The following is a 548,932-nucleotide window of genomic DNA, read 5'->3' as shown; positions in this document are numbered from 1 at the left end:
AAGAAAGTGGCTGGAACATGGATGGGGGAAAATGGGTTTACCCAGAAACAAGTGGCTACATTTATTTCCTACAAGACAAAGGAAACGTTAGTGATCGTTAGTGTAAAATAGATTGTTCCCTTACCTGTAATATACTTTGCCATCCAGGTCACTTCTACAACAAATGTATATCGGTTAACTTGCACATCCGTTTTTCTTATTGTTCCAATGTCAGGGATAGTAGCAGTAGCAACAGCTCAGTTTCATGGAGGCTGCTTAAAATCCAGAGGATATGCTGAAAGATACTTTGACATCTTGAGTAAAAAAGGAAAATAAGGGGGAACAAGGAAGTTGGCTGAACACCCTGCTGAAGTAGGAAGCCAGAATGAGTTTTAAAAAATGGACAACACGATTGTGTTACAGACTTATTTGCTGGTGTTAGAATCCAGCAGTTCATCAGTGTTAGAAAGGTCAGGGAGGTATGAAGCCTCCAGACGTTTTGGAAACTTCATTTGCTGAGTGAGCAAGAAAGGATTGCTGAGGGGCAAACAAGTGAGTTGGAAGCTTTGCTGCCATAAAAGTCACCTGACTGCTCTACCAACAGTCAAATAAAGGGAAAGAGACATTCCTTTATGGAAGGTAAGGAAGAAGAGAGGTGTGATAGCAGCAGTGGGAAGATATGCACTGTGATGCTTCTTGAAGAGGTTGTTATTTCATAGGTTTGGCAGGAATAGAGAATTAGGAAATGAATGAGGGAACAGGTACATATTGTGACTTCTTGGTTCACTGTGCTGTGCTTCAAAGGTAAGCAGAGGGCACAGAAAAAGGACAGCAAAGAAGTGTGAACCTCTGACAATCCTTGACAGTGCTGGGATATGCTGGAGCCACTGTCACCATTTAACAACAACTCTTGGTGGTTCTAAGAGTCCCGGAGTAGATGGACCACTCTTCATGAGCCACAGGCCACACTCTTTCATTTCAGAGGCCAACCATAGGGGAAACTGCATCAGAAGCCAGGGCAGAATGCCTGTAAGTGGTAAACTGCCTATTTCTAAAGAATTATTCAAGAAAGGAATCATCATAAGCACCCCTGCATGTGATTTAAGTACCCAGAGCAAATCAACTACTATCTTGACAATTGTTAGGTTCAGCTTAGACTAGAAGAAATTCTGAAAACTTTACGTGTCTTTTTCCTCTTTTTTCCCCTGCTGTAAAAGCCCAGAAGATATGAGATAGTGAAGGTATCTATATCTATGTGGCATTTTAATTTATTAAATATCATGATGCAAAGTGGCACATAGTGTCTTAAACATTTGGTGCCTCAAATGACACATCCCACCTTCCAGAATTAAGGGCCTCAGTGTAGTCATGAGGAATAATTATGAAAGAAACCATAATGTGGAAATTAAGGAGTTGGACCAGGAGTGGGGAGATCCAAATTCAAATCCATTATGTTCATCCATGGAAGTTCTTTTTTTTTATTTAATTGAATTACTGACTGCCTTGGTTACTAAACAAAATCTAGGCAGTGTACAATGATACCAATATATTAAAAAGAAATCTAACAAAAAAGATAAATCACATCAGGAAACCAATAATGTACAAACGTACGTCACAAGTGCACTCCCAGAGTCTGCTGAAAGACCCAGGACCACTTCAAGGCTTTCCTATAATGCAATATGCAGATTTAAACAGCTATTCTAAAAGATAAGAACAACTCCAGGATGCCATGAGATGATACTGCTTTGCCAAAGGGACCCGGAGCACGCCAATCCTGCCAGATCTTATTGGACAGGCAAAAACAGGAAAAGTGGTACCTTCCAGGTCTCAAGCTATAAAGGGATTTATAGTGACAACTAGCAACTTGATTTATATGTGGAAGCTAACTAGTAAAGTGTATCTGGAGGGCAGTTTGGGCCATTTATTCATTCCAAGCTCAATGCTGTGTATGATGGAGAAAAATAGGTATTGTACTATGCTTAGATATCGGTGCATACCAAATAAAAACAGTATTATTGAATATGTGTGTATAGCCCCCCTCTTTTTGGGACAAAGTTTGAAAAAATAAGCATAAAAAGAAGGCCGTACTACATTCAGTATTTTGTCTTAGCGTACATTTGATGCCCAGCATTTATCCTGTACTAGTTAAGACTAAAGGTAATCTCACAAATATTCCACAAGAAATTAAATGATACTAGACAACATACATATTTATATAATTACTGTCATTCCTGAGAAGTTCAAGCTCCTGTTTTACTTTTAACTTCCTGCCTGCACGTGGATTGTGCTTAGCATAAATCCAGTGAAAATGCTTCTCATCTACTTAATCCAAAGCATTTCTCAAAGAGGACTCTGCCAGGACTGTGTTCCCAAGGAGTTGGCTTAGTTCAGCTGATGAACAAGTTTATTTCTGCCTTTGTAATACGTTATAAAAAAGGAAAGAAAGAAAAGCAGCATATTCGGAGGAGGTCAAAACAAACAAAATGCCAGTTGTGTGTCAATGCATGTGTGTATTATGAAAGGATAGGGCTTTAATTGCAGCAATTTGATTGCATCTTGCCTGTTTTGACCTCTTCTGTCTGATGCTGCTGTACAGAAAGCAGTCTTTATTTTTGGAAGGTGGATATACACTATATTGCCAAAAATATTCGCTCACAACTGATTCTGATTATGTGGATGGGTGAGCAAACAACTCCTGCCTTGTTCTTCCAGACTCCTAAGCCTCAAATCCTCCTCCAGGACCTTCAAGTTTGCCTTGCTATTGGGGTTAGCAGTAATGATATTAGGAGTGGATCTGTGCAATGATCTCAAGTTGAAAAGAAAAGCATATTTCAGAGCTCGTATCAGGAGCATCTTTAAGGAATTGCTATTGAGACATAATGTGAGTGCCCCAAGTGTTCCAAACTATTCCCAATTTATCCCTGAAGGTTTGGACTTGCATGTCCTGGGTGCAAACTCTAATCAAAGAATAGATAAACCAACCACTAGAGTTAGCTTTCTATGTCTAGTGATCATCTGGATTTTTGCAGAGGAGATCTGTTAGTCCTAATAAAATTGACCTTGCAATGAATTCTATGCGCTTTAAAAATTACGCATTTTGTTTGCAATTCCCCTCCTCGGTCATCTTTAGAACCTATAACCATTAGGAATTAAGCACTAGGAACATTACTTGTTTTCAAAATTGTTAGAACATACGATGATATCCTTAAAATGGTATTTTTAAACAGAAGGGGTAATGATTGACTGTAGTAGCCAAGCAGCTTTATGTTATTACATATACTCAGATTTACTTGTTTCCCCTTCGGAAGGAGGCAAACACAGCCTTTAATGAAAATTTCATTATCTCATGGAGCAGAGATAAAGACATTGGTGACACTGATTAAATGGTTCTTGCAAAAAGTGTTTGGTTTTATTTTTGAATTTGAATCGTTTTGAATTTGAAAACATTGATGTTTGAATTCCTTTGTTATCCAACTGTTCTCCATATTCCAAGGTTGAAAATACCCCAATAAACCAATTTCAGACTGCTTTGTAGGGTTTGGGGAGTGGGCATGGCATGTTGTTGAAATGTTCTTTGGAAAACAATTATTCCTATTCACCATTACAGAAAAAATCCTGAATCTAATATTTATGAATGATTTCTCTGCATGCAGTATACGAACAACAAAACCTGACCCTTTCTTTGCTCCCCTTCTTGAATTTTCAGAGTCACAAGTCTTTTACCAAATGCTCATTACAATCTGCCATAAATATTATATTTGAGAGCCCGTTTAAAAAAACATTATTTTCCCTTCTTAAGGCAATTATTTTTTTCATTCTACTACATTAAGTAAAGCTGTTCTTTTAACATAAGGTTTGAAATTGATTTTTTGTCTTGTATAACCATTGGATCTAGTTTTACTTGTGCTACTTCGTCCCTCTAAAAGCTTTTAAGGAATATTAAAATGTTAGAAAAGGTCTGGCATTCACTATAAATGCACACTGTAAATTCAAATTGGCTAAGGAAAATATTAGTGCTGGTAATACTGTATTGAATATACAGCACAGCTTGTACTTTGAAGGATGGAAGCATATGCACTTACCGCACCATATTCTTGTTCAAGCACTTGAAACCAACCAATAAATGGCACACATCTTCAAGACCATAATCATTGTGCTCCACAAATGTATCCAGTCCCCTTTTAGTGCCATCTAAGTTAATGTCTATCACTGTGTCTCATGGTGAAGAATTTCACAAGTTAATTATGCACTATGCGAAGAAATGAATCTTGGGGTTTCTTACACTTCACCAATGTCTTTAGATGATATGTCTCCTTATGCAGCTTTCATTTTTAGGCCACAACAGAGGAAGCTTACAACCTCTAGCTGTTGGCTTTAAAGCTGTGTTTTCCTCTTCTGCTAATGCAAGCCTTGCTATACAAACATTCAGGTACATCTTATCAGAGAAATTAGTGATGAAATGATCAGGGGCTGGAATCTATTCAGATTTGATTGTTCATCTTCAGCTGTTGTAGATGTGCCCTTTCCCTTGGATTGCATGGCATTGTCTTCCAAGTCCCATTTGGCATTGGTTTCATAGATCAGGCACCAAGTTTTCACAGAAGCATCTGTCTAGGTAATGTCTGACTATTACTTGGTAGAGCACCAATAAGAATTACATGAGCTCCTCACATATACAAATCAAGCATTCTTCAGGAATAATTTAGACCTGATTTAAACATGTGTTAATGGTCTTTCAAAAGAGTGGTAGACTTTTTCTTTAAAATAACAACAACAGAGTTACTATCCACTATCTCCAAAAATAGAATTAGCTCTTTTTTTCACAAAAGGTTGATCTAAAATGGGAAAGGAAGACAATTTCTGTTTTTATTAGCTTGGTAAAACTTGTCTTCTAAATAAATCTGTGTTCCAAAATAGTCCGGTTGACAGACTAGCTGGAAAGTGCTGGGGCAGAGGATGAATCAGGATGAGACCTCTCAATAAACCAGGGGTGTCCAAACTTGGGAACTTTAAGACTTGTGGACTTCAACTCTCAGAATTCCCCAGCCAGCTATGCTGGCTGGGGAATTCTGGGAGTTGAAGTCCACAAGTCTTAAAGTTCCCAAGTTTGGACACCCCTGCAATAAACCAAATGAACTTCCTCCTACCCTCCTTCAGATTTACTGATCTGTCAGGTGGGGTATTTTTGAACCAAGATGTACCGACTGGTGACTGGTGGTTTTTTTTCTTAAGGGTCTGGTTAATATGTCAATGAGGTGGAGGAGAGGAATGAAACAGGAAGGTATTTCTCAATGTCCTATATGAGTTCTTTCTCTCACTTCACCCATCTTTGCACTGAGCTATCTGTGGACTATTTTTGGACTATTTTTGGACATGGGCATTTTGAACAATTACTACTTGGCAGCTTTCTTGCACTGAACTTCATTTAATTGACAAATTGCATGCTTTGTCAGCAATTTCCCTTTTGTTATTTAATAACTTTCAGGTGAATGCCATCAAGATCCTCTACTTTATATCCTAATTTGTTTTCTTGTTTCCTCAGTATCTTCTAGTATTGAGAAAATCAATGCAGGGTTAGTTTTATATATTATAGTATCTTCTGTAATAAAGACAGCTACTAAAACAATAACTTTCTCGGCCTTCTCAATATTTTGATCATCCTTTTTATTCCTTTGTTGTCTAATGTCCAACCATTTCTCCCACTACCTTGTTCTCCTTTTAATTTTTTCACCATACTTTTCCTCCTCTTCCTCTTCTTCTTCCTTCTCTTTCTCTGTTCTTTCTTTTATTATTATTACTGATTTCTTCCTACATTGTTGAATTATTACTTAAATGACCTCCAGGCACTACAATTGGCCTCTTTATTTTTCTTTTCCATTTTGTTTTACAAGCCTCACTTTTTGGTAGAATTTTTCTTTTTGTGGTCAAATGTGGCTGTATAGAACTATGCTGGCAGTTCCCCTTTGCAAGATAGCAACATATAGTAGCATTAATAACAACTTTAGTAGAGTAATAATACAGCTAATTATGTAAAAAGATGCAGAGAGCAGCCTCCCAGATCCACATCTGCAATCATAGGAACATATTCTTTGACAGGCAGAGAAACCTAATTTAAGTTACGCTGAACCATTGCCACTTTATGAGTTGTTTGTTCTGAACTAGGCTTCACAAAAATCGTGAAGCAGACTCCTTATCCTGACAAAACCCCTTTTTATTAAGTTAATGTGAATTCCTGTCATTCACATCCAGCACAGTCCCGGAAAACAGTCTTTCAAAAGTGAATTTACAACCACAGACCTCATCAGGCTTGGAGAGCTGCCAGGCCGCTATCTTCCAAACTGCAATGGTGTACAAGAAAATAGTTGGCAAGGAATCTCTGAGAGTCACGAGCAAATCTTCACACTAATTAAACAAACTACTTGTCTCCTGCAAACTCCACTCCGCTTTCGCTCTTCTTTATTCCCTATGGGAGGGGCCTTTCACTGTCCACCTGTGCCTTTACTCCCAAGTCAGCCTTTGTTCCTTAACTTTCCCTTCTCCTGGTAGCTCTGCGCATGTGCACATTGGGAACAGGCTCCAGCTGTTCTTCTGCCTCACTGATCTCCAACGGCAGTTGATAACTGTCAGACAGCCAAGGCCCCATCTCTGCCTCTGACGCAGAACCTTCCCCAGACTCCAGGACTGGCTCATGTTCCTCCCCAACCACCTCACTGTCTGAGTCTGCCACCAGCTCTGCTGGCTGCTGGTGGGCTACGACATTGTTTAGGTACTGCTTTAATAATTTGTAATGCTTTGAGGTGGACTCTACAACTGCACACTTACTAATAAACTATCTGTTCAAAATATTTATAGTCCTTAGATAAATAGCCTACTTAGACAATGGCTAAAAATACTAAGTTAAAACTAAATTGAGTTAATGCTTCAGCCCTGAAGCTGTGCAATGACTAATTTCACAGGAATTGTGATTATTGTACAACTATTTGTTTATTTTTCACCTGACCTTCTATGAACTTGACTTCTTTTGCTAAACTTTTTATTTACTCATATGTGTATCAGGAATTACCAGAAAAGATTATCTGTTACCTTGATAATCGTGACAACATGAACTTGAGTTCTAATAAGTAATTAAAACCGCAGGCCTAGACACATCCATTAGAAAGTCAGCGTCATTAAACAGAACACAGTGAAGCACGGCTGAAATTCCTGATGTGAAAGGAATTTAAAGCTGAGTTAGTTTACTGAAAAAAAAGTTAATTATAATCTAAGCAACGCTAGGTAGCAGCACTCCATGGTAGCAAAAGCTAATAGGAAAAGAAAGGTGGGAGTTCCTAAAAAGCACAACTGCATATTCTAATAAGAAAGTGGGGAGGAAGCTCATAGAAGTCACCCAATTTGCTGTACAAAATGTCTAGTAAAAATCTGAAAACAAAAAAGGCTATCAGAGATGAAAAGGTACCTTGAAGAGTTTTTTAGAAATTGTGTCAGAAAAATTAAGGTTCTGAAAGAAGAAGACCTGGCAAATTATTTATCACACTTCGCCATCTCTTCTTTCAAAGCCTAACAACAAAGATGGCTTGTGTGAATGTATTCAAAATAAATAGAAAGGAATCATCATACAAAATGCTCTATAAAGATGAACAAGGAGAACAACTCAACACCTCATTCTATTCTTTCCCCACTTTTACTTAACCACAGCATGAATACGGGTAATCCTTGAATTACAACAGTTTATTTAATGACCATTCAAAGTTACAACAGCACTGAAAAAAGTGACTGATGACTATTTTTCACACGACCATTGTAGCATCCCCATGGTCACATGATCAAAACTCAGATGCTTATCAACTGGTTCATATTTCTGATGGTTGCAGTGTCCCGGGGTCACGTGATCACCTTTTGTGACCTTCCGACAAGCAAAGTCAAAAGGGAAACTTAACAACTGTGGCAAAAAAGGTCATAAAGTGGGACAAAACTCTTAAATGTCTCACTTAGCAACATAAAGTTTGGGCTTAATTGTGGTCATAAATTGAGGACTACCTGTATATCTGATCACCTCTTTTTTTTTCTACAATGTCCTCATGATGGTGTTTTCTTCTCGCTCCAGGTCACATTTGAGTCGGATTAAAGTCATCCCTGGCTATTTCAAATTGAAATTAGGACTTTCCCCATTAAGCAATTTAAAAAGTCACAATTGTTTACCTGTGGATACAGCCTGGCATATTTTACTGACCATTCAAATGATACCAAGGTCAAATGACTCATAGATGGGATCAATACACACCTATTGGCCATGTTTACTGGTGCCAACATATCACCACCTTTTCCAATTCCTCAGCATCCAAGGATATTCTGCTTTGGGATTTGTAACCAAATCACATTTGGCCAAATAAAAAATAAAAGCAACCTCTAGATGGCAATAAAGAATTTTGATTTTTCCCATCGTTTCCCTCATTATTTATTTTCCCAGACCTGAAAGTTACATTCTGAAATTGCAGTTTCTACTCTTTTCCTCTGTATGACTACTCAAGTGTCTTTGAAAGCTTTTGAGAACTACAATTTAAGCCAAGGATGTATAACACTGAATCTGCAGGCTCCTGTGTTACCTCCCCACCCACCCAAGTATATTTCTGGATTCTCTGAAATTAAAATCATTTTTTAAAAGTGCAGTGGCTAAGACCTTGCGGAATCACCAAATCCCTTGCCTGAAAATTTGCAAAATATTTGAGTGATAACTTCCAAACACACAAGATTTTGAAACCTATTTTTAAGGTTATTTCTGCTTTGATGCCTGTCATGGAAGCACCCTACAAATGCCCTCACAAAGCATTCACATCTTAAGCACCACCAGTTGGGTCAGGGTTTTTGTGAACATCATCTGATTTTGCTTAACCAGTTCCTTTCATTTGAGTTTACCTTCGCAAGCTTCTTTGAAAGAGGCTGTTTTAAGGAACAGTTAGAAATCATAATTCTAAAAAAAGTTATATGACAAATTGGAGGCAAGTTTTCAGGCTACTAAGTAAAAATGCATTCTCCAGATTATGAAACAGTTTTCCCCTCATTTATGCTCATCCAGGACTTTAGAGATAGAATATTGGTAACACAGCCATATCCATCCCCTGACACTGTCTTCTTCATTCACTGCTACAAATTAGATTTCTGCAAGGCATTAATGCAAAACAAGCTGGCTCAGGAAGAAACCTAAATTAGATCTATTTCAGTTAGGATTTATTTTTGTTTGTGAAACAGTATGTTACTTGATCCAAAAGCCATTCCCTGAATTTCTATCATAAGATTAAAACTTTAAGTAGACTTAGGATTCAGGCATAGAGAAAAAAATAACAGGTGTAAGCATAAACAGATCCTGGTGGCTGTATTATAATTACTAAAACAAGTATTATGAGATTTAAAAATAAAAGTATGTCCAAATAAACAGCTTAGGTATTAGTTGTGGCAATGTTGTTTGGCACATATTTTATAAAAGACAAAATCACAGACTCTGCTAACATTATTTGGAAGAAGCACAAAGGGGAAAAATAGTTCAAAAGACCTACATATCTGATAGGAAGCATATTCAATTAGAAGGTAAACAGCGTCCCACCTGTATACCTGACTTACCAATTGGGAGAAATCAAAAATCACTTCTCAGATCTCTACTCTTTAAAGAAAAGGATCCTTTAGGCAAGTTCCTTTATAGGATTTCTTTGTTAATCATAACTATATTCTAGGGAGAAATGTGACTTGCCTAAAATGATCCCAAAATGCAGGACCAGGTCATATCCCCAGCTACAGATGTTCCAGCAACAACTTTTTTATTGTGTCTTTATGATGTTGCCTTCAACTCATCCTCAACCCTTGAATGATAGCCTGAAGTCATTCATAGCTGTACCTGTGTTAAAGTAATATTTTTCTCTTCTGACTTCATCCAAGATCAGCCTTAAGGCAGATAACAGTTCTTCACTCATTACACTACTTTGGGAAGAGGTCAGGTGACTGAAGTTACTGGGAACAGAAGTCATAGGGTCAGGATTGGGATAAGATAGCAAAATCCAAACCAGCATAGTTTTCTGCTGACTCAAGGATAGGTGGAAAACTGTAAAATGTAGAGGCATGATCACATACTTATTCCCACTTCTAATAATCTAGAATCCCTACAGAAGATATCCAAAATCTAATAACACAAATTGCCAAAGAGAAGAGTGGTAAGTCAAGGCAACTTCCCATTTAGTTTTAAGTTTTTGCTCTAAGTGAGAATGTAATAACAATGAAGTATGACGGGGATTCATTACCTCACTCACCCCGTTTGGTATACTATCAGTTGTATCTTTTCTATTTTTGAAGATGGGTGGGTGGATGGGTTAATTGTAATTTGTGCATGAACTTCCTTTAGGTTAGGTGTGGGTTAGATGCACAGGTTAAATCAGGGGTGTCAAACTCATGGCCTGCTGGCCGGATGCATCACACACTGGCCACATCCAGCCCTGATTTAGAGAAGGGGGAAAAAGTCATGATACGTTGTGTGACCACAACGTGAGTTTGACACCGCTGGGTTAGATGTAACCTTGAGGTTATGTGTCAGTATTTATCTCTGGAGACAGGCGGGGCAGATAGGATAAGACAAACTTGGAGTAACACACAGAATAAACTGAAGGGCCCCTTTAGGACCAGGAAGTCCAGAGTCTGCAGTAACTATGTTAATGTGAACAAAGTTCTTGTGTAACAAATAGGAACATTCAGCCTGGAATACTTTTATAAACATACAGTATCCTTTTCCAGGCTATTTCAGAACTGGTCTCCTGTGTAATGGATCAAAACCACAACACTGCAGAAGATACCTCTACCAATGGGTTTTCTGTCTCTCCTTGCCAGCAAAATCACTCTGAAATTCCTGCATCTGAAGATGATAAAGCTGGTGCAGCATTATTTTTCTCTGGAATCATTTTGGGGGTTGTAGGAATCACCTTCACTGTGATTGGATGGGTGAAATATGAAGGTGTCATTCACTTTGAATGGACTCGATTGCTTGGACCCACTCTGTTTTTAATGGGTGTGACATTTCTGCTGATTGCTGTGTTCAAATTTAAAATATTCTCCTGCAACGCTTGCAACCAGAATGAAGAAAGCTCACTTGACACCGAAAGAACATATAATGGGTTTTACGCTGGAGTTAGGCAGCCCATCACTCTTAATGGAGCTGCAATGGTTCCTTACCTGCCTTCTCCAACCCAAGAAAGGGTTGCTACCAATTCAGCCAATTGGCAGCAAGTATTGAGCCATTCTGAATTGCTCCCTGGCTCCACATCAATAATTCCTATTCTTAATCATCCTCATGCTGCTAATGTCACTCCCATGGGCAGCTCAGCTTTTTCAGAAGAGAATTATTCTGCTTATCTTACAGTGGACACCATAAGTGAAAGGTAAGTTATTTGGGACTATTACACTCCAGGGCAGAACTACAAGATCCAGATAAACGTATTAAGGAAGTAGAGTCGGTATCATTCCTTGGATAAAATTCCAGTTACTGCTTTAAGTGAAAATATTGCCTGAAGCTCTACAGTTTCACACTTATTGCTATTCCATTTAAGTAATTCACTGACATGCAGCTTTAATTTTCCATGTGCTGGTGTTTTTCTCAAGTACATTTCTCTCTTATCTTGAAAGAACTTTCTTTTCAGCTAATGTGCATATAATTTTATCAGTATAAAGGGAGTGGATTACTGGGTATCTATTATCACAACCTGATCTTCATGGGTTTCGGACCCAGAGTTCATTTTTGGAGCTTTGGAATATATAAAGTAAAGAGAATGTTGCATTCTATGCACTAAACAATTATATCCTCCAATTTTCTTATAATGATATGTTGAACCTTTTTATTTTATGGTGCAACAGTGTATTTCAATATAATCTGAACCCTACATAACTGGTGTTTGGTCCTATATTGAATTTGCTGCAATAACTAAGGTACCAGCTGTTAAATAACACATTTTCAAACAAAAGCTTAAGGTTAACAATACTGAGACACACTAATCTCTATTGACCTTTCTGCATCATCAAGCTTTTGTACAGTAAGTGCACATTTGTCTCTCACTTGCATTTTGCAGGGAGAAATGCAGGCACATTTTGGACATGCATATAAAACTCGCCCTAAGTACAAATGTCCAAGACCCCCTGCCTGTTCCCATCATTCTATATGGCAAAATACATTTGTGATCTGTTTTAAAATACCTCTTTTTATTCATATCTCCTTTGTTTCTTTCGCTGGTTGTTGCATCTTATAAAATGCCTCTCTTCCTGCTCATCCACCCATCACATTTCTAGGTCAGCTAACAGTCTTGAGGAACCTGAAGAGATACTGGATGAAGATCTTTGCAACGATTCCTTACCTCCTCCTTATGAGAAGCTATTCCCACTTTTGTCATAATCAGACCTGCTTAATTTCTCTACAAGGACTGCGTCTACTTTGATAAGACCACCAACATACTTATATAACTTTAATAAGTATAAACCACATAACATGAATTTTACTGACAATTATTTTTTTTGTTGAAAAGAGTTGTTCATTCATCAGGCAGCTGAACTAAATGTAAGTGGACATATTCCTTCTAAGTGTGTAACATTTTGCATTTGATTCCATCTCTAAAATCACCCAGTCTTTCCAGTTCACCTACTCCCCCCTGCCCCCTGGGTTCATGAGTAATATGCAAATGGATATTCAGGTTTTTATTTAAACTGGGCTACGTGTGAAATCCAGATTTTATTTTATTTTTTTAATGACAGTAGTCTGAGGAACGACCAGTGCTTTTCACCCCAAGAAGATATCAAGAAGCAGGAATGAGCACCTAGGGATCCTGTTTTCTATTTTAGGCCTTGCCAAGTCAGCAAATGGAGAATCAGAGACAAGATAGTACTCACAAGTTCACTCACTATTGTAGCAATTCTTGAGCCAAATGGAAGGATGGAACAAGAGACAACAAGTTAAAGACATTCTTTTAAAAATTCTACTTAAAAATGTACAGCAATCAATGCTAGAGTGTTATTAGAAAAGGTCTGTCTAGAGGTCCAGAACATCAACCAGGCAGAAAGAAGTTGAAGATTAAGAGCTGAGCAAGCAGGACAGGATGACTAATGAAAATTTGCCCCAGCAGCTGCTCAAAAAGGCCACATTTTCATGCTTCTGTCTTCAAAACTTACCTTAGCCACTGCTGCTGGATCTCAAGGATTGGCTAATTAGAGGGGCCATTTAGAAACGGGAAGGGGGGTTATTTCCAAGTAACAATTCCTTCACTTCCTGCCTTCACAAGCCTTGGACGTGAGATCTCCACAAGAACTAGTTCAGGGTGGTCAAGGATTATTGTCAGGCCCAGGCCCTGCAAAGTGGGGCTCTAGATAAACTTCTCTTGCAAGTTTGGGGAGTCCTTGGCATTGTGCCTTATAGTTGGATCGGAATTCTTCTAAGGAATTGTAGGGAGTTAGCACCCATCCCTCTCCTAGAAAAATGAAATATTTTAGGAAATATTAAAAGGACAGAATATTTTCCCTAAAAGGGAGGCAGAAACTCACCCCCCCACCCCACCTTTGTCAATGGGCTATTAAGGCCTGAGCCAGTCTATTCTACAAAACAAAGATCTACCTCCTTTAGGCAGAGCCATAATAGGGATCCCAAAGCCCTTTCATTACATCATCAACCAGCAAAGGCTCAACCAAGCCTGGGATGCAGGACAGCCTACAGAGTTGCCCCTGCATGGCACAGTGGTGGGTTGCAGGCGGTACGTCCCAGTACGGGCATACTGGTGCCTGCTGGGAGCACCGGTATTGTTCCAGTGCAGTGCTCCAGAGGGCCCACCAACGCGCCCGAGCTCCTTACCTGTACTTGAGCTCTCCGGCGCATCAGCTGAGCAGCTGGAGCATTGCGGAGGCGTCGTGGAGGCAAGGACGCATGCACGTGCTGTGCACCTGCTTGTGGGGGAGCCGGGCCCCGTTGCACCGTACCAGTTGCAACAGGATCCGGAACCCACCACTGGTATGGCCCCATGGGAGTCTGACAACCAATCAGAATACAAGCTGAAATGAAAAAGCCCAGAGAGGGCATAAAACCAGGGACTTTCAGCATCTCTGCCCTTTTCCCAAAGGACCTCAAAGTATGTGGTCCTGTCCACCATTAAAAACCATATTTCCAAGCAACTTCCATGAATCCAGTGTCTTTTTCCCCAGTTGGAACTGAACCCAGATGGACGTTTCTTCCAACAGGATATAGGCATGCTAGGTTTTAGCCCCATTTAAATATAAGACCTCAGACCACCCATAAGCATGTAAAGGTAGGTGTGTGTGTGTGTGTGTGTGTGTGTGTAATGATGTGGGCTGCTGGCAAAATATCACTAATTTATATTTATAAAACTTTTAAAAATACATTTTACTTTGTCACTTTATTAGTCTAACAGTGTTATTGTAGGATTCAGCCAGACCTGAAATATTTAGGAAGATGGTGATGAAACATTTATTTTTAAAATAACATTTTAAATAGCAAGGAAAAGCTATATATCTGAAGATGGGCCCCACATAAGTCTAAAAGCTCAGAAGACAAAATCTCTGGTCCCGGTGACCAACCCAGATTGGATCCTGCAACATTATCTTGGGACACGTATTTTCTCCTTCATTCGTGAGCTATATATCTGGCTTATTTAGAGATGGGTGATAGTACAGAGGCTGAACATCTTCCATATTTTGAATCCAGTTCTCCCCTCGCCCCCCATACCTCTATTCAATTGTGTTTGATTCTTGGAGACTGCCTGGACAAGACCCTGCAGTTTTCTTAGCAAGCTTATTCACAATTGGTTTGCCATTGCCTCTTTCCAAGGGCTGAGAGAGAATCTCTGGACCAAGTTTACCCAGTTGACTTTGTGCTTAAGGCGGGGACAAGAACTCACAGTCCTCCAGTTTGTAGCCTGGTGTCTTAACCACTATCCCATTCTTCCCCAAGTTTTAAGTCTTGTGAAGTTTCTGAATGGATTGGTATGGAAGGGATGGATTGGGATTGGGGTTTAATTTTGGGCTGAGGCTGTTTTCTCCCATTCTTGTTACTTCACTGTTGGGCAGGTGGGGCCAGGGTGTTGTTAGATTTCCAGGGTGTGAAAGAAACCAAAGTATGCCATGTGTGTGTGTGTGTGGGGGGTAAAATAAAGAGAAAAGTGAGTTAAAACAAACAAATATGAAAAGCATTCAGAGGTCAAGAAGAAGAAGAAAAATACCAACACCTAAATATGACTAAGGACGTGGTGGCTCAGTGGCTAAGATGCTGAGTTTGTCGATCAGAAAAGTCAGCAGTTCAGCAGTTCGAATCCTTAGTGCTGCAGAACGGAGTGAGCTCCCATTACTTGTCCCAACTTCTGCTAACCTAGCAATTCGAAAGCATGTAAAAATATAAGTAGAAAAATAGGAACCACCTTTGGTGGGAAGGTAACAGCATTTAGTCATGCCAGCCACATGACCGCAAAGACGTCTTCGGACAGTGCTGGCTCTTCGGCTTGAAACAGAGATGAGCACTGCCCCCTAGAGTCGGGAACGATTAGCACATATGTGCGAGGGGAACCTTTACCTTTACCTTCAAGTGTGAGTATTTCATCTTCTCATTGTTGGAGTTCACCTCAGATCAGAAGGTGGCATTTACAGAGATACTTGAGGAAGAGTTCGCCATAGTCTGTAGCATTCCAGATGTTACTAAATTACATCTTCCATCATTCTTCACTTTTGCCCATGCCTCTGCTACCAATAGTTGCCGTTCACCAACATCTGGGAACCATACATTAGGAACCAATGGAGTCCAGTCTCTTTCATTGCTCCATATTATTTGCTTATCTAATCTTTAAGGCCATTGTCAGCACTCAGATGTCACCTGGGTTTTCTAATCTCCTGCCTCGTGTTATCTTTATAGTGAAGTGGAACAGATAATTAAGCCAAGCCAATTGACATGTAGTTCAATTTTAAAATAAAACCAGTTTGCTCCGTTGTTCTTTTTAACAGTAGTTTATGAAACTTTGGGCAGGAAACACTCAGCAAACTGATTGGAAACTCTTCTTCCTGTGCTTTCTTTCTCTTTTCATTGGCATTCTGGAATATTCCAATATTCAAAATTCTGTCACCCAAAGTTTCCATTTGTAGGCATTTATGAAAACAGCTGAATCCATATTTGCACACCATAATGACGCCGCAATATCCTGGCACAGCTCTTGTCAGTTCATTTCATCTTCCTAAATTTAAAACCCAATGATCTGTAAACCACCACTGATGTATTGTTGCTCTACAATTGCTATAATTTATGTCATTAAAGATCCCAAACCCTTTTTTCCTCTTCTGTTTTGCCTAGCACCCCCTTAATATGTGGCAGACCCAAATGCCTGTGAAAAGAAGCCTGTTTTGCATTAGTCAGTAATACATTGAATCATTCCCGCAAAATGATTTACTATGGATTACAAATTCTTAGATGGCACTTTAAGTTAATGATTAGACAAGTAATACATCACTGTGTGATTCGTTGCATATGGCTCTGATTTTAACTTTCTGTATAGTCGGGAGATTACCACAAAATCTTCTTGTTATTACAGTTCAAAATCTTTTGCTGTCTATAGTCATACTGGTCCCACAGAAAGAAACTGCTCCCCAAACACGCATACATCACATCCACAGAGTACTTTCATGTGTTCTTCCCCCCTCCCCCGCCCAAGAGGATGACAAAAGCTGTCATAGGCATTTGAATCCAGCATTTCTAAAAGGATCCCATCATGTAAAGTCAGAGAATTTAGAGGAACCTTCATCAACTTAGTGTTCTTCATATGGAGAACACTGAAGACCTTACTGGCTGAGAATCTTGGAATTTCAGAATTTTGCAATCTTGTTACAACTGGTTTGGGTGGTGGTGGTGGAAATGGCTTACAGCCTAGGCAGAAAGGAACCAACTGGTTTTATTTAGCAACCATTTGCCAGAATACATGGCAAACTGAAAACACAATGTTAATCTTCTACAGATTTTACCACTTAGTAAAAACTTTGGAAAGTACATCAGTGAAAATTTGCTTCGTTCTATAGGACTAAATCCCTTTCCATGTAGACAAACAGCATTCATATGTGTTGATAAGGATAAATATTCAGTTTTGTCTTTTTTTCTGCTTTGTTAATGACTGGGAACTAGGGAGTTGAATTACATCATCTTTAAGTTTTAAGTATCTTACATGTTGCCCTAATTCTCAGTTAAGCAATCTGCATATGGATTGTAGCTTGTCAAATATCACAAGTTCATCCATGCGTCGTTAAGATGACTTGAAACGATGTGATGTTTTTGAACGTTACTTGTTTGGCAATACTATAAGCCATACATTAACCAACCCAAAACAACATCCAGAGAACAAACTGACAACATAATCACTTGAATTTATTCCAAGAATACCGTAATTAATGATATATATAGATGTGAAGTGGAGGCAGGCCAGTTTTGGATCACTATTTCTAAAGTCATAAGACAGTGGCCAGGGATCATGGCAATTCCCTAAAATATCTTGAAGGCACAGAACATGGATTCAGTACATGGAAGATGAAAAGTCTAAAATAATAAATATTACTGTAACTATTACATGCTAAGTTACATATTATTGCTTAAAGCAATTGCAAACTTGGCAACTTTAAGATGGGTGGACTTCAACTCCCAGAATTCCACAGCCAACAGGTCAAGGTTGAGAATTACTGGTTTAAAGCAAAGTACAAGATGATTCCTCTCACTCCTCTGTGCAGAACCTGGCAACGTATCATTTAACACCCATGGCATCACTGTCCATTATAGCTGATGGTACCTTAAGGAATGCTGGATTGTCCTTGTATGGCACAGATCCATTCTCCAGTGTTTCTATACTACTTTTCCTTTCTCTTTTTCTCTATATTTCTCCCCATGCATTTTTGCTGGACTGTCATAATGGTCAGACTGGCTCTTTTTGTCTTGAAAACATACACTGTTTTCCAACAGATGAGGATTACAACCATCACTGTTTGATATGGCAGTTTTGTTATAGGAGTGGTATGAGTATCCTTTGTATACATTTATATCATGAATGGGACCCCAAGTGGAGCTTTTCCTCCTTACTAGTATGTAACCAAGTACAATGTTTCCCTCTATCTTTGCTAAACATAATTGGCTAAATTTGAAAGGACTTATTAGTAGTAGTTCTGAGCATGGACTTTCTGGTGCTTCATCTAATCTTTCATGAGATTGGACTTTGACCTTCTTTTTCATGAAAGATGGTCCACGGGAAGCTAGAATCAGTTGCACAATCCTTACTTGGATTCTACGCTTTTAATAGCAATATATGAGCCCGTGTAATATAGTGATCCCAGCTAGGAAAACCTGCAAGTATCAGAACTGCAGGCAAAGGAAGCTGCCTTGTAACTGATCAGGCCTACCAAAGCTAATAGTGTTCATTCTTATTGGCACTGGTTCTTGAGGGCTTCATGCAAAGAATTGTTTCTCATCATGACATGCAACCTTTCAACCAGAGGTCCCTGGAGTTGAATCTGGGCCCTTCTGATGCAAGCAATTATTCTGCTATGATACAAAATCCCATTCACAATCTTTTGGCATCTAATGCGCGCACGCACACACACACACACACACACACTAAAAAATCCACAGGCTTATGCAAAAGCACTGATTTTTTTGACTCTTAACATGATACATGAAAGCATGAATCCAAAAATTATTTTTTATTTAGTTATGTCATTGAAAAATGCAACCAACAATAATTGATTGAAAAAAGGGAACTTATAATGATAAGTTATTGTTGCCCGGCTATAGTGCTACAAAAATGCTGCCCTTTGTCATTGATTAGTAAGGATGTTCAGTTTGATCCACAGACTGATTAAACTGGACTGATATGGATTACATAGAAATGATCTCAAATTATATATGTTCAGGTGAAACATTGCTAAGCACTTGTAATGAACTGATTTCTCTAACACATGCACTTTCACCTTATTCTTCAGTCAAAACAAATGTTTATAGTTTATAGATTGCCCATATGTTACACTCTTTGCCTTCATTCCTACAAGTAAAAATACAAAAAAAAAAAAAAAAAAAGGAAGGAGAAGGATGGAAAAGCAATAAAGTGAGGAGCTTTCCCATTTAGCCCTGGCAACATCTTGTTTTCTGCTCTGACCTCACAGCACGGCCTTCATCTCACCTACAGCCTATAATTGAATAAACTGCATAAACTGTTTAACCTTGAAGACAGCAGTGTGTCAATTGCATCTTGTTTGCTTAAACTTTAAGCAAACAAGATGCAATTGACACACTGCTATCATTTACTTAGTATTGCAGTCAGATGAGCCCTGGTGGGTGGGATGAATCAAACACCTACTGCCATGTTAGGCTGATGCAGTATCCCCTTCCCCTCTTTCGGGACCATCCTGCTTTGGGTAACTTCCAAAGTGGTCTCTCTCCCTGACTCTACTAGGACTCCAAAGAGATTCACCTGCTTGGAAAGAGGGATCCACCCGAACAGCAGCTAATGGTAGTGGAGGGAGAGCTGCATAGTGAAGCTGGAGAGAGAACAAGGTGCTTCTTTAGGTCACACCCTCCCCATACATATCAGTTGTTGTTTGGGGGGCTTTGTAACAGTTCTAACCCACTTCTGGGGTAACGCTAAACCTGTATTCAAACGGTGCCTGCCAACCTGCTTTGGTCTGGCACAAGGGTCAGCAACAGCGGCTCTGGAGCTGCATGTGGGTCTTTCATCCCTCTGTTGCGGCTCCTGTTGCTCAAAATATCAACCACCAATGTGCGACACCCACCGGCATGCAATTTATTGAGCTTTTAAACCTCCAGTAGGTCAACCATGAATAAATCCAAGAAAACCAAGTTTTAGAAGAAAACATAATGTTTTTGTATATATATGCTAGTTTTGTGGCCGCTCAGGAAATAGTCAGACACGGGGAGGGGTTTTGTAGCTCCTGGTGTTTTCTTTTCTGTGGGAAACAGGTCCAAATGGCTCTTTGAGCGTTTAAGGTTGCCGACCCCTAGTCTGGCGGAACTGTTTTGCGTGGGAATCCAAATACAAGCTTCTTTTGGGACAGGGGTTTACTGCACCCGTTCTCACATAGCGTTGTTCAATGGTGCCATTCCTGAAGCATGCTAAACCCCCGTCAGTAAAGATGCCAAGATAAGTCATCCTTTTGAATCCCCACACAAAACATTCTTCCACGAAAAAAGCCTTCAGACCCTCACCCTTCAAGTTACAAATTCTTTAACAAGAATCGAGAGAAAGAATTCAGCAGCCTGTTGGATGCCACTAGGTGGCAGCTGTGGAGGGCAAAAGGCACAGCAGCCTCAGTAGCATCCTCAGCTTCTCTCTTCTCCCTCTCTGTTCTACTAACTAGGGCTTGTCTGAATGGCTGCCACTAAGCAATAACAATGCACATTATACTTTTGTCAGCAGCGAGAATTCACTACTGCAATGTATACAATGTGCATTTCCTGTGAGCGATATGGGCAAACGTACAATGCAGGATATCGTCAAGCATTGCCAGCCATACCCCCCTTCAGTATATGCAGAACAAAACAATTAGATTTTCTTTCCTCTGTTTACATTTGTGCAACATAAATATATGCACATGTTTACTCAGAACTAAATTCCATTTCAGGTAATAGAATTTACTCATCAGTTATAGGTGTAGCAGATTTTAGCTCTAGGGTAGAAAGGAAAAAGAACCCACTTATGCTCAATATGAACACAGGTTATCTACTGATCTTTTCAACACTATTCCTTGTAGGCGTCTCCCTGATAATTCAATAACTTTGATCTTAATAACATTGGTCTCTCCTGGTTGATACTGGGATGACAAATACCAGGAAATTCAAAATTGTAGGCTAAACTGAGATTCCTGAACTACAATGCTACACAAAGGGCAAGTTTACAAAATGTAATGTGTTGGCAAAAACACTTGACTCTGGGAAATCATCAGAATAATGTTTAGCAGGTGAGACTTTGCAGGTTTTAACAGAAGAACACCGATTTATTTGATAGAAGTGAAGGATAAGCTTCCACCTCCATTCTGGTTCCTGGAAAGACCCCATATCCAATGTCTAGGCCTATTCCTCCTCAATTCAATTAGCCTCTGACAAAATGCAATTTACAGACGGAATTCTTTCCGGTAAACAGATTCAGAGTGTCCTATTTGCAAAGAGGGTAAGGGGAGAAAGGGAAAGAAAAGGGGCGGCTCTGCTCCGTGTATTAATCTGCGATCCAGCCGGCTTTGCCTCCCGCTCCCCCAAAATCGGATGTGGCCCTCCTAATGAAGCTCGCATGCCGTTGTATACATTAAGGCTGCCGAGTGTAATTTCGTTTTGATGAATCCACGCTCGCCATCTGATCCGCATTTGCCGACAAAGAAACCGGAACCCCGCGTATAGGCATGTGCGCCTGCGTCGCTCCTTCCCGCCGCCCTCCTCCTCGTTCTCCGCATCGACGTTTCGCAGGCAATTCGGTGGCCGAAACTAGCAGCGATTACGGGGCTGTGCGCTGGCCGCCTCTCTCAGGCAGAGGTGGTGGTCGAGGAGGCCCTCCCTGCCCAGGGCCTTTCCACCTGGCGGGACCACCTAGCCCGATCACTTTGCCACAGCGTGCCCCAGCTGCAGCCTCGGGGGGCGGGGAGCGAAGGGTCGCTGGTGGGCGTGAGTGGCAAAGCCTCCTTTGCTTGCCCTGCCCCCGTCACCTTAGTGCAGGGGTGTCCAAACTTGACAACTTTAAGACTTGTGGACTTCAACTCCCAGAATTCCCCAGCCAGCTCTGCTGGCTGGGGAATTCTGGGAGTTGAAGTCCACAAGTCTTAAAGTTGCCAAGTTTGGACACCCCTGCCTTAGTGGATCAGGCCAGAGGCGAAGCTGCCGCTGCTTTAAGCATCCTTCGGTTATTTGCTGCGGTGCTCCTTAAAGCCGCTGAAGCCTGGGAGAAGTTGGGTAGTTTTGTGCAGTGCTGGAGAGACATAAGGCATAAGTCCGGAGAATTCCGGAAACCTGTTATATATAACACATAGTTCGACGAAAACATGGAACTCCTTAAGATGAATCACGTAGCCTCACCTTCGGATGCTTGCAGGGGATAATTACAACAGGAAAAGTGTAATTAGTATCCCGTTAAAGGCGTATTAAGATCGCAGGTACAGCAAGAATGACCCAGTTGAGGATAGGAATTTATCATACTTGAGATGCTTACAAATTATTAAAAATAAAAAGTGACTTGAGAAAGGAGGGACTTTAAGAAATGTGCGGAATTTGAAATATTCGTACAGAATGAAGATCACATATCTAAATAAATATATAAACTGTTATTAAATATTATATAGAGACAGAACAAGTCAAAGTTTGCATGTTTTTAAAGAAGCAAGAGTGATACAACAATTGGAATATTTTTTTTTTAAAAAAATAACATTCACCCCAAGTTATAACCTAGGGGAAATGGGGTTAAAATGTTTCACAAATGGTAGATAATTCCACCAATTTTTCTTAAGTAAATATAAAAACATTGAAGATGTTTGATAAAGAAGGTACACTTCATCATATGTGATAGTTATGCTATGACACACACACCCCTCAAAAGTATAGAAAAGATAGATATTTAAAAATATCTAAAAATATAATTTGAATTAAAACCTCAACTATTTTTATTAGGATTGTTCCAGAATACATAGACAAAAATATATATGATTTATTAAGTTACACGTCGGTGGTTGCAAGAACAAATTTGGCAAAACATTGGAAAATATTTATTTTACCAACCACATCAGGCTAGGAACTTTAGAGAATATGTGAAAGTAACAATATATATTCATAACAGAAGTTTAAAACAAGAATGGATCCCTTATGTATCATGTACCACATCAAAAGGCAAACATTTACAGCATGGTTTTAGGGAGAAAGAAAAATCAAAATAGACAAATGGATTCAAGTAGAAATCAAAAATATTTCCTAATATTTTGGTTGCAATCAGCAGCCAGGGTATAATGGGAAGGAAGTGCATAATTTGTAAGCAAGTAGTTTTTAATAATGGTGGTTTTAACTTTTTAAAATATAATATTATTTTCATTTTCCTTATATTAACCTAGCAACCTTTTTCTTTTTAAAAAATTAATTGTAATTCATAATTTTGTAATGTTATTGTATTATCCATACCTGTTATTCTTGTGTTTTGCACAGTTTAAAATGGTAAAGAGTTGGTCATAAAGAGGATTTTATATATGTAATTCAGTTTTAAAAATATGTAACATTATCAGATGGTTATTTGCAGCAAAATTAATTATGATGAGCCATTTCCAGTGAGGATGGAATCGAAGCTAAATATTCAGATGTGTTGGAGTGCAGTTTGTTTCACACAATAGTTCCTTGATTACTGAAGCATCGTTTATTCAATTCAAATTTCTGTTTGTAAGACATATTGAAGCACAAGAAGAAGTGGATTCATACTAAGCTAAAATATGGATGAGTAGCTTATGGTTCAGGTGTTCAGTAGCATGTATCCAATATACTAAATCACAGACTTATCATGTACACTTTAGTCTAATGTTTGTGCAAATGCAGGGAACATTCCCTGTTTTCAAACGCTTTAATTGTGCAATCCTAATTAAGTTTGCATTGCTATATTTCAAATCATGAAATGACAGAATTGGTCCAATATGACCAGATACTCAACTCAAAATTTGGAAGAATCTATAGTCCTTCTTTAAAAGGAAGTATCATCTGATCTTAATATTTTATGAATTTCACACATTTAAATCCAGTGCATATATAGCTTTTTCTTTTCTTTTCTTTTTAAAAAGGATCTTCCCATAAACAAAAAAACACTTAAAGAGCATCTGAAAATTGAATCTGTTCTTTCTGGAGAGCAATAATTGGAAAATGTTTTGGGATGTGTAATCTCAGATGTTAGCCATCATATTTCTTGGAGCTGTCCCGCACAAGTTTTGATAGAAAGCATTTTGATTAATTCAAGACTTCTCCATTGAAGTATCAATTTGCTTTTATTGATCCTAAACATCTTGGGTTTTTACATTTTCAAACTTTTCCTTCCTTCAATATAAATATTAATCCAATATAAGTCCAATAAAAAACAATATTAATAATGGATTATTTAATCTTTCTTTGGCCTAAATTTAGGGACATGTTTTGATATTTGATGCCACCTCTAACTAAATTTGAATATCTGTTTTTGTCTTCTGTCCACCTACCAAGATTTCCAAACACACCAATATTTGTGATGCATTTGGCATTTTGGAACAGCAGTCATATGCTTGGCATGCGCTTTGCATAGAAAATCTCTCCATCCTGTTGTTATTTTAAAGCAGTGCTTTTCAAATTTGGCAATTTTAAGATGTGTGGACTTCACATCATCCCATAATTCCCCAGCAAACATGGAGTGGACAAAAGCCCAAATAAGGGATTCACAAAAGCCAAGCGCTCCTTTCCAAACATCCACGTGGTTTGCCCACTTTCTTCAGGGAAGTGGCTGCTTCTAAAGGTGCTTCCTGGAAGCATCCTCGCTAGGACTTAGTGGGCTGAAACGGATGGAATTGGGAGTGTGAGTGAGGCTTGGTCAATATCAGGCCAGGAGTGGGTGGGACCTATTATGGCCTGGTTGCCTCCAGGGTGCCTCTCTCCTTCCTCCTCTTGATGCCTGAAGATGTCTCACTTCATCTGCTACTCATTCTGTTCGCCTGGCCAGCTGTCAAAACAGGGGGTGTCTCTTTCATTCCAACTCACAAAGTACTAAAAAGAAAGGGAGGGGTGCTTTAATGCCTGTGTTTGGACACAAGCAATTATCCCTAATTATTGTTTTTATTTTGAGCTTGCCCTTCCTGCTGGAGAGCCAACAGATGAACATGCTCTATCCTTCCCAGTTGCTTGATCTCAGTGGATTTTGCAGAGCAAGTCAGCAGGGGAGGAGGAGGGGAGAGGCTTGGTGGCTTTCATCTCAATGTGAGTTTAGGGCTGATTCAAACACTTTGTGATGGGAGAATTAACCCCAGGAGCCAGGGTTTTCAATGGCCTCTGATAAGAGATTATACGGGTTGGTGGCAAACTTTTCTTGGCCAATGGTTTTCAAAGCCTTTGGAGCTGTTAAATCAAAGCACTATTCAATTGGGACAGGCCCCTTACTCTGACCCTCTCTTTTCTCCTGTTCACTGGTGGCAAGATGCAGCTCCAGCAACTTTCCACTCAGACCTTCCCTACTTAGTGCCGCCAAGGAGAAACAATAGTCAGAAAGCCAGAAACAGGGAAGTCCCTTATTTTAATCAAAAAGTAATTGCTTTCATTATGCAGCCAACCTCAATAGTCAAACATTTTCCCCTTAATTAATTTGCTTTAGTTGTAGACTTGCATGTTAAAAGCAGGGCGGGAGATAATCTTTTCTGTCACCACACTGTTTTTGAGAAACTAATGAATTCCGTATTTTAAGAATTGGCCATTGAGTCACATTGGGATAGGTAAGGACTTCTGGCTGAATAGTTTTATCATTGTTATCAAAGGTCATCTGGGAGACAATCAAACATTCTCACCTAATACCGATCAGCCTGCAAGAATGTATGGCAAGGATAAACAAGTTGTACCACCCTTGCAATTGCTGAATGACAACTCTGAGTCCTGCATGTCATGGTAGGAAATTCTGAAATGAAGCGTCCAATAGAGCATAAGTGTCTCTATTAGGTAAGCCTAAGGAGTCTGATACCTACCAATGTGCGGTACTACAATTTCAATTATCCCCAGTGAACACAACCAAGCTGGCAATGCCTGGAATAAGCGAACAAAAAACCTTCAGGCTCCTTTGTACTACTGGTTTTTAATGCATCTAGACATTTTCCCACCAAATGAAGAACGCTTTTGTTTTCCAGAAGGATGTCATTGTACGTATGTGCTTGGCTATTGTGGACTTCAGTTTGATTCATCATTGATTTATTATTATCATAATTTTGTCTCATTTTGTAATATTTTATTTCATTTGCCTCTTTGAAAATAGCTATATTGATGGTTCTCGGATAAATAAACCAGAATTGTTTCTTAATAAACCTTGTGAACTGCTCCGTAAGTAAAAAAATATATTAAAAAATAAAAAGCAAGTCAATGGGATCCCTGAAGCTTTCAAATACATCAAAAAACACACAAAACCCTCTTTTTAGTTTCCCCAATGGTACACTGATGTTCTAATTATCCTCCTTAAATTACTTCTTCTCGCTTCTCACAGTTAATTGCTTGTGAGCCACAATAAACCATTACTGTTATTTATTACTTATGCTTACATTAGATTTTATATTTCCTCCAGAAGCTCAAAATGTTGATTATAGCAGTTCCTCCTCAGATTTAGGGGGAAACATTCCCTTGCCTGAGCTCCAGATGTGGATCATACCCGCTGCTTTTGATGTTAATTGTTGATTTGTCTTCAGTCAGGAATATATTCTCCAAAACTCTGCACCAGAATGCTCTGGTTAATTCATGAAAAGTAATGCAAAGGACTCATTATAGAGTACTACCATAAGTCCAAGAGACATTGCAGCATTACTATAGATCACGGGTGTCAAACTTGCGGCGTCACATTGCTGTCACATGACTATCATGAACTTTTTTTCCCTTCATGGAGCTGTGGTAGGCGTGGCCTCTGCGTAACGCATCTGGTCCAGAAGTCACCAGTTTGACAACCCTGCTATAGATTCTGTGTTTAAAACCCTCTAAGAAAAAATATATCCGTTGGCAATGAAGATAAGATTCTGGAACATTGCATTAGCATGGTGCACTCTAGCCTTGTTGCTCCCCAATCTCTGAATAGTTGAATATTCAGGGTAAAATAGTTGCCCTCAAAGTTGACTATCTTTAAGAAGAGACTATCCAGAAAGCTATAATGATGTCTTGCTTGGGAGTGCAATGATTTTCCCCCCTCCAAGCCGATTAGGAAAAAGTATTTCACTCCAAAGGAAATGAATGCAAGAGAATGGCTTTGGGCACAGAATACAACTATGCAATGAATGAATAAATGCATACGTTAATGCTTCAACTGAGATCAAGTGATGGAAAAGTTAGTTAGTTAGTTTATTAGACTTCTAGACCGCCCCCTCTCCCCGAAGGGACTCGGATGGAAAATCATAAAACAGGTGGAGTACTGTAAACATCTACAGCAGGAAGATCTAACATTGAATAAAGCATTTACCTTGGATTTATTTTATACCTTCTCTTCATCTTATCTCATCTCACCTCATCTCACCTGACCCTACCTCACCTTACATGGCATGACGTTATTATTTATCAAATTTATTCGCCATCTCACACTTCAGGCGACTAAGCAGTTACATGGATGTGATCAAGAAGAAAGTTCCTAATTATATAACACTACCTGTTTATACTGCTAATAAAGTGGACATTTAATACATTTGTTACCAGAAAGCCAAAAGATCCCCTCCATAACTATAATATAAAACAAAAATATGCAAGGGGTAAATTTGTAAGGCTGGTTGAAGAACAGAAAATCTAGATGATAATAAATGTTTGTTGAATTTGTGGACTCCAGAGAAAAATTGTAAGTATTGCTAAAGAAGCAACTAAATATGAGAGTACGTGGAACTTGATCTCAGCAAACTGCTATGTACAATTTGCAAGTATGTATGAAAAAATAACCATTCTATCTATGGTGAGCTCCATTGATGTTTGGGTTACTTCAAAGTGCACATTTTGGAACAATAATGAAACAAATATATTTTTGTATATAAGGACATCAGGGGGGCCACTTTGCCAACAACCCTTCCTCCCATTTGTCCTTTTCATTTTTTGTTCTGCAGTGGTTCCACGTTTCCTTAGTGGGCAATTCCTCTCTCTGATTGTGGTGGGAGAGAGATTGGCATGATCCCCTTAAGATTGTGGGATATCACGGGGTGAATCCTCTTTCTCCTAGTAGCGTGGTGGCCTAGAGATGAAGATGCTCATCTCCCACTCTGAAGGTTGAGAGTTCAATCCTAGACAGTGACAGATGTTTCTCTATCAGGGCGCAAAGAGAAAATATCTGCTGCAAACTCCACATAGGAGTCAGGAAAGGCATCCGACCAGTAAATGCTCAGCTCCATTCAGTAAATGCTCAGCTCCATTCAGTCGCCCCGACTCCACTCTGATAAAAGGAATTACAGGGTCATAAAAAGAAAGAAAACAATTCTCCTTCTCCTGTTCTTTGATATCTAAGTGAAGCTTCTGGGAGAGGGCAACTATGATATGAGGTGCCATATCAGCAGTATGTTGATATTACCCAATTATTCAGTGCATTGCTATCCTGAGCTGTGAAGGAGATGCTGTCAGTGTCATTTTCTAGTCACCGTCAGGTTTTTTGCCAACATTAAAGTTGTCTTGGATGAGCAAACACTTTGTGTCAAGGAGCAGAGTCATGAATTGGGGATCCTTTTGATTTCATGGTTCCTGCAAGTAAAAACCATGGCCTGGGAGATCTCCATCCAGTTTCAATTTGCACATCAGTTGCAATCAACCTGGGGCAGCAGGTCTTAGCTACAGTAATCCGTACGCTAATCACTTCCCAGTTAGGCTACTGTAATATACTCTACTTGGGCTGATCTTAAAAACTATTCCAAAAATACATTTGCCCCATAATGCAGCAGTCTGCAAAACTTTTGGTTCTCATTATTGCGAATGTACGTCAATTACTGGTTTGACAGATTCTGCTTTGGTTGCTGATTGGTTTCTGAGTACAACTTGAGTACAATTTGTTAAAAGACAATGAGCTCCATCCTGCAAGGGCTTCCTGGTATTGTCTCATATATGGACTATATTGCTTATGCAACAAGTATTGAAGAGTTTGAAAGATATTCCTTAAAAGAAGAAGTGACTCTAAACCAAACCAAATGCCATTTTCTTCTTCAAAAGTTTACTTGTCTCAGTTGAAGGAACTAAACCTCTTTTTTTAAAAAAAAGGAGACATTCTTCTTTTAAGACCCAACTCCTTGGAATCTAGGTACGTGGTTATATTATGAAATATATTTCCAATCATGTAAGTATTTATTAGCCTTACCAGGTAGACCTGACAGAAAACATGACCATTTCATCTAATTCTTTATTATAAAGCTACATTAACAGAATCTTGCAAGTCTGAAAGTAGAATTCTGCTGCCATCGCCTTTACAGCCCAAGATCTTAGGGAGGGCCCCTTCTGAGCATTTTGCTCTTCCCACTATGCTGAATCATATACAACCAGGCACATCCCTAGAAGCCAAAATCACAAGGCGTCTGATTAACTTTGGCATGTCATGCATGCAAATTCATTGGAGAAGCCAATGATGCTATGAATGGTTAGTAGAACAAAAAAGAGGCAAGCAAAGAACACTCTGGCTTGATAATATCAAAACTGATGCAAAGATGAACATCCAAGAATGGAAAGACACTGGGCTTGAGAGTAGCATGGAGAGCGCTTGTCTACAAAATCACCAAGAGTCAGACATGACTGAATGCTCAAAACAACAACAAAAATTTCCATAAGTGAACATAATACATGCTTGTCCTGTATATGAAGGTTTACAAAACACTGGAAGTCCCTTCAGAGGATCCTGGTTTTGGCTGGAATGTGATAATACTAAGAGTTTGTGCACACACTCAAAGCTATTGTGTGAACGGATGGTTGGCCCATCCATCGTTTACAGAATGCCTAATCATCTTCACAAAAAACATTCCAGGGTCTGTATTACAAATTTAATATATGATGTAGGAAGAAGCAAGAGAAACCAAGGGTCTTCTGGCATGGCTTCTGAGATATGGGCTTTCTTGGGCTTTTCCAAATGATGTTAACCAGCTGTTCTGTTGCTTTAGTTGTGAAACCACTGTGGCAGCAGCCGTTTCACCGGGTTAATAAAACTATTTTCCTCCTTAGATCCTCATGATAAAAGCTATAACTTTAGGAATTGATATTTTTTTACAGTGACTTTATTAGACGGGATTTAACTCATTTGCCACAGACAGGGAAGTTTGTCATGATCATAGTAGTTGCTTCTTTAAGGAACATAGGAGCCACTTCACCACTGTCGAATCCTGGGATCAGAAACCTGGATTACTCCCTTGTCCTGTGACTGTTCTGATTCCCTGCACAAATAACCCAGCCAGAAGAGATTGCCTGAAGTGATCAGAGGCCTGGCATGAATCTTGGAATCTAGTGACAACATTTGCTAAATGTGTTTCAGATTTGAGGCTGTCCTCAAGTCTGGTGAGTAGGAGGTTTTTTTCCTGCTATTTCTGCTGCCAGATTGCATTTGGGTGGCCTTAACAGAATGTGTTGTAAGCACGTGATCATTTGTAACACTCAGGAAAGTTGTGCTGTGCACATTTCTTCAATGTCCATTATCATTTCTGTCTGTTGTTCCACCCAGTAAGCACACATGCCAGAAAACAGCTGGAAACATCTATATTTGTTTGAAGTGAAAAGCAGAATTCGTAACTTACTTAGCTAGAGCCACCTGGTTAGTTTTCTCTAGGAGGAAAATGCAAACAAACCATTATCTACTTATTTCTCAAAGTTTTAATAAAGTACTCCCCCCACCCAAAAGGCCAGAATAGGACACCACCAAGAGCCAGGGGTTAAGGCATCAATCTAGAAACTGGGACATTGTGAGTTTTAGTCCTGCCTTAGATACAAAGCCATCTGGGTGACCCTGACCCAGCCTCCCTCCCTCCCTCTCTCTCTTACTCTCCCTCCCTCCCTCCCTCTCCCTCTCTCTCTCTTTGCAGGCAAGGGCTGCCAAAATCTTGCCAACAAAACTAAAGGGACTCCAGGAAGTCATCCAGAATCCAAAACTAACTTGAAGACACACACATACCGTACACCTTAAGGAGACCACTGGTCTATTTTTATGAAGAACTGCTTTGGGAGAGAACACCCTTCTGGGCTATTTTGCCAAGAACAGACACAGAAATCCTTTGGAATGAGAAGCCAACTAAGAAGTTCAGGTTATTCTACAGCCACTCCGGGGCACAGTTAGAAACATTTTGTGCATGCGACATGAGTCCTCTAAGCTAAGGGAATGAAGTTATTTCAGCTAGACTGAGTCAATAACTGATGGACTAGGGAAGCAAACATTTCAAGGTGGCAACCTACGGTACTGTTCTTCCAGCTCTGATAGAGATGTTTAACTGGGGAGGAGAAAACTCTAAAAATAATTGAGTTGGAAAGAGATAGAGAAAAAGATGGGGAAATTATTCAGAAAAGGGCTTATTCTACTAAGAATATCACAATTTATTTTTCTAGGATTTATTCGACACCTTTTTCTTTTCCTAAACCATTCTATGCCTTTTAGACACACAGCCTCAAGGCAGTGAATCACTCTGCTTTGTTGCTATGGGGGATTAAAAAGTAGGTAGTATCTTTCATGTTTTTAGCAGAATAGTTTCAGATCAGTATAATCAAACAGTGCAATTCTACAACTCCCATGCGATAAGCTTCAGTTGGTTACACTGAATAGATGAGCCAGGTTGGGATCATAACTCACTGGAAGCGCATATGCTTTGCATTCAGAAACTATTACCTGCTCAGGTAAAAATCAATAAAAACCTTTCTTAGGGCCAACAATGATCCAGCAGTGACATTTCTAGAGCCATGCTTCAAAGTATAAGTGAAGCAAAAAAAAAAAAAAGGTAGGTATAAAGACAAAATGTCCTTCACTTGATTTCAAAGCAATTTAAATGAATACAATTATTATAACTATTCTCGATCTTTTTAAAATCAGTTCTATTATATTAAAAATAACAATTGAGTAAAATTGTTGTGGAAATTCTGAAAGATTGCAGCGTACATGGGACTCTAAGGCTTTAGTCTAGGCACACTATTTAAAAGGAGAAAATAACATAATGTTGGAATACTCTTATCTGAAAATAGGGATCATCTTAAACAATATTGAGTCCAACACACCAGTGGACTGACCAGGTGTCATGTGGCTTTGTATGTTCAAAGAGTCAATTAATCATTCCATTTCTTACAATCACTCCACAAGATAGATGAGGTACCATCATATTAATAAAGCAGGTAACTTGCTGATTATATAAAGACAGACAGGGAACTGTGGATTGATTGGGATGGCCACCTAATTTGTTATGGTCAAAGGAGTGAAATCTGGTTAGCTAAGAAATTCAGCAATTTTGCATCTTAGTCTTAAATTTTTTTTTTTTCATAATTTATGTTTTATTGCTTTTAAAATAATGACAAAACATAAAAAACACAAAAATAATTATGATAAAAATGCATTGTCAAAAAAAGAAAAATATAGAAAGTATTTTTAATAAAGTGAAAAAATACAACAAATGAAAAAAATGTATAATTTTAATGTAGAATTTAGTTACAATTCTAACTAGACTTACTGATGCAGTTTTTCCCCGAACGCCATCACTCTGCTACACAAATAATTATCTCAACACTGTCAAACTATTTACTAAGGCTGCATTACTATTACTATTAGTCTCTTCATCATTCCTATCACCCATCTCCTCCCACACATTTGGCACATGTGTGAGTGAAGTGAGCGCACACGTGCAAAAGATTTTGCACGCCAAACTGGCAATACCCCTGGTCTACATCAATAGGCAATCTGCACATAGGTGCAATCTCCAATTCATTGAGTAAATGGGAGCATATATTTATCTTTCCAAAGCTGCAGTATCAGTCTTCTAGTCATCATAAAGGCATGGAGAACACATTTACATCCTTTGAAAATATTAGCTTTTGTTGCACACTTATATTTATACCATCCCTACTTTTCCCCAAAACTTAGTACATGTGGGACAATGTGTTTCAAAAAAGCTTTTTAAAGCTTATTAAACCTCCTACAAAATGCTGTTTTTGACAGTCCTTTTCTATGCAAACATAATGGAGTCCAGTAAATTCTAAATATTATTTTTGTAGTGTGTCATAATTTGAAGTCCATTGACAATCTTGCTATAGAAGATGGTCTGTCATTGGCTAGAAAATATAGGAATCTCTATTTTTTTTATTTCACACATTCTTTGCATATCCTATTGGTTTATTGATAAGAAATATATATAAAAACTAATAGGTTTTCAAGTTTTATTTATTTATTATATTTTTATCCACTTTTATTATTTTTGTAAATAATTCAAGGCACCCAACATACTTATCATTCTATCCAGCTCCTAGTTTCCCTATAACACGGGTGTCAAACTCGTCACATTACATTGCCATCACGTGACGTGCCATGACATTTTTTCCTTTGCGGAACTGGGGTGGGCGTGGCCTGTGCATAATGCATTCGGGCTGCGGGCTGCCAGTTTGACACCCCTGCCCTATAACAACAACTGTGTGAAGTTGGGTTGGGCTGAGAGAGAGTGATAGGTCATCCAGATAGCTTTCTTATCTAAGGTAGGAAAACAAGTCACAATTTCTAGGCAAGCATCTTGACCACTACACCAAAATGGCTCTTGTCAGTTTAGTTTTAAAGTAAGGTAGTTTCAGGGGGATTGAAATTTGCTCTCACTGTCAGATGGTCTTTGAGCTATAATATTGATTGGTTGTGTTTTAATGACATGTTTGCCTAGGTTTATTTCACCCATCGTTTATTCAGTTTTCTGGATATCATAGAATTATGCATGAATCTCGTTGATTTAATTTCATAAATATGTCCCAAAACTAAATTGTGATGAATAGTTTGTGATTTACCATATTTTTCGGTGTGTAAGATGCACCTTTCCCCCTGAAAATCCCCTGTCTCTGACAATAGCCTACATCTCTTCCAAGAACATTCCACTGATCATTTATTCATTAACCCCATCTTCCATTTCCCTCAGCTTAGCTAAGGGACCATTTTTTCTGGACCATCATCTAAAGTCATCCTTGACTTACAACTTCTCATTTAGTGATGGTGCAATGTTACAAAGTCACTGAGAAAAGTGACTTATGACCGTTTTCATACTAATCCCCAATGCAACATCCCCATAGTCACATGATCAAAATTTAGATGCTTGGCAACTGGTTCACATTTATGATGGTTGCAGTGTCCTGGGATCATGTGATCTCCTTTTGCGACCTTCTGACAAGCAAAGTCAATGGGGGAATCAGTTTCACTTAACAACCGTGTTACTAATTCACCAACTGCAGTTAAAAACTGTGGCAAGAAAAGTCGTAAAATGGGACAAAACTCACTTAACAAATGTTTCACTTAGCAACAGAAATTTTGGGTTCAATTGTGGTCATAAGCTGAGGACTGCCTGTACTTGTATTCCTTACCAAAATAGGAAAAAAATGTTTCCAACCTAAAGATCCCAAACTTATCTAAATGTTTCGGTCCTGTTTCAAAGTTATCTTGGTGACAATACAAAAGTGATTTTCCATTACTTTCTTCTGATTTTGAAATTTCTTCTTGGAGATGTGTTTGTTGCCTTCCTTCACACCTGCACACCTCCCATCTACTGTACTTTCACTCCTCTTTGTGAATTCAGTTTAGTTTCTTACCTTCTATTTGAGCTTTGGAGGCAAGAGTGATTCTACCAGGAGTTGTTAGTCCCTGTAGCATAGGTCAGTTAAGCTGTCAAGGAAGTAAACCCTTAAGAGGAGGAAATAAAGTCTATTTTACAAGTGGGATCTATAACAAAAATTTGCAATGTAGAGTATTTTGTTCAGGCTTCCCCATCGGTCCTTCACATCCTTTTCCATTATATTTTATTCAATTTATTCTTCCATCATTTTTCTTCAGCTTTCTTAAGCTTTCCATGCTCACTGACCATACTCAGTCTTCACTGGGTTACGTTGAGAAGTGACTTTGAGTTTTTTCTTTTGCAGACATTTAAAACTTTATGCAAAACTCAGATTTCCTAATTTGCTGCAAAAAATGTAGAGCTTCTTTCTGGTGTTCTTTTTGTGGTCTCCTTAGAAATCAGCATTTGTTTCTGAAATGAAAAGATTTGTGGGTGGTTTTTTACAACTTTTATGCTCTTGTAGGACTAAAGGCAGCATGATTGGCTCATTAGTAATTTACACTTCAGTCCTACATCCCAGAGGAGAATATAGTTTATACTTTTGTCTGACTGTATTACCAATTAAATTAGAAAGTGGCTTCAAAAGATAGCTTCTTTGCATGCAATAGGTCTTCTCCATCTGGAAGATATTGAGAAGTACCCACAGGGGACAACATCCATAATTAAAGCTCCAATATTTTTTTATGGAGATCATAACAGATGGCTATAAAATACCATGCCTCAAACTGTAGTCCTAAATGTACTATTTAATAGTAAATAGTGAATATCTTACAGGTTATATCGTCTGTAGAACTAGCAAGACATACTGTTAATTGGGATAATATATCGGTGAATTGCCAGAACAAAAAAAGCTTCTTATTTATTTATTATTGGGCAGAGAAGCTGGACAGAAAAAATAACAGCAATTAAAAAGGAGTCTCACCTAAATAAGGAATGGAGACATATGGAGGGGCCAATCCTATTGGTCACACAGAACTCTTTGAAGATATTTCACACATTGGTGGGCTGTGATGGGCCCCTGATTTTACATCTGTGATCTACAAAAAAGGTTGTAGAGTTTTGTTCATGGTCCCCATGAGTCTTTCACAAACTTTTCCATCTTATTCCATTCCACTCATTCATCCCCATGCCACAAGTCTCTTCCCACCCCATGCACACACATTTATAGCTGTTCATATACCTATGTTTCAACAGTGAGATGGGCAGCATATAAATTTAATAAATAAGTACAAAAAAAAAAAAAAACCCACCCCTGCATGAATTTAAGTTTATTCGACTGGAAATGAGTTTGCCCAGAAATCTTAGCCCTGGGCCTGAAAACAGACAAAAGTCAACTCTCACATTCTGGACATATGTTGTGAATCTTAAAAGTTCCCTAGAGTGGGACAATCAGCATTTACTGACCATGGTGGCGCATTGGTTAGAGTGCAGTACTGCAAGCTATTTCTGCTGCCTGCCGGTTGCCTGCAATTTGGCAGTTCAAATCTCACCAGGCTCAAGGTTGACTCAACCTTCCATCCTTCCTAGGTGGGTAAAACGAGGACCCAGATTGTTGGGGGCCATATGCTGACTCCAGAAACTGCTTAGAGAGGGCTGTAAAAGCACCGTAAAGTGGTATATAAGTCTAAGTGCTATTGCTATTGCTAAGAAGAAAACTGAAAGATTTCTTAAGTAGCAGAAGTGTAGGAGGGTCATGGGAGATACCCATCTAGAAAACTGCCTGGTTCACTCTGCTCTTGAGTCAAAGGAGAATCACAGCAGGACGGAGTGTCCATCTGTGTTGCTTGTTTTGGCTCTTAGCTGGAACTTTGCTTTCAGTCAGTATCTAATAAATGATTTGTGAGCAAATACTTTATTGCCCTTTGCTGATATCTCTTCAGGCATTCTGACTTCAGGCTGGATGCCAAGGTGTCTTCTGCCAGGCACTGCCAGGAATCATGCAGAAGCAGCGTACTAATGGTGAGGGAGAACCATTTGCTCATAAATCTCTTGGCATGATCTGCCTGGAAAAGGAGAGAAAGAAGCTTGAAGCAGCCCGAAGAAGGAGGTGGGAGGTCATTGAAGCTGCTGCCAAAGCAACACTGGTTCAAAAAACTAGGTTATAAGAATAGATCTGCTATTCCTTGTAGCATGTAGTTTAAATTTCCTCCTTTATACAGCCTTTAAAAACTATTTTCAAGCTTGTGCTTCAGTGAGGAAGGACTGGGGTTAAATGAATCTCTGTAATGGGACACTTATTGTAGGTTTACAATAGAGTTGAGAATTGCATTTTTGGCAAATTTTTCTCTCCCGCTCAGTGCTTCTTAAACTCTTAATCACCTCTATCTTTTTACCACAATGCTTTAGTTTAATCATTTATTGCATTTATACCCTCCCACAATCTGACAGGCTCTTGGTGGTTAAGGAAGGGCAGGGAATCTTTTTTGTTGTGGTTGTTTTGTGGGTTAATTCCCTCGCAGTTCATCTCTCCCCCCTCCCTCCCTCTCCCCCCCCCCTCACACGCACATGCACACACTAGAGGTGGTATTCTACCGGTTCAGACCAGTTTGCCCGAACCGGTAGCGGAAATTGCTGGTGCCCCACCCCCACCCCCAGCTTTACGGCATCCCATTTAGGTCCCTTTTTTTGCCAAAAACACATGTGTGCAAGACTGCACGCATGCGCGGAGGTGGTGCATGCACTCACATTTGCGAACCGGTAGGGAAGGTAAGTGAATGCCACCCCTGGCGCGCGCGCGCGCGCACACACACACACGCACTAACATGTATACTTTCTCACTCTTTCCTTGCCAAGAGAGTGCCAAGCATAGACCAGAATTTGAATTTCAGGGACATCTACGTGGGGCACTACTGGAAAAGTCAAAATGATAGCTGGAAGAGTATGTTCGAAGTCCCGCCCCACCCCCCTTTATAAGTCTTGCATACATATATAACACTCATTTAAAAAATAGTTGCTTATGCCACCATTTTGAATCCAATGAAGGCTGAGCAATGATGTTCGCCAACCCAGTTTGTAGACTTTGTGAAGTGTTTTGGATCTGATTTGTGCAGAGATGTGCCATTTTTTTCATGGTATGGAAGAGATGAAACCATTTACTTCTCCATGATTCCCTTTGGATTTCTTTGTATGTCCTCAAAACTATTACCTGCTTTCCCAATAGATGGAAGAAGGAGGCTTCTGCACAAAGGTACCAAAGTCTGCTTCAGCTAGTAGTGAAAAGCTGTGTAGCACCATAATACAACTTTAAAAGGATGCTTTGATTCCCAAATCTTCAAAATGAGGCACGTCTTTGGAGTGCAACCATTCTTTCATTCCATCTTAATTTCAGCACGAGTTCCTTCTTTTTTTGTTCAGGATTGAAAGTATTATGGCAAAGGTTAGAGCACATATGGAAAACTCATAAGTTTTAGTTTTGATAATGATCATGATGATTCTGATAATATCACTTCCTTACAAAATAATATGTAACAATCAGGAATTTTTTTTTGATGTTTTAAAAAAGTGCAATTTTTGGGATCTTTCCACTTAGGCAATAGGTGGAGTGGAAGGGAAAATCCAAATGATATTTCCTTGTGGGAAATTTTTACTTCTCCATCAGATCCCTGGGAGATATGCTCGTCTTCCCATAGGAAACAATTATTTTGATCAGGGAAGCTGATGAGAAGGGAGAGATTTGAACTTTCTCTTCCTTTCCTGCTATTCTGGCAAGATCGGGGTATTTCTGCAGCTGTTAGCAAAGGCAAAGTAGCTATTTTTGATAAGGGTGGTTGGGGGGAAGGGAGCAATCTGGTATCCATGAACTTTAATTGGAGCATGGTTATCGGTATCTTTGGGGCAATGCTATATACCGGGTGCTTCAGCCTGATAGTAAAATGCAGTAACACCTCCTGGAACAATTGCCATCATCATCATCTTCATCATCATCATCATCATCCTGATTTCCTGAATCTATTGATTACTATTATTAACTTTTATTGATTAAACATGAAACTCGGTCAACTGAACATTTAAAAATATATTACAAATATTATTGATTGGCACTAATGGTTGATATGGGTTGCTGCCAACATCCTAGGTATCGACCAAGTATCTTCTTAACCACCACTACTACTCCTACTCCTACTACGTGGTCAGTCTTTGGTGAGATTCACAGCCTTTGGGGCTGGTTGGTAGCTCAACAGCTCGAGTCCTAACCAAGGACCTAGGAAGTGTTAAGGTAGCATCGGAGGATATAAGTTATGGCCCCAGTGGTTTTTGTTGTACTCAAATCCAAACTTTTGGCACAATTTCCAGTGAATAACTTTAGCAACACGGTCATGGCATTGTAGGTAGTCAGTTTGTGAAATTTTGCTGCACCCACTGATCAAGTGGTCAACTGTCTCATCTTTCTCATTACAGAGGCAACATTTGCTGTTGGTGGTAACATGTTGAATTTTTGCCTTCATGCAGTTTGTGGCTAAGGCTTGTTCTTGAGCTGCCAAAATAAAGCCTTCTGTTCCTTTTTTCAGTACTCCTGATCTTAACCAGTTCCAAGTTAGTTTTTGGTCAGCTTTGCCTTCAATACTTTTCAAGTATTGGCCATGCATAGCTTTGCTTTTCCAATTTTCAGCTCGCTTCTCAATTACTTCTTTCTTATATTCAGCTTTTAACTTAGTTGTCTTCAAAAGGCCTCCTTTATTTACTTCCTTAATCATTGGTTCTTCACTTTTCTGGATGTAATCATTCAAGCTGTGTCTTTCTTCTTCCACAGTCTGCTTTACTTGTACGAATCCTCGACCACCCTCTGCTCTTGGTAGATACCATCGGTCAACATCACTTTTAGGGTGCAAAGCATGATTCATTGTCATAAGCTTCCTTGTTTTTCTGTCCAAATTGTCCAACTCCATCTGGGTCCAGTCAATTATTCCTGCAGAGTATCAAATTACAGGTATAGCCCAGGTATTTATGGCTTTTATGATATTTCCTCCACTCAGTTTGGACTTTAATATCTTGCGAATTTGTCGAATGTACTTGGCTGAGGTTAATTCCTTGACTTTATTATGCATTAAGTCAGAGGCCTCTAAAATCACCAAGTACTTGTAGCCTTCTTCTGGTTTTACTGCCTTTTATCATTTTTTCATTCTCGAGTTGTATTCCATCATCTTCTAGGACCTTGCCTGCCTTGGTTGCCATTGTTGCACATTTGTCAATTCCAAACTGCATACCAACGTCTTGGCTAAATGCTTTTATGTTCATGTGCCTTCAGCGTTCCATGTGCCTTCAGCATTTAGTCACGCGGGCACATGATCACGGAGAGGTTTTCGGACAGTGCTGGCTCGTCGACTTTGAAACGGAGATTAGCACCGCCCCCTACAGTCGGGAACAACTAGCACATTTGTGTGAGGGGAACCTTTACCTTTATCCTTATGTGTCCTTGCCCAAGAAAAATGGGACCATCAAAGAAATAAGAAAAAATTTTCTACCCATTTTTGCCTCTACCCACTGCCTGACATGTCCCCAACAGATTTTCCCAATCTTGTATATCTAAAACTCTCCCAGGTTGATCAACAATTGTATTATTTATGCCATCACTTGCGGTCTGTGCAGGCAATGGCACACGCTATAGGACCTTCTCAATGAAGGTGCCAATCTTCAAAATGTCCACCCCAGGGACAGTCATCAAATGTTCATTCTTCTCACATTTCAATACTGTAGATGGACTTTAAGAACTGTTCTGCTTTGAAAAGGATTTTAGGTATAATGACCAGTCTTTTAAAAAACTTAATTCTTAATGCTTGTTAGCCATTCTTGGACAAACAGAAAACTATCAGAATGTGAAACTGAATGTCTCCATTTCCAATTCCTCTCCTGCCTCAGTTGCCGATTTAAAATCATTACAACCATCTGGGTTTTCCATCAAGATGATGGGTGGCAGATTTTACACACCTTTCAACTGTTCTTCCATGGTGTTGTCAGAATTAGGGAGTAAAGCTTTACTTCATGCCTATGAATATCTTGAGGCTATCCCATAAATTGCCAGTTGTGTGTGTGTGTGTGTGTGTGTGCCTTTAGATTACTATTTTATGGAGTTTATACTTCTTTGTTGTATGTGTGTAGAGTTTAATTGCCTTAATATTCAGACAATTTGAAAGCTGTTTGGAAACAACCGGCATATAAAATATACTGGAGCTTACAGAATGAGGTAAATGTTTCAGAACAGACCTTCTCTAGTTTTCTGGAGAGTAAAAGGAACGAGGGGATTAGTACTTTCAACCTTGCAAGTTTGTTAACTTAAAGGGCTAACGTGTTAATTGCAGTTCTCTGTGTGTGTCTGCCTCATCACTTTTACCCAGCTGAAGTATTTGCCCTCCATTCATTTGGCCTCCATTTCTTGAACTGCAAGGCCAGAGGAGAGCTGATTCAATGCAGTTTCTGAGTTCCACCAACTATTTCTCCATAATTTCACAGGTTTCTAGAATCTGCAGCTCTCTGAAGTTTTTTTTTTAATACATCAACTGCCAGCAGCTGAAGTAATCAAGTGTGCTGGACCATAGGCAGCTCTGGAGCAACAAGGTTATGAAATCATTTGTTGGATGCACTCAAATATTGCGTGAAATGACCCAGGCGACATCGGAGGTTATTTGGAGAACACAAAAAGAGTCTCATGGAAGACTGAGCATTTCAGCCTTTATTTCAAGATGGTTCAGAAGAGACAAAGGCGTTGTTCAGGGTACAGAAAAGCTGCATCTTTAGCTTGTTAACAAGTGAAAGAAAGGTCACAGTATTGTAGAATTGTTTTCAAATTTCATGTATCTAATAGATGCAGTTTCATAAGTAAGGCCATGAGAGAGAGAGAGAGAGAGAGAGAGAGAGAGAGAGAGAGAGAGAGAGAGAGAGAGAGAGAGAGGGAGGGAGGGAGGGGGGAGAGAGAGATTTAAACTCAGGCTGAAATCCTGTACAAAAAAACTATTTATCCAAGCCTTAGGACTTGCCTGTTTGGAATGTTTTGGCTTTGTTTTGTTGTGATTGGATTGCCATCTTATGATTTGTGATGTAGTTATGTTTTTTTTTAACTTGGTTTGGTTGATTTTCTGTATTCTCTTTATTAAAAAGGTTTATTTTATTGTTGTGAACTATTTGGATTGGGCAACATCATCCAAATTGAAATATATAAATAAAGTCCAATTCAATTTACCAGTGTTGATTACTGTGTAGAAAAACATGGAATTAAATTGTGAATGAATTGTAATTCATAGTAGGGAAGTTTCTACAGATTGCCTGATACACATCCCTCTCTCTCTCACATACACACAACAATATGCTGGTTTGTTATAGAGGTGTGTGTGTGTGTGTGTGTGTGTGTACTCCTTGTTCTCTGCTCTTTCCAGTGACCTTATATTTAGAGAGTTGTTTTCTATTTCCAGGAGGAAGTAACATATGGAAAACCGGAGGGCTATATTGGAGACTTCAGACCAATGAGTGGGAACTCCACTTTCTCTCAGTCCAACTTGCTTCCCAAGATTATTATGAGGCTGATGATGGAGAGAATGCTGTGTTAGATGCATGGAGCTTTTTACAGGATATAAATTTAATAAATAAATATGTGACCAGTAGCCAGTTAACTATTTTTCCCTTTCCCAATTAAATAAAGGAGGTTTAAGAGCAGATTAACTTGTTTTCAGTGAGAATGCCAAGTTGGAGGGTGGTTAGACTATTTAGTGTTATGATTTCATCACAGATTTAAAAAGATGTGCACACTTTTTGCATCTAGGTTTAATCGGTGACCAATCCAATGTAAAGATCATGCTGATGGGAAACACACACCAAGTATAGAAAACATAATGGATTGGCTCATTGTTTTAATTACACTGTCCTAGCTTAAATATTCTTGCTTTACACAAAACTTACTTGGAATTTTTTAGACTGGTGATTCCCTGTGCTAATCTTAAATGTTTCCTCTAACCTTAAAGGTTTCCTTTAATCTTAACACCCCTCCTTCATTGCTATATGAGCTAAAGGCTGCCTAGTTGAAGCATGCATTTAAAAATCTCTAGTTCAAATCTTGCTGCTGTGTAAATTCATTAAAGGGGCCCTAGGCAAGTCACTCCATCTTAGTCTCAGCATTCACATTTACCATATGAAGGATAATAACACAGTTTAATTGTTCAGAGTTGAAGGAACATGTACACTTGAAAACGCTACACAAATGGTAGGTTTGTAGAATACAAGGCAGAGTACAAGACAGCTGAATCTGGGATATAGTCTCATCTTCCTCCCATTAGGAATTGATTTAGTTGTGTTGAGGGTGATCCCACTGATTTCAACATTGAAGTGAAACTTTGGAGCCAAAATGGTATCTTCCCACATCCTGCAGCAGCTTTTGGTTGTGAGATCAGTGTTTCCGGAGCCTTGTGCCTTCCTTGATTACCATTTCCCAGTGGAAAATCTCCCTGCTTTCAGGATGCAGCACCTTCCCTTCAAAAAAGACCACACTGGAAGCCCACCCCTCATCAGTTGTCTGATCTCACCCAGGAAATTCCTTCTGACTGTTGCAACAGCAACCAGAATGAAGCTGTTTCTCTTCAGTGGAACAAGTCCTATGCAACGTGCTGTGGAATGTATTGTACGCTTAATTAAAGACACATTTCTGCAACCTCAAGTTATAATCAACACATGGTAAAAGGTCATTATTTTTAAAACTTTCAAGCTGAAGCAGTTTGACAGTGGGAGGTGAATCTCTCAAAATCTGGCAGCAATATTTCATCTACTGGTGGACTTTAATAAGTGTAGAAAAGAAATAAATTTAGACAGTATGAAACATAGTTGCATCAATGTTGGAAGGAATCCCATGAGGGTTTCCAGGTGCCCTCTATCAAAAATTTTGTCCCAAGCTCAAAAGTTGATTTATATACTGAAGATAGAGTTTAGTTGGCACTTCCTCCTACAAAATCACCCCTGTCATGGATGAACTGCGGACTTCTAAAAAAGACCTTGGGAAATCAAATGAATACATCTTCCCTCCCACAACTTCTCTGTAAGTCATGCCATAATCAAGTTTTTTCCCCTACATTTTTAATCTGTACCTATATTTTTCTTGCTGATAATATGGTTATTTTTTATCTTTTTTACTGAATCTTAATATTATCATCTACTTTTCTGAACTATCAATGCAGCAAACAAAATCTAAAAAAAATGGGTGACATATTATCATCATTAAAACAAAGATAAATGGACAGACATAGTTGCATGCTTATAATTCAGCTAATCTAAACAACATTTTCAGGTCCACTACAATAAAGCATAAGAACAGCATGACCAAGAACACATCATTCTTAAAAGCCAGTGAAACCAATGGCTTTTCAAAACCTTTTAGGATATTGCAACTGGAGGCATAAACAGCAGAGCCCTTAGGAAGAATGTTCATAAGCTATGCTACTGAGAAGGACTTATCCACAGCATCTATCAACCTAAGTAACCTTGAAATGGGCCAATGAATTGGCTTCTGATAGTGATCTTAAAGCATGGGAGGTCTTTCACATGAAGTAGCCTCAGGTCATTTAGAGTTTTAATGGCTTAAATCAAGATGTTGAACATGGATACACAATACACCCACAAAGAGCAAAACTGAAGAGAACAGAATTAGATAATGGGGTCCGGTTCCCAAATATCAATGAGTGAATGAAGGGCACTTGGTTATTAGAAGATATGGTCACCAAAGATTAGCAGCCAGTTAGAGCTATCAAAAATCACATTGTTTTCCACCTCCCATCCCTTGTAATTTCATGCTTTTTCTGACAATCTCGTCGTTTCAAAGGACCTTAATGTGCATTTTTACTGGAATGTGAATAAACCATCTCTTTAACTTATTTTTTGTTAAGGAACAATAAACTTTCAAAAACAGTTCTGTATCTGTGTGGAACGATATTAAAAAGATCTATCAAAATGGGATAATTTGCAATTATCCTTATTGGGTAGAATCTCTGTAATTAAGTAAATGTTTTACCAAAGATGTTGTTTTTATTTCAGATTTTACTGATATTGACAACTGACATTCCATTTAAACAATAGCAAAAGGACATTTCTAAATGTAAGGAAATGCAAGGGGGGGAGGGGAATCCAAGAATAAGATATAAACTATTGCAAAATTCTAAAGGAAGGGGAGGTTTGGGTTTATCAGATTTGATGCCTGCTGTCTGATCTGGATGAAAGAGCAGGTGACTTTCCAAAACATGGGATTTGGAAAGTGGACCATGAACTAAGATTTGGAAAGCATACCAACTTATGATATGATAAGATTAAAATCAATATGTTGATTTTAAGAATCACTTTGAAGGGCCCTTGGTGCTCTCTGAGCTTGCCTGTATTCTAGCAAGCCTTTCATTATCCAAACTAGGTAACATCATCAGTGCTAATCAGGGGTGGGTTCCTGCCAGTTCTAACCTTTCTTTAGAAGAGGTTCCACAAATCTACAGTTCCGTTTAGAACCGGTTCCAGCTCCCTTCCCCCCGCCAGTCCTCACATAATCAAGATGAAGAGCAAGAGGAGGAATTCTGGGAGTTGAAGTCCACAAGTCTTAAAGCTGTCAAGTTTGAACACCCCTGGGTTTTTTTTTCTAAAGGGTTAGGGGTGCAAGGGTCTTGTAACCTGACAGCTTTAAGACTTGCACACTTCAATGCCAGAGTTCCTGAGCCAACATGACTGGAGGAGGAATTCTGGGAGTTGAAGTCCACAAGTCTTAAAGCTGTCAAGATTGAACACCCCTGGTTTTTTTTTAAAGGGTTAGGGGTGCAAGGGTCTTGTAACCTGACAGCTTTAAGACTTGCACACTTCAATGCCAGAGTTCCTGAGCCAACATGACTGGAGGAGGAATTCTGGGAGTTGAAGTCCACAAGTCTTAAAGCTGTCAAGATTGAACACCCCTGGTTTTTTTTAAAGGGTTAGGGGTGCAAGGGTCTTGTAACCTGACAGCTTTAAGACTTGCACACTTCAATGCCAGAGTTCCTGAGCCAACATGACTGGAGGAGGAATTCTGGGAGTTGAAGTCCACAAGTCTTAAAGCTGTCAAGATTGAACACCCCTGGGTTTTTTTTAAAGGGTTAGGGGTGCAAGGGTCTTGTAACCTGACAGCTTTAAGACTTGCACACTTCAATGCCAGAGTTCCTGAGCCAACATGACTGGAGGAGGAATTCTGGGAGTTGAAGTCCACAAGTCTTAAAGCTGTCAAGTTTGAACACCCCTGGGGTTTTTTTTCTAAAGGGTTAGGGGTGCAAGGGTCTTGTAACTTGACAGCTTTAAGACATGCGTGCTTCAAATGCCAGAATTTCTGAGCCAACATTTTGATTGCTAAGCAAGAGCATTGTTAAGTGAGTTCCACCACATTTTACAAGTTGGCCATGCCCAGCCAGTCACATGACCAGCAAGCCACTCCCACAAAACAGGCCACACCTACAGAAGAGGTTCTAAAAGAATTTGAAACCCACCATGGTGCTAATGTACTAGTACTAGCATTGGTGATATTACCTAATTTGGGTGATGAAACGTCTGCAAGAAATCAAGCAAACTCAAAGAGCACCAAGGACCCATCAGGTCTATCTTGAGCTACAAATATTTTCCTTTATAAGAATCACTTTGATAGACATACCTTCCTAAGGATTTGGAACAAATATAAAACACAGTTCTCTATGAAGCTACCTCTTTGTGTGTCACCTCTGGAAGACTTTTCTTGGGGAAAAAATAATGGTGAGGCCAGACTGGTGGACTTATGGTCAAATAATACTTTTAAATCAATTCAACCTACCCTCAAGTCTAAAGAAGAGTTGGTGTCAGAAGGACATGTCTGTCACTGGTTTACATATGTACAACTGAAATAAAGGTTTAAATTAGATTTTAAAAGTTATGGATTTGACTGTAAAAATTGAATTTGAAATTGTATTGTGTGCTGATAATGAACATGCTATGGCCAAAACTTATAAATTATTGTTGAAACTGAATTTGGGGGGGGTGAATATGTGAAGCATTGCATGATTCAATATGCAAAGAATTTTGAGTATAATAGACTGCTTGAACAATGGGAAAACATGTGGATGAAGGTTTAAAATTTTCATTAAATTTCAACGTTATACAATGATATACCATTGGTACTTAGCACTTGATAAATGGTAAAAGATGTACAAAGGTATTTCAAATGTATGTTGGAAATGTAAATGCAAAGAAGAAACTTTTTACCATCTTTCGTGGACTTGTGATAAAGCAAAGAAATATCATATTTTAATGCAGAAAATTCTTAGTGTGAATAGAAAATTAAACCGTAGACTTTTCTTTTAACTTTAATGGATAAAATCAATTGACATGAAGCTCCTGGTAGATTTCTTATTTCTCTAAGCCAATTAAACCAACGTTTGTGTGAAATATGGGATATATCTAATATCGAAGCTGCAGGGCAATTCATGACAGGCGTTCCTAGATCAATCTATTAATATGGTCAATTATTCTAGTTCCAAAATTTGGGTTGCTCAAATTAAACAAATAACCAAATCCTGTTGTCTTATAATGAAATCACATCTTTTTTTTTAAATTCCAGCTGTTAATTTAGAGTCCACCTGTATGATAGAATTTCACCTTGACAGAACTGTTCTAGTTTTCAAGTCAAAACATTATCACCAAATGATATCCAAGCAAAAGAAATTATTTTTGCTGGATTAATGCTGCAATATTTTCTTAGATTTTGTTCTGTTAGCCTTTTGAAGTCTATCATGAACACCTCCCTGACCAGTCTGATGTGTAATCATGGCTTCTCACACTGAGCCACTGCCCAAATAATGCAACATTTTGCCTCTATAATTTATAATACAATGTGGAATAGCTAGAAATGGTAAATCAAGTGCTGGATGAATTTCTGACCAGAGTTACAGTAAGGCTAATAATGCCTAACTTACTCCCTCATTTCCCCAGGATGTATATGTACAAGGAGAGAAAAACATAAACCATATTGGCTCTGTGTGGTGGTAAATAGGGAGGCTGCTGGAAAGTTACCAAATCCTTATAATTTAAAAGCGGGGAGGAAAGCTGTCTTGACGCTTTGTTAAATTATTCCAGATAAAAGAGCAACTTCTAAAGAATGGATTTATTGTTTCAGAGACAGAGCTGGGAACTAGGAAAACCTTAGTTCAATTCTCCCTTGAGCCATAATTCATCACTTGGCTCTTATTCTACTTTAGCCCTAATTTGTATAATGCAGAGAAGATAAATACTTATTATGATTCTTTATTCTTTATTTAATTAGCAACCAATGTATAGCCACCAATCTCACTAAATGTAACTCTGGGTGGCATACAATAAAAGAGTTAAAAACAAATATAAGCAACTATTGAAAACAATTAAATATAAATGCAATCTAAGATTGGGGGGTAGGGGATGGAAAACATCCAGTGGTGGGTTGCAGGCAGTACGCCCCGGTACAGGCGTACCAGATCCTGCCGGAGCACCAGATACCGTTCCGTTACGGTGCTCCAGAGGGCCCAACCACCCGCCCGTGCTTCTTACCTGTACTTTATGCTTTTGACGCTTCCACGCATGCGCATGGAGCATATGGCACCTGCGTGGCATTCCGCGGAACAGCTGGAGCATCGCGGAGGCTTGTGGAAGTGTCATTTGACGCATGTGGGTAACTCCAGGGCTGTTCCAACTGTACCGGTTGGAACGGAATTCGGAACCCACCACTGAAAACCTCATAAATACAATACAGTCATTTCACAGCTTCCCTGTTCAATACACTCATTTCACAGCTTCCCTGTTTTCATGGAATCCTCAAGCTTGTTGGAAAAATCAAATTGTAAGGGTTCTCTGGAAATCTGGTATGGATGGGATTAATCTCACCTCCGGTGAGGGTGACAGTTATGTTCCAAAGCAGGGGTGTCACATGACACATTGCAACTCCCCCCCTTTGCTAAAAAAGGGGTGGGTGTGGTCAGCATGTGATGCATCCAACTCGTGGGCACGAGTTTCACACCCCTGTTCTAGAGGGCAGGAGCCACAGCAGAAAAGACACATTACCTCGGTTCTTCCAGATGGAATTGTTTAGCAAGCAGGATGCCTATCATCTCCCTCCTGCGAGACCTGATGGGATAGATAAATAGATATAATTGGGAAGTTGTAGTCCCTCAAAATAACCTACTCCCATGCTATATGGGATTTTAAAATTGAATTGAACCTAGAAGCAAACTGACAATCTATGCAACTCAGTGGTGAAACTCAAATTTTTTACTACCAGTTCTGTGGGCATGGCTTGGTGGGTGTAGCAGGAAAAGGATACTGCAAAATCTCCATTCCCACCCCACTCTGGGGCCAGCCAGAGGTGGCATTTGCCGGTTCTCTGAACTACTCAAAATTTCTGCTACTGGCTCTCCGAACTAACCAAAATTTCCCCTACCGTTTCTCCAAACTACTCAAAATTTCTGCTATCGGTTCTCCAGAACTTGTCAGAAGCTGCTGGATTTCACCCCTGATGCAACTTGTGGAGAGATGTAATGTGTGCCATCCTAGGGCACACCTAAATGCCACATTCTGCATCACTTGAAACATATGGATGCTTTTCAAGGGCAGTCCATGTAGAATGCATTAGGATACAAGTAACTATGAGTTATAGCTGGTCATAGTCCAGGTAAGAGTGCAACTGTTACGCAACATGAAGCTACACAAAGGCTCTCCTTTATGTTAATAATGTAAAACTCACCCATAAAATATAATGTTAACATGCTAAAATGTACTCTTAATAAATACTACACACTATTTATGTGCATATGCATTAGATTTATTCAGTGCCTCACCTCTGGGAGTGTTAGGCGAGATACATATCAAGTGCATGACAGCAACATAGCACTGTCTCCTCTACATTTTCCTTTAACAAAAATCTTGAGAGGTACATTGGGTTATCAAGTAAGAAATGTGGCATGCAAACCTACATCTTTAGTGGAAAGTACAATAAACCTGAAGAAGAGATGTGTACATCATGTTTTCAGCACACTTTCAGATTAAGACTACCAACAAATTAAAGTGAGCTGCAAACGTATTTACCTTTCAAGAGATTATTTTGAGGAATAATTTGCATTAACCCAGGCATTTCAAATACCATGACTAGCCTTCTACTGGAGAAAATTTGGAGGCCCTTTAGCCCCCTCACCCCACAGCAGTTCTGGGTAGATCGAAGAAGGCCTCCTCCTCCTCTCCAGACATCCTGATTTGGGCAGGGAGTACTTTAAAAATGGTCTGTCTCTTTCATTGGAGAGAACTTTTGCAGGATCATAACCCTTTAAGAGCCCTTTTACTTTCATAATGTCATGTCTGAGTCTCACCCAATAAGTTCAGCTATTAATAACTTAATTCAATTAATTTAAATAGGTCTTAATAAAAAACAATTGCTACCAATCTGCCTTCCATTGAGGACCTGTATACTGCACGAGTCAAAAAGAGGGCTGTGAAAATAACTACAGACCCCTCACATCCTGGACAAAAATTGTTTCAACTTCTACCCTCAAAACGATGCTATAGGGCATTGCACGCCAGAACAACTAGACACAAGGACAGTTTTTTCCTGAATGCCATCACAACTAATTCCTACAACACTGTCAAATAATTTACTAAGACTATATTACTATTATTCTTCTCTTCCTTCTATCTCTTCCCACTGATGACTATATCCCTGTTGCTTGTATCTTTCAATTTATATTGTTTTATTTGTTTACTAGTACGATGTGATAGCTTAATAGTAAGCTTGACTCACTGATGACTATATCCCTGTTGCTTGTATCTTTCAATTTATATTGTTTTATTTGTTTACTAGTACGATGTGATAGCTTAATACGGTAGTAACCTTGACTATCACTAAGTGTTGTAACTTTTTATTCTTGATGAATGATTTTATTCTCCTTATGCACACTGAGAGCATATGCACCAAAGACAAATTCTTTGTGTGTCCAATCACATTGGCCAATAAAGAATTGTATTGTATTGTTTAGGCTATAAAACAATGATCTTACTCTTAGATAATCAGTCATAATTGTTACATCTTGGTCTCCTTTCCTGACACTAGTATCTGAACGCACACATACTTCCCCATGCCAGCAAATAGTTGATTAGAGAATAGATGGCATCAGAAAAGGAATATTTACAGCAGTTCCTTTTCCATTAATTGACACTTTCACCAAATAGTATAGTATGCATTTAAACAAGATTCCAAATCAAATGCAAAAAGAAAAGGTATTTGTTCTCAACATTTGGCCCTTGGGCTAAGAACAGTTATTGCAATTCGTAAAATGTCTGAATGTTGTGCATGTTTACTCGGAAGCAAATCCAACTGAATTTTCTGCTACAAGAAAAAATTGGAATCTGAAATCCTGACCTAAGGTCCTTGGTGGAACAAAATAAAACAGTTTCTGAAAGGAAAGTAGCAAGCAAGTTTTCCAAAAACTTTGAAGGAAGACCCAACAGGAATCAAGTATTCACATGTCAAAATATTATTTATTAGGAATACATATTAGTAAGTGCAATTAATGGAAACTGAGAAGGACAAGGAAGAAACAGCTTTGATCTTTAATACTAACTTAAATCATCCACATTTGGCTTGCTTGAATGTGCTCCTTTAAGACAGAAAACATCACTTAATGTTACACCGATTTCTGCTAATATATACACAGCAGTGACTGAGGAAAGAGAACAGCTACTAAGGGGAGAAAAATCCCAGAAGAGTTAGCAGGCAGCAAAACCATAACACAATAGCAACAACAGCCAAATAATGCAGTGGAAATTCACTTAACTTCTCAAGAAAACTATGAGACACTTGGCTTTAAGCAGTAAATTAAGAAAAATAATGGGAAAGTGTGTGTGTGTGTGTGTGTGTGTAGACATCCCTGCAAATAAAAGGGAAAGCACAAGACTTGCCAAAGAAATGTGTCAATGGCATTGTGACAAGTGCCTCAAACTCAGGCTCAAGTTTTTTTTCCAGTTTTCAGGAAGGAAGGATTTTGCAACTGATCTATAAATGACTCCTCAAACTGACAGGGAAAAAAACCTTTAAAAATAACAAACAAAAAATAGAAAATATTCAATCTTAGGATAATTGCTCATTTGATTTTTTTTTAATTGTTCAGTATGTCCTTTCTAATCTGGTAGAGTCCAAGGAATTTAATAACATACATATTACAATACGTTAATACTAGGGAAGAATAATGCAGTGCCTTACAAATAGTCTATTACAATACAATACAATAGTAGAGTTGGAAGGGACCTTGGAGGTCTTCTAGTCCAACCCCCTGCCTAGGCAGGAAACCCTATACTGTTTCAGACAGATGGCTATCCAACATCTTCTTAAAGACTTCCAGTGTTGGGGCATTCACAACTTCTGGAGGCAAGCTGTTCCACTGATTAATTGTTCTAACTGTCAGGAAATTTCTCCTCAGTTCTAAGTTGCTTCTTTCCTTGATTAGTTTCCACCCATTGCTTCTTGTTCTACCCTCAGGTGCCTTGGAAAATAGTTTGACTCCCTCTTCTTTGTGGCAAACCCTGAGATATTGGAACACTGCTATCATGTCTCCCCTAGTCCTTCTTTCTATTAAACTAGACATGTTAAACTAGACATGTTAAAGAGGCATCTTCTTAAAGAGGCAATTCCTTTCATAGCCAAGGTACCTTTCATTTGCCTGGTCCTTCCAGAGAGCATTTCTGATGGGGGAAGATATTTACAGGAGTTTGTCTCAAGTAAAAGAGTGCCTTAAATGTATGCCCAGTACCAAGGAAAAAACAGTGTGGCAAATCACTGAATACAAACCGAGAATCAAATTGCAGTATTGCAATGACAATAAAATGTCAGAAGCTCTGAATGTGATGGGAATGTGTCTCTAGGACTGGATAAGGGTCTTCAGTATAACCCTATACAATATAGGCTTTTGCTGGAACTTGGATGGACCTGATAATTCCTGAGCATGGATTGGCTCCCAGTCTGGCACAGTGAGGATGTGCCTCATTGTCCAGCACAAATGAGGCACATCCTGTCATCACTTGGAATTCCTGAGGGAGATTATTTTTTTAATTTTTTTAAAAGAAGCAGCTATTAATAAAATGACAGTTTGGGGATTTCTTGGGAATTGGAAGAATTTCTTGTCATGCGGTCAAGCAAAGCAAGGGAGACAAAGTTACCCCTATTAAGCCATATTCGCTCTGGATGTGCTACTAGAACAGCAGACAGCATTTGGTGAACTAGAGAGCTCGGATTCAAGCTGATCCTGTAAAAAAAGGAGAGAAAAGAAAAATAACAAACATTGAGTTTTGGTTTTCATCCACAAGGAAGGATGTTGACCTTTGCCAACGGGGAGGGGGAAATGTTTGCAAACTCAAAAGTTATCCCCCAAACTAATTTCACTTTTTTAACTTGAACAGATGCAGAGATTTGTACAAAAGCATTGTAACAATGTCCTACTGACTACTGCTGCACCTGTTGTCTTTCTGCTAACTAGATTCCTTTGATAACTGTGTTGGTGCATAACTCTAAGAAACAAGTCTGGAGAATGCAATGCATGACTACCTCTTCTCCCTGGCAACGTCTGCCAGCCAAGGTGCCAATTAGTGCCAATTGCATTAGAGCACTTGACAACATAGATACCTATCAAATTACAAACAGAATTGAAAGTCTCCAAGTGATTTCACAAGGGTCACTGAAAAGCAATTGGATGATAATAATTTTTTAGTCACTACCTACTCTGGCTGTAATCAAACTAGTGACCTAGAGGTGAAAGGCTATATATCCTATTACCAATCAGCTAAATGTTCAGCTACCCTATTACTGCAATTTTAATTAACCAAGCCAATGACTTGAAAGTGGAGGGCAGGCAGGATACATGTACAACCTGCCTGCTTTAGCTTTTCTTTGGTTTGGAGAGGAATCTCGTCACTTTCGGTACCTTGGACTTGGTTGGCCAATCTCTAAATTGCCTATGTTCCCATATTCATGAAGAGCAGAAGTAAAGCTTGATATTGGTTTTTGAACAGAGCAACAGGGATCTGCAGGAGATGGAAAGATAAAGCATTTTTTATGATGCAAACCAGGGGTGAAATTCAGCAGGTTCTGGAGAACCGGTAGCGGAAATTTTGAATAGTTCGGAGAACGGCAAATATCACCTCTGGCTGGCCCTAGAGTGGGGTGGGAATGGAGATTTTGCATTATCCTTCCCCTGCCATGCCCACCAAGCTACGGCCACAGAACCAGTAGTAAAAAAATTTGAATTTCGCTACCGATGCAAACTATACAATTTACACTTAGGCCGGATATTGTGATGCATGGACTAATCTGTGTCCTTTGCATCATTTCATGACATGTGCTCTCATTTGGACATTACCACAGGTTGTTACAAATAATGCTGCAACAAGGATTACTTCTTTATCTCCAGAAAGTGGGAAGGGACCCATGTTGAGCAATGTTGTCATGAAGGAGGTACCAACTGTAACCAGGTAGCCAATTTCAGAAGTCCTTGCAAGTGCCAGTTGTCCTTCCTGACAGATTGTTGTGGAGGAGGAAAAAAGGGACATAAAAAAAGAAAAAGGAGGGGGAAAAAAAGCAATGTCAGGAAAAAATAAGACGATTTAACAGTTGACAAGTCACTCCCATGACTTGTTAAGGCAGCAAAATAAAGTGGTCTGCCTTGCAGCTGCCATTTTGTGCCCCCCACAAGCAGGTGAGAGCAAATGGTGGATGCTTATAGATTGTCACCATTTGGCCCAGGGACAAACCACTCAGTGTCAGGGCCGGATTTAGATGAAAAGAGGCCCTAGGCTATTCCACTTATGGGGCCCTTTCACCTCCCATTTTTAAGTTTGTAAATTACATGAGAGATAATAAAATACATCATTACTGTGATATATATCAATATATTAAATGAAACATGTTGTAATTGGTACTAACCTTTATAAAAAAATGTGGCACGGATAAATAAAAGGCCCCTCTTGATCTTGAGACCCTAGGCTGAAGCCTAGTTAGCCTATAGGAAAATCCGGCCCTGCTCAGTGTTACTGCATTAATGAGGTTCCACAGCATGGCAGAAATCTTTGCTAGCAAAGCAGAATAGGTAGCTTTGTCCTTTGGTTGCATGATGCAATTCCAGAAGCAGACGCCATGTTTCCAGCAGACAAATTATGTTCTGGTAGCTGTAAATATCACCTCCACTTCCATGGATATGTGATAGAGCGATCTGTTCTAACACTCTGGAAGGCCTTGGGGCTCTTCAAAAGGTAAGTGAGAAGTGTGATTGGCCTGGTGGGGTGAACATCTGGTCTAAGTCTTGGGACCCAGTGGGAATGGGGAAAGGCCTGTGGAGACCCAAGGGGCAGGAAGCAGAGCACGGGATGTCTCAGGGGGAGAGACATTGGGAGGGTCAGGACAGGTGGACTTGTGCCTAAGCTAGGCCTCCAAGGACCTCCCCTGCCCCGAGGCATCCCATGCTCTGCATGTTCTGCATGTTTGTTTAACTGGGGAGAACAGGGATTGTTAAGTGAGATGCTTCACTTAACAGCCATCACAACATGCAACCATAATGGACAGACTTCATCGTGCTCTTGAGCACTACCAGAGGTGGGTTGCTCCCAATTTGACCCAGTTGGGCCGAACCGGTAGTGCTGATTTGGCCTGGGTCGCAGAAGTGGCAATGACCCAGGCTGGTCACACCCCCAAACCGGTTCCGCGGTCTCTTCTACCATTGCTGGGATGTTTCTGCGTATGGGCAGAACAATTTCCAGTCAAATTTCCAGGCAATTTCCAGGCAGGTGCACGCATGAGCGAAGCAAGCACGAAGCAAACCAGTACCAAGCGGTACAGGAAACTACCCCTGAGCACTACCTATAGACAATTATTTTTCTGGGCTTTCTGGAATCTGATAATGAAGTATCAAGACAGGATTTGCTTGTACAGTATGTTTAATTTGATTTCTCTTAGTTTACCCACTTACACATACCCATTTCTGTTTCCACCACACTGAAACTTAAAAGACCACACTCACCCAAAACTGAAGTAACAAGAATGAGAGAAAACAATCTACCATACCATCAGCTCCAAGCACTCGGATCTAACTTTTGGCAACTGGGAGAGCAAGTTTGAGGTAGTGGTTAAGGCACCATGCTAAAAACCAGGAGACTTTCAGTTCTACTCTTGCCTTAAATATGAGGCCAGCTGAACAGTCATTCCCTCTCAGCCCTAGGAGGGAAGCAATGGCAAACCACTTCTAAAAAAAATCCAAGAAAACTGAAGGGACTTGTCCAGGCAGGATTTTAAAAAAATAATGATGCAAAACTGGAGGAGAGGGAGAGGGAGAGGGAGAGGGAGGGTGAAGGCCTGGAAGAACCTTCAGAATAATCACATCTGAATGACTGGTGAGGTTCCTGGAAGTCCTGTCAAAAGACCAGGAAGAACTTTTCTACTAATAAAAATATGACACAATATGCTTCCCTTTGCCATAGATTTCATAGTATATATAACAAAATGGACAAACCTTTATGGGTAATTTGATATATTGTTATTAAATATGTATCTAATACATTTGTGTGAATTATATGAATTTAACATGTTAAGTTTGAATGAATTTTGCTTACCCTTTTATTTTTTCCTTTGTTTCTTATTGTGATATGACTTACAAATTAACTACTTTATATACTGGATAGTTGAATATTACCATTTTTAAAATTTTTGCTCATTGCTTTACATATTTGTTTAAAAATTTCAGTAACAACACTCCATTTTTAATTGACTGTTGAATTTTAATTAAACTTCTTCCTGTTTAAAAAATAGATTCTGAAGAGGAAGTGCCTTTTTTCTCTCTCCAAAGTAATGAACTGATCTGGATGCGTATAAACATGCAAAGCTTAGAAATGAATTATACAAATTGTACATATTCCATATTGCATAGGGTTGGAAATCTGAGTTGTGTTATTTTGGATACTTAATTTTCACACAACAAAGAAGCATCTTGGAGACAATGTTCATGAAACCAAGGATTTACTGCAAACAAAAAATGTAATAACACATTATTTTGTGTGTTTTTCCCCATGCAGCATGCCACTTCATGTAACTGCTTAGATTTAAATGTCGCCATTCTTATTCTATCATTAACACATGTCTGGCTGGGATAGAACATTGAAAAAGTAAATGTGCCTCAAAATGCAAATACTGTTTATATAGAGGCTGCATGCTTTGAAAAGCATATTATCTTGTTTTTCCAAGCTTTTATCAATGTAATGTTATGTGTTTACTCAGAAGTAAGATTACGTCTTATTGAGATGTTTAAGATTCTTAAACGTAGATTAGTTTGTATAAGACTGCAGTCTACATGAATTTAAAGCTCATGAAAGCCAACATGATAATCAGAGTAATAGAACACTTATTTCTATAAAATTAAACAACGTGGTAAAGGATTGCTTATATTTGTATTTTCTGATTTTAGATCAACCATAGTCAGAGTGAATGACCTAATTTAACACAGTCACAGCAAAAATGTGTAATTTGTTAAAAGCTAACATGTATGGCATTGGCTTTCATGGAAAAGCAATCAAAGAAAGTCCATCCCTTACATCTGATTTTGGTCTGGGAGCTAGCAATCTGAAGGCTTGTATTTACTACGGGGAGTCCTCGACTTATGACCATTCGTTTAATGACAATTCAAAGTTCCGATGCCTTGAAAACGTTATTTACAACTCATCTGTAAAGTTATGATTGTTGCACCCCACTGTCACGTGATCTCAATTTGGAGATCAAATTAAGATCACATTTGGAGATCAAATCACTGACTCACATTTACAACAGTCCCAATGTCTTGCAGCCATGTGATAGTAAATTGCAATCTTCCCAACTAGGTTCTGACAAGCAGAGTCAATTGGGAAGCCAGATTTGCTTAATGACTTAATAAGACACTTATTGTCTATGACAATTCATTTAATGGCTGTAGTAAATTGGTCATAAACTCAGGTCTGGTCATGTGATGACATGCCTAATGACCATATCACTTAGTGACTGAAATTCCAATCCCAACTGTGATGGTAAATCGAGGATTGCCTGTATTTCAATTTAAGATCACTTTCCTCCTTGCCTTTCAAATAACCTAATGGTACCAGCATATTTTTAAAGAAATCAACACACAGTTGTACAGTAGAAGCTCTTGGGAGTGTTTCAAAGCGAAACCTAATACCTGAAATTTTTAATTTTCTAGATCTCTCTAGACATTGTGTAAATAATAAATATGGGTAGCATTTTGCTTTTGAAAGACTTTCAGCTAGAAGGAGGGAGCGGGCAACTCTACCACTGCTTCAGGATGGGGAAGGGGAAGGGGAAGGGGAAGGGGAAGGGGAAGGGGAAGGGGAAGGGGAAGGGGAAGGAAGCATCAAAACAGCAGTGGAAAACCCATCGAAGGGTTGTGAGAACAGCTGAGGTTGATAGAATAGGAAGGTGGAAGCAGGAAGCTAAGGTAGAGCTAGCACAAAATAGAGGGGCAGGGAGCAAGGCTGGGGTGGGGGAAATTCCTGAAAGGATGAGATCCTAAATGTGAAATAATTGTGCATTCAGATGAATAGAACACAATGCAGGTTTTAATCCCATTCATTTCCCTATCTAGTTATAGGCTTCCATGGATTTGAGACAAAGAGTTTGTAAGCTTCCACTTTAGCTTTGCATTCTGCATTTGGTGCCTTTTCTGGGGCAGTACCTCCCCTTTGGAGCAATGTCTCCCTACTTTCCTCAAGGTCCATCTGCTTTTCCCTCCAAGCATTGGCCCATGGCAATAGATGAATCTTTAGGGGGTGGAATGTCTATTTGCTTGACTCCAGCCACAGGTGGCTTGAGCTGCCACTTATAGCATTTTGTTTGGTTTCTTTTTTTCTTTTTTTATTTTCTAGGATTCCTAACCAGTAATTATTTTTTAAAATTCATTACACAAGTTTGGCAGCCATCTAAATCTTTTAAATCAATAATAAACATTCAGGTTCTTGGCCAAGTTACCCATTGCCCAGTCTTATCAATGTGTTATTCTGGGCATTAGATGCTTTCCAATTAGCTATACTTGTGATGACAACAATTTTCTGAAAGGGTCCATGGCATTGGCACACTCTTCAAGCCTACATGCACCTTCTGCCCAAAATAAAATGTTTTTTTAAAATATTAAATATTTATTTTAAGCTCCAGATCCCTACAGTTCAGAGTCCTCATTTACAGCCATATAAATGTCTAAGGGTTCATTGCTGCTGGAATGGAATAGAAGCTGGAATGGACCCATCCTCTGTCATTTAGTAGGGGCCTCCAAATCAGGTGCCATCTCTAGGTCAGCTAAGAGTTGGCATAATTCTACTGTCTAGTGCAATATTAATGCAATACCAGGGGTTTTCAATTCAATTGTATAGAATGCGAAGGATGTGTTTGTGTTTTATTTTTATAGTTATAATGTACACTGAAGACAGCATTTAATTTTGTTGTACGAGGTGCAATGACAATAAACTAAAACTATAGGTAAATCCCCTTTCATCAGAACCCATTGAAGAGAACAAGGAAAGCAGTTATAAGACAAGGAAGGGATTTAAAGGAGAAGATCATCTCACTTAAGATCTAGCTGATTAGGTCAGAAACCCTAATGTTTTCTTTTTGCTACATTCATACATTCAGCTGAACAGGTAAGAGCTTTAATGCTCCCCTGTCCAAATCACAGGCACCCTCCAAAACTGTTGTGAAATTTAAACAGAACATTTGCTTAATTCTGGATATACTTTTCCACATTCTCTGGAGCTGTAATACAACTGGGTACCAGATTGAATGAAGAGCTATTGACTTGAAGCCTCCTGGTTGAATTCATTAAGATTGGTGACAATGTCAGAAAGGCTACTCTGGGAACCTGTTCCTGGGCTCGGGCCTTCAGGTATTCAGGAAAATGGCAGAAGAGAGTTTGCCTCCTCAGCTTCTTCCCATTCTTTCTCTTATTATTAAGCACCAACAGACCATGTAACCATTTACTTGTAGGCCTCGTGGACGGATAACATCCACATTGTACAAAACAATTAAGTGTGCAGAAACAGTTGGGTGGCTCTTTGGATATCAGTAGATTTTATTTTTATTACTCTATATACAGTATTTTTGGAATCATTATTTTCAAAAACATGTAGCCATAATGAAATTCTAGGATGAAACTTACTTCAAATTTGCAAAATACACTTTTCTGTTTGAGATGTAAATGTTGACACTATCACAGAGCAAATTCATTGCAGTTTCTTATTGTACGTTCCTGTTGGATGAAATTACATATGTTTTTGTTGCTAAGCTGTTGATGGACTGATTAATGACTTAAGGGGAGTATTGAGTTTTATCCTGAATGTTTAAAGAAGGATGGAAAGTATGTAGTGCAAAAACAATCTTTTATTCTAAGTCCCATTTCTATCATACTTATCTTTTCTTCTAGATATACAAAATGTCAAAATATGCTTTTTCTCTGCTCTTTACCCTAATTGGAAAATTCTGCTTGGCAATTTGAATCCATTTTTCACCATCTTTTATTAACATCTTAAAACTATTCTTTAATTGATTATGATTATCACTTGAAGCTTTCTTATTATCTTCAGCAAATATCCCAAGATTTCCACAGAATTAAAAAATAAATATTCTTAATGGGAAGCTAATTGACTGTCAATAAATTGTAATTTTAAAACTGTGGCCCTTTTCAAAGTTTAACCCTGAACATGTGCAAAATGCTTTTCTTCTGCCCTCAGAGTCCACAAGAACCTTTTCCACCATGAGATCCAGAAGGATAGTTGTCAGAAGGGTAGGGTAGAAGGGCCAATAGCAGGGTGAAATGCTACCGGTTCGGACCGGTTCATCCAAACCAGTAGTAAAAATGCTACCGATTTGCCTGAACCGGTAGTAAAAAAAATTCTACTGTTTCAGACGAACCGGTATTTCCAACGATCAGCTATGACACTAAGGTGACCAACTTTTTTACAATGAAAAGGAGGACAAAACACGTTCTATTGTCCAAAATGCTAAGGTGACCAACTTTTTTACAATGAAAAGGAGGACAAATAAATTGGAAAAAATATATCGTAAAGAAAAGAAATATTTTATTCATTGCAACAATAATACACTAAAATATGATATATGCATAATAAAACATTTGCAACATTTTATATTGTAATTATGCTTACATGCCTGTTAATTATTATTTAAATGAGTACTTTTCCATTGAATTAATATTTTTTGTCAATGTATCATCTTCTAACAATATATTGGAAATATCTGAACAAGAAATATCCTTCATATTGAATTTTACGGCAAGTGCTGCAGCTAGAGTATCAACATTCAATCTCGATTTCTCACTTGTCGAAAAATCATTGGCAATTGAAAAAAACTCTTTCAACTGCTGCATTAGTTCCAGGGCAGCACAACGTAAATTGAACAAGTATAAATAAATGTTCACATGGAATATGTTCATTTTTGAAATGGCTGAAAATATCCACCCATCTTTTATCAATTTCAACATGTTGATTTTCCCATTGTATTATTTTTTCAGAATTTAAATATACATTCAGTCTTCTAATTTCTTCAAAGACACTATTGCCATCTATTTTAATGTCTAGCATTTCTTTAGATAAAAATTCAACACAAGATTCAGTATCTGTTCAATATACTTGCGATGAAGTAAAAAAAACACCATTAAAACTGTTTAATAAAATACGTCACATAACGCGCAACAGATTAGCCTTCAAATATCAAAAAGGAGGACATGTAGGAGGACACTTTTCAAGGGAGGACAGAACTTACAAAAGAAGGACTGTCCTCCCTAAAGGAGGACGGTTGGTCACCTTAATGACACATTATTTATATTAGCTAGAATCATCAGATTTCCTGCATTCCAGCTAATTTAAATTGCACATCACTGCTGATCATCAGAAATCGAAAGTCCTGCGCATTTGCGGAGGTGACACATACACTCACATTGGCCGAACCGGTAGCAAAGGTAAGTTGATTTCACCCCTGGCCAATAGTAAAAGATTGTGGGAGCTAGTATACATCAGAAAAGATTCTATTGTAACCAACTTGTCTCTTATTTTAGCAAGTCAACACCGCGGGTAAAATTTAAAAACAAGGAATAGGCTAAAGATGAATGAAATCTGGCCAGGTTTCTGCTCATTTAGTTGTTTGCTTCTCTGTGCAGTAATCATTTACTTTGTTAGAGTAAAAGGTCTTTTTTAAGGAAAAAAGTTGAAACTCAGTCAAATCACAATATTATTTTTAAATCCTAGCACTAATTCAGGTTAAATACTAAAATAGCATTGGCCTTTTTATTTCAATGCAGATTATATCAAGGCAATCCTACCATGAAGCAAGGAGAGACAACAATTGAAATAGCAGATTTTGGTCTTTATTAAAGGAGTGGAATTAAGAACATTCCTTTCTTATGATTTAGGAAATTAGGGGCATTCCTAGTTTAATTCTTGCTTGTTGCTATAAGATAAAAGGCCTTACAGCCCTATAATATGGATTTAGATGTAGCTGAGAACAAATTAACAACTGATATTGTTTTTATTTGTCTGAATTATAATTAAATCTGTGTGTGAGAAGACGGATATGGCTATGTTTATTTTGAATATAAACCATTACCTCAAAAATCATCAATACAGATCATTGATATATCTTATGAAAATTCAATATATTAGGCCCAGAGGAATTGAGTGTCATACAGAACTAGAATTTTAATTTTCAGCCCAGTACTTTTCTTCATCCAATGTGTCAGGCTAATGTCTATTTTAGCTAGTATTAAGAACCTAGGATGCTGCCTCCTACTGAATTAAACCAGAATCCATGACCAATGCTGTTGATTGGCTGTGAGTTTCCAATGTTTGAGATAGGAAGTCTCCACGGCACTAATGGAAATTGCAGGAACTGATTGTAAAGTATTTTACATGTAAGTGATGAAAGAAATGCCCTTCTGGGTTCGGCTCCAAGTGGGGAAAAAGGCACTGGAGACATGGAGGCTGCTTGGAAAGATGGTTTTAATGGTGGATAGGACCACATGGCTTGAGCCCTGAACAGAAAAGGTGATCACATGCTTCAATGTTGGTGGAGAAGAAGAGAAGGGAAGATGGAGGGGCTTGCTAGGCTTTTTATAACCTGTTCAGTCCCACCTCTCTGTTTCCTGTTCCTGTGTAAGAAATGTATTCTGATTGGTTGTCAGACTCACATGGGCCCATGCAGGGGCAACCCTCTAGGCTGAGTTTTGAATCCAGGTTTGATTGAGTTCAGATGCCATGTGGTCAGTTGAGTAAAAGCTTATATTATCATGCCTTCATTCCCATCCCCCTGGAGCTGAAGGAGAACTCTTTATTATGTAAAGTGGACTAGCTTGGCCTTCTTAATGGCCCATTGATAAAGTGAGGATGGCAGGAAGCTGCAGTAATTTACTTAGTTTTTAAAATGTGTTTCTCCCTTTTTCACATCCAGGAAAATATAATATTCTGCCTTATCAATATTTCCTAGGATATTTCATTTTTCTGGGAGAGGGCTAGGTGATAACTTCCTACATAAGGTTTGTGCTCTGTGTTGGAGTTATAGCTATCTTGGAAACACCGAGTCAAGGAACTGGGAGAAATCTTTCTCAGACTTCCTTCTGTTTTGCTTTTCTTTCTCTTTCTGTTGTTGTCGTCACTTTAACAAGTGCAAACACACCCTTTACTTTTGGCCCATAACCTATGTTTGCTGTTCCCATCATGTTTCCAGTCCATAAAAAAAAAAACACCTTGAATCGTCATTAGTCATACATTCTCCAATTAGAATCATAAGGTTGGAAGGGACCTTCTAGTCTGATATCCTGCCCAGTGCAGGAATCTTCATACTATTTTAAACAAAAGGCTATTACTTGAAAACCTCCAGTGATGGAATACCATATCTTCAGGCAGGCTGTTCCATTGCTCAATAGCTCCCACAGAAATTCCTCCTTAGTTTCTCCCTGAATCTTCCACTGTAAATCTTGCACCCACTGGTTGTTGCCTTATTCTCAGATGTTCTGGAGAATAAATCTGTGCCTTCTTCCCTGCGACATCCCTTCATATATTAGAAGACTATCACATATCACGTGTCCCGAGCCTTGTCTTCTTTAAACTGAACATACCAACTTCTGGTCCCCAGTGACCGACCTAGATCGGATCCTAAACATACCAAGTTCCTTTAATCTTTCTTTGTAGGATTTAGCCTCTGCGCCCCTTACACCATCTTTGCTGTTCTTCTCTGTGCTCTTTCCAGTTCCTTAGCCATTTTTCTTTGTATAGGGAGCCCTCAGGTTACAACAGCAATTGGGATCAGAATATCTGCAGCTAAGTAATGCAGTCATAAAGTGCAATGTTACATGACTGCATCACCTAGCAACCCATGCGTCCCTGTTGTTATCGTAATTCCAGGATACACTGACCATTGGTGGGTTTCAAAAATTTTTAGAACCTCTTCTGTAGGTGTGGCCTGCTTTGTGGGAGTGGCTTGCCAGCCATGTGACTGAGTGGGAGTGGCTTGGCAGTCATGTGACTGGGTGGGCATGGCCAACTTGTAAAATGTGGTGAAACTCACGTAACAACGCTCTTGCTTAGGAACCAAACTGTTGACTCAGAAACTCTGGCATTTGAAGCACACAAGTCTTAAAGCTGTCAAGTTACAAGACCCTTGCACCCCTAACCCTTTAGAAAAAAAACCCAGCGGTGTTCAAACTTGACAGCTTTAAGACTTGTGGACTTCAACTCCCAGAATTCCTCCTCCAGTCATGTTGGCTCAGGAACTCTGGCATTGAAGTGTGCAAGTCTTAAAGCTGTCAAGTTACAAGACCCTTGCACCCCTAACCCTTTAAAAAAAACCAGGCATGTTCAAACTTGACAGCTTTAAGACTTTAAGATTTAGATAGGACTCTTAGTGGCAGCCGGGGCGATTGGTGAGCCAGCCAATCAGTGGGCGGTGGGCGGGGCAAGCGTGGTGCGGACGGGCAGGGGGAGGGCGCTGGAACCGATTCTAAACGGCATGGTAGATTTGTGGAACCTCTTCTATAGAAGAGGTTAGAACTGGCAGGAACCCACCCCTGACACTGACCACTAAGTGAGGACTTTACGTGATGATGTTGTGGGTTGAGGTGGGAGTCTCAGGCAAGCAGGCTGGTGGGTGACAGCATCAGGTGAGGGGTGTGAGGGGGCATGTTCTGCAGACAGGCGCTATGGAATGATAAAGCAGATGGTGGAGCAACTTGTGGCCTTCTGCTGGTTTCCCCACTAACTGCTTATGGGAAGCCAGCAGGGAAGGCCACAAATGGCGATCAGGTCACGAGAGATGCTCTGATTGCCAAGTGCCTGAATCATGATTATGAGATCACAAAAATACTGTGATAGCTACAACTTTACAGACTGGTCATTTTTATATTAGTGGATAATAACATCCCTGTTAAGAAAATACATGCTCTCAAACTGTTCAGGTCACTCCCTAGTTTACGTTGGTGAAAAGCCGATAAGTACGGTATGTGAGTAAATTATAATGTTCCCAAAATTGTTAGAGATATCTCCAAAAAATTGGGACAAGTTGACAGCTATAATTCTGTAACCAATTTTTTTTCTTGTGGACATTGCAGCAACGTAGAATTTTGCCACTGCATGCATGGTAGACAGGTTTGAGTCCTGGAGGAGAAAGCCTACATAAAAATTGTCTGCCCTCCCTAGCAATCTCTCTAGTAAGGGGAGAATATATGCTGACCTATGAACTCTCTATAACTCACAGTACAATAGAACATGTGAGATATCTTCAACTTCTCCTTTACCACATATACATACCCTTTCTGCTATTGGTGTTCTCTTATACCTGCCCCGGAGGAGTGCTGAGGGGAGAATGTTAAATCTGGCTCTGAAGAAAGTCATAAATTTCTTATTCCATTCCATTCCATCATAACTTTGAATAGCCACTGAATGAGTAGTCATAACACGAAGTCTACCTGTATTATTAAACCAATATTATCACAGCTTCTTGGTGCTTAGAATCGGTAATGCTTTACCATTCATTTATCTTAGAGATGAAATTAACTGATCTGTGCTGAGTATGATCATAGGGAGATTTTTTTTTAAAGGGCCACTTTAAGTTGCAACACATGAAACTCTTGGGTGCCCCCAAAAAGTGAGGGACCCTAAGCACAGTGGCAAGCTGAAAGGTTATGACTGAGCAAGGAAAAGGCCAGGGTTGCCTTCCCTTGTCACTCTAGCACCAAAAGGAGAACTTGCCATTTTGCTCCTGTCTCCTTTCAAATGGAAAATGGAATCTTAAACGCTCTTCATTATGTCAGTGAGAAAACAAGTGAACTGCAGCTCAGAGGATAAAGCCAGAACTTAACCAATTTAAAAGAATGTAAGTCTCCAGGGCCAGATAGATTACATCCCAGGGTACTGAACAAATTTGAAACAGTCATAGAACAACTCTGGTGAGGTCTCAGAAGACTGACGGAAACCAAATGTCATCCGTACCTTCCCAAAAGGGGAGAAAGGAGGGCCCAGGAAACCACAAACCTGTCAGCTTGACATTTAAACCAGGTCTTCAGACGAATTCTCAAGCAGCATATGCGCAAGGACTTGGATAGGCATGCTGCAATTAACATCATGGGTTTGTCACCAATAAATCATGCCGGGCTAATCTTGTTTCCTTTGATGGAATTACTAGCTTAGCAGATCAGGATAAGAGTGTATGAGGAACACATAGTATCTATGGCGGGAACTGTTGTGAATGAGGAGAGGACTACAATGAGCCCTGATTGTTAACTCCAGTGGAGCCCAATGTCCAAGAAAGATGCCCAAGAGGAATTGTAGCCTTTAGCAAAGTCGTTGCGTTGCACTTTTTAAAGCATACCGTAGTTTGGAGTTGGACTTAGCTTGGTACGATGGATCCAAGCCAGTGGTTTTCTTCCATTCGCCCAGCGGCAGATTAAGGCTCACTGGTGCCCTAAGCACTGACAAATCTTGGTGCCCCCCCCCCCCACTCCTTTGTACACACTGTACAAATCTTCATCGGGTTTTTCTTTCTTTCTCAACTTTGTGGTGCCCCTTTTGGGCCTGGTGCCCTAAACACGTGCTTAGTCCAGTGGTGAAATTCATTTTTTTTTACTACCGGTTCTGTGGGTGTGGCTTGGTGGGCGTGCTGTGGCTAAGTGGGTGTGGCTTGGTGGATGTGCCAGGGATAGGATGTGGCAAACACTCCAGTCCCACCCTACTCTGGGACCAGTCAGAGGTGGCATTTGACAGTTCTCCGAACTACTGAAAATTTCCACTACCGGATCTCCAGAACCTGTCAGAACCTGCTGGATTTCACCCCTGGCTTAGTCTGCTTAATGGTTAATACACCGTTGTATTCCCCCCATGAACTGCAGAAATTCTAAAACAAAAGGGGCACCGCCAATTTTTGGCTGCCCTTCCTAATTGTAAATTATTTGAGCCACAGCAAGCAGCGCCCCCCCAAATAGAGCCTGGTCGCAGCGCAGCGGAGGGGTTCCGGGGACATCCTCCTATCCAAGTCTGGCAATGCAACCTTCGGGGATCCAGGCTCTGGCCAGGCCCCGGAGCGCCCTTCTCTGGCCTTTCTTTCCTTTCCTTTCTCCCGGGCCGCCCGGATAGACGAATACAAATCGATAGAGGGACCCTCTGTTTGGTTTGGCAAAAGTGAGTAATTTCGTTAGAAAACGATGAAATCCAACCCCGAAGGATTCCGCCCAAATATTTAGTTAAAGTAACCCTGTGGGTTAATAAACTAAACAGAGAGGCAGCCCCAGCCAACCTGCCGCAATGAAAACCAGCCTGAGTAAACGAAGGGAAGTTTATAAGAAGCCGGGAGAAGGCGGCGGCGCGGCAGGCAAGGTTAATGGGAAGCAGGTGAGAGGCGGCGGGGGAGGCGCCACCTCCCAGGCGCGGCCAGGTTCACACCAGCCGCCCCAGATTCCGCAGCCGCTGGCCGGAACCCCCAATCCACCCGCTTCCCTGGCTCGGCCGGTTCCACCCGGGCCGGGATAGGCCGCGATGCCCCGGAAAACGGCGGGCCTGGAGGAAAAAAACCCCTCCTGATCAACAGCCGCTGCAGCCTCGTTTGACGGTCGCCAAAGGAGCGCTGGAGAAAACTTGCCCTATTCTAGAGGTCCCCAAACTTGGCAACTTTAAGACTTGTGGACTTCAACTCCCAGAATTCTCCAGCCGGCTGGCTGGAGAATTCTGGCAATTGAAGTCCGCAAGTCTTAAAAGTTGCCAAGTTTGAAGACTTCTGCGCCTATCCAGACGATTAAATCTCCCTTCCCGCCAAAGTTTAGTTTGCTTCTCGGTTACTGAAAAGTATTTCTCGCTCGCAGACAAATCCAAAGGGCTTTTCCGTTCCTTGCCCCATTCCCAGGACTCTAGGCAAAAGGGATGCGTTGACATTTGGATCCCTTTGAATGGCAAAGCGATTGAAATGAGGGTGCCCGGCCCGATTCTTACAGGGAGGGGAGCGAAGTCGAAATTGAACCCGATGCCCGATGCTTTTCCTTCCCTTTCTTCCCTTGGTGCAGGCATACTTGTCGACTGCGTTTCGCAGATTTGGGGAGGGGGGGTTGGCCCCAAATGGAAAGTTTAGGGCAACTCTGCGTCGAAGAAATCTACAAGCGCCCCATTTCCAACAGCATCCCCCACTCCCGGTAGTAATATATTTTAAAATTAAGGTATGTATTGTGGGGTGTTTCTTACATAATGCTTATTGCATACTTAATAGATTGCAGTACGTGGTATAAACGTAATTTTTGTATGCCTTGAGAAAAAAAACACCACGTGACTCGATGTATAGTGCAGCTAAATTGTTCTGAAACCGAAGGCTAGGAAACAGAACAACCAACTCTGTGAAAACTGGAGCCCACTAGCCTTTCCCACTAGCGCTCCTATCTCCTCTTTGCTCCGGGTCGTAGACCCAGAATAATGTGCTGCTCCCAAATGCGATGGTCCCGATGATAGCATTAATTAAAGCCAGTTGGGTCCAGTGAGGCATCAGGTTAGAAACCAGGAGTCTGTGAGTTATAGTCCCGTTTACGGCATGACAACCAGCTGGATGACTTTGGGCCAGTCACTCTTAGGTGACTCTGGGCCAGCCCATCCCACCTCACAGGGTTGTTGTCGTGGGGAAAATAAGAGGAGGGCTGTGTGCTCGCTGCCTTGAGTTATTTATAAAAAAAAGTCGGGGATATATATCCTCCACCGAAGTCGGCGGAGCTAGTACGAAACCATTAATCTTCGCTTTAGTCCAGTGTAAATTAAATTAACTAGAATGAATGGTTCCGCCTGAGGATTTCTTTATTTCTTTGTCCGCTAAAATCTCCCAATTGGATGGCACTTTTGGCAGGACTTTAGGGCTGCTTCTGAACTCGTTGGGAGGGGGGGGGCTTGGAACTTCTGTTGATCCTCGGCCCACACAATTCGCCTCGTTTTGTGTCGTTGGAAGGATTTCACGGATGGATCTGACTCCGCCTTACCGTGATTTCTGACATCTCGGGACATCTCCTCAGCTCCCCCTTCTCAATGTGGGGTTCTTCGTGAGTAGATGACAGATTTCCTCTCACGAAACCTGGTTCCTCTAGAGAACGGGGGGGGGGGGATTTCAATGGATTTGGTGCGTGTTTGCTTTCACGCTAAAAGAGGGTAGCCAGGTTAAAACCCTTGGCTGGAGCTTCATCAGGAAGCCACCCACCCACGGTTTAAATCAGACTTTGCGGACACGGCGAGACCCGGTATTCTCTCACGGAGCTGGCAAAGTTTGCAAATATTTCCAATTAATTGACTTTTGAGGTTCGGGGATTAAGGAGTTAGAGCGCAATGCGATCCTTTCCTTTCAATTTCAAATGGCGGCGGCGGCGGCGGGTGGTTGGATTTAAGGGGCGCGGATTAATTCGCCTCGAATCGGGACTGGGGAATCGAGTGGTGGTTGGAGATGGTGACTTTTCAGTCTTTTTTTCCCTTCACCCCTAAGAAACGGGACATAAGCGTCCTTTCTAGCCTAAAGGCAAGGATCCCAACGCGGAGCAAGTAGGGGAAAAATAGTCGTCATTCAGTGGTCTCCAGTACCAAGGAAGTAATCGAGGGCGACTTTCAAACCAACTGCCAAGGCAGGGGGGGACCGAACGGGGGACCTTGAGCAGGACCGGGCCTGGGATGGGGTGAATTATTTGCCGTCCTTACCCTTCTTCCCTTTAGAACGGTGAGTAGTACTAATAATGGTGGTGACCGTTGTAATAATAGTAAAATGCTTTAGAGAACACGCAATCCAAGGATCGTCAAAATTTCGGACAGCGTCCTCGACCCAGGGCCTTTGGGCTGCCACCCCCAGCGGGACCAACTGCCCATTTTTCCCCGCTTGGCAGGAGGTGGTCGTAAGGCCGGGACTCGGAATCCCCACTGAAGGTCGGAGCTCAGCCAGTCCCTTGTCTGGGCCGAACCTCCCTCGCAGGATTGTTGTTGTGGACATAACGTGTGTGGCCCTTGTGCTGGCAGAGGAAAAGCCAGATCTAAAGAACTGCTGGGGGCATTCCTAGCCTTCTGTTTGTAACTGGGTTGTGAACCCGCTCCCCTTCCTTGGGTGCGTGTGTGACTGAAAGGAAGGAGGGGGGGGAGGCTGTTTGGGGAGGACGCCACCCACCGAGCCAGAAGGCGGGGGAGGAGGGTAAAGAAAGCAACGTCGAGGAACGGGGCAAAACGCGGGACATTTATCTCTCAATTGCCCAACAAGACAAAGCGGACTTAAGAGGCGTTTGAAAAGAATGCGCCCTGAATGGTTACTATTCAATTTGTCCTTTATTCCCCGCTGGTCCTGGAATTGAGATCAGAAGAAAAAGTGAAACCACATGCCCGGGGTCAGCGGGATCAGGGAACCACCGCAGACAGCAAAGGCGCGGGGAGCTCGGAAGGGGACGGTGAGCAGAAAGCCGGCCCGCCATCGCCTGCTTAGAGGCGAGATGCGGCGCTCAAAACCCGCGGAAGGGGCCGCTGCCCTGAGCCCGAGGCGCCGCCTGCCGATCGGTCGGATTCGACTGGCCTAGGTAGCGATCCACCTCTGTTTCTCTCCACCCAAAAGTGCCTGCAGGATGTGGTCAAAAAAGTCAAGATGGCCGCTGGTTTTTATGTTCGTCAGGATAGGTTTTTGACCATACCTGCGGACATCTCCACGTAGGCAGGCGGCAGTAGGGACTTGCGGGATTCGGGTCAAGGGAGAGCGTCCTGATGCAGCCTCCCGAATCCAGAGTTTGTCGCGGGACAACTCGGCAGTAGTCGAACCAGGCGCTTCGGTCCCAAACCCGATCCACTAAGGGTAGAATCCCTTTCCGCTACCCACAATGACTTGCGCAGGTGCTCGCCACCTCCGTTTAACATTCAAGGAAAGCGCGGCTCGCCTCGAGACAGAATCCTGCGCAGGCAGACCGACTGCGCTCTCCCGCTGGAGTCACCTTCGGGCGTGAAGATCAGCCACCCTTAGGCGCACAGACCGCGCAGGAGCATGGAGCACAGCTGACGGGATCTTTCCCGACGGATCGAGTGCTTAGTGCCCGGCGACAGAAGCAACCTTCCTTTAGCCCCGCCAGGCCCCGAATCAAATGCTTTTGCCACCAAATGAAAATTCTTCTTTTTGAAACTTCAGTAAAGAAAATTTGCAAGAGGTTTGCTTTTTCGAAGCTTTGGTTGAAGGAGCCCGCCTCCCCCAGAGCCCTTCGCCTCTTGACTTTTTGCCAAAACAGAAGCAAGGGCCCAAGAGCCCCGGCAGAATGAAATCTGGCCGCCATATCTTGGGTAAGGGATTTCTTTTGAACACTAAGTAGATGTCCTTGGAAGCAATTTCGGTAGCAATTTCATCACATTTGCTTGCAAGGAACTAAACATAATAAACGTCTGGTAGCATCCTTTAAGACTAATCAACTTTTATTTTTAAGGCATTAGCTTTCTGAAGCTCAACTTAATCAGATGCATCAGATGATTGATGTAGAATTAAGATAGGTAGGTGAGGGAGGGGGGAGGAGAAGACAGGGTAATACTAATGCAGATGAAGGTTTCATGAGAGAGAGATTAAAAGCACTGTATCAATTAACTATAATGTGTTAAAACCAATTATGAATTCCTTTCTATAATGCCTGCAAGGAATTAAAATGATCCAGGTGATTTGTAATCAGATGTCAGCCAAGCACAAACCAATTGCTTAGTTGCAACAAGGAATACTGCAAACACAACTTTTAGAGAAGTCAGAGATGCTCTTTCCCACCTTTTCAGTAATATTGAAGGAAGAATTAAAATGGCATGCCTCTTCAACATAAAGCAAGCATAGGAATGCTGTCTAATATATCTGTAAAACTAGAGGACTGTTCCAGTCCTCTGGTATATGGAGTTTTTATATGCTATTTTTATATTTTAAATTTTTACTCCATACCACCCAGTCTCTCTCTTTTATTGAGATGAGTGGTCAAAATGTGAATAATAAGCCATTAAATATTAACATTCAAAATAATTAAGGAGAAACTTCCTAACGGTGAGAACAATTAACCAGTGGAACAGCTTGTCTTCAGAAGTTGTAGAGGATTAATCACTGGAGGTTTTTAAAAGACTGGACAGTCACGTGTCTGAAATGGTGTTGCTTGAGCAGGGAGTTGGGCTAGAAGACCTCCAAGGCCCCTTCCAGCTCTATTCTGATTGATTCTGATTGATTATCCTGCAATAAGTTTTGTGCCAGACAGAACAACCAAATCTCAAACAGGGAAAGGTGTCAAATGACTTTGAATGAAATCTAGCTACATGTTTGGGCTCAGAAACACAGTCAAGTATAGAGTCCTCATTCAAATAAGAACTGTAATAAGTGGAAAGGAATATGGGAGTGGGGCTTACTCTCACTTCTGTTCCACATAGCATTGGCTCAGACCTTCCTTTGGGAGCAAAACATTCCTACAAGCAAGAAGGGAGCCTACAATTTAATTAATTAAACGTGGACTCCTGCCCTTGACTCTGGGCAAATCACAAACCATAACATAAAAACCAGTACAAACCCCAAGCAAAACCCTAAAGCAGTTTTTCCCAACTTAAATAACTTCCAGAGGTTTGGATTTCAGCTTCCAGAATTCCTAAGCCCATGGCGAAGAATTCTGGGAATTGCTTTATACATCTGAAAATTGCCTAAACTAAGAATACATTTTCCCCTCCTTTTTTGTATTTTATTGTAATTAACTATGGTTTCTGTATTTTACATGTTGGTCTATGACTGAATAAAGATTTGGTTGATTGAAAGTAAGGATACATCTAAATAAAGATCAAGGATAGCCAAGGAGAAAAGGAAAATATGGGCCAAGAACTCCAGAATGCCCATTCCTCCATGAGACTACAATGACCTGGTGTTCCCTGTCCCGCTCTTTCTTCCATACAACACACTCAGTATGTGTGTGACTGCTTCCAAGGCAGATGTGTTTATAGTAGAAACCAATATGGCATTAGCACCTTTCTGTCTGTCCGCCCCCACCCCTTTACCAAGAGGAAGAAGGACCTCTTGTTGGATTCCACAGGGAGAGATGGCTTCTCGTTCAAGGGGCTGATTTCTTCAGAGCCTGCTCACCACCTCCTTCTCTTTAAAAAAACTGGCTTTTCTTCCACCATAGAGGTGTTGAAACCTCTTGTCTGGCATGTCAACAGCTGTTTTGCTCCTTGAAGAAAGACGTCAAGTTGAACTGAATTCATGCGCTGACAATGTAGAGAAAAAGACATTTCGCACCTTGAAAGGTTTGGAAAAAGACAGGTGCTTTTGAAGTAGGATCTCCAAGCAGGTGCCCTCTGAAAATATTAGCACCAAGCCCCCATAATCCTCAGAAGTACCTAAGCCTGAGTGACTCCTGGTAGATGAGATCCAGGGATTTCCTTGATTGTAAAGTCAACCAGCTAATGGCACTGATCCCAAAGGTGCTTTTTCAAGAGGCCACTGGACTTTTTGGTTTTTCTCTGAAAATGTTGCACTTTCCATCCAAGAAACTTATTCAAGCTCTTAGCTCTGAAGAAGCGTTTTTGGATGAAAAGCGAAATGTCTTCAAAGAAAAACCAGAAAGTACAGTGGCCTCTTGAAAAAGCACCTTTGGGGCAACCACGACCTGGATGACTGAGAATCTTCATAGACATTTAGCAATGGCGCCAAGCCAATCCTTTGGATTCTAGGCAGAAGGCCCAGACTGAATGTCATTTATTCCCTAGGACAGGAGTTGATTTCATATACAGTGATGTGTCAATTGCTAAATAAACTTGCACAGGGTCCAGCTGAAAATAGCTTGTTTCATGTTTTCCTTTGAGGAATCCTTAACAGAAGCCTTTAGCGTGCAACTTCAAGCTCCCTCGAGATGCCGGATGCTCAGTTCTCCCCCCCCAAAAAACAACCCTTGATTTCTTTTATTATTATTACATCTAGCAAAGCTGAGGGAGCAACCTGTCCAAGCGCTTGCGCTGCTAACTCCGGAATCCTTTCTCTAGACGCCTTTCTATCGATTCCAACAACAATTGCAATTCATTACGTCGCCGCGATATACTCGCAATGTGTGTGTTTGTGTGAAGAATATGACAACGGGGCACTTCGCTGTCCAGTAGTTTATGAGCGGCGGACCGACAGCAGCGCCTGTCGAAATCCCTGCCTCGAGCGAGGCCACGTGAGCACGCGGGCCTCAAACGCCGAGACGCAGCTGGGCCCGCCTTCTCCCGCCGAGCGCGCGCTGGGTTTCCAACGGACCATCAAGCGCGAGGAGGCGGGGGGGGGGAGCACTCCCTGCTGAGGCGCAGGCCGAAGCCCGAGTAAAGGCAAACCGGAGAAAGCCCAGGCTAGCCCTGTCGGAGGAGGGGCTCCAGAAAAGCCCCGCCCATCCGGCTCCCCCCCCCCATTCCCACCCGAATATACGCGGTTTGTGGAAATGGCGGCATCGCGGGGGAGCGGTTTTCTTCCTTAAATGCGAGGCGAAAGACGCCCCAAAGGAAGAGGGCGCCACCGAGCCTCCCCCCCCCCCCGGCTATCAGAAAGAAGAGGGGAGTCAAACTGTTCTCCAAAGCACCTGAAGGCAGGACAAGAAGACATGGATGAAACCAATCAAGGGGGGAAAGCAATCTAGAACTAAGGAGAAATTTCCTGACAGAACAATTAATCATTGGAACAACTAGCCTCCAGAAGTTGTGAATGCTCCAACACTGGAAGTTTTTAAGAAGAGATTGGATAACCATTTGTCTGAAGTGGTATAGGGTCAACAAACCTAAAAACTCAAAAGAGCCACAAAGGTCCTAATCAGAAGCCCCCCATTCAATTTTGGAGCCGACCGGAAGTCTGGTTCCCCCACCATAGAGTCTTCTCCTAGCACAGCGTCCGCTACCTGTCCTAATTGAAAGTCCTATCAATTGTGGAGCTGACTGGCAAGCCACAGCAGACTGATGAAAGAGCCACATGTGGCTCCAGAGCTGCAGATTGCTGACCCTTGCTTTAGAGTCACCTCCTAGCGCAGTGCCCTTTTTCCTCTGCTGACTGGAAGTCCAGTTCTCCCACCATAGAGTCTTCTAGTATGGCATCCTCTATCTGTCCTAATCAAAAGCCCTATCAATTATGTAGCCGACCTGCAAAAGGGAGCCACACCAGACGAATGAAAGAGCCACATGCTGCTCCAGAGCCACAGATTGCTGACCCCTGGTATAGGGTTTCCTGCCTAAGCAGGGGGTTAGACTAGAAGACCTCTAAGGTCTCTTCCAATTCTTGTTATTCTGTTATTCTTCAACTGACACACACTTGCAGGCAATCTTTTTTTCTAATTGCCCTTGGCTGCCAGATTCGACTTTAATCAGCGTTTTTAAAGAGTTTTTTTTAAAACAACAAAACATTTTTAAAGGGGTGAGCATGATGAATGTCTTAAAATGTAAGCATTTGGTTTGAAGGATTTTCAGAATGGGAAAGTACAATTTCAATAAAGAAAGTCAGACCTTATTTTGTCTTACACCCTTTGGGAGAACAATTAAAAATAGTTTTCAGTTCATTTTTGTATTTGCATTTATTCCCTTACAACACTTGTATTAAAAATGCATTACAAATAATTTTCCTGTTGTCTAAATAATTTGCTATTCTTTAGTTTTCATGTTAAATATTTTTTGAAAAAATGTTTATATTTAATATAGTTGTGTAGTCTGGTTTGGGAAAAGGCCTGGAAAGGCTGTGTTTTCTCCATGTGGTGAAGGGAAGAAAGAGGGAGCTGCTACCTACAGGCTCAACTCAATCGATAAAATATCCCTGCTTAGGAAATTGTAATAAGGTATATGTGCAAAGAAGGCAATTTTTTGGGTTTTCTTCCTTTAAAAAAAAAGTTTTTATTAAACATTTTTACCTTTAAAAACAAAAAAAGAGACGCAACAAAGAAAAAAGAAAGAAAAAACAAGACACACATAACCATATAAAATAGTTATACAGCCTTCTGTATCAGCATTCATGTTTAGCCTTTGTAGTTTACCATTCTACATTGGCTTCCTATCAGTTTTAACTTCTATAATCATGTAATAACAGTTGTACTAACACTTGTAATACTATTAATTGTTCCTATTGCCATTATATTTACATTGTGGTCAGTACTTTTAAGTTCTATAGTAATTAGTAACTTTAGTTAATTTTTATTCAATACTAGTTTGGAGAAAAAAACACAAAGACTTTTATTTCCTGTTTTGGCTTCTGTTTTCTGGAAAGGCTGTGTTTTTATTTATTTTTATTTATTTATTTATTCGACTTATAAGCCGCTCCTTCTCCTCGAAGGGACTCGGGGCGGCGTACAATAAAAAATACATAACACATATCGCATATCGCACGGAGGAGGTATAAAAACACAACATCAATTATTACAATTCATAAAAATAATACAATAATAATAAAGTTAAAAAACATTAAAATACCCTAAAATTTAAAATTGCCAGGGGGATTAGAAGATAGAGCTATAGTTAAGCCAGGCCGGCTAGTTGGAACAGGTGGGTCTTGAGTTTTTTGCGGAAGGAGCGGAGATCAGTAGTAGTCCTAATGTGGGGGGGGGGTCATTCCAGAGGGCTGGGCCCATCACAGAGAAGAAAATCACATTTTCTCCATGTGGTGAAGGGAAGAGGGAGCTGCTACCTACAGGCCCAACTCAATCTAAGATAAAATATCCCTGCTTAGGAAATTGTAATAAGGGAGATGTGCAAAGAAAGCAATTTTTTGGGTTTTCTTCCTAATTCAGCAAAGCTGGAAAAATGGAAGATAATTGTTGAGATCAGTAATATCAACTTGTGTCAACGGATGAAACTACTAACTAAATAGCATCTCCCATCAGCTGAAAAAAACCTACCCAAAACCCTGCCCACTTGGAGAAGGCTATAAAGCACTGTGAAATGGTATATAACTCTAAGTGCTATTGCTATTTAAAGCCAACGTGTCTCTGAGCCTTCATTAAGAATTAATTAATTTCACTTTTTATTTCATTTACTTATTACTTTTGCATTTAGTTTAAATACATTAATAATTATCCCCAAAGCAGGCAATATTGAAACAATGGTGTTTTTACAATGATTACTGCTATGTTAAACTTTGTCCATGATCAAAGTATTATTTTTCATTATTTAAATTGGTCACACCAATAATAATATTGTAGTGGAAAAGTTCATTTTCAGGCTACCTTTGTTCCTTAACCACAACTGCATTTTATTAGACAAATAACTTTTATTTTGCATTAATTTATTTAAGATATACCCACTTGCTTGGAAATAAGTTGGGTGGAAAAAGGACTCCTATTTACTTGTATTCCCAAATGTTTCCCAATGCTTAGATGCCTTTGGATTTTGGACCATGATTACCCAATAATAAAATAAAAGAGTTGGAAGGGAACTTGGAGGTCTTCTGTGAACCTCTTACTCAAATAGGAGACCCTAAATCATTGCATATGACTATCTGGATTTGGATAGTACTTTTGCTGATTCCTGATTTTGGGATAGTTTTTAGATTCTACTGTCATCCACTGCATTCATCACCCTACTATCAGAGTAAAAGACTGACTGGAGTCCACCTACTTTAGGGGAGTTTGGGATGACTTTAGGCTGGAACAGGACTATTCCTTCCTAAGAGACTATATATTTATATGTTCCTCCTCCAAATTATTTTAAAACTATTTTATGTATATTTTAGTATTTCTGCCTGGCTTAATTTTTTTTCTTATTTACATATTTGCTACCTGAATGCACCTTTTCCCATGGATTTGTATTCTCTTTTTAACTGGAGTACTAATAGCTAAAAATTCTTGATTAGAATGGAGAAGAACCAACCTGAGGTCAACCTTCTGTCATGGATATTTACTGGATGATTTTCTGATTTTGTCATGGTTTCTCCATCCAGCCGCTCACAGGTTGCTTTGTTGATGGTGGAAAAATTGGAATACGGAATGGGTAATCAAAGGCATATATAGTATAAGGAATTCATCTGAAGTGTATATAGCAGTATTTTATTGTCATCTGTGACATTACAAATAGGCAGTACGTAGAACCATAACCAACCAATCACAAACAAACTCCAACCCAATGATTACTTGAGGGTTCTTGTATGTCTTATGAATACATAATGTTAGTTTCACAAATCATGGCTCAGGTAACCATGAGTCAGTGTGTCATGCGAACTCAGCTAAAATGTGTTGGTTTTTTTCTTATCTACAGAATGGTTACTTTGTTCATATGAAAGTGTGTGTGCATTTAGCCAATTAATCAAAGTACAAACACCTAACCATTTAAAATATTTTCAGTTTTGCAATAGCCCTTCTGTTAAAGATACAGTCTTTATTTTGAAGCCCAGTAAAGTCACGGAGTGAATTTTAATTGATTTAAATGGAGCAGACTGTTATTGCATATAACGGGCATATTTTACCAACCCTAGGGGAACCAGATGCAATCCTGATATAAACAGCTCATGAGAGTAAAAAGGGCTGCGTTTGTTTATTTCTAGACTCACCACCGCTGTGTTGAGAGAGGATGAAGTCTGACTGAAGGAATGAACAAGACACTAGATTTCCATTAAAGAAAGAATGACCACATGTTTTTTGTTGAATGCTCTGAATCTTCTAAATGCTGATCTAAATTCTTACACTACTTTCTTGCTTGCTATCATATATTTAGACATTTATCAGAACAGAAAACATTTTTGAAAACCTAATGTTTTCAATTTTTCATCAAATCAGCTATTTGGTGGTGAGTGATGCAGTGAAGCCAAAAATTAGACTCTTCAACTCAGTTTTTACTTTTGGCAACTGCCTCCCCTATTCCCCACCACCACAAAGTTTTTTTTAGCAGGATTTTTCAAAAGTGGTTTGCCAGTTCCTCCTTCCTAGGGCTAAGAGAGAATGCCTGGCCCAAGCTGACTTTATGGATAAGGGAGAACTAGAATTCACATTCTCCTGCTTTTTAGCCTAAACCCTTAATCTCTACGCCAACATGGGAGTTTCCGATAGAGTAGGAGTTTTATTAACATAATATATCTTGCCTCAGGACAGCATTTGCTGAAGTACTCTATGGTTTACAAACTGATTAACTGTGGCAAAGATGGCATGAACATAATGGATCCACATTATATAGAATGTAATTGTTGGTATATATAACAGTTGGTATATTTGATAATGCTTATTGCTGGTTCACCTCCAGATTATATAAGTATATAAAGTAAGGTGCCACAAGGATCAGTTCTAGGTTCACTATTTTCCATTACTTTTCTTTCTTTTTATTAATGATTTGAATAAAGAAATAGAGGAAATGTTTATTGAACTGGTAGATGACAAAAAAATGGGCAAATTCAAAATTTTCTTGGTAACCTGGAGAAGCAAGCAAGAGAATGAAATTAAAGTAAGTGCAAAATTATTCACTTAAACAAAAATCGGATGGACAGAGGTAAAAAAGAAAATTGGCTTACAATTATGGTATTTATGAAAAAAATCTAACAATATGAGCCAGGAATGTGAGGAAACTTCAAAAAATCAGGACACTAGGATCTATCAACAAAAATATACTGTATTTTCCAAATTGAGGACAGCAGTAATTCCATTTTATGCTGCATTAGTCAGAGTAGAGTGTATTTCTGAGGAGATCTGTCTAGCACAGAATAAGATTAAATTGTTAAATCCACTAAATCTATATCCTATAAAATCTATTTGTATGCACATGCAGAAGAGTATTCATATAATACATTTTTCATCCTCACTCTCATACATTACTCTGAAATAAATACTTCTAGAACAATACATTTCTAAGCATGTTTATTTGGCTGCTGATTCTATTTACATAAATATTTGGGAATTGTATATTTTTGGGTCCTTCAGAATACATTTAAGATTTATTATTACAATCAGTAGCTATTTTCAGGAAGACGGCATAAAAAGTAAAGACACACTTGGATTGAATTCACTCCTAATGAATTCATAAATATATCTTCCTCACAAATACTGTATTCTGTTTTTTTAGAATGAGATTCCCATAAATCTTTGCAAGCAGGACAAACAACAAAATAGGCATTGCAGCCTCACAATGAGAACTCTGTCCCTTTTGAAATTGCGTTGTGATACTGTACACAAATCTGTAAGCAGCAAAGCTTAAGTTGTGATATACCAATGTTCATTCTGTCATTCTGACAAAATGTCAGTTGCTGTAGATACCCATAGATGCCCTGTCTGAGATGTAAAATAATCTTGTCAAATCTGGCTTCTTCCAGTTTGTCTGGACTTTATCTCACATAATTGTACAAATGTAAGTCTAACACATCTGGAGGAGGCCAGAATGGGAAAGGCTGACATAAAAGGTAACCAGATCTTAAGTTTAAAAATATACTTTTCTGTCACCCAAACACACTGCTTCCTTATGCTTTGCTTCTTTAAATCTTAACTATTAAAACTTCAACATTGCAAAAATAGTTTTTCTTCTAAACAGACATACACAGGGACTTACCCTACAAATCACATTATATTTCATGCCATGATTTCCAACATTAAAGCAAAGTAAAAGTATTTTATCCACTACTTCTTTAGAGTTGAATTTATCAAAACAAATATGGATGATCAATCAACCATGGTTACAGTACAGTCCTCAATATATATGCCAATTTAACTCAATCACTAGACTATGTGCAATCCAGGTTAGAAACTAGAAGACAGTGCATTTAGGCCTCCCTTAGATACGAAAATCAACTGGGTAACTTTGGGCCAGTCATTCTCTTTCAGCCCAACCCCTCATAGGAATGTTGTTGGAAAAATAGGAGACAAGATATTAGGTATGTTCACTGCCTTGAATATCATCTGTCTGTCTGTCTGTCTATCATCTACTGCTATCTTATTGCAGTGTAAAATTTTAATAATACTAATAACAATAATTTGAATTTTTCATTTCTTATTCCTAACTAATTATGAGTCTTATTCAGTGTGTCTTATTCTGAAATAAGAAAATAAAGGATTGTAACTTTAATGTTCATGTTGATTTCAATGTACAGTATGATAATATCTATTAAAACCCATAGGCCCTGATATTGTCCATATCCAATCCATTGTTTATATCTATCAAAGGTTTCTCATACTAAATGAACCTTTTCTATTGTCACAGCTTCCACCTATGTTGAGCTACAATTCTACCTTCCATCAGAGCACTGAATGGTTTTTCTGATCAGAGATGAGATGGACCAGGCCAAATCTAAATGTGGCTAAAAAAATGATTTAATGAGATCATGTCAACACAATTTTGTTGCAATTTTTGGAGGAGTTCTAGAAATTGTACTCAACATTTCAGAGGGCTTCATGCAGTCCTAGTGCCTGAATCTGAACACCTGGGTCTTGTAGTTTTTAATGGTGCAAGAAGAGCACAAAATCAATACCAGCAAGCATCTTACATTCACCATAGCATAATTCAAAGTTCTTCTATTATTAATAGAATTGCAGGAAAAGGAAGAAAAATCTCCTTTGAATTAAGTAAGTGCAAAATTAGTGCTAGTGACTTCATGGACAACCCCATGCAGTTTTCTTGGCAACCGTGCACAAGTGGTTGATTTCCTTTGCCTTCTGGGATTTTTAAAGATTTTCCAGTCTAGCCTACAACCTTGGTAAGCTCTGTGGTGCACATCTGCAAATATGTTTCCCAGAAGTCTTCAAGGCTCTATTTATGCTGTTCTTCTATATTTTAATATGTCCCCAAATCGCTGTGTGAATAATATTTTACTTTTACGATTTGCTATAATGAAAAATTCAGTGCTGCAAACCTCCTTTAATTCCTTTCCCTTGTCTTTAAGCTCATTCTAATATCCAGCTTTTCAGTAAAAACTTTTCTCCCAGACATCTGATGGGTCATACCAAATGATCCTTGCTGTATATTGCATAAGATTATTTACTCCTGCTGCGCATTGATTCCTTTTCCAATGCCACCTAATCAGCACTCCTCTTATAATCCCAATACAAAAGGATTTCAAAGTCTACGCAGTATTTCAGTAGTTTTCAGTAATATTTCACAGAAATATTGATATACAGATGTGAAAAAAATATAAGGCACATTAAGATAGGAAAAAGAGCTACGTTAACTTGTTTTTTTTCTTTCTTCTTTCTTTCTATTAAACTTACATATTGTTTTCATATCATACAATTCAAGACAGCTTACATAATGCTCCTTCCTTCTACTTTATCTTCTACTTTTCCTGCAACAACAACCTGTGAAATAAGTTGGGTGAGACAGAATGACTGATCCAGCTCACTTGTGAATTTAGGCTGTCTAAAGCATGTTATGTGTAATTTACTTAAGCAGAGCACTGAACTACACTGTAGATAGGCAGCTATGATGTGCCCCCAAAAAGAAACTTTCTGAAATGGCTGAAACAAGGTTGAGATCATCTTCCCAGAAAAAAAATATGCTGAATAAGTATACAATCTTGGTAGAAAATTGCTACATTCTGATCTTTTTCTAGAAAATTCTAAAAGAAAGGAGAGGATGAGAATGGGATTAGAAAAGAGAAGGCAAGAGTAGACCATTTAGGGACCATTTAAAAGAGTAGATAGGATGTTGTGTGTTGGTGCATGTATAAAACACAGAGAGAAAGGTATAGTATTTGCAATGTTTGCAAATCCCATAGGCATTTTTGAATGTAAAGGAAATTATTTGCTGTGTTTTCCTTTACATCCTTCATGTATACATGTGATCACTGAACTATCCATACCTCTTTGAAACTGAGCAAGCTGGAAGAAAAATCTACAGGAAGAAAAATTGTGCCTGCACATTTCATAACTCTGTTAAAAACCAAAAATGTTACAGGCAGTTTCCCCTTCTTAAAAAACAAAACAGAACAAAAACTATAAAAGTGCTTAGTCCTTAATCGCCTATGGCATTAAGGAGTTTCATTCACTCCTAAATAAAAGTTTCATTTTGTTTTGTTTTAAATAGCAGTTGCCCATGATTTTCCATTGCTAATTAAGGGAAGAAATAAAAGGAATAATCTCTAATTTGATCTGAATCTTAACGGGTTATTTTATGAAATGCCAGTTAGAGAGAGACATCAAAACTTTGTGATCAGTACATATCCTTTCATTTTATATCTTGTCATCCATCCATCCATCCATGCTCACCAGATGGCCATGCTGTCTGTAGACTAAGTCATCTGGGGCTACAAGATCACAACAGATTCCCCCCCTCTCTCTCAACATATATATGTGTGTATGCATATGTGTATATATAGACTTTAAGCATGATTAAACAATTGTAATTAAACAAGCATGTTTTAAAAAGCATTTACAATATTTGGAACATATGTTTGTAATACAAATCCAGAACACCTATTTCATAATAAAAATGAAAATGAAAAATGAATCAAGTTTATCTAATATACTTTTTAAAGCAGCAGTTCTTATAAATTATAAATCTATAATTTATAGATTAATAAATCTGTATTATAGATTTGTTATGCTATATTATAACATAAGTAATATATTGAATCTTCTAGATAAGAGGAGAGGGGAGAAATTAAAATGTGGCAATAGCAAATTATTACTAACCTATTACAAAACATTTTACACATAAAAAATGGCAGTTGAGAACACAGAAAAATAATTTCTTCTTACCAAGAATACATTAACTCAGGAAAGCAACATCTTTGTTCTTTCACAGATAGGTATAGATTATCCATGTCTTGTGAATCTAAGATCTTTTCAGCTGATTCACTTCTTTAGTTGAATCTTACCCTCTCTCGGTTATTTTCAGTTATGCATCAAATTCCAGACCAAAAAAGCAGATTTAACAGATTCAGGATATGTCTAAACTGAAGCAGAATTTTCTCTGAGTGTAAAATGGAAGATTTGCAGGCATGTCCTGGACAGAAGGCTGGCATACAAATCTGTCTGAGTGACAGGAAAGAAGATGGAATCACAGATTTCGTAAAGAGAACTATAAAATAATGTTCATATTTTAATAAACATCTGGGAAGCTGCTTCTTTGGCTTGAAAAACCAGCCACCCAGTGTTTCTCTCATAATGTTGGCAAGCTGTTAAAACAAGGAAGTGCAACGCTTTCTGCTCAAATGTATTTCCTTAACATTGAAACTTAATTTAGATTGTGTCCATTTTTAAATAGCACATTTATGAACATGGCAGCTGGTTTAAGAAAGAATTGGCTTGTTCGGTGACTGTTATGACTTCCGTCCATGCTCTTTTCACTAAAGAAAATGTAACCCTTTAACTGGATTGCCACATTATGTTCTTCAGTTAAATGCTTGTTTTTTTAAAAAGAAAATTCTGGAAACCATTTGCAGCCTTTAACAACTTTCATATTTCTCCAGTCTTTACTTCCCTGCATTTCTCTGTGACTAATTAAAAGAGTCAATTGTTGTAAATAGGGTTATTGGATTATGCTGCAAGTATTTATTGTTCTGTGGTTTCTTTGACACAGCTATGCAAGAGTCTACACACTTCAGAAGAGCTTGTAAAAGTAAAAAGAGTACCAACCATGTATTGCAAATTGACTAAAAGTATAGGTAACCAGTATTTAATGTTTAATGTCCTATCAACATAATAAAAGTATAAAAGTGGTCAGATGTTTTCTCAGGGTGAAAAATGTCCCTCATAAAATAAGGGAATTGTTATAAGAGATCATCGTTCCCACCAATGAATAACAAAAATCCTTCCCTTTGTTGTTTCTCAAGTTTACTGATGAAACATGATTTGGGAGTTGTGCTTATTCAAGATCACTTAAGCTAGCTATCTCATACAATTCTTTAAGCACATGTATATAGTAGCTGGGTTCACATAATTCATTAGACTAGATTTAAATGGGGTGCCATATTTTTGGAGTATAAGACACACCGGAGTATAAGACGCACCAAGGTTTTGAAGAGGCAAACTTTTAAAAAAAGTTTTTGCACTCTGCAAACCTCCCCCCAAACAGCCCATTTTTTGCAAAAATGGCCCTGTTTTTTTTAAAAAGGCATGAATAGCCTTTAGGAGACTTGTAGAGTGCACAAGGGACGGGGGGGGGGCAGAAATGAGCAAAAAATGGCCCATTTTTTGCAAAAATGGGCACGTTTTTTGTCAAAAAAATTACATGCATAGCCCGTAGGAGGCTTATAGAGTGCTGCTTGGGGGGCAAAATTGTACAAAAAACAGCCATTTTTCACTCATTTCTGCTCTTCTCAGCTCCCAAGAGCTGTCTGAAAGCCTCCTACAGGCTCTGCACTGCCATTTTGCAAAGGGGGCGGGGTTTCAGGAGGCAAAAATGTGTGTTCAGTATATAAGACGCACTCAGATTTTCAGCCTCTTTTTTGAGAGAAAAAGGTGCATCTTATACTCCGAAAAATATGGGTAGTTTGTTTTAGACCTACAGTGGGTTGGAAAATCCAGTCATTGATATGTTGAGTGAACTGATCATTATGTTACCTGATCATATCAAATTAATTGTTATGGCATAACACATGTCACAAATGCATCAATCGGTTTTGTTCCTGCAAATTTAGGATTAAATAATATTTGATTCAAATCTCAGAATAGGGAAAAGGTGGCTATTTTAAACTATGGGTAGAATGGAATCTTAATGCCCTTTACTGATTCTAATTGCAGAACGATAATAGTAGGGAGTCCCGTCCCCCCACCACCATAACTTGTATTTGCTAGTAATCCACTATTGAGTCTGTGTGGGTTTGGCCACACTTACTTTATTATTATGAATGTGATACAAGTCAAGAGGCAGATTTTGCCAGCTAAATGTAACCCTTTCCCAATCTTGGTCTATTTTTTACTAAATTGAAGACTACTTTATGCAATGTCTCCATTTGATTAAGAAAAATGAAGACCCAGATTCTACTATTCTACAATACCTTCCTTGAGTGTTCTTAAAATTTATCATCCAGTCCTGATTTCTGAGCTGGCCATCCTTGGTATCTCTCAGGAGCTTTAAATAATGCATGCCTTGATAACAACTGAGATTCAAATTTCAAGCCAGAAGCCAGACTAGAAATTCCCAAAGTAGAGGCTAACTCAAATTGGGCATAAAGGACAGAGTGTGTGTTGCTGGGTGTACAGATTGGTTTATCATACCAATTCCCCACTGCCATGCAAATTGAAAAGCTTTGGGGTGTTGTTCCTTTTAATTTATAGGCCCCTTTAATTTAAGAAACAGCTGACAAAGCAAACTTTGCAGGAGTCCACATAAAATGGGAAAGTGCAAAGGCTGTTGAGCATGGGTTATGAAACTCATCCAAAGTGTTTCCTTAAAGGTAATGTTTGGATTTCGGGTGAGGGGGGAGAACACTTGCCCCCCCAAAAATAAAAGAATCCTTTTTATTAGTAGCTTTAGTGTAATTCATCTCAACATCTTGGTTGGGAGGTGTGACAAAACCAATACACTTTTTTCTGTCCTCTAAAACTGAGTGAAGGTTAGTCCAGATTGTACTCCAAACTTAATATTATTCTCCAGATAATTCCAAATGAAGTCATTGTTGTGAGGTCACCCTGCCTCGTTCATAGACTTTTATAGGTGAGTTCTGATAAGCAATCTTACACTGGCGCCAGCTTGAACTGATCTCAAAAAACTAAAAATATCTGATTGCTTAGTAGTTGAATGGGAGATCACCACAAAATGCCAGCACTATAGAGAGAGGAGGTAAGGGAAAAAAACTAAAAGAAGGCAAAGTTGCTCTCTATTGTTCCCAAAAGAGCTTCACAGATATGTCTATGGAACCAGGAAAATTTAAACTTTATTTAGAAATGATTTTACCTATGCCTAAACGTTAAACCCTAAACTATAAAAGTAAATAGAAAGGGGGATGTTGGATCTGGGCAACGAGAGACAGACTGCGGACACGAAGTGACTTAACAGCTCTTTATTAGTAGTAGTAGTGATCCAGCTTGCTCTGCGGTCGGAGGGTTCCCCTTTTATAGGGATCGGGTACGCCCCTCGACCAATCAGAGGGATACCTGTTTCCCGCTGTAGTAGCGGACCAGAGGGGAGACTTATCTCGATATATGCTAATATCTAACACCCCTCCCCTCCTAGAGGGAACGTTGCGGTAGGTAACATAGTCTTTTAGGTATGTGGGTGTTTGTCTTGCTCGGGAGGAACGTCGTAGTTCGGGTTGGTTTGAAGTGGTTGCAGGACCGGGTGCGGGTTGGTTCGAAGTAGTTGCAGGATCGGGTGCTTTTCCTGTTTCCCGTTCTGGAGGTCTTGTGCCTTCGTTGCTCGGGCGCTCAGGAGTCTGTTCGGCTGCGTTGTCTGGGGGTTTCTCTGCTTCGTGCGTGTTGTCTTGTCCCACGCTTGGCTCGCCGGCGTCGTTGTTTCCTACGATGGGGCTTTCGCGTGGCTGACTTTCTGTAGACAGGAAACTCTCGTCTTCGTTTTGAAGGTCGGAGTGTGCTAGGCGACCCCGAAGTTGATCGATGTGCCTTTTCCAGTTTCGCCCATCTTCTAGTTCCAGCAGATACGATCGTGGACCCGTGATGCCAATGACCTTTGCCGGCATCCATAATGTTCCCCCTGCGTAGTTGTGGGCGTAAACTGAATCCCCTACTCTGAAAGACCGGATTTTGCTTGTAGAGTCTGGGGGAGCCGTGGCAGAGTAATTCGGGTGAAGCCGGTCCAGGTGAGACCGTAGGCGGCGACCCATGAGTAGTTCAGCGGGGCTCCTACCCGTTGTTGCGCTTGGGGTAATGTGCTGAATTAGGAGGTAATGGTCAATGCGTGTTTGCCAATCACCCGGACCCATCCTAGCGAGGGCCTCTTTTGCGAATCGCACCATTCTCTCCGCCTGTCCGTTTGATGCTGGATGGAATGGCGCGACGAGGGCATGCCGAATTCCCAAACCTGCTAAAAATGTTTCAAACTGCATGGCCGTGAATTGGGGCCCATTATCGGATACTAGGAGATCTGGCAGGCCATGGGTGGCGAAAAGTTGCCGTAGAACCTTTATGACTGCCTCTGCCGTGGTTGAAGTCATTAGGACTACATCTAGCCATTTTGAGTATGCATCCACAACTATAAGGAAAGTCTGACCTTGGAATGGCCCTGCGAAGTCGATGTGTATTCGCGACCAGGGTGCTTTGGGTTTCTCCCATTCTGTGGCGGGCGCTTCCGGGGGTGCTGGTCTCGATTCCTGGCATGGGTCGCAAGTGGCCACCCACTCCTCTATTTCTTTGTCCATGTTTGGCCACCACACGTAACTTCTTGCTAACGCCTTCATTCTAACAATCCCCGGATGACCCATATGTAAAGCATCTAATACATTTTTACGTAAAGCATACGGAATAACAACTCGATCCCCCCACAACAAACATCCCTGTAGCACTGAGAGCTCGTCCCGTTTTGACCAAAACATTTTGAATTCCAGGCCCACATTTCCCTTCGGCCACCCCCTCCAAACCCAAGTTTGAACTTGTTTTATTAAATTGTCTTTAGAGGAGAACCTTGCAACATCGTAGGAAGAAACCGGTCCCGAATCCAAACAGTCAATGAGCAATACCGGTACTTCTGGAGTGGGGTCTGGCAGAATGTCAGGTAATGGGCAACGGCTGAGTGCGTCTGCGTGTCCAAGAGTGGAGCCCGGTCGATGAATCAATTTGTATGAATACGCAGCCAGGAAAACAGTCCACCTGGTCATGCGAGGAGAAAGGGAGACCGGAGTGGGGCGGTTTCCCGCCAGAAGTCCCAACAGCGGTTTGTGATCAGTGATCAGTTCAAAATCGCGGCCGTAGAGGTATTCGTGGAAACGCTTTACTCCCGCTACGGCAGCCAGCGCTTCCCTGTCCATTTGGCTGTAATTCCTCTCGGCCGATGAAAGAGTCCTGGAGTAGAACGCGATGGGTGCTTCTTTTCCATCGGGCATCCTGTGGCTGAGGACTGCTCCAACTCCGAAAGGTGATGCGTCGCAGGTCAATACCAGCGGTAGGGTCTGGCTGTATTGAACAAGCAGTGAGTCAGTGGTGAGCAGGCGCTTTACCCCGGCGAACGCTGCGGCTTCGGGTCGTCCCCATTTCCATGGTGCGTTCCTCTGGAGTAGACGGTGTAGTGGCTCAGCAACGGTCGCCTTCTGCCTCAGAAAAACGCTGTAGAAGTTAAGTAATCCGAGGAAGGCCTGCAACTCGGTCTGATTTCGTGGTGTGGGGGCGTCCTGGATCGCCTTAATTTTCTTTGAAGTGGGGTGTATTCCCTGACTATCGATTCTATAACCCAGGAATTCTACGCTAGGCACGTTAATTTGGCATTTTTCTTTTTTAAGGCGGAGGCCCTTTTCTCTGATTCTGGCCAAAACAGATCTGACTCTTTTGTTTAATTGCTCCTCATTTGCAGCGGACACCAAGATGTCGTCAAAATAGGGGACGACTCCTGGTATCCCTTGCAAAAGTCGTTCCATGACGCTCTGGAACAATCCTGGGGCAATGCTTATGCCAAATTGTAGCCGGTTGCATTTGAATGCTCCTCTATGCGTCACTATAGTTTGGGCCTCCGCTGTGGCGCTATCCACTGGCAGTTGCTGGTAAGCTTGTGCCATGTCTAACTTTGCAAATACCTTTCCTGGCCCCAACGAGTGCAATAAGTGCTGTACTACAGGCACAGGATATGCGCTCTGTTGTAGCGCGACATTAATTGTGCATTTATAGTCCGCGCAGATGCGGACTGATCCGTCTGGTTTGACTGGGGTCACGATGGGCGTTTCCCAGCGCGCGTGATCTACCGGCTCAAGGATTCCTTGCTCCACTAACTTATCTATTTCTTTATCTATTTTTGGGCGGAGTGCAAAAGGCACTCGTCTCGGTTTAAGTCGGATTGGCGCCACTTTGGGGTCTAAATTGAATGATATTGGTTTACCCACATACTTACCAAGACCGGGGCTGAACACATCCTCGAACTCCTTAAAAATCTGTTCAGCGCTGCTGTTTCTCACGGCGTTGATTCCGGTGACTTCTAACCCCAGGGCTTCAAACCAATCAAGCCCCAGAAGGTTCTGCAATGGCGCGCTGGCGATGGTCACGGGCAGCTGGGCTTCGATGTCCTTGAAACGGATGTGGAATGTGCCTTGGCCCACGATGGGGACTTGGTTCCCCTGGTAGTCTCGTAGCAGGACGTCTGGAGCGTGTAGTTGGCTCTTTCTGAGGCTAGGGATAGCCTGTTTCATGGATGCCCATGAAATGATCGTCAGGGTCGATCCTGTGTCAACTTCTAGCTCGCAGGGTGAGCCCTCCAAGAGGACTGTGACTCTCAGCCTTTTTGGCCGCTTAGGGCGGACCTGATGTATTGTGGTGAGATACGTTCGCAACTCCTCTCTCTGGGTCAACTCTATCTCATCGTCAACATCCTGAAAATACTCTCGTTGAGCGTCTTGATAGAACGCTCTTTCAGCTCTTTGTGTGTATTCTCTCTGGGGATACGCTCGCTCACTTCCTTGTGAGTAATCTCTCTGGGAATACGCTCGTTCAGCTCTTTGGAAATTTTCTCTCTGGGTAAACACTTGTGGATTTCTCTCTGGGCGCCCTTTTTGATTTCGCCAAGCCCCTGGGTTGGGCTTCTGTTGGCGGTACATGGGTGGCTGCCGTGAGGCAGGGGCTCCGCTCCGGCACACTCGTGCGATGTGCCCAAGTTTGTTGCAGTGCGAACAAACAACGTTCCTGAACCTGCAAGTAGACCTGGGGTGATTCCCTCCGCAGCTTGCGCAGGGCGGCAAACGGGATCCGGGTCTCCCCCCAGGCCTCAAGTGACTGCTCTGCATTAGGTGACTGTCCTCGAACTCGGGATTCTCGTAGTCGGGGCTTGTGTCCTCGTAGTGAACTCTGGTTTGTCTCGGTGCTGGCTGGTTTACGCTGGCCCCTCGTTGTATGGTCACCGATGATTTCTCCGCTGATTCTGACGCTCTTGCTTCGTTTAACGCTGTCTGTAGGGTTAAATTCGGGTTTGCCAACAGCTTCTTTTGCAACGAAATGTCTCTTATCCCACAGATGAGCTGCTCTAAGATGTGCTCTTCCAAATCCCTGTATTCGCAGTGAGCTGCTGCTTTTCGTAGGGCTGCAACATATTGATTGATGGATTCTCCCGCCTTCTGGGTCCTCATGTTGAATTCCTTGCGGCAGACATGGCGGGAAGGTTTTGGCGCGTAATGAGTTTGCAGAGTTTGTTGCAACGTCGTCCACGATACTGCCTGTATTGGAGTAGGGCCAGTGAGGTCTCTGGCCGTATTGAAGACTTCCTTTCCGCAGTAGCCGAGGAAGATGTTTTTCTTCCTCGCATCGGTGATCCCCGTGTATTCGTTTGCTTCGAGGAAACACTCGAAACGAATCATGAAAGCTTCCCATTCGTCGTTTGCTGGGTTGAAAGGAGCGGGGGGAGCATGCATCGCCATCTTCTCAGTTTGAATTTGCCGCGCTGCGGTGATCTGAGATGGCTGTCGGAATTACTGCCGAATTCCTGGGCTGGATCAAATCCGGAGATTCTGGAGGTAGCGTTCTTCGTCCTATCTGTCTCTCAATCCCACCTTCGTCGCCAATGTTGGATCTGGGCAACGAGAGACAGACTGCGGACACGAAGTGACTTAACAGCTCTTTATTAGTAGTAGTAGTGATCCAGCTTGCTCTGCGGTCGGAGGGTTCCCCTTTTATAGGGATCGGGTACGCCCCTCGACCAATCAGAGGGATACCTGTTTCCCGCTGTAGTAGCGGACCAGAGGGGAGACTTATCTCGATATATGCTAATATCTAACAGGGGACACTAAATTTTTTTTCCATTTTATGATTCAGATTTCTTTTAAATACTACAATAAAGTGTACCAGTAGATGGCACTCCAGAATATTGGAGTTTATCCAGAAAGTAATAAAATCAGTAGCGCATTACCAGTACTCTTCTCTGTGTAGTTTTGAACAGAAGAAATGAGATTATGTTTCTCTGGATAATAGGTGCCCTCCTCCAAGCAAGGGTGAGATAACAAAGCAAAAAGTATCAAATGCATTTGTTATGCTAAAGAGTAAGAGTAGAGTTATACCAAGTGGGTTTTTCTGGTACATCTTAAATGGGCCAGTACCAAGAGATTCTGCAGGGTACGGTTAAAAAAAAGGTGGTGGCAGCAATGCTATAATCAAAGCTTTGCCCATTATTAATCCTTGATCACAGCCATCATCTTGATTTGATATTTTGTTATATACAATTTGATTTATTATATACAATTGCCCACCATCTTGATTTTCTTGAACACATTCTGCAGACACCAGTAGAAATGGCAGCATTATGTCATATCTCTTTCTCTCCCTCTCCCTCTCCCCCCTCCCTCCCTCCCTCCCTCCCTCCCTCTCTCCCTCTCTCTCTCTCTCTCTCTCTCTCTCTCACACACACACACACACACACACACACTTCAGCTGGTTTTCTGTGTAAGACCCCAACCTTAGACTTGGCAAATGTAGGAAAAGTGAAATATTTGGCGCATATAAGATATAGCATACATTAAATTATTTTTGTGATGTAAATCAACATCATGCACATTATCTTCTTATAATAAACACTGTTTTTATTACTTTACCTTAGAAGTGGGAAAAATACATTTTGATTTTGGGAAAATTAGGAATAGATCTGCTGGGTGCTTTTGATCAGAATTACAGCAGTCTCATCTATTAATTAGGGAGCTCATAAACTAAAAATCTGGAGGCTACCAATTGACTCCTCCTTGGCCTAAATGTATTAGTGCTAAAGTTCCACTGAACATTATCCAAATGTTTGTGAATTAATAGAATTAATCCCCTTATCTGCCAAGTTTCTGGATGGGATGAAATAAAAATGTGACATCTGTTTACAGCATCAAGATCCATAATAGCCCAGTGGTTGGAATGCAGTATTGCAGGCTAACCCTGCTCACATTGCCAGGAGTTCGATTCCTTTAGTCCTGACTGGCTCAAGGTTGACTCAGCCTTCCATCCTTCCCAGGTCAGTAAAATGAGAACCCAGATTGTTGGGGTCAATATGCTGACTCTGTAAACCACTTGGAGAGGGCTGTAAAGCATTGTGAAGCAGTATAAAAGTCTAAGCGCTATTGCTATTGTTATCACCCAGTCAAACAGATATATGTCAACATTTCCATGGTGTAAAGATAAATTTTTGCTCTGGAGAATCTATTCCAGCAATGTGCCTGACCACCATATACGTATCGTGGGAAGATAAGAAATGCCTTTATACTTAGTCAGCACACTGACCTATTCAGTTCAAAACAGCTGATACTGATTGGCAAGAAATCTTTGGGATTTTTTGAAAAGGCCGAGGAGTGGGATTTGAACTTCCTGCCTGCAGGCATGATTAAATGCTAACTTATTCGGCCCCCTTTCTAACACCAATTGAATATATTATGCATCATGTTCAGGTCTAGAGAATGAATTTGTTATTTTCTTTTATAGACACTTTCTCTGGTGGAAAGGGGAATTTGGGTTCCCCAAATTTGGGGTTGCTTCCATGATATTGTCACGATCTAATACAGAAAATCAGTTGAATGGGAGAGAAAACAACCAAGAAACCAGCATAGCTTTTCCAGTCAGATGTAGTAGACTAAAATTCCCATCATCCTCAGTGGAGATTATGAGAGCTTTAATCCAGACACATCTGGAAGATACTTAGGAGGGAAAGGCTGTTCTAATCACAACAGCCGTTTTGGTGCTCTCCTCCTGAGGACTGCATACTTTACATTTTCCTTCTACAAATAACCCTCCACGTCCTCCTTTTCAAAGAACCTTTATTAAACCCCCCCAACTATTTGCTGTCGAGACTTTTAGGATGAAATCATCATGTTAAACAAATAAACGCCTCTCGGTATAGATCTCTGCTTTGGGAGCAGAGTAAGAAAATAATTTCTGTCTGCTGTCCACAAAAACGGCTGGAAAGGCTGAAAGGAAAATATTATTTTTACTTCATTGTGTGAAATATCATTTTGGAGGATCTGACTCGTTGAGTGTTTGAAGAGTTTTTGCTGGCAGGTTGCGAGGGTCTCCCAGGCTCACCTCATGGGACTGTTTTCTTCATTAATAAACTTAGTATGATGTGTGTTAAAAGGAACATTCTATTTACTTAGTAAATAAGGGATGTCAAACGAAAAGCAGAAAACTTACAGGCTTCGGGCATTATGTGGGAGTGGGATATGGGGGTAGAGGAAGAGAGGGAGGGCGTCCTAGAAAATTTGGGAATGATCCGGCTAACTTGAGCCAAAGCTGGGCTTTATTGAGAAAACAAATTCAGCCAGAATATCTAAGTGAGGCTATTTCCTTACTGATACTGGTGGGAAAATTGTACACTGAGCCTCAAACCAGCAGGAGATGGCCTTGGGAAGGAAAGTTTTGGAATACTCATCATTGGCCTCTACGTTATGAATCTATCCTTTAAAAGCCTTCCAACGACCAGCATTTACAAGCTCTTACTGAGATGAATCAATGGCAAAGATACAAAGGTTGAACTGGTATTCTCCAGGGGGAAAAAAAACAGATAGGCCTTGAAATGCCACGAAAAGCAGTAGCGACAGTCACTAGGGAGTTGCCAAGTGCTTCCTTCCCTGCCTTGACTGCTCTTATTTGATGGTTGAGTTAGGTGACTTGACTCATAGGGGAGAAAAGAGCCCCATAAATGGCATAATCCCTGGGAAAAAGAGCTGTTACTCCATTTCCCTTGACCTTTTTAGCTCTTCAAAAGTTGATGCTGAGCTGACTCCCTCCTAAGCAATTAAAAAAGATGGGGAAAACAACCCCACTTTGGATCTGAAAGAAGAGCTATTTGTAAGGGGAAATTGATTCCTTCTAAGTATTGGAAGGGAACATGAAAAAACAAATCAAAGAAATCATTAAGCAATGTTAAGCCATTTATCTTTCCCCTTCTGGAAAATGGGGAAACCTGTCTAAGAATTAGATAAATAGTTTGTTTACTAAGTCTTGCATTTCATCCGTACAGAGATATGTTTATTGTACATGGAAAGACACACTTCAGAGCAGTTCGTGGCAGGGTCCCCTGTACCATAGCCATCTTGCCACCATGTCCCATTTGTGAAAAAGAGCTTTCCACCAGGGAATTTTTGGCATGATTCATTTTGAATCGTCAGTATTTGGGAAAGTTTGCTGATGTTTTCTTAAATTACATCCTCTTGTGGATCCATAAAAAGTCCTGTAGTTATTACAAATAAACAAATGGAGTTTCTCTTTGTGATGTAAACCAGCTTTGAATGAAGTCATTGAGTGGAAGTTTGATTTGGATTGCTTCTGAAAAGCTCCTTAGACCCAAGGCGGCAATCTGCTTTCCTTCCCAGAGCTAGAAAAATTAGCAAGCAGCTGTTCTAATTCAACCAAGTGGAGAAACCCCCCATGGCTTCATGTCTTGTTTTGATTTCCAGAAGGAAACTAAATATCAAAAAGTCCTTTCCCCAGTTTCCTTTTATCGTTGCAGCTACAAGTTTTATTCTGAGTCTTACTGGAAAGAGATTCATTCATTCATTCATTCATTCATCCATCCATCCATCCATCCATCCATCCATTCTCTCTCTCTCTCTCTCTCTCTCTCTCTCTCTCTCTCTCTCTCTCTCTCTGTGTATGTAGGGAGAAGGGGAGAAGGAAATATTGTGCAGTTAAAAGCCTTGTCTGTGATTTCTGAGTGTCTCTGTGTGATAATAAATATCAACCGAAATAGATATTGAGAGCTCTGTCTTGTAATGCTTCCCTTCCCAGCTTTGCTCTTTATCTGTAGAAGATTCCTAAATATATAGAGTATCCAAATATAGAACAATAACAAATGTAAACTAAACAATACAGCAAATTATAGGGAATTTGGACAATTACAGGGAAGGAAAACATCAAGATTCATCTTTTCAATAATTTCAATACAAGATGAGTGCAAATAAATTTAATAAATAAATAAAATCCTTGTATTAATAGCATTGATGCATTATTTTTTTCAATTTTTAAACTGCACACACTGGAAGCATATGTTCAAAACTGTTTATGAAATGTCTATAAACAACATAAATAAATATTTACTTATAAACAACCACGGAACCTCAGTGGTGCAGTGGTTAGAGTGCAGTACTGCAAGCTACTTCTGCTGACTGCGGCTGACTGCAATTTGGCAGTTCAGATCTCACCAGGCTCAAGGTTGACTCAGCCTTCAATCCTTTAGAGCAGCGGTTCTCAACCTGTGGGTTGGGACCCCTTTGGGGGTTGAACGACCCTTTCACAGGGGTCGCCTAAGACCATCGGAAAACACATATTTTCAATTGTCTTAGGAACCGAGACACCAATTTGATGGTTGGGGGTCACCACAACATGAGGAACTCTATTAAAGGGTCATGGCATTGGGAAGGTTGAGAACCACTGCTTTAGAGGTTGGTAAAATGAGGACCCAGATTGTTGGGGGCCATATGCTGACTCTGTAAACCACTTAGAGAGGGCTGTAAAAGCACTATAAAGCAGTATATAAGTCTAAGTGCTATTGCTATTTGAGTTGCAGACACTTCAGCATTTAACTTGGATCAGAAACACAATCTTCTGGAGATTAAATTCTCACTTAGAGTTAAACAGTATTTTTTTTTATATTTCTCCTGATCAGTACTTCATTAAGCAAACAAATGATCCGAAATTTTACATCATTCTATTGTTAAATGAAATGGGGAGGGGGATTATTATAAATTCTAAATCACTGATGACGTTGCTTCCCCCATCTCCCCCCTCTTTTCTTTTCATTTTAGCAGACCCGGGTTATGCAAGCAACATGCCAGTAAGCATAGATTTCAGCCATTATAGATGGGATCCACTGACCCCGAATGTTTATACCGCCAGGGTTTACAGTATTGATGTGTTAACATAGAGACCCTTGCCCTATAACAACAACCACGTTGTGCCTTCATACAGACTGAGTTCACACAGTTTTCAGGGTCACGACTGAAGCTGATCTTCATCTAGAGAAGATACATCCAGCTGCAAAGCCCTCATCAAAAACTGAGAATATGTAAACTTGTTTCAGAATCATTGTATTGCAATGAGTTGTCATATTGTCTTAACTAGCCAAGCCTCCCTCCTCTATGATTTATTGAACCTCCGTTCCCAGAGTCTTAATAGGTGCTTTGGATGCCAGGAGATGAAGTTCAACACATCTGAAGATATTTGGTCAGCTTTTCATCTTTGGGTATCTAGGCCACAGACATTAGCCAAAAGATGACCACTCCCATTCCACACAGTATTTTAAATTGGTGCACATATAAACTGGGAGGAGTAACGAGAAAGTATACTATTTAAAATTTAGGAAAATATTATTTTCCCACCAAGGAAGCATTGCCTTAGGAAATAACGTCTAGACAACAGCAACTAAATACTTATTGTAGAATAAAGTAACTCTATGGAAAGTTCCATTTGTGTTATTATGATTGGTTGCACAGTTAGCCAGATGCTTAGACTGGATTTAGCATTTTTATCCATCTATCTAGCCCTTCCCAAGGATGTAGTATAGGCAGATATCATTTTGGTAAAGGTATTTGCAGGATATCTTTAAGCTGTTAACAAATAAAATTGCCTTTTGCAATTGACTAGTGGTGATTTTTTTCAGTGATGTTCAAGTGATGCTCCAGATGTTTTGGGATTGCATCCAAGGCATCTATTATTATTGGTAATATCTTTTCCACAGTCTTCAAGTCTTTGTCATTTTGTGATTTTCTACTTCTTTCTCTTTTATTGCACGGTATCTAAGTATCACACACACACACACACACACACACACACACACACACGTATGAAATCCCAGCTGCCATTTTTTAAGATGGCATGACCTTCAATGCATTTAGTTCTTCCCCAGAACCCAGGATGGCATAATACATAGGTATAGTATATGTGTGAATTCAAGCTTCCTTTGTAATTGACAAATGGAATTTTTTTTCAAATTTGTACAAATTTTCCAAAGACCATCTAAGATATTTTCATTAAGGCACACATTGGGACCACCTCAGCCTGTTATGCCATAATCTTTTAACTTCAGTTTTCAGATATTCTTCTATTATTGTTGTTTAATATTCCTATCTTATATTCCTATGGTTGATCACACAGTCAGTTATGCTATGTTATTGTTAGCATCTTCAGTTTTCAGATATTCTTCTATTATTGTTGTTTAATATTCCTATCTTATATTCCTATGGTTGATCACACAGTCAGTTATGCTATGTTATTGTTAGCATCTTCCAGCTGTAGCTATAAAACATGCAAAAGCAATTCCTGATGATGATAGAAATCCAGGAAGTACTTTTGGTGCTGGCAATGACCAGCACTCTACAAAGGCAAATGCATTCAGAGACAGATTAACCACATTTGTGAAGACCTGCCTCTATGCAAAAAAAGTTCTTTTAATAGGGCAGAATAAAATAGCCACCCTCTTTTTAATGTTCCAGATGTTATGAAGGCACCAGTCTTCTTTGTAGGTTGTCATTACATCCTGTCCTTTTAAACTTTTATTTCTATTGTATATATTATTATGTTGGATTCCTGCTGTTTTCATGGTTTTGAGGGAAGTTTGTACTCTGAAAGTTTTAGTTGGTTTTTAAAGTATGTGCAGAGAGACCAAGAGTTTCTGATTAGGGCAGGAAAGAAATGTGAAAAGCAAACAAACAAAAACAAACACGTTGAAAAGTCTTCTCAACAATTCCCCAAGTGCTATAACTACCTTCCCCAATCTTTTTGTGTCTACGCACACCTTTAGTCGCCCTGGTGAACATTAATTGGATAGCTTGCTTTTAAAACCTCCCTTTCTCAATGCGTTTCTTATGACTTTCTTTATAAGTACGATGGCACCATCCAACTCCAAGTCAGATATGATAAAACACAGCAATGGAGTTTGCCCTTTATTCAGTTATGAATTTTCAGATCACTCTGCATTTTTAATTCCTCGCTTCCCGTACAAATTCCATTGACATGTTTTTCAAGTGGCTCAATAGGATTAATTTAAGCTTAGAAAACCAGAATTAATGGAATGCAGCTCCATTCCTTGTTCCTTGCGTTGGGCAGCCCATAAAAACCCCTGTTGAGATGAGGGGGAAGGGCGATAAAGTCAATACAGAATAGCTGGAGATTTTACATTGCCTTTTATTACTAAGCTGTAGGTGATGCCTGAACTGTGTAATATATTTCTCTCTACTTAGTATACTACTGATCAGCCCAAATAATCAAGGTTCTCTTTCCAAATACATTGTTTGTCAAAGGTTTTCTTTGTCCCCTGAACATTGCTGTTTAATATTTAAAAGAGAAAAGAAAGCCAATTAAAGTTATGAATGCAGTTGATAAAAACATTACAAAGGAGTCATGTGGGAAGTCACACTTGCAGTAGCCATCATGAAATAAAGTACTAAAACTTGTTGCAAGAATCTAAAGATAAACATAGAATGATTTTTGCATTGAGCACCCTGGATGGGAATTCTGGTAACTGTACTACAACCCATTTGGAGAAAGTATATTTATTTTTTCTGCTCTCTTATGTTCACACACAGTTTGTTTTTTAGTTCAAATTCATCAGTTTATATGATTATTTTCCAAGAGTCAAAAAGTCAACCTCATGCCCTGTGATGCCTGTAAAAGGAGCTAGGCCAGGCTTCAATCCTGTGCCCGCAGACGCCATCTTGAGTCTCTGATCTCTGCCCCTTTCTGTCCCAATAACAAATCCCAGTGATCTCTAAGGAGCTATGTCTAAGGTTTTGGGGAAAATCAGGCACCTCAAGTGTTGTGCCTCTACCTTTGATTTTGGTTGAGCTTGCTAAGGATGAAGGAGGATGCAAGATTGTGAAAGTCTGCCTAGATTATATTAAACTAAGGTCAATTCAGTAAACTGTAACTTATCATTTTCATCCCATAGGGTCACATCATTTGATTGCTCCTTGACTAATTTTGTACAAGACATATTTTGGATAAATTGTTTAGCAGTCTGGCTGGGGTAAGGACAGAGCAACGGTGAGCTAACACACACTCTGTCAAGGGAAAAGCTTTTTCTGATGAAATTATAAATAAGTCATCAGACATAAGTCTGCTCAAATGAGTTGTCAGTAGAGATGTGTCAGTGTTGTGGCTCAGCTCAAACTTCAAAGCTGCTACCCTAAGAGGACTCCTTCCCTCTTCATTCACAGATTTGCACTTGATATGCACCATGGGAATGTTAATTTCAAAAACAGGTCTGTTAATGCTTTAAATAAAGCAGGCCACTTGCAAGCCAGTTAAAACATGCAACAATATAAATGTTTATACCATGAAAGGTTCCACAAGCAAACTGAAGAATAGCTGGACAATGCCTTTATTGACTTCTTATACTGAGGCTGCAACTATGTGAGACAACATACCAAAGTAGCCATAAACTCTTTTTCTCCATTTTCGTCAACTTAAGAGAAAGTTGTATTTTAAACACTGCAAGTAGCAATAGCAATAGCACTTAGACCAGTGGTTCTCAACCTTCCCAATGCCGCAACCCTTTAATACAGTTCCTCATGTTGTGGTGATCCCCAACCATAAAATTGGTGTCTCAGTTCCTAAGACCATCGAAAAGATGTGTTTTCTAATGGTCTTAGGCGACCCCTGTGAAAGGGTCGTTCGACCCCCAAAGGGGTCCCAACCCACAGGTTGAGAACCACTGACTTAGACTTATATATACCATTTCATAATGCTTTTACAGCCCTCTCTAAGTGGTTTACAAAATCAGCATATTGCCTCCGACAATCTCGGTCCTTCAATATCCTTGGATTGCTTTCTTAGGCAGTATTATGGTGATGCAAAGACTTATATCAAATGTGAGCAACCTGTAGCCCATGAGTCACACATCCTATAATAATCTTGTTAGGCTTCTATAACTTTGTTGCAACCCAAATTCAATGGTAGCACTTGGCTAATATTCATCAGTTAAGTATTACCGGTATTTGGAAATGTTTCATATTTTGTACTGCTTTTATCTACTGTTTTGTTCCATATTTTAGAGTGCACTGCCTAGTACATCAGCAAATGAGAAGTGTACCCCTTAGCCCCAAAATGTTTGCCACTCCTTCCTTGTCTGAAAATCTTTTTATTTGTACTGATTTTTTCCTTGCTGTTCTGAATCATTTTTTCTTGCTTTTCTTTCTTCTGGTGTTATCATTTGTTACATTGAATTTTAAATCTTGCGGGATCGCATCCTCCCACATACATCCCTGCGGCCAATCCGCTCTCACAGGGAGGGCCTTCTCCAGGTGCCGTCCACTAGGCAATGCCAGCGGGCGGCGCCACGGAGTAGAGCCTTCTCTGTGATGGGCCCAACCCTCTGGAATGACCTCCCCCCCGACATTAGAACCACCTTGGATCTCCGCTCCTTCCGACAAAAATTGAAGACTCACCTGTTCCGATTAGCCGGCCTGGCATAATTATAATTATAAATGTTACAACTGTGAACTCCTGGTAGCATACTCTCACCTGGTTATTTTAAGGGTAATGTTTTAGTTTCTAATTGTTTTTAGGGCTTTTAGACCCATATTTATTCTTCAGTACAGTACTGTTAATTTTAACCTCCTCTACATATATATGTATTTTTATAGTTATATTTATATTTGTATTTTATCTTTATTTGTTGTGTGGACTGTACACCGCCCCGAGTCTCTTTTTGGGAGAGGGGGCGGTTTAGAAATATGAAGAATAAATAAATAAATAAAATAAATAAATGCCAATAATACTTTCCTCTTAAATTTATTTAACAGTCAGTTTGGAAATCGAGAGAAATATAAAACAAATGAGGAAAACTGCTTTAACATAGCTAGGGATATTATGTGGAACATTGTTTTTTTTTTAGTGTTTACTTTTAAGATCTGGGAATAGAGGTTGCTAAGATGCTTGGTCCCAGGAACCCAAATGTCTTTGTCTGAATTGTAAGAATATTTTGGGCTAAGAAACATTCAGGAGAAACCAACATACTGTTGGTCTTTAGGGATAACTCTTGCAAAAAGCATGTGGTTCTTTATTGTTGGATTTCTTCAAAGCAAGCCTGAAATACAGACTAAAAGCAAGTAATTTTTTTTTACAATCTGAGAATGCAGAAGAACATCCAGGAAGTCAGGGAATAACAGTTTGTCCCAGTTCCCATTTTCCATGGGTCTCCACCCCTACTTCACACACACTTTACTGTGGTCACTGGCATATTAAAAATACACGGACACATGCACACCCACGCACACAGACAAACGTTTTGCATCCAGTAGGAAAGTTTTTCCTTTTAAGGAGCTGAATTAGGGACAGAGAGAAGGAAAGCAGCTATGAGATGGTCCTCTTTGCAGGTCAAAAAGACTCCAGAATGCACGTTGCCCTGTTAGCCTCTGAAAAGCACTGGTGTAGAGCAGAAGAAGGAATCAGCCCAGTTCCAGACCTTTTTTTCGAAATAGGACCTATCATATAAAATTTTTCTGGAGCCATGTTTCTTATGATGGGCAGGGCTGGCAATGTACGATGGATAATCCCTTTAAGTAGTGTTGGAAGAAATGTCCTTCTGGGTTCGGCTCCAAGTGGGGAAAAAGACACTGGAGACATGGAGGCTGCTTGGAAAGATGGTTTTAATGGTGGACAGGACCACATGGCTTGAGTCCTGAACAGAAAAGGTGATCACATGCTTCAATGTTGGGAAGAAGAAGAGAAGGGAAGAGAAGAGAAAGAGGAAGCCCTGAAGAAGGGCTTGCAGGGATTTTTATAATCTGTTCTGCCCCACCTATCTGTTTCCTGTTCCTGTGTAAGAAATGTATTCTGATTGGTTGCCAGACTCCCATGGGCCCATGCAAGGGCAACCCTCTAGACTGTTTTGAATCCAGGTTTGATTGAGTTCAGATGCCATGTGGTCAGTTGAGTAAAGGCTTATATTATCATGCCTTCATTCCCATCCCCCTGGAGTTGAAGAGGAGAACTCTTTATTATGTAAAGTGGACTAGCTTGGCCTTCTTAATGGCCCATTGACAAAGTGGGGATGGGCTGGAAGCTGCAGGAATTTACTTTGTGTTTAAAATGTGTTTCTCCCTTTTTCACATCCAGGAAAATATAATATTCTGCCTTATCAATATTTCCTAGGATATATTTCTGGGAGAGGGCTGGGTGATAACTTCCTACAGTAGGAAAAATGCAGTGACTGATTCAAATGATTACTCCATGGATGTCTTGGCAAAATAGAATAATAAGCCAGGATTTCATAGGTTTTTAATGTATGTGTTCATTGATTGTGTTTGTATTTGTGCGTGTTGTTATTTGAAGAAAAGGCACTTCTACATACAAATATAGAAATGATCTCTGTTGGATTTTCCCCCTATTTGTGGTAGTCTTGGAGTCTTGACTGATGATTAGCTGAATCAATGTTCTTTACTGAACTTATTGGGAAGGTGGCAAAGTTTTATCTGGCGAGTTTCCATCAAGATCCAGGAATTTTTGACAAAAGAAGCTGAAGCTTTACTGGTGCATGCTTTGGTGGTGCCACACTTACTCCACTTGTTTCTTGGCAGGCATAGGTGACCTTCACTTAACAGCCACTCATTTAGTGAGCATTTGAAGTTCTGATGGTGTTGAATGAGTGCTGCTTACGACCAGTCCTGACCCTTGCATGTTGCAACGTATCAGTGGTCACATGGTCACCTTTTGCAACATTATTTTGCCAGTAAGCAAAGTCAATGGGGAAACCAACAGGTAGTTGTGAATGGCAACCACAGGACAGTCTCACTTAAATTGTTGGAATGGCTGTTACTAAGCTGCTCAGTCATGTGACATTGTGCCTTATGACTGCATCACTTAGCAACTGCAGTTCTGGTCCCAACCCTAATGTTGTTAATTGTTCATTGAGGATTACCCATATTCCCAATGCATCCTCCATTTCCTAACCCTAGAGCATCTGGTTTAAGCCATTCCACACCTTCCATGCTATTCCCATGTCCTGTTATATTGCAAGTTTTTCAAACCTTCAAAGCAGAACTGTTGGTGTATCTGTTTGGAGCCCTTCACATCCGCGTGAGCCACGGTGGCATAGTGGTTAGAGTGCAGTACTGCAGGCTATTTCTGCTGATCACCGACTATCAGCAGTTTGGCAGATCGAATCTCACCAGGCTCAAGGTTGATTCAACCTTCCATCCTTCTGAGGTGGGTAAAATGAGGACCCAGATTGTTGGGGGCAATATGCTGACTCTGTAAACTGCTTAGCGATGCCTGTAAAAAGCACAGTGAAACAGTATATAAGTCTAAGTGCTGTTGCTACTGCTATTGCTATCTCACGAGTATTTTATTCCTGTCCTTCTTTTCCCCTACAGCTTTCTTGTTCTTTTGGCCAGGGTAGCCCTTCTGTTTCCCACTTGAGGGTCCCTGGCTCTAGGCTCCAGGCTTACAGGAACCGAGTCTGACTTTGGAATCTGCTCCCCTTCACCTCAGTGAACATTTCATCGCTTTTAAAAGGGATTATGGATACTTTTTTAAAAAAATGGATTAACGTAGGGCTGGGTACTCTCTCTCGATAAAGTTAGTCAAATTGAGATTAGTGTTATTAATGAACATATGTTTGCTCTGTATTAATGGAATTCCTTCAAATATGCATCCGTCTTGGGTTTAGTTCTAAGTGATAGTTGTGGCAGTGTGAAGTAATTATCATGGATAAAATTTTGTGGTTATTGTACATTTCCTTTGATCTGTAAAATGCCTTGATATTTATTATTGTATTTATTATTGTTGTTCACAGAGTTACCCAGATTTTCTCTGGAGTCAGGCAGCACCAAATCAAATCAAACAAAGATAATGATAATAATTAATTGGGAAGAACTCAAGGCCGAACTAAAAACTGATTTCACATTTTTGAATAGCTAATATAAGTTAGCTATTGCAAGAAGACTGAGTACAAACAACAGCATGGAAAAGTAGCAGCAAGGGCGCATTGGGACATCTGCAAGAAATAACATATGGGACCACAAAATAGGCAAAGACATTGAAAATGAGGAAGTTAAAGTATTCTGGGATTTTAGAATTGAAACAGACAAGCATCTGCCACACAACACCCTAGACTTAACAACTGTTGGTAGGAAAGACAAAAAAGTCTGGATAGTGGACATGTCAATTCTTGAAAAGCAACAGAATAAAAGAGAAAGAACAAGGAAATCCCTAAATACAAAGACCTACAAATAGAAGTAAAACAATTATGGCAAAGCAAAACAAAAGCAGTACCAATATTAATAGGTGCCTTGAGTGTAATCTCAAAACATCTGGCGCACCTCTTGAACATCAATATTGACAAAATCACTACCAGTCAATTGCAAGTGACCGCATTACTTGAAACAACTTAATTCTGCAGCGATGATACCATCAAACAACATTTGCTTGTTCCAGTTTCTTGGGAAGGATTCAATATGTGGATAAAAATGCCAAATCCAGTGTAAATATCTTGTTGACTGTGTGACTAACCATAATAATAAAAGCTTGTTCAACTCCCTTAAGTCTTTGGAAATCAACCAGTACAGAAATAATTACTTGAATAAATAAATAGTTGACAGTTTATTAAAATTCAGTAGGAGTTACAGCTGGGAAAATAGCTTGAGGATGGTAGTCTTTATGGGAAAATCTAACATAAGGGGCAAAACAGCCTCCCACCCATACTTACCAGTTCTTATGTTTATATATTTTTTAAATCACAAAAATATATATTCACATACATAGCATTTGAAGCACATGTTATAAAGAATATATGACTATGTGCTTCTCTAGTTAGAGCCACTAGTATTTTAAGTATCTCGCTGTACTAAAATGTTTTATGAGAATGTTGTGCTGAGAAGATAAGGAACATTGGTGACTTTGGAGACCAAGATACCAAGATTTGGGCATGTAGAAGTAAAATAGAAAGGCCTGTATCCTTTCACGCAGGGACATCTGAACGTTGACTCTGATATCATTAGACTGACAAAAGTGATCTTGTGATGCCTTTTGGGCCATCCATGTAACATCACCACACACAGAGAAAGAGAGGGAGAGGTGTATCACAGTGCCACAATTCTGCTTTAGTGAGTCTGATTTCTCCTTTATTTGTGTTTGCTCATACACAAACACACACCAATGCTTTAACTTTCAACTTAAAACATTTTTACTGGGTAAGTATTCACTAGGAAGACCAACTCCCCAATGTATTCAAGTAACTTTCTCCAACCTGATGTATTCTGAGTTTATTGGACTACAACCTCCACCAATTCTCAGCTGGCAAGGCATTTTGGAAGCTGAGATCAATTCATCTTTTTGGTGTCAGGCTAAGAAAACATGTGTTACAGTGTTGAAGAGGGAAAAGTGCTGTTAGGATGATCCATCACCATCATCTTTGAAGACTTGTGTCCAAAAGATGACTGGGACATCAGTCATCACTTTCCATCAGAGATGGGCTCTTGGAAGATGCATTCATGACAATGTGGGGCCTGGGATAAGTGCAGCTCCAATTTATAGTTTCAAAGTTACTGTCAAAATAGCTGGTTTAACCATTTTTAACCAACTCTTAAATTAACAAATGAAAACCAGATTCTTTTCACACATATACATATATCAAGAAATTAACATAGTTCTTGAGAACTTTAATGTAAATGACTTAGATTAATTTTTCCAATGATTGATCTTTTAAGCTTTGTGGACCACTAAGCATAGACAGTCACAATTGATAGTTTTTAACTTTTCCAGTGAGGGCTTGGCATGTACTTTCTCTGCACAAAATGAATGGGGGGTGGAAGGGGAGAGAGAAGAAACATGACAAAGCCTATAACTTCATACTCTGCTTACTGGATTATTTTTCTGAAAAGGGTAAAGCAGACACTGCAATGCTAAGTGGTGGGTAATCATCATTCTCTTCTATTTCCCCTTCCCCCATTTAGGGGACTTGTCATTTTCATTCCTTGGTGATTCCACAATGAAAAACAAATCCGTCTACCTGCCATCCACATCTGACCACCAGATGGTTTCATGTGAGTAAAGAGGACCAATTGCTGAGTGCATTCAAATGACCTCACACATATATCTTCAAACATTGCTCTCTGACCACAAAAATGTATGGAAAACTCAACATCTGTACATGTCTGCCTCTTAAATCCCTGTTGTTTTACAAAATATATTACTTGTCACCTTAATGTCCTGAGCCTCTTAATGGAGAAAATGTGGTTCATTACTTGTGCTGTAAGAATTGTTTGTTGTAAGAAATCCTTAAGTTTCTTACAACGAGTTTTAATGGTTCCGTTCAGCTAATTTATTAATTACAGCTTTAACGTGATTTTAGTTGTTCTACAATTGGAGCAGTTCCTTTCTTTGAGGTTCTTAGTAAATATCGAACCTTTTCTTAATTAGAGCAATATATCTAAAATGCCTGATCTAGGAAAGGTAGTCAAGAGTTCCATCTCTTTTAACATTATAGCTACTGGATAATCATATGGATGGTGATTTTCTTGTTAAGGTCTTGATGAGGACTTTCTTGTTGTGCCTCACCAGCGGAGCTGGTGGCAGACTCAGACAGTGAGGAGATTGTGGAGGAACACAGTCCTGGAGTCTGGGGAAGGCTCTGATGAGGGCTCTGCGTCTGAGGCAGAGATGGGACCAGGCCATCTGACAGTTATCAGCTGCCTTCAGAGTCAGAGATCAGTTGAGCAGAAGAACAGCTGGAGCCTGTTCCCGATGTGCGCATGTGCAGAGCTGCCAGGAGAAAGGAACAATTAAGGAAAAAGGGCCGACTCAGAAGTAAAGGCACAGGTGGACAGTGAAAGGCCCCTCCCATAGGGAATAAAGAGGAGCGAATGGGAGTGGAGTTTGCAGGAGACAAGTAGTTCACTTAATTAGTGTGAAGATTTGTTCGTGACTCTCAAGAGACTCCTTGCCTTGTACAGCATTGCGTTTGGAAGTTATTGGCCTGGCAGCTCTCCAAGCTGATAAGGTCTGTGGTTGTAAGTTCTCCCTTGAAAGACTGTTTGCTGGGACTTTGCTGGATGTGAAGGAAAAGAATTCACATTAGCTTAATAAAAAGTGGTTTTGTCAGGACAAGGAGTCTGCTTCATGATTTTGTGAAGCCTAGGTCAGATCACTTCTATTATGTAAGAAGCAAGTACACATGTTTCAATTTCCCTTGTTTTAGGACTTTTATCTGCAAAATGGATGATAGTAAAGAGAAACAAACTCTCTCCTTATATGTAGACACTCTGTTTCCATGAGAACAATTTTCACAGATAGTAGTATTATATCTTTTAAATAGAAATATATGAAAAAGCTATCTACTTAGTTTTGTTTTATCAAACTCTGAAGGAAGCGGATTCTGCACCCTTTTCCTACCACTGAACTCTTATTATAGATAGAATAATTGGGAAAGCCTCCAAGCTTTCATCTAATTATATAACTTTTAGATATAATTGATAAAATATTTAATGTAAACATTACAATAGTTTAAGATAGTGTTTATTTATTAAACATAAAATAGAGCATGCATTTAGGTGCTTTTAAATGAAATGTATTTCTTTACCACTCAATTTTTAAAGATAATTTCAGTAATTATAAAAGTATAAGATGAGAACAGAATAACAGAATAAAAGTAATCCAGAAAAGGGTAAATGTTAAGGGAGATGAACAGCTGGGGAAGATAAATACAAAAAGATTCCTAAAACATATCAGCATTAAAGTTTGGCGTACCACAGAGTTGAGGTCAGTCCACGGGGCAAGTGAAAACTCATCATGAATGAAGAGACAGGAACTTATGCTGTTCTTCCTTCTCAGAGAGTGAGAAAGGTGAAAAAGCAGCTTTTCCTGCTTCAAATCCCAATATATTATTAAATGTAATGTGCTGTCATCATGTTATATGTGTTCACTGCTATCTGCTCAATTGTAACAGCAAAAATATTAATATAAAGATGAGTTCTTTTTTCTTTTTAGTATTTGCACTTGTCAATGCAAGTACTGATCCATGAAATATAAATCGTCTAATAGACTGAGATGTCATATTTTGGAGGATCCAAATTGTTGAGGGCAATAGGCTGACTCTGTAAACCGCTTAGAGAAGGCTGTAAAGCACTGTAAAGTGGTATATAAGTCTAAGTGCTATTACTATTTATGCTTTAGGATTTTCTAGGAACAATTTTTAAATACTTTCTTTTTTTCCTTTATTAAAATTCTATGAAACTACAAAAGCCAGAAAACTTTTTTTTAAGTAAAGCAATTAAACACACAGAAACAGGCAGTCTGGACCAAAACAATGGGCACAGTGGCCCAGTCATTGCAACAATATACACAACCCCAGACCTGAGAACAGTAGGGCTTTAAGAGCTTTCCAGGACCCCAGGAAAGTGGGCGCTATTTGTAACTCTGCGAGGGAAGCTGTTTTCCAGAGGGTGGGAACAATGACAGAGAAGGAATGCTTCTTTCCCACAAGATGGCAACATTTAATAGAGGGGAATCTGGAGTGCATTCTGCGTTCTGTCTGAACACACCAGGCAAGTGGAAACAATTGGAGACAGTTCCAGTTCTGCCTTAGACATCCAGAGCCTATGCCTGGATGGCATGCAAAGCTCTCTCTGCGGGCACACCAGCCATTGCCCCAGCCCAGCTCCATCGCCCATATGCGTGCTCCTCCCGCCGGTCAACTGTTCTTCAGGTCTCTGCTGTGCATGTGCGGAGGAGGGGGCGCCTGCAAGAGATGTTTGCATGTATATGTGGGGCGCATGCATGGGGGGGCACTTGCATTGCATTTTGGGGCCTCGTACACCCCTCCAAGGCCCATTTTGGCTTCCAGATTGGTGCAGAAGGCCTTCCAGACACAAAGTACAATCAGTCATGAAGCGAATAGGATGTGAATCACAACGTCTTCCCCTTCAAGAAAACTGCTTCATAATATGCATGTGCAAAGGTCCTCCTGGCATAGTTGCTATCTGCTCTTTCAGCAGAAGTTACAGGTCCAATGAGGACCCCCCAGGGTCCACACCAGTCTTGAATGGAGATGGTCAACTCTATCAAAAACCAGTAATAAAATGTTATGTGATGAATACTCTACTATCATCTTTCCCTGAAAATAAGACAAGGTCTTATTTTCTTTTGACACCCCCCCCCAAATAAGTGCTTGGGCCTTATTTTGGGGGAGGTCTTATTATTTTTGAGGTGCAGGAGGTGGCAAATGTGGTCACCTCACAGCTGTTACTGTGTTGCAATACTTTCGGGGATGGCTTATTTTCAAGGGAGGGCTTATTTTAGCACATGCGCTCAAAAGCCTGATTGGGCTTATTATCTGGGGAGGTTTTATTTTCAGGGAATCAGAGTACTAAATAATCTTCTCAACAGCACCATCAAACTCTCTTTCATGTTGCCTTTCAACTAGAAAGTTGTAAAAAAAAAGGCAACATCTTTATCTGTCAGCTACTAAAGTGAACTCTCCCTTTAGAATGGGTCTTTGATATTTACCATGTACTGTGTGTGTATTAACCAAGCAATTATCAATCATTGCAACAGTAGGAGTAGTTTGAGCAATTTGCTGTGCCAGATTAAACACATTATCCAAATAACATTGAGATGATACTTGTAAGGCTGCCCTAGATGGGCTTAAAGGAAACAAATGTGTTCCAAATCAAACTTCCCCTATTTGATGTCCTTCAGATGTATTGGACTATATTTTAGAGACTAAAATCCTGTACCTCTGGAAAGCTCTGTTTGCAAAAAGCTACCCCAAAATTTTCTCTAAACAGCAATGCAATCCAAACCAATTAAGTACGGCTGGAAATGTTTTCTTTGCAGATGAAACCTTTGTACACAAACACATCTATTAAAAGAGGGATCAAGCCAGGGGTGGGTTTCAGCTGGTACGTGCCGGTACACACAGGTACACATGTACTGCTTCGTGACATTTAGCATGCCTTCCCATACCTGAGCTTCTGGAGGCCCCATCCCGGAACACTCCCTCCCCTGGCCTGCACAACCCCTGCTTGCTCCCCCCACCCACACAGTCACTGCTCGCTCGCTCCTCCCGCCCACCTAGTCACCACTTGCTCATTGCCCCCGGCTGCGAGAGAGAGAGAGAAAGAGAGAAAGTAGGAGAGAGAGAAAGGAAGGAAGGAAGGAAGGAAGGAAGGAAGGAAGGAAGGGTGAGAGAAAAGAGGGAGAAAGATAGAAAAAGAAAGTGGGAGGGAGAGACAAAAGAAAGAAAGAAAGAAAGAAAGAAAGAAAGAAAGAAAGAAAGAGAACTTATGACCACAATTGAGGCCCAAATTTTGGTTGCTAAGCAAGAGCGTTGTTAAGTGAGTTTCACCACATTTTCCAAGTTGGCCACACCCACCCAGTCACATGACCGACGAACCACTCCCACAAAACAGGCCACACCTACAGAATAGGTTCTAAAAAAATTTGAAACCCACCACTGGGTCAAGCTTAGTCTGAATTGGCACGGCGAGTTCTAATTGGTAGTTCCTAGTTTATATTTGAAATCATATAAAATCTTTTAGCATGAAAAAATTTCCTAGTTCAGGGTCTTCCATCTTTTTTAATCAAATTGCTTAGGCTTCTGCAAGAGTGTGGCAAATCCTCTTGTGAAGTTATGGCTAACATGGCGAATGCAGTCAGTCACAAAACATCTGCATCTCAGAAAATTAAAGCAACAGGCTACAACTACCACATCATTTTATTTTTAAATTCTAGGATGAAACTTACTATAAATTTGCAAAATATAGGTAGTCCTTGACTTTCAAACACAACTGAGCCCAAAATGTATGTTGCTAAGTGAGAAATTTGCTAGGTGAGTTTTACAACTTTTCTTGCCATATTTGTTAAGTGAATCACTGCAATTGTTAAATTAGTAACATGGTTGTTAAGTTAATGTGGCTTCCCCATTGGGTTTGCTTGTCAAAAGGTTGCAAAAGGTGATCACATGACCCTGGGACACTGCAACCGTCATAAATAAGAGCCAGTTGTCAAATAACCAAATCACGTGACTATGGAGATGGAGCAATGGTCATAAGTGTGAAAAATAGTCATAATTCAGTTTTTTCAATGCTGTTGTAATGTTGAACAGTCACTAAATGGACTGTTGTTACTTGAGGACTGCCTGTACTTTTGACGTTTAGGTGGAACCCAAGGACATAGTTTGAAACCCAGTTATGCTTGAGGCCATTGCTTCATTTTGCATCTTAGAATAGAATAACAGAGCTGGAAGGGACATTGGAAGTCTTCTAGTCCTCCCTAGGCAGGAAACCCTACATCACTTCAGACAAATGGTTAACCAACATCTTCTTAAAACTTCCAGTCTTGGAGCAGTCACAATTTCTGGAGGCAAGTTGTTCTACTGATTAATTGCTCTAACTGTCAGGAAGTTTCTCCTTAGTTCTAAGTTGCTTCTCTCCTTGATTAGTTTCCACCCATTGCTTCTTGTCCTACCCTCAGGTGCTTTGGAGAATAGTTTGACTCCCTCTTCTTTGTGGCAACCCCTGAGATATCAGAACACTGCTGTCATGTCTCCCTTAGTCCTTCTTTTCGTTAAACTAGACATACCCAGTTCCTGCAGCCGTTTTTCATACGTTTTAGCCTCCAGTCCCCAAATCATCCTTATTGCTCTTCTCTGCACTCTTTCTAGAGTCTCAACACCTTTTTTTTTACATCGTGGCAACCAAAACTGGATGCAGTATTGCAAGTGTGGCCTTACCAAACTTTACAAAGTGGTATTATCACTTCAAATGATTTTGAGTCTATCCCTCTTATTGCTTCTCATTTTTCTTTTAAATTGTCAGAATCCTTAAAAAGAAAATTTGGTAGGGCAAGAGTGCCATGAAATCTTTCAGAGCATATTTCAGCCATTCCAGGAAACTATCTTGAAGGCCCAGACCCTGCAGGGACGGTCAGAGTGGTGCAAATTCCTCTTAAAAGAACAATGTGAATACCACAAACTCATATGTAAGAGTCTCAACTCTGCGTTGAATTACTTTATTTGTCCTAATCTGTATATTTTCTGCGGCAAGTTCTCGTGCTCCCTAAATAGAACCGTATTTTGTAATTACATTAAGCTGTAAACAAATCAGAATTGATTGCAGTCCCTCAACATGCTGTAATTGTCTGGAATCATTAAAGAATATTATTCATATCTCCCTCTAATCTCTCTTTTAAAAAAAAACCCACAGTAATATGATTTGGCTCCACAAATTAACCCTATTAGATCTGTTGTACATTGAGATAAATCTACCCCGCTGACACCCGAGCTCCACACTGCCTTCTGTGAAACTCATTAACTGGCAACTTTCAAAGGAAAGAAATATCTCTCTAAAATTTTGCCGTTGTTGTATTTTCTCCAAGATTTCGATTAAAGCAGAGAAAACCATGCTTAAACCAACATTCCCTTCCGAAAGTTCAGAGAATCGGTTTAGTCACTTGCACTGACACACGGCTCCTTCAAAAGCCATGATCATGTCATGATGTCAATAGCCGCCATCAGGGGGAAAAGAAAACACCAGAGAAGTTCGCTTAATATATCCTAGCCGAGGAGGTCATGACAGGATCACATGCATAAATACCAGAGGTATTATTTTCGGGGGGGGGGGGGATGTCCTCAACAGGAATGGTCTCGGGAAGAAAAAGCTCCTTCTGCCCACTCTTTACCTTCTCACCCCACACCTTCTGGCAGAACATAGAGAGAGGTTGAGCGGGATTTATGCTGGAATGTCATCCTATCTAGCTGGGGTTAAAGGGAAATGTGGCCATCTAAATGGAAAAAAATAATACAATGCATAGGTTGATTTTATCATTAATTACCAGAACAGCACCCCAAATTTCAAAACGCATAGGAGAGCCTTTTTCATACAGGTTTTGGGGGCAAACACATGTAGACGGAGAACGGGATGATGGGGAAGGCGGAATTAGCCAAATCTTCTCCAACTGATATGCGTTTATTGGAAGTTTGGAATAGCAATTAATAGATTCTTCCCATGCAAGTGAGTGGCTTGCTTTTCCAGGATTCTTAAATGAATATCTGCAAAAGAAAAGAACGGAGGTGTTGTGGCCCTCCAGCGGCCAGCAGACCTGGCAGCAGAGTTGGACAGTGAGGAGGTTGGGGAGGAACATGGGCCAGTCCTGGAGGCTGGGGAAGGCTTGGACAAGGGCTCTGCATCGGAGGCAGAGATGGGGCCAAGGTCGTCTGGCAGTTCTCAGCTGCCTTTGGAGCAAGAGAGCAGTGAGGCAGAGGAACAGCTGGAGCCTGTTTCCAGTGTGCGCATGCGCAGAGCTGCCAGAAGAAAAGAACAGCTAAGAAATCAGGGTCGACTTGGGAGTAAAGCCACAGGTGAATGGTGAATGGCCCCTCCCAAAGGAAATAAAAGAGGAGCAAAAGGGGGAGTGGGCTTTTGCAGGAAACAATTCATTCATTTGTTCATTCATTCCAGGAGTGTAAAGATCTGGAGTGGGGTGGGAATGGAGATTTTGTAGCATCCTTCCCCTGGAGTGGTGTGGGAATGGAGATTTTGGGGTATCCTTCCCCTACCATGCCCACCAAGCCACACCCACAGAACCAGTAGTAAAAAAATTGAATTTCACCACTGCCAGGGTTGTGTCATTATCATTTATGACCTTCCCAGCTGGCTTCCAACAAGCAAAGTCAATGCAAGAAGCTGGATTTATTTAATGATTGTGGGATTCACTTAACAAATGTGGCAAAAAAGAAAGCTCGCAAAATTGGGTGCAACTCACTTAACCTGTGAATTGATTAGACCTGGAGCTGGCCACCAATACGCTAACATTCCCCCATTGTCCAGCAATCATCAATTTTCTGAAAGGATCTGGTGATCCTTCAGGGCATTAAATAATTGAATGTATAGATCCAAAGAGCTTAATTCTGGGTGGAAAAGAAACTAGGCAGAATGATGGACAAGGAATGAAGTTTTGCAACACTTTTCTGTCGGGAGCAAGTGGAACTAATTTTAGGTTGCACAACCCTGCATAGATTCATTTTGTGTTTGTGTTTTAAACTGTGGGATTTAATTTTTATTGGATTTCTGTGAAAGCTTTTAAAGGGAGTCCTAAGTATGGTGACTTAAAAATAAAGCCCACATATTCAGAAGGCATCCAGTTTTCAGGATGTGTATTTGGACCACATTCTAATTTTATGGATTTTTAAATTATAGTTATTTACCCAAAGGAGTCTCATGTTCTCAGTCATCAAGGGGACAAATATATAGGACTGTGGCTCAGGTTGAGATAATGCATACTTCAGTTAAGCACCTCTTCACCCTATTTACTACAACACTGCTTGTAGTAGATTAGAATGAACAAGCACTAGTCAAACTCGCTGGTCAGCGCAACCTATAATTTCACTACATTTCAACCACCGTCCTCCTTAATAGAAAACTAAGCATTTCAAATGTGTTGTGTTCAAATATAAAGAGATCCAAATTGTGCAGCCTTAGGGTCGCTTCAAAGACAAGACGGCCTATTATTACAGCAATTGTAGGTAATTATGTTATTATTTCATTAGTGCCAGGGACTATGGGACACACACTCTCCCTCTCCCACCCACCTCTCTCTCTCCTCCTTCTCGGAAGTCGCATTTAGCAGTTATGTAGCAGGCATAAAACTAGCAGATGGAACTTTTTTTCCTGCCAACGTGATACTTTTGCTTGTGGCTCACTTTTAGTCATTAAAGGTTTAGGGTCAGTCCGGTTGAAAGGGACCACAATTCAACCCTGCCTGAGGAAGAACAAAGCGAATAGGTCCTGCTATTTGCCGTTCAGGCTTCTGAAACGAGGCAGCAGGAAAATGTTCATTCACATAATTTCCAGGGGGAAATAAATAGGACGCGCTGGGCTAAATCACCTCAAAACCCACAGGAAAAGGGGAAAAGGAGGTAGGTGGGTGGGAGACGAGGCAAAAGGGAGCTCTCTTTTAGTAAGTAGATACGTTAAATTCTCCAGTTCTTCTGATGTTCTTATTCATTTTGGTGAAAGAAATTTTGTCTCTGAATTTTTTTTTCAAAGGAGAAGGAAGTTCTGGGGATAGTTCTGTTGAATGGAGAGTGGTCTTGCATTTACTTCATTATATGGTCAATCAGAAAGGTCAGCAGTTCAGCAATTTGAATCCCTAGTGCCACGTCATGGAGTGAGCTCCTATTACTTGTCCCAGCTTCTGCCAACCTAGCACGTAAAAATGCAAGTAGAAAAATAGGAACCACCTTTGGTGGGAAGGTAACAGCGTTCCATTCACCTTTGGCATTTAGTCATGCCAGCCACATGACCACAGAGACGTCTTCGGACAGCGCTGGCTCTTTGGCTTTGAAACAGAAATGAGCACCGCCCCCTAGAGTCGGGAACGACTAGCACATATGTGCGAGGGGAACCTTTACCTTTATGGTTGCTGTACTTGAATGCATATTATCTTTCTACGGGCTTTGCATCCTCTCTGCATTTCATTAAATCCAAAGAGAAGGTAACATGAGGAAGCTCCTCTCTGCCATTTCAAGTAGCAGTTGTCATTATTAGCAGCAGCCTTGCCTTAAGAAACTGGATTTTTTTTCTTTCCCTTGCAAAAATTCAGAAACATGGTCCATCCATTTTGTCTGATGACATATTGTACTTTGTGTGTGTTTCAACAGGTCATGGATACCCAGCTATATTCTCTGCTTTGACTTGACAAGGGAGTTAGCATCTGTGATGCAGCTTCTTTACTGAATCCAACCTGGTGAAGCATCTTTCTACTTGTCTTTCCTGGACAGACAAAATCTGCAGGCTGGTTTAGTTGTAACATTACACTGTAATTTGAGGTTAAACATACAAGCAGAGGTGCTTGTTCCAAACCATAATAGCAGCAAATTGGCAAAATGTGCCTGGTAGCATCATAATGCAAGATCTTCTTTTTTGTATTTGTATCATAATGTACACATGTACATATCAGGCACAGTTTGCATTGCTATGTCACAACAAATGCTTTGTCACTTGCCCTTTCTTGCCTCCTTCTTGCAGACACCCATACTAACAAGCCCTTGAAGAACTTCCATATTTGTGTGTTCAGTAGAAGAAAATATATGTAGTTCAGAGTTGAACTGTTGAACTCCTCTTGTGGGAGGTTGGGTTGAACTGTTGAACAACTCAACCTCCCACAAGTGGAGCCGTATAAGAACATTATGCAGAGAGTACAAAAGCATTGTAGCTACCCAAAACAGCAGAAAAACAGATGACCTATAGAACATCTTCCCAACAAAATGAATACCTACACAACTTTATCAAAATGTCTGATCAGTCAACCCTCTATAGGACAAGGAACACAAGCTATGAAAAGGATAACAGTACTGTACATCAAAAACTTCTCAGAAAAAACCCAACTGTTATAACTATATGGTATTACTATAGCACAGTTAAAGTCCTCCAAAGCATCTTACGTAACCAAAAAACCAAATACTCTAAGAAGAAAAAACAGAAATCATCTGTAATATACAATGTAAGGTCCATAACATTGTGTTGGACACATAATCAGAAGACCTGAACACCAGGTAGCCACCAAAAAAACACAAGGAAATCTCCTTAATCTCACAACACATGGGCACACTCAGGCATAGTTTCAGCTGGGAAACTGAAAGCATCCTAGAACAAGCTAAATCCAGAAATGTTAGGGAATTCCTGGAACCTTGACATTCAGACAAAGACTGAATCAATAGATGCATAGAAATAAGCCGTATTTAAATATAGTAAATATAGTAAAGTATAATATAGAAATATAGTAAAGAAAATGTATATTTAATTATTCATGTAATAACTGCAGTTAGAATTGTATTTGCGCAAAATTAGAAAATGGAAAAAATTCCCTCAGAGGGATGTAGGAAGTTATCACCCAGCCTTCTCCCAGAAAAATGAAATATCCTAGAAAATATTGAAAAGGCAGAATATTTCTCTGGATGTGAAAAGAAACATGTTTCAAAAAGACAGGGTAACTCTCCCTGCAGCTTCCTGCCCCCATGAGCCATTAAAGCCTGAGCCAGTCCCTTTACATAATAAAAGAGTTCTCCCCTTCAGCTCCAGGGGGATGGGAATGAAGGCATGATAATATAAGCCTTTACTCAACTGACCACATGGCATCTGAACTCAACTAAACCTGGATTCGAAACTCAGCCTGGAGGGTTGCCCTTGCATGGGCCCATGTGAGTCTGAAACCAATCAGAATACATTTCTTACACAGGAACAGGAAACAGATAGGTGGGGCCGAACAGATTATAAAAAGCCCTGCAAGCCCTTCTTCGGCCCTTCTTCCCTTTTCTTCTTCATCACCCAACACCTGGAAGCATGTGATCACCTTTTTCCCCAGGACCTCCAGCCATGAGGTCCTGTCCTCCATTAAAACATTAAACCATCTTTGTAAGCAGCCTCCATGCCTCCAGTGTCTTTTTCCCCACTTGGGGGCAAACCCAGAAGGACATTTCTTCCAACAGGGAGAGGCAATTAAAAAAAATATTAGACTGTGCAGAAATGAATAGATTAACATTGGCAATTAAAGAGAAGGAAGAATCAGAGTATTATAAGATATGGAGATGTTTTTATCATTGGATAGAAAATGAATATATAAAAGAAATAGAAAACTGAATAATTGTGGGGGGAGGGGGGAATGTAGAATTATAGGGGAGGAGTTGGAATTAAAACTGTACCCAGATGACACAATGTAAGATTAATGATGTAAGAGAGGTGATGGACAAATAAAATAAAAAACTTTTTTTAAAAAAAGAAAGAAGCCATATTTACACATCAGTCAAAAGACAATAAAGAAGTTTACGAGGAAACAAAAAGTGCAGAACACATCATCTCCAGCAGCCAACCCCGCGTAAGTAGAGATTTACACCAGGCAAATAATCAACAGAAAATAATATCCTAATCGAGGGATTATCAAGGACAAAATTATACCCCACTGATACAGTACTTGCAAGAGCAGAGAGCAAAACCCCCCACACATTCACCCCTTACTCATTCATACTGATGATGTCTCTTGGTTGGATAAGAAAACTTCCGAAGCAAACAACCAGCCCCAGAAAGCACCAAGGTCTTCATATTTGTGTCTGCCAGTTGCTCTCCCTTTGTTCTTTCTCCTCATTCCATATGATTCTCTCACTTGCTAATATCTGGCAAAAAAACCCACACATTTTAGTCAGAATTGCAAGTTGTGATTTCTTTTTGCCTCTACAAAAGAAGCCAGATTTTGCTCCTGCTTTCTAACAGGATTTGTAGGGCAAGGCAAGCCACTGATAACAAAGAGAAACTTTGAGAAAAGGAAGGAGCTAAACTATATGAAATTTAAGTGAAGACACCAGAAAAGCACATTAGACAGTGGTGTTCATGGAGTTAGAAAGAATTAAAATCATCAGTATGGCAAATGGAGAATTTACTCTGATGCATATGCCATCTGTGGTTTGTATTACAATGTTCCATTTGCCATCTTGCCAATTTTACTCTCACCTGTCAATGCCAAAGGATAAGAAACTATGAGTTCTTCAAACTGATTAGTCTGCAGAGAAATTTTGATTTCTTTTTATATATATAAACTTTCTCAGTGGGAAATTCCCTAACCCCAGATAATACATAGCTGGTGAAATACTTTTGTAATCACTATGAGAAAAGTTGGAAGAAAGAAGAGATTTTGCAACCTCTGTGAAAAAAACTCATTTTTAAAAAATATACGCTTTCCTGAAAGTAGAGTACAGATTTATACAATCTTTAAGTCAAACAGATTCAAGTCATTAATTCATGACTAGATGAATTAATCAAGGCACAATTCTATGAGACCCCATGATTATTATAGAGCTCAAAACCTGACAACTTCAAGGAATTAACAATTTATTCTTTAACCCAAACCAGTGCAATCAACCCAATGACCATAAGTGTATTTCTGTTGAATTGGTTGCATCTGACATTTGAAGCGCTTAGAGCTTGGGTTCACACCATCACCACAAAATCTCCCCATGATCATACACCCAACTTTCTACTCTTTCCCCACCCCCACCCCATGCAATCCTCACCTTGCACAGGGGTGGCAATTTCAATTCTTTTCCATCAGGAAAATGGCTTGACAGACACAAATGGAGGATGATATAATTGGGGTTGCTTTAAAAAAGAAGTCAACTGACATAATATTGCTAGTAACTTGACAGCTTTGTGGAAAGTCTTCCCAAAGAATCTCTAGCTGGTCACACCAGAGGTTACAGAGGAAGGTTAGGCTCTCTTCAGCTCAGTCTTTTAGGAGCTTCAGCCATATTTAGCTTGACCTGTGACATGACCTAACCTTAAACAATAGCTTTCTGGATATGCTACATGACCAGATCTTGCCAGTCATGGCCAAATTAATGAGCCCATGTCATTTTTAGTTTACAGTTCAGCTGTAAAGCAGCCAAGTGGAAAATGAAGCCAGGACCATTAAGGACCCCTTGTCCACATTTTCAAAGCGTATCTTGCTCCCCCTTTCAGCTCCTAATCATTGTTTCCCCAATTTCAGTCTCCTCTCTTTTCCCTGGGTCAGAACCTCTAGAGAAAGTGAAAGAATTGCGAGGAAAAGCAAAGACTATCTGATAATAACTATCACAGGATCACTCAGCAGTAATCCAAAAAGTAATCCCTCATAAGCAAAAGTATGAAATAGTTCTAAACAATGTGAGTCCATGATCGCTGCCCAAACACAAATACAAATATTTGCCCTAACTGTCAAATAGCCCAGGAAGAATGTATGAGTAGATGTGACGCTCATAGATTGCAGCTGCAGTTCTAAATGGAAGCTCAGCACCTAGTCCTTAGGCGTTTGTCTGAGTATGTAGAGGGCTTCACGCTGCGTCTCATGGAAAATTAAACACTTGTTCTCTTCCTTCTTCTCTCTTTGCCTATGTTCTGACCCAGGCTTCACAAAATCATGAAGCAGACTCCTTGTCCTGATAAAACCCCTTTTTATAAACCTAATGTAAATTCCTCTCATTCACATCCAGCAAAGTCCCAGGAAACAGTTTTTCATGGGCGAATTTACAACCAGAGACCTTATCAAGCTTGGAGAGTTGCCAGGCCGATATCTTCCAAATGCAATGTTGTACAAGAAAATACTGGGCAAATATAAAATACTGGGAAGTATTCAGCCCTTGTTCCTTAACTGTTCCCTTCTCCTGGCAGCTCTGGGCATGCGCACATCAGGAAAAGGCTCCATCTGTTCTTCTGCCCCACTGATATCCAACTCCAAAGGCAGCTGAAAACTGTCAGACAGCCACGGCCCCATCTCTGCCCTCTGACACAGGGCACTTATCAGAGCCTTCCCCAGCCTCCAGGACTGGCCCATGTTCCTTCCCAACCTCCTCACTGTCGGAGTCTGCCACCAGCTCCACTGGCTGCTGGCAAGCCACAACAGCCCATTGTAGATTCAGCTGGGTGCAGGTAATAGCCCAACCACGCCAGTCCTTGACACCAGACCTGCTAGTGACTCACAATATTGCTTCTATTCCTCTCAGACCTGAACCCTGAGCAAAAGCCTCTTCAAGGATTCACTACTATATTTTAATGTGGGGCATTAATTGTATAGTTGTGGCCATTATTTTGACTCCCATGATGTCCATAGGCCCTATTTTAATAGGCTGCATTGTGTTCCAACTTTGAACTCATACTTGACTTCAATCAGAGACAAAAACTACACTTTGCACAAGAAATGTGGGAGGATCCATGTACATGGCATCCAGTATGCACGTACTTTCTGCCTGCATGGTCCAATAGGACAACAGAAATCAACCTGGAAAGTTTGGGAGTAATGTTTTTAGCTGGAATCACAATGATGCAGAACTTATCACAATGATGTACTTATCACAATGATGCACTTAGCAATAGAATACTGTGTTTCCCCGAAAATACAACCTGTCCTGAAACAAAAGCCTTGCCACATTTTTCGGGTGGGCAAAAATATAAGCCCACCCCCCAAAATAAGCCCCCTGGACAATCCCCCCCTTCAGCCAGGCAGAGCACCGCTCGCCGACCTAGCGGTATCCCGAAGGCACCAAGCTGCGGGAACGAGGTGGGGGACAAAGGCGCTCGTGTTGCTTGGTGCCTTCCGGGTACCGCTGGATCGGTCAGCGGCGCTGTGCCCGGCTGGAAAGGATGGTTGCCGGGTGGCTGCTCGCGAGTGTGGTCACCTCATGGCTGCTGTGTTGCTGCTGCGACAGCGCAACACAGCCATTTGACCCTGAGGCTGTGGCTGTCTCTTCGGGAGCCAGTCGCAAGGGAGCAGCTGCCTGGCAACCTAAGAACAATAAGCCCTCCCCTTTAAAAAGCCCAAGGCCATATTTCGTGGGTCAAAAAAATATAAGACACTGTCGTATTTTCAGGGAAACACAGTAGCACTTATAAACCCCTTCACAGTGCTTTGCAGCCCTCTCTAAGCAGCTCAGAGACTGAGCATATTGCCCCCAACAATCTGGGTCCTCATTTTACCGACCTTGGAAAGATGGAAGGCTGAGTCAATCTTGAGCTGGTGAGAATCGAACTGCCAAACTGCAGGCAACTGGCACTCAGCAGGAGAACTGCAATACTGCATCTAACCACTGTATCACCACAGCTCATTACAATACAGCAATTAGTAGCATATCACAAGTTTAAATCCAGACCAAAGGAAAGGAACCAAAAGGAAAAATAAAAGTTATTTTTGCTTGCAAATACTGTCACCTAATCATTTCTCTAGTTTATCAAGACACTAGACAACTAATAGACTGAATTTTCTGCAGACATACTGTATTAAAATACAACCATGATTGAAAGCTACCTAAACAGCAGGGACAGCTATCAATTCAGAGAAATAACAAGGGGGAAATCTTTAAGGAGAACAGAACACTGCAAGATAGACACTATTCTTGATTCAGTTAGAATGCTGATTGATTGTTGGGTGGAAATGAAAAGAAAAATATAGTGCCTGAAAAAAAACTCAGACAAAACTTGATTCATTCTGGCTTAATGGAACTCAACACCAAACTTCTTCGCACTTGAGTGGTTTAATAGAGATGCCATTATTAATAGGCTGCTGTTAACTTACCTGATGACTTTTAAACAATATAAGCAAGAATAACAGCCCAGTAATAAGAGAGATTCTTGTCTCAAGATTATTACAATTGAAATAGGATAGAGAAGAAGACTTAAAATGGATTATAGGCTTAGTGATGACTGCATGGTTTGTATGTCTATGTGGGTTGTGCAATTGAACAGGTATAAACATTCTTGTTCAGCCACATTTTTTAATGTTATTATCAAATCACAAGGATCAGATAAATCCTTTAAAGCTTTATGCCACTTACTGCCAAGAGAAACTTAGGATGTGAAACCAACCCACTGCTAAAAATAACATTTGCTTGGCCTGTGGTTTGATTGCACACTCCAGTCCAAGGTTTGCATAACACGTTGCAGTTGTGGGTGAAAATAAAGGAAGAATTGGAGTTCTTCAAAACTTTCAGCATCTTTTGCTACTAGTGATTTTAAAAGTTTAACTTGTATTTTGAATAGTTTCAGTCCCTGTTTGCATATCATCTGAAATCAAGCAATCACAGAAAGCCTTAATTTTCAGAGAACTAGGGGATCCCGTAAAGGTTTAGAACTCAAAGTCATTTCGACCTACACAGTATTGGAACACAAGAAATTGTTCTCCACTGATATTTGGGAGGAAGGTGGATATGCTTTTGAATGCCAACATACATCCTCAAATGTCTTCCCATAGAGACACAGAGTTGTCGGAAGCCAGCCTAAGATTTGAGTGCCAAATAGGTATTCAGCAGGTTCTGACCAGTTCTGGAGAACCGGTAGCGAAAATTTTGAGTAGTTCGGAGAATCGGTAAATGCCACCTCTGACTGCCCCCTCCCCATCTATTCCCTGCCTCCCAAGTCCCAGCTGATTGGGAGGAAATGGGGATTTTGCAGCATCCTGCAGCATTTGTGGTACCCTGCCACACCCACCAAGTCATGCCACACCCACCAAGCCATGCCACACCCACCAAGCCATGCCCACAAAACTGGTAGTGGAAAAATTTGAATCCCACCACTGGTGCCAAAGATAAAAGACTCTATAATGCTCAGAATTCTCCATTCCCTGTCAAATGGCAGCTGGAGAAAGAGTAATGAGTTAGGATTCTTCTATATAACTCAAGGTGGTAGCTTTCATTAAGAGGTCGAGGCTCTGCTATGTGGCACACTGCTTCCTGGGCAGCTGGTAAATACAGCTTATTTTTTTTATTTAAATTTGTAATCCATTTTTTAAAGGATAGACTGTGATTTTTTTAAAAAAATAGCAATTAAAAAAAAAACAGAGGCAAACCATTTGCTAAGGCTGCCAAAGAAAACTAGATGGATCTTTCCAGGTAATTCCCCTTTTTAAGGAATTCATAGTATTATTCCAATTTCTGCTAATTTTGGTCTCAGAATAGCCTTGTAAGAATGCCAATTCTAGCATTTGCTGTTCTCCCGGCTCTTCAGCAGCCAGAGGTATCCACAGGGAGAAGTCAGAAAAATAAAGATGGTATTGACCAGAAGTCTCCAACAGTGGTGGGATTCAAAATTTTGTACTACCGGTTGTGTGGGCGTGGCTTGGTGGGCGTGGCAGGGGAAGGATACTGTAAAATCTCCAATCCCTCCCCACTCCAGGGGAAGGTTACTGCAAAATCCCCAATTCCTCCCGATCAGCTGGGACTCAGAAGGCAGATAATAGATGGGGGCGGGGCTAGTCAGAGGTGGTATTTACCTGTTTCCGAACTACTCAAAATTTCCACTACCGGTTCTCCAGAACTGGTCAGAACCTGCTGAATACCACCTCTGGTCTCCAACCTTGCCAGGGTTTTCCAAAACTGGTTGGGGAATTCTGGGAGTTGAAGGCCTCTAGGCTTAAAGTTACCAAGGTTGGAGAACTCTGGTATTGACAACTGTACAATTAAAACTCTGCCCTTTTTTAGTCTGCAGAGATAGTCTCTACCTAGTGAGCATTTGTTCAGCAACAGTTTGAACCTACAACAGCTCTGAACATAATGGTAGTTATTCCTCAAATTTACAGCCTCAACTCTGCCCTTTTGGCTGTTCTGTACTCTGCCACCACAGCCACATACACACAGTGGCGTAGCGTGGGTTGTCAGCACCCGGGGCAACGCAAGTAATTTGCGCCCCCTAAAGCGAGGGTGGTCCGACTGCAGCTGCCCCTGGGTCGGCATCAGTCAAGTGAGGCTCTCCATGCTGGCCTCCTGCCTTCCTCCCGAGGAGGAGCTCGAAGGGCAGCGGGAAAAGGCTTGACTGAAGGGAAGCAGGTGCCGCGGGGGTGGGAGGCGCACCGGGGGCTTCGGGAAGGCGCCGGCTTCCCGGGGCGCTCCAGGCGGAGCGGGAGGACGCGGTGGCATTGCAGCGGCGGGCAGACGGAGCGCAGCGCCGCTCTCCTTCGGCTCCCGCGGGGGCGGCGCAGCGGGTCCGCTGGGAGGTAGGCGGTGCGCAGGAGGGGCCTGGGCGGGCCGGGGCCGGGGAGCTTAGTTCGCGGGCCGAGCCGGGCGTGGAAAGAGACGGCCACAGTCCGGCAAAGGGCGACGCAGGGCGAGTCAGGGCGCCCCCCCAGATGTTGCGCCCGGTGCGCCCGGCCCCCCCTGCACCCCCCACGCTATGCCACTGCATACACATGTCACGGACACCTCAAGCTGACCTTCCACTGTCTTCTTCCTTATGTTGCTGAACGTAGCTGCTGGCTCTCTTACCATTGAGCTGAGACAGCTGCTGGCCCTTCACAAGATCACGTAAAGGGTCAGCAGCTGCCTTGGCCAAACACACTTCATCCTCATCAATAGGAAGAAGAGGAAATGGTGGGTGGCAGGCTAGGTGGCAGAGGAAGAATGCAGGGTGGCCAAAAGGCAGAGATGGGAGGCAATGGCGGGAGGTGGGGAAACTGAGGCAAGTGCAGCAGGGCAGGAGAAGTGTAAGCTCTTTGCCTAATGACAGCAGGGTCCTCATTGTCATTAGCATCATTCACATGATGTTTCACTTAACCACTGCTTCATTTAGTGATGGAAATTCCAGTTAGGGTCATTCAGTAAGGACTACCTGCATTGTAATTTGATTATGTGGACCTGATTGCAAAATTGTGGCTGCCATCTTGACTTTCTGACTCCTTTGCAAATAATCCTGTCAGCATCCCAAAGAATATGGTTTAGTCATACCTACCCATAATATTAATTAATTCCCACAGTTTTTCTTATGCTTTTTATTTACGCATTTTTATTTTCACGTATTTCAAATACTTTGCCCCCCTAATGAGAAGGAAGGACTTACTGGAGAAGAACCTAATGCTGGGAAAGATTGAGGGCAAAAGAAGAAGGGTACAACAGAGAATGAGGTGGCTGGCTGGAGTCACCAAAGCAGTAGGTGTGAGCTTGAATGGAGTCCAGAGGATGATAGAGGACAGGAAGGCCTAGAGGAATGTTATCCATGGGGTCGCGATGGGTCCAACATGACTTCGCAACTTACAACAACATTCTCATGTATTGAGTGTACTGGTTGTAAATTACATGGAAGCAATAGTTTAGATACATCCAGTGCAGGGGTGGGTTCCTGCCAGTTCTAACCTCTTCTATAGAACTATAGAATTATAGATGATGTCCGCACATCATCAAGATGAAGAGCGAGAGGAGGAATTCTGGGAGTTGAAGTCCACAAGTCTTAAAGCTGACAATTTTGAACACCCCTGGTTTTTTTTTTCTAAAGGGTTGGGGGTGCAAGGGTCTTGTAACTTGACAGCTTTAAGACTTGCACACTTCAATGCCAGAATTCCTAAGCCAACATTTTGGTTGCTAAGCAAGAGCGTTGTTAAGTGAGTTTCACCACATTTTACAAGTTGGCCATGCCCACCCAGTCACATTGCTTCCAAGCCACTCCCACCCAGTCACATGGTTGGCAAGCCACTCCCACAAAGCAGGCCACACCTACAGAAGAGGTTCTAAAAAAATTTGAAACCCACCACTGATCCAGTGCCTATGACAGTGTTACATGATCTAATAAAGCATGGGAAGGATGTTTTAAATTCTTAACTGCAATTATTTACCATGGAAAATCAGTTAAAGGAATTATTGTCATCTTGCTTGAAAGCCAAGAGGATACCATATGACTTATAAATGCAACCCATGCTACCAGCATGTTTTACATTCTAAGCACAGTAACCAATTTCTTGCAAACCAACTCCAGACCATGGGGAATCGCTTGTAAGCATGAAGCCACAAGTTGCAGTGGAGAATGGTGCTGAGTTACATCGTGTCCCTAGAGCAATCAAGGAGCTTCTGTTCATATCCTGCATGGTTCTCTCTGTGTGTGTCCTGAGCCGCATAGAATCCAGACTCTTTAACATAACCCAGCTTCCAGATCATCTCAGCTTGCGTTCCTTGTGTTTTACCACTCTGTCCCCTGCCAGAAGTGTTTTGAAATTTGGCAAAATCCAAACACAGCAGCTTGAACTGGTTATGAAATATAAGCAAGCTGCACTCTAATTTGTAACTTTTATTTTCAACGCAGAATGGTGGATTTCATCATTTAGAAAAGGGTTTGATCTAAATGAATGGAATATCTTAATGAAGATGATGCATTTCTACCCACTGAAACTCAACGTGTCCATAAGCGAGTTGCCTGTGGAAATGTGGCCTTGTGTGAAGTAGATAAATCCAAATCTCTTTATTAGACCAGGTTTACCCAACTGTGTGCCTTTCAAATGTTTTTTTTTTAAATGTCTCTCAGAATTCCAAGCTAGCATGTTGGGAAATTAATTCTGGGAGTTGTAGTTGTCCCAAAATATCTGAAGGATTTTAGACTGTAAAAGACTGTTGACAAGGTTCAATGGGAAACAAGCCATTGAAGCAATAGTTTGGCAAGTCTGACAGAATGAGGTAATAATGCTGAATTTTGCTATACACGTTGCATGGTGTTGAAGAATGAAGACAATAGTACCAATAAATATTAGCAGACTAAAAAGCTAGTGGATGAACTATTGAAGCTGTTGAACGTCTACCAGAGCTCGCCAATTTAAAAACCAAAGTAAAAACTGGAGTGGGTTCTCATTTTTGCACTTTGGCTTCACTTTTAAGCTACAAACAGGAGAAATAACGCACTACATCTCTAGGGAGTAATAGATTTAAATGACTGCTTCAGTCACACTGTTGATTTTGTTTTTGCAGTGACCAGTTGATTTTCCTGATTCCATTCATTACTGTAATGTGTAACTTTTTTCATCTAGAGTGGACAACCCTTTATTTAAAGGCATTGTCTTTGTGAAGGACAGCCTATCTGTCTTTTTGGGAGTGTGATTTCAATAGAAGTAACTGTTCCAAATCTCACAGCTGACTGCATTGAGAACTAGTAGGTAGAGAGCAAGGATTTTTTCCATGCCCTTCCTTTGATTTTCATATCTCCCACCCTTGTCCTGACTCTTAGTCTACGGGACTGCTGATCATCTCTGGATCTTCTTTCTGCCTTTGTTTCCAAGCTGTTTTTTTTTTTCTTTGAAGACATTTTGCTTCTCACTGAAGAAGCTTCTTGGATGAGAAGTGAAATATCTTCAAAGAAAAAACAAGAAAGTCCAGTTGCCTCTTGGAAAAGCATCTTTAGGATGACTGAGAATCTCCATAGATACATCTCTACTAGTTATAAACCTGCTTCATTAATCCTTAATCAAGTTAGATTCCCATTCTCAGAAATGTTCACACACAGAAAGTTGCTTTCTACAATTGGTAAATAAGGAAAGAAAGACCGGAAAAACACTTTTGAAGTTGTCGGTTAGAGAAAACTAGCACAACCCAAGTCAATCCTTCACAATCCTTCTCACTATGTCAGCTAATATGCAGTGCATTTCTAGTTCAACTATTGGAAATGGGTATACTATATATGCACATCTACATATGCACATGGACTTGAGTACTTTCAGATTTAAACAAAGAGCTGCCTACTTTTTCTGTGACGTGCTTCCTTGCTTTGAACAATGCATACTTGGTAGCCCTCAGAAGCATAAAAAGATTCATTTGTTTATGAAAGTCTTAATTTCTTGCTTCCCCTCTGAAAGGAAAATGCATTAAAGCACAATACAAATAGATGAAATATATAGCTAAAAACAGCAAATAAATCAAGGCAAAAGAAACATAATTGATAAAAACAAGAGACATCCTAAGATTTCATTCACCGTCCTAGAAGCTTCTTTCTAAGCCTGTAATTTGGAGCTGTCTACAAAAAGAAAGTTTATACAAAACAAAAGAAGACCAAATATCCAAGCCAGGCCATCCATGTCCTGACACCTGCCTCGCCTCGTGGCCATGACACCACCACACCACACAGCCTCCTGCTCTGTTGCAGCTGCAAGCAAGCAGAAGAACTGGGCCGGTGGCCCTATGGGCTCCTGCAGCACATTGCTAACAGTGCTGCCAATATGAGGCAGGTGTCAGGGCATGGATGGCATGGAGGGGGCCTGAGGTAAGCTAGTGCAGGGCACATGGGGCAACTTCAGCACCACCCCGCCATGCCTCGTGGTCGTAGCACCATGAGCAACTAGACGGAATGGGCAGGCTCTTAAGTAGGGCTTATTTTGGGCATAGGGCTTATATTAAGTGCACAGGACTTATTTTCGGGATATGTCTTATTTTCAGGAAACAGGGTATTTATTAGCTGTTGCTGAATATAGGTGGGGTTGGGGTGATTCTTATGAGAGTTTTGAATTTTAGATCTGTTCTTGGATTTTTGGGAACTTGATTCACTATAAAATAGTTTATGTCAACTTTGATAAGAAGGCAGATTTATGCACAGGATCCAGGATGTACGTATGTTTAAGAGGTTAGTGATAAAAATAATGCCTTGAACAGACCTGAAGACAATACAATTATTGTCAGTAACAGTTAGCCTTCTATTAACTAACTAGTGTTAACTAACAATATAGTGCCATATAGGACAGTGTTTCTCAACCTTAGCAATTCTAAGGCATGTGGATTTCAGTTCCCAGCCAGGAATGAGCGAGGAGGTTTAGAAACACTGCTATAGGCACCGAACGATATAGGCAGAAGCAAAAGTGATATTGTTTCTCAAGATTCACCTTCTTTCTTTTCAATACACCATCTTTGGATTCCTTTCTTTCTGGCTGCAGTGTGAAAGCATACAACAAGGAATAGAAAGGTGTCAGAGGAACACATTGAAAGGAAATCAAGTTTTGCTAAATTAATGTGGTTGTGCCATCAAAGGTCTGCAATGTTGGAAGCTCAGAAGAACTTAGCTGGGATTTTTATGTTAAATGTCAAAAACAGGGTAGCCAGGAAACTGTTCCAATCTGGATTTAATTCAGAAACCGCTGGGATTTCACTTGAAGTGAAATAAATTGGCAAGAGGTCCTTAATCCATATATCTAAGACTTAAAACTTCATTCCATTTTTTTTCTCCATTTTGACGTTGTGGTTGGCTCATCAGGTTGTAAATTGCACTAATTGACCCATGGGACACTGGCGGGTTTTGCTGCCAGAAGCAAAGATATTATTTATAACAGGAAGAACATAGAAAACTGACAAAGTTTTTTTCTTATTTGGCAGTTTCCAAATTTGTTGACAACTCCCATGATTAGAGGTGATGGAAATCCAACATATTTGAAGGGCACAGAATGGATAAAATTCACCTTTATTGAATGACAATGGTTTTCTAGCCTTTCAAAGTATTTTGCTAACCCTATGTGAGACAGCTGAGGATCCTTCTACATAACTTTATCTCATTTAAAGTATAAAGTCTCGCCCTCTGCATTCAGTTTGCTGGATCCCTGTTCAACTCTCATATGATGTTTTGGGATGCTTCCACTATTCTATAGAATGGCAATTATTGGGAAGTGTTAAATTATAGGGGAGACATGATAGCATTATTCCAATATCTCAGGGGTTGCCACAAAGAAGAGGGAGTCAAACTATTCTCCAAAGCACCTGAGGGTAGAACAAGAAGCAATGGGTGGAAACTAATCAAGGAGAGAAGCAACTTAGAACTGAGGAGAAATTTCCTGACAGTGAGAACAATGAATCAGTGGAACAGCTTGCCTCCAGAAGTTGTGAATGCCCCAACACTGGAAGTCTTTAAGAAGATGTTGGATAGCTATTTGTCTGGAACGGCGTAGGGTTTCCTGCCTAGGCAGGGGGTTGGACTAGAAGACCTCCAAGGTCCCTTCCAACTCTACTATTGTATTGTATTGTATATCTCAGTATCAAAATGGCCCTTGATAGATTCAACAATGAGATATCTCATTAAAATCAGTGATGGGACTGAACTTGAAACCCATAGTTGTACCTCTTGAATCAAGGTAGGTAATGTCAGCTGATGTTCCATATTCTTTATTTTTGCTATACTTATCCTTCATATATTTATCCTGAATTGAGTGAGGTAACCGCTTAGTAGATGTGCATGGAATGGCTACCATAAACCATTCCATTAATATATTATATAATAATAGATGCAATTCGGTACAAAATTAAGCTTGCTTAAATCACTTATTTCAACTGGACTAACTATCATAAATTTTATGTTGGATTATGGCTTGCATTGAGTTTTGGGAGGATACTTGTGTATTATAAGCACAGAGTTCAGTCAACATAGTTGGTCTTTTTCATTCCCAACAATCATGGTGTTATAAATCCTTCTGGCAGTGCATGGCCTGAAGACTTGTGCCTGTTCTGGGACATGGTTGAAGTGTTTTTTCTTGCTCCATGTAGGCATCAGCAGCCAACCAAGATCCTATTAAATGATCCTATTAAAGCACACATATGGAGTGGTGCAGTGGCTGAGGAGTTAAGACAGTGGGCTTGTTGGCTGGAAAGCTGGCAGCCCAGGTTTGAGACCCAAGCACCACACAACAGGGTAAGCTCCCATCCAACTCCTGACAACTTAGCAATTTGAAAGCATGCAAATGTGAGTAGATAAATAGATACCACTTCACTGGGAAGGTAACAGCGCTCTGTGATGTCATGCTGGCCACATGACTGAGGACATGTCTTTGGATAGTGCTGGCTCAATGGCCTTGAAACAGAGATCAGCAGTGCCCCCTACAGTCGGCAACCACTAGCAGAGTAAAATTTGCAGAGACTCCTTTACTTTACACATATAACAATCTGCCTTATGTAATTGCAACCCAGGATTTAATGCAAATATGTAAGACCAGCTTTTGCATTATGTTGTCACATTTTGTCACTTGCCTCTCATTGATGTAATGACATAATTAGAGACAAGCCTAAAGAGTCTTCACCAAATTATGATTCTGAATATTACAGGACAGCTTTCCAATTTGATGTTCTACAGCTATGTTGGTATTTCCAAAATTCCCAACCAGCTCATAAAACCTAGATATAGAGTCCTCCACTCCTCTGCTCACAATAGAATACCTTATGCCACCAGGCTTAAATTTTGGGCTTGGACAACCTAGAACTACGCTGACTAAGATCTGACCTAAGCGTAGTGCACAAAATTGTCTGCTACAACATCCTACCTATCAATGACTACTTCATCTTCAACCACAATAATACATGGACAAACAATACATACAAACTAAAGGTAAACCACTCAATTGCAGAAAATATGACTTCAGTAACAGAGTGGTCAATGCCTGGAATGAACTGCCCAACTCTGCTGTTACATCCTCAAACTCCCATAACTTTAACCTTAAACTGTCTAGCGTGAACCTCACCCCATTCCTAAGAGGTCCATAAGGGAGGCGTGCATAAGCGCACCAGCGTGCCTATCGTCTCTGTCCTATTGTCCCCATTTATTCGTACCCATTTCCTGTGTTCATGTCCATGTCCATGTTTATACTTATATCTGTTATCTCATACATGTTTGACAAACTAAATAAATAAATAAAATATTGAGTTTCTGAAATTTTAACAAAGAGCACTTCTTCACATGATCAGAGTATTTTTTCCTTCCTTGCTGCTGAGTCACAGCTTTCTTTCTTTCTCTTTTACTGTAGTTTGGGTTTCAAGCACCAAATATATTGTTAAAAAGTGCCATTTAAAATCCTAACTTGGCTACAAAAGTTTTTTTTTAGTATCTTTGGGTGGCTCTCCCTGCATATGCCGATTGATGGGTTGTTGAGAAAATAAAATAAGGCAGAAGGAGGACCGTGTACATCCCCTTGAACTCCTGGGAGGAAAGATGAGCTGAAAGTGTAAGTCAATAAATAGACTGAGGTCAAAGGGCTTGGTTTCTAACATCTCTCATTTTACAAATAAGCTAATGGAGGAGATGTTTCTTATTATCAGTCCTGGTTATAGTATTTGCACATCACATGGTTTTAATCATTGTAGTCCAATATTGTTTTTCTTACTGCCCGTCTCTTTTTCAGCACGCAGAGCCGAAGTTGAAGTGTGTTAAAAGAAGTTGGGGAAACTCCAGTATTCTTTCTATCCCTTCCTATTCCCACATTTTTCTTTTTGAGTCAGAAGAGGTGGAAGTGAGTCACCACATAACCAGCTTCCATGCAACTCATAAAAGAGATCCTCCTCCTTTCATTCCTCCCTGCGTTCAGCATTTTATAGTTCTGGGTACTGGCTTGTAATTGCATATCAGCATCCTGGACTTGCATTTATGACTGTTTTTGTGTATTCATAACAGTGAACTCTGTTAATGATTACGGTGTTTATGGCTGGGATTAAACATGGGAAGCTTTAAAGCTGAAGCACTAATAACATGAGGAGACAGAGTGGTTTTCCGTGGCATACACTTTTGCACTAAATTCTTTCTGCAGCTGAAAATTAAGCACATGATACAGTAACAGCCATTGGAGGACTTTTAAGATTTAAAATGTGATCAGTTCTTAAGACTGAAATTTGACAAATTGAGTAAAAAAAAAGATGTATAAGAGGCTCCCTTAATGCTCTCTGAGCTTGTTTGTTTTCTTGCAGATGTTTCATTATCTAGTCTGGGTAATGAAGCATCTGCAAGAAAACAGCCAAGATCAGAGAGCACTAAAGACCCTTCATTTCAACCCTGAGCTACCAATATTCTCCTTTAAAGACGTTTGTTGTGTTATGTCATGATAATATGATATGTGGTTGCTATTTTGCTTGCTTCAAAATGGTTGTTTTTGTTTTAAAGTTGCTTTAAAGTGCTTTCTGTTTCTTCCCTTTCATTCATCACATTGAAGGGGTATTTTTTTTTATAGAACTGTAGAGTATACACACTTTAAGGAAGAATACATAATATATTATGTCAGGTGCAGGGAGCCAGTGGCTATAGGCTCAAATTTAGACTTCGAACAAATTTCACGAAATCGGCCACCCTAATTTTCAAAATATTTTGCAAGTGATCAGTTTCAGAACTCAGACAAAAGTGAAATTTCCTCTGGCTGGTGATTGCAGCCTGTGGAGAAGGCTCAAAACAAGAAAAAGGAAGACATAGGAGAACCTGCAATGGCTCTGGGTATATCTTTGATTTGCCTCAGCAAATGCCTCTACCCATCACTTGCAAAGAGATTCCAACTCATATAATTCTGAGTAGGAAAAAGCTTCCTCTTCTCTGTTTCATATAATGATAGGCAGCTGATGTTAGATGCAGAGAGCAACCACCAAAATGGTGGCCCGTAGTTCACTGAAAGAGAGTGTAAGCATGTAAGCAGAGACATCTTCAATCTCAGATCTCAAGCAGTGGGGCATAGGAGGAGTTGGGCCTAAGGTCACAGAGATACCACTGGAGAAGAAGATAAACAATGAAATATTTGAATCAGTATAAGGCAGGGGTGTCCAAACTTGGGAACTTTAAGACTTGTGGACTTCAACTCCCAGAATTCCCCAGCCAGCATGGCTGGCTGGGGAATTCTGGGAGTTGAAGTCCACAAGTCTTAAAGTTCCCAAGTTTGGGCACCCCTGGTATAAGGCTTCTTCAAGGGATGCGGTGGCTCAGCGGCTAAGACGCTGAGTTTGTCGATCAGAAAGGTCGGCAGTGCGGCGGTTCCAATCCCTAGTCCCGCGTAACGGGCTGAGCTCCTGTTACTTGTCCAAGCTTCTACCAACCTAGCAGTTCGAAAGCACATAAAAAATGCAAGTAGAAAAATAGGGACCACTTTGGTGAGAAGGTAACAGCGCTCCCTGCACCTTTGGCATTTAATCATGCTGGCCATATGACCACGGGGACATTTTTGGACAGCGCTGGCTCTTCAGCTTTGAAACAAAGATGAGCACCTCCCCCTAGAGTCGGGAACTACTAGCACATATGTACGAGGGAAACCTTTACCTTAAGGCTTCTTCTGAAGTTTGTGACAGCAGCTGCACATTTTTTCAGGGGACATGCTATCCAACTGGTAACTATAAGATACAGTGATGGATTAGCATATGTTTTAGTTGCTATCTAGTACATCAACAGTGACACAGCCCTAGCAAACCGTAAAGCATCTCCTCCAAAGGATTGGCAGGGGGTGAGAGAGAGAAAGAGAAGTTGTATGTTTAAATTCCAACCAGTTAGAAGCAACAGAGGCCTCAGTCTGTTAATATCTTAACTGGAGCACCCATCTGTATGGAGGCATGTTTCCACAGGTGCGGCTTGGTGTCAGCTAATGTTTAACATATGTATGTCTAAACAATCAGACAGATCTCTTTCTGCTCTACAATGCATGCATTGTAATGGCTCCTGCTTCACAATGGGAGGTTAGGCAACTATTTTAAAGTTGCCTCATTCATTGAAAAGTGAAAACAAAAAATCCAGTCAGCAACAAGCTCTCATCCCGTACTGTATCTGACTTTTACAAAGCAGATGGGTATTCTGGAGATGAATTCTTATATCTCAGGTGGCCACAACAGACTGAAGCCCTGAAGGTGCCACAGATTCTCGGGTTTGGTGGCTTCGTGGAGGCCAAAGGCACTTCCAGTGCTGAAGTAAATTGCAAGCGGGCAATCCATTTTGTTTATCTCTAAAAGAAAAAACACTTGGGGAATTGAAGTCCACAAATTTTAAAGTTGCCAAGGCTGAGAAACATTGCAGTAGAAGTTAAGGAAAAACAATTCATATCCTCTTTGGCGTTAGTTTCCCCTCCCAGAAACAAGACAAATAGAGAGTCGTCTTATCTTTATCAGAGTTGATAAACCTGATGAGTGTTATAACAACAAATGACAATCAGGTCAGGTTAACTCCTTATGGCTGTACTGTAAAAATGAAACAAATTAAGAACTGTGAAAACATTTCCAGAAGAGTGAATATTGTTAGGAAAAACAATGTCTAAAATGTCTAAATGGGACGTTAAAAAATGAAAGGTGTGTCCATGGGAAAGAGGAGTAAAAAAAGTCAAGATGATAACAGTGATAACAACATAATCAAAGTACCTTTTTTCATCCCCCTGCAAATGGAGTATTGTTTTTGAGACTGGAAAAGTAATTGGGTCACACAGTTTTAGGCCCACTGTCCTAGAAGTTGTTGTTTAGTTGTGATTAGAGGAGCGTTTTAAGAGTGTTTTGGCAGTGTGGCAAAGCATAGGGACACTTTTCGGTCATTAGCCATGTTAGACTCACCCAACAAGGCTTGGAAGAGAAGCAGAACTAACACTAGCAATGGGGATTGAATTCTGCATCAGCATTATTACACCCCAGTTCAAGGATAGTTGGATTGCACTTGAACTCAATAGTGGAGAAAAGCCCTGTTTTCCTCACTAATGATACAGGTGGTCCTCGACTTATGACCAGCTGCTTAGCAACCACTCAAACTTACAAACACACCCAGAAAAGGAAACTTACAACCCAGATTCAAAGTTGTGATGTCTGCCCCTCCCCCCAATCACATGCAGAGGTGGTATTCTACCAGTTTGGACTGGTTCGCCTGAACCAGTAGCGGAAATCGCAGGTGACTCTATGGCATCACCTTTATTAGTCAAAAGCACATGCACGGAAGGCTTAGCGCACACACACGCTCACATTTGCGAACTGGTAGGAAAGGTAGTAAATACCACTCCTGGTCACGTGACCACATTTTGGACAGCAACCAACCCATTTCCAGTGTCCTGCAGCCAAGTGACCATTGTTTACAACATTTTTGCCAGAAACTGACAGTTACCGTATTTTCCGGACTATAAGATGCACCTTTTTCCCCCACCCCAAAAAAGGGTGAAAATGTGGGTACGTCTTATACACTGAATACAGCATTTTTGGCCTCCCGAAATCTCACCCCCTTTTCAAAAGTGGACATGCATAGGGTTTGGGAGGCTTGCAAAGTGTTCCTGGGGGATGAGTAGAGCAAAAAAAAAAGGCAAAGAATGCGCTGTTTTTGCCCCCCTATCCCCCGGGAGCACTCTACAAGTTTCCCAAAGCTTCCAAAGGAAGGCTTGCAAAGTGAAAAAAAATTACCTCTTCAAAATCATGGTGCGTCTTATACTCCAGTGCGTCTTATAGTGCGAAAAATATGGTACTTCCCGTTTCTGGCAAATAACATCCCATAACAAACAATGGATTCACTTAACATGGTGTTTGGTTAATGGCTATGGGAAAAGGTGGCAAAATTGGATGATGTGATGACCGCTTTACATCCATCACAACTTACAATCAAAACTGCAGGATCAATTACAGTCACAAATCGAGGACTATCTATAAGAATAACGAATGGAATCCTAAATGTTGCAGGCCTGATCAATTTGGGCAAATCTCAGATTCCTTGTTGGAATCTTTGTGTTTCTCCATCCTGCATATTTGAGCTTATCGGTTAGAATCCATTAGTTTTCCTCAGAGGGCTACAAAAGAACAACCAAAGATATTGCATTATGAGTAATACTTTATAAAAATAGGCCACGCTTTTGTAACTGCAATGCTTTTTAGCCATTCTGAACTGTTGCTTTCCCTCCCTTTAAACCTACATTTTAGTTGATTTGTTCGTGTCAAGATATCACTTCAGACACGCAGCTGATGCGCCAACATAAACATTAAAGGGAGATTAATATTTTGACAGTGAATTATTCTTCTTTCAGGGGGAAAAAAAGAGGTGGTTTAGCGAGCCTTGAATCAGCAAGCTGTGGCTGTAACTGAACTGCACCAGAAATGATTTATAGGGTTCAGTGATACTAACATCATAAATCTTGCCCTGCACGCAGGTAAAGCCAGCACTATGCCCACTGTGCTCAAACCATAAACCATTTTAATGTTTCTGTCAGGGGAGTTAATGCTCATCTCCTGACCACAGAAACGGCATGGAATCTTCAAACAGCAAAAGAAGGGAAGGATATGGAAATTAACAGATGATAAACTACATTAAAAGCATATTTATTATCTAGTGTAACCCTTAGAAAGGAAAATAAATCTACAGCCAAATATCATTTTGGCAACAAGAGGGCATTGCTTAGTCAACATTCCCCCAAAGTTTGAACAGTGTTCTTCAGCCTGGTGCCCTCCAGTTGTATTGGACTGAAATTGCCATTAATGGGAATTATGATCCATCACACCTTCTCTAGCTGGTGTAGGGGCAATGGAAATTGATTTAGTGGTTGGCTAATATGAACAAACAGAAGAGGACACTGCTATTAGTTTTTAAAAACCGGGTTCATTTTTAATTCAAGCCTTTTAATACAATAGCAGAGTTGGAAGGGACCTTGGAGGTCTTCTAGTCCAACCCCCTGCCTAGGCAGGAAACCCTGTACCGTTTCAGACAAATGGCTATCCAACACCTTCTTAAAGACATCCAGTGTTGGGGCATTCACAACTTCTGGAGGCAAGCTGTTCCACTGATTAATTGTTCTAACTGTCAGGAAATTTCTCCTCAGTTCTAAGTTGCTTCTCTCCTTGATTAGTTTCCACCCACTGCTTCTTGTTCTACCCTCAGGTGCCTTGGAGAATAGTTTGACTCCCTCTTCTTTGTGGCAACCCCTGAGATATTGGAACACTGCTATCATGTCTCCCCTAGTCCTTCTTTTCATTAAACTAGGCATACCCAGTTCCTGCAACCGTTCTTCATGTTTTAGTCTCCATTCCCCTAATCATCTTTGTTGCTCTTCTCTGCACTCTTTCTAGAGTCTCCACATCTTTTCTACATCGTGGTGACCGAAACTGAATGCAGTATTCCAATTGTGGCCTTATCAAGGCATTATAAAGTGGTATTAATACTTCGTAGCTTGATTTTCTATGATTCAACATTCAACTTCCAAAGTTACAAACAAAAATTATTATTGTTCATTTTAATTGCAAATGTACTATCAAACCCAAAAGCCAAGGTCAAATAAACAAATAGCTACTTTCTGCATTTGTCGAAGAGCAGCTTTTACAGAAAATTGGGATATGGGATTTTAGGTGTTTTAGAAAAAGTTGTTGTGATATAATGAAACGTTTATTCCAAATTAACTTAATTAGTAATGATTAGTAAAACAATGACTGCTGATAAATACAAAATATAATGTAGATTTGTTTTCTTTTATTTCTAAGTTGATATTTTTAGGGTTTTTTTAAAAAAAATTAAGGTTAAAGATTATCTTGTTAATTGTATATGTATATATATATATATATATATATATATATATATATGTATATGTATATGTATATGTATATGTATATGTATATGTATATGTATATGTATATGTATATGTATATGTATATGTATATGTATATGTATGTATGTATGTATGTATGTATGTATGTATGTATGTATGCATGCATGCATGCATGCCCAAATATGGGAGGAAGCTCATATTTTTTAAAGCCTAAATCCCTAATCTACAATATGACAAAAATCTCTGGAAAAATGTGATTGTGTTGAATGAAACTTAATTTGTTTCTGGAACTTCAAATATGAAGCCATGAGGATCAATCTCCCAGCCACTCAGCCACTCAATGTCCTCAATCAGACCTGGGCAGTCGCTGAGCTTTGCCTGGAACAGGAGGCCTTGGTAGGCTGAAGCAATGCAAAACTCAGGAGTTGCCTGGAGTTCAGTGACCTGCTTGTGGGAAGAGAGCAGAAAGAAAATGACTCCCAAACTGCAATCTAGAAACAGACACTGACCAGCCTCTTCCAAGTTCATTCCTCCCATCACAGTGGGTAACATTGCCTTGTCTTTCATTGAAAGGTAAAGATAATGGTTCCCCTCGCACATATCTGCTAGTTGTTTCTGACTCTAGGGGGCAGTGCTCATCTCAAAGCTGAAGAGCCAGCGCTGTCAGAAGACGTCTCCGTGGTCATGTGGCCGGCATGACTAAATGCCAAAGGCACACAGAACACTGTTACCTTCCCACCAAAGGTGGTCCCTATTTTTCTACTTGCATTTTTGCATGCTTTCGAACTGCTAGGTTGGCAGAAGCTGGGACAAGTAACAGTAGCTCACCCCATTATGCGGCACTAGGGATTCGAACCATTGAACTGCCAACCTTTCTGATTGACAAGCTCAGCATCTTAGCCACTGAGCCATGCTTCCCTTTTAATTAATTAGAAAGGGGCTATTATGAATAGCTGCATCCCCTGCACAATAGACCAATTAACAGCTTCAGTACTGACTGGGGAATTCTGGGAGTTGAAGTCTACACATCTTAATGTTGCCAAGTTTGGAAAATACTGCTTTAGTTCAAAGCTCTGGGCTTTGGCTCTGAGATCCAGTTCTAGTTTTTGGACCAATTAAAGCTTATCATATTCTTAACTCTTGCTTACACAGAGACATTATGTTAACTATAACAACATGGAATCCTGCTGCTGATGATGATGATATAATGGCATGTTAATTCCTAGTCACAATGTGTCAGGCGGCAGCAGGAACCTCACTACAAATTCTGGGTCTTTCAAAATCAGTCTCCCAGAAATTGTATGATCTTCCTATTTTGTTGCCTGTGCTTCTGGATATGTGCATAAAAGATGCTTTGTTTATTTTTTCTGGCACACAGTTAACTTTAACATGTGATTATTTTAATTGAAGAAAACATCTCTTGACATCCTATGAATCAACGTTTGAAGCAAATGATCTCCATTTGCTTAGAGAGAGAGGATGAATGCATTCTAGCCTGTGTCAATCCACACAAATCTCAGTGCTTTCATTTTAATCTCAAGGACATTTGGTTATACAAACAGAATGCAGCAGAACAGTGTGAAATAGCTCTTCTGGATTTACACTGCATTATTTTGCTTGGCTAGTTACTTGTCTTCCTCTTACAAAGAGCTTTGCAATCATTCCATCTCGACATAATACAGAATGCATTTTAATGCCTGGTTTGTACTAGACTGCAGAGGTGTCAAACTGGTAGCCCTTTGGGCTGAATGGGTTACATGCAGGCCACACCCACCTCAGCTCCACAAAGGGAAAAAATGTGACATCAGTGGTGGGATTCAAATAATTTAACAACTGGTTCTCTGCCCTAATGACCAGCTGGGTGGGCCAGGGGGTGTGACAGGCAGCACTTGGCCTCCTGCATCCCCCTGGGAGCAAAAATGGGCAACTGCCCAACAGCGCCCCATTTTGGACCTAGTAGGCCTCCCCTGCCGCCTCCTGGGAGCAAAAATGGATTGTAGGGGGGCCTCACCACACCCCACTGCACCCCTCAGTGCCCCATTGGTAGGCCTCCCTGCACTTACCGTGGAGCCAAAATGGGGTGTGTGGAGACTCCTGGAAGGGGCAAGGCAGGAAGGGGCTGGGCCAGCCAGCAATTTAATGACTGGTTTGCCAAAACCAGCCCGAACTGACTGAATCCCACCACTGTGTGATATGTTGCATGATACATGGGTGAAATTCAGCAGGTTCTGACAGGTTCTGGAGAACTGGTAGCGGAAATTTTAAGTCGTTCAGAGAACTGGCAAATACCACCTCTGGCTGGCCCCAGGAGATTTTGCAATATCTGTTAGATCTGGGCAACGAGAGAACAGACTGCGGACACGAAGTGACTTAACAGCTCTTTATTTGTAGTAGTAGTGATCCAGCTTGCTCTGTGGTCGGAGGGTTCCCCTTTTATAGGAATCGGGTACGCCTCTCGACCAATCAGAGTGATACCTGTTTCCCGCCGTAGCGGCGGACCAGAGAGGAGACTTGCCTCGATATATGTTAATATCTAACACCCCTCCCCTCTTAGACGGCGCATTGCGGTTTGTTATATAGTCTCTAAGGTACGTTGGTGTTTGCCTTACGCGAGTGGAACGTCGCAGTTCGGGTTGATCAGAAGTAGTTGCAGGATTGGTTTCCTTCTCTATTTCGCGTTCGGGAGTCTGTAGGCTTTCGTTGCTTTGGTGCTCGGGGATCTGCTGGCTTTCGTTGTTTTGGCATTGTTCCGGTTCGCGTCCGACCTCTTGTTCTGTCCTGGGCTCGCAGGTGTCGTAGTTCTCTGTGTTGGGGCTCTCTAGTGGTTGACTCTGTATTGGCAGGTAGCTCTCGTTCTCGGTTCGGAGATCTGAGTGTGCCAGGCAACCTCGTAATTGATCGATGTGCCTTTTCCAGTTTCGCCCGTCTTCCAGTTCTAGCAGATACGATCGTGGACCCGTGATGCCAATGACCTTTGCCGGCATCCACAATGTCCCCCCTGCATAGTTGTGGGCATATACTGAATCCCCTATGCTAAAACTCCGAATTTTGCTTGTGGAGTCTGAGGGTGCTGTGGCAGAGTAATTCTGGTGAAGACGGTCCAGGTGAGACCGTAGACGGCGGCCCATGAGTAGTTCAGCGGGGCTCCTACCCGTCGTAGCGCTGGGGGTAATGTGTTGAATTAATAGGTAATGGTCAATGCGTGTTTGCCAATCACCTGGACCCATCCTAGCGAGGGCCTCTTTTGCGGATCGCACCATTCTTTCCGCCTGTCCGTTTGATGCCGGATGGAATGGCGCGACGAGGGCATGCCGAATCCCCTGACCTGCTAAATACGTTTCGAATTGCATGGCCGTGAACTGGGGCCCGTTATCGGAGACCAGGAGGTCGGGCAGGCCATGAGTGGCGAAAAGTCGCCGTAGAACCTTAATGACTGCCTCTGCCGTGGTTGAAGTCATTAGGACTACTTCTAGCCATTTGGAGTATGCATCCACAACTATGAGGAAGGTCTGACCTTGAACTGGCCCTGCGAAGTCGATGTGTATTCTCGACCAGGGTGCTTTAGGCTTTTCCCATTCTGTGGCGGGCGCTTCCGGGGGTGCTGGCCTCGATTCCTGGCATGGATCGCAAGTGGCCACCCATTCCTCTATCTCTTTGTCCATGTTTGGCCACCAAACGTAACTTCTTGCTAACGCCTTCATCCTAACAATCCCCGGATGACCCACACGTAATGCATCTAACACATTTCTACGTAACGCATAAGGAATAACAACTCGATCCCCCACAATAAACAACCTTGTAACACTGAGAGTTCATCCCGTTTTGACCAAAACACTTTGAATTCCGGGCCCATGTTTCCCTTCGGCCACCCCCTCCAAACCCAAGTTTGAACTTGCTTTATTATATTGTCTTTAGAGGAGAACCTTGCAACGTCGCAGGAAGAAACCGGTCCTGAGTCCAAACAGTCAATGAGCAGCACCGGTACTTCGGGAGTGGGGTCTGGCAAAAGGTCCGGTAGTGGGCAACGGCTGAGTGCATCTGCGTGTCCTAGAGTGGAGCCCGGTCGATGAATCAACTTGTATGAGTACGCAGCCAGGAAAACAGTCCACCTGGTCATGCGTGGAGACAGGGAGACCGGAGTGGGGCGGTTTCCCGCCAAAAGACCCAACAGCGGTTTGTGATCTGTAATCAGTTCAACATCGCGGCCGTAAAGGTATTCATGGAAACGTTTTACTCCAGCTACAGCAGCTAACGCTTCCCTGTCCATCTGACTGTAATTCCTCTCGACCGATGAAAGAGTCCTGGAGTAGAAAGCGATGGGTGCTTCGTTTCCATTTGGCATCCTGTGGCTAAGGACTGCGCCAACTCCAAAAGGTGATGCATCGCAGGTCAATACCAGCGGTAGCGTCTGGCTGTATTGGACTAGCAGCGAGTCAGTGGTGAGCAGGCGCTTTACTGTGGCAAAAGCTGCTGCTTCGGATCGTCCCCATCTCCATGTTGCGTTCCTCTGGAGTAGTCGATGTAATGGCTCAGCAACGGTCGCCTTCTGTCTCAGAAAAACGCTGTAGAAGTTAAGTAGTCCGAGGAAGGCCTGCAACTCGGTCTGATTTCGTGGTGTGGGGCATCCTGGATCGCCTTAATTTTCTTTGAAGTGGGGTGTATTCCCTGACCATCGATTCTATAACCCAGGAATTCTACGCTAGGCACGTTAATTTGGCATTTTTCCTTTTTGAGGCGGAGACCCTTTTCTCTGATTCTGGCCAAAACAGTTCTGACTCTTTTTAATAATTGCTCCTCGTTTGCAGCGGATACCAAGATGTCGTCGAAATAGGGGACAACTCCCGGTATCCCTTGAAAAAGCCGTTCCATGACGCTCTGGAACAGACCTGGAGCAATGCTCACACCGAATTGTAGCCGGTTGCATTTGAATGCCCCTCTATGCGTCACTATCGTTTGGGCCTCCGCTGTGGCGCTGTCTACGGGCAACTGCTGGTAAGCTTGTGCCATGTCTAATTTAGCAAATATCTTTCCTGGCCCCAACGAGTGCAATAAGTGTTGTACTACTGGCACAGGATATGCGCTTTGTTGTAGCGCGACATTAATTGTGCATTTATAGTCCGCGCAGATGCGGACTGACCCATCTGGCTTGACTGGGGTCACAATGGGAGTTTCCCAGCGCGCGTGATCCATCGGCTCAAGGATTCCTTGCTCCACTAGCTTATCTATCTCCTTATCTATTTTTGGGCGGAGTGCAAAAGGCACTCGTCTTGGTTTAAGTCGGATTGGCGCCACTTTGGGGTCTAAATTGAAGGAGATTGGTTTACCCACATACTTACCAAGACCGGGGTTGAACACATCCTCGAACTCCTTAAAAATCTGCTCAGCGCTGCTGTTCTCCACTGCGTTGATTCCGGTGACTTCTAGCCCCAAGGATTCAAACCAATCCAGTCCTAGAAGGTTCTGTAATGGTGCGCTGGCGATGGTCACTGGCAGCTGGGCTACGATGTCCTTGAAACGGATCTGGAACGTGCCTTGGCCCACGATGGGGACTCGGTTCCCCTGGTAGTCTCGTAGCAGGATGTCTGGAGCGCGTAGTTGGCTCTTTTTGAGGCTAGGAATAGCCTGTTTCATGGATGCCCATGAAATGATCATCAGGGACGATCCTGTGTCAACTTCCAGCTCGCAAGGTGAGCCCTCCAAGAGGACTGTGACTTTCAGCTTTTTAGGCCGCTTGGTGCGGACCTGACTTATTGTTGTGAGATACGTTCGCAACTCCTCTCTCTGGGTCAACTCTATCTCAGCATCTGTATCCTGAAAATACTCTCGTTGAGCGTCTTGGTAGAACGCTCTCTCGGCTCTTTGTGTATGATCTCTCTGGGAATACGCCCTTTCAGCTCTTTGGAAGTTGTCTCTCTGGGTAAACACTTGTGGATTTCTCTCTGGGCGCCCTTTTTGATTTCGCCAAGCCCCTGGGTTGGGCTTCTGTTGGCGGTACGTAGGCGGCTGCCGTGAGGCAGGGACTCCGCTCCGGCACACTCGTGTGATGTGCCCAAGTTTGTTGCAGAGTGAACAAACAACGTTCCTGAACCGACAGGTAGACCGGGGATGATTTCCTCCGCAGCTTGCACAGGGCGGCAAACGGAATCCGGGTCTCCCCCCTTGCCTCATGTGACTGCTCTGCATCAGGTGACTGTCCTCGAACTCGGGATCCTCGTAGTCGGGGTTGGTGTCCTCGTAGTGGACTCTGGTTTGTCTGGGTGCTGGCTGGCTTGTGTTGAACCCGCGTTGTATGCTTTCTGATGATCTTTCCGCTGACTCGGATGCCCTTGCTTCGTTTAGCGCTATTTGTAGGGTTAAATGTGGGTTTGCCAACAGCCTTTTTTGTAGCGAAATGTCTCTTAACCCACAAACAAATTGTGCCAGGATATGCTCGTCCAGATCCCTGAACTCGCAGTTAGTTGATGCCTTACGTAGGGCTGCAACGTATTGATTTATTGATTCTCCCGCCTTCTGGTTCCTCGTGTTGAATTCCTGGCGGCAAACGTGGCGGGAAGGTTTTGGCGCGTAATGAGTCTGTAGAGTCTGTTGCAACGCCGCCCATGATACCGCTTGTATCAGAGTAGGTGCGGTGAGGTCTCTGGCCGTGTTGAAGACTTCTTTTCCACAGTAGCCGAGGAAGATATTTTTCTTTCGTGCGTCGGTTATCCCCGTGTATTCGTTCGCTTCGAGAAAACACTCGAACCGAATCATGAATGCCTCCCATTCGTCATTCGCTGGGTCGAATGGAGCGGGGGGAGTGTGCATCGCCATTTTCCTCGTTTGAATTTGCCGCGCTGCGGTGTCCTGAGATGGCTGCCGGAATTTCTGCCGAATTCCTGGGCTGGATCAAATCCGGAGATTCTGAAGTAGCGTTCTTCGTCCTATCTGTCTCTCAATCCCACCTTCGTCGCCAATGTTAGATCTGGGCAACGAGAGAACAGACTGCGGACACGAAGTGACTTAACAGCTCTTTATTTGTAGTAGTAGTGATCCAGCTTGCTCTGTGGTCGGAGGGTTCCCCTTTTATAGGAATCGGGTACGCCTCTCGACCAATCAGAGTGATACCTGTTTCCCGCCGTAGCGGCGGACCAGAGAGGAGACTTGCCTCGATATATGTTAATATCTAACAATATCCTTCCCCCAAGAGTGGGGAGGGAATGTGGATTTTGCAGTATCCTTCCCCTGGAGTGAGGAGGGAATGGAGATTTTGTAGTATCCTTTCACTGCCACGCCCACCAAGCCACGCCCACAGAACCGGTAGTAAAAGTTTTTGAATTTCACCACTGATGAGATGGCAACATGATGCAATGAGTTTCACACCCATGTACCAGAGGGAGAGCAGCTTATTTTCTTCCAAATCTTTGATGATGCCCTTTTGCTCAATTTATGCACAGGGAAGATTCTGCAATCCCCAGTACTAATAATCCAGTAAATAAATATTGATTGATTAATAATCAAGTTAACTGATATTGGGGTTTATGTTTTCATGTTATGTTATTAATTGTAAGCTGCTTGGAGAAATGGAGCCACATGTAAGCCAAATGAATGAATGCCGACTTTTTCCTCAGGAAAGTTCAAAAGAAGCCACGATGGAGGAAGGCATCATAGCCACCTTCGCCACTTCTTTGAAATTTCCCTCTCCATAGTGATGACCCTGAAATGAATGACTGAAGGAATAGATCCATCTGCAAATGATCAGGTTGACTGGTTTAGATGAAATCGGTTATTGCCTTCGTTTTTGTTGTTTGAAGCCAAAAACAAACAAATAAATATTCCAACATATTTGTCTGTTCTGTTTAGACCAAGGTTGCTTGTAATTCCTATTTGAGTCAATGTCACAAAACTGTGCAGCAACTTTTGGAGAAACACTGAGGGCTATGCCTGCATCTGAAAGAACTGCAGATATCTCAGAAAGAGCTGTTCCCACAGCATGGTAGTGGGACAGGATGCTTGATTTTTAAAGGTCTAGAGCAGGAGTGTCAAACTCGCAGCCCGCCGGCCAGATGCATCATGTGCTGGCCACACCCACCCCCGGTTTAGGGAAAGCAGGGAAAGTTGCGATATGTCAAGTGATGACAACGTATCATCGTGAGTTTGACATCCCTGGTCTAGAGTGATTATACCAAATAGAATCATGGAGCTGAAGCTCTACTTCTGTACTCTGTAAAGATGAAATAATCCAAAGGATCAATTCATATAAAATACTAAACCCTTGGAGTCCTTAGTGTTCTCTAAGTTGTTTTCTTGCAAAGATTTCATTACTCAACCTAACATCAATAGGATTCCACAATTCAACCCTGAGTTACAAATATTCTCTTCTGCTAAGTGTTGATTTGCTTAATCATGGATTACTAAATACATCTGAGTTGATTCACACAACATTTACATCCATAAACAAGCGATTGGGTTCACAGAATTATATACCCCACACGAACCATATTTTGGCCTAGCCAAACCAAGTAGTTCTAATATTCTTAAATTTCACAGGCATTAATATGAAAAGAAGCACAACAGAAGAATGTTTGGCTTTCGTGTTCCATTTCAGGTACCCCTTTTATTGAAAAACAGCATCTTATCCAAATGGCCCCTCATTGTTGGAGCTATATGCATAAATTTAAATAAGACTTTTGGAAATCTATGAAGATATGATAGAACCATTTTCTCATTTGGCTATCCAAAAACGAAGGAAAAAAAATCCATCTTCTCTGGGGATTGCATTCCCTAATCTCACCCACTTCCACTATATTGGATTATGACTACAGTACTAAAATCCACACTATACTAGACAGATGGTCAGATGATGGGATTTGTTGTCAATACATTGGGAGGTTTTCAGGTCAACGAAGGTGATCTTTGGGTAAATACCTTCAGGTTAGGGAATAGGACCAGCTCCCTCCCTCCCTCTCTCCCTCAACTATGATTTAATCAGTCACACTAGATTTCTCCCTGTCTGGTTCCATCCAGAAATATCCAAATGACCTTTCGGGGGATTTTTTTCCATCAATTGTCTTTGACTTGCACTATGTGAAATGATGATTATGCCCACAGGAATTTCTTCAGAGTGCTTAAGCCCAAAAGAAAAACATAGCACCAACCCTTCCTCTAGAAGAGTACAAACATTTCCTTAAACTTCAGCATCTCAAGGGGGAAATTGACAGAATAAACTTTTCACCCAGAAAGCCAGCACAAGCAGCACTATAGCTGTGTCCAGCACCTCCTCCCTACATTCTTGTATCATTGATTTATCTACAGTTTTGCCAATAAAAGCAATCACATTCTCTGATTCCAGCTTTATTACAGCGGAAAAGAGGCCAAAGTCAATGACATTATTGTATTTTTTTATTAATGGGAAAAAGGTGTGGAAGCCAGTAACATTTCAGCTCCTGTGCTTCTGTTACTGTCGGCTTGAACATGTTCCTCCAAAGATCAGTCAAGGGGCACCAATTTCTAGACACAATAATAGATTTAGTATAAGGATAATGCTATGTCTATAAAACAATAAGAATGTCCATTATAAAATCATACAACCTCTTATAACCTTTTTTGTCCTGAGAACTGTCTTTAGTTGCCTCGAACTATGGCACAAACATGCTGGGACCTTTTATTTTTATCATGTTCCTAGTGTAGGAAGTTAAAACCCACCCGTCTCCTAGAAAAATGAAATATCCTGGGAAATATTGAAAAAAGCAGAATATTATATTGCCCTGGATAAGAAATGGAGTAACATGTTTTTAGGCATGAAGCAGACTCAATCTTAATAGCCTTCACCTTTGTCAAAAAGCCTGGGCCTGTCTAGTCTACATAGCAAAGATCTCCCACTTCAGCTTCAGGGTGATGGGATTGAGGCAGGATAGTATCAGCCCTTTACCCATCTCACCATAGGGCACCTGGGAAGAAGTAATGCTCAACCAAACCTGGACTCAAAACAGCCTACAGAGTTACCCCTGCCTGGCGCAATGGGAATCTGACAACCAATCAGAATGCAAACTCAAGATCAAAGCCCAGAAGGGGCATAAAACCAAGGACTTTCAGCATCTCTGTCTCTTTTTCTTCTTCACCCAACATTTGGAAGCATATGACCCCCTTTTCTGTTCAGGAGCTCAAGCCATGTGATCCTGTCCATCATTAAACCATCTTTCCAAGCAGCCTCCATGTTTCCAGTGTCTTCCCCCCCCCCCTTGGAACTAAACCCAGAAGGACATTTCTTTCAATGCTAGGATATCATCACATCAGTCCCAGCTAATGAATGAGACAGGTTTAAAATGTCTTAGTTTTACCAGCATGAAAGTAGCACTTCTCCACTAATTCCTATGCCATCCAAAAAGAGCCATTAAAATCCATTCAATTTTGTCATTCATTGCTTTAAAGCAGTGTTTCTCAAACTTGGCAACTTTAAGTCCTGTGGACTTCAACTCCCAGAATCCCCCAGCCAGCATAGCTGGCTGGGGAATTCTGGGAGTTAAAGTCCACAGGACTTAAAGTCGCCAAGTTTGAGAAACACTGCTTTAAAGAGAAGTCGGATAACTCACCGTGATTGAAAGAAAGACAGAAGAGGGATTGGCAACCAGGACTTTGTGTGAGTCATTTTTGTGTGGGTACAATTTTCTGCCTGCTCAAGAATGGGTTGACAGCACTTCCACCAAGCAATGGGGAAAGGGCAATAATTCTGGCTCCCAAGGATTAAAACTCACAATTTCACATGGAAAAGTCCAAGTCACAATTTCCTTGACATCTCCAGGTATGGTTGGGAAAGAGTCCTCTTTTTGAAATAGGCAGCCTTGAATCAGAAGAGACTGGTTTGGCTTTGTGTAATGCAGAAGTTACTTTCAGTGTTCTGGGTTCTTTGCTCTCCCGGCGGAAAAAGATTTGAAAATGCATCTGAATGAAGTTAATGGCACAAGGACACTCACTGCTTCCTGCAAAATCTTTTCTTGTATTTCCCCAAATTCAACTCTCCATTTAGGCAAAGGATTCGTTCTCTGCACTGTATGGAGTAGAACTTGGATTCAAATTTATATAGTTCAAGTTGGGCTAGTCGCTAGAGAGAGAGAGAGAGAGAGGGAGGGAGGGAGGGAGGGAGAGAGAGAGGGAGGGAGGGAGGGAGGGAGGGAGGGAGAGAGAGAGAGAGAGAGAGAGGGAGACTATATTGAGAGTTCCAATTAGGAAATAAAGAGGGAAAATATGATTCTGCTGCTCTGGCCACATGCGTCACTTGAGAAGTCATAAGAATTTTTAGACAAGTATATGGCTGTAATAATAATAAAATCACAATCTTTTTACAGGCTGGACCTTGTTATAGCTTAGAGGAGGCTCTGGAGCCAAACCAGTGGTTCTTAAAATTTCTCTTGATGCTGCCATGATACTTTTTTCCTAGCATTTCCTGTGCATGTTTGCAGAAATATTTTTTTGGATATACTAGGCAAGCTTACTAAGAACTGCCTCCCATATTCAGCAGAGTAAGGCAGAATGAAGCAATATGCAGGAAGAGGTCAAAAATGAAGACCCACCAGGATCATGTCATCAAGGCTCATCTTTTTATGGCTGTTGTGTATGTGACACATGGCAAAAGGGATCTTTGATCACAGGTTGCAGCTGCCATGTTGACTTACTGAATCTTACTGAAAAAGGGAGCAATAGTATGGATGCAGTGCAGTCAGTCAGAGACAGAGCATATTTCTCAGTCCCTATATAGAAGAAAGGTTGGAGATGGTATAAAATGTAGTCTAATTCAACTAGACTGTGCCTATTTTGTGGCATATCTGGCGAAAGATTCCCAGCACGGCATCCTGCCCTGGTTTGAATGATGGACTTGCTCAAGAAATAAGCTGTTTCTAGAATCTAGAGAGCAAATTGTCCAGCATATATTTTCTTGGAATCTGAAAAGGGAGCAGATCTTGAAGAGGTCCATATCAGTGGTGGGTTCTGGATCCCATTGCAAACGGTACCTGGTGCTCCGGGCAGGCACTGGCAGGCAGAGGCGTACCACCCACAACCCACCACTGGTCCATATAGATAAAAATGTTTATGGTTTACAATTTTGCTTCACAAAAGACAATTCAAGAGCAAAAGTAAGAAAATAATTTAAAAATTGAAAGGGCAGTTTTCTGAAATAACGGACTGTCCTTTGTGATAAAGGGCATATGATCATTGTAAGCATATGCATAAATGCAGGGATTAGCTAAACTGCAATGAATGGTGAGAGAAAGCTTTGACAAAGAAATGAAAGATAACTCTTATGACTGTGATTGGAATTAAGGCTGTAATTAACTCTGAATTCACATTGAGGCCTGTTAGAGCTGGAAAGTGACAGCACAAGACTTGAGCTGAGGAGATGTTGCTCAATATATGGCCCTGGGCAGGCACAGACCGAAAACTTCTCAGCCTTAAGTACCTTGAAGTTGTATCGTGAAGGTAATCTTTGTTAACCTCCTTAAACCTTTGTTGATCTTCTTAAAGAAGATCTCTGTCCCTTCTAAGCAGAGGTGGGCTGCTGGGGGTTTGCATGGGTTCGGGTGATCCTCTCACAAAGATTCTGCGCAGTTTGGTGAACCCCCAAATCCCACTCCTGCTGGCCCCGCCCCACCCTTCCCAGGAGTCCCCATGCGGCCCGTTCATCATGCCAGGTAAGTGCAGGGCCTGTGTGGAGGCTCAGGGAGGGGGGGGGAAACGGGCCTACCAGAGGTTCTGGGCCAGTTGAGGGCCTCCAGAGGGCCTCCGGAAACCAGGGGAAACAGTTTTTGCTCTCCTGGAGGCTCGAAGAAAGCCTCTAGAACAGTGGTTCTCAACTTTCCTAATGCTGTGACCCTTTAATAAAGTTCCTCATGTTGCGGTGACCCTCAACCAACGCTCCGTCATGCCAAAACCCCGCCCCTCGGCTCTGATTGGCTTGGAACCCAATAACCAGGACCTAATTTCTTCCCCTCCTTCCCCCCCACACATATAGACCTCCTTTTTTACGTTTGCGTTTCTCCTCCTACTTCCCTACGTGTGCGCCTGAGTGTGAATTTGTGGGTGTATGCGTGCGCGTGAGAGAGAGAGACACAGCACGCTTTAGAGTCTAAAGAGTGAAAGAGTTCCGATGGTCTTAGGCGACCCCTGTGAAAAGGTCGTTTGACCTCCAATGGGGTCGGACCCACAGGTTGAGAACAGCTGCTCTAGAGCCTGGGGAGGGTGAAAAAGATACACACACCGCTGTGATGCAGCAGGCCAAGTAGGCCACATCCGCCACGTCCACACCTACCCAACAACTGAGCAGAGAACCCGTTGCTGAAATTTTTGAAGGCCACCCCTGCTCCTAAGATACAGAAGATGGTATTTGTTTATGTATTTGTGTATTTATTTCAGAACATGAAAGGAAAAAAAAACATGGTACAAGTTGGTGCTCTGAGAAGAACCAAGGACTTCACCGTTCAATCCTGAGCTACACATATTCCCTTCTGTTATAAAAATCATTGTCCCTACAAGTTTTTACAGTACACTTGAAGTGGAACACTTCATAAAACAGTAAATACAGAGACAAAAGTCAAGAGATAAACTAAGCTTTTATTGGCCTTTTTAAAAGTCTTGAGGAGTTTTGAATATGTTTTTATTCCGTCCAATCTGTTTCCCAGAGATAACCTTGATTCATGAGCTAATTTTAGCATTTTGTTTTACCATTATTTTTATTATTATTGTTAAGGCTTGGCCATTTTTCGTGTGTCAGTCAGTTTATTTTCTGTGACACGACCTTTGAATTTATAGCAGGTAATTAAAATGTCTGTGCAGGATCTCTATCACAGCCTGTTCCTACATTATTTTTAGTACATGCTTCTCCTCTTTCTAAATTGATTTTGAAAGATTGTGGCTGTACATTTGATGACCTGTGCGCTTTTATCAAGGATGCTGCAGTGAAATACACAGCACTGGAAATCCCATCTGAATATTCAACTTCTTGCTGGCAAGAGTATGTTAACATGTCATTTCTGTCTCTGATTTTCAATGCACTTCATGATGTAGTAAAAGCCCCTTCTCGGAGGAGCCTGGCTTCATAAAAGTGTTCCTGCTCCTTGATGTTCTCAGCAGAGGATGGGAAGGAAAACATGGCTTTGAATAGCTCACATTGATTGCAGTAAATCGAGTGTAGGAGGGCAAACAGTATATCTCTGACCCAAGCTAGCATGTAACAGAACTGAACATCTATTCAGAGTCACTGGACCAGGTCCAGGTCATGAGCGTAAATTTACTTGTATCATCTTTGCGGAGAGGATTGGTACTCCCTCGTGCCTCTGTTTGATTCTGGAAGACTGTTTATTTGTTTAGGCCTGTAATGATATTATCCACAGGGCTAGAGCCACACAGGGAGGATCAGGAATTCCTGCTGGAGAAACTATGTGTTTTATTACCCTGACAGCCTTTCGTGACACAAGCCAACAGTGACTTTTGTTTGTTGATACTCTCCACGGCTGTTGCTCCTTCTCTCTTGAAAAATGGAGGAGTCTACGCTTAGAAAAAGCAAAGTAGAATTTGGTGCTACAATCCATAGGCTATAAACTGTAATCTTTCCTCTTTCTTTCTTTCTTTCTTTCTTTCTTTCTTTCTTTCTTTCTTTCTCTCTCTCTCTCTCTCTCTCTCTCTCTCTTTCTTTCTTTCTTTCTTTCTTTCTAATAATGTACTATAATTTTCAAATAATTTACTAAGACCATGTTACTATTATTCTTCTCTTTCTTCCTAGTATCTATCTCTTCCCACTTATGATTATAACCATAGTCTTGTATCTTTCAATTTATATTGTTTTATTTGTTTACTAGACCCCTATTTCCCTGAAAATAACACCTCCCCGGATAATAAGCCCAATTGGGCTTTTGAGTGCATGCACTAAAATAAGCCCTCCCCTGAAATATTACAACACAGCAGCAGCCATGAGGTGACCACACTCGCCGTCTCCTGCACCTCAAAAATAATAAGACCTCCCCCAAAATAAGACCAAGTGCTTATTTTGGGGGGGTCAAAAGAAAATAAGACCCTGTCTTATTTTCGGGGAAACACGGTATGATTTGATAGCTTATTAGTAACCTTAACTATCACCAAGTGTTGCATCTTTTCATTCTTGATGAATGTATTTTATTATCCTTATGTACACAGAGAGTATATGCACCAAAGACAAATTCCTTGTGTGTCCAATCACACTTGGCCAATAAAGAATTCTATTCTATTCTATTCCATTCCATTCCATTCTTTCTTTCTCTAACCAGAAGTCACAAAATATTTTAGAGGTATAAACATTTCCAAGTTGGCCTGAAATCTGAAATGTGCCATGCATGTTTACTCAGTATTCAATTGGCTTATTTTGTAGTAAAGCACAGGTAGTCCTCGTTTAGTGACTGCTTTGTATAGTAACCATTCACAGTTACAACAGCGATAAAAAGTAACTTTGTAACCAGTTCTCACACTTAACAAACTCCACGGGTCTGTAAAGCAAAGAAAAGTTGCACGGTTGCACAAAGAAAAGTTGCACAAAGAAAATAAGCAGAGTTTCACTTTCATTTAGTAGGTAGTAAAATTGCAAGCGACGGTCACATGATGTGTTGCTTAAGGACCACCCCAGTTAATAGCTAAATTTCTGGTCCCAATTGATGTTATTAAGAGAGGACCATGTGTATGTACTTTTCAGTACCATCATGATTCCAAGTGATCACTAAACAGAGTGATCAATAAGCAATGAAAAAAAATGTATACCTGAAAAAATATGTATCAGATTGCAACCTTAGACAACTTCCATTAAGTATACTTGGGGAATACTGGGACCCACATTAGTGCTGTGCAGTTTTTGGATTCAAAGACGTTTGTGTGTGTGTATGTGTGTGTATGTTTCAGTATAACTCTGGAACGCCTCAAGCAATTTCAGCCAAACTTGTTACACAGTTGATTTACTCTCTAGAAACAAATATTGTGGGGGGTAAGTCACCCCTAAAAACCCTCGGCGGGGTGTTCTGTTAAGATACAGACTGTTGTGCCTTAAAATGGCTTCTACTGTACTGCCGTAAAATAGTTTCTACTATGCAGCGCAGTGGAATTACCATGGTAACTGCTTCACAGTACTCCACAAGGGGGCTGCCTCTGGTAAGGGGGAAAATCCAACATTAGAATTTACGTTTGGTCTAGACATTTTCCTCTTATAAATAAATACCTGGGCAACGCCGGGTTATCAGCTATATTATAATAAATCCAAAGCTACTATTGCTTCTGGAAGGAATTATTTTACCTTGTAGTTCTACTGAAAACTCTTAACATGCAAATAACATATACTATATATAGACCAGCAAAATTGTGCCAAGATTCCACTTGTGTTTACATGATGTATACTGCACATACCATGAGGTACCATATTTTTTGGAGTATAAGGTGCACCAGAATATAAGGCGCAGCAAGATTTTGAAGAGGTAAATTTTAAAAAAAGGTTTTGGTCCCTCCCCGGCCCCCCAGGAGCACTCTGCAGGCCTCCCAAGTGCTCTGCACCAGTGGTGGGTTCCTACTGATTCAGACTGGTTTGGCCGAACTGGTCGTGGTTTGGCGGCCTGGGTCACTGGAACTGGCAGTGACCCAGGCCTGCCGCACCCCTGAACCGGTTCTCCAGGCGGTGCCATAGATGCCGCCATCTTGTTTTTGAATTCTGTGCATGCGCAGAACAATTTTAATTGTGCTGCGCATGTGTGCACAGTGTGCATCAAGCGCGCACAGCATGCACATGAGTGAACCGGCAGTAGTGCCTGCTGGAACCCATCCCTACTCTGCACACCCTGTTTTTTTGTGAAAAGGGGGTGTCAGCCTCTGTTTCGCTATTTGCTTTCGGTTCCCATTGAAACGGAGAGGGGGGGCTGGTATTTGGAAGGGGAAGCTTTAGTACAGGAGAGATTGTAAAGTGGGAGTTTTGGTCTCACCGTCTACTGCGCATGCTGGAAATTAGTGCTTGGTGTCAGTCAAGGCCAACCGTCCGCATACCTACCTGAAGATGCTCCTTGAAGATGGAACTCACATGACACCTAAGGGATTTACAGATTGGACACTGGGATGAGGGTTGCCAGGGGGAGGAGGTTGGTCACATATTGATATGTATGATTTCGTGTGCTTTTGCCTCAGATCTTGCATAGCTACTATCTTTTCATAACCAGTAAAAGTACTCTTCATTCTGCAAAATGGAGTTAAGTGATTTCTTTTTTGGTTACTGAGGGAGGCCGGCTTGACAGGGGACATGCAGAGAGTTTGGAAGGCCTGCAAAGTGCTTCTGGGGCCCCGGAAGGGCAAAAATGCATCACGGGGGGGGGGGGTTCTGAGGCAAGAAATGGGTCTGTTGTTTGCAAAAACAGGGTATGCAGAGAGTTTGGAAGGCCTGCAGAGTGCTCCTGGGGGCTTGGGAAGGCAAAAATAGCCCCGTTATTGTGATAACGGGCCTGTTTTGACTCATTTTTGCCCTCCCCAGCCCCCAGGAGCACTATTCAGGCCTCCCAAACCTGTCCACATCCATTTCTGCGAAAAATGGGTGGGGTTTTGGGAGGCCAAAAATGCTGTATTCAGTATATAAGATGCATCCAGATTTTCACCCTCTTTTTGGGGGGGGGGGGGGAGGTGCATCTTATACTCCCAAAATTATGGTCTTTAATATAACTTTGTTGCAGGAAATACATAGATTGCATCTGACCACTTCATGCTTTCCCAGAACCCCCATCATTTGCCAATCAATTTAGACAGCAGAGTTTGCTACCACAGTCTGACAGCAAAGTGTCTCAGGACCATACAGGATAGCATTGCAATTCCTGGAAGGAAATGGAAGGAAATGGGAAGCAGGAGAGAGGAACAGAACTACAGTGAATCGAAAAGCTCAGAGAGGGCTACCACCTCCAAAAATGTAGTTGGAGGCTTGTTTTAGTGTGACTTAAATTTTAACGAATGCAAAGATTATTTAAAGAGGCAGTCCTCTAGAGACGACCCAGAATGCTCACTTTTCTTTTTGAGTTGATTGATTATCCAGTTGAGATGATCTGAATCTTCCCCTTTTTTAATACCTGTGGCCCAGGAATGGTATTTACTTACCTTCGCTACTGGTTTGCAAATGTGAACACGCCCCTCCTCTGAGCATGTGCTAAGCCTTCTGTGCATGCGCTTTGCACTAAAAAAGGCCCTAAATGGGATGCCATAGAGCCAGGGTGAGTGGGCGGGGCCACCTGTGATTTCCGCTAGAGGTTCAGGCGAACCGGTAGCGGAAGATTTATCCTAAGAATATATATGATTGTGTACGGAATATAATTGAGGGGAGGGGAATTCTCATTAAATCACTTTATACATAAAAGCTGGGCTTTTGGGGGTTTATTCGGATTTGTGAGGGTTTTTTTTAAAAAAAACTTCATTCCTGGCACTACTTTGGCACCATCAAATTGCAGGTAATTTTTCATGACAACTGGAGTGTTGAATTTGCCTAATTATGTTTAATCCTGCTGGATTTATTTTAGAGAGAGGTGCCGAACACTCACGCACTAAATATAGACTGTTTTATCAACCTACTGCAGAAAGATACATAGCACAGGCCTTTTTCTTATAAATGTTGGTAGGGGAAGAGTCCGTGTTTTTTTTTTTATGAAACTCAGACACTTTCTGCAGGGCAGGTTATATCTAAACAGCCTTTCAAGGGTCTTTAGCAAGTGTATAAACAGTTCAAGCAATTGCCAAACATCGTTTACAAACAAAGCTTTTGCTGAGCCTTGTCCAAGTTGAGCAAAAATTACAATGCTTTTGCTCTTCCCCCTCTCCTCTTCTTTCCATTAGGGGAAGGGAGGGGGGGAGGAAGGCCAAGGGTAACAAAGAACATTGGTTATTCAGCTTGACTAGCCTGAACTGGAACTCCCTCTTCGCGCTGACCAGTGCTACATATAGGTTAATTTCCACATGGAGCTGTAGAAATTCTATCCCTGGTTTGTGAAGTTCAGGTCAAGCAAAGCATGTTAATCTGTTTAGCATGTGTGCCTTGTGGAGGAGGCAGACCACCATCAAGCCCGGGGAGCTGCAGCAGCCATCACTACGGTCCTTGGGGGTAGTTAATAAAGAGCTGAAGGGAAAGACATTTATAAAGAGCTCCGTTTGTAAGGGGGGACAGGTTGGGGCATAGGTTTGAGGTTTCCAGCCTCGAGGAAAACTGAGAACCATGCAGATTGCTTATAGCAGGAGCCACCCAGCCTCTGCATCAGGGCTCCAAGTGAAAGAGAAAGGAAGAAGAAGAAGAATGGTTGACGACATCGTTGTGATTGAGGAGGTGTTAGAAACTACTGTTGCAGCAGAGATCCCACTCAAGTCTTTGGTCCTGATTCAAAAGGAGCGATTTCCCAAGAGGGGAAAAAAAACGGCGGACCAAGTTTCTCACAAGTTCATTCCTTCCCAAATTCGATCCGAATCAAATCTTTATTACAGTCAAACAGCAGCATAAAGAGGGTGGGGTACAAGCAATTAAAAAGCATAGAAGGTACTGTACACCAGACGAGAAAAAAAGATATGAAACCTAGAAGATGTTTAAAAAGGATATGTTTTTAAACAGAAAGTATATGCAGGTACTCCTCAACTTCTGACCCAAAATTAAGGCCAACGTTTCTGTGGTTAAGCAAGACAGTTGTTAAATGAATTTTGCCCCATTTTATGACTTTTCTTGTCACAGATATTAAGTCAATCACTGCAGTTATTAAGTTAGTTACACAGTTGTTAAGTGAATCTGGTTTCCCCATTGACTTTGCTTGCTGGAAGGTCACAAAATGGGATCGTGTGAGCACTGCAACCGTCATAACTATTGAGCAGTTGCCAAAGTCTGGATTTTGATTATGTGACCATCTTGGGGATCCTGCAACACTCCACTGTCAAAAGTGTGAAAAAGGGTCATAAGTCACTTTTTTCTGTGCCTTTGTAACTTCAAATGGTCACTAAATGAATGGTTGCAAGTTGAGGACTACCTGTATATGAAAAAACAAGAGCCTAAAGAAAGCTAAAAGGAAGGGGTAAGAGCATTAAATGGCGCAGAGGAGCATAAAGTTAATACGGGAAAACTATTTCTATCAAATTATAGAACTCTAGTATTAATAAAGGAGAATATTTATATCTCAGGGTTGACATGACTCACTGTCTAGTATGGCGGATTAGATGCTTATCCAATCTAATTTATGGCACAGATCATCATCCAATGAATTTTAAACACTGCTGAGCAGAACCTGGCAATATTGTATATAGTGGTAGGATTGGTATCTGAAAGCAACAGGGATTGCCCTGTGTGTTCTGAGTATTTACTGTATGCAGCAGGGGTGGGTTCCTGCCAGTTCTAACCTCTTCTATAGAAGAGGTTCCACAAATCTACCGTGCCGTTTAGAACCGGTTCCATCTCCCCCCCCCCCGTCTGCACCACGCTTGCCACGCCCGCCACTCACTGATTGGCTGGCTCACCAATCGCCCCGCCCACCTCTAAGAGTCGTATCTAAACCTTAAAGTCTTAAAGATGTCAAGTTTGAACAGCCCTGGGTTTTTTTTCTACATGGTTAGGGGTGCAAGGGTCTTGTAACTTGACAGCTTTAAGACTTGCAAACTTCAATGCCAGAGTTCCTGAACCAACATGACCGGAGGAGGAATTCTGGGAGTTGAAGTCCACAAGTCTTAAAGCTGTCAAGTTTGAACACCCTTGGGTTTTTTTTTCTGAAGGGTTAGGGGTGCCAGGGTCTTGTAACTTGACAGCTTTAAGACTTGCGTGCTTCAAATGCCAGAGTTTCTGAGCCAACATTTTGGTTGCTAAGCAAGAGCGTTGTTAAGTGAGTTTCACCACATTTTACAAGTTGGCCATGCCCACCCAGTCACATGACTGCCAAGCCACTCCCACCCAGTCACATGGCTGGCACGCCACTCCTACAAATCAGGCCACACATACAGAAGAGGTTCTAAAAAAATTGAAACCCACCACTGGCATGCAGTAATGGTGAGATGAGGCTAGTGTCTGCAATACAATACAATTCATTGCCACTTTATCCCCAACGTGCGTGAACTTTAGCTTTAGACATTGCTCTACGATTTTGAGACACTTTTAAGGATCATATAATTTTTGCTAAAAAGTAAGGTAGGACCTTCTGACTGCAAAGACAAGTTGATAAACATTAATAAGTATTTTTTTCTGTTTGGGTTGTCGATTCATTTATTCCTATTAATTCATTAGATCTTTTTTGTAGGAGCTCCAGGAGTTTTCAGAGGAAGAGGCTGTTCTGTTGTAGAGCATATAGCTAGCTCAGCAGGAATGGGCTTCAAAAATTTCAGTAATAGATTCTCTGTTCAGTTGGGTGGGCGTGGCCATGATGGGCGTGGCCTAGTTGTCCTCCTGCACCATGGGGCAGGGGGCATTTTCACCTTCCCCAGGCTCCGGAGACTTTCCTCGAACCTCTGAGAGGGTGAAAAATGCTTCCCCCGGGCTCCAGAGGCCTTCCGGGAGACCCGTTTTCCCCTTCCCCGAGCCTCCGTGCAGGCCCTGCACTACCTCACACCCAAAACGGGCTGCGTGGAGACTTCTGGGAGGGGCGTGGTGAAGTGGCAGGGGTGAGGCGTGGTGGGCAGGGCCAACCAGGAGTGGGATTTGGAAGTTCTCTGAACCGGCTATAACATTAGCTACGGGTTCTCCTGAACCCAGGCAAACCTGTAGCATCCATCCCGGGCTAGCTGCCAAATTGATTTAAACATGTTTGGATGTGTCCTATTAAACTAACAGAATAGCTAAGAAGCCATTGGTGTGGGTTTCAAATCTCCATCTCTGTCTTTCTTCCTCTCTCCCTACCCAGCTCCATTTTTTTCCCCAGACATAGACACTTAAAGTATTTTCAGTTAATCAAAATATTTGCTGATGAGTATTTATTTTTGCAAGGTTTTGCTTTTGGATTTAGACTTCCTTTTAAACAACCATAGACTGCGATATTAATTTGCTATAAAACCAAATAAGACTGAGATTATTCTGCCCTGGCTCAGGAATCAGTCAATGGTGTGAATATATCTATTAGCGTAAAATAAGCAATTAGAAGCACATCTTTCAGCAGTCAACCGCTTAGCATACCATGCTGCAGCCATATGTCCCAAAAGCAAACAAAAGGAAGGGAGAACTCTTGAGGCCTCCTTCTTGATATCACTCCACCAACCCACCCCACCCCCCAAAAAAGAAGACTGAACAAATATAGGAGAGGGAGGGATATCAAATAAGCTGAAGGTTGTTTTAAAACTTTGAATAAACTTTTCGCCCTTCACACTGCCAAATTCCTGCCAGGGTTCATCCATCCTTACCTAGCTCCCCTACCCAATCCAGCTAAACTAAACAATAACTGACAAAGGACACCATTTCCAGCATTTAAGTGACATCAATCATTATTCCACATTTCTGATCATAACTGGGCTCACAAGGCGGCTTCCCCAGAGTCTATCAAAGAACAAAAACAGACCACAAGTGTCAGTCCTGCATACCAGGATTTGGGACTTTCTTCAACTCAGGGACAGCATCAAGAGCTTTGTTAAAAGCCACCTCTTTTGGCCTTTAGCATGCAAACACTAAAAAAATGCAAAAGAAAAGAAAGATGCCTCTCTGTTTAGTCCTGAATGGGCTAGCCCACTGTTCATCCAGTAGCTGGGGAATTCTGGGAGTGGAAATGCAAACATTTTGAAGTTGGAAAAACACTGGATTGGCCCATCCTTCTTTGGACCTGGAGTGGCAAGTTGGGAGATTTCCTGAACTTGCACGCCAATCCAAGAAACAAGTGGCAACTGTGGCCAGGAAGAGCTTTGCACGATTTTATCTTCTGCACAAATTGCACCTGTTTCCACACCAAAAGGGGCTCTGGATAGTGACTCAAGCTTTGGAGAACTCATGGGTGGATTGTTTCAATGTGCTCTTTGTGGGGCTACCCTTGAAGATTACTCAAAAGCTGTGATGGTCCAGAACGTTGCACCACAAGCAGTGATTCCCATGTACCACCTCTGCTCCATGAGGCCTCCAGATGCAATATATGTTGCTGGCTACCACTTTTAACCCCTTTCATGGCATCAAGCCTAACAAGGAAACAGTTCTTCATCATTCCAGTAGAAAACCAAAAATGTACCTCTTCCCTGCTGCTGAGGGTAGAGAATGAATTATTTGCAGCAGAATCATCAGGAAGAAAAGAAGAGAGTTTTAAAAAGAAAATAAATAAATAAAAGGTCATAGCATGCTGTTCTCTCTGTTTCTGTGTATGTGTGCACTGAGACAGGGGAATTAAAGAGCAGTTCAGAGAAGGATAAACTGGTTTGTTGGCTACAGAATGCAGGGATAAATGTTACCTCTGGGAACAGAGAGGCCACACATATATATATATATATATATATATATATATATATATATATATATATATATATATATATATATATATATATATATATATATATATATATATATATATATATATATATATATATGCTGGTTTTGTTGTATTCGGGTCTTTTCCCGTGTAAGGTTGAGATTGTCTTTGCAACGTTTCGGCAGGATCTCACCTGCCATCCTCAAGCGTGGGCTCAAAATGTGGGCTTAAAATGGGAACGGAGTCAAAGACGGCAGCTCCGTTCCCATTTTAAGCCCACATTTTGAGCCCACGCTTGAGGATGGCAGGTGAGATCCTGCCGAAACGTTGCAAAGACAATCTCAACCTTACACGGGAAAAGACCCGAATACAACAAAACCAGCATACCTACACCCGTGAAAATCTACGAAAACATATATATATATATATATATATGTGTGTGTGTGTGTGTGTGTGTGTGTTGTAATTGTACTGATAAATAAATAAAGGGAGACTAGGATAGATCTATTTCGATATATATATGTATTTGTGTTACAACCCCTGGTATGACTAATCCCAGTAAGGGTATGGCTAGCTGATGAGAGCTAATTAGCTCGAAATAGATCTATCCTAGTCTCCCTTTATTTATTTATCAGTACAATTACAACACACACACACACACACACACACACACACACACACACACATATATATATATATATATATATATACATACTGTTATAAAACAAATACTAGACATATAAGCAGAAGCCATGAGTCACATTATCTCATATCACAGACTGTATGTCATATAACGCAAGATGTATAATATACACGTAGTAATTTATTAACAAGGAAGCAAACATCTGTAAATAGGTACATTTTTCTAATCTGACTCAGAAAACATATTGCCTTTACCCAGTTTACATCTGAGTTTTGACACAAGTTAAAGATGAAAATGCTGAACATATGCAAGCAGAGGCTGGAAGAATACTGAAGGGTGACAGTTACAATATTCCTGCAACTAAATATTAGTAAAGGGTCATTACATAATTAGTATCATAAGTCCTGGTTGAAGTGGGGAGGTGTCCGAATTTAATCCAGCATTCTATGTCCCATCGTGTAATGCATTAAGAAAACCCAAAAAGAAGAGCATCAAAAGTGATAATCCTCTTCAATTCGTCCTCTCTTACAACTAGGATTTAAGAATACTGTAGATATATTTAATTAAATAGGAAATATATAACTAATAAGGCTGCATTCATTGATAGTTCTATCATTCATGAATATTTTAACCCTCTTTTAAAACTATCTAATTGGTATTGTCATGGCACATGGTAGCAATGAATAATTTAACTGTGTTACATTAACTGTGTCAGAGATGTTTTTGTCTATCCCAAATCTCTTAATATCTAAGTTTCAATAGCTGATTCCACCTCTAGACCAGGTGCAAACTTAAATACTCAGAGCCACAAAAGTCCTAACTGGAAGCTCCCTGTTCAATTCTGAAGCCGACCGGAAATCCGATTCCCCCACCATAGAGTCTCCTCCTAGTGCGGTGTCCTTTTTCCTCTGATGACCGGAAGTCTGGTTCCCCACCATAAAGTCTCTTCCTAGTGCGGCATCCTTTTTCCTCTACCTGTCCTAACCGAAAGCCCTATCAATTGTGGAGCCGACGGGCGGCAGAGAGACGCAGCAGAGGGATGAAAGAGCTACATGCGGCTCCAGAGCTGCAGGTTGCTGACCCCTGCTCTAGACAGTTGCTATGCTGTGGTCTCCTCCCCTCCCTCCCTCCCTTCCTATCCCAGCGCTGGCGGGAAACAAGGCCACCTTTAAAGTCACTGCCGCAAATGCATGTTCTTATCTGGAATGGCTCTATGCTGTACTGCTGGCCATACAATCTAAATGATCAACTTTCTAAGGCAGTGGTTTTCAACCTGTGGGTCGGGACCACTTTGGGGGTCGAATGACCCTTTCACAGAGGTCGCCTAAGACCATCGGAAAACACATATTTTCCAAAAAATACGGAAAACATAAAATAATTTTATGGTTGGGGATCACCACAACATGAGGCACTGTATTAAAGGGTTGCGGCATTAGGAAGGTTGAGACCCACTGTTCTAAGGCATATGAAGGAGCCCGAAAAATGTCATCCAGTACAGGTAGTCCTCGACTTACAACAATTCATTTCGTGACTGTATAAAATTATAATAGCACTGAAAAAAGTGACATGAACTTTTTTCCCCACACGTATGACCACTGCCACATCCCCATGGTCATGTGATCAAAATTCAGATGCTTGCCAATTGGTTCATATTTATGATGGTTTGAGTGTCCTGGTGTCATGTATCACCTTTTACAGTCTTCTGACAAGCAAAATCAATGGAGAAGCCAGATTCACTTAACAGCCAGGTTATTAATTTAACAATGGCAGTGATTCACTTAACAACTGTGACAGGAAGATTGGGGCAAGACTCACTTAGCAACAGAAATTTTGGACTCAATTGTGATCATAAGTTGAGAACTACCTGTATATGAAAAACCATTTGCCATGCGCACTATTCTGGTTACTCCATGCCCTGTATTTTTTTCACCATGGTAGGTCAACTGGTTGAACGTCATTATTATCACATGGTCGCCACGATGTAGAAAAGATGTGGAGACTCTAGAAAGAGTGCAGAGAAGAGCAACAAAGATGATTAGGGGACTGGAGACTAAAACATATGAAGAACGGTTGCAGGAACTGGGTATGTTTAGCTTAATAGAAGAAGGACTAGGGGAGACATGATAGCAGTGTTCCAATATCTCAGGGGTTGCCACAAAGAAGAGGGAGTCAAACTATTCTCCAAGGCACCTGAGGGTAGAACAAGAAGCAATGGATGGAAACTAATCAAGGAGAGAAACAACTTAGAACTGAGGAGAAATTTCCTGACAGTTAATCAGTGGAACAGCTTGCCTCCAGAAGTTGTGAATGCCCCAACACTAAACGTCTTTAAGAAGATGTTGGATAGCCATCTGTCTGAAATGGTATAGGGTTTCCTGCCTAGGCAGGGGGTTGGACTAGAAGACCTCCAAGGTCCCTTCCAACTCTACTATTGTATTGTATTGTATAGTATTGTTGTATTGTATTGTAATACCAATTTGTCATCGGTACCAGAGGTGATCGAGTAGGATTGAATCCTGCAACATTATCCTTGGACACATATATTCACCTTCATTTAACATTATCATCATCCCTTGAGAGTATGGGTAACTGATCAGCTGTTTGATCTATTGATCACTAGATGGCAGCAAAGAATTTAGATGTTATCTTTGCTGCCATCTGGTGGTCATGCAAAGAAGGCTACTGGATAAATGCTGCTGAAAAGCTGGAGTCTTCATGATTTCATTGGGAATAACAACCATTGGGAAGAGAATTTTCTTGCCAGGCAGGCTACAAGTTTGGCATCTTCTAGATCCCTCTATCTATCACTTGTCCTGAGTACTGTTTATACTTTGAAAACAAGCATATTCTAAACATGGTGTGATCCATAGCACAATTTCTGTAGGACTATACAGCTTATGTTAATAAAACAAATAAAGACTTCTCTGCCTCTGACTAAGATCAAGCGTGTGCAAAAAATGAAGGCCAGTTTATAATTTTCCCTGACAGTATAAAATTAATTGTTGCCTAATTTCTTCTGCCATTCTGAGTTTGAGTACATAAATAATGTGAAATAATTCTATACTTCAGAGGATCCTGTCACATTTTAAACTCAAATAGAAAAGACAAAATGACTGATTTCATACAGTAATGTTGGTAACATTGAATAATCTTCAATAAAGATTACTTCCAGCAAAAATAATTTAAAACTTGCCTTCAAAGATGAAATACAACAAAGATACATATATAGCACATGGCATAGCATGGAGGATAAATTGGATTTCAAAATCTACTGCAGCTGCTGCAGTCCCAGTCCTCTAGCCAGTAATGTTGCAAGCCCAGAAAAGATCTGAATCCCTCAGTGGGGTTATATCTGGGTCTTCACTCCAGATTTTGATCAAGAGTCGGTCCTTGTTCTCTGGAAACCTTTGTTTGCATAAGAGAAGTGATGGATTGTGCATATCAGTCCCATTGTCAGATAAACAAGGAGCAGATGAAAAGGCAAGACAGATTGATGCAACAAATAGCTAATACATTTATTATAAAAGGCTGCTTATACAGAGAAAGGGTGTGAACTTAAAAAAGGTAAAAGTTTCCGTCGTACATATGTGCTAGTCGTTCCTGACTCTAGGAGGCGGTGCTCATCTCTGTTTCAAATCTGAAGAGCCAGCGCTGTCCGAAGACGTCTCTGTGGTCATGTGGCCGGCATGACTAAATGCCAAAGGCGTGCGGAACGCTATTACCTTCCCACCAAAGGTGGGTTCTATTTTTTCTACTTGCATTTTTTACATGCTTTTGAGCTGCTAGGTTGGCAGAAGCTAAGGACAAGTAACGGGAGCTCACTCCATTATGCGGCGCTAGAGATTCAAACCACCAAACTGCTGACCTTTCTGATCAACAAGCTCAGCATCTTAACCACTGAGCCACCGCATCTCTCATAACAAAACCTCATAGCAAAACTTCCACACTAATTGGAGAAAAGTTGCAGTTCAAGACAAATATTCGATTTTTAAAGAAGGCAATTCCTGGCACATGAATCCTAACGGCATGAGCCAGGAGTAAAGCAGCCATCCTTGGTTACAAATGAAAAGTTCCCTTTGACTCAGTGAAATCTATTCCTGAGAAAACTTATTTAAGAACAGATTCCAAGTCCATCCTGTGTGCATTCAAAGGAGCCTTCTCTGATCTTTACCCAGGAATCACAACAGATAAAGAGGGAGAGGGAGATGGGAAACATGAAGAAATTAATCCAGCAGCTGAGAAAAATCTTCTCATCAAACTACGATAAATAGCTGATTTCTTTGGAACAAGATATCATCTCTGAGAGTAACAAATAACGCAGACAATAATTAGAGGCCAGAGCTTTAGAAATCTGTATCTTAATCTTCTAGAAACAAATTTCTGTTAAAGGAAACTAGAAATCCTGAAGGCTGCTTAGCATTACCACATTGGTGATTTCACTTTCTGCTGGAATCTGGAATCAGCACATTGAGCTGTAGTTTTACAGAATGCCAAGTACCACAATGAAATACATGGAGAGAAGGTAACAGGGCTAGCAATGAAAAAATTTAGTAAATGAGAAAAGGGTAGAATTGAGTGTAAACGATTATTCTAGATCCAAGAGAAAACAGAGAAGAAGGCTTTAATGTTGTTTGGTTCTTGGATGCTTCAAAGATTAATTGTGGCAAATAGCACAGGGAACTCTGCATAAAACTAGGGGTATAGGAAGAGGTCCATAACCAGCATAAAATGTTATGAGGCACACAAAATATCATCTGGTCTTTGTTATAAAATAATATGGCCTGGGGCACTCACACTGAAATTTCATTAGTCTACAGATGCTTCAGCTATGTCTTCAAGGAAGATTCCATTTCATCTATATTTGCACATCAGCAAAGTTGCAGAGTATTGTTGGAAGAAATGTCCTTCCGGGTTCAGTTCCAAGTGGGAGAAAAGACACTGGAAAAATGGAGGCTGCTTGGAAAGATGGTTTAATCGTGGACAGGATCACATGGCTGGAGCTCCTGGACAGAAAAGGGGGATCACATGCTTCCAGATGTTGAGTGAAGAAGAAAAAGTGAGTGAGATGCTGAAAGTTCCTGGTTTTATGCCCTCTCTGGCCTTTGATCTTGAGTTTGTATTCTGATTGGTTGTCAGACTCCCATGGGGCCATGCACAGGCAACTCTGTAGGCCAGGGGTGTCCAAACTTGGGAACTTTAAGACTTGTGGACTTTAACTCTCAGAATTCCCCAGCCAGCTGGCTGGGGAATTCTGGGAGTTGAAGTCCACAAGTCTTAAAGTTCCCAAGTTTGGACACCCCTGCTGTAGGCTGTCTTGAGTCCAGGTTTGTTTGAGCATTGCTTCTTCCCAGGTGCCCTGTGGTGAGATGGGTAAAGGGCTATCCTGCCTAAATCCCATCACCCTGGAGCTGAAGAGGGAGATCCTTGCTATGTAGAATAGACTGGCCCAGGCTTTTTTTTTAATGGCCCATTGACAAAGGTGAGGGCTATTAAGATTCAGTCTGCTTCCTGCCTAAAAACATGTTTCTCCATTTCTTATCCAGGGAAATATAATATTTTGCCTTTTCAATATTTCCCAGGATATCTCATTTTTCTAGGAGGGGGAGGGGGTTAACTTCCTACAGTATAAAAATCACCACTGTTAGTAATTAAGCTCCCCGTTGGGAGAGCGAGTATGCAGAGAAGCGTAATGAAAGTGATATGGAATAACACGCACAAACCAGCATACAGAGACACTGAATAGTATAAAAATATAGTAGTTTACTATGTAGAAATATAGAGGTATTCAGAGTCCAGTCAACAGTCCAAGTCATATACGGTTCAGTAATTCAGTTATCAAAATAGTCAGTCTAACACACAAAGTATAGCTAAACAGTAGCAAACCACAATACCTCAAAATACACCAACCAGCATCTAACAAAAACAGAGAGCTAACAGTCATTCTGGCTCCCTCTTATGGCTGCTTGAGGTAACAAACCAATTACATCTCTTAAGCATTTAAAGTAACAGTAAAGTAATCATAGCTTATATACATTGCCAAGCCAAGCCTAGGGTTACATCCCTAACAACCACCTTTAACTTTGCAGTTATTTTTAAAATATTTAGGAATTTATCTGCCCCATGGTTATGGACCTGCACAGTAAAGCAACAGTCTCATGTCCAACTACAAGTGCCTGATTAACCTTCATCCAAATAAAATGCAGAGATGATCTTCTGGCTTTGAAGTCATCTGACCAATGGTGATTTCTCATTTAAATCTTCTTAGATCACAGATTTTGACAGGGTAGGGGGAGGGGAAGGGCCTCAAAAAAGAGCCAGCCAAGCTGTGGAGCATCATAGAAATCTGATTGCTCATTGTGGTGGGGAATGAAAAATCAAGAGACAGGGTGGAATGGAGCATCATCAACAAGATTACTTCAGGCTGCAACGTTGATCATTTAACTTAAAGCAAGCCCAATTCTCCTTCAAAGAACAAAATCACCCTATTGGTCCATATTAGAAAAACAATGATATAATCCATCAATGAGCACATTGAATTGAATCTCACAAAAGACCAAGTAGCCTAAAATGGAAATTGGATATACAGGTAACACATTGTAAGAACCAGTCATTGCCTCAATCTGTTGTGTACATTAAATATAACTACCGGTGCTTTTATATGTTTGGATTTAGCATGCTAAATAATATATAGTGTGTTTTGTTAACGTGGGCTTAGTCTGTTGTGCAAACCTAAAATCTGTTAATTTGAGTTATATTATGGCCAGGACTGGAATAATAAACACAGGAGAAGGATCATGGCCAACATCCATTATTGAGTTTTCTGACTAGAACTTTCAGTTTATTTCTGAATATAGTGTAAGTTTTTTAGTAAAAAAAAAAAGTTACCATGTCACCAATAAATTACAAATATAAATACCTACAAGAGCATATATGTTATTACATTTCCAAGTTATCCTTCCATCATGAAACATTTTTTTTTGTCTCTGAGTTCATTAATTCCAAAATTGGACAATACAATTTACAAGCCCCAAGTAACAGAAGCCTGAAATATTCAGAACATGTTCCTTGAACAAATAACATAATCCCTGGCACATGGGGACATATGATTTGCTTCCAACATGTTTCATTTTGTCATCGCATTGAGTGCACCGTCTTTCTCTCTGGGTGCAAGAGTGATTGATGTCCTTGGAAGAGAAGCTTGTAGGAACATGGACATTGCCAAAACAAACACGTTGGAGGGAAGTGTTCAGAAGGGACCTCTACAGCCTTCCAAGCAGGTCTCAGTTTAGGGAGTTCACGCAGAGGTGAGACAGCTAGCTGTAGAACAAATACAAACAACTTGCACACTTCGTCTAAATAAATTATATGCAATATTTGCTTTTCAGTAGTTAGCAGACCATAGACCATCTTTCCTTCATGTCCACATAGAATTGGGGTAGAATGTCGGCTTTCTTCAGCTAATGATTTGCAACATTTCCTTCTCATGAACGAGTTTTTACCCTTAGGTCTTTTCCATTTTATTTTCCCAAAGCTGTGGCCGTTCTAAAACAGAATGACCTGGACTGTTTCCAGGTAGATTTTAAATGTATGATGTGGCCAGTTCATTGCAGCAGTATAAGTAGGACCTCCAGACAATAAAGTCATAGTTTATATCAGACAATGTTTTATCTCCTTTCATCTGTTTTTGTCCTTAAGAGAGATAACTCCTCTAGACAGAAAGACTTGGAACAGAAGCATAAATCTCTGAAAGTGTTGATGTTGTATTTCATTCCCATGGTTTGGGGAGGGGAGCTTTGACATCAGTGGTAATATTCATCAAATGTCTCCTTCTCACTTGATTGCCTGAAACCCCTAGTTTTAAACTCTTTTTTTGCTTGTACTCTAGAGTACCAGAATTCTAAAGGAGAAAAAAATGCACAATCAAAACACTAAGATACATTTGCTTGTTTGGTCTGGGAAAAACAATAGTTTAACTATGTTAAATGGTTCCATTTCAAGCAATGGGAAGTGAAATTGCATGCTCGAAAGGGTGATCTCCTTGTGTGTAGAACATAGAATAATAGAGCTGGAAGGGATTTTGGAGGTCTTCTAGTGTCCAACCCCCTGATTGAGCAGGAGACCCTATACCAATGATGGCTAACATTTTTGTTGTTGGGTGCCAAAAATGTGAGCGTGCGCACGGAATAGCGCCCACATGTGCCAGCACCCATAATCAGGATCCGTTTTCTATCCATAAAATTCTCCCAAATTCCTATCCTCTGAACAAGCATCTCTGCCTCCACTGAGGCAGCCACTACCTGATTTTATAGAGTGCCAATCTTTTCTCTCCTTCAAAAGCAGCTTGAAGGCAATCCAGATCATACTCATGCTTGCCAATCCAGGGATGTTTCCATCATGTGGTGTCAACGTAATTATTGTGATGTGATGATTGAAGTTCCACCTGGTTTTATGGTTGTCACACACTGACACACACAATGCAGATAAAAAGAGGGGGATTTTTTTAAAAAAATCACAAAGTCCAGTATGGCTGCCTACTTGACCTTTTTGACCATATGATGAGAACAGTCTGGTGACAACTTTAGATGTGACCATAATAAAGGTTATTTAAGCATATTTAAGCTGAGCAGATCCCCAAAATAAGAAAGGGAGAGGGAGAAGGGAAAAAAGTGTCTTGCACACCACCTTATTCTGTGCATTTCTCCAGTCCTGTACAAAAAGTTCCAGGCAATTCCTGTGCACGGGAGTTACGAAGACTCCAAACCTCCTTTCTTCTTGAGTAGCTTACTAGGGAGGCTGATAACCAGCAGCCAAAAGTCATAAAGCAAGACTGCCTCAAGAGGGGAAATTAATATCCCACCACTTCTGAAAATCCAGAGGTGGATGAGGAGGAGGCAGAGTCTTCACTGGTTGAAAAGCTCTAATCTCCCAGCCACCCAGCCACTCCATGTCCTCAATCAGACCTGGGCAGCTGCTGATCTTTGCCTGGAGCAGGAGGTCTTGGTAGGCTGAAGCAATGTAAAACTCAGGAACTGCTGGAGTTCAGTGACCTGCTTATGGGAAGTGAGCAAAAAGAAAATGATTCCCAAACTGCAGTCTAAAAACAGACACTGACCAGCCTCTTCCAAGTTCATTCCTCCCACCACAGTGGGTAACATTGCCTTGTCTTTCATTTAAAGGTAAAAATAAAGGTTCCCCTCGCATATATGTGCTAGTTGTTTCCGACTCTAGGGGGCAGTGCTCATCTCCGTTTCAAAGCTGAAGAGCCAGCGCTGTCAGAAGACATCTCTGTGGTCATGTGGCTGACATGACTAAATGCCAAAGGCACACAGAACACTGTTACCTTCCCACCAAAGGTGGTTCCTATTTTTCCACTTGTATTTTTACATGCTTTCGAACTGCTAGGCTTGCAGTAGCTGGGACAAGTAATATGAGTTCACTCCCTTATGCAGTGCTAGGGATTCGAACCATTGAACTGCCGACCTTTCTGATCGACAAGCTTAGCGTCTTAGCCACTGAGCCACCACGTCTTTCATTTACTTACTGCCAAATCTGCCTGGCCAGATTTTGCACAGAGGGGAGAGAAGTGGAAAGGAGGGGAGGGGAAGGGACGCTTACATCACTCTCTAGAGTTGGGAGGCTAAGCGAAGTCAGAAGGGGCTTCCAGCAAGTGACTCTCTTGGTTTCCCATTTGCCAGAGGGGAAAAGGTTCTGGACAGGGACATCCAGTTATTTTCAGGCTTTCTGAACTGGTATCCTCCAAGGTGGTGGATAACCCATCCCATCATGCTCATCCTTCAATGAATATTAGCTGGGAAAGTTATGGATGAAGAGCCCAGTCTAGGCAGAGTGTCTTTGCCTGATGGGGATTTAAATCTGTGGGATTGTTTCTCTGGAGAAAAGGCCTCCTGGATCCTGGGAGGATGCAAAGCCTAGAGAAGTCCTCTCATCTCGTCAGTTTCATTGGAGCCCAGCTTGCTTCCAACCAAACTGGGAGGATGCAATGTCCATCTTTGCTGAGAAGCTTATTTTTACGACTCTGAGCAAAATATCTTTGTTTGGGTAGCTTTGCCAGGTACCCTCTGGGAGTGTTGGACTGCATCATTTTCAATGCTCATGTTGTCTGGGGATCAGCCACTAATTATTCTCCGGTGTGTGTTTTTTTAGCCTATTTGCCCATGATAAATTTAGCTTTCAGAATTTCATGTGAACCCTTCTAAACTAAGTCCACTCGCTTCAATGGGCTTTCCTTGTGGGCACCGGACTGGGCTACTGAAAATCTCCCTTTCGGAAGTCTTCGGCCTTCCGCTTGGGAACCCGGGCAGAGGGACATGGTAAAGTGCTTCGGGGAGGCACGCAGCTGTGCGCCTTTTGGGGCCGCGAGAACCAGGGCAGTCACTGCCTTTCAAGAAAGAGACGAGGCTTCAACTGAGAAGGTGGTCCCAGGACTGCCGTTCGTTTCTGCGAAGGGGAGAAGAGAGTTGCCCGCTCCGCTGGACTTTCTCCCAAGCAAGCCGACATCGCACTCGGATCGCCAGCGTCAAGCCACTAACTGCCCGCATTTCCCCGTCTCCTCTTTCCGAAGTCGCCAGAATTGACGGCTCGGAGACGGCAGAGGCCTTGCGCGGATCCTGCCTTTTCATTGCAGCTCAACGCAAAATGCCCTAAAACAAAGCGGAGGAATCTTCCCCCCCATCCCGCGCAATTTGCTGCTTGCCTGAGCGTCGGTTGAACTGGCCCTCTCTGCCCCGCTCCTGAAGAGTGGCAAGCGCTACGGGGTCCAGAGCATACAGCCATGGGGTCAGATTAACAGATTAAGGGAGTTGGAAGGGACCTTGGAGGTCATCAAGTCCAACCACCCCCCATCCACCCCCGCTCAAGCAGGAGACCCTACACCACTTCTGACAAATGGCAGTCCAATCTCTTCTTGAAAGTCTCAAGTGATGAAGCCCCCACAACTTCCGAAAGCAACTTCTGCTCCATTGGTTGATTGTTCTCATTGTCAGAAAGTTCCTCCTTATTTCTAGGTTGAATCTCTCCTTGGTCAGTTTCCATCCATTATTCCTTGTCTGGCCTTCAGGGGCTTTGGAAAACAGCTTGACCCCCTCCTCTCTGTGGCAGCGCCTGCTAGCATGCAACACTGCTATCATGTCTCTGCTGGTCCTTCTCTTCACTAGACTAGCCATGCCCAGTTCCTGGTCCTGCCGCTGCTTCCCTCCTCCGGCCATGCCAGAAACCAAACGCATCTCACTTTGCGGGCTGTACCCTGAACACCACCCCACCCCCAGCCTTCCAGAGAAGCGCTCCTTCTGAAACATAAACACACACACACACACACACACACACACACACACACACACACTCCTTGTGGGATCCGCATCTGGAGGGCGCCGCTCAAAAACTCTGACTTCCGATAAGATTCCTCAGCCAGAGGCGGTGGTGTGTCCTGTCCGCGTTTTTGCTCTTCCGGCCAGCGCAGCAATCTTGCCCCTCGCCGACTTCTTCTATCCTTTGTCCTTCCAGATGTGCTAACCCTCAGCCAACATAGTCACTTCCACGACCAATGGCTGTATCTGCTGTAGGAGGATGAGGACCGAAATCCACTACATCAGGAAGATACCAGCCGGCTTAATACTACGCCAATGATCAGTTGGGTTTGTCAACCAAGAGCAAAGGTTCTCCTGGTCCTTGAACTCTTTCTCTTACATTGGACTTTCCCCCTGTGTGCCTAGCGATGAGGAGTAACAGATTAAAGTCCGCCTAAAAACTAGAAGAAGAAGATGCTAAGCCAGCATCCCCGTAATGGGACACATCCAGATGTGTTGGACTATTACCCCATCATCCATAGCTAATATGGCCATTAATTATGGTGGCCTTCTCCTTTTTAGAATAATTTCTACTTTGCTTCTCAGAGGTGCTTTTTCGAGAGGCAACTGGACTTTCTTGTTTTCTTTGAAGACTCATTTCTCATCCAAGAAGCTTCTTCGATTCGCTCTTTGCTTCAACTACTTGCTGGATATTCGGGCGGACAAGTCCACGAGAAGAGAGTTCGGAAGAACAGCGATGCCCCTCACAAGAAGTTCTTGGGAAAGTTGGCTTAGGCTTTGCCTCCCCAGCCATCTAGATTTCTTTCATGGCGTTCACTGTTTCAACTTGTTTTGCTGTAAATTACCGTGAAAAGTGCAAGTAAACCAAACAGAGTTTTCTGAACTTATGAAAAGGGCACCTGTAGAGCATTTATTTTCAACTAAAAGCAAGATTACAACATGCCTGCAGAAAAAAAGCAAATTCATCGCTCCCTATAGCCTCCTTCCCCAACAATTGTGGGCACTGACCAGGAGTAGAGTTGGCCTGATTCATACATCATATCAAACCCGAATGCGATTGGGAACAGCGGTAGGTGAATCCAACCCACCTATACTGTCCCTCGATCCTACTCGGAGCTAAGGTGTGTTTTGAACCAAAGCAAACAAAAGGAAAACTTTTGCTTTTTACAGAGGATGTTTTTAGCAAATTCTTCGTAATGTAATCGGGTGAAAATAACAATTTGATCAACTCTGCATGAAATGCTACTCGAGGATTACTAAAGGCTTTCAAGAAGAGACTGGATTGCTATCTGTCAAAAATGGTGTAGGATCATCTGCTTGGGAAGGGGGGGGGGTTGGACTAGATAACCTACAAGGTCCCTTCCAATTCTGTTATTCTGTTATATTTTTAGAGTAACACCTTGATTAGCTCGAAAACCATGTGCAAATTATACACTACAAAGGTCTCACCGGAAAGAATTCCCCATATGTCTCTGATATTACTTAAATGACTGTAACTTTGTTGCTTGTATCCTTACACTTTATATTAATATTGATTGTTTCCTGATTGCTTATTTGTACCCCATGACTATCATTAAGCACTGTACCTTATGATTCTTGACGAATGTATCATTGTACCTTATCTTTTATGTACACTGAGAGCATCTGCACCAAAGACAAATTCCTTGTGTGTCCAATCACACTTAGCCAATAAAGAATTCTGTTCTATTCTATTCTATTCTATTCTATTCTATTCTATTCTACTCTACTCTACTCTACTCTACTCTACTCTACTCTACTCTACTCTATTCTATTCTATCTCTGTCAATTTCCTGTCAGAATTTCAAGGTCAGAAAAATATTTTCCCCCTGCTTTTAGGAATGCTACTGCAAAATAAAATGTATTTGTAATTCACTGTATTTCTGGAACCAAGAATAACACCTGGCTGTTTACAGCATGTGCTCATAGATGTGTTTGGACGGCAGAAGAATTGTAACGAATTCCAAAGCCGGGTCTTCCAGCACCCTGATGACCCTTTTCTATTTCCTTTCTCGTTTGGCTTCCCTGGGATTGACTCCAGGTGAACGGGGCTCCTCCTAGAAGTACCAGTAGAGATTCCAGGAGTCAACAACCAAGCAAGATTTTATCCAAGCCAGAGCCAGAGCGCTGGGACTAGGCACCGGGTACAAGCAGCCCAATCTGCGCCGTGATCCCTCTCTCCCGCCTTTACACAGCTGTTGTGAGATTGATGCTCAGAGTTAAAAAGTCAAGGAAAGGGCATTGACTTGCACCGAAGTACACCTAAATTACAACCAACCCACAGACTGCTACTAAATGAGTGTGCTGGTCCCAATTGAAGACAAGATTACTGTAATGCACAGCTTTTCCTGTTTGTATTTGCATTTTAAGTAATGACCCTTGAAATTCAGATAATGGGTCCCGGAGTGGCAAGAAACTGTGGTTTCCTTGGCATACAAATTGGCACCGGTTTACTGGGGTGGTCAGGGGCAAATAAATTCAACCTGCCATGACAACGTTAACTAAAGCATTATCGAGTGCAGAGTAAGAGCCACGGATTAAATCCAGTGGATTTCATTGACGCAATACAGTGCAATCACAGATGAGATGACCTGTAAATTTCAAAGCATTCTCCTTTCTGCAGAGGGTGGGTCAACAACTACACTGTTCAAGGAGAGTTGAGTGTGCCCCACTCAAGAACTTTCCCACGCCGGGCTAAAAATATCATTCCTATTTTTGGCTTCCTTGTCTTATGGTTCTTTTTTAAAATGTCTTTAATAAGACGAGTGTGTCAATTTACTATTATTGTCAGGGACTGATTTAATTATATGTCCCCCGTACAACAGCTCCTCTTGCTGTGCTCGGATGGTGATGGCAACCACAACGGTGTGATCAAAGTGCGGCCCTTTCTGAATGCCATCTTGCCATCTTTTTTTTAACCACACGCCCAGCAAAATCCGGAGCATTAACTAGCTCAGAACGGTTGTAGAATTTGGATGGATGGATGGATGGTGGCTAGATTATTAGTCAAGTTCACACGTGGCTCAAGGCTTCCTTTAGATTCCTGAACCATCCAGAGAGGATTGAAGCTGTAGACCAGGGGTGTCCAAACTTGGCAACTTTAAGACTTGTGGACTTCAACTCCCAGAATTCCCCATCCAGCTGGCTGGGGAATTCTGGGAGTTGAAGTCCACAAGTCTTAAAGTTGCCAAGTTTGGACACCCCTGCTGTAGACAAACCGTATTAAAAACAAACAAACCCTGATGACTTGCCAGCCACAAGATCTGGGTTCCTGCATCACGCTTACCTATATGTCGGAATGACCCAAACGCCGGTCGTTGAAGACTGACCTTACTTCTGCATCAGAAACAAGACATTTGATTTTCCAACCCTTCCATCACCACCGCCCCACCGCGACTTCTTAAACAACAAAGGCCGCCGGCTTGACCGGCAGTCGCTTTGAACCCGCGGCACAATCTTCCGAGGACATTCAGGGACCTCCTTCGCTTGACTCACGACCACCAAGCAGCCGACCATACCTTGCCTTTACAATATTCAGCCCCCCAAAACCACCCGCTATAAACAACCTTGGTGGAGCGAGAGAGTACTTTGGCATGTGTGTGTGTGGCAGCGTAAATCTAAAGGTTTGAAAATTTTTAAAAACGGTGTGGACTAGTTACTTTGGTTATTGGAAGAAGACTGACCGAATGAAGTTGCTATGAGCACTTGGCTCTTTTTCCATTCCGGGCGATTATTGAAGAACCCGCAGTAAAATTCTACCTTAGACAAATGGCAAAATCGACTTCCACCTTTAGAATTGTGGCAGAGAAACTTAAACAGAAGGGAATGCAGCTCCTTGCAGAGTGGGGAGTGGGACGTTTCTCTTCCAAGTTGGGGCGCTCTCGTAGAGATTTTCCCGGCCTCCGTCTGCTTAATGTTTTCCTTTCCAAAGAAAGCGCAGGATTTATTAACAGTCCTGTACTTCCCCTCCCCCCCCCCTTTTAAATTCCTGAACAGGTGAGAGCCTGATTTTTTTTAATCAACGTTCAAATAAAAGATGTACTGTGACTAGCAGAACCCAGGAAACAAATCCAGCCCAAAAGCAACTGCGACCATCTCCTTGAGAAATTCACGTCACTCGATTAACGGTGATGTTGATAATGACAACCATGATGTTAGCAATAACAATAATGTTGGATTGTCGGCTTTTCCACCTCCACCTGTCTCCGTAGGGCAGGGGTGTCCAAACTTGGGCACTTTAAGACTTGTGGACTTCAACTCCCAGAATTCCCCAGCCAGCATGCTGGGGAATTCTGGGAGTTGAAGTCCACAAGTCTTAAAGTGCCCAAGTTTGGACACCCCTGCCGGAGGGCATAAGCTCAGAAAGTCTGAAATACTCCAATTGGTTTCCATAATTCTCCCCACCACCATCTGCGCCGCCCATCTCGCTTAAAGGTAAAGGTTCCCCTCCCACATATGTGCTATTCGTTCCTGGTTCTAGGGGGCGGTGCTCATTTCGTTTCAAAGCCGAAGAGCCAGCGCTGCCGAAGACGTCCCTGTTACCTTCCCACCAAAGTGGTCCCTATTTTTCTACTTGCAGTTTTACACGCTTTCGAACTGCTAAATTGGGCAGAAGCTGGGACAAGTAAGGGGTCCTCAATCCCGCCAGGGATTCGAACCGCCGGAACTTTTCTGATCGACAAGCTCAGCGTCTTAGCCATTGAGCCACCGCCCCCCCCATCCCCCATTCTCACTTAGAATGTGACAATGGGCTATTTCCAAGGGGATTTAAGAAGCGGGGCATTTATTCCCTCTGGCAGGCAGAGAGATGAAACTGAAACACCACTAGACCGGCTATCATGTGCGCTGGAAACGAGACCTTTGTTTTCGTCTGGTTAAGAAACCAACTACCAAAATAAAAGCGTGGATGTAGTGGCCGAGACACTAACAAATCTGCAATAACCAAACGAGATGCCCTCAACCCCTAGATCTCTGTGGGACGGAACTACGTCGCTATTTATTTATAGGCACTTTGCACCCGCTGGGAGGATCCTTTTTAATATTTCAAGAAATGACAGGAGCACTGAACATTCGGAGGAGGAGGAGGAGGAGGAAGAGGAGAAGGAGAAGGGCGCTGCCGCTGTGGGCGGCCAAGATAAAGGCTGAGCGTCTCTTTCTCTGCTTGCCCCCAGGGCCTCCCTTCTCCTTTTGCCCTCAGATCTGTCCAGCAAAGGCAAGATGGCAGAAGGAAAGTCTCTGTCTTCCCCTCCCCTTTATGTGATCTCTTTGGTCCCCTAATTAGGGATGGATCGGGGCAACAAGAGTCCCCAAACATTTTAATCGAGCTCTTTTCAATGGAGAGGGGATAAATGGTGGCGACTGTTACCGCCCCACTGAAAAGCTGCTCTCCCATGGTGGGTATTCAGGACTCTTTTCACAAACTCGAAGCAAGGGGAGGGGGCAGTCTGCACAGCCCACCGAGTTTCTAATTAGTCTAATTAGAGAGGAGGATTGAGAGATGGCAAGACAGAGGGAAAGGAGTGAGGGAGATGCTCAGCTCTGCCAACCTGCATTTCAGAATGGATTTATCTTGATAAAATAACAGTAACCAATTATTATTATTATTTTACATCTAATCCCCAGTATAGGAAGTCACCGCTGACAGTTCTTGAGTTGGTGTTGGACCTTCAGATGCATCAAGTTCTTCCAAGAACCTAGAATGGCAAATTTAGGATGTTGCAATGTAGTGTATGGGCAGATTCAAGCAATGGGACTACTTTGCGTAGATTTTCTGAGTACCATATTTTCTACATTTTTTTTTGATATTATTATTTTAAAAGTTATCTATCCTGAAATGGTGGAAAATAGATTCAAGTTGTGGACAGTGGTGAAAAACAACAGTGGGACAACTTAGGGTGAAAAGCAACTTAGAACCTTTTGGGAGCAAACAAAAAACACACAAAAAAAAGAAAATTCACTTTTTGATACTTTGGTTACACTGTAAGCCCCTTTTCAGGGTCTGAGATATCCTATGGATGTGATCCTTTACTGCAGAAAGAGGGCAGGAGAATCATTCAGTCTGGGAATCCCTTGAAACCTTAATAGATCAATAGCCATAATCACAGCGTATCAGTTTCTTGTGTGCCAAGTGGATATAGGAATTGCTACAACCTTAAACTTGGTGTGTTTAAGGTAAAGATTAATATAAGGCAATGACAGTGTACAATCCTATCATGCTAATTCAGATAAGGCCCACAGATTATTATTATTTTTAGCTAAAAGCCAGTTTGGTCTAATGGTTAAAATGCTGACCTGGAAGTCAAGGAACTGTAAGTTCTAGACCCAGTTTAAGCCTAAAAGCCAGGTGGGTGACTTTTGGCCAGTCACTCTCTCTCAGCCTAACCCATTTCACAGGGTTGATGTTATGGGGAAAATAGGAGAAGGAAAAGGTGTTAGGATGTTTGTGCCTTTGATTTATTTTTTTTAAATAGTAAACCTGGGATATAAAAATAAAATATAATGTGTGGTCCATCCTTCCCCATGGAGAAATATGTTGAATTTTAATTCCAGCAGATTATGGCTAACCAGGTTTTGGTGAAAGGCAATTACGCTATGTGAATTAAAATGATAATTTTGAAGAATGAAGACTTCATATTAAATGAGAAAAATGGTTTGGTCCTCTTATGAAGTAAATTCAGATACAATCCAGATCCTTACTACAGGAATTTCAATAAATCAGTCCCATTATAACAGCTTAACATTATTTTAAATAAACAACTTTATTATTGATTTTATGCTTTAAATAGACATAAAAAGATTTTTTTTAATCAAAAGAAAACAACACACAAAAACAAAAGGGAGATATAATTCGTGCCCAGGACATCAGTCTTGGATCAATAGGTGCTCAATTTCCAAATATGAACTGAATATTGATATATTCATTGATACAATGTCTTTAAGTTATGTATTTTAACAATTGGACTAAGTGTCTTTTATGTGAAGCAGTATGATGCATTAGCCCAACTCTTGACAGTCCAAGTTGTCTAGATGTACTTCCTCCCATATATCTATTCCTAATTGTCATGCGGGCTGAGAAGTATGGGTTCTGAAATCCAGCACATCAAAAGCACGCTAGATTAAGGAAGCTAAGGACATGGGGAAGGAAGGTCTTAGGGGACCCATCCAGCGAGTACATCTGAATGAAAAGGATGTGTCCTAATATTTATCCACAGCAAAATCTTCCAGAGTCTCCTCCTAATAACCCCATTGAATTCAATGAAATGTAGTCCCTGGCAATACAAAACAACTATAAAGTAGTTTTTTCAGTATTTTTTTTTCATTCTAACCTCTTTCTCTTTTCCTTCCTTCCATCTCACATCCTCCTACATTGCTTGAAAAGAGCTTTCAAGATGCTTTGTAATGCTTTCCCCCCTTTTTCCTCCTCTCCAAGGTTCAATGAAGTCGGGTCCGTATTTGGGAACTTATCTGCACTATGTGTAGTGACAGATTTTATTTTCCTGGGCAAATGGGGACTGCAGCCAAGAAATTAAAAGGCACTTGCTCCTGGGGAGGAAAGCTAGGGCAAATCTAGACCGCATACTAAAAAGGAGAGACATCACCCTGCCAACAAAAGTGTGTATAGTCAATGCTATGTTTTTTCTAGTTGCAATGTTTGGCTGTGAAAGTTGGACCATAAGAAAGGCTGAACGTCAAAGAATTGAGGCCTTTGAACTATGGTGCTGGAGAAGACTCCTGCGAGTCCCTTGGACTGCAAGGCCATCAAACCGGTCAGTCCTAGAGGAGATTAACCCTGACTGCTCTCTAGAAGGCCAGATCCTGAAGATGAAACCCAAATACTTTGGCCACCTAATGAGAGGGATAGATTCACTGGAGAAGAGCCTAAAGCTGGAAAAGATTGAGGGCAAAAGAAGAAAGGGAGAGAGAATGAAGTGGCTGGATGAAGTCATGAAGCAGTAGGCATGAGCTTAAATGGACTCCAGAGGATGGTAGAGGACAGGAAAGCCTGGAGGAACGTTGTCCATGGGTCAGACACGTCTTCGCAACTAACAACATCAACCTGCTTTTGTGTCCCTCCTTTGCCGTTTCCAAGCCTCCTCTGACCGACTGGCACTGGCGCGGTTGAAAATCGGTGATACAATTCCTCTCCGTTTGAGGCAGGAAAGCCGTTCAGTCCGTAGAACGAAGCAAGCGGTACCCTCCCTAAGCCTCCCTAAGAACAATGAAAACTTCGCCCCAAGGAGAGTTGGCCGGCCCCGAATGTTAAAAGTGCAGGCTCCACTTTCAACCGGGAGATTCTCCTCCTTTGGCTTCGCGTCGAGACTCAGAGGAGCAGGCGAAAGTCGGATCCGCCGAGATGAAACCACCTAGACGTGCAGGCTCTGACCCCGCTTTTGCCAGAAAAGGAGAAGGGTGTGTGTGTGAAGTCTCTGGTGCCCAGCCGGCGAGGACATCTGGACGGGAAGCAGCAACCTCGCGATTCCGGAGCAACGTGGCGTACTGGAGACTGGACTGCCACCAATCAGAAACGGTGTAGGGTCGCCTGCTTGGGAAGGGAAGGGGGTTAGACTAGATGACCTACATGGTCCCTTCCAATTTTGTTGTTTTTAGAGTAACACCTTGATTAGCTCGAAAACCATGTGCAAGTTTTTCACTACAAAGGTCTCGCTGGATACAATTCCCGATACGCCTCTGGTATTACTTAAATGACTGTAACTTTGTTGCTTGTATCCTTACGCTTTATATTGATTGTTTCCTGATTGCTTCTTTGTACCCTATGACTATCATTAAGTGTTGTACCTTATGATTCTTGACGTCTGTATCTTGTCTTTTTAGGTACACTGAGAGCATCTGCACCAAAGACAAATTCCTTCTGTCTCCTATCACACTTGACCAATAAAAAATTCTATTATTCCATTCCATTCTATTCTATCCTTAGTCTCTATGTGTCAATTTGCTTTCAGGATTTCGAGGCCAGAAAAATACACCACCACCACCCGGCTTTGGGGAATGCTGCTGCAAAATAAAATGTATTTGTAAGTCACTGTATGTCTGGGACCGAGAATAATACCTGGTAGATCATCTAGTCCAGTGGTTCTCAACCTTCCCAATGCCTTTAATACAGTTTAATACAGACCCTTTAATACAATTCCTCATGTTGTGGTGACCCCCAACCATAAAATTGGTGTCTCAGTTCCTAAGACCGTCGAAAATATGTGTTTTCCGATGGTCTTAGGCGACCCCAAAGGGGTCCCGACCCACAGGTTGAGAACCACTGATCTAGTCCAACCCCCACCCGCCCAAGCAGGCGACCCTACACCATTTCTGAGGAAGAAAAAGGCAAAAGCGGAGCAGAAGAAAAAGCAAACCGCTGCGTGGAAGGCGAAGAGGGGCGGGGGGGGGGGAGGGGGCGAGGCTGTTGGATCGACCGCCGCCTCTAGGCAGACGGCACTGCTGCGGCAAACCCGCAGCGGACGCCTGGCTTTGCTCGGAGGCCCCGCCCCCTTCTTTGCATGCAAGAACCACGCCTTCTCTGCCGCTCCCGCTTCTCGCTCTGGAGAGATTGTGTACCAATCAGAGGCGCGAGCGGGGAGGCGGGGGAGGAAACAAGCGTCGAGCACGAGCCGACGCCGAATGCACGTGGCCCCAGCGATGCGAGTCGTTTTTTTTCCTTTTTCTTCTCCCTGCCTTGCTTTGCACGCAACCCTCGGCTTTCCCTCGCTTGGAGGACTGGAGAGCGGAACGTGCTTGCTCGGGAGCGGGGGATGGGGTGGAGCTTAAGGGCCCGAGGCTTCAGTTTAAACCAAGCCTCGGTTTGTTTCAGGAAATAAGGCCGGGCCACAAGTCAACCTAATTGCAAGGTGGTGGCGGCTGGGGGGGACAGATGCCAAGCCAGCTGCTCTTTTGGAGAGAAGAAAGCAGGGAAGCTCTACTACGTTAACGGGAGGCTGCATGTGTCCCTTGCAGTGATTCCCTGTCTTGAGGGTAACCTTCTCGGGGTCTCCCTCTGCTGGGAGGTTGAGCTGTAACTTGAACCCGTCCTGCTGTCCCCCACTTTCTGTTCCTCTTTACCAGGGGTCCCCAAACTTGGCAACTTTGCTGGCTGGAGAAATCTGGGAGTTGAAGTCCACAAGTCTTAAAAAGTTTCCAAGGTTGAAGACCTCCGCTCTTTACCCTCTCCTGAATGGCTTTTCTTTGAACCTACGTTAATACCTGTGGAAATGATTTCTAGCTAAATCCCAGATAATGCCTTCCCCATTCAGACGTGCCGTTCCTGTGAAGGGTGCTGTCAAAACAGCGATTTCAAATAACCTACTATTCCCAAGCACACAAAGAATATAGTGGCTCCTTTGGTATATTGATTGACTCAGGATTGAAATGTGGTGCAACATTGAAAACGATTCTTAAAATGGAGAAAGTGGAAATGAGGTTTTATTGAAATGAATGAAATGAGCTTTATCTCTGAAACTACTATCCTTCTACCATGAAAGACTAAAGATTCTAAATAAAAATGATTTCTAATCCATTAAACCATGGTGTTGTGTGAAATCCTACTCCGTGTGTAGCTACCAGTAAATGGCAAAGTGTCATGTGATTTGAAAGTTGCAACCCCATTTAAATCAGTGTCTTTGTTCTGGTTGAACTGTATCAAAAATGAAAAGGCAGAACACAGCAGGAGATTACATAAACCAGAGTCACAACTTCCAGTCCTTGGTTTGTTCTGCATGTAGCAATGATGAAACAGTGGGAGTTACTCTGGCAGCTATTGTGAGGGAGCCTGGCATGTCAGAGGTAAAAGCTTTGCCAGCCTGGTTCCCTGGCTCAGGCCTTGGGGAGGCAGTGCCTTAGGCCTCAGGCTTCTTAAATCCTAGGGCTTAATATCTGAATGAGTATAATTGAGTGTGAATATAATAGGTGGATGTATAGTAAGTATAGTATAGTACTTATAAGTACTGCACTAATTTATACTAAGATCTGGGAGCAAGTCTTTATCCTCTCAGAATTCCAGGATTCCATTTAACAAATCCCAGAAGATTCCTTATATTGAAATGCCTCAGAGTATTCACAATTAATTCTCCTTCAATTTCTGTCCAACTAACATTTGGGTCCCTTTTTGGGAGAGGGGGCGGTTTAGAAATCTAAAGAAATAAATAAATAAATTTGCTACTTAAAAAACAGCTCAAAAGAATACAAACTCTGTTGGTCTTCTTGAACCCCTTGGCCGTACTGTTTGCTTGAAGAGGGCTCCTAAATTAATCCTATCCTCCTAAATTGGCTTGTTGCTCTGATACAATGAAGAATTCGACCCCTTGTTGAAATAAGATTCCATTACCAAGTACAGTATAGTGAGATGATATCCTAATCTTTGCCTTGGGCAACAAGATGGAAGCCTTCTAGAAGGAAGGGTTATAGAAATCCCAACTGAACTAGGAAATCAAGGAAACATTTTTTTGGGGGGGGAGGCAATGGCAAATCACCCCCATGTCATCATGAAAATAATGATATCATAATATGGATGTCTATGAAATACAGAGGTACAGCTCAACTTGGTTCACTCAACCCAGTCACCATACATAACCATATAGACTGGATTCATGCAACACATTAGGTTACAATCATTACTGCTAGCTTGTAGTCTTGTGAATGCAGTCTTTGTCATATGGCACGTACATTTATGCGAGTTTTTTGGCATATCTGGACCAATGAAAATGCTATTTCCCTACACTGGGTAGAACTGGATTTTTCAAAATTGTTAGATACACACTTCAAAGTTATCCACCATTAAACCAGGAGGATAATAGCACTTCTTCATCATGGTTCCTCATTCTCGTCAATCTGGAATTTAAAAACATTGGTAGATGGTTAATATGAGGCAGCAATAAGTGGATTCAATTAAAGTATTAAAATGCATAGAAGTTCAGATAGAAGACTTTCCTCATTGAAGCTACTTCATGAATGTTCAGGGGGGGGGACAACAGCAGTGATGAAATAATGGCACATGTTAACCATGTGAATGTCACCACTTGCATACAAATATATAATTGCACTATTATGGCATCATCAAAAATTCATATTGATGTCATTATAGTTTGTTATGGACACTGCTGACCTGGTGGGTGCCAATCTGGGATTTTCAGACTGTGTTCGTATGAGACACTGAACTACAGTCAATCAGAATAGAGCTGGAAGGTACCTTGGATGTCTTATAATTCAGCCCCCTTCTCAAGCAAGATACCCTATACCATTTCAGACAAGTGACTGTCCAGTCTCTTCTTAAAAACCTCCAGTGATGAGGCACCTACAACTTCTGAAGGCAAGCTGTTAATTGTTCTCACTGTTAAGAAGTTTCTCCTTAGTTTCTTGTTTCTCTCCTTGATTAGTTTCCATCCATTGTTTCTTGTCCTGCCTACAGGTGCTTTAGTAAATAAGTTGACCCCTTCCTCTTTGTGACAACTTCTCAAACACAGGGATACTGCTATCATGGCACCGCTAGTCCTTCTCTTCTCTAGACTAGTCAAAGCCAAAGCCAAATCTTGCAATATGTTTTTAGTCTCCAGGCCTTAAATAACATAGTTGCTCTTCTTTGTAATTAAAAGCTAGCCCGAATGAATTTTCACAAATCCAGCCTATCTTTAGTTTAGGGAGTCACGTGACTCTGACATTAGGCAAATTAATTAACCCAATTAATTAATCTATGGTTACTTATGATTAGCAAAGCCCCTATATTTTTCTACCACTATATTTAATTTTTCACTCTGACCTTGCTAATACCCTTGATATAATAGCAAATTCATATTTTCATGCAAACAGAAAACAGCACTGTGCTAGAACAAATTTGCAGAAAGGATTTTGCAAAACTACTTTAAAAACACTCTAAAGTAGGAGAACTTAGAAACAAAAGGGACAAACCATGATCATGGGCTAGCTGTACAGGAGGATATTGTGATGTTAAACTATGGTGCAAAAAAACCAAGAGTTTGGTAGCCTCTTTTTCTAGTAAAATGTTAATAAATAAATGAAATAAAATGCTAATAAAGGACATGAGGTGCAGCTCATAAAAACGTATGCTTTTAAAATAATGTGCATTAGTTAGAACTGTGCTGTCAAACACCTCAAGATTCTATGGGAAAGCTAATATGTTAAAGTTAAAAATATATGTAGCATATCAGTACTAGCCATTATTTATGACAATTACCAGGTAAAAGTTCCAAATCCTGTTTAGTCTTCAGTTATTATCAGATTGTCATTGCTCGCTTCCTCTTCCATTATAGAAACATTGCTGTCTTGGCTTAATGAGCAGCAGTGAGAATTCAAGGTCCCTCCTCATTCCTTTTCATCCTTTTTCTGTTTATGCCATTGATTTTTAGATTGTAAGACTGCTGTCAGCCTTATTACTGCTATTATTATTGTTGTTTGTTTGTTGCACATTTACCTAAATGTTTAGACTGGATTTGACATTTTTATCCACCTGCTCAAGGGCCTGGGATAGACAAGTCTGATATAGGTATAGGGACAGGGTATTACTGTTTTGTTGTTATTACAAATAAAAAACAGGATAAAACCTGTTGCAAATATATTCAGCATAATGAATTCCATAAGATCCTGAAGCCTGAAATAACTTTCTATTTGGGCTTAAACCTCAATCTTTCACAGACAGTTTGCAAAAGAAAAAAGCAAGGAGACAAAGAGAAAAGTGACTGATTTAACGAAGAGATGTTTTATGAAAGAGCAAAACTTCCTGTCAAGGGTCCATATCTATTCTCCAGGGGGATTGCAGTTTGACAAAGCAAACTATGGAGAGCCCACTAGGTCATTTTCTCAGGATACTGTTTATGGCCTTGGGGAAGGCGCAATGGTTTTGAAATGTTACCAGAGGAAAAAAGGAGAGAAAATGATCTGGAATGGAAGGTGAATAACCCTTTCAGCTTTTACCAGAGAGGAAAGATGGGCTCTTGTTCCTTTTTTTGCTCACTACAAATGATAAAAATCTCACGTCTCCAAAGTTTTTTTTCCTGATTGCAGATAAATTTGCACAGGCAGATTCCGTGAATTTTTATTCAAAAATTCAGTTACAGGAATGTTGCACAGATATATCATGTAGAATGTATTTGAAGTTATTCTTATTGTGATCACGCAACTCACTGGCAATCAAAAAGCTTCTTAGTGGGCAAAAAAGGAACAGGAGCCAAAAGATTGCCATACTTTTCAACCCAACGACTGAGAGTTTGTTTGGCAAAGAACTTATGTGAGTGCTTGAAGTTATATATTTCTTATGCCCACATGTTCCAACCAACAGAACCTGTAGCTGTTGCTTCTCTCTTTCTCCCTATCCCTTCCCCAACAAATAGTAGAGCTATAAAGGAGCTGCATGCCAAGCTGAAGTTTACTTGCAATCCAAAATCCATTCACTCCAGAGCATTTGACCCAAAGTCAATATGACTAATTTCCCCAGTACTCTGGGTATGATGAATGTTGAGCTCCATAATTTTCAATCTTCAAGTTGGGCACCTAACTCCGTGAAGGATAACTTCTATGGCTGCCATTCCTAGGCACCGTCAGAAGAGGAATCTATTGATGTTCCATAAGAACAGCCTTCCTTAACCTAGCTCTTCCAATAGGTAACCTTCAATTGCCAAATTTCCCAGCTAGTAATGGTCACTACTGAGAATACTGGGGAATTAAAGTTCTTTTATCTAAAGAATATCAAGAATTTTTTTACGGTTGAGGATTTTAACTGACCTCCAGTATATTTTGATTTATCATCCTGCTTAATTTTGCATTTATCCAGGATATACCCCCTCAAGCACTTCTAAATGTTGTCCTTTGACATTGTTCAAATAGAGTAAGAAAAAACGCTGTTCATTTCTAGTCCACTCTGTATCTACCCACCAAGGTATGTATTCAGATACTTTCCTATTGAAACACCCAGTTATTTTGATAGGTACTATAAAAGGCTTTCTCTGTAAGGTTAATCCTTAATATATGGATGGACAAATTATCTGACTATGTTTAAGCCTAGGGTAATTTGTGAACTATGTGTCTCTGGTTAATCTATGATACAGGCTGTTGAGTCACCAGTTTGTTAAATAAATAATGGAAATTCAGCCTATTTTTTGCTTTCCAAGTGGAGGGCTCAACTCTTTAAATATTATTCAAGCCCGACATACCACAGCAAAAATGAAAAACAATAGGATTTACTTCTAAGCAATCAGATCTTAGACTGTACCGCAGTCGAATTATCGTTCATGTGGAATTAAGAGTCTTTGATATTCAACATTAAATAATCCCCCCTATCCTCTATCCAATTCAGAGCAATTTTCTGAAAGTTGGAATACTGCCCACGCTGGTGTTGAAACCCAAGGCAACAAAGTCTCACAGGTTACCCACTCAGGATAAGAGAATCTGGACTTTAGCTTGTTTCCCCCAGCTCCTTCCTCAAGCCTTCGTACGTTCCTGGACCGGGATGCGTGTGAATTGGCATTCCGTCCGTCAGCTAGGAAGAAAAACCATCCATTACTCCCTGATTTTCATTGGGGTTACTCAAGAGAAAGACGACCCACTGGCACTCTTCGTTCAGAAAGACGAGCTGGAAGAGCCTCCGAAGAGCGAATGGATGCACCTCTTCCCACCGAACGGTTTCAAACGTTGCCCTCCCCCACAAATGTAACTTGCAATGGAGAACATTCACTATAATAGAAACCATCCCAGCCTGCGCAAAATTCCGTTAACTTACGTTTAGATAAGCTTAACTTAAGATCAGCTGATCTTATCGATCAGAAAGGTCGGTGGCGCTGCTTAGCGTAACTTGCCCCAGCTTCTGCCAACCTAGCAGTTCAAAAGCATGTAAACATGCAAGTAGAAAAATAAGAACCACCTTTGGTGGGAAGGTAACAGCGTTTTGCGCGTTTAGTCATGCTGGTTACAACGCAGACGTTTTGGGACAGCGCTGGCTTTTTGGCTTTGAAACGGAGATGAGCACCGCCCCCTAGAGTCGGGAACGACTAGCATATATGTGCGAGGGGAAACTTTACCTTTACTTTTAAGTTTAGTTCAATTTATCTCAGCTCAATCAAATTTAAGTTTCGTCCAGTTCCATTTCTTTTTCCAGAATGGCCTGTGGGTGCCACTCAACCCGCAGTCGATTTCCCGGTTTCGAAGAAGTCGCCGGGTCGACTCGTCTCGTTTTCGCCAGCTTGGGGCGCTCAGGATGTTTGGACTACATATTACCTGCCAGGATAGGCTTCCCAGGCAGAGTACCGACGGCATCGGGTTGGCCCAAGAGCCCTGGGCAGACTCAACCGGGCTTACGAGGCTTCTATCTGACCGGCAGCAATGAGCGTCCGCAGTCAGCTTCCTTCTAACTCGGAGCGCACCCAGGAGCCCGGGGTCAAGAGCGAATCCCTCCTTCATGCGCTCCCCCAAGTCCCATCCCGAAAACTGGGACGTCCCATTCTTGCTTGGCAAGAGACTGGCGACGCCCCCCCCCCCCCCCATTACTGCAATTCAGCCAGAGTTGAATCTGTTTTTGTGTATGCGTGTCCCCCCCTTCCCCCACGCCGTTCTTCCCATTGTACAAATCGGTGCTTAGATCGCCTAAGTGACTGTTGCCGGTTCAATCTGAGGGGTTTAACACTTACTTAAGCCTCGCCTTGGAACTTGAAGCGGAGCAGACAAAGTACTTCGAATGTGACTCCCCCGGGCGGAAGAAAAATCCAGAGCCACGCTGGGTTGGTTATATTTACTTATAATCCCACCCAATACTCCTATGAGCCAACATGTCCAACTTCGGGATGAAAACAGAGGGGCGGGAGTGGAAATAGTTGAACTGATTGAGCTGATTCTATTTTTAGAAAATGCTTCCTCAATAGTGCAGCTCTCGTTCATTTTGTTCAGATTTGCTCCCAAAAGCAAAGTTGCAGCCTCAGCTAGACGGGATGGATGGATGGATGGATGGATGGATGGATGGATGGATGGATGGATGGATGGAGAGAGAGAGAGAGAGAGAGAGAGGCAGGCAGGCAGGCAGGCAGGCAGGCAGGCAGACAGACAGACAGATTCAGAAACCTGAAATAGTGGACAGTGGCAATTTTGATTCACCGTAAGATCTTGCTTAATAAGTCCACTGGTTCAATACATTTCCTTTTAAATAACCACTAGTAGCAGCTTTACAATACAAACAGGTCTGTAACCTTGGCCCACTGAATTGAATAGAAAGAACATCTGAGTTTGAGGCCTTAATCAATTTGCACTAGACTGAATTGAAATTATCTTTTTGTTCCATGTATCTATTTAAAAGCCTTTTGGTCACACCAATAGATGGATACTTATCATTAAACTAAATTATTAGTGTGAAATACTAATTATTGCCTGTTTCTTTTCATTTCTATCCTTTAAATTATTTTTCTGATATTTATAATTTCAGAATTATTGAAATTCCTGAGTGGTCCTTTGGCATTTATCAGAAGGGTTTTTAAAGTCTGCAATTCTAGTATATTTCCAATATCATCAATCATGGGAAAGAAATATAGTACTTACAAATAAATGTCCATTGGACTTTTCAGGACAGTTCCTGGCTGATCCCACCTATCAACCACAGCCTCCTACACCTCTTTTCTAGGATATAAACCTCTTCAGCAATCCTTAAACAAGCAACATCCCTCAAACTCCAGGGGTACCTGTGTTGAACCTTACAAATCTCATTTCCCGCTCATTTCCCAGTTCCTAGGGATGCCTGACCTTTGTGGAGGGATGCAGTCAGTGCCTTGCAGGATGATCATCTATTAAAGGGCCATCCATTTGAATGGGATTTACTTTCAGAAAAGAAACTGTGTCCATGGTTAATCTCCAGGGGCTTTCGCAGGATGGTCATGAGCATTAGTTGAATCTCGTGGTATGGGAACATGTGGGGGAATCAAAGTTCCCTCCCCCCCCCTGCCCGCAGACTGCCATTCTTTTTTTGGGGGGGGGGAGAACCGGATTATACAAAATCAGCAGAAAAAAATAAAAATCCAGCCCCAGCCAAAGGGCAGCTTGGGATGACACTTTTCACATGCATCCTTCAACACTTCTTGGCTTCCACCCATTGTGTATGTGCATGTTTAGATGCATGGCTCATCTTTTTCATTGTTGTTCCTACATTACACTTTCCCACTTAACCATGTTTTATTCAATTAATGCAATGTTCAGGCTTGGTAAAACACACTAAACCCTGAATTAATTATAGGGAATGGATTTGCACAGCACCTGAGCCTAAAGGGAGCAGGCTGGATGGTTTGCAGCTCATCTTCTCCAGCAAACACACTGCAGTACCTGGCCTGTTTGGGTTGAGCCAGGCTGTAGAGGTGCAGGTTCTTTCTTTTAGCACTTATGGAATTGACAAAAGTGGCAGGGAGGAAATAATAAGTATATAGAGCCATCGTGCATGCCTGTATTCAGAGAGAAGGCCTGTCTCCTATCAGAATGGCAGGGAAGCTCAACTCAAATCAACAGCCATTGATTTGGAAATTGGGCAGTGCTCATAATTGAGGCCCTTGTGAGAAGGAGATCCAATGAAAGGAAGGAACCTCAACTTCATTCTCCTTGCTACCCCAGGTCTAATATCACCCACCTAATATCATAGGGGGTTGGACTAGAAGACCTTAAAGGTCCTTCCAAGCCCATTATTCTGACATCATATCTTTTTTGGTGCCCCCCTATCCCCAGGAACCATTGGCTGCAGCATAGGCTGCCTTGTGGAACTCCAGCGAATGTGGCTGTGTCTTCTTTGCTTCACTTTGAAACCCTTGCACCTACCCTAGCTCACCATGCATTATTAAAGAGCAAAACAAAATGCACCCAGAATTTAAGGGGAATTATTTTTTCAAAAGGCTTTAAGTTTAAGGTAAAACTCACCTCTCTCTGCAGCTTCTCTCCTTTTTAGTATTTTCAGTCCTATCTCTGTGCCAAGAATGGGCTTAGGGCTTCATCCTGTCTGTCTTTCCCATCTCTTCTCCTTCCCCCAAGCCCTGGCAGTTCCAGGTTCCACTGCTTTTACAGAACAGAAAGAGGCAAGGCAGCACTCTCTTGCCAACAGGGGAGTCCTGCATTTGTGGCTTCAGAATTGCTCCACTGAGTACCACTAAGGTCCTTCTTCCCAGATCCATAGCCTTCAGGATGGGAACATCAATTCTGTACAGTACAGGAGCCAGGGATCAGCAGGATTTATGTGCCATGCATACAAATCAGGTAGAGCTTCCATCACACCTCCCTTTTTGACTCTGACCAAACTTATATCCTTACGATTTATATTGATATTGTTTCCAGATTGCTTATTTGTACCCTACGACTATTATTAAGTGTTGTACCTTATGGTTCTTGATGAATGTATCTTGTCTTTTTAAGTACACTGAGAGCACATGGCCAAGTGTGATTGGACACACAAGACAAATTTCTTGTGTGTCCAATCACACTTGGCCAATAAAGAATGCTATTCTATTCTAAACCCAGACACTGGCTTTCTTGCGCGTGGATTTGAGTCAATCCAGTCATTTTAAGTAGTAAACATTTTGCCTGAAATCTTAGAGAGGTGGTGCTGTCTGTAGTTGGTTTCAACGTAGTCAACTTGAACTAGTTTTTAGCCTTTAGCAAGAGTTTGCTTGTTAATGGTTTAACACGCTGGGCATATCCAGCAGAATTAGTTAGCGCTTATGATGGAGTGAACACACAAAACGGGTTACTTTAGTCAACAAATTAGACCATAGGTCTTCAACCTTGGCAACTTTAAGACTTGTGGACTTCAACTCCCAGCATAGCTGGTTGGAGAATTCTGGGAGTTGAAGTCCACAAGTCTTAAAGTTGCCAAGTTTGGGCACCCCTGAGTTAGACCTGTTCTGTGAAGTCAGCCATCATGGTTCTGAATGGGCCCACATACTCAGAAAACAGTTTCTTAGATTTTTTCAAACACACATAACGCCCCTCCTGCCTGGCGATGAATTGGAAGAGGCCTAAGCAAACCACCCTAGCTGGCCTTTCCCCAGAGGCACACAAGGCCCAGAGTAACTCTGCAGGGTGGGGCCAAGCCAGGGAAGAAAGGCCTCGGCCTTTCTTCACAGATCCACTAAGCCTCGAAGCCGTCTGTCTCCATCTCAGGCCTGTGGCAATAAGCAGAAGCGCTTCCGACCACCATGCACGCGCAGGCCCACAAAGGGTGCAGCAGCCCCGGGCAGAGCAGCGGAGGGAAGGCGACCCTCACGCGAGAGAGCCCCGGTCACCTTCCCGCAAGGCCCCATTTCTTCCCGCCGTTGCAGTTTTCTTCCCGCCGTTGCACTTTCGACTTTTACTCGCCCACCACTGCCAGCTGGGTTTGGGCCTGCTTTGCCCCTGCTCCGGCCGCTTCCCACCTTCAAGAGTAAAAAACAGGACTCAGCCGCTTACTCGGAGGGTTTTTCTCAACGCAATCGGCCACTTTCCCCTGGAAGGGGATGGAGACCCCCTCCAAAAAAGGACACCGAGTTCCCTGGAAGAGCAGGCAACCCTACGAAATGAGCAAGAACCCAGAGCTCGCCCTCTGCGACCTGTTGGTTTGCAAACTGGCTTCCGCAGGTCCTCCGATCTCCCTTTCGGTACCCGGCCTTCGGCTTCTTTTGCTGAGCTACGCGAAAGGCCGGGCCGGGCTCGGCTTAAAGGAAAACAAAGCGAGGGAGGTCGTAACGGATTCGGCCCTGGCTTTTCTCCGTGGGACCAGGACCTCTGGTCAAGCAGCTGGTCTCCGTGGAACAGAACAGAAGAGAAGACCGAGGCCAGAAAGAAGCAGCCTCAGTAAGCAGTAGGATTGGAGGGCACAAAAGGGCAGCGAGGCCTGCAGTGAATCCTATTTCTCCGTGAAGCGAGTGCAACTTTCCATTTTGGACTACTAGAGCGCTTTATCTGGGTGTCTCCATCAGGGCTGAGAATTCGTCCTTTTTCACATGCAAGGGGGATGCAGGTCAACCCAAAGATACGCCCCGTGCACTCTCAACGCAGCCCGTGGTGATCTGGCCCTGCTGCGGAATCCACTGGTTTAAGCTGGAGAAGAGATCCCTTCCCCCGTTTTTACCCGAGTGTTTGGTAGCACCACCCAGCCGTCGCTGAGCCCATTTCCCAGTCACTGGTCGGCTTTATGACACTACGCTATGACTGGGTGAGGCTATAAATGACTCGTGTCGAAAGAATCCTAACTTCCAAAGTCCTTCTCCAGAGCACCCTTCTATCTTCTGCTTAATTGCAATTCAACGAAACGGAATTTACTTCCGAGTAAACTGATATAAGTTGTGTAGACTGACCACCTAGGATGATGATTAATTTACTATACATCAACGAAAAGAGAAAGAGATTAGCGCTGAGTCTGTGTTAAACTGATAACCAACGCAGTCACGTAGTTGCAAATTACTGGAGTTTTAATCTGAAGCTAGGAAATGCATGTAGTGTAATAATAATAGTGTAATCATAACTGAATTTGGCACAACTGGATTTACCTGCTGAAAGCACAAAAAATGTGGAGGCCAATAAAAGTGAAGAAAGCATAAGTGTACCTCGGAAAGCTGCTGGAAACTCACTTAAGGGAAGCAGGACTGAGTTATGGGCGCATAAATCCAGAGAGGTGGTCGCCATGAGCTCTATTTCGCTCTCTGTCCCTCCCATTCACCCACCCCGGTGCTTGCAGCGTTTACTGTGACTGATGGGATCTAGGCATCAAAGGTTGAGAAACCCCTACAAGGCGCAGGCTCTGGTCCGCGGCCTATTGCTTCTCCAGAGAAGCAATCCTGTTTAACTGATCCGCCGGTAGGGATGGGAATGGGAGTTAAGGCCATGGGATCGGTTCCTTCCCGGCCCAATGTGACGCCCCCTTCACCCAAACTGGTTTGGGTAAGTTTTCAAGAGAGCAGGCAAGATTTAAGGCGCATATTTGCAAGGCACCGAGATATCGAAATTCATTTCCACGTTCAATCACTTCCAGAGCAAGAAAACCCACCCTCAAAAGTAGCGGTAGAGTTATGACCCACAAAGGGAGGGAGGAAGATGGGCGGGTGGAGGACTAAGAAAAAAGCATCCACTTGCCACCATATTAATTAAAAATTGTGGAAAACAACTACGCGGAAAATAACCAGGTTCTCTCTCCCCCCACCCCAAAGAAAGATTTTGGAGTTAGAATGGGAGGGGACTATAATCCCCTTATTCATATTAAGCAATTAATATTCGAAATAATGATGCAAATAAGATAAACCGCTTTTTGCTCCATCATCTCCGCCTGGAATAAATAATAATCAATGTTCCATAAGAAAATTTTCCGCTTTGGGAAGTTGACTCCCCGCAAAGTGGCGAGTTGGATCGCAAGAAAGGAAAGGAGACTATATATATTATATTCCAAAAACCTTTTCAGGCAGCTTTTTCAGGCGTCGCAGATCAGGAGGGCCTGTGATTCCTTCCTACCCCTTCCGGAGAAGTCTATTTTTGCTCACAGAAAATCCAGGCGCCCATCACGATCCTGAAGGATTTAAAACTGACAAGAAAGTGGGCCTGCCCCTCGATGCCTTTGGGTTGTTGTTGTTGTTTTTTTTTTGTTGGTTTTTTTTGCGATGAAATAAAGAAAACGCCTTGCCTGGGGTTAGGGACGAACTAGCTAGGATTAAAGGTTAAAAAAAAACTTACGGGGAATATACTTCTTTGGAGACGAGAAAAAAGAAAAAAGACTCCCAGCCGAACCGAAAAGAATCGCATCCATTCCCTTCCCCTTCTTGGGGAGGGGGGGGGGAGAGAAAGCGGAGAGAGATGCATCGGCGAGATAGCGGCTCTGCGGCTGGAGGTACGGCTGGCTAAGCGACACCGTGTGTGGCATTGGGGGGGGGGGAACCCGGCCGCGTACATCAGGGCTTCATTACGTTTCCAATAGATAACATTTGGTTAACTTGGTCCCTAGATTACAACGCGACATAATAGGCCATCAGCGAAGAGGGGGCGTTTTGTGTGGTCCCTTCGGCGGGCCACGAACTGAAACATTAGCTCTCCCTTCGCCAAGTCATTCCCTCCTAATTCTTCCCTGAAGCCTGGGGAGGAGGGAGAGGGAGGGAGCTTCTTAATAAAACCACACTTTGTAGTTTGGGGGAGATTAGGAGGAGGAAGGGTGGGGAGACAGCCCCCCCCGATCCCTCCCCCCCGTTTGTTTCTCAGACCAGGGTTTCGGCTTGATCTCCGCAACGCAGCAGCGCTCCTGTGGCTGCGCGTTCAGAGCCCCCAAAGGGGACTTGGAGCTCCATCGGCCCGGGATCAGGGTCCCTCTTCAGCTTCGGAGTCCCCGTCAAAGACAGTCCGGATTTGTCCTCAGCATCTGCCCCGCCGAACTGAATTGCCTACTTCGCTATGGGCCCTTTGTGCTTTGCTTCGCAGGGCCGGGGTCTCGAGCGGAGGCCAGTAAGAGCACAGGCTCGAAGGGAAGGGCAGGGGTCGCCGCCGCCGCAAAGAGGAGAATTCCCCCAGAGAAGTCCGGCTATAACAAACGCGGAGGTGTTGGAGCAGCTCACCTTCAGACCAAGACTCAACCGCGGGCTGTGCCACTCACCGCCGATACGGAACGGTAAAGGCTAAAGGACACCGCTGACCCCTTCGCTGTCCGGGAAGAGGTGCATCCAAGCCAGAAAGACTCCTAAAATGCAGCAGTACTTGCTTGCCTTTCAGCCCTTGGTCTCTCACCTCTCCAAACAAACACACGTCTTCCAAAGCCTCCCCAACTCACATTCATTTTTGGGAGAACTTTGAACAAATGAGAATTTGGAGATTAGTTACTAGATAAAATATCAGAATAATTTCCTGAGTTTTTTAGGAAATTCCTTTAGAAATTCCTTTGTTTATATCTTTGAGGAGAGAGTCTGGCTTTTTAAAATATATATAGACATTGGTTATTTGCTGCCAAGACAAGAAATCGGATGGCAGCATTCTGAATCCTTAGGAAAGCTAATATTAATGCAGACAGAGTTGCCAGCACTTTAAAATTACCCACCACGACTTTTTGACAAATAAATGGCATTGCCTTCAAATTGAAACATTAACCAAGAGCAATAAATGAACACATAACAAAAAATCTAGGTAAGAGTTTTAGGGACTGAGAAAATGATTGATATTAACAGTTTAGATCCAAGTTAGGCAGCCAGATCCAGGGTTCTACAGGAAAGTTTTGTCAGAAGCATCAAATCAACCTTATAGTTATACCTAGTGAGTTTCAGGAGAGGTGTTAGCTTTCTGTTTTCTGCTAAGCACCTGCTTTCTACAGTGCAATCAAGTTTTTAGTGAGATAATACAAAATTTTTCAGCAGAGTCCCCACATACCTGGCTATTAAAACTCTGAACAGTCATTGCAACTCTGTATATATATATTTTCTAGAAAAGAATACATGTAGCATTTATTTATAAAAAAAAAATTTCCAAAGGAATGTGCTGCTCCTTTACAGTATACTGTGGAATGGAACAGTATTCAAATATGCCTTACAAATTAATAATGATTACTCTTTCTTAAGGCGGACATAATTGGAAATATGGTTTTAGCATTCCTTAAAATTTCTTATTTATATATAGTGGAGGTAACATGTATTTAGGTATATACAGAGTCTTTAGGTTCCTTTTTGTCCAAACTCAACATTATTTCAAAATCAATACATCAAACCAGTTACTATATTTGCCTTACAATTAGCAACACTATGTTTTCTTTTTTAAAACAACCTGTTCTTTTAACTGCTCATCGGCTTTCAAAATGCCACATCGGCTGAAAGTATTTTCTATACTTCTATATATTTAAAAGCAATATAGTAAGTGTTGAATATTTGTCTGCACATTAAGGCAACTCTGTTTAACTGGATCCCCCCCCCCCCCTTATTTGGTTATGCATGCATGTTTCTATTCAAATATGAATGCTGGGAAGGTAGGCATATTTTGTAGGCATATTTTGCATTATTTGTGTTTTTAAAATGCCAAACCCATAAATGGGTGCCCCTCATCTATAATCTATCACATAGATTGGTGGGGGACACAGACAAATGTGATCAGCTTGCCAAGTTCATTATACTCTGAAATCCTTGAAAGAATTTACATTCATTGGCTTCAAATACACAACGCTGTCCTTAAAGAAGATTATAGCTTACAGCTACCAGACTTTATCCATCACTAAAAGAGCTCCTTGTTTTCATTTGAGTTATTTATTTAGGAAAAATTCAAAAATATTATTCGATGTCTGCTGTGCTATAATGATTTCTACCAGGGTAGATCAAGGAATGAGGTAGTTAAATTCGGCCTTCACCATAAGCCTATTGGTTTTACACTTAAGTACAAAGGAAGTCCCACTGATTTCAACTATGAGCCTGTGGGATTATTGAAGACCAACTGCAGGAAAAGAGGAATGTACAACTTCATATCAAAGTTGTTAATCTCATGGAAATATTATAAAATTTAATGACTTTTCATCTGGATTAAGTTATAGCTAAATCTTGAGAACCATACCTCCTCTGAAAAAACATTTGCTGCTGCTGCTGCTATTATTATTATTATTTTGTTATTATTATTATTATTATTATTATTATTATTATTATTATTATTATTATTATTATTATTATTATTATTATTATTATTATTATTATTATTATTATTATTATTATTATTATTATTATTATTATTATTATTATGTTATTGTTCTTTTTATTCATCTGCCTAAATATTGATAAAATTAGAACTACAAATACATTTTCACAGGGCAGAACACTAAAGACCTGTAGCCCTAGAAGCCAATAGCAGGATTTATTTTCTTGAAAAACCATTTGCTTTATTTCCGGAAATATGTAAAAAAAACTTGTTTTTTTTAAAAGGAAGGTACAATAAAACTTGTCAGTCCTCTTAACATTAATCCTGATAAAAAATATACATAAAATACAAATTGAAAAGACAGAGCGCCTTCCATTCCTACATACCCCAGGTTAAAACAATGACAACCTCTTCTATGTAAACATTTTGAATTTTCCGTGCATAGAAAGTACGGGGAGGGGAGGGGAAATGAGCTGCAAATGACGGCGACCCTCAACTTTTTTGCAGGATTCCCATGTCTTCCCCCCCTCCTTCCTTCCTTCCTGGGGGAACCCAGCGAACTCTGCAACGGAAAGCAAAGAAAACTTTTTAAAAAGAAGGTGTTTTAAAGGGGGGGGGGGGGAAAGGACGGCGTCTGTTTTCAAAGCAGAGGCCCGTGGACCGTTTCTCTGCCATCTGTCTCTGCAGCATCTAGAAATGGCTTTGCATAAATAGAGGTACTGAAGAAGCAGCAAACCGGAAGGCCGGAGACAAGCGAGGAAAAGGGCGCAGAGAAACCAACCAGCGAGTCGATCTGTCCGGAAAGGTCTCTCCGCGTCGCTGCTCTCCAAAGGAGCCGAAGGAAGGCGAGGCTGGGCCAGGCGGCTAGCAATTGGAAATCCGGGCCGCGCAGCTTTCCACGCTGCCCAAGGCCGCCCCGTGGGGCAGAGTTCCCAGAGAGGAGGCGGCGGCGGGAGAGGTCATCGAGGGCGAAGGCGACGGTGAGGCCATCAAGGTTCGTGCCAGGACCGGCAGCCCCGCGGCCTGAGAGCCGCAGCGGTTCCCCGGCCCGGGGCTCACGCTGCCCCCGATGATGCTCTCGATGGAGAACGGGGAGCGCGCCAAGGCCGAAGGGGTCTTGGTGGCGGCCGCGTGCAAAGAAGCGGCCAGCGACGGGCCCAGCTGGGCCGCGTAGCTGAAACTGGTAGTCCGGGCCAGCTCCGGTCCCGCCGCTGCCGGGCCCAGGAGGGAAGGCGGGGCAGGCGGCAGGACGGGGCCCGACGCCGACGGCCGCCTCTCCTGGGGCGGGAAAGCGAAGAGGGTGGAGGGCGCGGGGTAGGGCTGGAGGTGGAGGCCGTAGCCGCAGCTGTAAGGCCCGTAGGCGTAGGCGGGGGGCTGGCCGGGGTGCCCGGGCGGCGGCTGGCCGGCGGGCGGCGGCGGCTGAAGGAAGGCGGCTGCGGCGGAGGGTTCGAGCCCGCGCAGGAGCAGGTCGGTGGCCGGCAGCGGCTGCCGCTTGAAGCGCTTCCTGCGCCGCAGGAAGCTGCCGTTGTCGAACATGTCGGCGGACTCCGGGTCCAGCGTCCAGTAGTTGCCCTTGCCCGGGTTGCCCGGCTCGCGGGGGATCTTGACGAAGCAGTCGTTGAGCGACAGGTTGTGGCGGATGGAGTTCTGCCAGGCCGGGAACTTCTCGCGGTAGTAAGGGAAGCGGCCGCTGATGAACTCGCAGATCTCGCTCAGCGTCAGCCGCTTCTTCGGGCTCTGCAGGATGGCCATGGTGATGAGGGCGATGTAGGAGTAAGGCGGCTTCACCAGGCTGCTCTTGCCGCCGCCCACCGCCCTGAAGGGTCCCGGCTGCGAGGGGGAGCCGGAGGACGAGGAAGAGGGCGAGGAGGGCGAGCCGGAGCCGGGGGACCCTGCCGGCGCGCGCCCCCCGGGGGACCTGGGCAGGGAGCTGGCCTCGTCGTCCTCCTCCTCCTCGTCGTAGGGCCGCCGGGGAGGGGGCTCCTCCTCGTCGTCCTCGTCCTCGTCGCCGCCCCCCTCGTCCTCTCCCTCCCCGACCACGTCGATGTCTGTCTCTTCGGCCAAGGCGGAGGCGGCGGCGGACATCTCCGCGCTCAGAGTCATCGCTTGGCGGAGCTGGGCATGGGCGCAGCGGGCGGGGAGGCGGCGGGGCAGCTGCCCGCGGGAGGTGTCGGTCCCCAGTCAGCCGCTCGCCTGTGAGAGGGCCCGGGGCTCCTCCAACCAGCCAGAGTTGACTGGCCGGAGTCCGATGGGCTGGCTTCTCCGGCGGGTGGGCGAGCCGGGACCTTGCTCCCTTCCGCCGTTCCCCCTGGGTTAGGAATGAACCCTGCAGGGGGAAAGCCACCGCCACCCTTTCTCGGGGAGGCTGGCCAAAGCAGCGGAGCCCGCGGAGGAGCTTGGCCAGGCTGAGGCCGTGCCCAAAGGGGATGGCCTTTTCTCCTCCCGCGGGCGGGCGGGGCGGGGAGCGGAGCGGGGAGTCACATGGCTCCCAACGTCAGCGCCACAACCGGGAAAAGATCCCTGAAAAAGAGCGGCGGGATGGGGGCGGGGGGGGAGGGAGCGCGATCCGAGCAAGGGAGAAGAAGACCGGGCGGCAAAACCGGCGCCTCATTCCGGGCATCAAAAGCCCCGCTGGATATCTTGGGATGGGGGAGGGGCGCCCTCGGGAACTCCTCTTCCTCAGCCCCTCCTCCTCTCCCCCCCCCCTCCGCCAACCGGACTGTGGCCGGCCAGCTTCCCCGCCTCAGACTTTCCTTCGCCTTTCCCCTCCCCCCTCGGAATGGCGGGCAGTTGTCATTTGTTGTCTTCTTCAACTGGAGGGGAGCGGAGAGAAAGTGCTTCGGGATTAAAAAAATAAGAGATCCAAACTCCAGGCATGTCCCAAACTCTGAGGAAAACTCCCCAAGCGCTGCACGGGATCGAGTCTAGGAGGGACGGGGAGGGGGAGGGTCGCGCGATTTGGGGGAGGGGGGACCCGAAGAAATTCTCGCCACGCCTTTTTTTTTTGCGCTGGGAAGCAGAAAAATGAAACCCCCCGAGTCGGCGTTTCGCCCTGCAAAAAAGCGGGTTGGTTGTTGGAGACCTTCCCAGAATTTGGTGAACCGTAATCCCGAGGTTTGTCAATCGGTCGCTCGTTCCCTTGTGCTCAACGGGGGCGTGTTTCGGTCGAGGGTCTCTTAAGGTTTGGCTCTTCTCTCCATCCTAGACCTTTTTCCAGGAGTATCTCTGCTCTGACACACACACACACACACACACACCCAGGACACCTGGGGATAGGCGGGCTGACCGTGAAGCCCGGCTCGGTCGTTGGCAGCGGAGTAAATACCCACCGAACCTTTTCCGCTCCGTCGAGATTAAAAAACACGAAACTGTTTACTGAAAGGCGAAGGGATTGAAAAATACAACATGCTTGAAGCCGGTGGGATATTTTTCCCCCTCTTTAAACGTGATTGGATAAGGATAACTTCTAAACTGCCTCGACCTTTGTTTCTCTTTTATTCCTCCCTTTTTCCCCGCCCCCCCCCCAAAAGAAACCTCCACTGGGCATAAATTAATTTTGATAAAAGAATGAAAGGACTTTTATGCACTTCCAATCAGAGCAGTACGCTGCTCCTCGGGAGGAAGGGCTCTAAGAGAGGCTCACGATCTCCGGGCAAGAGAGCGCGGTCGTTCGGCCGTTTGTCGCTCTGCAGCTGAAGGTGGGTCGCCGGGATGTCTGAAAGGCAGGAGAGGGCCGGAGCTTCTGTGCTGCTGTCGCCAACGCGCCGCCAGGCGGAGCGACCTACTTGCCGTTCTCCGCTGCCTCTTCCCTGACCCGCATTATGATAACGCCCTTTCGCTGGGACTGGGGGCAAAGAGGCTGGTTTGCTTCTTGCTCCCTTAGTCAACGGGTAGTTTTATCAAGTGGACATTAATTTCAAAAGCACTCTGATTATTAAAATTAAATTAAAAACGTGCGAAACGCGTAGAAGAAGTGTGTGCATATTCTGTGCGTGTGTACTCTTATATGTGGGTGGGTGGGAGAGCTAATAAAGGCCAAAGAAGGCCCAAACATTTATTTCTTCCTTATTACAGTATGTGTGTGTGGGGGGGGATATGGGTGTAGAGTCTGTATAGGTGTGTGATTAAGTACACTCAACCAGATCCAGAGCAAAAAAAAATTGGAAATTAGTTCATGCTTTAAAAACTTCTCTTTCCCATTCCTCCTGTATAATATATTTATACATCTATGAAATCGTTTAAAATATACCGGTCATTAAATAAAAGCAAGAAGCATTTCAGATTGCGTGACTGTTTAGAGAAATCTCTCTGCCATTTTAAAAAGAAAAATAAATCCCATTTTCTCTAATAGTTTTCTGAATAAAAAATGTCCTTGATGAAATTATACCAATAAGATCCCTTCCAGTGTAATTGCCCTGCTTCTTAAAGTATAACCAAGGATTTTGAAATTAAGGGACATGCAACTCTTACGCTTTGTTCTTAAATATATTAGAAAGAAAATTCTCATTCTTTCTAATAATATATTTTAATAATATATTTAATACTTTATTGAACTCAATTTAGTCCAAGTGGTAGATAAAAATAAATCTGGTTTATAGACATATAGCAATTATATTAATTAACTATACCTATTAATATGCCTAAAAATAAGGCAACTTGTACATTAATCATGCTTCTTTTCCTTGTCGGTTTAGAAGTCAAACAAATTTATTTTCTTGGGATTTACTTCCAAATGTATAAGAAATTGAAGGCTAAAGGAAATTCCATTTAGTGCAATGTGTTTCTACATTGCTCTAGTAAACTTTTTTTTTTTAATGTAGCTTAAAGATTGGACTAAATAACAAAAAGCAAGGGATCTTGTTAAAAATCAGTGGTCACACAAATTCACTCCACAGTGTCTCCATAGATAGCAAGTTGTATCATTAAATATTTGAACAATGAACCTATCCTCTCAGGAAGCACAGCTATGACCAACAATGAATAAGGATTTGGAACGATTTGTTAGAAGTCTGAAAACTATGTTGATGTATTGCCTATTTACAATTTTTGAAGTTTCTGGTAATACCAGATTGTACTATTTTTTATTTCAGTTTTCTTCTATTTCAGAATGTTTCAGTTGGAGTTGGGTTACATGGGAAATGTTTGCATCTGGGCATATTTCCCCAGAAATAAGACTTACTTTCTAAGGGATTGCATGTATTTATTTTTTTATTGGCTGAAGAATAAGCCTAAATGGGGGGAAATTTCCATAGAGATCAGGTATTTAGTCGGCTTTGGGGATGAGAGAGGACAGATAGATAAAGAATACAACATTTATTAAATCTACGTGGCTCAGGTGGATCACTTCCATCAGAGGCACAACAAACTGGAGGCATCAGACCTGTTAATTCCGACTGACAAACACTGTTCCTAGGATGAGGTCACCCGGAAAAGGACCAGAAATGTAAATAACCACCGAAGTTTATTCATTAACGAGAGAAACGGAGATCCTGTGACACGCCCGAAAGCTGGATTCGTTACAGTTTATATACACCCGTCCAACATTCCCGTTTCAGTCCGTTTCCATTCCTCTCTTCGACGGTTGGGGGAGATTATCCCTGATCATAAAACAAGACTCCCATCTTTTAAGGTCCTCCAAACCACTGGGGAAAGGAAGGGGCTGTTAACCCCGCGAGGGAAGCGGCCGATTTTGATTGAGTGAATTGGAGTGACTCGCGTGTTAGAACGGCAGATAATCTCTGACCCGGTCGCCGCCTTTCACCGAGCCGGGACGGCGGTCAGTAAGAGAGAAGAAGCGTTACAGGAGAACTACGACTGGAAACTACCCCGGCCGTTCGTCGGTCCAACTCTGGAGGCAGTAAGGCACTGCTTAGGTCAGACCTGAAATAGATGCCCAAGACGGCTATCTCCAGATCTAAGAAGGTTTAACCGCCCCTTCCTCGGGGCAGTTGTGAATCACCCTGCGGGACGGACAGAAGCTGGCAAGTTGCGTCCCCCGCGGGGCAAAGGGGAGGAAGGGTCCCCCCTCCCCAGGGAACGACGGCCGCGTTGTTCAGAAGCTCACCGCGAAGAAAGAAAGGGGGCCACCTTCACACCGACAGGCTGGCGAGGGAAAGGCAGGTGTGGAACAATGTTTCGGTGTAATCTTCGGCCAGTAAACTTCTTCAAAACCAAACCGGTAGAATGGCCGTGCTAGCTGGGCATCGTGCGGGCTGCAGTCCAGCTTTCTGAAGGGCGCCAGGTTGCAGAAGGCCGTCAAAGTAGCTGCCTCCTAGGCCTCCTCCTCCTCCTCCTCCTCTGTGCCCGGGGAATGGCCGGAGTGACTTCGTAGAGGAATGATGCCACCTACCGGCCAACCGACCTTGTAAGCGCCTCAAAGGCTCTATTTAAAGCTGACTGCGTGTTCTCCCGCAGACCCCCGCGCTGACGGAAAGCCGTTGCCCCCTTTTAGTCTCTAGCTCAGAGGTCTTCAAACTTGGCAATTTTAAGACTTGTGGACTTCAACTCCCAGAATTGAAGTCCACAACTCTTAAAGTTGCCAAGTTTGGGGACCCCTTTTCTCTAGCTGGTGGGGTTTGTAAGGAATGCTTCCTCTTCAAGGTAGCCTAGGCTTCCCCGGGTCACTTGCCCCATCAAGTTGGGGGTGGGGGGTATTCGCAGACTCATTCTGCTCCCGCTTTGAATCCCAACTCTTGTCATCCTCCATCATTGTCACGAGTTAGCCTTGAAGCTTGATCGGGACCGTCCTACGAGGTGCGTTTTTAAAACGGACAAGCTCAGAGGAAGCTCGTTTCAGAAGAGTAGAGCGTTATGACTGGTGAGATGGTTGGAAAGGTCGTTTCAACCACAAGCATGGTTTTAGTAATGTATTTTGTTCTTCTGTTGGAGATGGTGGTATTATTCAAACGTTGAACCTGCCTTCGCTGCTGGGGACTTTGTCTTATGAAAGAGGTTGCCCCAAGCAACTCAAGATTAATTGTAATTGTCTTTTCTGCAAAGAGATATAATTTCTTGGGTCATCGTCATTCACAAGGAAGAGCTGTTCTTCATTGCTGTTGAAGTGCTATCCACCAGAGATGCTGCATTGGGATCCTTGGAAAGGATCTGTATACAGGTATTGCAAACAAGGGTTACTTGCATGTCCCCAAAACAATTTTGGGGACATTAACTTTAAAGCCCTAGTAAGATGGCTTTATGGTCTCCCATCCTTGAGTCAGCACAAAATGTTATTGGCCTGAAAATTTTCTCATCAGTGCTATTCTCCTCTGTTTCAGGTCATCATCATCACCTGATCTCCCTTCAACATATCTGATAGATTAAAATAAATAAAGTTGCTTTGGATACAATAGAATAAAAAAGAGGACTGTGTTAACTCTGGAATACAAAGGACATTCAGTCTGCCTCACTCATGTCTGGAGACAAGATTATGGCAAATTCATCCCAGGAAAAGGGTTGCTGCACTGATGTTTTCAGATGTAGAGAAAGCCTATGATAAATTTGAATTTTTTTGTTTGTTTAACATTTCTGAAATATATAAGCTATAAATTTATTAAATGGGTAAGTTCAATTTATATTTCTCAGGAAAAAAAACCAAATGACTGTTAATGGAGAAAGCTTGTATGATTTAAAAAGGGACAAGACAAGGATGTCCACTGTCTCCACTTTTGCTCATTTTAGTTCTTGAAGTACTAAATAGAGACATAAGGCAAGATGAGAGAGTTATGGGACTTAAGCTTAAAAAACAAACTTGTAAGTTCATTTGTGGATGTTAGTTTTGAAAGATCCACTAGAGAGAGTAGAAACATTAATGGGAAAATTAAAGGATTTTGGTTTTAAGATTAATAATAATCAGAAGACAAGGATGATAACAAAAATATGAAAGTAGAAGACTGAATACGATTAATAGGAAATGGTGATTTTAACTTTGAGAAAAAAGTAAAATGCTTGGGTATTACTATGATAAATATGAATTGTGTGTTATTTCAAAATAATTATATTAATATTTGAAATAAAATTAAGGAGGATATGGAGATGTGAGGAATTAAAATTATGGGTGTTGGGAAAAATCTTGGTTGTAAAAATGAATGTTTTGCCAAGAATGATGTTTTATTTCAGATAGTACCTATTTTGACAACTGATATTTCATTCAAATTATGGCAAAAAGACGTATCTCAATTTTTAAGGCAAGGAAAAAAAGATGAGATAAATATAAAATGTTAAGAGATTCAAAGGAAAGAGAAGAACTGGATTTACTGGATTTGAAATTGTATTCTGGTGCTTGTTGTTTGGTCTGGATGAAAGGATGAATGTTGCTGAGAAGCAAGAAATTTTGTAACATTAGAAGATCATGAGTGGCATGGATATTTATGGTAAAATAAGGTTAGAATTAATGTAGACTTTAAAATCAGTTTTACATGTGCCACATTGAGAATAGGAGTGGATACAAACCTGAGTCATGCTCAAAAACATGTTTATGGATCTCAACTCAAGTAGCTTTCATAGAAGATAAACGGACAAGGACAAATGGTTGAAGTACTGGGAATGATTGGAAAACCATCAAGGAGAATTTAAAATCAAATCAAAAGAGCAATTAACAGCAGAAGAACATAGTTTTCATTGGTTTTTCCATTTAGTTATCAGAAAGATTCAAAATGGACAGAAATGACTATGGCATGGAGCAACGTAAGACAGAATCTGAAGTAGAATTGTATTGATAATGAATGTGTAATTGTTAAAATGTATACACTTTTGTTGACATTTGAAACCAAGAAAAAACAAGTTAAATAATGTATGAAAATGTGAACCAAGAACTTGATTATAATATACAGATAATCAATGTGAAAATATGTGATTAAAAGGATGGAACGTTATGTGTTATGATCCCAAACAGAATTTTTTATAAAATGACGTATTGTTGGTTCATGATGCCAGAGAAGTTATTTAGAATGTATAAAGATACTTTAAAAGTATGTTAGAAATGTGAACAAAAAGAAGGGACAATTTATTATGTTTAGTGAACATGTAAAAAAGCTTTAAAATTGTTTTTTTTTAAAAAGATTAATATTCATTTGAAGTGAAAAATGTTCCTTTTAGAACTGTAGTAATGGATAAACAGTTAGAAAAAAGCCACAGAATATTATTTCAATGTATGATTACCATGGCGAAATTGCTATATTACAAGGATAGAAAGATTCAATGCTAACTACTACAGAGGAATTGTGTAATTAACAGATTTGGCTGAAATAGATAAATTGATTATATTTATTGGTGATTGGAAACCTCTAATGGATTAATGGAAAAATGAATTTGTGATTTATGGCTTTGACGACTAGGCAGGACAAATTATATTAAGAACAGTATAATGAAGGAACTTTAAAGAGAGAGGTTAAAAGATAATTATACCTACAATTGTTGTGAATTATTATTATGGTTAATCTTGAATTCAGTTCAGTCTGGAACTGGTAAACTTAACAGTTCAAGTGTTAACTAAGGACCTAAGAGCCGGAAAGGTAGCATCTGAATCTATAGGCAGTTTCGAGGATATAGGCAGTTCCGATATGGTTTTTTGCAAAGTCAGGATACTCAGGTATAGTAAGTTTAAAATTTCCATGTATCTAGGCAGTCCAGGGAGTTCTATTATTACTAGTATAACCATTGATTTCTTCCTCCATAATTGCTCAACTTCAATTCGCAGGTATTTTGCTATTTTTTCTGGCTGTTTCTCCTCAATTTGTGCATCACCTGGTATTGCAATACCAATAACCAGACTTTTTTCTTTTCCACAATAGTGAGGTCAGGCATGTTTGGGCCAGATGTCTGTCTGTTTGTATCCAAAAGTCCCACAAGAGCTTGGCCTGTTCATTTTCAAGAATTTGGTCAAGTTGGTATTCCCAGTAATTTTTTCTGCATTCAAACCCAACTTCTGGCAAAGCTTCCGATGTATGGTTTTGGTAACTTAATCATGATGTTGTAGATAATCAGTCTATGAGATTTTGCTACAACTACTAATAAGGTGATCTACTGTTTCATCTTTCTCGTTACATAAGCGGCATTTACTGTTGTTACTGACATGTTGAATTTTTGCTCTCATGGAATTGGTCTTGTTTATGAGCAGCCAAAATGAAGCCTTCAGTTTCTTTCTAAGAGCTCAATTCAGCTTTTGTTTTTCTAAACTTTTTTAAATCATCTATGTAGAGCAAATGGGAAATTTTTAACCCTTTTTAGCCAATTCATAGCGACAATTTGTTTTGATTAAAATGCTGCTAGTGATGCCATCAAAAATACAAATAACAGAGGTGACAATGAATTGCCTTGGAAGATTCCTGGTTGGCTTATTATTAGTGTATGGCATTGTTACATTGGTCAGGAGACTACAATGCAATCATACAATAGTAGTTTAGCCGCCTGCTTTCCAGCTATGTCAGATGCACATTTGTATGCTTCTAATGGTGCACCACAAGGCGTTGAGCTGGTTTCACACCAGAAAGACAAGTGGCTCTTCTTCCCCGCTTCCTCCACTCCCTGGAGTAGCCTTACAAACAAGCACAATATCTGGGAAGGTTCAGAGGACAGGAATCTGCCTGCCTGCACAGAACAACTTGTCTCCCAACTAAGTGATACCAATTCATCTACTCACATAGTACATGCTTTTGAACTGTTAGGTGGACAGAAGCTGATGGGAGTTCACTCTGACACAGTGCTAGGACCCAAATTGCTGGAGCAGCAGCCATCTTGAGCATCTGTGCCTCTATTGCTATGAAGAGTACCAGAAGCTATTTCTTTGTATTTTTTCTTACTTTTCTGTTTTTTAAAAAACTTTTTTCTTCCACTTCTTGCTTTCTTCTTGCTGTTTCCTTTTCTTTTTTCCCCCCTTAACTTTATATTGGTTTTGTATTAGTTTTCATCTTATTTTTTAAAGGCTGCAATAAAAGTAATATTTTAAAAAAAGAATTGTAATGATGGCTGATGATAATGATTTATGACAATAATGCAAAATATTCTCCAGGTTATTCGCAAGTTTGGAAACAGAGATTTTTTAATTATTTATCCTTAAATGTGAACTCTAGGCAGCTCCTTGCAAATAGGATCACCTTTAGGATTCTAGTAGTTTACCATAAATCTATACCCTCACTGGCTATAAGGGGGGTCTAGAAATAAATTGACCTGAAATAAATAATACAATACAATACAATACAATACAATACTAGAGTTGGAAGGGACCTTGGAGGTCTTCTAGTCCAACCCCCTGCCTAGGCAGGAAACCCTATACCGTTCCAGACAGATGGCTATCCAACAACTTCTTAAAGACTTCCAGTGTTGGGGCATTCACAACTTCTGGAGGCAAGCTGTTCCACTGATATTCTGCTTCAATTTCAGAACCATTTTGAAGGGGTTCTCCAGACAGGATTCTCTGCCTTAGCTGTACAAAATCAAAAGACATTGTGCAAATGGGAAGCTATTTACTGTGTTGCATTTTTTTTTACTCAAATCCCAGTTTAAACCAATAAAGTCAAACAATGAAACAATGCTTTGAAGGGTTATTGATTTGTGATCATAGTGTGTTCTTAAGACAAAAATGTATACGTAAACAAGCATTTTTATCAAACTATTTACATACATCATCTTTCCGCTTACTTTATTAAGAACTACACATAAATTATTTGTATATGTTTGCTTCTATCTCTAGAAACATAGCAGACTTATTTTAAAAACAAAGAGACTTGTTTCTAATTTGTATATAACCTGTACTTCACATCACTTATTTTCTTTCCATGGAGTGCCGTGCTTTGGGTACCTTTTCTGCTTGACAATTGCTTCTAGCTTATTTAATTGAGCACCTTAAATATGGCTTTGGTTATGGTTGCTAATGTTTTCTGATATAGGGGTCCTGCAAAGTTCATTCCCATTGAAATGATACTCCTTCCATCTTCTGGATTTTATCTCTTTTCCTGTGGGGAAGTGGATAGGGCGGTCTATTTCAGAAGGTCAATTCCTTATTACTTTCTCTTATGTATCAAGACTTCCGTGGTGGGCAAATTATTTATTAAAAGTATTTTATAACTAAGAGTGACTTTTATATATCATTGAAGCTTACGATTCACTCTATTTCTATACTGTCCCAGTCTCACCCTGCCTATGGAAATCCACTTTGGTTAATCCTAGTTAATTCACCTGGCTGTCAGCAGCTTGCAGCATTTTGGTGCCAGCCCTATATTTATTTAAATTAATTGTGTACTCTTGCTGGACTCTTGTGCATTCACTATGTTGGCCTGAAATTAACGTGTTAGCATGACTCTGATTTTGCAGTAATGGATAGTTTAGAATGGTTGCAAACTTCTTCAGTTGGGTAGTGCTGAGTGATTGGACAGCAATGTCACCATCACCACCAAAACAACTCACCCTTTTCCAGCATCCAGTGTGGCTCTTTGCAGAAGCCTCATTTGCAACATTGGAGCAAAATAATTCTCTGTCTTCGGTTCTCTAGCTCAGTGTTTCTCAACCTTGGCAACTTGAAGATGTCCGGACTTCAACTCCCAGAATTCCCCAGCCAGCATTCGCTGGCTGGGGAATTCTGGGAGTTGAAGTCCGGACATCTTCAAGTTGCCAAGGTTGAGAAACACTGCTCTAGCTGTTACTCCTCTTCTGGACAAAAAAATGAAAAGAAAACCAGAGTGTTACACTTAACTACCTCATCCACTGGAACATCTGGACTTAGAATTTATACTTGTGTTAGGCCAGCTGCCATGACTTATTCAGAAAATCATGGGTTAACATAATGCATTTGTTCAATCAGCCATGTTTATTATCTTTCTCTGTTGGTGTCTCACACACAAATACAATGTACGCCCAGTATGGGCATGCATAGTTCCAGATTGTATTAATTTCTCTTCTCTCAGTGCATCAGATAAAAAAAAATGTTCCTTCTATTTGCCACTTCACTTTAGCTTTTAAGTACTCATCCCTATTTAAATTGCATTCCTTCCATCTCAGTTGGTATTTCAATGGGCTTGGAAAAGCAAGGCTCAGGCACAGCAAGGCTGTGACGCCATGTCATTTAAATGCTGGACAGGCAATGTGCTTAGTGTAGGTCAGCTGGAAGGAATGACAGTGATTTTAGCCTTTGGGCATCCATTTCAGAATGGAAGAAATTAAAATCCTGCTGGTGGAAATAACTTGAGAGTGGTCATATCAGGGGAGTATTTCTAAGCATAGCCATAGCATTGACTGGCCAACTACATTGCCAGGGCTGCAGGATCTGGATTGTAAAAATCCAAACAGCCACTAGATGTTAGCAAAGAAAGATGGAAAATTCTAATATTCTACTGCCATCCTGTGGTGGTTTAATTTTGCAGCTTAGTCATAGGATGCCCCAGAAAGGTGCAGATAGCTTCACAATAGACTCTAAAAGTGCAGATCTTTTCCCCCCTCTACCTTTTGGGCTTAAATTGCCCTTTTTTGCTTTTCTTTCACAGATTGAAATTGCACTCCATATTGAAAGGCAACAATTCAACTACCTTCTCTCATTGGTTTTATTCAGAATGTTCCCCAATGATTTTGAATCTTTAGCATTGCAAATAACTTAAAAGGGGCTCACAAATTCTGTCATCAGGCTTGCAAAAGGGGGGCACTGTCAAAATTTGCTAAGGGTTTTGTAGCTCAGCTTGCCTCCATAAACCCACAATGGGCAACTGAGGTCTTGAGAAATTTGTGATACACAAATTATATTTTTTGCAAAGCACGCATGAAGCAAACTGGTTGTTACTCTGGTTGAATCCCACCACTGATCAAGTTGCAAAGTCTGCTCTGCCATACTTGTACTGATGATGTCATACTTAAATATGGAAAGAACAGACTGTGCATTGCAACATACATTTTGTCACTTTCTACCCTTATAGATAACTTTTGGGGATCAAATGTTATTGCAGCTTTGATTTTTTTGTTTACTTTTGTTTGTTTTGTTTACTTTTTTTCATTTACTTTTCTGTTTGGGTTCTTATTGTAAAATACCATGTACTTCTGATTCCCCCCCCCCCCCCAAATTCCCACTGATTTCCCCCCAAAGTAAAATATGCCTGCAGATATAAGCAGTTGTCATGAGAAATAAAATGTTGGTTGGTTGGGGCCCCACTGGGGGATTAGCAGTGGATGGAGCTGGTTGATCCAGTAACAATAGATCCCACCTCTCTGTATGCTGCCCTGCCCTTCGCACATCTAAAATCTAAAATCCTTAGATTTTAATCTTTGGTTTTATTTTTGTTTTAATGTCGATGTATTTTTGATGACTGTAAGCCGTGCAGTTATTTTATGGTAAGACAGGTAGCCAATACATTTTATTATTATTATCTTTTATTCATTAAATATGAAACTCAGTCAACTGAACATTTAAAAATGTATCACAAATATTTACTGCTAGTTGATGGCTGATATGGGTTACTGCCAGCATCCTAGGTATTAATCAAGTACATTCTTAAAATGTATGATGTTCCGAGTAGCAGTTTTTTGCAGTTCTGCTGATGTTATTGTAGGAAGCATCAATTTCTTGATGTCTTTTATAAAATTCTTGGACATGGTACCAAGTACCTCGATGACAAGGGGTATCACTGTTACATGCTTCATCCATAATCACGTAGTTTCGATGGCCAATATTTCGTGATTTTTTTCTAGTTCTTTTTCTTTCACTCTGGCGTCTCCTGGTACGGCAATATCAATAAATTGTACACCGGTTTTCGACAACTGTGATATCTGCCGTGTTGTGTTCCAAATGATGATATGTCTGTATTTGAAAGATCTTCACCTTCTCGTTTTCAACAACTTTTTCCACTTATGTTCCCATGACTTTTCAGATACAAGAAAATTGTTTTTTTTTTTTTCATAATGACCAGTGGGTTAATTTAGCAACTCGGTCATATCTATCTTTGTAATCAGTTTGCACAATTTTGCTGCACTCACATATTAAAAGTGACAGTTTCAACATTGTCATTACAAAGTTTGATAGTTTGGATTGTCAGTGGATTTTTGTATCTTCACTTTCATGGCAATAATAACAATAATAAAAATAAATCTTAAGTGATAGATACTGGTATCAACTACAGTGGTTTCCACCCTTATGTGGAGCTGCGGAGCAAACAGGTCCATCCGACCTGTCCAAAGAACACCCTCTGACTGAACTGCGCAGGTCTGGCAGAGCTACCCAAAAGCCTACGTAACGAGTCGGATTATTCCATCCAAGAGGGGAGGGGTGTTAGATACTGGTATCAACTATAGTGGTTTCCACCAAGGTCCTCTGGTCTGGCGGGAACAGAGGTTTAATCCTATTGGTCGAAGGGTCTGACAGCTCCCTATAAAAGGGCTGCTGTCAGACTCAACCTTCACTGGATTGTTCTTACTTGTTGTACTTTAATAAAGAGCTGTTGTTGCCTTTAGCCTTGTGTGCCTTTCCATTACCCGATCTAACAATAAGTGTTCCATTACTTACTGTATAAAAATAAACCAGTCATCATCATGTGATGAGGTTTAGACTCAGATGTACAAATAACTTGACTGGCCTAAAGTATTATATAGCCAGACTGGAGCAAAAGGGACTCTACCTGTTATACTAGTCGGACTTTAGATCAGCATGCAGAATAATGTTTTCTTCAACTTGCCAATTTTAAGATTGTGAACTGACACATAGCATGCTGGCTGGGGAATTCTGGGAGTTGAAGTCCACCCATCTTCAAGTTACCAAGTTGGAAAAACACCAGTGTAGTAGAGTGAATGCAATAGTTGATTGCACTCAATCTCACTCCACACAAAGCTTTTTATTTCTTTCCTAGTTTTTCAGCCAGTGCAGGATCTACTTTTTTTAACCCCGGATTAAAAAAAAACCCAGAATATTAGTTTTCAAGGAAGGACCAGTCTTCTAGTTTCTAGCCTGGTGGCTTAACCACACTCAGTGACGGATTGAGGCTCACTGGTGCCCCAAGCATTGACAAATCTTGGTGTCCCCCTCCTTTGTACATAGTGTACAAATCTTCATTGGGTTTTTTTTTCGTTCTTTCTCAACTTTGTGGTGTCCTAAGCACGTGCTTAGTCTGCTTAATGGTGAATACTGGCTCTTGCTCTGCACGACGCTTATACCTCGGATCAAAACCAGACCCACCTAACAGGACCAGCAACTGGAATTCTCGTTCCACCTGCAAGCACCCGATAATTCCCAGCCCACTGGCGGAAACGTAATGGGAGAGAAGATCGGGCTGCGGTCTCCCAACTCCGCCAGGATCCAGCGGCGAAAAGGAATGGGAGCTGAGAAAAAGGATTGGGGGGGGGGGGGATTGAGTTAGTACGCATGCGCAGAGTCCGGGTTGCCTCAGAGCGTCGCTGCTGCCTGCTTTTTTTCCTTTCCGGCGGCCATCTTGGTTCCTTCCGCGTGCGGCTCTCGGGCTCGGCGCTTCCCTCCTGCCGCTTTTCCTATCGGGATCCGCCCGGTTCGTCCCGCAAAGGTACGGCAAGGTCCCCCCGCTTCACCCCGGAGGAAAAGCGGGAAGGAGACCCCAAAAAAAGAGAGAGAGAGTCGGCGGTGGGTGTCGAGATCCGTTGCTGGGCCTCCCTTTGAGTCGGGAAGAGGCGGCTGGGTGGCCTTGAGCGAGGAGTGAATCCCGGTGCAGCCTCCGGAAGTGCCCGCCTGATTTTCGGTCGCTCCGCAGCCGCCGGCACTTGGGGAGCGGACGTTGCCTTCCCGCTTAAGCAAGCGGCAGTTGCTTGTAGGCTGAGCCGAGCAGGGCCGGGGACGGAAGGGGGAGGAAGAGGAGGAGATCGTTTGAGGGTCCTCTTTAATCCCGGCGGCCCCGAAGCGGTGGGCCTCCACCCGCCTAACCCTCCCTTTTGCCCTTTTTTTTTGTGCCTTAGATGAAAGAAACGATCATGAATCAAGAAAAATTAGCCAAGCTCCAGGCCCAAGTGCGCATCGGTGGGAAGGTAAGACGGGCGGCTGCTTCCCATTTCTTCTCCCTCTTTAACCTCGCACGAAAGCAGGATCATCTTGTTGTTAGTTGCGAAGTTGTGTCCGACCCATCGCGACCCCCTGGACAATCTTTCTTCAGGCCTTCCTGGCCTCTACCATCCTCTGGAGTCCATTTAATAGCTCACGCCGACTGCTTCGGCGACTCCATCCAGCCACCCCATTCTCTCTCGCCCCCTTCTTCTCTTGTCCTCCATGGTTCCCAGCATTAGGCTCTTCTCCAGTCATTACGGTCTTCCCAGTAGCCGTGTTGGGGGTGGGGGGGCTTGCGGTGGTTTGGCCCGCAAAGAGCCAAAGTCTTGGCTTCCTTGGTTTAAATCTTTTTCCCCCCATGAATTGTTCGTGCGAGGCATGACTTCGTAAATGGTTTGGAGGGGCGAGCTGCGAGTTGGACCTCGGCTACGGGAGCCTCTAGTGTGTCCTGTAGGTCTTTGGTAAAAAGCATTTCGTGAGAGTTTATTCACAGAAAGTGCCTACAATGGGATTACATTGTTAAATGCGTGAACCAAGTAAATAATCGGGTGTTCGAAGGGATAGATTTCTAAAAATCATGTCAGGTTTCGCTAAGTGAGGACAGATCTGGTTAATACTTGAGTGAAAGACCACCAGAAAAATAGCAAAAATATTAGGCTTGGCTTACAAAGTTTGGGAGGGGGGGAGACATCCCAGGAAGAACAGTGTATCCACCATTTTCACATTGTTGCCACTAAAAGTGTAATTATAAGGAGCCATTTTTGAAGTGAGGAACTGCCTCCGTGTTTGAGGAGACTGTTCCTTAACTTGCATAGCCATTAAATTCATTAGGCAATAAAAACAAAAAGGAACTAAGGGCATTTCTGTTTTAGAGAAAAGCTATGTACAGTTAGAAACAAATGTAATGTACTTAGGTCTTCATTGGTTTAATCAAACATAAGATTTTCTAATTGATTTGAAAACTCTTCTAAAGAAAAGCATTACCTTCACCATACTGTATTTAAACTTTACATGTGGCAATATTTAAGTTGATGGTAGTGCTGCTAATGAAAAGGGGTGGTTGGCCAGATATGTTTTCATGTTTGAAAACATAATAATAACCACGATTATTAGTATCTGATAAATATGCTTTTATTTCAGGCAATTTGTGAAAATAATCTGATAAAGATTATTTGCGAGCAATACATCATGTACTAAACATATATATTGAAAGCTGGTAAATTAAGCAGAGTTAGTGTAGTTAGTAGTCCAGTGGGAGTTCCCTGACATACCAGGGCTGTAGGCTGAAAAGTCTCGAAAGATCTTGGAAGAAGGGAGTAGTGAATCACATATTGTTACCAAGAAAACTGTTTGGACATTTTTTGAGGACTTCAGCAGTTGGGTTAACAGAGATTTTATCTTTTTATGCTACATAGTCCTAAATGAAAGATTCAACGAATCAGTAAGACTTAACTTTTGTATCAGACTGATTGCTATAATACTGTAGAATATAGTCCTGTGGCCACTTACTTGGAAGAAAACCTATAAATTAAATGGCCCTCTTGCATAGATATGCATGGGATTCTGTTCAAAGATTAAACATGATCTGTGTACAAAATGGTGTATATTGTACCTTTCTGATATGAACAGTATTAGATTCAGTTTGCATAAGAAACCTATCATTAATTAAGGGTGGAGTCCCGAATTTCAGGTCCCAGCATGTTTACAGCTCGAACATATAATTTTCATCATATACACTAAATGGTTATTAAGTAGTGTAAAGCAGTATAGTTTTTAGACTGAAAATAATGACTAAGATGTCTTGGCCTATGAATTTAGTTGATTTAATTCAATTAAACTGTTCATGTTTTCAGAGTACGGTATAGTACTGAAGGTATTTGATTCATACTCTTAGCCCTGAAACCTATAGAGCAGCATTCCATTCATTATTTTTCAGTCCAATCTATCCCTCATGGGTTATTACTGTTCATAAAATTAGAAGAGAGATTGCTACTGTATATTTGTCACTTTATCCTGGTTGATTAATTGGCACCCATCATTTGTAAAACACTTCAGAATTGCTTAACTAGAATTTTACTGCATATACAAGAGCTGTGCCCAAACAAAAATGTGGAAATCCATTTCCATGAAGAATAACTAATGTGATTCCAAAAAAGGACTGTCTTAAAATATTGACTTGTCATTCTGCAGTCATTTAAGCCCACTGACTTAAAATACAATTCCAATCTAGTATGTTTTATATTTTTCCCTTTTTTTTTGTTTAGTCCTCATTCCTTGTGGCTCTTACCATGATTTCTGTAACACCTTGGCCTCCTTACAGAATTTCGCTCACAAGTCTTTCCTCCTAAGAAAGAGAATCTGTACTTTGGAGGATGTTTTGTGGAAATGGGATTTATTATTATTATTATTTTGCTTTATTGTACATAATATATGTCACCTGCTGGTAATGAAAGACTGATGGGTGAAGCAGTATCTCCTTTCATTTTCTTCACAGATGCTTTGTATGTTTGCACATGAAAATTGAATTACGGTACTTAAAGAAAACAGTATAAAGCCCCCAGAAGCATTTAACAATGTTTTACATCTTATTGTTTCTTCTATCAGAAGTTATTGAGGTCCTTAGATAAATATATCTGTGCTACTAATGTTCCTGTTAATTCTCTGGAAAAAACATTTACAGCGTTTGGAATATTTATTTGGCTAATATTATGTATAAGTCTGTTTTCAGCTAATTTTGTTGAACTTGCTTCATTCCTGTTTATTACTGGAATTGCTTAGCTTTTGCAAAAAGAAAATAGTGCTTAATGCATCCAGAGATAGAATTAGGCTGCCTGACATTTACATGCTCAAAAGATAACATTTTGAAGAGACTTAAAATGTACTCTTTCTCTGTAGGGTACTGCTCGTAGAAAGAAGAAGGTGGTTCACAGAACAGCTACAGCAGATGACAAGAAACTTCAGTTTTCCTTAAAGAAATTGGGAGTAAATAACATATCTGGGATCGAAGAGGTAACAGTTTTTTCTTATAAAGACTTGACAAAATGCTGCTTTTAAGAAAATGGAGTTAATAGGAAATATTAATTAATTAATGGGTGAAATGGAGCACACTCATATAAAAATGTATTGGTACAATTAATATATTTTTTTCTTATATTATAGGTCAACATGTTCACCAACCAAGGCACTGTAATTCACTTCAACAATCCTAAAGTTCAAGCCTCACTAGCTGCTAACACTTTTACAATCACAGGCCATGCTGAGACAAAGCAGCTGACTGAAATGTTGCCTAGTATCTTAAACCAGCTTGGTGCTGATAGTCTGACAAGCTTGAGGAGACTGGCAGAAGCTCTACCAAAACAATGTAAGTAAAGACCCACTATAATTAAGAATGAATATTCTGGAAAGGGTTTAAGGCTTCTATTAAGTACCTATGCTTGCAGTCTTCTTGAAAAAAGGTACTAAATTTGGGTTTCCATGGGAATGCATTATTAATTAGAATTTAATATATTGTTCGTCATTTTCACTGATACCCAGATTGACCAAGACGATGTGATAAACAGAAGTTATTTTTGACAAATGGATAAAAGAAACTATATTCCGGAAGCTGAGTTGTGTAGAGAAGATTTGAGAACAAGTTTTTATATAATTAGAATTGATCAGGCTGGGGCCACAAAGACTTCACAATAGGTGTAGAGTTAGTGCTGCAGGGATTATGGTTGCGTAAAAAGAACTGATAAAAATCAGATCTTTGTTTGGAGGAATTGGTCTTTTAAAAATAAAAGTGCATCAATCTTAGTAGACAATAGGATTATTTTCTTAATCCACTAAAAATACCCTTTATTGTGTAATTTGGATGTAAATCAAAGCAGCAGGGCAAATAAGCAGCCGGAGGTTTGTATTTTGCCCACAAGTGCAAACTGCATCTTCATGCTTGTAATAGAAAATAGGCAAACATTGTTTTATAATTGCTTAGTAATTAGAAAAATGATTCAGTGTGTCATGCAAAAAAGTATTACCTGGAATTTCAGATAATTCAGGTGTCTTTCATGTCCTCTTCCAAAGAGTGGAATCAGGAAGGAGGAGGATAGCTCTGTTCCTCTATTGACAAGACTTTCTTTAATGAATTGAGAAAACTGCAAGTACACTTTTTCTTAGTTCCTGAAGAAAAGAGGAACCTAACGACTCCCCTTGACTAATTAGTATGAGCAGCCAGATTTTCTGCATACAAAGAAACTGGTTGAATAAATATATCTGTTCTTTTCCAAGGCTAGAACAAGATATAAATTGGTTGAAAAATATTACAAGTTACGTTCTCAAATACAACATTGAAATCAGAAGTGCTTTTGTTTTTACCTTGGGAGCGGTCCGAATATTTTTTCTAGCTTGAATAATGTTGGACTGTTTCTTCCTTATTTTATTACATGCAGTTTTGGACTCATTCTTGCCTAAAAGCAAACTATGTGTATGCAAACCTTTTTGGAAAACAGTAAACAACAAAATTCTAGATATACTTTGGGGGGCCTATTCCTGTATTAAATATACTACATTCGCAAATTCTTATGTGTCTGGAAGTGCCATTGAATTCAGTAGGACTCATTCTGAAGCAAGTGAAAAAGAGACATTGTGACAGAAAATGTTAGACGAGATGCTTCATCCATGTTTTAATATGTGATTTCAGCTGTGGATGGAAAAGCACCTCTTGCTACTGGAGAAGATGATGATGATGATGTTCCAGGTAAGAATTGTTAGCCTTAGTTATTTTTCAGGACAGGATTTGAAAAGATTTAAATATTTTGTGTTTCTACCACTTTATCTGGGAGTATTTTTGGCCCAATTTTTGTTATGTCCAGATGAGTGGAATATCAATTAGACCTCTGGTGTATACAGATAACCCTCATCTTACAACAGAAGTTTGGACCGGAATTTCCATTGCCAAACAATTCAGTTAAAGTGCAAAGTCACCTGCCTGTGATACTAAGGCACAACAGTTCAGGCATTCCTGGTTGCTGCTGTTAACTGTATAGTCCTTGTCAAGCGAGGACATCACATGGTTACTTTTGTGATTTCCTGTCAGCTTTTAATACTGAATTTGAAGCAGTTATTTAGACATTGGTACCTCACAGGCGTAACTTATAAGTACAGCAGACATCCACAAAGTAATGTTCACAAGTGAATATTTGCTTGCTGGAAGCTGGCAAAGGTCACAGATGGCAACCATATGATCATGGAATTTTGTGACACAATTGTAGACAGGCACTGAATGCTTGCTTGCAGTTGAATGACCGTGGATGCATTCCAGCTGAAACTCAAGGACAGGCCCTTATTCAGTGCTATTATAACTTTGAACAGTCACTGAATGAATGGATGTAACTGAAGGACTGCAACTGATAAAAAATAGTTGCATTACAATGCATTGCTTCTTTCCGATCAGTTGCGTAAGTATATGAGGTAGAGATAGCTGTATAGTTATGCAGGAAACTTTTAATACTTAATGCTCTCTGACAAATATACAATTCTAAAATGCTTTAGGTGTTAGCATAAATATTGAAATAGCACAGGACTTTTTTCCACTTAAAAAACATCATTCCATTTTTTTTCTTTGCAGATCTCGTGGAGAACTTTGATGAGGCTTCCAAAAATGAAGCAAATTGAATTGTCACGTTCAGTAAAACTTGAAAATTATGTGGAGCTGCTATTTTATATTGTGACTTTTATTTGTAATATTTTGTACTGATCTTAGTCTTAAGATCTGTAATATTTGGAAAGTCAGTTCAATGCAGCTCTTCAGTTATTGTTAATGCACAGTGCAAATGGGCTGGAAGTGCACAAAATGGAAAAGTCTAAAAGCTAATAAAGTCAAATGTTTAGTCAAATACTTCATTAGTATTTTTGTATATAATTAAAATAATTATTTGTGATTGTGGTGGGAAATGAAGGTTCTTGGCTTTAAATTTTACTTTGATAATAACATAAAAATCTTCCAGAGCCACCTCTTTTGCATTACCTATTATAATGATTTATGCCAACATATTGAAATGGATTTCACAACTAGATTATTGATGGTGGTTCAGCTTTTATCTGAATAAAAGAACAAGTTAGATTACTAAATTATAGTCTGGCACTAACCTTTTAGTTAAAGGTTTCATGGTTTAACATATGCTGGACTTCATCTCTCCAAATTCTTAACAGTTGGGCTTCTATATTAGCTGAGAATTATAGGAGAAAAAAAAATCCGATGTTGAGGAGCCTAAAATGGAGAAGGCAAACTTAAAAAGATATTATTTAATATATTTTCCCCTTCCCTGTTTATTTAAATGAATATGTATGTATGATGTTTACTAATACATCTATAAAGTTTGGACAATGCAGAAGAATAAGATTACAGGGCTTTAGGTGAGTCTAAAGGCATCTACAATAGACTTGCAAATAATCAGGAATAATCTTTTGATTTGCTGAGATTTTAGTGATAGGGCAATTTTTAAAAATGTAGTTTATTCTTTATAGCAATTGTTGCCATTCTCCTTTCCTTGTGGAAGTTAATATAAAGAATTGTTCAAAATCATTACACATCGATGCAACTACCATCAGAAACTGTTCTGGTTTCTTTGCTTTTACTTTTAAGACAACAGTTTATTAACAAAACACCAAATCACTGTTGCCTTGAATAACTGAATCATTAGCAGCAGAATTGTTTTCACTATGTCTAGATGCAAAGAATATAGAATTTGAAACAATTATTTAGGCATTGGTGTCTCACAGGAATAACTTAAAAGCACAGTAGACATCAACACAGTAATATTCACAAGTGAACAGTTCATGACAGCAGATGCTGTCTCTTAGTTGAATGAGCTTTGATTGTTAGATAAAATAACAACTGTAATTCATCAGCTGCACAAGTGCTTGGACAAAAACTTCTTGTAGAAATCTATATTTGTCTTAGACCAGAAAAGGGCTTTTGTGGTAAGTTACCTGTTTAAAAAAGATAAGCACAAGCAAGATGAGTAATTTGACATCTTGTGTTATGCCCTAAAATGACACATAAAGAAGTCTTTCTTTCCTAGTGTTCTTTTTAGAGATAGTAATTAATCTAGACCATGGCTAAGTAATCTCCCTTGGGTACTATTTGGATGAAAGACCACCAGGAAAACCCAGAACTTGAAGGCTGCACAGAAATGTTGAAACAATTTCCTGGAAGGTCATGGCAAATCAGTTTCATATTGCCACTAATGAAGAAATGAATGGCAAATCCTTGTCTTTGCCTTAGTATAATGAAAAAAGCAATTAAGTTACACAAAGTATACAGCATCCCCCCCCCCTTTAACAATATGCTCCTTAAAAATTGACTACTGTAGATAAGTTCTTAAGAATTTGGCCTGTCTGGGAAGATTATACAGTAGGTAAGTATCCAACAGTGCCATTTACCAAAGTACTACAAATAGCTATTACTGGGTTGTGGCAGGAATTGCTTCTATTTTACTAAATAGCTATAATTGTGTTGGTGCAGTCTAGCTGCTTTCAATAAAACTCCTGGAACAAAACTCCAGTCTTCAGCATGCTATTGCAGAAGACAAATTATCAACATGACTTACTTGTGTATTTTTATTTATATGGTAATGAATACTGTGCAAATGGTTTGTTAACATCTTTTACAATTTCAGTGAACTACAGGAAAAAAATGAAAAACTATACTATTTAATGGTGAATTGGAAGCATCGATTAACAGCAACATGTAGCTTGCTGCTATAAATACTGAAGAAAAACTATTTTTAAAAAATACAATATGAAAACAGATTTGAAAAGATCATGATAGACAACATCCCAAAAACACAATTTGTACTTTATATAAAACACTCCGAAAACAGTTTTAAAATATAGGGTTGCTTTCAAGTCACAATTCTATAGAATCAAAACAGCATTTTATCTCAAGGGCTTGAGAATATAATAACATATAGCATATTAAATACACATTGAGAGGTACACACATTTTCAGCCCCCTAAAAAAAAAGTAGCAGAAGCTAAAGGATTCTCTTTGGCTAGTAAGATTCTCATAGTAGGCGAATCTACCATATATTGTATTGCACAACTTCCCCACAGCAGTTTAGAGGCATATGTCTGTATTTTCAATGAAACATGTTTACCTCATGCTTTTTGTGTTTTTATGTGAGAATTAACAATTCCATATAACATGCAATAAAGATCATTTTCAGTATAATATCAATGCATGGGTTGCAAATGTGTTACAATCCAGAGTAATTTCATTTAGTGATATTTTTTGTAACATTCCTAAAACAGAAGGCTTTGGACAAACGCTACAATAAGATACATTTATTTTAGGTGGGTCTTAATTAAAACCAATATTTTAATTGTAATAGTGTGCTAATGTTAACATTTTTTTCAGTCATTCCAGGTTACAGCTTCAGCCAGCTATATTTTTGTGTATCTATCTATATATATATATTATCCAATTCAAATACTTAAAATCTAGAGTAGAAAATCATGTTAAACCTGTATATTTCAATAGTGGCGCTAAAATAAAACAAACTGCATAAAAAAAGTCTGTTCTAAGATTTTAGAACTTAGTTGTAAACATTAAAAAATCCTTTCTAAAAACAGCAAAGAACTGATTGTTTATACGTGAAAATAAATAGATACAAGAACTACACATCATAAACACCTATTGGTACAAACTGAATCAAAGTATTGGATTAATGCAGTCAGAAAAACCATCTTGCTATCAATTTGAAATGTATAAATAAATCATACATCAGTATGGGATATAATTTTGCATATTGTCATAGTATTTTACAATTCCTTTTTCAAGTGCATACATGAAATAGAAATAACATGAGTTTGAATTTTAAACATCTATGAACATCACTCAAATGAACATGGTTCACCTAAAATATAACTCAAAAGGGGGAAAAAACTAGCTTGAATAAATCCCATAATTTTTTTTTTTGAATTCAGCTTCCAAGTGCTTTGCTATTATTAACTATTCTTTTATCTAAACAGTGAAACAGAAATTCTAAAGTCATAGACAATACTATGAAATATTGGAAGAATAAACCAGCACTATGGTACAGGAAAGGTTTGCTGGGGCAAAAAGCAGCCACTTCTGCTTATAAATCAACTGCTAAGTATGCATATCACTAACCTACCATTTCGAGCACATTTGGTAGGTAATAAGATTTAAGAATGGACTAAGTTACCAGTTTAAAAATGCTTTTATACTGATCAGTATTCAAATGAAGTCCATTTCTTCTCTTATTCCGTAGCTATAATATTATTCCTTGATATTTTGAAGGAGTGTTAATAAATGAGTCTCAATAACCTGTTGGACTGAAATAGAGAGGAAAACATGGTTAGTATTCAATTCTTTAAACTGGGGACTCTTCTAAAAGCACTGAAAGATGTGAGGACTAGAGTGAGATTTTGTAACGATGTATGCATTAGGCACACAGCTATCCGTTTCCAATACACAATTGACTACACTTGTGAAGAAAAACAACCAAGTTATGCTCAACAATACATTTAATTTTGAGTGGCTATAGTTAGCAATGTTGGGGTGGGGGAGTTTAGACCCAAGATACTGGATTTTCTACCCTTCACTTTAATATGGAAAAAATAAGGTTTGCTGTTTGGGTGCATTGTTAGGAATAATGGCTGTTCCCAAGCCTTGGCATTGATAACAGCATAGCTACTGTCCTGTATACATATGTATAAATATGTACAGTGTGTCACTGCAAATACATGTGTGTGCCTTATGTAGCCATACATCTGATGGTTTTTTAGATTATTAAAGCAAGTTCTATTGTGTTATCTCTTGAACATGCTGTACTACAACCAAGCACTGGGGAAAAGCTTAGTTCTCATTGTACATTGTATACATGTACATTGTCAATGGAGGGAGGGAGAGAGAGAGAAAGAGAAAGAGAGAGAGAGAGAGAGAGTTTTAACAAGCAGCAATTTATAACAGGTTAGGAATCACAAAAATATTTTTATCCTGACATTAAAAGGGAATTGATACACATAATATTTATCTTTGCTTAGCTATATAAAGAGTAAAGAATGCTGTTCTTTAAAGCAGCAGCAAGAAACATTTTGGAGGACTCCTGATTTAACAGGCCATGGTTCTAAAATGCCCATTCATATATGCATAACAAAACCTATTAAGTGGTTAAACTAATCAACTGATAGTAAAAAGGACAGCAATAGCATATTAAAAAGTGCTTGAATACTCACCACTACGATGGCCCAAGGCTACAGCGAGATCCATAGAATTATATCCAGAATCAGTTTCTACAGTTGGATCAGCACCATGTTCTTTTAAAAACAAAATGACATTTAGGAATATGTATATGAATGTTAAATCTCATTGTTTAATCCAGAAGTTCCCAAACTTTCTTACTTCACAATGTCCTTAGGCTTCTCCAGTGAACACACTAACAGTACCATTTATTTAGCAAAATATCCCACAGTATCTCTGTGAGTTCACTACCACATACACAGTTTGGGCACTATAAGTTTAATTTGTTTTAATAATAATTACCTAAGAGGATCTTGACACATTTCACATGATTCCCATGAACAGCATAGAGCAAGGGTGTACCGCCATTCTGAGGAGAAATAAAATAAAATTTAAAATTTCCTTTGCACAGCTCAGGGATAAAACCATTAGTCCCAACATTTTAATTTATTTATCAGCAAAGTGTATTATATGGTCCCAATCCATCTTTTCTTTATCAAACCATGTCTACAAAGCAATAGAAAGCTGGATTTACTTTTGTGGACTAGATTTTAGCTTGTACCCGCATATTAGGTGGCTTTCCTATGGCTGGGCTACAACTCAGCCTGATGACCAGAATACTGCAGAAAGTATTTGGGTGTCATGACCACATGGAATGTGGGAAGGAACTATAAGTCACAGGTTGCCCTCAGATCCTGGGACAATAACAAGAAGAAAGTGCTTGGGAATTAAATCAGAGGGTTGCCATTCTGGTTTTATAATGGTTTTATAAAAAGACAGAGAGCAGCAATTGCAGAAAAATAAGACTCAGTAAGTAGTCCTTCCAAAAGTTAATTGGGAAGGCTACAGAAAAAAGAGAAAGAAGCAGAAAAGAGGAATAGACAAGATCAAATACATTGTAGGAATGTTGTAGAAGAATTGCACCATTACGTTAAAATGATAGACTGTTGTCTATCTAGTTACTGTGTCAAGCTTAATTTGATGGCAACCTAACTAACATAACTGCCTTGAAAATTATCTTAGTCATTTTAATTGGTATGAAGAGCCAAAACCCTGAATTATACAGTCAAAGAAAATAAAGTCAGATATGTTTATATAATCCAATTTGCCATATTCACAAAACAAAGAGTATCATATAAAGAACAGAAACTGAATTAAAATTTCTAATAAGGATGTTCATCCTTTATGCTCTGCTAGGGGCATATCAATATGTTCCCAAACCTCCTCCTGTGAGGGAGATAGGCAGTTTTAAAATGTGATGATACTGTAGATTAGATGATAGATAGATAGATAGATAGATAGATAGATAGATAGATAGATAGATAGATAGATAGATAGATAGATAGATAGATAGATAGATGATAGATAGATGATAGAGACAGACAAACAGACAGAGAGAATAAGTTCAATGTTACATATTATAGCACCAGAGTATATCCACTGACAAACTTACCCAGTCATATTCATTTACGTCAACTCCACAATCCAGTAGCATCTTGACAATGTCTGTATATCCTTTACTACATGCTAATGACAGTGCACTCTCTCGTCCTTTTCCCAAGATTTGAGGGTCTGCACCCTATCAGGAAAAACAGCATTGGTTTCATTAACAAGATCCTTTATGTGTGTAACCCAGAGATCAATCAAATGGAGTCCTATGTCCAAGGGTAAAACCCCCACTATAACATACAGCCATTTGCTTCTTTAAAATAAGTACAACATCTCCAAACAGTCAAGGAATAATTTGCTTGAATGAGCCACTCTTTCTTCTTATGCATAACTCTTCCTTTGTTGCAGTTTAAAGTAATTGCTTCTTAAATCTGGCCCTTCAGACAGTTTTTCTTTATAATAACATAATAACCTTTATTGTCATTGTACGAAATTAGTTAATTGAAACCCTAACCTTTATATTCATAAAGAATAAGCACATATCTTCACTAATTACCATATTTTTCGGAGTATAAAATGCACCTTTTTACCCCAAAAAAGAGGCTGAAAATCTGGGTGTCTTATACACTGAATACAGCATTTTTGGCCTCCCGAAATCCCGCCCTTTTGCAAAAATGGTTGTGCATAGCCTTTAGGAGGCTTCCAGAATGCTCCTGGGGGCTGGGAGGGCAAAAAATGAGCAAAAAGCAGGCCGTTTTTGTCCCCCCCACCCCCCAGGAGCACTCTACAAGCCTCCAAAAGGTTATACATCCCCTTTTTTTTGACAAAAAAGGGCCCGTTTTTGCGAAAAAACAGGCCGTTTTTGGGAGATATGCAGAGGGCAAAACCCTTTTTTAAAAAAATTGCCTCTTCAAAATCTTGGTGCATCTTATACTCCAGTGCATCTTATACTCCGAAAAATAAGGTATATTTCCCACTATCACTCTTATAGAATATGAACACAAAACAATATTTTAAGGACTGATGAATCTATCATTTAGTATGATTCTGGGGAAAATATTTTTATTGCTCCAATGAAAGTATTGGAGATAGGACATACAGAAATAGAGAAATGGGCAATTAACAAACTGGACATGAAATTATTTCTATAAATGGAAACATACTTAATAGGTGACTAATGCAGTACCACTTTTTAACTGCATATCAAAACATTTTAAGCTCTACTGATGTTACCTACTTGCCTTAAAGAAACCCATGCTCACAAAAGGCTGATGATCCTAAACCTTGTTTCCCAAATGCGCTCTGAGTCTTTATGCCACCATCTGTTTTGGGGCAGCAGCTTGATAGTTTCTGCTGCCACCATCTACTGTGGTAAGAACAGGTCTGGTTATGATAACAAGCAGCTTGCAAAATAGTTTATCCAAAAGAAATCCAAAAGAAAATATGCCATTCTGGACAGGTAACAGGATAGTAATGGATTTCTACAAATTAAAAATCCTCTGCCCAAAATTATTACAGACCACAAGGAGAGGGTTCAAAATATTACAGATCACAGAAAATTCTAAAGGAAAAAATCTATCTTCATGCCAGAAATGTGGCTGAACAGTGAAATTAAACACCCAATTATATAATTTGTACCACAAAATAAATATAGAATACAAAAAGAATTTTAAAAAACCATAATTCAAATTCCTAGTTATATGTTTTACATATTTCTATAGCAACCAAACGTTTTCTGGACCAAATAGTCCTCTTGTTCAATTTCCTGCACTTCTCCAGTTGTTTGAAGATCCAAAGGTTGATCATAGGCTGCTGAGGAAGATTGAAATGCTATTTTACATCCAGCCTATCTCTATACATTACTTTCTGACTTCGGAAAAAACCAAACGTTTGCTATACTCAACAGGAAAAGTTAGAAAATCTTGCTCTGTACTAGACAAGGAAACCATTTTCACTCACAGGGATATGGCTTATGAATCTGAAGTACGACATGCAGGCTGCATTCACAACACTTGCATACTCATTTCTCAGTTTTTATATTTTCTACTGGTACTGATTCAACTTCTTTAACAATTGACGTTCAGATGGAAAGAAACATCTGTCTGTAGCATCACTAGGCATATATAAAATACAATACAATTTCACTTACATTTTGGAGTAGAAATTCTACTACTGCGATTTGCCCATGAGCTGCAGCCCACATTAGAGGAGTAAAGCCTTCTTCATCCATATGATTAATAACATTTTCTGTTCAACAAAACATACAGATGAACTCGCTTTCCATTTATTCTTAATTACCCAAACTGCTGCCAAAACCTGCATCCCATTCATAGTACTTTGGGGGTTGCAAAATACGCTCTCCATCTACATTTGGCTCAAGGTTCAACCATATCTCAGCTACTAATCAGTCTGAGATGTTAAAAACAGCTTTTTCTGTTTTTCTTTCTTTTTAGTTTAAATAAATTACGTTTAATCAGATAAAAATCTTTTTCTTATCTATTCCTACACAAATTCCATACTACAAAAAAACCCCAAGAATTTCTTGTTGACATTTTTAAAAAACACCACTCTAAAACATTATTAGTTGTTTACATTCATCAAATAGTCATCAAATAGGTGCACGGATTGATCTCAGAGGTAAAAAACAAAATGATCTTTGACAACACTGCAATTTAAGAAATGTTATAGGAAATCCTGTCAGAACTGAACAATAATGATATAAGAAGCAGCTTATACAATACAAGCAAAACACTTTTATTCAAGAGAGTGTTCTTACTCATGTCGTACGATTCACCAAAATTACAGGGTACCTTGGATAATAATTTCATAGAATTATAAGAAAAGGTTTGCTAATATATTTTCCCAAGGAAAAAAAAATAGAAGTCCCATAATGCAAGTAGATAAAAGAATGGATGCAAGGAAAAATGGAAACTTCCCTTAAAGAAAGAGCCCCTGTAGAGATCTCAATTAGCACATATTATCTCTGCCAAAAACTCCATAAAAATCCAGAGACCAATTCTTACCTTGTTCTATGCGTGTAGCTAAATACAACATTTCTCCCTGAGCTGCCAGCTGGTGAACAGACAGAGCTGCAAAGGCAACAGCAGAAAACCATATAATGGTTCAGTAAATAACCAAATTCTATGCACAACCAGGAATCCACAGCCACATAAGTTAGGATTATATTACACACTGTACAAAAATATGATTTGTCATTAGCTACATTTATTATACAAATCGCTTAGGTTTACAAACTGAAATATAACCAAGCCCCACCAATCCACACAGGGCCAGCCATAGGGGTTGGATACTGGTAGGACATCTGTTAAGGAAGCAAGAGCTTCACTTCAATGTTTCAGTTGTAAACCAACTTGGCTGTAACTTTCATTGTTATAAAACAACATGGCTGTACAATTCTTTCAATATATTTTTCATGAGTAATGAAAGATGCTGAGTTTGGTTGTTTGATTGCAGAAGTTTTATTATCCAACTAGATACCATCAATGCTTCATTTATATACATTAGCTTGCCCTGCCACTGTTGATGGAGATATGGTCTTCTTCTTGGTGGTTTATTAATTATGGTATTGTTTTCTGCTTGTCTGTAATTAATCCCTACTTATCTGGATGCTGGCTACTGAACAGGATATGTTTGGTCTTTTTGTTTCCTTCCTAGCTTTTTTAATTTTCTCTTTTGGATGGTATATAAATGTGATTTATTTTTACAGATAGTCCTCAACTTATGCTGTAATGGAGCCTGCCCATCATAGTAAATTCATAACCATCATAAAATGAGTCAGTCACATGACCAAACATATTCTACAGCCTTTTTGCTGTTAAGTAAACCAATGGTTCATTATGGATGTAGTTTTCCAAAACTCAGAAGTGACGGTTTTTGGCAAAACTGTCATAAAATGTGATCATGGGACTGTGGGGAGATGGAAATGGCCATAAATGCAGCCATGTTGCCAAGTGCCTGAAATTCCATCACATGACTGGTGTGTGTGTATGTGTGTGTTTGTGTGTGTGTGTGAGAGACAGTTGGAATTTTGAATGTAGGTCATAAAGGTAGAGCCATCATAACTTCAAACAGTCACTAAGCAACTGGTTGTAAATTGAGAACTACCTATATGTGTCTATTGAAGGCTAATTTGACTGAGTGCCAATTTAAAGGTATTCCCTAGTTATTTTGGATTTATTTTGGTTTAGGATGCAGTTTCTCAATTGAAACTATGATTGAGACTGTTCATGCATTGTAAGATTAAGTTTTTATTGCTAGATGGTAGCAATGAATACCCTTTACCCTTTCTTCTGCTTACTTGTCGTATATAATGGTTATTACAGTCCTTATATTGTATGTTGTAGGACTTCTGTTTTTCTTCCTTGGGCTATTTGGTCTTTTGGTTTACTTAAGATGTTTTAATTTAAAGGCGTACATATGTTTTCTTCAATTGGAAAAGCACTTGTCTGGGTCTGTGGTACAAAGCAGCCAAAGCAGCTTGAAGGATCCTGAGGACTTCTGTATCAAAATGTATTTCTGGGACTGTTCCCAAACTTATTCTTTCTACTGAGAAACACGTACAGTTTACAAGCAAAGGTGTTGTAGAAACTTCATTTCCTCTGTGCTTGTTAGTTAAGGTAGTTGACTGCTTGATAGGTGAGAAATGCTTAGTAGTTGATGGAGTATAGACGTGTCTCACTTGTATCCCAGGAGAAGGAGAAGTGTGGATATTGCACTCAGCTAGGTTAAAAAAAAAGCTAGTGTCAGAATGACATATGGTATAACAGTATTTTATTGAACAAAACAATATGGTTGTTTCATGCTTTATTCAGATAACACCAGTTCTTTTCTTAAGAAACAGCACCAAAAGACACAGCTCATCCTCAGTTCAACATTTGCCTAGTTAGGAGGACAACATGTAAAATGCTAAATAAATCATAGACTCAGGCAGCTGAAGGCAATTAAGAAAATTAGGTAGGCAACCTTCATAATATGCCTCACTGAACATAACCCACTAAAATATTTTTGGCTGCTAGCTTTCCATGATATTCTAATTATCTGACTGGAAGAAAAATTTAATCAGATTTCTGGTTATGGTATGGGACAAAGATGGCACTGATCACACTCTTGGATGGCCTGTAGTGGCAGTGGGGTAGAGTCATCCTAGCTCTTCTTAATCTCTCAGCGGTCTTCAATAGTGCCAGTCATAGTGTTCTCCTTGACCTGCTCTGGAAATTAGGGGTGTGCGGCATTGTGTGGGTTGGTTCCCTTCCTTCCTCAGAGGTTGGTTTCAGCTGGTGTTAATAAGAGGGGAGAAGTCCAATCCTTAGTCCCTACTTGTGTGATGCTTTCAGGGCTTTGTTCTTTCTCCCCTCTTGTTTATAATCTACATGGAACTGCTGGGTGAGGCCATCTGACAGCTTGGTATGAGGTATGACCAATATGATTTGGGCCACAAGTGGCTTTAGTTAATGTAGTCATTATAATAGGTGATTTATTTTCAGCTGCCATATATTTTAATGTTTGCATTATTTTAATTGTTATTATTTAAATATTTTTTCCCTGCCCAGAGTGAGATGGACAGCCATATGAAATAAATATTACTCTCTTTAGTAGCTTGGATTAGACTGATCCAATCATAATAGAAAATAGAAGTACCTTTTATTTTTATTCCTAAATTATTGTTTATATATCTGAGACCAAATATTAAGTCGATCCATAAACGTGGAAAGTTTAGGTCAATTTACATATAAGAATGGCTGAAAAATGACAAATTTTCCACAAAAGTGGAAAATAGAAGGAAGGAATATTAGATATACTTACTGCCTTGAGTCTTTTATAAAAAACAATGTACAATAAATAAATAATATAAAAATAAATAAATAAATGCAGTGAAAACAGAAAAAAAATGTTGGGTCAGATATAATGGAATTTCATTTGATAGCATTATTGAACTTTTTTTTTTTTGAAAAACTGACCTTTAAATAATACTGAAGCCACTTCAAGGTCAGAGTTCACTTGATCTTGAATATTTTTGCTCTCTTCTTCATTCAAGGATTTGACAAATCGAGAACACACATTCATATCAAACCTATTGGGCAAAATGAATTTCATCCCCATAGCAACACTCTGAGGTGCTCCTTCTTCCACACCGGACTCAAGGTGATGTTCAACTTTAATATCTGGCATATGAGACAAACTAAAGGTGCCAGCACAATCTTCCACAATTAGCTGAGTATCAGCATCTAGATTGGTTGAAGACTCCATGATCTGAATTCCAATTATGTAATCTGTTTCTCAAGGTATTTGATGTATTCTCTTTTTCAGTATTACTGTTTGAGAGTTCTAATAATCTAGAGTTGGAAACAAAATATCAGTACATTAGAACATTGGACACTGATTCAGTGTACTGTGCAAAAAGTAGCAGTTACCACTATAAATAGCTAATTAATTCTGAATAGTGCGGAATATTCTCCTTATGATCTCCTTATGACTTATGACCCTTGCAGCATCCCCATGGTCAGAGGATTTACATTTGGATGCTTGACAACTGACTCATGTTTAGGAAGGTTACAGTGTCCCAGAATCATGTGATCCCCTTTTGTGACCTTCCAACAAGCAAAACCAATGGGGAAACCAGATTCACTTAACAACCATGTTATTAATTGAAGAACTGCAGTGATTCGCTTAACAAATGTGGCAAGAAAAGTTGCAAAACAGAGCAAATTAACACATTTCTCACTTAACAACATAAATTGTTCTCCTTCAGTTGAGGACTACCTGTATTTCTTTTCATTGGACCTCACTAACTTATTGTCTGTTGCCGCATTAATGCAACAATGACAACCAATTTAAACGCCCTAAATAGGATACCAGTCCATAGAATAGAATCATAGAATATCATAAAATATGATTATATTTTATATATAATAATATATGATAATATAATAATATAATGATATATAATGATATGTAATATATACTATACTATACTATACTAACTATACTATACTATACTATACTATACTATACTATACTATACTATACTATACTAACTATACTATACTATACTATTTCACTTAACTGGTAATATAATATATAAATATATTATATTCCCAGCTGGAAAACCTTGACCTCTGATCGTTCAGCTTGGAGGCTAAAGACGCAGCATGACCTTCTCCAATTCGAAGAGACACTTGTTCGGCAGGCTGAGGCAAAGAGGCAGTCCCAGAACCAGCAAAAACTGGGGGCTGGGCAGGGGTCAGTCTGTATCTGCCCTCAGCGTGGAAGGAATTGCCACTCCCGAATTGGACTTTTTAGCCACACCAGATGCTGCATTAGGACCTCTTTCCAGAGCACGATACCATAGTCTTTTGCAACTGAAGGATGCCTACTTATTATTTATATTATATTTATTATATTTATTATTATATTATATTATATTATATTATATTATATTATATTATTATATTATATTATATTATATTATTATATTATTATATTATATTATATTATTATATTATATTAATTATATTATATTATATTATATTATATTAATTATATTATATTATAATTATATTATATTAGGGGGGCGTTCCACCAGGTTCGCCTGGTGCGCCAATTGCGCCCCCTACTGGACCGGAGTGCCCTGCGCACGGTCACTCATGCGCTGGTGACGTCTCGCCTGGACTACTGCAATGCCCTCTACATGGGGCTTCCCTTGGGACGCATCCGGAGACTGCAGCTAGTTCAGAACGCAGCTGCGCGGGTCATCATGGGGAGTACACGATACTCCCACGTAACACCCCTCCTGCGCGAGCTGCACTGGCTACCTGTGGCCTTTCGGGTGCGTTTCAAGGTATTGATTACCATCTTTAAAGCGCTCCATAGCATAGGACCTAGTTATCTGCAGGATCGCATCCTACCACACACGTCCCTACGACTAATCCGCTCACACAGGGAGGGACTCCTCCTGGTGCCGTCCGCTAGGCAATGCCAGCGGGCGACACCTAGGAGTAGGTCCTTCTCTGTGATGGGCCCAACCCTCTGGAATGACCCCCCCCCGACATCAGAACCACCACCGACCTCCGCTCCTTCCGTCAAAAATTAAAAACTCACCTGTTTCAATCAGCTGGCCTGGCACTCTCTTAGTTTTGTCTCCCGGGGATATATTTTAACTGGGTTTGGGTATTTTAATTGGGGATGTTTTTTTAGGGTTTCCATAGCATATTTATTTCTTGTACAGTCTCTTCTCCTCCATCTAAATGTTTAGTATTTAATTGTTTTTATATTATTTATATTGTTATTCATGTATTTTATCTGCATTTTATCTGACTGTACACCGCCCCGAGTCCCTTTTTGGGGAGAGGGGGCGGTTTAGAAATCCAAAGAAATAAATAAATAAAATAAATATTATATTATATTATATATTATTATTATATTATATTATATATTATTATTATATTATTATTATTATATTATATTATATTATTATATTATAATCATAGAATATGATTATAGAATAGAATCACAGAATAGACAACTTAGAACTACGCCGCCTTCAGTCCTACCCATCAATGACTACTTCAGCTTCAACCACAACAATACACGAGCACACAATAGATATAAACTCAATGTAAACCGCTCCAAACTCGATTGCAGAAAATACTGACTTCAGCAACAGAGTGGTCAATGCCTGGAATGCTCTACCTGACTGTTGTTACATCCTTAAACCTCCAAAACTTTAACCTTAGATTGTGTACTCTAGACCTCACCCCATTCCTAAGAGGTCTGTAAGGGACATGCATAAGCGCACCGACGTGCCTACAGTCCCTGTCCTAATGTTCCCTTTTTATTCGTATCCATTTCATGTATTCAAAATCATGTTATCTAATACATGCTTGACGAAATATTTTTTTTAAAAAAATAAGGATCTAAAGCGACGCCTCCGCGAGACGACCTCACCTGCGCAAGCAGCGTCCAGCAGAAGGACCAACCTCACCTTCGCAGACCCGCCTGACTTAAGCCGACCCGGGTCTCTCCGATCTAAACTCCGCCACTCGAGAGCCCTCTACGGCGCAAGGAGTTCGCCACTTCTCCGGCTTCACTTCCACAAGTCGCCGAATTCCCCCTCTCCCCGCTCGGCATCCTTCAACTCCATTGTCTCGCTCAGCTCCTCGCGCTGCAACGCCAAGCCGCGGCTGTTGTGATTCCGTTCCATGACGTCACTTCCGCCGAGGTTTGCAGCTCAGGAAAAGCTCAGCCCGAGACAAGGAAGATGCTCTGTTTAGTCTGCACCACCAATTCTTCTACCCCCCCTCCCCACTTCCCTTGTATATTGAGTTAAGAAGGGGGGGGGGGAAATAGAGCAACACAACCCCCTACAAAAACAAAAAATTGGCGAGGACAGGAAAGCGGTTTCCCTCCGGCTTATTCTGCCCCCTTCTGGCAGAAGAATGAAAAAAGAAGAAGCGGAAAGGAGCGCTAGAGCGGTTCCCAATGAGAAAAGCGCTCGCTCTCTGCCAGGCCGGCGCAGACGTTAGAGAGGAGGCGCGATGTGATGACGTAGTTCTGAGCCGCCACACTGGGCTGCGATGGCGGCTCCCTCGGAGGCAGCGTGAGCGTGAAGAACCGGAGGTCCAGGTAACCGCGGGCTCATTGTACTGGAGGGGGGATGGAGACGGGACTTCCAGAGATGCGAAAGGGCTTCAGCCTTGCATTTTTAGCCCCACTTCCTCCTCTTCTCTCTTATTAGGTAGAATCTAGCGTTTTAGTGGCAAGGAAGGCAGACCTGGAACAGCCGCTACTTTCCCCACCTTGCCGTCTCCCTTGCAGAAAATGCCGCAGGACTATTACATTAGATCAGGGGTCCCCTAATTTAGCAACTTTAAGACTTGTGGACTTCAACTCCCAGAATTCTCCAGCCAGCTAGCTGGAGAAATCTGGGAGTTGAAGTCCACAAGTCTTAAAGTTGCCAAGTTTGAAGACCTCTGGATTAGATTAACGCTTCTTCGTTTGCCTGCATTGTTGTGCAGGTTGACCTGGAAAACCTTCAAGTGAATTCTGAAAACAGAGCACTTCCAAGTTTGCAATCATTGGTTATTTGGGGCAATGTTACTTCTGAATAAAGTTCCTTGGGGCAGTTGCCCACTGGCATTCCTGCTAACAATGAATTCTAAAAGTCATTGCAACCAGAAAAAAGTGCCCCATTTTATTTGTTACCAATCTGATTTCTTTCAAAATGGAAAAGCGGGTGGCCGATATTGAGCATAAAACCTGTATGGTGAAGTCTGAATATATCAGCTATAAATTATCAATTTACTAGGTGTGTGATAGTTGACATTGAGACTTTTGCTCACATCTCTCTTTGGAGCTTGTAACTATTGACTTAAAGGAAAAATATAAATCTTCAGTTGACTTAGAAGAGTTTGGGCAGATTTTCTAGTTCAGATTTTGTAGATTATTGTAGAATGTTACCATCTCCCATTTCAAAATGAATGAAATAGACTAGTCTTCAACAGTAATTTGAATTCTAAGGTTTATTTTACGCACTCATATTTTAAATAAAAGAAGATGGGAGAATTGTATCCTTACTTGTTTTGCTATTTTAAACAACCTGTTTGTTTTTTATTTTAAAAGGTTGCATCTAGAAAATTCTATCCTTATGAAGTTTATAGGTAGAAGATTGCTTTCTGCTCCTGGAGAAATTTCTTTTAAGAAACAATGGCAAATTACAAGCCTGTAATAGTTCAGACATTTCCAAAGCTTGGAGAAAAAATTACAAAGGATACTTTGTATTGGAAGAATTATAAGGTAATAACACATACTGCAATTAATTATTAGAACAGAAACTGATGTAGTCAATTCTTTGTAAATATTACCTGATTTGATTTTTTAAGTAAAAAAGAAAAAAATGCAAAATTTGTAGATCACTTCTGCACTCTCCCATTCATCAGTGAACCTTGATTTAATGAATCCTCAATTTAGCTAACTTTAGAGTCAATGGATCAGATTCCATCTAAACATCCCCCATAAGTTGGTTGCACTATAGAGTAGTCTGGGTGAGATGGTTGAAGTTATGATAATTTAACCTACATTTTACAAAACTACAGCAATCATGCAAAATACCGTGTTTCCCCGAAAATGAGACAGGCTCTTATTTTCTTTTGACCCCCGAAATAAGTACTTGGCCTTATTTTCGGGGAAGTCTTACTATTTTTGAGGTGCAGGAGGTGGCGAGTGTGGTCACCTCATGGCTGCTGCTGTGTTGCAATATTTTCAGGAACGCCTTATTTTTGGGGAGAGCTTATTTTAGCACATGCACTCAAAAGCTCGATTGGGTTTATTATCCGGGAGGTCTTATTTTCAGGGAAACAGGGTATGTTAATTTTTGAGAACCAGTTTGGTCTAGTGCAGGGGTAGTTAACCTTTTTATACCCACCGCCCACTTTTGTATCTCTGTTAGTAGTAACATTTTCTAACCGCCCACCGGTTCCACAGTAATGGTGATTTATAAAGTAGGGAAATCAATTAAATTTTAAAAAGGAAAATGTTTCAGTATCGGACAAAACCCGTACCGCCCACCATGAAAGCTGGAACGCCCACTAGTGGGCGGTAGGGACCAGGTTGACCACCATTGGTATAGTGATTAAGGTACCAGGCTGGAAATCAGGAGAGTGTGAGTTCTAGTCCTGCCTTAGGCATGAAAACTAGCTGGGTGACTTTGGGCCAGTCACTGTTTTAAACCCACAAGGTCAACCTTGGCTGTCAATTCCTGTCTCAACCAATGGATCACTACGCAGTTGATCTGGGGCAAGGAACCGGGCGCTTGTAGGCAAGTGATAGGAAGAAAAAAAAATCAAAATGAAAGTACTACACAAAGTAAATCATCATGAATACCTATTTTCTTATTTTATGTAATTTGGCAGTAATTGCCATTCCTCACCCCTGAAAGAACTTTCAAATGAAATTTCACTGTATGTGTCTCTCTGTTAATAATTTTTGATGTTGCAATGCTGTGAATAAAAATATTTCATTTTTAAACTTAAAAAAAGGTTGTTACTTTTCTCTTTCAGTCTTTTGTAAATAGTTTTCTAATAACATTGTCTTAAAAAGGATAATAATGTTTAACATTGTGCCACCTTTGTTCAGACTCCAATTCAGATAAAAGAATTTGGTGCAGTGAATAATATCCACTTTTCTCCAGTTCCTCCATATAATTATGCTGTGACAGCCTCATCAAGGGTAAGATTTTAAGTTAAATTTTTGCTTTAAAATATCTGCATTTTTTCATATTCTTATTCTACTTTATATTATAGTGAATTTCTGCAAAATCATTTGCTGTACCATCCTATTTTTACTGCAGTAGAATAAATGTGTTCTGTTGTATGGAATGGGCTTTTATAATTATTTAGTATTTCTTCTGGTGCATATTTTTACTTAGATTGCTCCTTCCACTTACTTTAGCAGCAAGAGCAAAGAATTTTCTTTTGTAGCCTTTAGGTTGCCCCAGAGAACTGCCTCCTAGTTGTTAAATTCTTCCCTCCTCGATACACAGTTTTATACACCAGCTCCCAGCTCATCCTGATTTCGGCTCTTTTTATCTTTATTTTTCATTGAACATTTTCCATTGATTGACGAGTCCTCTGAAGACTTAGGAAACCTTCCCATCCCTGGTTCTTCTTAGCTGCTTCACAGTAGTTGTTAGAAAGTTGTAATCACCATTTTCAGAACTTAATATTTCAAACGGCTTTATTAGAAGCATGATTGCCATCCCATGCCTCACTGCATATCTTTCCTTCCCTGGGACTATTTTCAACAGCTGCAGTGGAATCAGCAAATATCCACTCAATTGATTTACTTCTCAAAGGAGATGAAATCATCCTCAGTCCTTTTGAGGAGCTCTGAGAGCCACAAATAGAATGAGGAAATGATAGTTTCCCTCCCCCTCAGGGGACTAACCAGTTATCCTCGGCCCATACTTCTATACATTGTGGCAGAACCACAATGAAATTAGGGTTAAAACTCTAAATTGATTAATCTTATTGAAATTTTGTTCCAGGGAAAAGTTTTGTAGCCAGTTGTGGAAAACTGAATTAGTAGTTATTCATTGGATTCATAAGCCATAACAAAGTAGTTTGATCAAGAAGGAAAATAAAGACTTTTTTTTTTTACTATGTAGGAGAAGGAACATGTAACATTCGGGATCCTATGCTCATCCTTGTGATACCAAACAATGGTTTAATCAATAAATGTGAGGCTCTATGTATATCTGAAAGAGAACTGGCTCTTGAGAAAAGGAGTATTCTGTGGATCATTGGTCTCAAACTCAAATCATCATGATGGCTATTTGATGACAATTTCATTAGTCCAAAGGCCAGAATTTTATATCTTTCTGCAAGCGTCCATAAGTGTACCAGAAATGAAGAAAATTAAGAGGATGATAGCAAGTTGTTAAACAAATTTATTAAAGAACACATTGCTACAAACCAGAGTTACTTTTTGGCCATTTCACATTGGCCACAGAGGACACACCAATATCTGTGCAATGAAAGTCAGAAGGTCATGGTTATTGACTTTGGTGTAGGGCATATGGAAGATATGCAAAAACTGAGACCATAAGCAACAAAGCTTTTGGCTTTTTCCAGTGTCATACTGAATGAAAATGTTCATTATATGTTGTTTTAGATTCACATATATGGGCGATATTCGCAAGAGCCAATCAAAACATTTTCTCGCTTCAAAGATGTAGCTTATTGTGCTACCTATCGAGATGATGGGCAGCTGCTTGTTGCTGGCAGTGAAGAGGGCAGCGTTCGGATCTTTGACATTGGTGGGAGAGCACCATTAAGGCAATTTGAAGGCCACTCCAAGTAAGTATGGGAACATGACTGTACTTGATTCATTGCCTAATTGTTTCAATCTACAATTGTACTTTGGAGTAATTGCAATTTCAGATGTGAGAAAACATATTAGAAGCATCTGTTTTCTCAGCTAATTAACAAATGCTTTAATTAGGTTGCAGATATAATATTTACAAGCAATAAGTTGTCATTGTTTTATCAATTGTTGTATCTCTAGTAATGTCATTAGTCACAGTGCATTGATTTAAAAACGCTTTGTGTATAATTGTGATGTAAAGTGTAGTCTTTTGGCATACATTTTGCACATAATTGTTCACTTTTGCTGCATCAGATCAGACTTTGTTTATTTGTGACAAAACCTGATTATTAATTTTGGTTTTAATGCTACTGAAAATATTAACAACCTGGAAATGTTTGACTATTGATCCAAGCAGTGTTTTCATAATTGTATGCTTTAAAAATGTGGTTAGAGTTTGTCACTTTTTATGAATAGTACAGAATTTTAAAATATGAATTGTTGAATATATTTAATTTGCTAATTAAAGTTTAATCGGTTTAGTTGTTTATGTGCAGATCATATAGGATGCTCAATTCCAAACTTCTGATTGGCCTATAAGCTGCATATATATCCTGTTTAGTGCATCATGCTTAACTCAGAATAACTGCATCATTATTTTTACCTTGATGAGTGAACCCAACCATGAATATTTGTATTCACTGTGTGAATTAGGTGGACAGCTTTCCCTTATTATTTTCGTAGATCTTTAATATATTGTTCTCAAGTCTTGTTAATTTTTTTAAAATGATAGAGATGATTTCAGATTCAGACTTTAAGTATCTCAGATAATCTTCAAATAACTCAGAAAACCGTGCTAATCACAGTACTCTGAAATAGTAGAATACACAGTGTTTTATGCTTTGAAGGGTATGTATTGACTCTAGCAAAAATTGAGATAGCTTTCTATTTATTGTTTTTTGTTGTGATTTATAGAGCAGTACACGTCGTAGGATTTCTGTCGGATAAGTACCGAATAATGTCTGGAGCAGATGATTACACGACCCGGGTCTGGGATGTTTCAACCTCATCTGAAATAGCATGCTACCAAGAGCACGCAGATTATGTAAGATGTGGCTGTACTAGTAAGCTGAATGCAGATCTTTTTGTAACAGGTTTGTAATTAACCTTACATTTAATGGTGACAAAATGACTTTCTGAATTATGTTTTCATTTCTCTACCGTTAACAATATTTTCCTAATTATAAATTTCTTAGTTATTTATGTTCAAATATATTGATTTTCCTGATTTTGGTAAGAATTACTTAATTATAATGGTAGGTTGGTCATTCAAAAATTCTGCAGACTTTTTGGAATCGGAAGATGAAATCCGTAGATGGCACATTTGACCTCAGATTATAAGATACTTTATGTTAAAAAATTTGGTTATTGTTGAGTTTGTTTCATTCTTACAGATGATAAGACATTACAGATGTAAGACATTCGACATTGTAAGACAGCCAATACAGGTAGTTCTTGATTTACAACCATTCATTTAGTGACTGGTTATAACAGCACTGAAAAAAGTAACTAATGAGTGGTTTTCACACTACTTTTGCAGCATCCCAATGGTCACATGATCAAAATTTAGGTGCTTGGCAACTTGGATTAGTTGTGATGGTTGTATTGTCCCAGGGTCATGCGATCACCATTTGTAACCTTCCCAGCCAGCTTCCGACAAGCAAAGTCAATGAGGAAAAGCCAGATTCCCTTAATGACTGCATGATTCTCTTAACAACTGCAGTGATTCACTTAACAACTGGCAAAACGTCAAAATGAAGTGCAACTCAATTAACTACTGCCTTGTTTAGCAACACAAATTTTGGGGCTGAATTGTTGTAAGTCAAGGACTACTTGCAATCAGGTTGTCAGTTTTCCAAATTGGGCAGTTAGAAACAGGCACCTAAACTATAACAACCGGGATCAAGACAAGTAGGGACAAGCTGCTACATAAAAAGCCAACTCCTTTGTGTTAAAAGCATTAACAAAGTTAGATTGTGTTTTAGGACTGAAGAAAAGCACTGTGCTGTTCCTTCATGTGTTCCTTCAAATAATTCCAAGACTGTCAAACTATTTACTAAGTCTGTATTACTATTACTATTAATCTTCTCATTGTTCCCATCACCCATCCCCTTCCACTTATCACTGTTTGTATCCTTGTTGCTTGTATCCTTACGATTTATATTTATATTGTTTGTTTCCTGATTGCTTATTTGTAACCTATGACTATCATTAAGTGTTGCATCTTATGATTCTTGACGAATGTATCTTGTCTTTTTATGTACACGGAGAGCATATGCACCAGAGACAAATGCCTTGTGTGTCCAATCACACTTGGCCAATAAATTATTCTATTCTATTCTGTTGTGAAGTACTAAATCCTTTCTTCTTCTGTGATACATTCCAGGTTCCTACGACCATACAGTGAAAGTATATGATACTCGGACAGACAAAAGCATTATGAGGATAGAACATGGGCAGCCAGTTGAGAGTGTTAATCTGTTTCCTTCTGAAGGTCTTCTTGTGACAGCAGGTATTTATTTCAATCAGAAGTTTTTTTTCCATCTCTCTTTGCCATCTTTATTTTAAGCAAAACATCCTGTTTTTATTTCCAAATGCAAATTCATTCTCTCTCTCTCTCTCTCTTTCTCCTTTCTCTCTCTCTCCCCTTTCTCTTCTCTCTCTCTCTCCTTTCTCTTCTCTCTCTCTCCTTTCTCTTCTCTTCTCTCTCTCTCTCCTTTCTCTTCTCTCTCTCTCTCTCTCTCTCTCTCTCTCTTTCTTAGCCCATAAGCATGGGCTGGGACAGGATATCAACTCCCTGTAAGCTGTGATTAGTGACCTGCAGTTGCTTAATGCAAGTTGGGATTTGCAAGCCTTTTCTAGGTTATAGTCTAGTTTCTTTTGCCCCACTCCAAGTGAAAGTGCTGAATCCATTACAAGCTATTTTGTTAGTAAGAAAAAGGAGGGTGATTAATAGACTGAGAAGAGAAGTAAACTAATGGAAATTGCCTTCCAAAAATGTATGTATAAAATATTATTTTTTTAAACTTTGCAGGTGGTCGCTACATTAAAATCTGGGATATCCTTAAAGGAGGCCAGCTATTAGTGTCCTTGAGAAATCACCATAAAACTGTAACCTGTTTGTGTTTGAGTAGTTCTGGTCAAAGGCTGCTCTCAGGTTCCCTAGATCGGTTTGTATTTTTCAGCATTTTCTATCAAGCTTCTAATAGTTCTGTGCAATGAATGCATATTCAAATAAAAAATTGAAAACTGGACATGCTTAGCAATAGCAATAGCACTTAGACTTATGTACTGCTTTACAGTGCTTTATAGCCCTCTCTATGTGGTTTATAGAGTCAGCATATTGCCCCCAACAATTTGCCTCTTCATTTTACCCACCTCACAAGGATGGGAGACTGTGTCAACCTTAGTAACATTCCCAAAATATTGCAAGTGCATTTCTTCCATTTTCTGAGGACAAAGGTGAAACTTGCAAGCTTACTGAATCTTAGAATCAGGGCTAGAGGTCTAATGATGTGGTTTTGGTGCCATAAATAGATTGCTGTCTTTCCATTAGCCGAGAGGAAATGTGACCATTTTATTCATATATGTAAACAAAAAAACTCATTCTCAGGAAGGGGTACATAAAGTTACAGCCATATACAGAGATCTTTGTCTGGCAATTGCATAAATCAGTAATCTCTTTTACAACTTGAGGTAATTTTTGAAATTATTTTTATCCTAATTCCTGACGGGCTGATGTTGTCATGGCATGATGTGTAAAAAGCCTGAGAATATTCTTCAGTGTTTGGCTGGGAAGAGTGGGAACTTTAGGGGTTGTTGTTTCAGGTATAGTCAATCTTTCAAAGAAAAAAAGTTGGTCTTGCCTGCTCAAGCAGTAGGAAAAGTAACCCCTCAGATAAGGATATCAAATGATATGCTTGTTTTGACCTAGGCTTCATGATACAATGAAAAGCACATGTTTAGTCCCAAAAACCCTCTTTTTATTTCAAAGGCTGTGAACTATGTTCATTCACAGCCTGTAATGAATCACAAATAGTTTGTAAGGAGTCCGACAATATTCTTCCAGTCCTTCAGGATAAGACTGATAAGCACCCACCTTTATCTTCCTTGAAACGCTGCCAAAGACCTTATTGGCAATTAGCTTGCAAGGCCACACGGAGCAAAGAGTCAAAATGAAGCTTCAGAATTTAAACCAACCAGAACGAACAAAGTTGCTTTTTGCAAAGGCTCACGTGCCTTTGCTCCTCCTTTATGTCCTATGTGAGGGGCCAATCACCTCCAAGCCTTACTCCCAAGTCATCCCTTTTGTCTTAACTGTTTTTGCCTTCTGGCAGCTCTGCGCATGCGCGCACGGGGAACAGGCTCCCACTGTTCCTCTGCCTTGCTAATATCCAACTCTGGAGGCTCCAGAGACAGCACATCTCTACCAGGTGGCCTTGGCCCCCTCTCTGCCTCCGACTCAGAGCCCTCGTCCGAGCCTTCCTCAGACTCTAGGATTGGCCCATGTTCCAACCTCCTCACTTTCCGACTCTGCTGGCAGCCCCGCAGGCCACCGGCAGACTACAACAATGCTATCAGCTACATTGTGTACTTTATTGAATTATTAAATACAGGTGGTCCTCGACTTACAACTACAATTGAGCCCAAAATTTCTGTTGCTAAGCAATGGTTAAGTGAGTTTTGCCCCATTTTACAACCTTTCTTGCCACAGTTGTTAAGTGAATCAATGCAGTTGTTAAGTTGGTAATATGGTTGTTAAGTGAATCTGGCTTCCTCACTGACTTTGGTTGTCAGCAGTTTAGATCACATGATCCCAGGACACAGCAACCGCCATGAATACACGCCAGTTGCCAAGGAGCCAAATTTTGATCACGGGCCACAGAGAAGCTCCAATGGCTGTGAATGTGAAAAACAGACACAAGTCACTTTTATCAATGCCATTGTAACTTTGAATGTTCACTAAACAAATGGTTGTAAGTCGAGGACTACCTGTATTAACAAAATTACAGCAGAGGGCTGACTATGGTATGGACATTTTCTTTTTTTTAGGCATGTGAAGATTTACAGTACAACTTCCTACAAAGTAGTGCACAGTTTTAACTACGAAGCATCAATTCTCAGTCTTGCATTAGCAGTAAGTAGTATAATCTGGTGGGTATACAGATAAATAGTCATTTGCATCTGTGTATTGTTCTAGGCCAAAAGTGTTTTGACTTGCTTTTGGTTTAACCTAATGCGGTGAACTCTACTATTCTTTTATTTTGTAGACCTTCAGATTTTGTCAGTAAAAATGCTTAGCAGTCTTAAGTTTTTGAATATAAGTTTCTGGATACAATGACGTTGATAAAAATAGATCTCGTTAAAGAAGGCAGTTATGCATGTGCCATGCTTTTCGACCATATTCTTCAAATTTACATAGCTGCCCATATAAATAATATACCTGGCTGGCTAATAAAGGAAGTAGAAGCAAAAAAATGCATGTAGGATAACAATAAAAGACACCAATTAAAAGTACTGAACTCCCCAGTCATTTCAACACAAAACCTACAATCTGGATTCCACTGATACCCTGACCCTACTAATCTTGCTCAACCTGATGCCTCCAAATGTATTGGACTCTTGATTTCTGGATAATATAGTCAATATCCTACCTGCTGGAATATTGGTAATGTAGTCTAGCATAATCGGAGAATAAGATAACATAAATATAAAGTCTTTAACTACATTAGTTTGTTGCAGCACAGATACAGAAAGACATGAATATTTTAGAAAAGAGCTATCGGGAGGCTTGCCTCATTGTTTATTAATTAAACTTTAGGGCCAAAGATAAGGGATTCATTGCATTTTTGAGATTGTTTGAGAAGTTAGCTACCTTAAATTGTCTTTGATTTAAGTACGTACATGAATAACTGAGCAAGGAAATAAAAGAGATTTACTGAGGTATAAGCCTCCTTGAACACAATGGAATACTTAATATATGGATAGAACAGTTGGCCTAAAAAAATTGATTGAGCATACCATAAGCGTAAGGTAATTTAATATAGTTTTATTTGATTAAAATCTTTCAGTCTGACATTGTAGAACACCTGTTCATGTTTAATATCAGGAGTTCATTTCTCTGTGAGGCACTATTTTCATAAAATTAATACCCTTGAACTTAATATATTGATTAAACCAACTTTGTTTTCATTTATAGCCTGAGGATGAAGCTTTGGTTGTAGGCATGACAAATGGCATATTGAATGTTAAACATAGGAAGCATGAAGGAGTAAAAAAGGTTTTGCATCGGAGAAGGCCTGCCTACCGAACTTTTGTGAAAGGAAAAAATTACCTACCAAAGCAGGTATGCAGAAAAAGGTGCTCAGAGAAAGCCCTATTTTTGTTAGTGAACAGCATGAAGAAGTAAAGGGTAAAATTGGGCTACATTTCACTGGATATTAACTCTTAATGCAGGGGTGTCCAAACTTGGGAACTTTAAGACTTATGGACTTCAACTCCCAGAATTCCCCAGCCAGCCATGCTGGCTGGGGAATTCTGGGAGTTGAAGTCCACAAGTCTTAAAGTTCCCAAGTTTGGACACCCCTGTCTTAATGTGAAGGGGACCAGGTTGAAAAAGCTGATATGGGGTAGCCAATTAAAAACAAAAATAAGCAAAGATGCTGGACACCAAACATTTAAAATGTTAAGCATTAAAATATTATGCATTTAAAATACAGGTGTGGGCAGGTGGCAAACTTGGTGATAGAAGTAATCAAGTTGTAACCATATTGGTTCAAAGCAAAGTGAACAAAGTTTGGAAGGCCTTAGAACAGTCTGTTGTCTACTGAGTCCATGTCTCACTGAGTTAATTGGATCTTTTTTAACATGTAAAGGGATCTATTTTATTTATATAATAATGACCTTGCCTGGTCTTGTACTGTTTAAATGAGTGAAGACTTAAAATATAGAATGACACAAAAGCATGATTATTTGAAATATTGAAAAGCTTGTGATGGGACTCACACCAGGAATTTCAAAGTTTACTTATGGTCACTGAAGATCCTTTTTCTCTTGGCTTCCTCAGATGATCTGTCATTGCAGAGATACAGAAAAATATTTACATTTTTTTGTATGGTCTGTGCAGGGAGTTTGGGGAAATAGTCCAGACACTATTCTGGATTGCAGTGATATTGTTTAAGATCATTGCCTAAAATTACCTAGTCAGGTGAGAAAGCAGAAATCAGTACCCTCTTTTTTCCATGATGCGAGTATGAAGCAGTACATTGAGTAAACAACCTTGCAAGAACAATCTATATCTGTTACAGATTCCATTTGGCAGAGGAAATTAATTAAGACAAGAAGAAAATGAAGCTAAAACAGGAATTTTTTTTACCACTTATGTTGCTGACTGTTCTCTGATTCTTTTCCTGTCATTAGGATGATTTATTTGTCAGCAAGCCCGTGAAGAACTATTTGAAGAAATATGACAAGTTCCTGCGAACTTTCCAGGTTTCCAAGGCTCTGGATGCAGTACTTCAAGTAAGATAACGTTACCATCTGCTTTATTTTTTGAATACACTGCAGTGGATCTGGTCAATATTTTCATAAATATAAACCTTCTGCTATATATGCAATAACATTGGTACTGTTGTTAATAGTGGGGAATACCAAATGTAATGTTAAAGGGTATTGAAGAAATCCTCTGTAGATTTTACATGAAGAGCTATGAAGGATTAGGAAAACAATGACAGGACATTGTTTTGAGTATTGCTTGTTTAACTAGAATCTCTTTATATTTTAATAGAATTTTATAAAGTTCTGATCACATTGTAAATTGCAGTATTTCAGGATTACAGAACAGATAGGTAGTCCCAAAGTTCACAAACATTATAGAATAGAATAGAATAGAATAGAATAGAATAGAATAACAGAGTTGGAAGGGACTTTGGAGGTCTTCTAGTCCAACCCACTGCCTAGGCAGGAAACCCTACATCACTTCAGCCAAATGGTTATCCAACATCTTCTTAAAAACTTTCAGTGTTGGAGCATTCACAACTTTTGGAGGCAAGTTGTTCCACTGATTAATTGTTCTGTCAGGAAATTTCTCCTTAGTTCTAAGTTGCTTCTCTCCTTGATTAGTTTCCACCCATTGCTTTTTATCCTGCCTTCAAGTGCTTTGGAGAATAGTTTGATTCCCTCTTTGTGGCAACAAATAAGATATTGGAACATATCTTACACTGCTATCATGTCTTCCCTAGTCCTTTTCTTCACTAGACTAGCCATTCCTAATTTCTGCAACCGTTTTTCATATGTTTTAGCCTCCAGTCCCCTAATCATCTTTGTTGCTCTTCTCTGCACTCTTTCTAGTCTCAACATTTTTTTAAAATCGTGGCGACTTTATTCTCTTATTACTCTTTTACACTTTTAATTCCTAAGTGGCAAAGTGGTTTTAGATCGGTAAAATATGCTGCTAAACGCATTTCAGGTTTTCAAATTTGATTTATATCCTCCAAAGGAAAATTAAAGCTCTTCCCTCTGCCATTAATATTTCCTGAAAATTTCCATCTTCAGACAGAGCATCCTTTAATCCAAATTGTGGGTGTGGAACTGAGTCGGCCTGGAACTGGATTGAGTTCTCCAATGCTCTAGCAAATGGAAAGATAACAGGTTAAGTCCCCATACTCCCCCCGCCCCGCCCCTGAGGGACCTTTATAGACAGTATCTCTTCTGCCAATGAAAGGAAGTGAGCCATTCCTTTCCATCTCTTACATGGACCACGAGCATTGCTGGGGTATCTTTTTAGAGAGTATCTTTTTCTATCTTTCACTGCCCGGAAAGCTTTTGTTTGCAGGAGGAGACAAAGTGGTGACCAAGGTGGGCATGGTCTCATCTCATGTGTTTTCTTCCTGAGAACAGAGCTAAAAGAGAGCTGTGCTTGAAGGCAAATCACACAATAATGTCAGAGAGGAGGAAGTTGTTTGAGGAAAGTACTGAGACTTACTAGAGGCCCTGTGGGCCAAATTAGATTTGGTTGGAGCCAGGCAGTTAAGTGGTTTCCCCACTCAGGTTGGCAAGTGCTCTGTAGGATTTCATATTGGTGCCTTTCCTTCATGGAGAAGCCAGATTTTGAATTAAGTACCATAGAGTGGAATAGAATTCTTTATTGGCCAAGTGTGATTGGACACACAAGGCATTTGTCTTTGGTGCATATGCTCTCAGTGTACATAAAAAGACAATATACATTCATCAAGAATCATAAGATGCAACACTTAATGATAGTCATAGGTTACAAATAAGCAATCAGGAAACAAACAATATAAATATAAATCGTAAGGATACAAGCAACAAAGTTACAGTCCTGCAGTCATAAGTGGGAAGAGACGGGTGATAGGAATGATGAGAAGACTAATAGTAATAGTAATGCAGCCTTGGTGAATGGTTTGACAGAGGTGAGAGAATTATTTGTTTAGCAGAGTGATGATATTTGGGGGGGAAATGTTCTTGTGTCTAATTGTCTTGGTGTGCAGTGCCATTTGTGTGCAAATCATATATACTGTGCCACTGACCTGGAATCTCCCCACTTCAGGTTCTTATACCAGCATATAAGCATTTTTTTAAGGAAAAGTGGAAATAAAAGATTTTAGTACCTTTTTTATATGTAGCTGTTACCTGTTTTTTCATCATTAAATGTGAACGTGCAATGAGCCATTTTTAAAATATAATTCATTCATATGAGAAAGCAACAAATAAAATTACCTTGACCTAGAAATAACGGTAAATTAACTTACGTTGTTTGTTTGGAAAACAAAAAAAAAGTTTCATTAATGATCCTTGAACAGCTCCTTGCAATCAAGGGCCTTAACAGATGTGTCCTTGGCACAGCAATTAGACAAGATTGCAACAAGCTGCTCTGTGAATAGCTTTTAAATGTAAACTGTTACATCCGAATTAACTCATTTTTCTTTATGTATTAGAATACATCTGAGTTGTTGAAATGCCTGAGAACATTTTATTGTTCTGTGTGGTTGAATACTTTCTACTTCTAGGGCCCTGCAAAAAAGAATCCGCCTGAAGTTACAGTTGCTGTCATGCAAGAATTAAACCGCAGAGGAACTCTGAAAAATGCACTTGCTGGGCGGGATGAAAAGCAGCTCAGTGTCCTCCTTTCTTTCTTAATAAGGTAATTGCCAGGTTAGTTGTCAGAGGCAACTACATATTAATCCAAATTGGAATAAATTGCCTGGGATATTCTAATTTTAGAATGACAGAGTTTTCACATTCTTTTTTTTTAAGTTTGGATGAGTTTTATTGGATCAAAGGGGATGGAGAAATATCAGAATGTGAAAGAACTTAATACAATGATGCCCTACAGTTTGATTGAAAACCACATTAAAATACAGAATTCCAAGTGGCCTATAACTATAAACAATTACTATAACTATAAACCCGAACCCTAACTATAAACAATTATTATAAATCAGCTAAGCACTATTCTGCATGAAGAATTACCATGTTTTCCCCAAAATAAGACAGGGTCTTATTTTCTTTTGATCCCCGAAATAGCCTTATTTTCAGGGAGATCTTATTATTTTTGAGGTGCAGGAGGCGGAGAGCGTGGTCACCTTATGGCTGCTGTTGTGTTGCAATATTTTCAGGGAGGGCTTATTTTTTGGGGAGGGCTTATTTTAGCTCATGCGCTCAAAGCCTGATTGGGCTTATTATCCAGGGAGGTCTTATTTTAGGGGAAACAGGGTAATACTTAAACCACCTTCATGGGTAGCATCTTGATCCCAGGCTATAATTTTGAGGGAGGTTGGTCCTAGGGGACAGGTGGAAAAAAAAGCTCCTACCCATGTAATTTGGAAATTTTTTCCTCATAAGGAAGATCCGAGTTTCCTTTCTTTCTCCAGTAGGTGATTAAAAGTGAAAAAAATTGGTATGATAGGAAGTTTAACATCTGGCTATTAATTACATTTTCAGAAATGTGACTGATGCAAGATATGCTCCTGTACTGATAAATGTTGCAGAACTCATTATAGGTATGTTCATATATCAAATAACATGAATAAAGTTGACATTTACCCAGATATTTCAAAACTGCATGCATTTTGTTGCTCATGAAGGAATACAATCCACAAATAAGCATAGCGGTAGCTATAATTCAATGGGAAATTGAATGCTTGCATATAATGAGGTTCCAGATCTAAGCAATCCATGGGCCAGATCCGGCCCACAACCTTAAGTTTGACACCCCTGAATTTTAGGGAATTTTGACCTTTTAGGATCCAAGATAGGGATGGTGGTGGCTCAAGAAGGCTCATGGATAATTTTGTGTCTCTTTGTTACCCTGTCTCTCAAATTGACATTGGTGTTTGTCAGCTATTTTGAGTTAGTGAAGTGGCAAGAAAGCAAGGAATTACAGATAGAAAAAACATCACCATCCATTTCTATAATGAAAGACTCTGGCTACCATATTAATTTCTTATTTATATCTTTCTTAAAATTGTTCTAGAAAAGAGGTAGTTGGGAATTCTTATCCTCGTGAACTACGTAAATGCTGTTAACTTTTATCTTTTCTTTTCCAGATATATATATGCCTGTGATTGGACAATCCCCAGTTATTGATAAGCAGTTTCTAAAACTTCAAAACCTTGTAGAGAAAGAGATTGATTATCAAGAGGAATTGCTAGAAGTTTTGGGAATGATGGATGCACTGTTTGCTACCATGACAAGAAAACAATCCAGTTCCATGGATGTGAACAAAAAAGTTGAGCTATAAAAAACACTGGAACTGTGCTGAGAAATTTCACCAGTGGAATCTGCATTTAGCTCTTATTTGCAACCAAAAGTAAACATTATTTTTGACTGGAGAGTGACACATCTTCTGAAATATTTTAATGCAGCCAGTGTGGAAAGTTTAAATTCAAAAGCTATTTTATTTTACCCTTTTATTTATGCAAATTCATCAGGCTTTCCATTTTAGATTATTCAAATATTTTTCTACTCATTAAAATTGTCAGCTGCTAAAGTGGAAATAAATACCAGAACTTGAAGAAAACTATCATATCTTATTTGCAAATTCTCTCATGGGACCATTTGTATTTAATCAGGTCTGCTTTCATTTGAGAAAACCTTTGGAGATGTTTCTGTGCCAACTTTCAACAAAATTATTTCTATAAAAATATTCTGTATGTGTATAGTATCTAAGGATGCTTATGCTGAATATTCAAAATTTTTAAATTCTAAGAATTTATCATAAACATGTACTTTCTATTGATATCTCAGAAGATGAAAATAAATGATAACCGTTGGCTAAATAGTATTTTTCCCTCCTTCACATATAAATAAGAGCATGCTGTCAGCCAACAACTCGGATTATTTAGGAATTTAATCCTCGCTTTACATCAGCGGCCCTGCCTGAACTCCTTGAGCTGATCTCATCGGTGGCGGTTGAGACCCCCAAACTTTTAGTGATGGGGGATTTTAATCTGCCGTCGATGGGAGAAGCGTCTGAGGGGGTTCGGGAGTTCATGGCTTCCATGACAGCCATGGACCTGACCCAGTTAATTCAGGGCCCTACTCACGAGGGAGGCCACACGCTGGACCTTGTCTTTGTCTCTGGCCAGTGGACGAGTGATCTGGGAATAGGGGATCCAGCTATTATTCCCCTGTCATGGTCGGATCACTCACTTCTCTGGCTTGACTTCCCTGGTGCTACCCCCCGCTGCGAGGAGGCGGAACCGGAAGGTATTAGATGGTTCCGCCCCAAGCGCCTGATGGAACCAGACAGGTTCCAGACGGAGCTTGGGCCACCTCCTGTGGACCTGACCCGCCCCCGAGTGGAGGACCTGGTAGACGCATGGAATAGTGCGACTACCGGGGCCCTAGACCGGGTGGCGCCTTTGCGGCCTCTCCTGCGGCGACGAACCACCCTGGCCCCTTGGTTCACCGAGGAGCTAAGGGTGATGAAACGCCACAAGAGACGCCTAGAGAGTCGTTGGAGATCCTCCCGTTCCGAATTTGACCGAGCACAGGCACGAGCCTATTTGAGGACGTACCTTGTGGCATTAAGAGCGGCCAAACGTCAACATTGCGCCGCTCTTATTGCGTCCGCAGATAACCGCCCTGCCGCCCTGTTTCGGGTGACTCGCTCCCTCTTGTTTGAGAGACCGCGGAAGCCCCTTTACAGGGCAGAGCAGAGGAGTTTGGGAAATATCTACAGGACAAAGTCGCTCAAATCCGGATGGGATGGGCCCCTTTCAGTGGTCCAGTAGAGACGCCCGTGGCGAGCCTTGAGGGACCGCTTTGGGAGGAGTTTGACTCGGTTGCCATCGAGGATTTGGACAGGTTGCGTGGACGTCTGCGACCCACCACATGTTTATTGGACCCGTGTCCCTCCTGGCTTGTACTGGCATCCTGGGAGGTTACGCGCGACTGGCTCCTGGGCCTAGTGAACGCTTCGTTGGGTGAGGGGTTTCTACCGGCCGCCTTGAAAGAGGCGGTGGTGAGGCCCCTGCTCAAGAAGCCTTCCCTGGACCCAACGGACCTAGTCAATTATCGTCCAGTCTCCAACCTTCCTTTTTTAGCGAAGGTTGTAGAGAGTGTGGTGGCACAACAGTTCCCACGTCACCTGGAGGAAAATGATTATCTAGACCCACGCCAGTCCGGCTTCCGACCCGGGCACAGCACGGAGACGGCCTTGGTCGCATTGGTTGATGATCTCTGGAGGGCCAGAGATAGGGGTTGTTCCTCTATCCTGGTCCTATTAGATCTCTCGGCGGCGTTCGATACCATTGACCATGGTATCCTGTTGCACCGGCTAGAGGGGCTGGGAGTCAGGGGCACCGTTTTACGGTGGTTTGGCTCCTACCTCTCTGACCGGACGCAACGTGTGTTGGCAGGGGAGCAGAGATCGACCCGGAGGCCACTCACATGTGGAGTGCCACAGGGATCGGTGCTCTCGCCTCTCCTGTTCAACACATACATGAAACCGCTGGGCGAGATCATCCGTGGTTTTGGGGTGGGATATCATCTGTATGCTGATGATACTCAGCTATACATTTCCACCCCGAACCACCCCAATGAGGCCGTCGAAATGATGTCCCGGTGTTTGGAGGCCGTACGGGTCTGGATGGATGGCAACCGACTAAAACTCAACCCTTCCAAGACGGAGTGGCTGTGGCTTCCGGCCTCCCGGTTCAACCAGTTGCTTCCATCTCTGGCCATCGGGGGCGTGCAACTAGCCCCCATGGAACAGGTGCGCAATTTGGGCGTCCTAGATGCCCGGCTGTCCATGGATGACCATGTAACAGCCGTGGCAAGGGGGGCGTTCCATCAGGTTCGCCTGATGTGCCAATTGCGCCCCTTATTGGACCGGGATGCCCTACGCACAGTCACCCATGCGCTAGTGACGTCTCGCCTGGACTACTGCAATGCTCTCTACATGGGGCTTCCCTTGAGATGCACTCGGAGACTACAGTTGGTTCAGAACGCGGCCGCGCGGGTGATTATGGGGAGGACTAGATACTCCCCTGTAACACCTCTCCTGCGCGAGCTGCACTGGCTTCCTGTGGTCTACCGAGTGCGTTTCAAGGTTTTGATTATGATCTATAAAGCGCTTCATGGCACAGGACCTAGTTACATGCAGGATCGCATCCTGCCCCACACATCCCTACGACCAATTCGCTCACACAGAGAGGGACTTCTCCAGGTGCCGTCCGCCAAACAGTGTCGGGGGGCGACACCCAGGAGCAGAGCCTTCTCTGTGATGGGCCCAGCCCTGTGGAATGACCTCCCACGTGACATCAGGATTACTTCCGATCTCCGCTCCTTCCGTGTACAGCTGAAGACCCACCTCTTTCAGTTATCTGGCCTGGCTCAACCGTAATTTTTTCTTACTCCTCCTGACTGTCTTTTTAAATTTTAATTTTACATTGGGTTTCTTACAATTGGGGTATTTTAATGGTGATTTTTAACTGTCTAAATGTGATGTAATTTGTTACCTCCTCCGTGCATGTGTGTCTTTGTATATATGTATGTTTATGTGTCCGTACACGTTTTATGTTCTATATGCTCCATTGTACGCCGCCCCGAGTCCTGTTTGGAAAGGGAGCGGCTAATAAATTCAAATTTATTATTATTATTATTATAAGTAGCAAATTATTCTTGGACAATGTGGGATTGTCTGATTATTATTTCTAATTGCAAAGAATGCACGTTTAATCTTAAACTACTATTGATAGACTGTGTCATCAAGCAGTCACTTAGTAATCATATGTTTCCAGCCTAGTCCTTCAAGTCTTCCAATGGTGCACTCACTGCTACTGTAATTGAGTCCATTCATTTTGCTGCTGGTCATCCTGTTTTTTTCTTCTTCTTTCCTTCCACCTTTCCCAGCTTTACATACTTCTCAAGAAAGCTAAACTTGTGGTAATTCGAACCTGGACATTTATGCTTCAAGTGAAAACTGGGTTGAGTTGTTGAATAATCCATTTTTTTGTATTCTTGGCTATGTGTGGTATTTTCATGAGTCTTCTCTGATGTCAAAGTTCAAAATCATCAATATGCTTTCCATCTTGCTTCTTAAAAGTACAACTTTTTCCTTCCATAAATTGTCAGGGGAAAACCATTATGATCTTTGTTAGACACAGAAATATCATAGCACTGAATATCTTCCAAGGCCTTCACTGCCAGTCAACCAAATGCTAGTCTGTAGCATACTACTTGACTGCTCGTTCTTTTCCTGTTCATAATTCTTAAAAACAGAAGCTATCAACCGTTACTGTTCTTGCTATCATTAGCATGACATTTTTTTTTAGTGTTAGTCCCATTTTTTTCACCATGTTTCTTGACTTTAATACTACAATTTGTAAGTCATTTACATTTCCAATTATCAGAGAAGACTTACCAGCACGACAGAGATCGTTTATGCTCTTTCCTGTTTTAAAACCACACTCATCTTTCAATCCAGTTTCCTTCAAAATAGATCCGTCATACATGTTAAATAACTTAAGGGGAAAGCTTTGTCTCATAGAATCACAGGACTGAAAAGGAGCTTGGAGGTCTTGTAGTCCAACGCCCTATCCAACCTTTTCCCGAAAACTTTCAGCAATGGAGGGCCCACAACTCTGGGAGGCAAATTCTTCCCTTGCTTAATAGTTCTATCAGGAAATTTATATTTCCAAGTTGGATCTCCCTCTGACAAGCTTCCATCCATTGCTTTTTATCCTACCATCAAATGCTATGAAAAATACACTTGCTTCCCTGTTGCTTCAAATATTGGCAGACTGCATCATTTGACCCTTCAGTCTTTGTTAACCTAAATGAACCTAGTTCCTTTACTCTCACTCCTTTGCTGATATAGCAATTCATTTCACTATATTTTCATCTATATGGTGTTTTTTTTAACCTGTGTATAGGTTTTCTATGAAAACAAGATATCCTGGGATTTCCTATTTTCCTAAAGACATTTTACAGTTGAATTGTTGAAGAGCTTTCTGTAATTAATAAAACACATACTGATTTATTAGCATTCTTTGTCTTTTATTTTTTAAATCTCAGTGACATAGTTTAATGTTATCAAGACACTACTAGGAATCAAAAGAAGAAACTTCTTCAGACATTATATCCAATCAGGCCACGTTTGCCTATGATTTCTCCAATGTAAAACCACATCAGTACTTCAGTAGCCACCAAGCCATTCCTCAAAGCTTCTTTGATTGTGAGTTGTGCAAAGCGCCCAGTCTGGTAGCTCTTCAGCAATGTTTTCAGGCTCTCAATTGCCTTGGGAATTTCAGCAGGAGTTGAGGAGGGACCAGCTCAACTTTGGCATAGTACAAGAAAGTGTCCAGCCGAGGCCTTGAATAGGTTGCAGCAGCAGAAAGCAGCTGCGGCCCTTTGGCTGAGACATCCCGGAGCAGCTTCTGCGCGGCCTGTGCCATGGCGGAACCAGACGGAGCCGGGAGGAGGTGCTGAAGGTCAGAGCCCGCCGTGCGCCACACTGTCAGGCCACGCCCCTCGCTCGCCGTCGCCACCACGGGGTTTCTGTCTTTTTAAGTTATCCAGTATATGTCAGCATAATGTTTCTTATTCCTCAGCTTTTGTAAAGCCATCTTGAAGATTTAGCATTTCCTTTTCTATGTTGGGCTCTAATTGTGTTACATGATCCTAAACATTATTTGTCTAGCATTGTGATTTAAGGATATTGCGCAAAAGTTTGCATATTCTGTTAAGTCTTTTGTATTGGTATTGATGTCTGTCAAATGACTGATTACTGCATCATTCTCCAGGTTCACTAGGATAGTTTGGTTAGAACCTTTACAAATTTTTCTTCTGCTGCTTGATAGATTTCTGGACATATTCCATCAATTATTGTAGCCTTTTCATGTAATGACAGAGAGATTATTTAACTTTACCTTCTAATAATTGAGGTTCATTTCACTTCTTACAGTCCATCTACCTACTCTATCTGGACATATTCCATCAATTATTGTAGCCTTTTGATGTAGTAATGACTGAGAGATTATTTAACTTTACCTTCTAAAAGTTAAGGTTCATTTCACTTCTTACAGTCCATCTACCTACTCTATCTTACTATCTTTAGATTTTCTGTTAAGGCAACAGTAGTTATCTTGTACACTTCAGTCATGTCTCAAATCATCATTGGTAATCTTAAAATATCCATCAGCAATTCCTCAATAGCATGTTGACTACTTTCTGACCTGATAGGTTCAGCATTATATCATCAGTTACTTTATATTAACTACTTATTACTCTTGGTAGAATACCAGAATGGTTTACAACCGACATCTCCCATGCAGTATGAAATTATGCTTTTGCCATTGTCATTAAAGTAATCATCTGCCTCAAAGATCTTTTTATATCATTCTTGCCCAATATTGATGCTTGCTTAGGTGGTCCTCATGGCTAAAGTAATCCCGGAGGGGGTTATATAATATCAGCATCCTTTGCTCATTCTTTCCAGGAACATATCACCACCATAATGAGACAGTCCAGCAGGATTTGAAGGGACCCACTCTTATACTGCACTTCAAATTAGTAACTTCAGAATTGTAGGGCTGGAAGTATTTGTTTAGTAAATAAGAATACTTACTAGGTCGGAATGCTGTGTATCTGTTAATTGAATTTCTAAAATTTTAAAATTGCAGACCTTCTTTCATCAACCTGGTCATTTACAGAGGTGTTGGTCATACTGCATCTGACTAATGGGAACTGTTGTCCAAAATATTTATTAAGTACAAGTTTGCTATCCAGATTAAGCTATTCTGTATGCTGTGACCTAGTAATTCTACTCAAAACACTTTAAGATGTGTTAGACTTTAAATCAGGGGTGTCAAACTCAATGTCATTGAGAGCCACATCACGGTTGTGTTTGACCTTGGGGGGCCAGGGTGAGCATGGCCAGCTAGACATCACTTGTATCAGGGGTGCCTGTGGTGGCCTGAGCACTCTGCCGGTGAAAATGGGCTCCCCAGCTCTGTTTTTGCTGGCAGAGGATTGCAGGAGGCAGTTGCAGCCAAAAATGGAGCTCGGGAGCCCATTTTTGCTGACAGAGGCACCGCAGGCCGATCCTTTTTCTGTTTCCAGGGCCCCGCAGGCCAGATCTAAGCACCCGGAAGGCCAGATCCGCTTTAAATTGACAAAAAACCCGCAATCCTCACAGATAATTCAGACGTATATTTATATAGATGCAGCGATCAGTCCATAATTTCAGATGATAAAGGGCCAAATCTTATACAGTTCAATGAACAATCAAGTCTGAGGGCATTCGCTTATTTTCTACCATCCTTGTAAATGGGAAAAATGAAGTTTACATCCTTGCGGTTAAGTTTTTCTGCTGTAATAGAATATTCACAGCTAAGTATGCAGTGTTGTTTTCTGCTGCCAGTAACCCGATGACAGCTACTGCAGTGATAAATTCCATTTTAAGATGTGTTTGACGCTATCCTGTTACAGCCTGAACAAGCGACCTTATGATACTTATTTTCGTTGAATTTATTGAATGTTGAATTTATTCAATATTAACTCTCAAAATGTTCCCTTACATAAAGGTATGAAAAGAAATGTCAGGAGATTGGTTAGCCTTTTTCTCTCCCCCCTCCCCCCCGTTTCTCCTCCGCTGCATTGCATAGTGATACAGACATGGTCATGAAACACAACCCACACAGTTTCAGTGAAAGATAAGAAATACAAGATCCCTCCAGGGTCACTGGGAATGCTGGCTGGTCCAGTGTTGCAGCTTAGGAATGAAATAAGCAAACAAAGTTTTGGAATTTACCTGGGAGCTTCCTCGCTCTGACTAGCTGTTCAGAGAAGTTATGTATATTTCGCTGAACTATTTTTACTTGTTGAACAAATGTTATGACTCACAAGGTTATTGCTTTCAGCATGAGACAATATTGTTGATGGGGAGAGAGTCGCCCTGATAAAAACAGGACATTGAATACCCTGAAACCAGAAACTGACCAAAAAAATATGTTACAATAGCCTTATTTCTTAACATAGTCCCGCCCACTACTTCCAGTATCTTAAACAGACATCTATTGTTTGACTTTGGTGGCATTCCGACTGACTTATTTAAGTGCAATTGATTAATGTGTTTTAATAGTCAAGGACTAGTGGCCAATTCTAAGTGAGATCTATTCTTTCACCCTTCTTTCCCCTGCAGAAAAAACAATTACTACCAACCTGCCTTCCATTGAGGACCTGTATACTGCACGAGTCAAAAAGAGGGCTGTGAAAATATCTACAGACCCCGCACATCCTGGACATAAATTGCTTCAACTCCCTCAAAACAAGGCTATAGAGCACTGCACACCAGAACAACTAGACACAAGGACAGTTTTTCCCCAAATGCCATCACTGCTAAACAAATAATTCCCTCAACACTGTCAAACTATTTACGAAGTCTGCATTACTATTACTATTAATCATCTCATCGTTCCTACCACCTATTTCCGCCCACTTACAACTGTATGACTGTAACTTGTTGCTTGTATCCTTACGATTTATATAGATTGTTTCCTAATATGATTTGATTGCTTATTTGTACCCTATGACTATCATTAAGTGTTGTACCTTATGATTCATGACAAATGTATCTGTTCTTTTATGTACACTGAGAGTTTATGCACCAAAGACAAATTCCTTGTGTGTCCAATCAAACTTGGCCAATAAAGAATTCTATTCTATTCTATGCCATGCCATGCCATGCCATGCCATGCCATGCCATGCTATTTATACCTTCAACAAGCTAAAATTATATAAATAATGGCTCAGCTAATCTAAAAAAGGTATATAATTTGAGACCTGCTCCCCCACCCTGTTATCTTCTTGAAACCAATCTTCATGTACAGTGGATATAAAAAGTCTACACACTCCTAATAAAATGCCAGGTTTTTTAGATGTAATAAAAAAACAGACTAAGATAAAACACTTCAGAATTTTTCCACCAATAATATAACATATAAGCTGTACAGTTCAATTGAAAAAGAAATTGAAATAATTTAGGGCTAAAAAAAATAATAAAAAGTACAATAACATGCACAAGTTGAACATTTTTAGTATTCCCCCATTTACGGACCAGAGGATAAGGCAAAAAGGAGAGAGATAGGACACTTTTGAGTTCTGTGAAAGTGCCACATGATTGAAGATGGTGAAGCTTGTAGCCACATATAAGAGGTCTTAGGTGGTAGAGGAGAAAGAAAATAATCTACATGACTTTCAGTTCATGGAAATAAAGGTCAAATTCTCTTATTGTTTCTCAAAGCATTGGGGGAGCAAATGAGGATATTGTGATTGTGATTCCTGTTGCATATAGTCTTTTTATCCAGGAAAGTTTTAATATCTCACCCTTCCATACAGAAGAAAGCTTGAGCAGACATTTGAACCGCTCAAGGGTCTAACAAGTTGCATGCTCAATGCCACTTAACTCAAGGAAAGAAATATAATTTTTGGGAAATCTGAACATGATATTGTGAACTTTTTTTCTGAGTCTAGTATAGTGATGGCGAACCTTTTTGTAAAGGTGTGCCAAAATTGTGCGTGCATGTGTGTGCCCACACCCACAAGGCAATGTACCCCGCCCATCTGTGCATTTGCATGCGACTTCTGTGCATTCACACACACACACACATTTGCACACAACACCAACCCACACCCATGCAGAGGGGGGGAATTTTTGCCTTCCCCAGGCTCCAGAAGGCCAAAAATCAGCTGGCCGGCACATGCATTCACACTGCAGCTGATGGCTTGCGTGATGCGTGATGGCGAATATGGTTCCGTGTGCCACTTGTAACACACCTGCCATAGGTTCACCATCACAGGAATAGGACATTAATCAACATCCCTACTGGGGGAAAAAACCCCTGTAATCCTGTTTCAAGGTCACAGGTGATTATGTTTAACTTCTTCATTGCTCTGAAAATTCAGTTGTTCTGTGCTTAAAAAAAAACCCTTTGACAACATTTTTAATCTCAGTATTTATTATTATTTATTTAATCTATTTATTTGATTTTGGCACCATCTGACTGCAGCCCAACAGTGTACAGTATTCTAACTGGGCTAACAATATACAGTATTCAGAATGTTTTTGTTATCAGTGATTTAGCCATGGTCACTAATTGTTTTACATGAAACTAACCTTCGCACAGATATTGCAATATATTTCTTTTACATATCTCTTTGGCCAAGTTTTAAATTATTAATTGATTTTAGTAGCAGCATACACTTGTCAATATTTTACATTACACTGTATGTTCTATTTTGTACTCAGTGGCAGACAATAAAGAGATATCTAGCATGCTTACAGTTGTAATCTGCATTCCTCATCAAACTGGGGAGAGATTTTGATTTGACTCCCAAAGCTCAAATGAGGTTTATTATATTCATGTTTGGTGATGCCTTAGACAATAAGTGGAAGGACTCTCATTAAATTTGCAAATAGCGCACATTATAGATGGTGATACAGCTTTTTAAAAGGATAATTTTACAAACATGCTTCGGATAAGCACATGTCCTACATGTGATGTACACCTGTACACCTGCATGTGATACAGGCAGGGGGTTGGACTAGAAGATCTCCAAGGTCCCTTCCAACTCTGCTATTGTATTGTATTACATCTGGCCTGCGGGCCACCAGTTTGACAGGCCTGGTATAGGGTTTCCTGCCTGAGCAGGGGGTTGGACTAGAAGACCTCCAAGGACCCATCCAGGTATTCCATTCTATTCCATTCCATTCCATTCTTATTCCATCCCTCACCCCATGTGTGTGATTTAATTTTTGTTTCCTAATAAGTGATCACGGCCCATGTTTCTACTACATTTCATTTTGTTACTTTCAGCCAATTAATCTATTCAGATAATTTTTAATTTCAGAAAAAAATCCTATCAGTTCAACAGTATACTCAGAGAGAGATGCTAAACTTTCCTTCACAGAATCTGCTTAAGTAGGGGCTAAACAACCATATTTTTGAGATGCTTTCATTTTAACTTTTGCACTGAATAAATATTTGGATCTTATGGTCTAAATTGCTCCTTCCAAAAGTATGGTTCCAACTTATTAATACCTTCAGTGTTCATCTTAGCAGTAAATCAAATTATAAAACTATTTACTTAAACTAAAAAGAAATAATGTCTTTTTCTTACTGCAGCCAAGAGTGTATTTAGCTGCCAGTTTAGGATATCATTCCATATAAGTGAGGTTGTTGGCCAAATCTCTTATGGACTGGTGGCTAAAACAAATGAAAAGGTTGCAGGAATTAACTATGTCTAGTTTAATGAAAAGGAGGATTAGGACTAACATCATAACAATGTTCCAATATCTAGGGTGTTGCCACAAAGAAGATGTGGTCAACTTATTATCCAAAGCACCTGAAGGCAGAAGAAGAAGCAATGAATGGAAATTAATCAAGGACAGAACCATTCTAGAACTAAGGAGAAATTTTCTTACAGTGACAAAAATTCACCAATGGAACGACTTCCCTCCAGACGTTGTGAATGCTCCAACACTGGAGGTTTTTAAGAAGAGATTGGACAACCATTTATCTGAAATGGTATATAGGGTTTCCTTCTTGAGTAGGGGATTGGGCTAGAAGACCTCCAAGGTGCCTTCCAACTCTTGTTATTCTATCTATGTATGAAATATATATGTAATGAATTGTTTAGGGTGTCACAAAACTTCTACTAGGTTTGCCTAATTTGAATCTCCTTCCAAGTATAATTTATATTATTTCATTAGTAGCTCTGATTAGAATTGCTAAATCAATAGTAAGCACCCAAGGCAGTCATTTTCATAATGAGGAAGATCTTTAAACATCCTCTTGTGACTTACTTGCTTTAATAGTAAAAAGGCTAATAAGTTTCTTAATTCATAAATTATTCTGAAAGCCAAGTTGGGGAGGAGGTTCAAAGTGTCCAAAATATGTGATTTGTTACAGAAGTTTCATCTATGTTATTATTACACCAGAGTGGTAGTAAAGCTTTACCATGAAAATTTTGCATGTTATACAATCTGTGTCAGTTCTTGCAATCCCGAGAACGAACAATTTTTGCCGGTTATGTTGCATTGGAATTATTTGGCAGCTGTATCTGCCTCAGTCAACAGAACAACCTAGAAACTATTTAGGTGTTAGTTGTTTTGAATACTTATTCTTGAGCACTAAGATGCAAGAAAACAACCAAGCTCTGAGAGCACCAAGGATAATCTTCTAATATTACAGAGAATTTAACTTCATTTTGGGAATTTCTGTATTTGTATTTTAAATTTATTATCTGCATAATGATATTCAATGTGATTTTCTCTCCCACCATTTCTAAAATATAAACCTCTTTCTGTCCAAAGGATGTTATGGAGTATTTAGGAGATATGAAGCCAAATTAGTTTTTTTCTGATTCTTTCCTGGCATCTCCTCCTCCCCCCCCCCCATTTTGTGTAATAGGTCCAGGGCAGTTTTATACAAAAGATTAACTACAGTAGATATGTAGCAAATTCTACCTGGTGGCAAGAAACTTTAAAGCTCTATACTATTGTTAAAGGACTAATTTACTCAGAACCTTGTCCTAGAGTCTTGCATCAAGTCCACTCATTTTTTTAGTTGTTTCATCTCTACATTGCTTTTTGTATCTTTATTCTTCTGCAACTTTGATTAAATAATCTATCAAAATGTGTGCACTTAAAAAAAATAAAGGCTAAAAAAGAAGGCACTGTTCATTGCCCTGATCAACACAGCTAATTTCTATATGTAGAACCAATATGTAGGGAGTGAGAAAGGAAGGAAGACAACTTTAAGATTGAATGCTCAGATACATAAAAGTAATTGACTTCCCAATTTTTCTTGTTACATCCAGGGTACTCTTTAATTTTGTTCTTTTTTGTTCACTAAATCAGGAATCAGGGGAAAAAAAGCAAATGTAGCTCCATGGTACAGGGGGGACTTAAAACTTAAATTCTTTTCTACATTTTAACTGATTCATTTTATTTTTTGAACGAGAAATATGGCCATTATATGTTGGCTCTTAGTATATAACACACTAGCCCTCAGGCTCAGAATTCTGTTTGTTTCCTAGTATGATTTGTTTGCTTATTAGTAACCTGTGACTATCACTAAGTGTTGTATCTTATGATTCTTGATGAATGTATTTTTCCTTTTATGTACAGTGAGAGCATATGCACCAAATTCCTTGTGTGTCTAATAAAGAATCCTATCCTACCCTACCCTACCCTACCCTATCCTATCCTATCAGCCTAACAAGCTGAATTCACACAACCCCCAGGTCATAAACTAGCTACATTTTAGATTAACATACTGGACATAGTCTCAACGAATTAAATTAGTCCTTCTGCATCAGGCTCTGTCTGCTGGTTCCTCCGTCTGAATAGGGCCTAGGAAAAAGTCTCCATTCCCGTTTCCCCATCTTTTTCGACCACAATCTTTAGACTAGCCGCGCGACTTCGATTTTTGGCGGTCCCCGGCGGAGTAGATCCGCGTCTGGTCCCCCACTCTACCCGCCGGGATCCGCTGGAGGTCGCTCCCTCCCTCCCTCTCCGACGAAGCCTCCACGGAACGCCGGCTCCCCGTGGAGAAGCGAGGGCTCTTTCACACGCCAGAGACCGAACGGGCGAGTCGTCAAAGGAGCGGCCTGCCCGGCCACTCCTTTTCACCGCTTGGGGCGTCTTTTGCTTGCGCTCAGTAGCAACAAGTCTCTGAGTGGGAAGCTCCGCCCCGCCAGGCAGCCGGGAGCCCCCGAGGTGGCGAGAGCAGCAGCCGGCGACGGAGCCAGGCAGCCGGGGACTCCGAGGGCGCGCGCTACTTGCTTTTGCGGGGCTGGCGAAGCGCTGCGGCCCCGGCTCCGCATCGGAGACCCCCGCTTCGAAATGACAGGTAACGTCGCCGGTGCGACGAAATGTGGCTCCGTTTTCTCATAGAACCGGGAATCGTGCTTGGGGGGGGGGGGAGGCGGGAGCGAAGGAGAGGTTCGTTGGGATGCAGGGAGGCTTCTGCCTTTCCTTTTTAACCGATGGACGATTTATCCAGATTCCGCCTTGAAACCTCCTTCCAACTTTTCTTTGGTGAAAGAATAACTTTGCTTCGAACAACACTGATCCAGCAGGTGCAGGTCTGGCTATTGTGAGAAAGCGCTTCTGGAAAAAGGCTCACCTGGCGTCTTTGAAGGAGGGGGGGGGGGAGAAGAGGCTCTTCCCACAATTAGACGAGGGGCTTAGTTGCCTGCTTTGACTTCGTTCGGTCTTAAGATTGGGTACCATATTGAACGTGGAAACCCGGGGCAAAGGGAACAAAGCTCTTTTATCAAGTTTAGATCAACCGTATTGTTGTAGGCTAGCGGGATTTGCATTTGCAAACAAGGTTTTCTGTGTGGCCTGAAAAACATTACTTTTCCATTTGGGCCACAGCGAAAAGTTTGGTGCAAGTTCAAGTCTTAAATGCATTTCTATGAATTTCTTTAAGAGGCAGATCTCATAAAGTTACCCATTCTCAAGCAGAAGCGGTATTGTTATTATTTAAACCACACCGGGTACCAATGTTTACTTTTCTGTATTTCCCAGTAAGGAGCTCTGTGTGACTCAGAGGCTTGTGTTACAGCAGCCATTTTCTACCTTTAGCACAAGAGCAAGTCCTTAATTGAAATGTAGTAGAATAGGTGTGATTTAGGACTTGTCTGCACTGGTGCCCTAAAACATGTTAAACTTGATTTCACAATGAAATTCATGCCTGTTTCACCTATGCTATCTGCCTTAGGCATACCTGAAAATCAGTTCATGTTTGGAAACCGCTGACTTAAAAAAAAAGAGAGGACCGAGGTAGGTTTCCATTATTTTTATAGTGCAATCAGTTGAAATACAACAAACTTTTAAGAGGACAAAAGGAAACTATATATTTGTAAACCAATTCCCTATCTCCCCGCTGCATTGTGTCATATTTGTTAGAAAATCAGAACTGATTCCTTTTGCCACATCCTCCTTGATTTCTAAAGGCATTTTTGTGAGGACTTCAGCCCTGTGGGATGCAGTTTTCATTTGTCAACCTGGATTGTGGGGGAAATCAAATGTTTAATTTTGCTAAGTACATTTTATAAAGTTTTCTTAGCATAGTTTACCACCTTTTCTTGTTACTGTGACATACAGTATTAACGTAAAGGATTTTGCATAGCGTTCCAGTATAAAAATACAACAAACAATGAACAAAATAAAACAGTTCTAAACTGCAGCATTTTTGTCATATCCTCATGGTTGACCTTCAGTGGAAGCTTATAATTCTTCAAATTGCTTTGTTATTTGTTGTAGAGAAAATAAAGACTCCGGTAACATAAAAGAAGTTGTATACTTTACTGCTTGTTATACTTAGTTCTCTTATCTTGTCTGGTAGGGTGATTGCTCCAGCTAGTTCTTTGTGTCAGGTGTCAATAAGTGACACCTGACACAAAAACATAGAGGTGTTTCAGCTCCCCAGAAGAAGGCTTACTATAACCCCATATGAGTCACTGCTAGGGCTTGCACCTTGCTGATTAGCATCTGCTTTGTTTCATGTATGTATTATGTGTGGTTGCATCATTTAATTGCTCTGATGAAGAAGCACAGAAAAATCACCTATTTTCAGGAAGCCTCATATTGCATTTGGATTTGATCTTCTTCTCCAGTTTGGAGAATATTGGCAATTTCATTTCCACATGTATAAGAATTACGGAAGCAATCAATATAGAAATTCAGTAGAGTCGGAGATTGCTGATAACAGCTTTGTGTGAGTGACCAAGTGGTCTTGTTTTTTTCCAGTTAAGAGTTGCTCCAGAGTATTCTCATAGTGAGGTCCATCAAGTAGGTCTTTTGAAGGACTGTGGCTCCTTTTTTTTTACATCTGCTGAAATTAATGGTATGTGAGTGAATAAGTGTCCTCCTACATTTAATTGGAAGGGAAGAAATTGTATCATTAGCTGGACTTTTGCACTCATGGTGGAGACATGAGTTACGGTACATTTTGTGCTCTGCCTGTCTAAAGAAGTAGGGAATGCAAAATGTGTTCATTGCTTCAGATTATATGCAAGCTATATTAATAAAATAATGGTTTTGTTTTAAAAATACCTAGAAGAGGGGCAGCAGTGAACCTTTATTAGCAAGTCTATGTGCTTGTTGAGGAAAATAAATCTATCTTTTCATGTCTCTGCTATAAACTGATTTCAGGAAGGTTTACAACAATTAAATGCAATAAAATAAGTTTTAACCAAATAAACATCAAATAAAAAATTCATGCATATAGTTGAACATTTGGGATAATCTCCTAGACAGACTGGGATTTGCCTAGTGATTTGAGATATTTTGTAACCAAAATAGAAATAACAATCAGATTGTCCGTGGATGGAACAAAGCAAGTGATAGAATAAGGTTGCATGCTTTTTAAAGGAATTGGCTGCATAAAACTATTACATATAGTCTATAGCTTTAGAGCTTCATTACTTAAATGCTATGTAAATTCTCTCGGCATCTATTCACTCAGCCTTGCCATTTTAAGGGTAAGATGATGTTACAGTATATTAACGTGTAAATGGGAATTGCTGCCACTGTACTTGGCAGTGAAGGTGATGGAGGAAAACATCAAACCGAATTCCCTCAGTAAAAAGACCTTTTAAATGCATAACCTGCTCATCAAGTCCCTTTTCTCTCAAAGTGGACCAAGAGTGCTTTTCTTTGTTGGCTTGTAAATGCTATTTAAATTTGAGTCCTGTTTGTTTGATAAAACTTGAGTTTCTATACAGATTAGTGAAAGTTTTGGAAGTAAAAATATCTCCCTCAAATGCTTAGTTTTAGAAGACAGAAACCGGAATAATTTGAGATTCTTAATGTAATCTTCTGTTGTAATTATGATAAAATGTGGCTATAAGATTCCCCAGAGAGTCTGCTTACATGAAGTGAGGCCTAGTGTGCTGACCCCGAGAAGCATAATTTAAACCTAGAAGAAATGTGGGGGAAAAAATAAAGATAAAATTGGGCATGGAAACAAATACAGTGGTAGGAAATAGGGACAGTGTCACAAAGTAAACAGTGAAAGGTTTTATTTAATTTTTATTCTACCTTTTTAATAAATAACTCAAGATGGCACATTTACTTCCTACTCTTTCTTCTTCATATTTTCGCCACAACAATCCTGTGAGGATTGCTAAGATAGTTACACAAAGTGGCTGTAACTACTATCAAAGAGGTTTGAGGATTGTGTTCCAAACTAAATAAAAGCAATCATCTCTGCGTTCAAAAATGATCCAGCAATATGGAAAAATATTAGAAAAAAAGACTAGAAATTAAAATAATAATATCATAATGCTATAAGTGAATGTTTCTTTGTGTACATATCTATGCATATGCAGTTATATATATATATATATATATATATATATATATATATATATGTATGTATGTATGTATGTATGTATGTATGTATGTATGTATGTATTTGTGTTACAACCCCTGGTATGCCTAAATATGGGAAGAAGGTCACTACTCCCTCTTTCTGTCCTTCGGCTCATCACAGAAGACCATGCAGGCAGAAAACCATGAGAGCTAATTAGCTTGAAATAGATCTATACTAGTCTCCCTTTATTTATTTATCAGTACAAATACAACACAAATATAAAAAGGCAACATTAAAAATAAAAATATGGTTTTCTGCCTGCATGGTCTTCTGTGATGAGCCGAAGGACAGAAAGAGGGAGTAGTGACCTTCCTCCCATATTTAGGCATACCAGGGGTTGTAACACAAATACATACCTATTTCCCTGGCTCAACTGATAAGGAGGCGAGCCTGTGGCTTAGTGGCTAAAACTCCTGCCTAAGATATAATACAGCCCAGGTTCAAATCCCAGTAAGGGTATGGCTAGCTGATGAGAGCTAATTAGCTCGAAATAGATCTATACTAGTCTCCCTTTATTTATTTATCAGTACAAATACAACATGTATGTATGTATGTATGTATGTATGTATGTATGTATGTATGTATGTATTTGTGTTACAACCCCTGGTATGCCCAAATATGGGAGGGAGCTCACTACTCCCCCTTTCTGTCCTTCGGCTCATTACAGAAGACCATCCAGCCATCAGCACAAATACAACACACACACACACACACACATATATTGGTTAGGTTACTCTGTTCCTAAAAGAATGTCTTAGGGTTTGGAAAAGTTATAGAAATGGACAATGAAAATAATGATTAGATAAAGCTGGACTATAATGAGGAAAATATGACTTGGGGAGAAGAGGGCTATGTTTAATAAAAGTATACTTCTCTGCTTTTTTCACACCCTAAAAGTTTCACAAAGAGTTTCCCCCCCTCTCAAAATCGTAGAATTTCTTTTGGAAAAAAATCAGTTTGTTGTACTAGAACATAAAGTACTGTTTTAACCTATGTATTGCTAATTATTGGTATTTACCACTATAGGATGTGATAGCCGAGTACAGCCAAGATTAGATAGAAAAAGTTTTTAAAATTCAATTTTGAGCATAGTAGGAAGTAAGAGTTGGATTTGGACTGCCATTCCACATGGAGATTTAATTTCTCCATCTCTGAACAGCAGCCATGAATTAATTATATTTCAGAAAATAGTCTTCTAAATGTTTGCTATGTTTGAAACATTTTGATACTTCCGGTTATGCTGTGCATCTCCAGTACATTTAGTGAAATAATAAAAACTCTTTAGTATAAGAATATATAGGGGAAAAGGCATACCTGAATAATGCCTATAATCTATTCTATGATATTAAAATAATTGTAAAGATATAAAGCAACAAAACATTAATCTATATTAAAATATTGATATTTGTGGATACTTGTGATGAGTAATAAAGCAATGCAAGCATAAAATGCTGAATACTAAGGTAAAGAAGAATGCATCCAGCACATGCCTAAAATGAAATAAGATTGACTCATGTTTTGTCATTTTGGGAGGCTGTTCATAATAGAAAAGGCCTTGTACTTGAAGGAAAACAAATTCCTAGCTTAAGGCATCCTTTAGCTGAAACTGAAGTCCAGTTTAAAGCATATGTGTATGTGTAAATGCAAATATATATAGAGAGAGCATGCTATGCATGTGTGCATAGGAACCTTACTCCTTCTAGAATTAGTATTTGGCCAGCAATTTGAGCTAGCACATAGATCAGTCAGTCTTCCCCATGGTAGCACGAGTGTGAGTTGCTGTAGAGTTGAGCAGTGCCAAAATCGAATTAAGGGAATAAGTAAGTAAATGTTTTGAGAGAACAATTATCTCTAAATGTGTGCTAAATCTGTAAATGTATACATGCAAATAATGTGTGCTTGGAATCATATACAACCTGGCAGGCCAAAGTCAAATTAACGTAAAAGGAAGTGAGACTAAGGCAAAAGATCCAATGTGATGTAGTGGTTAAATGTTGGATGAAGAGTTGAAGCCCAAGTTCTGCTCTGCCCTCAGCTGTGAAAACTCTCTAGGGGATTTTCTCTAAGCCCAACTTATCTACAGACTTGTTGAGGGGAAAATAGAAGATAGAGCTGTATATGCTTCCATCAGCTCCTGGGTGAAAGGTGGGATATAAATGAACAAACCCCCCAAAGTGCCTTAACTTGATCAGTTTTGTAGCTGCCTACATCTTCAAGGGTGGTCCAATTCTCCATCCTGTGAGTGGCAGAATGCTGGTTCGCATCAAGGGAAAGACATCCTTTCTGAGACAATATTACTATATGGAACGATCTCCCTTCTCTGAAAGTGCTGGTTCCCTCCCATATTTATATATTTTAGACAGTTCCTAAAAATACATCTTTATATGTTGGTCTTCCCATCAGTAAATAAAGATTATTTTTATTTTTACTCTGTTCTCTTTTTATCTTGCTTTTTGATCACATCGTTTGATTATAAGCAGCTTAACTTTTTTTAAAAAATTTAAAGTGCTACAGGAAGACTTTTAATAAAATAAAACAATAAATAACCATGATTCATGAACATTAATTGGATAAAATAAAATTAAATTAAAAACTGTGGTTTTTTGCTAGTTCTTTGAGCACCAGTGATCTCCTTGAAATATCAAGATGGCTTTTAGGGACACCCCATCAAGCATGCCTTGTAGAAGTACAGTAGAGATTTAACTATTGCCTACAGTATATAGAACTGCAACCAAACTTAGAACAAAGTGTACAACTTCTGTTGAAAGCCAATAAAAATGATGACTGGAACTTGTAGTTAATGCATTACTATAGGACTGGGTGAGATTTTAAAATTAATATGTATGTCCCAACCACAAAGAGGTAGTCTTCCAGCTTCTTAATCAACTTTTACTGTAATGCTGCTTCAAAAAATAAGTTGCAGAAGGTAGGACAAAAAGTTTGTTTGGCTGCAAAGGAGATTGGGTCAAGGTTAAGCTGCAATCTTTGTATGCAAATAAGTTGATATGTTCTCCATCTTTAGCCCATATAGTTAGTGGTTGAGAGATATTGGAGCATTAAGTGCAGGTGGTAGAGAAGTTAATCTGTCACTGTAGTATCAAGACAGGTCAACTTAGAATCTTCATATTGTTGTGTACAAAGTAGAGAAATAAATAAGGTTTACTTTGCTTCTTCCCTTCCTATAATTCTGACATGCTCATACTTCATTAGACCATGATTAGAATTATGGAGTTGGCAAACTACCATTTGTTGTTCCTGCACTCTTTTACATCTGGATTCAGATGTTTGTGGGCATCATGGTTCTGTGTGCTGTGTTTGGCTCTGAAACTTTCATTCATTCAATATTTACTCTTCAGACATGTTTTGGGTGCTGTTTATGATATGTAAGTGGATTGGGTTGGAATAAGATTCTGATCTGATTCAAATTTAATTTGTTGAGGAAGATGAAATGAATTAAACATTAGGCTAAAAAATAAAATTGGTCCTATGCTTTAGACTGGAGTATAGGTTCGGAAAAAACTGAAGAACAGTGCATTTGTCACCACTACATCTGTTTACACAAGTTGCATTGTATTAGCTACTTAACAGAGGTGTCAAACAGGAAGTAGATGAGAGCCAGTTTGACTGGCTTAGAAGAACTTCTTTTGAAAATTTAGCAAAATTGTTTTGAAGAGTCCCTGTCTTTGGGTTAAGCTGTCTGCTTGACAAGTCAATAGGAAAGTATGATTGTTCCACATAAGGTAAAAAAAATGATGCAAAATATGCAAATATACATGTATCTGGGCTTGGGATATGTATGAAACTGAAGAGTATATTAGGAATTTTGAAATCACGTTCTGGATTTTCTCACAGAAGAGTTTCCAATGGTAGCATGTCCAGTCCAAGAAGGCAAGTTGGTAAAGTTGTTCTCTCACTCCCCTGCCCTGCTCAATTCTCCTTACCATTCTAACTTATTTTAATATTTTTTTCCCATTGAAAAGTAGGCATAATGACAAACAAAGCACTGGATTATATTGCCCCAGTTTTCATTTTTGTAATGCTCAGAGGCATGCTTGCAAAAAATAAATAAATCTGGTCATATCACATGAAAAACCAACACATGAAATCAAACCTACTGTAAAAATTAGGCTGCGACACAGAATGTATTGTTCTAATTTAAAAGGTGAAAGATCCCATAGAAGTAGTTCTTTAGCCTTAATTGTACATTATTTTGTGTCCTGTTTGTCACAAGCAATAGTTTTTACTTATTCATTTTACTTATTCAGTTATGCATATTGAATTCTGTCCATACACAGATTTCAGGTTTTTCTCTGACTGCATGGATTCTTTAATACTGTATATTGAATACATTGAGCTATTTGTGTTGTGTGGTATTAAAATATTTGTTTTTCCATTTTTGGATTTACAAAGCAGTTGGCAGGTGCTCGATGCTGCTGTGTGTTCAAACAATAGCAGCATGAATCTTTCTGATAGAGAGAAGAAGAAAAAATAAAGTTAATTTGTGTGCCCAACCATCACTTTGCCAGCATTATTTTATGTTATGTTCTCTGCTTAATCTGATTCATTTTAAAGGCATGCAAGCTAAAGCAATTGTTAACAAAATCCCCATTTCTATTAAAACAATTTACCATGTTTACACAATGCCTTTGTTTTTCACTTTCGGGCTAGCCGAGATAATTCAATGAAGGCTTTTGCTGTGGGGATTTTTTTTTTTAATATGCAGGTTCTGATGTACACAATGCATCACAATGAACATAATCCAGTGCCTCCTCCTTCCTCCAGGAAGAAGAAGAAGAAAAAAAACCTTACATTTTGCCTCATCTTTGAGACAATTCGCCATTTTAAGATGCTTCTTCTGTTCATGTTCACAATCTACAGTACTCAAATTGGGCTAACATTACTGCTTATGATATTAACAAGATCTTGTACAAGAGCAGGAAGTCAAAGAGGATCAATTATGTGTCCTGTTGCACGTCCGTTTCAGGAAATACCATTAACATGGGATTCTACCAGGGCTTATTGAAAGGAAATAATGAACGTTTTCTAAAACAATGGCTGTGGCTATCCTTCTGCATGGAAGACTGAGGATGTTCTCTAGGATGCTTGATGCTTGAGATACTGCTTAGCTTAATACCTGCTAGGGGTGATATAAGGATAGCTGTCACATATCTTTTCACTCCAGGATGTGTTTAGAATATGTTTGGGCAGACAAGCATCTAATCGTGTTGACAGGTTTCTAGTGGTATTGAATGAGTTACGGATTAAACATACCTGCTTTGGTTAAGGATTATTAGTTTGTGGTTGAGCACTAGTAGCATATTTCTAATGTGGAGACCTTACAAAATGCTCAGGTAGACTGGAAAAAACACTCTACTTCACATTTGGATAACCACTGCTGTCATTGAAAACGCACATTTAAATGACTTTGGTACATGAAAGTGTGGACCATAAGGAAGGCTGAGCGCGAAAAAATTGAGGTCTTTGACCCATGGTGCTTGAGAAGACTCCTGCGAGTCATTTGGACTGCAAGGCAATCAAACCAGTCAGTCCTAGAGGAGATCAACCCTGACTGCTCTTTAGAAGGCCAGATCCTGAAGATGAAACTCAATTACTCTGGCCACCTAATGAGAAGGAAGGACTCACTGGAAAAGAGCCTAATGCTGGGAAAGATTGAGGGCAAAAGAAGAAGGGTGACAGAGAGCAAAAGAAGAAGGATAACAGAGAATGAGGTGGCTGGATGGAGTCACTGAAGTAATCAGCATGAGCTTAAATGGGCTCCGGGGGATGGTAGAAGACAGGAAGGCCTGGAGGAATGTTGTCCATGGGGTCACGATGGGTTGGACACGACTTTGCAACTAACAACAACAAATTCTGAATTCAAATTCCCAGCATCTTACACAATCAACCATGTTTTGGGGAATGTTGGAAGTTGTAGTTCATAATCTTTGGAATGTCTAATTCTTGTACACAATCTGCTATAAACAGTTCAAAGAAGCAGACTGAAATACTATAAAGAAGATTTTGGGACATAAGAATAAGATCCATTGAAATATAGTGTGCTGAGGATCATTTTGTAATTACTGGAAGTGTTCTGAGATAACCTCTTGCCTTCATATTTTCTGCAGTCTGATAAATTGCCTTTTGACAAGAAGAATGGCTATTTAAACCTGAATTCCAAGAGCAAGCAGCCTTAAAAATTATTTTACTTTTATGGACTTTTGTTGGAGCCTTTCACCAAGTATAAACAAAAAGCATCATAAGGGTAGAGGCATATCTTGAGCAAAGTGTTTTAATAAAGCACAAGCTAGAAAGTGATATTATAGCAGCCTTTCCAAACTGGCACTCCCTGGATTGAGACTAGACCTTCTAGAATTTAAAGGCAGCTAGACAGTAATTTGAACTCTTTTGTACTTAGATGTTTGGTATATAAGTAGTACTTTCTTTCTTCCTAGGGCTTAATGTTTATAATCTGTTTCTGTAGGATACAGATTGCAGATAATTATTGTAGGCAGCTGGCATTGCCATTTTCATAGCTGAGATTAAACTATGGAGAAGAGAGACTAACAGCTGAATCTGATCTGATTTGAGAATAATTATGGACCAAAGGGATTAAGTACCCTTTAATCAACTTTTTCTTTCTTTTATCCTGTTTCTTAAAAATGATGAGTAAGAATATAGTGAAACCAATTTTTTTTCCTGAATGTAGACCAAGGGGGAAAAAATTGCATACTTTCTTGTTTGACATGTTGGGTAGAAAAAGCATCTGTTTGTGGAGAATAAACTAGATAACCTCAATTTTGATCTACTGTCAGATCAAAATCTTTATGGTAAAATAAATTATTTAGAAAGAGAAAAGTACATGGATAGAAGAGAATCTTTGTAGGTAATTAAGGTAACACTTGAAACAGATTCAGTAGTAGTAATACCTTTTAACCATAGTCGTTCATTTTGTTATCTGGAAGAAAAAATGTTTAAGTAATTCCTGACTCATTGTACACTGCATGGTATAAATTACAGACTGTGCCAAAAAGGGATGTAATGAGTTTGCAAAATATTCATCTTGAATAAAAAAATTTATCAAGAATGACTTCCTTATTTATATTTCCAATACAATTTTTGTTATGTTGAGAATGTTTTGCAATTCATTACATTCTAATACTTTCTGAGTAATTTCACCAGAGGTTCTGGAGATGTTCATTGTAGATTTGTTGAAAGAAGGACATTACAAAACGTTTAACTGTTTATTTATATAGCTTTAATAAACTAATTACCCAGTTAGTACAGTATTACAATCCACAGTTTGAAAACAAACGTCTTGCTCTTTGGTTTTATACCTCAGATTCCTTTCTGTCTCCAAAATCTATTTCTTAATTCTAAAAGCATGAAAATATGTCCATCAGAATCCACTCCATCTATATCATTAAATTTCAGTATCTAATCAATGGACAGCAATAAAGGCTTTACATAGTTGGATAAAGCAACAACATCCAACTGGGGAAAATGATTAGGTTCCCCCACCCTCCTAAATCCAGACTCTACTTATATGAATGAATCAGTTGTTTTGTAAAATCCTGCCCATAGCAATTCTTCTTCTATTAACCTTGACTAACCCTGCTTTACCTTATGCTTTTAAAAGGAGAACAAAGTCAGCATCTGTGTACTTTATCTCTCTCTGTTCAATGCCTAACTCCTACATATGCATCAGCTTCTCTTGGGCACACACAAAGTGATAAGAACAAGGGAAATGATTGCTGCCCAGGTTGTCCTAATGAAAGAAAATACATCTTTGTTTCCTATAACACTTAATTGATTTAATTTCCATGTAAACCCAATTTCATTTCGGATGCAACTGTCCAGTAACCAATTCTATGTGTCAGTGTTCCAAGTAATAGACCCATAGCAAGCAAAACTCCGAGCCAGGTAGCTTCCTCAAAGAATAGCTTTATGAGATATATCACATTGGCACCGATTCTGAAGGTTCCCGCAGTTTTCACCTAATTAAAAGTAAAAGTTTTTCACTTTCTCAAAACAATCAGTCACATGGTCCAATCATGGCTCTGTCTCACCAGAGACAGAGCCTGGTAACATCACTCCTCCTTCCTATGACCAGGTGTGAGAATGTCCTTGGTTCCCAAGAGAAAGCATTTTATTTTGGCTACAAAGTCCAACTATCTCAAATCCCCCTTCCCTATCTCTCAGCTCCAGTGTGGCAACACTGAAACTCCCAGATGGCTTCGGTCAGGTCAGCTTCAGGGTTGACACAGCCTATTCTTTCTTATAGTAGCTTCCTATGTGATGGATTAGAAATTACATGTGAGTAATTTCTTCAATATGCTCAATCATGTAGAAAAGCAATTCCGATGAAATAGAACTTGCTTCCAGAGTACAGCTTTGTACATCTTGTTCCATCTTTGACGATAGGGGGAGAAATTTTAGCCCCCTCAGAGAAGGCTCGCAATCTGGGAGTCTTCCTGGATACGCGGCTTAGTTTAGAAGAACACCTGATGGCCGTGACCAGGGGGGCCTTTTACCAGGTTCACCTGGTACGATCCTTCCTGGATCGGTATGCTCTGTGCACAGTCACTCATGCCCTCGTCCTTTCTCGCCTGGACTACTGCAACGCTCTCTACATGGGGCTGCCCTTGAAGAGCACCCGGAGGCTTCAGCTGGTCCAGAATGCGGCCGCGCGGGTTGTCATGAGGGTACCTAGGTGCTCCCATGTTACACCCCTTTTAGGTGGCCTGCACTGGTTGCCGGTTGTTTTCCGGGTGCGATTCAAGGTTTTAATTATGACCTTTAAAGCGCTCCATGGCTTAGGCCCAGGGTCCCTGCGAGACCACCTACTGCCACCAGTAACCTCCCACCGTCCAGTAGGATCCCACAGAGCTGGCCTCCTCAGGGTGCCGTCGGCCAGACAGTGTCGGCTGGTGACCCCCAGGGGGAGAGCCTTCTCTGTGGGAGCCTTCCCTCTGAAATGAGCTGTCCCCGGAGCTTCGCATAATCCCTGACCTCCGGTCCTTCCGATGCGCCCTAAAAAGTTGGCTTTTCCAGCAAGCCGGCCTGGCCTGTTAATTTTAACTCATTTTTAAATGTATTGTCTTATAAATTCGGTGGGTTTTTTTTGGGATATGTATTTAATTTCTTTTTAACTTTTGGGATGTGTGTTTTTTAATGTTGTACGCCGCCCTGAGTCCTTTGGGAGAAGGGCGGCATATAAATCCAATAAAAACAAACAAAACAAAACAAACAAACAAAGCTAAATAATGAATTCAAAGTCAGCACCTTTCCTATTGAAACAGGAAGCTAACTTTTCTAAAGTAGTAGCCTCATTCAGAATTTTCAGAACACGTTGAGGTTACTCTTAGGAAATGACTTCTGGATAGGCTTCTTCTTCAAAATGACTCCTAAGGATAGATAGATACAAAGGTGGATTCCTACAGGTTTGGCCCGGTTTGGCCAAGTAGGTAGTAACTTGGCTTGCCACACCCCTGAACTGGTTTTGTCGGCGGCGCTGAAGGCACCGCCATCTTGTTTTTTGCTTCTGTGCAGAAGCATTTTTTTACGATTGCGCATGTGGGCGAAGCACCTCCCTGAGCAAACCATCAGTAGAAGAAGCCGGAATCCACCCCTGGATGGATAGAATAGAATATAATTCTTTATTGGCCAAGTATGATTGGACACACAAGAAATTTGCCTTTGGTGCATATGCTTTCAGTGTACATAAAAGAAAAGATGCATTCATCACGAATGATAAGGTACAACACTTAATGATAGTCATAGGGAAGAATCAATATAAATCGTAAGGATACAAGCAACAAAGTTACAGTCATACAATCCTAAATGGAAGGAGATGGGTGATAAGAATGACAAGAAGGTTAATAGTAATAGCAATGTAGACTTAGTAAATAGTTTAACAGTGTTGAGGGAATTATTTGTTTAGCAGAGTGATGGCGTTCGGGAGACACGGCCAGTTATATATATTGGAATACTACGTGTCCCACCTCCCTCCATTAAGCCCCTTGCCTCTAGAATGCTTGAGCTTACAGGAATTCTTGGAAATAAAAATGATTGTTTCATTTTGCAACTTGTCAATGTTGTGTACCGGTGAGCCTGGCCAGCAGAGGGCAGTCGAGAATAGGGATCCTCTGATTGGCCCAGGCGCACCAGCCAGCCGGCGGGAGAAATACTTTATCCCTATTGGTTCGTCGTCTGACAGCTCCTGGTATAAATAGCTGTCAGACGACTCGTTGTGTTGTTCCTGTCAGTTTATTCAATAAACAACAGTTGTATTATATTCGCCTCCGTCTCTTCATTCGAGAGGTTTCTACACTGGCGACGAGGACGGGCGACGTGGAACCCTATACAGTGCCGCAAATGGCTTCAAATGCTGCCTTTTCGCCGTTCCGGCCAGAGGCTGAGGCTTGGGAAGCGTTCCTCGAGAGGTTCGACTGCTTCCTCGTAGCGCACGATCTCGTCAGCCTCACCCAGGAACGAAAGCGCGGAATCTTCCTGAACTACTGCGGGAGGGAGATGTTCGCCACTGCAAGGGCTCTCGCTGCTCCCGATCCTGCCAATTCGCTGCCCTGGGACGAACTCCTGGCTCGCCTCAAGCAACACTACGAGCCCGCCCCGTCTCGTTTTGCCCGGCGGCAATATTTCCGCCGGTGCATTCAAAAGGAGGGCCAAACCATTGCCCAGTACGTGGCCGCTCTCCGCGCTGAGGCAAGTCTCTGTGAATTTAGTGACTTGGAAGACGCGTTGCTCGAACAATTTATCTATGGGCTACGAGACATAAAACTCCATCGCCGCATCCTAGCTCGCCCTGAGTTAACTCTAAAGATTGCGGTAGATGATGCCAGGGCTTATGAAATGGCTGATCAATCCACACCGGATTTCAGCCACCTCAGTCAGCACCCGCATGCCGCTTACTTGCCGCCATCTCCCTACGCGGCACCTTCTTCTGCCTACGCTCCATCTACCGCTTCTACCTTCCATGCTGAGGTAGACCAAACTGCCGATCGCCTTCAAACCCTCTCCACCCGGGATGGACGGCAGTGCCTCAGTTGTGGCGGCCGCCACCAACGCTCCCAGTGCAGGTTCCGGCAAGCCCTGTGCCACCAATGCGGCAGGAAAGGCCACCTCGCTGCAGTTTGCCGTTCCGGCCAACAGAACCGCCGCAGCCCTCTGCCGCAACCTCCTCCAGCCCGTCAGCCACCTTCTACGTCTTCCCGCCGTCAGCACTCCCTCTCCGTGGGGGACCCACCTGAAGCCTACCCTGAATGGCTTGTAGACTCGGCCTCCTCAACTTTGGAGGGCCGAGGTAAGCTGCACCTCCTAATCTCCATTGAGGGGGTGCCCTGCCCTATGGAAGTGGACACAGGGTCGGCCCGATCCGTTATGTCATGGGCCACCCTTAACTCCTTACTGCCTTGGGTTAAACTTCACCATCTACAACCCCCTGATTGCCGCTTACGCGACTATCAGGGAAATGTCATAGACCTATTGGGCTGCCGACCCTTTAACATCTCTTTGGGTTCTCGCAAGGCAAAGCTTCCCTTGCTAATTGTAAAAAAACCCCCTCGCTTCCCTTCTAGGACTGGACTGGTTTAAGGCCCTCGGCCTTTCTATTGCTGGGGTTAACTCACTTTCACCCCTCCCTCCTGTTACCCCGCCCTCTATCTCCTCCCTCCTTTCCGACTTCTCCGATGTTTTCTCCCCCTCTTTAGGCTGCTATACCGGCTCTCCTATCTCCCTCAACCTCGACCCGTCAGTTCCTCCAATCCGCTTGAAGGCCCGCCGACTTCCCTTTGCTTTAAAAGCAAAAGTCGACGCCGAACTGGACAAACTAATCGGCCAGGGCATTTTAGAACCCGTTGATTTCTCCCCCTGGGAGACTCCCATAGTCGTGCCTTTGAAGTCCGACGGATCTATTAGGATCTGCGCGGACTTCAAATCAACACTTAACAAAGCCCTCCAATCACACCCCTACCCTGTGCCGGTGGTGCAGCACGTCCTGCACACTCTGGGCCAGGGTCGCATATTCGCAAAGCTGGACCTCGCGCAGGCGTACCAGCAACTGCCTGTCGACGAGTCGACCGCGCTTGCGCAAACAATCGTCACACACCGCGGCGCTTTCAAATGTCGCCGCCTTCAGTTTGGCGTGAGCGTGGCCCCCGGCATTTTCCAGGGACTCATGGAGCGGTTGCTCCATGGCATTCCCGGGGTCACCCCCTATTTTGATGATGTTCTGATTGCCGCCCCCAACCAATCAGAACTCATCAAAACCCTACGTCTGGTCCTACAAAAATTCCGTTCCGCCGGCTTGCACCTCAAACCTTCAAAATGCCAGCTCGGCGTTCCCTCTGTCACCTTCCTCGGCTTCCTCATCGATGCCAACGGCATCCACCCTGACCCATCAAAGGTCGAAGCCATTCTCTCCGCCCCCACTCCTTCCAACAAAGTGGAGCTCCAAGCCTTCCTTGGCCTCCTTAATTTCTATTCCTCCTTTATTCCCCACAAAGCTTCCCTGGCCGAACCCCTTCACCGTTTACTAGACTCTTCCACCCCATGGGTCTGGTCCAGCCGCGAAGCGCATGCGCTCGCGGCTGTCAAGCGCTCACTCACTGCCCCACCAGTCCTCGCCCAGTATGACGAGCGTTTACCTCTAACCCTGGCCTGTGACGCTTCCCCCTTTGGGGTCGGGGCTGTTCTTAGCCATTCGTACCCTGATGGCTCTGAAGCGCCCATAGCTTTTTACTCCCGCACCTTATCCAGAACTGAGCGAAATTACAGCCAGCTGGATAAGGAGGCTCTTGCTGCCGTTGCGGGAGTAAAACGTTTTCATTATTACTTATATGGCCGCCCCTTCTCCCTGATCACCGATCACAAGCCCCTACTGGGCATTATTGCAGGGGACCGTCCCACACCCCCCATTCTATCCCCCCGCATGTCCCGTTGGGCAGAATTCCTATCGTCCTACTCCTACACATTGTCCTACCGGCCTGGCGGCCACATTGCTCACGCTGACGCGTTGAGCCGCTGCCCTCTGCCTCTTCCTGTCACTGATCCAGCCCCTGTCCACTCTATTAACCTCCTGGCCGACCTCTCCCTACCGATGTCCGTTTTGGACATCGCGCAGGCCTCCCGAACTGACCCCATCCTGCACCGTGCAATGACCGCTGTCTCCCGGGGCTGGTCTGCAGTCTCCAATGATCCCCAACTCTCCCCTTTTTTCCGCCGCCGCCTGGAGCTTTCCATCATGCAGGATTGCCTCCTGTGGGGAAACCGCGTGGTTGTCCCCTCTTCCCTGCGGCCAGCTGTCCTGTCTCGCCTCCATGACGGCCACCCTGGCATAGTCAGGATGAAAAGCCTCGGCCGCGGCTATGTCTGGTGGCCGTCCATGGATGCGGACATCGCCGCCTACGTCCAACGCTGCACCCCTTGCCAGCAGGTGCGCTCCGCGCCGCCTTCTTCCCCGCCTAGGGAGTGGGAACTCCCCATGGGCCCATGGAGCCGACTCCACGTCGACTTCATGGGGCCCATTGAGGGCCGCCTATTCTTCCTTCTGGTGGATGCCTGGTCGAAGTGGGTTGAGCTGTTTCCTATGCCCAGCTCAACCTCTTCGGCCACTATCCGCATCCTTGACTCCCTATTTAACACCCATGGTCTTCCGGACGTTATCGTTTCCGATAACGGTCCCCAATTTTCCTCCACCGAATTCCAGTCCTACCTTGCCTCCTTGGGCATCCGACATGCCCCGATTGCCCCCTACCACCCTGCGGGCAACGGCCTGGCCGAACGAGCGGTTCGCTCCGCTAAGGAAGCCCTGGCCCGTATGGCCACCCTTCCCTGGCCACTCCGCATCTCCACCTACCTCCGTTCCCAGCACTCCACCCCTTGCCCCGCTACGGGCAAAAGCCCAGCGGAACTATTGCTGGGTCGCCGTATTCGTTCCCTGCTAGACCGATTCCACCCTCTCTACCACCCTTCTTTTCCTGTCCTTCCTTCCCCTCCCAGGTCTTTTCTGGTGGGTGAGGGGGTATTCGCTCGCAACTACACCGGCGAGCCGAAGTGGCTACCTGGCAAAGTGACTGACATCACGGGGCCCTGTTCTTACAGGGTCCTCCTCGATGATGGCAGACATTGGCGGCGGCATATAAGCCAGTTGCGTCGGCGACCAGAGGGACCTGAACACAACACACCTGCAGAAAAGCAACCAGGCCCTAACGACGCCGCCTGCCGGCTCGACCGTCCAAACGCCACTAGCTCCGACCTCGCAACAGCCCCCCCCGGTGCGCTGGCTCACTTACCATTGGCCGTCGGTGCATTGCCGGGAGGAAGACCCATCCAGGACGCTGCCAGGCCTGTTCGCCACAAGAGCGGAGCCGACACTCCACCTTCCCTGGGCGAGGCGCCATCTTCTTTGAGACGCTCTCAGCGCGTGCGCAGGCGTCCGTCGTACTTAGACGATTACGCCTGCGCAATCCAGGGGAAAGGGGTGTTGTGTACCGGTGAGCCTGGCCAGCAGAGGGCAGTCGAGAATAGGGATCCTCTGATTGGCCCAGGCGCACCAGCCAGCCGGCGGGAGAAATACTTTATCCCTATTGGTTCGTCGTCTGACAGCTCCTGGTATAAATAGCTGTCAGACGACTCGTTGTGTTGTTCCTGTCAGTTTATTCAATAAACAACAGTTGTATTATATTCGCCTCCGTCTCTTCATTCGAGAGGTTTCTACAGTCAAATCTTCATTCTTTAAAAATTAAGATCCCTTTATTATTTTTTTAAATGTAAAGGGGCAGATGGACACAGTCTGATTGTCATTACGAGGGATGCTATGGATATAGCAAGGATTGAGACACTGAAAATCTTCCTTTGGGATGTTGACGATGAAACGTTTCCTGTGCTTATAATCTTATTTCAACTTTCCTTTGCTTTACAGATGTGCAAAGATCATAAATGTGAAGATTGGTTGTAAAGTTACTTTTTCATCACTGTTGTAACTGTGAATAGTTGCTAAATAGTTGCAATTGCTAAACAAAGGACTACCAGTAACGAATTTACTGTTGCATAAACTGTCTTGAATCACAGTTACTATGTCAGAGTCTTATAGTCCTAAGGATGGAGAAAGGAGACCTGGGAGAAAATTATCTATAGCTAGTTATATTGTAAATGAGTTCAGCTGAAATATTGAAGGTTTGAAAATGAGTGGAGGCTGTATTTACATTTAAGAAAGTTTGAACACAATATTAATTATTTTGTAAGAATTCTCAATAAGCTCTTTCCTAGTGAAATCAGTATTTTTAAGGAACATGTGAGGAGAGGCAGAGTATACTATGGAATCCAAACTGCTTTGGTTTTCTTTGGATATTAGCATTTCAGATGTCACATTTGCGTCAGTTTATTATTTTGCTCACAGAGGATTTAGGTTGTCTAATGTACGCGGTATAGGATGGCATTATGGAAATATACTCTTTGTTTCTTTTAAACGATGGCAAATATGGTTACAAAATTTGAATTCTCTAGGTAATTTTTCACTAATTGGGAATTATTGTCTTGTTTCTGTTATATAAACTGTGGGTTATATAATGTTTCATTTATTTAAATGGCAAGCATTATTTAGTGAGTCTACAAATGGAGAGTTTATTAAACTTGTCGGCACCTGGAGGACCTTACATAGTGCAAATTTAGTTAATTTTAAGTAGCTTTTGAAAGGTTGTAAACTTTCCGAACATTGCACCTGTTGTGTTTTCTTTCTTATGGAGGGTAATGAAAAAAGTGTCCGCTTTTACAAATGTATGGGACAAGAATTGCTCGTGGAACTCTTCAGATACCATGGTGATGGTCTTAGTATCTTTGACTATCCACACAGTATAGTATCAATGCTTTGCAATTAAGTGTGTGATAATTCTTGGTTTGCTCTGTTTGCAGATGCTGCAATGATGGAATTGAGCTGCACTGAAGCACCTCTTTATGTAAGTTCCACAACTTTAGACTTATGCCCTTTTCTTTTGTTTTGAACAGAGAGGCTTATTGAAAGGAAGCATGAATGAAGCAAAATATTGTGTCTTGCTTGACAGAATCTGCAAGCTATTGAATGCTGCTGTCTCATTCTAACTGGGCCATGCCTTTTATGTACACTGTTTCTCATTGTTCTTGAAGTAATTTTCACATTGCGGTATCCAGATATTTGTACTTAAAGATAATGTAGCCCAGTTTGTACTTAAAGATAAATTAAATGATTTTAAACTTAAAATGTATTAGGACAGAAAATGTTTAAACTACGAGATATAGACATTATTGCAAATAGATACCTATTATCTTAATAACTCCACTCAAATGAAGAACTTCAAGCCACTACTTCATTGTGAAAGACTACTACTGGATAGTCCATGATGTAATGGCACCATTAGAGCAGAATTATCACCCCCCTTACTTCTCCCAGCACAACGAGCAGGAAACACTCAATGCAATTGGGCTAATTTATAGTGTGATGAATTGAGTAAAGTAACATGCATTACAGGAGGCCCCATATAACCATTAAGTTCGGAATTTAAAAGAATGAACTATGCATGGTATGGATGAGAGAAGAGCACTCTTTGGAGTTTAAGTCATGGTAGAATTAGGAGTATTTTTAAGACACGTAAATTTATTTGAGTGGCTGCTTTAACAATTTTTAAATAATATTTCTTACCATAGTGAAAATATGGTTTAGAAAGGTATGTTTCTCCAGAAATGTAATTTCATATTTAGTGCATGATTTTTTTTCTTGCTGAATCTGCCTATTTTCTGTTTTTGTAATTGATGTTGAATTAGGCTAATTCTAACAGCTCTGAGCTTTAATGGTCAAGAACGGCAAGATGCAATTTTTATATGAATAAATTAGTACCTGTAGTTCAAATAGGGAAATGTAGACAAAAGTAACAAGATGCCAAATTCTGATAGGACTCCTGAGATTATGTTGAATGACCATCTATTATCTTCATTCTCCCCTAGCCTGAATAGTACCTGCTTTGGAACAGTTATAATATTTCTGGTGATTAAAAAGCAAATTTAGTTTTTAAAAAATGAATGCATGTATATATTTCTTTGTATTTTATAAAAAACCTATTTAAAAAACAATAGATTAACTTATTTTTAATCTCTAAAGATTTGTTGTGTGTCTGTGGTGAGAGAAGTGAATAATTTAAATTTGACTTGAGTATTTTACTTAATTGATGTATCTTAACATGAAGATGCATTCCAGATGTGTTAGGTCTGTAATGGCGAACCTATGGCATGTGGAACCATTTGTTATGGCATGGGAGATGTTGCCCTGCCAGCTCCAGCATGCATGTGCACGCTGGCCAGCTGACTTTCATCTTCATTTTCGGCTTTTTTTCACCCTCCCCAGGCTCCTAGAAAGCCTCTGGAGAAAAACAGCCCTACGGGCAACCTGGAAGTTCACAAATGGACTTCCGGGTTGCCCATAGGCCCATTTTTCGCCCTCCAAGCATCCAGACGGCCGCTGGGGGTGGGCGGGGGAGGCCGTTTTTGCCCTCCCTAGGCTCCTAGAAAGACTTTAGAGCCTGGGGAGAGTGAAAAACGGGTCCATCGCGCGTAGGGGGAAATAGGGAGAAGGTGGGGGGGGTGTCGTGTGCACATGTGTGGGGGGTTGCGTGCATGGAATTATGGGTGTGGCACGCCTGCCCACAACCCCCTGCGCTCCATCCACTTTTGGCATATAATTGGAAAAAAGTTAGCCATCACTGTGTTAGGTTAATGGTATATTGTGTGAAAGTAATGGCAGATTGGGAAAAGGCTAATCAATTAGGCTTGACCAAGGTATCAATTCTAAATGCATTATACTAGCAAGAACACCAAGCATAATGGCTCAATTCATATAGGTGTTAAATCAGGGTTTGAATCATGATATATGGAACAAGCCATAATGGTCAGGTGTGTTGAATTACAGTTCCTGCAATCTTTTGCCACTGGCCAGTAGGATGGAGCTGTTGAAAAACAAAATACCCTTTAATGGATGATAATTTGAAAACAAACACACCAAATTTTGTGTTAGATAGCGGTTGAAACAAGTCATGTGCTTGACTTTTAAATGGCATTTTTTGTGCGTGACATATTTTGTTTTTTGTCGTGATTTGTATCATATCCTTCTGAAACTACCTGCAGCAGATCCCAATCGTCCATGGTGGCTTAGATTGCATAAGTAATAGCCCCAAACCATCTAGATGGCATTAGACTGGTAGCAGAAATATGGAGTGAGGGGAGGGAACCATCTCCACAAGGTAGAATGAAATGTGGAAACCTTGTTTTAATAAAATAATGAAATTAATATCTACTGTTAAATGATTGGGGAATTATTTTTCTTAATATATAGAATGTAATATTGTTGATGCCACAATTGTTTTTTTTAAATATGTAGCTTGACTATACTGCCATCACTTAGATTGTTGACTATATTCTTAAATCAGTTAAATTTCTGTTCAATGTTATATGAATAAGAAAATAAATCTTGTGGTAAGCTGGACAGCCAATAATTTTTTTACAAATAAATAGAATGTCCAGTAAAAATAATTTAGAACAACATATTTGAATGATGACTATCCTTTGAAAATCTTGGATCACAAAATCAATCATTCCTAGTAAGCACAACCAGTGGACAATATGAAATTTTGAAGGAACTGTGCTGGGGAAGATTATAACAATATAATCTCTTGACAAATAAATGTGGGCAACCTGACCTTGTATAAACAGGCATATAGATGGAAATCAGTCACAATTGTGCTCTATTGATGGAACAGAAATAGCCTATGCCAGAAATGCCCCAGTAATTGCCTTCTAATGCATATATACAAACCTCTTGGGATTCCTTCCATTAAAGAAACTCCTGCCTTATTAGTATATCTTCATGGGAAACACAATCAAGTTGGTATTTAAATCAGAGGTAGAAAGTAGTTCTTTTGTCTGTTTTCCTTGAATAGATTACTGACTTGCTGTGTTTGGTTGAAATCTTATACAGTACATTTGGAGTTTGAAGATTTCAATGAATCACAATATTTGTGTAAGAAGGAGATGGTGAAAACAATCTACTTGAGTTTCAATCTTTTTACAGCGTGGCATAAAACTCACCAAACTATAAAAAGATGATACACGTGTTACTTCTGTTTTATTTGGAAGAATATAGAGGGAGAGAAAGATAGTAAGGGGGATGATTTCATTTGTCAATAAGGCACCCAGCAGAAATGGAACAAAATACCATTTCAGTTTTTACTTGCTCAAAGTATGAATTACTGAAAATCTCAACTTAAAAGCTAGCAAGAGTGTCACTGAAGGATGAACATATGAAATTCAAATTTCATTGTTGAACATAAGAATGTCAGGAATGTGACATGCATATAGGTTTGAAATCAACAGGGTTTTAACAAATGTCTTGTTTGTTTGGAGGAAATTATGTGATGCCTGTAATATACCAGCTACATTGTAGTATTAGTAAATTGTTTGGGGAGGTAAAAATGGGGGTGGGGGTGGGATAGTAACACATTTGTTGGAAATAAATACACTTGCTTTTTAATGTATAGACTATGATCTTATTGCAAACGATCAAATATTGTACATTTTCATTATTTCTGCAAACAAACCATTTATATCCCAAAGACAAATATTATTTAAATAAATCCCTGTTGATGTCGCTTCTTAGTAATAACTTTTGTGATATTAACTGAGACAATGCATGGAATTTAAATCACACAAATATTCTCAAATTTAAGATTTGGAAGTAGAAGAGCATTGTGTCGTAATTTGTGGTTTTAACTTTTGCTTTTCAGTTTTTTAACTTCACATTTACAGTATAAAAGTTAGACATTTAACAGGAAATAATGTAGTGATCTGTCTTTTTCAGGGTTTTGTTTTACTACACTATAGTAATACTAAACTATGGTATACTATGCTATACCAGACAATTCGGGGCAAGAAAATAATTTGAGACAAATCAATCTATTTACAGCTTAAAGTTAAGAAACTTTATATATTGAGACATCTTTACTGTGTTTGATGTTTTAAACTATGATAGCATGTTAAATTCTCACATTCATTTGGCAACGGCAACAGTGGCATATTCTGAGAATGTGAATGACCTTTAAAAGCCATTTTAACTTGGAAGATCTGGTCAATGCTTATGCCTTGTTGAAATGAATGTAAACTTGCATAAATTCAGAAAAAAAACTTTGATGTTGCACTGCTAGCATAGCAAATAGTGTCTAGCTAATGGGAAATGTGTGAACCAATTAAAAAAAGCTCTTTTCTCAAATGTCAACATACTTCTAGACTAAATGACAAAATTTCTTAGTTAGCTATTAGGTGATATGTACAATCACTTTATGTTCCTTCTATAAATTGAAAAGTTCTTTTGATCTTTTTGTACTCTGCAGATAATCTTTTTTTCCCCAATCTTTCCTCTGTTGGCTTTAGTTGACTTAAGGCTAAGCAAAATAAAATAGAATCAGTTCCTAAATGGATGCCTTTAATTCATATAGTCCCAGGGAGCACATCTTGGTTTGTAAACTTTGGAAATTACAGTATAGCTTTATGCTACACCCAGATTGGAGAAGGCTAAAATATTGTTATTGTTTAGTTATGAATGATCAAATTTCACCAAGATCTTTCTTGTAATTTCTCTGTTCTGGTTCAAGCGTAATATGTTTTATTGATATATATCTACCTAGCAGTACAATTTAAATAATAAATGTGCTAATAGTACTATGTAAAAATAAAAATGTTTAATGCAAACAGTATTTATAGTTTCTAAAGATTGATATTCAAATATTAATCTTTTACAATATGTAGCCTTATGCATATGTTTTTCTAATCAAATTATTGTAATAATGCTGTTTTATAGATTCAAGAGAAATAAAAGTACATTCAGATTAAAGATGTGGAGTTGCATAATTTTTCTCTTTCATCTTCTTTTACCATTTTTTCTAATCTTTATTTCCATTTGTAGTTTATATAACAATAAACTTTCATAAAAGAGTAAATTGGTATATATTCAAGATCATATTATGGTTGTCTTTCTTTTTGTGCTTTATCTTAATTTAAAATTGTACATAATCATGTTATGATCTGTTTTGTAGTCATCTGGCTAAGTCTATTTTGTTATAGCTGAATTCATCTACCTTCTTGTAGCACTATAATGTGAATTTCATTTCTATGTGTTCTGCCTGATGATGTCCATGTAAAAAGGCACTGCTTTGATTATTTGTTTGTTTGTTTTTGTTTTTATTGGATTTATATGCCGCCCTTCTCCCAAAAGACTCACCATTTGAAAATGGTGTTACCAGGAAAAAAATATTGGATTGACAGAAACGGATTAAGTTCTCTTGTTTCATTTTGATTTCCAAATGATGATGTCCAACTGTATTTTTTCTGTATTATTTACAAGTTTGGCATTCCAAACTTTGCTAACAAGTTTTGTTAAATTCAAATTGAACTTGACCATAAAATTTGTCAAATTCTTTTTCTTTTGCATTAGGAATTGGAGCATAAACCTGGGTAACTATCATATTGAAGAGTTTTTTGTGAAGTATACTTGATATTACAGGTAGTCCTCAACTTATAACCATTCATTTGGTGACTGTTCAAAGTTATAACAGCATTGAAAAAAGTGACTTGACCATTGCAGTATCCCAGTGGTCACATGATCAAATTTCAGAAACTTGGCAACTGGTTCATATTTATGATGGTTGCAGTGTCCCAGGGTCATGTGATCACCTTGCAACCTTCTGACAAGCAAAGCCAATGGGGAAGCCAGATTCGCTTAATAGCCATGTTACTAATTTAACAACTGCAGTGATTCAATTAACCAAGAAAAGTCATAAAATGGGGTAAAATTCACTTAACAACTGTCTTGCTTAGCAATTTGGGTGTCTTATGTGGTTGTAAGTTGAGGATTATCAATATTGAGTCACTGAGTGCATAGTAGCCAGGTCCTGATTGGCTATTTGCTTCCCGAGTATGAAAACAACACTAGTTTTTTGTTGATTTCAATTTGTTGATATCTAAGATGTTAAAGAATAAAAAATAGTGCAGAAAAGGAGGTAAACATTAGAAAAATAGAAAAGTAGAAAAAGAATATACTAAAGAAAAAAAAGAAATATATATATAAAGAGTGACTTCCCTCTTCATTACAAGTATAAACATTTTAGTAACTTGTCACCTTCTCTTAAAATACAACAGATGATCTCTTCTTCCCATATTTCATCTCATGTTTATGAACAAAATGCTTAAAAGCTTTGTCATTCAGTCCTGGTCAGCAAAAGCCCATTGAGATTACTACAGATAACAATATTTATTTTAATCTTAATGAAATTAGCCAATTTTGTATTTCTTCTTTTTACTTTTAACAATATGATCTTAATTCTTTCAAATACATGCTAAAACTTGATCTCTTATCATTTTGTTTTGTCTCTTCTCACAAAATCCTTCAAAACATGAAAAAACATCTTTTACATGCCAATTATCCAGGTCACTCTTTTGTTATCTCTTTTTGTATATTCAATGTAGTATCTTTGTTCTTGTACAGTAACCTGTTATTTTTTACATCCACTTTCAAACGAGTCTCAGTCTTCTTGCTCAGTAGAACTTGCTCTTCTTCTTTTCAATACAATCAGTTTATAATGGCAGACATTTTCAAAATTAACATTTGGTTCTATAGTTTAATATATCCTTCAGTATTCCAATATTAAGGTATTTTGTTCCGTTTTCTGTTAGTAAGTCAAATTTAAGTGCTCTCCTCCTTTAGTTGTAATCATTACTGTATTTTTCGGAGTATAAGACGCACCAAGATTTTGAAGAGGCAAATTTAAAAAAAATGTTTTTGCACTCTGCAGACCTCCCCAAAATGGCCCATTTTTCTTCAAAAAAAGGGCATGAATAGCCTTTAGGAGGCTTGTAGAGTGCTCTTGAGGTGTGCCTCCCGACTAGTAAAAATGGCCCATTTTCCGCAAAAACGTGCCCATTTTTGTCAAAAAAGGGGCATGCATAGCCTTTAGGAGGCTTATAGAGTGCTCCTGGGAGTGGGGGGGGGGAATTGAGCAAAAATGGCCTGTTTTTCGCTCATTTCTACCCTCCCCAACCCCCAGGAGCACTGAAAGCCTCCTAAAGGCTCTCCACGGCCATTTTGGTGAAGGGAGTGGGGTTTTGGGAGGCAAAAAATGCTGTATTCAGTGTATAAAACGCATCCAGATTTTCAGCCTCTTTTTTTGAGGGAAAAAGGTGCATCTTATACTTTAAAAAATATGGTAGCTCCTTGTTCCTAGTGGCATCCAACTTTCAAAGTTTCCTCCTGTCATGTTTTTTTTTAAAGAATGAAAAGCAACATTTTCCCATAGGAAATATTCTTCTAATTAATTCCAAAATCTTATTTCAAAGAAATCTTATTTCAAATTCATCTGGACCTTTAGTCCATTTGTAACTTTCCAGAATCAATGCTCTAATGACTCTTTTACTGTTTATTCCAAAAATATTTTTTAAAGTTTTTAAACTTGAATTTAAAACATCCTTTTCTAACGACTGAAAAGAAGACTCATCCAGTGCTCTAAAACATGTCATTGGGAAGGTTCCTAATAGCTAAATAGTTAAGACTTGGCCCCTCTCACCTGTGCTGGCAGAGGAGGCATGCTATGGGCCCTGTCAACCCTATCATTCCAGCTAATGAGGGGTCTAGGAGAAGGGCCTTCTCTGCTGTTTCACTTGTCCTCTAAAACATCTTATTTCCTGATGTGAGGTCTGTCCCAACCTTCCTGATCTTTCGTAAGGGCCTAAAGATCTGGCTCTGCCTGTTAGCTTGGGGCATCACAGTAGAGGTGGTTGATTCAATAACCCACCTCCCCCCTTTCCTGGCCCTCCCTCCCTATCTGTAATTGGATTTTAGCAGTTGGCATTAACTTACTTGTATGTGTTATATGTGAAGTTACTCTGTGGTAAGATGGGCAGCAAACAAACAAACAAATTTCTAAAAGTGATAAAGAGATAAGGCTCAGTGAATCTTATGCCCATATAGGCTACATTATGAGCTTGGTTGAAATCCCTTGTCTCCCAGCTACTCTACTCACAAGTCAACCACAAAAACCTCCGTTCCCACAGACTACTGACAAGAATGACAGCTGTCTAGCATAAAAGTGGGCAAAATCATAACCTCTCCTTTTTCTCGAGAGATTTTGCCAGATAGACTTCACTGCCTGGCTGCCGATACCTACTGCAATGCTCCTTCTGGTTCATTATAAAATTTAACCTGAAGTCAAGTAAGACAATTTCTGAATAAAAGGTCAAGTGGTTTTAGAATTGAGATTTATAGCCTTGGCTGTAAAGCCTGATGCAAAGGTAGTCTGCTATAAGACGTGAGGCAGGCTTCCCGTCAGCCATCCCGGCTCATTAGCCCTCCCAAGAAACCAGACAGGAAACAGGATTAGATGAACTAATTCTACTTTATTGTAAAGCCAAATTAACAATCTTGCAAGTCTGAACGTACAAACTTCCTGCTGCCCTTTTGACTGCTTGATCCATTATGGCAGGTCTTTCCTAAGTTTCTTTAAGCCACTGGGAGCTCCTGTCTCTCTTGTCTTATTGTTTCCTAAGGGCATTTCTTCCCTTCTTTCGCCAAGGTCAGTCAGTCACACTCCTTGCATGAGCTGTAATAATAATAATAAGCCACCCAGAATCATTGAGGAGTAGATGGCATAGGAATGTGTAAACAATACATAAATAGATCTGTTTTTCACTAAAATTTTTGGAAGTATTCCCTAAAGTCTCCCTGTAAAAGTTTCATATTGCAGAATATAAAAGGATAGAAAATTTAAGAATTAGTATTTAATTTCACACTGGGCTGCTTTGATCAATCCTATATTCAGCTTCAGTGTGCTTATATTAAGCTTTGATCCAGCAGACCACAGAAGCCTCTGATAAAGCCTCTGATAGATCCAGGAAACTACAGACCTATCAGCCTAACCTCAATACCAGGAAAGATTCTGAAAAAAATAATCAAGCAACGAATTTGCGAACACCTAGAAGCAAACAAAGTAATAGCCAAAAGCCAACATGGATTTGTCAAAAACAGATCATGCCAGACTAATCTTATTGCATTCTTTGATAATGTGACAAAATTAGTGGACCAGAGGAATGCCGTTGATATAGTTTACTTGGACTTCAGTAAGGCTTTTGATAAGGTAGACCATAACCTACTACTAGATAAAGTAGAAGAATGTGGGTTAGACAGCATCACCACCAGATGGATTGGTAACTGGCTGACCAACCGCACTCAACGTGTAGTTCTCAATGGAACTGCATCTACATGGAGGGAAGTATGCAGTGGAGTACCCCAAGGCTCTGTTTTAGGCCCAGTACTCTTCAACATCTTCATCAATGATTTGGATAAGGGAATAAATGGGGAACTCATCAAATTTGCAGATGATACCAAGCTGGCAGGAATAGCCAACACTCCAGAAGATAGGCTTAAGATACAGAAGGATCTTGACAAACTTGAACATTGGGCACTATCTAATAAAATGAAATTCAATGGTGAAAAGAGTAAGGTTCTACATTTAGGCAACAAAAACGGAATGCACAGGTACAGTATAGGTGATACCTTACTCAGTAGTAGTAACTGTGAAAGGGATCTTGGAGTCCTAGTGGACAACCATTTAAATATGAGCCAGCAGTGTGCAGCAGCTGCCAAAAAAGCCAACACAGTTCTAGGCTGCATCAACAGAGGGATAGAATCAAGATCACGTGAAGTGTTAATACCACTTTATAATGCCTTGGTAAGGCCACACTTGGAATACTGCATTCAGTTCTGGTCGCCACGATGTAAAAAAGATGTGGAGACTGTAGAAAGAGTGCAGAGAAGAGCAACAAAGATGATTAGGGGACTGGAGACTAAAACATATGAAGAACGGTTGCAGGAACTGGGTATGTTTAGCTTAAGAGAAAGAAGGACTAGGGGAGACATGATAGCATTATTCCAATATCTCAGAGGTTGCCACAAAGAAGAGGGAGTCAAACTATTCTCCAAAGCACCTGAGGGTAGAACAAGAAGCAATGGGTGGAAACTAATCAAGGAGAGAAGCAACTTAGAACTGAGGAGAAATTTCCTGACAGTGAGAACAATTAATCAGTGGAACAGATTGCCTCCAGAAGTTGTGAATGCCCCAACACTGGAAGTCTTTAAGAAGATGTTGGATAGCTATTTGTCTGAAACGGTATAGGGTTTCCTGCCCAGGCAGGGGGTTGGACTAGAAGACCTCCAAGGTCCCTTCCAACTCTACTATTGTATTGTATTGTATTAAATACAGTGGCTGGATATTGATAGTTAAAACAGTGAATGATAATATTAATGACAAAATATTTTGATTGTTGAATATTATATGCAGTAGAGCTTGAAAATCTGTTTTCAACTTTGGCTTGTTCAAAAATTCCAGATAATGCATTTGGTCATAGCAAAGTTTCTGTGTAAACATTTGGTGAGGGTTAGGTTGAGGGTTGCATTTAATTCTAGACCTAGAATAACCTTGTGACAATTATCTGTAGCAGTGATTTTTCAAGTATGAAAATATTAAGAAGCTTTATGATAAATATCCCTTTGTGGACATTTGAAACTATTCTGCCTGGTATTCTAGTTTAATTATAATTTAATTAGAATAGAAATGTGATATATATATATATGGAACTGGTTTGAGACTCTATTATGATCCTAAAACAAATATAGATCTGAAATCTAGTATACATAATTTGGTGTTAGACTAACCTCTTTAGCCAGATTGCATTAAAAGTAAACAATCACTTCCTAAGCACTAGATAAACACAACTGATAATTTGTGAAATATATATTGGAATAAAGTATGGAATTGAAGAGAGCAGAGAAAAAGTCTTTGGAATGTATCAAGCAAGAGGGAAAAATATCTGCCTTGATTGAAATCTCTTTGTAGAAGAAAGATTTGCGTATCTTGTTTTTTTATTTTATTTATTTGACTTATCAGTCGCCCCCTCTCCGCAAAGGGACTCGGGGCGACGTACAATCAAAACAAATATACAGATGTGGCATGGAGGAGGTGACATCAATGCTTAACAAATAAGATTCCAATAAAAAGCCACTAGGTTAAAATAAATAACAATAAATTAAAACAGTTAAAATAATTTAAAACCCCAAAATTTACATTTACCATGATTAAAATTGCCAGGGAGGTTAGAAAGTTCTAGTTAAGCCAGGCCAGCTAGTTGGAACAGGTGGGTCTTAAGTTTTTTAAGCAAAAATCCTGATCAATTGGTTGTTCTGAGTTGGTTTGTTTAGCTCTTCACTACAGTAATAATTTACTGGGCAACATAAATAAAAGGCAACATAAGCAAAAGAAAATTCTTTATGAAAAGTCAGTGGGGAACACTTCAACCCCCCAGTAAATTCTGCCACTGATCTTCAGTTTTCCATTGTTGAAAAAGGATTTTTAAAGACTGATTATGGCATGAAAGAGTTTAATTATAATAAATAAATCAAGAAATTTAGTTTAATTTCCTTTGATTTGAATTGGGTAATGTTCTCTTTAAATTATTTGTCGCTTGGCTCCCTAATACAAGATTGCCTGTGATAATCTCAAACATATTCATAATGATATGAATTATAATTAAAAATTAATAGAAGAATAAAATTGTTGCAATAATCATAAGTAGGAAATTATAATTACTGACATTACCAATTATATTTTACTATGCATTTATAGATCTCTTCCCCTATACACATCCAATAGTGAGTAACATAACTGAAGTGAAATGGACACAGTTTCTAAAATTTTCTGCCATAGCGAATAGAATAGAATAACAGTTTGGGAAGGATCTTGGAGGTCTTTTAGTCCAACCTCCTACTCAGGCAGGAAACCCTATAACATTTCAGACAAATGGTTGTCCAATCTCTTGTTAAAAACTTCCAGTGTTGGAACATTCACAACCTCTGAAGGCAAGTTGCTCTACTGATTAATTGTTCTACCTATGAGGACATTTCTCCTTAGTTCTAGGTTGCTTCTGTCCTTAATTACTTTCCCTCCATTGCTTTGTGCCCTGCCTTCAGGTGCTTTGGAGAATAGCTTGACACTCTCTTCTTCCAATATCTCCCTGAGATATTGGAATACTGCTGTCATGTCACTTCTAGTCTTTTCTTTCAATAAACTAGACATATCCAATTCCAGCAACCGTTCTTTATATGTTTTAGCCTTCAGTCCCTTGATTATCTTTGTTGCTCTTCTCTGCATTCTTTCTAGAGTCTCAACATCTTTTTTACATCGTGGCAATATTCCAAGTGTGGTCTTTCCAATCCATTATAAAGTGATATACTGCAACGCTCTCTACATGGGGCTCCCCTTGAGATGCACCCAAAGACTACAGCTGGTCCAGAATGCGGACCTCTCCTGCACGAGCTGCACTGGCTGCCTGTGGTTTTTCGGGTGCGTTTCAAGGTGCTGATTACCATCTTTAAAGCGCTCCATGGCACAGGACCTAGTTACCTGCGGGATCGCATCTTACCTCATACATCCCTGCGACCAATTCGCTCTCACAGAGAGGGACTCCTCCGGGTGCCGTCCACTAAGCAATGCCAGCGGGCGGCGCCCAGGAGTAGGGCCTTCTCTGTGATGGGCCCAACCCTCTGGAATGACCTCCCCGCCGATATTAGAACCACCATTGATCTCTGCTCCTTCCGCAAGAAACTCAAGACCCACCTGTTCCAATTAGCCAGCCTGGCCCAATTATAGTTTATTCTTTAATCCTCCTGGCAGTTATTTTAAATTTCTGGGGTAGCTTTTAATGTCGTTTTAATTTCATCATTATTGTACAGATTTTATGTAATTGGTTTTTATGTGCCTCCTCTATGTATATGTATATGTATATGTATATGGTGTTTTAACTTTTGATTGTACACCGCCCCGAGTCCCTTCGGGGAGAGGGAGCGATTTATAAATTTAATAAAATCAAAATCAAAATCAAATATTAACACTTAACGTGATCATGATTTGTTAATGCAGCCTAGAACTGTGCGGTTGGTCAGCTAGTTACAAATCCTTTGGGTGGTGATGCTGTCTAACTTATATTTTTCTATCAAATACAGGTAATATTTGACTTACAACCCCAATTGAGCCCAAATGGTCTGTTGTTAAGTGAAACATTTGTTAAATGAGTTTTGCCCTATTTTATGACCTTCGGTGCTACTGTTGCTAAGTGAGTCATTTCAGTTATTAAGTTAGTAACAAAGTTGTTAAGTGAATCTGGCCTCCCCATTGACTTTACTTGTCAGAAGGTGGCAAATGCTGATCACATGACACTACAGCAGTCATAAATACAAATAAGTTGCCCAGCATCTGAATTTTGATCACATGACCATGGGGATGCTGCAGGGGTCGTAACTGTGAAAAATGGTCATAAGTCACTTTTCCCAGTGCCGTTGTAACTTTGAACGGTCACTAAATGAACTGTTGTAAGTCAACTACCTGTAGTAAGTAAGTTGTGGTCTACTTTATCAAATGCCTTACTGAAGGCCAAGTAAATTATATCTACAGCATTCCTCTGGTGTACTAATTGTGTCACTTTGTCAAATAATGCAGTAAGTTTTCTCTGGCATGATCTGTTTTTGACAAACCCATGTTGGCTTTTGGTTAATATCAGCCAGTATGTTCACATAAGATTTAGTTAGCTTTTACTGCAAAGTATAAATTTATCTTTCTTTTGTAATGATTTTAGTTATAACATCTGGGTCAAATTTGGAAATGGTCTTGGTTTTTCTGGTTTTACTCGGAAAATGCTTGTGAGTTTCTCCAAAGTGTATAGTGCTTGAAATAGATGTTTACTTTCAGTCCTTTTCTAGATCAGGTTACTGGTGCCTAGAGAGAGAATACTTTTTAAAACAATGGCCTTTTAAAGTAAGCACGCAAGGCATAGAGTTTTGTGGAAAGTAATGCTTACAGCTCTCATTTTGTTGTAATAAACTAGTTCAGATATAACAAGGAAAGTCAGAGAAGTTATGGAGAAATAAATAATATCCATGAGGATCAGTGTAAGCAGATCCTTGCAGATGGAAGCTTTAGTCAGACTTGGTTCTCTGCCATTCATATGGCAGCTATTGAAGGAGCAGTGTGGAAATCTCTCTCAGCTTTGGATTGCTGGCTACTGAACAGCCTAGCAGTAGTTGTGATTTGGATGGAAACATCTTGATCCATTTGGACCCATGTGCACAGTTTGTATTTTCTAATCATATCAAAGTGGGAAGATGTGGATAATTATGCGAGCCAAATATAGGCATTGAAGTACATCCTTGTAGCTTATAATTATGGTAATTGCAGAATGATAAAACTGAAAGTCTGGCTGAGAGAGGATAACTGACTACAGTCACTTATCTTTTATCTATAATTCGAAACATACAAAAATGTAGGTATTCTTTAATTTGATACTAAATTTAATTCCCCCCCCCCCCCAGGCTGTGTAGAAAGGAGTCATAAGTATAGATAGAATGTAATCTACAAGCCATAGTTAAACATGAACTATTTTAATTGGGTATAGAACTATTATTCTGGATATTCAGAAATATAATGGATAGCCAGTGGTTGCAATTTTGCAACCTAAAGTAAGAAGATAGATCTTGGATCTTTCTATGTTTTTTCATTATTCCTCTATGGTGAGCAGAATTGTAGGCGTGCCAAACAGATGGAAAAGGGAGGCTAGACAAAGAAAAGGATCAAAGAGCAGGTGCAAATCCCTGTGTCTGCTGAATCACCCAGTTAATTAGGCAACGTGAAGTTGCATTCCCAATTTGCAGGTTGCATTAGGGAACAAGCTAGGTAAGCAACATTGCTAGGCACTTTTGCTTGGAATCCTAGAGTTACTTTAAGAAGTAGCTTAACATTATTTTTTAATATGTCTATCTAGAAATAATACTTTTTTAAAAACCACCCCTTCAATAAAATTTCCTCTAAGTCCCTAAGGCAGATAGTATGTGTTGTGTGTGTGTGTGTATGTGTGGTTGGGTGGGAGACTGCAGTTTTGCTTTCGTTTTTTTGGTGAGATTTTGGAAGTAGTTTGCCATTGTCTGGTTCCTAGGGCTGTGAGAGAGTGACTGGCCCAGGTCACCCAAGGCAGGACTAGAACTCAGTATCTGCTGGTTTCTAGTCTGATGGCTTTAACCGTTATACCAAGCTGGCTATCAAAAGCAGATGGTATCCTGGGATAATTTCAATCTAAACCAGGGACATTCAGAATAGGATTGTGACTAAATCTCAGTTGCTTCTCAGTCATGCCCACTTTGCATGGACCCAGTTTTTGCTTGAATGGTGGCACTGGACCCAGCTGAGCACAACATCTAAGTACCTGACTTCCCCTGACAACCTTTATGCATGTCGAAATGGCTCCTGCAACAGGCCCTACTGTTCCTAGTCATTGTCTAAGGCAACCTGATCAGATGTGAGTCACTTTTGCCTGGTCAACCACTTATAGACTTTTAGGGCTTCATCCAGTGGTCATCGTAGAAGGCTTAGTCTGCAAACCCATCTAGGCAGCCTGAGCACAACAGGAGCATGGGAGGCCTAAGTACTTTATCTACACATACTTGTGCAGCATTTTCCCTGTATATTGGACTCTCATGATGGCTGTGTTCAAGACTTGGGGTGGTCCTTCTCTGACTACATTAGTCCTTGATCTAAGACACAGTTAGGACTGGAATCACGGTTGTTGAAATATTTAGTTGTTAAATAGGCGCTTTGCTTAATGACTGCAATCCCAGCATTCCCATTTGTGGTAGTTAAGCAATCTCATGGGTTGTTAAGTAAAGTGCAGAAGTCCCTCAAGGGTTAAGGAGGCCCTGGAAGCCTGGCACAAGCTATGGAGTCCACTGGCATGTGGAAACTTGCCTGGGAAATGTAGGGGTCTCTCCGCCCCATCATGTCCAGGACTTCACTCTGAAAGTGCTTCCTCCCCTTTTATAGGGAGCTGGCAGACCTCCCGTCCAATCAGAACAACCCCTTGTTCCCGCCCTAGTGGCGGAACTGAGTGGAGACTACAGCAGTTTATGCAAATATCTAACAGGTTGCAACATTCCCTTCTTGCTTCCCCATTGACTTTCTGGGGAAGCTGGTGCAGAATATTGCAAATAGTGACCACATGATCACAGGGCATTTGGCAATCAGTTGTAAATGTAAACAGGTTGCCCAGCACCAAGATCACAGCCACCTGACCATAGTTGGGGCAGTCCATTGTTTTGCAATGGTTGGAAATAGTTCACAGGTCATAAAGCATCCTTTCTGAAGCTATTTCAAACCATTGTTAAGTGAATGGGTTCTAAGTCAAGGACTGCCAGAATGATGACAGGAGTGTGCACTTCTCCTTCTTGTGATGCTGATCAGATGGCTCCTTTTCTTTGTAATTTGTGACTTATTCAAGGCGGAAGGCTATCACATAATTTCATATATTAACAGAGGAGCTAAGATTGTTTTCTTTATTATTTTATAGGATCATAACATCACAAGGTTTAAGAAATTGATTTAAATATTGTAAGGCAAGTTAGAAATGTTTACATTTTAAAATGCGGCAAAATCAGGAACAAAAATGGCAGTCATGTAGAAACAGAGTATTTTTTGATTAAGTCAAAAGTTTTATGAAACAAAATAGTTACTGACCCGCCCCCCCTCCTCCCAATAGTTTTTGAAATGATCTCTGCCCCAGTTTTAAATGCAACTTGTGTTTAACAGATGGGATTGTTTACTAAGAATGTTTACTATAAAATCCTTGGGATATTGGAAACAATTCTCTGTTCCTGGGATTCTAGTTACACCTGCATTTCATTTTTATAAAATAGTAGCATCTGTATGCTCACATAAGCCTCAAAAGCTTTTCACCTAAGTATAAGCATAGGTATGAAGAATTCAAAAAGATGTGGAAGAAAGTAGATCCAGATGCAAGGGTGTGTCAAATTTACACAGATTGAATTAATTTTCACCTCCCGCCAGGAACAGAGAAACATGCAATTGTAATTACTAAGATCTTGATTATTATTTGGATATAAGAAACCCACATATTTGAGCGTACTACTGTAATGTCTGTAATATGAAACTAATTAAGCCAAAATAATTTTTGTCCCTTGATTTCTAATATGACCAAACTTAGTTTTATTGCAAAAATATTTTGAAGTGTTGAGAATGTATTCATTTTGCAAGAGACAAATGCCCCAAATTGATGTAGAGTAGTAGGTTAAGTAATAATTGGAGCACTACTTAGCTTATTTTATTAGACTAGCAGCCCACCTGATGTACGTAACAGTCATTTTGTCACCATAGTGACACAAATGCTTTAAACACTTCTTGCAGATTCCTAGAAATAAAAATTAAAACAAGCAAGAAAATAGTTTAGAGAACACCTATCTGACCTTGACGAATATAAATCACCAGGACTCTGGGATGTAATGGGTTGTAATGGTTTACATCCCAGAGTTCCGAAGGCACAAGCAGATGTTCTCTCAGAACCATTGTACCATTTCTTTCCAAAATCCTGGAACTCCAGGAAATTACCCAAGGATTGGAAAAGAGCTGATGTGGTAGATGTGAAAGAGCTGGTAGTTCCTAAATTAGTCAAACTGTTAAGTGAATCTGACTTCCCCGTTGACTTTGTTTATCAGAAGGTTGCAAAGGGAATCATGTGATCCTAGGGGAATGGGTCTCAACCTTCCTAATGCCGCGACCCTTTAATACAGGTCCTCATGTTGAGGTGACCCCCAACCATAAGATTATTTTATGTTTTCCGTATTTTTTTTGAAAATATGTGTTTTCCAATGGTCTTAGGCGACCCCTGTGAAAGGGTCGTTCGACCCCCAAAGGGGTCCCGACCCACAGGTTGAGAACCACTGCCCTAGGGCATCGCAACCATTGTAAATATGAGTCAATTGCCAAGCACCTGAATTTTAATCACATGACTATGAAGATGCTACAACAGTCATAATTGTGGAACCTGGTCATAAGCCACTTTCTTCACTGCCATTGTGACTTTGAATGGTCACTAAACAAACTGTTGTAAGTTGAGGATTACCTGTATCTAAGAAGATACTGGAAAAGATAATCAAAAACAGATCTGAGAACATCTAGAAACAAATAAACTATAAATATAACTAAAAGCCAGCATGAGTTTGTTAAAAACAGATCATGCCAAATCAATCTTATTTCATTCCTTGACAAAATGACTAAATTAGTAGACCAGCAAAATGCTGTGGACATAGTATATTTATAGGTCAACAAGGCATTAGACAAAGTAGACCACAACTGATTTCTTGGTAAGCTAGAAAAATGTGGGATAAACAGCATCACCACCAGATGAATTTGTAACTAGCTGACTGCAAAAAAAAAATCATTCTGGATGTTATAAAGAACCCTGCAAATAAATGACTATCCTGAATTTTATTTGGAATAATTGGAATTTCAACTTGGCTAAAAAGGGTAATATAAACCTCATTGAAAAATTTTTTTGGAAAATGCATATTTGGAAATATCTTTTTTGTAAATGAATTTTGGTTTCATTTGATGAAATTATATAGTCAGCTATATGTCTGTTTTACTAGTACCGTGTTTCTCCGAAAATAAGACAGGGTTTTATTTTATTTTGACCCCCAAAATAAGCACTTGGCCTTATTTTCGGGGAGGTCTTATTATTTTTGAGGTGTAGGAGGTGGCGAGCATGGTCACCTTATGGCTGCTGCTGTGTTGCAATATATTCAGGGAGGGCTTATTTTAGCGCATGCGCTCAAAAGCCCAATTGGGCTTATTATCTGGGGAGTTCTTATTTTTGGGGAAACTGGTTAATATAATCTATTTTCAAAGAAAAACGGGACCAGAGCATATAAGGCATAATATATGAAATATTTAACCTGTTGGTGATATATACACTCCTATTCATAACGTTTGTCAGTCATCATTTCCTAAGTTTCGTCTGATTCATTATCAGTTAGTTCTTTTGTATCCTGTTTGCCCATCACACCCAGATAGCAAATAAGCAAGACCAACTTTGCATCAAAAGTAAAGCTAGACCTAGGCGTTGCCTGTAGCGTGATGGAGCTTTATACTTTGATGCCAAGGTTTGTCAGAATTATCCATTGTCCAGCCTAGTACAAAAACTGTGGTTGTACTCTTCAATGTTTTCATTAAAGAATACCTGGGATGACATGACTACAAGAAGTCCTGCCTACATTTGATTGATTGGCACTTGCAGAGTTAGAAAAACAGTGTAATGTTGATGCCCTTGTATTGTTATCTGGAGATAAGGGGGATATATAATTTGGTTTTGTGTACACTCTGAACTTAGTAATTCATACATAAAAAGATTCTACTTAGTGCTTACTTAGTGTTTAAATGCTAGATTTGCTCTTTACTTCAACAAACAATCCTTAAGTCCTATTTAAATTAATTAACGTTTTAAAAAATAGTAGGAATAGGTGGCACACAGTCTAATTTCAGGTGCTCCAGAGTTATTTTGCTGGCTCTGCTTTTCAAACCATGATATGTATGTATGTATGTATGTATGTATGTATGTATGTATGTATGTATGTATGTATGTATGTATGTGATAGAATCTATTAATGCATGCCCACTGATCAGATCAAATTAACAGAGTTGGAAGGGACCTTATAGGTCATTTAGTCCAACCCCCTGCTCAAGCAGGAGACCCCACACCATTTCTGGCAAATGGCAGTCCAATCTCTTCTTGAAAGTCTCAAGTGATGAAGTCCCCACAACTTCCAAAGGCAACTTCTGTTCCATTGGCTGATTTTTCTCACAGATCCATTGGTTACATACATATACTGTATCTATTAATGCATGTATGTTTTCACATGTAATCCCAAATGTTATTTGAAGCAGTGATGAGCTTTCAGACTGGATAGCGGTGGTCTAGTTTTCTTTTTTTAAAACAATAGAAAAGGGGAACACAGGCATCCAGCCCAAAACTCATCACTGCTTTATTGATGCCAGCCATGAAAGTTTACACCAGGGGTGGCTGGGGAATTCTGGGAGTTGAAGTCCACAAGTCTTAAAGTTCCCAAGTTTGGACACCCCTGGTTTACACCATTAAAAGTTATTTGTTTGTTTTTGCCTTAGTAAATTGTATGAATCCAATCACAGTTGAACCTGAATTCAATACATTTCTCTTAGTATTCTTAAATTGTGAGTAAGAAACTATATACCATTATGGAGGGGATTTTAGTGAAGAGGAGAGAATATCTGGCTCTGTCCATTATTGGTATTTTGCTCCGAATAGTTTTTAGAATAGAACAAAAATAGAATAACAGAGTTGGAAAGGACCTTGGAGGTCTTCTAGTCCAACCTCCTGCTTAGACAGGAAGCCCTACACTATTTCAGCCAAATGGTTATCCGACATTTTCTTAAAAACTTCCAGTGTTGAAGCATTCACAACCTCTGGAGGCAAGTTGTTCCACTGATTAATTGTTCTAACTGTCAGGAAGTTTCTCCTTAGTTCTAAGTTGCTTCTCTCCTTGATTAGTGTCCACACATTGCTTCTTGTCCTACCCTTAGGTGCTTTGGGGAATAGCTTGACTCCCACTTCTTTGTGGCAGCCCCTGAGATATTGGAACATGTCACCCTTAGTCCTTCTTTTGATTAAACAAGACATACCCAGTTCCTGCAACCGTTCTTCATACGTTTTAGCCTCCAGTCCCCTAATCATGTTTGTTGCTCTTCTCTACACTCTTTCTAAAGTCTCCACATCTTTTCTACATCGTAGCGACCATAACTGAATACAGTATTCCAAGTGTGGCCATACCAAGGCATTATACAGTGGTATTAACACTTCAAGTGATCTTGAGTCTGTCCCTCTGTTTATGTAGCCTTGAACTGTTTTGGCTTTTTTGGCAGCTGCTGCACACTGCTGGCTCATATTTAAATGGTTGTCCACTAGGTCTCCAAGATTTCTCTTACAGTTACTTTTCTCTGATGAGTAAAGACTTTCAATCCGGGGGAAATGATTTGAAGTCCTCTGTGTTAAAAAGATATTTTAAAGTATTTGGTTTTTTTTTTTTTTTGCTTGTTAACAAGTTGCTACTGTCAGATGAGGACAATTTTATTGACTATTGTTAAAACTAGATTATTAAAAATAATGGTAGCAAGTATGCAATTCTTCTTTTAAGGAAACACAGCTCCATCTACATTTCCTCCCCAAAACGGATCTGATTCTTTGTTATTGCTCCCTTGTATATTTCATTCTTTTGAAAACTCCCTTCAATGTTATATAATGGAGTTGTTTTTGGTTTGTTAACTTCATTTGCTCAGAAAAAGTGTGATTTGTTTATAGTTTTGTAAATCCTGGTTTGAACTGCAAAACTTTTATCACAATCTGTCTAAAGTAAACATTTTCCACTTCACTGATTACAGTGTGAAAACTTTAACTATGTTAAATACTGTAGAATATGCCCAGTCTATATTGCCAGCTGCTGTAATTAGAAATATTTTTATTTTGTGATATAGCATTAAAAATATGTCCACTTTCTAGGGGCAAACCATTATATATGGAAAGTTTGACAACATTCTTCCAGAAGAGGCTGAATTTTACTTCATTTACAAAGGATCAATACAGAAACATGTAGTTTTTGCCAAGCAAGTTACTGAAAACACTCTTGAATCTATCATTCCAGGTGAGTGGGGTAGCTCTGCTACATTCTCCATTTGTCTTCTTATTGCAACATTTTAATCTGTTTTGGAAGAGCTATAAATTATTGAATTTTGATTATTTAATTGTTATCACATTGGAAGCCGAATGACAGCAAGAGAGTTTTTGTCTCTTGTGTACAATTACTGGGCTAAGATGTAAAGTCTCTAATTACTAAGCATAGCAATAAGTGGCAGCGACTTCCTCAAAATGTCTAACCTTTTCCTAGGAGCACTGCATTCTCCACATTGCTTAGTTTCTCCTTCTCCAAGTCCAAGCGTTACTTATGATCCTACTTAATATATATACAGTTTAAAGAATCAGGGATGAAAACCTTTTACTTACAGTCTATATTCCAATCTAAAGCATGACCTATAAAAGCATGACTTATAAAATTTGCTAGTTTTTACAGCTTTTTGATAACTATTTGTTAACTATGGCTAGATAGACATAGGCAATATTTTTCCATTAACATTGATTGATGTTCTATTAAGTCATTCTTGATTCCTAATGACTTCACTGATAGATTTTTCTCCCAGATAATCAATCCCTAGCATTATCCAAGCTATTTTTTTTAATCTTTTAGCAATCACAACTGAACCCAGAATTTTGGTCATAAGTCGTTGTGGTCACTAAACGAGTTGCCGTGACCTGATTTTATTTTATTACTGTTTATAAACATTAAATGAATCATGTGGTTGTTAAGAAAACCATGTGGTCATTAAGCAAATCCATTCCCCTAAGTGGGTGTTTTTTGTATGAAACCAGTAAAAATGCTGGAAACTGGCGAAAAAGTTGCATGTTTTCACATGACTGGGGAATATTGTAACTGGTCATAAAGATGAACTGATTGCCAAAGCACTTGAATTGCAATCATGTGATCATACTGGGGAGGGATGCAGCCGTCCTATCTTTGAGCGCAGATCATAATTAGCTTTTTGAGATAACTTTGAACAGTTGTTAAATGAGGACTACCTGCAATGAAGTAGCTATTGGGAGAATCCTCTATCCTTGACATGCTAGTATCCAATACTGATGAGTGCAGAAGTAATTATAGTACTACTTGCATGGCCAGGCAGTCGCAAACTGGCTTGCTGTGTCACCTTGGTGTTCAAATAAAGCTCATGTAATACAATCCTTTTTGTTTGTATTAATAACAGCATCTTTGCTGATGAGGCAACTCTATGTATGCTTTAACCATCAATTCCAGAATTCACAGCCAACATAATGTGTGTAGGGCACAGGGACGTGCGGTCAGGGGAGGCAGGGGAGGCAGAGCCTCACTGCTCTCATCATGAAAAGAAAAAAAAGGGAAAAGGCACATGTGGTCCGATTCCCTGCCTTCCTGAGTCAACATGAAGGGGACTGCGGCTCGCGCTCCGCGGTCCCCTTCATGTTGACTCAGGAAGGCGGGGAATGGGATGCACACGTGGTCCCATTCCCCGCCTTCCTGATGACATCACCAGCCTCACCAGCCATAAACCTCACCACACGTCACTGGTAGGGCATGTTTTTCTGCCTGGATCAGTTGGTGTTCTGGCTGGATATTAATAACACTAATATCCACGTGGATGGTGAAAATTGCACTGAATAAAAAAGAGCAATATAAATAAGGCAACTGACAGCTGAAAAATATATGTATCAACCTTTCTGTTACTTCTAATATTACTATGCATTGCCTATGCATTTTCAGTCAAGTGTATATACGTGTATATAGTACATGGTGAATACTATCAATTGTTTATTTTTTTCCTGCACATATAGTATATGAGAATGGAATCTGACTTTAATTCCAATTTATCATACTTTAAGAAATGGCAATAAAATGTATTTTTGTAGAGGGCATGTATTGAGTATATAACATTTCATTGTTATACTTTTTCAGCTCACAGAGAACAAGAAGATGTTTCTGTCTTTGCGGTTATGTATGGAAAGGAAAGTGAATTTATGGTTTTGGGCTCCTCATTTCTTACCTTCAAGCATGACATTGCTTGTGAATTAGCATGTTTCTTGGTGAGTCAAGCCAACTGTCTCACTCCCTCCAGTCATCACACCCTTCTCAGTCAGTTTGATATAATCGAGAGAGATTTGCAGTCAATGGATCATGATGTTATGCTAGCCGTGGCCTGTGAAGAGATTCCATCTTCCTGGAACATTGTTGGGAATAGTACAGAAGATGGTAAGTAATTCTCATTTATTTTTTATTTTTCTTTTATAGCATGCATGATTAGAATTGTTGTTGTTGTTTTGTTGTTGTTGTTGTTGTTGTTGTTGTGAAGTTGTATCTGACCCATCACAACACTGTGGACAACGTCCCTCCAGGCCTTCCTGTCCTCTACCATCCCCTGGAGTCCATTTAATCTCACACCTACTGCTTCAGTGACTCCATCCAGCCACCTCATTCTTTGTCATCCCGTTCTTCTTTTGCCCTCAATCTTTCCCAGCATTAGGCTCTTCTTCAGTGAGTCCTTCTCATTAGGTGGCCAAAGTATTTGAGTTTCATCTTCAAGATCTGGCCTTCTAAAGAGCAGTCGGAGTTGATCTCTTCTAGGACTGAGTGGTTTGATTGCCTTGCAGGATTAGAATTAGATTAGAATTATATTCTGCCTTTTATCCATCAACTTGAAGTTGAATATGTGATACTCCTTCCTCCAATTTTTTCCCATCACAATAAAATTGTGAGGTAGATTGGGCATAATATCTGTACCAAAATTATCCATGATTGAGATTGGATTTGAAGCTTTGCCTCCTTGGTTCTATCTTTACTGCTATATCACTCTTTTACTTCAGCTTTGCTTATTCTTTTCTCATGTATTCTGATTCTTATTGTTTTGTATATATTACCAGCATAAACATCAAAGACAACTAGTACAACAGAAATTAAATTTAAATTGTAAAATTAGATTAGGCACCAGAAATTAAACTGAATATTATAAACAGGTTTGTGTCATATTACGGCTAATATATAAAATAGCCAATGAGCTAGAAACACAAAGCAAGCAGATTTTTTTGATAGTTTTTTAAAAAAATATTGTTTCCCTAGTACATCTAATTCAGTTCATGAATAATGCTTGTCAGCAACTGATGATAATTCAAAGCCTGCTAACAAGATTAAAGTGGTGCTAATATGATGTTTTCACTTTAATTACTAGCAGCTGAACATTTTTTCTAATTTAAAACTATTATGTAATAACATGTTCTTATTATATAAACAAAAGAAGACATCCTTTGCATTGAAGTGGTGAAAAGAATGTTGTAGTGCAGGAATTTTGGTAATCAACAACTTATTTATTACAACTCCTAATGCTTTGTCATTGATTGATTTAACCTTTATTGGGCATGATTTGTGTTTAATGACATCATCATTATGGTGAAAAGTACAAATGATTATATTTGGATTTTGAATTCAATTGAAAACCTGGATTTTGCTCTTCTGTGGGAATTGTTGAGCAAAAGTAGATTTTATCTTATTTATATATGTCTTTTAAATTTTTATCCTGCCTTTCATTCAGAACTCAAAACAATATACTGGTACATAGCGCTTCTGTCTCCCTGTGAGGCAGGTAAGGCTGGGAGAAAGTGACTGGATTAAAGTAAGTCAGTGATTTCCATGATTGACAGTGGAGTTGTCTCAGTTTTCAGTTCTAGTCTATGCTTTAACAGTTACAAATGTTCTTCTGGGTACTTTTGAGATATACAGTTCACAAAGTAATTATGCATAATCAGAAAGATTACACAAAGAGATCTTATATATGACTTTCTGAAGTTTGACTTTAAGTTTCGTGCCAAGACATTTCTCAAAGCTGGGTTTCTTCTAAAGTGATTGCTGTTAGTGAAATTGGGCTAAGAAAGCGCTTCCATTCTCATAAGGGTCCATAATTGTGTCTGGTGCCTGCCTTTGTACGAAAGTAAAATCCAGTTTATTTAGTTCCAGTTATTTTTTTTCCCTCCTAAAGAGTTTCATACGGGACATAATTATATTAGGATTATAAAACACTTATTGTTACACAGTATGATGTGATGAATAATATGGCTCTTCACCTCCCCATCTTCCCAAACGGCAAGACCATGTTACAATGCTTTCTTTCAATTGGTTTGCAAATCATCTCCAGGAATGTTATGAGATGACACTGGCAGAAATCTGGAGAAATTCCTAATTAGTTTTGTGACAAACATTAATAAAGGCCAAAGGCAGAAAACTCCCTTTTCTGGAGCAAGGGACAGGAGGCTCCAGTAGTGGTATTGTTACCCCCAATTGGCCATGAGACTGGGATGAAGCTGAAGCTCTGTGCTCCACCCTTGACTTTCCAGTTTCATCACAGTCCGGCCAGAAACAAGACACATAAAATTTTTCTCCTGATAATTCTTCTACTGGACCCGCCTTGCCTCTACAGCCTCCTGGAAAAACAGCTCCCATTGTGCCAGTAAGTGATCTGCAATGGTTCCCTTCATGGGCCACCAGGGAGATTCATCTCTTTGCTGGAGGCTGGGAAAGCCTCGGTTGCCCTGGTGATGGCCATTTTGGACCGCTTGGACCACGTGAGCAGCTTTGCCTGACTCCTGGGCAATAGGGAGACTTGCGGCTTGGGATTTCCAGCCCTACAGCCTCCTGTCGGCAAAATTTGCTGGCTGAGGACTTCAGCGGCTGGAATCGTGCTGCGGAGGCACTGGCAGAGCTTGCAAGAGCGCGAAGAGTCTTTTAAAGCTGCAGGCAAGCCGCAGAGTGGCGGAGAGGCGCGTGGGCATTGGGAGCCGAGGCAAGCCTCGGCAGCAGCCTCCACACCTCACCATGCTCAGCATTGGAGTGGAGGCTGCCTGGAAGCTTAGGAAACAGAAGTTTTTTCCTCCTTTTTTCTCCTTGTCTCTTCTGCAGCCAAACAGAAGAGCGTGTAGGAGGCTTCGAAGGAGGGCTGTGAGTATTATATGTGGCAAGGATGGTGAAGGAGGCGAGAAGGTCCCCTTCACCCCCATGTTCCCCTGGGGAGGGCCCATCTTCCAGGCAATGCCCCACTGCCTCTGCCAAGGCTAAAAAGGTTACGGCTACATCTTGTCCCTCACGTGCCACCCAGAGGGATGAGTTTAGGAGGCACAAAGCCATCTTGAAGATCTTCTCTAGAGCAGAGAAGTTGAGGGCCCAGCAGGGTAGGCTCAGCGCTTCTCCCCCTCACTCTAGATATCCATTGGGGGGTGGGTCTCCGCCTGTTCCCCCCCAGGCTCTCCAGATCCCTAGGGAGGTTTTTTGAAAGGTTTTCCCATCTCCACCACTTTCCCTAGAGGACCAGGAAATGGATCTAGAGGATTCCTGTATGCATGAGGATCCCACAGGGGATCAGGCCTTGCCTAGGCCTATTCTGGCTCCCCTGCCTGGGAAGTTCAGGATCCTGGGAGTTCCTGCTGGGATTCCCTGGATGTGGATGATCTTCCCAGGGTGTTGCAGAGTCTTATTGAAAGGGCCATCTCCTCTGGCATTGCAACAGCCATGCAGCAGCAGGCCACCAGCTCCCGGGTATTGGATCAAGACAGGTCCCCTAGAACCACCTCCCCTCAGACACATCCCTTCTCCATTCCTGTGAGCTGCCCCATCTCCCCTTCCCTGGTAAGTGAAGGTTCGGTAGCAGGGAATAAGGCCTAAAGGGACCCTGACCTATCTGAGGATGAGGATGCCAAGCTGGATCCTCTAGCCTTTACTGGCCTTTCCCCCCAAAATGTATTCCGATCTCTTCTGTGCAAAGCGCGTGTTACTGCACAGGGGGAAGAGGGGGAGGGGGTAAGGAAGGAGTGAAGGATGGGGCTGAGGATGGCGCTACAGAGGGGACTGCCGCGAAGAAACCTCGGGGCCTGGTTTTCTCTGAGCCCAAGGCTGTTAAGGAGGAGATCCCAGCTCCTCACCTCTTCTGGAGGTGGTGAAGAAGCAGTGGGAGAAGCCTGCTGCCTTCCCTAACCCTGGCAGTAAAGATGGACGTTTTCACAATATTGAGCCAGATTTTTCCCAGGCCTTACAGCTGCCCACTGTGGACCCACCTATGGTTGCTTTGGCATCCCCTGCTTCTCTGGTGGCCAAGGATGTGGCTGACAACCTTAAAGCGGATGACAGGAAGGCGGAGATGATGCTGAGGAAGACATTCTAGTCTGCGGTCTGGGACATCAAGGCAGCAGCATCAGCTTCGTTCTTCAATCGCACAGCTATCTTGTGGATGGAGAAGGTCCAAGAACGCATTCCCCCAGAAGAGGTGCGGCTGCACCAGGACCTAAACAAGTTAGTGGTGGTGGCGCAGTTCTCGGTGGATGCCACTTTGAATGCCATGAAGTTCGCTTCCAGGGTCATGGCGTCGTCTGTTACCTCTCGTCGTCTTCTTTGGCTCCTGGGGTAGCAAGCGGACAAAAAGTCAAAGTGTCAGCTGGCGTCGGCCGACTAACAGGGGGCTCCCTCTTCGGGGCCACCCTTGACCCACTCCTTGTGGAGGACAAGAATAAGAAAAAAGTCCTGCCCACCTCGGTGAAGAAGGCAGAGCAAAAGTCTACTCCGTTCTACCGCAAACCATCATACCGACCTCAGGAACAGGAAACTCAGCAGAGCAGGCACTCTTCCCCCAGGTCAGAGAGGCAGCCCGAGTGCAGTTACAACAGGGACAGGTCTCGCTTCTAACAACAGAGTAAGCATCCCTTTCAAGGGGGAGATGGTCACCCCTACCGCCACGGCAACTAGGTCAGGCCTGACCCCACCCATTGGTGGTCACCTGGCTCTCTTCCCCGAGGCCTGGGTGGAAATTTCCTCAGATGCCTGTGTGCTTCGCCTACAGTTCCTTTCCATTCCCCCCAATTTCTTCCGTACGTTTCCCATGGCCCAAAACGTAGAGAAAAACAGGTTGATGCGTCAGGCTATTAAACATGTGCTTGGTGGGTCGGGGGTTCTATTTGAACTTGTTCCTGGTGCCGAAGTCTTCGGGGGGCTGGAGAGCTATTCTTGAGCTGAAGCTGTTGAACCAACATTTGGTTTACCGCAAATTCAAGATGGCCTCCCTTAAGTCCATTTTGGCAGGTGTTTGGGAGGGGAATTACATGGCGTCTTTAGATCTCACGGAGACTTATCTCCATATTCACATACTCCCGGATCATAGGAGGTTCCTCCGGTTCTCCTATCTGGGGCATCATTACCAATATAGAGCCCTGCCATTTGAGTTGACCTCTGCATCTAGGTCTTTCACCAAGGTGCTGGCTGTAGTGGCGGTGTATCTAAGGGCGTTTCCCATTAGATTACATTGCTACCTAGATGACATCCTTGTCCAGGGGGCGTCCCCAAGTCAGACGAGGGCAGACCTTCTGCAGGTTATAGACACTCTACAACGGTTAGGTTTTTCTGTTAACTTTGACAAGAGTTCTTTCTCCCTGTCCACTAGAATTCTGCACTTGGGAGTGGTTATAAATTCCTGTTCAGGGAAAGCTTTTCTCTCCTCGGACAGGTTGGAGAAGGGGCTTTCCCTGGGCACCATGCGTAGGCAGCTTGCTGCCCTTGCTATAGTTCTCCCAGGCGAGGGCTCGGTTCCTCTCTCCCAATTACCCCTTGTTAAGAGGTTTCTTCGGGGGGTCTCCAACGTGTGCCCTCCAGTGGTCCCACGTGGAATCTCCCTACTGTGTTATGGGCCCTTATGGCCGAACCCTTTGAGCCATTGAGGACGGTTAGCCTGAAACTCCTAATTCTTAAAGTGGTGTTTTTAGTGGCTATCACATCGGCTAGATGAGTGTCACAGTTCGGGGCTCTGTCCTCCAGGGAGGATTTGTGCCTGTTCCACAGCAACAGGGTTGTGTTGAGGTTAGATCCGGTTTTTATGCCAAAGGTAAATTCTATTTTCCATCGTTCCCAGGAGATTGTTCTCCCGGACTTTTGCCCGGATCTGTTTAGGGAACGTGAACAGCAGTGGCACTGGTTGGATGTCCGACGGGTCCTGCATATATATTTGAAGTGGACACCCTCCTTCCAGAGGTCAGAGGGGCTATTCCTATCTTTCCAACCATCATCGTTACGTCTTCCAACATTAGTCGGTGAACCCGCTTGGCCATTGCCCTGCCATACGAGTCCCAGAGGTTGCCTGTGGCGGCTGGTATTACGGCACATTCGATGAGGAGCGCTGCCACCTCAGCAGCTTGGGCCTCCCAGACTCCGATAGATGACATTTGCAGAGCAGCAACGGGGTTTTCACCATCGCCGTTCATTTGGCATTACAGGTTGGATGTGTTTGCATTGGCTGATGCGGCATTCGGGCGTAGGGTACTACAGCAGGTCGTTGCACATCATTAGTTTCCTGCCCATGGGACTTAGCTTTGATAGGTCCTACTACTGGAGCCTCCTGTCCCTCGCTCCTGAAAATGGCAGTTGGTCTTACCTGAGCAGCAGGTAAGCAGGTCACTTAAAATTTTCAATTGTGATCTCTGAAATATCTATCCCAATTAAGAATAAGATTTTGTCCTTTTTATATATATTTTATTTTACTGCAGTGCTGTTTCTTATTTTCCTATTATCTCCTCTACTTTTTCCTTTCTTCATTTTTTGTTCATTTTTTTATTTTTTACTTTGAAAAACTTAAAGCTATAGGGGAAAGAATACCTTCCCAAAACATCATGGAAGAAATCAATGGCAAATCTAACTCTGTATTGGTTCCCCAAAAAACCTACATGTCCATTAAATCATCAGACGTCAAACCTGACCTAAAAAAAAAAAAAGACTTTGCCTTGGTGCCAAATTTCCCTACCCATCAGGCAATGGCATACTGATTTCTGCTATTATCAATCATTCAAGTTATCCTTGCTTTTTGCAGATGTGATTTACCTAACGTTGGTAATGTTAGTTACCATTGGTAGCATTGTGAAAATCATGCTATCTTTGGTTCTCTTGTTCTGTGGCCTGCCATGGTGCTAGATTCCCCAAAATTCAAGAACCAATGAAAAACAAAATGTGTATCCGCCAAAAAATGAGTTTAAAGACTTGCTTCCAGCAGAGGTACTTCCCCCCTTCTTGTGAGATAAGCCTGCTAATGGTAGAGAGGAAATGAATGATTGCCAGGAGTGAGAACAAAGAGCAGCTGAGACCATGGCATTCTATCTGGCCCTGGTGAAAGGTCTTAATGGCAGGAGGGTTGGCACAATTCATGATGGGCCTTTCTGAGCCCCTGTGCCTTTGGCAGATCCCTCATGTTGACCCTGCCAGGATCGGATGGCTCTATGTTCAGCTTATTTGGCTGACTGCAACTACTTAGAAATGCAATTCAATTAAGTTCAATTAACCCTTCAATTTCAGATGTTGAATAATGCTTTCTAGGAATTATTATATTATGAAATTTGATTTTTACCAGGCTTTAACGTTTGTTAACATTAATTCTAGACTCTAATTAAAATTGTAAGAAGGAAACTTAACTTTCTCTCAGAAATTGGAATTATTTCCTGTTTTTATTAATGCAGAGTAAAGATTTCCTCTAAGTGGATTAATAGTGACTTATTGCCCAATATATTTGTCCTAGGATTCTGTTTTTCCACACTGAACCTTATATTAGCTCTATGTTGTTTTAATGTTAACAAAACCTTGAGTCCAGTTTTCCCATAGCACTGCTTTGCTTATCAAACGAAACACAAACAAGACTACCATTCGGCTGCATTTAGCAGATTGTGTTGTGTTCTTAAACACTTTGATAAGAACAGTTGTCTGGGTGATGTGTAAATCAGTACAATAATACAGTCCAACTATAAATAGCACTATCACTAAAAACAAAACAAAAGAAACAATAACAACAAACAGAGGCAGCAAAGCCAGTGTAGTCTAGTGATTGTGGTCTTGGACTAGGAGGCCTAATATCTCCTAAACCAATGAAGCTCACTGGGTGACTTAGGCACATAACTTCTCAGCCTAAATAACCTAGTAGTGGCCAGTGGGGAGAAAACTGGTGTGTGTGTTGTAGAGTACATGTGTGTGTGTATGTATGTGTCTGTCTCTGTCTGTCTGTCTTGGTATGTTGCTTTGAATTCCTGGAGGAAAGATGACAATTAAATCTCACAAGCAAACAAGTGAAAACGTAAAGTCGCACACAGTAACAGTAAAACAGGAAAAGAGGGCAAATTTGAGACATATTAAAATTATTTTTAAATGCTTAGGAGAATAAAAAGGCACTCACAGGGCACAAGAAAGTCTACAGCAGTGGTCCCCAACCTTTGCGGCTTGGCAGCCCAGCTGGGGGTTGGGAGAAGGGAACTGGGCCATGTGAGAGGCAGGCCAGCACACACACACATGCACACACTCAAGCCATCCACTCACGTGATCCAATTCCTAATAGGCCACGACCCAGTGGGGAGCTGGGGACCCCTAGTCTACAGTCTTGGTGTCTCATAAGCAAATATTGTGAGGGCATTCAGTGATTAGAAGTCATCCTGAAAATCACACAGGGCTTTGTCAGTTAGCAAAAGAGAAATTTTCCTTGTAATGACTGATCTTGCTGTATCAAAATCCAGTATTGTCAAAGGGTCTGCAATGGTTCAGGCATTTCTAGTGGCATTTTTTCCCCTCTTTTCAGAGAAAAGTGGTTTGCTCGAAAGGCATCTGTTGTACTCTTGTCTATGTATGATATTGCAGCTATGCATTGTTTTCTGCCACTGTTTAATTTTTGCGGTTGACTGTTATATGCGGCCTTATATTCTTTTTTTAAAATATATTTTTTAAACTTTAAATACAGGTTTAGAGAAGACGTAATCTGCCTGTGTTCAAAATTAAGACATCTGAATCTTAACTGATGTAGTCATTCATCACATCTCAGTACTAGATGATAGCTTCATTAAGGACAATGCTTATTTAAATCGTTGCTACAATTTAAGGTTATCGATGAGCTTCCTTTAGCTTAAATTACTTTGAGACACTTAGTAGCAAAAAACATGCATTTATTGAAAGAAGTGGACACTCTATTATGGTGCATGAGTCATTAGTTTTATGTTTTCTTCTGTCAACATGAATAAACTTTCATTGTACGTGTACTTGTTCTTAGATGTTTTCTCCCCTTGCAGTTTGTTTAAAATAAATCAGCCAAAGATAAATGGTACTTGAATCTTATCTCAAGCTTTTCAAAATATGGCTTGTCTGCCAGCATGCACAATTGTGGTTTGATTCATAGTAAAAGCATATATAGAGCTTGTTTACTAAGAACAAAAAAGAAAGTTGGTGGCAAGATAGCAGGGTGTGATCAGTTTTCAAGCACAACCTTGGCTTTGCAGCATTGCTCAAGGTAGGAAATTATCTGCAGTCTTGGAATCTTCAGCTGATTTTCAGAGGGGAAAAAAAGATATTGGGTTTGAAAGCTTGTCAACACATTACAAGTTTAAAAGAAGATTAAGCCTGAAACAACTGAAAGCATTAATTCTGTTCTGATGCCAGACACAGCTAATATTTCTGCTTCCTTCCTGAAAATAAATGAGCTCTATCATCCAGGGACAACTTAGTCACTTCTGTTAGGAGAAATATTTGTTTTGTTTTAAATAGTTTTGAGCAAGGAAAGGGATTCAGGTGCAAGATAGAATAGGAATATTCGTGCAGTAGATTAAACAGACTGGTTTTAGCTCTGCTATTATCACTCAAACATTATATTTTGACTACAAACTAGAGAACTGATGTAAATCAAGGTCTAGTATACTGGGTGTAACTTGTTTGCAACATTTCTCGCCCTTTTAAATAACTCGACTGCTGATTTTCCAAGAGACAGTTTGATGGAAACTAGTTCTTTAAAACTGGGAATCTTTTAGTTCTCAAATGAATTTGCTCGCTCCTTAATGTGAGCTTTCTACTCATGTCTCCTTTTGTTTTAATCATTCATTGAATTAGAACAAATGTTCTTTGTCCTGATGGTGTAAATTTGAGAATGGGTTATATTATGCTGAAACAGCAAGCTTATTCAGCTATTTATATTATGGAGTTGAAGTACATTGGAAGAGGTTAATATATAGGAATCTTATTGGCTGCACCCGTTTACATGGCATATATTGGTAGTAAACTAAAAGAAAAATAAATCTGGATTTAAAGCAGATCCTTTATAAAGAAGATAATAACAAAAGGAGTAAAAAATGCACACAACATGTTTTCCAGATTTCTTACCTTGGCAGTTATAGTTACCAACTTCCACTGAAACATGAAGGTTTTCCAATTAATATGTGCATGTAGACAACCTATATAGGTTGTGGATATATGCAGTGGCCAGGACCCATGACTGAAAAAAAAGTTTTAGAGCCCAAGCAAAGACATTAAATGAATGTTATTTGAATTAATGCTCATTGATTTAAAATTGTTAGTATTAGTTGATCTATTTGGATATAGCTATTTTCTCTCACATAAACTCCTGTCCTACATTCCCACAAATGCACAAAACCACACATTTGACTAGAGACAAAGTAACTGTCTGAGTTCAGCGAACAGAAACCAATGCATACTTTTTCCTGTAAGAAGTCCAACTGAAGTCCATGACCCTTCTTAGATAAACATAAAACTACTGCTCGTGTTTATTCCAGCTTATTCCTTGAAAGTTGGCATGAAAAATAGGGAAGGGACTTTTGGCGGTATCAAGGTGGGTTTTTTTTCCCCCTTTACTTTGCAACATGAAATAGTGGTTCCAGGGCTGGAAGGAAAAGAAAAAGTATTCAGGTTTTCAGTTTAGTTCATTTTATTCCAAAGTAAATGTGTCAAGACTTCTGGTCATATTCAATCCTAGTACTAGTTGCATTCTTTCCTCTTTTCCTAGAGGAGCAGGATGTAAATCTTGACAGTGGAGAGTTTCTCAACCATGAACCTCTCCATGAGATTCAAGTCCCCTGCGTTTTTTTTGATCTGCAGGCAGAGCCTTTATCGATCGGGAAGGTCCTCCATAACAGATATTCATTGTTCTCATATGCATCATGCAATCCTAAATTAACAGAGGGATACAATCAAGATCAAGTGAGGTACTAATACCACTGTATAAAGCCTTGGTAAGACCACACCTAGAATCCTTCATCCAGTTTTGGTCACCGCACTATAAAAAGATGTTGAGAATCTAAAAAGAGTGCAGGGAAGAGCAACCAAGATGATGAGGGGACTGGAGGCTGAAACATATGATGAACGGTTGCAGGAACTGGGCATGGCTAATCTAGTGAAGAGAAAGACCAGGGGAGACATGTTAGCAGCCTTCCAATATTTGAGAGGCTGCCATGGAGGATGGAGTCAGGGTGTTTTCCAGGGCACCCAAAGATCGATGAGAGATTCAACCTGGAAATAAGGAGAACTTTTTTGACATTGAAAACAGTCAACATGTGGAACAGAAGTTGTCTTCAGAAGTTGTGGAGCTTCATCACTGGAAGCTTTTGAGAAGAGCCTGGACTGCCATTTGTCGGAAATGATGTAGGGTCTCCTGCTTGGATGTGTGTGTGTGTGAGGGGGGGTTGGACTAGATGACCTACAAGGTCCCTTCCAACTCTGTTAATCTGTTAATCTGAAGAGAGGTTCACATTAATATAAAGTGTCAATAGAATCTTAGCTTGCCTATTCATTCACACACTTTCAAGAGGCTCTGTTTCTCTTACCATACTCTCAATCAATGGTATGGTAGACATTTAGAAAAATCAGTATGGATCACAATTAATTTTGCTCTTTGTTTTTTCCAAGACTACATTTTTAATATCAACTTTTGAACTACCGTATTTTTGGAGTATAAAGCGCACCGGATTATAAGACGCACCAAGGTTTTGAAGAGGCAAATTTTTAAAAAAGTAAGTAGGTAGATAGAGGGATAAAGAGGGGGAGAAAGAGAAATACAGTAGATAGGTAGGGAGAGCGAGAGACAGAGTAGGTAGGTTGGTAGGTAGAGGGATAGAGAGAGAGATAGAGAGAGAAATGCAGTAGGGAGAGAGAGAGAGAGTAGGTAGGTACCTAGGTAGATAGAGGGAGGGGGGAGAGAGAAATACAGTAAAAAGGTAGGGAGAGAGAGAGTAGGTAGGTACGTAGGTAGATAGCGGGGGGGGGAGAAATACAGTAGAAAGGTAGGGAGAGAGAGTAGGTAGGTATGTAGATATTTCCAGGTATATTTATCCATGTACTGGAGAAGGAAATAGCTGACAATCTGCAGCACTTGATCAATGTAATTCTCATCAATCGTTAAAGAGCTTTCCAAAAGGGGGGGGGGGAAGTTTTTGCACAGTGCAAACCTCCCAAAAATGGCCCATTTTTCACGAAAATGGGCCCATTTTTTAAAAAAAGGCATGAGTAGCCTTGGGAGTGCTTGCAGAGTGCTCCGGGGGGAGGGAAACTGAGCAAAAACTGGCCCTTTTTTTGTCAAAACTGTTATGTATTATAGTTTTCCCTCTGGTCCGTTCCGCTAGAGGGCGCTGTGCTCATTGCTGATTGGTTCCCTGTTTGACAGCCGGCATATATAAAGAACTGCCAAACAGGGCTCAGCTGTTGTCAGTTAGCTGAGACGCGCGAATTGTGAACTGCCGCGTTTGGCAACCTGTTATCATTAAAGCTGTTAGCTGCTTGAAGTCCTGGCTCGCCTCCTATCTGTCCACCCGCGTTCTCCCAGCTAGAACAAAAACAATAGCATGCATAACCTTATGGAGGCTTATAGAGTGCTGCTGGGGGCTGGGGAGGAAAATAGCCTGTTTTTTGCTCATTTCTGTCCTCCCCAGCCCCCAGGAGTTCTCTGAAAGCCTCCATAAAGGTATGCACGGCCATTTTGGTGAAGGGCGGGGCTTCCCAGAGCAACAAATGCTGTATTCGATGTATAAGATGCACCCAGATTTTCAGCCTCTTTTTTGAGGCAAAAAGGTGCGTCTTATACTCTGAAAAATACGGTAGTCTTAGCATATTCTATTCATGTGAGCAAATGTTATTCCCGAGGTCAGTGTACAAAAATTTCCTCCTGTTTTGGAAGTTGACTTCTGATTTTCCAACTACATCATCAGAAGGGAACATATGTACAGTCTCACTGCTGTCATCTGCATTTGTTTACATTGGCTGAGGAAATGCCTGGTTGTAATATAAAATGTGTTGCTGTCTTTGTCTTTAAGGAAGCCGAGATTGTTACTTGAAATCACAGGAGAACAAACATAAATGTTATTCTGTACTTTCATTTTTATTTTTCATTTGCTTTTATGTTAGCCATAAAACATATTTATCATGTTAGACCTGTAAGCCTAGATTTTGAGACTCTTCTGAATACAATAGACAGTTATGTCCCATGGGTAAAAATAGGAAAGATTCATTGAATGACTTTAGGCTGCTCCCTTTTTTCAATTTAACCTACTTTACAGGATTGCTGTTTTGGGGAGTCAAATGGCAACAAAGAGTAGATCATTTTGCACTGCTTAAAAAAAGATGCAGGATACCCCTGTAGGAAACAGCCAAATAAATATTGAGGGATTCTTATTTGTCTTTTCTCATATTGATTGATTCTGGGCATCTTTATTATAGGATGGTCTCACAGGAGAATGCTTTGCTTAAAGATATCCCCGTTGGCTTAATTCCCAATTCACTCTCATTTACTTTCACGAGCTGAAATAATGTGTGTGATATGTGCTATAATATTTGATTCTATTGTCAATCTTGAGGATAGACTGTGAAGATTGTGCTGTGGAAGCCAGTTTCATTCTATACTCAGGCTTGTGTGCAGATTCAGCAGTGTGAATATTTTTCATCTTCTCATACCTTTAAAGTGGTTGGGCTATTTTAAATGCAATTAAATGGCTTGATCCCAAGGTTGAGCTGCTAATTAGTTGAGAGCTTCTGTTGTAGTGGTGATGGAGTAATAGAATAAAAGAGGACAAAACCGAGAAAGGTGAATAGAGTTTCTTGAAGAGACCACCAGGAAGACATCACAGAAACCCTGGAAAGAGAAGGGGAAAAAAATCACAAAATGAGAAAAAGCAAGTTTTTAAGAAAAAGAAGCTGAATTCATTATATTAGGAGGCTAATGTAAAAGAAAAGCAGGCACAGGTTTACCATATTGAGCAGGGCTGAAAAGTCTAGAGGAGGAGTATAGAAGAATATCTGTAATTGGCAAAGAAGTAACAGGAGCAGATGTTTTGTAATTTTCATTAATGTTCATGTGAGAAAGAAATTTCTCTCAAGAAAGTTGTATGTTTCCAATTGTTCACTTAGTATGTGCAAATATAAGACTGACTAGAGAGTAAATGAAAGCAGGGTCAGACAATTTGTTTTTAGGCTGAAGATTATTTTGGCTCCCAAGAGTTATAGGAAGCATGTCTAGTAACAAAGCAACAAAATAGTCATTGGGTCCAAATGTTTTTCAGCTCATGTTTGTGGTTTTGCAACTTTGCTCTTTGAAGTGGAAAAGAGATGTATTTTGATTTGTAGAATCTTAATCCATCATTTTCTACTCTTAGTTTGTCAAAAAGAACACTGTAGTCATAATTGTCTATTCTACTGTTTAATTCTACATTATGGTAATGTGATTGGAGGGTGTATAGGGAGGGGCTACAAAATAGGGATATGGGATATGGATATAGGATATGGATTACAGTAACCCTACAAGGGAGAATACACCACCTGATTCATTCTTGCATATGTCTGGACATATTTATGTCAGAGGTGGTATTCAGCAGGTTCTGACCAGTTCTGGAGAACCGGTAGCGGAAATTTTGAGTAGTTTGGAGAACAAGTAAATACCACCTCTGTCTGGCCCTGCCCCCATCTATTCGCTGCCTCCTGAGTCCCAGCTGATCAAGAGGAAATGGGGATTTTGCAGTAACCTTCCCCTGGAGTGAGGTGGGAATAGAGATTTTACCATACCCTTCCCTGCCATGCCCACCAAGCCACGCCCCCCAAGCCATTCCACGCTCACCAAGCCAAGCCCACAGAACTGGTAGCAAAAATATTTGAATCCTGGAGATCACTTCCGGTTCCTGCAGGCGACGGACGCGTTGTCCGCTGCTCGTCTCCTTGGTGGGCTCCGTAAGGAGCACAAGGGGCCTTGGAGGGGTCTCCTGCCGCAGGGCGGCTCGCTGGAACCCTCTGGTCTTGGCGGCAGCCGGCGGGGGTGTTTTTCAGCCTCGCCCCAGGAGCTGGGGAGCGGAGGGGTGGCATGGTACAGCTTTGAGCTGTCCGCCCTTTTGCCGAATGGGCTTCAGGAGGAAGGAATTAACCCAAGGAAGAGCGGCTGAATGCTGGTGGTGGGGGAGCCATCCTGATCTCCTTAATCGTCATTAAAGGATAAGCAGCAGACTATTGTAAGTTCGTGTTCAACTTATTTGAAACTGAAGATTAGAGGGGGGTGTTTCTTTTCTTTACCCCCCCTCGGATTAAGCAGCATTTGAATTAGCTCTCTCTATATTGGAATGGGGAGAGAATAAGGGCTGACTCGTCACTTGAACTAACTAGGTGAGAAAGATTGCTATCACAATTGCAAGAGATGATTGCTGAGCTGTTCTTTTTTAAAAAAAACTTTATGGAGATCTCCGTTTTTTCCCTGTGAAAGGAGAAGCCAAGATGGCTCCCTTCCGTCTTTGTTTTTGCACTTACAAATGAAGTATGCCTTTTGAAACTACCTTCGGAAAAAAAATCTGGTATTGTTTTATTACCCTCTCCGAGGGAAAACTGGACCTCTCCTGTTACGTGGTCTTCCTGGACTTTGATTATTTGACTTTCTCCCCTCTGGTGTGCCTCGGTGTCTTGGAACTGTGAAGGAGAATTAACTTTTCCCTTTTGGATTTGCCTGCCTCCTTGGACCGGCACAGCTGCACACTCCGCTGACGCCATTTTCTTTGTAAAAGACTTATACCATCTCTGAACTCAGACAATGGGGCCTAAGAAACCACCAATGGGCAAGTCATTTTTGGCTCCTGGGTCTGCCACCTTCAGTCCAAGAATGCAGCAAACGAAAATTACTTCATTCTTGCAAGAAGAAGGGTCTGGAGAGAGCTCAAAAGAACTATATGTTACCCAAATGTTTCAAGAAATAATGAGGGGTCAAAATGAGTTGAAAAAAGAGGTGACAGATCTTAAAGATGAGGTGTTCAACATCATATTTCAGAAAACAAACAGAGAATTGTGGTGTTGGAGGAGGGGGCGGCTGGGCTGGGGGAGGAGGTTAAGGCAGTCTGGAAGGGAAATGTAGGCTTGGAAAACTTTATGGCAAAAATAGAATTTGAAAGAATGTCCTTTTTTCTCAGATTCCAGAACCTACCAGAGACAGAAAATGAAGACCTTAAGGATATTATGAGTACAATTTTAGCAGAATACATTAAGAGAAATAAAGAACAGTTGTGGTGGGATATGGATCTGGTTTACAGGACTAATTCAGCATATGCTAGAAGTCATAATGTTCCAAGGGAGGTACATGTTAAATTTCTCAGGAGGACCACAAGGGATGAGGTGCTAGGGGCCCAAAGGGAGGGACCACTAAAATATAAAGATGAAGAAATCACAATTCTTAAGCAAATTCCAAAAAAGATAAGAGAAAGAAGGAGGAAGTATTTCTCCTTATCAAAGAAATTATATAATAAAGGAGTTTGGTTTAGATGGCTATTGCCAGAGGGAATGTTGATTTTTTGGGAGGGAAACAGAATTAGAATTAATACAGTGCAGGAGGCTGAAGCCTTCATTAAAAAACACTTTTCTCTCCTAGAGGACGAACATAGGGAAGGTAGTGAAAAGGGTAGCAAGGTACAAGATATGAAGGACGGGGGGCTATGGCTCCATTTGGGGACAGGGAAGAAGGAGCAATATCAAAAAGGCTCAGGTCACAAAAATAAAAGTATTTGAAATATTTGTAATTGTTGCTGTACTAGAAAGTGACAAAGGAAAAGATGATTGAACACATGATTGATACAATGTAGAATAAGATTCTGTTTTTTGCTTATCTTTTACACGTTGTTTTTAATATTGTAAAAATTGTGAGATTTGGAGGGATTTCTACCACTAGCGTGGGAGCTGCCAAAATTTTCTATGTACCTCTTTACCTTTCCCCAAAAATGTTTAAAAACCAATAAAATTCTTTAAAAAAAATTTTTTTTTGAATCCCACCATTGATTTGTGTGGGAAACATACTGAACCTGCTACTCAGTCCATATCTTTTGTTCTCATCTATGCTGATAAGGCACAAATAAAAATTTCCATTTGTGCAAATTTCTATCTTGCAGCAGGAGGATTTGAGTACCTGGCAGAATGAAAAGCACTTAGTGATTCCATCTTCTCATTGAATGAGGGGTGAGGAGGAAATACAGTTCACTGAGTTTTCTGTTCATTAGCAAAGTGTAGCTTGCTTTGGCTAATTTTAAAAGCTTAGAAGAGTTAGACTTGGTTAATGTTTGGAAAAGAGATCACCAGGAAATCATAGGGTAGATGATGAGTTTAAAACAAATCTTCAAAAAGGCAGGGGAAACCACTTTGCCAACTAAATCAGTTATCAGGGTCAGAACTGTTTGTTTAATACAGTGGAGGGATCCTGCAGAGAAAACCCCAAATCCACATTGTTCTGAAATATTCCCAAATCCTCAAGCAGCTTTGTGCATGCTGAGGAACATGAGGCTTGTGCTCTATTCTGCTAATTAAATTTGTGCTGGGTCAATTAGCTTTAAGATTGCATTGTTATAATTTAATAGGAATTGAAACATGCTTGTATCCATTTAAAAACTGGAGAAATAAATTAAATAATTCCTTTCTCCCAAATGTGCCATCCTCAAGCCTTCTCTCCCTCCCTCCCTCCTTCCTTTCTTCTGTCCGTCGGTTTCACCCATCTCAATAAGTGACTGTGTGACAAACAAAAATAAATTAAAAACAGTTACAACTAACAATACATAATTAAAATATGTAGCAGGGATTCTATTGAAATAATCTTTCTTTTTACTAATCTGTGTTAATAATAGTCTGCATTGTTATATTAAATGATGCTTACAGTCCAGAAGAATAGGATTGCTGATTTTTAATGAAAAATCTACATTTGTTTTTATTTTAGAATCTAAATGCAAAGAAACACTTCTCCATCTTGCAATGAGATTCGGTCTAGTTCAACTTTCACAGTTCCTGTTACGCCAACCAGGTGGAACAGTTGCAATCACTTTACTTAATGAAGAAGGATTGACACCATTGGACTTGGCTTTACAGAATGGACATTTCAGTCTTGTTGAAATGTTTTCCAAGTAAGTAGTATGGTTTAATATGAAAGAATGGGAACAAAGAAATTCAGTGACGACTTTTGTTTGTACTTCTCTTAAATTCAGTGAATTATTCTATTGCAGATATTTAAATGCAAATACTCTTTGCAATTGTTACTTGGCCTTTAGTACCAAAAATTTACTAGCAAGCAAGGCTATTGCTTAAAATTCTGGGAGTTGAAGTCCATTTAAAAATTGTCAAGGCTGAAAGCACTGCTCAATGGGAATACAATATGATGTACTTGTTTATATTTTGTTATAGATTATAATCTCATATTTCTTTTACTTAAAAGTTTTATGTGAACCTTATTTTTTAAGATGTATGGGTATATAATAATTCTGTAAATAATAAGTAAATAGAATCGAAGAAAAATCCAGCGGCATCTAAAAACTGATTAGAAGGGTGGGCAACTAAAAACAGTCTAGGTGAGATATAAACAATAAAACAACTTCAGCTAAAACTGTTTGCTTGGCACCTCTGTTCGTATGCTCTTAGAGAATATACAAATTATTTAAGAAATAGCCAAAATATCTTCCCTCTAATATGGACATGTATTCACTGGATTTGTTAGTTGTATCTTTTGCTCTTTTTGTGAATTTAGCTTCTGAAAAGCTGCTTGTTTGTAAGAGGTTAGAATGCACTCTTACAGCAAAACAGCAGTCTTCTGCCACTTCTGTTCCTCAACAACTTAGTTATTATCATTATTTTTCCTCCTTCTTACCTGACTTGCTTTTCAGCCACATATAGATTTCTCTCTGTCATGCACATACAATCATATACCCCACTCACAAAGCTGTAGTGAAATAGAACAGATTTTAAGCTATTCAAGAGTTCATTTCCTGGTGAAGTTCTGAAGCAATATGTTGTTGCTGATTAGACAACTTGGCTGGCACCATCTATTGTACCACAGACCTGCCCTGGAGATCCTCCCCACAATTGATTTAGCAACAGCCCAGTTGCCTGAACTTTTAAATAAAGTTGCCAGTGAAAGTTGTATGCAAACGGAAACAAGTTAGCAAGGAGACTTGTGATTTATTTTTAAATAAATCCCTTTTTGGGATATTTATTGGGGGTTTTGGTTTGTTGTATACATACAAGGCTGCTGTACTACATATGGGCAACATAATCTTAAAATGAACAACGAAGGTACTTTGGAGCCAGGTTTCTGACAGTTGTCTTGTCCAGGTCTCATTATCTAGTCATGATAGTATTAAATAGGAGACAAAACGAGCAAGGAAACCCCCCTCTCCAGCTTAGTTATTCCCCCTCCTTCAAATTTATACTGCTGTTTTGTTTCTAGCTTTATACAATATTCAGTTTGTATGAATTTATGCATTCTTTGTTATCACTCTTATTATGAATGTCTCACTTTTTTGGAACATTTAAACAATACAGCACTCTCTAGAGACTATTTTTTTATTGTGGTATGCTTATGAGCTGGTATGCTGCTGGTTTGTCTACTGAATCGGGTTTGTGATTAAATAGTCTACTTTTTTTTTTTAAGTAACAGAAAAAAAAATCAGCTGTATGTTCTTATTTTTTTCATCAGAATTGTTCCAAGTTGGAATTGTTGATTCATGGGGAAAGTTCTTCAGGAAAAAACTTTGTTTAGCCTGAGCATTCCATAATATTTTTCCATGAAATCTTTGGAATTAGTCAGATTAGAATCTGAAATTATGGGATGCAGTGAGAGAGGGTTTTTGCATAGGTTTGTGTTCCATGTTTCACTTGTCCTGGCACTCTAACTCTAATCTCATGAATGTGTTGTTTCAGGAACCAGACCATCCATCCTTTTGAGATTTCTAAAGTGGAGGTTGGTGAAAATGCTGTCCTTCAATTTTCTTATTTGTCAGGGACTTTATTGCTGACGTTTAATCACACAACAGACCATTCGTTAGAATCTGATGTACAGCTCTTTAGGAAATACTTCTGGGACAGAATTTCTACACAAAAGGTAAGTGCCAAGTTGTAATACAGTAAAACATTATTTTGTTTTCACAGTTTAAGAAAAATGCTTGTTTATTCACATTCGATTGAGTCATTGATCATTTTAAAATTGTCAACAGCTCTTGCTAATAGGAAAAAGGATGGGAAAAAAGAATCCCATAGTGCCTTAAATACTAACAATTTTATTGTAAAATCAGAATTGTGATCTAGAATTTACTTAAATCTTACGTGATTTAGTCAAAAGTGTAATCTAGTCAAAACTTTTTGTGAAGTCTGATATCTAAATTTAATTACCCTGAAATGTCTAGAAAATATGATGAAACCAGGCAAATCACGCTGGTTACTAAACCAAGAATTGTAACATTTCACATTTAAATTCAAGGCTATTAAATTGCAATTTCAAAAGCAGAATCTGATGGAAATGTAATTAGCCCTTGATATTTTTATGTTTTAAAAGTTATCATTCAATTGTTAAGCTTAAACAATAAATGTGCTCAATAATGTATAGAAAAACGATGAAAATGGGAAAAATGCATCATATCAGTAGAAGCCATTTGCAAAAGTGCATGATTATAAAAATGCTATATTAAGAAGCATGCATAAAAATTCAGTTGTTTTTTATGAAGCTAGTTTTTATTTAAATTGAAAAGTGATGTGGAAATTGTGAAAAGCCACATTCTAATTAAATGCTGCATGTATTTTATATTGTACATACATATACGTTGTATATGTGTTCAAGTAAAGCAACGTATGATTGAAACGTATGATTCAGCAATAAGGCCTTTGCCATACAAAATTAGAAGGAAATGTCTGAAGGAGTGCATAGTCCATAGAATAAACAGGACGTCCTGGGCAGACAAATAGTACAGAGGTTGAACAGAATTTGGAAGACAGATTATAAACAAATCTTAGTATAGCTGCAAAGGATTAGTGTAATCTTCTGAAAATTTAATTGTTCTTGGGGGAAAGCTAATACCACGTTTCCCTGAAAATAAGACCTCCCCGGATAATAAGCCCTATTGGGCCCTTGAGCGCATGTACTAAAATAAGCCCTCCCCCGAAAATAAGACCTCCCCAAAAATATTGCAATGCAGCAGCAGCCATGAGGTGACCACACTCGCCACCTTCTGTACCTCAAAAATAATGACACCTCCCCAAAAATAAGGCCAGGTACTTATTTTGGGGGTCAAAAGAAAATAAGAATCTGTATTATTTTCGGGGAAACACGGTATATGCAAGAAAATTCAAGATGAATCATCACTTAAGAATGAGAACTATAGAAATGTAATAAACTTTGAACACAAATTGCTTATATAGGCTATAATGATATTTAGGATAATGCTGTTATATAATGACAAAGGCACTGAATAAAACAAATTAGAAATTGTAAAAAACAGCTGAAGATTTTGCCCAGAATGTGCATGGTTGTCTTGAAATGGAGAGTTAAATCAATAAGGCATCCAGGAACAATATCTTTTAGAAATACTTGATTTCCAGTGATTCTCATAAACTGAATAAATGCATGTTCTACTTTTTACACAAAGAGGTATAATTCATATGTATCCTGAATTTGAAGGTAGCAACCTGACCGAAAAGTGTCAGATAATCTACTTTCTCTAGAATTCTCTGCAGCTGAATCCTCATCATAAAAGTTGGGCAATACACTGCTGGATCCAGGGAGGACCTTTTTAAAAAAATGTGCAGCACAGCTTTCTTAAGACTATTAACATCATCTCCTTCCTGAAGTAGGGTGTTGCTGGTATCCCAACTCTTGTTGTTGCATCCCTACCATCCCATATAAAAGCCAAGATATGGAATCCCTGTAATTCCATAATAATTATGTGCCTAGCTCACAAATGATAGGGGTCAGAGCAGAAGGCTATCCTTGAAATCCATAGGACAAAAGGATTCCCTTGTAGTAAGATCAATGCCATCTCCTGTCCTTGAGTTTGGGGAGCTGAAATCCAGCCAGTGAAGGGAAGTATGGTGATTACCTTGATGAAGGAATACAGGAATCATTAAGAGAAAATAAAACGGTCCTGGGAAAGAAAACAGGAGAAAACAAAAATCAAAATATTTTAATCCTGATTCTGTTTGGTATATGAGGGATCAGAGGAAAACTAGCAGGCTACCTGCAAGAATAAAGTGGCATTTCTAAAACCTTTGTTTCCTAACCTGGCCTACCTTGAAGGTCTGAGAACTGGGCAAAGTCAGCAATATCACTGCTTTGATCAGTTGGGACTCAGTAAAACCTGCCAGGTCCACCTCCTCATTCACTACCAGATTGCAGATGAGCATGGTATTATCATGAATAAATCTAGAATTTACCAGCAGAATATGACAAGCACAATAATGAAAGTCCAGCCAAAATGTCTACTGTACTATTAATCAGAAAAGTACCAACAAATCTAAGAACATGTCCATGAGTGAGTGAAAGAAATTTTAGAAGTATAGACAATGAGGGATGCCAGAAATAAATCTGAGGATTGTATTGCTAAAATTTTCAAGACCAAGAATAACAATTAAAAGCTTTAAATACGTCAGAAGCAGGAAATCGGCTAGGGAGGCAGTTGGTCTGTACAGAGAAGGAAGTTACAGTTGTGCCAGTAGGAAAGCTGAGGACGTTGCAGAGAACCTGTATTAATTCTTTGCTGCTGGATTAACCCAAGAAGCTCATAATTATGTGAGAAGAACTTGCTCTGTGGCTTTTCTTCATACTGGCATAAACTAGTTTCTGGTGCTGATGTTGGCTTGGCAAGGAGAATCTTATATGACCAGAGGCTTTTCATGATGCCAAGAATAACCAGCCCAACATCACCCTCCTAGCAGCAAAATTCATACCAGCAGCCAAAGCAACTCAGAGCCTGAGAAGAGGGCTGGCCCACATTGCTAATCCTCAGCACCTGCTCTTTCTACCTGCCAGACCTTCTTGGAGGAGATCAAGCTACAGAATATCAGTACTGGAAATCAGACCTTGTTCACTATCTCAGCCTTTGTTCCCTAGAAATAAACAACGCTGACATGGGCTATTTATTTATTGTTAGTGCAAGTGTTGATTCCTTTTTTATTTGACAGTGTCATTCCTCTACAACAGTGAACTCAAAACTTTATTTTTATTTATTAATCAAACTTGCTATGCTGTCAGATCATCCTCAACTGTGTAAGCCACAGTAACTACAATGTCCAATAAAACAAAATTTCCATAATTCACAATACCAATATGTTAACAGATATAACAAATACACAGAATGTATGTGAAATCCATACCAAATTTGTACAGTTTTAGTCTTCACAATCTCTGGAAGGCCTTCACTGAGGATGTCAACCTAGCTTTTGGAAGGAGGCTGTCCCAGAGTGTTTGATAGTTTTCTGGCTTCATAACTCTCACTGTGTGAAAATGAAGCACCTTGAGCAGTTTCTCCTGGGAGGATCTCTTCAGATGAGTCCTGAAATTTTTGCCAATCCTCTTAGCCATTTATATATCAAAACTATAACTCTACTGGTAAACTAGTACAAGGTCCATAAGATAGGTGGACCAACTGTAGTCTGTAAGTGATCTTCAATTCTACTTCATATAGAATTCATTGCAGAAATCTGACTATGGGGTGACAAAGCCACAAATCACCAACTCACATTGTCCTTTGTTATATCTATTTATATCTGGATAGGGTAGATCTTGAGGAAAATCCTCAAAAACCTGGTTGTCTTATCAGGCCTGGCACTCCAAAGGAAATGGAGACAACACTTAGGTGGCTCCATTGCTGAGCTGCTTATGTCAGCGTTCCAAATATCATGTAGAATTAAATCAGAGTCCAAGGCAGAGCTATCCTTAAAGTTCCAATTTAATAAGACAGACATGTTGGCATCGTGCTGTGGAATCCCAAATCTGAAGAACTTCCTGGGACTCCACCTAGTTGAAAGTTCATGATCTACCCCCACACCCATAAACCCATCACATGGTCCAATCCTCTTCTTCCACGCTAGCATCTCTACCCTGCTGGTTCTGGTCAAGTGTCGAGGTACGGAGACAAAAGATGACCTTGGCTTCTAGAAAACAATGACAACAACACATTCCACAATTCTACTCCTTTCTATTCACTCCTCCCAATTACTACACTAATGAAACAGCATAGGAAAATAATAGAAAGTGTGGCAGGCCAAAGATTCTAAAAAGGAATATAATTGCAGGCCTGATAGCTTATTTATCTGCCCTCTCAGGCTAGGATATGTATCTCTGGTTTTATAATGTTTATTATTAATATGGTTTTAATGTTTTTTTATATACCCTGTTTCCCTGAAAATAAGCCCTCCCCGGATAATAAGCCCAATTGGGCTTTTGAGCACATGCTCTAAAATAAACGTTCCCCTGAAAATAAGCCCTTCCTGAAAATATTGCAGCACAGCAGCGGCCAAGAAGTGACCACTCTCGCCACCTCCTGCACCTCAAAACTAATAAGATATCCCTGAAAATAAGGCCAAGCGCTTATTTTGGGAGTTGAAAGAAAATAAGACCCTGTCTTATTTTTGGGGAAACACGATACTGTTTTTTATATATAGTTTTCCCATTTGTTGTGCACTATCCAGTCACCTTGGTGAGATGGGCGGCTATATAAATTTGATTAGTAAATGAATAAATAATAATAAACTATTTTTTCCAGGTCAATAATTGAACATAGGCACTGACTCAACTTAGGTTTACTTAGCTTCAGGCTATGATCTAATTTAACTCTGAAGATATGTAGTATGTTGGAATAGTATTCTTTCCAGATATATCCCCAATGTATTTGGACATCAATTCCTAGCACTTTGTTGCTATTGATTGGCTTTGCTGGCTGTGCTGACTGCTGCAGCCTGAGGACATCTGGGCAGTAACAAATTGGGGCAGGTTATATTAGAGTACTCTGTGAATTTGCTTTGTGCATCCTACATGAAGAGTATAAAATAATAATAACATATGAACGTAATAATTAAACCAATTTATTATTTTTAATTTTTTAAAAAAAGAATCTTACTCCAAACCAAGCTGAGACATTGGAAGGAATGCAGATGCCTTGCAACTCTATAACATCTAAAGAAGGTATTTTCATTCTCTGTTGTATGACATTATTTACAATTCATTCTATTGTGTGTGTAAAATACGTCAAAAGGCTTTCACCTTTCACTTGTATGCCAAGGCACAGTTTCCTTTTAACCAACACCTGCAGAATTATGAAACAAAACAAAGAGAACCTAAATACTATAATCTGTTTTAAATACAGCAATGCTAAATATAATTCCAAAGTATTTAATTAAAAATAATACCATTAGAAGAAAGGTTTCTGAATTTTTAGAGGCTGTAGTCAGAAAAATGCAACAATGGCTATAACTCCAGTAGCAGTGTTGAAAATATGTCTGATTATGGGTTTGATGGGGTATAGTGCAGTATTTGAGCTTTTCTGTTCCCTACAAGGACCAAAATGGGTATGTGCTCAATATGGTGGACACAAATCAGTGATGAACACGGATGCTTGTGGATGTTGGACATATTATCTCACTGTCACGTCCCCTTCCTCTCAACAACTCAGTGCTCACAGCAGAGCTTGCAGAAAAATGATCTTCCATGTCTTTCGTCACTTCCTATTTCAGCTTGCTGACAGAATTTGCTTTCAAAATGATCTTATTAAAGAAGAGGATTTTGCTGAATTTTTCATAGATAAAATGTGGTGTCTTATACTTACTTGAATTACGAAGTTGCTACCATGTATACCCAAAAATAAGACAGGGACTTATTTTCTTTTGACCCCCAAAATAAGTGCTTGGCCTTATTTCTGGGAAGGTCTTATTATTTTTGAGGTGCAGGAGACAGTGGCCATGGGCACCTCATGGCTGCTGCTGTGTTGCAATATTTTTGGGGAGAGCTTATTTTCAGGGGAGGTCTTATTTTGGCGCATGTGCTGAAAAGCTAGAGTGGGCTTATTATCTGGGGAAGTCTTATTTTCGGGGAAACAGGGTAGACGGTTGTATGAGAAGGCTTTCATTGCACAATTCTCTACCCAGTGATCTAGTTTCTCTGACTGCCTACACTGCAGTTAAATCCAGAGGATTTCTTCCAATTTGGCTTTTTCCCGATTGGAATATATAAGCACCCAGAGAAGCTTCCGAGTGTTAGATTTAAATTAAAAAGCAAAAACAAAGCAAAAGTCAAAACTCTACAAAAACTTGCTTCCCCAATAAATGACATCATTCCTCCTTCTCAAAGGCTGTTAAAACTGGCTTTTGATTACAGAAAATAAAAGTTTGCATATTTCTTCTAGACTAGAGCATCTGATGGAAACTATAAAACAAACAAGGCACAGAAATGTAATCTGAAATATTTGATCATGAAACAGTTGTGTTTCACAACTCATGTTTACTTAGAAGCAAATGTCACTGGGCTCACTGTATACATAAACTGAAATGTTCTCATAATAGAAATAATTAAAACTATTGATCTAGTATTGATATTCTAAGTGAGCATTATGATTTGCTTTGTGGAACTGTAAAACACAATAATTTCTTTTTATGATTTGCATGTATTACATCAGGCATATTAATTATGGTGTTTCTATAAATCTCTTTTAATTTAACTAATGTTCATTAATTAAATTCAAATTTAAGTAAGTATCTTGTTTGTTAAGTGAGCATTTTAAGAGAGAAAATTATCAACAAATCCTTAGTCAATAATGATCTCATTTCAGAATTTAAAATTTGGAAAGACATTTCAGAGAAGAGATTAGACCATTTTGGAAACTTCCAGATGTCAAGAGCTAATTTGTCTGGAAATTATAAGGTTGAAGTTCAGTTCATCTGAAAAACACTAGGTTAGGAGAAGACACATGAAGAGATTTTCTGGACATTGTTTTAAAATGTCCCTTGTGTTCACCATTATTCTTTATTTCTATCTGTATAATTTTATTTGCTACTTACAATCCGCATAAATCACTGCATTGTTTGTTTGCATTTTATTGTACTTAAAAAAATCTGTCTTGATCAATATGGCATTGTAACAACCAAGAGGCGCAATTGTGCCTCTTAATCTGTGAGGTGGGATTGCCTGTCTGATTTACATTCTTATATATTTCCAGGGTAGAAAGGTTCATGTGATGTTTGACAATTACTGTGTTTCCCCCCTGTCTTATTTTCTTTTGACCCCCAAAATAAGCACTTGGCCTAATTTTTTGGGAGGTCTTATTATTTTTGAAGGGCAGGAGGTGGCAATCGTGGTCACCTCATGGCTGCTGCTGTGTTTCAATATTTTCAGGGAGGGCTTATTTTCAGGGAAGGACTTATTTTAGCACATGCACTCAAAAGCCTGATTGGGCTTATTATCCAGGGAGGTCTTATTTTCGGGGAAACAGGGTACTAAACTCAGTTTGAACATAGGAAAATCTAGGCTTTCAAAAGTGAACTGCTAGAGAAGGATGGGCTCCTCTACTAACCCTTTTTCTTTAAGAACTAAGTGAATGTGTACATGGAGTACTCTGACACCTAGAGTCATAGAATGGGGAGTTGAAAGGGACCACAAGAGTCTGCAGGGTATAGGAAGTCCTTCAGCAAAGAGTAAAGACAATCTGTTGCAGTTTAAATCAGAACATTGACTTTATTAAATTACTTATTTGACTTAACCAAAACTTATTAACAAAGTTTGTCTGCAATCTATCAACAAGGTGTTTATTTAGGACTCCACAACAGATGTGGCTTTTACTCTCTACCAGCCTCTGGAAAAAAAAGTGATGATAATTTACTCAATGGGAAGAAGATTTTCCTAGGGGATGGAAATATTTCCAAGGAGGAAAAAATCAAACTTTCCAAGCAGTGCTTTAGATGATTTGATCAGCTGATTCTTGTAAAACATCTTGTAAAACAATGTTGTTAAACATTGTTTAACATAAATCTGAATTTTGCAAACTAGGAAGGTATTAATTTAAAAAATCAAGAGCAGATCTTTCTTCAATGAGTTCTCTATGAATTATGACAGGCCAGTGATGGCGAACCTATGGCACGCGTTTTAATTCTACTAAGAACTTCATATGAAAAAAATGCTTTGGATTTACCTGCCCAAAGTCCTGAAATACTAAACTAGGGAAAAATAAGCTTGTGTCAAATCTGAAAAGCAATGAAAAGCTGTGCAACTGTACCAGGTCCCAAATAGATATGATTTTAATATATCCTTATTAAACCAATAAAGCCAAAATGGTGAATTATAAAAAAGTATTCATTGGATAAAGAGAAATAAGAAAAATATGAAAAGAAAAGAATTTCCGACATGTAGAATTCCAAATAAAATCATTGTAGCCAGCCTAGCTAAAGTACTTACTTATGACTTTGTTATCTAAGGAAGTAAATTTAGTTAAATAGTTGAAATATATTATTACTTCACCTGCTGGGGATACTGTTAGACAAAGAATTTCCTTGTGGCTGTTACTTATCTTCTCAGTACTGCTTAGTTTTATGGAATACAGAGGACATGGAAGCTAGCCTTTTTGAAGAGATTTGCTTTATCCATTCAAGTAAAATGCTTAATCCCAGGTCTGGCCACTAAATCAGAAATGATCTAATATCTAAATGTATCTGCCTAAAACCCATAGTGGGATGATAAAGGAACAATCTAGCTTCTTTTAGGTGTGCCATTTTATAAGAGATTGTTTAGGGAAGCATGGATTGAATTTAATTTATCCTGGTGTTTCAGCCTGGGGTCATTTTTATGGGGCACTGTTTTTCCATAGCAAAGCTAGAGGCTTATTCTATTGAGTCATAAGAACTTGAATATAGGTTCAAGTATGCTTTGGTCTGGACTTGTCAGGACAAAGAATATGTCTTTTGTTCAAAGAAATGATCAAACAAGTAGAGAAGGAAATTTGAACCAATCAAAAGCATAAAAGGAAGTAGTAATGCTTAGAAACATTTTATTGCTCTTGATTGAGTCATCACCTTACCTTGAAGCACCTGCTGCAAGTGTAAATATTCAGGAACTAAACAAATTGTTTAAACAGGTAGGAAAATTGTGGATGTCCCATCCCAAAATCATGGTAGCCTAAATTGTTTGCTGTCTGAGGAAGTTACCTCCTTCTACCTAGATCTACCTAGCAGCGTACCCATAGAAGGATATCTGTAATTGTTTTGACACTCAAGGGAATTTGCTTTCAAAGTGATCTTATTAAAGAAGAGGATTTTGCTGAATTTTTCAAAGATAAAATGTGGTGTCTTATACTTACTTGAGTTACGAAGTTGCTACCATGTATACCCAAAAATAAGACAGGGTCTTATTTTCTTTTGACCCCCCCCCAAAAAAAATAAGTGCTTGGCCTTATTTTTGGGGAGGTCTTATTATTTTTGCAGGAGGCAGTGACCATTGGGCACCTCATGGCTGCTGCTATGTTGCAATATTTTTGGGGAGGGCTTATTTTCAGGGGAGGTCTTATTTTGGCGCATGCGCGGAAAAGCCAGCGTGGGCTTATTATCTGGGGAAGTCTTAGATCACTCTCTGGCAGTGAAAATACAAAAAGAACAAATAAGAAAACCTAATTTCTACTGTTTTGTGACTTCCAAAATCATCTCCTCAAAGCAGATGCTCCCTTTGGTCTCACAGAAAGATAATTCCTTGCTGCTAGTTCTGAATATTTGGCTTTGACTGTATTCATGGTGGGCCATCGTGATATTTCTAGGTTATAGAGAATTGCAATCAGATATAAATCTCGTTAAACAGAATTGTGCTGTTTTATGATTTAGTTCTTAATAAACAAATGTCTAGTCTTTAACACCGATTTCAGAAATGGCTGTTGACTGGTTAACAGCAGGGATCACTTCCTACTGGAGAGAAGTTAATGTAGAAGTAAAACAAATTTCCACAGTAAATGTTTAATTTGCTATAAATTAAATTAAGGCTAGGGAATTACTGCACAAGGAATGACTTTACTATGTAGGCAATATTTTGAAAGAAAGTGATGGCTTCTACATTGTAGAAAATATTTTATACTGTAAGCATTATTTTTCAAGAAGGATTTTAAAAAAACCCAGATACAGTCCTTGATCCACTCAGCAAACATTCAATTTGCTTTTTAAAATAAATTCAAGTTGTAGATGTGCACGTTCTGTAATGTTTTGTAAATCTTTGTGCAAGATTTTTGTTGAAAGGTGGATTTGCTTTCAGTGTAATTTGTAAAGGAGAAACTTTCCCCTTCAGGTGGGGTCTGTGATTTGCAAAAGAATGCGTGATTCACTTATGCTTCCTCCTTCCTCCTTGCTTTATGTAATATTTGAAACCCAACTTTGCAGTGTATACTCGAAAAACAGATCCGCATCCAGTGATAGAAACTTGATATAAAAATCGGATAGTGAAATAGAATTACTGTAAATGGAAAAAACTATGCTCACAGGCTATTCATTTCTTTTTGGCAAAAATGTTACTTTAGTTTAACCATGTAGGTTATAGAAAAAGTTGGAGTTCTGCAAAATGTGCTCAGGCACAGAATATTCATGCTTCTCTTGCATAATATTGGCACTGTTTATGATCAGGGGAAAATAAATTAAAAATGGTTTTGATGCAGCAAGTTCTTATTCCAGACTTTTGAAAAGGAGCCAGGAAATAAAATAATAACACAAATGCAGTTGTTTCCTGTAGTCAAAAGAAAAGGAAGGGCAGTTTTTTTAAAAAAAATAAATGAAATTGCTACTGTTGTTTACAAAGTCAAAATCTCAAGTTCACTATAAATGATTATGCTGCTCAAGAAGTATTAATAAATAAGGATAATTGGAGATTAAGTTTGCACTGTACTGCATAGCCCTTTAAGGTGGAAATCTTGTTTAAATTAACCCATTAAAATAACACAAGAAGTTACTATAGAGCCGCCTGCATTTCAGCTATAGTCATGTGACTTGGATATATAGTGGTGAATATAGTAAAGAAACATTGTTTGGTCTTTGTATATCCTTCTGTTTTCCTCTTTCAGTGGGTGTATGGGAAGGGGAAATGAAAACAATTACTTCCCTCTGTTGGCAATAGGGAACTAATGAGAAACTGCCTTTCTTTAAACAGATCTTATAGATCAGGGGTGTCCAAACTTGGGAACTTTAAGACTTGTGGAGCCAGCTGGGGAATTCTGGGAGTTGAAGTCCACAAGTCTTAAAGTTCCCAAGTTTGGACACCCCTGTTATAGATGTTGCATCTGAGGAGCCACCTCTTAAAAATGAAGATTTAACGGTATAATCCAATCACCTTTTTATCTAAAATCTAATAAGACACCTATATTATCTTGCCTAAATTGCACACTTTGCTTTGAGAGCACAACACTTCCCAAAATCCCAGCTGGGTGAATGACAGCTAAGTAATGCTTCCTTCTGAATAAGGTTTCAAGGCCAATTAAAAAGTGTCTGAGATTTTACAAAAGCACAGTCTTGCTGTCTGCTAATAATATACTTAAAGAAAAACAGCTTTGGTTCATGCTTCAACCATAATTGTGACCAGTCATTTACAGTTAGAAATCTGTACAGCATCATCAGGGACAGACTCTAGGAATAGATGGTTTGCATGGGTGCAGTTGTTTTCTGTGGGCATTTCAATTTTCTTGTTATTGCATAAAGCTAATAATGCTTTGCTAATAAGTTTTAGATTCTTCTGGAAGACCAAAAGAAACAAAATTGTTTTGGAATACTTGGGCATGTGACCTCTCTTATATTTAATTGGTTCACTGGTTTTAGTATAACCCATTGTGGGGTTTTACCCAGAGATATTTCCTTATAAAACCTCTTTTGATTGGCAATAGCAAGACTTACATTTAAAATCTTCAGCATAGCAAAGCATGCTTTCCCCCTCCTTGAGCCCTGGAAATCCTTGCCTTGGATGGACTTGTGGCTTATAAGGATTTAACTGTGACTCCAAATATCAGAGAGCTTAGGCAGTCATAATTCATGTCTCCACCTATTTTCTGGTATGGAAATGACTAAATGACTTGTAGGCACGTACCCAAGTCTTTGAATTATACAGGAAATAGAAGGTAAGCAGATGTTTTTGATACTTTATGATCTGCATTGTCGGCTTCTTGAAACTCCAAAGTTGTTGGAAGTGTTGTTTCTTTATATGGTGCCTTTAAAAGCTGTGACAGCCAAAGTGGTTTCCTCCTCCTTTTATAATGAACTATCCTTGTTGTTGCCGAACTTGCAAAATAATTTTTTTGAATTTATACTACTTTCCTAAAGTACTGGATGTGTCCTTGACTGCTGAGATTTTTTAATAAAAGCTCTGGTTTGTTATTTGAGAGTATTGGACGAGAGCTTATTGTTAAAACATATATTTTATTCTGAGTGGCTAATTTTGCTTGACAGTTTAGAAAAATTAATGTTACATTCTGAAAAAAAACCAGAGCAGCAAATGCTTTTGAAAAATATATTGCATTCTGAAATTTTTCAACACAACGTATTATACACTAGGACACAGTATTATTTCCATTTGTTTTGTAGTTTCACCAAGAATGTATAATTCATCCACAAGAAAATGAAGATGAGAATGTATTGGATTTAGGTAATAGTTTTTTCCAGCTGTGTGCTTGTATTTTTAAAATCCCATTTATTATCGCTTGTGAGTTGAAATTACTCTCTGATGGCCTGAAGTGATGGGTTGCAAATAATAGTGCTGAAACTTGTCTTCCCTCTGCCAGCTCTTCTGTGCACAAGGATGCAGCAATTCAAGATTGGTGCTGTGCTGCTTTGTCACACAGTGTCACAGATGTTGGTTAAGTCTTCACAAGTTGAAGAAATTCACTATTCATTTGCTGATAAGTCCAGGAAAAACCCTGCAAATAATGTTTTTTGCATATCCTCTGAAGCTATCCTTTGTAGTTGCATATGGGTGGGCATAGCTATTTTGCCCTGCCTTTTCATTCTTCAGAAGTATGCCTCTCCATCTTAAAGTCAAGATACCATGGCATCATGTTACTTTCCTCTTCATTGCTTTGAAGGGGGGGGGGGGCTGACATTTCCCTGAAGAAAGAGCAGTTGATTTGTTGTTGTTGTTGTTTAATTATTGACTTCATAAAGTCAATAATTGATTGTGATTTCCAACCAGTCTTGCTGATTTCCCACAAGCAAAGTGAATGGGGAAACCAACACTGTTAGAATTTCTAGGCAGTATTACTTTCTGTGAGGTGGCTCAATGGCTAAGATGCTGAGCTTGTTGATCAGAAAGGTTGGCAGTTCGGCGGTTTGAATACCTAGCGCCACATAATTGAATGAGCTCCCATTACTTGTCCCAGCTTCTGCCAACCTAGCAGTTCGAAAGCATGTAATAATGCAAGTAGAAAAATAGGGACCACCTTTGGTGAGAAGGTAACAGTGTTCTCTTTAGACATGCAGGCCACATGACCACGAAGACGTCTTTGGACAGCGCTGGCTCTTCAGCTTTGAAACGGGGATGAGCACTGCCCCTTAGAGTCAGGAACAACTAGCACATACGTGCGAGGGAAACCTTTACCTTTTTATTACTTTCTGTGTTGATGTAGAATTCCAGGAGATGGAGTACCAGTGTATCTGAAAGTTGATATTAGATGCAGAATTGAGTATTGCAATGCTTTTTACATGTGATGTGGAAATAAATAAGAAAGAAGAACAAGCTCTGGACATTATTAATTAAGAAAGACACACACAGTGGAGATGACCCAAATAAAGTAAGGGCTTGATGAGACAAATAAACTGGACAAAAGTGGGCTTCTCTGCCACTGCAATAGCTCAGGTTATTGCATTGTGTCAGTTTCCTAGGCTGTGATGGGTTTTATCTTCATGTTAGCTGGTTAAAAAGCACTGTTAAGAAAGTAATTTAAATTCCAAACTGTAGCCAAATGTTTCTATTTCTCCTTAGCCTCTGTTAAAAACCTTGCTTCTAGCCTCAATTGTCTCTTTATAGAATGATAATCCTTATTTTTGTGAGGAAGGGAAGAGCTGTAGCTAAGTAGTTGTGCTAATCATTGCTTTGCATCAAAAAAGTTCAGATATTACCTCTGTCATTTCTAGTTAGGGCGCTACTCCTTGGAGCATCTGCTAGCCAATATAGGTAGTCTTGGGTTAAATGGATCAGACTCTGTATAAAGGAGTAAAGTTCTATTCTGGATCATATTATCCTATCTGTTCATATTAAATTTGAAGATATTGCTTATAAAAACATTTGGCACTCAACAGCAAAGGAATATACAGGAAAAATTCACAGATGTTTTGAAGTGGTGTACCACACATTTATAATTTGTAATTATATCTTATGTTGCTGCTTTATCCCCTACATTTCAGAAGAATTCCCATACATTTAGCTTAATATTAAGCTAAGTTGCAGATGGAGATTTCACAACTGAAACTCTGTTGGTGACTCTTCTGGTGACTCTGCGGACACAATCATGAAGTTTTCTTGGCAATAATATGGAAAATTTTCAAATTTCCAGTTTAGTTTGGAAATTTAGAGCTGTGATAGCAAACCTGTGGCATGCGTACCACAGGTGGCATGCAAACCCCAGGTCAGATCTCCCTGGTGTTTCTTTTGTGAGCTTCTGTTTCCCTGAAAACAACGAGAAAAAAGCTCACAAAAGAAAAAAGATCTTACCTCTTGCTGCTCTGCCGGTGTTGGGATGCCCTGTTTCCCGCTGGCCAGCTGATCTTCGGGTGCTATTATTGTTAAGACACTTCACATTAAAATAGCAGCAATACTTTAAAAAGCTTAAATGCTTATTCCTATTTTAAAATATTCCTAAACCCTGAATGTTTATGTTCTTTTATAACATTGTATAGTTGTCTTCTAATAGAAATAAATTCCATTTCTAAAACTCAAGATCTATAATGCCCAGTATTCTAATAGAAAAAGATATGGAATGATAAAGGGCTGTAATTTTAAACAATAAGAGTCTGGATAAAACACTTTTTAACGCTCATGTGATTTGGTAGCCAATTTTTTTTATTTTGCTGAATTCCTTGGCTTATATTTCTGAGGAGGTGAGACATTCTACTGGCCACAGCTTGCTCTTCAAGAGATAAAAAGCACAGAAGCTGGATTGTTGGCATCACTCTCAGTGTGACCAGGGTAGCAAAAGAAGATTTTAAGGAGTCTGCTTTTCGGGTAGGTTTTAGATTCTTCAGTAATTCCCATTTAATTGCTCATCACTTTCAGGCATTGAACAGAGTGGTCTGCTGCATTGTGAAAACCACTTGGGTTATACTGGAGTCTGCAAACTTTGCTTTCAATATCCCCATTCTTTAAAGTCAGTTTCTTAGTAGGATTATAAAGGATTTTAGTTAATCCCCCCTCTCCCCGGAAAGGAGGTATGACAATAGAAAAGGGATTTGGAATAAACATTTGCATGCTATCCTTTAGGGTGCCTTCTCCAATCAGGCATCTTCCAGATATATTGGTCTACAATCCCATCATAACAAAGGAGGAGGATGGGAATTGAAGTCCAACATACTTGTATGATTTTGACTGGCAGTTTTTGGATATATGCCAAGCTAGGAAAATTAAACTAAACTCTGCATCTCAGTCTTATTAATTGGATTTTGTGAGTATTGAAAAATATATTTCAAGAAATAAATGCCCAATAAAATTAGATAATCCAATGCTATATTATATCAATTTCCAAATGAAAGAACTATAGTTTATCATTATGGTAATAAACTACAGAATGTCCTTGTTCTTACTACATTAAGCCATAGGTCGGAGTTTGAGTTTCAACATTTAGCTTCCATTTTTATTAGCCATGGTTTAACATTACCTTTGCATTCAGATTAATTATGCTTGGTTTTAAGAAAGATTACTTGAAACAAGTGAATTCCCAAATCATAGTTTTAGAATGTGGCTTATTTTAATAAATCATGATGAAAAGCAAGCATGGTTAGGCTTCTGATACAAAACCTTTTGTATTAAAGTGATTTTGACAGTGAAAATTCCCAGTGGCCTCATAACCAGTTAAAGGGCTATAGACAGTATAGCTTCAGAGTATTTCTGCAACATCTGTTTATACTTCCTTAAAATAGATGCATCTTTTGTATCTGTGCTGTATCTTTTCTATTATTCCAATTCCCTTTTTACATATATTAACATTTTAAATAAAATTTATGTATTTGTTACATAAGTTCCTGAACTACAGTAATATAAATAGTGTATGCTTTGAATGTCAGGTGGAATTGACAGAGACTGTTAAATAAAGAATTATTACTTAACAAACTCTAGAGCACTATGACTGCGGTACTTAGAGAATCAAGTCATGACATGCTAATGTTTTCAAAGCAATAAAGGCTTTCTCTTTTAAAATATAAGATTTTTTTATTCCTAATATAGTAAGACAAGATTTGTAGATAATCAAATACAGGAAATTTGATTATGTTTTAGATGAGAAAGAGAGATAGAAGAATTGTTTAACTGTCTGAACAGTATTTCAAGAAAAATGATAAGGAAGGCAGTTTATTAGGTCTACTTTCCTAACTTCCTTTTAAAAGGAAAGGAGAGAAAACATAGATACAACTGTAGATACAGTTTATATAGTATGGATTCCATAACTGTATGCTTGCTTCATTTAACATTAAAACATCTCTTTTTCCAAATACATATTTGGCTTCTTTTTTCAATATGCTGAGCTTTCAAAAGTTTGTTCTGTCATGTGAGCGTATGAAAATACTTTGCTTGAGACTGTGTACAAAATAAATTCTTGCATATTCCAGGAATATGATTTTGGATGATCTTGCAACTAATGGAAACACAGCTTCTTCTTTTTCGGACTTCTTTGCATTTTCAGGGTAGCACTGTTTACCTTGATTCGTGGATTACTGTTTGCCCTTCAAATCATAATTGGAAACAATTGCTTTGAAGTGGGCTCCTCCTTGTAGTGGTAATATTAATCAAAATTTTCTGAACTAGATATCACAGCAAGTTAAGAACTAAGCTACAGTCAAAAAGTGAAACCATATTATAGACAGGTTTGGACAAGATCACACAGCTTATCACAAATCCATCTAGAGGTTCCCTCACCCATCTTCCGTCTGTCGAAATGTATAAATCAAAGAAGGAACCTCTGATTTTTTTCCAAGCTTTTTTGGATTTGTTCCAGTGGACAATGTGGCAATCTCAAAACAAATGAGTGGTTTACTGCAGTTCATGTGCAACCTACCTGTGGGCATAATTTTAGCTACCATAAGATATGTTATTCAAACATAGTTGGTGAGCAAAGATTAAAGTTTGGTGAGATTGTGATTAATTATTAATTTCTAGAGTTTGGAATTTTGTTCAAATTGAGCTTGCTGGTGGACAGAGAAATGGTAAGATATATTTTTTGCCTTTTCTAGAAAAGTGGCTCTTGATATTAGTTTAACAAGAAAGCTCTTGTGTCATTTTAAACAATAGCAAATATTTCCTAGAAGTAACCTTTGCAGGCAAGATACGACTCTTCAAAATTTAGGAATTCATACATATTGAATATTCAAAAGTTCTTTTTTTTGTGAGCTGTGAAGCTGTAACCTTCTCCATTGCAGCAAATGTTTCAAGAGGCGAGGGTTAATTCTTTGAAGTGACCAATCTATCCCATGATATAGCCATTCCCTATGATCAGTTTCTAGGCAACTTGGGATGCTTCTTTTTCTCGTTTGGCTTGGCATGAGAAATGAAGCAAGAGTTGCTAGTTGGAAGAACGTTTTGGTTGCTTGGCTATTCAACAAATCTTCCCTATCTTACCATGCTTCTTTTTGATCTGCAAAGTTTGTAGAATACCATTGACGTGAATTAAAAACAAAACAATTGGACCTTTCTCTTCCAGGTAGAGATGGGCTGTGTTTTGAAATTGTTCTGTTTCTTCTGTCTTGATAGACACCATTTTGCTAGAATTGTCTGTAGCTGTTCCTTTCCCCCCATAACGCATGTTTCTATTACCAGTGACACTGTTTAGCTACATAGCCTTTCATTGGCAACTTTTCTGATTGCCTTTGATTCCCCCCCCCCCAAGCATTTCAAAGGGTTTTTCTAATGACTCTTTCCTTCGTGTTATGTCTCCAAAATATATGTCTTGTATTCATTATTAGCATTGCCATTGAGCACCCTGCTTTTACTTCGCCCACTATTAAATAGTTCAAGTTATTCAGTCCAAAGGATTCTCAACATTTATCTAGTGCCACAATTCCAAGGCGCTAGTTTTTTCTTCATTCACCCTTTGAGCTTTCACAGCTATATATTTCAGTTGAGAAAGCTGTAGTCCTGACAATACATAACTTTGTTGGCAGTGTTAGCTCTCTGCACCCTACTAGGCTTGTCATGCTCTTTTTTCCCCCAAGAAGCAAATGTCTCTTTAGCTCACAGCTACTGTTTCCAACGCTGTGAACACTGAGCCATGAAGATAAAGATGCTCCTTCATGCTCCATACATCACATTTTTCTGCACATGGCTGGCATTGCTTGTAGACCCAAACCCATGGGTTTATTCTCTCTTTTTTTTTAACACTAAGCAGCAGGCCAGCTCTGCACTCTCGTCTTTTGCTTTCAACAAGGCATCCTTTAAGTGTCCTTTGCTTCCAGCCATCAGACATCAAGGCTGTTAATTTTTCTCCTGGCAGTTTTACTACTTCTGCTAGTCTAACATTTTCCATAATAAAGTCTTTGTAATAGTGTATAACATGGCTCATTCTATATCCTATTTTGAACTATTTGATCGCTGTTATGATTATTACTGCCTGGTCACCACCCACATTCTTCCACAGAGAGGTGAGGTGACCTGGTGCAATCCATTGTTTACGGGCAGTCAACAGCTTATGATCTAAATGAAGTTTTTAAGGGCAAACTGTAGCTCATAGTCTTTTTTTATAAGCAATAAAAGTCTTTTTATAAGGGTTAAAATGGGCATTTTTAAATTCTTGCTTTTTCCAGTACCCACCAAGTGTTAATAAGGTGACCTGGAGCACTCCTATTTCTTTTAAACCAACTTGCATGTCTGCTTGTTCTCAATCCATGTTGTTGAAGTCTGGATTACAAAATCTTATTCATAATCCTACTAGCACATCCAAGAAGCACAATGTTTCAACAGTTTGAGCATTTTTAGCAGTTCCCTTTTTTATCCTGTCAATGATGCTAAGATGCATACATTATTCCAGAGACTAGATTCCTAGCCATAATAAAAATAAGAAAGAGTGACCCCTGAAAATAAAATAGAATCCCCCCAATATATTATGTCAGACAGTTGGTTTTTTTTAAAAAAAACTTTAAATAAATTTGAATTTGCCCACTATCTTAAACTTAGACCCTAGACCACATGTGCCCTCTGCCCTCTCCTACTTCCTTTGGTTTCAGTGGTCCCATCTCCTCAATTCTGCCTAAATATTTGCAAAGATAGAGATAAAAGGGTATGGTAACAATGGGACAAATGCTGTAAAATATGGCAGGGACGTGCGGTCAGGGGAGGCAGGGGAGGCAGAGCCTCACCTCTCATCATGAAATAATAATATATAAAATAATAATATCCACGAGGGTCCACGAGGGAGTTTCATATATATAAGAGGAAGAGGAGGGAGGAGGAGCGCGCGCGGGGAGGTGCCAGCTGGGCAACTGGCGGAGGAAGGAGGGTTCTCGGAAGCGCCAATAACCTTCCTGCCTCCGCTGTACTTTGCACGCTCCTTGCGACTGCAATCGACGTCCAGAAGTGGCAGGGGCTTGATGAGGTCACCGCAGCTGCCATGTGCGGACAGACGGAGGTAGCCAAAGTGGCGCCAAGGCAGTCCGGCGGACGAGCGACCGAGGATCAGGCTGCCTGATCCTCCATCGCTTGCTCGCTCGCTCTTTCGTCCGCCCGGACCTCTCAGTGCCACTCTGGTTACCACCGTCCGCGCCTAGCAACGACGTTGGCGACGTCATCAAGACGAAGTGGCTTGGAGGCGAAGTGCTTTTCAGTGCTTTTCTGTGCGTCTGGCGTTTAGGTAGATAGCCAGATGTCCTAAACGCCAGACGCACAGAAAAGCACTGAAAAGCAGCTGCTGTTGGGGATCGCGGAGCGCGAGCCGGCGGAGCACGCTCAGGAAGGCGGGGAATGGGATCACGTGTGCTGGAGACTGAGGCAGCCTCAGCCTCCAGCACACGTGGTCCCATTCCCCGCCTTCCTGATGACGTCACCAGCCTCACCAGCCATAAACCTCACTGCACATCACTGAAATATGGTAAATCTAAAATGCTTTTAGTGAACCGAAATAAACATCAATGAGAATTATTATTCGCACACTAGTAATTGGGGATCTATCATCTTTTCGCTTTCTGTAGTTATGGGCCAGAAATATCAAGTACAATGGTTTTATTTGTCCAGAGGCAGCTTAAATAGGATTTTTCCCTTTAAATAATTCTGCAAGTTTGCTAAGATTTTTAATTTATTTAATTAAAAAATAATGCCACTTTTACCTCTAATAAATATACCGAAAGAAAATTACAAAACAAAGTATCAAATAACCAAATTAAAATCAAGACCTTAAAATCACAAGCAGAGGATTTTTATGTGGCTGGAGTAAATCCTTTTTTAAAAAAGTTTTTTTATTTTTTATTCTCTTACATACAATTATAGGCATACATTCACATAGTTATTCTTTACATTTGTCATTCTTATGCATTTGTTATTCCATTTAAAAGGGTATAATATACAGTTTGGGTTGCTTTATTTACCATCCCATCTGCCTGTTTTAACACCACCTTATTTCCCCTTTCTTTTCTTCCTCCCTCTCTTCTCTACTTCCTTCCTTCCTCCTCTCCTTCCCCTTCCTTATTCCCTTACCTCTCCCCTACTCCTACTCTTCCTCTTTCCCTTCCTACCCTCTCTCCTTCTCTTTCTCTCCCTTCCGTGGCTGGAGTAAATCTTATGTGGCTGAAGAATCTGTCTTTAAATGATATAAATCAAGTTTGATTTGGAAATTTGGGATTATGTACCTTCTTGAAAGTTAGATCAGCCCATGGAGAGAAGAAATATTTCATATATCCTGGATTCAGGCTTTATAAATACTAGTGCCTAGGAACAAATTATATCAATGCGGCAGCCTGGTTATAAGAGCATGTATCAGGGAGACTTTTAGGTGTCTCAACCTACATCCGCTGTGCTTTTCAAAACCATGCCAGTAGAAGGCAGTAGTAAATAGCCAGTGTTCTCAAAAAGCAAGCAAAATTCCAATAGCTCTTACCTTATGGGAGAAAAGTAAATAGGTAAATGCTACGAACGTGACTTAGATCCCTTATGCAACTGTGCGCTTAATGAAAATATTGCATAATCTGAATGGAATGTGTAAATGCTTGTTTAAAAATGCTGACTAGGTAAATGGGGATTCTTAAGCTTGAATTTGTTTCATAGCCAACAAACACTGGTAAAGTCTGGAAAATAATCTGACAAATCTTTCCTTTCGGGTAACATCATCTACATGTATGATACTATAGTTGACTAAAGAGTGTTTTTATTATTTATTTATCACCTTGTAATGCAGGAGTAAGTCCAAGCAACTTCAGCCCTTGAGCCCTTTTTTTGGAAGCCTTGGCACTGACATTGGCCAGCTATCCACCTATTTACAGTCATGCTTAAAAATTTGAGAAACCTTTTGAATTTTCAATATTTTTTGCATAAAAGTAAAGCACCATTCCTTCTTCACGCAAGTACTGAACTATATAAAAGGAACCCAGTTAAACAAAAAGATTATGCTTGTTGTTCATTTATTTTATTTCAGTGAAGACCTGGATTTTCACCCAGGCTCTAAGACCAGGATGTTTATGGAGCTGGTATGGGGTGGGTGCTGAGTTAATGAAACGGTATAGGGTTTCCTGCCTAGGCAGGGGGTTGGACTAGAAGACCTCCAAGGTCCCTTCCAACTCTACTATTGTATTGTATTATTTATTTTATTATTTATTTTATTTCTTGGATTTCTAAACCGCCCCCTCTCCCAGAAAGGGACTCGGGGCGGTGTACAGTCAAATGCAGATAAAAATACAATAGTAATATAAAACAATTAAATACATTTGGATGGAGGAGATAAGGCTGTACAAGAAATAAATAGACTATAAAAAACCCTAAAAACACCCCAATTAAAACCCAAACCCAATTACAATATTGTATTGTATTGTATTGTATTGTATTGTATTGTATTGTATTGTATTGTATTGTATTAATGACATTTTAACCTCAACATTGTTTATTTCTATAAAGGTTCTTTTTAGTGTACGGGAAGTCCTCAAATTGAGTCCAAATTTTATGTTGCTAAGCAAGACAGTTAAATGAGGTTTGTCCCATTTTACAGCCTTTTTTTGCCTCAGTTGTTAAGTGAACCACTGCAGTTGTTAAGTTCGTAACGCAGTTGTTAAGTGAATCTGGATTCCCCATTTACTTTGTTTGTCAGAAGGTCCCAAAAGGTGATCACATTACCCTGGGACCCTCCAACTGTCATAAATACAACTCAGTTGTTAAGCATCTAAATTTTGATCATGAGACCATGGGATGCTGCAGTGTCATAAGTGTGAAAAACAGTCATGCCACTTTTTCAGTGCTGATGTAACTTTGAAGTGACTGTTACAATAGCAACATTTACAGTTACAACATTTAGTGAACAGTCACTAAATGAACAGTTATAAGTTGAGGATTACCTGCATTACATTTTTATTTCATTGAAGATTTCCTTCACATAGAAGGGTGGCTGTATAATACAATACAATACAATACAATAGCAAAGTTGGAAGGGACCTTGGAGGTCTTCTAGTCCAACCCCCTGCTTAGGCAGGAAACCCTATACCGTTCCAGACAAATGGCTATCCAACATCTTCTTAGAGACTTTCAGTGTTGGGGCATTCACAACTTCTGGAGGCAAGCTGTTCCACTGATTAATTGTTCTAACTGTCAGGAAATTTCTCCTCAGTTCTAAGTTGCTTCTCTCTTTGATTAGTTTCCACCCATTGCTTCTTGTTCTACCCTCAGGTGCCTTGGAGAATAGTTTCACTCTCTCTTTGTGGCAACCCCTGAGATATTGGAACACTGCTATAATGTCTCCCATAATCCTTCTTTTCATTAAACTAGAGATACCCAGTTCCTGCAACTGTTCTTCACATGTTTTAGTCTCCAGTCCCCTAATCATCTTTGTTGCCCTACTCTGCACTCTTTCTAGAGTCTCCACATCTTTTCTACATCGTGGCGACCAAAATTGAATGCAGTATTCCAAGTGTGGCCTTACCAAGGCATTATAAAGTGGTATTAACACTTCACGTGATCTTGATTCTATCCCTCTGTTGATGCAGCTTAGAACTGTGTTGGCTTTTTTGACAGCTGCTGCACACTGCTGGCTCATATTTAAATGGTTGTCCACTAGGACTCCAAGATCTCTCTCACAGTTACTACTATTGAGCAAGTTACCACCTATACTGTACCTGTGCATTTCATAAGTTGAACAACAAGTTATATTCTCATTATGTTTTCATGCTCTAAAATTGATTCTCTCTCCCCACTCCCTTAAGCTTACTGGTCTTATCATTTGCAATTTCATATTTAAATTCAAACCATAGAATCAGCTTGCTTGCTTTTCAGAAGTGTTAAACTTATTTTCATTTACTTGGGAAAAGCAGGCAAATATATATTGTATGCTGACCTCTGTCATGTTCATCAACAGCAATAATTAAAAGAATGATGAAGATTTTTAAGTCCTAGAGTCATGCAGAAACCTAAACTATCATGCTATTTCATACACTTATGCTTGAGACATTATTTATTACAATCAGGAAGATGGACAGCATATACGTTCAATAAATAAATAATAAATATTTTGAAGACTTGCAGCCTACAGCCTATATGTATATATATATATGTATATGTATATGTATATATATATATATGTATGTATGTATGTATGTATGTATGTATATATATGTATATATATGTATATATATGTATATATATGTATATATATATGTATGTATGTGTATGTATGTGTATGTATGTGTATGTATGTGTATGTATGTGTATGTATGTGTATGTATGTGTATGTATGTGTATGTATGTATGTATGTATGTATGTATGTTACGGTGAAAGACCGAAATCTGGTGAATGTCGACATTCACCGGTGAAAGTCCGAATATTTCATTACATTGTTTTACATTCGGACCTTCACCGGTGAATGTCGACATTCACATAGTCGCTTGGTGTATGTCCGAAAATACCCTTATCCTCTCGACACCCTTACCCTAATCCCCTTACCCTAATACCTCGGCTCCTCGCTTCCTTTTAAGCGTCTTCTATTCGCGGAGTTTTTTTTTTTAAACCTGCGATCCTTAAGAAGACGCTTAAAAGGAAGCGAGGAGCCGAGGTATTAGGGTAAGGGTGTCGAGAGGATAAGGGTAATCCTCTCGACACCCTTACCCTAATCCCCTTACCCTAATACCTCGGCTCCTCGCTTCCTTTTAAGTGTCTTCTATTCGCGGAGTTTTTTTTTTTAAACCTGCGATCCTTAAGAAGACGCTTAAAAGGAAGCGAGGAGCCGAGGTATTAGGGTAAGGGTGTCGAGAGGATAAGGGTAATCCTCTCGACACCCTTACCCTAATCCCCTTACCCTAATACCTCGGCTCCTCGCTTCCTTTTAAGTGTCTTCTATTCGCGGAGTTTTTTTTTTTAAACCTGCGATCCTTAAGAAGACGCTTAAAAGGAAGCGAGGAGCCGAGGTATTAGGGTAAGGGGATTAGGGTAAGGGTGTCGAGAGGATTACCCTTATCCTCTCGACACCCTTACCCTAATACCTCGGCTCCTCGCTTCCTTTTAAGCGTCTTCTATTCGCGGAGTTTTTTTTTTTTAAACCTGCGATCCTTAAGACGACGCTTAAAAGGAAGCGAGGAGCTGAGGTATTAGGGTAAGGGGATTAGGGTAAGGGTGTCGAGAGGATAAGGGTATTTTCGGACATACACCAAGCGACTATGTGAATGTCGACATTCACCGGTGAAGGTCTGAATGTAAAACAATGTAATGAAATATTCGGACTTTCACCGGTGAATGTCGACATTCACCAGATTTCGGTCTTTCACCGTAAGACCGAATATATGTTGGGCAAAATAATAGACATTGTTGAGTTGAGTTTATATAATTTGCTAAATACATAAATTCCAACTTAATGAACTCTGTAGTTACAGGCACAAAGATGGACATAGTCGTTACTATAGCAATGCCAGGTGTGACTAGATTGCCATTCTTTTGTGAACCCTACAAAATTCCCATTACACTTATTAAACCTAAGAGACAGTGGTGGGTTTCAAAAATTTTTGGAACCTACTCTGTGGGTGTGGCCTCCTTTGTGGGAGTGGCTTGCCAGCCATGTGACCTGGTGGGAGTGGCTTGCCGGCCATGTGACCGGGTGGGAGTGGCTTGTCGGCCATGTGACCGGGTGGGAGTGGCTTGTCGGCCATGTGACCGGGTGGGAGTGGCTTGGCAGTCATGTGACCGGATGGGAGTGGCCAAGACAATGTCACTGAATTTTTTGCCCCAATGAATGATCTACAAAAAGAAAATATAAAAAAGGAAATTTATTATTTTGTGCACTTACTACTTAAATAAGATTAAAATAAGTACACAAAACAATAAAAGAGCTACTTACAGAAGGGAATAAATACATATTTAATTTTACACATGTTAACAGCTGTTGGAATTGTGTTTGCACAACAGTGGAAAAAACAAAGATATGAAAATGAATAAATATTAGAATGTGCAAGAATGAATAAATTGACAATTAAAACCAAGAAGGCTTTGAATACTTTTTCACGTGGAATTTGTTTTATCAATTGCTAACTAACAGAAACAGCAATTAGAAATCTAAAAGTATGAAAGAAAACACCAATTATGAAAGGAAAGGTCATTAAAATGTATCAGGAAATATTATTAGTACTTGATCATTATTAATGTGTAGATAACTGCAGGACATTACATACCCACAAACACAAACTATGACAGTGCCAGGAAAACACACACACACACACAAAAAAAAAAAACAATTCCCCCCCAAAAGACTGCAGATGAAACCAGTTTTTTTCCCTAACCCTAAGAACAGGAAAGACAAAGCCACAGGAATAAAAACCATCAAGGCATTGTGGGAAATTATAAAGGACAGTGCCAGGAAGCTCACAGAACCAGCAACCACCTCACAATTACCTAAACAACCAGGTATCACACAGAAACACACAAAAACTGGCAAAGCTGCCTTGCACCAACCTGGCCTGCCCATAGAAAAGAAGCCACCTTGAGACACATACCATACACCAACCTGTACACTTAAAAGCAACATATTGCATCACAAATAAAACATTTGCAAAAAGGAATAACATTTCTTGTAATAAACATTCTATAAACAATAAATAAATAAAAATTCCCTAAAAATAATTAAAAACCACCAGGTTCAGAGAACACCAAAGGACCCCACAGTCCTCTCCCTCCTTATCTTTTTCCTTTTTGTCCTTCGACTTCTCCTCCTCCTCCTTTCCCCACAACCCCATCTAGCACTGATGATGTTACCTAGTTTGGTAGTGAAATGTCTGTAAAAAAAACCACCAAGCTCAGAAAGCAGCAAGGATCCCACTTTCCCCCACCTCCTCCCTCTTTCTCCTTTTTGTCCCCCCCCACAAAGACTGCAAATGAAACCAGTGGTTTTTTTCCCCCTAACCCTAAGGACAGGAAAGACAAAGCCACTGGAATAAAAACCATCAAGGCATTGTGGGAAATTATAAAGGACAGTGCCAGGAAGCTCACAGAACCAGCAACCACCTCACAATTACCTAAACAACCAGGTATCACATAGAAACACACAAAATCTGGCAAAGCTGCCTTGCACCAACCTGGCCTGCCCATAGAAAAGCACCCACTTTGAGATATATAAACCTGGTCTGAACACTTTTAAGCAACATATTGCACCACAAAGAAAACATTTGCAAAAAGGAATAATATTTCTTGTAGTAAATATATTTTATAAACAATTAAAACATAAAAATTCCCAAACAATAATTTAAAAAAGATATTCTATAAATAAAAAAAATCCTTAAAAACCATTGTTAAGTATTCCACCAGCAATAATTTATACTATAACTATTTTAAGGTATTGTACCAACTGTAACCATTATTCCACCAGCAATAATTTATACTGTACCATTTCAAACTACTCCACACACAATAATTTAAAATGAAACCATTAAAAACATTCAATACACAATAAATTACAATAAAACAATTTAAAACAATTCTATACACAATACATTTTAAAGTATTGAGTATAGAATATTTTAAAATAGTTTATTTTAATTTATTTTGGATAGAATCTTTTTTAAAATAGTCTGAGACAATTTTAAAAAAGAATCCATACACAATAAATTGAAGTAAACCATTTTAAAATATTCTACACTCAATACTTTTAAGTAAAAATATTTTAAAAAATTCTATGCACAATAAATAAAATATTATTTTAAAATACATTAAAAAAATAAAAGAAAAAAAACCAGGTTACTTACCAGCAGGCAGAATCAGCAGCTCTCCGATGCAACAGGCAGCAGACAGGCAGAGAGGCAGGAGGACAGGTAAGACTGTTTAAGACTCTTAGGGCTTAGCCAGCCAGGCGAGGCTGGAGAGGGGAGGGTGGGGGGCTTTTGGCCTAGCCTCGCAGAGGCTTGCCGCCCACGCCAGCCTGGTGCTTTGTCCCGGAAAGGCCCAGGGGCCTCTCCTGGGCTAAGCTAGCTTCCCGGCGGTTGCGCGTCCCACGCGACGCCGGTGCTTCGCCCCGGAAAGGCCCAGGGGCCTCTCCTGGGCTGAGCTAGCTTCCCGGCGGTCGCGCGTCCCACGCGACGCCGGCGCTTCGTCCCGGAAAGGCCCAGCGGCCTTTCCCGGGCGAAGCTAGCTTCCCGGCGGGCGCGCGTTCCACGCGACCCCGGCGCTTCGTCCCGGAAAGGCCCAGCGGCCTTTCCAGGGCGAAGCTAGCTTCCCGGCGGCCGCGCGTTCCACGCGACGCCGGCGCTTCGTCCCGGAAAGGCCCAGCGGCCTTTCCAGGGCGAAGCTAGCTTCCCGGCGGGCGCGCGTTCCACGCGACCCCGGCGCTTCGTCCCGGAAAGGCCCAGCGGCCTTTCCAGGGCGAAGCTAGCTTCCCGGCGGGCGCGCGTTCCACGCGACCCCGGCGCTTCGTCCCGGAAAGGCCCAGCGGCCTTTCCAGGGCGAAGCTAGCTTCCCGGCGGCCGCGCGTTCCACGCGACCCCGGCGCTTCGTCCCGGAAAGGCCCAGCGGCCTTTCCCGGGCGAAGCTAGCTTCCCGGCGGCCGCGCGTTCCACGCGACCCCGGCGCTTCGTCCCGGAAAGGCCCAGCGGCCTTTCCCGGGCGAAGCTAGCTTCCCGGCGGCCGCGCGTTCCACGCGACCCCGGCGCTTCGTCCCGGAAAGGCCCAGCGGCCTTTCCCGGGCGAAGCTAGCTTCCCGGCGGCCGCGCGTTCCACGCGACCCCGGCGCTTCGTCCCGGAAAGGCCCAGCGGCCTTTCCCGGGCGAAGCTAGCTTCCCGGCGGCCGCGCGTTCCACGCGACCCCGGCGCTTCGTCCCGGAAAGGCCCAGCGGCCTTTCCCGGGCGAAGCTAGCTGCCCACCGCCCGCACGGCCCACGCCAGCCCGCCGCTTCAGCGAGGGAAGGCCTAGAGGCCTTTCCTCGCCGAAGCTAGCCTCCCGCCCCCCCTCGCGCTTAGTTACTTACCTGAAGGAAGCAGCAAGCTCCCAGCGAAGAGAAGGGAGTTTTGAAATGGAGGACAACCCGCTTTTAAACGGGTCGCCTCCAGCCCGCTCACTGATTGGCTGAACTCCAGCCAATCAATGAGCGGCTAGCTGGGCTTGCTAGCTTAGTGCGGACGGGCGGGGGAGCGAGCGAGCTCCGTTGGGATGGCAAGGGGGATAAAGTGACAGGACCGGTGCCGGTTCCCGGTTCCTTCCGGGTCCTGTTACTTCCGGGTTTGATCTTCAACCGGTTCGCGCGATCCGGTGCGAACCGGTAGGAACCCACCACTGCTAAGAGAGAGGGAAACTCCCATTGGTGTCAGTATACATTTCAACAATCTCAGGGAATGATCAGCTTATTCATGTATTAGTTATGATAATTACATATTGACTTGGTAGATGGATAATATGCTTTTCTAGCACAGTTGCTGGACGTTATGGGTGGAACATTTCATAAAATATATGTGTAGCTTCTATATTTGTGACAATTTCTTAGTTTCTATGGTTGTTTAGGATCACTATCAGATAGGACTTTATTCTTATTTAGCATATGTACCATATTTTGTGGAATATAAGACACAGCTTTTTTCTTCAAAAAAGAAGCTGAAAATCTGGGTGCATCTTATACATCGAATACAGCATTTTTTGTCTCCCAAAGCCCCGCCCCTTCACCAAAATGGCCGTGCATACCCTTATGGAGGCTTTCAGAGAGCTTGTGGGGCCTGGGGAGGGCAGAAATGAGCAAAAAACAGCCCCCCCGCCAGCCCACAGCAGCACTCTGTAAGCCTCCATAGGACTATGCATGCAATTTGTTTTGACAAAAAACCAGCCCGTTTTCACGAAAATCAGGGAGTTTTTTGCTCGTTTTTGCCTCCCTATCCCCCAGGAGCACTCTGCAAGCCCCCCGCCAAGGCTATTCATGCCTTTTTTTTTAAAGGACCAGTTTTCACAAAAAATGGGCCATTTGGGGGAGGTTTGCAGAGGTTTGGGAGGTTTTTTTTTCTTTTTGGAAAGCTCTTTAACTGATTGATAAGAATTACATTGATCAAGTGCTCTGCCAGCAGAAACAAAGTCTTAGGTGCTGCAGATTGTCAGCGATTTCTTTCTCCAGCACATGGATAAATTCACTTGGAAACATCTACCTACCTACCTACTGTATTTCTCTCTCTCTATCCCTCTACCTACCTACCTACCTACCTACCTACCTACTCTCTCTCTCTCCCTACCTACCTATCTACTATATTTCTCTCTCTCTATTTCTCTCTCGCTCTCTACCTACCTACCTACCAACCTACCTGTTCTCTATCTCTTCCTACCTATCTACTGTATTTCTCTCTCTTTCTATTTTTCTCTATCCCTCTACCTACCAACCTACCTACTCTCTCTCCCTATCTATCTACTGTATTTCTCTCTCTCTATTTCTCTCTCTCTCTATTCCTCTGCCTACCAACCTACCTACTCTCTCTCTCCCTATCTATCTATTGTATTTCTCTCTCTCTATTTCTCTCTTTCTATCCCTCGACCTACCAACCTACCTACTCTCTCTCTCTCTCTGCCTACCTATCTACTGTATTTCTCTATCTCTCTATCTCTTTCTATTTCTCTCTCTCTATCCCTCTACCTATCTACCTAACTACCTACCTACCTACCTACCTACCTACCACCTACCTACTCTCTCTCTCCCTCCTCCCTCACTCCCTTTATCTACCTACCTACCTACCTACCTACCTACCTAACTACTCACTCTCTCCCTCCCTCCCTCCTGCATTTCGCTCTCTTTCTCTCCCTCTCTATCCCTCTATCTACCTACCTACTTTTTTAAAAAATTGCCTCTTCAAAACCTTGGTGCGTCTTATACTTTGAAAAATATGGTATTTATTTTAGAAAGTTTAGAATTAGATTTAATACATCAACATGACCCCAATAAAATCTTTATCTGTAAAATGAAAAGAACTAACAGAAAAAAATAGTTTTGTGCATATCTCTTCTTCTAACCATGAATTTTAAATAATTTTAATTGGCCCTGTTTTTACACACATAATTTTGAAGAATTTAATCTGCATTTTTGTTTCTTGGCAAGGCTGTTATTAATCTGTAACTGAATGTGTGGGTTGGCTAACCATCTAATTTATCAAGAAGTCCAGGAAATCATTTGACCTGTAATGCTGAAATGGATCTGTGTATCTCACTGATTGGAAATATGACTGAGGAAAGATTCTGCTGTTTCTTAAATTGATCATTTTGTACACACTTTACCCATTGAGTAAAGTACAAAAATAATGTATGTGAGATGTTTTGTAGTGAACTTTGGTTAAAAACTAGTTATCACAAATAGGTGAGTTTTATGTATACAAATGAAACATTTAAACAAGAAAACTAACTGTAGTTTATGTAGTGTAATAAGGGGGAAAGGATAATGAGTTTTTGTTGAATACTAATTGCCATCGGGTTGTTCAGGGAGATTGTATAAGAATGAGAGACTTGTAAATTAGTCACTAGTTCTATTGTACATCCAAAGGACAGCAAGATAGCTCTGTAAAGGTGCCAACCTTACAAATATCTTTATGGTAGCTTATGAAATTCAGACATAATGACTAGGAAAAGAAGTGTTTTCAGAAGTCACGTCCAAAAGGATCATAATAAGATGGTAGTTGTGGTGGGAAGGGCATGCTTCCTTTTTAAAATTAACGGACAAAGTATTCTTGTCTGCCAAAGTTTTAAATTATGAGGGAAATACTGAAACAAAGGAACTCAGGAATGTGATTAGACTCCCCAATTATTGGTTTGAATATTGTCTTCAGAGTTTCATCTTTTAGATGGCTCATGCTTTAAAATAATGCAAGATTAAATATTTTAACTTTGTAAAACACAATGAAGGAAATAATGGCCCTAGTTTTCTATATCATTCCAAGACAATGCAAAGTTTCTTTTCCTTCTCAAAACAACCCTGATTATTCTTTACCGAGGTTTGGAAAATGAAAAGGCAAGTTAATGATTAATTGGCACACCGTGACCTTTCCAGTGACTGTAGACTAGGATACAGCAGCCTCACTCCTGGGTGCACATCTTATTTTAACTTGACTCTGTCTGCGTTCATGTTAGCCCATGCGCCTTAATGCAGAGAACAGACTCCTATTGCCTCTCCTGGGTTTAGAGAGCAATTTCTTTCTGTATGGTTCAACTTTTTCATTTCCTATTGCTTACCTTGCTCCATACAACAGCTACCATAGTTACCTCTTGAAAGGGGTGTTTTGATTAGCAAGAACAATGGATTCGGATTCAGAGGCACCTTTTCATTATTCTTGGCCATCCTTACCTAAAATGAAGATTCGAAAAAGGACATCCAAATCAAAAGGTAGAGAAAGTTTTTCCCCCCCCTTTGAATGATTCCTTTCGTTTGTATATTTTGTTTGATAGGTGCATACAGAAGAAAGTCTATAGTTCTGGTGGGGTTTTTTTTTTTTTGGTCATTTCAAAATATTTAAAATATTGTCTCACAGATACCAAAAAGTTTGAAAACCAGATATCCCTTTCTTTTGACAACGTGTGGGTGATCTTTGTCTCTTTTAGTTTGGTATTTTTTTAAAAAAAAATATGCATGCATTCAAGTTCTAAATCATTTTATTTAACAGAAACTATTTATGATTTCAGTAGAGCTTACTTTAAGCAGTGTTGAGCAAATACATCAAAGGCTTATGCCAGATATGTATTTTGAAAGATAATAGATGTGATCTGTAAATAGCTCTGTTTTTATTTTGCTTTGTTTACCCATGAGTGACTTTAATTATATCCCCGGAGGTTGTTACAATGAAAGCCTATTGGATCAGAGAATCAGATGTATGAGATTTAAACAAAAGAAAGAAAAAAGTTTCCTTTTGATATGAAACTTGGTCTTTCATGGTTATTCTAGCAGTTTCAGACAGAAACAAGGGTATTTTATAGGAAGATATGTTTTAAAAAGCATTGATTTAGTAAGGCAGTCAAGACTGTTAATGGAGGTTAGATATTGTCCCAGAATTATGGTCACGCTTCTTTAATCAGACCTGGCTTTAAGCCTGTTTCAAGCCCTGCTTTAATGGCCTGAATGGTTTTGTTCAAGGTTACTGAAGGCCATCTTCTGTGGACTTTCCTTGGGGAGGGGGAGTTTCTTTTAATCTGAGTTGAAAAGAGGAGGAATATTTCTTCAGTGTAATAAAATTCAGTACTAGCAGTGACAATGCTACTCCCAGTGTGAGGTTTGTCTTGTACCCAAATTATTTTTTCAAAACCAAGTGGACACTTTTTTCTTTACTTAGGCTTGCTAGTTTTCCAGTTTAATAACTTGTTTTGTTTTTTTAATCCTTGCCTTACTTTTATTTTTTGCTATTTCTGCCTTGACTTCATTTGTTTGTAGACCAGCTTTAATTGACTGATATGTACCATGCTTTCTTGAAAATAAGATCCACCCCAAAAATAAGCTGAGGGTGGATGGGCATGGCCAGGGCAAGAGGTGACGAGTGTGCGGGGGCTGATGGTGTCTGGCAGCAGCCATAGCTTGTAGGCCCCATGGTACAGCAAAGATAAGTCTGAGCACAGAGGCAGAGGTGGAGAGAAACAGGCAATCCGGATGTGCTGCCTGGCTCACTGGACGCTCGCGGGAGGTTTGCATGGTGCCACTGGCAGCAGGCAGAGGCAGAGACATGGGGGGAGGCAGGTGATCTGAATGCCCACCATGGGCGCCTGCCCTGGCACAGCTGCAGGGAAGCCGAGAGATGGTGAGATGGAGTGAGTGGCGCTTTGGGATAGCCTGCGTCCCCCCCACTCCCCCTGTGCCTCCCCCTGGCTCCGCCATGCACTTTTTGTCCAGAGGGAGACTGGAAGCTTCGTCTATTTGCAAATGGGGATGCTTTAAAATGGAGTGATTAACTCCGTTTCAAAGTACCCCATTTGCAAGCAGACAAAGCTTCCAGTCTCCTTCATTTCTCCGTTGGGTAAAAAGCGTTTGGGCATCTATGGGATGCTTGGGAATGGAGCATATGCATGTGCACATTTGTTCATTTGTCATGTGTTGCTATAATAGATGTAGAATTAAATGATTGAGAAAAATTGACTCAGATGTTCCGGTTTTTGCTTTTAGAAGTAGTGTGATAGTTCTTGGGATCATGAGAGATCAAGACTCGATTGCTGAAACAATATTTCCCATATTTCTCCCATAGAGAGAACTGGGACTGTCCCATTGTTTTCCCCCATGCAATTTTCCCATTAAAATTGTCCTTCACTCCTTTCAGTATCTATTGTGAGACAAAGATCTAGGCAGATATCAGCATCTGAATAGGATTTGAAAAAGTATTGAGAAAGACCCCGTTATCACTGACTTTAACTCAAATTTACTCCCATTCTTATTGTTTACCATGTCTCAAGTTACTATAAAACAAAACAAAAAAACCCATCTGGAAATCCTAGCACAAATTATCTGCCATCTGGAAATCCTACCACAGATGGTCTATGCATCAGCGTGTTCCTAAGGATATTTCCAATTCAGGTGTTTATGTGTATTATGCCTTTTGTTAACTAGGGTTTCAGTTATCACTGTAGTCAGGGCCGGATTTATATGAAAAGAGGCCCTAGGCTATTCCACTTATGGGGCCCTTTCACCTCCCATTTTTAAGTTTGTAAATTACATGAGAGATAATAAAATACATCATTACTGTGATATATATCAATATATTAAATGAAACATGTTGTAATTGGCACTAACCTTTATAAAAAATGTGGCACGGATAATAAATAAAAATAAAAGGCCCCTCTTGATCTTGAGGCCCTAGGCTGAAGCCTAGTTAGCCTATAGGAAAATCTGACCCTGACTGTAGTCTATTCTTGATTTTCCTGCATATTCTTCTATTATATTTCTTTACAGGAAACAGATTACGGTAATAGGGATGCACAGAATAATCAGATAGTGCTTTTAATTGGTAGTGGTAGCCTTTCACCTTTATCTGAAGTCAAAGCTGAAGAAAGGAGGAGATTTTAGAAACTCTAATAGTGTGGAAAGGGATAAAAAGCATAAAAATGTAGAAGGGTATAAGCTGCATATATAAAATATTAGATATGTTCTATAAGCATAATATTCTTCCACTTACTCATGCTCATCATCATCATCATCATCATCGTCATTATTTTAAATTTATTTGGTTCTCAGATGGGTTTCTGAGGCTCACGGCGCGTGAAATGAGAGACCCCAGAAATTCTATTCCAGAAATTCTAACTCTTCACACTCACATTCTGCACTCTGCTTTGGGGGTAGCAGCTTGGTAATTCCTTGGATTTGGGGTTTTTATTTTGAAAACATAAGTACAGAGTGTACGTGATAAAGGTTATAAAATTATGCATGGGTGTAAAATTTTATTATTTTTCCTATTTTAAAAATACTCAAATCTTGGATAATTGGTGGGAGATCAAAAACTGATGAAGAAAACATTACTCCTAGCAAACGGATTCAATATGTTTTTGCATTTCCAATGTTGGTATCGTAAGTACCATACAAAATGGGTTAAATACATTTGTGGGTGATAGGGCTTTCAATGGATATGAGTTAGATAGTTTATTTACTTAAAGTTATCCCTAGTGGTTACTAAGGGATTTCTTTCCCCAAATTGGTATTCATGACTCAGAGTTGAAGAACCGTTGTTCTTCAACACTTTCCATAAGATTTATTGAAGAGCTTAGAAGACTCGAGTAGTGATAGAGCGAAATCTGGTTGATTCATATTAAACACGTGTAGAACTTGATCTATGTTGGAAACAAAAACAAAGAAACCCTTCTCAGCTTTAGAGAAGTAGAGTTGTAACTGAAAAGGCCTTCCCAAAGACTTTAGCAGGCTGGTAGCAGGCTACTTCAGCTGACTGCTAGCTGAAGTTCGGCAGTTCAAATATCACCAGACTCAAGATTGACTCAGCCTTCCACCCTTCCTAGGTGGATAAAATGAGGACCCAGATTGTTGGGGGAGGGGGCATATGTTAACTCTGTAAACCTCTTAGAGAGGGCTGTAAAAGCACTATGAAGCGGTATATAAGTCTAAGCGCTAGTGCTAGTTGATGACTTACATACTCTGCTGATAAAATCATTGCTATCTATTCTGGTGGGATGGTTGATATAGTTACTGTCCACTTTTTAAATTGACGATATGAACATGTTACTTAAACCAGTCACATATCCTTTAGACCAGAAGTCACCAACCTTTCGGACCTCAAGGACCACTAAATTCAGAATTTTAAATCCCGCAGACCACGAATATGATTTTTTTTAAAAAGATAAATAGTATTTAGTGCATGATAAAAAATGCAAATTATTTTTCTGTGGACCACCAACTATTACTGGTTGGTGACCACTGCTTTAGACTTCCTCCTATCCTGGCTAAAAAGAACTGCAGGTGAAGTGTTGGCTATTTTATCTGAGGAACTATATTTCTGTTCCTCATATAACTTAAGTATTTGCTATACCATTAATGATGCAAGTTTTCTGGTAATGTATATAGGCTGAATAAAATTGCCAGTCATCTACGTGGATCAAATTTAATTTACTACATCCAAATTGGTGCTGACCCTCTTTCATTTTCACAAGCTTGGTGAAATGTTCAAAACCTTTTCACCTACAGTAATTCTTTGGAACTTAGAAGCATGAGTATTGCCAGAAGAAAGTTTTGGCTTCTCTCATTAGGCCTAATAGAAAGAAAACATGTGGAACACAATTTTGAAGATCTGTCCTTTTAATCCTAAAATTCAAACATAAATTTTTACATCGTATGAGGTTGTACACTTTATCCAACGTAATTTATACTGCAGATATTTTCCCTTTTTGGTTTCATAGCTTTCATTCTTTTAAGTTATAGATTAACTTACGTTAACTTTGCTGGAGGAAATTCTGAGAAGCTATTTGAAAACTGTTTACTATTTTTTCCTAGGTGATCGTTATTCATTTTCTTCTTACACATATATCTAAAATTTATGAAATGTACTGGAATGTTACTAAATGGTGTTTAAGCATTTTAAATTGTCCTTTGAAAGTTCATATGGGCATTACATTCTAAACCCAGTAAACAGATCAGAATTATTAGCCTGTATAATTTATTTAATGTGATAGCTGCCTTTATATTTATTTATTGCAAGGATTTGCATGCAACCTACTTTATATATTCTAAGCAGGTTATGATTCCTTTTTCTTACTTTGGTCTTTTTCTTATAATTCCTAACTTTTTCTATGTATTGTTTAATGCTTGCTTGTAAGCAAATAGAGTGATTGTTCTGTGTCTATGTTTATGAGTAAAAAGTTAGCTTTCTAGAATATTCTGTTTCTAGGGTGGGAATACATTTTATCTTAAAGAAAAAGACATTTGTTTTAAGTACTTCAGGCCAAATTTAGTTTAATCTTAAGCACGAGAAAGGGAAACAGGATCCTATAGCTGTCCATCAAGAGTCCATCAACTCCTAGACATCATAGTGGGCAGGCACATAAGCATAGGATCACATTACAGTGAGAAGTGTCACATTTCTATTTAAACTACACACTAACAAATGCAAATCTATATCCTCTTTCTTTATGTGTTTCCTCTTTTTGAACAATGCATACTTATAGTTATTATATTTGGTACATGTAATGTACCAAATTGTATTTTGGAAAATAATGACAGCTGTGCATTTGTATGTCATAGACTCAATAAGCATAGAATAGGGGGTACTTACTGTTGGTGAATTTGTAGAGTTCTAGCTTTTGAACACAACTATGTGTGTAACAAAAATTAGAGGATGCAGATATTTCTTGCTAAGTTGCAACAATGTCTGAAAAACATAGCTGTCTTGTTAGAGAAGACCAAAGTACATCTGGCCTAGAATTTTAAAAGCAAACAACCAGCTGTCCCAAGAATTAATACAAGCATTGAAACACCTTTTAAAAATGTTTTAAAGTACCATTTTTTACATGTGTGAAATTTAATTTTGGGTTAGGAAACTGAAATCTTGATCTCTTCCTTGATTTTATAAGCATCTACATAAACCACAATCAATGAGTTAACACTTTGCCATACTTGTGCTGTAAAAAATGAATGGAACTTCAGGAATGTGATTTATCATCTGCACAATAGATATTTCTTTGTCATTTTTTAAACCGGATTGCTTCTTCCAGTAAAAAATAAATAACTAATGGAATCAATGTGTAATTAATTTTCCTGTCTAGTGAATTAGAAATCTTGAAATACCTTTCCTATTACAGTAGTCTAAAGTATGGCTGAAAATAGAAAACTGATGAGCTACTCTTTTATAACACTCTGTTAAGGTGTTACAAAGTCTAAGAGTCTGCTGTAGATATTTGATTACTGAATCCATTGAAATTTTCAATTTTTAAGGACTTAATGAAAAGCATAACAGAACGTATACTTTAAAAAAATGCTCTGGATGGGCCACACCCTGCTGATGTTTTACCTGGCTCTTTTTCCATGCTTTTGGGAAGGGGGACCAAAGCTTATTTTAAGCAATGTAAGCTGTTTTCCTTTACTCCCAACTCTTTCTGATATCCTGCCATCTTTTATCCTTCTTTTTGTTTCTTGGTGTTTTTCTTGTTTTAATGTTTTAAACAATTTGTAATTTGCCCAGGTTCCTGATAATTAAGCAACATTCTTCAATTCAATTGACAGTCTGGGACTGGTAAAAACATAACAGTTCAGTATTATTACTATTATTATTATTTGCACAAAAATCTTAAACCACAGCCACCGAGTCTATAGCTGGTGTTTGCCTTCATATGCATGCCTGTGCCGGCCAGCTGGTTTTCGGCCTTCTGGATGGCTGGGGGAGGCCATTTTTGCCCTCCCAAAAAGCCTCTGGAGGCTAGAGAGGGCAAAAAACAGGCCCAATGGCCCAACCAGAAGTTTATTTCCAAACTTCCAGTTGGCTGTTGGTCATATTTTTCACCCTCCCCAAGCCACCCTCTGGAGGCTTTCCTGAAGCCTAGGAAGGGCGAAAATAGTCTTCCCCAGAGGGATTGCTGATAATTAAGCAGGGGGGGGGGCTGTTTATTTATCTTGGGAGGCCATTTTCGCGCTCCCCAAGCTTCAGGAAAGCCTCCGGAGCCTGTGGAGGGTGAAAATTCCCCCGTGTGGGTCACTCGCGCATGCACGGTGGGTGGGTCACTTGCACATGTGCAGGTGGGTGGGCATGCACACACAATAGCACACAAACACCCAGTTTTGGCACACCTTTAGAAAAAGTTTAGCCATCAATGCTCTATTGTCTACAACGCTAACCATTAGGACATTTCTGCTAACATTCTACTGAAATTCTTTTTAAAAAAAATTCAGACAGTGCAATATTTACACGAAACCACTGGGGGAGGTAATTCATTGCATTGTGATATCAGCATGGTGACGATAACCAGTGGGGGCTGCTGCTTAGTTGCTGATCCTGTGTCTAGAGTTTGTGATGGTCTGGATAACAAAAACCAGCTCTGGCTCAATGTTTGCAAGAAAACATGGCTCCCCCCACCCCCAGCACAGATCCAGAATGGTGTCAGTTCTGATTCTTGACAGGGTAGCAATTCCCAGACAGAACCGGTTTTCAGCAGGTGACAGCCATGGCCGGGCGGGGCACTTTGCACAGAGCCATTTTGTGCATTGGTTGTGCCAGTTCCTGGACTTCATTACTTTGTGATTGGATTACTGCAATGTGTTGTTCATACTGTTGCTCTTGAAGACCATCTAGAAATTACGCTGCTAGAGTCACTTATTGAGATAGGTGGCTATGGAAATCAAATAATTTGAGAAATTACAGCTGAACCCAAATACAGTGGTATGCATAGTTTTGAATACTGAAAGCAGTATAGTAATGAATGAATCCCCCAAAATTGATAAATTGAGCAACTATGTAAAGTGTGCTATATAATTACAGTCACTAAAGAACCATTTTGAATTACAAATTGAAGCTTGAAGTGAATAAAGTGCTTTAAGGTTTTGGTTTTTTTTAAAGCTGGTTCTTTCCCCAGGGCACTGGAATAGGGTGAATCTGAAACCCTGTGGTTCTTGTTACTGTTATTGCAGACTGATGCTGGAAGATGCTGTTTCTGTTTTGGATTGTTGTATTTTTACTTATTTTATGTATTTTTGTTGTTGCTGTGATTGCTCAAAGTTATGGCATGTGAGGTGAACAACCATACAATACATATTTTCTAAAATAAATAAATAAAAGTTGTTTCTGTTGACTAGTTTATCATTTTAGGTTACTAGATCGGCCATGTTAAAATTAAAAAAACTAAAAAGATAGTAATGAATTCTGTTTATTTTTTATGTGTTAAAACATTTTGCTATTTGAAAACAGATAAAAATGTCAGGTGAACATTCTGATCATGCAAGATATACCAGTACAAGGATGCTAAATTCCATTATTTGTATGCGTTAATCTTGGTATTAAAGTTTATCATTGTGTTCTTCATTCTTTTAAAATATTTTTGTGCATGTGTGCATATATTATACATATAATCCTAAACAATTTCATAAAATTATTCACAAACTTCTCAATGATCAGCGTTAATAAGGGCCTATGCCAGCGATGGTGAACTTTTTTTGATTCGCATGCCATAAGAGGGGGGGAGCGCAGGGAAGCCTCCTGAAGGTCCCTGAAGCCTCCGGAGTGCTTAAGCCGACCCTACGAGCAAACCGGAAATCCGTTCCCGAACTTTCAGTGTGCCTATAGGGCCAGATTTTTGTGCTCCGCAAAAAGCTCCTGAAGCTCCTGAAGCCTCCGGAGGGCCACCGGGAGGAGGGCGGGGGAGGCTCTTTCGCCCTCCCCAGGCTCCTATAAAGCCTCTGGAGCCTGGGGAAGGAAAAATGGCTTTAAAAAAAGGCTGAACTCAGCAACGCCTCACGTGCCCTGACAAATGGCTCTGCATGCCATAGGTTCGCCATCCTGAGCCTATGCCATTCAGTGGGATTAAAAGAGATGAGGGAGATGGATAGAGCTATATATGTTCCTCCTCCTAGAACTATTAGTAGTATTAACACTCTTTCAGGAAAGAACATTGGAGGAAAGAGTTAATCCTTCTGTCTTCCAGTCCCAGGGTTGATTTCATTTATTTAGTAATATTGACTAGCTGATAACCTCTAATTTCTGGTGCAATAAAACAATGTTTTCATTATTCAGTTCGGTTAGCTCCTTGTTTATTTGGACAGATTATATCCTGAATGAACAAACTATGAGGAAACAAATGTGTTGGCAGGCAATGTAGGATACACTGAGATTTCAGTACTTACTACTTAACATTTTACTTCCTTTTCTTTCTTTCTCAAGTGATTCTACCTGCTGTCTTCAAGCCCATTTTGAAATTTGTTATAATAGAAACATTAAAAAATAATAAGCAGCTGAGACACCTGTTGCATTATTGAATCTCCTTCACAACTTGGCATACTTGCAATGGGTCATGCAGAGAATGTGGAAGAGCCAAGTTCAAGGAGAAACAACTAACCAAAATTCAAAGCATATCCTGGAAAAATCAGTCCAGGAAAAACATTGTGTTGCACTGATAAGGGAATAAAGGAAGCTGAGTAGGTTCACCAGAATCAGAACTTGTAGCTCTTGTGAAACTCCTTTAGTTTGGAAAAAACTGCTGGTCAGATTCTCATTAGATTTTTTTAAAAAAATAGAAAAATCATGTAATCCTTCCTCCATCCCAGAACTAATAGACCCAGATATGGGGTTATGTGGGAAACACTGCTCTAAGCACTTCTGTTAATCTGAATTATACCCATATTGATACCCAGATTCATTTGTGACAGTAATAATATAATGACAGCCTTCCTCTTATGTGATTGAAATGATAAGGAACTTTTCATGCTGTTATTTAAAATACTTAATTCTTATTGGAAAAGTTGGAACTAGAAAGAAAGGACAAATGAGCAGTATTTTGGTCATCATTGGCTAGCTAAGAGCTACAAAGTAGATAGGCCCAGTTTACTTTTAAACTATGGTTTCACTCTTTCAAGACATATAAAGTCTTTTCTATATGAAATAGGTGGCAAATAAATTCACTCACTCACTCAATCAATCAATCAATCAATAAAAATATACAGTAGTTGTCTAGTCTCTAACACTAGTTAAGTACAAACTATAGTCAAGAAGGGCTGTAAGTTTCCCATCACTGTTATAAACCTCATACATAGCTAATTCTAGGAATAATTCATTCCTCCTTCTTTGTATAATTTCCCAATCTTCAAATACGATGGGATTACAACTCTTAGAATTCTAAACCAGCAATGACCAATAATATATCTGGAGGCCATGATGTTCCATGAGTACTAGAATGACCCTGCTGTAGAAGGCTGAGTGTGACAACAACAACAAGAGAAGGAAGGAAAAATGGACAGATAACTCCTCTTACCTCAATTGATGTACTCGTGAAACAAAAACATGAATAATTTCATCAAAATTATATTTTTCTTCTGAATTATCATGCATAAAATAATAATCAATTGTCCTATTATTTTATTCCAGCTCAGCAATATTCCCCATCTGAAGCTTACAGGAGAAGACCAAATCCTTCCACCTTCTTTGCTGCAGCCAAACTTTCTGCTATGCTAAATGGAAACGATGAAGTGTATGCAAACCGCATGGTAGTAGATCAGGTAAGACTGACAGGTGTATATTGAGATTAGTTACGTATGACTATTGAAAGTATATGATTATATCAAGTAGTGAATTGCACAATTAGTATTTGTTTATTTTATTTCAAGGGGAAGAAACAAGGGAAATATTTATCATTTAGAACCTAAGCATGGTAACACTAAGACACACACACACACACACACACACACGCACGCACACGCGCGCGTGCACACACACACACACACACACACACAATGTATTGGCCAATATATTACCTGCTGAAGTCCTACTAATTTTAGAGGAGTTTTTCATAATTCTACAACAGTTTGTGAACTGTGCTTTTTCTTGAGCTCCCTTTTTTAAAAGATGAAGAGTAAAATTAAAAACTTCTGTTTAAACAGGATACCAAGAACCTTGCACTTAGTTCTTCTGAAATGGCTCTTAATCTGTACTTAGCCATGACATTTCATTTTGGGACTGATTGATTGATTAGTTTTTATCAGTTATAAATTCAACGAAAATCTTTTAAAAGTTAAAAAAAAAAACATGAAAGACCTGCAAGCAATGGTTCATTCACTCCCCTTAACTAGTGAGTGAATTGTACAAAAATGTCTTCTGTGTCCCTGCTTCATCATGCTACATGCTGCCCATCTTTTTCCTGCACAATTTATCCCTTTCACTTTTTTATTTTTGTCTATTTATGCACCCATCCAAATTAATCTGTTTTATGCTCTTCTCTCTTTTGTGTGTGTCTCATGTATGTATACCCACTCCCTCTTCTAGGCCAGATTTGTCGCTCCAGATATTGCTGGATGACAATTCTCAGTAGTGCTATTGGGAAAGCTAGTGATGAGGCTGGAGTTGCTGTTCAGCATCCTCCACAAGATCGTATTTCTTCTTCCCTATCATAGACTAATAGAAATCCTTGTCCATGGAGTTTAGTGTCATCTTACAATTAGTGTGGGAGACTACATGAAAAGGTAAAAGGTAAAGGTTCCCCTCGCACATACATGCTAGTCGTTCCTGACTCTAGGGGGCGGTGCTCATCTCCATTTCTAAGCCGAAGAGCCAGCACTGTCCGAAGATGTCTCCTTGGTCATGTGGCTGGCATGACTAAATGCTGAAGGCACACGGAACGCTGTTACCGTCCCACCAAGGCGGTCCTTATTTTTCGACTTGCATTTTTACATGCTTTTTGCTTGCGTTTTTATATGCTGGGGCAAGTAACGGGAGCTCACTCCATTATGCGGCGCTGGGGATTCGAACCGCTGAACTGCTGACCTTTCTGATCAACAAGCTCAGCATCTTAGCCACTGAGCCGCCATGTCCCCTTTACACTAAATAAATGTAAATGTTAAATAGACAGTATACATTTTATTTAAAATTTAATTAGTTTAAACTAAACTATTTTTATATTATTATTGTTATACCAAATCTATACATTTTATTTAAAATGTTAGGTTTGGTATAACAATAATAATATAAAATTTTAGTTTTTACTTACCTATTCTATCTGGTGTTTGCTTTCTGAGGAATTGCTATGCTTCCTTCTTGCACATATTTTTATTTCATTTTGATACCTGATAATATCATTGTAGATATTGAATGAATTCTTGGAGCATAGCACTGAGAGTATATTCTGCCACCACTGGGTTACTGATCCCACTGCACATTTTCTGTTGGGATATTAAAATCCCTTGATGGTTCTAACAGCTGAATTTAGTTTTACACCATTTTGCATTGTTTTGTATTTAACATTAATCATTTTATTTCCACGCTTTAGTTGGAAGATGCTGGTCTCAAGTACATTAATGACAGCCAGAGTACTTCTGAAACTAACACAGATTCAAGTAAAGATCCAGAAGTGTTGGAAAATATCCCAAGCCACAAAAATCTATCATCACTTATGATGCCTAGCTTGGACACCTCAGGTCCTTACATGCCACTAAAGAAGACACATGGTCTACGGAATCATCGTTATCCCTTTATTAAAAAACGAAGGTGTGTGATAGCTTTGGATTGCATTGTAATAAAAACAGTAACTCTTTTCGTATGTGTGTTTGTCCTATAAAATAAATGGGTTTGGAAAGTAATGTGTTAGATAGGGTTCCAAAACCTTTCATGCATCAGTTCTGCAAAAGCCCAACATGTTGGTTCTGACATTCTTTTATCTGCTTTCTGAAAGCATAACTAAGCAGAAGAGATAAAGAATGACTTTTACAGAATGTTCTCCCTTCATTCCCCTCTTCCCTACTCAGAGAAACATATTTAAAATTTTCCATCACTGTTTTTCTGTTTCTGAATTCATGCTGCCACAGTAAGTGTGAGCTTTGTGATGTGTTTGCTGACATATTGTTGATTTTTGACCAAAAAGGTTATATTTTGACATTCAAGGAAATGCTTCCCTTTTTCTTAAGACATGCCTCTAATTTCTTAGATTTATTCAGCTATTTTAACTATGGTTAAGGTTAGGTAGAGTGGATGAAAGGACAATACACTTTGCTAAATTATTGTATGTTTGTGTTCCTTTGCTCCCAGTTCCAGTCTTGATGACTTGGATGTTGACAATGGAGATGAAAGATCCCATAACTGCTATTCTTCAGTATCCTACAATTCTTCTGTGATTTTGCCTAGTGATAGGGAGAGGTTAAATGCTTCAGAGCCCACCACTAGATTGGATGGCAACATGAACAGAGCTGAATCTCTTCCTTTATCCAACAGTTCACAGTCGAAGGTATCATTGTTATTTTCCCATAAAATTAATAACAATTTTTAATTGATGGGGGAACTTACATTTCCCCCCAAATGCCATAGTATTATTACCTTTTAAACATTTTGAATTGACCAGTAAATTTTAGTAAAAGGAATTTTCCATTAGAGACAATCGTCATCTAGTTTTGCAATTAAAACTTTTGTAAAAACTAAGAAAGAGATAGGAACATTTCAAAATATGCTGTTTGTTTTATATGTTTAGGAATCTCTACTTTCAGGAAGTCGTTCTCGTTCATATTCTTACACTTCACCCAAAGTCTTATTAGGCAAACCACAGTGTGCCCAGGAATTTATTCAATGTGATTCAAATGATGGTGAGCATTGATATTTTAATATTCTTATATTTTTAGAGCAAGTTAGCATGGTTTATTCAGCCTCAAATTAACTTTAGGGTAGGGTATTAAGTATACCTTTCATATAGGAGGAAATGTTTTTTCTAAGTTGCAAGATTCAAATTACTCACACCTATCCCACCTTTTTCTAAATCAAATTTATATCTAACTATGGATGTTTGAAGATAGGCAGGGTGAACGGATGCATTAAATTTTGTCCCTATAATGTGCATCTTGCATTTGTGTACAGTTTAGTTATAGTATCTTACTGAGGTTTTGGAAAAGGAAGAATATTTGCTTATTAAGTATATATTATTACTTTTGTTCAGGAGCAAAGACAGCATAGATGGTCCCAATTTTCCCCACAATAATAATGTGATAGGTTAGCCTGGGAAGAGAAAACTAATTTCTGTGGCTAAAGATGGATATTGATATTATTCTGATTGGTCACAAAGACATCCAGGATTTGGCATTTTTGCCTACCTATTGAGTCCTTGAGAACATGGGGTAGATAGATGTTGTTTACTAATATTAAAGGTGTTGTTGTAGGATGTAAGCCATCTTCTGCAATTTATTATTATATATAACATATGAAATTACAGCTGCCAGTTGTAGGATGTTGTGATGTCTCGGTGTAGTATATATGTGTGTGCATTCAAACTGTGTGGCATTTTGTAATTGAAAGAGGGAAATTCTGTCAATATGTATATTTTCTAAGTCTGTCCAAGTTTTTTGATATGGCACCTGATGTGCTAAAAATTATTGGGAACACATAAACAATGAGTTTATGCCATAATCTTTCAGCTTTTATTATTATTATTACTACTACTTCAGGGATGTTAATATACAATAGTAATATTTAAATGGAGTGAATACAAAGGAAATTTTAAATGGAAATCTTATGTGGTCAACAATTCTTGATTGCTAAAATGTAATTATTTTAAACATTAATTTTTTTATAGAATCACACGCATTCAGCTTGCATGAACAGTCAGATAAAAGGTATGTTTTAAGTGTTTATACATGTATATAATTTGTTTATTGGTAATAATTGCCAAATAGATACTGTTTACTTGAAAAATGTAAGAACTTCAGCATCAATCAGGTATGCTACTTGAAATTAACTTGCGATGGCTGGATAAAATACAGAAATGCATATATACTGAAATTGTTCCACATTTGAATAAGATATAAGAATGCAGATATTTATTTTTTTATATTTTATGACTTCTACACTGTAATATAGTCACATATTTTATTAATTATACATTTTTACTTTATAAGATGTTAAGATATTTGCTGGTATATTTTTAGGATTCAAGAAGAAGAATGGGATAAGTACATAATACCAACAAAATCAGAATCTGACAAATATAAAGTTAGCCGAACGTTCAGTTTTCTAATGAATAGAATGGCCAGTACACGAAATAAATCTAAGGTAATTTGGGATCGATACACTATGGAAAAACAACAAAAGAAAACAAAAAAAAATATTAAATATTATGGGTGTTGAATTGTGCTTGTACAATTCTTATAAAGATTTTATAACTTGGAAATGAGAAATATTGTATTTCTTTGGACATACTGAATAGAAAACATTTTCCAGTTGCAAGAGGTTTTTCTTTTTTTTTAAAAAAAAGCATAGGAGAATCTACAGTGAAATGATAATATTCAATATGTTAATTTGGCATTTATCATTCTATTGTCTGAAAATGCTAGGCTAAATAAATATATAAAGGGGAAAAGGGACAGAATTTTATAAAAGGAGCAAAGTCAGAGGTTTTTTTTTTTTAAATTGTGCTAAATATTTCCCTTCTGATTTTGGAACAGTTTGGGAACATTTTTTAAAATTGCTTCATGTCAATATTTTTTCAATCTGTTGCTGTTTTGGTTCCATTGTGATTTTTACAAACTCTTACTTTGGACAAATAGTCCTGGGTAATCATGTGGATATGAAGATATTCAGAATTATCCTAAGATGATCCCTATATCCTTTAATGATATAGCCTTCAGAAAGTGCTGACCTCATTTTCAGTGGTTATCCACTTTTGTTTCCCTTTTGTTACAATATTCAGCATTTCCAAAAGTAAAGTTTATTATTTATTTTATTTTAGATTTATCTTTAGATTTTTTTTTATCCCGCCTTTATTATTTTTAAAAATAACCCCTAGTGGCAACCATACTTCTTCCTTGTCTTCCTCTTTTCCCCACTACAATCTTGTGGGTTGGGCTGAGAGAGTAAGACTGGCTTTCAATACCTAAGGCAGGGACTACAATTCAGAATCTCCTTGTTTCTAATCTGGTGCTTTAGACCAAATGTTATTTGAACGAGGTTATTCTACTATGGTTTATATAAACATGTAAGAGTATGATTTCTATGGAAGATTGTTCTACGGAATGGAGAGGAATGAAAAGATTATTCATTGCTTCTCTTGAGTGGGGTAGTTGACTGCTTCTGGAGATACTGATGCTGTACCACTCTGAGAACTAAATTTGTATTTACTTGTATTTTCCATTTTGGTTATTAAGGCAAAAAACAAAGATGCCAAAGAAAAAGAGAAAGCTAATAGACATCACTTTGCTTCTGGATCGTATGCTGGAGTAATGCCGTGTTTCACATGTGAGAAACCACTTTTGGGGAAAGAATCATTACAGTGTTCTTGTAAGTAACTATTCTTTGTGTTCATAGAAGTTGCTTTCCCCAACTCTGTTGTAGAAAATTGCTTGTATTTCAGCGGTGGGTTTCACATTTTCCACTGGTTCGCTCCATGGGCACCAGCCTTCTGCACATGCGCATAGGCTAATGCGCGTGCCTTCAGCACATGTGCTTGGCCTCAAAAACTTGCTTAAATAGGATGGTATTGAGCTGGGTGGGTGGGCGAGTGGGTGGGCCCACCTGTGATTTCCGCTACCTGTTTGGGTGAACTGGTCCAAACCGGCTGAGTACCACCTCTGTTGTATTTGTAGGTTGGTTCCAAACTTAGTCATATGTAGAACAGATCAGAACAGATAACCAGAACCACAACTTACTTAAGTCCCTTAACTAGCGTACAAGTTTCTCAACTAAGTAAGATTTTTGTGGGATTACTCGAAACAAGACAAAACATAGATTCAATTCTATTTCTTAATTTGAGAATAATTTGCTTAGTTCAAGATACAGTGTTTGCATCAGAGGTACTAAATCTCCGGATTCATCCATAAGCATGAATTGGAGAATTTATTATCTTTATATTGGCTAGCAACAGTTTGTCGTGCCTTTAGGAAGAACACGTCTAGTTTTGAGCTGTTGGAGCCTGAATTTAGAACTTAGAATTTAGAACTCCTCCCATCAGCAAGTTGCCCCCAACAATCTGGGTCTTCAAGTTACCCACCTCGGAAGGATGGAAGGCTGAGTCCACCTTGCCCCTGGTGAGATTTGATCTGCCAAATTGCAGGCAGCTGGCAGCAGAAGTATCCTGCAGTACTGCATTCTGACCACTGCGCCACCGCTGCTCTTGGAAATTATTACCCCACAAGTTAGAGTGATCTCTTAATTAGGTGTGACCAACACGATAAAGCCATGTTAACAGATTAGCATATTGAACATCTAATGTTGCCTCTGCCTTGAACAGTTGCTGGGTTTACATAGTTTTGTATTAGATGCTCTCTTAAATCAATTTCATTTTTATATATCTCCAAAGTAAACTTAAGAGATGTAAATGTTTCCTTTTAGCTGTTCCACAAAATGAAGCCAGAGAGATCTGTTTAGAAATTATAAGGTGAACACTGGTGAAAGACTCTCAAAAAATCAGTCCCATCCCCAACCCTTCTTCTGTCCTAAGCCTGCATTTATTTTGTATTCCTCCTGGTTAGTTCCAATAGATGAAATGAGCCCAGAGATTGAAAGAAAAATAGATTGAGGAGATTTAGTATTGTTCATTCATGCTTCTCTGCCTTCTCAAACATGGATCCCTCAGTCTGAACGTAATTGGGGCTGATGTGAATGCAGACAGACAGACAGACCTGTTTCCAAATCATGGCATATGTGAGGGGTCACCTTTTTCCAATTGTTTCTGTCCACCTGGTATGTTCAGGCAGAGTGGATACATTCTAGCTTCCCTTTATCAAATGCTGTGGGACTAAGGGAAGCATGTCTTCTCTGTCATAGCCCCAACCCATGATAGGGTCTATGACAATTCAGCACGGCCAACTCGCCACAGCCAACTCAACCACGGCTAACTCACCACAGACAACTTGCCACAGAAAACTTGCTACGGCCAACTTACTGCAGGACAGCTTGCCGTGGCCATATCGCCACAGGGCAACAAGTTACACTAATATCAAAGAAATGGTGGAATAGAATCATTAAAGAAATGATGCAAAAGGAGGGACAGAATAAAATATGAACGGCAAAAATTAAAATATATTTATTTATTTTAAATATTTAATTAGAATTGTTACATTGTCCCATCATGAGTTGTCGTGCAGCAAGTTGGCTGTGATAAGTTGGTTGCGATGAGTTAGCCATGGTGAGTTGGCCGAAGCAAGTTGGCTGTGGCAAGTTGTCCCATTCCCGCCTGAGATATGGTTGGTGGCATCTTGCCAGGGGTTTTGGAAAACCCTTAAGACTTGGCTTTGGTCCCTGGCTGGGATTAATTTATTTGCATGGTCCTTATCAGGCTTGTACTGTTATGGTTGTTTTAGTCTTAGCTGTCAGAGTATGTTTTCAACAGTTTTTTTTATTTTTTATTTTGCCCAGACTGTTTAGCTGGACAGCTATAACAAGGTGAAAACAATAAATCATTAAATTTCATCTAGTTTGATTCTCAGAGTACTGCTGAGAATAATTGATTCTCATAATATAAACCTAGATGGGGTTGTTTCCTTAGTGGCAACTCCTGTTCTGTATGATGTGTGGTTTTGGCCTAAGATCCAAGACACACTGTACTAATTTATCCTTTCAGTGAAAATTAACTGGGTCTTTGCCGATTTATATAACTTTTCCAACTCTTTTTCCAACCAGTCATCACAGCTGGAAAACATTAAGGCAAATATTACTTCTAGATGAAAGTTGAACATTTTTAAACTGAGATTGCAATTGAGAGAACCTTTTCTTGCTTCCTTGCAGATTGCAATGCAATTGTGCATAAAAGTTGTAAGGACTGTGCTCCTGCTTGTACAAAAGTAAGTTTTAAAGTGAATACTTGGGGATATCATTGCTCACTGTTGCACTATTTTATTTCTATTTCGTTGTTTTAGAGCAGGGATGTTCAACCTTGGCAAGTTTAAAACCTGCGGACTTCAACTCCCAGAATCCCAGAAAAGCATGGCTGGCTGGGGGATTCTGGGAATTGAAGTCCGCAGGTTTTAAATTTGCCAAGATTGAACATCCCTGTTTTAGAGAGTAACATATCAAGAAATTTATATTTTATTGGATGTACAGGTAATCCTCACTTAACAATGGTAATTGGGACTAAAACTCCACCATTAGGCAATTGCCACCATGCCAATTTATGGCAGAGGTTCTGGCTGTCTCAGCTACCGTCATTAAGCAAATCATGGACCATCACAGCATTACTTGATTATGTGGTTACCATTGGTGACTTCCTGCTGATTTCCTCATTGAGTTTGCTTATCAGAAGCCACCAGTGAAGCTCACAAATGGCAGCCATATGATTGCACAATGTTGCAAGGTCATAATGGTGAGCTGATTGCCAAGTGATTATGTGTACACAACAATTGCTGCAACCACAAGGACTTGTTAGTCCCACTTGTTCAGCACCGTCGTAGCTTCGAATAATTGTTGAACTTTGAACAATCACAGAATGAGTGGACGTTAAGCAAGGGGTACATGTAGTTTTATGCTGGAGTAATAATTTAATCTAAGCCAGGGGTGTCCAAACTTGGGAACTTTAAGACTTGTGGACTTCAACTCCCAGAATTCCCCAGCCAGCTATGTCCACAAGTCTTAAAGTTCCCAAGTTTGGACACCCCTGATCTAAGCATTTCAAGTGAGTAACTATTGTTGATCTACAGGCAAAAAGGCACTGGTTGTGGTAATAAAATTGTTACAAATAGATATTTTATTTATTTATTTATTTACTGTGCTTCTAGACCGCCCCCTCTCCCAAAAGGGACTCGGGGCGGTGTACAGTCCATGCAAGGAATACATCACAATATAATAAATAGAAAAATTAAATATGTACAGTTAAATATGGAGGAGGTTAAAAATAGAGTTAAAAAGAACTGTACAGTTAGCCAGTATATATAAATATAATTTTAAAACCCCTAAAAGACACACAAATTAAATTAAAAACAATACCCCTAAAATAACCAGTGAATAATACGTCTACCAGGAGGTAACAGTTGTAATTATGCCAGGCCCGCTAATCGGAACAGGTGAGTCTTCAATTTTTGCCGGAAGGAGCGGAAGTCAGTGGTGGTTCTGATGTCGGGGGGGAGGTCATTCCAGAGGGTTGGGCCCATCACAGAGAAGGCCGTACTCCTTGGTGTCGCCCGCTGGCATTACCTAGTGGACGGCACCAGGAGAAGCCCCTCCCTGTGTGAGCGAATTGGCCGCAGGGATGTGTGTGGGAGGATGCGATCCCGCAAGTAACTAGGTCCTGTGCCATGGAGCGCTTTAAAGATGGTAATCAGGACCTTGAAACGCACCCGAAAAACCACAGGTAGCCAGTGCAGCTTGCGCAGGAGAGGTGTTACGTGGGAGTACCTAGTACTCCCCATCACAGCCCGCGCGGCTGCGTTCTGAATTAACTGCAGTCTCCGGGTGCGTCCCAAAGGCAGCCCCATGTAGAGAGCATTGCAGTAGTCCAGGCGGGACGTCACCAGCGCATGAGTGACCGTGTGCAGGGCATCCCGGTCCAGTAGGGGGCGCAATTGGCGCACCAGGCGAACCTGGTGGAATGCCCCCCTTGCCACGGCTGCCACATGGTCATCCATTGACAGCCGGGCATCAAGGAGGACGCCCAAATTGCGCGCCTGTTCCACAGGGGGCAATTGTTCGCCCCCTATGGCCAGCGATGGAATCAGCTGGCTGAACCGAGGTGCCGGTAGCCACAGCCACTCGGTCTTGGAGGGGTTGAGTTTGAGTCTGTTGTCCCCCATCCAGACCCCGACGGCTTCCAAACACCGGGACATCACTTCGACAGCCTCGTTGGGGTGGTTTGGGGTTGAAATGTACAGCTGAGTATCATCAGCGTACAGATGGTACTCAACCCCAAAACCACGGATGATCTCACCCAGCGGCTTCACATATGCGTTCTCGACAACCTTCGCTAGAAAGGGAAGGTTGGAGACTGGACGATAATTAGCTAGCTCCGTTGGGTCGAGTGAAGGCCCCTTAAGTAAGGGCCTCACCACCGCCTCCTTCAAGGCAGTTGGTAAGGATCCCTCACCCAATGAGGCATTCACCAGGCCCAGAAGCCAGCCTCGAGTCACCTCCCAAGATGCCAGTACCAACCAGGAGGGACACGGGTCCATTAAACATGTGGTGGGTCGCAGCCGTCCACGCAACCTGTCCAAATCCTCGGGGGCAACAGAATCAAACTCCTCCCAGAATGGTCTCACAAGAGTCACTGTTGACGGCCCGTCTGGTCCACTGAAGGGGGCCCATCCGCTCCGGATCTGAGTGACTTTGTCCTGCAGATATTCCCCAAACTCCTCTGCTCTGCCCTGCAAGGGCGCCCCCCGCGTCCTCTGCGATAAGAGGGAGCGGGTCACCCTAAACAGGGCGGCAGGGTGGTTATCAGCGGACGCAATAAGAGCGGCACAATATCTACGTTTGGCCGCTCTCAATGCCACAAGGTAGGTCCGTAAATAGGCTCTTACCTGTGTTCGATCAGATTCGGAGCGTGAGGACCTCCACCTGCTCTCTAGACGTCTCCTATGGCGCTTCATCACCCTCAACTCCTCGGTATACCAAGGAGCTCGGGTGGGTCGCTGCCTCAGGAGAGGTCGCAAAGGCGCAACCCGGTCTAAGGCCCCAGCCCCCGCCCTATTCCAGGCGGCCGCTAGGTCCTCCGACCGAGAGCGGGTCAGGGCTACAGGTAATGGCCCAAGCTCCGTCTGGAACCTATCCGGCTCCATCAGGTGCTTGGGGCGGTACCAGCTAGGACAGTCTGGTGTCGCCTCCTCGCGGTGGGGGGTAGCGCCAGGGAAGTCCAGCCGGAGACATGAGTGATCTGACCATGACAGGGGAGTAATAACTAAATCCCCTATTCCCAGATCACTCGTCCACTGCTCAGATACAAAAACAAGGTCCAGTGTGTGGCCACCTTCGTGTGTGGGGCCCTGAATTAATTGGGTCAGGTCCATGGCTGTCATGGAAGCCATGAACTCCCGAGCCACCTCAGATGCTGCTCCCGTTGACGGCAGGTTGAAATCCCCCATAACCAAAAGCTTGGGGATCTCAACCGTCGTCTCCGAGATCAGCTCGAGGAGCTCGGGCAGGGCCGCTGATGTATAGCGAGGAGCCAAGTATACAATCAACAAACCCCACTGCCTCCCTGGGCCCCATTTCACACCAAGGGACTCACACCCGGGTATCTGAGGAACAGTGAACTCCCTCGGCTCTAGACCTTCCCGTATAACTACCGCCACCCCACCACCCTTACCCAGGGCCCGAGGCTGATGGAATGCACGGAAACCCGGTGGGCACATTTCCACGAGGGGTAAACCACCCTCGTGACCCAACCAGGTCTCCGTTATCCCTGCAAGGTCCAGCTCCCCCTCAGAGATCAACTCATTAATGAGGGGGCCTTGTTGGTCACGGACCTTGCATTGCAAAGCATCAGCCGCAGGCCCTGGCTCTGTAGTTCCTGGCCACCTAGGTTTCTGGGGTTGGTACAAACGACCGGGCGTAGCCAGCAGCCACGGTCTCCCAACCGACCTTGTGATCTTCTCTTGTCCTCGCATCACCCCCCTCCCCGCGACCGTTGTAATCAAACAACCCTCTGTTGGAATAACTTGTTCCTTCTCCCCCCCCCACCCCGCTCACTTCCCTCCTGGACTCACCTGTTCGTCTGGCACTGGCTCCTCTCCCGGCCTGGTTAACCCACCCCCCCTCCCTGGAACCCCTTAATAACAATAAAAAACATTTTGATAAAAAGCCCCTCAGCCTCCGTTTATTCCACCTCTCGGGGTTCGCAAACCCGTCATCAAGGCAGGTCCTTGAGAGAGCCAAGGGCCATACCTGCGAGAGAGGGGCCTCCCGCAGGCGGAGCAGGTCTAACCTCGAATAGATAATTAAAAGCCCAGTGGGATCAGGGTGCTGATAAAAAAAGTTGATAGACGATGAGTTGGGGTCTTAGTAGGAGGAAGGAGATGTTAATGTACTTGGATGAAAAAAAAAGGGGGGGGGAATGATCGAATATCCCTTAGTTGTGTAAAATGGCAGAGATGACCAGAAGGTGGGAGACTATTCAAGATGGTTCCAGAGGCTCCCACCCGGCGCTCCAAGATTCTCCAAGGTTCAGGGTAAAGTTTGGGGTAGAGTTCTCCAAAATTCACCAAACTTCACAAAGGTTCACAAAGACTCGTAATAGGCATTTGGCGCCCCCCTGCTGGCGTCGACAGGGCCCGGGGGGGCATAGGGGCATGGGAGCAGCATGGGAGCAGTAAGAGTATCTTATGTTTATATTTTCCTAAACTATCTTGCTTAGTAGATTTGTTGCTTTTTTATACACTGAATGTCATTTTGTTTCAATCTTTTTGTTTAGGCTTCCTTATTACAATAACTTGTCCTTTTTATGTTTGCTTACTATGATTTGCTCAGTGACGTGCAGTCAGGTGAGGCAGGTGAGGCACAGCCTCACCACTCTCATCATGAAAAAAAAAGTAAAAGGAAAAAGCTGAGCTAGTTGCTGCCTCACCGTGGATGACTCTGCTTAACCTCACTGGTGCTCTCCCTCCGCAAGTGTAGTGACTTCCTCCCCAGGCCCCCATTCATTTCTCTCTCTCACACACACAGCTGGATAAAACTATATAAAAATCTAGCCCAGCTTCACTGATTACAAGTTTGAAAAGGCAACGTGGCTCCACCTGCAATCAACTCTGCTTAACCTCACTGGTGCTCTCCCTCCCCAAGTGTAGTGACTTCCTCCCCAGGCCCCCATTCATTTCTCTCTCACACACACACAGCTGGATAAAACTATATAAAAATCTAGCCCAGCTTCACTGATTACAAGTTTGAAAAGGCAACGTGGCTCCACCTGCAATCAAACTACACTTGGGGAGGGAGAGCACAAGCGAGCACTGAGGAGACCACAGGAGGAGGCAGGAAGCCAGGCAAAGAGCCATGCTGTAGTACACACACTTCCCCCCCAGCCTCTTTCTTTTGGAAGGCTCGGCTCGGCTCCCCTCCAGCTTCTCTGCCTCTCCTCTCACCCCAGCCTGCCAGCAGGAGGTGGTGGGTGGGCTTTATTGTGTTCCAGGCATTTCCCACCCAGACAGCAGGCTGCATTTGCAATGGTGGAAGTGTTTGGGAAAGGCAGCAGGGGAATGGGGGGGGGGGATGGTAGAGGAGCTGCTTTTAAGCCACTGGAAAAGATATCCAATCCAACTTTTGTGTGGGTGGGGGGGTTGTTTGAGAGTGAGTGAGAGAGGGAAGGGGTAGGAGAGATAGTCCAATCCAACTTCTGTGTGTGTGTGTGTGTGTGTGTGTGTGTGTGTGTTTGAGAGAGGGGGAGGAAGGGAGAGAGGGAGGAAGGAGGGGAAGGAGAAGAAAAAGAAAAAGAAAGAAGGAGCAAAGGAGAAAAACACATGCTGTCGCTTTAAATTGGAACTGAGCATGCCTGGCTGTGGAATTCTGGGAGTTGAAGTCCACAAGTCTAAAAATATTTGAAACCCAGCACTGTGTCAGTGCCTCACCAGTCATAAACCTCACCGCACGTCACTGGATTTGCTAGTTATGTGACTAGTATGTACACTACTACCGCATTTTTCGGAGTATAAGATGCACTTTTTTCCCTCAAAAAAGAGGTTGAAAATCTGGGTGTGTCTTATACACTGAATACAGCAGTTTTGGCATCCCTTTGCAAAAATGGCCATGCATAGCCTTTAGGAGGCTTGTAGAGTGCTCCTGGGGGCTGGGGGGAGCGAAAATGGGCCTGTTTTTTTGCTTGTTTTTGCTCCCCCCCAGCCCCCAGACACACTCTACAAGCCTCCTAAAGGCTATGCATGCCCTTTTTTGACAAAAAAACCAAAACAAAATGGTCCCATTTTCGTGAAAAGCGGGCCATTTTTGGGAGGTCTGCAGAGTACAAAAACTTTTTTTTATTTGCCTCTTCAAAATCTTGGTGCGTCTTATACCCCTGTGCGTCTTATACTCTGAAAAATACGTTAATTAGTTGTCACTACCTTTTGCCATGTGGTCCTAACTAAAAAAATTAGACCCATGGTTTTTCTGCACGAAGTGGAAAAGAGGAATCCTGGCTTATTACCAACTTGGAATCCATTCTTTTTATCAAGAATTTTGATTTTCTTCCGAAGAAATGAACATGGGATTTTGGTTCATATGTCATGATAAATAAACAGTCACAGGAATTTGTTCACAATTTTGCCTTGTCCATGACTCAGACTTGCCCGATCTTTCTTTGTCTCTGTCTCCCTTCATATCCCAATTAATTCTTGAAAAGGGTGTGTGTGTTTGGGCGGATGATTTGACTGCCTTTGGGGATTTGGAATTGGCTTTTCAGGTGACTGTATATTAGACTAGTGAAATAGCTGCTTCAAAATCATTGCAAGAGCATAATAAACTGAGAATTCAAATTGTAATGGAACAAAGGTATGAATAGCATCTCTTCCTGTTTTGTTAAATCCAGAGGCTGTTTATATTATCAGGTAGAACAAAGAGGAATAGCGCCCCTTAGTGTACACCAGTTAGAATGACATAATGAATAGCATCAGTTGAATATTATTGGCTTTTCCAACAGTATTAACTTTTTAAAATGCCTGTCAAAAATTCTAAAATAATGATTTATACTAATTATTGTGTCTGGTACATTTGCCAAATTCTAACAATTTGCAACCTCACTATTAGGGTTATGTGAAAAATGGAGCATCATAGATCAATATAAAATCTTTCAATAAAATATGATCACATATGCGTAGAAACGTTAAATCACCTCTTATTTATTTAACCAATTAAATACACTTTATATTTAATGCATTTAATAAAATTCATATTTAATGAAAACATTCTTCCTTACCAGAAATTGCAAGATAGAAGTTATGTTAAGAACAAGATACAAACTGTCCAGACAAGTAAGTTAAAGAGTAAAAAAGATAAGAAGCGTACATTGTTTTTCTTCTGTTATGTTGCATGTTTTGTTATTATTAGTGGCTGTCTTTGAGAGAATGGACAGCTTTTGTTGATTTTTCCCCTTTCCATTACTGCCTTTCTTAGCTGATAAACAAAGCTGCCTTTGAATATTGAATTCCTTTATTTTAGAGGAAGAGATAGTTTGGAGATCTGCAAACAAACATTGGCAAAGATTCCCTCCATCTTTCCATCTTCTGTATGGGTCTCCACTATCTCTTGGTCTTTCCATGAGTAGTACATAGTATACTTCTCAGAATGAACTGAACACATTCATTCTAATCCAATATTTTTAACTTGCTTCACTATCACCTCCAAGATTTTTCTTCATACAATAATTCTACCATAACTTCTGACAGCATACATTCAATAGTTAAATTAGTTAAATTAAACAAACATTAAAAACAGAAATGCCCAATCTGTGACCCTATTTACATGTAACTTTCAAACTATTTGATGTGATCCTAGTAATCTAAAGTACTTGAGTGGCTGCCACAGGGAAGAGAGGATCAAATTATTCTCCAAAGCACCAGAGGGCAGGACAAGAAATAATGGTTGGAAACTAATCAAAGAAAGAAGCAACCTGGAATTAAGGAGAAACTTCCTAACAGTGAGGACAGTTAAGCAGTGAAACAGCTTGCCCCCAGAAATCATGGGCTCTCCATCACTGGATGTTTCTAAGAAGATTCTAGACAGTCACTTATCTGAAATAGTATAGGTTCTGCTGCATGAGCAGGGGGCTGGACTAGAAGACCTCGAAGCTCCCTTCCAGTTCATTCATTCTAAATCATCTCAAAAGTTCTTGTTATTTTTAATGTGGCAAAAAGATGAAATTATCAAATATACTTAAATAATCATATTAAGACTTTTAATAGTATTTAAGTTTAACTTATTTTTAATAAGATTTAGTTTTGGCTCTGACTTCCTTCATTTTTAAAGTGTGTTTGTAATATGCAATCAAGAGACTAGTGATGGCCCTCAGCTCATTATGTTTCTTATCTCTAAATTAAGACTTGGAAAATTGGACTTTCCTTCCAATTTTGATTGAACCAGATTACAATCAAACTTTGAATTTTACAATACTGTTTAATCTTTTTGAACAACTACGTGAACTTTTTTTGGTGGGTGAGGGTGTGTTTGGGGATTGTTATGTGTGTTGGGCCTGGTCTCTGGGTGTTATGTGAATTTTGTTGTATGTGTATACTGTGTATATACGTACAATGACAATAAAGTAAAGTCTTTGGATATTCTTTGGAAGTTGATAGAAGTATTAAAGTGATTTTAAAAAATGGGAAATTGAATGCTGAAATTGGAACTATGAAATATGTTTTAGTAATCACAGATAGAGGTAGGAACAATGTTCTTTTCATAAATCTAAGTTATTGCACTGTTACAATAATATTTGCAAATAATATTTCATTTTGAGAAATAATTATCCATGCTCTGTATCAAAAGACTTTTCAGTTATATTTCAATTTGATATATATCTACTTACATATAAATCACATTAAATTCAGTGGAACAGTTATTAGTATATTAGATTTAAAATGTGGCTGCAAAGGGTAGTTTATTTTATGTTATGAATGTATATCAATCAAAGGATACAACGGATGAGTAAAAACATTTTTTATTATCTGTTAGAGTTTGTTGCAGAAATCACATCCAGGAAGCACACACAGATAACTGATTCAGCAGGATTCGTTAACTTATTTAGATACATAATAACACATGAATAAATGTACAATACCAACAGCAGATTCTTCCAACATGGTAGAGAGGAGAGATTGGTTTCAGTTCAGAGTTCAGAGCCTAATACAGAACAGTTGGACTAAGCCACGTCCAGGTGCCTAACTGTCTCCAGCAAATACTGATTCAGTTTCTAAACAACCCTCATTGGCTGACTTAGTTGCTATGCCTATTCAATGGCTGACCTTGTGACCATGTCTCTGCCAGTCATGAATATTCTGACATTATCTTAGCTATTTACTGGAGGAATATAGGAAGCAGCTGTACAGTCATACATTTGACTGTCAAAGACAATATTGTTTAAATAGATTATTCTCCAATATTTCTGAGATGAACCCGATCCTGGGATATTTCATGCATCTCATGAAGTGAGCTTTAGTTTGCAAAAGTTTATGGCTTTTAATATAATTTGTTAGGTGCTACTAGACTCCTCTTGATTTGGGGAATTTTCGGCATACAAGATAAGTCTGTCTCTTAACACATGGATGGAATACATTGCTAAAACCTAACGCTCTATTTTTGATTTTCCAGATCTATCATTCAGAGATAGTCCACAGCCAGCATTCTTGGCAAGTCTCCCTTCTACCACAATTCCCATTGGAGTCTCCCTTATGAAAAAGGAAGCATTACAGCAGCAACACTCCTTATCCAGAAGCGTTCCAAGTACCACTTCTGAAAGGTAGACAGCAGTCTCTGAAGTCTTCTCAGTTTTAAAAAAAGTCTTTCCAAGTCAAACGCTATATTTGTATGTTTTTTTTTTTTTTTGGTGTCCATAGAAAAAGCATGTCCTCACTGGAGCCAGATGCTAATAGCAGCAGTTGGAGATCTAGGTCACACTCTGAAGAACTGCTGCAAACGTTAGGGTCTGCCTCGTCTGTTGACTCTTTCATAATTGAAGGTAAACTGGGAACTCAGTGTGACGCCATTCCCATGAAAAAATATGACATTATTAACAAACAATATTGAATTACCCTACATTTAAAAAAATAAATAAAAGGGATTGGTGTTCATGTTATGATGAGAAACACGGCTCAACATTTAGAGATGAGCATTGTGCAACTGATCAAAACTCTTTTTCAGATACTTAAAAATGTTGGAAATTTTTAAGAGGTGCCATCATTGTATTGTAAGATGTTACATTGTAAGATGTTGGATAGCTATTTGTCTGAAACGGTATAGGGTTTCCTGCCTAGGCAGGGGGTTGGACTAGAAGACCTGGTTTCGGGGTGGGATACCACCTGTACGCTGATGATACTCAGCTGTACTTTTCCACCCCGAACCACCCCAACGAGGCCATCGAAGTGATGTCCCGGTGTGTGGAAGCCGTACGGATCTGGATGGATGACAACCGACTCAAGCTCAACCCCTCCAAGACGGAGTGGCTGTGGGTACCAGCTCCCCGGTTCAGCCAATTAACTCCATCATTGGCCATTGGGGGCATTCAACTTGCCCCCGTGGAGCGGGCGCGCAATTTGGGCGTCCTCCTGGATGCCCGGCTGTCCATGGATGACCATGTGACAGCCGTGGCAAGGGGGGCGTTCCACCAGGTTCGCCTGGTGCGCCAATTGCGCCCCCTACTGGACCGGGACGCCTTACGCACAGTCACTCATGCGCTGGTGACGTCTCGCTTGGACTACTGTAACGCTCTCTACATGGGGCTTCCCTTGAAATGCACCCGGAGGCTACAGTTGGTCCAGAACGCAGCCGCGCGGGTAATTATGGGGAGTACTAGGTACTCCCATGTGACACTGTTCCTGCGCGAGCTGCACTGGCTTCCTGTGGTCTATCGGGTGCGTTTCAAGGTTTTGATAACAATCTTTAAAGCGCTCCATGGCTCAGGACCTAGTTACTTGCGGGATCGTATTCTGCCCCATACATCCCTGCGACCAATCCGCTCGCACAGAGAGGGCCTCCTCCAGGTGCCGTCCACTAGACAGTGTCGGGGGGCGGCGCCTAGGAGTAGAGCCTTCTCTGTGGCGGGCCCAGCCCTGTGGAATGACCTCCCTCCGGATATTAGGAATACCTCTGACCTCCGCTCCTTTCGTATTAAGCTTAAGACCCACCTATTCCAAGTAGCTTGCCTGGCTCAACTTTGATCTAACCATATCGCTCCTGACGGGTTTTTAATTGGGTATTTTAATTATATTTAATTATTTAGGGGTTTTTTAATCACTGTATTCTAATTGTTTTTTATTCATCAGCCGACCTCCTCCTTGTGTATGTCTCGGTATATGTCTCTGTTATATGTTTGTTTTGTCCACATATTTATTTCATATGTTTCATTGTACGCCGCCCCGAGTCCTTCGGGAGAGGGTGCGGCTAAGAAATAAATATTAAAAAAAACCAAAAAAAAAAAAACCTCCAAGGTCCCTTCCAACTCTACTATTGTATTGTATTGTATTGTATTGTATTGTATTGTATTGTATTGTATTGTATTGTATTCTTTTAAAGTGTCTTTTTAAAACTGAATGTACATTTGCCAGTACTACAGGATTATTGTATTTCTTGAGTAGGAAACAAATGAATGAAGTGCTAGTTCCTTCGTAAGTGCTCAGCAAAAGTTTCCAAGCAATGCCAAAGAGATTTTCAGATAAAGAGTAGTGAAACTGGATATGGTTCATCATATTCTTTCCCTCTTAACAAGATTAACCTTTTGCAAACTCACTGACCCTTAACGTTTTTTCTTAACAGAAAATAACATTCTTATTCATTTTGGGATCTCTATTTTTAAAGTAAAGCGCATCCCATTAAATGCTACCATTTTTTAAAAACATGGATTTTATACTAAAGATCCACAGAGGCAAAATTATTAAAAATTCATAACTATATCTCCAGATTCATAGATTCATTAGTGCCGGTAGTGGGAGTATTAAAAATCCACATACAAACCAATCCTGGAATACATTTTAATTGTTTAATTGGAATCTGAGTGTGACTTGCCTATTTTTTATGTTTAAAACAACAAAAAAACTTTTTTGTGGCTTTTGTTTTGCTTTAGATGATGTTGATGCCTCTTTATGGAATGACCTCAGCACTGATACATTGGAATTTGAGGCAGAATCTTGGAGTCTGGTTGTGGAGCCTTGGTTTTGTAACCAACAAGAAAAGGATGTTATCAAGCGACAAGATGTAATCTTTGGTTAGTTTACTATAGTATCCTCCATGTTTCTATATAGGTGGTTGGAAGTGAAAATATAAAACAGCCTTCTCTAATTTGGCGTTCACTAGATGTGTAGGTGTCAATTCAGATCCCTAGCGCCGCGTAACGGAGTGAGCTCCTGTTACTTGTCACAGCTTCTGCCAACCTAGCAGTTCGAAAGCACGTAAAAAATGCAAGTAGAAAAATAGGGCCCATCTTTGGTGAGAAGGTAGCAGCGTTCCGTGCATTTAGTCATGCTGGCACATGACCACAGAGACGCCTTTGGACAGCGCTGGCTCTTCGGCTTTGAAACTGAGATGAGCACCACCCCCGACAATCGGGAACAACTAGCACATATGTGTGAGGGGAACCTTTACCTTTATATGTGTTGTATTCTACCAGCAGGATTTGATAATAGGAATTGAAATCTCAAATATATGCTGGAATCAGTAGTGAAATAAAATTTTAAAAAATGCACACTAGTTTCAGAACTTATATTTTATTTTTTGTATTTGTAACATTCTGAGAAAGTGAGAGAAGCTATACCGCATTTGTTAGTCAATACTATCTCAGTTGTGCAGTAATCTGATAAACTGTTATTTAATACTCTTAATGGATCTTTTTTTAAAAAAAATAATAAAGATGTTTTTAACCCACCTTTATCATTTCTTATAAATAACTTAAAGCAGCGAACATATCTAATCCTTGCTATTCTTATTTTCTCCACAACAACATCAACATTCAATTGAAAGCTATTTGTTTGCAGATCTTACGGTGTCTTACCTCAGGCATTAGGCATCTCAGAAAATAAGGAATAATTCTCTGCCAGGCATTTCTTTCTGAAATTTTTTTGTGGACCTAATGCATTTGGGCTGTAAAAATCCAGAAGACCACTAGATAGCAGCAAAGAGCTGAACCAAAGTTATTTAAATGGCTTTCATGACAAAGGCAGCAGGGCTAGAACTCACAGATTTTTCTAGCCTGGTGCTTTAATCACTACATCAAAGGCCATCAAATTAATCAAGCATCAAAGTGCCTTAACCACTAGACCAAACTGGCTCTCATCTAATAAGATATTTGGATAGAATGGTAGGACATGCTGAATAATGATACAGTGCAGAGCACTTTTATTTAGGATTACAGGCAGACAGCCGTGACTGTTTCCCCCCAGTGCTGCATTCTGTTCTTTCTTTCCATGTCATTTTGTTCCAAGCAGTTTGTCACAGTTTTGAGTGTCTACTTAGATTCTGTGGGCTTTAATCCCCATCTCCTCTTTTCAATTTGTTTTCTTGCTAAAGATGCATTTAGATTTCTGCAGACCTTAGGTGTTCCCTGATGTCCCGATAGCATCCCTCATTTCGAAATAAAAATAAATATAGAAGAGAATCTACTGTGAAACATATATCTACCATGACTTATTTAATTTTATGTTTTCTTTTTAATGTAGAACTAATGCAGACAGAAGTGCACCACATCCACACTTTGTTCATCATGTCCAAAATATTCAGAAAAGGAATGAAAGAAGAACTACAACTGGACCACAGCACGGTGGACAAAATATTCCCTTGTTTAGATGAGCTGCTAGAACTTCACCAGCAGTTCTTCTGTAGGATGAAGGAAAGGCGACAGCTCTCAAGTCAGGAGGGAAGTGACAGAAATTTTGTTATCAGCAAAATTGGAGATGTCCTTGTGCAGCAGGTAGAGCACTGAATAGAACTATACTTTCAACAAAGTGTTTTGTGAATATATAGTCCTCCTAAGAGAAACCACTTACTTAGTAGTTGTTCAGAGTTAAATTATGGCTGAATAAGAGGGTTTTATCACCAGTCTTCACTGTACCTGCAAGACCACCTACTGCTACCAGTAGCCTCCCACCATCCAGTGCGATCCCACACGGTTGGCTGCCTCAGGGTGCCGTCGGCCAGACAGTGTCGGCTGGCGACCCCCAGGGGGAGATCCTTCTCTGTGGGAGCCCCTTCCCTCTGGAATGAGCTGTCCCCGGAGCTTCGTATAATCCCCGAACTCCGGTCCCCGAACGCCCTAAAAAGTTGGCTTTTCCAGCAAGCCGGCCTGGCCTGTTAATTTTATCTAATTTTTAAAACATTATTGTCATATTAATTGGGTTTGTTTTTTGGATACTTATCTAATTTCCTTTTAACTTTTGTGATATGTATTTTTTAATGTTGTATGCCAGCCTGAGACCTTTGGGAGAAGGGCGGCATATAAATCCAATAAATCCAATCCAATTCTCACCATTGCGGTGGATCAGTAGTCATGTGATCACGAGGCAGGCGCTTGATGTCCAGCATGGTCACATGATCAACATTTCCTGTTGACATTCCACAAGCAAAGTCAAGGGGAAGTGGGCAGGAAGTCAGAAATTGCTCCCATACTACACTCTGGCGTGCCTGCCCACAGTACCCTCTCTCCCCCTCAGCACTCATGCCCATTGTCCATTGTCCAGAATGCCAGCTTGTGACACTCCTGCAGCATCCATGTACCCTTCTGCACTCCAGAGCTCTAACCTGAGGCACCCTCCCCACTCTGCCTGTATCAGAAATACCCAATACTCACCTACAGCTAGAACCTGTTTGACTGGGACTCTCATCTTTTCCTACTTAATGACAGTCCTGGATTTAGGACAACAACTGGAACTGACGGGATTGCCCTTGCTAAGGGATGCCATCCCATGATATTACACTTTACAATTGAATTGCTTAGTGATGGAAATTGCAGCCACAGTTGCCTTAATAAGACAAATGGTTATCTATATATTCATTTGTTATGATCCGGATCCAACCACATCTCCCCGAAACAGATGATAATCCTGAAAGAGGAAGGCCTTAACCTTCCTTCACCAACATTTTCAAGGTGTTTGAGATCACCTAAACCAGTGGTTCTCAACCTTCCCCTTTAATACAGTTCCTCATGTTGTGGTGACCCCCAACCATAAAATTGGTGTCTTGGTTCCTAAGACCATGAAAAATATGTGTTTTCCGATGGTCTTAGGTGACCCCTGTGAAAGGGTCATTTGACCCCCAAAGGGGTCCCGACCCACAGGTTGAGAACCACTGACCTAGAGAATGCTCTCCTTTCTCTAGCAATTGTGTGAGATCTCCCAGTTCCAAAATGCTTTTCCAGTGCTCCAAATAGATTGGTGGTGAAGGGAAACAAATCTATTTGGTGAGTGGGAAAACTAATTTGCCACATATCCAGCATGAAGCTTTGCGCTAGTTCTACCAGTACTCTATTGAGCCGCTTCTATTTTTCAGTTTTCTGAAGAGAATGCAAGAAAAATGAAGACAACCTACGGGGAGTTTTGTAGTCACCAGAAAGAAGCAGTTAGCCTTTTTAAAGAATTGCAGCAAAACAAAAAATTCCAGAACTTCATCAAAGTAAGTTGATAATATCTATCTCAGTTGCACAAAAGTTTATCTATATAGTTTATGTATATGTATATGGTTTTTAATAATGACTGTACACTGCCCCGAGTCCTGCTTAGGAAAGGGCGCGGTCTAGAAATAAAAGCTGCTGCTGCTGCTGCTGCTGCTTCTTCTTCTTCTTCTTCTTCTTCTTCTTCTTCTTCTTCTTCTTCTTCTTCTTCTTCTTCTTCTTCTTCTTCTTCTTCTTCTTCTTCTTCTTCTTCTTCTTCTTCTTCTTATTATTATTATTATTATTATTATTATTATTATTATTATTATTATTATCATCTACTTTAGGAGAACTGTTAACGTGAGAGATGGTACAGCACATTAGCTTAGAATTCTGATAAATAGTTCAAAAATAGTTTTTCCTAAGTATACCACAAGGTGGCTCTATTTTAGTGCAGTATGGCTGATAATGCTTACTTTCAGAATTGTAAGCATTACAGCCAATGGATATATATCCTGTGTCACATAAGAGGCTTCCATTTATACAAAACAGTTTTCTTACTTTTTACTTTTTGTGAAGATTTTCAAAGTGGAGAGTGAGTTTCTAAGGAAAGGGAAAATCCAATCCTATGTTCTGTATCCATTCCTGTTCTATATTTTATTTTGTTGTGGATAAAACTAATTAAACTTCTTCCAATGTAAAAAAAAAAGGCATTGAATGTTTTAAGGCAGAGGAATTGGCAATTGGGCATCCTACTAATAGAATAAAATGAACAAATAAATAAACACATAGCTCTTTTATAGAAGTTGTCTTCTATTTTTATTAAAGTAATCATAGACACAATTATTTTCATTTCAAAACAGGGCTTCTCATTATTAAAAAAAAATAACAAAATGAACTATCTTTAGTGTTTTTTATTATTTGAATAATTAAAAAAACAATTACATGCATTGGCTTATTTGCTATTGGCTTATTTGTAACTAGTTACAAATAAGATAATAAATTACCTATCCCATTCCAATGGGAGGAATCCGCAGTAGAAATAAAACTTTTTAAAAAATTTATATACATATAACAATATGCTTTGTTAGTATTTTATTTCTTTTATTGTTTCCTCTGATTGTTTAGACCACCTACAGGCTTTTGAGGTAGGACAAGAAACAATGGGTGGAAATTAATCAAGGAAAGAAGCAACTTAGAACTAAGGAGAATTTCCTGACAGTTAGAACAATTAATCAGTGGAACAACTTGCCTCCAGAAGTTGTGAATGCTCCAACACTGGAAGTTTTTAAGAAGATGTTGACTATCCATTTGTCTGAAGTGGTGTAGGGTTTTCTGCCTAAGCAGGGGCTTGGACTAGAAGACCTTCAAGGTCTCTTCCAAATCCGTTATTCTAAGGAATGATTTATTAGCGTGCAGGACTAGCAACTTCCATGAGGAGATGCAAAAAAGTCACAGTGGCAATCACAGCAGCCCAATTGAAGCCCAACCCTTTGTGTTGGCGTGCAGCATTGATAAACATACAAAAGAGATTGGCTTTGATAGTCTTGCTATTAGAGCCATCTTTACTCTTTTTTTAACCATTCTTGGCCATTTTCTTTGGCACTATAGATAACGTATTCAAAATTATTATAAAATTCCTTAGTCTTTTTCCTGCACCAGCCTTATAACATGGCAATATGAAGTGAATAATAGCTTAATATCAGATGGATTCAAGCAAGAAATAAAATACATAGAAGATTCTCTTCCTTCACCCAAGCAGAGAGACTTTAAAATCTAAGTGACATTTTAGAAGGTCTAGCAAACTTGAAAGCTGTATATTAAAAGTGAAATCTCTTCTCAAAGCTGCGGAACAGCAATCTTTTGGCCCGGCGTCGAGGAATCCCAGAATGCATTTTGCTAGTCACTCAAAGAATCACAAAGTACCCAGTTTTGGTAGAAAGAATATTACAGTATACCAAAGGTAAGCAATAATTTTCTACCTGCTTCATGAATAACTCTTATAATGTGCTTAGCTAAGTAACATCAAAAGCATCAACATTATTTTTAAATTTTCCTATAAAAATATTTCCTTTGACAAATTTGTAGTATTTTTTATATCTTTGGATTTTGCTTATTTTGCAAATAACTTTTTTTTTTTTTGCTATAAATGAAAAGGGGATCTGTTTCATATATTCGTTATTTATTTATTTGTTAAATGTATTTCCCTCCTATCTCGCTGTGGGCTTTCTCTAGGCAGTTTACAAAAGTAAAAATGAAGAATTGAAAATAGTGTAAACAGAAGTAAAATAATAATAAAATAAACAATGAAATGGAACACAACAAGAATACGTCAATATGGTAACAAAAAGATGGACAGGTAGAGATTAGAGAACAAGGAAGGGGAGGTGGAGTCTGCCATCAATCCATCAGTAAAATGTCAGGGTTCCAAGTAACACGTAGCAAAATGCACTTCTCTATTTTATTGTTTTTTATTGGAGAATTACAACAAAGCAGAGTAGACTCTTAATTTTGAAAAAAATTACCTGAAATATGATAAAGATTCTAAGAATTGAAGTAATTGAAGTCCACATAGCCTGGGCATTCGGGTTGGGAAAGGATGTTGTAGCTAATCAGTGGTCCAATGAGGGGCCTTTGGAACTCCCAAGTCCAGTAAACAAAGGTGTGAGTAGCGGAGGAGATGGTGGGAAGAAAAAGAAGTGGAAGCAAGTCTGATTATGATCCTAGGACTCTGAGCTCATGGTCCTACCAGAACAATGCAGCAAATCTAGCATTACTTCCACGTGGTAATACTGGGAGGTTAAGGTGGCAACACCATGGATGGTTCTTCTAAACCACGGGTGTCAAACTCGCTGCGTCATGTTGCCGTCACATGACCTTTTTACCATTCGTGGAGCTGGGGTGGCCGTGGCCTGCATGTGACACATCTGGCCCATGGACCACCAATTTGACACCCCTGTTCTAAACAATAAATGATTTTTCAGGTTTCTGCTTTTAAAGCAGCAAAATGTTGATTTTAGAATTCCATGAGTCATGAACCATCCACGAAACAGATTTGAAAATAATATTCTGGCTCTTTCTTTCTATGAAAATCCACCCTAAATAATTAAGGGGGAAGGGTTTGCTAACAAGGTGTGCCTCTTTGTTTTTATACAGAAGGAACAGAAGAACACCAAGATTTGTGTAGAGCCCTTAACCTTATCAAGGATATGATCGTAGCAGTTGATTTGCAAGTCAGTGAATACGAAAAGAAACAGAAGTTGCTGGAGATTCTCAGTAAAGTTGAGAACAAAACATATACCAAACTGAAAAATGGACATGTTTTCAGGAAACAAGATTTGATCAAGAAACAGAGGACGCTTTTGTACGAAGGCTTAGTCTATTGGAAGACAGCTACAGGACGTTTCAAAGGTTATTGAAACTCCAATTCCTTGTATATGTTCAGTGGTGCATCATCTTCTGTATTTTTCTAAAGAAAGTTAGTTTTTGTTACAAATGTGTTAAGTTGCTAAAAGTATGAAAAATGTCTTAGAGTATAGCTAGGATAGCAATATGTTGATTACGTTTATGGCCTTGGCATTTTCTCTCACTAATTTTCCCCAGAGTTAAGTTTGTCTGAATCCTTTATTTCCTGTCATAAAAGTAAGAAATCAGTTGATCTGATTGTAACGTACCCAGCACTAGCAATCTGTTTTCTAATCTAGTACAAAATCACATTACACCTGTTCAAATGTTAGGTGTAAAATTATATCTTCAAGGTAAATTTATTTCATTAGCCTAACCAGTACACCGTAGTAACAAAAAAAGAAGCACAAAATTAAGAAAATAATAAAATCACGTACATATGTTGACTCTGAAATAGCAATCTTATGCTCAGATTATGTGATCAAAATCACTTAAAAGGATTACAGGCAGCCCTCCCTGATGAGCCTGTTGCAGAGGGAAATGTCCCCTTCTGAAAATTTATCCCATCGCCACTCAGTGCACACTTTGAATATTGAAGGACATCTGGAAAAGGGTCCAATTAAAAATTTTAACAGATAGGCAGGCTGAAGCAAGTGAAATGAAGACTGAAGCAACTAGGTGCACTGGTTGTATTACCCTGACTCTGGTACAAATAATCCTCATTTAGCAACCATAATTGGGACTGCTAAATTGGTCATTAAGGGAAGTGGTCATTAAGCAGAATCACAACAATATATGATTTTACTTCAGCTTTCGTAATCATCGATAAGCCATGAATGGTATAAAGTTTTTCATTATTGTATCTGCAAATTCTTACAAAATGAGAATTACCTCTATTAAATGAGGATTACCTGTGTTAAAATATAATACGTAAACCAAAAATTCTTAAAGTGAAGAAATATATTAATAGCTAAATTAGCAATAGCACTTAGATTTATATACCACTTCATAGTGCTTTACAGCCCTCTCTAAGTGGTTTACAGAGTCATCCTACTGCCCCAACAATTTGGGTCCTCATTTTACCGACCTTGGAAGGATGGAAGGCTGAGTCAACCTTGAGCCTGGTGAGATTTGAACTGCCAAACTGCTGGCAGCCGGTGATCAGCAGAAGTAGCCTGCAGTACTGCACTCTAACCACTGGGCCACCATGGCTCATTAGTTGGTATTGTTTCAAAGTACTGCTGGTGATAAATCTGTGCATGTCACTTCATTGAATACAAACCATTGAGCTCCAGAGCTGAAGCCTCAAAGGGAAGTGTGCCCTCCTCATCAATTTATTACATGTTTTCATAGGATGTTCCATCCTAATCAGTGCACCTGGCGAATCTATGAATGTTGTACTGTGATGTGAATGTTTTTAAAGAATTGAAATTATTTTCATTCGATTTGTTTCATATGATATGAATGGTTGGTCTATAACAGCGATTTTCTTTTCTTTTTAAAGATACTTTAGCTCTGCTTCTAAATGATGTGATGTTGTTTTTACAAGAAAAAGATCAGAAATATATATTTGCAGCTGTTGTAAGTATGAATGTTTAAAAACATTTTAAATGGCCTTAACTGGGAAATTGTGTCTTTTATAAAAAATAATAAATGTTGGGACCTTATTTGATCAAAATTAAGTATTTTAGATGGCAATCTTTACCTTTATTCACGGGAAAAAAAAGATACAACAAAATAATGTTTCCAGAAATAGCTGACATAGTGTTATATTGAAATGATCAGGGGTCTCCAGCCCTGGCAACTTTAAGACTGGTGGACTTCAAGCAAAGCTGGCTGAGGAATTCTGGGAATTGAAGTCCACCAGTCTTAAAGTTGCCAAGGTTGGAAATTCCTGATTTAGATGGTCAGTCAGATCCTTTTCCTCAGAATATACTATGATTTGCTATTTCCCCCCCCTCTAGGACCAGAAGCCTGCTGTTATAGCTCTACAGAAACTTATTGTCAGAGAGGTAGCCAATGAAGAGAGAGGGATGTTCTTGATCAGCGCATCCTCCACAGGACCTGAGATGTATGAAATTCATACTAGTTCCAAAGAGGAACGCAGTCACTGGATGAGGCAAATTCAAGAAGCAGTGGAAAGGTACATACTAGAACATTGGTTTCCGCTTACTAACTGTTCTGACCTAGACTTCCCCAGCAGCATGAAGCCGAGTCCTCATCCCGATAAACCTCTTTTATTTTATTTATAGTGACTTCCTCTCCAGCCCATAGTCTTTCAAGATAGTTCACAATTACCAATCTTTATCAGGCTTGGAGAGTGGCCAGGCTGATATTTTTCAGACACCACAATACTTGGCAAGAATGAACTAATTGTCTCCTGCAAATACCCCTCCCCTTTTGATCTTCTTTTATTCCCTATGGGAGGGACCATTCACCTGTGGCCTTACTCCGAAGTTGACCCTTATTCCTTAGCTTTTCCCTTCATCTGGCAACTCTGTGCATGCATACACTAGGAACAGGCTCCAGCTGTTCGTCTGCCTCACTGATGTCTGACTCCGAAGGCAGCTGATAACTGTCAGATGGCCCTGGCCCGATCTCTGCCTTTGACGCAGAGCACTCGTCAGAACCTTCCCCAAACTCCAGGAATGTCTCATGTTCCTCCCCAACCTCCTCACTATCTGAATCTGCTGACAACTCTGCTGGCCACTGGTGGGCCACAACACTAACTCTTTCTTTATTTTAATGTAAAAATTCTCCTTAGAAATGCTTGTTAACTACATCCTACCAAAATAGCATACAATCTTGGAAACATAAACATTTGAAGATTCTGAGACTTGGTCTAACGGACTTGTACTGGTTCTTGCCGTCAACAGTGTCTGTTATAAAACGAAGTCATATGTCTTTCCAGGTCAGGCTATTTGGGATAGTTAAATGGCAGTATGACTTGGGATCTGACTTCCAAAGAAACTGTTCTGCTAGGGAGTACAGGAATAGTTAGACACCATCTTTGTTGCAGTTTAATGTCATTGGTAAGCACGTCATTTATGATGTCATATCCAGCCTGATTTTTCAAGTAGATAGTAGCCAACTGCTTTATTTCTCTTCAATATTTCTTACTCAGTGGACAAAATGTGGAAAGAAAATATATCTGCCAACCTCATCAAATTATAAATTTCTCTGCAACAACCCTTTTAAATTGACCCTGTTAAATTAGTATGAGTGACGCTGACTTTTCCAAATGGATTCCTGTATATAATGAAAAAAAATATAAGATTGCTTTAATCTGTTTTGCTTATATGGCATCACTGAAGTTGTCCGGAAGAAGAAGGCAAAATAGGTGATTCTGATGAGGACCGAAAAATAACTGAAGCCAGAGCAGCCAAAATTCAAAAATGTCAAGGTATAGTGTAATGTTTTCTGGCACTTTAAAGCCAATACATTTGTCCAATAGAGTGGAGATAGTCTTAAGAAAGGATGTCCCTTCCTCCATTATACATTTTATAAGCACATCTGTGTATTAGGATTTCCTACCCAGTGCTGTTTCCTCATTGTGAAGTAACTATAATGTGAATGTGATTGCTTCACCAGGGATGGGATCGCATGCAATTCATAATAGAAATGCCAAATTTTAAAATGATAATAATAATAATGTGTATAATTATGGTTCCAGTATAAATAAGTAATAATTACAATTGCCATACCTTTTAATCTTAATATAGTGCATGCTTTCTTTTGGGTATAGTACTCTTGAATAATCAAGATCAGCAGATCTGTAACTACTTAGAAGAGAAGCTTAATATTTATGCAAAGCTTGGAAATATGAGTGGTTTTGAAGAAGTTCATGCAGAACCACATCTACTTATTAAACCCGACTCTGGAGAAACTCCTCAAGTGTCCTCCCTTCTGGCGGCAGCTCTCAAAGAAGGTAAGTCTCTGTCTACATATAAAGTATTCTTTCCCCAAGGACATCTCCTCCCCCTCTGCCCCTTGACACACCTCTTAATATTTTAATTAATTTCAGGTTTAAAAAGTTTGAAAGCAGGCACTCAGAATTCTCCTACATGTGATCATAATAGCTCCAAGGTACTTCTAACTTCACTAACTTTTTGAGTAGGGACTTCCAAAGTCACTAAGAAATCTGTTGTTTTGACTGAAGCTTCCTGAAAGCATGAAGCAAACTCCTTATCCCAACAAAAAACCCTTTTATTAATTGACTGTGAATTCTGCTCATTCACATCCAGCAAAGTCTTTCAAGGGAGGATTTACAGTTACAGACTTTATCTGGCTTGGAGACCTGACAGGCCAATGTCTGCAAAACCTGGCAAGGAGTCTTGGAAATTCACGAACCAATTAAGTGAACTCATTGTCTCCAGCAAACTCCACTACCCTTTTGCTCCTCTTTTATTTCCTCTAGGAGTGGCCATTCATCGTCCACCCGTGGCCTTACTCCCAGGTTGACCCCTGTTCTTTAACTGTTCCCTCTGTCTGGCTACTCTGCGCAGCCGCACACTGGGAACAGGCTCCAGCTGTTCATCTGCCTCACTGATGTCTGACTCTGAAGGCAGCTGATAACTAGCATATAGCTCTGGCCCCCTCTCTGCCTCTGACACAGAGCCCTCATCAGAGCCTTCCCCAGACTCCAGGACTGGCCCATGTTCCTCCTCAACCTCCTCACTGTCTGAATCTGCTGCCAGCTCTGCTGGCTGCTGGTGGGCCACAACATCTGTGAACACAGAATGTCTCCTTCTGAATGAACCACCCACTATGTAAAATAGTATGGTTTTGTTCCAATTCTATTGTATGGAACTCTTAAAAGGATTTTTTTTTAAATTAACTAACTAGAAAACCCTGTAAGTGACTCTAGGCCTGTACTTAGGAAAACCAGTTTGGGCTTTGACTTCTCCATGGCTTTCTGTCTGAAATTAAAGAACCTACAGGCTCCATGTGCCTCTGACTCTTTTTTGAGCCCCCTCAAAAAAAAAGAACAAAATTAAAAATACTTTTTAAGCCTTACTAATTTGTGCACTTAAAAAAGAGAGCACAAACAATGTATTCTAAATTAAGACTTACATATTCAAAAGGTTCTATTTATGTGAGACTAAAATATTATTATTTTACCATTATGCCCTTGGATACTGAAAATAATAAACAAAATTCAAGATTAGTGTTGAAATACTTGATTTACTCAAACTAACTAAGAATTTAAACATTTTTTTCCACAAATTTATATCCTTGGTGGTACATCCCCTAGAGAAGGACATCTCCTAACCAATAAAAGAGGCACTTCTTTTCCTTTGGATTGCATTTATGTTGAGATTATGAATTTGGATAATCTTCATTAGGACTTCTAAATATTTAGATGATGGCACATTTATTCATATTGTTAAACTGGTGGTTAGTTCTTTTTTTTTTTTTGCTTTAAAAATACTTGTATATTGTGGCTTTTCATTCTATTTGCTTCTAGAAATAGTCTATCCTTCATACTTTATATACCTGCTATAAACCCAGCTAGGTGTTATAGTGCACATTTATCTTTTGATCACCTGAAAATTATTAGGCTTCTTGAAAGTCTTGTTTAATTATAGAAGACAGTAAATAATATTTTCAAGCCATTTTAATTATTACATTTACTTCAAATATGATATCTCCTGGCTTTGTAATGTTGTCTTATTAATAGGAGGTGACCTAGATAGTGATTGACTGTCTTTGATATTTATACCTGCTAAATGATGGAATTCAGGATCTCAAATCCTACCAGTGCATGTTCAAATAACTTTGAGATGTCCTACTTTGATATGGAATTGGATGAGCTCAAAGTTCATCAGAAAGTATCTTTTTTTGTGTGAAATTTTTTTATGAGATAAACATTAAAAACATTGGACATAGAATGACATTTCCGGCATAAACATTTCCATAGAGTTTTTGGACCTTACAATTACATTTTATATCCATTACATAGGTATGTGTAGTCAGTCAGATTACCTGTCCATTAATCCCTTCTTTTATCTGATTACTAACTATACAGATACATATCCGATTCCTACCTATCACACAATCTTAATACCATATTTTCCAATTCTTAACTTGTCTGCGTTTTCCTGTCCCGATCTTTTCCCCTCATTTCTAACCATCGGTACACATTTGTCCCAGATTTCGTGATATTCTGTCCCACCCTTGTCTTTGAGCTCTAGAGTTAGTCTGTCCATTTCTGCGTATCTTATTTATTATTTCTTGTTCCAAGGGAGTCTCTCTCTATTTTTCCATTTTTGTGCAAAAACCAGTCTTACCTCCGTTAAAATATGCAGCATTAAATATAATCCAACTTTACCATATTTTTCTTTTGTGATCCCTAATAAAAATAGTTCTGGCCTCAATTCTATCCTTTGATTTAGCATCTCTTCCAAATACTTTTCTATCTGGTGCCAAAAAGCCCTAGCTTTCAGGCATTTCCACTATATATGGTAAAAGGTTCCTAGTGCAACATTACATTTCAAACATCATGGCGATACGTTTTTATTACTTTAATTTTCGGAGTATAAGACGCATCTTTTTCCCTAAAAAAAAAAAAAGGCTGAAAATCTGGGTGTGTCTTATACTCTGAATACAGCATTTTTTTGCCTCCTGAAACCCGCTCTCTTCACCAAAATGGCCATGAATAGCTTGTAGGAGGCTTTCAGAGAGATCCTGGGGGCTGGGGAAGGCAGAAATGAGCAAAAAATGGAACGTTTTTGCTCAATTTTGCCCCCTCCCAGCCCCCAGGAGCACTCTATAAGCTTCCTAATGCATTTTTTTGACAAAAAACAGGCCCGTTTTTGTGAAAAATGGCCCATTTTTTGCTCATTTTTGCCCTCCGCCCCCTCAGGAACACTCTACAAGCCTCCTAAGGGCTATTCATGCCCTTTAAAAAGAACAGGCCCGTTTTCACCGAACAATGGGCCATTTTGGGGAGGTTTGCAGAGTGCAAAAACTTTTTTTTAAATTCGCCTCTTCAAAACCTTGGTGCGTCTTATATTCTGGTGCATTTTATACTCTGAAAAATATGGTAATGTAAGCTAATCTTGTGGGTGGGTTGTGCCACCTATAGAACTTCTTGTATACATTTTCCTTATATGAGGTGGATAAAGTTAACTTTCTCTTTCTCAGAAAGTATCTTGCTGTTCCTACTGGAACTGACACTTTGCCTTCCAGTTATTGCACAGGAAGCCTTCCAATGGGGAAGGTTGTCAGGGTTCCAAATAGTATCCTCTATCAAATAAGAATCCGAGGCTAGAGATTCCTCAAGATTCAAATTTATTAAAGAAGCCATGTATGCACATCTGGGAAAACCCGAATCTGAAAGCTTCCAGGTTTTCCCCACCTAGTTGAAAGGTCAAAACATTGTCCCAGCACCCACATGTCCATCACATGGTCCAATCATCCACTGTCATGAAGGAAGATTCCTCCCATCCACGTCAGAAGTTTTTAATAGATTTTGTATCCCCTATAAATCATGCATTGCAAAGACTGCTTGAAGGTGGGAGAAACCTCTCATGTAATTTCCGGATTCCCTGCATGGATTGCCCTATGACTATGGAGAGGAAACTAAGCATCAGATTGTGAGAACACACGTGAGCGGTTCAACGAGGACACCCAAACTCATTGGTACCCACATTGCAATGAACAAGGACATATATTCAATTTTGCAGTTACTAAGATTGTTGGCCAAGCAGGGACAAAAATAGCCTGGGAAATGATGGAAGCCTGGGAAATGGGCCCCTTGTCAGTCAATATGAGTGCTGATTTACCACTAGCTTACTAGAAACGTAGAAGCCAAGGGCATGGCAGCACAAGGAAACAACAATCAATGACTTACTAGCCAGCCATCAACACCCCAGTTAACAACTAAAAATCACAGCCAGGCATCACCTATACATAGAACAGCTGAGTGCCCACATTCTGGAGCGAGAGAAGCTCCCTGAAGATGGGCTCCAGCATGAGTCCGAAAGCTTGGAAGACTAAAATACACTATTAAGTATAGCTAAATTTGATGTGTTATATGTGATCGATTATATCTAATTGGTTAAGCACTATCAGTTGTACATATACCCTGTTTCCCTGAAAATAAGACCTCCCTGGATAATAAGCCCAATTGGGCTTTTGAGCACATGCACTAAAATAAGCCCTCCCCTGAAAATAAGTCCTCCCTGAAAATATTGCAACACAGCAGCAGCCATGAGGTGACCCCACTCGCCGCCTCCTGTACCTCAAAAATAATAAAACCTCCCTGAAAATAAGCCAAGCGCTTATTTCAGGGGTCAAAAGAAAATAAGACCCTGTCTTATTTTGGGGGAAACACAATATAAATGATATAGAAATGACTAATACTTATGGGCTGATCATGACCACAATAAAAATCTCCTTCTCTTTCTTTCTCCTCTTTTCTTATAAGTGATATAAGAATTACTGTTTACCTTGTAGACACAATAAACACCTAAATGTTTGTTTTTGTTGCAGCTGAAAACCTTCATACAACAGTAGCATTATTGAAAATGAAAGACACAAACCACTCAAAGGAAGAGAGTGTTGGTGACTCATGTTTGACAAATCTTAGTGAAACTGAAGTCTGTGAACCTCTCACTAATTGTTAGTAAGAGCTAATATTTTTAATCACCCACTGCTTAGATATATTTACCATGATTGTTTCAAAATACAAAAATATAAAAAGTCTAATACAATATATAAAGATACTTCCTAGTAGAATTAGATATGTCACTGGTTCTTGCTTCCTGACCATGTTTAAATGTTTCAATCAGGTATGTGCTAATATGAAGTCCTGTAAACTGTGAATGGATTTAGTCAATTCAATGCTTATTATTGCAAAAACTATTGAGAACTATTAATCTGTGACAATGATTGAATGACTTGTATGCCATGTTTATTCGTATGCTTGGAGATTATTTGAAAAAAATTAATCTGGTCTTGAAGTTGTTAGATACTTGTTCTAACTACAGTAGTTTCCACCAAGGTCCTCTGTTCCAGCGGGAACAGAGGTTTAATCCTATTGGTCGAAGGGTCTGACAGTTCCCTATAAAATGGCTGCTGTCAGACTCAACCTCTGCTGGATTGTTCCCACTTGTTGTACTTAATTAAGAGCTGTTGTTACCGTTAAGCCTATGTGGGCCTATCCATTACCCAATCTAACACTTGAAGTCTTACATATATTTTCTGTATTGATAGTGTGATATTGCATTTATTTTTCTGTTACAAAAAGGGCCCTTGCATTTCTGTATTATAGCAATACTCCATTGGGAAAAAAGTAGAACAAAAGTATACTTTTTGATTTTTAACATGAGAATTGAAGCACTAACTTTAAAATTTTTGAAAACAAAGTGAAGTAGGTCTTCAAAACTAAGACCTTCCACATATCTACAATGATGATTGATGGTTCTCCAGTACCAGTTAAAATAAAAGTTCTGTTAGAAAGGAGTTGCACCAATACCAACTGCGTATATGTATGTATGTATGTATGTATGTATGTATGTATGTATGTATGTATATATATATATATATATATATATATATATATATATACATATACATATACATATACATATACATACATACATACATACATACATACATACATACATACTTATTCTTGGTGATTAAACTCAACATTTTATTAAACATTCTTAATGGTACAAAGAAATCTATGAAAAACTGAATAGCAGTATCCCTTAAGACATGGAGAAAATCTCAGGAAAGAAAGGGTTGAAAAAAAAACAAGAAAAAAAGAGCAAGAGAGAGGAATTAAGGTAAGTAAGCAAAGGGAAAATAAAAAAGAAAGCTGAGTGGAATGCTAGAAATAATATGTTAAATCCACCATAATTAAAGAGAGACATACATTTAATTTTTAAATTCTAAGTCATGTTTTTCCTCTTGGCGTTAATCTCTAGGTACAGAACTACACAAGGTAGAGGAAGAAACGTGTAATTCTGACCTGCACGATGAAAATAATGTAGCAGAAATGGATATACTAGACCAGGTACTAAAGTTTCATATGTGCCTTGAATGGCATTATCTAAGCATTAAATTTAGCCCTTTTCCTATTCTCCTTTTTTTGTCTGTACTTTCACTTTATCTAGTCTTTATGCCTTCTCTTCCTCAAAGCTGCCATTAAATAGCTGCTTAATATAATATTTGTGCATGAATTTGCGCCATTTTTGTAAATAGCAAATGTTTTAGATAATTTCCTAGACAGACCAGAAGATGGCAGTACAGTTCCACAAATTTAATGTAATTATATATGTTTGTAGGAAGAAAATGCCAGCTTTTCTGCTTCTGCACAAACGGAGGTAAGATGGTTCTCTTACAGCGATCTATTAATATTCCCTACTCTAAGTTTATTCTGTTTTTAATTCCTGTCTCATCCTCAGTGTTTCCTTTCTTCCTTAGGTTGTGCAGACTATCCAGAATTTAACACGGCTCTTATACAGCATCCAGGTGATTATTGCTTAGTGAATTGAATGGATTTTTAAAAATTGTCCATTCAAACAGCTCACAGCTTTTCTTGTTTTCAAAGAACTGTTAACAGCTTAGCAGTCTCTTGACAAAAATCTTCTCTGAACATTATCCTAGTCTTTGAAAAAAAAGTGTTCATTAACTACAAAGAGTTGGAAACTACTTTACAGTGGATTAGTTATGAGTTTGTCTTTTTCTGTTGTCTTTGTTCTTGGACACCACATTTGAGGGGGGGGGGAAATTAATATAATTTAAATGCCAATGTAGCATTTGTTTTCTCCTAATGTACTTGATTGATTGAACCTGACTGAGGTGATAGGCCCCTGAATTGTCTCTAGCACAAACAGGGGTGGGCTGCTATGGGTTCGCCTGGATTCGGGAGAACCGTAGCTAATGTTATGGGCAGTTTGGAGAACCTCCAAATCCCACCCCTGGCTGGCCCCACCCTGCAGGAATCTCCATACAGCCTGTTTTGGATACAACGTAAGTGCAGGGCCCACGCGGAGGCTCAGCGACTGCGAAAAACGGGCCTCCTGGAAGTTACGATTCCGGCCTCCGGAGCCTGGGGGAGGCAGTTTTCGCACTCCGGAGGATCGAGGAAAGCCTCCAGAGCCTGGGGAGGGTGAAAATGCCCTAACCCTCCCCCTCCCCCCCCACCGTGATGCAGGAGGCCAACTAGGCCACAACCACTCAGCAACCGGGCAGAGAACCTGTTGCTGAAATTTTTGAAGCTCACCCCTGAGCACAACTCTATAATGTCTGAAGTTAGTGGTTTTCCTTGAAAAATGTTCAGAGAACATTCTGAATAGATATTCAACATCATGCATGTATTTATTGTCCATATGAAAATAAAAATATGCAATTAGAGAGAAAACCAATAAAGGAGAATATTTGTAGTGCAGGGTTGAAATGAGGGGTCCTTGGTGCTTTCTGTTTGTTTTCTTGCAGAGGTTTCATTACCCTAACTAGCAGGGAAGTGCGGTCAGGGGAGGCAGGGGAGGCAGAGCCTCACCTCTCTTCATGAAATAATAGTATATAATATTATATACATCCGTCCGGCCGCGCCCAGGAGCTGCGGAGGCAGAAATGTTGTCGGCGCTCCCGGATGACAAAGCCACGAAAGCGACTGGGTCGTTCCCCAGTCGCTTTCGTGCCTTCGTCATCTGGGAGCGCCAACAACATTTCTGCCTCCGCAGCTCCCGGGCGCGGCCGGATGGAGGTAGCCAGAATGGCGCCAAGGCAGTCCGGCGGGCGAGCGACCGAGGATCAGGCTGCCTCGCTCGCTCTTTCGTCCGCCCGGACCACCTCGGCATTGCTGTGGCTACATCCATCTGGCCACGCCCGGGAGCTGCGGAGGCAGAAATGTTGTCGGCGCTCCCGGATGATGAAGCCACAAAAGCGACAGGAGCGCGAAAGCGACAGGAGCGCATGAAATCCAGCAGAGGCAGGAAGGTTCTCGTCGTTCCCCAGTCGCTTTCGTGGCTTCGTCATCCAGGAGCGCCGACAACATTTCTGCCTCCGCAGCTCCCGGGCGCGGCCGGACCGATGTAGCCACAGCAATGCCGAGGTGGTCCGGGCGGACCAAAGAGCGAGCCTCCAGCCGGCCGCACCCGGGAGCTGCGGAGGCAGAAATGTTGTCGGCGCTCCCAGATGACGAAACCACAAAAGCAATATGCAGTCGCGAGGAGCGTGCAAAGTCCAGCAGAGGCAGGAAGGTTCTCGTCATTCCCCAGTCGCTTTCGAGGACTGCGGAGCGCGAGCCGGCGGAGCACGCTCAGGAAGGCGGGGAATGGGATCACGTGTGCTGGAGGCTGAGGCAGCCTGAGCCTCCAGCACACGTGGTCCCATTCCCCGCTTTCCTGATGATGTCACCAACCTCACCAGCCATAAACCTCACCGCACGTCACTGCTAACTAGGTAACATCATCAGTGCCACTAAGAAGTGGTTTTTGCTGTCAAACCATTCTATAAAATGTAATTCAGAGTCATAAAATTAAGCATACTTAAATTCTATCTCATGTGGACAGAAAGAATGATAAAAGATAACCGTGAATCCCCCAAACTTGCAAAATAAAATTATAGATCATCTTTGCTGGCTAAAATGGTGGGTTAATGAACAAACTTTCAGGATCAAAGCTCCCTGTTGGAAGTTTGCGTCTCGGGCATCAAGTCATATTTGAGATCTCTGTTCAAAGCACTTCCTATCTTGGTTAAGAATATATTTATTTCCAAATAAGCCAGAATTTGTAAAGTGTAAGGTATAGTGAGCCAAAAACGACAATGTTAATCATAGGATTAGTGCAGAAAATGAACACATGTTATTATCTGAAAATGGAAACAGTATGTTATATGAATAAAACAACAAACATCGTCTTAGACTTGCATGTGGAATTTTCTTTTTAAGGCTATTATGCATTAAACGTTGTCATTTTATAAAATGAATAGAACAACTGATAGAAATTGTTACTGGATTTTGTTTTGATGAAAAGGCAGCCTTGACTATCCAGGACACTCACATTGAGATCAATAAGCTGCTTCTGCAGGAACACGAAAGATCCAGCTTGAGCCACAGCCCACGGAGCACTTTCTTTCCCGAACAAGAAAAACAGAGAAACATAAAAGAAGAATTTGCAAATATTCATAAACTCAAGCAGCAATTTCAGCAAGAGCAGCAACGATGGCACCGTGAGTGTGAGCAGCAGCAACAGGCGCACGAGACAAGAGAGAGCCAGTTGCTGGAGAAGGAGAAAGAGTGCTGTAGCCAAGAAGAGTTGCTTTGCAAAAACCGTGACGAGCTGGATGGCCAGTGTCAAGATTACCAACAGAACCTAGAGAGACTCCAAGAGAGTCAGAGGATGGTGGAGAAGGAACGGGAAACTGTCAGGTTGCAGCAAAACATTCTACACCACTGGAAACACAACCATCCAAGCAATCTGCCAGCAGTCATCTCATCGGGAAACAACGAGGTATGCAGCATTTCCAAACCTTATTGAACTTGGTGATGGCTCTTCCTCAAGCCCCACCTGAGATAGTCCAGTTTGATGAGCTAATACATGAGACCGAGAAGGAGTAAAGAACCCATTGAGTTTATGGCTGAGATAAGATCTGAGCCACTATCTTATTTATGTAACTCAGAAAAAGAAGAGATAAAGATTGACAGGGAGATTAATAACTTGCGATGAGCGTAATCACTTATGCTGATTTCTTTAAGCTTCCAGTAGTATACTTATACTACTGTTTATTAGACGTACCAAACTCCAGGCATTACCACTGAAAAGCCATTGTATCATTCTGATGGGCAAGTCAGGGTAATCAGGATGTTCTTGGAATTTAAAAGGTGGGAAGGAAGCTGTTGGCAGTGGAGCACCACAGAGGGAAAACAAGGGTGTTATAGTTAGAGTACAGTACTCATACAATAGAGAAATGCATGAAGTCCTCACCCTGAATGTGCCTTTGGGATCTCCTCTATAATATGCAGTGGGAAGTGAGAAGTGCCACTTATGATTATTAGGATTTCTCTGTCCACAGGAAGTGTCATCCAGTGGAATGAAGATAGCAAAATTTGTTTTTTTAGAGTTTTTGTAGTTGATGGACTATAATTTAAGTATCATGCTTTTTCATTTATAGGTGATAATTCTACTTACATAATGTAAGAAACAGGATAATCTCAAAATTAGCTTCTTTTTAAACAGCAGACAAAACATAAAAATGTAGCAACAGTCTAATCTAGTACTTACTTGGAGAAAATTATAGCACATACTTTTTTAAGAGGAAAGAAAAAAGAACTATTCTAAAACATACTTTCTCCCCTTCCTCTCTCCCTTCCTTCATCGGGTGAAATTGTTTAAGTGTTAAATTATTATTTTTTCCACAAATTGTGCCTTGCTTGAACTTGCTACCCTGATCTTGATTTTCATCTTGGCAACAGATGAATAAGATGAAGCTTTTTTTTCCTTTTCTTTTTTGTTCAAAGCTGGTTAATTACTTCAAGATATAGAACGGAGATTTATGGTGGCAGGAAATGATAAAAATTTGGCCTGCTTAGACTTCCTTTTGTATTCTTATGTACAGATAATGGGACCACTTCATTTGGACAGTTTTTGTGGTGAGAATTCAGCCATCATAAAAGAAACCCTAGTACAGATGTCATTAAACCACCTCAACAGATCAAATTCTCTAGCTTGCCAAGACTGTGGGAATACTGTAAATTTAACAGATTCAGAGTTACCAAGGAGAACTGAAAATCAGGCCAACTTCAACATGGATATTTCTTGTCAGCAAACATTCACTGCTGATCTCTCAAAATCAACAGGAGCCCGGCAATATCCTCCTTCCAACACAAATCAATCCGATGCTTGTAACAATCGTAAGTTATGCTTCAATACATATATCTAGTAAACAACATAGTGAAAAAGTAACGTCTGTTTTCTTCTGAGTATTCTTATTTATTGAAATAAATCTTTGAATTTTCTGCTATTAAGAAAGGGGAAGATATGAAAAACACCACTTTTTTAAGATATGAAATTTTGATTTATCTCCCCCCCGCCCAACCAAATCCAGAGACAAAAGAGAAGCAAATATGAAAGTAGCCTATTTTTAAGGTTTGGAATATCTGCTCACCCAATTTCCCTTAGTAGTGCTCTTGTAAACCCATACTACATATCTTAGCTGTGTTTATATAGTAGCAAACCATAGGCTGTGAGGGGGTGGCCTTAGATATTTTTGCTATGTATAGTGTAGTACAAATGAGATATTGTAAATCTGTGTTTGCTATAGCTTTCCAGTCACAAAACAACTTTGGCAACTTGGTTCAAGATGATAAATTCTGTAACCAAATGCAAAGTTGCACATGTAACCACCAAGTCAACTATTCAGATTCAGAAACGTGTATGGAGTGGTTAGAAAGCAGTATTGCAGGCTAACTCTGCCCATAGTCCAGAGTTTGACCTTAAATGGTTCAAAGTTGACTCAGTCTTGCATTCTTCCGAGGTTGGTAAAATAAGGACCCAGATTGTTGGGGGCAATATGCTGATGTTGCAAACTGCTCAGAAAATGCTGTATGGGGCACTATATAAATCTAAATGCTATTGCTATAAGTCAGAGGTAGGTTCCTACTGGTTCGGACCGGTTCGGCCAAATAGGTAGTAACTCGTCCAGATACGTGACTGTACTGGTTCTATCCTGGGCACCGCCATCTTTATTTTCTGTTTTGCACATGCGCAGAACAATCTTCATTGAAAAAAAATTACTCCCCCCCCCCCTCTTTTTTTAATGCTATGTGCATGCCGGTCTCAGAGATGGGCCATTTTTTTGCAAAAAACATAGACGTTTTTGCCTTCCCCCAGCCTCGAGAAGCACTCTGCATGCTTCAGCAGGGCTGTGGGAAGGGAAAAATGTCCCTGTTTTTGTGAAAAACGGGTGAAAAACGGGCCATTTTTTGCAAAACCAGAGGTGTTTTTTGCCTTCCCACAGCCCTGCTGAAGCCTGCAAAGTGTTCCCGAAGGCTGGGGAGAACAAAAACTTTTTTTCTTACCGGATAGTTTTGCAGGTGCTCCCTTAGCTCTGACAAGGCTGGAGGAACACTCCCCCCTGCTTCTCAAAACTTTTTGCCCTTTTGGTGGGCATGGCTTGGGGAGGGGGTCATGTGACTGAGTGTGCGTGAGTGAAGTCAAGTTGGCCATGCCCACTCAGTCACATGCTCCCCCTCTAGCCACGCCCACCAAACTGGTAGTAAAATTTTTTGAAACCCATCCCTGCTATAAGTATGTTGCTATATTTTATTTCTTATATAAGAGCAGTGACAAAATTTTGGAAAAGAGTAAGTTCTTCATTTTTAGCCTAATATTTTTTGAGGAACACAGAATAAAAGTTTGGGTTATATTCAATAGTGTCATTCTTCCACTTGTATTGAATTGAATACTTTGATTAAATTTATTCAAACCATAATATAAGCTATGAATAAGCACGACCATTTCAGTAGGTTAGATCAAGAATGGGATACAGAAATTAGATATTGTTTCAGGGCGTTGTCTTTTTCCTACTCCTTGTCTTTTTCCTACTCCTGAAGAGCCTGAGAAATCCTTCAATAAGTGTGATATTTAGGCCTTAAAAATCTTTGGATTCATGTTGCATTATGTTCTGTGTGCAGTTGTCTTCAGTTACATAACACGGTTTCAAGCATGTAAAATTTTGGGTACAAATCATGAAATAATTCTTCACAATTATATTAGAATTGATTTATTGGAGGTGTTTTTTCTTTTTCTTTTTCACAGTTTTAAATACAACTAAATGTTATTGTTTAAGTGACAGTGTGATGGGTATAATCTTCTCTATATATAAAAGGTAAATACCACTCACTCATCACGAAATCTCCAGAACTGTAAAGCTTACAAACTTGGAATTTGACACGTATGTTCCTCTTGGCTTCTAGGTGCTCTCTAAGAAAGGATTTTTTTTTAAAATGACCATTAGATCATTAGTATTTCCTATACAGTAATTAACATGCTCTGATGGTTAGGAGTTCTACTCCCCCTACTCAACTGAAAAGAACTCTGTTCCAACTGCCAGTTGCCTTATATTAATACTCTCTGATGCTAAGGAGTTAGACATTCTACTCTCCCTCCCCACCTGAAAAGAACTCTGTTCCAATTACCAGTTGCCTCACATTTCGTTACTCAGTTCAAACTGGCAGATGTTCCACTCTTTCATTCAGGAGCGGTCTGGGGCTCCTTACAGTACTAAACATTGGTAGCTCACCAAAATGTCTCTGCCTTCCACCTATGGAACTGCTTCCAGACTCTATGCAGTGTGAGCAATGTTCCTTTATGTGTTTCAGTCACCGACCACTGAGCCAACGGATTGTGAACTGAATTTCTCCTGCATAGCCCGATCACATAGTTTCATCGCGAAGCACGGGTATCCAGCTAGTAATTATATATTCCACTGGATTCCTGTTTTATTTCTAGAAAGTTACAGTGAATGTATGATCAGAACAGATTAAAATAATTTTAGATATCTTACAGACTTTTATTTAGATTTGATGTTTATAAGGACATCAAATCTAAAAGTGTCGTATGTATACACAGTATCAAACGATTTAGCAAGGAAAATAAAATAATGAGATTATATAAATTTAAAATTGGTAATGCTTGTCAGATTTTACAGAGTACAGAATATGTTCTACTGCGTAGTCTCATAAATATTCTGTCTTCCCCAGATATATTAGTCCAGAAAAACCTATAAGAAAATGAAAATATTTACAGGTGGGGGAAGTTTATTTGCTCCTTTATATGCATATATAGATTTGGACTACAAGGTGTTTAATTGAGAATCTAAAGGTTGCTTTTCGCATAATTGGTAATTGTTGGTTCAAGTGCATATGTTTTACAAATGGCCTTGAGGCAAGTTCCCACAAGTGGCAAAACTCAATACTAGATATTACAGGCTTTGTAACAACAGGCCTGTCACTTAACTTAAAAGCAGGAAGAAAATGATTGAAAGACATTACATTCATGCTAAGCTAATCATTGCCTTATTTTATGTAATATCCAATTGTTTGATTAATTAGAATAGGAGGGAAATGAAAGTTTACATCACTGGGTTTAAAATGTTCTATTCAATCAAGTCCAGTTAAATGTTCAATAGGGTGACTGGATATTTAATAAAGACAGTTACAGGAAATTGTATAGGTTATGTATAGTTAAGCAAAGTGGAAACTGACATTTTTAAATTGTTAAAGGAATAGCTCTTGAAGTACAATAAGTATAATAGCTATTTATTATAAATGGCACATTCGTCTTTTATAAATAAATAAATTCATGAATGCAGAGCTAAATTTAGTCTCCTAGGAATATTTTTAATAGGATCCTAAATTTGAATGTCTGAGTAGTAGTCTCTCACTTTTCCCTTTTTCTTATACATGCACCTAAGTAAGTGGTGAGGTAACATAAGTTTTTATTCATGTTAGCAAGCAATTATAAATAGAGTAAAATGTAGCACTTGAAAGAAAAATCAAACTGAAATCCTGAAATCAATCAATTCAAATCTTCCACACTTTGGACTGGAAATACTTTTGGTTATAGATAATTCAAAACATAATTGACAGTGAATCCCTTGCATGATTTATAAAAATGCTTGAATGTGCTCATATTGAAATGTGGTCAACTTTAGAATAGGAGAGGGGGAAAACTGGTGGCACCACAAAACTTTATTTCAGAAATGGGCAACAATTGAAAGACTTCAACTAGAAGTTGGCACAGTAGAAACTTTTATATTTCTTTTTGGTCTCGGTAGCTCTTGGGCTACGTTCTGTAGCTGGTGTTTGCGTGCATGGGAGTGCCAGAAACCGGAAGAGCAGCTCCCTGGTGCATATGCGCACACTGGCCATCGGGTCTTCACATATGCATGCAGGTCAAAAACCAAAAGACCAGGTGACTGGTGTGCATGCACATGCTGGAAACCAGAAATGGAGCTTCTCGGCACCGTGCATAACTACTGGGGAACTGCTCTTCTGGGGATTTCTGCCGGCTTTACTGCTGGTTCGGTGCACACGCAATTTGCATGCGTGCCTGACACATGCTCCGGGCATGTGCGCAGTTGCCTGTAAATAGGTCTGCACATGCGCAGAATATTACAAATGTAAAAAAAATGGCACGGTGACCGGGAAATCAGTTTGGGGGCATGGCGAGGCTGCCATCCCTACCAGTTTGGCGACCCAGTTGCAATTTCTGCTACTGGTTTGTGTGAACAGGTAGCAACCCACCTCTGATGCGCATCCGTTTCAGTACTCGGTGCCAAAAAGGTTTGGCAACACTGCCCTAAGACCTGACTGAGTTAAGAATTTTATGAAAGTATATGGAAAACAGAAAACTAGCTGCTTATTTTTCATCATGGAAAAATAAATAAACAAACAATATGCAGTGAATCCATTATATTTTCCATACAGCAATAGAATGACAGCCTGAAGTATATTTTGTCTCTGAACAAAACATAATCATTAATTGAAATTTTTTTCTACAGTTGTATTAAAATGATGTGATTCACTAAAGCGGTATTTCTCACACTTGGTGACACGAACATACGTTGACTTCATGCTGGCCAGGGAATTCTGGGAGTTGAAGTCTCAGGCATCTTAAAGGTGCCAAAATTGAGAAAACCAACACTAAAGCATACCATATCACCAATGGACAACATCTGTGATAAGAGTCCACTTGGTTACTCTTGACTATGTCAATGTATATTTGAAAGAGTTGTATAAAAAAGCAATACTAAAACTAAGTATTTATATAAAATGAAATTGTAAAGAAATGGTTAAGCATGTTTGCATAGAAATAAAGTGCATGATATAATTCTAGAGTAGAATTTATATACATAATATGAATTACGATGCTTTGTGTTTATTGTATGTTGAAAATAGTATGCAACATAATCGCTAATAATAATCTGTATCGCACCACAGAGGAAAGATTAATATTAAGCTGCAGAATCACCCTATTATATTAAACTTTTGAAAACAATTTTTTAAATGAGTAAATAAGCAAAGAAAAAAATGTACTTTGAACAGTTTGAAAAGTACAAAAGCTATTATTTATTATTTATGTTTTTATTACCAATATTTCTAGCCCCACCCCCCACCCCAATTCTGGTTCAGAGCTGAAGTATAAATTACATTTCCCCCCTAGTTTTAATAGCAATAGCACTTAGACTTATATATTGCCCTATAGTGCTTTAAACACGTTCTGGGTGGTTTTCAATGTCAGCATATTGCTTCCAACTATCTACTAAATATTCTAACACTTTATCTTCTGCCCAAATTCATGGAAAAACAATTGGCAAGATTGCAAAGTTCCTTTTCAGAAAACAACTGTTCTGTAGTGGATTGGATTTTCCTCCACTGAGAAATAAAAATATATATTTTTTCAATTGCCCCATTTCAGAAGATGAGAGCACTTAATTAACTGGGCTAGTGGCTGCAAAATTAAGCACAGTTCAAATGGTTTTTTTAAGGGTTTCCTTCTAGGCTCACAAAAAGATAAAACACTGATCAAGGGTGATTGCCAGAATATTCTCTTGGCAGTTTCTTCCCTCTCTTGGTAAATTCACAGAGATACATTTAAAAGCTCTAGGTTTCCTTTTCATTATTCCTTATTTAGAGCCCAGCTGTGTTTAATGAATTGGGAAAGAAGCAAGCCAATAAAAGGTATGTTCATGGTTAGAAGAATACAGAATGGATCATGTGTATGTGCATAATTATACTGCAAAACTTCAAAAGCTGAAAGGCAGCTTTAATTGTATGAATTTGAGAGAACAATAGAAGTGAGCCAGGAAACACCATAAGATAGAAAGGTAAGTAGTAAATGGTGGAATAAAGCCGTGTATTCTTATGGAGATCCTAATTTATTAAGTTTAGATGCTGCCCAACTCCAGAATAATGTAGTAATAATTATAAATGTATGTAACACCTGATTCCCAACAACTGATTCTGGGCCGTTCACAATATTTAAAAAAATTGAATTTAAAAGGCCAAAGTTGGCAAAAACAAAGACAAGATGGAAAACTATGGCAAATCCAGCCAAAAGCACAAATAAACATATGTTAATAAAACAACAGACTCCCTACCGCAAGGCTTGAGAGAATGGCCAGATTACAAACAACTAAGTAGATGGGAAAAGAATAAGTAGAGGATTAATACTGAAGAGGAATGAAATGCATTGCCCTAAAAACTGCACTTCATATTGATCTGACCAAGGGATATCTGTAATAGATATTCAATATGTCTCTTCTGGCATTTGATTTCTCTTAGTTCATAGAAGAACCAAGGGGCACACACTATGAGAGGCCACATAGGAACGGTCCAGGACAAGGCCCTCATCTCTTGCCCATACCAGCTACTGACTGAGGGTTTGCTTGACTACCGATCAGGTCCAAGGGAAAAACCGCAACATTTTTTTAAAATAAAGAATTTTATTGGTTTTAAAAATTTTTTGGGGAAAAGGGTAGGTGGATATACAAAAAATTTTTGGGGGGGGGGACAGCTCCATCGTGCTAGAGGTAGGAATCTCTCCAATTCTCACAATTTTTTACAGAAAAAAAAGATAAAAGATAAGCAGAAACAGCATCTTATACATTGTATCAACCATGTGTTCAATCATCTCTTTTGCCACTTTCTAATATATCAACAATTAAAATGATATTCCAGATATATTTATTTTTGTGACCTGAGTCTTTCCATTATTTTTCCCTCCCCCCTGTCCCCAGGCGGAGCCGCAGCCCCTCCCTCCTTCATGTCTTGTGTTTTGTCGCCTTTTTCACTACTTATATTTCCGTCCTCTAGGAGGGCACTATGTTTTTTAATGAAGGCCTCTGCCTCCACGACTGTGTTAATTCTAATTCTGTTTCCCTCCCAGAAGATCAGCATTCCTTCTGGCAATAACCATCTAAACCAAATTCCCTTATATAATTTCTTTGATAAGGAGGAATACTTCCTCCTCTTATCTCTTATTTTTTTCGGAATTTGCTTAACAATGGCAATTTCTTTATCTTTATACTTTAGTGGTCCCCCCCTCTGAGCCCCTAGAATCTCATCCCTCGTGGTCTTCCTAAGAAATTTAACATGTACTTCCCTTAGAACATTATGTGTTCTGGCATATGCTGAATTAATCCTATAAACCAGATCCATATCCCACCACAACTGTTCTTTATCTCTTTTAATATATTCTGCTAAAAATGTACTCCTCATATCGTTAAGATCTTCATCTTCTGTCTCCGGTAGGTTCTGGAATCTGAGAAAGAAGGACATTTTTTCAAGTTCTATCTTTGCCATAAAATTTTCCAATTCTATATTCCACTTCTGGATTGCCTTAACCTCCTCCCCCAGCCCAGCTGCGCCGTCCTCTAGCACACCAATTCTCTGTTTATTTTTTGTTATTTGTTGCTGCACACTTTTAAGCTCATCTCTAAAATCTGCTATCTCCTTTTTCAACTAATTTTGTCCCTACATAATAGCTTGAAACATTTGAGTAACAGATAAGTCTTTTGAACTCTCTCCAGTCTTTTCTTGTAAAAATTGTGAAATTTTTGTCTGTTGAATCTACTGGATGCAGTAGAAGTTGGTGCCGAGGCTGCTTTGCCTGTAGGTGGTTTTCTGGGCCTCATTGTCTAAGTTCAGAAAGAGTAAAAATCTTTTGCAAAAGAAATGGCATATGTGAAGCGCGCAACTGAGCGAGTCCGAGAAGACAGGCAAATCCAAAAGTGAAAATTAACCCTCTGTCACAGTTCCAAGCCAAGAAGTCACTCAAAAAAAAAAAAAAAAGGAAATCAAATAGTCCAAATCCAGAAAGACCACGTAATAGGAGATGCTCCAAGAGTCCTTCAGGGGGGATAATATAAAGCCAGACTTTCTTCAAAGCTAGTTTCAAACGGCAGACTTCATTTATAAGTGCGAAGAAGAAGAAGGAAGAAGGCTATCTTGGCTCCTCCTTGGGATCAGGAGCAGAACATTAAAAACTTCCATAAAACTTTCAAAACAGCTCAGCAATCAGCTCTTGCAGTTATGATATAAATCTTTTCACATAGTTCAAGTGGCTAATTCATTTTTTTGCTCTCTATCTCCATTACGAGATTGAGAGACAGTCCAAATGCCGCTTTGCCTGAGAGGGGTAGAAGAAAAAAAACAACCCCCCTCCAATCTTCCTACTTCAAACAGATTGAATCCACAACTTGTAAAAAAGCCGCTACTTGTCAGTTAAAAGCAATTAAGGAGATTGGAGCGAATTTCTCACCTCCAGCACTTCAGCCGCTGCATGTTGTTAACTCTTTCCTTCCGGAATCCATTCAGCGAAGGTGCTGTTATACATCCCCTACGCTCCCCGGCTCCTAAGGCGAAACTGAAGACCCCCTCATGGCTGCCGCCTATCCGGGGGGTTCCAGCAAGCCACCCTACGGCAGGTGGTCCCTCCAAGACCCCCTGTGCTCCTAAAAGGAGCCCACTGGAGAAGCGAACAGCGGACCAACGTCCGTCGCCTTCGGAAACCGGAAGTGATCTCAGAAAAACCGCAACATTTGAAACAGACTGATTTCACAAACCACATCTTCCTGTAGAAATAGAAACTAGAGGGATGCAAAAGTATTTTCCTGGTCCAACCATTTGCTGCACATATGCCATGAATCCACATCCTTGGATCCGAAGACCAAATGAGGCAAGGAAAAGAGAGATTGGAACTTGTACTACAATGAAGAGTATGTCTTTCTCCTCCATCCCAAATTTGGAAGAAACCAAATAATAGAAATCTCCTGAAGCATTTCAGAAGAGTATCGCAACAAATATGTTTTGAATCAACATCATAGCATTATATATTGTGATATTTTAATGATTTCCAAAACTCTGCTCTCTGTTTAGTTATAAAGATTAAAAACAAATAAGCATTGCCATATTTTCAGCTGGTGGTGCCATTTTGATTTTGCCAAACATAGATTTAGAAACATAGAAATATGAATACAATTCCTTAAACTCTTTAAAAGCATACAAATAAGTATAATGCAGATTATTTGGCCTGTAAATATAATGGGTCTATACCAGTGATGGCTAACCTTTTTGTTGTTGTATGCCGAAAGCGCGTGCATATGTGTGCATCCATAATGCAATGTGTGTGCTCCCCCATGCATATGACCCTCACACTCCCCCACCCCATGCATGCACACGATCCCCCCCATGTGCCCTGCCCCCGTACATGTGCATCAGAGGTGGGTTGCTACCGGTTCGGTCCAGTTCAACTGAACCAGTAGTGGTATTTTGGCCTGGGTCGCAGAACCGGCAGCAACCCTGGCTGGCCATGCCCCCAAACTGGTTCCCTGGTGTTTTTCAATATTTTTTCATGTTCTGCGCATGTGCAGAACAATTTATAGTTAACTGCACACAAAGCGAGCGAGCGTGCAAAAAGCGTGCGCAAAGCGAGCCAGCAGCAACCCAGCCCAATGCATGTGTTACCCCACAACATGCGCCCCACACCTGTGCATGCATGCATCACCCACATGCAGGCACATGCATCTCCTGCATGCGCACCCCCATGCATGCATGGCAGGAACCAGCTGACTGGCAGGAAGTGCACGCGCATGCGCAGTGGAGCTGAGCTGGGGTGACAGCTCGTTTGCCCGCGGAGAGGGCTCTTATGTGCCACTATGGCATGCGTGCCATAGGTTCGCCATCACAGGTCTATAGTAATGCCTGTATAGGTGGTAGAAATGGAGTGGATTTACATTTTGTTAGAAATAAATGAACTTTATTTCTATATAATAGATTGAAACAAAGTAAACTAGCGCTCTCTTGGTTTTCCATAGTACAGTAACATTTTGGTCTATATTATTTTCACCTGACTTCAAGGCTCAGATTTTGGTTTCCTTAGACCAGAATTTATCAAACTGAGCATCTTTAAGACGTGTGGACTTCAACTCCTGGAATTCATACTGGCTGAGGAACTTTGGGAATTGAAGTCGACACATGATACAATACAATACAGTACAGTACAATACAATACAATACAATACAATAGAATTGGAAGGGACCTTGGAGGTCTTCTAGTCCAACCCCCTGCCTTGGCAGGAAACCCTATACCGTTTCAGACAAATAGCTATCCAACATCTTCTTAAAGACTTCCAGTGTTGGGGCATTCACAACTTCTGGAGGCAAGCTGTTCCACTGATTAATTGTTCTAACTGTCAGGAAATTTCTCCTCAGTTCTAAGTTGCTTCTCTCCTTGATTAGTTTCCACCCATTGCTTCTTGTTCTGTCCTCAGGTGCCTTGGAGAATAGCTTGACTCCTTCTTCTTTGTGGCAACCCCTGAGATATTGGAACACTGCTATCATGTCTCCCCTAGTCCTTCTTTCTCTTAAGCTAAACATACCCAGTTCCTGCAACCGTTCTTCATATGTTTTAGTCTCCAGTCCCCTAATAATCTTTGTTGCTCTTCTCTGCCCTCTTTCTAGAGTCTCCACATCTTTTTTACATCGTGGCGATCAGAACTGATAAAATTGCTGAGGTTGAGAAACATCGCCCTAGACCTCCAGTCTAATTCTCCAGTGCATTTTACCTTACAAATTCTGTTGCTGGTTGAAATGATAGCTTGCGCTTTAATGGAAAACGTTCAGGCACAAAAACCTGAGCCGCAAAATGAATTTTCCCTGCTTTCATCTTTCTAATGTAAAGTCATAAATTGCTTTACTTGGTTTGAAGAAGATTATAATGCAGATTATGTTGATTATACAGGTAGTCCTCTATTTATGACCACAATTGAGCCCAAAATCTCTGTTGCTAAGTGATACATTTGTTCAGTGAGTTTTGCCCCATGTTAAGACCTTTCTTGCGTCGGTTATTAAGTAAATCAATTATTAAGTTAGTGACTCTGGCTTCCCCATTGATTTAGTTTGTCAGAAGGTTGAAAAGGTGATCACATGACCCCAGGACACCGCAACCGTCATAAATATGATTCAGTTGCCAAGCATATGAACTTCGATCACATGACTATGGGGATGCTGCAAAGGTCATAGGTATGAACAATGGTCCTATGTCACTTTTTCCAGTGCCGTTGTAACTTTGAACAGTCACTAAATGAACTGTTGTAAGTCAAGGACTACCTATAGTTTGTATTTTCTTGGGTCTCAATATCTTCAGAATAAAAGTACTGTATTTTGAATAACACAGCTTTGTGATGCTTTTGACTAATACAAATAGGTTTATGGAAAATCTGCTTAAATTATAAAACAAATGTCATAATAATGACAACACTTTTCTATGCAGTACTACTCAATGTTATATTACTAAGCAATTGCATTAGTATTACGTTGGTAACCAGCAGCTAAATTAGGAACATAACATGGCAAGGATAATTTTATGCAGTTTTACAATTTTTAAGTTACATTATTAAAATCCAACATAATAAAAAATGTTGCAGCTCCATAGATACTCTTGTTTAGCTGTTGGGTGCACTGTTGAGCTAAATGAAACATAAAGAACTTTCTGCATTGTAACACAATGTGTCCCTATAAGATGTGCTATAGCAAATTAAAAAATTAAAAATCTTTAAATTTCAAAACTATTTCATAAGATGTCAGAAGAATACAAAAGTTGATTTGCATACCCATAGTTTATTTAAGATGATGAATTAAAACCTATTCTGAAGATATATATCCAGAACAATATCTATTTAGTGGAATTATTCCCTGCTATATATTTGAACATTGGAGTCTAAAACTGTTTACTTTTTTTAAAGAAGACTATCACAAAGTTTTTCATTCAAAACTCTTAACTGGTTGGATCTGCAGTTTCATTTTATGGATCACATTTAGTGAATATAAATTTATTTGCAGAATATAAATATATTTGCAAAAAGTTCTGCTCTTTTGTGGTCTTGATATTATTTTTAATTTTTAACCTCCTACATACATATTATAGGTAGACAATGATAGTTAGAATTTATTAGAATGTATTAGAAATATTTATACACTTGAATAATAATTGTGTTAGATTACTGCATAGAATTGTAACTACAACTATAAAATGATATGCCTTTTATTCTTTCACATTTTTCACTTAATTTTTTTTTAAAAAAAGATTTGGGTTTGATACCTTCAGATTTTGGAGACATTGATCATAAACACTTCCTATTTATTTACAAATATGGCATAATTTTTCTTGAATCAATATCAGAAATAGATGTAAATAAACATACTTTCTGATTTTATCTGTGGCTTTTGGATATTATTTCTCCAAAATATGTTTGCCTTTGGGGCATTATGGCAGTATCGTTGTCGGCTGTTAGAGAAGATAATTACAGAAGTGGTTTCGTGCTAGCTTTTGCATTTTTTCCACAAAGCGTAGCTGTTAGCATATGAAATTTTGATTGTGGCTGTAACTGAAGAGCTGATTTCCGGTTCCTGGAAATTGGAGATCTACACAAAATGAAAATATGTTTTGGTGAAGCATTGTTTTGATTATATTGTCTCAAACAAAACAACATCTAGAGCTGTGTTTCTCAACTGTGGCAACTTGAAAACGTGTGGATTTTAATTCCCATAAAGCCACTGTAGAGAATTCTGGGAGATGAAGTCTACACATTTTAAACTTTACATTGTTGAGAAACACTGATCTAGAGGGGTCCTAGATTGCTTTTACTGAACGTAGAGGGCAAAGGTGGTGTAAAGTACCCTCTGTTTTCTCTCCAATACTGGCGGAAAGGTGTTTCCACTCTGTCCTCTGCCTTCCATCTGTCCCCAGCAAGAAATCTGGGGTCTTCCTGGTCTTTCCTTACCCACTCTTATCAGTCAACTTCAATGTACTGATGTGTGCCTGTTCCTTAGAGCAGTGGTCTCCTTAATAAAGAACAGGCTTCCAGGTACCAATGTCTGCACATGCCATCAGTAAGGAAATCCCTTATTACTGTTTCTCCTCAACCCCTTGCAGTGCTGTACATTTTTGTAGAGCCATCCACATGTCAGTCCACATCTAGAAAAAGAAACCAACTACACAAACCAAAACTTCCAACATCCATGTTTTAGTTCAGGTACAAACCGCTCAAAATAGCTATTTTTGTACATTGAATGGTATGACATTTCTCACGACATGTAAAAAGAACAATGGATTTACTCCCACTGTTGTATTTTAGCAATCAATTGTGCCATCTGGATTTGTCTCAGAACTGGGCCACTTTCAAGATGAACTTTGAAAACATGCAACAGCAGGATTTCCTGTTCCACTTTCAGAATGTTCCACTTTCAGAATGTTCCACTTTCAGAATGATGGTGTCACACATAGGAAATAATCATGCTTTTTGTAAGGGAGACTATGAAATTGTGCCTGCTTGATTAAACTAAAGCCTTTTCTCATCATTTCCTTCTACTTTCTTCTAAATTCTTTCTCATTTCTGGAACTCTCTAATACAGGGGTGTCCAAACTTGGGAACTTTAAGACTTGTGGACTTCAACTGGGGAATTCTGGGAGTTGAAGTCCACAAGTCTTAAAGTTCCCAAGTTTGGACACCCCTGTATTAGAGAGTTCCAGAAATGAGAAAGAATTTAGAAGAAAGTAGAAGGAAATGATGAGAAAAGGCTTTAGTTTAATCATGGCTGGCTGGGGAATTCTGGGAGTTGAAGTCCACAAGTCTTAAAGTTCCCAAGTTTGGACACCCCTGCTCTAATACAAGTTATTCCTTCTGCGTCTTGCTCTGATCAGAAAGGCTGATACTAATCATTGCTCAGTGGTTCCACATTTAATGACTCTTCCACTAGAATCTGTATTCCTAAACTTCCATTATTCCATATTCTGACACATAGAATGAGAATCAGTGTATCATTGCTTTCTTTGTAAGATGCTTGCTTAACCCCTTCCCTCACTCCATATTGTAAGACTGTACATTCCTAGTTCTCTTAATCTTTTCTTGTAAGGTCAGTGGCTGATGACCCCGATATTGAAATCTGTATCTTTAAAACAAACTAGGCGCATAAAAAATTGAAACAGTGCTGGAACTGCCTTTGAATCATGCATTATTCAAATAGTGCTGTCATGGCAACCCTGGAAAAGATACAGTACATGTTTTATTGGATCAGTTTTTCTGATGTGCATATACCCCATTGAGTTGCATAGAAGGTAAATACATTATATTAACAATTCATTTTAAATTTGTCCGAAAACATAATCCTGTTGGATGTTACTGTGCTTTAAAAGACAGTAATATATTTTTTATAAAGTAAATATTTTGAATACTTTGAATATACAGTATAACACATTCAAACATACTTTGCAAAATATAAATTATGGATTCTCTGAGTACAATATAAATTGTCTTGAGGCATTCACATTTCTCGGACTTCTTGTATTGGGAACTAAAAGATGACAGTGCATTTAAGAGGCTTTTCTGATCCTGCTGGCTTGTTCTCAAGAAGATTTTTGTAACCAGAAGTGAATATACATTTAGTGGCTAGCAATAAAGTGCTAGAAAGTGACATCTCCGTGGGTCAGACATATATCTGAAAAAGGTTCTTAGGCATTTGAAGCTGGTGCTCTAAATGCAAATTCAGCCTTTACTAAAAATTATTACCCTTCAGGTTTATGCTACATAGGCAGCATTTAGAAACTTAGCTTCTTTTCTGCTTGGGCATTGTAAAAAGTTGCTTATGCTTAGTCATGTAATTGGTCCATAAATTTTGAACTGTTTGTACTAAAAGCAGTTGTTAGACTCTGAGGCTAGTGTCCTTAGAAAGGTACCAACTGCTAAAAATGGTTATTCCCTTATTTCCCAGATCTTGAAACCTGCCAGAGACTGCTACCTTAAGGTCTCCTCATAAGTAACTGTTTGGAGCACTTGTGGGTGCTCTCAAGTTCTCTCCTTGTCCAGAAAGGAATTATTGAGGAACTGGTCTTCTTGCCAGATGTTCATTGTCCCACAGTCATCAGCTCCACTTTTCATGGAGCGGTCTTCAGTCTGCCATTTCTTCCCTGGAAGATCTTCTTCTCTATGGAATCTATCAGATTCACCCAAAAATATCTAGAAAGTGTAATTTATCAGTCAGCCCTGAGGTAGGGACCTCCACTGAATAGCCATATTCTCTGAAGATTGTGGGAGATGAATCTCATAGTTGTTGGGGACACAGGCTACATAAGGCTGCAATATATGTGCTGATTTACAGTGATAGTAGAATAATATTGAAGAATATTGAATATTGATTGAAGAATAATACTTTCATTTGTAGTATGTAGTATTGAATATTTGAAAGCCTGCTTAATTTCAGTGGTTTTTTAAAAAAATCCCCTTGAATTTAATAGTCACCTTTACTTTACTTTACTTTATTTCAAACTTTTATACCGCCCCCTCTCCCAAAAGGGACTTACAGTGACAGAGGAAGTGTTAAGAAAAGGTGTCCCTTGTTTTGTGTGTGTGTGTGTTTGAATCCAAAGCATTTAAATGGGGCTGAAATTTGCCCTCGTTTCAAAAAGTTAGTTTTGAACATAAACACATTCATGCTGTGCTTGTTTTTGAACATAAATACAATCATGCTGTGCTTGTAATGAAGGCATTCAGTCCTTGGGAAGACACTTCTCTGGTATACAAGCGCTCGCTCTCAGCTTGATGAACTTTAAGGATGGCGATGGGAAGGTGATGGGAGGTGAATGGTTTCCCCCTCCAAATTTTACAATATTTGTAGTTTTTTCTGTTAATTGGCTTTTAAGGAGATTCAGTTCAGTGGGTGAACAGTAGGGTCTGATTGGATTGAATCCAGAAATTGGCATTTGTAGTCTCTTTGTCTTCCAGAAATGTTCCCAGATTAGTCCCTGCACATGTTAATAAATAGAAATGCAGGTCGTTCCCATTCCAAGAATAAATGGAACCCCATGAATCAGGATTGTGAGAAACACCTGCAGTCATAACAGATACTTTGAGAAGTTTAATAATTACAGCACATTCTATTTAAAATGGAACCAGTCTGGGTAAATTTTTGCTAAAGGCACATGTAAAACAAATTAAGCAATAAGCAGCACAAGAGTTTCTGTTGCAAGTCAGCTCTTGCATTTCACTCAACTGGGCACTTGCTGGATTATCTTTTTGATTTTTAAAAAAGTTCATTAAGTATTTAATTAATGTTACTATTTTCTATTCATCTTATTGTGAGAAAAATATGAAATGGTCACACTATATGTTTCTGCAAATTTGTTACAAGGGAATCAATTCAAGAGACAGTTGCCCCAGGAAAATAAATCACACAAGTCTAAAACTGCTAGTGATTTGATTTGTTATTGTATAATTATTCCCAAAGTGGGAAGTAGACATATGTAAGATATTTTCACATGCCAAAATATATTAACATTGGATACTTCGCGCTTTGACTTGGTGGGTGATGGTTGTATTTGGTTGCCTTGTTTTAGGTAGTGAATATTCTGACCTAGGCCTCCCAATAAAGCATAAATCATACGCTTAGTCCCAAAAACCCTATTTTATTTAAACGGCTGTGAATTATGGTCATTCACAGCTCGTAATGATTCACAGTCTGTGAAGAGTCCGACAGATGTCTGCCACAGTCTTTCAAGGTAATACTGATAAGCACCCACCTTTATCTCCCTTGAAATGCTGCCAGAGACCTAATTGACAATTAGTTTTGCAAGGCCAAATAGAGCACAGAGTCAAACAGAGCTTCATGAACCAACCAGAATGAACAAATTGCTTCCTGCAAAGGCTCACGTCCATTTGCTCCTCTTTTATGTCTTATGGGAGGAGCCAATAATCTCCAAGCCTTACTCCCAAGTTGCCCCTTTTGTCTTAACTGTTCTTGTCTTCTGGCAGCTCTGTGCATGTGCACACTGGGAACAAGCTCACACTGTTCTTCTGCCTTATTGATGTCAGGCTCCAGAGGCAGCACATCACTACCAGATGACTTTGGCCCCCTCTCTGCCTCTGATGCAGAGCCCTCATCCCAACTTTCCCCAGGCTCCAGGATTGGCCCATGTTTCTCCACAACCTCCTCACTGTCCGACTCTGCTGTCAGCTCAGCAGACCACAGGCAGACCACAACAGTAAAATATCTTGAGCTTTCCCACAAAACAGCCATTAAGAAAATTCTGCAATATTATCTTTACCAGTGCTATGTGCATAGTACAAGCCAAGAAATAATTTTAACCCACCTATGCTTTTATATTCTAGATATGAACGTGTTGCAGAGCCAGTACCCAAGATTACAAGATTTTGATTCAACTCATGGCAACTTTCAGTTACTTCACCCTTCAGATGTTCTGCTTCATAATTTGCCTTGTGACATGGAACAAGATTCAGAAAGTGGTGGCATGGAAGAAAAGATTGTTTATCTCTAATTCCTCATTTGTAATATTAATACAGTAGCACTTTGAGGTAGCTTTTCTAATTGTAGTTATTCTGTATTCAAATTGCTTTGCCAGTATATTATTTATTTCAAAATATTAATTTTCCCTATCCATAGGATACAAATTAAGTTATTTTTTAAAATATACCTGTAATATTTAAATTGTGACATTTGAAACATTGATGACATCTAAAACTACTCCCGGTGTATATATGTATATATACATATGTATTTGTATGTCTGAAGTAAGATTATCAACATTGGATTAGGTTAAGTGAAAGGATTTTTTTGCTTTAGATTATGTACACTATAATTTGAGCAGCTAAAATTTAAGAATGCAACTTCAAATACAAAAAAAAAAAGCACCAAGTGATAACAAATGATGTAATTGAAAAACAGAAATAAGAACCTTGGTCTGTTGCTGTTGTACTTTCTGAATGTACCATGATGGATTTACTACAGACTTTTATAAGCATCAGTCCAATCATTACCTCAAGTTGCTTCCCTTCAGATTCATTGAACTTCAGTTCATGTAATCAACGAGTATCAGATTGAAGAAGGCATTGTTCTCAGTTACTTTCCAAGTTAAATGATCATAGCCTGTGTTTCATATTAGTTTCATAACAAGTACATAGACATGATTGTGTCCTGAAATAGTGATGAAAAGCCTAGAAAACTTTGTGCTGATAACCTAGTTTAATTCAGGTCACATGTCCCTGGCTGGGAAATCCCACCTACGCTCTTGAAATAAGACCTCTTCTGAATCACAATATCTTTTCAATTGAATTATCACACTAGGACCTCTGCCACATTATAGTTATTTTTATCTTGTTCAGTTATGAACCTTTTGATCTATAGTCTAATGTGGTCCTAATATTATATCTTAACAGCAAAGAGTTTTAGTAAATAATTAATGGCCATGTATTTGTCACTACAAGCTACATTTCTTTACTGTATCGTTCCTTAGTAGATATTTTTGTCATTTTCATCAACCATGTACAACATCTTTTGCTTTCCAGGGATCAGTTTTATGTATTGCCTTAGAATTTGTCCTTACCTATTCAGAGTGGCCTTTCATATCAAAAATAGCAAAATGCATGACATTTCTGATAGAAGACTAGGAAGTGGAATAAGAGCAAAATGCAGGATTTGTCCTATTTAAACAATAAACCACGATCCACTGATTATTTTTACATGCATGGACTGTGAATCAGTATGTATCTTTCAGAATGCAGAGCTTTGGTGCACTATAATAAATAAGGATCTTTTCTGTACATTTTGCAAATGAATTGTATACTTTTTTGAATGGAATTATTAGTTTCAATCTCCAAATGCGTATTTCTGTGTATTTATATGCACATACACAGCTGACTGTATGTATGGAATTCCCAATATGACATTGAAAAATCCCAGCTGAGCTGAATATAATTCCTAATGATCACGTGGACGCATCAATGTACTTTTATTGATGATAATCACAAAGTGGTATCCTAAAACTGGGTCTTCTGGATCTTCCTTCCTTCCTTCCTTCCTTCCTTCCTTCCTTCCTTCCTTCCTTCCTTCCTTCCTTCCTTCCTTCCTTCCTTCCTTCCTTCCTTCCTTCCACTGTCCAGTCAACAATTGCACGATTTCATAGTGGGATTGCTTGTTTATGAGTCCATCCAAAGATAGGTCAGACCTCATTTAGCTTTTTCAATAATAGCCAAAATCTGCCATAAATCAACTAACTGCAGATGGTTTCATTTACGGTTACTACAGTGGTGAGATTCTCAGTAAGGTGTTATAATTCTTGTAAGCAAAGAGGGTCTGTGTAGGCTGCCTTAGGATTCAGTCAGTAATGTTAGATAGTATTTGCCTTTTCCTCACTCCTACCATTCAATAATTCCTTCAGAGAACTCTCTGTTGCTATGAATGCTACCCCCAATTTCCCTGCCACCTCTATATGTGTTTATTGATCACTTAACTAAAATTTAATTTAAACAGAAAACCTGTAGCAATACTATATGTTGCAAACTCCTAAAAACTATGCTTCCTTGCCACTTGGTGAAAACTACATGTTTTCTGTCTCCCTCTCCTTCCTTTGTTTCAGCTATGGATGAAATGTTAATTCTGTATCTGCAGGAGTTGTTTGTCTCACTGGAAAGATGGCCTCCCAAGTGTCCCTTCTCTTAGATCCATTTGACACAGTCGAGATCTGGAAATATACCCTTGGATGCAGCTTAGTTAGCTTGCTGAATTTTCATAATTTACTGAAATGGGACATTTCACACTGCAGGCTGGAATAACACCATAGTGAATTGAAGGCTTGCTGCAAAGGGAGAGGAAGGGGCTGTTAGTTGATTCATGCAGAACTAAAATGGAGGGGGGGGGAGTAAACTTATTGACTAATGGGTTTAGGGTAGACAAAATTTGCAGATAGGCTGATTTCTCAGAGCTAGCTATTGGTGTTCTAGATTTGAGCAGTGATTAGCTGAATTTGCTCTCTGTAAATTCAAGGGCTATGCTTAGTCAGTCAAGTTCAACAGAGGGGAAGAAGATAAAATGGAGCCATTTTATTGCAAATTGGGTAAAAATATTTTGAAGTATATTAAAATGGATAATGGTCAGACAGCAAGCATTTCACATCGCTGCCCATGCAACAGTGAAATATAGTGGAAACAGCAGTAACTTGCAGGTAAAGGTAAAATGTGCACAGCCAACCCATAATATATTGGAGTCCATTCACTACTACTCACTCCATGCATACTCCGGTATGTGTACCACATTCTTGGAAAAGAACAATTGCCTGCAAACATATTTCCTGCATTGCACTGTTGCCGTGGAAGAGAAATTATGGCACATCTTTATTTACAATACTTTCAGTGATCTTCAGACCTTTAACATTAAGTATTGTCTATTTTGTTTACCCATATTCACAATAAAAGTAAATTTCATCAGTTTATAGCTTGCCTCTGTACTTATAGGGAAAAAAAGATTTAAAATGTAAAGCAATGTGCTGAATCTAGGTGGTCTTTTAAGCAGTCTGCATTCTATAAGTATCCATCATTTAGACATTTTTAATGTTTATTTGAATTAAACATGAGCTTTTAGAAACATTAAGAATTCATTAGCTCAGTATTAGAGACTTAATTCCTTTCAACACCCAAGAACTGCTATAGAAGAAAATTCCAATGTAATCTCAGGAATATCTGGGTTATATATGTCAAAAAATCAAGATTGTGACTTTGCTTGATTGCAGCCATTATCTTGACTTTTTTTTTAATCACTACTTTCCTCCTGGACACCCCAGCAGAGTCTATATAGGTGAAAGTTGACTTCCTAAATGGATCTGGCACAGGGTTCATGAAGCAAACCACTTGTAGAGCACATACATATTATAGCAGCTACTATCAGTATTTGTGACACTTCAGTGACATTGTCCTATTTAGTTTCTTTAGACTGGAGATTTCCCAGTATAGCACGGTCATCTAATTCACCAAGTAGCATCCCAATACTTCAGGAACAGGTAAATGGAGAAACACTGATCTAAAGGAGCATAGAGTTGAGTTTGAAAAGGAAAAGTTATCCTCTCAACTCTGGTGCCAGTTTCCAGAGGGATTTTAGATCCAGATAAGCAGCCTTTGTTTTAGCTTTGGTTTCCCTCCCCACAGCAATGTAACATAAGATTCTTGAGGCTAACATATAGGACGGTCTAAAACTATCAATTCTTTTTATCCAGAATAAAGGCTGTTCTACTATCTTCCATCTGGGCAGAGTATGTTATGAGTATGCAACACAGTGTCAGTTGTGATTTTCTTCTGATTTCAGGACAAGAAAGAAGTCTGCATGACTAGTGGTTCTTGGAATATGATTTCAGCTGCCATAAACTTGCACTCTGATTAGGATTACTGCTTGATTGATATAAGCAACATCAGGTATTATAAATCTTGAAGAACATTAGAATGGGATAGATCAAGGTTAGACACCACCTAAGTAACTTTGAACCTTTTTAGTTTATTTATGTCAAGAATCAATGATGCTACCCTGAGTTGGAAAGTGTTTTTTTAAAAAAAACTTCTTTTAAAGTACAAGTATTACCATCCTCATCATAGATAATGAAAAATGGAAACTTTATTACCATATCTACAATCCCTATATTTAATTTTTAGGCACCTCATGAAATTCAACTGTTGGGTTGGTTAGAGGCACTTGCCTGCTACATACTTTGGAGAGGATTCAGAAAAACCAATGAAACCCGGTTAATATGGAGTGGAACCTTCCAGATTTTGTCTTCCAGAAAACAAATGTACGGCCTTGTGCCAATGTGTAAAATGCTTCCATAATCACAAGGCATTATGGAGTAGAAAATTCCAGAGACTTAAGCCATGCAGTAAATAAGTTTAAAAATTAACAAGGTAATCTATCAGTCTGAAATTTAGGTAATTCTCCTCTCCAACTTTGTAAGGCATTTGTGAATACTTTGCCAGACTAGGAAAGAAACAAAGGCAGGCGTGCAGATCAGACAATTTCTACTATAAGCAAACACAAATGTCAACCGCTTATATTATTTAGAAAGAATTGTTGGTTAAATGGCAAAGCAAATGCAAAGCAATTTCAACACAATGAAAGAGAATACAATTTCAGAGTTATAGAAAAGACTAGCGAAGGGCTACTGCCAGTCAGCGTAGACACACTCCAGGAGAGATGATTAAGGAGCTGGATATGTCTTAAGCAACTTGCAATCATCTTAGAAACTAAAGAGTAAGGGAGAAGATACATTATTTATTTATTATTATTTTTATTACTTTTCAACCTTGGCAACTTTTAGACGTATGGACCTCAATTCCTAGAATTTCCTAGCCTGGGAATTAAAACTGCCAAAGTTGACAAACTGGTGTGTGTGTGTGTGTGTGTGTGTGTGTGTGTGTGTGTGTGGTGCGTGCGCTCGCATACACACGTCAAATGGTAAGACTACTGGATTGTGCCTTGTGAATTCTGGACTTTTCTTGTCTCATGAGTCCTCTTGTATTGTGGATTTAAATTTACCTGGTGGGTTTATTTTGATTGGAAAACTTTCAAGTGCCCTGTGGACTCATTGGTCCTTGCTCTGTGGACTAGCATGGTCTGCTTATAGCTGGACTTAATTGGGACAGTTCTGGATTTTTGGTGAAGGGAATTGCTTACTAAACTAACTAACTAGCTAGCTAACTAACTAACTAACTCACTCTGTGTGTGTGTGTGTGTGTGTGTGTGTGTGTGTGTGTGTCTGTGTCTGTGTCTGTGCAGGAAGGAACACAGGCAGAACTATTACGTTTTTCCATTTCTATGCCCTTAATCATGCACTGGGCTAAATTGTTTCACAAGTTGTATCAAGTTCTTTTAAGTCTCGATTATAAACACTGTTATTTTGACAGTGGCATTTTTCCTCCTATCATGTTCCTCTAGTTCAAAGTATGTTTTGGCCTGAAATTATGGGAACAGTTGTTTTTGTTTCATATACATCTGTTTTGCTACCTACTGATATCCGAATAACATCCTTCAATGTTTCCCCACCTGGCCACTGAAAATTCCTTCCAAATTGAGATAGGAAGTAATCTTTAAAAAATATATTGTAAAAAGTACAGTTCTGAATATCCTGTTATTCAGGGTCACAGGAATAGCAATATGGAGGTAACAATTTCAAAACCTCCATTATAGTTCTTATTTGCATTTTTCAATGAATCCTTTATCTGATTCCCTAAGAATTAGAAGTCAGAAAAACAAAAGAAAATGAAATGAAATGAAAAAACCAGGAGCTAAAATATATGATCCCACAACTCCCAACATTATTAAAATATTCAGACCCCAAATATGATGACCAGAACTGATTTGGACCAATTCACATAATCTAAAACTTACATAAAAACAATCAAAACTGCCAGTTTAAAACACTGGATTCATTATTCTACATATTTTTTAAAAATCAAAACAAAACACTCAGACTGTCCGAGGAAGAACATTTGAATAAAGAATGTTATTACTAACAGTCTAACAGGCCTATTACACAGGCCTAGTTTATTAAACTCTACACGGAGGCCTAAGATGGTAAACAAAGAAAGGGTTGTTATTTGCCCCCGCAACAAAAGGATGTGATCAAAAGAAACACGGGAAAAAGTAAAACACATTTTCACTTCAAAGATGGGAAGAGAAGATTATACTTCAGTCTCTCTTTGGAAAAAGAAATAATCCACTTCTCTGCTCCTCTTTTAATTCTTTAGTACATGGTGTGGCTCGAAGGAGTTATGGATATGGAGTCACCTTCTGGCAATGCTTCTGGCTTGCCTCTCCTTTCAGCTTCTGGCACCATATGTGGTCTAGACTGAAGTCTGTGAATTGACCCAAGGGAGAAGGGAAGTGATGTGTGGTGTTGATATCTCGTTGCTGGGGAGGAAGCGTGATGATTTCTTAGTCCCATCTGAATTAACAATAACAACATCCCTCACTCTGGTATGTTCCAGATGTCTCAATCTAGAAGTATTAGAATTTCTTAGTCAGATTTGGATCAGGGAATTATGGGATTTGTAATTCAACGTATTTGCAAGGCATGATATATATAAAAAAGTGCTTCACCGTGTCATCGTTGTAAGATTCCAGCAAATCCTCTTCCGTTGTGATTTTTATTACATTCTCAGAAGTGATAATTTTGCAATAAAAAAAAAAACTCCATTAGAGCTATCAGATAAGAGCATCAAGCCCTTTCATGGTTTATTCCAGTGTGGCAATTGAAAGAAAGAAAACACATTGTTGGGTGGAGGAGGAAACTGGGGGCCCATAGGGCAGGGAATCAGAAATGTGAATAATGTCACCTTAGCACCAACAATAACCTGGTTTCCCTTCAAAGGCACGCTGATGGGGAAAGAGTGGAAAAGTCTAGATTCTAACTGAGGCCAATGTAGGATTCGGTGTACCATCAACATCTTTGGATACCCTTTCCTTTTCCTTTTCCTTTTCCTTTTCCTTTTCCTTTCCTTTCCTTTCCTTTCCTCTCTCCTCTCCTCTCCTTTTCTTCTTTCCTTTCCATAAATAAATGGCAAGCTTTGCAAACAATTATATGTATTCGGCAAATAATGCATTCTTAGAAAATGAAAATGATAAGGGACTGCAGCTGAGGGATTATTTTGAATGCATTCACCTTCTCAGAAAACAAAAGAAAAATAAATGGTAGGGACTAGGGAGCCTCCTATGAAGGTTGAAGGGATGATGGGGAACAATCATCAGCTTGCCTTGTGCTAAACTGATGTTTTATGATATCTGTGGTATCCATTTTATGAACTAATAACCTTATCTCAGAATTCAAAAATAATTTCTGATCCTAAGGAATAACTAACTGTAGAGCCATTCTGCCCCACTCCTACTGTTATGTTTACAATGGATCTCCTTTCCCGATCAAATAGAATGTACTATTTTTACTTCTGGGGATTCTGTTACAAAAACTGTGAAGACAATTATAGTTTGCCTCACTTCTATATAAGTCTCATGGGAGATCAGTCAGTTTTTATTAATGCATCTAACAATGTTGGGAAGGAAGGGAGGGAGGGAAGGAGGGAAAAACCTCCCATACCAGTAGACAGAGAAATATATTTTACTGCTGAATTGTGCTATTGCTAATTCAGTCTGAGGAAACATGCAAAGAATGTGCACTTAGTACTCCATTTTTAAAAAACAACTTAAGCTAGAGTATATAAGCAACGAAAAATAAAATTTCAATAAAGACAGAAAAGTGTCCCAATAATCAAACCCAACACATTAACAGAATATGACTCATTTAATCTTCAAAACTTTACCCTGAAAGTTTTATAATACATTTAGTTGATATTGTTTTGCAAGGAAAAAAATACCCCATAGTTCAGATTAATTTCTACTTACCTTTCATATAGCAATTTTGTATTATTAAAGAAGAGAATAACATTTTTTTCAACTTCAGGGAACAATTTTACTTGTTCAATAATTTTAAAGAGATAAAAGTTCTTTCTCTTACTAAATTCCACCGTTTTCATATTAGTTATCTCTTTGAAGCCATCTGTTGCTGTTGTACTGTAGCTTATTAGAAGATCAGAAATAAACATTTCGGGGAGTTAATTTTACAGGAGTGTACACTGGCTTCATTATATTAAGTTAGCATTAAATTAGCTGGTTATAACTTAAAGGTGGCTCAGTGGCTAAGACTCTGAGCTTGTCAATCAGAAAGGGCGGCAGTTCGGCAGTTCGAATCCTTAGCACTGCATAATGGAGTGAGATCCCGTTACTTGTCCCAGCTTCTGCCAACCTAGCAGTTCAAAAGCATGTAAAAATGCAAGTAGAAAAAATAGGAACCACCTTTGGTGGGAAGGTAACAGCGTTCCGTGCATCTTTGGCATTTAGTCATGCCGGCAACATGACCATGGAGACGTCTTCGGGCAGCGCTGGCTCTTCGGCTTTGAAACAGAGATGAGCACCATCCCCTAGAGTCAGGAACGACTAGCACATATGTGCAAGGCGAACCATTACCTTTAACTTAAAAAGCATGCATGAATACAACTTCTGATGTGGAATTATTGCTAAACAAAGATTAATTTAGTGCCTCTAAGAAATCCCGACTTTTTCCCCTAGAAGTCTGAATTGGCAAACCTTTTCTTTGCCCTATCGCCCATGACACAACTGATATAAAAGAAACGGGCATCTAAGTGAGGCTGGATAAATATTTAATATTTGTGAGGATGAAAGTTTTAATGAAGAGAAGTTGGTGGCACCATAGATCTGCAGATTATCTTTAATGGTTTCCAAAGTGTGCCATGGGGATTTAGTCTAAACTTTGAGTCTTTTTAATAATGTTTGAAAGTCCTAGAGGATACATGGGTCCAGTGGTGGGTTTCAAATATTTTTAGAACCTCTTCTATAGGTGTGGTCTGCTTTGTGGGGGTGGCTTGCCAGCCATGTGACCACGTGGGAGTGGCTTGGCAGTCATGTGGCTGGGTGGGCATGGCCAACTTGTAAAATGTGGTGAAACTCACTTAACAACGCTCTTGCTTATCAACCAAAATGTTGGCTCAGGAACTCTGGCATTTGAAGCACGCAAGTCTTAAAACTGTCAAGTTACAAGACCCTTGCACCCCTAACCCTTTAGAAAAAAAACCCAGGGGTGTTCAAATTTGACAGCTTTAAGACTTGTGGACTTCAACTCCCAGAATTCCTCCTCTCGCTCTTCCTCTTGGTGATGTGGGGACGGGCGGGGGGAGGGAGCTGGAAATGGTTCTAAATGGCACTGTTGATTTGTGGAATCTCTTCTATAGAAGAGGTTAGAACTGGCAGGAACCCACCCCTGCATGGGTCCCTAAGTAATTACCAAAGCAATAGTTCATGCTTTAATAATAATAATAATAATAATAATAATAATAATAATAATAATAATAATAATAATAATAATAATAATAATAATAATAATAATAATAATAATAATAATAATAATTTTATTTGATTAGCCGCAACCCTCTCCCGAAGGACTCGGGGCGGCGTACAATCAAACAGATAAACCCTGCCCACTTTTGAATGTGGTTTTTGACATGCCATGCAAAGCTTAAATGATCTTTAAACTGTCAGATAGTACACATCTAGCTTACCAGGGGAAAAAGTGTACCATTAAGATGCATTTTGAGACCTTTGTTTCTCATAGAAATCTGTTCCTGACCCCATTAGTTAGGTAGGATATATTTCTGAAAGACTATAAACATATTACATAGGTTGGCAAGACAGCATACCACCATGTTGCTCTGGGTTTATTATGGTAACAGTGCAATCCATAAAGTACATCACACTTTGTTCATACATTTGTATGCACTGTACATTTATTCATTAATGTAACTACATTTTACTAGTCAGTATAAGAGGAAAATAAAGAGACAAGATTGCTACAGCAGCAATGCTTATTATTCCTTAGCATTGCTCAAGCAATAAGTTCCCTCATTTGATAAAGGGAGTCACCTGTCTCTGGGAAAGTGCCCATATCTACCCATGGTTCTAGATTAGGCAATGATTGCAGACAATGCTTTGCTCATAATGAAGAAAGATTAAACCTTGTTTTGGATTATTTCTGTGACATAACTCTAAATAGTATTGTTAATGACTTACTTGACTAATATCTGTTACTTGATTAGTACTTGACAAATATTTTCTTTCCAGTGCTAATATATATATATATAAAGCCAGGCTTTTAGGAGGACAGCTATTGCATTCTTTTTACCTATTATTTTCTGCTTAGGGTCTGAGGTGGCTAAACTCAGAATCTGTCAAAGGCTTTGATGTCACTCAGCAAATGGATTTGGGGGCTGTAGCCAACTCTCACTGGTGGGTTTCAAACCAGAAACCTTTTACAATCAAATTAAATCAAATCCATCAATCAAACCAAATCAAATTTTATTATGGTTATAGATCAACACAATTTTTTTATACTGGCAAATGATTTATTCAGCTTGTTTGCTCAGCTCCATGTAGGCTCGTTCACCCTCAATTGTACTGGATGGAGGCACAGTAGGACTCCATTCACTGAAAGATGCCATCTTTATGGTCTAAATGAATGGAACCCTTTCACATGGATATTTCCATTTCCTTTGTACACTAGTATGTGTGCAATCATAATTTTACCACCATTTAACACAACCTACATTTTGTATGAAGGAGAAACGATCCATTTTCTTGCTGATTGGAACCTATCATCAATTTGCTAACTTTCTTTCTGCTGCAATTCGCATAAGGCAACAAAAGATGTTCTAATCTTGGAAAAATAATATTAAATGTCTTTGCTATGGTAACTTTATTTTATTCCAATTTTTTTAAAATTGTATTTAACTTTTCTCTACTCGGGTTTTAAATCTAAAGCTTTTACAACACTTACGCTGATTTTAGCTGCATTCTGTCATATGTTTTTGAGTTTTTCTTTTTCTTTTGCTGCCATTGAATGTGGCTAAATAAATTTGATTTGACATGGTTTGTACATTACTTTTTCAATTTCCTCTCTAGTTGAATTCATAGATGTGAAAAATCTATCTTGCAGGAATTTCTCACAGACCAATACAATGAAGTTGATACAAAGTGACACATTATAATCAATAACTATGAGTAAGAAAAGTTCTTATGCTTACGGATGTATGAAATATTTTTTATATCTCAGGCTTACATTGGTAATTAAAATGGTTGTTATTGCTGCATTCCACAGATATATTTATTTATATTTATCAGGAAAGTTAAGCTAATTGTAAAGAAAAAGGGCCTTTAAAAGGAAACTTCTGTTGTTATATTCTGTGGTTTGAGTATTGTTCTACATGATAATGATACAATATCTATAATAAATTCATCCCTCTGAAGGAGTTGGTTTTACTATGGTTAAACTCTGGTATTATGGAAATAACGTAGAAATGTTTCAATAATAACTATAATTTGGATGAATATGGAGCATAATAGTTTCATACTAAACCCAGCAGAGGTTCAGCATAGACTATAAAAAAGAATTGTTCCTATGGCAACAATATGGAACTTGAATTAAGATCTTAACCAATGTTACAAATGATGCCATTCTATTTTAGCTTGCTGCTTGTAATTAGTATATGTATATGGAAATGTGTGTCTGTAATAGGAAATTGTGACAACTTTATATTTTTCATCTACTTTCAAATATCTGAACTGCTTAATTTTCTTTTAAATGAGTTCCCAATCAGGCTTTTGAGTCAATTGAAAGTGAAATTGTCTTCTTTGTCCTATGTTTGTACTCGCTTGAAGTAGCTGCAGCTTTAATATTACCGCTGGGTCTGTAATAAAAATGGGAATGCGTCACATTTTGATGAGCTCTGTCACACTTGTATCCTTTTCTCATTTTCATGTGATAACTACATCACTAACATATCCCAGCAATTTCTGTTACTGGTATGTTCTCATGACTTGTCCTTCATCTGATCCATAGTCCATGTCTAAAGCAGCCTGAAGTCATTCTGAACTGTACCAGTGTTAATGTACTGTTTTACCCTTAACTACTTCACAGGGCTTGCGATGTGTAAACTTTTAGTTTTGTTCACCGGAGTTAGATGAACATTTCACATAAGTAATTCTGGTGGCTAATTCAATCAAAACATTCATTTTGGCTATATCAACCAATTGGTCAGTAGTGCAGTCTGAGGATTTCTGTTTTCTCCTTAAGGTGGTATAGTGATCCTCTGTTATGACCCTGGTCGCTTAGGCAGAGACAGCCTTCAATAGAGTCCTTTATTGTTCCATTAACTCACCAAAAAATGACCCTATAATGGCAGGTAATGCTGCACCTCAAATTTCCCTGAAGGCAGCGACCCACAGTCACACAAACAAAAACCAATAATCATGAAACCCAAATTATAAAGCCAGAGAGGAATTCCAAAAACAAGGTGCAAGTCCACAAGGCAAGATCCGTAAATTATATACAAGATTCAAGGTCCACAAGGCAAGGGCAAGAGTCCGCAAGCAAGGTTTGAAGTCCACAGGCAGAAACACGATTCCAGTGCAGAGTTTTTCCAACGCCAGGGAAGTGCATGCCAAAGTAAAACAATTGTTCCTGACAAAGACACTCCCCTGCGGCTTCTGCTTAAGTCAACCCAAGCCAGTTGTTCCTTGTGAGGAGGGGCGGGGTGACCTTCTCATGAGCAGATCTCCTTTGAGCTTGCCTCCACTCTACTTTCTGTGCCCTTGGATTGACTGGGGGGAGACAGCTATTCCTCATCTGAGGGGATCTGCTGCTTCTCAACATCACTGTCTGTCTCCAGCTGATGCTCTCCCGTGTTTGTGAGGATAGGCAGCTCCCCATTCAGTCAACCACCTCACCCAATGCCTGAGGCCTCAGGGACAGCATTGTCCTCAGCCCCTGACCTCTCCAAACATACCAGGGGAGATATGCCATCTCCTGGATGGCCCCAGTTCCAACTCTTTCTCCTTCTCTGGACCGGGATCCGATGGGGCCATGACACCTTCCTCCGCTCTGATCTCTGGTTCCTGTCTTCTAGGCCTCTTCTGCTTTGTGCGGTAGAAGAGGCTTGTTATTTCCAAAAGGGTTCTCTCCCTGTACCTATCAGATCATAACTGATCTCCAGCTTGGATTGGTTTGAGCAACTGTTGATGAGGTGTTGATGAGGAGGCTGCATGATTAAGCAAGAATGAGAAGGAGAGATAGCATTCTTTCTACTGCTTTATCACATAAAATTCACTGCACCAGCCAGTTATTTGGTCGATTTTGAACATGGGTTTAACACAGTGGTGGGTTCCGGATCTTGTTGCAACCGGTACAGTGCAACGGGGCCCAGCGTCCCCTACATGCACACACGCAGCAAGCACAGCACACATGCACATGCGCACAGCATGCACATGTGTCACCTCTGTGATGCTCCAGCTGCTTGGCGAAGCATTGTGCAGGCGGCGTGCACGTACGCGGAAGCACTGAAGAGCTCAAATACAGATAAGGAGCTCAAGCGGGCGAGTGGGCCCTCCGGAGCATTGTACCGGAACGGTACCCAGTGCTCCGGACCGGCACTGTTACGCTCATACCGGGGCATATCGCCTGCAACCCACCACTGGTTTAGCAGTTTTTTTGAATAGCATTAAACCCATGTCCAAAAGAGCTGATAGTTGCACTATTTTTGAATACACCATGCAAAATGCTTGCTCAAAACCAACCTGAGTTCTAACAGATGGTTTTATCTCCTAGTTACATCCCACACAAGGTGATTGGTGAATACTTTCCTGTCATTACAATAAATAATGAATAACATAAGAACTTGGCTTTGAGAAAGATATCTTTGCATCTTTCTGTCTAATTAGTGTTTTGTTTCACTGAACTAGTCATTTTTGTTAAGCCAAATCCTTGTTCAGAGTTCCTGTTAACATTTTCAGGAAAAATATAGGGGACAATTTACTTTTTTTATTTTTTATTTTCTTCGAATTTCTAGACCGCCCCCCTCTCCCGAAAAGGACTCGCGGCGGTGTACAGTCCACACAACAAACAACAAGTATCAAATATAAATACAGATATAAATACACATAAGGAGGAGGTTAAAAATTTAAAAAGAACTGTACGGAAGAATATAAATATGGTTCTAAAAACCCTAAAATCAGTTAAATTTAAAACCGTACCCTATAAATAACCAGGTAAGAATATGTTTCCAGGAGGTAACAGTTGTCACAATTATAATTATGCCAGGCCAGCTAATCGAAACAGGTGAGTCTTCAATTTTTGTCGGAAGGAGCGGAAGTCTGTGGTGGTTCTGATATCGGGGGGGAGGTCATTCCAGAGGGTTGGGCCCATCACAGAGAAGGCCCTACTCCTTGGCGCCGCCCGCTGGCATTGCCTAGTGGACGGCACCTGGAGAAGCCCCTCCCTGTGAGAGCAAATTGGCCGCAGGGATGTATGTGGGAGGATGCGATCCCGCAAGTAACTAGGTCCTGTGCCATGGAGCGCTTTAAAGATGGTAATCAGGACCTTGAAACGCACCCGAAAAACTACAGGTAGCCAGTGCAGCTTGCGCAGGAGAGGTGTTACATGGGAGTATCTAGAGCTCCCCATGACAACCCACGCGGCCGCATTCTGGACTAGCTGCAGTCTCCGGGCGCGTGCCAAGGGAAGCCCCATGTAGAGAGCGTTACAGTAGTCTAGGCGAGACGTCACCAGCGCATGAGTGACTGTGCGTAGGGCATCCCGATCCAGAAGGGGGCGCAATTGGCGCACCAGGCGAACCTGGTGGAACGCCCCCCTTGCCACGGCTGCCACATGGTCATCCATTGACAGCCGGGCATCTAGGAGGACGCCCAAATTGCACGCCCGTTCCACAGGGGGCAATTGCTTGCCCCCTATGGCCAGCGATGGAGTCAGCTGGCTGAACCGAGGCGCCGGTAGCCACAGCCACTCAGTCTTGGAGGGGTTGAGTTTGAGTTTGTTGTCCCCCATCCAGACCCCGACGGCTTCCAAACACCGGGACATCACTTCAACAGCCTCGTTGGGGTGGCTCGGGGTTGAAATGTACAGCTGAGTGTCGTCAGCGTACAGAAGGTATTCAACCCCAAAACCATGGATGATCTCGCCCAGTGGCTTCACATATGTATTGAACAGAAGGGGCGAACTTTACAAACTGGTCTTACAATTATTTCACTTTAAGATAAGGTGAACTCCCTTTTTCTCCCTTGTAAACTGTAACAGGAGCTCAAACCTATACAGTTTCTGTTCATTGCCTTTAATTTCTATTCCACCTTCACAATTGCACCAAATTAAATGGAAGATGAAGGGATTGATTCATTGTCATTATTTTTGATATTATTATTATTATTATTATTATTATTATTATTATTATTATTATTATTATTATTAATAATAATTTCTTTTATTCATTAAACATGAAACTCAGTCAACTGAACATTTAAAGATGTATCACAAATACTACTGACTGGTGCTAATGGTTGGTACGTGTTGCTGCCTGTGTCCTAGGTATCAACCAAGTATCTTCTTAAAATATATGATGTTTCTAGTAGCGTAGGTTTTTGCAGTTCCTCTGGTTTTATTGCAGGAAGCTGCAATTTTTTTGTGTTTTGCAAAATTCTTGGACACGGTGCCAAGTTCCTCGATTACAATGGGTATTACTGATACATGTTTCATCCATAGCTGTGTAGTTTTGATGGCCAGGTCGCAATATTTCATGATTTTTTTCCAGTTCTTTTTCTTTGACTCTGGCGTCTCCTGGTACAGTGATATCAATAAACTGTATGCTTCAGCCCTCTACAACTGTGATATTTGGCGTGTTGTGTTCACAACATTTTCCGTATTTGAAAGTCCCATAAGATCTTCACCTTCTAATTTTCAGTAACTTTTTCCCCTTTACGTTCCCATGACTTTTTGGATACAGATAAGTCATATTTTTACATATCATCATCATCATCATCATCATCATCATCATCATCATCATCATCATCATCATTATTATTATTATTATGTTAATCTTTGTTGAGATTCACAGCCTTTGGGGCTGGTTGGTAGCTCAACAGCTCGAGGCCTAACCAAGGACCTAGGAACTGTTAAGATAATGTTGGAGTATATGAGTTGTTCCAAGTTGGGTGGTTTTTTTTGTAGAGTCAGAATGTTCAAGTCAGGTAAATTTAGAATTTTCAAATAGCGAGGTAGCCCTTTAGGTATTGCTCCAAGGGCTCCAATTACAATTGGGATAACTCATGATTTCTTTTTCCACAGTTGCTCAACCTCAATTTGCAAGTCCCGGTATTTTGTGATTTTTTCTTGCTGTTTATCTTCAATTTGTGCATCACCAGGTATTGCAATGTCAATGAACCATACTTTTTTCTTTTCAATTATTGTTATAATAATAATAATAATAATAATAATAAATTTGGATTTATTAGCCGCTCCCTTTCCAAGTAGGACTCGGGGCGGCGTACAATGGAGCATAAAACATAAAGAATATATAACAGCACCAAACGTACATACATACACAACACACATACATACACGGAGGAGGAAGCAAATTACATCAATAGACAGTTAAAAATCAGCTTTAAAATACCCCAATTGTAAAAACCCAATAAAAATTAATATTTAAGAACAATTTAAAAAACAGTTTGGAGGAATGGGAAAATTACGATTGCGATTGAGCCAGGCCGGATAATTGAAAGAGGTGGGTCTTCAGCTGTACACGGAAGGAGCGGAGATCGGAAGTAATCCTGATGTCACGGGGGAGGTCATTCCATAGGGCTGGGCCCATCACAGAGAAGGCTCTGCTCCTGGGTGTCGCCCCCCGGCACTGTTTGGCGGACGGCACCCGGAGAAGTCCCTCTCTGTGTGAGCGAATTGGTCGTAGGGATGTGTGGGGCAGGATGCGATCCTGCATATAACTAGGCCCTGTGCCATGGAGCGCTTTAAAGATCATAATCAAAACCTTGAAACGCACTCGGTAGACCACAGGCAGCCAGTGCAGCTCGCGCAGGAGAGGTGTTACAGGGGAGTATCTAGTCCTCCCCATAATCACCCGCGCGGCCGAGTTCTGGACCAACTGTAGTCTCCGAGTGCATCTCAAGGGAAGCCCCATGTAGAGAGCATTGCAGTAATCCAGGCGAGACGTCACTAGCGCATGGGTGACTGTGCGTAGGGCATCCCGGTCCAATAAGGGGCGCAATTGGCGCATCAGGCGGACCTGATGGAACGCCCCCCTTGCCACGGCTGTTACATGGTTATCCATGGACAGCCGGGTATCCAGGAGGACGCCCAAATTGCGCACCTGTTCCATGGGGGCTAGTTGGACGCCCCCGATGGCCAGAGATGGAAGCACCTGGTTGAACCGGGAGGCCGGAAGCCACAGCCACTCCGTCTTGGAAGGGTTGAGTTTTAGTCGGTTGCCATCCATCCAGACCCGTACGGCCTCCAGACACCGGGACATCATTTCGACGGCCTCATTGGGGTGGTTCGGAGTGGAAATGTATAGCTGAGTATCATCAGCATACAGATGATATCCCACTCCAAAACCACGGATGATCTCGCCCAGCGGTTTCATATATGTGTTGAACAGGAGAGGCGAGAGCACCGATCCCTGTGGCACTCCACATGTGAGTGGCCTCCGGGTCGAACTCTGCTCCCCTGTCAACACACGTTGCGTCCGACCAGAGAGGTAGGAGCCAAACCACCGTAAAACGGTGCCCCTGACTCCCAGCCCCTCTAGCCGGTGCAACAGGATACCATGGTCGATGGTATCGAATGCCGCCGAGAGATCTAATAGGACCAGGATAGAGGAACAACCCCTATCTCTGGCCCTCCAGAGATCATCGACCAATGCGACCAAGGCCGTCTCCGTGCTGTGCCCGGGTCGGAAGCCGGACTGGCGCGGGTCTAGATAATCATTTTCCTCCAGGTGACGTGGGAACTGCTGTGCTACCACACTCTCTACAACCTTCGCTAAAAAAGGAAGGTTGGAGACTGGACGATAATTGACTAGGTCCGTTGGGTCCAGGGAAGGCTTCTTGAGCAGGGGCCTCACCACCGCCTCTTTCAAGGCGGCCGGTAGAGACCCCTCACCCAACGAGGCGTTCACCAGGCCCAGGAGCCAGTCGCGCGTAACCTCCCAGGATGCCAGTACAAGCCAGGAGGGACACGGGTCCAATAAACATGTGGTGGGTCGCAGACGTCCACGCAACCTGTCCAAATCCTCGATGGCAACCGAGTCAAACTCCTCCCAAAGCGGTCCCTCAAGACTCACAACGGGCGTCTCTACTGAACCACTGAAAGGGGTCCATCCCATCCGGATTTGAGCGACTTTGTCCTGTAGATAATTCCCAAACTCCTCTGCTCTGCCCTGTAGAGGGGCTTCCCGTGGTCTCTCAAACAAGAGGGAACAGGTCACCCGAAACAGGGCGGCAGGGCGGTTATCTGCAGACGCAATAAGAGCGGCGCAATGTTGACGTTTGGCCGCTCTTAATGCCACAAGGTACGTCTTCAAATAGGCTCGTGCCTGTGCTCGGTCAAATTCGGAGCGGGAGGATCTCCAACGACTCTCTAGGCGTCTCTTGTGGCGTTTCATCACCCTTAGCTCCTCGGTAAACCAAGGTGCCAGGGTGGTTCGTCGCCGCAGGAGAGGCCGCAAAGGCGCCACCCGGTCTAGGGCCCCGGTAGCCGCACTATTCCATGCGACTACCAGGTCCTCCACTCGGGGGCGGGTCAGGTCCACAGGAGGTGGCCCAAGTTCCGTCTGGAACCTATCCGGTTCCATCAGGCGCTTGGGGCGGAACCATCTAATACCTTCCAGTTCCGCCTCCTCGCGGCGGGGGGTAGCACCAGGGAAGTCCAGCCGGAGAAGTGAGTGATCCGACCATGACAGGGGAATAGTGTCTAGATCCCCTATTCCCAGATCACTCGTCCACTGGCCAGAGACAAAAACAAGGTCCAGGGTGTGGCCTCCCTCGTGAGTAGGGCCCTGAATTAACTGGGTCAGGTCCATGGCTGTCATGGAAGCCATGAACTCCCGAACCCCCTCCGACGCTTCTCCCATCGACGGCAGATTAAAATCCCCCATCACTAAAAGTTTGGGGGTCTCAACCGCCACCGATGAGATCAGCTCAAGGAGTTCGGGCAGGGCCGCTGAAGTATAGCGAGGAGCCAGGTATACTATCAGCAGGCCCAACTGCCTCCCTGGGCCCCATCTCACGACGAGGGACTCACACCCGGATGTCTGCGGCACAGTGAACTCTCTCGGCTCTAAGTCTTCCCGGATAATCACTGCTACCCCACCGCCCCTTCCCTGGGCCCGAGGCTGGTGAAATGCTCGATAACCTGGAGGGCACATTTCCACAAGGGGTAGACCTCCCTCGTGGCCCAACCAGGTCTCGGTTATTCCGGCGAGGTCCGGGTCCCCCTCCAAAATTAGATCGTGGATGAGGGGGGCCTTATTGACAACGGACCTCGCATTGCATAACAGCAGTCTCAGGCCTTGGGTCTGTAGATCCTGACCACCTAGTATGCAGGGGTTGGTACAAACGACCGGGAATGACCAAAAACCCCGGTCTCCCAACCGACTACGTGCTCTTAAACTGTCCTCGCGCCTGCCCCTCCCCACGACCGTTGGTATTAAGGTGCCCTGCATAGGAATGCTATCTTCCCTCTCCTCCCCCACTCCGCTCCCTCCTCTTTCGACCACACCTAAGTGCCTGGCTCTTCCATCCCTCCTAACCAGTTCCCCCCCCCATCCCTACAACCCCTCCCCCCCCATCCTTATAACCCCTTACAACTTTTAAAAAACATTTAATTAAAAAACCCCTTAACGTGCGCTTCCTCCACCTCTCTGGGTTAATGAACCCGTCCTCAAGGTGGGCCCTTGAAAGGGCAGGAGGCCATAGCTGCGAGAGGGGGGAATCTCGTAGCTGTAGAAGGTCTAGCCTCGTATATAACATAATTAGACAGGGCCAAGTTCGTCAAGAGGGAGCTGTAGATGTATCAGTGGCCACAGTTCCCACTAAGGGGATGGTCTTGGCAAGAAGATAGTCCAGGCAGGGGGATAGGCTGATGGAAATAGTCCATATCCGAATGGAAATGCTGGCTGATGGAAGTATGATGGAAGTATGATAAAGTAGCCAGCTGGTGGATAAGAATTGCAGCTAAGAGGTGGTTTGCAATGGATGGTAAATCATAGTAGATGGTAGGGCGGATAGCCCGTAGAAGTAGATGGTAAATATGTGAGTGGGGGGGGGGTAGTAGCGAGCACAGCAAAACACCGGGTCTGGCCTTCTGCGTGGGCCTCTGATGTTCCAGGCCTCCGAGTCTATGGCCTGTCCTAGATGAAAAGAATCCTCTGTCCATTTGGCAACCCAGGTGTTGTTGTTGGGCCCGGGAGGGCTGCATCGGCCTCCCTGCGGCCTTCCTGCAGCCCTTCCCTCGATCTTTCAACTCTGATTCCTCCGGCGCCTAAGGCCTCACCCTCCTTCCTTCATCCCTTAGGCGCCTTAGGTCTCTCGGGCCTCCCTCGGGCCTTACATCCTACACACATCACCGGCCAAATTCGAGCTCAGCGATCCATAGTTAGTTCATAGTTTGGGCCGCTCGGCTCTCCTGGGTTGCCACCATCACTCTCATATCACAGGCCAAAAACCACCCAGTCGCACAATCACGCAGTCGCGCAGATCGCCCAGACCACCGCCGCTGTCCTCCACCGCTGTCAACCACCTCCTCCAGCCTTCTCGCCCCCCTCCAGTCCAATTTTTACCCCTCCGCTGCTCCGCTGGCTCCGCTGGCTCCGCTGGCTCCGCTGGCTCCGCTGGCTCCGCTGGCTCCGCTGGCTGTGGCGCACCATTGTTCTGCCGCCGCTCTGCCGCTCTGCCGCCCTGACTCCAATTCTGAGAGCGCCGGCCGCCATGCTGGTTTAAAACGCCAGCTGCCACGCCGCGCCGCTATCTTCCTCCTGTCTGGCTGCCCGGCTGACCCGACAGGCCAGCTTGGGGCCAGGCAGGTGCCAGGATGTTTAATGCCAAATATCCCCGACCCTCAGGGTGGAAATGAGGGTCGGCAGCATCCCGCCCGTCAGGAAGCCCTCCGCGTTTAGCGGAGCTCAGAGGCAGTCCTCCATTCCCTCCGGAAGCTCCTCCTCCTTTTATGTCAGATGTGTTGTAGGCCAAGTGCCCGTCAGTCTGGATTCTGAAGTCCCACAAGATCTTCACTTTCTCATTCTCTAAAACCTTCTCAACCTGATGGTCCCAGTGGTTTTTGCTGTACTCAAATCCAAACTTTTGGCACAATTTCCAATGAATAATCTTAGCAACGCGGTCATGGCATTGTAGGTAGTCAGTTTGTGAAATTTTGCTGCACCCGCTGATCAAGTGGTCAACTGTCTCATCTTTCTCATTACAGAGGCAACATTTGCTGTTGGTGGTAACATGTTGAATTTTTGCCTTCATGCAGTTTGTGGCTAAGACTTGTTCTTGAGCTGCCAAAATAAAGCCTTCTGTTTCTTTTTCAAGTATTCCTGATCTTAACCAGTTCCAAGTTAGTTTTTGGTCAGCTTTGCCTTCAATACTTTTCAAGTATTGGCTATGCATAGCTTTGTTTTTTCAATTTTCAACTCCCTTCTCAATTACTTCTTTTTTATATTCAGCTTTTAACTTAGTTGTCTTCAAAAGGCCTCCTTTATTCATTGGTTATTTACTTTTCTGGATGTAATCATTCAAGCTGTGTCTTCTTCTACAATCTGCTTTACTTGTAGGAGTCCTCGACCACCCTCTGCTCTTGGTAGATACAATCGATCAACATCACTTTTAGGTTGCAAAGCATCATCATCATCATCATCATCATCATCATCATTATTATTATTATTATTATTATTATTGCAACTTAGTAAAACAGAAGAGACAACTAACTGAACCAAAAAAAAAGGTTTATAATTCCCATGCGTGACAGTTGTGGCTGAATGGAAAAAGTCCCAGTGAACTTTTATATTAACTTTTTTATACTACTGAATATAGAAACAATTTCCAAAATTTACAAACTTTTCTGTTTCATTTCTTGTCTCTTAGAATCTGTAGTGCTAAACTAAAAGATAATTTGTCTAGGTAAACTAGTAAATGGATATTGACAATGGCTTCAGCATTCAAACAATATGTGTTTACTGGCTCATTGTAAGAGCACGGCTGATTATTATTGTTGTTTTGAAAATAATGCAAGAATGGTAGCTCCTGATAATGGTTCCTGGAAAATGAATACAGCAAACACTTCATTGTTATATTAGAATTGTGAGAGACTCTCTACAGATCAAGCATAGTTTTGTATTCTCCTATTTTCTTCTTTCATTAATGGTGACAGTTTGTTTAATCAATGTTAAAATAAAGAAGAAGGGATGTGAAAATATTTCTCTATCTCTATCTCAGTGATGGCAAACATTTTTGGCACTGAGTGCCTAAATCAGAACGCGCACCGGTGCACCAGAAACAAGTGGTCTTCAGGTTTCTGGCATGCGCATGCACGCTGGCCAGTTGGTCTTTGCATGCGCTGGAGTGCTGGAAATCCGAAGTCCAGGTGGCCGGCATGCATGCCCACAGAGGGGGCTCTCCATGCCATCACGGCTCTATCTCTAGCTCTTTATCATGTGTGTGTGTGTGTGTGTATGTATGTGTGTGTTTGTGTGTGTGTGTTTGTCTGTCTATCTATCTATCATCTATCTATCTATCTATCTATCTATCTATCTATCTATCTATCATCTATCTATCTATCTATCTATCTATCATCTATCTATCTATCTTAAAGCTGTTTTGGTACTTATAGTTCTATGTTAATGTTTCAATAATTTTGAGGCAAATTTTTGCCAATTTATTCCAGCATTTTGATATTTTAATTGCCCCATTCCAGTGATTTTCAGACTTTTTCAATTCCTTTTGAGCTACACTGCTGTTATTTTGTATTGAATAACTACCGTGTTTCCCCGAAAATAAGACAGGGTCTTATTTTTTTTTACCTCCGAAATAAGCATTTGGCCTTATTTTTTGGGGAGGTCTCATTATTTTTGAGGTACAGGAGGCATCAAGCGTGGTCACCTCATGGTGGCTGCTGTTTTACAATATTTTCAGGGAGAGCTTATTTTTTGGGAGGGCTTATTTTAGTGCATACACTCAAAAGCCCAACTGGGCTTATTATCTGGGGAGGTCTAATTTTCAGGGAAAATTAGGGTACATATTTAAATAAAAATTGATTTTCTTCAACGCTTGCAATAGCTGGTGTGTTGTGTTCATTTTCTCTTTGTTTGAATTCAGGAATCCCATAATTTATTTACATAATCATTATGGAGCACTTTTTCAACATTATGTTTATGCCAATACTTTGGGGCATCAAATCCATATATTTTATGTAAAGCTCAATATATTATTTCTGTCCCCTACTCATGTCTTTTCACATAATCTGTTAGAGATATTTTGCTATGGCCACTTATTACTTAGGTGATCAACATATTTTTCATTTTTTTCTTTGCATAATCTGCATTTGTTGTTGATTTGTTGTTGTGATGTCATTTATTGCTAGTGCTTGTTCACTTGTGCTGTAAATATTAATCATTTCATTTCCTTCTTGATGAATCCAGTCTGAAACCATTGCCAAGTTTAATTACTTTTCATTTTGTCTTTGGTTTTTTAGACTAGGCAGAAGTTACTTTCCAATTTTTCATTCACTGTTGTAACACTTTGTTCTCTGATTCAATCACATTCAAAATATTTTCTTTCAGATATTTATTAACGTCATCTCTTTGTTTCCTTTTATGTAATGATTTAAACCATACATTTCCTCTTCCACTGACTGCTTTATTTGCAACAAACCACGACTACCAGCTTTCCTCAGTAGATACAAATGACTCAGTTCACATTTCAGTGTAGTACATTATCTGTTGTCAAGATATGCAATCTAAAATAGCTAATTCAGTTGTGCCCAATCAATAATGGTTGAAATGCGTAATACACTGCGGAGTGTGTAATGGGGACAGCTCAAATAGTAATGGGTTTGCTTGTATTACTGACATTCCACTTCAATTTTAAAAGTTGTCTAATTTGTTTTATAACTTCTTTTTCCCCTGGGCATGCAAAATACAGCTTGCTTCTAAAATAGCAAATATTTTTATATTTCTTCCATTGTCAGTGCATTGCTTTTAGTAGCACTCTTGTCAATCTAAATATTCATTTTTTTCCTTTTTAATATTATTAATGTCGGCCAGCTCTACAATCCAAATTCCAAGCTGATGTCAATTTTGTGAAATACAATTTTGCGTTGTATTTCAAATGTAAAGCTGTTGTCCTTAAATTGGTATCTTATACTCTAATGGCTTTTTATTAAAAATTATTATCAATGGAACCAGAGTCATATTGAAATGGAAGAGACAAAGAATCTCCTTTAAAAAATTTCTTCTAATGTTGACTTCTCTAAGTTCTTCTGTGTTTGCCTCATAACATCTCCACATACTCCAACTTAGTCCTATTTTTATTTGTGTTAATATATGAAAACCAACTTCTGTGCCAATCATTATTTTTCCCCTCTCAATATATAAAGATATATTTCTTACAATTCAATCTACACTGAGAATAATTCCAAGAGTTCCATTAAGATGATTGGCAATGAACTTTGGTTCACAAAGGTATTTATTTGTATTAGTAATAAGGCCTGCAAACTAATAATTGCAAATTTTGGCTCCTGAAATAAAAAGCATCTTCAATATTACTTTTTTTTGTTTTTGCCAGTTTCTAGTTGCTTTCCAGAACTCATTTGGTAAAAAAAATATGGAACAATAATTTTTATAATTTTCCTTATTCGGTCATTCCAAGGATTTGTCTGAATAGAACTGACCCAATGAACTTGGGCTGTTCTATTTAGCCAAGACTGGGCTTTATTGTCTTTGAGCTGCATTTGAAAACCAATACCTATTTTACTTGTCTTTTAGGTGCTTTAATGAGAAACAAATATCTGAATACAGAGTTTAAGAGCCTGGCTAAGTTTAATGCCTATTGGGGAAATGAAAGCCTAATAGTTATAGGTAGTATTATGTCTTCTGTACAGGGCATCTGCTCCAGTGATGGGATTCAATATTTTTTTACTACAGGTTCTCTGGGTGTGGTGTGGCTTGGTGGGCGTGGCTTGGTGGGCATGGCAGAGGAAGGATACTGCAAAATTCCCATTCCCTCCCCACCCCACTAACCTGCTTTCCAGCTCCTTTCTCCTGTGTAGGACAACAGAAGAAGATCAAGCCAAGCAGCTGGGACTCAGGAGGCAGCAAATAGATGGAGGCAGAGCCAGCCAGAGATGGTATTTGCCGATTCTCTGAACTACTGAAAATTTCTGCTACCCATTTGCCAGAACCAGTCAGAACTGGCTGAATACCACCTCTAGTCTGCTCCCTCAAGCTGCAGAATAAAATCCTTTGCAGCCTAACATTCTTTCAATAATGTTAACTCCCATGTATATTTTTCCATATGCTTTTTCCATATGCTTTTAAATCTGTACCTGCGGGTGTAAGGTGGATTGGCTATATATAATATTTAATACACCGAGGTTGTCTTGAATGGAAAGAGTAGTCTTTTGCACAAATTTTCCCTGTTCTAAGTAATCTTATCTATGGATATAATTGTATTGCCAATTATCTGTTTGAACATTTGTATTTTATTTTTCCCATAACTTACACAAGATTAATAGCAACCAATTAAGATGAACCTACAAACAGCAACATATTTAAAATATCAAGCCACAAGGAAAAAGTACAGCATATAACTTAAGCAGCAAATAAGTCATTGCAAATGAAAACAGCCCCTATAGCCAACTGTCAGACCCAGATAGGTATCCAATATAAAGCCTAATAGGCTCAAAATATCCAAAAGTCTAACTTGCAACCCTTGTCTGGCTCCTAAATCTACCAAGTAGCATGATAGAGAAGGGAGTGTAGATTGAACATGAACATCCATGAAAGAGGGCAAGGGACAAGAATGACATCACACATATGATGACTTAATCATTCGATTACAACATTGCTCACAAATTGTTGCTTTGTGGCACCATTGTTTATTGGTTTTTCATAGAACAGAACACACACACACACACACACACACACACACACACACACACACACCAGCTTTCATTTCTCCCAAGAATAAATAAATGATACATAAGAATACTGATTATACGGTAAAAATAATTACTGGAATTAAAATGAAGACTACAACCCACATTTTAATACAGTCTTAATTTCGAGTTGACACCTCTTTGTATCTACTTGCATTTATTTTGGATAAACTTTAATACCCGAAGCCGTAGAGACAGAATGCTTATTCATTCTTCATTCATCAGAATGGTGCCTCTGTCTATGCTGAACTTCACTTAGAACAATTAGAGTGAGGAAGTTCTTAGACATCAAGATTGCTCCTTGGAATTGGATGACAAAGATTTATAACTCTCAGAGGATTTAGCCCCAGTTGAAACAAAGCAAACAGTTTCCAATGGTGTGCACTGATCTAATTCCTTTGTTGAGATATAAATAAAAGCCAGCTGTTCCATGGGCCATTAGATAACTTCAATGTCTTGCTATACATTTGTGGGCACACACCTGCCTTGATTCCCTTTAGTTTTTTTCCAGCTGTGCATCCTATTTAATAAACAGATGCAGTATAATTTTGTTCTCAGAGAGGAAATAATGCAACCTTACAGATGGAGCAAAACATACCTTCATTTATTTATTAATTTTCTATGGCTGTCTATCCCAGCAAGTAGGCAGTGAACGGTCTTAAAATAAATTAAAAACAATCCCCACCACGAATTCACAAATTAAAATACACAGCAGGTGAAGAAGATATCACAACCAACAGTTGCTAGTGCTACCAGGTGATGGAATCCTTCACACATTCAGGGCCCCAGGCCTGGGCACAGAACCAGGTGTTCAGGCCTTATGAAAAATCAGTAGGGTAGGGACCATCTTAATCCCTAGAGGAAGAGATGAAGGTGAAAACGTCGTAATCTATTATAAAATTGTACATATATTAATATATGTACAATTTTAAATCTTAATTTCATACTAACAATGAAAGACATAATTGCATGGCAATAAGTAATGAAACACAAAGTAAACCTGAGCAGTAATACTTAAATTAAACAAATATGGAAATTCAGTTAAATAGGAAGAAAGAAAGGGTCTACAAAATGAAAACCAGTCATTGACCTGGTAAACCTATAATGTATCTCAGTTTCTCATGAAAGTAATTTCTTTCCTTTTTTTATAGACCTGTTGGGATGCAGAGCCTTAGTACAATCTTGCATTATGTAGGCTAGTAGTGTTTGGATTGAGAATTACACTCAACTTCATCTTATTTCATATTTGGGGGTGTTAATTTTGAACCTGAGTAGTAAATCTTCATTGTAGCACAAGGAGTAGTGTGTCTCAATTTGGCATCCTCCAGATATGTTGAACTACAATTCTTACCGTTTCCCATAAAGGTTAAGTTTTATATTTGGCTTGGAGAAACTGAAATATAAAACACTATTCTACTGTATTAATAAACCATAACATATTGGTTTCATATTCCTTACAACATAAGGGCAGAAGGAGAACTACATAAGCTATCTTAAATTTCTGAAAGGACACCTGGGATATCAATAATAGAAATATTTTATTTTACTATTGAAATATGTGTTTATGAAATTTCCACTCCTGAACATTTTAATGCCTGTTATTTGATTTCTCAGCTATATCAGCTTCAGCTTTCTAAAAACTATATCATCTTCCAATTATTAATTATCCTAAAATGGAAACAACTATTATAGCATCATTTTGCCTGAGCATCAAAACAACCAAAATATGAATTTTATGGGTAATAATATATATATATATATATATATATATATATATATATATATATATATATATATATATATATATATATATATATATATATATATATATATATATATATATATATATATATATATATATATATATATATATATATATATATATATATATATATATATATATATATCTACATCTATAAGCTACAAAGTCTGAAAGAAACTCTATGAATTTAAACATCAAACAGTAGTCCTATGGCCAATCTTCTATAATGCACTACCTCTGCATAAATATTTATTCTCTAGCATAATGCTCAGTTCACAGATTCTTCCATTCAGGTTATCAGAGAAAGCTACTTTAAATATCATTCTGTTCCATATAAATGTACAATTGCAATAATAGATATCCATAATTTATTTTATGTAAATTCAAAGCAGCTTGCTTAGCTCTTTGAAGATTATTAACTTTCTGAGTGGTTCATCTTCTTAGTTACAATAATGACTCCATGATTTATCCATGGCTGTTATACCAGAGATAATAAGTATTGATATCCTTGGAAAATACTGATATTCTTAATATACAAAAATTGTTTCTGGATAAGAAAGAAACTTGTAAAATATAACCTATTCAGTTATGCGTTCTTTTTCCTAAAAAATAGGATTACAATAATCACACACTTACAATAACAACAAATTCATTTTAATTAATATTGCCAATATGTGACAAGTAAAGTATCATTAAAGCATGAAAGATATTAAAGCTGCTTATGGGCTGCACGCTGTTAGTATTTCATGCTCCAAATTTATTCAATATATTTCTAACTGAAATTTGCAGAGACTGTGCGATGCTTGAAAAAATTTAATACCTTCATAAATACCAAATGCTCCGGCGTATCAAATTATTTGAAAAATATGTTGAAAATACAGGAAAAGAGATGTATGCTTTATCAGCAGGGAATATTTTGTTTTTATACAAGGATGTGAACCATATAATATTATTTCATCATATGAAATACATTCTATTAATCTTACATTCCCTTCAGAATAATTTCAAGAGACATTTGACAAATAAAATTATTCATGCAAACAAGGAATTAGTAGGTTTTTATTCACAGATGTACTAAATACCTATAGAGATACTGCTAGAAGTATTTATCTAGTTGTCCTCCAAGACATTTCAGCAGACTGCTCTAGTTTGCTTCTCCTCCTTCCCCATGTCTCTTTCTTCTTTTAAAAAAGAGACCAGGTATGTTTTTGTTTCAAAGCAATAATAAATCCGTTTGAGCTGGTTCCAGATTTTCACTACATCTGTGACAATAAGACTAAGCTGTCCAAAGTAACTCTGTTGAGGATCAAGCTAAAAGTCCTATCCATTTGTAGCGTATGCAAGCCAATTGCCTCTGTGTGCAGAACAGAAGCAAGAGTTAAAAATTGATTTTAAAAAATAGAAAGGATTGCGTGAGATGAACTTAGCCAGTTCTATAATATAGTATAATCATTTCAGAAAAGGAGACTATTGACAACAACTAATTAGAGCTATTATCTACCAAATTATATTGATAGATATGAATTGGAAAATATATTCATTGGTCCTGCTGAAAGAAAGAAAGAAACCCCTATTAATGACCCACTGTATTAAATATCTGCTGTAAATTAACAGAGATCTTTCTAGAAGTGGCCATCTAAATTGCATGCATAAATCTTTTTGGCAGGCCTATGAAGGTGTAATGAAATCAGACCTGTTATTTGTGGTTGCTTAAGTGCCCATCTGTGCAAATAAATTTGTGGGATTTCTTTGAGTTATTGGAGGGGGAAAATAATTTCTGCAGAGGAGTCCTACTATCAATGAGCAACGGAACAGAGTCATTACCTGGTGGTCCAGGCATATGAACTATGGCTTGTGTCAATTCCTAGCACTATAAGCATATACAGTTAATAAAGTCTCTATTAGTTGGGCTCATGCCCTGAGACCAGTTTCATACAATTATCTCTGCAAACTATGTAACATCTAAGAAAGCTTTTGCTCTCTTCAGGTTTTATACTGAATTTATTTATTTATTAATCATTTTTATATGCCGCACCCTCTCCACCAAGGGACTCGGGGTGGCGTACAATTTACTACATAACACATAATGACAATGACAAGGAGGAGATATACAAAAAGCATTATACACACACAATAAATAAATAATCAATTAATTAAAACAGCAAAAAGCAATTAAAAAACAATTAAAACACCCAGAGTCAAACCTAATTTAAAATTGTATCCAGAGGGATTAGAATAGCTATAATTCAAGCCAGGCCGGCTAGTCGGAACAGGTGGGTCTTGAGTTTCATGCGGAAGGAGCGGAGATCGGTTGTTGTCCTGATGTCGGGGGGGAGGTCATTCCAGAGGGCTGGGCCCATCACAGAGAAGGCCCTGCCCCTCGGCACCGCCCTCTGGCATTGCTTGGTGGACGGCACCCGGAGAAGTCCCTCCCTGTGCGAGCGAATTGGTCGCAGGGATGTATGGGGCAGGATACGATCCCGCAAATAGCTAGGTCCTGTGCCATGGAGCGCTTTAAAGATAGTAATCAAAACCTTGAAACGCACCCAAAAGACTACAGGGAGCCAGTGCAGCTCGCGCAGGAGTGGTGTCACATGGGAGTACCTCGTACTCCCCATCACTGCCCGCGCGGCCGCGTTCTGGACCAACTGCAGTCCTCGGGTGCATCTCAAGGGAAGCCCTATGTAAAGAGCATTGCAGTAGTCCAGGCGAGACGTCACCAGCGCATGAGTGACTGTGCGAAGGGCATCCTGGTCCAATAGGGGGCGCAATTGGCACACCAGGCGAACCTGGTGGAACGCCCCCCTTGCCACGGCTGCCACATGGTCATCCATAGACAGCCGGGCATCTAGAAGGACGCCCAAGTTGCGCACCCGTTCCACGGGGGCCAGTTGGTTGCCCCAATGGCCAGCGATGGGGTCAGCTGGTTGAACCGAGGGGCCGGTAGCCACAGCCACTCCGTCTTGGAGGGGTTGAGTTTAAGTCTGTTGTCTCCCATCCAGACCCGTACGGCTTCCAGACACCGGGACATCACGTCAACGGTGGTTCGGGGTGGAAATGTACAGCTGAGTATCATCAGCGTACAGATGGTATTCCACTCCAAAACCACGGATGATCTCACCCAGCGGTTTCATATATGTGTTGAACAGGAGAGGTGAGAGGACCGACCCCTGTGGCACCCCACAAATGAGTGGCCTCAGGGTCGACCGCTGCTCCCCTGCCAACACACATTGCGTCCGGTCGGAGAGGTAGGAGCAGAACCACCGTAAAACGGTGCCTCTTACTCCCAGCCCCTCCAGCCGGCGCAATAGGATACCATGGTCGATGGTATCGAAAGCCGCTGAGAGATCTAACAGAACCAGGATAGAGGAACAACCCCTATCCTTAGCTCTCCAGATATCATCAACCAACATGACCAAGGCTGTCTCTGTGCTGTGCCTGGGTCGGAAACCGGACTGGCGCGGGTCTAGATAGTCATTTTCCTCCAGGTGGCGTGGGAACTGCGTAGCCACCACACTCTCTACAACCTTCGCTAAAAAGGGAAGGTTGGAGACCGGACGATAATTAGCTAGCTCAGTTGGGTCCAGCGAAGGCTTCTTGAGTAAGGGCCTCACAACCACCTCTTTCAAGGCGGCTGGTAGGAACCCCTCACTCAACGAAGCGTTCACCATTCCCAAGAGCCAGCCTCGTGTGACCTCCCAGGATGCCAGTACAAGCCAGGAGGGACATGGGTCCAATAAACATGTGGTGGCTCGCAGTCGCCCATGCAACCTGTCCAAATCATCAGGGGCAACAGAGTCAAACTCCTCCCAGAATGGTCTCTGGGCAAGCCTAGGTTTCCACATGTTTATCTCTCTTGTGGGGACTGCATCGGTTGTCCATTTGCTTATGAGTGTAATTCAAGGGGCTGGTTGTTACAATACAATACAATACAATACACTACACTACACTACACTACAATACAATACAATACAAGAGTTGGAAGGGACATTGGAGGTCTTCTAGTCCAACCCCCTGCCTAGGCAGGAAACCCTATACCATTTCAGACAAATAGCTATCTAACATCTTCTTAAAGACTTCCAGTGTTGGGGCATTCACAACTTCTGGAGGCAAGCTGTTCCACTGATTAATTGTTCTAACTGTCAGGAAGTTTCTCCTCAGTTCTAAGTTGCTTCTCTCCTTGATTAGTTTCCACCCATTGCTTCTTGTTCTACCCTCAGGTGCCCTGGAGAATAGTTTGACTCCCTCTTCTTTGTGGCAACCCCTGAGATATTGGAACACTGCTATCATGTCTCCCCTAGTCCTTCTTTCTATTAAACTTGACCTACCCAGTTCCTGCAACCGTTCTTCATATGTTTTTAAGGTGACCAACTTTTTTACAATGAAAAGGAGGACAAATAAATTGGAAAAAATATATCGTAAATAAAAGAAATATTTTATTCATTGCAACAATAATACACTAAAATATGATATATGCATAATAAAAACATTTCCGTGAGTCATTCAATTGCCGACGTGCCGTGAGTCTACTGCGTGCGTATGTGCCGTGTTGTGTTTCGGTAAGAAGTAAACAAAGCCACTTGCACGCGGCACTCTCTCTCAAGGTCTCCCGTGCGGAGCGCATGCATCTCATAATCACGTCTTATACCGCACTATACTGAATCTTGACGAATTGTCCTGTCAAATACAAATACGTCACATAACGCGCAACAGATTAGTCTTCAAATATTGAAAAGGAGGACATGTAGGAGGACACTTTTCGAGGGAGGACAGAACTTACAAAAGAAGGACTGTCCTCCCTAAAGGAGGACGGTTGGTCACCTTAATGTTTTAGCCTCCAGTCCCCTAATCATCTTTGTTGCTCTTCTCTGCACTCTTTCTAGAGTCTCCACATCTTTTTTACATCATGGCAACCAGAACTGAATGCAGTATTCCAAGTGTGGAATACTGTATTATTTACTGTAAATATTACCTTTAAAGCCCGACATGGCTTTGGATCAGGTTATTGGAAGGGCTGTCTTTTCTCAGTCATATCTATCTGGGAAGCAGAGAATGTTACAGGTCCCCGCTCTTAAGGACATCCATCTGGTGGGACCAAGAAGAATAGTCTTCTCCATAGTGACTCCATCCCTGTGGACATAAGATTGGCCTCCTCTTTGACACGCTTTCATACGGGCCTGAAGACATGGTTGTGCCAAGAAGTCTGGGAACCAGGGTTACATGGAGCCCATCCGTTCTTTGATCTGATTGTTGTCACTAAGTCGGTGGAGGTTTATTGGTTTTTGTATAGGGCTTTTATTTTTGTAAGTTGCCCACAGTCACCATGAGTGAATTGGGCAGCAATATAAATTGTCTTATTAAATTAATAAAATAAAACGGAGGGGAAATTTATTTATTTCATCAAATTTGGTATGGCCAACCATGCCAATAGACTCCAGGCAACTTTCAAAATCCAAAACATGGTTAAAAACAGTTAAAAGATGAATCAGCAAGAGTGCCCCGGTTAAAGCAGCCACAACAATCTTAACATTTCTATAACCCAAGTTCTTGTTGTTATAGCAGGAAGTCATGTGTGGGAGTAAGGAAGAGGACCTTGACAGGTGAGATCCATTTCTAAACCAATGAGAGGAAAAGATGGCTAAAGTCCAAAACAAGCAAAATAAATGTGAAAATGACATAAGAATATAAGGGTGGAGAAATAAAGCATAGGTTTGCATGGCTAATCTTAATAAAAATAGTTTAAAACTAACCTTCCGGTAAAGTTGATTTCTTGGTCTGGTCTACATAGTAGGCTGACAACATGTGACTAATAGTTTTAGTTCTTTCCCCTCTTAAAAATAAATCAAACTCACAAGAAATAAATGAATAAAAATATTTTTTAAAAAGTTAACATAAAATATATAATTTAAAGAGATATATCCAGTGCTCTCAGTGGATTACAAGATGATGCTGGTCAAATTTATAATTACTGTATTTTTCAGAGTATAAGGCACACCTTTTTCCCTCAAAAAAGAGGCTGAAAATCTAGGTAGTCTTATACACTGAATACAGAATTTTTTGCCTGCTGAAACCCCGCCCTTTCACCAAAATGGCCATGCATAGTTTGTAGGAGGCTTTCAGAGAGCTCCTGGGGGCTGGGGAGGGCAGAAATGAGTGAGAAATGGGTCATTTTTTGCTCATTTCTGCCTTCCCAGCCCCCAGGAGCACTCTATAAGCTTCCTAATGCCCTTTTTTGATGAAAAATGGGTCATTTTTTGCTCGTTTTTGGCCACTCCACCCCTAGGAACACCCTACAAGCCTCCTAAGGGCTATTCATGCCCCTTTTTAAAAAAACATGGGCCCGTTTTTTGCAAAAAACGGGCCATTTTTGGGAGGTTTGCAGGGTGCAAAAACTTTTTTTAATTTGCCTCTTCAAAACCTTGATGCGTTTTATACTTCAGTGCGTCTTATACTCCGAATAATACGGTAGTAACTTTGAGAAAAATATAGCTTTCAAGTCATTCATAGGCTCCCCAAAAATGAACAAGGAGAAAAGTAAATATTGAAGTCAGACTGTCATCACACAAATTATGCAGGGAGATAGGAGTAAGACAAAAGTATATTAAGAGTCAAAACTTGATACAGTGAGTAACTAGATAGGTAGCTATGCCTTAGAAATGGATGGATGACAACCGACTCAAGCTCAACCCCTCCAAGACGGAGTGGCTGTGGGTTCCGGCCCCCCGGTTCAACCAGTTACTTCCATCTCTGGCCATTGGGGGCGTACAACTGGCCCCCGTGGAGCGGGCGCGCAATTTGGGCGTCCTCCTGGATTCCCGGCTGTCCATGGATGACCATGTGACAGTCGTGGCAAGGGGGGCGTTCCACCAGGTTCGCCTGGTGTGCCAATTGCGCCCCCTATTGGACCGGGATGCCTTACGCACAGTCACTCATGCGCTGGTGATGTCTCGCCTCGACTACTGCAATGCTCTCTACATGGGGCTTCCCTTGAAATACACTCAGAGACTTCAGTTGGTCCAGAATGCGGCCGCGCGGGTGATTATGGGGAGTACGAGGTACTCCCATGTGACATCTCTCCTGCACGAGCTGCACTGGCTTCCTGTGGTCTATCGGGTGCGTTTCAAGGTTCTGATAACGATCTTCAAAGCGCTCCATGGCTCAGGACCTAGTTACTTGCAGGATCGTATCCGGCCCCATACATCCCTGCAACCAATTCGCTCGCACAGAGAGGGACTTCTCCAGGTGCCATCTACCAGACAGTGTCAGGGGGCAACGCCTAGGAGCAGAGCCTTCTCTGTGATGGGCCCAGCCCTGTGGAATGACCTCCCCCCTGATATCAGGACTACCTCTGGCCTCCGCTCCTTCCGCACAAAGCTCAAGACCCACCTCTTCCAAGTAGCTGGCCTGGCTCAACCATAGTTTTACCATATCGCTCCTGACGGGTTTTTTAATTGTGTATTTTGTATCTTAATTGAGGGGATTTTAAATTGAAATTTTAATTCTATTTTATTCATCTGTTTACCTCCTCCATGCATATGTATATGTATGTGTACTGTTTATATTTCTATATTTTATGTGTTTTTATTGTACGCCGCCCCGAGTCCTTCTGGAGAGGGTGCGGCTAACAAATAAAATTTGATTTGATTTGATTTGATTAGAAATGACCTGCATCCTAATACAAACCCCTTTTTGTCTCTGGATCTTTCCCAGCTTCTTGGGATCAGAACAGGAGTTTACCAGAGTTGTTGGGGACATGCTACATCCCAACTCAGGCACAGCACTTCTTTCTCCATGTCTCCAGAGTTCTCCATCTTTAAGAGAACAAAGGTTTTTTTTTCGCCAGCAGAAAGAGTGTTGGAGGAGAATCACTCTGTATAGTACCTCTGTGCCAAAACATTAGCTATATATGGATCAGGAATCAGACACAGTTCGTTGATCTGGGAATATTAGTTGGCTGGGATCTACCTTGCAACAGTGATACTGAACTGCTTAGAGTAGGAATTACAAAAAAAACCTAAAGATAAAGGTTCCCCTTGCTAGCCATTCCCAAGTCTAGGGGGCGGTGCTCATCTCCATTTCAAAGCCGAAGAGCCAGCATTGTCCAAAAACATCTCCATGGTCATGTAGCTGGCATGACTAAATGCTGAACACGCACGGAATGCTGTTACCCTTCCACCAAAGGTGGTTCCTATTTTTTCTACTTGAATTTTTACATGCTTTCAAACTGCTAGATTGGCAGAAGCTGGGACAAGTAATGGGAGCTCACTCCATTACGTGGCACTAGGCATTTGAACCACTGAACTACTGACCTTTCTGATTGACAAGCTCAGCGTCTTAGCCACTGAGCCACCACGTCCCTAAAAAAAAAAAAAAACCCTAAGTGATAACAATTTCAAGAGATCTTTCACCAATGTGCAGGAATGGAAATGTTACTTTGTCTTTGTCAACAAAGTGTTCCTTTGAGCATTTTATCCAACCTTTTCTTTTCATACAAAATGAATTTTTTTCAGCATAAGTGCTGATGAGTGCAGAAGGCATGGCATGTAAGAACAAGATTATTTCCTGCTAGCAAAAACTTGCATATCTACATCTTATTGAAAACATATTCTGAAAGAGAATTATCCACCTGATTTGTAGCATTAGCATGCTCCTTATCAATATTTTTGTAGGCCCCTTAGTGATGCGAGAAACATTGGAGAAAACTACTTAGAATTATTTGAGTTGTTCTCCTGTACTGTAATGTTCTAGGCATTTTCTTTCCATTCTTTGTTTTAAAAATAAAATTTGTAGCATTTATAATGTTTGTTTTAACAGTGTTTACTATTCATTTCAAAGGTATGGTTTATTAACATTTCATGGAGGTCGATACTGCTATTTTTATCATAACTTTTATTTTAATATATTTATACAATACAATACAATACAATAGTAGAGTTGGAAGGGACCTTGGAGGTCTTCTAGTCCAACCCCCTGCCTAGGCAGGAAACCCTATACCGTTCCAGACAAATGGCTATCCAACATCTTCTTAAAGACTTCCAGTGTTGGGGCATTCACAACTTCACAATTTAATAAAATATATTCAAAGAAATAATAATAACTATCATGAGGTTTAACTGAATGCTGAAGTCCTTAAATTATAGCTTCGTTAGCTATGTCTAGGATTTGGATGAAGTAAACTGGGGTGATTTCACATTGGCTTTTTATCTTTTTCTTTTTAAACTTCTTGGATAACTAATTTCATCCTGTGTTTTCTGAATAGATCAAATAATTTATCTACAGTTGAATAATTTGAAAAATACAGCAGAATCATTTGGTTATTTGCCAGCCTAAAATTTATTTATTTTTCCCCTCCAAGAGTTATTCTTTAATTTTTATATTAGTAACCATGGAAACATGAATATTGTATTAAAGAATGAGGCAACAATGTGCATGGTACAATAATATTTGAAAAACCATTGATATCTTAGATGAGGTATAAAATCATGTTTTCTTTCTTTTTAAATTTCAAAAGTTTTTTTTTAAAATGTAACTACATACTTTAAATAAAACCCATGTTTTATACACACGGTAAGTTATATTTTGTCCTATAACAATCTAGGTACCAAGGCTCCTCTACTAATTATAAAAGGCACTTTTGCCCAATAGATAAATTAGATTAGGCTGGGAAATTTTATATGCTGAAATAGGCAGGACCTTGTTAAAATCTGTTGCACTTATCATTCCAATGTCGGGTGTGACAAAAGGCAAAATGAGCTGAGCCAGAGATAGAAGGGAACTTATAGAATGCTTTTATGTGTGTGTGCGTGCACCAGTGGTGGGTTCCGGATCCCGTTGCAACCGGTATGGTGCAACGGGGCCTGGCTTCCACCACATGAATGTGCACAGCGGGCGCATACGTCCTTGCCTCTTGTGACGCGATGCTCCAGCTGCTCAGTGGAGCAGAGTGCAAACTCCGTGCGCGTGCACGGAAGTGCTGGAGAGCTCAAATATCGCTAAAGAGTTTGGGTGGGCGGATGGGCCCTCCGGAGCACCGTACCGGAACGGTACTCGGGATTGTCAGATCACCTTTGCAACCTTCTGACAAGCAAATTCGGGGGGAAAACTAGATTCACTTAACAATTGTGTTACTAATTTAACAACTGCAGCGATTGACTTAACAAAGGAGGCAAGTAAAATGGTAAAATGGGGCAAAACTCAACCAATTTGTCAGTTAGCAACATCAATGTTGGGTTCAATTGTCAAATTCACGTTGTCATCAGGTTGTCACGTGATGGATCGTGACTTTTCCCTTCTTTGCTAAAACAGGGGTGGGCGTGGCCAGCACGTGATGCATCCAGCCCGTGGCCCGCAAGTTTGACACCCCTGGTTTAGACTCATTCTTCCCAAGATGGGAGGATGGGGAACAACAGGCTAGAATTTCATTGTAGTCTCACTAGGTAATTCCAGAGCTCTTGAATTGCATTGTCTTGCAGGCATTCTAATTCATCTCAACATAAAGGCTAAGGAAAGTGCTTAGTTCGAATCTTCCATAGAAGCAATATTTATTGACTTTGATTTGGTTATTTGTCTTATCTTGCAAATGCTCAACAATGTTAATCTTCAAGAATAAATAATTGATATTTAGCTTCCTGTGATATTTAAACACCCACCTTTCTCTTTCAGGAAGAAGTGCCCTCTTTCAAAGTCTGAACTTTAAAGTGCTGTGTTTTGCAGGGATTTTGTCATTTGTTTTGAAGAGACACTTTAAATTCTCAAGCCTCATTCCTCCGTAAGCTCTCTCTCTCATCAAATTATCTGAAGCTCTGAAGTATAGGAGAAATGAGTATAATCAGTCACTGTAATTAAATGTTTCATATTTTATAAGAAAATGCAGAGTGGGGAGTTTCTGCTTTCTAGCACACAGTATCTGTCTTGGTACAGCTGTTATATGCTAACGCATTAATTCAGGCAGCAGGTTTTTCTTTTCCAAATCCTCTCTTGATAAAAAGCTACTTCTGTTTAATCTAGGGTGAAATGTTAGCACAGATGAATCTCCATGTGTTCTGCTCCATAGCTACAGTAGAGTAACAGTCCTATTGTGTTGAGAAAGTCCAGTTATGGTTCCTAGTGTAAATTTGGTTTCCATCTAGTTATTTATTTTGGTGCCTTCAAATCAGTGTTGATTCCTGGCAAACTGCCTGAACAAGTCCCTGCAGTTTTCTTTCTACACTGATTTGCCATTGTTTCCTAGGGCTCAGAGAGAAGAACTGGCTAAAGGTCACCCAACTGGTTTCACACCTCTGGTAGGATGAGAACTGGAAGGAGAAATTTCCTGACAGTGAGAACAATTAACCAATGGAATGGTTTGCCTTCAGAAGTTGTGGGTGTTAGATCGGGTTATGGATAGGCAGACACATGCTAACAGTGCAACAGCTCTTTATTAAATACAACAAGTGTGAACAATCCAGCGAAGTCTGGGTCTGATAGGAGCCCTTTTATAGGGAGCTGTCAGACCTCTCAACCAATAGAATCAAACCTTTGTTCCCGCCGGAACATAGGACTTTGGTGGAAACCGTAGCTGCTGTTGTAGATATCTAACAGTGGGTGCTCCACCACTGGAGGTTTTTTAAGAAGAGATTGGACATTTGCCCAAAATGGTATAGGGCAGTGATGGCTAACCTTTTTGTTGCTGTGTGCCAAAAACGCGCCCACACCCATAATACAATTCATGCATGACCCCCTACGTCCCCCTGCGTGCCCTATGCATGCTCACATTCCACTCGTGCATGGATGTGCATGCCCCCGCACCCCATTTTGGGCCTGGAAGGCCTTCTGCACCAACCTGTAAGGCAAAACAGGGCATTGGGGTGCTGCATGAGGCCCCAAAATGCAATGTGCGTGTTCTCCGTGCATGTACCCCACTGCCGTGCATGTGTCCCCTGCATGCATGTCCCCTGCATGCGCCCCACCCCTGAAGACCATTTGGCTGGCGGGAGGCATGTACACATGCACGGTGGAGCTGGGCTGGGGTGAAAGCTGGTGTGTCCTTAGAGAGGGTTCTGCATACCATCTGTGGCATGCATGCCATAGGTTCGCTATCATGGGTATAGGGTCGTCTGCTTGTGCAGGGGATCAGAATAGAAGACCTCCAAGGTCCCTTCAATTCTGTTATTCTATTATTTTGAGAACCTATAGTCCAGGTTTCTAGCCCAGTACCTTAAGCACTATATCAAATTGGCTCTCCTTCAATCTAATGAGATATTATGCCTATGTTCCTGAAAAGGTTTAGATGTAACTAGTAAGAAGGGATGCTTCTTTCTTTCCTCCAATTTGAAATGTCTCATGTAATGGACATTCATCTAGCAAATTGCCAATATGGAAGGATTTCCTATTAGCTTGTGCATCTGTAAGTCCAAACTTGGCTAGATAGAATGATGTCTGCTTCTCAGCAAAAGACAGTCCAAAAACAGAAATACGGGCATGCCAGCTTTATAGATTACAGAAAGGATAGGATCATTTGTTACCATGGTGAATGTTAAAATTTTCAGAGTTGAACACATTGTTGGAGTATATTTTTAACGATCAAACTTCTCACTCACCGATCGGCTTCCGATTGCTCTAGACCAGTGGGTCTCAACCTTCCTAATGCCGTGACCCTTTAGTACAGTTCCTCATGTTGTGGTGACCCCCAACCATAAAATTATTTTATGTTTTCCATATTTTTTCGAAAATATGTGTTTTCCGATGGTCTTAGGCGACCCCTGTGAAAGGGTCGTTCGACCCCCAAAGGGGTCCCGACCCACAGGTTGAGAACCACTGCTCTAGACACTTTCTGCACAACAATAGATTAATGTTCAGAAATAATGAAGTGTAGAAGAAAGGGAATGCTACCAAGGGCTTATTTTTCTTTCAGAGATTGCCATGACCATTCCCATGGCATCTGAATAGATCTACAGAGAAGCAAATAGCCTAAATTAAGAACTGGCAGTCAACATTTCAGATCCAAGAATAGAGAAATATAGAAAAATGGTTTTTATTCCTCTGCTTTTTCCCCCCTTACCCTTGACAGTATATTCAGTATATTTCAAAGTTCAAGGGATGCTCATTTGTTCAACCAGCCCATGGTTTTATTATAATTTTAATTTTTTTAATTATAATTTTATTATATTATTATATAGGTAAGATGGGCAGCCTCTAAATTATATAAATAATGAAATTAATAGATAGATAGATAAATAAATATTCGCTTCATTATACTTGCACCGTTAGTTGGGAATCTTTCAATGCTGTGGAAAGCTTCAAGGGCCAGGTTTCAGTTTGGTGGGTGTTAAGTCAACAGAGCCAAAAAAACAGAGAGGCACTTTTAAAACAAGCAAGGACATTTGTTGAACATCGCTTTCTCTTCCAAGCTTTCCCAGAAGTAAAAAGGTCTCAGCTGAAAACTCCATATATAACAATGATAAATTGATATGCCCTATGGCAGCGATGACTAACCTTTTTGTCATCCTGTGCTGAAAGTGCGCATGCGCCCCCCCATACCCATAATGCAATGAACGCGTGTGCCCTCCCCATGTGCTCTCCCACCCCTGCACATACACCCCACATCCCCTCGCCCATTTTTGGCTTCCAGCTTGGTGCAGGAGGCTGTCCAGGCCCAAAACGGGAAGCGCCCCCTCCCCGCATGCCCCATTTTGGGGCTAGAAAGCCTCCTGCACCAACCTGGAAACCAAAACAGGGCGCAGGGATGCTGCACGAGGCCCCAAAATGCAATGTGAGTGCCCTTGTGCATTCACCCCACCCCCGTGCATGTGCGTCCCCTGCATGCACCCCACCCCTGTGCATGCACGGCAGAGACCCAAAGACCAGCTGGCCGGCAGGAGGTGTGCGTGCATGTGCATTGGAGATGGGCTAGGGCGACGGTTGGTGTGACCGCAGAGAGGGCTCTGCGTGCCACCTGTCGTCCATATGCCATAGGTTCGCCATCATGGCCCTATGATATAAAAACATGTATTGGTATAAAACTGAAGCCTTCTTCTTCTTAGGGTCTTATCCCACCTTTTTATGTATAACTGAAAGCAATGAACCTACCTAATACTCCTGCCTATTTTCGCCACAACAATAACCATGTCAGGCAGGGTGGGCTGAGACAAAATGATTGGCTCAAAACAGTTAATTAAATAATAAATTTGCTGCACAGGTAGCATCAGTTGATTCTTTCAACTACCTTTTTATCTCAGCCAGTACAAAACTGTCATTTTTCTTTATAATATATTTGAAAACATTTGCTATTTGTTTAGTGTAATGTTTTAATATCAATTCAAGTATCTATCTCGCGGTCTCATGACTGAATCAGCAGATGAAAAATAATAAATTAGAAAAACTAGAATTAGAGTCAATCCCATGGAAGATTGATTTTGTATATGGTAACCACAGCAAGATTACTATTCACGCAATAGAGGAAGTTCACTTAAATTTCCATAATGGAACAATAAATTGTCGGAATTGTTGGAAATGGCAAAATTGATCTGCTTGGTCATGAAGAAAACATTAAGCACTTCTCTGAAAGACTAGAAAACTTTTATGGGCTTTTTGCTAAAAGATGAAAAACTTGAAATTATGATTTACGGATTTAATGATTGAAAAAGATAAAGATAAATAAGGGGCTGAAGGGATCTCTGGAATAGTTAAAAGGAGATTAAGAGGAAAGGATGAGTTTGTTAATATTTTTTGAAAAGAAGCTTGGCAGTAATGTGCTTTTGTTTCTTTAGTTATTGCTTTTTCTTTCTTGTATATTTGCTTTTTTTCTTTCCACTTCCTTCTTTCTTCTCTTTCTCTCTCTCTTGTTTTAGATTTGCTTTCCACTTATGAAAAAATATTTAATAAAATTATTTTTAAAAAGGCAAAGGAGTACAGCTAGCAGAAATCCATACGAATAATCAAAACAAAAGACAAAAATTAAGGTTTTAATTTCAACTATTTGGAGCCTGGCGTGTTTCTACTACAGGGTGTTATTTTTGAGGGTCCCATTTAGAAAATCTGGTGCTTCTCAAAAGATAGAAATAAAGGTTGAGATAGGCTGGTCATCTAGATTCTAAAAGACAAGAAAAATAGTATTTTTTCCCTTCCAAGAGAAAGCACGCTAACTGGAATTCTGGGAACTTAAGCCCACACATTTTAAAGTTGCTGAAGTTAAGAAACATTAATCTACAACACCCTGAAACATTTGCAAGGAATATATACAAAAAATTGAATTCAAGCTATTTTGAATGTATGTGTGTGTGTGTGTGTGTGTGTGTGTGTGTGTGTGTGTGTATTTAAAAAAACCCATTTTGAATTCAAAACAGTCTATTTCACATTTGAAAGAAGCTATTTTGATTACTTTAGGGATGTTTTGAGCCTAAAATGTAGGGCTTAAAACTTAAAACAGAGCTGCTTCAAACTTGACACTTTCAGCATGACTAAAACAGCCTGTTTCAAATTTGAAATACTTCTAATTCAAAATGATTTGCTCACCACTTTTTGCAACACATGGGGAATCAGTGATCAGGCTGATACTTTAAGAAGCAAGTTTGTACAGAAAGTATTTTCTGGAACTAGAAACTTTAAAAACAATAAATCAATAAGGGCTTTGACTAATGGGAAACAATTTTTCACCCTAACAACATTAAAAAAAAAACAGTAGAAGGAAAAAAGTCAACTCCAAATGCACTCTGTGTGCCCCACCTTCGAGAATATAATCAGTGGAAGATTTCCCTCCCCCCAGAAATCAAAAGCATTGACTGCATAAGATTGTTTTGGTCCTCTCATTATTGTTTCCTTTAACACGTTCTTTGATTTTCAGACTCATTTGTCCTTTGGACAAATAGCAATAGCACTTAGACTTATATGCTGCTTCACAGTGCTTTTACAGTCCTCTCTAAGCGGTTTACAGGGTCAGCCTATTGTCCCCCAACAATCTGGATCCTCATTTTACCCACCTTGGAAGGATGGAAGCTGAGTCAACCTTGAGCCTGAGGAGATTCGATCTACCAAAGTGATGGCAGCCAGTGATCAGCAGAAGTAGCTGGTGATCAGTGGAAGTAGCCTGCAGTACTGCACTCTAACCACTGCACTATCACAACTCATTATCATAAAATATGAAATGTTATAAGAGGCACATGAAACATATTTACTAAAACCTAATCTCCAAGGAGAGTTAAGACAACCTATTTAAGCAGCCATACACCTAAATTTAATGAAATGAGTTGTGGCATGATACAACTGTAAATTGTAAAACAAAAATCAGGGTCAGGGGAGCCACACAGTTACTGTGAAAAACTATTTGGTCTAGAAAACAAACAAAAAAATTGAAATTTTTATTCTGGCACACAAGGAGAAATTGAATGATATTAACAAAGGAAAGATGTATTTTACTGTTTTCAGTAAAATAATGCATACAATTATTACTAATGCCATCTGTCAGTTTGGAGTTATGTATCATCAATAAGGGATGTGGTGAGCTTGTTGATCAGAAAGGTTGGCAGTTCAGCAGTTCGAATCCCTAGTGCCATGTAACGGAGTGAGCTCCCGTTACTTGTCCCCGCTTCTGCCAACCTAGCAACTCGAAATCACATAAAAAATGCAAGTAGAAAAATTGGGACCACTTTGGTGGGAAAGTAACAGTGCTCTGTGCACCTTCGGTATTTATTCATGCTGGCTACGTTACCACAGAGACGTCTTCGGACAGCGCTGGCTCTTCGGCTTTGAAATGGAGATGAGCACCACCCCCTAGATTCGGGAAAGACTATCACATATGTAAGCCGGGAACCATTAGCTTTATCATCAATTTACTTCCAGCTAGACACTGTCGCCACAGGCTGAACTGTAAATGATGTAAAAAAAATGCTAACCTGGTATCTAGAGAATATGAGTGACTGGATGGGTCCAAACTAGCTCAAATTAAATTCCAACAAGACAGAATTACTATTTGTCTGGAAACATCTTTGCTCAGTGATGGCTCTCATGAGGATCACTTTCAAGGAGTAGATTTGGATAATCTTTCAGACCCACAATATCTGTTGGAATTCAGGTATTAGCTATGGACAGTTTTTTTTTTTTTAACCAGCTTAGGCTTCTGCATCAATTTTGGGGCCCTATCTGAATTGAGAAACTCTTTGGACAGGGATTTTGCCCTTATCATCATGCATTTAGTTTACTGTAAAATGCTGTACCCGGGGCTGCCCTTGTAGACTATCAGATGTTAATGAGTAAAAGCTGTTATTATAAATACAAGAACAGGTTTTTCCCGAATGCCATCATTCTGCTTAATAACTAATTCCAACAGCACTATCAAATAATTTACTAAGACTGTATTACTATTCTTCTTCTCTTCCTTCCTAGTATATATCTCTTCCCACTTATGACTATAACCACGTTGCTTGTACCTTTCAGTTTATATTGTTTTATTTGTTTACTAGTATGATTTGATAGCTTATTAGTAACCTTGACTATCACTAAGCGTTGTATCTTTTTATTCTTGATGAATGTATTTTATTCTTCTTATGTATGCTGAGAGCATATGCATCAAAGACAAATTCCTTGTGTGTCCAATCACACTTGGCCAATAAATAATTCTATTCTATTCTATTCTATTCTATTCTATTCTATTCTATTCTATTCTATTCTATTCTAAAGAAACACTGAATCTCCATTTGATGCACTGAGTACCAAGTGTTGATATTAATCTATAAAGTCTTCCATGACTTCGCTCAGCTCCAGTATACTTTGGGGAACAACTATGCCTTCCAAATGGAATCTGCCTGGCCTCTTCAAATAGATAGGCAGAAAATACTTAGAATCCCATTCATATGAGAAGTCAAAGTGACATGGACTTGAAGGAAGTCCTGGTCCTTTATGGTATATGCTGTGGGATATCTTGCTTCTTGGAGATGCACCTGGGACCTTCTTTAGTGATTCTTGCATACAATCCTTAGAGTTTTGTTGTTGTTTGTTGGATGTTTATTTGCATGGGGTGTATGTGATTCTGTGCTTATGTTTTTATCCAGACTGCTGTTTGGAATGCTGAAGTCTGGAATTTTTCTTTTTTTTTTGGGGGGGGGGGGTCTTGGTTGCTGTTTATTTATATTTCTAATTCTATTATGGTAAATCATCTGGAATCTCAGGAGCTTGCCAGTATAGAAATGCATGAGGCCTGGCAAATGTCTTGTATGTTATATGAAATCAGTAGATTCATTTTTGCTTTAAAAACCTTAATGTGTGAAAATAGGTTTTCTTTAAATATTGCTATTTTGGCCTTAGATGGCTTTTAATATTCATATTAAATACTTCATATCTGTGAGCAAGCTGGTTTTTCATTTTTTGTGTGTTCGGGGACTTAAGGCTGCTCAAAAGTGACTAGAGGGTAAGACAAATTGTTTTCATTGTTTAACATATTTCTAATAATGAATGTTTCCAGTGGCATTACAAATATGTTGGTGTTATGAATGAGTGTGTGGATTTTATATAGGCATTGTTGACTGAAATATTTTCAGAAAATATGAAATTGTTTAATTCACATTTTAGGTAATTCATTCAGTTAATTCATTTAGTTAATTCATATTTATTCTTGACCCTGTTTCTTCTACTTCTTACCATGGACCATTTTAAAATGCTCCATACTTTCTACCTTAAACTTATAATTGTGTTTCTGTTAAGATACGCAGTTCTCCTTTCCATATAACATACAGGGGCAAAAGCGCAATCATATAAAACAGACATGACTGCTTTTTGGACATTATATTTAGTATCTTGTCTATTTGGCTGAACTGGAAGCACCTGGGTGAAGAAATTATGCTACCACATTGAATATGAATCTTAATTCACTGGATTCCAAAATACCGAAGAAATCTTGAGAGCCTCATTCCTAAGAATCAACATATATTTAAGATTTGTATTTTCCATTAGGAAAAGAATGAGGATTAAGCAGACAGAACTTCAGTGCCTCAAGGCAGGCTGGCTATGGTGATATTTCTCTATAAATGCTATTGAGATAAAATCATTTTTCTCTGCATAGAAGAATTATAAGGCTCCATCCTGACTACAGATGGAATATAAATAGCCAGGCTTACATTTGCATCCTGAAGCAAGGAATCTTTAGATAGAGCAGGAAAAACAACAACTTGAAAGCAGATTTCATAGTAAGAATCTATTAGGCCAGACATGAATGAAAGCAAATCAGTTCATCTAATCTCTCCAGGAAAAAGCATTTCAGCACAAAGCAACACAGGCTGAAATGTCTAAGCTTGGGCTGATGGCCAATTTCCATAGAAAATGTGGAGAGAAAGATACTTGTTGATGACCAGAGATAAAGCCAGGATGAAACACAAGAGACCTGCTGAATACTTAACCTCTCAATTTTATAGTCAAGTCTTATCGCTTGAAAAAGAAAATTGAAGTGATTTTATAGTACTTTGAACTAAATAGGAAGGTCCAAAAAAACAACAACAACAACACCCCAGCAAGGGGAGGATTAGCTTTCCCTTGAAAATACTCCATTCACTTAAATTGCTGCAAGAACATCAGTAGAAGAGGCCACTTTTTCAGCTGGAAGATGGACATCACTGCAAATAGGGAAAAAATGCCTTTGCTAGATTAATGCTATTCAGAATTGAAAATACTAGGGTCCCTGATTACCACCTTTGCCTCTTATTTTATTTTAGTGTATTGCTAGGGGTCCACAAGGGGAATTAACCTCTAGCCATTTGAGTTGTGGATTGCCAGCAATAGTCTTTCTAGTATGCAAAGACAGAAGACGCAGGATGTCGCAGTCAGAAACAGTTTTATAAGTAAGGCAGGCCACAGTGGAAAAGGACGACACAGAAAAAGAAGCACTTGCAACTTTACGATCCTACATCTCTTTTTAGAGCAGCTCAAATTTATGTCAGTGCCTTAAATGTACTCCAGTTTTACAGAACGTAAGAAGTAAGGTGAGCTGCAAGCCCTTATTAGCTACCCAGAGTAATAAATTTGAGATGGACAGTGATAATAAACCAACCAATCCAACTAACTAACCAACCAACCAACAAACAAACAAACAATAAATAAATATTCCAAATGCTGAATGTGGATCAAAGCTGCCAATTATCTTCTCAGGATCAGCACAGAAGGGCAATGTTCCATTAGCACAAGAATGGAAGAGGAAAGTAGAAAGCATATGAAGTCCAAAGCAATAATAAGCACAGAGTTTAATAGCTCATTGGCTGATTTTTGGCAGCACTATCAGGAAGCCAACCCATCGACCACTGGCATTCTCCCATTAGTGGTCTTGAACTTGCAGTATTGTACAATCTAACTGTAATGTCCTCGACTTACGACAGGCTGCAAGTCCTCGACATATGACTGACAGCCCGGCAACCAAAGGCTCGCGCCTATTGGCTAAGATGCGCCAGGCTGGAAGTGGGATTTTTTTTACTCTGTTGCTATTGGCTGCTCTGCTTGACAGCTCTCGTATAAATAGCTGTCAAGGAGAGCAGAGTGCTGAATTGTACATAGTTATCTTTTTGGGTGGTTCTGTTGAATAAAAGCTATTCCTGTTACCTCAGTGGTCTGTCACCTCATCTGTCGGTCCAGATCTCTTCACTGGCGATGAGGGTGGGATTCTGAGGAGCTCCCAGCACGAACAGTAAGAAGAAACAAGAGGAAAAAATTCTTTTTTCTTCTTCTCCTTTTTCCCTCAGCTTGGTAATTGGCTGCAATGGCTCCTCTCCCCCATTTTGCCCCTTTTGGTTCCACCACGGAATCATAGGCTGGGTTCTTGGAGAGGTTTGAATGCTTTTTAATTGCCAACAATTACCACCAGCTGCCTGAGGATCGAAAATGCAGTTTCTTCCTCAGCTTGTGCGGTCCCGACAAGTTCATGGCCGCAAGAGCTTTGGCCGCTCCTCTAGCTGTATACGCCTTATCATGGGACATGCTCATCACCAAACTAAAAGACCAGTATGTTCCAACATCACCTTGCATTGCCCGACGCTACGCCTTCCGCCAATGTGTCCAGAAAGACACTGAGACGGTCAGTCAGTTCCTCGCCTCCCTCAGAACAACGGCCATCCACTGCGAATTCCTTGACCTGGATGATTCTCTGCTGGAGCAGTTTGTCTGCGGGGTGCGAGATATCCACCTTAAGCGGAGGCTGCTGGCATGCTTGGACATCAACCTGCAAACGGCCGTGGACGAAGCCAGAACCGCAGAACTCTCTGACAGGTCCATGGCCGAAATCCAAAAATGCCAGCAATATGTATTGCACCCTCCCGAACCTGCCTCATCAATGAGCTGGCCCCTCTAGATGACCTCGAGGAAGACCAAGTCGACCACCTCAAGTTGCAACCTAGATGACCGGCTGCTCCTGCCTTTTCCCAATCCCAGGCTGGTGGCTACTTGGGCTATGGAGGCACCCATGCTTGCACTGCCTGTCCCTTTAAAGCCACTATCTGCCACCGCTGTAACAAGAAGGGCAACCTCGCCCACCTCTGCCGCGCCACTCTGCCACCTCCAGCTCCTGCCGATTATCGCCCTTCCACCGGTCGACCTCAATGCTGCCAGGCCATGGCCAGAGATTACTGCTTCACCATCTCTAAGAAGCAACCTCGGTCCTGCCATCTCGGTCAGCAAAGCTACGGCTTTCTCGGCTGATGCTAAGATTTCCATCTCTCTGCTGATTGAGGGAGCTCCAGGCCACATGGAAGTGGACTCTGGCTCCTCCATGTCCCTTCTTTCATGGAGCACTCTGACCACCCTGTGTCCAGCCATCTCCTGGGACCACCTGACCACAGCTGACACCACCTTAAAAGATTACCAGGGGACTGAAATTCCTACCTGGGTTGCCTGACTGTTCGGGTTGATTATGGGGCTTTTCATGGCAGCCTGCCTATTCTGATGGTGGAAAAGCCCTGCCTGCTCTCTTGGGCCTTGATTGAGTCCCTCCCCTGGGCCCCTCTCTAGCGGAAGTACACCAGACTTCCCCTCAGGCCGAGTCTTTTGAAGACGTCATCCAGGAGTTTGCTGACATCTTCGACAGCACCCTGGGTAAATACAAGAGATCCCTTATCTCCCTTAACCTAGACCCCCAGGTTGCCCCCATCAGGCTTAGGGCCGCTGGGTACCGTTTGCCTTGAGGCCCAAGTTTGATGCAGAGCTCGACAAGCTTTTGGCACAGGGCGTCCTAGAACTCGTTGACCACTCCAAATGAGAGACCCCAATTGTGGTCCCCATTAAGGCCGATGGGTCCATTAGAAACTTTACAAATTGACCATCAACAGAGGCCTCCAGGCAAACCCACATACAGTTCCCGTAGTGCAGCACTTGCCCCATTCATTGGGGCAGGGCTGCATCTTCGTGAAACTGGATATGGCTCAGGCCTATCAGCAGCTCCAGGTGGATGACAAGCCGCAGCTGCCCAGATCATTGTCACCCATCAAGGAGCTTTCCATTGCTGCCGACTACAATTTGGTGTTTCTGTGGCCTGGGAATCTTCCAGAGCCTTATGGAGTGCTTGCTCCATGGGCTCCCTGGCGTTGTCCCATACTTTGATGATGTCCTGATCGCTGCTAATAGTTGGTTAGGGTTCATCGAAGCACTTTGGAAGGTTCTCCGCCATTTTAGGGGCACGGTTTAAAATTGAAGCACAGCAAATGCTCCTTTGCTGTGCCCCAGTTGGAATTCTTGGACTTCCTTTTGGATACCCAAGGAATCCATCCCACCCCTCCAAACTCAAGGCCATTTGGAACGTCCCCACGCCTACTACCAAAGCCAAATTGGAGGTGTTCCTCGGCCTCTTGAACTTCTACGCCCCTTTCATTCCACACAAGGTAACACTAGCCGAGCCGCTCCATCTGTTGCTCGACCGATCGATGGCCTGGCACTGGGGCCGCCACGAAGTGCATCTGCTCGCGGCTGTCAAAGCCATGCTTACATCAGCGGTTGTTCTAGTCCAATAAAATGACAGGCTGCCACTGACGTTGGCTTGTGATGCCTCCCCCTTCAGTGTGGGGGTTGTCCTGAGCCTTTTTATTCCCAGACACTCTCCTCTGCTGAGAGTGCTGCTACAGTCAGATCGACAAGGAGGCTCTGGCTGCAGTGTCTGGAATTAAAAAAATCCAAATGCTGTTCCTATACGGACAACATTTCACTCTCTTCACCGACCACAAGCCTCTCCTCTCTTTTGGCCGGTAACCATCCTATCCCACCCATCCTGTCCCCTTGCATGTCCAGGTGGACAGAATTTCTCATAGCATATAACTATACACTGCAAAACTGTCCTGGAAAGCAGCTGGGGCATGCCGATGCCCTCAGTCGCTGTCCCCTCCCTTCCATCGATCCGGGCCCCTCCCCTGCCTCCTTGGTCCTCTCCATCGAGGCAGACAACCTCCCTACTTCTGCCTCTGATGTGGCTCACCACTCCTTGGCTGACCCCACTCTCTCCCAAGTTTTCACCTGGGTGCGCAGGGGGTGGCCCTTGGGCAAGGTGGCCTAGGAGTTCAGGCTCTACAAAACCCACCAGCTGGAGCTTTCAATCCAAGGTGGGTGCCTGCTCTGGGGTGACAGAGTGGTGATTTCCCCCTCCTTACGGACTCAGGTCTTAGACCGCCTCCATCTGGGCCACCCAGGCATAGCTTGCATGAAGGCTTTGGCCTGCAGCTATGTTTGGTGGCCCAAGATGGATGAGGCTATTGTTGTCTGGATAGGACGTTGCAATACCTGCCAGGAGTCCTGGCCAGCGCCGCCTGCCACCCCTGTCAGAGAGTGGAAACTTTCCCAGGGACCATGGTCCAGGGTACATATTGACTGCGTGGGTCCCTTCCACGGCCAGAACTTCCTGGTGGTGGTGGTGGATGCTTATTCTACTCTAAATGGGTAGAGCTTCTCCTGATGACAACCATCACCACTGAGTCCACCAACCAGGGGGCTGCAGCGCATTTTCACCACACATGGGCTTCTGGACACCCTGGTGTCCGATAATGGAGCCCAGTTCACTGCCGCAGCCTTCAGGAATTCCTGGCCAGACTAGGGATCCGCCATGCCCTCACCACACCATATCACGCTTATAGTAGTGGCAGAGTGGAACGTGCGGTCCGCTTGGCCAAAGAAGCGCTGGGATGAATGCACCAAGGGGGTTGGCGGAGTACACCACCTTCGTGCGTCCTCTCTGGGGGAGAAGAAGTGTAATGTCCTCAACTTGTGACCGTCTTAAGTCCTTGACCATCATAAGTCCTCAACATACAACTGACAGCCCGGCAACCAAAGGCTCGCACCTATTGGCTAAGATGTGCTGGGCTGGAAGCGGGCTTTTTTTTACTCTGTTACTATTGGCTGCTCTGCTTGACAGTTCTCATATAAATAGCTGTCAAGCAGAGCAGGGTACTGAATTGTACATAGTTATCTTTTCGAGTTGTTATGTTGAATAAAATCTATTCCTGTTACCTCAGTGGTCTATCGCCTCATCTATCAGTCTAGATCTCTTCACTAACTACCTCAGAAGCAGCAGAATAGCCAAACACTCTGAAATTCTTTTGTTTTATCAATAGGGAAAGCACAACAAATCTATCACAACTTCTTTTAAAAATTTGTGAATCGTTTTGATTTTCAGTGCTCAAAAAAGATTAGACTTTTCCTTTACTTATTGAGAAAAATGATTCAAAGCTACATATTTGCCTTGGTCAATCCAAAACATTAATTTTCATCTGCCTGAAGGATTTCATTCTTTGGTTGCATATATTATAGACTTTGGGTTGTTGGGTTGAGACACTTTCAGTTGAAGTTCAGTTCAGGGACAGTTACTCTGGCATTTTCTTGTAAAATTTGTTACTACAGTTCACAATTTCCTGAATGATGGCAAACTATCTTGGTCCAGCAGCAGTAAAGCAGGTCAAACTACGATACTGCTACCAGCATATATAACAGATAGGATAGGTTTTTATGTTGGCATGTATTGTTTGTTTTTGCCAAATATTCAGTGGTGGGTTACAGCCGGTACGCTCTATGGGTGTACAGGTACTGTTCCGGTATGGTGCTCCAGAGGGCCCACCTGCCTTCCTTACCTGTTTTTGACCCAACCGGGCCATTTGCGCACGCGCATGGAGTGTACGGCACCTGTGCAATGCTCCGCCGAGCAGCTAGAGCATCGCAGGTGGTGGGTGTGCAAGCGCGCATAGCGCGTGTGCATGTGCTGGACACCCGGAACCGTCTCAGCATGGTGGCAACGGGATGCAGAGCCCACCACTGCAAATATAAAACTTGTCATTCAAACAAAAAGTTTCTATTTTAGTTTTGTCAGTCCAAAGAACATTTCTTTCAGTAGCATTGGCTTATCATTGTGGCTTTTCACAAACTGTAAATGAACAGCAATGTTCTTTTTGGAGAGTAATGGCTTTCTGCTTGGAACCCTGCCATGCATATAATCATTGTTCAGTGTTCCCTTGATGATGGTTTCATAAACACTGACTTTCACCAATGCAAGAGAAGTTGCTAATTCCTTAGATGTTACCTTGAAGTTATTGAAGACTTCCTAGAACAGTGGGTCTCAACCTGTGGTGGGTTTCAAATTTTTTAAGAACCTCTTTTGTAGGTGTGGCCTGCTTTGTGGGAGTGGCTTGCTGGCCATGTGACTGAGTGGGAGTGGCTTGCCAGCCATGTGACTGGGTGGGCATGGCCAAATTGTAAAATGTGGTGAAACTCACTTAACAACGCTCTTGCTTAGCAACCAAAATGTTGGCTCAGAAACTCTGGCATTTGAAGCACGGAAGTCTTAAAACTGTCAAGTTACAAGACCCTTGCACCCCTAACCCTTTAGAACCCCCCCAGGGGTATTCAAATGTGACAGCTTTAAGACTTGTGGACTTCATCTCCCAGAATTCCTCCTCTCGCTCTTCATCTTGATGATGTGTGGATAGGCAGGGGGAGGGAGCTGGAACCGTTTCTAAATGGCACTGTAGATTTGTGGAACCTCTTTTATAGAAGAGGTTAGAACTAGCAGGAACCCATCCATGGTGTCAACCTTCCTAATGCTGCAACCCTTTAATGCAGTTCCTCATGTTGTGGTGACCCTCAACCATACCATTATTTTATGTTTTCCGTATTTTTTTGAAAATACGTGTTTTCCGATGGTCTTAGGCGACCCCTGTGAAAGGGTCGTTCGACCCCCATAGGGGTCCCGACCCTCAGGTTGAGAACCACTGTACTAGAATATTACACACTTTGTTCTGGCAGAAGGCTACTGGAGTCTAACTCTTTGGTATTAATTTTGTAATATATTCCAGGCTGATTGAGCATTGAAAACTATTTTTGGAGGTCTTCAGAAATCTCCTTTTTTTGAGCTATGACACACTCATATTTACCTGTGCCGTGAAGAACAGATTTTGATAGTAAATACCAGGATTTTGTTCTTTAAATAATACAAGACTACCTACATTCGTACCTGATTCCATTTAATTCATTCTAATTGCCCCTTCAAATGAATTAAAAATCCTAGAGATTCACATACTTTGTCAACCACAAATATTAGCTGTGGATCAAGTAGGGTGTTTTGACTCATTTGTTTAATTGAGTTCTCTTTATCTAGCTTTAGGATTTGTGTGGAGAGCAGATCAGATTTTAGGCCATATTTTTGCAGAAATATTGAAAATTTTAAAGGGTTGACAAAGTTTTAATCAGGGATGGGCTGCTGGGGGTTCACAAGGTTTCGGGAGAACCTCTAGTTAAGATTCTGTGCAGTTCGGAGAACCCCCAAATCCCATTCCTGGCTGGCCCTGCCCATCCTGCCCGTCCCAGGAGTCACACGCAGCCTGTTTTGGATGTAGGTAAGTGCAGGGCACATACAGAGGGTCAGGGAGCCCCAAAAATGGGCCTATTGGAAGTTTGGGAAAGCCAGACCCTGGGGAGGCCATTTTTGCCATCCTGGAGGTTTGAGGAAAGCCTCCAGACCCCACGGAAGGCAAAAACACCCCCCCGCCATGGTGCAGAGGCCGACTAGGCCACACCCACTATGGCCACACCCACCCAGCAACTGGGCAGATAATCCTTGCTAAAATTTTTGAAACCCATCCCTGGTTTTAACCACCACTATAAATGTCCTGTTGCTTCAGTGAAAATGGTTTTCCAGTTATGTGGTAAATTTGTTAAGTAGTGAAAATGCAGGTTAACAGAGACAATGATCAGCTTTTTCTAGGCCTGGATATATTATGCTTTTATCTTTCAGATGCCCACTATAACCTGCTGGCGCCACTGGAGATATAAGAAGAGACCATCAACTTCATGGTTCTACATCTAGAATTTAAAATAATAATGATAATACATTCTAGTAAGAAAGGAATAAGAAATAAACTTCAGTAGAAAAATGATTGCCTAAATCACATGGATAATTTGACTAGTGCTCTCGGAAATGCACGCAGGGAGAACATAAAAAATATCTTTTGCAACTGCAGCACTTCTGTTTCATTAGTAAACCATTAGTGAGTGATTTGATTATGGCATAAGAGAAATGAGGATTATGGAATAAAAATAGCTTTCGAGAGTGAGGAAAGAGAGGTTTTTATTTAATGTTACCGAGAAAATAAAATATCAGCATGTAAAATAATTAGGATGCAAGTGCTAGGAATATACAATAGGTTCTCCTACCTGGTTTTCTACAGTTCTAATTCAACGTATTTAATTAAAAATTCTTTTAGAAATCATTAGAATTTTGGGGAAATTTTCATGTGTGAAGTGTGGTATTCCTGTATTGATTTCAAAGTTGACCTTGATGTCTCCCATTTTTTTAAAAAAACAAAATTTTATTGGTTTTTAAAAAAAAGATATACAAGGAAAGGGGTAGTGGATGAAGTACAAATTTTGACAGTTACATTATGCAGGAGATGGCCCTCTCCCCCCATTCTCATAACTTTCATTTATTAATACATTAGATTGTTGTTACTTATTAGTATTTTGTCAGCATATAAACTTTTATCTTAAAATAATTTCAATCATTTTATATCAAACAGATTTTCAAGTTCATTTTTGTGATCTGAGTTTTCTCAATGTTGCCTCTTCTCCTCCCCCCGGCAGAGCTCCGGCACCTCCCGTGTCCTGTATGTCCGGTGTAATATCATCAGGTTTATCTAGGAGGGCTTTATTTTTTTCCATGAAGGCCTCAGCCTCAGAAGTTGTATTAATTCTAACTCTCGTGTCCTCCCAGAATATTAGCATACCTTCTGGAAAAATGTCTCCCATTTTTTCTTGTACAATCAACTCCTCTGCAGCTTCTTCTCATGTTTCTTACGTTCCATCATGAGGGAGCTCCTCTTACCATTTTTTTCCAGTCGTGATTTCACTGAAAGGCACTTATTCCTTAACAAATTGTCACAGTAATTTTCTTTCCAGTGCAGATGTTTTTTTTAAAAAATTCCACATAATCATTTTGCCCATTAGTTTGGTGACTTCCAAGAGAAGTTGCATCCTCAGCACTAACTGCCATTTGGCAATTTCCCCATACTAATGATCACTCTTGCTACTTTCTGCCTTTGATTTTTTCCTCACCTGTCACATATACAGATAGTCCTCATTTAAGTTGTTGAGTGAGGTGGTTGCTAAATAAAAAGCTACTGTGTTCACTATTTTACTTTAATTTTTCCTTGTTTTTCGGACCTGCAAAAGTCATACATGGGAAGATTAGTTGCAAAGCTACTTTTTCATCATTGTTACAGCTCAAATGGTTGCTAAACAAGACCATCACTAAATGAGGACTACCTGTAATGTCATTAGTGTGCCTTTAGAAAACATAATTGCATGAAGAATGTTTTCAAAGCATGGCTAGCTTAAGTTCTATTTAAGGATGATCTCTTATGCAAACTATTGCAATATAAAAGTTGGCATGGTATTGTTAGATTGGGTAATGGATAGGCATACACAGGCTAACAGTAACAACAGCTCTTTATTAAGTACAACAAGTGAGAACAATCCAGCGAAGGTTGAGTCTGACAGCAGCTCTTTTATAGGGAGCTGTCAGACCCTTCGACCAATAGGATTAAACCTCTGTTCCCGCCGAAACAGAGGACCTTGGTGGAAACCACTATAGTTAGAACAAATATCTAACAGGTATATTTTAGTACATTGGATCAGTTCAGGGAGATAGAAGCATTCATGTGTGTTAGATAAGAATTTATGGAAGCCAATGATAATTCCCCCACCCCCCCATTTTGCAGTGTCATGGGCTGGGTGTTCTTGGGAAGGATGAATAAAGGACATTTTGAGTGTATGCCAAGAGTAATTAGAAAAAAGTTTCTGACAGTGAGAGCAATCAACGAATGATACAGCTTGTCTTCAGAAGTTGTGGGAGCTTCATCACTGGAAGCTTTCAAGAAGAGACTGGAGTGCCATCTGTCAGAAATGGTGTAGGGTCTCCTGCTTGGGTGGGGGTTGAACTACATGACCTACTTCATACATATATTGTGGAAATATTCAGCCATGTGGGTGGATACAGATAACCAATTTCAAAGGGTTTTAAAATATTTGGATGCTAGCTCACCTGCCTTAATGCAAAGATTGCACTTTTTTCCATGTTCATATGGTACATTCTCCATGTATTCTTCTCACAGAATTGAACAGTCTTATGTGTGGCTAACAATGGTTAATTGCATGTATGAAGCACATCCTGGTGGAAGGCTTACAGTATATTACTACCTATCATAATGCATTGTGAAGCACTTTCATCTTTTTCTCCTTGATGTTTAGTTTTGAAAGATGATAGAAGAAATAGCAGGGAAAAATGAAAAAAAAGAAGAAATGGAGAATAATATCCTCTAGACTTCTTTTAAGCTGTGGAGAACAAAGTGATTTATGGTTGCAAAGTAAAAACCTAATTTAGAGACACTCATACCAGAAGTAGGTTAAGAACCCAGCTTTAATTCAAAGTTAACTTCAAAGTCTCCCTTGAGCTAAGCTTGATTCCTAGTGACTAGAATGCTGTTTTCTTAGCAGTGCTACAAAACTGATCAGTTCCTATCTTCCCCCTGATTATTCTTCCAAGGTTTCAGTCCAGCCAATGCCATATAATTCTCCTGTCAAAGAACTGACTAGTCTTAATTCTTCACTCTGATTGACCAAGTAATTTAATTTATATGCATTTAATTACTCGCAATTAATAGCATTGCTATCTATGTATTTAATAATGTTTTCTTATTAAATATCACGTAAGACTTGTGATTCACTGACCAGACTTTGAGGTGTGACATGCAGTGCTGCAGGCTCGACTTGTAGACTTCTGACCAATAGGTTGCATATAAATTTGGTAAATAAAAAATATATTATACAAAATAAACCTAATGGTGACTGTTCAGAAATGAATTAAAATTAAGAAGGATGCTAATGATTTCTTTCTTCCACTTGGGGTCAGCATTCAACTGATCTCCAAGAGTCTTTTGTGGAATATATTTACAGAACAGAATCTGCTAGAACACATTCAGAACCAAAAATTAAACAAACAAAACTACAGTGCCTGCTGGGTGAATCTGGAATCTAGAAATACTTTGCTTCTCCAAAGACACCATTGTGACTGAGTTTATAAGGCAATTGGGAAGCCTACTACTAACACACATAAAAACAGAAGTATTCACAAACTGTGCTTTAATTGTTTTTAAGGGTCAGTCAGATCACATCATGATTTTATATTCTTCTTTCAGCTTTCCTTTGCTTTAAGACGGTTTATGAAGATCACAAAGGGAAGGATTGGTGACAAAGCTACTTTTTCACCACTGTCTTAATGGCGAATGATTGCTAAATGGGCAGTCACTAAATAGGGACCAGTTATTTCCGGACTGGCCCAGATTCTTTTCTTGCTTCTGGATATTTTAATTTTTTTTACTACATTTCTTTGTCACCCATCTCCTCAATAAGGTGAATGTGGGAATATGTTAAAGCCAGAGGGCTAGAGAAAAGGGGGTGAGATTTGTTAAAAACAAGGAGCTGTAGTTGGCTTATCCCCTCCCAGCCTCCATAATATGTTGGGTTTTCAACAGGGGAAGACATCTTTATATCCTCCTAAAGTATCAGACTTATGACCAAGGATTGTAGGTGCTGTAGTTTCAATTTTGAGGACATTGAGTTTAATATCCTCATTCTCAAATGCTATCCGATCTTCTCTTAGCTTTTGTTCTTCCATTGCTCGACTTGCTTCAATTCAAAATTATTTCAAGTTATCTAGTGCAGACTATAATCATCATATCCTGAAGATTAGTAGTCTAACTGTTTACCTCATGGATAGACAATGTTGCAAATTGGGTGTGTAATTGGTTAAAATGTGCCATAGTTTTCCCCATTTTGAGGTGAGAGACAAAAGTACATATAACTACCTCTTTACTTGGGGCTATAAAATCGATCCAATAGGAAGGGTGGGAGGAAGGAAGGAAGGTCCAATCCTGTCTAAAACAGAGTAAAAAAGAAAACAATGGATTGCCCCATGCATTTTATATCATAACTCTCTGATAATAGTTGTCATCACACACTCAAAATAAACAAACATGTTTGCTGGTTTAGCTCCTTTTTTTTTTTTAAAAAAAAGGCATATAATTGTATTTTTAAATGAAATGTGTGTGTGTGTGTGTAAATATATAAATAAAATGCTGACTAATCTGATGCTGTTTTACGAAGGTATATTTGGAACTAAAGATGTGGAAGTTAATTTACCTTAGTCCATATCAAATTCATATTTGATTTCCATCCAGTGGAACAATAGATTCTATGATTTCTTTTCCACCTAATTTCCACATCAATCTGTGAGTGTAAAATACAAACTGAAAATTCACATTATTATATGCTGCTTTCTCCACCATGCATACAAAATGTGTAATCTTTTCCTGACATTTGGCACACCTCTTTCTCTCATGTTCACATTTCATATGCCTAGGATTACAAATGTGCCACAAAATTTAGACAAACGATACCCAACAGAAAGAATAACTGGGTTTTGATCCATGTTACTGATCTGGGCAACACAGATCATTCAGGTCAGGTAAAAATGCAGAAAACTGAAAATTTCCAGTATCTCTTTTGGAATCTATTCCTACAATTGTTTTTCCACATGATCAAAGTGCAGGATGGATACAGCAATAATAATGCATGACATAGCATGAGCACTGTGCTGAAAATCAAAGTTAAATATAGATAGTATGTGATGAGGGATCAATTATTGTTATAATCCATAAACAATTTTTACTTATTTATGAGAATCAGATCCTAACTAAAGCACCTCTTTTCTTGCAAATTACCTGGAAATCCAGGCAATCTAGGAGAAAGGCATAGCATGCTAAAGGCTTTTAATTTAATCAGCTATTTTTAGGATAAATATCCTTGGAAAGAAAAACGTTGGTATCATTGATACATAGGGTGTTGATTTCAAGAAAAAATAAAAACAAAATTTCTTCCCAGCCTTAATCAGAGGAAGAAGGAAGCCTTTAAAGTGTTGATTAATTAGCATGCAGTTCAGCTTTATTCTGAGAAGTTCACTAAAAGTTCTTGTGCCATATGTACATATGTAGTTTCAACTTTCTTTGGCACTCTAGACTTTTATGACTAGCACAGAAGTTTTCAATCGCAACTGCACATTTTAAGCATGGCCTGTCCTCCAAAAGGACACTTGTTTCGGCAACTGCAAGAGCTTATCTTGAAAACAAAGATGGGATGCAGGGCGAAGAGAAAGGTGGGGAATCATTTGCCCTTAATTTTCAAAACAAAAGGTTGGGTTTCACTGAAGGATTGCATAATGTGAACGCATTTAGTTGAGTCATGGTAATATTTATTAGCTTAAAAATGCCTCCTTAAGTAAGCTTTGCATATCACACAAATGATTTTTAACTACTGAAAAGTAACCTTAAGATTGAGCAGTTGCATCTAAAAAGGATCAAAAGGAACGGGGATGTTTAATTCTTTTGTGCCCATCACCTTTTCTCATCCTACTTTCTCTCAGATTTAACATTTCATAGCTTCTGCCAACTGTTCCTCTGCATGTTTACTGATAATTAAACAACTGTAAGATGTACAGGTTTTATAATACTCTTATAGCAGAAAATACACTAGGTAAAGGTTCCCCTCGCACCTATGTGCTAGTTGTTCCCAACTCTAGAGGGCGGTGCTCATCTCTGTTTCAAAGCCAAAGAGCCAGCGTGGTCATGTGGCCGCGGAATGCTTTTACTTTCCCACCAAAGGTGGTGCCTATTTTTCTACTTGCATTTTTACATGCTTTTGAACTGCTAGGTTGACAGAAGCTGGGACAAGTAACGGGAGCTCATTCCATTATGTGACACTAGGGATTAGAACCACTGAACTGCTGACCTTTCTGATCAACAAGCTCAGCGTCTTAGCCACTGAGCCACCAGGTCCCTTAACACACTACTGTAGGATTAACATTGCTTTGCAACTGATATAAATGCTTGCATTTATTGTGCTTCTTATCTGTACATTATTCTGTACAATGTGCTATAGATAGTAACTGCCCTGAAGTTGGCCTGCAGCAAATGAGTCAAGCAACAAACTTTACTGAAACTTCCCTGAGACTAATTGTTTCTAAACTTCCCTGACAATTTGGTGGCTCAGCCCCAACCCTCTTCTCTGCAAATTTTAAAAATGTGGTTCAGATTTGCAAATATCTGTGGCTACAAAACAATATAAATTTACCTGAGAATAATGCATATTGTGAGCAACATGATGTTCTTCGAAGCAGTGAATGTTAAGTGTCAGTTACTATTTTCATTTCTTCAAATGTCCTTTTTACCCATTTTTTATTATTTATTTTTTATTTATTTATTTATTTATTTATTTATTTATTTATTTATTTATTTATTTATTTATTTATTTATTTATTTATTTATTTATTTATTTATTTATTTATTTATTTATTTATTTATTTATTTATTTATTTATTTATTTATTTATTTATTTATTTATTAATTAATTAATTAGACTTGTTAGCCGCTCCCTCTCCACGAAGGGACTCGGGGCGGCATACAATAAATAAATCACATATTACACAATTAGACATTACACGGAGGAGGTATAAAAATCACCACAACAATTGTTACAATACATACAACAATAATAATAATAAGATTAAAAATTAAAATACCCCAATTTAAAATTTAAAGTTTAAAATTGCCAGGAGGATTAGAGATAGAACTATAGTTGAGCCAGGCCGGCTAGTTGGAAAAGGTGGGTCTTGAGTTTTGTACGGAAGGAGCGGAGGTCGGTAGTGATCCTAATGTCGGGGGGGAGGTCATTCCAGAGGGCTGGGCCCATCACAGAGAAGGCCCTGCTCCTGGGCGCCGCCCTTTGGCACTGCTTAGTGGACGGCACCTGGAGGAGTCCCTCTCTGTGAGAGCGGATTGGTCGTAGGGATGTATGGGGCAGGATGCGATCCCGCAAGTAACTAGGTCCCATGTTGGGGGGGTGGGGAGGGGAAATTAAATGGCTCCATTTTTTGAAAGGGAAATTGCATGAACAATCAGACTTAGCCAACATTTTAAAAGAGGGAGATGGGACAGATGTTCTGCTCCTAACCCTTGACTTGTAAATGGTAAGTAATGGTCCTAACCCTGTTTGCCATCTCAGTTGACTATAATGTTTTGCCTCTGCAATAGAGGTACAGATAGAGGCAGAAATAAAAAGATACATTTATAAAAGTTCTTGCCTAGAACAATGATCTGTTCTAAGTTGAAAGGTGCAATAGCTGCACTGAGGCCTTTAAAAGAAACAAGGAGAAAATCTCATCAAGGATCTTTTGTGTTCTCCTCAAATTGTGTCTTGTGCCATTTATGCAAATAATAATCAATAAACTCTTGAGTATGAATACAGTCTCAAATGTTTCCTTCCACCACTTGTACTTCTCCAAACTAATAACCCAATTCCAACATTGTATTAAAGAGAAGGAAAAAGGTAATGGAGATAGTTTGCTCAGTTTCATTAACATGAATTGACAAATCATGTTTTCTAAAAGGGATTGAAATAGAATGTTTGTGTAGAAAGAATGCCTTTAGAAGTATGTAGATAATGTAGAATTTATTTTCTGGTTGTTTCATATCTGCAGGATTGGTAGAGAAGTAGACAGATAAGAAAGTCAAGATGGTGTCCAGAATTATGCATTAAAATTCCTGTTCCTAGAGCAAATGCATTGTGACATAAGTTTAAAAATGTTGGGGTTTGTGGCCACACCATCTTGAATTTTTGACCCCTTTCCACTAATAATCCTGCATTGCTTTCGTTCCCTTTCCCTTTCTAGGGAATGAAAAAAATGGCAGCCAAAACTTAAAGTATAGTCAATATAAACCACTGTCAACTTTAACTTAATTGTGGTTCTGCATGTTACTAGCCATGATGGTAAATATCAAGAGAAAAATAGGTGATCCAGCTTTAATCATTGTCTTCAGGCAGATATTATTTAGTTGGCTCCCATGAATGCCATTCAGATGGTACGCCCCTAATGGCTACATATCCTACACTTGATACCAGTGACATGCGGTGAGGTTTATGGCTGGTGAGGCTGGTGACGTCATCAGGAAGGCGGGGAATGGGACCACGTTTGCTGGAGGCTGAGGCTGCCTCAGCCTCCAGCACACGTGATCCCATTCCCTGCCTTCCTGAGCGCGCTCCACTGGCTCGCACTCCGCGATCCCCAACAGCAGCTGCTTTTCAGTGCTTTTCTGTGCGTCTGGCGTTTAGGACATCCGGCTATCTACCTAAATGCCAGACGCACAGAAAAGCACTGAAAAGCACTTCACCTCCAAGCCACTTCGTCTTGATGACATCACCGACGTCGCTGCTGGGCGTGGCCGGACGGAGGTAACCAGAGTGGCGCCGAGGGGTCCGGGCGGACGAAAGAGCGAGCGAGCGAGCGATGGAGGATCAGGCAGCCTGATCCTCGGTCGCTCGTCCGCCGAACTGCCTTGGCGCCACTCTGGCTACCTCCGTCCGTCTGCGCATGGCAGCTGCGGCGACGTCATCAAGCCCTGCCACTTCTGGACGTCTATTGCAGTTGTGAGGAGCACGCAAAGTATAGCGGAGGCAGGAAGGTTATTGCCGCTTCCGAGAACCCTCCTGCCTCCACCGGTTGCCCAGCTGGCACCGTCCCGCACATGCTCCTCCTCCTCCCTCCTCTTCCTCTTATATATATGAAACTCCCTCATGGATATTATTATTATATATCATTATTTCATGTTGAGAGGTGAGGCTCTGCCTCCTCTGCCTCCCCTGACCGCACGTCCCTGCTTGATACAGCATTTGGAATGTCATGAATAAATGGTTTCCCTCTTGTTTCACAATAGGTGAATGATAATGGAGGACAAATAGCTGAAACTGAGACATATGTTGCAAGAGCTGCATATAAAGATTTCATGGAGAGGTTGGCGTATCACATCAAGGCAGGGATAGCTAAGCAGTATCTTTTCATAGAGACATGCTTATGCAATCTTGATCCATGGAAATAAATCAACCAGAAAAAAGCCACCTAGCTCTTTTGGTTTCCAGAAGTCATTCTAAAGGGATGTAATACTTTGCAAAATGTATTTTGTAATATTGTACAACATCACCTCTAGAATATTGATTGTTGATGTCAGTATAATGCAGTAAGAATTGTTATACTCCAAACTTATTTAAATATTAATGTATTAATGTTCATGTGTTTATTGGATGCATGTGTTTGTGTATGGATCTTAAAACTTTGTTCAAAAACAGTTTTTGGAAAAGGCAGCTGTGCAAGCACAATGATGACCACTGCTTTTCATTTGGAATCTGTCTTTTTTTTTTCCTGCTTAATTCAGAAATAACTTGTTGGGGATGCACCTGATGGGTGGAGAGGAAGCACAGAGTGGATGGGGTCAGCTGACAAAATAGATAGCCATGGCTCTTTTTCTCTCTGTGATGCCCCCTTCACTGTTTCATAAGCAGTTGTATAAAAACCACATCTAGTCCTTAGCCGAAATCTGAGGTCATTTCTTACATGTTATCAAACGGAGTGGGATGAACTTAAGCAGAATGTAACCTGAATTTAATTTAGGGACTTCAAGTTGCCAACTTTTAACTAAAGGAAAGCTGTTCTTCTCTTTCATAACCAGCATCTGGGAACATAGAATTGTAAAAACAAAGATATCACAGAAAGATGTCAAGAATATTAGAAAGGCAGGATTTACCTTGTAGGGGGAAAAACGAATCCAAACCTAGCAAATGACAACTGGAATTGTTCTGGCCTGAAAGTGATTAACAAGGCTGTCATTGAAATGGGATTCATTTTATGATGGTTGCAATTCAAGTTGAAAAAAGAAACACTGCCAATTTCTGTTATTTTTAAGTCAGATATGTAGCTGCGGTTAAAACAGCAGGTTTTAATACTATTTTAGTTCTTGAACTTAACAATTCAGTGAGCATGGGTATCTGTAGCAAGGGTAAAAAAAAACAAGATGGTGATTGCAATGCACAATTAAAACACCACGTCTCTTTTATATGTGTCACACATGGGGGGAGAAGGAGTGGCTGCCCTATTAATGTTTTTGATTTTCTTTGCAAACATCCCTGTAAGTCAGTGGGTCTCAACCTTCCTAATGCCATGACCCTTTAATACAGTTCCTCATGTTGCGGTGACCCCCAACCATAAAATTATTTTATGTTTCTGTATTTTTTCGAAAATATGTGTTTTCCGATTTCTTAGGCGACCCCTGTGAAAGGGTCATTCGACCCCCAAAGGGGTCCCGACCCACAGGATGAGAACCACTGCTGTAAGTGATTAGTAATAAAGGCAAAGGTTTCCCTCACACATATGTGCTAGTCGTTCCTGACTCTAAGAGCCGGTGCTCATCTCCGTTTCAAAGCCGAAGAGCCAGCGCTGGCCAAAGATGTCTCCATGGTCATGTGGCCGGCATGATCAAGGGAGCACGGAACGGTGTTACCTTCCCACCAAAGGCGTTTCCTATTTTTTCATATATATATACATACATACATACATACATACATACATGCATGCCAAGTGTTATTGGACACACAAGGAATTTGGTGCATGTGCTCTCAGTGTACGTAAGGAGAATAATATATATAACTATATATCAGGAAGTCACAGTTTAGAGCAGTGTTTCTCAAACTTGGCGACTTTAAGTCCTGTGGACTTCAACTCCCAGAATTCCCCAGCCAGCTATGCTGGCTGGGGGATTCTGGGAGTTGAAGTCCACAGGACTTAAAGTCGCCAAGTTTGAGAAACACTGGTTTAGAGAGACATGGTGAAACAAATGGACTGACTCTAGGTTGGCACAAGAGTAAGACAAAACAATATATATATTCTCTGCTTATTTATTCAAGCCATATGTGGTATATATATTGAGGGAGCTGATTAGAAGAAGATGGGTGTGGTTTTAAAACTGAAGTGAGAAACATATATAATTTGCACTATACTAACAATACTACCCTGCCAGGCGAAAACACAAATTATCTGCAAGCTTTAGTAATGAAAGTCAAGAAGCACAGTGAAAACATGGTACCAAGTATAGATAAGACCAGACTGATAACAAGTACAGCAATCAGACGTGGAATTGACAATAAAGTTGGTAAGATGGTGGATAGCGCTTGCTATTTATCTATCAATAGTAAAAGACCAATGGTCAACAAATGTGCTCCAGAGCACATTTGGTACTGTAGCAATGAAAGCCCTGAAAAAAAAGAGATTTAGATATCATGAGGTACTTATATCTGCAAAGATCACAATAACGGAGGTTGTAATTTTCCTATGACAATCTATGGAAGCAAAAATTGTATTCTGAGGACTTACAGTAGAAAAATATAATTAAAGCTTTTGAACTTTTGTGTTGGAGAACATTGTTCAAAATAACATGCATGGCTGGAAAACAAAAAAAGTATATAATTGAACAAATCAGCCAATAAAATGTATGGACATGATTAAAGCAACAATTAGTGCACCTAACAGGCCAGACTGGGGACTAATTTTCATGGAGACCCCATGTAGTTGTTAAGAGTCTATGTCAACTTTCTGATACATAAAAATCAAATAAAAATATTTGTTTTCTTTTATTGGACATCTGCTCTGCATATTTTCAATTTTAAACCACATTTTCAACAGTCTTTTGAGAGAATAGTAGCAGTAAGTGGGTGTTTTGAATCTGAATTTATTGCTTTCAAAAGATTATATCCATTTAATTGAGCATCCCTAATAATGAGAGAGTAAACGTGTTCAACAAAAACAATAAAATACAACACTATTTGTCTAATTATTATTAAATTAAATCCAATAGTGTTTATATCAATGGATAAACATAAATCAACTGCCTTCATCTTGGTGAAAAAATATTTCATATGTTTCCTGATATTATCAGTTCTTCTATGATAATGCCACGGGATGTTACATCACAGGTTCTTTTATGAAATTCCTTTAATCTTTGAATAGAAATGGAAAAGCATATTTTCATGTGAAGTAGACAATCTCTACAGAGTTTCAGTGTAAATTAGAAATCATGAGTTTCCCAGCCTTAAAAAAATGCAATGCAATCCTATTGATGCCTACAAATGTGTGCAGTTCATTGGGCTTGCTTGTAGGCCTCTTCCATGAACAGGGGCCACACCAATCTCTCACTAGTGACTCCCTCCCATATACTGTCATGTTGGTATCAGATGTGCAAGGTGATTGGGAATGTAACACAATTAACATCTTGATTCTTTTCTCTGGGGCTGCTGGATAGGGCAGATTCTCATGGGTGGAAGCTCCTGCCTCATTCTACCTGTAGATCCTGGAATTTCCCCTTTCCTGCCAAATGGTAAGGCACAAAGTCTTTGGATAGCAGCCAACCTAAAGAAGAGGGGAGGTTTGCCACATTAAGATAGTGATCACAGCTCAAGCTACGTTTTGGGTTGTAATTAGGATTCTTATGATGTATAAAATAATAATGGCAAGTTCAGAAAAACCTTCCGGCATTTTATCCCTTTTGGGGGGTGGGGGAGGGGGAGGTTTATCCTTGCCTCTCACGATTAGAAGTATAAAACAAAGTGGGAATAAACCAGGAAACCTGAAAGAGTTAACATTTCCCCATTTTCAATTTCACATTAAGCCACAGTGATAATCTATAAACCAGCAACAATTTATGGCTTTAGTCTTTCATTTACTTCCCTGAAGCAAATCATAGATTATTCACTAACCTCATTCATAAATCATAATAGTCCAAAATCAAATGAACCACATTAAGGTGTAGCACATTGACCAGCAGCTAATAAGGATTATTTGGGGAATAGCAGTGGAATATTGCTGGTTGAGACTTCCATCTAAGGCTTATGACTCTATTTCAACTTCCATCCATGCAAGAAAAACGATTTTTCTTTTACAGTCAAGAAAAAAACAACCCAACTATATTAGTCAAATTGATTTTTCCCCTGAACCTTGAGTGCTTAGCCCAGGGAATCACTAAAATTCCTTGTTCTGGTTTTTTTTTTAAACAAACAAAATGAAGCAAAATTTTCTTCATGCTGTATGCATAAGAATATGCTGTATTTTTAAGACAGATGCTTAAAATATTATTTCCTTCTCCGTTTAAGCCTTTCCTGACCTCTATGGGGGCAAGGACTTTGATAATGGATGAAACCTTCACCATTAACAAGCTTTTCCCTGACTATTTTCTAAAGTGTCATTCATTAGAAAATAATAACATTCAGGCACCCAGAAAAGGACCCTTGAACTTAGCTCAGGGGTGACCAGGCACTCTTATTAATCCCTGCAGACAAACTTTTCACTGAATTTCTTGTTGTCAGCACTGGACACGAAGACTTTGACCTAAACGTATTCCCTAAGCTTCTCAGCCTGAACACTCATCAGTAAAGTGGGCTCTCCTTTTTTCTGCGCTATTGAATTTCAATCTGAGGCAAACATAAACCATTTTTAAAAATTATATATTTATTTCCATGCCATCGTCCTCCCAGATGATATATTTTTGTCTTATTCCTCATGTTAATAAGGAGCTTCCACAGATTACCCAGAACACGTATTTGTTAATAAGTATTCCTGTCAGGTTGATCTGAGGAGAAGTACAATTTCTTCTTTCTTCCCACTTGAAAGACAGAATTAGGGACAGAACATCATGGAGAAAATCTATCCATGTGGGTGGTAAGATCTGACACCAACTTAATGCCATCTAATCAATCTATGTATTCACCCAACCAGGTTAAGATGCATAAAGCCATATTATTTTGATATGCATTTTGGTCATTAAGAATAAAATAATAAAAAATTAAAGAGCAAGGATTTCCATGATATCTCAGTTTTACAATCAAAGTATCTGCTATAACCTCCCTAATAATTTTCTGATCCTAATCTATGAATATCTATGAACATGAGCATTATTAGCAGTGCTGCAGTGAGCAGCAGTAATATTTTACTGGCTTAGTTAAAAAAATCCCAAATTCCAGAGCATACACTACAGTTCTGCAATTTCTCTGAATCTTGGCACTAATATTAATGAATAATGTTGTTGTTAGTTGCAAAATTGTGTCTGACACATCACGACCAAAGGCCTTCCTGCCCTCTACCATCCTCTGGAGTCCATTCAAGCTCACGCCGACTGCTTCAGTGACTCCATCCAGCCACCTCATTCTTTGTCTTCCCCGTCTTCTTTTGCCTTCAATCTTTCCCAGCATTAGGCTCTTCCCAAATGAGTCCTTCCTTCTCATTAGGTGGCCAAAGTATTTGAGTTTCATCTTCAGGAGCTGTCTTTCTAATGAGCGTCAGGGTTGATTTCCTCCAGGACTGACCGGTTTGATAGTCTTGCTGTCCAAGGGACTCGCAGGAGTCTTCTCCAGCATCATAGTTCAAAGGCCGCAATTCTTTGGTGCTCAGCCTTTCTTATGGTCCAAACTTTCATAGCCATACATTGCAACTGGGAAAACCACACTCTTTTGTTGGCAGGGTGATGTTTCTGCTTTTTAGTTTGCTGTCTAGATTTGCCATAGCTTTCCTCCCCAGGAACAAGTGCCTTTTAACTTCTTGAAATAATAGCTTTGTATTTATTACAATATTAGTGTCTCTTCTCTGAAATTGGTATGTTTTGGTACAGTAGCAAGGCTTGTGGGCACCAACATCTAATTCTTGAACAGTCAGCAGGAGCTGGAAACATTAGGAATCTAGAACCCAAACCCATCATTAGAAAAAGGATTGCTCCCATTTGAAAAAAATGAGAGGCCAATATTTCCATTTTCTTTCTTTTAAGTCTGACCAGTTTGCTTTCCTGCTGTTTTTCAATTAAAGAGGTAAATATTCCTTTCTGGCCCAAAAGGCACCTTTGAAATTTGGTGCTGCAAAGTTAGCTACCCAAACTCCTTTCCCATTATGGTTGACGAAATGCCTGGTTCAGATCCTAGAAGTTTTGACACTAGACATCTTGGACTAGATTATTTTTTAACAGTAGACTATACTTTTATTCCTTTATATATACAAAACGAAGGCATCAGATGCCAGAAGTAATAAGTCAAATAATCAACTTTTTAAAAAACAGCCCAGTTTTTAAAGTTTATATTCTTCCTTTTTGATGGTTGAATGACTTGTTAAACATCTGCATTCTTTCTGCACACATTTTTGCAACCACTCTGCTCTGCTTTCTCATTTCTTCCTCTGTACATGGACTATGTGGCAATCTGTTCTTTCTGAGCAGTTTGGGCTTCCATCTTTTCTAACAGAGTTTGGTTTATTTATTTATTGAGAATTATTTACAATTTCTATATAAAGCCACACCATCTGCTTTCTAAAAAAACCCATACTTGAAGTTGCTTGACAATAAATGCCTTATCTCTGACATGCTAAGAAAGTAGAGGACATGACAAATGAAAACCATGGATCCTTAGCTTCAAAGTCATTTATATTCACAAGAATCAGCAGAGATATTTTTTCATGCTTGTTTAGGAAACCACTATTACAGGTTGGAAAGAGCTGACATTCAGATAGGCTTAAAGATCCCACTCAACTGAGAAGCTGTTCTTTAATCAGTTTTGTTAATTAACATTGCACAGTAGCCGCAGATGAATGGTTCAAGATTATAGTTATTATCCTCTAGAAGAATTCTCAGTTCTTGGGCAATATAAAGGAGGAAAACTGGTCATTGACAGATTGACAGATTAAGAGAGTTGGAAGGGACCTTATAGGTCATCTAGTCCAACCCCCTGCTCAAGCAGGAGACCCTACACCATTTCTAACCAATGGCAATCCAATCTCTTCTTGAAAGTCTCAAGTGATGAAGCCCCCACAACTTCCAAAGGCAAGCTTTCCATTGGTTGATTGTTCTCACTATCAGAAAGTTCCTCCTTGTTTCTAAGTTGAATCTCTCCTTGATCAATTTCCATCCATTATTCCATGTCTAGTTTTCAGGTGATTTGGCAAATAGCTTGACCCCCTCCTCTCCGTGGCAGCCCCTCAAATATTGAAACACTGCTATCATGTCTCCCCTAGTCTTTCTTTTCACTAGACTAGCCATGCCCAGTTCCTGTACTGTTCTCCATATGTTTTAGTCTCCAGTCCCCTACTCATCCTGGTCATTATTTCCATTGAGAAAACTTGTAATACCCATAACAGCATTAAACTAAGTTCTACCTTTTAGTCTTTACTTTTCAATTCAATTAAACTATATGCTATTGCAATGTATTGCATAGCCTTCTTACAATTTTGCACAATGGGGATAATTGGGCACATCACAATGATGCTTGAATTATTTGCTACGTTTTGCCAATGTTACTGAAAAGGCTAACATTAGGAGATGGTATGATTATACTTCTGTCATGCATAAGGCAGGCATTGTAACATCAACCCTGCTTCCAGAAATTATGGCTCTAAAATTCTATATAGCAACAAGAAGTTAGATTTTTCTGTTCCCACTTGGAAACATGTTATGGTGAGCTGGATATTTGCAACCCAGATCCAGAGGTGGTATTCAGCAGGTTCTGACCAGTTCGGGAGAACCAGTAGCGAAAATTTTGAGTAGTTCAGAGAACTGGTATATACCACCTCTGACTGGCCCCACCCCCATCTATTTTCTGCCTTCTGAATCCCAGCTGTTGGGAGGGAATGGAGATTTTATGATATCCTTCCTCTGCCACGTCCACCAAGCCATGCCCACGAAGCCATGCCATGCCCACTAAACCACGCCCACAGAAACTGGTAGTAAAATTTTTTGAATCCCATCACTGCCCAGATCTGAAAATTTTATATAATGCACCCCTTCTATTGATGGTGTCCTTTCTATGATAGTAAGCTACTTGTATGTAATGACATATACCTTCTAGGTACCTACCATTTATATTTCTCACCATTATTTAATGTAATAGTTTCTGGAGCATAGTGAGAAATAAAAACAAATGTTCTCTGCATTCAGCCACTAGGAACTAAGCCATTCCAAGCAGGTATCAACAGTGTGTTGCCGGAATTCGGCCATTGTGGGAGCTGTGTAAAAATGGCTTTATGTTAATTCAATGTTGGCACCGGGCTTCTGCCACAAAATTATGCAACTGTGAGTGAGGGAATTGAGGGCAGTGAGGAATTTCTGTTAAAATTCAGTGGCCCAACGTACCCTTTCCAAAATTCCCTGGGAAAATCAAACATCTGCAGAGTATTTATGCCCCATATCTGTATCACTTTGGCAACCGCAACTCCTTCACGAGACACACCCAATATGGCAAATTTGGAAGTCATCAGATTGCCTATGGTTTTACTCTATATTTGTGTGTCTATATTTCTTTCTGTGCTCCTGCAGTTACTGTTGTGTGAGAGGAAAATGGACAGTTCCAGTAGCTTCATCTATCCCCTCCCCAAGTCTCTGCCATTGTTCTGCACCCTCCATATTTTGTGGCTGAGCTTCTGCATTAGAGAGTTTTTTTCTACTCAAGTAGGCTCACCACAGAATTAGAACTAGGAATGTGCTGATCAGATTAGATCCAATCTCTTTTATTACAGGGCAGATTTGTGGTCTGGCAGATCCATATACAGATTCTTAATAAAATGTTTGGATCTAAATATGTTCTTTTAGGAGCAGTGGAAATTTGCATTTAGTTTTGAAAATGTATGGCATAGAAAAGCTTCTATGGTTTTTTCCTTTCTTTTCATTAAAAAAGGACAGACAAACTTTTCTTTGTAGTCATTCCTAGACTGATCATACAGTTATGCAAATGTTGCACGGCTGCACCATGATTACGCCAGGAAATGTTGTAAAAGCAAAATAGCTTCTGTTATAGCTGCCCTGCTATAAATATGTTAAGCATTTTTACCTTGAGCAGGACGAGGAAGGATGAGTTCTGTGGCTATTTTGTATGTTTTTAAAAGTGTTTTTTTTCTCCTAAAAGGGATAAATCATAGTTAAACTTTATTCTGCCAGTGTCTATCCCATCATGGATCTATGTGGAATAAAAGAATTCTGAATAGCTGCTCCTGGTATATGTGACAAAAATTCTCTTTAGAACCAGTGGTGGGATTCAATTTTTTTTACTCCAGGTTCTGTGGGCATGGCTTGGTGGGCGTGGCATGGCTTGGTGAGCATGGCAGGGGAAAGTTACTGCAAAATCCCCATTTCTTCCCAATCAGCTGGGACTTGGGAGGCAGAGAATAGATCCGGATGGGGCCAGTCAGAGGTAGTATTAACTGGTTCTCTAAACTAGTCAAAATTTCCGCTACCAGTTCTCCAGAACTGGTCATCACTTCTGTTTAGAACCCAAATCCTATATCATGCAGGAGAACTATACAAATTTCAAAATGTATATGATGGAATTGCATGTCCTATTTTAGGGAGAGAATAACTGAATAGATACTATGCCTTTGTTAAACTCAAATCGTATCTGAAATATAAAGGAGATAAGTTCTTTTTTTTTTTAAACAAAATTTTATTGGTTTTTTTAAAAAAAATAATCAAGGAAAGGGGTAGTGGAATAGGTTACAAATTTTGGCAGTTACATAGTGCTGGAAGTGCCTCCCCCCCATTCTCATAACTTTCATTTATTAATACATTAAATTGTTACTACTTAGTAATATTTTGTCAGCATATAAACTTTTATCTTCAAATAATTTCAATCATTTTATATCAAACAGATTTTCTAATTCATTTTTGTGATCTGAGTTTTCTTGATGTTGCCCCTTCTCCCCCCTCCAGCAGAGCGCCGGCACCTCCCGTGTCCTGTATGTCCTGTGTGATGTCATCAGGTTTATCTAGGAGGACTTTATTTTTTTCCATGAAGGCCTGAGCATCTATGGTTGTGTTAATTCTAACTCTCGTGTCCTTCCAGAATATTATCATACCTTCTGGCATTAGCCATCTAAACCACACCCCTTTCTGGTATAATTTCTTCGCTAATAGCAAATAGTTTTTTCTTTTATCTCTCACTTTCTTTGGGATCTGTTTCAGAATGGCTATTTCTCTATCTTGGTATTTTAGTGCTTGCCCCCTTTGTGCACTCAGAATCTCATCTCTTGTAGTCTTTCTAAGGAATTTGATGTTATGTGTTCTGGCATATGCTGAGTTTACTCTATAAACCAGGTCCATGTCTCACCCCATCTGTTGTTTGTCTTTTTTAATATATTCAGCCAATAAATTTGTCATAATATCCCTTAGGTCTTCATCATCAGCCTCAATTACATTTTGAAATCTAAGAAAAAAAGACATCCTTTCAAATTCTACTTTTATCTGGTGGTTCTCAAGTTCTTGGTTCCCCTTCTGCACCCCCCTAACCTCCCTCCTCATCTCAGCCGTCCCCTCCTCCAAAAGTTCCAATCTCTGTGAATTTTGAATCGCCCGGTCTTGATTCTCTCTAAGCTGCTCGTTCATTTCTTTCAGTTGGTTTTTTAAGTCCTCCTTTTTAAGAGTTGTTGAAACATCTGTTGAAAGTCCACCTCAGGAGGCTTAGGCTGGAGCAAAGAAGTTAAAGTTTGTTGTCCACTGGGGCTGGACGTTGAGGATGTTGGGGTGGAGACAGCAAAATCTGGTTTCCCCAGTGGTGGTCTTTTAGGTGGCATTGTAGTAAGCAAAGAGATGACAATGTCAGTACAGAGAAGAAACAATTAGGGAGGTAGACAGCCAAGAGAGAACACGAGGCAGGGAGTCCAAGCAGAAAAGGACCTTTTCTCAATTCAACTCCTGGCAATAAAGCAATAAAGTCCTTTATTCCAAGCCCAAGGTAAAATGTAGCAAGAGATTTATCTGAGTGTCACGGAGACAAAGAGAGGATGCCAGCAGTTTCTGTGGGTGGAGTCGAATTTCAAAGTCTGTGAAGACGCCGGAAGTGTGCCATCTTGCCCTGCCAGCTCCGGGATCTGAAGGCAACAAGCAAAAAGTTTTCAAAGTTTTCAGAATAAAAACAGATCATCACCTCATTTTCACAATTGCAGTAAAGAATCTGCCTTTGCTATGAGCGTGATTTCGTTGCAAGGCTCCCCCCTCCTCCTCCTCTGGGGGCAGAGAGCAAAACAGTTTAAAGCCGCTTGTCCAAAGGGGGGGGGAAATCCCCCTCCCTCCAGTCACACTTCCCAAGAACGAGTTGAAAGTTTGTTCTAAAAGGCTGACAATCTTTTATTTTCCTCCAGTCAAGAAAGGGAACGGGGGGGGGGGGAATTTCCACCTCACCGCACAGCAGCTGCGTCCTTCAAATCTTGATTTTCGTCCAGCTGCCTCATCGTGAAGACACCGCGGCGCCTTCCCTCTTGCCTCCCGATGCCTAGGGCGATGCGGGGAGCCCCCCCGGGCGCCGCCGACACAGGGTCCCCCGCTACGCCGCCCCCTCGGCAGGAGCCCCTCCAGGAGTGCGTGGGGTGAGCAGAACCTGCCCGTCGTGAACCGCAACCGGAACCGGAAGTGAGGGATTCAATTTTTTTTACTCCAGGTTCTGTGGGCATGGCTTGGTGGGCGTGGCATGGCTTGGTGAGCATGGCAGGGGAAGGTTACTGTAAAATCTCCATTCCCTTCCCACTCCAGGGGAAAGTTACTGCAAAATCCCCATTTCTTCCCGATCAGCTGGGACTTGGGAGGCAGAGAATAGATCCGGATGGGGCCAGTCAGAGGTAGTATTAACTGGTTCTCTAAACTAGTCAAAATTTCCGCTACCAGTTCTCCAGAACTGGTCATCACTTCTGTTTAGAACCCAAATCCTATATCATGCAGGAGAACTATACAAATTTCAAAATGTATATGATGGAATTGCATGTCTTATTTTAGGGAGAAAATAACTGAATAGATACTATGCCTTTGTTAAACTCAAATCGTATCTGAAATATGAAGGAGATAAGTTCTTATTTTGCACAACTTCTGAACTGTTGGATAAAAAAAAACCCCAGCCTGACACTCTGTGTGAATAAAGTTTGACAATTTCTATTTCCATGCTATAAATATATTGCAGCCCTAAGTTAAATTTCATCTTAGCTTCCTGCAACCATATGCCTTCCCTTTTTCCCCTCCCTCCTACGGCTCTGAACCTAAGCAAATGAAATAATGAAAAGCCTCACTTTTCTACTGTTCCTCTTTAATGAAAATGGAGTGTATTTGAAGCCAAGTGCCAGATGGTGCTTGCAAAGCTTGGAAATGCAGAGAGTTTCTAATTAAACCATTAAACTTGGGGATGAGAAGCAGCAGTCACCTATTTTTTCACCCTCCTTTTTGATAGTCACACAGAAGACAGGACAGCAGACGGCACAAACCCTTTCAAGCTCACCCCTCATTGATCCCCGGGGAACTCAGAATGGCAAGAGGTAGTTAATTTAAAGCTAATTGAGAAATCTCTTTCCTATCTTTGCATAATAAAACTGGGTGTCGGGGGCTCATCTGGTCTTCACATTCATGACAGAATGAAAGTATGCAGAATAATGGAAGGAAAGATGTTCCCTCATTTGCACGTCCCGGTTCTCTGTTGGTGAATTGAGAGCTATGTAGAAAAGCCATGGCAAAGGAACGGTGGGATCAAGATTTAACTTTAACGCTGCCTTCCCTTAAAAAAAAAGCTCCTGAAAAAGTGATAGGGGAAGCAATCCTTACCTAGGGGGAGTTTGTTCCAAGGAAGGGAAGTCCCATGGAGAATGCATACCATCAAGCTTGTACCATCACAAGTCAGGTTAGAAGATGCAAACCCCCATAATTTAACCTAAGACTGTCTACTGTTAACCTCACCCCATTCCTAAGAGGTTGGTAAGCACACCAGCGTGCCTAACGTCCTTGCCCTACTGTCTCCATTTATTTGTACCCATTTACTGTGTTCATACTTACATTTATACTTGTTATCTTTTACATGTTTGACAAAATGAATGAATGAATGAATGAATGAATGAATGAATGAATGAATGAATAAATAAATAAATAAATAAATAAATAAATAAATAAATAAATAAATAAATAAATAAATGCTGCTTGGTCTCCAAGATGGGTAGGCAGAATCTATCTAGGAGATGCAGGCGTTTCATATACCCAGGTTCTAAGCCCATGATGGCAAACCTATGGCATGTGTGCCATAGGTGGCACACAGAGCCATAACTGCCAGTACGTGAGCTGTCAGCTCCAGCGGGCAAGCAAGGGCTGGCCAGCTCCTTTTAGCCTTCCGGAGAGCTGAGAAAGGCTGTTTTCGGCCTCGCCAGGCTTCAGGAAAGCCTTCGGAGCTTGGGCAGGGCGAAAAATGGGCCCAACAGGCCTAACGGAAGTTTGTTTCCAAACTTCTGCCCCCCAGAGGAAATACCAAGCTCAGCTTGGAGGTGAGCAGTGTGGCGTGCGGGGGGCAGAGGGGGGAGACCTTGGGGGAAAGGTTGTGCACGCATGTAGGGGTGCACGTTGCATTATGGGTGCTATCGCGCACATGCCCTCACATTTTTGGCACACAACAACTAAAAGGTTTGCCATCACTGTTCTAAGCCATGGCATGGATTGTTAAATTGCATTGAGAAACACGTGATGGCCAATGCAGCTCCCACATGGCAGTAATGAGGCTGCCCATAAAGCACCATCGTTTGGACAAATGAATTTCTGGATGAGTTTCAAGGGCAGTTATAGTTAAAGCAAATCAGAGTAATCCAAATTAGAGAGGACAAGCATTTGAGGAACTGTCCTCAGAATATTCTATTCCAAGAAAGGTTGCAAATGATTGATCAAGACAGAAATGGGCAGAAACCACAACCTTTAATTGCCCTTGTAGCAAGAGCCATGAGTTCAGAAGGATCTCCCCCAGATTGTGAGTCTGTCTCTCTGCAAGAGCACAACTGTGTCAAGAATCACCAAAAGATTTATTTATTTTAATCCGATAGGTTGATTTCCTAAAATAAAATAAAAAAACCAGTTTAAATTGTAAATAATAAGATACTGAAAATATTTTATTGGTTAGAAAGATAAAGCTAAGCATAAATTTTCCAAAATACGTATGTATAATAACAAACAGGTAAACTGCATATCATGTCCCAGTATTTTTAAAACTATGTTTAATAAAACAGAACAGATGAATAGCAGATGTGGGTTTCTTTTTAATTCTATGTGCAGCCTAGAAACCTAAATCCAGTGAATATATCCGAGGGTGCTCCTAGTATTAACATTTAAATTAGTATGCAGGAAGCAGCTCAAAGATAATGAATCAATGAGAGTGTCTAATATGAAGGTAGCAATGCAGCCATTAGGAATTAGCAAGAAATTATCTTGGTTTGCATTTTAATGCAAATTTATCAAGCTTTGCATTGCATTACTATGGAAGTAGAAAAATACTGTTTTAAACGTGCATCTCTACATTTTTGATGCATTGCTTCAATAAAAAGCATATAGAAAGATCTATATTACATAGGGACACATTGCTTCTAAAATTTGTCTTAAAAATGAAAGTCGGGTAGGTCCTTTTTTTGGGGGGGGGGAGGTGTCCTTGGATGCTGCATTCAGAATCCCAAAGCTAGAATGTGTTCATGACAAAAAGACACTTCAGTTTTGACACAATTATAAATTTAAAGCAAATGGGCAGACAAAATACTGCGAGATGGGAGTATTTGGGATAAATACAAAATCTCTTCCCATTTTAGAACTCTGACCCAATCACCACATAGCTTTTATTTGTGTGTTTCTTAGAATTAAGGCTTGAAAATCCAATTTAAATTAGGCCATGGAACTTTGGAAATGTTGAGTGTTTACACCTGGAGGATGCCCATTGCAAAAGAGAACACTTACATTTCCCAAATTTCATGGCCTAAAAAGCTATTTCTAAGAATTCTAGGAGTTGAAACCTACACAACTGGAGGGCATTGGATTGGGCTCCTTTAAAGCACAGGAAAGTCACTTTAATAAACATGTGATTAATCAGAAAAATTTGTCAAAAGGTTTCTGGGTGTAGAAGATGGATTCTGAAGAAGTCTTGCCTTCTCCTCTCAGCCACTCTCTTTTTATTGACAAGCCAATTTGTATAACTGAAACATGATGGTGATGAGCTGTGTTCTGAACATCTGGTTAAGCTCTTGAATTTTCTGGCACATCTTTCAAAGTTTGACAAAGGAAAATAGGTGCAGTGGTTTCAATTAAGTGAAAAAGGGTCTCAAGGCTTAGCAGTCCAAATGAATAACTTACATGGCTGGGGCTGCAGTGGAATATGCACTGAAGAGATGCATTTTCCCCACAGACAGGGAGATAGATTTTACCATTTAAATAGCTGAAGCTGTATGTTTTTTTTTAATTCCACACTGTGTCTCATACAGGAACAACTTTGAAAGTTCATCATGTTGACAAAATTGTTTTCCTAGTTAAGGTGAGAGTGAGACTGACAGATATTTAACATTAAATATTTATATATGTCTTTCTTAGCGGAGGCTTACATGTTATAATGCATCAAAAATAAAAGTACAGGCTGTAGATTACATACTCCCACACCATAGAAACCACTCATAGAAGGCCAAAGTTTATAGTTTATTGCAAACTTTGCTAAGCAGACCATAAAAAATGCACTAAAGTTTGTGAATATTTCATATTGGATATAATTTTTGGAAACATTTTAGTCATTCTGGGACTGGGAGGAAGTTCTAAGCACTTCCAATACGGAACACATGCTGCCACTAGGAAATATATTCCTAATTGTAGGTCCTTCAGTGCTGCTCCTTGCTTCTTGTGCAGCTGTAATGTTAGGATTCCTAGGAAAGTGACCCAAGAGCATAACATAAAGCAGATTTCCCCTTGTGTGAGGAATCTGGCATCATAAGCTTCTCAGAATCTAAACTCTTGCAGTCATTGACAAGAGGGCTTTGACCTTGGAAAAGGGGGGAGAGAGAGAGAGGGAGAGAGGAATGCCAGAGCAAACTAGAAAGCTTGGGTTCATGAGATTAAAACCAACAACAACCTTCAACTGCTAGTATTTTTGGTTTCCTCTCCTTTGAATCAAACTAGGACCCAAAGGGAGAAAGAAATGCTGTTCTGACAAGCCAGACAAAGTTCTTTATTCCCCACATTGGATTTTCCATTCCTTGTCCTTGCTAACATAATTAATACAAATGCTAATAGAGCTGCGCAAAGCATTTGAAAAGGATTCTTTGAAAGCACGTTGTTGCCGTTAAAGCATCTCTCCTCAAAGTGATAAGGTCCCTGCATTTCCCCCCACTGTGGCTACTCCAAAAGCTGTTCCCAATTGTATGTGTATGTGTGGTGCATTGCATTTGCAGATAACACTGTTGCTGGGATCAACAGTAACTCAAAGCAACTGACCTGCAAACAATGTAGACGTGACCACAGATAGCTTTTGAAAAAGCCTTCCTGAAATTCACTGAAAGATATAACTCCTTAAATATTTTAAGGAGGATGTTTTACTTGCTTGTCTCAAAAAAAACAAAAACCTCTTTAGAAATCTGCGCAGCTCTAAAAATAGATATTTCCTTGACAAATCATAAAATAGAAAGATTGAAGGATTTATGACAGGTACAGAGGATGAATAAAATGAGAAGGACCTGAGAGAACCAGGCTTAGAAAAAAGAGAATCTTGTCTTCCTTCTCCATTGTCTGAAGCGGCCATCCAGAACCTGGTATTTTCCAGATATGCTGATTTTATCTTCCATCATCCTCCCCAAGTTGTGTGGCCTGGGAGCAATGGGATTTATAGCGTAACACATCTGAGAGATTAGCAGGTCAGGCAGGATAGTCTAGAGGGACTGGATGGAAGCAACCTTTGCTGCTGTTCATGGCTGTACAAGGTGCACTAGCTCTTGCCTAGAGCCAATTGTGTGGCTGCAGGAAGATGAAGGAGATACAAGGAGAAAATGTGTCTGGGTCAGTTTAGTATCTGAAATGACATTATTTGCTATATAATTTATTCCCCCTCTGCCCCCAGGCATCCATTTCGTTCTGTTTGTCACTGTCCTTTCTAGTTTTAGGCTCCTTGGGAAAACATAAAAACAGTCTGTCTGTCTGTCTGTTTGTCTGTCTGTCTGTCTGTCTGTCTGTCTGTCTGTCTGTCTGTCTGTCTCTCTCTCTCCCTCCCTCCCTCTCCCTCCCTCCTCCCTCCCTAAATAAATAAATACATAAATAAATAAATTTCTTGTCTGCAGTGCTGCTGGTTGTCATGCTTGGAACTGTGGGATATTCTCATTCCCCCCCCCCTCTGTGTGTGTCTGTCTCTCTGTGTCTCTGTCTGTCTCTGTCTCTGTTTCTCTCTCTCTCTCTCTCTCTCTCTCTCTCTCTCTGTGTGTGTGTGTGTGTGTGTGGGTGTGGGTGTGGGTGTGTCTGTTTCTCTGTGTCTCTGTCTCTCTCTGTGTGTCTCTGTCTCTCCCTCTCTTCCTCCTTTTTTGACAGTAACAGCCCTGATTGTAAAAAAAAATCCATTAAAAATTTGTGACTGATGAATAATAGAAATTTTAGTCCTTTCATTGCATCATTGCTCCATATAAACTAGCTCAAACGAGATTTTGTGGTGACCCAGAAAATGATCATTCTTAATAAATCATAACCATAAAAATGAATTAAGTACTACAGCCCAGTCCTCCAGAGATACCTATCAGTGTTGTTTTCACAGGGAATAATTCAGCATATACTTTCGCCCTCACCCAACATCACACCCCTTTTCTCTGGCTTTTTAGAATATAAAATATTATTTCATTTTAAAAGATAAATAAAATATAAATACAAGATCTCTGGAGGTTAAATAATTCTGCCAATGATCTTGTTGCAATCAGATTCAGGCTTTTAGTCAGATTCAGGCTTTTAGTCAGTTTCGTCAGTTTAAATAGAATGGAAGTTATGAGGAACAAATTCAAGTGGTATTCCATTTTCCTGAAAAGAAATGTCAGGCCTGGAAGTCATCTTTTGCATTGGGCCTTCAGGCCTGCCACATTTAGTGCTGTGGGAAATGGGAGGGGCGATTATATGGAGTAGGGAAGATATATAGTCATAATAACATTCCTTTCTGAGAGAGCCAAGGACATCTTGCCCTGCACCTGGAAGGGTGTAACTGAGAGACATCTCCAGTTGGGACATTGCTTGATTGGGTCAAGCAATGGGCAGGGACTTGAACTTTCTTTTGGTTGGGGAAAACCTGGAAGCTTTCAGATTTGGGTTTTCCCAGATGTGCCAATATGACATCTCTAATAAAATGGAACTTTGAGGAACTTCAAGCCTCAGAGTCTTCTTTCATTGGGGGGTATTATTTGAAACCCTGATAGAAAAGCTGAGATGTTTGTATGAAGTCACAAGCTGCTTTCTTTTTCTTTCTTCTACAGTCTCTGATCAGAGACTGCTGCCTCTGCGTAAACCTTTTATAGAATTAGAGATTTGGAAAAAGACATAAAGGCAATCCAAAAGACATAAAGGCAATCCTTCTTCTCAGGGCATGGCTGGATCAATGGATGAGGGAGAGTCCACCAGTGTTTTGGGTAATTGTTTCCACTAATGTGGAACATATTTCCACCTAACTTTCAAGTGGAGGTTCCTTCCTGTAACTGAAATTCATAATTCATTATTCTCTGTCCTATATTCTGGGTATCTTTTCAGATTCTTCCTCCCTTTATGTTCTCCAAACTAATTATTCACAATTCTGTCAATCTCTTTACAGTTGTTTCTCGTGTTGTGATTCTCCTTGTCCTAGTCAGAATCTGTTCCAATTTATTTGCATCTTTTTAAAGCCATGGTGCCCAAAACTTGAGAAAGTACTCAGGATGGGATCTGAAAGTTGATTTCTAACTCAAAATAGGACATGGGTTAATGTGGAATTATTTCTTCTCAATGAAAGCCAGCTGGGTGTAGTTGTTAAAGTATCAGGTTAGAAACCAGGAGACGGTAAATTCCAGTTTGTTCTGCCTTACATATGAAATCAAGCCGGTCACTCTCTATCAGCCCTAGGAAGAAGGCAATAGGAAACCACTTCTGAAAATCTGTAGGGATTTGTCTATGATGTTCTTAGGAATAAACACTGGTTCAAAAGTATTTTTTTTAAAAAAAATCCTCTCATGCCAGCTAATGATTTTATTGGGTTAGTAATACTCAGTCTGAATTTGATTTCCATGACTGAGCAACTTAAAACAAACAAAAAAACTGGGACATCCTTCTAAGTTACTTGAATCGACCTTGACAATCCATGCCTAATCCACTCCATATCACAAATTCATTCCAAGCAGTGCTTGATAAGAAGCATTGTCCCTTGCCCTTAAGTTTTAAGCTATCCCAATTTGGTCTGGGCCTTTCTTGCCCAAATTCTGTGCTACCTACATTTGAGAGGGTAGGACCCAGGAAGCTGTTTGCCAAGAATTTCTCCCCTCCTTCAGCTTTCCATATCCCTCCTTTTAAAATCCCTTGATTTATATTTAGCAATAATTATCTAATTTATATGACTGTCCATCTCACACAAAGTGACTCTGGATGATATACAATAAAACAGGCAGTTAAAACAGTCTATAAAACCAGTTAAAAACAATAAATGTCAGTAGATTAGTAAATAAACATGTTATGAATAAAGAAATTTACCATGTGGAAAGAAATTATATATAATATAGTCAGCAAACAAGCTCTGTATCACGAGGGGATCTACAAGCTTGCCGAAAAAGTTAAAGTTTAAGAGATTTCATCTTCTAATAATTTCCAAAACTCCTTTTGTGATATGACATGAGGGAAGTCCAGTAACGACAAAGATCTGTCTTGTCCTTTAGAAGGAAAGTTACAGTTAAATGTAAAAGTATTATGCAGAACCACGGAGGCTGTAGGCAAGGGAGGCATTAATTTAGTTATGGAAGCGCTTAGATGAGCATGGAATTATGGAAAGAGTTGGTTGTTCACATCCTTATGAATTATGAGAGCTACAAGGCTTCTTTCTGCTTTAACGTATCCTTGCTGAATTGAGATGGATACCCTTTGGGACTGAAATATATAAAAAGACATCACCAAATATTATTATTGTTGTTGTTATTTTCTTTTACTTAAGACATAATATATTCTAAGTAAACTGCAAAAATAACTACCTCATCTATCAACATAAAACCAAATGACAGGCTGCAGAGTAATTTATTAAACCATGCTGGTGTTTGGTTCCTTTGGGAAGAAAATGATCCAGAATGCCCTTTAGTATTAACTTGCAAGCTGTGTAACTGCTTTCCTTATACAATGCTAGCTTTCACATTTAATTTTCTCATTAAAAAGAGAGAGTGAGAGATCCCCCTCTGGCTTTTTTCCCCTTTAGAGGTGTTGATTGAAGAATACAAAGGCTAGGATTGCTTGAATGGCAGTTTATATCTTTGATGTCATTCAAACATTGCCTGCGAGATGTTATCCTAAAATTAATTATCTCCAGTGGAAAATGTCCTTTCTGTTTGTTTTTGTCATGATGATTGTCTTGCTAATTGGGTACTCAGCTACTCATTATGGAGTTTCTTTCAGTATCAGTTTGAGTCCCTTGGAAATGATGTTTTTTACTTCTAGCTGTGCTAGCTGTCAATCTCAAGGACCACGGAGGTCAGAATTGCTGCAGGCCAGTGGACTGAATAGAGCTTGGAACTGAACTGGAGCTAACAATGTGCAGTATCTAAAATTATATTCACAAATGAGAGGCTAGCTTAATAGCAATGAAACGTGAAGGGCAGCCAACCCATTCCGAGATATTATCTCATTTGTCCACCTTAAAATTTTATCTCTGCCAATAGAGAATTAAAGATGTGTCATTAAAATGAAATCTTTGGAATTTTTAAGTCCTTCCTTGTTTCCCAGTTTCCCGGAGGCATCCTTGAATGGTGTTAGTATTGAATATTATGGGGAACTAAACATATCTTCGCCACACATTTGCTTCTGTTTGGCCATGTAAAGGCTACAAAGTTCCCAATACATAAAATTATTTAAAGGCTATCACTAGCATAGTTTTTCACTACTTCTATAATTGTATAATCCTCCAGTTGCTGTGAAGAGTCCAGCATCAAGATGAGCCGTCCCATTTGTATAAATAATGAATAACAAAATCATAAGATTCATGCATTGGAAAGTCAATAAGCCCAACTCCCAGCTAAGTATACAAATTTGCTAAATGATCTCTCCAGTAATGGTCATCTAGCTTCTTTTTGAAATCACTAAGATATCAAGAGTCCTTCTTTGTTCTAAAAAGACTGTTCTATTTCTTAATTGTTTTTTTCCATTAGGAATAATGATTCCTAATATTCTTCTAATAGCCTAATTCTCCTTTCCTTTAATTTCAATTTATAAGTCTTGTTCTGTTCAGTTTTAAGGAAAATAAGTCTTTCTCTTCTTGCACAAGTAGGCCTTTTAAATATTTTAGACCATGTTGTCAACATTCTGTGTAGAGGGAAGGTCAATTTTCAAAGTCAACTCAACACTTTGTCTATTGATCCTGTTTGACATAGTGGTTAATGTGCTGGAGTAGAAACCAACAAAACCTGAATTTTAGTTTTTCCTTAGGCACAGAAGCTGCTGGGTCAGTTGTTAGCTTTGGGTCAGTCATTTGTTCTCAGTCCAACTCACCTCACAGGATAGTTGGGGAGAAAATAAAAGGTGGAAGTCTTTTGTATATTCCCTTGAGTTGTGCAAAAGTAAATCGGGTTATAAATATAATGTAATTGTGTCTTCTTTTCTACAAACTAAAGATGTTCAATTCCAGATTCCTTTAATATTCCTCAGCAGCTAACTGAAAGCAACATAAAAAACAGAGGTCTGCTTAATTGTTCAGTCATCAGAACAAAGGTTAATTATAAAAAAAAACCAGCAAGTCTATAGCTCATATCGGCCAGAAGGCGCTCCTGCTAAATAGGATGATAAACTCATTTTTTAAGGTCTTAAAGCTGCTTGCAGTTAAACACAATGTTAGATGGGAGAGTTATTAGCGTAACATTTCCCAAGGTGCATTCTAGCAATTGTATGGTCAGGGCTGCTGTAAAGTGAGATGGGACAGGAGACGAAACCATTATCAACAGTAACCACAAAATGACTCCAACCTGCTGTCAAAATTGTACTATTAAATGAAAACACGGGGTAAAATGAAGTAGATTTTTGTGCAAAAAGACTGCAAGCATTGGTTAATTTGGCATTCAGATCAGTTTTCTTTTAAAATCCTCTTCAGATGTTTTTAATAAAATGACAAGAACTTAAGTGAGTAGAACACCTTTTCTTTTCTGGACATCCCCCTGTATTTAAAGACTTCATTCCAGGATTCTCAACAAAAGCCATGCTGACTAAAGATGAAATTCCCTGCATTTGAAAGCTACACAAGATCAGGAAAGGTAACTATATTCTATCCATCCAACCTTCTCTTTTTGACCTGTATCATTTACAACTTGCTCTCCCAAGCTTAGTACATACAAAATCCCAGACTGCTTTTGCTCTCAAGCAAATAGCGCCCTCCCTCCTTCAGTCTTAATCATTTCAGAAAGGGTATATTTAATACTTGGTTCAGATTGGCATAACTTGGAAGAGGAAGAAAAAAAATTCCTATGCATGTAATTAACCATTCCCTGATTTACACAGTCACTCAATGTAAACATGTGTAAACATTCTTATATAGTAGGAATCTGCAATAAAATCTTGCAAAGTTCTATATAAAAGAACATTACTTCAAAATGCAGTCAATCAACTGTTTCTTCCAACCATGACGTTCTGTTGTGTCTCCTTGTAAATCCTTCCCATTGATTGCCTTTGCCTGCTCAATCATCATTGTGCAATACTGGGAGAGGAGAATGGGAATTTAAACTTTTAAACATAGTTTTCTTACTTTTCTTACAATTAAGAAAAAAAGTCATTTTTAAATTCTTTAAATTCTTTTGCCTATGGTTGTCAACACACATCACTGGGTTTGCTTCTGAAACTCAGACATTTATTTATTTATTTATTTATTTTATCAGACTTATTAGTCGCCCCCTCTCCCCACAGGGACTCGGGGCGACGTACACAAGCAACGGTCTACGGACTACAAAGGAGGAGGTAAAGATAAATAAATACAATAATCAAAGAAGTTAAAACCCCAATAAGAATAAAAGTTTAAAAGCTAACATTGACAATTAAAATTAACCAAGGGGTGGAACAGTTGTCGAGATTATGCCAGGCCGGCTAGCCGAAACAGGTGGGTCTTCAGTTTACTGCGGAAGGAGCAGAGATCGGTTGTTGTCCTGATGTCTGGGGGGAGGTCGTTCCAAAGGGTGGGACCCGCCACAGAGAAGGACCTACTCCTGGGCACCGCCCTCTGACAGTCTCTGGAGGACGGCACCCGGAGAAGGCCCTCTCTGTGTGAGCGAATGGGCCGCAGGGATGTATGGGGCAGGACACGATCCCGCAGATAACTAGGCCCTATGCCATGGAGCGCTTTAAAGATGGTGACTAACTATTTAGGTGCAATCTTTATTTTTTTAATGAATAATTTCACATTTTCAAAATAAAGTGGTGGTGGTTTCTTTAAAAATAGACTTTATAATAGACTTTTGGGATCATTTGGGCAGCTCATTATAAGCAGTATTGGAGAACATTTGAAAAGACATCTATCTATCTATCTATCATCTATCTATCTATCTATCTATCTATCTATCTATCTATCTATCTATCTATCTATCTATCTATCTTCTATCTATTATCTATCTATCTATCTATCTATCTATCATCTATCTATCATCTATCTATCTATCTATCTATCTATCTATCTATCTATCTATCTATCTATCTATCTATCTATCTATCTATGCAGTATATATAAGCAAGACTACACATGAAACCACATAAATTTGGGCTGCCTGAATAGAAATACCCCTTGGGCATCAGATACCTCTCCAGCCCTTAATCTCTTTTGATTTGTCAATCTTTATAGAAGGTGTTAACTAACGTTTGAATGAGTCTCTGATGACAATTGCAACTCAATAAAGGTGGTATATGTGCTTTTTGATTTGTTGTTCCACCCATGAAATAATCATATCTGAATTCTTTCATTTTTTCCTTCGTTTGGAATCCAGAGACTGGTTCTATATTACAGTTGATCCCAGTGGCATGTATTGCTATGCAGTTTAATTTTCATATCAGACATGAAATGAAAGAACATAAGAGATGGACTCTCCAATACATCTTCCTATAGGCATCAATATTTCACACTACTTCTTACTCAATGCATGTTAGCTTTCCCTTGCAGTCCCTTTACAGTCACTGCTGTTATCCGTAGATATGATTCTTGTTATAAGGTCATGGACAAAAGTTGCAAATTCCAAAGTAGCAGCATAATCCACTGGGAAATTCCTGTGTGCTAGTTTTATTGAACGTGCATCTAGTACAAAGAAAGGCTGTCAACTTAAATCTTATCGTGCCCCACATCCCAGTGACATACAAATAATTGCATATCAGATAAGAAGGGAAAATAGTCACTTTCTTGCAACAGTAATAAAACAGTGAGGAGATACTATGGGATACTCATTTCCGGAAATACTGCATTATTTTTAACTTGCATTTCCTTGTTAAGAATTCTAGGATGTTGGAAAGTTGTGCTGCCCCTGTAGAGGGAGGTGGATTATTTATGTATTGAGCCCTCCATTTTTTTTTATTCTAAAGAGAAAGGAGATTCAGCTCCAAATTAATGAAATTGGTGTAAAATGAAATTTTACAATATTTTGGTGAAATGGCCCAATGCTATTTCTCAAGGAATTGTCTGATAATAGAAAGTAAATGTAGTTGCATTTAGAACCAGATATCCATAATTCTGACATCTCTAATGCTGCCCTTTTCCACCTCTCTCATTCTGATGTGTTGCCTTCAAAACTCCAAATATACTTTTGAATAAATTATGTTTTGTGCTTCCTGGCTTCTAAAGAGTACAAATACACAGGGCATGTTTGCATAGCTGTTTGCATATTTAACCTGCCGAAGAGTGGTTTAGAAAAAAACAGTTTTAATCAAAACAAATAAGATGACACAGCTTCAACTTATTCTGGATTTCCAGCAATACAACTATTTCAATCCTTTTCCATATGATCCCCCACCCCCAAACAACATTGGTTGGTTGCTTTCCTGGATGACTCATCTTGAGAAAGAGAAGAGAGGGTTAAAAGTCTGTAGAGATTCTCAGTCATCCAGGTCATGGTTGTCCCAAAGGTGCCTTTTCAGGAGGCAACTGGACTTTCTTGTTTTTCCTTTGAAGACATTTTTCTTTTCATCCAAGATTCTTCAGCTCTGACAGGATAGTGGGCAATGGAAGTATTTATACTCCTTGCAGACAGCTGGCCATTTGCAACCTTTCATAGGGTAATTGAGTCACTTGGAGGTTTATCTGTGTCCTTAGGGTTTTCAAAGAAAAAATAAGAAAGTCCAGTGGCCTCCTGAAAAAGCACCTTTGGGAAAGAAGAGAGGGTTGCTTGCAGCTTAAGCAGAAAGAAAATGGAAGGAGCATTGAAGGGACAATGAAAGACATGTAGAGCTGGGGTGAAATATTACCAGTTCAGACCATTTAGCCTGAATCGTTAGTAAAAAAAATTCCATCAATCAGCTGTAACACGCGATTTAATCTAAATTGTGTGGCACAGTGGAATCTCCCCACTTGCTGTTCTACTTACTTTGCCCTTGGGAGCAGGCTACACCCACCCGTCCGGACGTCAGCACATCTGTTTTTGGCGCTCTGCATATGCGCGCACTCTCATATTTGCGAACCGGTAGTAAAGGTAAGTAGATTTCACCCCTGGCGTAGAGGCTCTTCTAAGCAATTTCCTTTATTTTTCCTCACTTATAGACAGAAATCTTGCCAAAATTTTACCAAGCTGAAACAGATAACTTGCATCATAAAATACATGCTTTGGGAACTACTAGGGAGGAGTTGACTTAACTCTCTTTCTTTCACTCATCTAAACTGTGCTGTCTTATGCTCCTGTGGAATGCACTGCCCTGGGAATCTGGACCACATTCTCTCAGAATCTCCAATTAGTGTGGCAATGGTAGTTCTGGAAGTCTGTCCAACTGTATGTCCAAGGAGTCTGATTCTGACCAGAGGAGGGTTGCTGCCGGTTCAGCCCGGATCGGCCGAATTGGTAGTAGCAGCAGCAGAAGGTTCTGCCCACCTGCCCAGATGCTTCTGTGCATGCGCAGAAACATCGCACATGTGGGAGCGTGCCTGAACTGGTAGTAAAAAGATTAGCAACTCATCTCTGATTCTGACCTTATATTTGGCTGTAACTGGATAACCATGAAGCACAAGTCTGGAATCAGGTAGATATGAGAAATCTGCATGGAATGTGACTACATTGACATGGCCCTTAGGGCTATTAAAACAGGCACAGAGAAGTGCTGGTATCAACTGAGCAATGTCACCAACTTGGGCCTCCGCGCGGGCTGTGATGGGGAGTACAAGGTACTCCCACGTAACACCTCTCCTGCGCGAGCTGCACTGGCTACCTGTGGTTTTTTGGGTGCGTTTCAAGGTGCTGATTACCATCTTTAAAGCGCTCCATGGCACGGGACCTAGTTACTTGCGGGATCGCATCCTCCCACATACATCCCTGCGGCCAATTCGCTCACACAGAGAGGGACTTCTCCTGGTGCCGTCCACTAGGCAATGCCAACGGGCGACACCAAGGAGTAGGGCCTTCTCTGTGATGGGCCCAACCCTCTGGAATGACCTCCCCCCCGACATTAGAACCACTACTGACCTCCGCTCCTTCCGGCAAAAATTGAAGACTCACCTGTTCCGATTAGCAGGCCTGGCATAATTACAACTGTCCCCCCTGGCAAATGTATTAACTGGTTATTTTAGGGGTATTGTTTTTAACTTATTGTGTGTGTTTTAGGGGTTCAAAATCCTATATTTATATATATTGCTTTGTACAGTTCTTTTAATTCCATTTTTAACCTCCTCCATTCCAACTGTACATATTCAATTTTTATTGTATTTTGATATATTTTGCACGGACTGTACACCGCCCCAAGTCCCTTTTGGGAGAGGGGGCGGTCTAGAAGCATGAATAATAAATAAATAAATAAATAGCACCTGGAAGCAGTTGGTAGATGCAAATCTGATTAATCAACACACAGGAGCAGTCATGAAACAAGCAAAATGGACATTCCCCAGACAAGAGACATAAGAAACCATAAACAGTGGTAAGCGACCAAATCTGCACGCCACTCCTGCTGACGTCATTGACAAGTGAGAGCTTATTTATTAATTCAGCAAATTTATAGGGCCCTCCAACAGTAACTCCAGACCTCTTACAACCTGCATTGTATGAGTTGTAAGAGATTGTCCTCAGAAGTAACCAAAATAGCAATAAGAATACAACCACGTAAACTCCCCGGTGAGAAGATGCAATGGAGAACCTATAACAAGGTTCTGTTAATGTAACCTTATAATAAAGTTCTTGGTATGCTTCTTGTCTGGATTACTTCACAACGATGGCATTATTCTTGGAAGTCTGAAAGTACATCTGTCCCTTGTTACTTTTACAGCCTAAGAAGCTGAGGAGGATCCCTTCTGATATGTTTGCCACATCCTTGCTCTTCTTGATTTCTCACTAGGTAATAATTATTTCCTATAAAAGCATACATTAGACATGGCCAAAGTATTGGAAGGGCCATCTTACTCTCATTGTTTTCTTCCATCCCATTAGGGCAGGCAGGAAAGACACATCCTGAGCCCTGTCAATCAGGGATTATCATCAAGGGTCTAGACCAGGGTGTCAAACTTGCAGGCTGCGGGCTGTTTGAGTCATGTGCTGGCCCCGTCCCCAGCCAGTTTAGCAAAGGGAGAAAAAGTCCCGATACGTCACTTGATGCTGCCATGATGCTGCAAGTTTGACACCTCTGGTCTAGATGGATCAAAAGGAAATATGCCTTTTCCATAGCTGTGCCTGCTTTCTGCAACACCATATTACCTAAAGTTGGTTGGCTTCAACTGTTTTGGAAGCCTTGGAGACCTGACAAAAATATAAGAGAATAGTTTTGTCCACACTGCTGGTCTATGATGTTTTCAAAAGTCACTTTTTGTTCACTTGGCTGGGAAATTTTCTTTTTTAATATACATTGAATTTATTTTGTCCTCTTTTATTCTATACCAGCCACCCAAAGATGAGGGAGATGCCATATAAATCAATTTAAATGAATAAATGTGGAGGCTTGTAGAAAATCCATAATGCAATATTGTTTTTCTGAGTAACCAACCATATTTAACTTGCTTAGCTCTTACACTCTCAGCATATCTTGATAAAATAGTGTTGTTTGAAGGCAAGAGAATAGCACTATTTATCAAGCTATGTTGGGAGCATATGAACCTAGCCAGTTAATCAATAGATGAGCTATGCTAATTGCCCAAAGGCAACTATAAGAAAAATAGAAATTGTTCTTTTAAAAGGTCCAAGGAAAATCTTTGTCTTGGGTCACTGACTCATGTTGTGCAACTTGCCATTTTGGGTGCCTCTAAATTGGCTGATTTAGGCAAAGTTCAGACTATAGTATTAATTACTTGCTATTACCTAGAAAATGTAATTTCAAGGCCTTACAATGTGCCTGTTTTCTTCTTTACAGTGACTTAGTCATGAGAATAAAACACTTGATAAAACTGAAGCCATTAAAAGCAAGTAAGAGCTTTACACTTAAAGCTTCACCAAAGAGCTTTGAAACATATCTTCATCTTTCCCAGTCTTTTTCTTTTAAATTAAATCATATGTATGATGAGCGTATGCCTTTCCTGAATTAACTGCACCTATCCAGTGGTGAGATTCAACTGGTGTAACAACTGGTTCGCTTCGGGCGCATTTTGCACACGCACATTGCATTTGAAATCAGCACTAAATCTTACCTTTTCCTGCAGCCCCGGTGAGTAAAGCAGCTGAGATGCGGCAATCCGCTCTGCCATGCCGATCAGCTGGGCTTCAAACAAAAGAAATATAGGAGGGAATAGAGCAGGGGCAGGTAGGCGGGGCCAACTGATCGCCAGAACTACCGGTTCACCTGAACCAGTCTGAACTGGCTGAATCCCACTCCTGCACCTATCTCCCAATAAGATTATGTTGCTCTCAAATCAAGGCTAGTTTTCCTGACAATACCATGGAAATGACTTGAAATTACCTTCCTCTGTTGTTCTGATATCCCGCTCTGGCCTTATAGCCCTGAGATTCTCTGAACGTCTCCAGAAATGTCTGCTGAGTGTTGAGAAAACAGGAAGATGGTGGATGTTATGGTGTTGATTGAAATCCCACCCATTTTTTACATGTGTGTAGATAAATAATGGATGGAACCTCATTGCCACCATTGCAGCCACCATTTTGTTTTCCTTTTTCCTTTTTACCATAACTACTACACACCTCTGTTGGTCTCCCACCCAGGTACAACCAGGCCCCAATTTGCTCAGTTTCCAAGTCCAGAGAAGATCATTTTTCTATGCTGCAGATGAAAATGATCCAGAACAGATGTAGGCTTCAAGGTAGATGAACTGTTACATTATTTACAATGCAATCCAAACCGCATACGGAGAAAGATGTAAACAGACTAAATGATCCCACTGACAATATATTTTCCCTCACTCTAATTGTCTCCTGCATTTAAATAAATGTAAAATAAAACAATAAAACAATTTGAATGTTCTGCAGAAATATAGGCAAAGTAGAAAACCTTCTTTAGCTCTGTTATGTCATGACAATTCCCTTATTGGTTTTGTTTTAAGAAAAGTGATGGGGCTGATTGTAAATGAATTACCAAGTTTTAAGGCCCTAGTTAGACAAAGCATTTTGGGACTTGTATAAGCAGAGTAGAGCATGTGTGTGGTTTGTCTGACATTTATTGGGCAACCTCCTTTAAAATTGTGCATAAGCCTTTGTGTTATATCAAAGTCTTGGTGCTGGCACAAGCAAAAAGCAAATCTCATTTTCACATATTCTTTTCCTCTATTCTTCCATAACAAAGTTAGCAAAGTATTTGGCACACTTGTTTTTGCAAATGTTTTTTCCCATATGTTGCTCTGAGCTATCATCAGCACCAGCTTCATTCTGGCAGACCAAATCGTCACTGTTAAGAATGGAATTATTTGCAAGTGAGCTGGCACCAGTATGTTTGATGACGTCAGATTCAACACCTCTGTTATGCCAAATTTTACATCAATTGCAGAAAGCAACTGGTATCTAATTTTCTCCACCTATCATAGTTGGTTCTTTTTCTACAATAAGAAATCCCTGTTCATACGGACTAGTTCATGGTTTAAACTGCTTGTTGTTTTGCAGTTGACAAATATTGTGTTGCTGGTTTTATAGGAGTAGAGAGCACAAATTCAAAAAGAAATATAACAATTTAACTGTTATAACCCTCTTTTTTCTCTCGGTGCTTTTTCTTTTTAATATAATTTTTGTATTGAATTTTTTATCTTTGTATTTTATTTTTGTATTTTTAAATTTGTATTTTTATTAACCTTTAATAAAAAATTAAAGTCAGAAAATTTAGTAAAAAATTATTATTAAAAACAATTCTTAATTCATTCTAATTTAAAACCTTTTCAGAATTCTGCAAGAGATGAAGAGATACTTCGATATATAGTCCATATGGACAATTCTCTTGAAACCATAATTGGTTCCAGAGTTTTGCTCTAAACAGGATAATGAACTAGCTTGCTTAATCTTGCTAATTCAATCTTCTTCAACCTGGATACCTTCCAGTTATTTGTATTTTAGCTCCTATAATTCTCAGTATAGTCCCTAACTTATAACCATTCATTTAGCTACTGTTCAAAATTACAGCAAACCCTAAAAAGTGATCACATGATCAAAATTTGGGTACTTTGCAATCGGAATGTATTTCCAGTAATTACACCATTGTGGGGGTCACATGATGGCTATTTGCGACCTTCTCAGCCAGCTTCTGTCAAACAAAGTCAATGAGAAAAGCCAGATTCACTTAATGACTATGAGATTCAATTAAAAACTGCCGTGATTTGTGATTTCTCACTTAATAACTGCTTTGTTTAGTGACAGACATTCTAGGTCAATTGTGCTTATAGGTTGTCAGATTATCTGTAATGAAATAGATCTGCAGATTACCTTGACTGAGGAAGGCTGTTTTATTATAGATATGTATGCCTCAGTGGTGGGAGACAACCGGCACACCCCGGTACGGGCGTACTGGTGCCTGCTGGGAGCACCAGGTACCGTTCTGGTATGGTGCTCCAGAGGGCCCGCCCTGCTTACCTGTATTTGAGCCGATTGGGGCTTTTGCGCATGCGCACGGAGCCTACAGCGCCAGCGCAACGCTCTGCCAAACAGCTGGAACGTCACAGGCAGTAAGTACAAATATGTGCACTGCATGTGTGCTGCGTGCATGCATGTGGTGGATGCCCAGCCCTGTTGCACCAGGATATGGAACCCACCACTTGTATGCCTTTACAACTATCTTGTTTCTAACATAAGGGAACTATAGATATGTGCTGGAAAAATTCTGTCCGTCAAGGTTAGCAAGTGTGACAATCATATAAGTCAATTTCTCTGCTACTACAGTAAAAAAAAGAAACCCTCCACAATACACAACAAAAACACACCTTCTGTTACAGTATTCCTAGAACAGGGATGTCAAACTCACACATCACGGCACCGTCAGGTGATGTATCGGGACTATTTTCCTTTTCACTAAACCAGGCATGGGTGTGGCCAATGCTTGACAGCCCTGTACTAGAATGTGAATATCTACTGTTTGCTTATACCTCCAGAAAACAAATCAACCTTTCAGAAGTAGCCTCCTCCTGGACCATCACAGTATTCTACTTGAAGCCTGCAAATTGGACAACAGAAAACGTGTTTGTTCCATCATCTCTATCAGGGGTATTAAACTCGATTTCATTGAGGGCCACATCAGGGTTGTGTTTCACCTTGGAGGGCCAGGGTGGGCGTGGCTAGGATGGTATGACCAGCTCAATGTCACTCGTGTCGAGGCACCTGTGGTGGCCTGAGCGGTCTGCCAGAGAAAATGGGCTCCCAACCTCCGTTTTTTGGTTGCAACCGTCCTGCAATCCTCTGCCAGCAAAAACATTTTCGCTGGCATAGGCAATGCGGGCTGGTCCTTCACTGTTTCCAGGGTGGCCCTGTGGGCCAGATCCAACCCCCGGACCTTCAGTTTGACATCCCTGATCTATATGGTAGAACCTATGTTTGAATTTTATTATATCATCCCTTTTGTTTCCCTTTCAGTTTAAACTAACACAATTCCTTTAAATTTCACTGCAAGATTTAATATCCAGATTCCTCACTACCCCTGTCTTCCTCAAGCTTATCTTTACCAATACCTTCTTAAACAGTGTCCATAAATAGACAGATGACCCCACATGAGGACTGGTTAAACAGAACTGAACTGCATAAATTCATTTTATAAGCCTGGTATTTTTGTTGGATTGTATTAGTTTCTTCAGTTGCCACATTGTACTGACTCATACCTAATTCCTAGTACATTAAAGCCTCCTCTTTGCGATTTAACTTTAACTTTCGCATTAAGACACTACTTATTGAAATTCAAGTCAAATGCATCTGGTGATGGTGGGGCTTAAGAGACAAGACAAGAATGATAATTACCATGTTGTGAAAGGAAGCAGAACTAGCGCTGCTAGATTTGTGCAGAGTTATTCAGGAACCTTTATGTCAAATGTTTTGGGTAGGAACTTTGGCTGAAAATATCTAGCTACCCATTATTGCCATGGCAGCATAAATGATGTTGAGACACAACCCTACTAAGAAATTGTACATCATAATCCTCGCTTCTTTTAAAGAGCACATTTATATATAAATCCTGCTGTGCAGCCTATAATAATGTATCAAGAAGAATTGGAAAAATATTTAAAACTGTAATTACAAACAATTTAAAATGAATTAGAAGGCCTAGAACCTAGTTGAATAGGCAAGCTTTTGCTTGGCACTCAAAAGTTTTACATGCAAAGCAGAACATTGGGGAAAACATTCTAAAGATCCTACTATTAGAATAATCATTTCTACTATTCACTGCACAGTGCATCTCTGGAAAAGGTGGCATCAAAAGAAGGCCCTCAGTATGGGTTCTTAAAGCTAGTGTGATAGCAATGAGGTACTCCTTCCAGTAATTGGATTACAGACTTTTAGAATTAATTGGTCCCATAAGCAGGGGAGGGATCCTAGTGGTTTAACAACCAGTTTGCTGAGCGTGCGCTTTGCATGCATCTGACACAATTTAAAGAGACATCACCTACCGCATTACTGCTGGGGAGGGAAACAGCCGAGGTGCGGCAATCCACTCTGCTCTGCCTATCAGCTGAGCATCAGAAAATTGAATATAGGTGAGTATAGCACAGGGGCGGAGAGTAGGCCCAGCTGAAAGTCAGAGTGAACCAGTTTGCCCGAATTGGTGCCCATACAAAACAGGGTGCAGAGCAGTTGGCTTAGGAAATACTATTAATTGTATAAATTGCATGATGGAACCAAACAATTTCTTGTCCCTCCCACCGTTTAGCAACAAATTGCAGCCATTGACTTCCTTTTTTCGTCAATTTGAAAGGTGCATGTTAACGTGGGCTGCTTTTTCAAGAACAACTAGACTTGTCACCCACTGCCCATAAGTGTACTGAGAGTCAACAAAGCTATTTGAAGATCGCTATAGAATTGATTATGAAATTTGAAATTTGAGTTACCATCTTCTGCACCAACCGAAGCTTGAACTTCAGGGACAGTGGCATGTAAAATCTATTGTATTAAGTTCAACCGGGAAATTATTAAAGCATATCCAAAAAGTTATTAGAGTATATCCAGGAAAGAACACAAATGATGTATCAGTGTAATCTGGTAGAACTATTGAGCCTCATCTGATAAAACTGGATTTATTAGAATTCCCTGTGTGGATATCTTCAATGGCAATATAACCTTGAACAAATCAAGTTGCGTATATATTTATTATATTTGGGGGCCACCTACCCCAATACCCTTATCATGTAAGGCTTCAACTAGAGTTTGTTAGAATTTAACAAGTCCAAATGCTAGAGTCAAGCACTTGCAGAGTCTTCTTTGATTCAAACATCATGGAGGAATAAAGCTTCCTTAATGCTAGTCTAGCTCATTTTTTAAACTTCAAGATTAGACAAACACTGATATGCCTTCTAAGAACTGTTTCTCACCCTCTCTTACAATCCCCACCTCTGTTTTTTGTTTTTTTCTTCTTCCTAACTTAGGCTCAAAAATACAGCTGGAAGGAATCAAATGTCTGTCTTGCAAAACCTTTAAAGGAGTATGGTTTAATCTTCACTTAATACCAAAAGTATCTGGAAGACATTGAGATTAAAAGACTACATATAAAACCAGAGAAATATTATTTATTTTCGACATATTTTCTCCAGCCAGCAACCAGTCCCTTCCCAGTGCAATAATGGAAGCCAATTCTATCCAATCAACATCACATTATCAAGTGGCTTTGGATTGCTCTTAATTGTCTTATTATTTTACAGCTTCAAAGTTTGGGAACAATTTATTTAACAAGTCCTTTGGGATTGGTTTTATTATAATGTTGAGTTGGCCTCCATCTGTTGTGAGCAAAAGGACGCCTACAACCAAAAGTTAATCCCAGCTGCTCCTTCCCTCCCATCACACTGCCCTACCTCCTGTCTATCTGAAAGAATACTACCGGTAGTACCACCAAAAGTTAGTTTGAAAGTCATGATAACCATACCAGCAGGCAATAAAAGAGTAAATCATCAATCTCTATATCACACTTCTAATGAAAAGTCAACCTGAGGTTTGTCATTTATTTGCAGCTGATTTCTAGAGCATTAAATTGTGCAAGTCCTGAGATAAGGAAATGAATATTTCCTAATCAAATTATAAAACATTTAGTACTTGGGCACCCACATCTACAGCTCATGCTCAATTTCATATATAAGTTATAGAAGTGCATTGTACACAGATCTCTGACCTCAAGATGTCTCTTGGGCTACCATCACAGTTACCAACAGTAATTTCCATTTCATTTTATCAGGCTGACTTCTGGGCAAACATACATAGACTTACACTGCAAAAAGCAGAGAAACAGTGCTGGACCACATTCAGTCCACACTGATTACATTTTCGGTCATGCCGAGCAAATGTTTGAGTACGAAAATTAAAAGCACAGGAGACAAAAGTATCTCGCATAAGCCTGATATCTTTTCTTCATTCTTAAAATGCAAAAAAACCCACAACACATTCCCATGTCAGGGGTAGCATTGTTGTTAGGAATGTAGAAAACATTGGACATATGTACAAAAGTTTATAAATGTACCCAGAAAGCTACACTCTTATCCTTCAGCCTCTTCCATCTTTCAGAAGGTCTAGGAGAGACATGATAATAGTGCTCCAATAGTTGAGGGACTATCACAAAGATGAGGGAGTTAACTTATTTTCCAAAGCACCAGAAGGCAAGAAACAATGGATGGGCACTAACTGAGGAGACAAGCAATCCAGAACGAAGGAGAAAGTTTCTAACAGTGAGAACAATTAATCAGTGGAACAACTTGCCTTCAGAAGTTGTGTGTGCTGCCTTGCTGGAGGCTTTTAAGAAGAGACTGGGTAGCCACTTGTCTGAAATGGTATAGGATCTCCTGCTTGAGCAGGATGTTGGACTAGAAGACCTTCCAACACTGTTATTCTATGTCATTTTATGGTTCTTATCAGAGGTGGTATTCTGCTAGTTTCCACCACTTGGGGTGAACCAGTCATGGCAGTGGCGTGAAGCTTCGCTCACCCACCCTGATGTCATCATGGACCATTTGCGCATGCGCTCCCGCTACCAAACCCATAGCAAAGATAAGAGGATTTCATGCCTGGTTCTCATTAAAGAGCATCTTACCCATGGATAAGACACATTTGCCTATAGCAGGAAGCCTATTATTATTAATATGAATTAAGATTTCCTTGTGTGATCTCAGAGCTCTAAGGTAGATCAGGCTAGGAAATCAAATTCATGTAGACCTATACTACTTTTATTAGAAATGTAGGGCAATGGAATATTGCAAGCCTGTATGTGCTTCTCCCCTGCCTCTCTTTATCTGCATGAGAACTAGGGAGGGTCTTGTCCGAGATGTTTTCTCAGTTTTACAGTTCTGCCCTAGACTCAACCTTCCTCAATATGACTGTTGTCTTGGTAACAGCACTTCCTTGTTCCTGAAGGCCCACTTATATTGGGCTGGAATGAACACTGCTGGGGCTCTTGCTCACCTAGAAGTCTTTGCACACATGCAAGATTCTCTGGTACAAAACCCTGCATTCTAAGGATGGCCTTGACCCAAGAGACAAGGACCTACTTATTGCTCCTCATAGAGTGAATCTATACTAGCCTTAATTTGAGCTTGAATCTCTCTCTTCCAAAATGATCCACAAGGAGTTCCCAAAAGATAAAACAGTGAACAAAGCTATTCAATCATTTTCCTGATCCTTACTTACATTTGTTGGTCTTTGCACTGCCATTTTAACCTTTTTGACCACTGAATGTGGATACCCTTGCTTTCAAGGCCCATAGTGTATTGCTAGAGCAAAGCTAAGGAATATTGGGGGGGGGGGGAGGTTCCTTGTCTTTCTGCTTCTTATTGTATTGCAGAAAATGAATCAATCATTTTCTCAATTGCCAGCCAAGTTATAGTAAGAAATCATGACAAATGGACTTAAATAATAAAAATGAAGCTTCTGTTTATCCATATCTTGAATTGCAAAAAAAAAAGTATATAGAATTCAGGAAACCTCTGATTAAATACTTCACCAAGTTGCAATGATCCACTTGGATGCATTTTGCAAGATAAATCTTTTAAAAAGGTCACACCTGGGAAGGCAAGTTGCACGCCAGCTTTCCAAACTAACTGCAAACAAACAAGACAATCTACTGCTGTCTGAATTTTCTAATAGACTTTTCTGGCAATTCTATATATCCTTGGATGTGTTTGTTCAATGCTAATGTTCTTTAGCTTTCTGGCAGCTAATTACATACAGGATCTTGGAACAGACACTCATTTCTTTTGACCAGAACTGCTGTAAACATCTCACCTGTCTTTTGTGATACATGATGTTTAGACTCCTTGTCATCCTGGAACCAGCTGAAGCTCCAGCTGCATTCTGCAAAGAAGCTGTTTGATTTGTTAAGTTAATTGTGCATGGACTCCAGTGGTGGGTTCCGGATCCCGTTGCAACCAGTAGGGGCTGTACCGGGGCATACCGGTCGTACCCCACCACTGATGGACTCGTACTATCAGTGTACTAATAACAGAGCAAGGGGTGAAGAGAACCTGTTGAATTCCCATTTTCATCCATTTTCATCAATCAAACCAGCCTGGTTTATGGTAAGGAATGCTAGTAGTATTAATAGAACATTGGAGGCTCCAAATTTCCCACCTCAGCAACATGAGGATCAGGCCCAAAGGCAGGATGCATTCTTGCTTTCATTTTGTTTTTGTAAAGAACTTTGTAGAAAATTATTCTCTTCACAAATATGTCTCACCCCTTTTTAAAACTATATAAGAGCCAAGCTGATTATTGACATTCTAATGACATATCATGCTGTTCCACTTCCAGATTTATTTTGGAATGGAATCACTTCATAATAATTATATCAATATGTGTGTGTGTGCATGGCTTATTCAAAGAGGGAGTGATAAAAACTATGTAGCATATATATATATATATATATATGTATGTGTGTGTGTGTGTGTGTGTGTGTGTGTGTGTGTGTGTGTGTGTGTTACAACCCCTGGTATGCCCAAGGCAGCACAAATACAACATACACACACACACACACACACATACTGGTTTTGTTGTATTCGGGTCTTTTCTCGTGTAGGATTGAAATTGTCCTGGCAACGTTTCGGCAAGATCTCACTTGCCATCTTCAGGCTTGGGCTTAAAATGCGATCAGAGCTGTCGTCTTTCTGTAAATCTTGGCGGGAGGGGATGGGGTGCTGGCTTTGTTTCAGTAAGTGGAATGATTGGTTGTGTGGTTGTATCATGATTGGTAGATTGGTGCTGATTGGTGGTGGCTGTGTGTGCATTGTTGTTTTGTATTGTAACAGCCTGGGTGGTGGGTGGTGTTCGTTTATATATATATACCATGTAGTTAAGCTACTCTATATGGTGATCCCATCACTTCTGTGGAGAGGGGAGATCTGCTCCATCTCCATCTTGGGGGCGGACTTGATTTTCCTGGTTCAGCATAAAATATTCAGTCCCCTTCAGGCCACCATTCTTTCACAGTAATAGATAAAAAGGCAACAATCGTCTTCCACTCTTGTTCCCTAACAGGCAGTATTTAAGGAAATGTTAAGTCGGATTGCTCAATCTTTCTTGAATCCACCCAGTCTCTTTTTAATGCCACCTATATGTATCGTTGTGAGGTTATTGTCCATGTTTCACTGGCATAGGTTAGAGCAGGTATCACACACCGATTGAAAACTTTTCTCTTCAGACATAAGGGGCAGTGGCACAAAGAGCGATGGAAAGATACATGCTCGGCATTACAAAACAAGATAGAAAGATCTGCACATGGCTTAAAGAACAAACAAAAGTATACAATATCATCAAGAGTGTAAAAGAAGTGAAATGGAAATGGGCTGATCACATAACAAGAAAGGATGGCAAGTGGATCAAGGCAGTCATAGGATGGATCCCACCTGGTAAAAAGCATCCATGAAAGAGACATAAAACAAGATGTCTTGACAACATTAGCAAGTATTGCAGGCCCAATTGGCCAAAGTAAGCTCAGGACCTTATTGGTTGGTAACATGCGGAAGAGGCCTTCATCCTGCAGTGGATAGACCAAGGGTGTCCAAACTTGGGAACTTTAAGACTTGTGGACTTCAACTCCCAGAATTCTGGCTGGGGAATTCTGGGAGTTGAAGTCCACAAGTCTTAAAGTTCCCAAGTTTGGACACCCCTGGGATAGACAATAACTAAAATGATGGTGATGATATGTATCATTGTTACTACAGTTGAACAGAAGACTGGAGAGGCCACAGAGTTGTAGAGAAGGACCAATACTTAGATTACTTGCAGGACAGTGGTGGGTTTCCAATTTTTTATTGCTGACTCACACACGCACTACACTTCTGTGCATGCGCAGAAATGTCCGGGAGGGTGAGCATAGAATCCCGCCGCCGCCATTACAGGTTTCCTTGATCTGGGCTGAACCAGGAGCAACCCACCTCTGTTGCAGGATGGTCTAAATTAAAATTCTCATTCTACCCGAAATGGCAATGGCAGAATTGATTTCTGATAATAATAACCTCCCGTATTTTTTTTAGTACAAGACGCACCTTTTTCCCTCAAAAAAGAGGCTGAAAATCTGGGTGTGTCTTATACACTGAATACAGCATTTGTTGCTCCCAAGACCCCGTCCCCTTCATCAAAATGGCCGTGCATAGCCTTTAGGAGGCTTCCAGAGTGCTCCTGGGGGCTGTGGAGGGCAGAAATGAGCAAAAAACGGACTGTTTTTTTGCTCGTTTTTGTTAACCTCTCCCCAGCCCCCAGGAGCACTCTATAAGACTCCTAAAGGCTATGTCTGTGCTTTTTTGGGGCAAACAACAGGCCCATTTTTGTGAAAAATGGGCCGTTTTGGGGAGGTCTGCAGAGTCAGAGCCCAGAGTACAAAAACTTTTTTTAAAAAAATTTGCCTCTTCAAAATCTTAGTGCATCTTATACTCTGGTGAGTCTTATACTCTGAAAAATACGGTGCCTATAAAATCATTATGAGGCTAAAAAGGTGAGAGAGATAAATTAAATACTCTCTTCATAAGAGTTGCTGCCTATTTCATCAGTTTGGATAGGCAGGTGTGCTTTAGGCAATCTATCCCATTTCTCCTGAAAAATTGTAATTTTCAAGCCTTCTGGAGACCCTTGAAGAGCTGGCTCTTCCCAGTCTTTATGTAGAATGAGCGTAGAGTCCATTAAAGTTCATTGATGTGGGAGAAGTTGGACATTTTTGCAGTAGTTTTATGTTTTTGCTATTTGTAAACCACCTAGAGTTATAGCGCAATAACTCCCCCCCCCACTGGGGGGGGTAGCTTCTTGGACAAAGAATGGAATAGCAAATTAAATCCCAAACCATTTCTATGAGGTTTAATTCATTACTAGCTTTTCGCTTGAGTTTCAAGAAAATATAATTTATCTGATTTAATCTGGATTTAATCATCATCCTCTCTTAGTCATCTTTCTTATACATTGTTACACACATATTATATTGCTTTTTGTGAAATTATTTATTATCCTTTTAGACAGATCTAACAGGCCTTGATCATCCACTTCCTCAAAGACTTCCTGAAACTGACTGTTGCCAATAGTAGTATATTAGAATCTATCCAAGAAGAACAAATCTCCATCCATCTTGGAATACCTGCTGAGTATTTGTGAAAAAGATAAAACCTGAGTGTTGTAGTTGGTCATAATTCCTTAATGCCTTACTTCCTTATTTATTTGTTTATAGAGTTTGGTGAATGTTCTGAAATAGTCACTGAAGTCCAAGTAGTAGGCTGTGGCTTGGAGAACTTGTTGAATGCATTAGGAAGAATTCATGATATTAGGGTCAGTTTCATAATTTTTCAAGAGAATGTGCATATGCTGTCTGCTATTCCCAGGTGGACATGTATTTTCTTTTCAGGTGGAACAGATGGAACTAAACACTGAGTTTGGGGATATTAACAATCAAAAGTGCATTTTTAAATTATCATACATGTTACTTTGAGAAATGTTACTTTTGTTATTATTGTTGTGGATATCTGAAACAGCCTGTCCATAAAATTAACAGCTAATTTAGATAAAGAGCTGATTTAACATACATATTTTGTTCCTTACATTGTGAATATCTTTTTGTTTTGTTTTGTTTTAGCAGCTGTCATGCCTTTGAGCACACAAATATTGAGCCAGAACTTCAAAGCACTCTTACTAATAGTTTGGTATTCTGTAGATACACCATTAGCTTTCATACATGTTTTTTGTGGTAGTATTTATAATTCAGAAACCACACATTTTTCGTACACACCCAGGAACTTGTTGAAATTTGAAAACAAATGCTCTAGGCATTGTTGTTATTTATTACTGCTAACCTTCCTCCTCTTTAGGGTTTCAGAGCTTACTCAGGCAAGGATCCAATATCCCAATCCTCTTCTATGGAGTGTTAAAATATTCTGGTTTTATTTTTAAGTCTGGAAAATGACAGCCTTGTGGATTGTATTTAATAAAAATCAAAACAGGGTGCAGATCAGTTGGCTTAGGAAATACTATTAATTGTATAACTTGCATGATGGAACCAAACAATTTCTTGTTCCTCCCACCATTTAGCAACAAATTGCAGACATTTACTTTCTTTTTACGTTAATTTGAAAGGTGCATGTTAACATGGGCTGCTTTTTCAAGAACAACTAGACTTGTCAGGCCTGCAGCCATCTTTTATTTTGGGTCTTTGGCCTGCCACGCTTTCTATTATTCTGCTATGCATGTTCTATTGTAGGAAAATGGGAGGGGGGATTGTAAGGATTTGCATACTATATAGTCACAACAAAATTCTTTCTAGAAAGCCAAGGTCATCCTTTGTCTCTGCACCTCTGCACCTGACCTGAATTGGATGGGTGGAACTGCCAGGATGGCAGTGGGAGATTGGACCATGTGATGGACTTGTGGGTGTTGGGGCAAGATCTTGAACTTTTAACTGGGTGGGGAAAACCGGGAAGCTTTTAGATTCAGGTTTTCCCAGATGTGCCCACATGGCTCTCTTAATAAATTGGAACTTTGAGCAATACTTTTTCCTTGGACTCGGATTTAGTTTTGGATGCTATTTGGAACCCTGATAAGACTCTAGTTAGAAGTTCTAGATAGAGCTAGAAGTTGCCTACAAAGGCATAACTGATCTAACGAAAAAAAGTATCAAAGCTTAAAGGATCAGGCTCAAATTATATTATGGACACAATAGGCAAAGATCCAGCTCTTTGAAGAAGTCTATAATGCTGGGATGGGAAAGATGGAAGGAAAGAGAAGAGGTAGCCAGCAGCAAGTTGAATGAACTCAATTGTAGCTGTGATGGGCATACTGCAGGACAACATGAAGGAGCAGGTTGGAGAAAGATCCCCCTGGAAAAAATCTGTGTGCCAAATTGATGGCGTATAATAAATCAATCAATGAAAAAGCTAAAAGATAAGCAAACCTAGGAGCCCTGGTGATTCAGTGGTTAGAATGTAGTATTGCAGGCTAATGCTACCCACAGCCAGGAGTTCAATCAGATTGTTGGGGGCAATATGCTGACATTGTAAACTGCCCAGAAAGTGCTGTGCCGATATCAGAACTACTACCGACCTCCTCTCCTTCCGACAAAAACTTAAGACTCACCTGTTCCAATTAGCTGGCCTGGCCCATTTATAGTCCCATTTATACCTCCTGGCAAATATTTTACCCTGGGATAGTTTTTAGGGGTGTTTTTTAATGTATTTTTAAATTTTAAAAATTTTAAATCTAACTTTAACTATTGTACAGTAAACTATTGCTACCTCCTCCAGCCACATCTATATTTATTTTATATTTATATTATGTATATTTACTGTTTTTAATATGACTGTACACCGCCCCGAGTCCCTTCTGGGAGAGGGGCGGTCTAGAAATCAAATAAAAGTTAAAGTTAAAGTTAAAGTATAGCACTTTGGAACGGTATATAAGTGTACATGCTATTGTTATTACTAAATGCAATGGAAGGGGGGGGGAAACAAATAGTTATAAAGCAGCAGAAAAGGCATTACTTCAATATTCCTTGAGAAATATGAATCATGAATGTTCTCATTCAAATGAACCACGGTGGTGCTGTGGTTAAGAGTGCAGTACTGTAGGCCACTTCTGCTGATCACCGGTTGCCAGCAGTTTGGCAGATCGAATCTCACCAGGCTCAAGGTTGACTCAGCCTTCCATCCTTCCTATGCTGACTATGTAAAAACCATTTAAAGAGGGCTGTAAAGCACTATGAAGTCATATATAAATCTAAGTGCTATTGCTGTGACCATTGCAATTTTAATTTTTAACCAAGGGATAATTATTATTGTTATCAATTGTCAATAGTAGCAGTAACAAAAGAAATATCCATTTTGAACTGGAATTCCCCCCACCCCAAATCACCCCAAAAAAACAGGAGCAAACAAAAAGTTATGTGTAATTTTTATAAGCATAAAAGATAAGCATATTAATCTGCATAACAGGAATTTTAATTTTCCAGATAGCTGTTCCTTAGGCAAGGATATGCCTAATATGTAGGATTTAATCTAGACCAGTGTTTCCCAACCTTGGCGACTTTAAGTCCTGTGGACTTCAACTCCCAGAATCCCCCAGCCAGCATAGCTGGCTGGGGAATTCTGGGAGTTGAAGTCCACAGGACTTAAAGTCGCCAAGGTTGGGAAACACTGATCTAGACATTCTCTGAATGGAGTTTGTCTCATTAGGAATTCCTGTACATGGAGAGTGGAAGAAAACCTCTCCCAAACTCTGATTTTCATGCAGTTACGTGAGAAGGTGGCTCAGTGGCTAAAAAGCTGAGCTTGTTGATCAAAAGGTTGGCAGTTCAGCGGTTCGAATCCCTAGCGCTGTGTAATGTAGTGAGCTCCAATTACTTGTCCCAGCTTCTGCCAACCTAGCAGTTCAAAAGCACGTTAAAAATGCAAGTAGAAAAATAGGAACCATCTTTGGGGGGAAGATAACAGCGTTCCGTGTGCCTTTGGCATTTTGTCATGCGAGCTACATGACCATGGAGACATCTTTGGACAGCGCTGGCTCTTTGGCTTTGAAATGAAGATGAGCACCGTCCCCTAGTGTCGGGAATGATTAGCACTGTGACCGCGAACCTATGGCACACATGCTCCAGGTAGCACATGGAGCCATTGTTATGGCACATGAGGCATTGCCCTGTCAGCTCCAGTGCGCATGCATGTGCTGGCCAGCTGATTTTGGCCTTCTTTTGAGGCTGTTTTTTGCACGAAAAACCACCTCTATGGGCAAAACCAAAGTTCAGGAATGGACTTCCCTGAACTTCAGTTTCACCCTCCCTGAAGGCTCCGGAGGGTGAAACACGGCCCTACGAGCAAACTGGAAGTGATTTCTGGTTTGCTTGTAGAGCTGTTTTTTGCCCTCCGGAGTTTTCAGGGAAGCCTCCTGAAGGCTCCGGAGGGTGAAAAACGGCCCTATGAGCAAACTGGAAGTCCATTCCCGAACTTCTGGTTTGCCTGTAGGGCTGGTTTTTCGTGTTCCGGAGGATTCAGGGAAGCTCCTGAAGCCTCCGGAGGGCCTTGGGGGGGGAGGGCAGGGGAGGCTGTTTTCGCCCTCTCCAGGCTCCTAGAAAGCCTCTGGAACCTCGGGAGGGCAAAAAAAGCTCGCCAAAAGCAGGGGGAGCGCTGGTCCCACACGCATGTGCACAGGGAGGTGAAGCACGTGCATGCACGCTGGGTCACACACATAGTATTATAGCATGACCCCCCTGCGGTTCCCCTCTTTTGCCATGCGAGCCAAAAAAGGTTCACTATCACTGGACTAGCACATATTTATGTGGGGAACCTTTACCTTTACCTTTTACTTGAGAAGGACTCAGTGGAAAACCATGGAAAAGGAGCAGGGAGGTTGCAGGGCACAGGATAAGCAGTGGAGATAGCCTCTCTTCAATGTTCCTTAGCCTTGGCAACTTTCAAAATTCACCGGTCAACATGCTGTGTCCACACATCTTAAAGTTTCTATAGTTGAGAAGCACTGCTCTAGAGTTTAAACCCATCTTTTCTAATCTGGCACTCTTCAAATATGTTGGCCTTAGTGAATGGACCTTCTGGAATCCACTTTTCCAAGACATCAGGAAATGACAGACTGGGGGAAATCAGCCTACAATCTATAACATATCATTGGAAAACTTAATAAATATGGATTGTAAAAATGTTTTTTTTTTTGAGCGGTCAGCGATCAAGTGGTAACAAGATATGTTAGCATTTCACCTTTCAACGTATTTGCTATAGAAACTTAATATCTTTACATTATTGAGATTCATACATGTATGCATTTCATCTGCAATAGATATTCTACTAAATACTGTCTTGGTAGGCTTGATTCAGCCAAATATAGATACATGAAGTGCAGGAGCTGTAATTTGTCTGGGTTAAGGATTCTTTTGTGAAACTCAAGTCTTTATATAGGAAATAGCTAGTGATTTTAAATTTATGGAAAGTTTTTTTAAGTGGCTGCAGCCTGTTGAAATTATACAACTTTGAGTGCTGACACATAAATGGCTCAATGGTTTTGAATGTAACATAGTACAATCTAAGTCACTTTAAGATAAAGATTCAAGTCTCAAACTAGTAGCTATTATTCTATGGAAACATAAATCGGTGCTCAAAATGTCAGGGAGCAATGACCAGATTTTTAACTGTTTATTAAACTCTTGTTTATGATTGTAACTCAACTATAATTCTTTTGCATTTTAATGGGCATATTTATTCTAAATAGCAAATACTACCAATTGATGGGGACAGATCACATTTATAACATGGTAGGTATGAGAAAAGAAATCATTTTTCTTTTCTCTCTTTTTTTGAAATTAGTATGTTTAATTGCAACATGGTTGATTGGGTTGCCATTGTGTTGGCTTAGAAGTGATGCAGGGATTCTGTTTGGTTCATCCTTCATTGATGGAATTCTATCAGCAAATACTAAGAGAGGAAAGCTCCAATAGATGGCACTTGAATTTTTAAGCCCTGCATGTTAAATGCCACTGTAATTTATTTTGTCTGCATATTTATATTTCATTTGATGATAATCCCAACTGGTTATTGGGATTGCGTCTGTTTTTCTACCTTAAAACACTATGTACTGAATCGAAAATGATAATCCTAGCTCAGTATAAAATAGTCCCCCCCTCCCCCGAAGTCTGCTTTCTGCTTTTCTCTTTCTATAGCATTCTTCTATGTTGGATAATCACTGTTTTTAATTGCTTCCCCATACACTCTTAAGTTACAGGACAAGATAAAACAAACTACTTGTGGTTGATTATAAAACTGCGACATGGTGCTAAAATAAAAGCAGATGATAGCTGCATTTTGAAGGCATTGAAAAGCTATGAAAGATCTATGTCTATAGGCAATTTAAAAGAAGTGCCAAGAAAAAAAAAACACATGAAAATAATTAAATGCTTATGCTCAGCATAAACTTTGGAAGGGAACTTGACCGCAGATCACTTTAGAGTAGCAACTACATTTTAATACAGAGAAAAACACTTTATCTAAACACAGTAAGCTCTAATCTGTCCTTAAAAGCTGGTCAAAATCCAATAAGGTTCTAATCGATTCAATCTCTTAAGTTTATTTAATTGTACGTGGCTTCGTTGCAATCTGTTGAAGTCTGCGTCTAGAATAAGGCAACCCAAGAGAAGGTAATGTAAACAGTAACAAGAACAGGTAATGACAAGTAGCTGAGCTGAATTTTCAAATTCCCATTTTACTTTGAATGTAGAAGAACATGTAAAAGAAAGAAGGTATCAGGATCACATTTATTTATTTATTTATTTATTTATTTATTTATTTATTTATTTATTTATTTATTTATTATTTATTTATTTAACCAATTGGCTCCCAATTGGGCAGTTCATAGATAAAAACACACCAAACAATAACATAATACAAAATAACGACAAATATTGCCTCGTTCAAAAATTGTGAACAAGGTGGTATTTCTTCTGGGCCCATTTGAAGAGGTCTCCGTGTACTGTACATACGTCCATATTTAAATATCAACTTATTTTAAGATTATAAATTTTGTTACACGAGTTTGTTAATTCAAATGTTGATTTTAATAGGCAAGAAGCTATGGGGGGGGGGGGGGGATTACATTGACCTAAAATGCAATTAGAAGAAAATGTCTGGATGTGGCAAAATGTAGGTCCTTAAGTGACAAATCTTAAAAGGTCCTGCAAATTATCCATACATTACCACAAGATTACTTCTTTTTCAATCATCTAGGTCCAAAGGGCTAACCATACATATATGTATGGATGGCTTTCAGATTACATAGAAATAGGCTAGATTAGGGGTGTCAAACTCTCGGTCCACGGGCCGAATGCATCACAGGCTAGCCATGGTCACCCCCGTTTTAGCAAAGGGGGGGCTGTGTCATCACGAGTTTGACATCGCTGGACTATATCAAACACAACTATTAGTGAGATGGAAAGGAGACAATCACACGGAAGTGTATTGCCACTGGGGAAAACCTCAACATTTACTAACATTTACTAACATAATGGTATGGTTAAACCATGGCAAGGGCTGTTGAACTGGCAGCTGGAACAGTATCTCACAGAAATGTGCAAGTAATTGCAAGTAGTTTTTTGAGAGGGGATAAAGAGGTTTGTCCCTTATTTACCTTGATAGGTTATTTCTTACTGCAGGGTGAATGCTCTGACTTTTCCTCTTTTGGCTACTGTATTGAAGGTCATCAGAACCCTGTGAAGTAAAACATCTCTTTGTTCTTTAAGACACAACTTTGAAGGGATGCATCACACAAAGCATTATAGAAGCAGATTCATTCCTTCAAAGCTTTGTAGAAGCTAATGGGAGATTGGTCACAGCAGGTGGCTGCAGTGAATTATCAGTAGCTGATCTTGAAATAAGCTTTACAGAGTGAGATCTGTTGCAACTATTTTCCATAGGTAATAAATTGTGTAAGCTATTGTGCTGTAGGATGTTTAGTTCTACTTTTGTCATCCGTGTTCTATTGCCACCCTGTAATGTTTGCTGATAATTGTGTGTCTGCGTGGACAGTTTCATATGAACCTTTGTTCATTATCAGCTGAAATCAATGGTTATTTCCAAAAGTATTATCTCTATCTACTGTTCTCCCCAGAAATTTTAGATGAAATGTTTGATATTCACAGATAGATGACTTAATTTTCTAAACACGCATAGGGCTCATCCACACAATCTCCTCACCTAGCCTTTGTTAAATAGAGGTCATCACAACAGAATTTCTAGTTTTTGCCATCCTGTTTTTGAAACAGGTTACATTAATCAAGAATAATAAGATACAACACTTAGCGATAGTAACAGGTTACTAATAAGCAATCAAATAATATTAGGAAGCAAACAGAACAACATACATTGTAAAAATGTATGAAGCAACATGGTTATAGTCATAAGTGGGAAAAGATAGATAATAGGAAGGATGAGAAAAATAATAGGAATAGTTAATATAAAATAAAAAGTAATATAAAATAGGTAAAAAGCAGACAGCTATTTCCCATGCATTTTATGTTACATATCTTTGGCAAGTAGATAACTGCTAGTCTCCAACAGCCCCATTGGATTGCTCCTGGACTATGTTCTTCCCAGTGGTGGGTTGCAGGCGGTACGCCCCCGTATGGGCATACTGGAGCCTGCCTGGAGCACCGGGTACCGTTCCGGTAAGGTGCTCTGGAGGGTCCACCCACCCGTCCATGCTCCTTACTTGTGTTTAAACTCTTTGGCGCTTCCGCGCATGCCACGTACAGCGCCTGCGCGACACTCCGCCGAGCAGCTGAAGCATCGCGGAGGCTCACGGAGGCATCGCTGGCTGGTAAGACGCATGTGCACGCGGCATGTGTGTGCGTGCACAGTGAGCACGTTCATGTGGAAGACACCGGGCCCTGTTGCAACGGGATGCGGAACCCGCCACTGGTTCCTGTTTAGGAAAGGGTGCGGTTTATAAATAAAAGTTTGATTGATTGATTGATTGGTTCTTCCATAACCCTTTAGCTATTAGAGAAAGCAGACCCTTACTCAGGAAGGTCAAGGGAATAATAAGTGTGAAAAACCAAAGGTGATTCTTCCATGAAGTTGATATTCCTTTTCCTAGTACAGAGTTGACATGAATGGCTGCAGAGCAGGTTCCCTGATTCTCCTGCACTTTCCCACTTTTAAATATATTTCACATCAGGAAGTGGGTTTGAATTTTTAATAACAAATTATTTTGGAGTTGAAGTCACAGCTTTGATGGCAATTCAATTTGGGGTGTATTTTTTGATTGCTTGAAATCCTTTCTTTGATTAGCAGAGGTGGATAGCCCCAATCCCAAATGGAAGTCATATATATGCACAACATTTTCTCATGCTGCATCGTGAAGCTATCGGTTTTTGCAACCTCAGGCAAAGCCGAAGAATGGCAGAATGAAGGGAGAGAGAGAGAGAGAGAGAGAGAGAGAGAGAGAGAGAGAGAGAGAGAGAGAGAGAGAGAGAGAGAGAGAGAGAGATCAGTGAATGGGAAAGAAAGATTGCTGCTCTATTTTCTTTCCATTCCATTTCCGCCTTCCCTATTCCTGTTAATCTCCTCTGCTCCATCCACAGTTCCTTCAGCCTTCCTGCCTTCTTGCAACTGACTTTTAAAAAGTACCCCATGTTGCTTGCTGTCTGTGTTGGTCTTACTATTGAGATATTACACAAGGAATGCTATGAAGCAGGAAGGGTAGTCATTTTAATATCACATGATTTCCTCCATTTGGCCTGGGTCACAGACTGAGGTAAGAAGCACAAACATGACTACTTTCCAGATATATACTGATATATGTATAAAAAACAACTGGATTTGAATAGTGTGATCGGTTCTCTAATATTGAGATGAATTGCTATAAAATCAGTTTAACACCTCATTAAAATAATCATCAAAGCACTTTTGCAGGGGCAATCCTAATTTTACTTGGGCTTCCTTTTGTTAATAGGACCAGCCTCAGACTTTTAAGTTCTCTTGTGCTAATGGATGTTACTCCTCTGCATTGGTTTGCTAATACAACTGGGAGCTCAGCTGAGCTTTCAGCATTCAACAAGACTGGACATGGTTTAATTTTCTTGGCAACAAGTGAATAGGTGCCAAGATCACCTTTAGGGCACTGGCACAACTTTATTATTTTGAAACAGGGATTGAGTGGCAGCATTACAACAGCCACATTCTCTGTGACAGCTTCTTCCCCTAGGGCTCACCTTTCTCCTGGAGCTGTAACTCACTGGGGCAACCTGCTTTTGCTTTGCATCTAATATAGTTTTTCCAGGAAGTCATAAACCACATGCAATTGTCTTTTCAGTGATCTAATTGTCTTACGACTTTTTAAGAACAGCTAAACTAGCTGCCCAACCCTCTTGGCACTCCAGCAGTGCTGGGTTCCGGATCCCATTCCAACTGTACCAGTGGTGTCCACATGGACATGCGCAGCATGCATGCACACACGTGCAGGGCTGTCATGTGTCTTACCACCTCCATGAGGCTCTGCGATGCTGCTCAGCGGAGCATCACGTAGGAGCTGTATGCGCCATGCACGGAAGCGTGGAAGCCTTAAAAGACAGGCAAAGAGCTTGAATGGGCGGGTGGGCCCTCCGGAGCACCGTACAGGAACGGTACCAGGTGCTCTGGGCATGCTCCGGTATGCCTGTACCGGGACGTACCGTCTGCAACCCACCACTGCACTCCAGAAATCTTAGTGGTCAGAGATAGCAAAGTTCCTGTGTCCCCCAAAATCAGGTCAATAGTCCTACAAAAAAGAAAGCAAATCTTGCCACCCAGCTTAGCACCAATCAGTATATATCAGGTTTTCTAGCTCTTAGAAAAAGTGGTGAACAGATCAATAATGTCCATGTGTGTCAAATTTGCAATAGAGCAAATTTGCAGTGCAAGCTATGCTTCTTTTGAGTGTGTGTGTGTGTGTATCCACTACTGATTCCTAGCAACTAATATTTAAGGGATTTAATTTATATCCCTTTCCTCCATAAATTTATCTACTCTTTTAAGCCCATCTGAAATGATTTCCTGTGATGCAATAAATGCTACTGTTGCTCTCAAGTAGACATTGTTTAATTGTCAGCCATTGCATTGCATGGGAGCAATTGTATCTGAGCTCTTTTTCAAAAGAGTAAAAGGTTATTGTTTGCAGAGTGACAAAATGATGTAAATTATAGGATCGGTTCAATGGGAACAATGCATCTCAGAGAATGGCCAGCAAGACCAAAAATAAATGTATGAGGAATAAGATATAACCTACTACTAGATAAAGTAGAAAAATGTGGGTTAGACAGCATCACCACCAGATGGATTCATAACTGGCTGACCAACCGCACTCAACGTGTAGTCCTCAATGGAACTGCATCTACATGGAGGGAAGTATGCAGTGGAGTACCCCAAGGCTCTGTTTTAGGCCCAGTACTCTTCAACATCTTCATCAATGATGTGGATGAGGGGATAA

The 548,932-nt window shown here is 40.3% G+C and overlaps 6 protein-coding genes across 10 annotated transcripts; 4 read left to right on the top strand and 2 right to left on the bottom strand.

Moving 5' to 3' along the window:
• Positions 1-10,779: 10,779 nt before the first annotated feature.
• On the top strand, positions 10,780-12,397 carry TMEM174 (transmembrane protein 174; the record flags this gene model as incomplete). The annotated part of the gene is made up of 2 exons (XM_081940731.1): positions 10,780-11,393; positions 12,295-12,397. 2 exons carry the CDS (start codon positions 10,780-10,782, stop codon positions 12,395-12,397), a joined length of 717 nt encoding a protein of 238 aa, XP_081796857.1.
• Positions 12,398-201,148: 188,751 nt separating this feature from the next.
• On the bottom strand, positions 201,149-202,622 carry FOXD1 (forkhead box D1). Its single transcript, XM_081944825.1, has one exon. The coding sequence runs from the start codon at positions 202,511-202,513 to the stop codon at positions 201,275-201,277; it is 1,239 nt and encodes a 412-aa protein (XP_081800951.1). The 5' UTR covers positions 202,514-202,622; the 3' UTR covers positions 201,149-201,274.
• A 14,130-nt stretch (positions 202,623-216,752) lies between these two features.
• On the top strand, positions 216,753-223,255 carry BTF3 (basic transcription factor 3). Of its 2 annotated transcripts, none has more exons than XM_081942656.1 (6): positions 216,753-216,891; positions 217,298-217,366; positions 220,278-220,391; positions 220,542-220,743; positions 222,061-222,117; positions 222,988-223,255. In XM_081942656.1, the coding sequence occupies exons 2-6, from the start codon at positions 217,298-217,300 to the stop codon at positions 223,032-223,034; spliced, it is 489 nt and encodes a 162-aa protein (XP_081798782.1). In that variant the 5' UTR covers positions 216,753-216,891; the 3' UTR covers positions 223,035-223,255. The 2 variants fall into 2 exon arrangements, with proteins under 2 accessions (XP_081798782.1, XP_081798783.1); XM_081942657.1 differs by lacking the exon at positions 216,753-216,891 and adding an exon at positions 217,083-217,152.
• A 2,468-nt stretch (positions 223,256-225,723) lies between these two features.
• Positions 225,724-238,234, bottom strand: ANKRA2 (ankyrin repeat family A member 2). 2 transcript variants are annotated; one of them, XM_081942655.1, is made up of 9 exons: positions 238,019-238,234; positions 234,996-235,370; positions 233,599-233,757; positions 232,041-232,106; positions 231,167-231,264; positions 229,082-229,207; positions 227,932-227,998; positions 227,625-227,705; positions 225,724-226,721 (listed from the first exon to the last, which is right to left on the bottom strand). In XM_081942655.1, the coding sequence occupies exons 2-9, from the start codon at positions 235,282-235,284 to the stop codon at positions 226,666-226,668; spliced, it is 942 nt and encodes a 313-aa protein (XP_081798781.1). In that variant the 5' UTR covers positions 235,285-235,370; positions 238,019-238,234; the 3' UTR covers positions 225,724-226,665. The 2 variants fall into 2 exon arrangements, with proteins under 2 accessions (XP_081798781.1, XP_081798780.1); XM_081942654.1 differs by having other exon boundaries at positions 237,982-238,233.
• A 326-nt stretch (positions 238,235-238,560) lies between these two features.
• Positions 238,561-255,248, top strand: UTP15 (UTP15 small subunit processome component). The gene is made up of 13 exons (XM_081942653.1): positions 238,561-238,659; positions 239,656-239,829; positions 241,168-241,260; positions 242,704-242,888; positions 243,871-244,049; positions 245,342-245,467; positions 245,990-246,125; positions 248,008-248,092; positions 249,155-249,301; positions 250,375-250,476; positions 252,984-253,117; positions 253,918-253,976; positions 254,523-255,248. Exons 2-13 carry the CDS (start codon positions 239,740-239,742, stop codon positions 254,714-254,716), a joined length of 1,530 nt encoding a protein of 509 aa, XP_081798779.1. The 5' UTR covers positions 238,561-238,659; positions 239,656-239,739; the 3' UTR covers positions 254,717-255,248.
• Positions 255,249-268,160: 12,912 nt separating this feature from the next.
• Positions 268,161-434,751, top strand: ARHGEF28 (Rho guanine nucleotide exchange factor 28). Of its 3 annotated transcripts, none has more exons than XM_081942975.1 (34): positions 268,161-268,337; positions 287,799-287,842; positions 309,426-309,567; positions 311,467-311,760; positions 329,546-329,729; positions 331,519-331,699; positions 336,697-336,769; positions 373,926-374,056; positions 375,820-376,037; positions 376,575-376,770; positions 377,011-377,122; positions 378,103-378,142; positions 378,455-378,578; positions 379,670-379,802; positions 382,248-382,303; positions 389,350-389,401; positions 391,734-391,881; positions 391,979-392,100; positions 394,201-394,341; positions 395,789-396,039; positions 397,614-397,736; positions 399,559-399,676; positions 400,870-401,124; positions 402,623-402,699; positions 403,083-403,261; positions 404,433-404,521; positions 404,864-405,046; positions 409,615-409,743; positions 411,057-411,145; positions 411,417-411,455; positions 411,556-411,603; positions 414,111-414,587; positions 415,693-415,987; positions 433,303-434,751. In XM_081942975.1, the coding sequence occupies exons 1-34, from the start codon at positions 268,331-268,333 to the stop codon at positions 433,467-433,469; spliced, it is 4,917 nt and encodes a 1,638-aa protein (XP_081799101.1). In that variant the 5' UTR covers positions 268,161-268,330; the 3' UTR covers positions 433,470-434,751. The 3 variants fall into 3 exon arrangements, with proteins under 3 accessions (XP_081799101.1, XP_081799102.1, XP_081799103.1); XM_081942976.1 differs by having other exon boundaries at positions 268,162-268,337; positions 400,873-401,124; XM_081942977.1 differs by lacking the exons at positions 268,161-268,337; positions 287,799-287,842; positions 309,426-309,567; ... (2 more) ...; positions 331,519-331,699; positions 336,697-336,769 and adding an exon at positions 363,509-363,772.
• Positions 434,752-548,932: the final 114,181 nt, after the last annotated feature.

The sequence above is a fragment of the Natrix helvetica genome, assembly GCF_964273705.1.
Source record: "Natrix helvetica genome assembly, chromosome: 2".
Classification (NCBI taxonomy): Eukaryota; Metazoa; Chordata; class Lepidosauria; order Squamata; family Natricidae; genus Natrix; species Natrix helvetica.
Note: the sequence above shows the minus strand (reverse complement) of the source record. Positions and strands in the feature narration are given on the sequence as shown.

Coding starts and splice junctions, on each gene's coding strand:
- BTF3 (XM_081942656.1), top strand. CDS start 217,298: ATGAAAGAAACGATCATGAATCAAGAAAAATTAGCCAAGCTCCAGGCC. Junction 220,392..220,541: donor ACATATCTGGGATCGAAGAG/GTAACAGTTTTT, acceptor CTTATATTATAG/GTCAACATGTTCACCAACCA. Junction 220,744..222,060: donor AGAAGCTCTACCAAAACAAT/GTAAGTAAAGAC, acceptor ATGTGATTTCAG/CTGTGGATGGAAAAGCACCT.
- ANKRA2 (XM_081942655.1), bottom strand. CDS start 235,284: ATGGAGTCTTCAACCAATCTAGATGCTGATACTCAGCTAATTGTGGAA. Junction 229,208..231,166: donor TAGAATTTCTACTCCAAAAT/GTAAGTGAAATT, acceptor TTTTCCTGATAG/GGTGCAGACCCTCAAATCTT. Junction 227,706..227,931: donor ATGTGTCAAGATCCTCTTAG/GTAATTATTATT, acceptor TGTTTTTAAAAG/AACATGGTGCTGATCCAACT.
- ARHGEF28 (XM_081942975.1), top strand. Junction 309,568..311,466: donor TCTTGAATCTATCATTCCAG/GTGAGTGGGGTA, acceptor ATACTTTTTCAG/CTCACAGAGAACAAGAAGAT. Junction 409,744..411,056: donor CTGTGAACCTCTCACTAATT/GTTAGTAAGAGC, acceptor GTTAATCTCTAG/GTACAGAACTACACAAGGTA.
- UTP15 (XM_081942653.1), top strand. CDS start 239,740: ATGGCAAATTACAAGCCTGTAATAGTTCAGACATTTCCAAAGCTTGGA. Junction 239,830..241,167: donor TGTATTGGAAGAATTATAAG/GTAATAACACAT, acceptor ACCTTTGTTCAG/ACTCCAATTCAGATAAAAGA. Junction 253,977..254,522: donor TGTTGCAGAACTCATTATAG/GTATGTTCATAT, acceptor TTTCTTTTCCAG/ATATATATATGCCTGTGATT.
- FOXD1 (XM_081944825.1), bottom strand. CDS start 202,513: ATGACTCTGAGCGCGGAGATGTCCGCCGCCGCCTCCGCCTTGGCCGAA.